This window comes from Triturus cristatus, chromosome 4_2, assembly GCF_964204655.1.
Source record: "Triturus cristatus chromosome 4_2, aTriCri1.1, whole genome shotgun sequence".
Classification (NCBI taxonomy): Eukaryota; Metazoa; Chordata; class Amphibia; order Caudata; family Salamandridae; genus Triturus; species Triturus cristatus.
This window is the reverse complement of record NC_140586.1, coordinates 646,955,770-647,532,485: the sequence shown is the minus strand read 5'-3', so window position 1 is coordinate 647,532,485 and position 576,716 is coordinate 646,955,770. Positions and strand designations below refer to the sequence as shown.

Genomic DNA, 576,716 nt, shown 5'->3' with positions numbered 1-576,716 from the left:
AGTTGCACAAGCCTAGGGAGAGTAATTTTAAAGCTGTAGGGAATAGATGTGCTGTGTAATAGGACCTTAGAACAAAAATACCCTAAATCATCACTTAAACACAGACTTTCCTTCAATCATATCAAGCACCGCATAAAGTCTTCACCAGTTCCTGAAAGCGCACCGCTTTCTTTCTTTTAGTTTTCCACCTTCAGGTCTTTCAATTTACCACTTATGCCATCATTAAAGATGTGTGGGAATACTGCATCAGTATCCTGTTCTTCCGGTTTGCAGGAATACAAGGCAGTCCATGAGAAATGTGGACATGTGGCAATCCTCGTTTCTATATAGATTCCTGCTTGTTGCCCCCTTTTCATGCAGACGTTTTGCCTACTTTGAGCAGGAGCAATGTTTGGGTGATAAACGTGTGAGTTGGAGAATTTTTGTGCCACTTGTAATTTGTGAAGCGGTTGCTAAAGAGAGTTTCTGGCCCCACTGGAAATGTTGCTGTGGCTTTAAGCAGGTGAGGGCAGTGACTGAAAAGGCCAAATCCCCCCAGTGCTGACCTTCATGGGCCCCATGAAAGGGAAGAGGGCCTCCTGTGCCCCCCAGTGCTGACCTTCATGTGCCGCAGCTGAAAGGGAAGAGGGCCTCCTGTGCCCCCCCCCAGTGCTGACCTTCATGTGCCGCAGCTGAAAGGGAAGAGGGCCTCCTGTGCCCCCCCAGTGCTGACCTTCATGTGCCCCATGAAAGGGAAGAGGGCCTCCTGTGCCCCCCAGTGCTGACCTTCATGTGCCGCAGCTGAAAGGGAAGAGGCCTCCTGTGCCCCCCCAGTGCTGACCTTCGTGTGCCGCAGCTGAAAGGGAAGAGGGCCTCCTGTGCCCCCCAGTGCTGACCTTCGTGTGCCGCAGCTGAAAGGGAAGAGGCCTCCTGTGCCCCCCAGTGCTGACCTTCATATGCCGCAGCTGAAAGGGAAGAGGGCCTCCTGTGCCCCCCAGTGCTGACCTTCATGTGCCCCATGAAAGGGAAGAGGGCCTCCTGTGCCCCCCAGTGCTGACCTTCATGTGCCGCAGCTGAAAGGGAAGAGGCCTCCTGTGCTCCCCAGTGCTGACCTTCATGTGCCCCATGAAAGGGAAGAGGGCCCCCTGTGCACCCCAGTGCTGACCTTCATGTGCCCCATGAAAGGGAAGAGGGCCTTCTGTGCCCCCCAGTGCTGACCTTCATGTGCCGCAGCTGAAAGGGAAGAGGGCCTCCTGTGCCCCCCAGTGCTGACCTTCATGTGCCCCATGAAAGGGAAGAGGGCCTCCTGTGCCCCCCAGTGCTGACCTTCATGTGCCACAGCTGAAAGGGAAGAGGGCTCCTGTGCCCCCCAGTGCTGACCTTCATGTGCCGCAGCTGAAAGGGAAGAGGCCTCCTGTGCCCCCCAGTGCTGACCTTCATGTGCCCCATGAAAGGGAAGAGGGCCTCCTGTGCCCCCCAGTGCTGACCTTCATGTGCCGCAGCTGAAAGGGAAGAGGGCCTCCTGTGCCCCCCAGTGCTGACCTTCATGTGCCCCATGAAAGGGAAGAGGGCCTTCTGTGCCCCCCAGTGCTGACCTTCATGTGCCGCAGCTGAAAGGGAAGAGGGCCTCCTGTGCCCCACAGTGCTGACCTTCATGTGCCGCAGCTGAAAGGGAAGAGGCCTCCTGTGCCCCCCAGTGCTGACCTTCATGTGCCCCATGAAAGGGAAGAGGGCCTCCTGTGCCCCCCAGTGCTGACCTTCGTGTGCCGCAGCTGAAAGGTAAGAGGGCCTCCTGTGCCCCCCAGTTCTGACCTTCATGTGCCGCAGCTGAAAGGGAAGAGGCCTCCTGTGCCCCCCAGTGCTGACCTTCATGTGCCGCAGCTGAAAGGGAAGAGGGCCTCCTGTTCCCCCCCAGTGCTGACCTTCATGTGCCGCAGCTGAAAGGGAGGAGGGCCTCCTGTGCCGCCAGTGCTGACCTTCATGTGCCGCAGCTGAAAGGGAAGAGGGCCTCCTGTGCCCCCCAGTGCTGACCTTCGTGTGCCGCAGCTGAAAGGGAAGAGGCCTCCTGTGCCCCCCAGTGCTGACCTTCGTGTGCTGCAGCTGAAAGGGAAGAGGGCCTCCTGTGCCCCCCAGTGCTGACCTTCATGTGCCGCAGCTGAAAGGGAAGAGGCCTCCTGTGCCCCCCAGTGCTGACCTTCATGTGCCGCAGCTGAAAGGGAAGAGGGCCTCCTGTGCCCCCCAGTGCTGACCTTCATGTGCCGCAGCTGAAAGGGAAGAGGCCTCCTGTGCCCCCCAGTGCTGACCTTCATGTGCCCCATGAAAGGGAAGGGGGCCTCCTGTGCCCCCCAGTGCTGACCTTCGTGTGCCGCAGCTGAAAGGGAAGAGGGCCTCCTGTGCCCCCCAGTTCTGACCTTCATGTGCCGCAGCTGAAAGGGAAGAGGCCTCCTGTGCCCCCCAGTGCTGACCTTCATGTGCCGCAGCTGAAAGGGAAGAGGGCCTCCTGTTCCCCCCCAGTGCTGACCTTCATGTGCCGCAGCTGAAAGGGAGGAGGGCCTCCTGTGCCGCCAGTGCTGACCTTCATGTGCCGCAGCTGAAAGGGAAGAGGGCCTCCTGTGCCCCCCAGTGCTGACCTTCGTGTGCCGCAGCTGAAAGGGAAGAGGCCTCCTGTGCCCCCCAGTGCTGACCTTTGTGTGCCGCAGCTGAAAGGGAAGAGGGCCTCCTGTGCCCCCCAGTGCTGACCTTCATGTGCCGCAGCTGAAAGGGAAGAGGCCTCCTGTGCCCCCCAGTGCTGACCTTCATGTGCCGCAGCTAAAAGGGAAGAGGGCCTCCTGTGCCCCCCAGTGCTGACCTTCATGTGCCCCATGAAAGGGAAGAGGGCCTCCTGTGCCCCCCAGTGCTGACCTTCGTGTGCCGCAGCTGAAAGGGAAGAGGGCCTCCTGTGCCCCCCAGTGCTGACCTTCATGTGCCGCAGCTGAAAGGGAAGAGGGCCTCCTGTGCCCCCCAGTGCTGACCTTCATGTGCCCCATGAAAGGGAAGAGGGCCTCCTGTGCCCCCCAGTGCTGACCTTCATGTGCCGCAGCTGAAAGGGAAGAGGGCCTCCTGTGCCCCCCAGTGCTGACCTTCGTGTGCCGCAGCTGAAAGGGAAGCGGCCTCCTGTGCCCCCCAGTGCTGACCTTCGTGTGCCGCAGCTGAAAGGGAAGAGGGCCTCCTGTGCCCCCCAGTGCTGACCTTCGTGTGCCGCAGCTGAAAGGGAAGAGGGCCTCCTGTGCCCCCCAGTGCTGACCTTCATGTGCCGCAGCTGAAAGGGAAGAGGGCCTCCTGTGCCCCCCCAGTGCTGACCTTCATGTGCCCCATGAAAGGGAAGAGGGCCTCCTGTGCCCCCCAGTGCTGACCTTCATGTGCCCCATGAAAGGGAAGAGGGCCTCCTGTGCCCCCCAGTGCTGACCTTCGTGTGCCGCAGCTGAAAGGGAAGAGGGCCTCCTGTGCCCCCCAGTGCTGACCTTCATGTGCCGCAGCTGAAAGGGAAGAGGCCTCCTGTGCCCCCCAGTGCTGACCTTCGTGTGCCGCAGCTGAAAGGGAAGAGGGCCTCCTGTGCCCCCCAGTGCTGACCTTCGTGTGCCGCAGCTGAAAGGGAAGAGGCCTCCTGTGCCCCCCAGTGCTGACCTTCATGTGCCGAGCTGAAAGGGAAGAGGGCCTCCTGTGCCCCCCAGTGCTGACCTTCATGTGCCGAGCTGAAAGGGAAGAGGGCCTCCTGTGCCCCCCAGTGCTGACCTTCGTGTGCCGCAGCTGAAAGGGAAGAGGCCCTCCTGTGCCCCCCAGTGCTGACCTTCGTGTGCCGCAGCTGAAAGGGAAGAGGGCCTCCTGTGCCCCCCAGTGCTGACCTTCATGTGCCGCAGCTGAAAGGGAAGAGGCCTCCTGTGCCCCCCAGTGCTGACCTTCATGTGCCGCAGCTGAAAGGGAAGAGGGCCTCCTGTTCCCCCCAGTGCTGACCTTCATGTCCCCCATGAAAGGGAAGAGGGCCTTCTGAGCCCCCCAGTGCTGACCCTCATGTGCCCCATGAAAGGGAAGAGGGCCTTCTGAGCCCCCCAGTGCTGACCTTCGTGTGCCGCAGCTGAAAGGGAAGAGGGCCTCCTGTGCCCCCCAGTGCTGACCTTCGTGTGCCGCAGCTGAAAGGGAAGAGGCCTCCTGTGCCCCCCAGTGCTGACCTTCATGTGCCGAGCTGAAAGGGAAGAGGGCCTCCTGTGCCCCCCAGTGCTGACCTTCATGTGCCGCAGCTGAAAGGGAAGAGGCCCTCCTGTGCCCCCCAGTGCTGACCTTCGTGTGCCGCAGCTGAAAGGGAAGAGGGCCTCCTGTGCCCCCCAGTGCTGACCTTCATGTGCCGCAGCTGAAAGGGAAGAGGCCTCCTGTGCCCCCCAGTGCTGAGCTTCGTGTGCCGCAGCTGAAAGGGAAGAGGGCCTCCTGTGCCCCCCAGTGCTGACCTTCATGTGCCGCAGCTGAAAGGGAAGAGGCCTCCTGTGCCCCCCAGTGCTGACCTTCATGTGCCGCAGCTGAAAGGGAAGAGGGCCTCCTGTTCCCCCCAGTGCTGACCTTCATGTCCCCCATGAAAGGGAAGAGGGCCTTCTGAGCCCCCCAGTGCTGACCCTCATGTGCCCCATGAAAGGGAAGAGGGCCTTCTGAGCCCCCCAGTGCTGACCTTCGTGTGCCGCAGCTGAAAGGGAAGAGGGCCTCCTGTGCCCCCCCAGTGCTGACCTTCGTGTGCCGCAGCTGAAAGGGAAGAGGGCCTCCTGTGCTGTGAAGCCGAGTAAGGGACAACGAGCTGGAGAAGAATTCAATTTCCTCAGCTGAGTTCCTTGAAGCTGTAGGAAATGTGTGTGTGTGTGTGTGGAATTGGTTAATCATCCAACGCAAAGGCTGCTTGGCAGCCAGTCTATGCTTTAATGGATGGAGCTTCATGGCCACAAAAATGTATGCTTTTCGAGAGGCAGTGAAGGGGTTTTACCAGCAGCGTTCTGGGGTGCATCCTTCTAATGGAAACTGATCAAAAAGTCTTGCAATAGGCGCAGTCGGACTGCGTTAGAAAATATGTCTTTAAACTAAGGCTGTTCATACAATTTGCTTCAGCCTATCTTATACTGTAAACGAATTTTAAAACGATGACTTGTATCTTCAGTGCTTTCAGTCGCCGGTTGGGACCTCGCAGCGCTATAAATGCAGGCCACTATTCCCCACTGGCCAGCCAGGATTTAAATGGCTATCTGGCCACACTCGCAGACACTTGGATTGATCACATTAGCTAGTTGAACTTTCATAACACAGCAGTGCATTTCCCACTGATTACTTTAACTTGCAATTATTTTTCATTTAAGGTGAGGGCATTGTGTCTTACAAGCATTTTATCGGAAGGTGCAAGGCCAACAAAATTGTTGTGAACATTTTTGTTCGTCTTTAGCCAGTTTTGTGGCCCGGCTCCATAGCGCTCAGGATCACGGTTTACATGCTGTTGTACGAGCTTGAACCGCTGGGTAAGAGCAGGCGCTGGTCCCTGATCACAGCGGGTCACCGCCAGTGCTTCCGGTGAGTGGGAGAGTGAACTGAGAACGAGGCTACTCGTCGCGGCCTCTGCACCCCGAGGGACTATTCTCCTCTTACCAGAAAACAGAGTGATGATGCCTGCTCCGGTTTCTGTCCTCCGCGGCTCTGATTCACACATCCGCGCTGCTATCAGTGGTCTCGAGTTTGATTTCACCCCGTGATTCATGGCTGAGCGCAGACTGACGCCATGTTTCATAAGGTCAGTGTTTAATTAGAAGAAACTCCGAGGGTTTGTGACAGTGAGTCATTCTTCCTATACAATTAACGTGCTATCTAGTTTCAACAAGCATTTACAATGCAATAGGGCTCGAATTTTCAAAACTTTGACCTATTGGTATTGTAAATGACTATCTTTTATTATTACAGGTTTTTTAAACATAAATAAAAGGCATTGTCATTTACAAAGTGCAATAGTTCAAAATCTCGCAAATGCGAGACCTATAGCATTGCAAATGCTGGTTTATGTATACATACACAATATGAATCGGATAATTGTATTTACATTTCTACAGAGTTTCAGTCTACCTGTGTGGATGCTGCGGAGCCGGGTTAAGGACCGCTACTCTAAGGTGTGTTCAGTCAGAGAATAGGCGACATTAGAACTGCTGTTGCTGTACCGCGCGCAGGGGTGATCCACAGTACACCACGCAGGTCTCTGCACAGCATTCGGGCAGCTCCTGGTTAGTGTAGCGGTCTAGTTGTCGCAAGGAACGTAAGGTTGCAGGAAGCACATGCACACATTGTAACACTCTCTGGCCAGGCGTGGCCAGAGAGACTATAAATAAATGGGCGGAGGTCGCTCGGGACTTCCGGCCCAGACCACTACCATGAGTGTTGTGTCCCTCATTCCTTAAGGCACTCACCGCCACGTGGCCCCTGTCCAATGGGCCTGTCGGAGTCTCCACAATGGCGACGAGGGTGGGCACCACCTGTCCTGCGTGGCCCCGTAAGCGCGTGCCTCGGTGTGGGCGTTGGTCGGCTGCTGCAGCGATCGCTGCCCTGGTGATGCGGGTGCTGCCCCGCGACGGACCGAGTCTGTTGTCCGGGCTTCCTGGACTGCCTGCCTGGTAATGCGGAGCGGCTGTATGCCGGTGGTGTGGTCCCACGTCTCCCTTTGGCGCCAGCAGCGCGAGTCGCGCGCAACGGGAGCAGCACCTGCCTGACGGTGAGACGCGACGCGGGAGCACGCTCTGAGGCCTGTTGGTGCGCACGTGTTGTCCTGCCTCTGCACGCATCCCGCGTATGATCTCCCTGGCCTCCAGAGCGGCTGTGTACCTCCCTGGAGCACTGAAAGAAAGTGCAATCTAGCATTGGCTCATGCAGCAGTTATAATCATCACCATCAAGCATTGGCGCATGCAATAGTGGGATAGACTTTGAGACTGTATTTTGCACCTGATTGAGAGGCATATTTTGTGTTGCACTGCTCGCCAGCGGAGGTGGTTTTGTGCATTGGTGTGACAGCAGGCTGGACTGAGCCTGCTCTGTCTCGCCGCAGCGCAGCACGGGGCGACCGCACATACATCAAGACACACCCAGAAGCGGGTCTATCTATCCACGGCTGTTGGTGTTGGGAGGCTACTTGTCATATAGCGGCGAGGGTGGACCAGGTGGCAAGCACGAGCAGACAACAGGTGACACCTGCGCCTGTCGCGACGCCGACACACACCCAAGTAAGCGCCCTGCCTCCCTTCAGTGAGCTGATCGACCCTGCGACGGCGTCCCCAAGATGGAAAGTGTGGCTGGGTCGCCTCGACAACTATTTCATTGCCACTAGAGAAACGGATGATAAGGTAAAACGGTCGTTGTTGCTACACTTTGCAGGGGACGAGATCTACAAACTGTTTGCGCACTTACCAAACACTGGACCGGCAACCGACTATGACGCTGCGGTCAGGGCCTTAAACGCACATTTTGATCCCCAGCTAAACCCTGACTATGAGAGGTTCAAATTGCGACAGGCGAAGCAGAGGGAAGGGGAGTCAATGGACGCTTTTCATGCCCGCCTGAGAGAGTTGGCTAGCACGTGTACTGAGGATGACCCCGTGAAGGAAGCCCGAGCTCAATTGATCCAGGGGTGTCGCAACAAAACGCTAAGGACACTCATACTCCGTCAACCGCGCATTGCGCTAGAAGACATACTCATTCTAGCCAGGTCACATGAACTGTCTGATGTCCGCGCGTCTGCGATGGAGGCGGCCCTCCACACTGCGGCGGAACCGACGGTCACCGTTAAGACGGAGAGAGCGGACGCACTTCATACGGTGGCACGTGGTACTCGAGGGAGGTGGCCCACCCGAACACCCAGGAGACCTCAGTGCGGATACTGTGGGAAGGAAGACCACCCTCCAGAGAGCTGTCCAGCAAGGGGGAAAACGTGCACCAAATGCGGCACCTTCAACCACTTTGCGAGCGTATGCAGAGGAGGCCCACGTCTGAGAGGCTGGACAGGAAGAAAGGCGCCATACAGGCAAGTGAAGCAGTTAACGCTGGAAGAGACAGCGCAGGCAACGTCACAACGAACCAGATCAGGGCATCCACGGTATGTCGAAGCCTCCTCGTCTGAAGAAGAAGACGAAGAGTGCCATTTTGTGTCGTTCGTGTGTGACCTGAAGAGACAACGTCGTCCTCAACCAACATGCGAAGTCTCAATCGCAGGGACACGAGTCACCGCACTAATAGACACTGGGGCCTCAACACTACGGAGCGCTCAAGGCAAAACCTCAGTTAATGCCGTCCAAAGTAAGAATCCTCACGTATGGAAGCCAGGTACCACTCCCGCTAAAGGGGAAAATGACAGTGACCGTGCAGGCAGAAGACCAAGAAGTCACTACCACGTTCCACGTGGTGGATAAAGAAGCAGACATTTTGATTGGAAGCCACACGGCAGAAGACCTGTCGTTAGTCACGTTCGCCAACGCGGTCAAGACAACACAAACGGAAGAAATCCTAACACAGTTCCCACAGTTGTTTCAAGGTCTAGGTACGATCAAAAGACCTCCTATCAAGTTACACATCGACACGGCGATAAAACCAATAGCCCTACGTCACAGAAGAATACCATTTCACCTGCGCCCACTGGTCGAGCAAGAACTGACAAAGTTGGAACAGCAAGGTGTAATTGAGAAGGTGTCCGGTCCGACCCCGTGGGTGTCCCCAATGGTGATTGCGGAAAAACCTCGTCAACCAGGGAAAATCCGCATATGCATTGATATGAGAATGCCTAATCGAGCCATTAAGAGAGAACGACATTTGACACCCACAGTCGATGACATTCTAGCCGATCTTAACGGCGCGCAATGGTTTTCAAAACTAGATTTGAATGCTGGGTATCATCAGCTAAAGCTGGATAAGGAGAGTCGGTACATTACCACCTTCTCAACACATCTAGGACTACGAAGATACCGCAGGTTGAATTTTGGAATTTCATCCGCCGCGGAAATATTCCAAAATGCAGTGAAGGAAGTGCTAACAGGGCTGCAAGGAGTCATGAATGTGAGTGATGACATTCTGATACATTCTGCCACACTCGAGGAGCACCACCGCCGACTAAAGGCAACGCTGAAGCGGCTAGCAGAACATGGAGTGACATTACATAAGGAAAAGTGCCAATTTTTCCAACGGTCCATTGAGTTCTTCGGGTACGTGTTAGGTCCTGAGGGAGTAAAAGTTGACCCAAAAAAGTCAGAAGCGATCCAACTGGCACCAGCACCGAACACTGCATCAGAGGTACGGAGCTTCATGGGCATGGCGACGTACTGCGGGAGGTTCATCCCGAACCTGGCGACAATAGCTGAGCCGTTGCACCAGCTCACGAAAAAGGACGCCGGGTGGCAATGGTCCAAGAGAGAGGAAGACGCGTTCCAGAAAATCAAGACAGCGTTGCTAGCCAGCACGACGATGGCATACTTTGACACCAATCGGCAAACAGAGTTGATCGTGGACGCCAGTCCGGTGGGACTGGGAGCAGTCCTGACCCAAGAGACGGAACCAGGAACATGGGTGCCGCTAGCGTTCGCCAGCAAAGCTCTAACCGCAACAGAATCCAGGTATTCGCAAATTGAGCGAGAGGCCCTCGCTATCAAGTGGGCATGCAACCATTTTCACTTATACATCAGTGGGCACCCGTTCCGAGTAGTGACCGACCACCAACCACTGCTCCCTTTATTTCGAGGGACAGCCCCACACCCACCACCGAGGATTGAAAGGTGGGCGATACAACTTCAACAATACCAGATGGAACTGGCATACCGGCCAGGTGCTAAAAACCCAGCAGACTTTCTGTCGCGCCACCCGAGCCGGCAAGAAGAAGGGGACACGTCACAGGAACGGAGGACCGAAGACTTTGTGAACATGGTGTCCCAATGGGCGTGCCCCCAAGCAGTGTCGTGTGAAGAAGTGAGTGCAAACATGGCTTCAGACATGGTCCTCAAGAAGACGGTAGACACTATAAGGACAGGGGCGTGGGACGGTTTTCTCAACAATGTGCAAGGGTGGAATGAGGCAGAGAGAACGCGTCTCGGGAAAATATGGAGAGTGCGAGACGAACTCAGCACAACTGAGAGCGGCGTTCTACTGCGAGGGTCAAAAATCGTCATTCCACAAAGCTTGCAGGATAGGATCACTAGCCTGGCACACGAAGGCCATCAAGGGGCCAACAGAATGAAGTCCCGTCTGCGAGAAAAGCTGTGGTTCCCCGGGCTAGAGGAGGCTGTGGATCAGGTAGTCAGGAACTGCCGAGCGTGCCAATTGACTGGGACTGCCGAGGCACCGGCCCCAGTGATCACGGAGGACCCCGCACCTGCCCCGTGGGCAAGTGTGAGCTTAGACTTTGGGAGTTTCCCAGATGGGAGGGTCACTGCGGTGCTGGTGGATAGCTACTCGAAACACCCGTGTGTAGAAGTACTACCATCCACAGCATTCAACCACCTCGCTCCAGCGCTCCTAAAAATATTTGCACTTTTCGGACTGCCTGGATCCCTCAAGACTGACAATGGGCCCCCCTTTCAAGGAGGGGAGTTCAAGGAGTTCCTGGCGCGGTTGGGAATAAAACACCATCGCATAACTCCCCAATGGCCCCAAGCCAATGGCACAGCAGAGCGGTTCATGAGAACTCTGAATAAGATCCTGCGCATCGCCATGGCAGAACAATCTGTCCCCGAGGTAGTGCTGCAGAAATTTCTGCGAGAATATCGCAACACACCACACTGCATGACTCAGAGGACCCCGTGGTCGCTAATTTTGGCTGGACCTCGGCGAGACAGTTTCCCGGTGTCGGAAACGTGGGAACAAGAACCGTACGATGCGTCTGCAACTCAGCACAGGAGAACCATGACCAATATCAGAGCCAGTCAACGGAGAAGAGCGAAGAGTCGGACTCTGAGGCCAGGGTGCCGTGTGCTGATAAGAAATCGTAGACCAGGAGGAAAGTGCCGAACACCCTATGAGGCAGGATCATGGTTGGTGCAGGAGGTCAGAGGTACCGCTGTGACAGCAGAAAGGAACGGCGAAGTAGTAACCAGAAATATATCCTGGTTCAAAGAAGTTCCGGAGGCAGAGGAAGATCGCCCTGGGGCAGAAAGAACCCCTTGTACCGGCATGGCGGACATAGATCCGAGCATCGATCACCCTATCAGTCCGCGACCGATGTCCCCGACCATGATAAGAACGGAGGCGAGCAACCCAACAGAAACACCATGTGGGTCCGGAACGGGTAGCCCGACCAGAGGCACAGAGACAGTGCGACACAGGTACAATCTACGTCCTAATCCACAGCCGAACAGCCAGCTATCTGAGTTTGCATGGAGTGCACAGCTGGGTCGGAAATAAAAGAACTGATTTGGGATGGGATGTAGCGGTCTAGTTGTCGCAAGGAACGTAAGGTTGCAAGAAGCACATGCACACATTGTAACACTCTCTGGCCAGGCGTGGCCAGAGAGACTATAAATAAATGGGCGGAGGTCGCTCGGGACTTCCGGCCCAGACCACTACCATGAGTGTTGTGTCCCTCATTCCTTAATGCACTCACCGCCACGTGGCCCCTGTCCAATGGGCCTGTCGGAGTCTCCACAGTTAGGACTGGCACATGGGAGGCGACGTGGCACTTGCGGCTGGCCGACTGACTGACTTACTTCTACTGATATTACTACTGATAGCACTCTGGGGCGATAAAACGTAAGCAGTAGGCAGGTGCAGGCCATCTGCAGAGTTCCTAAACTCACAGGTACATAAACCAGCAGAAAAACCACCGACTGAGGCCAGAGAGGAGACAAGAGACTGTCAGTTTGGTGCCACGCTTCCCTGTAGCCAGAATTGTTCTAAACACATTGCGAAGCTGTTAGAAATGGGGGTCTCTAGTTGGCAATGGCTGGCCACTGTCCAAGTAGGGACCCTTCTTCCTAAGTCAGAGTAAGCAGCCTACACCATTTGACAACCCCTGCTCAACCCTGTGGTAACGTAGCACGAGCAGCTAGGCTTATCTCAGAGGCAGTGTGTGAAGCATTTATGACCATACACAGTAATATAATGAGGAACACTACAAATGGACACTACTCAAGTAGTTATGAAAAATAGGTATTTTTATATAGACTTAATCACAAGACCAATAACAGTAAAAATCCACAATACTATAAAAATATAATTACTTTAGAAATGCTGCAAGGAAAAATAGTTCAGGATGCACAAAATGATGTTTAGTTCAAGGCAGGGGTCTCTGCGACCCTTTTACTCACAAAGTATCTGGTTCCTGGAGCAAAGCAACAAATATGTCGCTAAGGAGCTGTTGCGATAGATTTCCTCACGCTAGCCAGCGATGCGTTGAATCCTTACCGCAAGGGAGGATGATGCGCTGGGTTGCGGGCAGGACAAAGCGACAAACTTCTTCACGCTGATCCGGTGATGCGATAAAATCCTTGCCGCAAAGGGAGGATGATGCACCGGGCCTGTTGCGTGTGCGATCTTGCTGCGTTGACAAAGATGGCGCTCCGCGAGGGAGCGACGATCCGGATTCGATGCGGGGAAAATGGCGAACGCTCGGCGTCCGCGCTGCGATGATCCTGTTGCGATGATTTCGGATAGCGGGCGTTTTCAGGCCCGCAGACAGGTGCTGCGACGATTCTTCGGATAGCGGGCGTTTTCAGGCCCGCAGACAGGTGCTGCGACGATCTTCGGGGTTAGCGAGCGCTCGGCGACAGCGGAGCGGCGATTTTTCTCACGCTCACCAGCTGCAGCGGCCCGCTAACGGAGGTTAGCGACGATTTTCAGCGCTCTCTTCTCAACAGTAGAAATAGAGGTCCTGGAACACACAGGAGCCTCACCTGCAGATAGTAATCCTCGCTGGGAGGAAACAGGAGGCTGATGGTGGAGTCTGATGTGCCTGAGACTCCAGCAGGAGGCTAGCTCTCTCCTAGCCCTTGGGTAGTTGCTGTAGCAAAAGAAATAAAAGTCCAATCAAAGTTCCTTTCCTCTTCTTGAAGTCCAGTAGTAACAGCTGCAGGCCAGTCCCAGAAACAGCGCACAAGGACAGTCCTTCTCTTGCAGATTCCTGTAGCCACACGGACAGAGGTTCTTCTTGTTATCCAGGAGCAATACAAATTGTAGGGGTTTGTGCACAAATATTTATACCCCCAAAGTCTTTGTTCTTAGGGGTCCCAAGCCTCTGAACCCAGCCAGAACCAGTTTTGCCCAGCCCTGGAGCACTTTGTTAATCAGGCTGCATCCTTCCTTTCAGAAAGAGGGGGTCTGCCTCAGACGCACAGTGGGAGGTGGAGCCAGCTTTCACCTTGCCAGGCACAGCCCTATTCAAGTGCAGGAGCTACCCCTCCCCTCACACCTAGGCAGGTCGCTCTATTCAACCCAGGTCTGACTCAGCCTGCCCTGTCCCTCCAAAACCAGACAGCCAATACACATAATAGCAGAGCAACTGGAAGGCTTAGGCAAGAAAGTACCTATACTCTAAAAGTGGTAGTTTCAAACACAGAATATAAAAATAACCTTCACTAAAAGATGTATTTTAATATTCTGAGCTCAGGCATACTAGATTCGTTTTTCTACCATGTTCTGTGGGTCAGTTAGGACTATAGGATGTAATAGCCCAGACCTCCCATTCTGGCCTATGGAGAACAGGTAGCCTTACAGTAGTGAAAAACGAAATTGGGTGTAATTCACTACTAGGACATGCTACATACAACAGGGCATGTCCTACCTTACACATACAATGCGCCCTATCATAAGGGGGGCTTACATGATGCCAAGGGAAGGTTTAGGGGCTGGTAAGCGGGTGCACTTCACAGCCAAGATGGCAGTTCTGGACTGCACGCAGACACTGCAGTGGCAGGTCTGAGACACACTTTACAAGCTGCTTCTGTGGGTGGCACAAACCAGTGCTGCAGGCCCACCAGCAGCATTCGGTTTACCAGCCCTGGGCACACACTGGCCACGCTACAAGGGACTAACAGGTAAACTGAATAAGCCAATCATGGATGTACCAATTCATATGTCATCTTTACAAAGGGAGCATTCGCGCTGTGGCACTGAATGGCAGCGGCACAGCGCCCAGAGCATCTATAACCAGCAAAAACAGAGGAGACACAGCGAAAAAAGGAAGGGAGACTCACGCCAATGGCGTCAGGTCTAACAGAAGCGGTAGAGGCGGGCACCACCATGGTGAACAGAAAGGGAGAACGAAAGCAAGAGAGAGAGGTTGACAGGCCAAGTGAGAGAGGAAGGGGATTGGAGGGGAGAGAAGCCGCGTGAATGGGATGGGGAGTAAGAGAGCGAGAGATCAGAGCAAGAGGTGAGCAATGCACAAAAAAAGGATTGGCAGTTAGTAAAAGGCACTGCGTGACAAACAGTGAGTGGGAGCCAACAAGAAAAGTCAGGGGAACGAGCGCAAGGGATGGGCACAGGCAGAAAGGCAGGTGTGTGGGATACGAATAACCCAGAGCAATAGAAATAAACAGATAGTGGTGGGGGAGAAAACATGTGTGAGGCGAGGTAGAGGTGAGGATAAACGGGAGCGTGGGGAGTAAAGAGAACGTGTGAGAAATAATGTGGGGGGATGAAGGGAGAGATAAAGAGAGAAAGATGAGAAAATGAGAAAGAAAAATATTGGGCAAATGGTATAAATAAAGAGGATGGGTGAGAAACTGAGGGGGGGAAGAATGAAAAGGAGAAATAGAAGGGGAAGGAAAGTGAAGAAATGAATGGGTGGGGAATTGAAGAAAGAGGAGAGAGATAAAACCAGCATGATGGAGAATGAGAACAAGTGAAACAGAAGAGAAAGGAATATAGAGAGAGATAAGGAGGACGGCTGAGAAAGAGTGGAGGGTGGAAAATGAGTTAAGTGTGAGAAAATACATAGGAGGCGTAATGCACAGGAGATAAACTAAGAGAGAGGGCGAAAAAAGGTAAGTAAAGGAAGCCGAGCAGGAAAGATGGAAAGCAATGCTGCAAAATTATAATAAAGAATGTTAATGCCAGGGAGGCAGGAGTGGGTGAGAGGTATTCGGCGGTCGGAGATCGTGCGGGCTCCGCGTCTTCTGAAGGCGCTATTAATTGTCGCGAGCTCTTCACACCTTTCAGCCCATCATCCCGCTCTGAACCTGTCCCTGTGTCTTACCCGTCCGGGAGGTTGCCGTCTTCTTCCGGCAGGGTCAAGGTGTCGCCGTGGTCGGTGGGCAGAGGTGGACTGCCTGGAGTGGAAGTACTGCCAGGAGGGGTCCCTGGGTTTTTGGCCAGGAGGGATGGGCTGCCCAGGGAAGGGCTGTCCGGAGGAGAATGGCTCCGGTGGGAGGGAGGCGTGTCCCCCTGATGGGCCCCAGGCTCGGGCAGCAGCTCCATGATGGCTCCAAAACACTCCCCCTCGGCGGGAGGCGGTGCAGGCACTGCACTGCCGGGAGTTGCCACGGTAACTGAGGTAGGGATGCTGTCCCTGCGAAAGAGATTCCTTCATGTGCCGGACGGGAGTACCTCCCAACTAGAGGGAGAGAGAGTGTGTGGGAGGGGAGCACACCTACGGCAAGTATACAGGGGCAACAAACCTGCGACCAGCGCAGAGGAGGGGAGGGGGGTGAGAGTGCACAGGGAGAGAAAGAAGAGGTGGAGTTAAAGAATATACTAGGAAGGAGATGGAGACGCAAGTGAGAGACGAAAAGGAAATACGCCGATACTTAGCAGATTAAAACGGAGGGGTTTCAAGAAATAAATAAAAAGGCGGTAAATAAATTAAATATATTACGGGCGAGAGGTAAAATGGAAGGGGTACAAGGGAAAGACAAGAGGGGTGCACAGGGGTGGGGGGGTAAAGAAAAACGGGCAGAGAAAAGTGGTAGGGGGAATGAACAGGAAATGAATAAAAGTACAATTGGTAGACAGAAGCAATCATAAAACAAAGCTGCGAGTGGTGCGCGCGTGCCATATGGTTTCAATGATCGCGCCCGTGTCTGGGCACGATAATTGAAAACATATGGCAGGAATGCACGTAATAGACACCAATAGGCCATGGGTGGAGCAATGCGCCCGCCTTTGGCCTATTGTGTGCTATTTTAAAAACGAACACGCAGGCAAAGGCCAATAGCAGGCCACAAAAGTAAAAACACACGCACAAGCGTGGTCCATTTCAGAACCCTGGACAAAAGGACTCTCGCCTGCGCGAGCACTGCTGCGCAGTGCAACGCAGGGCGCGAGCCCTAATAACTGAGCAAGTGGCCTGTTAAATAAACTGCAACTTTGGACCATGGTGGTAGTGTACCTATGATAGCTAAGCCCCTGATTTTGACAATGGCCATTGCTTCTTCTTAGTGTCTTCCTAGTTCTGTAGGGAGTATTGGTGGTGTAAGATATCCATGACTGGCTGCAGAGGGCTGTTGCAAAAACTGGTCTAGTTCGGGAAACACCGAAGTCCAATTAACCACTTGGGGGCCTTATCATGGCTTATGGCTGGACTGCTGCATAAGCATTCCTACTACCATATTTAGAAACAATGAGTATCAGTATTTTCATGCTGCAGAAATACAAGGGAATTAAAAGATGTTACCTGGGAAATGAAGAACAACAAGTAGGAATCAGTGTTTATGCACCATTTTCTGTGTGCTATTCCCCATTTATGGGTGTTTTTGTTTGAGCAGGTGAAATGTCCTAGGGAAAAATTATTAAAATATTCCTGCATCACTTGTAACCCCAATGACATGAGTAAATCCCGGACTCATCAGAATTTTCGGAGCACATGTAAGTGGACCCTTGGCGAGTTACTGCTGGTGGATGTGTATTAGGAGTTCAATACTGGAGTCAAGGTCAAGGGAACCATAGCTGGCTCATCTTACTAGCAATGCTGTCTCTTCTTCTACATCCTCTGCTTGCCCCTGATAATGCCAGCACAAATTCCAAGAAAAATGGAACTAGAAATCAACAGTAAAACCACAAAGAAATAATCAACAAGCAACCTCAGATGATGTGCCAAGGAACAGAATGTGTGCTAAAAACAAGTAAGGATAGAGAAAATGTGAGGATGCAGGAAGAATCATGAGGATAAGAGTAAAATATGAGTAAAAATGAATGCAGCAAACTTAGGGGTCTATTAGGATCTATTAGGATGGCGGTCGGGAAACCACCTGACTGCCATGGTAGCGAAAATCAACCGTCTGCTGGTACGCGGCAAAACCGGCGGTCCGATTAGGATCAACCGCCCAAAAATCCCGACCGCGGCAGAACGATGCCACGAAAGACTGCCGGTAGCGGGCTGAGATGGTGAAAATCCATCCGCGGCGGTTGGATTTGCGGCAAAATCACACGAAACCGCCGCATGGCCAGCAGAGTGACCACCCGTAAAATTAGGATTCCCTCGATGTGACAGCGGGACGTTCCGCTGTTTCCGACCGCTGCGATCGCAAACAGTGATGAATGGTAGAGCCGGCAGAAGGCCTGTTGCATAGTCGCCGCTGCAGACGCTCCGTGACAATAATGGCGGTCGACAAAAAAAACACACATCAAGGCCACCAAGTACACACATCAAACTAGCTCTGCCCCTAAAAACACCTAACACACCCCAATGACACACCCTCATGGCAACTTCAAAAATACAAATCCCAGGACAACACACCTGACAGCAATACCCCATTTTGACACCCCCACATTGCTTAGTATAAAACCAGCCCCTTCCCTGACCAGAATCATTTGCACTACTCCAGCCCTGAAGGAACAAAACCCTGCAGCACATTGGATAGGCAAAACACCTCACATCTCACCAGCACAACAACACACATACACACCCCCACACCACCCCCACCACCCTCACAACTGCACCTCAAAACATTTGCACATCACACACCATGGCACAAAAGAAAATGCCCAAATTCACAGAGAGTGAGTTGTCATTCATGGTAGATGAGATAATCAGAGTAGAACCACAATTGTTTGGTACCCTGGTCCAACAGACACCATTAGCCCCAAGAGCACAAATGTGGGAAGGGATAGTCAACAAGGTCAATGCACTAGGGACCACCCCGTGCTCCAAGCAGGAAATCATGAAGCAGTGGCATGACCTGAAGAGGATGGTGAAAAAGAAGAACAACACGAACCGTCAGCTGGCTCAGATGACTGGCGGTGGCCCTTTCATTCCACCAAGAACATTCCCTGCATGGGAGGAGAAGGTGCTTGCCATACTGCATCCAGAGAGTCTCACAGGAATAGCCGGAGGAGTGCAGGCTAGTAAGGACAAACAAATGTAAACCATTACACTGCTATGTACTGTCTTGCACAACTACAAAGCTACACCTCCTAGGCCCAAGTCCATTCATATGCACCACAATACCCAGCACAGGTCTCACAGATATAACATCCACTCCATCTAAATCACCCCAAAGGTAGCCTGTAACATTCCCAGGTTGCTTGTGTACAGGCAGCCAGCACTACAACTCCCACCAGGCCCCCTTGTTCCACAGCTCAGCAAGATGGATCACTCCCCCCCCCCCCCCGAAGCATGTGGCAGCCATTGCAATGTTCACCTTCATCCAACAGGTAGGTAGCCATCTTCCCAGGGAGGGCTGTTTGGGGGTGGGAGGCCTGCACTACAACTCCCACCAGGCACCCCTGTCCCAACCCTGAGCAGGATGGAGCACTCCCCTCCAGAAGCAAGTGGCAGCCATTGCAATGTTCATCTTCATCTAACCGGTAGGTAGCCATCTTCCCAGGGAGGGCAGTTTGGGGGTGGGAGGCCTGCACCACAACTCCCACCAGGCCCCCTGTCCCACCCCTGAGCAGGATGGAGCACTCAAACACACACCCAGAAGTATGTGTCAGCCATTGAATTGCTCACCTTCATCGAACAGGTAGGTAGCCATCTTCCCAGGGATGGCTGTTTGGGGGTGGGAGGCCTGCACTACAACTCCCACCAGGCACCCCTGTCCCACCCCTGAGCAGGCTGGAGCACACCCCCCCCCCCACCCACCCAGAAACATGTGTCAGCCATTCCATTGTTTACCTTAATCTAACAAGTAGGTAGCCATCTTCCCAGGGAGGGCTGTTTGGTGGTGGGAGGCCTGCAACACAACTCCCACAAGGCACCCCGTCCTATCCCTGAGCAGGATGGAGCACTCCCCACCCCCCCCAGAAGCATGTGTCAACCATTGCATTGCTCACCTTCATCTAACAGGTAGGTAGCCATCTTCCCAAGGAGGGCTGTTTGGGGGTGGGAGGCCTGTGCCCCACCTCCCACCAGGCCCCCTGTCCCACCCCTGAGCAGGATGGAGCCCTCCCACCCCACCCTGAAGCATGTGTCATCCATTGCATTGTTCACCTTCATCTAACAGGTACGTATCCATCTTCCCAGGGAGGGCTGTTTGGGGTTGAGAGGCTTGCACTAAAACTCCTACCAGGCACCCCTGTCCCACCCCTGAGCAGGATGGAGCACTCCCCCCCCCCCCCCCCGAAGCACGTGGCAGCCATTGAAATGTTCACCTTCATCTAACAGGTAGGTAGCCATCTTCCCAGGGAGGGCAGTTTGTGGGTGGGAGGCCTGCACCACAACTCCCACCAGGTCCCCTGTTCCACCCCTGAGCAGGATGGAGCACCCCCCTACCCAGAAGCATGTGTCAGCCATTGCATTGTTCACCTTCATCTAACAGGTACGTATCCATCTTCACAGGGAGGGCTGTTTGGGGGTGAGAGGCTTGCACTAAAACTCCTACCAGGCACCCCTGTCCCACCCCTGAGCAGGATGGAGCACTCCCCCCCCCCCCCCCGAAGCACGTAGCAGCCATTGAAATGTTCACCTTCATCTAACAGGTAGGTAGCCATCTTCCCAGGGAGGGCTGTTTGGGGGTAGAAGGCCTGCATTGCAACTCCCACCAGGCACCCCTGTCCCACCCCTGAGCAGGATGGAACACTCCACCCACCCAGAAGCATGTGTCAGCCATTGTATTACAACAAACAAACCTACAGGTAAGGAGCCATCTTTCCAGGGAGAGGTGTTTTGGTGTGGGAGGCCTGCACTACAAGTCCCACCATGCTCCCCTCTGCCACCCCTGACCAGGATGGAGCACTTAAACACACACCCAGAGAGATGTGTCAGAATTTCCACCCCAATGTGACAACAGAACAGGCAATTAGACAATGCATGCACCCCACCACTCCTCTCAAAAAGCATGGAGCCATATGACAACACCAGCCCTCACATCCCACCAAAATTGCCACAGATACAATATCAAGTTACAGTGTGCAGACAGCTAAGCATATGTAACTGTCACACAAATAAAAGTGTGACTCACCAAATCCCATGTTGAAGAAAATCAGGGCACAAATATGCACAGCACTGAATGCCAGCTGTAAGTTCCATGGGGACTGAGCTCGAAGGACCATATGAAAACAAAGCAAGTATGGTCTGTAGAACAAAAAAATCAAAGCACAGGACATGACAAAGGTATGCATGAGATGTCAATGGCTAGTTCATGCACAGATGTAATGCCTGCCAGGCAGAGTAATCCGCAAAGATGCTTCACATCCAGTCGTATTTCTGCTAGTTGTCAGATGACAACTTGTCCTTGTAATCACAAAATCTGCACGTGCGGCATGGTATCCATTGACATAACACACTATGGAAAATTAATGTATGTACCTCGACATCATGTCATGATGCACATTACTGTGCAGACATACAATGTGAGAACTAGTAAACTGTGTGTTGCATAACCTGAAAATAAGATACATCGAACACCGAACTTGAGGGGTGCACGTCAATGACCATTTCCCCTCTGTTCCACAGGTGACCAAGAACTGACTGCAGAAGATGACAACACCAACCTATGGAGCCAATCTCCAGCACCGGAACATGGACTCTCTGATGATGACTCCCTAGATTGAAGCCATGCCAGGGTGCAACAGGTCCCAGGACCCCACTATCTCCCCCGCCACCACATCAGCAACAACTACGCTGACCCCTGCTGGAACTACATGTGCGGCTTCCACCACCACCAGTGCTGCCTGCAACACTCTCCCTGCCCCAGAGGAGGACCACCCCACCCCACCAACGCTCCACCACACAACATGTCCTCCCATGGTCCTCATTCTAGCGGAATTCACTTGGGGTCCTGGGATTCCACAGTGGGCTCAGCAACCAAGGACGATTGGGATATGGAGAGTCACCTAGGTGTGAGATACACAGACCAACTTTGTAATATAACTGTGGCAGGGGGCTGCATGTCACACACACAGCACACTACTTGACTCTGCGTACTCACCCACAATCCATGCACGCTCCGGAAGCAGATTAGCCATCAGCTGTGGCACAATGCTGTTACGGATGATGTACAAGTCATGGGCCGAGCCAGGAAATTTGGCACAGACGTGTGAGATGATCATATCCGCCTGGCACACCATGTGCACATTAATGGAATCGAAATGTTTCCTGTTCCTGTAGATGTGCTTGTGTGGTGGAACCAGGTCAACATGTGTGCAGTCAATGGCACCAACAACATTGGGGATGTGCCCAAGGGCATACAAATCTCCCTTCACAGCCGCCAATTCATGCCTCCTGGGGAAATGGATATATATGTCCTTGTAGGTCATTATAGCGGACAGGACATCACGTAGCACCATGCTGAACATAGGTTGTGACATCCCACCTGTGCAGGACACCGTGTACTGGAATGATCCAGAAGCAAAAGACTGCAGGGCTGCCAACGCCTTAGATTTTGGAGGAAAAGCAGTCGGATTTGTTCTGCGAGGCCGCAGGTAGGGCTCCAACATAGCACCAGGGTCGATCCAGACGGAATTTTCGTATGACCTCCTCATCCTCCATGTCTGCCAGCACTGTGAAGGGACGATGCACATTTGGTCTCCTCCTAGGTGAGATGAAAGGGGACACATGTCAATGCAATCCACCATGAGATGTGTCCAACATCTTAATTTTTGACTGACACAGCGCCAACAATGACTGTCATCACAGTTCAGCATACAGCCCAACTTACATGTAGGGACACCTTCAGCTACACTAGTCGTACACTTGTTCACTTTTCGCACAGCGAGTACCTCCAAAACAATATCTGCCTATGTGAATGCCCAAAGGGATATGGCCACATCTAGCATGAGAAGCCCAGAGAGTAGTTCATACAGCATATGTGTGAAACAGCAACACTACGGTCTCCTACCTAGCTACTGTACCTGCCACACTGTCCTGCGTAAGTCGAACAGGGCACAGATCAACAACACAATGAACACAGTCTGTGCGTAAACAACAAGTATGTGCATGAGCCAAGCAAAGTAGACCGTGAAATATGCACATTGTGTAGTCAGACATTCATCACTGTGAGTTGCTCAGCCCTGTCACACATTGAAATGTGTATCCATTGGAGAGTCCATCACAACACTGTTCTGTGTACATGCCCAGCAATATCACAAGTGACATGTGAGGGAGTACATGCTAATGTTTTCAATCATATACACCAACATGGCATGTGTAGTCAGCAGTGGGGTAAATGTTACATTGGCATTATGTGCACAATCTTGTGCCATGAATCATGTGTCTACTGTACACTGTTGAGAACTGGCCATTGGCCATTCACAAAGCATGATATGTCCATAGGTGCTGTCAAAGTTCTCCGCAATACAAATCACGGTCATAGGCACAAATGGGTAGCATATATTTACCACAAAAGAGCTGCTCCTAGTGTGATAACCCAAACGAGTTACAAGAACGTCGTGAGTGTGGGCATCTCACAAAAAGTTACGGACTGGTCTCACACACCACCTGGTATCATGCTTCATCATTGACCAGTCCTCGCCCTCCAAAACCTTCGTTTGATGGAGGGCGGGCACACACTTGACGACAAGGATGCACTTCTAAGTGACTAAGTGGGGGCCCGTGAATATGTGAGTGGGGTTAAAAATCATTATAGTAGTCAGAGGCGTTTTTAATGTGAAATGAAAACTATATGATATTAAAATGTAAATGTGACGGTGATTGGGGTAGTTAGTGTCCCCTACCGTCTAGTGAATGGTCGACATGTTTCTGCCCAAGCGGCCCAATTGGGTCCATGGCATTCATCAGGACCTAGAGATGAGAAAGGGGCTCCGTTCTTACCAAATGTTGGTAAGATGTTACCACTGTGTGAGTGTGGCGTTGGTCACACTTCACTGTTTTTAACTGCTTCCAATGGTGAAGCCCTAATTGAATGGACAACTTGTCCCATGGGGGAAGGGGCGGAGGGAATCCACAGTTTTTGTCTCCTTATGACATGTGATGGATGCGTCCCGAATCCTGTACGTCCGCTCCCGGTCCTCCCGAATGTGGTAGCAACCACATTGCGGTAGGGACCGCCTGGCCCCTGCGGTGTGTCACCGCCAATGACAAAGCCACACTCGCGGTAGTGATATATATATGTTACAATGGTGGTTGGCATGCTCCGCCACCCCAATCAATCAGTAAGGCGATTGTTGAGCGCTACTACTCACCCGTAGGGGTCTGAAGGTGCTGGTGGAGGGGGGCTTCGCAGGTTCCAGTCCATCAAGGAGGGGGTCTGTCGAAGAGCCAGGTTTTGAGGTTTCTTGTGAAGATGGGGAGAGATGTTGTTTGTCTGAGGTGGAGCAAGAGGGCGTTCCAGGCTCTCACTGCGAGGAAGGAGAAGGAGCAGTTGCCTGATCTGGTCTTTCTGGTGCGGGGGACCACTGTGTAGTAGATCTGGGCTGATCGTAGGGTCCTGTGGGGTGTGTGGAATTTGAGTCAGCTGTTCAGGTATGCTGGTCCGGTGTTATGAAGGGCCTTGTGAGCATGGGTGAGCATCTTGAAAGTGACTCAAGCTTCGATAGGGAACAAGTGGAGTGTGCGCAGCTGCTGGGAGATGTGGCAGTGTCTTGGCAGGTTGAGGACCAGTCTTGCGGCGGCGTTCTGGATGTTCTGTAGCTTGCGTGTGAGTTTTGTGTTTATTCCGGCGTAGAGTGCGTTGCCGTAGTCGAGTCTACTGGTGACCAGGGTGTGAGTGACGGTCTTTCTGTGTTCGAGGGGGATCCATTTGAAGGTCTTGCGTAGGAGGTGGAGGGTGTGGAAGCAGGAGGAATAGACTGCGTTGATCTGGCGGTCCATTTTGAGTTCGGAGTCCAGGATGTTACCCAGGTTGCGTGTGTGGTCCGTGGGGGTGGGTGGACTTCTGAGGGCGGGGGGCCACCAGGTGTTGTTCCATGCGTCGGGGTGTGGGCCCATGATGAGTACTTCTGTTTTGTTGGTGTTTAGTTCAAGGCAGCTGTTTTTCATCCATTTGGCGACTGCTTCCATGCCTTCTCGAAAAGTTGTGTCTGGCGGTGTTGGGTTCGTTGGATAGGGAGAGGATGAGTTGGGTGTTGTCTGCCTATGACACAATGTTGAGTCCGTAGGTTCTGATGATGGGGCGAGTGAAGCCATGTAGACGTTGAAGAGCGTAGGGCTGAGGGATAACCCCTGGGGGACTCCGCAGGTGGTTGGTGTAGGGTCCGAGAGGAAAGGTCACTGGCTCCAATATATAGCAGCCATATTGCGGTAGCAACCGCCTGGCCCCTGCGGTGTGTCACCACCAATGCCAAAGTCACACTCACGGTAGTGATATATTTATGTTACAAGGGCGGTTGGCATGCTCTGCCACCCCAATCATGGTCACTGGCTCCAATGTATAGCGGCCATATCGCGGTAGCAACCGCCTGGCCCCTGCGGTGTGTCACCGCCAATGCCAAAGCCACACTCGTGGTAGTGATATATATATACTTTACAATGGCAGTTGGCATGCTCTGCCACCCCAATCATGGTCACTGGCTCCAATGTATAGCAGCCATATCGCGGTAGCGACCGTCTGGCCCCTGCGGTGTGTCACTGCCAATGCCAAAGCCACACTCGTGGTAGTGATATATATATATATATGTTACAATGGCGGTTGGCATGCTCCGCCACACCAATCACGGTCACTGGCGCCAATGTATAGCAGCCATATCGTGGTAGCGACCACCTGGCCCCTGCGGTGTGTCACCACCAATGCCAAAGCCACACTCACAGAAGTGATATATATAGGTTACCATGGCGGTTGGCATGCTCCGCCACCCCAATCACAGTCACTGGCTCCAATGTATAGCAACCATTTCACGGTAGCAACCACCTGGCCCCTGCGGTGTGTCACCGCCAAAGCCACACTCGCGGTAGTGATACATATATGTTTATAGTCAAATGGCGGTTAGCATGCTCTGCCACCCTAATCATGGTCACTGGCTCCAATGTATGGCAGTCATATCGCGATAACGGCCGCCAACAATGACTGTCATCACAGTTCAGCATACAGCCCAACTTACATGTAGGGACACCTTCAGCTGCACTAGTCGTACACTCGTTCCCTTTTCGCACAGCGAGTACCTCCAAAACAATATCTGCCTATGTGAATGCCCAAAGGGATATGGCCACATCTTGCATGAGCAGCCCAGAGAGTAGTTCATACAGCATATGTGTGAAACAGCAACACTACAGACTCCTACCTAGCTACTGTACCTGCCACACCGTCTTGCGTAAGTCGAACAGGGCACAGATCAACAACACAATGAACACAGTCTGTGCGTAAACAACAAGTATGTGCATGAGCCAAGCAAAGTAGACCATGAAATATGCACATTGTGTAGTCAGACATTCATCACTGTGAGTTGCTCAGCCCTATCACACATTGAAATGTGTATCCATTGGAGAGTCCATCACAACACTGTTCTGTGTACATGCCCAGCAATATCACAAGTGACATGTGAGGGAGTACATGCTAATGTTTTCAATCATATACACCAACATGGTATGTGTAGTCAGCAGTGGGGTAAATGTTACATTGGCATTATGTGCACAATCTTGTGCCATGAATCATGTGTCTACTGTACACTGTTGAGAACTGGCCATTGGCCATTCACAAAGCATGATATGTCCATAGGTGCTGTCAAAGTTCTCCGCAATACAAATCACGGTCATAGGCACAAATGGGTAGCAACCACATTGCGGTAGGAATCGCCTGGCCCCTGCGGTGTGTCACCGCCAATGACAAAGCCACACTCGCGGTAGTGATATATATATATGTTTATAGTCAAATGGCGGTTGGCATGCTCTGCCACCTCAATCACGGTCACTGGCTCCAATATATAGCAGCCATATCATGGTAGCGACCACCTGGCCCCTGCGGTGTGTCACCACCAATGCCAAAGCCACACTCACGGAAGTGATATATATAGGTTACCGTGGCGGTTGGCATGCTCCGCCACCCCAATCACAGTCACTGGCTCCAATGTATAGCAACCATTTCACGGTAGCAACCACCTGGCCCCTGCGGTGTGTCACTGCCAATGCCAAAGCCACACTCGCGGTAGTGATACATATATGTTTATAGTCAAATGGCGGTTGGCATGCTCTGCCACCCTAATCATGGTCACTGGCTCCAATGTATGGCAGTCATATCGCGGTAACGGCCGCTTGGCCCCTGCGGTGTGTCACCACCAATGCCCAAGCCCTTACAGCCAATGGGAACCACAATCGCGGTAGCCTAATGCTATTTTGAAAATCACGGTAGACGTGCTCTGCCACCGTGGGGCCAGTCATTGGATGCAATTGAAAGATGCACGACTGTGGTAGCCACCGTCTGGCCCCTGCAGTGTGTCACCGCCAATGCCCTTGCCCTTACAGCCAATGGGAACCTCAATTGCGGTAGCCTAATGCAATTTTGAAAATCGTGGTAGGCGTGCTCCGCCATTGCGGAGCCGATCATTAGATGCATTTGAAAATAGCGGAACTGGAACACCAATTGCAGCAGCTTAGAACCACTGAAACTACCCCAGGGGGCTATATATGTGTGGGAGAGAGCCTCACATTTCCACTGATTCCAGACACTGCGGCCTGACACCCCTCACCACCAACTGCTGCTACTCCTGTCTCCAGACACTCCTGCCTGACACCCCTCACCACCAACTGCTGCTGCTCCTGTCTCCAGACACTGCTGCCTGACACCCCTCACCACCAACTGCTGCTTCTACTGTCTCTTGGACCCAGTGATGGCGAGGACTAAGAAGATCAGGGCCCGTCCCTTAACTACTGAGGAGAAGGAGGTCCTGGTGGATGAGGTGCTCACACAGTATGGAAGGCTATATGGTGCTCCAGATGTCATGGTAAGTGTTTCAGAGTGGAAGTGAGAGTGCAGGTAGTGAATGAATGAATGAATGAAGTGAGTCTTATCATGCGCGGACTTAGCCCAATGGGCGTCAAGGCGCCTAAATAAAATAAAGCAGCATGCAGATCAAATCAGTAATCTCTTAATGGTAAGCCTTGGTAAAATACCACGTCTTAAGGGCCTTTTTAAACAAATCAATTGAGGGGAGTATTTTAAACTCAATTGGAAGAGAATTCCAGAGCTTCGGGGCAGCAACAGAAAAAGCTCTCGCTCCCCATCTAGCTAGTCTAGTGCGAGGCACTACCAATTGAGATAAACTAGCAGATCGAAGAGATCTGGTGGGGATATAGCGAGTGAGCAAAGACCCAAGTGCATCCTCAGAGCCAGCCACAAGGGCCCTGTATGTAAGACAGAGAATCTTAAAGGATATTCTATACTGAACAGGGAGCCAGTGAAGATCTCTCCTAGCAGTCGTGGCTGAAGATGCCAAAGGAAGGGCCAAAACAAAACGTGCTGCAGCATTCTGCACAATTTGTAGTCGATGGATAAGGCCCTTATTGGACTCCACATATAAGGAATTACAATAATCAAGCCTGGAGCCCACAAGGGCGACTGCAATCTGCTTACGAGCATGAGGTGAGAGATAATCCCGGATCCTATTCAGAATCCTGATAACACCCCAGCAAGTGGCCATTGTCCTATTTACTTGGGGCACCATAGAGAGTGAGGTGTCAAAAACAACGCCGAGATTGCTGGCTGATTGGGAGGGGGTGGGGCAAATGCCAAGGGATGAAGGCCACCAGTCACCCGACCAAACGTCTCGGTCTTTCCCAAAGACCAAGACCTCTGTTTTATCACCATTTAGCTTTAGGGAGTTGATGATCATCCAGTCTGCTACCAGCTGCATACAGGACCTAAAGCTAATGGCGGATGTATGGACTGAGGTATGAGCCAGTGACACCATAATCTGGGTGTCGTCGGCGTAAGACACCACCTCCATCCCCTGCGATTTTACTAGTCTGGCAAGGGGGGCAACATAGATGTTAAACAGGGTCGGACTCAAAGCCGACCCCTGTGGCACCCACATTGCAATGACTTGGCAGGGGAGAGAAAGTTTCCGAGCTTCACTCTCTGTTCTCTACCCAAAAGGAAAGAGTTGAGAAGATCTAAGGCCGGTCCAGTGACCCCTGCCTCCCTAAGCCGAGATGTTAAAATGGCAGGAGACAGGGTATCAAATGCGGCTGTAAGATCTAAAAGGACCAGTATTGTGGTTTGGCCACGATCTACTTTGCGTCGAATGTTATCTACCACAGCAGTGAGTGCGGATTCAGTACTATGGTACTTTCTGAATCCGTGCTGTGTGTTATCGAGGTACTCACTGGTCTCAAGAAAGGTAGAGAGATGGGAGTTAAGATGGGCCTCCAGTATTTTTGCAGGGGCAGGAAGTAGAGAAATAGGCCTGAAATTTTTGAGAAGGCCAGGACACAAAGAAGGCTTCTTAAGGAGAGGCTTTACAATAGCCCTCTTCCAAACGGAAGGAAAAGAACCCTGAACTATGGCCCTATTCATAACTTCCAGCATAAGAGGAAGAATGCTATTTCTGCATTCCTTCAATATTTTTAGTGGTAGCGGGTCAGTAGGGGAGGAAGATTTAGTCCTATCAAGTAGGAGATTCAATCCTTCCAAAGACAAAGAGGGAAATTGCCTAAATAATTTGGAAGGTCCTTCAGCCAAAGTTTCCAAGCCAGCTAAAACAGAAGGAATGTCCTTATCCAAAGAGTGGCATTGGATTTCTAAGGCAGTATGGATATCCGAGATTTTACTGTAGAAGAAGTCAGAGATGTTATTACATAGAACCTGTGAGCTGACTACCGGATCGGGGAGCTGAAGAGAGCAGAGTGAGTCAGCGATCTTAAAAAGTTCTCCAGATGAGGTTAGGGAACCTGTAAGACTGGAGAAGTACTTCTTCTTTTCCTCCACAACTCTCAATTTGTAGTCCCGAAGCGCAGTTTTATGCGCCTCGCGATCTTTCGGGTCCCAAGACTTCCTCCAACATCTCTCGCTACTCCTACATCTCTGCCTGAGATGTCTCAGATGTTCTGAAAACCAAGGTGCTGTGGGTTTCTGTCTAGCTACATATCGAAAGGAGAAGGGGGCAAGCTTTTCCACTACGTTAATAGTAGCATCCATAAGTTCTTGAGCTGCCTCATCCGCATCCTTCAAGGAAAAAGACATGCACACATGAAGTTGATCTGCTGCAGTACGTGACTGAGAGTGTGGGGTTGTGTCATACACTGCCTAGCATGCTGACTCCAGGGGAAAGGGGTGTGTAGCCTATTTCACATGTTTCCCTGGCTGCACATCAGAATGGGAGGGACATGCATTGTTTATACACTGACAGCAAGTTGGTTAAGAGTCAGGACAGAAATTGCATGTGTGAATGGATGTGTGGGTCCATGATGTTCTTCATAGGCTCATCTGTGACATTACCAAGGGTTTTCGTCCAGAGGGTACTGATGGAAGTGTGTCTGACTCTAAATTGCTACCATGTATAGGTCAGCACTAGGCACAGGACTTAAATGCCAGAGGGTGACATTCTTGGTGGTTATTCACCTATGACACAGCAGATTGTTGTACTTTTGTACAGAGCCCCTTCCATTTTCATCAGCATGTGTACTGACTCGCATGTGTAGGCACTGTTTACACTCTCATATTGTCCCTGCATGTGACTTTGCTGATGCCCCACATTGGACCTCCATGTGAGCCCACCTGGCCTGCACAGTCACTGCCCAATCTGACAAGGACACATTACTGAATGTACAGAGTGAAACATATGGGTTGTTTGCTATACTACCCATCAAAGAGCTATCTCAGCCCTGTAGATTGCACATGACAGACCTTCTGAGAAGGGTGCAAGATTGTAAGATCATTTCCCTAAATGTGACCCCCATGACACAGTGAGCCATTAACAGGGCAAGGACATTGAGGGTTGCGCAGTGCAGGACACAGTGAGTCTGCCCCGAAACATAATTTCCAATGTAATGTATGTCTTGCTCACCCACAAACTGGATAGCAGATGTGGGCCCCCTACACATAGCTTTCTGTGCTGGCATCCTGCATGTGTATGAGATGGGCAGGTACTATGTCCACCATCATACCTGCATGCAGTTTTGTACGATTCTCCCATGCTAATGTACTATGTGAAATGCTGTATTGTCTCTGCTAGACATATCTGTGAAGTAGTGCTGAGTTAGTATCTTGCTCCTGTACTGAGAGATAGTGGTACATAACACCCTGTCACTGATATTTTCCCACTCTTGTCTCCCATGCCTGCAGCTCAAAGTCCACCAGCGTAAGGCCGTGTGGAGGGCCATTGCACGCAAGGTGCGGGCTCTGGGTGTCTCCGACCGACAGCGCACACACCGTCACGAGAGGTGGAATGACATCTGCCGGCTGAGCAAAAACGTGGCAGAGATGACGCTGGGGCTGCTCCCTCGAACTGGAAGGTTGGCGCGCAGAAGCATGACACCACTAATGGCCCGCATCTTAGCTGTGACACAGCTTGAGCAGGATGCACGTTTGAAGGAGCATCAGCAGCAAGCTGGGGGTGAGTATTCTGGGAAGGGTGACTTTGGTTGTGAGTGACTGCATGTGTTCCAAGCCTGAGACAGTGCTGAGCTCTGTGATGTTGCTAGTGTGATACAATGGCTTGTAAGTGGCCTCTGTGTTGGGTGCAGCTGTCATGCATTTTTCCTACCTGTACTTTTTCATGTCATTGAAGTAGTGGCCCTTGACATTGCATTCTGAGTTGTGGCCTTCTGGCATCAACTGCATTGGGGAAGTCAGGGACATCCCATGTAAGGGACTGCAAGTGTGCCTCATCTGAGTGTGCTTACATCAATGTGTGCATTGCCTGACATCAGAATTTTGAGTACTACACATCTGACACCAATGTGCGACTGTAGTTGTGCCCCAAAGTACGACATGGTGGATGGCATGAGCATATGGCCCTTATGGACTGATATTTTGGAGTCTGTATCTGTGTTGTCCCCTTCTGCTGCCTCCAGATGTGACTGTGGCAACATGATGGGAGGTACATCTTTTCGCCCCTCAGGGCCCTAAGTATGCTCAGAGGTATCTGTATGTCTGGTTACACAGAGCCACGGGAAGGCTATTTGGCTGTGTGGTCATCACATGGGTCACTTATGCCAAGTTTGCATGATGACACTCAAAATTTGAGTTTTGAATTGAGGTGGCACAATGTTACTGCACTGGGTGGTGTGCAACATGGGGATATCATCATCTTGTTTAGTGCTTTGCTTGCATATGATGTTTGTGTTAATGCCACTGAATTGACCCTATGTCTCTTGCAGCATCTACCGTGGGCACAGAAGGACAGGGGATGGGCACCAGTGGTGAGGCTTCAAGCACGACTGCTACACATGAGCACACTTACACTGATGTGACCAGCGCCTCGGAGGGGGACAAGAGTCTGCTTGAGGAATCACAGCCAGAGACACCAACCTCAACGTCATCTGACGCCAGCGGTGACACATCTATGATGGCGGGCACAGGGAGTGGGAACTCTGCCTCCTCTTCCACTACACAGCGTCCAGTGCCCACCCTCTGAGCTACTTCCACTAGTGCCGCACGTGCTCGCATCAGTAAGAAGGGAAGAGTGTCCTTCACCCCAGGCACCTCTGCCCCTGCCCTTGTCTCCCCTGCTGCCATCAGTGTTGAGGCTATGGACCTTTTGCGCCAGCTGTGTGTGGGTCAGACAACTATCCTCAATGCCTTCCTAGACCACGACAAAATGTTGGCGCAGGGAGTTGCCTTCATGGAGGGCATTCATTTAGATGTGGTGGGGCTACACCGGACTGTCCAGTCTTTGTCCTCCACAGAGACAGCAGCCATTCACCTGTCACAGGCTCAGAGTCCAGCTACAGTCTGTTTTGGCCACCCCCCCCGCCAGTGGCTACAGCTGACGATAGAGACCACACACCACAGACCTCAGGCTCAAGATACAGCACACGCAGCACACAACAGCAGCAGCCCAAGCGGGCCAGAGCGCAGACACCATCCCCCCAGTAAACCAAAGCCACCCCAGAGCGCAAAGGCAAAAGCCCTTCAGGTGACACTCAAAGGGATAAAGCCAAAAAGCAGGCCTCAGCCTCACATGCCTCAGAAGCATCCCCAGCCAAGGACTCTCCTGTCCCAAAAGCGTCTGGCAAAGAAAAGCAGTCAGTTCTCGCTCCTGCTGTGAAGCTGGTGTCTGCTAAGGGTCCACAGAAAAAGCCCACTAAGTCAGATTCACCCACAACCTCTACTCCCATCCAGACCCCAGTGAAGCAGGGAAAGGAGGTCAGTGTAGGGGGTTCACCTGGTAAACAGGTAGTGGAGGGGAAAAGATGAGGCCAGGCCAAGTGTACCTCAGGATCCAGCAGGTCCCCAGAGGGAGGCCCACCGGCTGCGCCTGATGCAGCTTTGGTGGTGAGTGTGCCTGTAGTTCCCGCCATACTTACCAAGACAATAATTCCCGATCGAGTCCCCAAGAAGTGGAAAGGCACCCCTCCACATTCTCCCTCCCACACTGTGTCTCACGGCAGCATGACTCCACCTCCATGTGCCACCACACCACCCGGTCCAAGCAGCCCTCCAGCTTCCAAAGCCACTGATGCCTCTACCTCAGCTGGTTCTCTCTCTCCCAGGTCCAGTACTCCAACTGGCCCTGAGACTCAGCCACCTTCCAGTCCGACTGACAGCCAAGTCTGAGCCAAAGTCCCCCTCACACACCTGTCTCTCCCACGGCAGTGCCTGGACTGCCCATTGTTATCCCCCTAACTGTGTTGCTGACCATGGCAGTGTACAGTCTCACCCATTCCCTGTGCAGGTTCTCATGCACACATGTGCCTACTCTGCACTTTGGACTTGCTATTGGCCTTGCTGTTTATTACTGAGTTTGTCTATTCCCTGTGCAGGTTCTCATGTAATACTCTGCACTTTGGACTGGTCACTGGCCTTGCTGTTCATTACTGAGATTGCTAAGTATCAAGGAGAGAGGGCGGAACAGCAGGGCTAGTTCACTTCCCCTAATGTATATATGTTATCAATGGGAACGAGCCTCAAAGGGCATGGGGATAGTGTGTTTGTACGGGGCAAAGAAATATTATTTCTTATGAAAGCCCTCACCCACCAACCTAGTTGGTGGCATGCTTCATCATCGGGCTCCACCCGGTGACACCAAATGTGTCCCGGGTGTGCTTCAACACCTGTTTGCAGTGAAGCTGGTTTCACGGTGAGTGAGTGTGCAGTGGTAGTGTGTGAGTGTGGATTAAAAACTGTCTTTGGGTCCCTTTTCCTATTACAGGTAATTTTATTCGCGGACCCTTGGCGGTGTTACAAAAAAAAAAAAGGCAATGGATGTATAGTGGAGTTATCTATGGTCACCCACATCCTGTGTGGTCAACATGTTTCAGCCAGTCCTTGGTAATAAGCTGGATTTCTTCAGGACCTTAAAGTGTATAGAGTGCTCGTGAAGTGATTAAAAAGGGGGGGTCAAGAATGGAGTGTAAGTGACCTGCTATGTGTTGCACTCGCTAATGTGCAATATGGGTAAGAGGGGGCTTCCCTCTGTGCTTTGTACCTGTAAAAAGAAAGGACATAACACAATACAAACAAGCACACAATGTATGGAAATTAGCATCCCAGAATGCACATGTATCTTATGTGCTTAAATGCCGTTGTATCCGTGTATTAACCATAATGCTAGATAGTGGCGCGGTACGGACTGTGACGTGGCAGTTGGTCGGTGGTGAAAGCTACATGTGCATATAATAAATAGCGGAATCACACCATGCTGTATAATTGGTGGCGGACAGTTACGAAATTATATTTGCTAACTCTTGAGATTATCAGAGCGAAGCTTCAATGTGAAGGATTGGCATGTACATCCGTTGTGTGTTTGCTGTGGATGTGTGCAGTGTTTGGCCTGTGTTGTCTCTTTCAGCTGACAGATGCTCTGTTTATGATGTTCTCTTTGCATGTCATTGTGTGTGAGTTGTTTGTGCATTGTGATACATTCAGATGTGTGTTGCAAGTGTAGTGTGCATTACTTGTGTGTCTGAAACATGCACTTAGGAGTATTATTGTTCCTGAGCTTGTTTTGAGTGCACCTTGGTGGTTTCTCCTGTCATAGTTGACCTGCCACTTGTCAGAATTGCGCATGTGCATGCATGTGGTACACAATTACACTATGTTGACTTGATGGGTGGTGTGGTATATCTGTCTGTGTTTTCTTATTGGGCCATTGCTCCCAGTTTGTGTCCATGATTGTTTTGAGATGATGCACTTCTTGTGTGTGTTGGGGTATGGTGTCTGTGCATTGGTCCTGAGTGATGGTGTTGTGTACTCATGTACTGTCTGTGATCCGATTGCCTTTCCACTATTTGTCTGCACATGTCTTGGCTTGTTGTACTTCTGTGTCTGTTGTTTGTGAAATTTGTGTGTGGCTATTGTATTTGTGCCAGCATTGTTTCAGGCATCCCTGAGAGTGTGTGATGTTTGTGGATGGACCCCAGAGAGTGTGATTCTTTGTCAGTGTATTTACAGGACATTATTTGCACCATTCTGTGTGTTTGACAATAGTGTTGAGTGGTGCAAGTGTGAGGTGGGTGGGGAGGGGTATGTGTGAAGGGTCAAAGTTGTGTTTGACAGTCATGGAGTGTGTCACTGGGCCCTGTATGTTGTGCTGATGACATACACATGTCAAGCAAGTAGGTACATATGTTCGGCTGATCACTATTTGACTTCAGACACTTTCTATCATTCCTGTGCCTATGCATGGCTTGCATTACTGTCTCCCTGAGTTGTTGCCCAGAGATCACTGTGGTTTGATTTCACTCACTGTGCCAGCCATGTGTTATTTGTTGGCCTAAGGGTGTTGTGATCTGTTCCTTCTCTTGCATGTAATGTACATATGCTTTGTGGCTAGCTCCTTGTGTTCCCATCACTGTCCACCTCACTTTTGTCTTGCCCATTTCTTGTCCTCCATTGCTGCTGCCATCTAGTTTGTGTATGTGGCTGTGTGTCAGTGTGAGGTGTGTCTGGGAGGCTTGACAGGCATTATGTCCAGTTAGGGTATTGTTCATATTCAGTGTGAGCGTTCACTTTGTGATTAGACTCAGTTTGCTTGACATGAGTGGAGTGTGGGTTTGGGGAGGAGGGTTGACCTGGCCCTGTGCTTCTGTGCTCTGTGTTCCTCTTCAGCCCCACCTGCTGAGACTGTCTCCCTGGTTGTTTGGTGTGTGTGGTGCAGGGTCTGGCTTCACCTGGCTGATTATTGGACAGGGGGGTGCACAGGAGGAGCACACAGCATGTCCCCTAATATGTGTGTGGGGCCTAGTGTGTGGAGGGTGGAGGTGTGGCCCTATGATCTTTGTGGACTGCCATGCCTGGAGCTGGCCCTGCCTACTGCATTGTGCGAATGTTTCCCACGTCTTCACCGCTGCGGTGACGTGACTGGGACATTGCATTGATTTTACGCTTGATGGGTTGCCTGGGTGCGGAGGGGTGATTTAGTGACAGGTAGGACATGTGTGGGTACACTTGTGGTTGTGTTCCTGTCCCCACCAGGGTGTCTGGTGTGGACAGGAACTGTATATCAGCCCTGGAGTTGTGTGTTGTGGTTGTCTGCGGGGTTGTATCATTGCGTACCTGCGGCGTTGCCTGCGACGGTGCATTAAATGCTGGTAGTGTATCAGGTACAGCATCGGGAAGACGTGTAGAGCTGGATCCATTGCGGTTGAGACCGGGTGGAGGGGAATGGGAGTCTGGTTTGGCGCTCTGCTGTGGTGCTTCCGCCGTCTCTGGTTGGGTGGTTTCTCCGCTGCGGTGTGATGGGCTGTTTGGTGTATCCTGATTTGTACGGCAGTCAGGACGTTGTTCCGTACCGCGGTGGGTCTCTATTGGCTCCCACCGTCGCGGTGGCGGGCACATTTTTATGACAGTTCACCTCGAACCGCGGCAGACAGGAAATGGGCTATGTTTGCCCATTGTAATATGGCAGGCGTGAGGACCGCTGCTCACGTGCGGAAAATGGCATTTTCCGCCAGCACCACGGTAGTGCCTCCGCCCGCCATCCTAAGGGGCCCCTTAGTTGTTATAAAACAGAATATGTACAGTGGAGGGAAGGGAAGGAGGGGATAAATAACATTATGAGGGACACATGGGATAAGGGAAGTGAGTAATGAGGTAGTGTAGTGAAGTGATTTAAGTTTTGGGAGGCTGGGGAAGTGGGAGGAAAATTAGCAAGAAGGATCATGGTTAAGGCCAATGATGGCAAAAGTATTTTGTTGCTGCTGCTCCAGTTGTGGTACTATTTGCTGTTGACTTACTGTTGCCAATGATGGCCTGGCATCCCTCTCCCATCCACTAGTAGAAAAGGATTAGAACGTGTCAAGGGGTTCTTCTTGTAGCTAGAGCAGCTGTGTGATAGCCAATACAAGTGTGGATGCAGGGTGGTCCCTCTGTTCAAGCTGAGGGACCACACCCATGAACACATAATTTCCATTGCAAAGTATCCTGTGGTAGTCTGTGCACTGTGTAGCCATAAATTGGCACCAAGCGACAGACTTCAGAGCAAATATCCATTTGCTCAGGCTTGGTACACATTTTCATAGACTACTGGACCTTTTCGCTTGAAGGAACTAGTAAATATCTAAGGCAGATCTTTCTGTTTGCTCTTAACCATTTTCATTAGGTCCTCCTTGGTAACAGGCCCCTGCAATTCTCTACTCACATTAGGCTATAGTACCCAGTCAGGTAATTTCAAAGTAAAACTGGTGGAATCTGTGTTCTCTCTTCACAGAAGGAATTACTCCTGTGATAATCTAGTGCTGTCCTGCTTGCATAGATGTATGAAGTGCTTTATTGAGTTCCTAGAACTTCAAAGTGTGCCATGTTCATTTCTTATATGGGCACAGTGTGTTGGGCAACAATGGCGAGCACATAGTTTACAACAATCCAACACCTTCATTGATGAGCCCTTTTGAAGCCTTCATGACTCCTAAAAACTTGGGATGAATCTAAAAATATATAATATTAGATATCAAAATGGTCCTGGGGTGTCCAAAGAAAATCTATTGGGTAGAATATGACGTCCTTGCTTGCAAACAAAAGGATGCAGCTAAGGGCTTGGATGAGCTGTTTTCAGATTTCATAATAATGCTGGACTCAGAACTAGTATACTATAAATCCTAAAAGTCCTGAAAATGCCGTTATCAGTTAGCAGGCTTTTTTTTATGCACCGAAAAGGCTCCCTCTTCGAAACCCTTGGTGTAGACACTAAAAACAGCTGTATTAATGAAGGTGTGCTTCTTACACCCTTGAACATGGCAGGTGTAACACCTCTCATTAAGAAACCCTCCATTGATCCTGCCTCTCTCTAATTATAGTTCAATTTCAAAATGTGGCGTTTACACCTGCGTGTCTGGATAGTGAGATGGATTACTTAACACCTGGAGCCCTTTGGTGCTTTGGATCAGTTCCAATAACATCTGAAGGTGAACTGAGGACAGAGTCCGCATTTATGTCTGTTCACAATAGTCTCGTCCAGGATCTTATCAATGTATACCAGATGGAACTGGGACTTCTGAAATTGTCAACAGCACTTTATCTAAGTGAGTGTAAAAATACCAATGATTAGCCCAGGTTGGCATATACGTTTCAGGCATGCAGAGTTAAGATGTTAAGGGCCTTCGGTAGCACCTATGCCTTACTCTCAATGTACATGTAACGGTTGATCACGAATTCCCTCTATCTACTTACATTATGGGTTATTATTGTATCGCACATTCTCACACTGGCACGGCTCTTTAGCTCGATAGTGATTTTTTAAGTTTATTAAGGCATTTAACAGGTAAGCCTAGAGGGCAACCAGACAAGTGCATGCCCTGGGTAGACGGACCTCTCCACACAGACTCTTTTATGGTCCTGAAAACTCCTTGGCGAGTATCACCATCGCTAAAATTCTACTTGTTTTTAGAACAACAGTACACTGCACTTTGAGGCTAAAAATTGTAGAAAGAACATTGTTATTAGATGAGCAATGTTTAAACATACAAAAACAACCCATTCAAATTAAGTATATCACTGCAGTACCCAGAATATGATTATATAAGTAACAGGGTGACATAAGAAAGGCTTAACTCTGCTGACTTTTGTCTCGCAAATTCTTGAAACTCGGCATGTCTGTGCCAGACAAAAGGGCAGGAATAGGAGATGCGGCCTCTCAGCTAAAGCTGGCAACTTTCGAAGCTGCCAACTTTGAACGTGGAGAACTAGGTTCAGCAAATCACCTAAACTCCCTGCGCCTAAAAAGTGAAACGTCTGGTTCTCATGTAATAAGGGCCAAGTTTCTGCTATAAGAAACTACAAAAGAAAAGGATGCCTTTGGTCCCAAGATGGGACTGTGCTTCAAATGATTTGCAGCAAAATGCCCACCACCCACAGTATTTGAGTACTCAATAAAAAATGAAAAATCATATGTCGGAGTGATAGATTAAATGATATGGATTGGACTGAATAAGTAGATTAATCAGATTAGAACCCAATGTCAATTTAAAATAGACTGAAACTGTCATTATCATAGTATCATTCTTAGCAGTCTTACCCGGAGAGTTGGTTCTGGGAGTGAATACAGGTACACGACCAATGAACAATTTATAATAATAAATACTAAAACTATAATCTACCACTGGCAAACTATGACCACACCTGGAGGATTCCCCCTGGTGTACATCCTGCAACTCTCTTCATACTGGAAAGGACAAAGAAGGCAAAGTCTTGGGTGGTTATTTTTGGAGAAGGATCAAACATCACAAAAACATTAACAAGCATTTGCAATGCAATAGGTCTCGCATTTACACAAGTTTGACCTATAGACATTGTAAATGACAATACCTTTTATTATTGTTTTCGGTTTTAAAACAGATAAATAAAAGGCATTGTCATTTGCAATGCCAATAGCTTAAAGTCGCGTACATGTGAGACCTATTGCATTGCAAATGCTTGAAAGAAATAAAAAAAAAGCACTTGATAAATCACTTACCTCCGGGTCAGCTATATATACTAACGCGCTTGACAGAGTTGCAAACGTCGCCACTTTCATGCTTAAAATTACTGACATGGTTCCATGACATTTGGGTCCCCAGGTTTTACCGACCACCGCTGAGGTATGAGAAACCATGAACTTGAACATTTCACCGTCTGTGCTGGTTGGGATACCGTTTAAAATTTAATGCGATACATACACGTTCACACAAGGCAACACTTCGCCTTCAGCGGCTACATGTCAACAAGCGGCAGTGAAAGCGATCGCTTTTTCGTTGCTATGACAACGAAAGCATCGCAAGATGGCATCAGGCTGTCCACAGTCCAATGGACACGCGCATGCTGTCTGCTTTGGACAGATGGTGAGAGCAGCCATGTTTGTCCATGCAGACGCGTGCATGCAAGCCCTCCGCAGAATCGATTCCAAAAGGTACTCGCAATAGCGAGAGCAGCACATGCGCTGCTTTCGCTAGGCGAGACCTAAAAAAACTGAGTGGCCCAACTTTCGCTCCAATCCTCCAGGTGGCCCAGACAAAGGTTGTTCCAACTCTAACCTACGGGTGCAAGGCGCTAAAAGGGCTGGATAGCATGCTATTAGATAAGACAGTCACAAAAATTTACAGATCGATCTTCCAGCTACCTCCTTACATGTCACCAGCACAAACCAGATTGGAATTTGGAATCTGTAGACAGTAACTGGGCCATATGGTGACTTTTTAAATAGGCTGCCACAAGCTGAGAGCGTCAAAGGAAGGCAGCTTGGCCCACTACCTTTGGAGCCAGCTCGACACAAGTTGATGGCAGACAGGGAACCGCTATCTGTCCTGCGGCCTTAGCACTATTGGCCTGAGCAACCTCTGGGCCCTACATGCGAGCCAACACGAGTTCAAGAGGCTAGCAAAACTCAGTCCTTAACAACTTTCTTCAGTAGAAGACACGGCCAGCCTGTTGGCACGGAGTCACGGTTGGATGACCCTTCACACCTATCCACAGTTGAAGCCTCAGAGCTACCTAACGACCACCTTCAATGCACGTATTAAGCTCCAGTTCTTAAGGCTGAGAATAGGAGGTGATTCCTATGAACTGCCATCTCCCTAAATGGAAAAGAGATTGTGCTCAGGAAATGTGCCGGCTCTGCTGTCAACATAGGGAAGACATACTGCATGTGCTATGCTTGTTCCCTAATCTCCTAGAGGATAGAAGTACCCTATTACGAAGGGGCTGGATCGATAAGGACGTTAGATCTTGCAGAAGAGCAGGGTAGCCCGCACCAGCACACAGAATTTCCATAGCTCTTATGAAGAAATGACTCACTTTAAATCAACAGGGGACAAGCAATTAAGATGAAGCACAATTTATTGTGCACCTCATGCACAGTTCAGTCCAGCAACTAACATACTTAGAACCACCAAAGACTTATCTCTAAACATTCTATCAGCTAGAACTAACCAGCCCAGCTCATAGAGAAGAGAAGATAGTACATTTCTCCCTTTGTAGAAGAAGAAGACGACACATGTAAGAAAAATGATGAAACACATAGCTAAATGAGAGACAATAGAAAATACTCTGAGGATACAGAACAAAGACAAGTTTAAATACACATATTTGAGATGGAGACTTCTAGCCACAGATCCCTCACTTCACTATATGAATACTCCCCAGGTGTTGGAATGAATCTGCAAACCTTTTCACAGTATCTCTGCATGCTAGAAGGTGGCAATTTGCGCCACTGCACGGACGCTGTTCCACACTGTGCTGACGTCAGTTCCTTTCTTTCCACTCCACCAGACGCAGATCTGGAGCTCCCTTTATGTCTCTGAGACATTTTACTGGAGCTTCCTTCATGTCTCAGATATTTTACCTCGAATTTATTTTCTCGTGTTCGGGATGACACCCCCAAAAATGTACAGGTTTTAAGCCCTGTCGGGACTGTTGCAAACAAATGTTAGTGACAGATCCCCACTAGTTATACATATGGAGCTGGGGTTGAGCCATGACTCCAATGACTCCAACGCCTGCAACAACTGCATTCCAATGAACCCGAAGGCCATTCAGGATCTTGAGTTGAAACTTTACATCGCAAACATAAAAAGACTCTTCGTTGGGCTGCTCCAATTCACACTCCGCCTCCAAAGTCGATCCCACTCACTCTCACACTCCTGGAGTCACCAAAGCCATTTGAACTCCTGGTCTTTGTCATTCTCTAAGTCGCCAGCTAAATCTAAGAAAAAAATAACAAATCAACGCAGGGCTCTGACATCTCATACCACTCATTTTTTCCTGGGCAGGTGTGAGGGTGACAGGATATTCAGGCTATGATCACGATCGTTCAGCCTCTGTCCTGGATTTCAGTTAGGTCAATTCTGATGGCCTCTTACATCCCCCTGATCTAGCATGTCAGGTGGCCTATGCAGGCTGTGCAGTGGAACCTGAAGTCCCAGTGGCCCCAATATCAAGAGGACCTTTCCAACCACATTTGGATTTTGGAGGAGACTTCAAAATATCTGCAGTGGTGGTTGTTAGACTGCAGCTAGGTCTGGGCAGACCGTTCTCCCTTCCCCACCCAGAACTCACTGTGTTGACAGATGCATTGTTTCTGGGTTGGGGTGGCCATGTGGGAGAGGTGGGGATCAGAGGTCTCTGGTCTCTGGCACAATGCCGGCTCCATATCAGCCTTTTGGACTTTACGGCCACCCGCTTGGGGTTGAACACTTTCCTGCTGCTTTTAAAGGGATGCTGGTACAGGTGCTCACGGACAGCACCACTGCCATGTTTTAATGCAAAAACGAAAACAGGCATGGTGGGGTCACGGACTTTGTGCCAGGTGGCCTTGCACCTCCGGACTGCCAAGAAAAGTATGTGGTGGTGAACCATCCGGCAGGATCATTGAATGCTAGGGCGGACAAGCTCAGTAATTGACCCCTAGTGGATCATGAATGCCAGTTGCACCCAGAGGTGGTGCAAGGTGTCTTCCTTGCATGAGGAGAACCTTGGATCAATCTGTTTGACACTGCCAAGAATGCACAATGTCAGCACTTCTGCGCGTTGATGTTTCCAAGATGTCTCTCATTCAGAGTTCTTTGGCCTCAAGTGGAACTCTGGACTTCTGTATGCCTTCCTGCAGATACCACTGTTGTCCCAGGTTCTCAAGAAAATCAGGACAGACCGGGGTCTAAGTCATCCTAGTGGCTCCTGATTGTGCACCGACAGGATGGGGTATCCAGAACTCCTGAGCTTAAGCATATTAACCCCAATAAGGCTGCCCCACTGGGAGGTCCTGCATTCACAGCAGCAATGCAGGGTTCTGCACCCAGGCCTTCACACAGTCCAACTTCATGCTAAAAGATTGAGTGGCAGCAGCTGTACACCTCGACTTTCCTCCGGAGGTGGTTGATATCATCATGGCAGCCAGGCATCCCTTGATGAAAACTGTATACGCCTGTCACTGGGGCAAATTTGTAGCTTGGTGTGGCACATGCTAGGTTGACTCACTCCAAGCCAAGTTATCTAATGTTGTGTTTGTTTTGTTTCTTGGCCAGCACAGCTTTGCTTTAGGCACTGTTGAGAGTTATCTTTTGGTCTTCTTATGGTCCTCTTTGTTTAAGTCACCAGTTGTGATGCAACTTTTTTAAAGAGCTACAGCAAATGTTTTCACCTTTTCCCTTGGCATGCCCCAATGGGACCTTAATCTGGTGTGCATTCCTTTTAAGCCACTTTACAGCTGCCCTTTATGGCTTCTTACTATCAAGACTGTGCTCTTCATTGTCATCACCTCAGCTTGGCATGTGCGTGCACTCTAGGCTGTTTGGATCAGCCAATTATTCACTTCCTTCTTTCCAGACAAACTGGTCTGTTGAAAGGTGTGAGACTGTTTCACATCGGTCTAACAATCACCCTCACCGCATTCTATGCTCTGTCTCACCCCTTTAAAAAGGAGAAGTGGCTTTTTTGCTTGCACCCCAAGAGAGCGCTGAGCTTCTAAACAGATCCTACCAAAGAACACCACATGGATGATCAGCTCTTTGTCAGATTCTCTGGAGTGACACAAAATAAGGCAGTAAGGAAGAGAACGATCTCTCACTGAATTGTGCTCTGCATAAACATCTGTTATGCACTGGCTAAGAAGCAGCCCCCAGAAGCACTGTGTTCTCATTCTATCAAGGCCAAAGCTGTCACTATCGCTTAGTATGTGGAATCACTGTCCTTGACATATGCCAAGCAGCTAGGTGGGCGTTTCTCCATATGTTCACAAGGCACTATTGTCTGGGCAGTCTGGCTCGCCAAGAGGGGCATTTTGCCTGCTTGGTCCTGTAGGACATTTTGGTTCGAGTCCATCCACAGATCCACCTCCAAATAAGTACTACATTGGTATATATTCTTAAGTCAAGGAATCTGTGGCTAGAAGTCTCTGTCAGAAGAGTAAGTTGTTTACCTTCTCTAATGCTTCTGGTAAAGACTTTTTCTAGCTGCATATTCCTCACCAATCCTCCCATCATCTCTATTCTGTGATTGTGATTTATCCATTAAAAAGATCCAAAGTTTAGGAGTCTACACAGTCAGCGGACGGTCTCAAAAGCAACTGAGAGTGTGCAGGAGTGGTGCCTACATAGTCCCCTGCATTTCATTTCTGGAGCGGAATAGCATCCATGCAGAGCTGCAATGCTCCACCTTCCTGCGTGCAGAAGTACTGCTGAAAAGTTTCTGAATCCAGTCTCACACCTTTGGAGTATTCAAAAGAAATAAGAAACTCTACCATAAAGAGCATTACCGAAGGTAACTTGTTCTTCTGATGGGGACTTCTACACTCAGATTACTCATCTTTTGAATAGATCCTAAAGTAAAATAGTACCTGAAAACATAGTCCTGAAGATGATTTGGCTTTTGACGACTCAGAGTCTCCTTCTGCTAACCTCATTCTCGCCCCTCTGTAAAACAACCCTCATGCCCAAACTGCCCCTCGGCAGTCACTTCCACTCTGCTTCCCACCTTCCCATGGGATGCACAACCAACACATGACTTTTGTTACCGATGTGCCCATCTTCAGTTTTGATGTCATTGCCAACCACTTTAATTACTTTTATCCTATTCAAGAATTTGGACCAGTTCCCACATATAACTTATGCCTTGATCTTAACCCCATCATTTACATACACCTCTTTTTCATTCTCACTGATTATATTGCTCCTTCCTCTTAAATTGCTGATCTATCTCATGTGCCTGGGTATTGATAGTTCAAGCCCTTATTCCACTCCACCCACTGCCAAGAAATTCTGGTAAAATGTGCACAACCCTTAATCTGTTCAAAAGGTGATTTTCCTGTTATGATATGTAGGGACTATTAAGAGAGTTTGTAGCTCCTGTTTCCAGTCCACTCCTCTTGCACTGGCTGTTTGTATCCCTTTCTTTAAAGCTTTATTAATTCTTTCACCTGCACCATTGGTTTCAGGATGATACATAGAGGATTTATGTTTTATCCGACACTTCCCTAGATAATCTTCCAAAGCTCTGGAGCAGAACTGTCCATGTTCTGAAAGTAGATGCCTAAGATAGCTCTCATGTCAAAAACTGTTCTCCAGAAATCTGATAATGCCATTGGTGATGATGTGCCTGATCACTCCCACTTAAAGCCACATGGCATAAAGATCCCTCAGTACAATCAAACATGGAGGAATATGCTCCCCATCAATTGGTTCCACTATAGCCATTGCCACCTCTTATGCAGGCAGATCACAGCACATGAGTAATTGTCTCCCTTTTTAGCACTTGTCACTGTTATTAAAATCAATACACTCCCTGACAATACATTCCACATCTTTGTCCAGTGCTGGACAATCACTGGAAAGTCCCTCGTTTGTCTTTACAGCTCCCAGGTATCCTTCATGCACCACACTCTTCAATTTCTTTCTTACATCCTCCAGGTGTACCAACCTGATATTAGGCAAGAGGATATTATTATCCAAGGTCAACTCATTCCTTTCCATCCACCACACCCTTCCTAGTTCATGTGTATTGTTTTTAAGCAGCTTATCATCCTTCATAAGCGCGCATAACCTTATACAACACCACATCTTTAGCAAATTATTCACTGCATTCATCTTCTGAGATGGCAGCTTAAATCACAGCACATGCACCGATTTTCTTTTCAACCCCTTCAGAATTCTTACATTCCAGAAACTTTCTCTGAAATTCACCATTGGCCTCCATCTTGAATAACCCAGACAAACAATCAGAAGAGCAATTGTGTACACCAGGAGCATATCCAACAGCAAAAGGCAATGTCTGCAGACCTTAATCCACCTCCATATTCTGGCAGACACACAATCCAATCCTTTCGTTGTCGACTTCTCTACTAACCGCATATGATGGGTAGATATTTTTAATCTTGGGCCCGAAATGAAATTCCTGCACCAACTGAATGCACTGTCAGTGCGTCTCTTTTAATTACCTAGCAGTTGAATTCACCACTGTAGGTTACTGACTCTGGGCTCTGCCTAGCTGGGACCAGTGCTATGCTGTAAAGACACTTAGGATGCAGTGAAAACACATACATACACTAGGGTATATTATGGTTTAGGGTACCCCTATGACTGGCATGACCTTCCCTAAAAGGCCATAGTACATAATAGGGCAGGGGGATTGAAACTACCTTTAAGTCCCTAGTATATAATAGGGCATGGCAGTTTAGAGACCAGCAGCCTTTCTACACTAGTAAATGTGCACTGCTGAAGCCCGAGGTTAGTTTAGAAGCAGCCCTGTCTTGCAGGACTGCTTTTAAAATGTAAACTGTGCCCAAACTTGACTTTGGTGTTTGGGCACTTAAAAATGAATAAACTACAATACTGTGGCATATTAGGTACATCCAGGGTCTCCCCTAGGTGTCCATGGGGTGAGGGGTCAGTTACACATTGTAGTAATGTGCTTCCAAAATCAACTTTTGTGCTAGGAGCACTGTAGAGTGAGGATCGGCAATATTTTGACATATTCAGAACCCCTAAAGCCTCCCCTAGGTGTTCTAGGGGTATGGGGTCCTGTAGATATAGGCAGGGTCCTTATAAAATATGTTTTATAAGCTCTGATGTTGGAGAAATAGTCCAAGTCATTTTATCCATTGCACATCCCCATCCACATAGGTTAACATGGCAATAAGTTATTCACCAATAATTCCAGCCAGGAGGATCAGAAAAATATCATTTAAGGACTAACTAGAATGGTATTGATAAATCCCACAGTATACTATTGTTGAATTTGTCCTAAAATGTATAGACAAGTTATAAGACTTTCTTGATTGCAAGCCAAAATTGAGCCTTTCAGGTATGTGTCCTGATTGGTCAGAGTTAAGTGGATTCGCCAAGCTGCTATGATGAGGTGATATGTAGCCCCTGGGGTTAAAGAAACATTCTGGGAGGAGAGGGTTCTGCTACTTTGGAATGCTACAGCAGGGGAAGGGGTACTAAACAATAATCTTCAGTCGAAGGAGAAGACAGGCAGGAGAAGCCAGTTTCATATACATCCCTACTTTTTTAACCCAGCCAGACAGCAGGCTTAAGGAAGCAATGTGCTGATGCTGGGGGTGGGGGGGGGGGTGAATATGGAGATGAGCCATCCTAGAGGTTGGTTTATTCATATCTTGCCTCTCTACTGTTAATTCAGCCATATTGAATTTTGGAAGAATAGTGCTTTCTGGGAGGTCATAGTGTCACACTCTGGAGAAAATGGTCATGCTCTGGGGTTTTGCCTTGCACCTCATTGGACTGGAGTGGCCTCCAGCTGGACCCAGAGAACACTGAATACATATCTGAGAGAGGCAGAACCTCTCAGATCTGCTGCTTGAAACAAAAGGAAGAGGAAGGGTCCATGCTGGAAGTGTGATTTGCACCAACCAGGCCCTGCCCTCTGACTGACTGCGCCTGCTGCACAATCTGGAACTACAGCCCTGTGGATCAACCTTACTTCAAAAGGACTAAAGAGTGGACTCACAGCAAGCTACTGGTTAACAGAACCCACCTGGATCATCACCACCAAGAACCCTCAGCCTGGAGTACTACAAGTGGATTTGTCCAAGTGGATTTTCGGAATTGAAATCCCAAACTTTCAAGGACTATCTTGGAGCTTCCAGACCCTTAGAGTAAGTTTTGGACACTTTGGGACACTCAATGGAACTTCAGAAAGAAATTCCAGAAATTTGAAGAAGTTTTAAGCAACTTTGGAAAAAAGCTCCATAATTGGACCGAATCGACCTGCCCAGCCAAGCCGGCGACCCTCAGCCATGAGCCGGCCTGCCTTCCAGGTTCGTACCGCTGAAAAGCTCCGGAGGTTCAACTTCCAGAGTTTGACTAGGAGTTGGCGGAAACCCAAGCCGGTAAACCCTCACCGAATCTGGCCTGGTGAAGAGCATCGAGGAACCCCAAGAGAAAAAGTTTGTAAAGGTTTCTAAGCCCAAACGTAGAAAAGGTGACTGGGGCCTACAGCAAGAGTCAAGCCTCCCACCTTCAGCCGCGAGCCGGCCTGGATCATCCCACTAGAAAGCTCCGGAAGTCTGACTTCCATATGTGTGAATGGGAGCTCGTCGCAAGGCAAGCGGCGAACCCTCACTGAATCTGGACTGGCTGAGAGCTTCGAGGGAGCCTGGGAAGAAATGCTCCAGAAAAATTTCTAAGTCAGAAGGTAAAAACTTTGTCCGAGGTTTACTGCGAGGGGTAGCCACGCAGGGCTCCATCGCAACCGGCCTGAACCTTTGACTTTGCCCTGGTCTAGCGCGACCAGATGTCCAAATAGGCACTATAGGTTTCTATGTGCTCTATAGTGCTAAATCTTTTTAAAAAAATCATATCTCTGGTTCCCTACATTGGATTTTTTTTCGTTTTGGTGTCATTTTAAAAATACAAATATTTACTATTTTTATAAATAGGTGTTCAATTTTTATTATGTGTTGTGTCTTAATTATTTACTGAATTGGTGTTTTTAAATACTTTACACACCTGTCTCTAAAGTTAAGCCTGCCTGCTCGAGGCCAAGCTATCAAGGGTTGAGCATGGGATTCATTTTCTGAGACCTATTCTGAGACACTATTGCCAGTGCTAGATGCGTAATTACCATTACTAATAGTCCACTTTCCAACAAATACCATGAAAAACACAAGTAGTACATACTATCCTTTGCTTACTCTGCATAAGGACTGCTCCCAGCCCCTGAAAACTGGCATAATTCACTATTCTGTTGTCCTCCCTAGGCACAAAGGCATGCAGGGATGGTGCTTTCACAAGTTCCTCTTAGACTAAACAAAATTCAGTCCTACACTACTCACCCCATGAGAAAGACAAGTTTACCTAACAGCCTTATCGTGCATTGGTGTAGTCTCCGATGAAGTTGCTGTAATACTCTACCATCATAGGAAGGAAACAAACTAACTCATCTTTATTGACTAGTTCCTTCATTGATATATAAAAATTGCCAGTCTCCTTCTTGGAGCTTTCTCTGCCAGTGATACAGTGGCCCTAATAGTTTACCTCAAAGACTCTGAACATGCATCTACCGACTTTTAAAGTTAACCCCATCTGCCTTATGAGTACACTGCAAACCCTTTCATTGTTTTCTTATACCAACCTTCCAAAAACAAGTAGATCCTCCTGATAAAGTTTCACTCGCGGTAGTCCCCTTGGAACGTAACACATTGTCCTTCAACAAACTGAGTCTGCTGATATCAGTCTAAATGGCATCCTTTTATACTTAAAAGCCCCCATGGAAGTGATGAAAGCTGTCACTTCCTGAAGTTTTCTTCCAACATCACCTGATGATATCCAGAGGCAAGACCAATGATGGAGAAGAATCTTGCCTCTGCCAAGGGGGAGATCATTTAATCAAAGCAAACACAAGGATATGATGGATGGAGCGCTAAAACTTTTCAGACACTCACCCCCAGTCACAGATAACCCATCATGTACTGATGGAGTGGAAATCTCACGGTAATGTCTCCTTTCAAAAATACCACTACCCTGGTTTTCAGCTCAAGGCGATAGATCTTTTTCACCGTGTGATGACTCAGAGCACACCTACATAAACATAAGCATTTCAAATGCAAATAAATATAATAGTCAATAAAGAGAGTTGTGAGTAGTTTTAAAGGGATTTATTTTCCAATCAAAATTTAAGTTTCTATGACTCATCATTCATTAGTCAGATATCAATCAGGTTACAGAATTGAAAATAGAAAACATAGAATCAATACATAGCATATCATAAATTGCACACAGCGCATTCTATAAAGCAAGGAATCCATATTCTAAGAGAAAAATGAGGCATAAATGAAGTCAGTCAGAACTCATGAAGAGCGAGCTTAGAATGAAGCTAAATCAATAATTAATAATTACAAAATCTCCCTTAAAGTGAATAAAGCCTAGGGAAATAAGTATTGGCAAAGCCAGTTAGTCAAAGCCTAAGGCTTGGGGTTTTTAGAAAAAAGCCTGCATCTAAATCTGCCCTCGTTCCTTTACAGCTGATTTCTCTCTCCTGCTCTCTCCCCAGATGCTGCCCTCAGCACCACCTCCCTCTACAGAACTCAAAATCCTTCTAAAAAGAGAGCCCCCACCTCTCAGCTGGGAATGCGTATATAGTTCAGACATTTTTTTTCAATACATGTGACACTGGTCTTCCAATTGAAGTGCAGAAAGACATTCACACCCTCGGCTGACTGATCACGTCATCAATCAGGCGAGTTCTTGTAATACTTGTGAATTTTGCATAAATTAAGTTTCTTTAGGAGGAAGAGGAGATCTCCTCTTCCTACTAAGGTAACAATTTATTTAAACTAAACAGAACATTATTACTCTAACAAGAACTTATTTTTTTAGACCGAAGACAGTAAATACAGTTTACAATAATAATAAGAAAATTATGTGCTTTGCACTTACTCTAGCAATGAAATGAATGAGGCTTTGTGTAAACAACTGAATACTGATAAAAGCGAGTTACAGACCTTAAAGAAGCTTCTTTCTTTCCTGGAGAACAGGAAAGGAAGGCAAACATTCCGTTCTTATCTTGAAGACAGCGCTGAAGCTTCCCAAAGCAAAACGAGCTGTATTTCAGTTTTTCTCTACACTTTACAATGCATGTTAATTCAGTACAAATATATGCCAGTTTGTAAGTTCAAAACACATTTTGCAAATCAAATCTACATTCTATAGTGAGGTCAAATTTAAAGTCAACCATGAATTAATTGTGCATTGTTTTACTTTAGTCATTAAACTGAAAGCATCTGACCAGGCTTCATGTTTTCACTTTTCGATCACCAAATGTCTGTATCCCACTTTTGTAAATGCAGTTTTATGTCTGAGGCTCAAGGCAGCTTTTGTCATTAGTAATGCTTAAATCTCTAGGAGATATATACGCACTCACAGTAATAGCACACATACTTCAAACACAGCTGAAATACAATGGCATGCCTGTCACCATGCCCATAGGCAGAAGCATAGGCCTGCCTGTCTTACAGATTGCGGTCTTGTTGGATCTGGATGGGGGCCCATAGCGCAACCCCTTATAGTGGTGAAAGGCTACTGCCTTCACCTGGAGTTAAGCGATGTTGTTTTTGCTTTTGTCAACCCGAGTGGGAAGGGTATGCCCAGACGTGGGTCCCGTGCTCTCCATGTCACTGGAATCAAGCTATCCTGGCTGAAGAGGGGTGAAAGCCCGAAACTGGTCCTAGGATGCTTGTTTCCAGTCCAGGGAGGACCTGGCTTGGCAGTTCGGGCTGGATTGTTCCCATGAGGCACAGGGTCAAGACTGATTTGCATATGGCTGGGTTCAAACTGGAACGGCATGGTGAGCAAAAAAACGATGGATTTAGGCCCAGATCTCTGTACTGGGGTGAATGTATGACATCGTTCTGCATTCTGTCCATCAACTGTTGTTTTTACTTTTGTCACCCCGAGTGGGAAGGGTATGCCCAGACGTGGGTCCCGTGCTCTCCATGCCACTGGAATCAAGCTATCCTAGCTGGAGAGGGGTGAAACCCCGAAACCGGTCCTAGGATGCTTGTTTCCAGTCCAGGGAGAACCTGGCTTGGCAGTTCGGACTGGACTGTTCCCAAGAGGCACAGGGTCAAGACTGATTTGCATATGGCTGGGTTCAAACTGGAACGGCATGGTGAGCAAAAAAACGATGGATTTAGGCCCAGATCTCTGTACTGGGGTGAATGTATGACATTGTTCTGCATTCTGTCCATCAACTGTTGTTTTTGCTTTTGTCACCCCGAGTGGGAAGGGTATGCCCAGACGTGGGTCCTGTGCTCTCCATGCCACTGGAATCAAGCTATCCTGGCTGAAGAGGGGTGAAACCCCGAAACCGGTCCTAGGATGCTTGTTTCCAGTCCAGGGAGGACCTGGCTTGGCAGTTCGGGCTGGATGGTTCCCATGAGGCACAGGGTCAAGACTGATTTGCATATGGCTGGGTTCAAACTGGAACGGCATGGTGAGCAAAATAACGATGGATTTAGGCCCAGATCTCTGTACTGGGGTAAATGTATGACATTGTTCTGCATTCTGTCCATCAACTGTTGTTTTTGCTTTTGTCACCCCGAGTGGGAGGGTATGCCCAGACGTGGGTCCCGTGCTCTCAATGCCACTGGAATCAAGCTATCCTGACTGAAGAGCTGTGAAACCCCGAAACCGGTCCCGGGATGCTCGTTTCCAGTCCAGGGAGGACCTGGCTTGGCAGTTCGGGCTGGACTGTTCCCGTGAGGCACAGGGTCAAGACTGATTTGCATATGGCTGGGTTCAAACTGGAACAGCATGGTGAGCAAAAAAACTATGGATTTAGGCCCAGATCTCTGTACTGGGGTGAATGTATGACATTGTTCTGCATTCTGTCCATCAACTGTTGTTTTTGCTTTTGTCACCCCGAGTGGGAAGGGTATGCCCAGACATGGGTCCCATGCTGTCCATGCCACTGGAATCAAGCTATCCTGGCTGAAGAGGGGTGAAGCCCCGAAACCGGTCCTAGGATGCTTGTTTCCAGTCCAGGGAGGACCTGGCTTGGCAGTTCGGGCTGGACTGTTCCCATGAGGCACAGGGTCAAGACTGATTTGCATATGGCTGGGTTCAAACTGGAACGGCATGGTGAGCAAAAAAACGATGGATTTAGGCCCAGATCTCTGTACTGGGGTGAATGTATGACATTGTTCTGCATTCTGTCCATCAACTGTTGTTTTTGCTTTCACCTGGAGTTAAGCAGCATTAGCATGGCGGTGGCAGCATACCATGTAGTGAAAAGGTTCTTTTTACCCTATGTCACTAGACTGAGGCCTACAGGCTCACTCACCGTTTTTTAAAAGTTCCACTGCTGTCTGCTGAGTGTATGTATGCCAGCGAGGGATGCATGACATGAGAGACGTAGTGCTGTGCAGTGCATGCATGGTGAAGCATGTGCTGAGTGTATGTGTGCTTGCATGAAGTACAATATAAGAAGCGTGAAGTATTATGCAGTGCGCATTTGGTGAGTGTGTGTCCTAGCAGTGAGTGTTTACAAATAGCAGACCCTGGTGCAGTATAGAACAGCTTCAGTGCAGAACAGTGCACGCAAACTGAATGCATGTACTGAATACATGTGTACGTGTGATGGTACAATGCATGGAGGTAACACTGCTGAACAATAAGTGTATTGTGAATGTACACTGAGTATGTGTGCCTGCATAGGTACATTACATGGAGGACTCTTAATTCCATTTTGGGAAGCCCAGGCCAGCTTGGTGAAGTCATGATGAGGAAATAAATACTTATTCGTGTGTAGTGAGAAGAATCACCTTCTCGCAGACAAGGGCACTCAGTAAACCATGAAACTGATAAAGTTTCTTCAACAATTTATTTACTTCATAGATTGAGTTTCGACAATTGAGTCTCTCGTTGAAATATCATTTCCAAATGTAATCATACATAACAAAGAATTGTTCTTCTTGAGCACATTAGACATCCACCCAATGCATTTCGGGTCAATAATCTGACCCTTCTTCAGGGGTCTACAAATGAAATGAAACAGGACCATTAAGTTCACTATCCCAAACCAATGAAATAACTCTGGACAGTTAAATCAATGCATAAAAAATCACGTGTATAGACCAAAATACATAAACTGTGATGAAGACAAACCAAATGAAAGAAAATTAACGAAACGAGCGGTAAATAAATATTTAAACTAGAGAGCAGAAAATGAACGGAAGTGAACAATACATGCGGGAAATAAATGTGTAATTGAAAAAATAATAACGAAGCGTGTACTAAGGAGAGATGCAGATAACCCAGGGCCAAAATTCAGTAAAAAAGAAACGCGCCAGCATAAAACGAGTGAAAGAAAGTACCAAAAGGTCCCTTTAAATCCCGGAAAGAGCGTATTTAACATGAACTTACTGGAAACCAAACGGTTTTCACATGTCTAAGGCTCTGCGGACGGCGTGAAAGTTCAACGTCGAACTTGATGACAAATCTAAATCACCCTGTGATAGGTTAATATATATAAGCTAAAGTGACGTGATGTGGGAATGGACAGTATAAGCCAATCGGTTACGTGTTAACATAATCACAACGAATGGGCATCAAGCTGACAGAAATGTAGACGCAAACGGCCTATGAAGCGGCCAGATAAGTAGAAACCCCAAAGAAAAGACCAACATTTCAATAAAGTTAATGAAGAAAAAAAAAGGTTTGAGAAAGGAAAATGTACATAGAAGTGGAAAATAATAAGTGAAAAATATAGACAAAATCTGAATATATTAATAAACATCATCATCCCGTAACATAATTCATGAATTATAAACAGTGAATTACGGGACCGGATAACACGATTTACCAATGTAACTGTATTCAGCAGACTAGAGAAAACAAGCATATTCTATGCGGTCATTCAACCCAATGGGATGGGAACAATTTAGCTTTTTAATCCAAAAATATTCAGTCCTTAGTCTTTGTTTTACAGGATCCATGTCTCGACGTTGTGTGATCTTTTCAAGTATTGTAAAACGCAGTTGAGAGATTTGGTGACCAGCTTCAATCCAATGTGATGCCACAGATGATTTTAAATTATTTGTTCTGATGTTACTCTTGTGTTCTGAGATACAAATTTTTACTTTCCTCTCAGTTTGACCTACGTATATTTTTCCGCAGGGGCATTTAATGGCATATATACAATTAGTTGTATCGCAAGTGCTTGTGTGATGTAAAGCTATGGAGTAACCTTTTGTAGGGTGATTGAATTTGTTGCCGATCATTACATTACCACAGTGGGTGCAGTTTTGACATTGAAGCATACCTCGCCATGGTTTAGTCAATTTCTTGGGTGTATTCAAGATTTCTTTGATGTTTTTAGAACGTTGAAAAGCGAATGTGATTTTATTGTCAAAAAGATCGACAAGATCTGGTTCCATGGAGATAATTCGCCAATGTCTGTTTATAATTTTCTTGATTTGTGATGATTCAGTGGAATATTTCAACACACATACAGTTTTATTTTTGTCTTTTTTATCTGTGGTTTTTTCTTGAAGAAGGTTAACTCTAGGTACCAATGATACCTTATCTGCAGATGTTTTCAACACACTTTCTGGGTAGCCCCTTTGTCGATACTTAATCAATTGTTGTTCAATAGACTTAGTTAAATCTTCATTGTTGGATACAATACGTTTTATTCTGATAAGTTGCGAAGTTGGTAAATGTTTTTTTAACGTTTCAGGATGAAAACTCTGAAAAAGTAAACTGGAGTTTCTGTCAGTCTTTTTAATGTGTAGCTGAGTCGAAATTTGGTTGTGATCAAGCTTGACAATGACGTCCAAAAATGTAATGCTTTTTTCATCTATGTGATAGGTGAATTTTATCCGGTCATTATGTGAGTTCAATGTCGAAATATTCTCCTCAAGTTGTGAGCGTGATCCTTTCCAAATAAAGAATAAATCGTCAATGTACCGTTTGTACATGATAATGCCTTCGTTCCACATATTATTGTCAAGGATATGATCAGTTTCAAATTTGCTCATGAAAATGTTGGCGTACGAGGGAGCCCCCCCGAATCCCATAGATGTGCCACTTGTTTGATTGTAGAAGTTGTTTTGCCATTCAAAATAACTGCAATACAAAGCAAATTGCATAAGTTCCATGATGAATAATCTTTGTGACTCATCTAATTCGCTTCTTAACAGGCTCCATTCCAATGCTTCAAGGCCTTCGTTATGGGGTATTGAAGTGTATAGCGCTACTACATCAATAGTACACAAACTATAAGATACACCATTTTCAAGTTCAACCAAATTCAACAAGTTCAAAAAAGAGGTAGTATCTTTAATGTAGGTGACACTTTTTTGGACAATAGGCTGCAAAAATGTGTCCACAAATTTGCCAATAGGCTCAGAGATGGACCCACAAGCCGAGACAATGGGCCTGAAAGGAGGATTATGAATATCCTTATGAATCTTTGGCAGCATGTATAGCTTCGGTCTTCATGGAAATTTTGTCTCAAAAAATTGTTTAGTTTTGGTGCCAATCCAGTTCAATTCAAATGCATGCTTGACAATGTTTTCTAGTATTTGTTGGTATTCTATAGTAGGATCAGATTCCAAAGGCAAATAGATATCTTGATTTGCAACATGTTCATTGACATTTTTGATGTAAAATTCAGTGTCCATTATGACAAGGGCGCCGCCTTTGTCTGCTTTAGAGAAGGTTAGTTGTTTGTCAGCACTCAAATTTTTAAGTGTATTCCATTCTTTGGGAGAAAGATTCAACTTTCTAGGTTTAACAAATTTTATTTCCTGTATGTCAGCAAGTACGGATCTCTCAAAAGCTTCAATAGTTTTGTGAGTGAAAGGCGCACAAAAGGTACTGGTTGGTTTAAAATCCTTATCCCATGTTTCTGTACATTGTGGTGTTTGAGTATCTTTGAAGAAAAATTTTAGTTTCAAGGTTCTGAAAAATTTAAACAAAGCAATTTCCGTTTCTGGTAGATTAGAATGGTAGGTGGGAACAAATGTAATGCCTTTATTCAGTACTTTAATTTCTGCTTTGGTCAACTGTTAGGATGAAATGTTGACTATGAGGTTGTTTTCGATTTCTGGCTCCTGGTCCTCTCTGCAATTGTTTGATCTGATTCTTTTACTCCTTCTTGTTGGCTTTCTGTTGATGGTGGAGAATTGGCCGCGGGGCTGATGTCTAAAAAAGCAGGCTGTTGAGTGCTAGTACTTGTAGATGGTTTGGTGATGGATACAGTTGCTTTGTTTAATGGAGCTCTTGACCCTGAAATTTCTGAATCTGATACCACGCTTTCTTGGGATGAGGATGTAGTTGTCTTTTGTGTGGGTTGTGGTTGCCATTTCCTTTGATTATAAACTTCGGCCCAGGTGTAAACTTCTTCTAGCTTATAATCCAGTGTATCTCTGCGATATTTTCTAACTTTTCTTTCGTTGACTTCTTTTGCATATTTTTCCAGTTTCAAGTTGATGTCTTCCAAAGTTTTGGTGAGATCTGGAATTTTATTAATTTCAGTCTGTAAGGTTTTAATTTCCTCTTCTAGTTCAATTAAGACTTTTGAAAGTTCTTCCACAATCAAGAGAATCAAATCTAATGAACATTTGTTCAATATCTGATACTATCTTTCAACAAATTTCTTGCTGTTTTTACATAACATTGGCTTGAGGGCTATCCTAAGTCCCCTAGGTATTCTTTTGTTTTTGTGATAATGAATTAACGTGGTGGCGTGCATCCTTTGGTTAATTTCTTTTTTACTTATGTATTCAAACTGTCGTAAAAGTTGAGAAGTGGTGGTTTTTTGTGGAGTGAAACTTCTGGTCTCCTGGATCAAATCGTAAATTTCCTGGGCTGCTTCTGCGGAGAAGCCGAGTGTTTCAGCTTTGTTGGTGGTTAATTGTGCAATGTCATCTAATTGCATGATTGCTGGTGGTGCAAACAAGGATGGGAAGGACTGAGGAACAAATGAAAACCACTGTGTTATCCCTGTGCACTCTAGACGATTAGACAAAGTTCAAAGAATTTATGTTGGTGCTCCTTGTGTCACGCGGAGTCCTCCCGCGTCTTTAAAAGAATTATTCGTGTGTAGTGAGAAGAATCACCTTCTCGCAGACAAGGGCACTCAGTAAACCATGAAACTGATAAAGTTTCTTCAACAATTTATTTACTTCATAGATTGAGTTTCGACAATTGAGTCTCTCGTTGAAATATCATTTCCAAATGTAATCATACATAACAAAGAATTGTTCTTCTTGAGCACATTAGACATCCACCCAATGCATTTCGGGTCAATAATCTGACCCTTCTTCAGGGGTCTACAAATGAAATGAAACAGGACCATTAAGTTCACTATCCCAAACAAATGAAATAACTCTGGACAGTTAAATCAATGCATAAAAAATCACGTGTATAGACCAAAATACATAAACTGTGATGAAGACAAACCAAATGAAAGAAAATTAACGAAACGAGCGGTAAATAAATATTTAAACTAGAGAGCAGAAAATGAACGGAAGTGAACAATACATGCGGGAAATAAATGTGTAATTGAAAAAATAATAACGAAGCGTGTACTAAGGAGAGATGCAGATAACCCAGGGCCAAAATTCAGTAAAAAAGAAACGCGCCAGCATAAAACGAGTGAAAGAAAGTACCAAAAGGTCCCTTTAAATCCCGGAAAGAGCGTATTTAACATGAACTTACTGGAAACCAAACGGTTTTCACATGTCTAAGGCTCTGCGGACGGCGTGAAAGTTCAACGTCGAACTTGATGACAAATCTAAATCACCCTGTGATAGGTTAATATATATAAGCTAAAGTGACGTGATGTGGGAATGGACAGTATAAGCCAATCGGTTACGTGTTAACGTAATCACAACGAATGGGCATCAAGCTGACAGAAATGTAGACGCAAACGGCCTATGAAGCGGCCAGACAAGTAGAAACCCCAAAGAAAAGACCAACATTTCAATAAAGTTAATGAAGAAAAAAAAAAGGTTTGAGAAAGGAAAATGTACATAGAAGTGGAAAATAATAAGTGAAAAATATAGACAAAATCTGAATATATTAATAAACATCATCATCCCGTAACATAATTCATGAATTATAAACAGTGAATTACGGGACCGGATAACACGATTTACCAATTTAACTGTATTCAGCAGACTAGAGAAAACAAGCATATTCTATGCGGTCATTCAACCCAATGGGATGGGAACAATTTAGCTTTTTAATCCAAAAATATTCAGTCCTTAGTCTTTGTTTTACAGGATCCATGTCTCGACGTTGTGTGATCTTTTCAAGTATTGTAAAACGCAGTTGAGAGATTTGGTGACCAGCTTCAATCCAATGTGATGCCACAGATGATTTTACATTATTTGTTCTGATGTTACTCTTGTGTTCTGAGATACGAATTTTTACTTTCCTCTCAGTTTGACCTACATATATTTTTCCGCAGGGGCATTTAATGGCATATATACAATTAGTTGTATCGCAGGTGCTTGTGTGATGTAAAGCTATGGAGTAACCTCTTTTTTGAAATTGTTGAATTTGGTTGAACTTGAAAATGGTGTATCTTATAGTTTGTGTACTATTGATGTAGTAGCGCTATACACTTCAATACCCCATAACGAAGGCCTTGAAGCATTGGAATGGAGCCTGTTAAGAAGCGAATTAGATGAGTCACAAAGATTATTCATCATGGAACTTATGCAATTTGCTTTGTATTGCAGTTATTTTGAATGGCAAAACAACTTCTACAATCAAACGAGTGGCACATCTATGGGATTCGGGGGGGCTCCCTCGTACGCCAACATTTTCATGAGCAAATTTGAAACTGATCATATCCTTGACAATAATATGTGGAACGAAGGCATTATCATGTACAAACGGTGCATTGACGATTTATTCTTTATTTGGAAAGGATCACGCTCACAACTTGAGGAGAATATTTCGACATTGAACTCACATAATGACCGGATAAAATTCACCTATCACATAGATGAAAAAAGCATTACATTTTTGGACGTCATTGTCAAGCTTGATCACAACCAAATTTCGACTCAGCTACACATTAAAAAGACTGACAGAAACTCCAGTTTACTTTTTCAGAGTTTTCATCCTGAAACGTTAAAAAAACATTTACCAACTTCGCAACTTATCAGAATAAAACATATTGTATCCAACAATGAAGATTTAACTAAGTCTATTGAACAACAATTGATTAAGTATCGACAAAGGGGCTACACAGAAAGTGTGTTGAAAACATCTGCAGATAAGGTATCATTGGTACCTAGAGTTAACCTTCTTCAAGAAAAAACCACAGATAAAAAAGACAAAAATAAAACTGTATGTGTGTTGAAATATTCCACTGAATCATCACAAATCAAGAAAATTATAAACAGACATTGGCGAATTATCTCCATGGAACCAGATCTTGTCGATCTTTTTGACAATAAAATCACATTCGCTTTTCAACGTTCTAAAAACATCAAAGAAATCTTGAATACACCCAAGAAATTGACTAAACCATGGCGAGGTATGCTTCAATGTCAAAACTGCACCCACTGTGGTAATGTAATGATCGGCAACAAATTCAATCACCCTACAAAAGGTTACTCCATAGCTTTACATCACACAAGCACTTGCGATACAACTAATTGTATATATGCCATTAAATGCCCCTGCGGAAAAATATACGTAGGTCAAACTGAGAGGAAAGTAAAAATTCGTATCTCAGAACACAAGAGTAACATCAGAACAAATAATTTAAAATCATCTGTGGCATCACATTGGATTGAAGCTGGTCACCAAATCTCTCAACTGCGTTTTACAATACTTGAAAAGATCACACAACGTCGAGACATGGATCCTGTAAAACAAAGACTAAGGACTGAATATTTTTGGATTAAAAAGCTAAATTGTTCCCATCCCATTGGGTTGAATGACCGCATAGAATATGCTTGTTTTCTCTAGTCTGCTGAATACAGTTACATTGGTAAATCGTGTTATCCGGTCCCGTAATTCACTGTTTATAATTCATGAATTATGTTATGGGATGATGATGTTTATTAATATATTCAGATTTTGTCTATATTTTTCACTTATTATTTTCCACTTCTATGTACATTTTCCTTTCTCAAACCTTTTTTTTTCTTCATTAACTTTATTGAAATGTTGGTCTTTTCTTTGGGGTTTCTACTTGTCTGGCCGCTTCATAGGCCGTTTGCGTCTACATTTCTGTCAGCTTGATGCCCATTCGTTGTGATTACGTTAACACGTAACCGATTGGCTTATACTGTCCATTCCCACATCACGTCACTTTAGCTTATATATATTAACCTATCACAGGGTGATTTAGATTTGTCATCAAGTTCGACGTTGAACTTTCACGCCGTCCGCAGAGCCTTAGACATGTGAAAACCGTTTGGTTTCCAGTAAGTTCATGTTAAATACGCTCTTTCCGGGATTTAAAGGGACCTTTTGGTACTTTCTTTCACTCGTTTTATGCTGGCGCGTTTCTTTTTTACTGAATTTTGGCCCTGGGTTATCTGCATCTCTCCTTAGTACACGCTTCGTTATTATTTTTTCAATTACACATTTATTTCCCGCATGTATTGTTCACTTCCGTTCATTTTCTGCTCTCTAGTTTAAATATTTATTTACCGCTCGTTTCGTTAATTTTCTTTCATTTGGTTTGTCTTCATCACAGTTTATGTATTTTGGTCTATACACGTGATTTTTTATGCATTGATTTAACTGTCCAGAGTTATTTCATTTGTTTGGGATAGTGAACTTAATGGTCCTGTTTCATTTCATTTGTAGACCCCTGAAGAAGGGTCAGATTATTGACCCGAAATGCATTGGGTGGATGTCTAATGTGCTCAAGAAGAACAATTCTTTGTTATGTATGATTACATTTGGAAATGATATTTCAACGAGAGACTCAATTGTCGAAACTCAATCTATGAAGTAAATAAATTGTTGAAGAAACTTTATCAGTTTCATGGTTTACTGAGTGCCCTTGTCTGCGAGAAGGTGATTCTTCTCACTACACACGAATAATTCTTTTAAAGACGCGGGAGGACTCCGCGTGACACAAGGAGCACCAACATAAATTCTTTGAACTTTGTCTAATCGTCTAGAGTGCACAGGGATAACACAGAGGAAATAAATACCCCATACAAGTTTGTGTATTGCTGAATTCCTATGAGCTGGGTGGGATGCACACTGGAGGAAAGGAAGAATAGATTCCATTTAAACCTCAAAAGGTTGCTCTTTGATTCAGTGATCTATCACAAGAAAGGGGCCTGGACAAATCTCAGGAAGGGAGACAGGACTGTTAAGGCAATCACAAAGAGTAGGGCTGGAAGCTGGAGATTAACCTTTTGATGCACATATCACTGTGGCTGACATCCCTTTGTGAACTCTCGTCACTACTATGAACTGTGTTGTGGGTCAATCAGCATCAGAATTATGCCTGCTGTGACAGACATTCCTTCAAGGGGAAAGAAGAAAAAGAGAAGTGGAAAATTCAAAAGAAGCACAGCCCCAACACAAAACTTCAAAGACTCAGACCCTAGATCCCATTTTGGTGTCTGGAAATGGACTATAGGAAGGGGAGGTTTAGACCCCAAACATTGTCATCTGCCAAGGAGCCAGATGGGCTGTATGAGAAGGGGAAGCTCGGCAAGATCTCTGCCTGTGACCAGGACTGGGGGCCAAGACCTGCTAGTCTCCCTGTTGGGTGAGGGGACATCACACAGGAAAAACCAAGACCACCTGCCCTGGAAAACCAGCGCCTGCCTGATTGCCAAGACCAGTGTGCCATGTGAGGAAGAGGAGGGAGCAAGGTCCAAGGAGAAGCCCTACAGAGAGGACTTCCTGAGTGAGGTGTGAGGAGAATGACTGTGCACTAATCGGGCCGTATGTCCTTATGTCCAGAGGAGGGGCAGGGTGGGGGGTTGCAAAATGCGGCATACGGCTGATTGCAGGTAAGTTACGAAAAAATAAAGAAAACAAATTTTGTTGCGCGCGCTGCATCGCATTTGGTGATGCTGCACGCGCAACAATTTTTTTTTTTTTTTTCGTAACTTACCTGCAATCGGCCATATGCCGCATTTTGAAACCCCCCACCCTGCCCCTCCTCTGCCCCACGTCACCGCCCCGGTAACTTGCCCTATACGGGCCATCGCTGGAGAGATGGTGTCAAAGGCTGCCGACAGATCAAGAAGGACTAGGATCACTGGGGTCCCCCTGTCCAATGTCAACCTTATGGTATCCGTATCCTCCAACAGTGCGGCCTCCGTGCTATGCGAGGCACGGAATCCGGACTGGGAAGGATCCAGAAGGTTATTTTGTTCCAAATAACGGGACAGATGCTGGTTTAACAGTGACTCCTTAACCTTCGAGCAACAGGAGAGAAGAGAGATCGGCCTATAGTTTTGTAGATCAGTTGGATCCGCTAGCACCTTTTTAAGCAATGGTTTTATGTGTGCGCTTTTCCACTTCCTAGGAAACGTGGCAGTGTCTATCGAGATGTTAATGACCTCAGCAAGTGTATCAGCCAAGACCGGACTGAGTTCTGACATCACGGTCGGTGGTGCAGGATCTAATGCTGCTTTCACGAGGCTCAATAGGGAGCCCACTTGTTCACTCGTAATATGAGGGAAATAATCTAGCCTAAGAGGATTTAATGTTTCCTGCAAAGGATCTACAAGAAGGTCTGCTTCCACCGGTTCGAAAGAGCAATAGATTGTATCAATCTTATGAGTGAAACAGGTAGCTAAATCTTCACTGAGCTCCTGGGTGGAGGGTGGCAACGGATTGTTGGCCTTGGGATTGGTAAAGTCCTTCAAGATCTTAAATAGCTCCTTCGAGGAGTTCTTCGCCTCCATAATGCGAGAGCCCAGATGTGCTCTTCTGGCTATAATGCAGCTATTGAGATAGACTCTATGCGCCCTTCGGTAGAGCTGTTCATCTGGCTCTGCCTTGGATTTCCTCCATTTCCTTTCCTTGGCCCTGCATGTAGCTTTTTCTCTCTTGAGGGTGTCTGAATACCAGGGAGCAGGGGCTGCTCTGTCCTGAATTCTTACCCTTCTGAGTGGAGCTATAACATCCAGGGCTTCTAGGATTGAGCCCTCAAGCCTTCCCAAGGCTGTGTCGCAGTCTTCGCCCGTGCTAAATGAGGGGGCATTATATACTTGGCTAAAGGCAGCAGAGGTTACCTTTTCGCAGGGCCTGCGGTAATCTATGTGGTCTTGCATGCAGGCGGGTAGGTTTGGAGACAACCTAGAGAAGCTTAAGGCAATGTGGTCTGTCCAGCCTAAGGTTTGAGGGGGTTCGACCACTAGCTCAGGAATATTTGAGAATATAGTGTCCAGTATATGGCCGGCAATATGAGTAGGAGTAGCGACTCTTGATGATAGGTCGAGTGACTCCATCGCTGCCACTAGGCTGGCAGAATCTACATTGGAGAGTATCTCTAGATGATGGTTGAAATCCCCGACTAATAGGAATTTGTTCGTGTTTAAGATATACGGAGCCAACCTCTCAAGTAGCGCTGTGCAGAACTCTTTCTTGCTGCCTCCGGGTGGGTGAAATACTTGCGCTCCCGTCCACTGTATGATTAGGTCACGTTCTACTCTAAATATCAGTAGCTCTAGATTTGAGGAGGAGACCGTGTCCAGAGTTTTAATATGACAGGGGGCGCATGGCAATAGCTTGCCCGCCGCCCCGTTTTATGGGTCTATCCAACCGGATGATTGCATAACCTGCCGGGAAGGCCATTGCCAGTGCCAGGGTGGAATCATTATTCCACCAGGTTTCCGTGAGGATACATATGTCTGGTTTAATGTCATCCAGCAGGTCCCAAATCTCAGCCACGTGTTTTGAGATGGATCTGGCATTGAGATATAGCCCCCGCAGGCAGGCTCTCTGTCCTACCCTTATGTGGTCCTCTGTTCTAACATTCTGTTTCCCAGCTCTTTGAGAGTTACAGGGGGGAGGATGTAAATTACGGGAAGCTTGTTGCTGTTTACACAGGGCCCACCCACAATACCCACAACACAAGCGTCAGTCAGGCAGATTAATATGCTCTACTTGCAATTTATTATGAACCCCAGTGCATGAGGACCGAAGTCTAAGCCTCAGCAGTGCTTCTCGTGGGTAACTTATCCTACAGATAGGAGATACCTGCTGAGGGACGGGCTGCATCCTCAGGCAGCTGGCCACGTCCTGGCGCGGATTGGCGCAGAAGGGCTTACCTTTGGCGCACCCGCTAACGCGGTCGATTTTATGCCCCAGGAGGGCTGTCCACTAGAGCGCTAACCGCTACAATGGCGCCCGGTGTGTAGGAGGACTGGATGGCAAGCTCTCTCCACTCAATCAATCGCCGAGTGCGTTTGCGTTGGACCGTAGAGTTGTGCTGGTTACTAGGCAAAATCAGGTACAAATTCTAAGCCCTTTTAAGCAAAGTACAAAACAAAATTCCCTACAATAACAAAACGTTCTTTTAAAAGTGCTCGGTATTTTAAAACCAGGGTTTAGGGTTGCTGCAACTGAATACCTATTTCTCTGCTGCGCGCCCGCTAACGCGGTCAATTTTATGCCCCAGGAGGGCTGTCCACTAGAGCGCTAACCGCTACAATGGCGCCCAGTGTGTAGGAGGACTGGATAGCAAGCTCTCTCCACTCAATCAATCGCCGAGTGCGATTGCGGTGGACCTGAGAGTTGTGCTGGTTACTAGGCAAAATCAGGTACAAATTCTAAGCCCTTATAAGCAAAGTACAAAACAAAATTCCCCACAATAACAAAACGTTCTTTTAAAAGTGCTCGATATTTTAAAACCAGGGTTTAGGGTTGCTGCAACTGAGAACCTATTTCTTTGTGCATGGCACAACCAGTGCTGCAGGCCCACTTAGTTGCATGTGAGTTACATGCCCTAGGTTTATGTCTTAACTCCGGACAAGGGACTTACAATTAACTCATATCAGCCTATCATGTATACACTAATCACCAGTATGTATATGACAGGCACAGCGCTTTGGTGCTGACTGACGGTGTCAAAGCACTCAAAGTCCAAAGGCTACTACGTAGATCAGTGGAAAACCAGGAGGGACAAAAGCAAAAAGTTGAAGGAAAGCATCCTAAAAAAGCAATTTCCAACAAGTAAGTATTGGACTGGATATTCATTTACTGTTTGCACTGTATGGACTTTGAGTTATGAGCCCTGCTCACTTACCTGTATCTATATCCCCCTCCCCCCCGGAGCCTTTGACTGCTCGTCCACAGTTACCACTAAGAGTCACGTGCAGAAGGGGCACTTGGCTCAGTTGCTCAGGATCTATAGTGGGTCAGGCCCTAGAACATCAGGAATTAATGGCCTCAACCACCAAAGTTGGGCCCAGTAGCCTCTGTGTGCTGTGCCCTGTGGCCCTCTGAAAGGAGTTCTGACACATCTCTAAACATTCTAAGGTGAATCTAACTACGCCAACTCATGGTTGGCAAGGAAAGATGACACACCTTTGGAAGAGAAGAGGGGTCATGTTGGCATACAGTGTTTTCATAGATCTTGTGACTTCTTGATCAGATGGGATATGATATTGATCTCATAATTGTAACTATAGCTTACCATACAAGAATCTGAATGAGCTTCAGAAAAAGCCTTCTGATGCTACCAGCTTTTAAAATAAACACAGACAGTTTCCTTAACGAGGGCTGTGTGCTTGCCCTTTGACACTTAACCATTTTGTTAAAATAACAGGCCGTGTTCCATTAAGGCCCATATTTACTGAATATTTGCACCAGTTCTAGCACAACACAAAACAACAGCTCCAATGTACTTCCCATCTCAAAAGGTGTTTGTGCTGGAAAGTAAATATCAGCTGTTGTTTTGCAAAATAAACACTTTCCATCAGAGGAGACATTACTGTGTGCAGATCAGTGGCAAAATCAATAGGTTTTGATGCAAAACTCGATCTGCTAAGTGAGCTGGGCAACGCATCAATAATTGACACGCACTGGAAACAGGTGTAACCAAGAGGGAATGTGTTGATTTCTCCCAGAAAACGTTCAATTTCATGTGTGCTGCAATGCATAGCATAAATCCAATGCACAGCACACATCCAATGCATAGCACGCATCCAATGCACAGCACACATCCAATGCATAGCACGCATCCAATGCATCTTCTGGGTCATCTACTCGTGGGAATTTGTACAGGAAGTTATGCTTCTGAAACAATGTTTATGCTGGACAGCACATACTTGCCTCTGCACCATGTTGTGCGGCTGTAAGTCATGCAGGTACCCTGTTTGGGTTACACTTTAGAGGATAAAACCAGCATCAGGCCAGTCTTTGAAGATATGGCACTGAAACGTGTCTTCCCTTTTACGTAACAAAGCACAGCTAATTCTGCTACTGCACAGCATTGCGTGAAATCATAGAACGTCTGTGTTTAAGTGAGCACTCTAAGAGCGAATTTTAAACACGGGGCCTGGTTTAGAGTTTGCAGGAGAGGATACTCCATCACAACTCCAGCGGAGTACCTGCTCTGCAAAACCCTCCTTCCACCCCCCTGATTTACAGGCTAAGTATGACGACCATGGAGCCTACTCCCGCTCCTCCGACAGCCCGATGGAGTACTGGCCATCGGAATTTTACATAACACCGCCAGCCCGATTTAAGACTTGACAGTGTTATATGTTTTTTATAAACGTAAAGGTAAAACTTAGCAGTGAGGGTCCGTTAAAGAAAAAAAATAATGACCTCTGCACCATAGGAAACAACTCTGATGATGTAGGGATTATTAGTGTTTGGTTTTTAAATTCTGCTTTGAGATGTTTTTTTTTAAATAAAGCAAACACTTATTTAAAGTTTGACGGGCATCCATCATGTTTGACTGAGCCGTCCGTCAAACTTTCATCACATCTACAGGAACTGCCATGATGGCAGTTTCTACCATTACTAGTGATGTCAGCAGGGCTGGGTACTCTGTCAAGGCAATGGAGTATTTTAATCCATTGCCTTGATGCAAGTACAAACCATACTCCATTATTTACATCAGTCCCACCTGCTCTTCCAGAGTTTTGTGCTGACTGGTATCTTAAATATCTCGAGAAGCACTATTTCACCATGTTATACCATGAATTACCCACCAAATACTGACCCTTTGCACTTGCGGCTCAACCTTAATCTGCCAATCTTAAACAAAATCTTAGAGGGCAAGACCACACAACAGTAGACATCTTATCAAATTTGCCCTAATTGTCAAACTCCAGGGACTGTCCCTGCCACCACACAGTGGACAGGGACCATAACAGAACTTTATGTTGCCCTCTGCGACTGAGGAATGATTAAAAAAAAGAGGAACTCTCCCCCTCCCTCCCCTTCCTCCCTCGATGCTGATGATTAACAGTTAGAGAACTCATGAAAATGTAAACTATGAATATGAAAGACCTAGCACTGTTAAAAGCCAGTGTTACACAAATCAAGAAAATTAAGTAAATCCCTCTTGGAGCCAGTAGAGTTTTTTATTTTTACATCTTATATATGTTGATCGTTTTTATGTTAACTGCCTAATGGTCTGTTTTTTTGTTCACTAATTCACATTTTATAGACTGTTTCCACGACATTGACGGAATCTAGTGTAGATTATGTTGCAGTAGTTTAGTGACACTACAATCATGGCACAGTTGACTCTGTGTGGTTAGTTTGAAGGAGCAATGTAATCTCTTGCGGCACTATTAGTTGGAAGTTGGTAACCGTTGTGTTTGAGGACAGTGGTCTTGTCCCATTGACACAGCCAGCACTAACAACAACCAACTCAGACGCCGCCTCGCCTCCCATGGAACACATCCACCTCCAGATCCAGCCCAACCCTAGAAAGACGCTCCGTGGAACACTCGCCTACAGACCTCCCGGACCCCAGACCCCTTTCACCATGTTTGCAGACTACATGGCTCCCCATGCCATCTCCTCCATGGACTACATACTGCTCGGAGACCTGAACTTCCACCTAGGCAACCTCAGCGATCCCAACACTACTGCCCTCCTGGAAAACCTCGCCAACATTGGACTGAAGCAACTTGTCTCCACTCCCACACACATAGCAGGACACGTTCTCGACTCCATCTTCGCTGGAGGAAACAACATTAGCTTCAGCCACATCACAGAACCGCTCTGGACAGACCACCACTGCATCCATTTCTCCTTCTCGAAACCCACCACACACAAGTGCATGCCCCACCTCCCACGCAGAAACTGAAACAAAGTCCTTGAAGAACCCCTCACCTCTGCCCTGAGCTGCACGGTCTCTGTGCTGTGGTTGCTGTGGAATCCAGATTGAGAGGTGTTGAGGATGTTGTTGGTTTCTATGAAGTACGCTAGCTGGGTGTTAACGACTTTCTTGATGACTTCTTGGCGGCGAATGGGAGAAGAGAGATGGGCCTGTAGTTCTTGAGGTCTGTCGGGTCTTGTGAGGGCTTCTTGATGAGGGGTTTGACTTTGGCGCGTTTCCAGGCATCGGGGAAGGTGGTGGTCTAGAGGGACCAGATGATCGTTCATTGTAGTTCTGGTGCGATGACAGCCCTGTGGAAGATGTGCGGCGGGCAATGGTCAGTGGGTGCTCCAGAATGGATGCTTTTCATAGTTTTTGCAGTGTCTTCTGTGATGAGAGAGGTCCCGGTTAAGAAGGTTCGGCTTGATGGTGTTGCTGGTGGGGGTTTTTGGGTCGGGACCGTGGTCTTGGTCATCAAAGTTGTAGAACGTTTTGATCTTGTGGTGGAAGAAGGAGCTGAGTTTGTTGCAGAGATCTTGGGAGGGAGGGACGTTGGTAGTTTCGCTGTTGGGTCTAATGAATTCTTGTATGATGGAGAAGAGTTCCTTGGAGTTGTGGGAGTTGGAGAGGATTCTGTCTTTGATGAAGTTTCTCTCAGTTGATTTGATAAGTTGGTGGTGTGCTGCAGTTGCGGCCTTGTAGACGGAGCGTGCTTCTGGGGTTTCGCTGTTACTCCATGTTTTATCCAATCGTCGGCAAGAGCGCTTGGATTGTTGGAGGTCCAGGGTGAACCAGGCGACTTTCGCGCTGTGTCATCTGGCAGAGTTATGTAGGGGGGGGCGATAGCGTTGGCGCAGTGGAGGTTATTTGCTGCGGTGTTGGTGTCTGTCATGGTAGGGGGAGGAGTACAGCTGAGGGCTGAGGTGAGATGTTCTTCGGTGATTTTGTTCCAGTTACTGTGTGGGAGGCGTGGCGTGTGATTGTGTTCTGTGGGTTTCGAGAAGGAGAAATGGATGCAATGGTGGCCTGTCCTGGGCGGTTCTATGGTATGACTGAAGCGAATGTTGTTTCCTCCGGTGAAGATGCGGTTGAGAGTGTGTCCTGCCGTGTGAGTGGGGATAGAGACAAGTTGCCTCAGTAAAATGTTGGTGAGGTTCTCTAGGAGGGCAGTGGTGTTGGGATCGCTGGGGTTGTCTAGGTGGACGTCCAGGTCTCCTAGCAGTATGTAGTCCGTGGAGGTAAGGGCGTAGGGGCGAGCCGTCATCCGAGTTGGTGGTTGTTAGTCGGAGGGAGCTTTTGTGGACTATGACGAGGCCTCCTTCGGGGCAGTTGGGGCGGTCTTTCCTCAGGATCTTGTATCCGTCGGGGATGACAGTTGCGATGTCTGGTGCGGAGCTGGCATTGGTCCAGGTCTCTGTGAGGAAGGCAACATCGGCCGAGTGGGTGTTGAGGAGGTCCCAGAGTTCTACGGCATGTCTGTGCACTCACTTGAAGAAGTCAATGAAAATTTGGAAAAGGAGATACTGTGACTTAAACATAAGCAACAACGAATGAAGAACCATGCAAGACGCTCCAATTGAAAGATTATTGGATCCCAGAACATAAAGAGAATGCCCCTGGCAGCATTGCCTTAGTAGAAGGGCTAAATAAATCATACGTGATCCCATTCTACACTCAGGATTTCACAATCATGGTGGCCCACAGAGTCCCTGCTCAAGCCTCTTGACAAGCTAAATATCCTTGGACCATGCTGGTGAACTTCACGGATTACAGAGTTTAAGAGAGGATATTGGCCAAGGCGATCAAGGCGAAGTTGTTCATGACGCAAATTAACTTTGTGTTTCAAATTGTCTCAGATTTTACAACAGAAATGTCTCAGAGGCGAAAATAATTTAAGAGCATGTTTCAAGTGGCCGGAGCACAGGCATCAATAATTCAGCTCCCTAGACTTAAGGTTTTAACAGCGTAATCCAAACATTTAGTACAGTCAAAGAAGCCTGCTATGTTTTTAAAATCAATGAATTAATGTGGTGATTTGGTTTGTGGTTTTTTTCCAGGTAAAAGGTGGGGCCGGAAGGAGAAGTGGTAGAGTTTGGCACTCATTCATAGTGTCAAAGCTTCTATGGCAAGGGAAGGATACGAGGAGTGGGAGAAAAAGCAGGTCTCCCACCAGGGCATATGGGGTGAAGAGGGTGGGGAGGAGAGATTCTGGGGTGCTGTCTAAAATAAGGTCCTGGTCAGTTGAACAAGAAAAAGACAGACTACTGGTTGTCTAGAATGGGTAAGAGAGCAAAAAAGGCATTTTAGCAGAGCAAGCTACATAGTCTGTGACTTACCTGAGAGTGCTATTTGTGCAAGTTTGCCGATTGTTACTAAGCACATTAGGCACTTTATCATATTGAAGCACCTCCAACACGCTCATTCACTAAACAACCTTTCATGGTGGCATATTTTAAATGTCCTACATATACGCTGATATGGCAATATGTATAACTAAACGGTTAACTCTGGGATTTGGAAATTAGAATACCCTTTCTTTCTTCGCACATATATATGAATTGGTTCTTCCCTTTCTTGGTATGTATTTTATATAATTATGTTTTGCTATCTTATTGATTCATGCTGATTTTAGGGACCTCTTTGTTGTGTATGTCCATGTTCTTTGGATAGTCTTACGTGTTGGTCACCCACACACTTTCTTTGCCATAGGTGCCGACACAAGGGTTGACATGCCCTTGGTCTCCTTAATTGGGAATCATTTATGAAACTGACCTTACCGGATGGATCTTATTAAAATTAGACCTTTAGTCGGATTATTCATTTCTATGATTTGAGATTATTAATAAATTTTATCCCCAAGATTGTATATATTCTTGGGAATATGCCAGAGTTAATGGGATATCTTTATAAACAACCGCAATGGACCGCACTCCGCTAGCTCCTCCTCCGGGTCGCCCCAAGGGAAGCTGGTACATGAAGTTCTTGAGTGGTTCACCCCAGTGGGTGCAAGTAAGTACTTGTTGAACTGATGATCTCTGATGGAGTTCTTGAGTGGTTCACCCCAGTGGGTGCAAGTAAGTACTTGTTGAACTGATGATCTCTAGACCCGATACATGTCCCGGGTTTTAAAATATCGCCCGAGACATGGCTCGGGTTTCGGGATAACTTCCCTCCTCAGTAGAGAAAATAGTTAGGGGTGGAAGAGAGGGCCGCCAAACAACCGTCAAGGGCCTCAGTGCCCGCACAGGCACGCAGGTGCGTCGTCCAGGAGCTCGTCAGCCCAAAGCTCGAAGGAGCCATCTTTATAAACAACCGCAATGGACCGCACTCCGCTAGCTCTTCCTCCGGGTCGCCCCAAGGGAAGCTGGTACATGAAGTTCTTGAGTGGTTCACCCCAGTGGGTGCAAGTAAGTACTTGTTGAACTGATGATCTCTGATGGAGTTCTTGAGTGGTTCACCCCAGTGGGTGCAAGTAAGTACTTGTTGAACTGATGATCTCTAGACCCGATACATGTCCCGGGTTTTAAAATATCGCCCGAGACATGGCTCGGGTTTCGGGATAACTTCCCTCCTCAGTAGAGAAAATAGTTAGGGGTGGAAGAGAGGGCCGCCAAACAACCGTCAAGGGCCTCAGTGCCTGCACAGGCACGCAGGTGCGTCGTCCAGGAGCTCGTCAGCCCAAAGCTCGAAGGAGCCATCTTTATAAACAACCGCAATGGACCGCACTCCGCTAGCTCCTCCTCCGGGTCGCCCCAAGGGAAGCTGGTACATGAAGTTCTTGAGTGGTTCACCCCAGTGGGTGCAAGTAAGTACTTGTTGAACTGATGATCTCTGATGGAGTTCTTGAGTGGTTCACCCCAGTGGGTGCAAGTAAGTACTTGTTGAACTGATGATCTCTAGACCCGATACATGTCCCGGGTTTTAAAATATCGCCCGAGACATGGCTCGGGTTTCGGGATAACTTCCCTCCTCAGTAGAGAAAATAGTTAGGGGTGGAAGAGAGGGCCGCCAAACAACCGTCAAGGGCCTCAGTGCCCGCACAGGCACGCAGGTGCGTCGTCCAGGAGCTCGTCAGCCCAAAGCTCGAAGGAGCCATCTTTATAAACAACCGCAATGGACCGCACTCCGCTAGCTCCTCCTCCGGGTCGCCCCAAGGGAAGCTGGTACATGAAGTTCTTGAGTGGTTCACCCCAGTGGGTGCAAGTAAGTACTTGTTGAACTGATGATCTCTGATGGAGTTCTTGAGTGGTTCACCCCAGTGGGTGCAAGTAAGTACTTGTTGAACTGATGATCTCTAGACCCGATACATGTCCCGGGTTTTAAAATATCGCCCGAGACATGGCTCGGGTTTCGGGATAACTTCCCTCCTCAGTAGAGAAAATAGTTAGGGGTGGAAGAGAGGGCCGCCAAACAACTGTCAAGGGCCTCAGTGCCCGCACAGGCACGCAGGTGCGTCGTCCAGGAGCTCGTCAGCCCAAAGCTCGAAGGAGCCATCTTTATAAACAACCGCAATGGACCGCACTCCGCTAGCTCCTCCTCCGGGTCGCCCCAAGGGAAGCTGGTACATGAAGTTCTTGAGTGGTTCACCCCAGTGGGTGCAAGTAAGTACTTGTTGAACTGATGATCTCTGATGGAGTTCTTGAGTGGTTCACCCCAGTGGGTGCAAGTAAGTACTTGTTGAACTGATGATCTCTAGACCCGATACATGTCCCGGGTTTTAAAATATCGCCCGAGACATGGCTCGGGTTTCGGGATAACTTCCCTCCTCAGTAGAGAAAATAGTTAGGGGTGGAAGAGAGGGCCGCCAAACAACCGTCAAGGGCCTCAGTGCCCGCACAGGCACGCAGGTGCGTCGTCCAGGAGCTCGTCAGCCCAAAGCTCGAAGGAGCCATCTTTATAAACAACCGCAATGGACCGCACTCCGCTAGCTCCTCCTCCGGGTCGCCCCAAGGGAAGCTGGTACATGAAGTTCTTGAGTGGTTCACCCCAGTGGGTGCAAGTAAGTACTTGTTGAACTGATGATCTCTGATGGAGTTCTTGAGTGGTTCACCCCAGTGGGTGCAAGTAAGTACTTGTTGAACTGATGATCTCTAGACCCGATACATGTCCCGGGTTTTAAAATATCGCCCGAGACATGGCTCGGGTTTCGGGATAACTTCCCTCCTCAGTAGAGAAAATAGTTAGGGGTGGAAGAGAGGGCCGCCAAACAACCGTCAAGGGCCTCAGTGCCCGCACAGGCACGCAGGTGCGTCGTCCAGGAGCTCGTCAGCCCAAAGCTCGAAGGAGCCATCTTTATAAACAACCGCAATGGACCGCACTCCGCTAGCTCCTCCTCCGGGTCGCCCCAAGGGAAGCTGGTACATGAAGTTCTTGAGTGGTTCACCCCAGTGGGTGCAAGTAAGTACTTGTTGAACTGATGATCTATGATGGAGTTCTTGAGTGGTTCACCCCAGTGGGTGCAAGTAAGTACTTGTTGAACTGATGATCTCTAGACCCGATACATGTCCCGGGTTTTAAAATATCGCCCGAGACATGGCTCGGGTTTCGGGATAACTTCCCTCCTCAGTAGAGAAAATAGTTAGGGGTGGAAGAGAGGGCCGCCAAACAACCGTCAAGGGCCTCAGTGCCCGCACAGGCACGCAGGTGCGTCGTCCAGGAGCTCGTCAGCCCAAAGCTCGAAGGAGCCATCTTTATAAACAACCGCAATGGACCGCACTCCGCTAGCTCCTCCTCCGGGTCGCCCCAAGGGAAGCTGGTACATGAAGTTCTTGAGTGGTTCACCCCAGTGGGTGCAAGTAAGTACTTGTTGAACTGATGATCTCTGATGGAGTTCTTGAGTGGTTCACCCCAGTGGGTGCAAGTAAGTACTTGTTGAACTGATGATCTCTAGACCCGATACATGTCCCGGGTTTTAAAATATCGCCCGAGACATGGCTCGGGTTTCGGGATAACTTCCCTCCTCAGTAGAGAAAATAGTTAGGGGTGGAAGAGAGGGCCGCCAAACAACCGTCAAGGGCCTCAGTGCCCGCACAGGCACGCAGGTGCGTCGTCCAGGAGCTCGTCAGCCCAAAGCTCGAAGGAGCCATCTTTATAAACAACCGCAATGGACCGCACTCCGCTAGCTCTTCCTCCGGGTCGCCCCAAGGGAAGCTGGTACATGAAGTTCTTGAGTGGTTCACCCCAGTGGGTGCAAGTAAGTACTTGTTGAACTGATGATCTCTGATGGAGTTCTTGAGTGGTTCACCCCAGTGGGTGCAAGTAAGTACTTGTTGAACTGATGATCTCTAGACCCGATACATGTCCCGGGTTTTAAAATATCGCCCGAGACATGGCTCGGGTTTCGGGATAACTTCCCTCCTCAGTAGAGAAAATAGTTAGGGGTGGAAGAGAGGGCCGCCAAACAACCGTCAAGGGCCTCAGTGCCCGCACAGGCACGCAGGTGCGTCGTCCAGGAGCTCGTCAGCCCAAAGCTCGAAGGAGCCATCTTTATAAACAACCGCAATGGACCGCACTCCGCTAGCTCCTCCTCCGGGTCGCCCCAAGGGAAGCTGGTACATGAAGTTCTTGAGTGGTTCACCCCAGTGGGTGCAAGTAAGTACTTGTTGAACTGATGATCTCTGATGGAGTTCTTGAGTGGTTCACCCCAGTGGGTGCAAGTAAGTACTTGTTGAACTGATGATCTCTAGACCCGATACATGTCCCGGGTTTTAAAATATCACCCGAGACATGGCTCGGGTTTCGGGATAACTTCCCTCCTCAGTAGAGAAAATAGTTAGGGGTGGAAGAGAGGGCCGCCAAACAACCGTCAAGGGCCTCAGTGCCCGCACAGGCACGCAGGTGCGTCGTCCAGGAGCTCGTCAGCCCAAAGCTCGAAGGAGCCATCTTTATAAACAACCGCAATGGACCGCACTCCGCTAGCTCCTCCTCCGGGTCGCCCCAAGGGAAGCTGGTACATGAAGTTCTTGAGTGGTTCACCCCAGTGGGTGCAAGTAAGTACTTGTTGAACTGATGATCTCTGATGGAGTTCTTGAGTGGTTCACCCCAGTGGGTGCAAGAACTTCATGTACCAGCTTTCCTTGGGGCGACCCGGAGGAGGAGCTAGCGGAGTGCGGTCCATTGCGGTTGTTTATAAAAATGGCTCCCTCGAGGTTTGAGCTGACGAGCTCCTGGACGACGCACCTGCGTGCCTGTGCGGGCACTGAGGCCCTTGACGGTTGCTTGGCGGCTCTCTCTTCCACCCCTAACTATTTTCTCTACTGAGGAGGGAAGTTATCCCGAAACCCGAGCCATGTCTCGGGCGATATTTTAAAACCCGGGACATGTATCGGGTCTAGAGATCATCAGTTCAACAAGTACTTACTTGCACCCACTGGGGTGAACCACTCAAGAACTCCATCAGAGATCATCAGTTCAACAAGTACTTACTTGCACCCACTGGGGTGAACTACTCAAGAACTTCATGTACCAGCTTTCCTTGGGGCGACCCGGAGGAGGAGCTAGCGGAGTGCGGTCCATTGCGGTTGTTTATAAAAATGGCTCCCTCGAGCTTTGAGCTGACGAGCTCCTGGACGACGCACCTGCGTGCCTGTGCGGGCACTGAGGCCCTTGACGGTTGCTTGGCGGCTCTCTCTTCCACCCCTAACTATTTTCTCTACTGAGGAGGGAAGTTATCCCGAAACCCGAGCCATGTCTCGGGCGATATTTTAAAACCCGGGACATGTATCGGGTCTAGAGATCATCAGTTCAACAAGTACTTACTTGCACCCACTGGGGTGAACCACTCAAGAACTCCATCAGAGATCATCAGTTCAACAAGTACTTACTTGCACCCACTGGGGTGAACTACTCAAGAACTTCATGTACCAGCTTTCCTTGGGGCGACCCGGAGGAGGAGCTAGCGGAGTGCGGTCCATTGCGGTTGTTTATAAAAATGGCTCCCTCGAGCTTTGAGCTGACGAGCTCCTGGACGACGCACCTGCGTGCCTGTGCGGGCACTGAGGCCCTTGACGGTTGCTTGGCGGCTCTCTCTTCCACCCCTAACTATTTTCTCTACTGAGGAGGGAAGTTATCCCGAAACCCGAGCCATGTCTCGGGCGATATTTTAAAACCCGGGACATGTATCGGGTCTAGAGATCATCAGTTCAACAAGTACTTACTTGCACCCACTGGGGTGAACCACTCAAGAACTCCATCAGAGATCATCAGTTCAACAAGTACTTACTTGCACCCACTGGGGTGAACTACTCAAGAACTTCATGTACCAGCTTTCCTTGGGGCGACCCGGAGGAGGAGCTAGCGGAGTGCGGTCCATTGCGGTTGTTTATAAAAATGGCTCCCTCGAGCTTTGAGCTGACGAGCTCCTGGACGACGCACCTGCGTGCCTGTGCGGGCACTGAGGCCCTTGACGGTTGCTTGGCGGCTCTCTCTTCCACCCCTAACTATTTTCTCTACTGAGGAGGGAAGTTATCCCGAAACCCGAGCCATGTCTCGGGCGATATTTTAAAACCCGGGACATGTATCGGGTCTAGAGATCATCAGTTCAACAAGTACTTACTTGCACCCACTGGGGTGAACCACTCAAGAACTCCATCAGAGATCATCAGTTCAACAAGTACTTACTTGCACCCACTGGGGTGAACTACTCAAGAACTTCATGTACCAGCTTTCCTTGGGGCGACCCGGAGGAGGAGCTAGCGGAGTGCGGTCCATTGCGGTTGTTTATAAAAATGGCTCCCTCGAGCTTTGAGCTGACGAGCTCCTGGACGACGCACCTGCGTGCCTGTGCGGGCACTGAGGCCCTTGACGGTTGCTTGGCGGCTCTCTCTTCCACCCCTAACTATTTTCTCTACTGAGGAGGGAAGTTATCCCGAAACCCGAGCCATGTCTCGGGCGATATTTTAAAACCCGGGACATGTATCGGGTCTAGAGATCATCAGTTCAACAAGTACTTACTTGCACCCACTGGGGTGAACCACTCAAGAACTCCATCAGAGATCATCAGTTCAACAAGTACTTACTTGCACCCACTGGGGTGAACTACTCAAGAACTTCATGTACCAGCTTTCCTTGGGGCGACCCGGAGGAGGAGCTAGCGGAGTGCGGTCCATTGCGGTTGTTTATAAAAATGGCTCCCTCGAGCTTTGAGCTGACGAGCTCCTGGACGACGCACCTGCGTGCCTGTGCGGGCACTGAGGCCCTTGACGGTTGCTTGGCGGCTCTCTCTTCCACCCCTAACTATTTTCTCTACTGAGGAGGGAAGTTATCCCGAAACCCGAGCCATGTCTCGGGCGATATTTTAAAACCCGGGACATGTATCGGGTCTAGAGATCATCAGTTCAACAAGTACTTACTTGCACCCACTGGGGTGAACCACTCAAGAACTCCATCAGAGATCATCAGTTCAACAAGTACTTACTTGCACCCACTGGGGTGAACTACTCAAGAACTTCATGTACCAGCTTTCCTTGGGGCGACCCGGAGGAGGAGCTAGCGGAGTGCGGTCCATTGCGGTTGTTTATAAAAATGGCTCCCTCGAGCTTTGAGCTGACGAGCTCCTGGACGACGCACCTGCGTGCCTGTGCGGGCACTGAGGCCCTTGACGGTTGCTTGGCGGCTCTCTCTTCCACCCCTAACTATTTTCTCTACTGAGGAGGGAAGTTATCCCGAAACCCGAGCCATGTCTCGGGCGATATTTTAAAACCCGGGACATGTATCGGGTCTAGAGATCATCAGTTCAACAAGTACTTACTTGCACCCACTGGGGTGAACCACTCAAGAACTCCATCAGAGATCATCAGTTCAACAAGTACTTACTTGCACCCACTGGGGTGAACTATTCAAGAACTTCATGTACCAGCTTTCCTTGGGGCGACCCGGAGGAGGAGCTAGCGGAGTGCGGTCCATTGCGGTTGTTTATAAAAATGGCTCCCTCGAGCTTTGAGCTGACGAGCTCCTGGACGACGCACCTGCGTGCCTGTGCGGGCACTGAGGCCCTTGACGGTTGCTTGGCGGCTCTCTCTTCCACCCCTAACTATTTTCTCTACTGAGGAGGGAAGTTATCCCGAAACCCGAGCCATGTCTCGGGCGATATTTTAAAACCCGGGACATGTATCGGGTCTAGAGATCATCAGTTCAACAAGTACTTACTTGCACCCACTGGGGTGAACCACTCAAGAACTCCATCAGAGATCATCAGTTCAACAAGTACTTACTTGCACCCACTGGGGTGAACTACTCAAGAACTTCATGTACCAGCTTTCCTTGGGGCGACCCGGAGGAGGAGCTAGCGGAGTGCGGTCCATTGCGGTTGTTTATAAAAATGGCTCCCTCGAGCTTTGAGCTGACGAGCTCCTGGACGACGCACCTGCGTGCCTGTGCGGGCACTGAGGCCCTTGACGGTTGCTTCGCGGCTCTCTCTTCCACCCCTAACTATTTTCTCTACTGAGGAGGGAAGTTATCCCGAAACCCGAGCCATGTCTCGGGCGATATTTTAAAACCCGGGACATGTATCGGGTCTAGAGATCATCAGTTCAACAAGTACTTACTTGCACCCACTGGGGTGAACCACTCAAGAACTCCATCAGAGATCATCAGTTCAACAAGTACTTACTTGCACCCACTGGGGTGAACTACTCAAGAACTTCATGTACCAGCTTTCCTTGGGGCGACCCGGAGGAGGAGCTAGCGGAGTGCGGTCCATTGCGGTTGTTTATAAAAATGGCTCGCTCGAGCTTTGAGCTGACGAGCTCCTGGACGACGCACCTGCGTGCCTGTGCGGGCACTGAGGCCCTTGACGGTTGCTTGGCGGCTCTCTCTTCCACCCCTAACTATTTTCTCTACTGAGGAGGGAAGTTATCCCGAAACCCGAGCCATGTCTCGGGCGATATTTTAAAACCCGGGACATGTATCGGGTCTAGAGATCATCAGTTCAACAAGTACTTACTTGCACCCACTGGGGTGAACCACTCAAGAACTCCATCAGAGATCATCAGTTCAACAAGTACTTACTTGCACCCACTGGGGTGAACTACTCAAGAACTTCATGTACCAGCTTTCCTTGGGGCGACCCGGAGGAGGAGCTAGCGGAGTGCGGTCCATTGCGGTTGTTTATATTAATGGGATATCTATTTTACTATTTTTCTATTAGGACTTGGATTTACTATATGAATACACGATAATGGTTTCTCCCCGCGATTAAATGGGAGGATTGATGGCCTTGCAACCACTCTTATAATACTAAGCGCATGGTGGGTATGGTCCCATCCAGTTCTATAGTGATATAGTCTTTATTGCACTAGGATAGTCTATCTCATACTCCAGTTTCTTCACCACTCTCCCTTTCCACTCTTTTTCACTCGTTTTATTGCTTAGGGTTTCAACTGTTTACAGTTTTCTAAACTTTTATCACCGTTCTCCATTTCCACTCTTTTTCTCTCATTTTCTTACTTAGGGTTTCAACTGTTTACAGATTTCTAATCTTTGTTATAATTTTTTTTATATTTCGCACACTTTTGGAATGACTCTATATGCCCATATTGCGCTGTGTTTTTTGTGTCTAATATATATGATGTAATGTCACTACGGTATAGTGATAGCCATGTATGCTAATACTTACAGAAATGTGTTTGAATATATAGTATATCTCAAATTGATCTTTGTATCTTGTCTTGGTGGTATGTTCATGTTTAAAGTGGAACAGATTTGCCGCTATATTTAACACTGTTTTTAGTCTAAATTATGGATATAAATGTGTCATGGTGATACATGACGATATGTTATGTTTTTAGTCATGTCTTTTATATATGTGTATCTATATTTATATATGTGTATATATGTCACTTTACAGCCCAGAAGAAGTCCAATGTTTTGGACAAAACGCATTGGCTGTTCTCCCCTGTACACACATGTCACCTCTGAATTTATTGTAAATAAAAAAGAAGATTTGGAAATACATCTCTGAAATTGTATCTGAGTTTTTTGACTACCGTTAAATGTTTAAGTACTATTTGGTGCACTGGTTGAAATTTGTCTAGAATTGTATAGTCCTGTCAGGACCGCACCTTGACAGTGGGTGCTTTAATTGTGTGCACATTGACGCATATAGGGCTATTGCCCTCATTACAAGAACAGGGGGAATAGAAGGATAGGTGCAATTGTCGGTAAGGGTTCCACTGTCGTGTTTAGTTTTTGTAAACATAAGCACTTTAGAGGGGATGGTAGATAGTAAAGTAGGCACTTTAGTTGAGGGAATTTCTAATATTGTGATGGTTGGTTTGATAGTGTAGTCTATACAAGGTGCTGATTTTCGCTAAGCACAAGAAGTACTATTCCAGCTTGTAGCACTTTAGGGCATATTTAAGCACATTAAGAGGAGGTTTAGGGATTAGATGATGATTGCAATGGTTACACAGGAAAATATCAAGTAGAGACTGTTAATTAGAATTTGTATGGGTTTTTAAAGCAACATTTTCATGAGTGACAGGTCTGGCTTGGGAGTACGGATTGAATACAGGTAGGTTCATGAGTGGGTCAGGAACCCAAAGAAACATACTGAAGATTATCTCATTCAATGCTAATGGGCTAAACAATAAAAGGAAACTGTGTGCAATTGAAGCTTGGAAGCAAAAGCGCAATCCATCTGTTGTATTACTACAGGAAACCCGTATTGCATAGGCTAAGTTGGCTACATTTACAATCTTCAAGAAATGGGGTGGTTTTAGAGGTTTTTCAGCCGCCCCGGCGGCCCATTGAGGTGTCTCCATGTTTATAGCCAGAAATTTGAACACAGAGATTTGTGACTAGGGCAAGTGACAAACCGGGCTGCTGGTATTGGGTTAATTTTTCTGTCTCTTCAGTGCGGCTTACTTTAGACAGATTTTAGGCCCCTGTTAGGACAATATATGACCGAATGATGAGCTACTTCAGTCTCTGCTGCAAATCCTGGGTGAAATTATTATAGGAGGTGATTTAAATTTTTTGCAAGATTCAGGGGTGGATTGTTCCTCAGGCTGTAAAAGGTGGCAAAAGCCCAAGGTAGCTAAAATTATGCAAACCTATCTAAGGGTTCTATTTCTTGTAGATCCATGGAAGGAAGTTTTCTCAGAAAAGACTGTACGTGCTTTTCGGGCAGATTTAAAACTGCCTCTCATGTTTATTTTTTCTAGTCTAAAAAAACTTGGATTTTAACTGTCTCCTAACACTTCCTAACTTATTTTCAGATCACTGGGCTCTTCAGTTAGATATTGTTGGTGAGAGGCAAAAGCCCCAACCCAAGAGGTGGATCTTTAATAAGGCCTACCTGCAAGAAGAGAATTGGGTCAGAATATGTAAGGATAATATTCAAGAATTCTTGACTAAAAATCATTGGACGATTCCACCAAATGTAGTATGGGAAGCTTTGAGGCTTACTTAAGGGGCAATTGATATCTTAGGATGCGGCAGCTAATAGTAAAGCTAAAGAACAAAAATTGGCTTTGAAAAAACTTGTGAAGGAGGCGCATGATACACTTTCCTGGTGGTATACTGAAAAGAATAGTAGGGTGCATGAGAAAGCTAAGCATGTGCTAAGTGTTCATTTTTATACAAAGAGTTATGTAAACAACATTCCTTAGATGCAAAAGATTTAAGAAGAGATGGCCTGGCAAGGCTGAGAAAAAGTAGCAAAAGTCCTATACATATTCTAAAATGTCCTGTATCTGGGCTGCACTGTAAAAAGCAGGGAAAGATAAAAGAAATATTTCTTGAACATTATAACCAGATTTATAGTCTTAGCCAGAGAGTTAATAAAGAGGCTTTGGAGATGTTCTTTGGAGGGCTATACATGCATACACTCTTGAAGGAAAATAGGGAAAAAATTGTTAGCTTCTTCTGTAAGGAATAGTTGGAAGAGGTCGTTCACAGTCCGCCAAACTGTAAAATTTGTAGCCCCAATGGTTTTCCATCTGAGTTTTATAACAAGTTCCCTAAGTCCACATACAATATCTGTTTTTAGTAGCAAATTTTGTTTAAGAAGTATGCTTCATTCCACTTTCCTTTAACCTAGGTAAAGTGGTTAGTTTTAAAAAAAAAAAAGAAAAAAATGCACAAGATCCGAATTCATATCGTCCGATAACATTGTTGAATTCAGATCATAAGATGATTATGAAAAAGTTGGCAAATAGAGTTAACTGGAGAGCCTCCAAGTTGATACATCATGATCAGAACAGCTTTATTTCTGGGCGTCAGTTAGGGACAAATACACATTATTTAGCAGAAGCGCTTGATTATTTTTCCATAAATCAAGTCCCTGCTGTAATTTCTTTACTGGATTCCAAGACGGCTTTTGATCTTGTGGCCTGGGATACACTTTTTAGTACACTAGAGAGATGTAAAATACCCTCTCTGCTCACTATTGGACAGAATATGTCTGAAAAAGCAGAGGCAAAAATAATTATTAATGTGTCAGAGGCAGGAATGGTAAATGTGCAATGAAGAACCGGACAGGGTTGTCCCCTGCCTCTAGTCCTCTTTGTCTTTTTTATCGAACCTTTAGCAATCACAATATGAACAGATGTTGAGATTCGACCTATACCGAAGATGGATAAGATAAAGCTATATGCGCATGAAATAATGCTACCATTAGATACTAGGAAGATTACGCAGGAAATAATTCTTTGGAATTTTACTATGTTTTAAGGATTAGGAGGCTATAGAATCCTTAAAATGAAAACTGAAGTAATTCTGTGGAGTAGTGGGGCAGATATTCTGCTGCCAGAACTTCATGGCTGTGTTCATAACCCTTATTACCTAAGATACTTAATGTGATGAGAAGAAATGCCTGCCACACCTTAACACCACCAACTAGGGGTGGGAAAGGAAAACTCCCTTTTTTTATATGTAACCCTCACATACTCTTTTAGTGTCATGCTTCATTATCGGGTTAACCCTGGCTCCGAAAGGTCAGGGTGGGCTTGACCGTGTTCTAGAGAGCTCTTAGAAGTCAGCAGACTAGTGGTCATAACTAAAAGATTAAAATACCTCATCCACTCCAAGGTATCTCTTTATTTTCAGAGTGGACGGGAACAGTAAAATCTAAAGTATGCAAAGGGAAGGTATGATTTTATGATCCTATGACCCTTGCTCAACCAACATGTTTCAGCCCTCCTCTAACCGGCCTAAAAAGTTCTTGGGCTTTCATCAGGGTGGAATAATAGGTGTAACACTCCTCCAGTAATTTGGCTAATTTATTTATTGCATGAACCATGCAATATCCTCACAGCATGCCATGGCAGTGTAATACTTGACACCTCTAGTCTGGCCCCACAATTGGGACAATCTGGCCTCATGGGGGCTGGAAGTATGGGGGTCAGCCCTGTAGACAAACCTTTCTCCAGGGTCCATCCCCTTTACTGCACCTACTTGGCTCCGCTCTCTCGGGATTGTGGCTTGTGTTCATAATCAACCTAAACACTATCTGTGTATTAGATACACATGCAAGGTTGAAGATTTATTTGAGTACATCTTTTGCCCACTGCTATTGAAAGTTAATGGGCTGATAGTGTTTAGGAATTGCTGCCCTTACACTTTTGCGGAGGGTGGCATTGATAAAAATGGTGAGTCTTCCCTTGTTTTACTTTCTCTTTTCTGCCATACTCTGTGTGCCTAATGTTGATTTTTTAAGGATGTAGCGTCTCATCTTTTATCTGGCAGAATAAAAGTGCCAAACAAGCATTTAACACTTAGCATACAGATGTGGAGGAAGGTGGCTTTGTCCTTTCCAATTTGTGAAAATATGACCTTGCCTTTTTTGCACAATATATGTTTAGATTTTGTACAACAATTGAACCATCTGAACAACCTAATTAATTTGAATATAATATAATTGATATTTTAAGATTCACTAAATACCCCAAAGAAGGTTGCTATAAGATCTTACAATGTTTTTTAAAGCAGGTGGATTTTTCTAGGTACTTTTTGATTCCCTATATTAATGCTGCCACATTCTTATTTAATTTAGTCTGGGGTTTAAAGGAGAAGATTGATCAAGGCACTGTATTTAAATGTGGGGCAATGGGTTTACCTGCGGTGACAGCTTTCATTATAGGGGATAAGTGGAAAATTTGGCCTGAAATTAGAGCACAGCCAGGAAAAAAGTATTGGTTGCAGTGCTCCTACAAGATTTTAATCTCCATATTAAAGACAATTGATAAATGTTTACTACTGAGAAGCAGAAATGTGGTTATTAATTTAATTGAGACCTTAGCCACAATGCAACTGGGTGGCTGGAAAAACTTCTTGCTTCAAGTAGAGGAATTGATACCTATAAAATGGCATAGATAAGTGGGGAAAATATGAAGGGTTTCTATTGACAATGGAAGTTTGGGTAAAGTTAATAAATTGAATTTCATGGTGCTCAGAGGAGCCAATTGGTGTAAAATGCGTTTTACGTGAAGTGATTGATTTATCGAACTCCACAGTTTCTTCAGGAGATGAATCCAATGTTGCCCAACCATTGTTTTCATTGTGAATTGTTCGAAGTAGCAAATTGATCCTATGTAATCTGGAAATTTGCAGCTATTTGAGATTTTTGGAAAGCAATTTTTCCAGTATCTGGAGCGAGCTTGGCAAATACAGCTTGCATCTAGTGCTTTGTTGGTATTATTAGGTTGTGATCCTACTTTAAAATTAACTTCCAGATGCCAAAAGCTGCTATGTTTCAATGCTGATGTCCAGAGCTTTGTTGTTGCAAAGATAGAAATCAAAATGAATCCCTTCTGTTGGAGAGTGGATTGAGAAAATTAAGCAAGAGCTACTATATGCTACTGGATGTGGAGGGATTATAAGGTTTAATAAAATGTGGGCCCAATTGTTGGTTGAATAATGGCTTTGGTGAGGTAAAGATTTATTTGTTTTAATGGTTTTGCAGAGAGTAATTATTTAGAATTATTTTGTTTAGGTGAAACAGTCAGGTTTAGGTAGGTCATTCATGGAAATTCAGTATTTTGAATTTGAAAATAAAATTGTACGAAATAGTAAGAACTCTGCATGGAATTGTATGATATAGTTTGACATTTTCCAAAATTAACTACTTTTTTGGTGTATTGTAATCTTGTTTTATTCTGGATTTCAGAAAAAAAACCTACACTAAAGGCACATTTGCCAAATCCCTTATAAAAGTTTTCTCTGTCAGGCAAGATTCAGCTAAACAAGGAGAAATCATCCGCTGTAGTTTAAATGCAAATTGAATTAAGGAAACAGCTCTTGCAAGCAGGTATAAGCCATCAACAGCTGCAGTTTTAAGACATTTGTATTGGATCACTCGTAGCCAATTTGTGACCGGTGGAGGCTGATCTTTTGCTAGAAGCCACCTTCCGCACCAACCTCCAGGGGTGATGAATTTGTTGTCCTTGTGTAAATTTGTAATTGATTTCTGTGTGCCCCCTTGTAACTTTAACAGCAGTATGTACTCTTGTACGTATCAAGATATCTTACATAAAATGCCCCGGTGCCTCACAGAACTAGGTACATGCTAGACAGATAACAAAACAATCTGATGCTATTGAACAATTAGCTGTAAGATTAAAAGATATTCTCCAGCTTAAGCTTGGCATATGTCTAAAACCTGAAATACATTTCATACCTGGATGTACAGTAATTAATGGTCCATATGCATAGGATTGCTCCTCTCTAAACACCTCTAATTGCTAGTGTCCTTTGCCATCTCTGTGCATAGTATCTCTAGGGCACTTATTAGGTTATTCATTTTTTAATGTCTATCCTAGACTGATTGTCTGTCAACTGATTTTCCACTGTGTAGGAACCCACAGTAATGGAATGCTGCATGTTCTGCAACTTTCAATTCACCATATTTATTTATTGGGGTGCAGGCACTGAACTTTCAGCATGGACGCCTCAAGCCCACCAAACCTCTGCATTTGCCTGAGACCCAGAAGGCTGTGAAGCATTATAGCACTTACGAGCATGCACTGTGGTATGCTGCTGTCGAGACATGAAAACCGGCTGCAGGATTGGAGTGGGCAGCTGTATGGCATCCTCATCCTCAAGTGAGGGTGACTGTAGGAAGAAAGATGCCCTGCTGGAGTGGCCATGAGGTGTTGTGGGCTGACTGTCCAACAATAGAAAATCTTCTAGCATATTGCAACAAGAATTTTAGATTCTATTAAGGACACAGAGGCGAGGATTATGCTTCTCAATCTTTACTACTCAAGTTAACATCAGCCAATCAAAAAACAGTAAACATGAACAACACTACATTTCCAATGAGGCTTTGAACCACGCCTCTATCAAACACCAATCAACAGTGACCAGTATATACAAAATAGAGAAGCACCATCTTTCTGCCTCTTTCTTTGCGAATAAGCAGTTTATAACAAGTCCAAACGAGAACAGCATACAGTTCCAACTCTCAACGGCGAGCAATACTCAAGGAAAAGACAGAGTCCAAAAAGGAAAGAAACTTTCACAAATCCAGTGTAAAGAAAATCCAAAGTAGGCACATCCAAGCCATGAGGTTTAACTTTGTTTCGAATCTGCTCCTGAGATAAAAAAAAAAGTTTAAGTCGGAGTGCATCTTAATCGTGAACAACAACAAAAAAGGGGGACAATAATGGCAAGCATAAGCCATATGAAATCATGACATTCCAAAGATATAAATCTTACCTGTCCCAATGGGTGGGATAGTCCTCGCCTCTGCGTCCTTAATAGAATCTAATATTCTTGTTGCAATATGATAGAAAATGTTCTATTCTATGACAGGGCCGGAGGCTCTGATTATGCTGGTTCAAAGCACACCAACAACCATAGAGGAAACATGCACAATAGGTTTGTAATAAAAAATCTTAAACATGGAGTCAGATGAACACTCATCAGCTCTGAGAGTATCCTCTAACCTAGAACACATCACAAGGCTTTGGAGGCCATAGCACCCCTAGTAGAATGAGATACATAGACTGAAATATCAATCCCTGCTTCAGACATGATTCAACGAACCCAACGTGCCAAAGTAGCAGCTGACACAGGGCAGAACTGCTTTTGGATCGCCAAAAGTAAAAAGCCCAAGAGGTTAGCCCTATGTGTCAAGGTGTGTTCCTCATAAACCTTTAAACATTTTACTACACATAATTTAGCATTGTAAGGAAAGGCAGGATAATCAGTGGTGCATGATATAGTCTTCGGTTGGTTAGATATAATAAAAGAGACACCATTTGGAGAAAACAACCTACCTGCTAGATCTAGAGCATGTACATTCGACACTCGTCGGCAGGAAATCAAACATAAAAGCATGACCAATTTAGCTGAAAGTTGATTCAATGTCAAATCTTTATTCTCAGGCCAAGATTCCAATAAGGATAACATATTTGCAACATTCCATAACTGAGAGTATCTAGGTCTCGGGGGTCGCCCACTCTGATTCCTTTCAAGAGTTTACATACTACCGGGTGGACACCCACTGGCTTGCCATCTATCCGGTTGTGTCCAGCTGATAATGCTGATCTAATATGATTTACTGACCTGTAACAAAGACCAGATTCAGCACAATTTGAGAGGAAATTAAGGATATCTGTCAATTTGGATCCCACAGGCTCCACCTCCCGTTGAAGGCACCAAGCCACCACCAACCCACCCAGCGCTTCCATGCAGAAGAATAGAGGCACACGCTTGTTGTGTAAAGTCGGCAGCCGCCGCCAAAATTCCTTAAATTTGCTCATGTCTCCTGAAATTTTCCGAACCATGAGCATCAATTGATCTTGAAGAACGAGAGGGTGAGGAACCCAGGAGTAACTGAGGGAAAACTGGAAGGCGAATGGGAAGAGCCACAGATAATTCCAAGAGTGTCAGAAACCGCAACTGTGTCTTCCACAATGGAGTGACTAGCACCAGCGTTGCTGACTGACGACGAACTTGGTCTGCCACTCAGGGAAAAGGTGTAATTTGTCTGGGATCCCTAAAAGTGAAGAAAAGTGTCTGTCCCTAAGGCCATCGGATCTGATCTCCAACTGTAGAAGTGGGGAAGTTGATCCTTGAGCCTGGAGGCAAACAGGTCCACCTGACACGGGCTTCGAGTTGCCATCATGTCTTTGAAGATGGAGGGATGAAGTTTCCAGTAACTGTAATCCCTCAGGAATCTGGAGTTCCAATCCGCCACTAGACTGTCGTGGAAGATATTCTGCCATGACTGTGATCTTTTTTGAGAGGCAAAAATGCTCGAAGTCTTGGGCTATGTTGGCCAAAAGGCGAGATCTTGTACCTCCCAGGCGATTGATATATCGAACCGCTGACACATTGTCCAACCTCAGGAGGATGTAGCAATTGCTCTTCATGTGAGAAATCGACTTGATGGCAAAGGAACCCTCCAGTAGTTCCAGACAATTGATATACAGCTTTAATTCTTCGGCTGATCATCGACCGCCTTTAGAAAATTCTAAGCATTGTGCGCACCAGCCCCAGCGACTGGCGTCGGACTCGATGACCGCGTCTGGCGAGACTCCAAAAATTGCTTTGCCATTCCATGCTTCCATATGCAGAAGCCACCATTGAAGTTCTTCCTGAGCCTCGGTCATCAGCAGGATCAAAAGATCGTAGCTGAAGTCCTGTTGTAAATAGTGAATTTTCAGGTGTTGCAGAGTTCTGTAGGGAAGACGCTAGCAATAACACAACTCTGGAAAGGGATCTCAAAGATATCATCTGTTTCAACAACGTCGTTTTCAGTTCCCTCTTGATAGATTTCACCTTCGCAGGAGGGAGAAGTAATTGAGCCTTTAGGGAGTCTATTTGAAAACCCAGAAAGTCCACCTGATGATTGGGAGTCATCATGGATTTCTTGGAGTTTATTACAAAACCCAGGTTCTGGAGAAGGGACACTTGTCAAGACAGGTGTAGTAACAGGAGGGAGTGATCTTGGGCCGTAGCAGCATGTCGTCTAGGTAGAAGATCATGCAAACCCCCATCTCTCGTAAACAAATTATTACCGGTTTCAAGAGTTTGGTGAACACCCAGGGAGCTGACAAGAGTCCGAAGGGCAGGGATTGGTACGGATGCCATTGACCTTTCCATTGAAATTGTAGACAGAGATGATGAGGAGGATATATGGGGACTGACAGATAGACATCCTTGAGATCTAGTCAGACCATCCATCCCGTTCCTGTAAGAGATCTCTTAAAAGATGGATGCCTTCCATCTTGAAATATTAATAGATCACAAAGGGATTGAAATTCCTGAGGTTCAGGACCAGTCTTTGACCTCCTCCTTTCTTTTGTACCAAAAAGATGTTGCTGCAAAAGCCCTCTGGGTGCGGAGTCATCACAGCAATGGCCTGTTTTGACAAAAGATCTTGAATTTCAGAGTCTATAAAAGACTCTTCTTCTTGAGACAAACGGAGAGGGGGGGAGGCCTGAATGAGGGAGTGAGATTGTTCTATTTGATAACCTTGAACAGTGTTCAAAACCCAAGAATCTGAGGTAATCTTCACCCAATTGTGTCCAAAATTTTTGTCTGCCCCCCAACGGAAGTGTCTGAGTGGACATGTGCGACATTACCTGTTGATTGGTTGTTACGAAAACCCCTGTTGACTCCTCTGTTGAAGCAACCTATGAAGCCCCTGGACCTTGTAGGATAGAACCCTGCTTGGGCCGGGTCTTGGGCATAGCCTCTACGTCTGGGGTTAAAACCATGTTGAGGACCTTGCTGGGTGAAGCGGCTGGTCAAGCGTCAACTGCCACGACCGGCCCTGCCAGAACAGGGGTTGAAGACTCGCTTGAGTGTGGTTTGGAACTTATCCAGGAAGGTGAAAATATTCACAAATTTTGCTATGTCCTTGATGAATCGGTATTCAAACAATTGGCCTTCTGCCAGGGCCCCTGGTTCTGCCGAGGCCAGCTTGACCAACTGCAGGTCTATGCATAGAAGAACGGATTTATGTTGCTCTGAGGAAAGAGTGCAATTAGCATTGCCCAAGAGGCATATGGGTCCAGCCCTCTAACACTTCTGGGTGAATAGCCACTCCTGTTTCTTGGGCTTGAAGGGCCAATTCTAAGATCTTAGCTAGGGGTCCAGACACATCAAGGATTTTGTCTTGACAAGCTCTTAGTGCTCTACTGATACCTTTTTGGGGATCTTTGTTCTATTTTTTCAAAAAAGTTTGCATGGAAGTGTCACTATCTGGTGTAATGGCAGTCTTGTGAGGGAGATCAGGGCGAGAGCATTCGCAGCGCAGTTGTGATCGGACTTCCTTGTCAAACTTTTTTTGCAGATTCAACTGCATGTATTCTGACACTGCTGGGGTGGGGGGTCAGTCTGATGACCTGAGGTGTTCAATGCTTGTGGGGTCAAAGGTGAAAGGTGACTGGGTAGAAAGAGAAATGGAATGTTTGCGCTTCTTAGAGCATTTGCGAGGTTGAGATTCGTGAGAAGAGGATGAATCTGTGTCAGTAGCCATTTGGGGGGCGGAGGATAGCGAGGGGAGAGGGGGAGCTAGTGGGTCCACACTGTAAGTATGATCTGTAGGAATCCCTTCAGTCACTTTTGCAATGACTTTCCCATGTGGCCAAGCAGGGGCAGAGGGAGAGGCCGGGGGCGGCAGAGGGGCAGAAGGAGAGGGAGATGATGCATGCCCTACCAGCTTATCCAAGCTTTGGGAAATGGGGAGGAGGGCTGAAGACAAGGCTTTGTCTAACTTTTTCTCTACCATTTTTACAATAATGGATTCTATGCTCTCGTCATAGAAGTAATCTTCATCTTCTCCTGGACCAAAGGCAGTCAGGTCCTGACCGTAGGTCTCATAATCAGACATATCGCAGGGTCTCATAATAAGACATATCGCAGGGTCACTCGAATCACAAAAGTCTCCAGAGGAAAGCTAATTATATGCAGCCCTGTTCAGCTTAGAAGCGGGGTGTCAGGAGGGAGCAATTAGCTGGTGCAGGAAAGCCAAAAGGTACCAACACTGTCACTACAGGACTTAAGAAGGGAGGATTCCCCAGCAGCCTGCAGAAGCAGTGATCAGGATACAACGAATTACCCTGAAAGAGTTAAATTGTAAAGTCTTTATGAGAAGGCGTAATTTTTCTGAAGGGTATTCAATTTGTTATCAGGCCTGGTACCAGCAGTATCCTGCAATCCCCTTTTCTTCCAGCCTGGGGAGAGGCAGCTTCCAGCGATCTCCTTGGAAGCTGCTCCACATGCAAAGAGACGCGTGCAGTCTTCCGACGAGGTTACGCGTTTGTAGCCCAATTGGGCTATACATGCTTCGCTCCCGGGATGGGCCTGTTCCAATGCGACTGCATGAGGAGAGAATGAACCGCGATGTTTTGGAGGGGCCACGGGGATAAAAAGAGGAAATGAAGCTAAAGGGAAACTTAAATTGGAAAGGCGCACCACGCGCCGAGCACCTAACGAGAGAGATAGACCACACCTCGGTCTAGGAATAATGGATCGTGCAGGAAGCACCAATCGGGCAACAGCAAAATAAAACAATGGCAACAGCGGTATGGAAGGCACTGGGCGTTGCAGCAAGTAATAAGCATATAGTAAATCAATAAACATATCAATCAAATGTCGTATGTTTAATAAGAAAAGATATGCAAAATAGAAAGGCACTTATCTTGACTGCAGAGCAGCAGAGAAAGAGGCAGAAAGATGGTGCCTCTCTATTTTGTATATACTGGTCATTGTTGATTAGTGGTTGATAGAGGTGTGGTTAAAAGCCTCATGGAAAATGTAGTGTTTTTCATGTTTACTGCTTTTTGATTGGCTGCTTTTAATTTGAGTAGTAAAGACTGAGAAGCATAATCGGAGCCTTTGGTCCTGTCATAGAATACTGGTTCTTCCTCCACCATTTGCATCTGTACTTCTCCCTCATCAAATGGGCATTCAATGTCTTCCTCAGGTTCATCTATTTGGATAATGAACATGCTATAATTTCATTTCATTAGGAACACAATTCCCTCTAGTTGTAAAATTGTATTTAATTAATATATGACACTAACTACACTGTATTTCTTTGTGACTACGGGAACACAATGCAGCATAAGGGGCACTTTTGCTATGTAATAATTCCATACTGATATTCCTCTATTAGTTACGTTTTTTACATGCATGTAAAAGACAGTTTTAAGCTGAGTGCGCCGGAGTAGTCTCTACCATTGCCTCCAGTGTAGTGGGGGGGGGGGGAGGTACTGTTGAAGGTCCACCTCCCATAGCCAGGGACGCACTCCAGCGTGTTGTGACCTCTTCTTTGGTGCGAGTCCAGGCGTCATACCACCTCTTCTGTATCTCTTCAACAGAGCGCTGTGCCACACCTAAAGCATTTATTTTCTGCTGCATCTCCTTTCAGATTTTGCGCTTCTGGGTCTCAGGCACAGTCATAGATGACTGCCCAAATAGGAGGTCATTGTGGTTGCAGCACTCCTCAGTCAGTATTTCAAGTTCCTTGTCGGAGAACTTCAATTTGCTCTTTCTCCCCCCTGCTTCTTTCTCTGGCTCAAGGTTGGCCATTTCATTTGTCACAAGTCATTATTTTTGTGCTCCTCAAGTGTCTTTATATGTGCTCTAATTCCCCACCCTCACTGTGCCTGGTTTCCTGGCTTCTGAGATGCAGCACTTAATGTTTCTAGGGTCATCCCTCTGAACCATATAGCACATTTGCACGTTTGCAATCACGTTTGCAATTTAGAAAATCTCTACATGAAATTTCTAAAATAAGGAAGCAACTTATTTCCAAGTGTCAACTTTCTACCAGTGACCGTATGTCGACTCACAAAAAATGGCAAATTGGTAATCTCAATTCAGAAGGTTTGTACATCTGCCCCAAAGAGTGGTTCAGGTCCCTACAGATTTCATAATATCATTGGTGGACATTGCTTTAGCAAAGAATAGCTTCAAATTTCAAAATATTTGTTTAATTTCAAACAAAGAGGGTAACTAGAGGAATGGGGTTCACTCTAGATCTGGCTGACCTGTTTCCTGAATGATTTTTAGCTCAAAACATTTTTGCTTTGACTATTAATGTAATAGTCCAATAGAGATATATAGATGATATCTTGATGATCTGGGCAGTATTTCAGGATGACAACTTTTCAATTGTGCAATGTGGTATGCAAAAGAGTTAAAGTTAATTCGCCCCTTGTCCCGCCATATTCAGAAATCTTATTGTTTTGGTGAAAAACCTGATGTTGGATTAAATCCGCGTAGGTTTAATCGGGGAGTTGAACGACTTCCCACAATCATTTAAAATTTCTTTAAAATTCGGCGTGGGGCTGTGACCGTTAATTATTTAGTGAAGCCCTTCCATTCCGGGTCTGCATGTGTTCAATGTTGGTTTGTTTGCACAATTGAAAAGTTGTCATCCTGAAATTAGAGTAACAAGTCATAGGTGACTCTGCAGTCAAGTCGCGCTTGACTAAAACTGGTTCTTCATCAAGTCCAAACCGGTCTGACGATTGAGTATAGGAGAGGAGGGAAAAAATTGTTTTGGTCCTGAGTAAGGTGGTTTCATTGTTTTAAACCCACCGAAATGCGTCGACGCCTAGTGTTGTCATTACATTTGTACTGTACTGAACCACATTCTGACAAAGAACTGATGATTTGCCTGATGTTCAGTTGATGTATGTTAACAAATTATTGTATTTAATAACAAATGTGATTGTCTCTTTAAAGTCCTTTCTGGTTTTTAGAATATGAATTGTGCATTATCCATGTTTTTAGCAATAGTTTTTTTGCTATATTTGTGATAAAGAACTCTTTTATTAAATGGTATTTATAAGTGTTTCGATATCCGGTCCTGTTTTGTGCCTGTGATTTGTGGTGGGATATAAGTGAGTATATGTGGAGTGGTTGTGAATTGGTGTGCCAAAAGGGAGATATACATTTGACCTTGAGTCATACGATGTGCCCTGTTCCTTTTGGGATCTGTGGGGCTCCTCTCACTGTATCTTTGATTTTTATTGTGAAGCCTTTGGAGAGAGGTTATTGAATGAGAAACAATCAAGAAAAAGAGCTTGGCATGTTCCACCTGAGCACTGACTCACTCGTGGCCAGAATCAAGATAACACTCACAATTTAATTTGTGTATGTACGTAGAACATTGACGGTAATATGATCAAGAAGATCTTTAATAGACATAGATATCTATTGTTGCATGTAAATGTAACTGAACCATTTTCACTTTTAAACAGGGTAGGAGTGTAAGTGAAAATGTGTCTTTACTACCCACAGCCCCTTCGCCATTTCTGAGATCCTTATGAGAACTTCTGCCTTGGAAAGCTATAGATGTGGATCATGAAGTGTATGTGCTTACACTAAAAAAAAACCTGAGTACTTGAAAATGAGCACATCAAATTTCCACTAAAATAGACTTTCTTTTGTCACTCTCGGTTTCTTGTTTTCATTTTTAAAGCACAAGTTACCCATTGATGATTTATGTCGTTCGTTCAATTATGCCACAAGGGATATAGCAAAATTAATATGATATACATTCACTCATGATAATTATTTCTCTCACATGCTCTTTGAGAAATGAGGTTCATATATCCTCTCTGAGCTGACAATTTTATATAGAAAAATTACCAATTGAGGTTTCATTGTTCATAATTATATTTTTCTAGATGAAGAATTAATTTTAGACATTAATTCTTGCTTATTTCATTTGAACGGCTGATTTGATTTACATAGAGTTAGAACAACAAAGAACTTTTTGTACAACATTCTTGCCGGCTCAGTGGACTTAACACGTAAGTCTTCTCTCGGTGTTTATAATTTTGTTAGAGACAATGGAATCGTTTTTTCAAATTCCAAAGATCACATTTTGATTTTTTTCCATGAGGGAAAGCATTTCCATGTTGGTTTCCCACTGTTGTAGAAATAGTATTTCATGTACATATTGTTGTCATCATCAGGTATCACGCCTAATGACGTGAATGCCTGCCATTTTGGTTTTCCTGTTAGTATATAGACTGGCACTCTGCCAAGCTGATCTTGAATATGTAACTGTAATATACTTTATTCGAGTTCAAAATTCATGAAGTCATAAAAGCAACAAGTTCATTACAAAGACAAAGGTAAACCACAGAGCAGTTATTATAAAAACATGCAAAGTATCCTAAAAATTAATTAAACTTTTCCTTTTCCTTAAAATACTTTTTAAAAAGCCCAGCATAATTGATACACAGTATTCATCACTTAAAGAGACTAAAAACAATAAGGCAGGGCGACATTGTCTCCATGAACCATGTTTTTTTAAGAGTGGCTTGATCCATCTTGATCGTTCCAACGAATAAAATTTACAGAAACAAATTACATGCAGAGTTGATTGGGAAGACAAGTTATCACACGGGCAGTTACAAAGATTTCTAGCCCAGTCATTTACTGCGGGAAAAGTGACTAGACGAAAGAAGATGTCGAACCTAAGTCTAGTTAATAAATAACGGTCAAAGCCCTCCTGACACCAGATTAGATAAGGCTGGATAGTATAAGAGACTAGGGTACATTGATGTTGCAGAACAAGGTTCTTATTTAATTCTACACCTAGTCTAAGAGATTCAACATGATACCAGCACAACTCCTTCAGGTCCTTTCTAGTAATCCTGCATATTGACTCAGGTTGGTGATAAAACTCAGGTCTTCCGAGATCCCTGGTAAAATTGCAAATGGACTTCAACCAGGGTATCCTGAAGGCCCTATCCTGCCCCTTACAATCCTTGATGATATTTCTGTTTAACATTAGGTCCGGCGAAGTCCAAATTCTGTGCCAGAGCAAAACTGGTTGTATACTAATCAGGTCACTCACATAACGCACACCCAACTCTGCATGACAATTAAAAACAGGGGAACTAACCGGGGTTGACAGAATAAATCTCAGAAATGCGTTCTCTACCTTTTGTATTGAGGAAGAGTTATGAATCCCCCAGATACCTGCCCCATATATAGCAGTACTGATACACTTTGCCTGATAGATTTTTAGGAGAATCGCAGGTAGTCTCTTCCCCAGTTTTTTCGAAAAAGACATAAGTGCAGCAGTGGCTTTCTTAAATATCAAAGTCCTATTTCTAATGGCTGGCCCCCAGGACCCTGTTTCTTCAAGGACTACTCCCAGGTATGAGAAAGTTTTAGTTGAAGCAAGTTTCTCCTTCCCAACACACAAACAACACTCTTTTTTCTTAGATCTGCCACAGGTCATTACAAATGATTTGGATACATTAAGTTTTAACCCCCTGTTATCCATAAAATTTAAGTAGGTGTCCTGAGCAGTTTGAAGACCTCTTTGAGTCCGAGACATGATCACTGCGTCGTCTGCATATAAAAGGGACGCGATTTGAAGCTGGTTAACCTGGGGAGAATCGCGTACCACGGCAACAGGCTCTTTTTCTAGGTCATTAATGTACAAGTTGAACAAAAATGGGGCGAGTACGCAACCTTGTCTCACTCCCCTCTTTACATGAAAAGGCTTGGTGCATTCACCTTTGGTGCCGTATCTGACTTTCGCCCTGGCCCCTACATACAGTTGTCTTAAAAAGGAGATAAGTACTTCGTCCACCTTCATGTCCCTCAGGATCAGCCATAAACGATTGTGAATGACACAATCGAAAGCAGCGCTTAGATCTACAAACACTACAAAAAGTTTGCCTTCTTTGGCCTGGGTATATTTTCCTGAGATTAAAGTAAAGTTAAGGACCTGTTCCAAGGTGCCACATCCCTCGCGAAAGCCATATTGTACCGGGGATAAAATGTTAGCCTCCATGGCCCATTGTTGTAGGCGGTTCAAAATAACGCGCCCAGTAATTTTCATAAAAGAATCCAGTAGGGATATAGGGCGATAACAGGAGGGTTTTTCTCGGTCCCCTTTTTTGAATATAGGTATAATTATAGAGTCTGCCCAGGTATCAATGAAGCCCCGCACACAACTTGCTTCCAATACACGCGTGAGTAGGGGTGACCAGAGCTCAGGCTGATATTTGAAAAGATCTATAGGGACGCCGTCTGCGCCTGGCGCTTTGTTGCCCCTGCTCTGGGTCATGGCGTCTGAAATTTCATTTACAGTAACAGCTAAGTTGATCGGTGTGAAGGTACCCTCGTTTTGTCCCTGGGTAACAGTCTCCAACTCTACCAGTTTATCTTTTCCTCCTGGGTTGTAGACATCGGCAAAGAAATCTATCCATGAATCTTCTGTGATAGCCACTTCCATTCTAACAATTTCCCCTGTTGAATAAAAAGGAGCCTTGACAGCTGACCAAAAGGCAGAGCAATCCCTTTCCAAAGACGCGTTATATAGACTTAGCCACGCGTCATTCTTAATTTCGCGTTTACGTGACTTTCTGGCCTGATTGTATTCATGTCTGAGAAGCCTAATTTCAGTTTGGTTTCTTGGGTTTTTTTCTGAGAGCATTCTTTAAGAGAATGTGAGGCTTAGTACAAGCGGAGTCAAACCACCCTTTACTACTTACTTTCCCCTCTTTAAATGGACGTTGTAGGACCTCTTTAATAGTCTTAGTGATGTTTGCAAAAGAGTCCAGGACGTCTATTTGTGATACTTCATCCTGGAGACATACATTAATAGAGGTTAACGCCTGTTTAATGATATTTCTATTAGTGACCTCTGGGTTGTTCTGTGACCATCTAAGGGCGTACCCGTTCAAACTGCTTAAGGTGATCTTGAATATGAGTTTCCATTGGTTGTGTTAGCGGTGAAATTTCTCATCACTGATTGGCTCTGTACTCTCAACAAGTTTTGGGATGCTACTAATTACTCATTTCTTCTTTTGATTTCAGAGCTCTTTCATGGACTGTTTGCTGTGGTGATAATGCAGTAATTTTGAAACTGTTTAAAAAAAATAAAAGGTAAGCCCCTATTTGAGTTGATGGGCTTTGCACCGCCATCCTCATTTGTGCCCACCTCGGATTAAACTAAATATATATTTATGATATTGGGCACAAGGTTAAGTTAAATTCAGGCGAGTGCATTTGTGCATGCCGAATGGCATTGGTCAACAAGTGCACTCCACCTTTTCCCTCTTCTAATATTTTCTCAAAACTATTTACAGATGTTTTCATGAAACAAATTGTATTGGTTTTTATAAAGAAAACGAAGCAAACCAGACACTACAAAGTAGCCACTACAAGTAAATGCTGACAATCACATGTGCACTTAATACATTATGCTTTGTAACCCATAGTAATCCCACCATTTCCCTGAGATCTTTTTGTATTCATGAGCGCATCCACATGCAGCATAGAAGGGCTCCTCCATTTTCACACACCAGTCCATAGTTGCGTGCCACACTGCCACCATGGACAGGGTCACTGAATTCCACAGTCGAGCTTTGTACCTTTTGGCAACCTGTGTCCCCAAGCAGTCACTCCTGTTGTCCCCAGGTCCTCCATCAAACTAAGGAGAGCAATACGAGGAGATAAGTCAATAGGTAGATGCAGTACTTGAGCCAGTCCTTGGAAGACGACCAACCAATATTTCCCAATCATCGGGCAAGACCAAGTCATGTGGAAGAAGTCAACTGCTTCCGTGTTCCATCTAAAGCATGTGAACAATTGCTGTTGGCCCGCCCTTCGAAGCTTCAGCGGTGTCAGATATGTGGTATATAAGAAATTAAACTGGATCAGGCGGACCAAGTGGATTTCACCAATTCTCTAGGTGCCATAACAGCTTCCCTTCATACACTACCTTCCAAAGGACCAACCCATGATTCACAGCGAGCCCTCAGAGGGGTAAATAAGTCAGGCGAATTATTGACAAAGGTTTGGTAACCTCAAGAAATACCACCCTGTCCCAGGGGACCTATGAGCAATTGTGCCTCCAGGGGGCTAAAGTCAGGAACCTTACCGACTGAATCTCTGTGAGAAGCCAAGGCATAGTGGAGTTGCAGGAACCTGTTAAATTAGGACCGGTGTAGGCTGAAGTCTGCCTGGAGGTCCTGAAAGGACCACATATGAGCTCCCTGCCAAACGTCATGTAGTATGGGTATGTCTGTGAGGGCCAATGAGTCAAAACCCGCAAAAGTAGCTACTTGGCTTATCCAAGCGCCCCCCCAAAGGAAGGGCTGCAGGTCCAGGCTAATGCTTATCTCCATGCCAAGAACACAATTCTTGTGAGGACAGGTACGGCGAGAGTAATGGGAGTCCCATATAGCCTGTCCACTATGGTGTCTCAGCCCATAGACATTAGTTCAACCTTGCAGGCAGGGTCACCCCCACCTCCATGAAGTCAGGCGTTAAGGACCAACAGCTGAGAGGCCCAGTAGTATAGATGCAAGTCTGACACCACTAAGCCCACATCAAAGGTAAATTGTAGACTTTTCCCAAACCCAATACATGGCGCCTGACCAGTCCAAATAAAGAAGGTCATTCTGGAGTATATCCCCGTGAACCAGTGTTTGGTGAGGGGGTGTGGTAATTTTGCAGGACATATTAAAAGCGCAGTAAGACCATCATCTTGATAAGAGCTACCCTTCCCAATATATTAGGTAGCAGGCAGTTCCACCTATCCAGGTCTTTCCACACTGTACGAACTAGTGGCATCAGGTAAGTGACTAAGTGAGTGTTGGGAGAAGTGATATATAAATGCTTAGGCAAAGGAAGCTCAGTCTGGTGGTTGGTATCTGAGTGTACTATATCATATCTGTCGTGGGTCCAGTCATGGGAACCAGAAGCGATTTGGACCAATTAACAAGTAGGCCTGATACTCGCCCATATTATTCTAGCATATGAAGTGGTCTCAGTCCTGTGGTCTCTGGATCAGAGATGAAGAGAAAGCCGTCCCCCTACCGGAATCCCAAGACTTGTGCATCACACTGCATCGATGATGCCAATGCTATTGTCAGGGTGAAATTAAGGGGCGACAGGGGGCACCCTTGTCTGGTGCCACATTGTATAGACATTGTATTGGGAAAGTCTGTGACAAAACCCCTTTAACCTGCACCTGTGCAGTCGGCCCGGCATATAACACCCACACATATGACAGAAAGTGAGACCCAAAGCCGAAACTTCTCAAGGCATCCCACAAAAAGTTTCAGCAAAGGGAATCAAAAGCTTTTTCAAAATCAATAAGTAAAAAGGCTGTAGGCTCTGTGGGCCGCTGTCGATATGCCACAGCCGCCTGCACCCTGGGGTTGCAGTGTCACGTACTGCGTTGGAGCATAAAGCAACAATGGTCTAGGTGAATCAACTTGTGAATGACCTTCAGGAGTCTCTTGGCCAGGACCATGGCATATATTTTGAGTTCACTATTGATGAGAGAGGTCGGGCAGTAGGACATTTGGTGCTCAGAGGAGCGTCCAGCTTTGTGGGCACCACTGAGGGGCATATTCTCAAGAACGTGTGATAACCATCGCAAATTTAGCTTAACGCAACTTTGCATATCGCAGTCCATGACGAGAAAATAACACCGTCTTAACGTTCAATTCCCAGCCCGGCGGCACCATGCAATAGCAGCCGGATAACATCCCAAATGACCGCGTAAAAACCAACCTAACAAACAAAAAATGCGAAACACGAACACCCAAAAAGTTGTGATGCCACAAAGCGTGATACCAAAATCAGCGAAAACCAGCAACAGGCCTGCAAATCCCACGCGTCATGCGGGAAAATGCACTATAAAAGCAAAAATAAATCCACCAAAACCTATTCAAACTGCGTAGCACCATGGAGGCAGCCGGACCGAGTGCAGAGGACTAGCCAAACTCCACAAGCCCCACGGAGGACCAGCCAGGAACCCTGTGTTCGGGGAAGTGCAAGGAGAAGAGGAAGTGGAAGACGGGGTTCAGTGCTCAAGAAGACCGGATCATCGTCACGGAGGTGATAGAACACCATCAACAACTGTTAGTCACCTCCACTGCGGCACTGGCAACCCAAACGGAAATATGGCAGTCCATCGTCACCAACGTCAACGCAGTCGGAGTGTCGAGGAGGTCAGTAGAGGAGGTCAAGAAGCGCTGGCATGAAGTGCACAGCCAAACCAAGGAGAAGCTTGCCGCCAATAGGAAGGCAGCAAGGACGACTGGAGGTGGTCATCCTGCGCCACAGGAGGAGCTGGATGAGCTGGAGCAAATGGTGACCACAGTCATCAGTGTGAAGACGGTGGCAGGAGTTGGGGGCCTGGACACAGCTCGAAATGACTTGACCCAACAGCAACAGGGTGAGTAACCACCAGGGACTGGGGGACGGGGGAGATGGGCACAATGGCACACATGCACACTGGACACCCACAATGATTGTGGAACATGTCCCTGACACCCTTGCAGCACACATAGGAACACCAAGTAGGCCCCCGTCCACTCTGTGAACATATGGGCCCCTTCCAAATCACCAACAACACAACCGAGCCATGTACATGTGATGAATACAGAAAAGCAGTGGCTGTGTGAGCCACACTGACTATGCAAGTGACACTGCATGACCGATAGCATGGCATCAGCCAAAATACATGACATGGTGCACGAATCGACAAGGAGGTAGGCCAGTGCGGATCACATCTGTAAAGGGGCAGGTCACACTCTGGCATATCCATGTGCACCCACAACCCATGCTGTCCTATACACGCAGCAGACGAACAATGCACATGGCCACAAAATCTGTCCAAGAGCACATATGACCCAAGTCGCAAACATTTTAGCCCCCGAAAAAGCACACAATTCAAAGGCACACCGCCTCAAAGGGATAAGGGTACATGAAATCAGAGCTGCAGGGGCAACTCCCCCACAATGCAGCACACACACATAGCAATCACAGGACATCAGCAATGACGGCAATGTGGTTTAAAGTGCAACAGCTACACCACAGGACAGAGGACACAACAGAATCAGCTTGTGCATAATAACTGGCCACTCACATCTGGCATTGACTGACACTGTGTGATGATAATGTACGGGTACTACCACACATCCGTCATGTAGTCGAAAATCCCACTGTCTGCCATCAAATAGCCAGCTCCACCAAAGCAGTCACAATGTGCATTGTCATGCAGTCTGTATGTAAACATCTGCAAAGCGTCAACATACAGGGAAAACTCTGTTAACCTGCATCTCCCCTTTACATTGCAGAGGATCAATCAACACTTACTGCAGAGCAGACCACAAATCCCATCAGTGATGATGAAGAGGACAACCTGCACATTTGTCAAGACACCCTCCAATGGATAATGGACAGCCTCCGCACCCCACCCCTAGGAGCAGGGCAGGCCAGCTGCCTCAAGGTGACCCCACCACTTGCACAGACCACACAACAGGAACCACACACAACCACGGCTGTCTCCCAGGACCCCCACGATCAATGCATGGAATTTCAACGCCGTGTGTTGGGTTGCCAGGTGGAGTTGGCGGATCAGCTGCGGGTGGGTTTCGCGCTTGTGGCAGCCAAACTCAAGGCCATATGTGGGTGTCTGAGTCCCATCAGGGTCCACATACAGTCCTTTACAGACACCCCCTGTCCGCACCCTGCTCACCGACAATCCTTGGCTGACCTCGCTGGGGCCATTACTCGGATACAGGAACTGTCCAGTCTGACAGGCACCAGCGATTACAGCACAGAGTTGGCACAGATGCGGAGGACAATGGAGACCATGGAGCAGATGCAGGCTGGAAGAATGGCTGCCATGGCTGAACACCAGCGAGATGTAGCTGGGATCTTTCATGCCCTGCAGTTCACCATCTTGCCATTGCTGCCACTGAGTCAGTCCCAGATAACTGCAGCGCGAACTTCGACGCACACATCTCCAACCCCTGATGTATTAGTGGCACACAGTGATGCAGCCCATCACCTTCGCACCCTGATGTGTCAGTGGCAGCCATTGCACCGCAACATACACCGGGCACACCGGACACAGAAGAAGTATCAGAGGAGTAAAATGTGGATGGTAATTACTGTGTGAGGAAGGAGGTAGTAGCATTCATCACCGCCAGTGGCCTGTTCCTGCCTGGTTCAGCCCTATGCATCATGCCCTGGTACAACACCTCCTACTGTCCCCCGGAATACTCTGCGACATCTACCCAGACCCCGACATGGACTGCCACATCTTCACTGCTTGACAATTACACAGTAATCCTGCTGCAGACTGCACTCTCCCTCTTCCCAATCACTTTTTAATCCCCAAAGGACTCTGGTTGGCCCACCACTGGGCTTTCATGTTATGGGGGCTTGGATGACAATGTACAGCTCCTGCTCCGCCATTCACCAGAATGTGAATAAAATATTCGAAATCAAACAGATGTGTCATGAATATGTTCACTCATGTATGAAAGTATGATTCACCCTGGTGAATGACATCAATGCGCATGTTTATTCCTGAGACACATGACCAATTGGATGACTGTGAAGGTGACTACTATCTGTGTCCCCATTGCACATTAACAGAAATCTCACAACCCCCTAACGTAGGCACACGTCCATGTATTGAATTGGGCTGTGTGTAGGAATGACCAAATCGGTAGCAGGCAAGGAGTGGTGTCCTACATCGCATGTGACAACAGAACTTCACGTCGCAATACTACTCACACACATCTGTGTGGACACATTCTGTTTTGATTTATGACATTTATGACATTGCTCCACATGGTCAGAGGTTGGACACCATACTCACATTGCTGAAGACATGTAAGTGCACTGGTCTGCCAGCAACTATCCCATAACAATGTCCGGCTCACAGAGGTGGAGCTGTCAAAAGGGACCCACCCCCATTGTACATGCGTCAGTCAGACCCTCCCTCATCACAGTTAGACACCAGTAAAGTTGTGTAGACTTTATTGGCATATGCGTGTCAGTACAGACCAGGCAAGGGCCACAATAGGCAGGGACATGCTTAAGACACTTACACTCAGTATGGGAACCTTTCGAGGTGCAGGAAATGAGGAGGCAGAGCTGAACACCAATCATTACAGATGGCAACGTTATCAGCCCACCTTACCTTGCTGGACGAGTCATGTGTTGTTTGGCGTCTGCCCATTGCCCCGTGTGAGGGGGCATGACTTACAGCCCATGGAGTCTGCATAGTGCTCTGCCACCGGGCTGCGCTGACTGTCTGCTCTGCTGACAGTGATCAGGTAAAAGGGTCAGACAAGGTCACATGTCATCCTACATTGCCATATGTGTGCTCTCCCCCCAGCAGTGTGTCCGAATTGGTAACATTGCCAAACGACGCTGTGCTGCTCCGACCATGGAACAGCATCACCTTGCACAGGTGTGTGTACACACGCGTAGTTCCACGCACATGCATTCAGAGTCCAGACGATGGCAGACATGTCCTCTGTTGTGGTGGGATATGTGAGCATTCTCCACGATGCAACAAGTTATTGGGACCTCTGCTCTGGGTGACAATCCGATGTGGCTGTAGTTACTCGTCCATGAATGCCAGCTCAGACTCATGTGCAATGTGTTCCAATAGTACGTCGTTGTCAGGTTCAAGGAACACCAGGGTGAGCCAATCCATTAACTGGTCCAGGCAGATATGCTCAGTCCACGCTGTTTCCCCAATCCGCAACACTGCCCAATAGGGGAGCGCCTCAATGTGGTCACTGCACACGAGGAGTTGTGCAATCTCCCATGTGCAACTGCCAGCACATACGCTAAAAATCAGTGCATCCCATGCACGGCTATCCCGGTAACACTCTTATTCGTGGGCCAACAGGGTCGCACTGTCAGGTCATAATCCAATTCAGCTACCGTTGCATTGGGTAGGCAGACCTCCATGGGCCACTCAAATGTGCATGATCGACAGTGGAACCAGGGCTGGATACAGGTGACGTAGGCAAGACGGAAACTCAGATGGTAGCTCATTTGCAACTCTGCCATTGGCAGGGATCCCAACAGATGCTGCATTCATGCACGGTACAGTTCCACATGACAGGGGTTGTGCATGTGCCCGGTAATGCCTTCCATTGCGTTTGTTGGGCTCGTGGCACCGGCACTCCTCAGACCTGCGGAAGTTCGGTGGATGATATGCCACAGCTCGGGGCAATGAGTCGTCTGTGTATGTGACGTTTGGACGTATGGGTAGTTTTTAACCCCTTCGCTGCTGGGCCTCCCCCCCCCCCGGTGCTAAGCCTTTTTTTGGTTATTTGGGGTAGTTTGCGCTTAGGCCCCTGTAACCTTTTGACCACATGAGGTATCCATGCCAAATCTGCGTCCTTTTGTTCCAACATCATGGGGGTTCTAAAGGTACCCAGGGTTTGTGGAATCCCCTGGAGGGGACCCAAAAATTAGCCAAATTACAGCTACATTTTGTTATTTTTGAGAAAAAATGGGAAAAAAGGGCTACAGATGAAAGCGTCTGATTTTTTCCCTGCAAATGGTATAAAAAAGTGGTTGTGGTGCTGAAACCACCATCTTCACAGTTTTTAGGGACAAGCAGACTTTTGTCAGAAAACAAAAAAAAATTACACAGTTTTGACATTTTTCTGGGACATAGCTTTTTTTTGCTATTTTTTTTTTAAAACTTCTTTCCAGTTAATGGTAGAAATGGGTATGAAAGCAATAATGGATCCTGGAAAGCTACACATTTTAGAAAAGTAGACCAAATTCTGAATTTAGCAAGGTATTATTTCTGTAAATCCTTCCAAGTTTCTTTATAGAAACTAACCGTTGAATATGGGAAAAATTGAAAATTAGTTGAAAATAACATCTGTGTCAACGTTTTCACCTATAACTTCTTCTAATTATGGCAGCTGTTTGAACGCAATATACCGTTACATCCGCTGGACCTTTCTGGTTGTGGGTATTTGTTGTGGACTTGTAGTTTCACCAAGAACCCGACGAACCCAGAGCCAATAAGTGAGCAGCGTCTTGCAATAGTTTTTTATTTATCTACTGGGTATATAGCAATTCATTTGGGAAAATATATACATGGAAAAATCGGTATGAAAGACACCTATGTATTTCTGAAATTGGAACAAAACATAGAGTTTAGAAACAGTAGATATTTGCACATTTCCCAAATTGTGAGTACCCATACTAGCATGAGAATTATAGGTCATTTTTCATTTGGAAGGCAGAAATGCATCGAAAGCCAATAGGTAATAACAGTTGCTCTACAATTCTGTGTTACCCTAAGTCTCTCAATATGAATGGTACCTCACTTGTGTGGCTAGGCCTAGTGCCTGCGATAGGAAACGGCTCAAAACGCAACGTGGACACACTTTATTTTTACAGTGAAAACTGACCCTTTTTTTGTAGAGTGCCTAGCTGTAGATTTTGAACCCTAGCTCTGCCGGCACCTAGGGAAATATAGCAAACCTATACATTTTTGAAAACTAGACACCCAGGGGAATCCAGGATGGGGCGACTTGACTGGCTCCCATCAGGCTCTATTACCCAGAATCGCTTGCAAACCTAAAAATTTGTAAAACAAACCACATTTTCCTCACATTTCTGTGGTGGAAAGTTCTGAAATCTGCATGGATCCACAAAATCCCCCTGACCCCGCGTTCTCCAAAGTCGTCCGAGAAAAATGGTACCTCACTTGTGTGGGTAGACCTAGTGCCCGCGACAGGAAACGGCCCAAAACGCAACGTGGACACACCACATTTTCACAGTGAAAACTGACCCTTTTTTTTGCAAAGTGCCTGGCTGTAGATTTTGAACCCTAGCTCTGCCGGCACCTAGGGAAACCTAGCAAACCTATAAATTTTTAAAAACTGGACACCCAGGGAAATCCAGGATGGGGTGACTTGACTGGCTCTCACCAGGTTCTATCACCCAGAATCCCTTGCAAATCTGAACATTTGTAAAAAAAAAAAGAAAAATTCCTCAAATTTCTGTGGTGGAAAGTTCGGAATCTGCGTGGATCCACAAATTTCCCCCACCCCGCATTCCCCAAAGTCTTCCAAGAAAAATGGAACCTCACTTGTGTGGGTAGACGTAGTGCCCGAGACAGGAAACGGCCCAAAACGCAACATGGACACACCACATTTTCACAGTGAAAACTGATCCTTTTTTTGAAAAGTGCCTAGCTGTAGGTTATGAACCCTAGCTATGCCGGCACCTAGGGAAACCTAGCAAACCTATACATTTTAAAAACTGGATACCCAGGGGAATCCAGGATGGGGTGACTTGACTGGCTCTCACCAGGTTCTGTTACCCAGAATCCCTTGCAAGCCTAAATATTTGTCCAAAAAAACACATTTTCCTCACATTTCTGTGGTGGAAAGTTCTGGAATCTGCGTGGATCCGCAAAATTCCAATCACCCCGCGTTCCCTAAAGTCTTTAGAGAAATATGGTACCTCACTTGTGTGGGTAGGCCTAGGGCCTGCGACAGGAAGCGGCCCAAAACGCAACGTGGACAAACAACATTTTCAAGGGAAAACTGACCGTTTATTTGCAAAGTGCCTAGCTCTAGATTTTGGACCCTAACTCTGCCAGCACCTAAGGAAACCTAGCAAACCTATACATTTTAAAAAACTAGACACCCAGAGAACCCAGTATGGGGTGACTTGACTGGCTCTCAACAGGTTCTGTAACCCAGAATCCTTTGCAAACCTAAACATTTTTCCAAAAAACACATTTTCCTCACATTTCTGTGATGGAAAGTTATGGAATCTGCGTGGATCCACAAAATTCCCCCCACCCTGCATTTCCCAAAGTCTTCCGAGAAAAATACTACCTCACTTGTGTGGGTAGGCCTAGTGCCCGCGACAGGAAACAGCCCAAAACGCAACGTGGACACACCACATTTTCACAGTGAAAACTGACCCTTTTTATGCAAAGTGCCTAGCTGTAGATTTTGAACGCTAGCTCTGCCGGCACCTAAGGAAACCTAGCAAACCTATACATTTTTGAAAACTAGACACCCGAGGAAATCCGGGGAGGTATGGCTTGCGTAGATCTCCCAATGTTTTCTTACCCAGAATCCCCTGCAAACCTCAAATTTAGCTGAAAAAATCACTTTTCCACACATTGTTGTGTGGGAAAGTTGTGGCATCACCGGGCTGACACAAATTTCCTATCACCCAGCGTCCCCCTAGGTGTCCCGATGAAAATAGTGCCTCATTCGTGTGGGAGGCCCAAGTACCCGTGACAGGCAAGAGCCCAAAACTTATTGAGGCGACATCAAAATTGCCTATCACAAACCGACCTGGTTTCGCAAGGGGGGTCACCTGGGGTTTTGGCCCCGTGCTCGGCGGCCAGCTAGAGAAACCAACCAAACCCACACATTTCTGAAAACTAGATGCCCGGGGAATTCCAGGGAGTTATGGCTTGTGTGGATCCCCCAAAGTTTTCTTACCCAGAATCCCCTGCAAACCTCAAATTTAGCTGAAAAAATCACTTTTTCCACACATTCTTGTGTGGGAAAGTTGTGGCATCACCGGGCTAACACAAATTTCCTACTACCCAGCGTTCCCCCAGGTCTCCCGATAAAAATGGTGCCTCACTCGTGATGGAGGCCCAAGTACCCGTGACAGGCAAGGGCCCAAAACGTACTGAGGCGACATCAAAATTGCCTATCCCAAAACAACCTGGGTTTTTGGCCCCTTGCTCGGTGGCTAGCTGGGGAAACCTACCAAACCCACACATTTCTGAACCCTAGACACCCAGGGAATTCCAGGGAGGTATGGCTTGCGTGGATCTCCCAACCTTTTCCTACCCAGAATCCTCTGCAAACTTCAAATTTAGCTGAAAAAAATCACTTTTTCCACACATTTTTGTGTGGGAAAGTTGTTGCATCACCGGGCTGACACAAATTTCCCACCACCCAGCATTTCCCCAGGTCTCCTGATAAAAATGGTGCCTCAATCATGCGGGAGGCCCAAGTACCCGCGACAGGGAAGGGCCCAAAACGTATTGAGTCAACATCAAAATTGCCTATCACAAAACAAACTGGTTTTGCAAGGGGGGGGGGGTCACCTGGGTTTTTGGCCCTGTGCTCGGCAGACAGCTAGAGAAATCTGCCAAACCCACACATTTCTGAAAACTAGACACCCAGGGGATTCAAGGGAGGTGTGGCTTGCGTGTATCCCCAACATTTTCTTACCCAGAATCCACTGCAAACCTCAAATTTAGCTGAAAAAATCACTTTTACCACAGTTTTTTGTGTGGGAAAGTTGTGGCATCACAGGGTTGACACAAATTTCCTACCACCCAGCGTTCCCCCAGGTCTTCCGATAAAAATGGCACCTCATTCGTGTGGGAGGCCCAAGTACCCACGACAGGCAAGGGCCCAAAACGTATTGAGTCGACATCAAAATTGCCTATCACAAAATGACCTGGTTGCAAGGGGGTCACCTGGGTTTTTGGCCACGTGCTCAGCGGCCAGCTAGGGAAACCTACCAAACCCACACATTTCTGAAAACTAGAAACCAAAAGGATTCCAGGGAGCTATGGCTTGCATGGATCCTGTAACGTTTTCTTACCCAGAATCCCCTGCAAACCTCAAATTTAGCTGAAAAAATCACTTTTTCCACTCATTTTTGTGTGGGAAAGTTGTGGCATTACCGGGCTGACACAAATGTCCTACCACCCAGCGTTCCCCCAGGTCTCCTGATAAAAATGGTGCCCCACTTGTGTGGGAGACCCAAGTACCCGCGACAGGCAAGGGCCAAAAATGTATTGAGGCGACATCAAAATTGCCTATCACAAAATGACCTAGTTTTGCAAGGGGGGGTCACCTGGATTCTTGGCCCCGTGCTTGGCGGCCACCTAGGGAAACCTACTAAATCCACACATTTCTGAAAACTAGACTCCTGGGGATTCCAGGGAGGTATGGCTTGCGTGGATCCCCCAACTTTTTCCTACCCAGAATCCCCTGCAAACCTACCGCCCCCATCTGCACCCGGGGGGGGCAGAAAGACCCTTATTGTGCAGGGGGGTTGGGGGCTTTGGCGTGCCCATATTAGGCAGCCCCCACCCCAATTTACATAATAAAGAAATCCCTGGTTTCTAGTGGGCTTTCTGCCCCCCTGGGGGCAGAAAGACTGGAATCTTGTGGGGGGAAGTGTGGGGGCATTGGCATGCCCATATTGGGCAGCCCCCACCCCTAATTATAATTGTCAAACACATCCCTGGTATCTAGTGGGCTTTCTGCCCCCCTGGGGGGCAGATTGGGGCTACTGCCCCATCTGCCCCCTGGGGGGGCAGAAAGAGTGTGGTTTTACGGCTGGGGTGGGGGCATTGGCATGCCAATATTGGCAGCACCCACCCCTAAATAAAAGGAAAACAAAAATCCCTGGTATCTAGTGGGGTTTCTGCCCCCCCGGGGGGGGCAGATTGGGGGCTACTGCCCCATCTGCCCCCCGGGGGGCAGAGAGTCAAAATTTGCCCAAAATAATATGGGGGGATTCTCCCCTTTCCAACGATACCTCTCCTGACTTCCTATGTGCTCAGGAGGCTGAGATAGCCCCCTCAGCACGTAGAAAGTGAAATTGAAATGAGCTTCATGGCTCATTTCAGTTTAATTTTCATTGCAATGACGTCAGCGCGCCATGCGTGCGATCGGCATTGCAATTAAATTGCAAATTGGCCTTGGGAGTTTTGGGAAGCTCTTCCCCAACCTCCCGAGGCCAATAAAAAAAAAGGGAAATCTCTCTGCAGACAGCAGAGGGATTAAGTGTCCCTGTTGTCATGACGGAATGGTCTCATCATGAGTAAGCCTGGGCAAAGCACTATGCTCGCTCGCGCAGTTTGCGAAGTTTGCGCTACTTCACACTACGCGAATTGCACATAGCACAGTGCAAACACACGTAGCGCAGCGTAGTGCAGCGGTCATTTTTTGCTTGCTCGCGGTGCTCAACGTCAAGTTGGAGACCGCGAGCAAGCAAAATGACATCCCGGCGAGACTTTTTCCTCGTTCGCGATCAGCAACATTAAATTGCTGATCACGAGCGTGGAAAATAAACCTCCCGGCAAGCTTCTCAACGCGGGAAGGTCAGGTTTCTCATTGCGAGTGTTCGCGTATGCTCGCGACCGCTCGCAATGAGAAACTACCAGTCCGCGTTGAGAAAGCTGCCGCTCGAGTAGAAATCTACTTGAGCGCAGAAAACGACTGCTTGCACTGTGCAAGATGCAGTTTGCACTGATTACACAGTGCGGACAAGCATCCGGCACTGTGCAATCAGTGCGAACAGCATCTTGCACAGTGCACTATGCAGTTTGCGAAGCTACGCGTAGCTCGCGTAGCGCTACTTCGTGAACTATGCCCAGAGTTCGTCATGAGCACAGGAGCACCAGTGCTCATGACGGAACCATTCCGTCATGAGCACCAAAGGGGTTAAGTTATGTGTCAAGGGCATCCCTTGCAGGTGTAGGTCATGCAGGGACAAGTGTGTGTGGGGTGTGGGCACGTTGAAGTTTCATTAGCGCAGTTCGTGGTGTGGGAGTCATTGGAGGCTGGTATGGTATCTCACGCAGGGTGTGCCTACCGCATTCAGGACCAAGGTCGGGGGTTCGGTTGGCCTTCTGCCTTGTGTGTTGAGACAAAGGGGCTTTCATTCTTGATATCAGTCTGACTCCTGCTTGCGCTGACTTTGATGCCAGTCCTGTGATTTGGGGTGCACAGATTTCGAGACACACGCAGCTGTTGGCATGTTTGCATGAGCCAAGGGCCCGATTGGCCTTGCGCTCCTTGTTCAGTCTCTCTCTTTCTTTCTCTCTCTCTCTCTCTCTTTCTCTCTCTCCCTGTCCTTTGATGAGTGCCTGACACACCTTCTTATCTTGGATATTGTCTTGCAGGCTGTGAGTCACAGATTGTCCAGGGATGCCCCGCCATGACTCTAAAGAATAGTTGTTTGGTGACAAATTTGGATGTGACATTTTGTTTGGTCTTTCAATGGTGAATGTATGAATCAGGATTTTAGTGCTCACATGTATGTTGATTGTTGCAATTGTGCGACTTCAGACGGGTACTTTTCTTCATGTTTTTGTGCCATTAATGTGCAGGTGGGGGGAGCCCGGGGTGGGGCCAGGGGTCGGTGGCCCTGGGGGTGGTGGCGGTGGGTGTTGTGGCCCTCTTGGGTGTCCGGCACGCATGTTGAGTGGCTCCATGGCATCTGTTGTTCTTCAGGTGTGGCTCTGGGCTGGGCTCCCTTTTTTGGTGCAGGTTGTAGTCCGACTTGGCACCAGGTCAGGGCAGGTGTTAGTTTCCTGGTGCTAACGTGCCTTATCGCATGTTTTGTGATCTTATCGCCGATGTGGCTGGTCGTTGAGAATATTGAGGTGTGGTGTTGTTGTGGGTTTTTGCTTGGGAACGCCTACTCTGCATCTCATTAGCGATAGTTGCCAGGGTCATCTGTGGCGATGTTTTTTGCGGATGCTTTCATAGGAAAACTGGTGGTATCGGCTGTTAACACCAGCTTGTGAATGGGGGGATACATTTATCGCAACTTTGGCTGAGATAAAGTGCTATTGCGATAGCTCCTTGAGAATATGGCCCTATAATCGCTATGTTCAGCCCATCTGGGAAGTGACCTTCTGCAATATATAGGGCCGGCAGCTGGGGAAAGAAGAGCCTGTGGATTTTTGGTAGTATTCAACTGGAAATCCATCAGATCCTAGCGTTTTGCCAGGTTTTATATCAGAGAGATATGCATTTATCTCTTCAAGGGTAATCGGTTGTTCTAGCTCAGCATTGTCAGGCACTGGTAGGGTAGACAGATATAAATCCTCTATCAATTAGGTCTTTGTACTTTTTGCATATAGGGAGCAGTTGAATTCCACTGATGCAATTTCCTGATCATCCACATATCTCCCATGGGCTGATCCACAGTGGACAGTATCACCCTGTCCACTAACCAATAGAGGAGATTGCTTGATTTGTCTCCTCATCTGTAAACTTTGCTTTGGGATGCGATCCAATAAGACTGCACCTCATCGAGGCAGAGTTTCCTCTGTAATGCTCTTACAATCCCCACCTGGCAGGACTCAGTTTTGCCCTCTCCTGTTTGCTCTTCTGAGCAAGCAACGCAGGCTTCCAATTCCCCTACCTGGTATTGTTTTTGCCTATCTCTGGCTCTGAGATGTGAGCAAACAATTCCATGCATTTAGGCTTTGACCGCCATTTACAGGTTCCCAGATGTCTCCACAGAGCCCTCATTCAGGGTGAGGTAGGCATCTACTTCATTTCAGAGGAGGTCTTTGATCTCAGGATTTGTCAGATTACAAGCGTTAAGATGCCATATAGGACATTAGGATGCCTGGGTCCACCCAATTCGGATTTACACTGGGCAATAGTCAGAAATCCGCCGGGGAGGATAAAGGCACCAGTGGTTTATAGCAAATCAATGGTGGGCATGAGGAATAAGTCAATCCGAAATCTCGTCTTATGTGCCACTGATGTGTGAGTGTATGCCAATATGTCTGGATTCCAAACCTGCCAAACGTCACGAGTCGGATACTGGACGTCCATTCTGCTAGCCGTAAGGCCGGGGACAGCCAGTACCTGCTCTCTTGGAGCAGTCTTTGTATGACGACATCACCATATTGATGTCCCCTCCCACAACTGTAATGTCCCATGGGAGTTCTAGTAGTGTGACATTTACTACGTCAGGTGTGGACCCAAGCAAATGGGGGTAAACATACACACGCACACAACAGGATATGCGCTTGGCCAGCAATCGTGCCTTCCACCACCACATACCTCCCTTGTGAATCAGACATACTGCGAGAGACCACTATAGGCACATGTTTGTTGATAAAGATGCCCACCCCGTTGGAGCCCTTAGAGTGTCCGGCATGGTATAACCTTCTGCATCTGTGTCAGGCCAAAAACGGGCACTCAGTGCTCAACAGGTGTGTCACCTGTACCATTAGGATGTCTGATGAATTGCGTTTCGCTATACCTAACACTTTACTATGTTTTAATGTGATCATGTAGGCCATTAACATTCAATGTCACCATTTTAAGCACCACCATGGTATGAGGTATTGGAGATGTGGGGGGAGAATTCAATGTGCCAGGCTCTGTCCAGGCGTCTACATGTCAACCCACAGGTGTTGATTAACACTCTGCAATCACATGGAGAGATTATAGAGCGATTAGTTATAACTTCGGTGTGCACAGCTGAATGAACTGTGACCAACAAGGCCAAAACCATCTCACAATAGTAACCCTCAATTCCCCACCACCCCAAACTTCCATGCAGAAGTATCTGTTGTCCAAAGAATAACATAATACACAAGAAAGTATCATTGCTGGGGCAATACAACTGTAAACTGACTGTGAATTTAGGATAGCGGGCTGCTGGTAAGATAAATTACATCCACTCATGGAGCTGTTCCCACGGTCAGTCAGCCAGGTGCTCAATATTGAACCATTGAGAAGATAAGCCATCATGCAGGGTGGCCGCTCCCTGGGCAGGGGTTGTGGTGTCGGTGACCCTTCATCAGCGTCTGTTTTGGGGGCTATCTGCCTCCATGAAAGAGGGGCCGATGATACATCAGTGCAAGTACACCTACTACGAGACCCCTTATGCTTGTTGCAGGTCCTGACAACCTGTGACATCCCTGGAGTGGTTGTTCCCACGATGGGGGAGAATTGCTGCGCACGGGCAGCTGTTCCATCACCCATTCCAATGCCACTTCAGGAGTGTCAAAGAAGAGGGATTTGGAAGCATGAATGACCCTGAGTAGGACCAGAACGAGGAGCATATCTGTAATGCTCAGTTTCCTCAGTTTCTGTTTGACAGCCTCAAACAATTTCCGTTGCCTTAGGCAACTATAGTCTGGAAATATAAGGATCCTGGTGGATTGGAATAAAGCCACCTCTTTCTCTATGACAGTATGAGGGATGCTATCTCTGTCTCTATAAATTAAGATTTTGGTGATCAGGGTATGAGGGGGAGCGCCCAGAGGTTGTTTAGCTGCAAGTGATCATGGGCTCTCTCGACGATGAAGCAGGGTATCAGGAGCCCTTCAGAGACACAGGACAAAATCTATTGTTCCAAGAAATTCTCAGGAGATGCTCCCTCGACCCCCTTGGGAAACCCTATGAATCTCAGGTTGGTCGGTCTGGCCCATTTTTCAGCATCTTCCGTACAATCCTTCAGGATGCGGGATATCATCGTCAGGCGGTCCACCTCTGCTTTAAGGGTCAAGACTGAGTCCTCTAGATCAGAAATCTGCCCCTTCGCACCCGACACTCGGTCAACACAAGTTTTGTCACAGGAGGGCAACATCGATCCCAACTTCACCAATCTTAGTTTCTAGTGCCAGCAGGGAGGCTTGAATGGCTTGTAGTGTGTCTAAGGTATCTGGAGGGCTATTTTTTTTTATTATTATTATCAGTTTAGCAAAAATTACATATACAATCTTAGGCGCTCGGAGAGTACAAATTTCTGTCCACAGAAGTTATGGGTAATTACTCTTGTTGTGTACAGTATTGCAGGTTCAACTCATCGCAATGTTCATTAGGTACAGGTTTGTCGAGGAGAGGATGGGAGGGAAGAAGAGGGGGAGCACAAATATTCCCTCGATAGGCATTCCATTTACCCCATATTTGTGTCCACTTTTTCGGACATCCCCTGGAAACATACACCATTTTTTCACAAATCATGCACCAGTCCAAATCTTTCTTCCATTAATTTAGACCTGGAGCTTTCCTCGCCCCCCACATTCTGGCAATGTTGCACTAGTCCACCACATGACCCAGGCTACCCATGTTTTCTCTTTGCTACTCAGATCCGATGATCCCCAAACATTTAACAGACACCTTTTGGACTCTAGGGCCAAGCCCAGTCCCAGCACTTCTTCCATACATTTGGGGACGTCCGTCCAATATTTACAAATATAGGTATATTCCCAAAGTATATGTAGGAAAGTGCCTTCCCTCCCACATTTTCACCTACATCATGAGTCCTCCCCATATCGCATCCTTTCCAATGCTGGTCCCGAGTAATATACTCTGTGGAGTATTTTTAATTGCACCAGTTTGAGCCTTGACGAGATTGCGACCTCCTTGGGGGAAGCCAATGCCTCCAGCCAATCCTCGTCATCTAGTTCTCATTTCCTGTGGAGCCATACAAGTGGGTCAGAAGTGTGATTGACTAATTTCCGGTAGGTCAGGGATATCGATTATTTAGGCATGTACCGGTTGAGGAGTCAATTCCCAGTGACGTTGCTTTAGGAATTGTCTCCCATAACGGAATACAGGCACGCAGGGCATGCCTCACCTGGAGATATCTGAATCTTTCTGTGGCTGCCAATTCGTATTCTCGTTGCAGCACCGATAATGCTATCACCTTGCCTTCCCTCCACATGTTGCCAAACCCCTTAGTGTTCTGAAGGGTTCCCAGCAGGTACGAGTCCCACAGGGGGGTGACCTGCGTAATTTTCTTAGCCCAACCCAGACTTTTATGAGCTGCATGCTATATCTTGACAGAGTGCGACGTGGGTCCCGTCAGTTACAGTTTAGCGGGTCTAGAGTAGAGTGCCCTGACATGGGATCCTCCCGACAGGAGCCATCTATGCATTCGGTATCCTGGATTATCATGTGGTCTGTACATGCCTTGGTGAATGGCTGCCAATTGTGCAGCCCAATAGTATTTTTTAATATCTGGAAGCCCAACCCCTCCATCGTACCAACCCCGCACCAGTTTAGATAATTATTTTCGTGGGGTTCCCTTTACCCATAGTAGAGCCCTCTGTTCACTCTCTATAGCCACAAAACATGTCGCTGGGATAAGAGCGGGTGAGTTGTGCATAACATACAGAAAGCGGGACAGGGACATCATCTTAAAAAGCGCAGCTCTACCCAATAGGGACAGTGGGAGAGTCTTTCAGTGCTCCACGTCGCTCCTAAGCCGCCGTAGCGGTGGCAGGAGGTTATGATCGTAATACTGCTTAGGGTCCCTGGCAATGTAAATACCGAGGTATTTAAAACCATCCACTTCTTCCGTGGAGGGCTAGGTTTTGATACGGAAACACTGTCTCTGCCATAAGGGAGGTCCTCCTTACCCCATGTTGTGCCTAAGGATGGCATGGGAGGTCATGGCATGAAGTCCCTAGGTGCTGCTGTGCTGCATCAGGAAACTGTGTAACGGTGTGCTTAAGCGGCCACTCTGCAAAGCAGGTACCCCAAACCCGCTGGCAGAAGGACCGGTCTGTGGTCCTGGCAGCATGGCCTGTGGCTACTATCAGACTGAAGCAGTACAGGGGGGTCTGGACCTTGTGCCCTCAGCACCAACAAAAGTAGTTAGCCTGATGTTTGCTGCGATCAGAGTAGGAGTCCTTCAAAGGCCACAGAATTCCAGTTATTAACAAGCATTTGCAATGCAATAGGTCTCGCATTTACGTGAGTTTAAGCTATTGGCATTAAAAAATGACAATGCCTTTTCTTTGTTTTAGAAACAAAAACAAAAATAAAAGGCATAGTTATTTGCAATGTCAATAGCTCAAAGCTGCGTAAATGCGAGACCTATTGCATTGCAAATGCTTGTTCAATTGTGCCTCTTAGTGCGCATTCTTCACAGGGGGCATATTGGCGTGTGCCATTTCTGATGCACGTATTAGTGGGCACTCTTCCCAGGGTGTACCTTTCTACTTCACGTTGGTGTGTGCATTTTGCACACTGGTGAGTGTGCACTATTGACACTGCACCTTCCGACCGCACGTTGGTGTGCGTGTTGCACATTGGTGTATGCGTGTTCTAATGTACACGCCAGTGTGCACTCTTGACACGGCGCACCTTCCTACTGCACTTCTGTGTGTTGCACACTGGTGAGTGTGTGTCCTAATGCACAACACAGTGTGCACTTTGACACGGTACAGTTTCCTATTGCACTTCGGTGTGTGTGTTTCACATTGATGGGTCAGTGTGCACTCTTGACACAGTATATATTACTACTGCACATTAGGTGTAGTTTTGCACTACACATCACCACGCATACTTTTCTACCACGCATCATTACGTGCACTCCAGGATTAGAGCTCTAAAGAGAATCCTACACATTGAACAGTGAGTGTGGGTGCGAGTTAAAGATGGGACACAGCTTCTTTTGGGGAGGCCTGCTGGCGCGGGGTGGGGCGCTGCTATCCAAGTATCTATCACTAATGCACTCTACACCCCATCTGTACCAATGAAAAGGGTGATGGAGCGATGCAGAGGTCAGAGGGTAAACTCCACAACTGCCGCACGTCATAACAGTGAGCCCACAACAGCCTCGCCCAAAGCAGATCTCGCATACCACAATATCCCAGAGACTGGAAGCCCCCAGCATGGCTGTGAGTGTTAAGTGACTTGAAAAGAAGGGGCTGTAACCAACACCACCCCCACTCCACCACTACCCAACCCGATGTTTCATGTGCATTGCATTTGTAGGAACTGTAACTGGTTAGAGTAGAGTACACATGCATCTGAGAAAGAGAAAAATAGAGACCGGAAAGGCAAGAGAGAGAGACAGAGAAAGAGTGACTGTGAGAGAAAGAAAGAGAGAGATAGAAAGAGAGAGATAGTGACTGAGAAATAGTGAGGGATGCAAGAGCGCTGCACTGGAAGAAAGAAGACTGGAGCTGCCCGTCTGCGCCCGTCCCGGTGAGTGACATCCGCCCTGCAGTGGGTTCGGGGCCAAAGAAATGAGGTAGGAAAACGGAGAATGGGTTCTGTGTGCTTTTGAGATGTAAAACAGTCCCTTACACTTTGTAATGCGAACAGTTCGCAGTAGGTGGTATGGTACATCACACAGTCAATAGCAGAAGGTGAAAAATGCTCCAGGGTGCACAGCCAAAGTCCACTCAATGTATATTTTAAAGATTTGTGACCATAGGTCTTCCGCACAGCTGCACAGTTAAGTCAGTGCTATTAAGACCAAAGTGAGCTCTGAAAACGGACATTTCATGTTTCAGCGTCCGAGAACAGTCCGGGCAGGGTGCAGAGTGGACAGCCCATGCGACGGACTGGGTTTCAGGTGAGAAGGTCCCGGTGACAGTGGGGACACTTGGTGTGATCCTGGGCAGCTAGCTAGCTGTTGATCTGTGTTGCCTTTACCTGCCATGTGATAGGAACAGTGCGATTTGAGGGTTTGTTCTGCTGCATTAATCCTGGATTGTCGGATCTGCTGTTGAGTTCTGGAACCGTGGGATAGCTCAGCTGTCGGAGGCCTCCTCGTGTAACTTCTGAGACCCATAGGGTGTCGCTAGGCTATGTGAGCCCTGGACTTGTAGGTTCTGTGTAGAACTAGAGATAGCTGTGCTGTCGGAGGATTAACCCTGTATGGTCTCGAGGCTAGCTCCATTTTCTTAAGCCAACACCTGCAATCGTTTTGTAACCTGAGAGATAGTTCTCCAGTCTGAAGTCATAGCCTTTGAGCTCTGTTATATATGCACGATAGGTCTGATGTCTTATGCAGACTCTATTGCACTGTGCCCTGCAGGGTGGCTCTGCCTTTTTAGGCCTGTGTCTATGGGATAGCTCTGCCGTCCAGAACGTGAACTTGTGGTTTCCGTGTCACGGGGGATAGCTTTACTCTGTGAAGACTGGGCCTGTAAACTTTGTCTAACTTAAGCGATAGCTCTGTTGTCTGGAACCTGACTCGTGTTGCTTATAACCCGAGGGATAGTTCTGCTGTGTGAGGCCCGAGCCTTTAACTTCTGTATAACATGAGCGATAGCCTTCTTCTTTAAAGCTAGGCTATTTAAGTTATGTGTAGATCTGTGGAATGGCAGGTGCTGTAAGTTTCGTTTCTAGAGAAATAGCACTGGTGTCTAAAGTTAGAGCCTATGTGCCCCGCTGAACGTTTAGGATGCATCTGTTATCAGGCTTAAGCATGTAAACGCGGTCTCACCCTATCCCATCTGTTCTTTAGATGGCAGGACGCCCTTAATGTTTGTGACGTAAGCAATACAATTCTGTTGCTGGAACAAAAAAGAGCGCACATGCCCCAGCTACAGACCCAGGCCTCGTGTTGCCATTAGAGAGCCCTGGGCAGAGGGCACGGTTTCAAAGATACAGACTCCATGCACTGCACGGGCATCACCGACCCTTCTGGAGGAGGGCACCTTGTCCTCTGCACAGACCTGCAGCCTTTTGTTGGCGTTGCAGAGCCCTGGGCAGAGGGAGACAGCAGTCTGGCTTTGCGCGGACATGAATGACACTGGTACATTCCTAAGAAGAGTTTAAAAAGAACAAAAAACACCCCGGCATGGATGGACATTAGGCAGGCCCCTCCGTGCAGCAAACTATGTGAGGGGTAAACTGGGGGGGGGGCGGAGCATGGCGCGCGAGCGCTTGGGGGAGGACCCTTTGAAGTGCTCGGGGGTGGGGAGGGCAGAGGGGAGCGGCGGCGGCCAGGCGGTGTGCGTGAGTTGACAGGTTAATATCACGGGTGAAAGTGTAAGTGATCGCGTTTGTGATCAAACATCAAAGCGGCAAAAGTGAAAGTAATCGAGCAGAGCATCAAAGGGTTGGGTGAGAAGGGAGGGGGGAATGCAATGAGCAGAGGAGCAGCTGTGCACGTGCATGTGATCGTGCACTCAAGGTTTAGGCCAGCCAAAAGACTGTGGGTAGCACTTTGAAAATCCCACATATAAAATGTCTCTTCGAGCCTTTGGCTCGCGAGACCTAAAAAGGGTTCAGGCGGCTCAGGGAGCACACCCCCACTGATGGTCAGAGAAAATTGCTATTACTTCCCAACACACGGTGTGCCAAATGCCCACAAAGGGCCCCCAGGCAGGGAATTGGGTTGCAGTTTATCGAGTATAGCAGGCACACATCAGGGAATACTGGGGCAACTGAACAGCATGTGCAAGGAATTGCCAGTGACCCTAGCAGCATGGCAGTCGGGCCCACTGCTTAGTTTCCTCTGTGACACTGTCCCCCTCAAAGCCAGTCCCCTCCAAACTAAGGGTGGGCAGTGAACTCCGCTCTGCCAGCAGAGTTCACGGAGTTTGCCACTCCGCACTCTGCAGCAGAGCGCAGAGTTCTGCAAGAAATGTAAACGCCTTCACCGGCAGAATGGAGTTACCTCCTGACCCCTGGAAGTTCTCATTCAGTAGAGGGGACAGCGAGGCTGGTGATTCTGATTGTTTGACACGCTGCATCTCCCTCCTGCACTCAGTGGACTCACCCGGTTGTGGTGAGGTGTGCCCTTGCATGGGCCATGCGCTGTCACAGAGTGGACGTTGGCAGGACGAGCATTGGGAGAAGATGGCATCTACCGGTAACAACGGCAGGGCTTTCAGATCTGCCCTTGACCCATTTTTGTGCTGGCTAACCTGCGACTATGCGCCACTTAGTGTCCCTCGATTAGGCTCCAGTCCTCCGTGAGCCGCTCCAAAATGGGCAATCTGAACTGAGTCTCTATGGAGACGTTGAATGGCCTGAAAGGAGCAGGACCCCCGATGGCGATCTTGGCGGGCGGAAGGTCTGCTGGTTGACTCTGGGAAACCCGTGAGAGCAGTGGGCAAGCTGGCACCACACTGAGAGAAAAAAACAAGGTCATCAATCTGCGCTTAGCAGGGTGGCATGCAGCTCCCAGAATCCGGGCTACAGAGGCCAGAGCCAGTTAATTTCTCACCCACTCACTCCTGCTCTCATCCGCTTGACTTGGCACTACAACCATTTCTCTCATTACCGACAACAGGCCTGTGTGCCAAGGGCTCCTATTCCCTGTCTTCAGAAGACATCCCTCCTCCAAGCTCATCCTCAAACTCCGAAAAGTAACCCATCTCCTTATGTAACCCCACTGCTCCCATGACCACTTACACCTGCCCAACCTTCCTCAGACCTCATCTCCTAAATATAACTGACCCTTAGACTTTTCATTGCCTCTGCAAGGCAGAACCTAATACCCCATCTGAATACGGAACTCAGTGGAATTGGGCAGAGTTTTCCTGTCACTCCACGGAATTCTGCGGACAGAAACTCCGCCTACTTCGCACACACCTCATTCAAACAAGTACTTCCCCGGGCGAAGAGGAGAGGCTGCTGAGGACAATGCAGCATGTCCTCAGGACCCCTAATAGCCAGGACACCCCAGCATTGAGGCAAGTGGTAAAATGGAGTTCCACCTGACCTGCTGTGAAGCTCGGGCCCCCACACTCAACTGAGGATCCAAAGACACTCCAGTGATGGGGTAGCAGGCGCCTCCTCAGACTGCAATGGGCTCCCACGCAGGCTGTATCCCCCTCTAGTATGCAATCAATATACAGGCTTCCCTGCACCAAAGAAGGATCCCGGCATCTTAGCTGGTGCACTCCTTCCGTCTTTGGATTGGCACAGGCCAGCAACCACGGGCCCATGAGAGACCAAATCTGCTAACTCAGCGATTCTCACTCAGTGATCCGAGCTCCATGGGGACACCACAAGGAGGACAATGCCCATTTCGCCTCTGTTGTCTGGGGGCTCGCCAAAAGCAAGCAGTTTGCAGCTAATACCAAGTGTTTATTTGTATACATGCTTTTGTATACATGCAACACTGTGTATAAAATGAATTCAGAAAAATAACTTTTTATGGACAAAATAATTTTTGTCAAACAGAAATACAAAGACAATTAGTATGAGTGCTAAGTGTGCAAGAGTGTCTAAGTGAATAACAAGGAACACCCTATGTGCCCAATGGGACAGGGGTAAGTATTATATATTTGCACAAAGTACAGCATCAATCAATCAATCACTTATTGAGAGTGTGACTCTCACCCAAGAAATGATGCCCATGGCACTTTGTACATATATATAAGTGTGCGAAAGTGAACACTCACTGTGATGATAAGCCTGAAAACATGATCAACAGAACAGAAATTAATGGTGACAGTCTAAAAGTATGCAGAGCATTGATTGCAGTTTATACAATTCATAGGGTAATGCTCTGCATCAATATTTAAAAGTTGCTACTTCTCATTTATCATCCCTACTTCTCTTCCATCAGCCATACTTCTTATCCATCATCTCTACTTCTTTTCCATTATCCCTACTCTCACACCTCCTTCTCATTCCTTACGTCTGCTCCATTATCCTTCTCATTCTGTCATCCCTACTTCTCTTCTGTCATTCCTACTTCTCATTCCTTGTCCCTGCTTCTCATCCACCATTCCTACTTCTCATCCTGACTTCCCATCCATCATCCCTACTTTTCATCCCTTCTTCTCATCCATCATCCCTACTTCACATCAGTCATCCCTACTTCCCTTCTGTCATTCCTACTTCTCTTCCATCATCCCTACTTCTCATTCCTAATCCCTCCTTCTCATCCCTTCTTCTCATCCATCATCCCAACTTCGCATCCCTACTTCTCATCCATCACCTTTACTTTTAATCTCTACATCTCATCCATCATTCCTAGTCCTCAGCCATCATCCCTACTTCTCATACCTCAGCTCTTAATCATACCAACACACTTTCAATGTTGTGAAACACACTGGTTGGTTTTTGCCAACCAATCAGAGTTAAGAGAAAGGGATGCATTCTATTGGTCTAGCCACAGCAAAAACTGCCTTCTCATTGCATACTGTGCAATTTGCTTCCAGTGAATCCAAGGCTGTACACATTTCATTTTATTTCAGTGTTTTTCTATTTAAATGGGTCTCTGCAGAACGCCCTGATGGTTATGGGAAAGACAATGGTCCTGGATTGGGCCATAAATCAACAATTGGAAACAAGGGTATACAGGTCATCAGAAACCTTGTCTGGTTTCAGTTTAATATTGTAAAAAAGAAAATATTGAAAATCAGCACTTGGACACAGGGTAATACAATTCATCAGACACTTTATCTACATCAGAGGTTTCTACAGAGTTCTGTAAACAGAAAAACACTCACTCAAATAAAATGAAATGCTGTATAGCCTTGGATTCACTGGAAGCAAACACCTGTTATATTTCCTCTTCTCTGTCATCAGGCTGTTTTATTCAGTGGCCAGACCAGTGATACTCAAAGCACGGCTCGGGGGCCATGTGCAGCCCTCCTCACCTTCACATGCGGCCACCAGCTGAATGGTCGCACTGGGCTGCTGAGAACACCAACATTCCTCATCAAGATGTTAATCGAACAGGCAAGTGTTTATTTACAGTAACTGAAATAAATAAGGTGTCTTGCACCATTTAACTTTAGGAGCACATTCATTTTAAGGTATTTTTCAACAAACATGTAAAAATAAAGTCTCTTCAAAATAAAACAAATGGTGTATTTCATGAACATGAGTTTCACCTTAGTACATCAGATGATATCAGTGCTATCAGATTTTTTTTAAGTGAAATTTTTCAAAATGAACACAGTCATGCTTCCTCTCCAACCTGGTAACAATGCCAATACTGAACTAAGAGGCAAGTCCGTTATCATAAGGAACCCTCTGGGTGGTCTGGGTTGTTATTATAGATGGACAACATTATAGTTTAATACATCAAACACAAGAGAAAGTTTTATACAGCATATCTATTGACCACATGTATTTCAAGGTGCTCTTATATATCAAAATGAAGAAAAAGGAGGCAAATTGAAATTAGACAATTGCCTAGGATCACACAATTTGGTCAAGTAGGGAAGCCATGATTCATCCCGGTTTTATGGTTTCACATTGTGCAATTCTGTTTCAATTTAACTAATTAATACACTTCATTTTTACACTTGACTCTCCCATGATAGCAAACAGATAAGGCTTACCCCAAGGTGTGGTTGAAAGATTATGACTCAGATACAGCATGACATTTAGCCCCACTGCCACCATGAGTTATGAATGTGGCCCTCGGGCACACCACAAACCTTACTTTGAGGCCCCTGGGAAAATGTTTGTGAGTACCCATGGTGCTAGACCAATAGAGTGTAGCCCTTTTTCTTAACTCTGATTGACTGTTGAAAGTGTGTTGGTATGACTGAGGGATGGTGGATGAGGAGTAGGAATGATGGATAAGAAGTAGGATTGATGGATAAGAAGTAGGGATGATGGATGAGAAGTAGGGGTGATTGATGAAAGATAGGGATGAGAAGTAAGGACGATGGGTGAAAAGTAGGGATTATGGATTAGAAATAGGAATGAAAATTAGGGATGATGGATGAGAAGGAGGGATGATAGATGAGAAGTAGGGATAATGGATGAGAAGTAGGGGTGAGAAGTAAGGATGATGGATAAGAAGTAGGGATGATAGATGAGAAATAGAAATAAGGGATGCAAAATAGTAAAGATGGAAGGAAAGTAGAGATGATGGATGGGAAGTATGAGTGATGGATGAAAAGTAGGAATAAGAAGCAGAGATGAGGGATGAGAAGTAAGGATAATGGAAGAGAAGAAGGGATGATGGATGAGAAGTAGGGCTGGTGGATGAGAAGTAGGGTTGAGAAGCAAACATGATGAGTGATGAGAAGCAGGGATGATGGATGAGAAGTAGAGATGATGGATGAGAAGTACGAATGAGAAGCAAGGATGCGGAATGAGAAGAAGGGATGATGGATGAGAAGCAGAGATGAGAAGTAGGAATGATGGAAGAGAAGTAGGGCTGATGGAAGAGAAGTAGGGATGATGGATGAGGAGTGAGGAATGAGTACGCCCTAAAATGGATGCTATAAAGCCTCCCTGTATCCACTGCACTCCAGAAGCAAATATTAATAAAATGGTATTGCGTTTCCAACAACCAACACGTTTTGACCAGAGTGTTAGGAAGTCCCTTCTCCATGTCAGCTTTTATACTCTGGCCAATCTTGCACATGACGATGCTTTCTGGAAAATTTAATTCTTAACATGGCATCAAACAAACAATTTAATTTACACTTAAAGCTAAAACAGCAATTTACTTTTATTGCATTTGCACTTGTCTTCAAGGAAAGTCAGATAGTAAGGTAGCTGTTTTACAAGACAAGCTTCTACTGGCCATGTGACGCACACTTTTAAGTTAGCAGTCATAGCCAGATATCAAATAAGGATTAACACAGCTATACTAGCAGCAATACAAACAAAAGTAAAGTGTGAAACACCAGCAGTCTGCTTTCCTCTTAGATACCACTACACCCTCATTTCAGATAGCCTCCAGTTACTTTCATTTCAGAGTGGGATATAGGATCATGGTGAGATGAGTGCCACAGTCTCAATGCCATAGCAACACTACTGGTGGCTGGGTTTATGCAATTTTACATGAATGTATAATTCACCTGGTTGCCCTAGCTCAGGACTTACCAGTATGCCTAAGGAAGACCGCAAGAAGGAGACAATAGCCTCCAGCTTTAAACAGCCAATTCTTATGTTTACCTAAACAAACCAGAGATTATGTACGATAATACAGTATTTGTCAACAGATTCAAACTTCAATCAACCCCCCCTTACTGTCTCCAATCTTCCGTTCAGAATTTTATATTTGGACCATATATTGCCTATGAATTATGTTAACCGGTATAAATATATATTGGTAGCAATCGATTCATGTTCTTGATTCATGTGGGTTTGGGCACAAAGAAATGTTGTTGCTCGAGCAGTCATAAAGGGCTTGCAGTGTCAATGAGAGTAGTTCATATCTTTCATTTAGACAATGGCCCTGCATTTGCCTCAAAGGTTTGCAGGGATGTTATGTCTGCTTTAGAATTATGTCTACAATTCAGCAGTGCATTTTGGTTGGAGAGCAATGGGTTAATCGAGCAAGCTAATAGAACGATTAATCAAGCCCCGACTGCTAGGGTGCTCAGTTCAGGACTTTGTTGGTACCATCACCTGTATGACGTTCAGGGAGCATTAAATAACGTGTCTAGAAGACCATTGGGTAACCGTACTCCATACAAACTACTCTTCAGAGTATCTATGTATGTACCTGATAGATAATTTTGGGAAGATTGCGGAAGAAATAGAATTTGACCTGGACCAATGCTTAACTATTTCACTGGAACATCCAAGAAGCCAGCGAGAAGCTATCTAATCTGAAATATTCTGAAACTGCTACTGGGAAATTGAAGGTATTGCTTGCTGCTGATGCATGGGTTCCCCAAGTAGGTGATCTAGTTTGAAAGAAGATCCTGATAAACAAATGTTTGGGCCACCATCCTACAGACCACCCATTCCAATTCGTGGAATAAAAGGAACACAAGCAGTAATCCTGCACGTATTGTCTGGTTTGAAGAAAAACAAACAAGTGTCTATTGACTACATTAAGAAGCTACATGCGGCTGATCCTGTACAGCAGACCGTCCTGGACACCAAGAAGAATTCAGAGAAGAGCCTTGCAGCCTTTCCCTACTCTCAATTAAATGTTACTTTAAGAGTGCAGTAAGATCAGCAGCTTGAGTACCCTGTCAGGGATATTAACCCCTTCGCCGCGGCACGAATTTTGCCGCGGCGCTGGGGGGGGTTTGGGGGCAGCGCGGCGCCCCCATGCTCGTGACGGAACCACTCCGTCATGAGCCACGGGCGCGCTGTGCTCATGATGGAGTGGTTCCGTCACGACTCCGCCCACTCGCGCTAATCGCCCGCACAGGCGGGGAATCAGCGCCGCGTCGGCGGAGCAGCCGCCAACGGCCGCAGCATGACGGAACCACTCCGTCATGAGCACACGGCGCCCGTGGCTCATGACGGAGTGGTTCCGTCATGAGCAGGGAAGGGGTTAAAGACTACTGTGTCTCCAGGTTTATTCCAAACAACAAATTTCATGAATGGATTTTATGCTGCAATTTCTACAGTTTCAAATGTTCTAATCAATGATGTGGTTTGCTATGAAATTCCACATGAAGCAAAGCAATCAAGATGATGCCTCTTCATGAAACAAGAGAAATAATGTGTTATGAGAATGACTCTGAGTTTTGCACAGATTACTTTTCAGCACCCTCCCCAGTCACTTTATGCCACTGATTTATTCTTGCCTCTCAATGGTTTGGTGATAGGTACTTAATACCTCTGTGGTTCTACATTTAGATTGCTACATGAGTGTTTCTCTTCGTCATGTGTGTTTTGATGCTGACTGTTATTCTGCTACTACTAAATGGACACTACGTCTCTGAAAGAACTGTACCGCAACCTCTGGTTCGAGAACTATAAGTGCATCTTTCTACCCACAGAGACTGACGTGAGCTCTATGATGCAAACATTCGAGATTATCCTGTGCCTGAGGGCAGGGTTCCTTATCAGTTTATGGGACCCACTGAGACATTGCAATTGTCATTTGTTTTGAAAGTTTCAATGAATGGTATGAATATTCCTGGTTCTATTTCAGACAACTGGGGCACTAAGACTGTAAAATGCATGATGTCTAATTTAAAGGCCTATACAACCCTCGATAAAGAAGATCCTTTTTTGAATGCACTAAAGTACAAAGACATTTATTGTTGTGAATATTATGCACACCATTACATACATTGTATTTTCTATCGCAGATTGATATACAATTATACACAGTGGAAGCATTGTGAGGCTCCGTCACCTAATAGTCATCCATATTTTTTAAAGAAATTCCCCAATATCCATAGTGAGGGATGGTCCCACCCTTCCTCTTTCTAGTTTTCACATTATCTAGAATAACTCCTGAAAAACCCAATCACCACAAACAAACTAATTTGTTCAGAGGAGTTCAATCAGAATCTGGCCTTACAGAGATATGAGTATTAAAAATAAAATATTTATGAGAAAAGTATTTGGAGAACCAAATATAGACAAGTTCAAGGCAAAGAAGCCCTATTCCGAACATACATTATACCCCCAAAAATTATTTGACTCAACAGTGTTCACCAACCGGCAAATGAAAATAAACACAGCAGACTCTAAGTTAAATAATATGATTCAGAAAGAAACGTATGATTCTTTCCTATTTTCTCCTGAAGGTTTAGCCCTATGGCCCAGCTAATACTTGCATACACAAATTTCTTTCCAACACTCCTGGTCCAAAAGATAATCGCCCCGATATCACAGACGCATACTCGTATTTGTTACTACGTACGATGTAGGTAAGTGGTGCCAACGTTGGTTAGCAAAGTCAGGTCTACTGGCTGCAAAGGAGAAATATGTATTTTTCTGATTTCCTCCTGGGACCACAACACGCTAGAAGTAAATCATTTATAGCTACAGGAATATATGTCACTTTCAATGAATGGAATAAATATTCAGAATGAGAACAAAAAAATTAGACCAATTAATAGAAAAATATGCAAGTAGTTGTTAAAGTTATAGACAATGGCATGCACACACTTTTAAAAGAGTGTATTCATTGAATAATATATTGTTCCCAGCATTAGCTCTCTGCAAATGAGAATTAGGTATTTTACAATAGGGCCAGGGCCAATTAGGCGCTATAGTATTTGGCTTTACAAACGTTAGAACAGCCATTTTTGTGCCTTACAATTTGACATTGACACAAAAGACAATGTTAATAAAGAATACGTCGACACCTTATTAATTATCAAATACATGGAGTATCCCCATTTTCTGTTCATGAAAATCGACTTATCACATGGCTTATTCACAGAGCCATTTTCCTTCCAATTGCAATGTTTCACTTCCATGAGTGCCAGAAATATAAATCATTAGGCTTGTAAGAGAAAATGGATAATGCATATTTGTATTATTCGTGGAATTTTCTTTTTCCCCACATGTGCTTCAATTAAGACAACCCTGTGTTTATAAGTGTTTCTAACTTCAGAAATACCCTAGGTCAGTCACTACTGTGCAATTCCATTTATTTTCAAGCAATGTGTAATCCTTTGAAGCCAGGGTTAAGCTGTGTCTTATCAGTAACTCCCATTTCATTCATCCCAGTACATCATGCACTTTAAATAATGGTTTGTATATAATGTTAACCAATACCAGCTGGGTTGCAGTTTCTAAAACAATATAGCGTTAAAGAATATACATATAAACACCCCCCCCCCACTTTAACATGTAATCAACGGTGTCCCTTGGCCTAGAATTGATATAAAGGGCATGCATTTTGACAAAATTAGGTGCCTTTATCATCTGTGCTGAGCCTTGCAACTAGCAAACAACCAGAACTGCTTCGAAGATACAGAGGCTGTTACAAACACAATATCCCACTGATTTTGTAGACTTTTTGCAAACAATATTCAACGCATCTAGTACAACTGGTATTATGCAATTTATTTTTTTAAGAACACCGGATCTGGTGACTGGATTTAGAGCTGTATTTTGACGGATTACCTCATTTTTTCACTCCTTTTACTGAAGTCTTTGTGGAGAACTCTCCAACATCCTTCTAAACATCTGCTCTGGTGTTGACATCATCCTCCTAATTAAACTTCTCAACAACATAGAATACACATCTCCAGCTGAACATAAGGTCTGAGAAAGTTTAGTGCACTATGTGGGACATATCTGGCTTTCTGAAATAAGTGAGAGCTGGATCTTGTCCTTTGACAAAATGGATGCTGTGCAAGTGAGACCAGTATTTTGGTGTAAGAACTGCACTTTTGAAATCATCATGGAATTACATCTAGAGCAACCATCAAAGGCTTACCCACAAATGGTAGGGCTCCTGCAGCTGCTGCAGTTACACCAGAAGTATTGCTGAGCAATCCACCTGCCTAGGCTGCAAGATACCCATTATCATAGACTGGCTCCACCCTTTGAAGAGTTTCCTGATGATTAACTTGTACTTCTGATGTCATTTGTACCACCGATGAAAGCACCCTCACGATCTTGTCCATCAAATGGTGCCAATTCATGTCATCCACCATTTGTGCACTGCCTGTGATCCTGCTGCTGTAGCAACAACTTCTATGGTCAACTAAAGTTGGTTCTTCTACAATTCGACTAAGAAAATTGACAAAATCTGATGCTGAATGGAAAAGACTGATGTTGATCCTAATGAAAAACCTTATCATCGAACTATTTATTTATTTTTTTCAATGTTTTCACCAAGCTGCATTTTTCCATTGGGCACAAAACAATTTTACACCCAGTCTGCTAAAATGCCAAAATGCATTTCTTCATTTATTTTCTTGACTGATGTATAGGTGTGACAATGTTCTTATATTGCAAGACAATAGTTTTTAGAACTAAAAACTATTCTGGAATCTGGGTGTAGGAAGCTGACTCTGTATATACTATACCAAAGTTAGATATAGTGTGTACAGAGTCCAGTGAAACCCCAAAGGTAGGAAAAGGTAAAAGTAGATAATACCTTACTCTCTATTTGTGGCAGTGTGGGCGAGCAGTAAGGCTCTATCAGAGGGTAGTATTAGGCATTTATTGTACACACTCAGGCAAGAAATTATGTCACACACTCAAAGACTAAACTCAGACCAATTTGTATGTGTAAATATATTATTTAGTTATTTTATTTCTAGAACCAAGCAAGACCTGTTGCAGGTAAGTGAAAACTTTGCAGGTATGATGCAGTTGAATATACTAGAAATGCAGTTGGATGCAATTGGTTTGTTTTCAGGTAAATCAACAGTCAAAATTACTTTACAATTACTTTTGAGATTACTTTGTACATTACTTTTAAGATTACTTTTTAAGTTATCTTTTCTACTACGTGTGAAATGCCTACATATCACACTGGGACATTTCCTAGAGAAAAGGTAAGTAAGAAAACAGTGTTATCGGTTTGACGGTAAGTACTTAGGTTTTGGAGTTAGTATTCTGGGTTAGAACCGGGATTCCCTCAGGGTCGAGGATGCACTCTCAAAACACCCTCAGCAGCACTAGGGTGGCCGGATGCAGAGTGCTGATACCCAGAGTTATCCAATGGGGATCAGGGGGGCTTCCGGTTGGTGGCTGCTCACGAGCAGGCCACAGGATTGTGGGAGCAAAGGTCCTGGACTTAGGCTCACGGCAAAGGGGAATCCGTGTTAACACACAAGGTGCACCCACAGGGATGGCCAGGTGCAGGGTGCTGTTTTAGCATCAGGTGCCCTGTTGTTTTCAATGGGGATTGTCGGTTTTGGTTTTTAGCTGCAGGCTCGGTCCAGGAATTCTTCCAAGAGGAACCAACAGCTGGGCAGGTAAGTTGGAGGCACTTGGGGACGTAGGACCACCTCAGGTTCTCTTCTCCAAGGCACAGGGCGGCTGAATGCAGGGGTATCTTTTGAGGACAGATTTCACCTTACCGGGCCACTCTTGGTTGGGGGGGGTCTGTGTGCAGAGGCTGCAGGTGATGTCGGGGAGTCCTGGAGGGATGGTTCCAGTCATCGTTTTTCTTTGTTCTCAGCAGGCTCAGAGTCTGTCTTGGGAGTTTCTTTTGAACAGAGCTGCTGTTCACAGGGGATCCGGACTTTGATGAAGGCAATCAGTCCTCCCAGGGTTCTGGAGGTTGTTAGCTGCAGGACAAGGTGACTTTTGTCGGAGGATCTCTGGACACTACCGATGGGCTGGTAGGGCTAGTGCCTAGTCAGTTCTTCTCTGTAGTCTCCTCTGCTGAGCGTCTTCTTTCGTCCATCTTCTTCGTAGGTTACGGGAATCTGTTTTCTTGGTTCAGGTCTGCCCCCTAAATGCTGTATTTAGGGGGCATTTTAAGGGTCTTGAGGTCAGTAGCCAATGGGCTACTGACCTAAGGGTGGCTCTACCCTTGGTGTGCTAACCTCACATGAAGGAGTGGGCACAATCCCTAATCCTGATCGGAGAGGGCACTGAAGAGTGGGCTTCACCTCACCTCCCCCTCCTGAGTGGTGGGGTTGGCAGAAGTGGGCATACCTTCTGGGCTGTTCTAATGTTTCCAGCCTGTCTTCCCACCAAAAAGGAGTAGAGACAGGATGGGGGCCTGGTCCTGATAGAAGTAGAGGCTGGGGGCCACATTACAAAGGTGGCAAGGTCATTGAAGCTCCCCTGCCACAGATGGCTCTTTCTGACCTGGGAAAGGTGTGAACACCTCCGCCCAGGAAAGGCTTTGTTTCTGGGCTCAAGGAGCAAATGCTCTCCCCCCAGAGGTCCAGAAACGTGTCTCTTGGTGGCAGGCTGGTGATTACCAGTCATGGAACCCACCAGAGGCTGGTAGTTTTTCAGGGGGCATCTCTAAGATGCCCTCTGAGTGCATGGTATAATAAATCCCACACTTGCAGTCAATAAAGCCATTATGGTGCTGTGGAGTTCGTAATGACAAACTCTCAGACCAAATACTCTTTATGGCTTTACTGCACCTACAATGTCTAAGAATGGACTTAGACACTGTAGGGGTACAGGGCTCTTGCAACTGTACCCTCACCAGTAGTATAGTGCACCCAGCTAGAGGGGTTTCTTACCTATATCATAGGATGTGGGTTTAAGGCATTGCACACAGGAATGTTTTCCATGTTGACTCTTCACTTTTTCTCTGCACCAAAACACACAGCCTGCAATGGCAGTGTGTGTGTGTTAAGGTACAGCACCTCTAAGGGTGGCTAAATATGTGCTGCAGCCTTTAGAGGACTTCCCTGGTCACAGTGCCCTTGGTACCCATGGTACCTTTTACAAGGGACTTGCATGTGGCCAGAAAGGTGCTAATTGGGGGTACGAAGGTACAGTTTTGGGAAAGAACACAGGCCCTGGGAACCTTATTGGCAGGTAATCAAGGCACATCAAAAATCTGGCAAAAATTGGGGGGGTTACTGCAACAGAAACCCAGCTTCCTACACTGGGGGCCCCCACTGAATCATTATTAGAATCCAAGGACCCTCACTGAGTGATTATTAAAATCTTGGAATCTGGGGGACCAAAGCAATTTTGATGATTTTTGACAGAGCTGCTGTTCACAGGAGATCCGGACTTTGATGAAGGCAATCAGTCCTCCCAGGGTTCTGGAGGTCGCTGGCTGCAGGACAAGGTGACTTGTCTCAGGATCTCAGTTCAGGGCTGCCCTCTAAATACTGTATTTAGGGGCATTTTAAGGGTCTCGAGGTCAGTAGCCAATGGACCCTGGGAACCTGATTGGCAGGGAATCAAGGCACATCAGAAATCTGGCAAAAAGTGGGGGCGTTCCTGCAACAGAAACCCATCTTCCTACACCGGGGACCCCCACAGAATCATAATTTGAATCCAAGGACCCTCGCTGAGTCAATATTAAAATCTTGGCATCTGGGGGACCAAAGCAATTTTGATGATTTTAACTGCAAAACAATACTCCAAAAGGCATAAACATGCAGTAATCAAACAAATACACAAATGCTCAAACATTTTATTTAATTCACAAACAAATTCAAAAAAATCTAAATGTTGGCCACTAGACTCCTGGGGGTGATTACTCCACTGATCTATGGTGATCAATTTGGCTTCATGCCAAAGTGCTCCCCAAGGGCGAGTCTATGTAAACTCCATAACTGGATGGTGACAGCTCAAAACAGACAAGATCCCCATCTGATTGTTTCACTCAATGCCGAGAAGGCCTTTGATGTGATTCACTGGCCATTCATGACCCTGACCTTGTCGAAAATGGACTTTGAACCACATTTCAGAGAGTGGATAGGCGCTGCTCTACACGGAGCACAGTGGCTGCTGTACGGGTAAATGGTGAGATGTCTCCTGAGTTCCCCATGAAGAGAGAAACCCGACAGGGCAGTCCCCTCTCTCACATCCTATTTGCCCTGACCCTAGAGCCCCTAGCGGACCTGATCAGTGCTCACCCCGGGATCAGAGGTTTCCCTGAGGAGGGTTTTCCCATTCTGGCGAAAAAATCTCCATATATCCAGACGACATACTGCTTTATCTGACCCGACCCAGATACTCAATCCAAACAGTCCTACACACATTTGAACGCTACAGAGCCAAGTCTGAATACACAATAAATTGGGAGAAATCTGTACTCTTCCCCATTGTGGAGTGCCTTGCCTTAAATGACCTTTCCCGGACACTTAAAATAACCATTTAACCACGTAAAATATTTGGGCATGTATGCCACAACAGATCCTGAGTTGAGCGTGGAATGAAATGTCAAGACAATCCTGACTGAATGTCAGGTAGATGTGAGCCACTGGAAGAGACTTCCATTAACAGTCCTGGTAAAAGCAGCAATATTTAAAATGATTATTCTCCCAAAATTTCTATACGCCCTACAAAATACATATTATAAGCTCACAGATGATATTTGCAATAGAATTGATGGTGAACTCGGGAGACGGTTGTGGAATGATGGCCACTCAAGAATAGCCATCTGTAAGCTACAAAGCAACTTCTATAATGTAGGTATAGCTCTCCCTGACCTGCAGGCCTTCTATTGGGCATCCCGTTTATTAGTGATCAATGATTGGGGATATGTGGACAGAGACCATCCCACTTATGCCTTAGAAAAGATGCAATTCCTGGTGTACCAATACCAACACTACCTTTATGGAGGTGGGGGAGGGCGCAGACTCTTACCAGCTACTCAGGTGACTTTGGAGGCATGGCACAGAGCAGCCTCCTGTATGGGATAGAGACAGAAAATTACCAGGGAAACCCCACTATGAATTGGCAAACAATTGAAAGAAATAACTAAATTGAAAGATTTCACACCCTGGGATCAACTAGGCATGTCCATAGTGGGCGACTTGCTCGAGGTAGGCGTCTTAGTGCCCTTCTATTTCCTCCAGAGGGAGTTCCAGCTACACGACAGGCAGCTCTATAAATACCTACACTAAGCACATGCATGGAAAGCTAAAAATCTCCCTACAGACTTCCCCGAATACGCTTCTTTAGAGGGCAGACATTTGATGGATCTGTAAGCTACAAAGCAACTTCTATAATGGAGGTATAGTTCTCCCTGACCTGCAGGCCTTCTATTGGGCATCCCGTTTATTAGTGATCAATGATTGGGGATCTGTGGACAGAGACCATCTCACTTATGCCTTAGAAAAGATGCAATTCCTGGTGTACCAATACCAACACTACCTTTATGGAGGTGGGGGAGGGCGCAGTCTCTTACCAACTACTCAGGTGACTTTGGAGGCATGGCACAGAGCAGCCTCCTGTATGGGATAGAGACAGACAATTACCAGGGAAACCCTACTATGAATTGGCAAACAATTGAAAGAAATAACTAAATTGAAAGGTTTCACACCCTGGGATCAACTAGGCATGTCCATAGTGGGCGACTTGCTCCAGGTAGGAGTCTTAGTGCCCTTCTATTTCCTCCAGAGGGAGTTCCAGCTACACAACAGGCAGCTCTATAAATACCTACACTAAGCACATGAATGGAAAGCTAAAAATATCCCTACAGACTTCCCCGAATACGCTCCTTTAGAGGGCAGACATTTGATGGAGCAACTTCTGGAAAAGGCAGTATCTTATATCTACAAAACGATGAATAATAATATGCCTGACAACCCTATTAAATTGAGGGCCACGTGGGAGAATGACATTAGCACATCTGAAGATTTAGACTGAGAGGCAAGCCTGATGTTCCTGTGGGAAGTGGCAATTCACCCAGGTTATACCTGATACAATTTAAAATCCTACATAGGATTTATTATGACAGGGCCTGCCTTCATAGAATGGGCAGGGCAGCCTCACCAGGCTGTCTGCTCTGTGGGATGGACCGGGGGGACTTCATCCATACATTATGAACATGCCCATCTTTACAAACATATTGGCGACGAGGTGCTTATAGATTCTATGTATGTCCTTTTAGTGATACCCAATGATGTCGATATAGCAAGTATGAAACTAATGATGTGTAATCTGGGTTTGGTGGTGGCCAAACGAGACTTAGCTAGGAGATGGGTGAGCTCCCGAGATGCCAAATTTGATAGACCGGAGGAAAGGAATGTAAATTTCCTAAGAGAAGAGTGAGCTGGATTGAGTATTATGGACTTACCAACGATGATGATGCCATTGCTGTATCTCTTGTGTAATTCCACAGTGGAACTCACCATAATTCATTTTCTCATAATAACCATGATTGTATATTATATGATAGAATGTGCAGGGCAGCCTCACCAGGCTGTCTGCTCTGTGGGATGGACCGGGGGGACTTCATCCATACATTATGGACATGCCCATCTTTACAAACATATTGGCGACGAGGTGCTTATAAATTCTATGTATGTCCTTTTAGTGACACCCAATGATGTCGATATACCACGGATGAAACTAATGATGTGTAATCTGGGTTTGGTGGTGGCCAAACGAGACTTAGCTAGGAGATGGATGAGCTCCCGCGATGCCAAATATGAAAGACTGGAGGAAAGGAATGTAAATTTTCTAAGAGAAGAGTGAGCTGTATTGAGTATTATGGACTTACCAACGATGATGATGCCACTGCTGTATCTCTTGTGTAATTCCACAGTGGAACTCACCATAATTCACTTTCTCATAATAACCATGATTGTATTGATGCCTTTTCTCTCGCTCATATTGGATCATAATGTAAGAGAGCTGATGTGATATTGTCTTCCCACCATGTTTTTCTGTTTAACAGAAGTACCTGTAGGCACCCCTCATGTTTATTTTTTCAATAATTCTATAAAAATATATATATTTTAAAATCTAAATGTTCATTTTAATGTGAAGGTTGAAGCTTTTCTAAATTGAATTGAGGTCACCATCATCCGTGCTATATTCAGTTCGATGGACTTGCACTGTTCCCACGAATGAATTTGAGGACACCAAATACATTTGTAGTCTCAAATTTCAAATGATTTCACATTTGCAGAGAATTTTAAAATCTTCAATATTGCATTTGTTTCCTTTATGAATAAAAACTTTATCAATCTGTTAATGTTATTTAATTATTAAAGTAGCTGTGCACCCCCTGAGTAGGAGTCACAGACGCCCAGGGGTCCAAGGACCACAAGTTTAGAAACACTGGCTTAATGCATCATTTGATGCTGTATTTTTCATATAATGCTTGATAATACATACACATATTCATTCATACTGATTTATTGGTTCATTGTAGATGCAGAGTTCTACGTTTCCTTCTTATTAGAGCATCAATTTTATTATGAGATAGAACAATATTTTATCTATAGAATGACATCACCCATGGGTATACAATTACGTGATACTCAGATGTACGAGCCAGGAAGGTTGTGAACTCGCAAAGTCAGGTTCCATTTTGAGAACTATGAGTTAACCTGCCTTTGGTCCACATTCAGCATGTCATTATTGGTAATAAAACTTGTGAAAGTGTCATTTCATTTAAACAATGACTTTGTTATAACATCAGGCAACACAAGTGTGCCACAAGCTATGCAATATCTCTACATTTTAAGTTTGACAGTACACGTGTAAGATAATCATGCAATCCGAGTTGACATATTTTCAGCTTGCTAGTTTAGACTGGTTTCATTATTTTAAATTCCCCACAAGATTTTGCAATGTAAGTCAGTTGTCACCCTTATATAAACACCCTGAATTAACTGCTAAATTTAAGAGGCTCTTCCCACCAGGTTATCATGAGAGGTTCTGCCAGACCGCCGGAACATCCGCTCTTATGCTAAGAGCAGGGCCAGACTGGCAGTAGTGGGCATTGGGCATTTCCCTGGTGGGCTGGAAGGGTGGGGGCCGGTTTTGCAGCAGGGCTGCAATATCAGCCCCCTGTAACAAAAGCAGAAGTGCTAAGCAGCAGTAATTCACACTAGCACCTCAAGCACCTCCCTGACCCTCCCTAAGAGTTGACCCAGTGAAGAGAGGAGCTGAGCCCAGATGATGGTGTGTTTTCCCTCTGAGTAAACACTCTCTCCAGACTAATTGTCCTATTGGATAGCGGGTGTAACCTAATAGAATGATCTTATCTATGTAATTGTGTTGGAAAACGAGGCATTAGTTGTGAAGCCTAGGTCTTCATTTGTCCTTCACTGGGAACCAAAATCCCCATTGTAGCGCTTGACTCTCAGAGGGTAGCGTTGCAGAGCAGTCTAAGGGTTACTCAAGAGAGATGGTGTGGGCTAGTAATCGCCATTTACAGGTACACAGAAATAACACTCAATAATTGATTGTCCAGTCTGTACCTTTCTTTATAAAATGTAAGAGTACATTTATTACACACACACACTACTCAATACTATGCTTCAATTTACAAATATACATAAGGTGTTGGAAATACTTCTTAACATTGCGTAAACATTCCCAACCCTCCCGCAAGGGGGTGTTGTCTAATACCATGACTCACATGTATGAACAAGTCAATCACAGACCCTAAAAGGCATCACATTTATAATCACATAACTATGCAATTACAACCAGGCACCCTGGCTAGGATGCTTGGCAAGATTTTTTCAAGTTACTTTTTACTTCTCATATTGCCTGTGACCTCTGGTCGCCAAAATAAACAACATTATGTAAATGCACCTCCTCTACAATAACACCTTTCCACCCCCAAAGAGATATCTCCACGAAGACAATCCATTTGCAACCTCTCACACCTCAGTGCAGTTCTACACATCAAATCACAGCTGGAGACAAAATGTTCCAGTATTAGGAAGGCTTTAAAACATGGCTGATCTCTTGAGGGGTTATTTCCTTTAAATCTCCAGTGACTTAGGATGGGGACTTTCCACTTTTGGGTTGGGGGTGTCTGCGTTGCTCCTGCAGCACACCCTGCACGGGCATTCAAATGGTGGTGACTCCATCTTCCTGGGGTCACCACATGCTGAAATCAAGCAGGTTTTCACTGCCCTGCAAGGCATTATGGGGTGCTTTCCCCCAGCTCGTGAATATCCGAGCAGCGGCTCTCCCACTGCTCCCGGGAGAGCCGCACTGCCTGTGTTGGTGGCCTCTCGCCACATCTCCACTTTCTCGGGGGCCCAGTCCCACCCAGGCACCCCGCATGCAGGTGAGTTGGAACGCAGCTTGAGTAGCCCACTCCCGGCTGCTCTCACAGGCTCCCCACCTGGCCAACACCCTTGCGTGCTGCCACAGGAGCTGGCTCTTCATTCTGGTCTTCCCGCTCCTGCGAGCAGCCATGGATGCTGCCGCCGGTCGGGCGGGCCTCGGGGGAGTGCGACGGCACTCCCCCCTTCTTGCTCATTTTGTGGGGGAGTCCGCCAGCACTCCCTCCTCCTTTCTGCCGACACTGGGGCCCAGGGATGGGGTCCTGGGCCCCACCTACCTTCACGGAGAGCATGACAGCACGCCCCAACTTCTTCTTCTGCGGGGCCCGGAGATGGGGTCCCAACCCCTAAAACCTCTTCACGGAGGGCCCGATGGCACTCCCTGGCTTCCTCTTCAGCAGGGCTCAGAGATGAGGTCCCAGGGTCCTGCAACCGCTTCACGGGGACGCGACGGCGCTCCCCAGCTTCATTTTTTGTCAGGGCCCAGGGTAGGCTCCTGCGCCCCTGAGGGCCATTTTCACGTGGGTGCGACAGTGCTCCCCGACTATACTTTGCAGGGGCCCAGGGATGGGCTCCTGCGCCCTGTAGCCACCTTCACGGGGGCACGATGGTGCTCCCTGACATCACCTTCTTCTAGGGGCAGCCCCTGGGACGTGACCCACCCCGGGGCACATCAAAGACCGGCAGTAGAGCCCCATACGCTTCGTCGTCGGTCACAGAAAAGGTCAAAGATTGCCTACCTTCTGGAGGGGGGGCATATCTCAGCCTCCGTGGGGCCGATTTTATCAATTGTGGCCTTTTCTCGCTGATGGTGGCCAGACCTAGCCGCCTGGAGCACGTTTCGCCACCCTCCTGGCCTCCAAGAGAGTGAACTCAGCAAGGAGCTGTCTTCACTGGCTCCCTGCACCAGCCGTTCAGCTGGCTTTCCTCTGGGCCTCTCTTCTCCTTGCGCAGAGGCCCAGGCTTCATCTCACTGATCCTGGACTCCCTCAAAGGCACAGCCCAGAGTCCTGGGGTAGTCAGGGGATTCTGCCTTCCAACTGCCCATGGTGTCATTCTCCAGCACCAGTCTTCCTCAGCAAGACCGCACCCCAGAGAGAGTTCCTCTTCTTGTGCAAGACCTTTTAAGAGATATTGGAGAGGGCTGGCAGGAATTCACTTCTGCCCTATCCTGCAGTGACAGATCACTGCTCTGCCCCTGATTCCTCCTTCCTGCACAGGCCTCTGGGATACTTCAAGATGGCGTCATCCTGGGGTCTCATGCCACGTGGGTTCTTCCCCTCTTGCTGACTACATGGCCAGGCCGTAGCAGGCTTGGTGCCTGGCACAGAGTGAAAGCTGCTGATTGATGCCCTTCAGCTTCACCCCATCTCTCCCTCTTGGAGAGAAGACCTTCGCCCTTGGGAATGCTTGCAGTGAAGGGCCAGGCCTCTGATACTACAGCTTGGGGTGGAAGGTACTCAATCAAGCCTGGCAGGGCCACACCCGGCCGGGCTCTGGTTCTGAGCTGAGTCAGATGAATATGACATTTCTGGATGACCGATAAGCAATACAGATATAGCTTTGGACTCTGCAGAATAATTCTTTTAACACAACTTACAGTGTACTTTGGTGTGTCTCTGGAGTGTGTATGTCCTAGGGAACTGAAACTACCCCATGTGGTCTCTGGCTCGTTTGGAAAATAATGGAGTGTTCCTACAGAGAAAAGGTATAGCACACTGAATATCCCTTACACGTGTCTCCCCACATTATAAAGCCTATTCCATGTCACCACCCAACTCTGCATACTCACTTCCACACCATTCTATCTGTGCCAGCTCCTGGGCTGCTCACAACAAATATCTCCCCCGCGCTGCCCTTACACAGGTGCACACACGTGTCCACATGTAATCAGTCCGGTGCCCCTTACCCTGGCTGTAGCGCAGCGGCCTTATCTAACAAGGCGGACACCGGTGAAACCCACATGCAGTCCATTTTATCATGAGTTTACTGTGGGTGAGTCCCAGTTTATGAGGCTCTCCTACAGTAAAAGCTCAAAAATCAGGTCTTCAAAAAGCAAAAAATCCGGGTGGCTCAGATGGTCAGAACCACCTTCTCACAAACTGTTTATAAAACATGCAAATTAAATTATTTTTCGCCAATTCCATGCTATTATTATTTTTGTTTGGTGTAGGTGTAATGTAATGCATTTCGAAGGAATGTAGACAATGTAAATATATGTCAGGGAGATGCGAGGGGATACTATGATCAGAGACATTGATATCCAATCAGAGAGGCGCACTCCAACAGAGGGAGACTCACCTGACTGCCCAGTCCATTAATCCGCTGTATTGATTATTTAATGTGTAGATGGATTGCAACCAATATCGTTTGGCTCTGCATGGTCTACTTCCATACGATTTATGCACATATTTATCTGCTACAGTGACAGTGAATGAATGCTAATTTATTTTTTGCAGGAATAAATTCAGATTTCTTACTTTCACAAGGACACTTGTAGGTGTAAATTATAATTTCATTGGCAATGCACCACCCATATGCAAGATTGTAAAAAAGAACGGACTGCAGTGTGGATACCTGCTTTCAAGCGTGTGAATGTTCAATTAAAAACTGTAGCATGAGCAGCTCACTTGATTTAAAGGAGCATACATTTCACTCCGGTTTTAATTCCAGGCCAGGTTTTGCGGTTAATGGGTGCTTCCCTGTCCCATCCTTTACCCCCATGATTCCCTGCTCCATCATATCCTCGAATGCACTTGACAGCAACTTCCCACAGGGTGCCCTCGCTCGATGGTCATCGCCTCGGTGACCTTTGACCGGTGATGCATAGCGAATCAGAAGCCGGCGTGCCGCACAGCACGGGGGACTGATGCTGATCAGCAACGGGAGGAGGAAGACGAGAATGGAAGGGGCTGCATCTGAAGGTAGGGGAAAGAGGGGGTGGCCCAGCGCCGAGCTCAACGCACAGAAAGTGATGCTGCAGTAGAGGCAGGCAGCGCTTTACAGCAATCTGCGGCTCACCTCCAAAACAGGCACTGTTGTAGCTGAGGCTCGAGGGGAGGACTGCTGATTCATAAGCAGTGTAGATTAATTTGTATACCAATCTGTCTCGGGAGCCCTCTTTTCCGCCGCATAAGATGTTTGCAGCGTGAAGAACGGGAGGAATTCCGAGCCTCGAGCACGACGCGTAAAATACGCAGCCAGAAATGTAACGATGACAGGCAGAGGAGGCTGCCGTCGCGTGACACTGCGTTTCGTATACAGCTGCACCGTGCCCTTCGATTACAAGTCATCGAGGAGATGCAGAGCATCGGTCTGAGCCGTGGAGCTCATCTTGGAAGGGATCTACCGTGTCCCTGAGGCGCAAGATCATTTTAACATCCCAAGTGGATTTCCCTTCAGCCAGTTTAGTTGCACCTTATTGGTTTTAAAAAATCTCTGGGTTTGACTTGATGCAATTACAGAATTGTGTTTCCTTCCTGGTTACGTCTCGCTTTGACCTTCATAACCATGTGTACTGATGTGAAGTGAGGAGAAACCCGCCGCAAAAATAATAATTTTGAAGCACACTCAAAATGTCTTTATATTTTAAAGTGCAGATATTGAGTGTGTATGATGTGTTCATATATTTAGAGCAATTGAACTAATACACGCACATTCACACTTTTATTAGTACAGGGCAAAGTTCAAATTCCTGTTTATTTCCACTGAAGTGAAATTCACACTAGAAAATCACAGTTTACTGCCTCATAGATTACATGTTACAATTTACATACCCCTGTAGACAACTAAAGCACACAAGGCCTCCTCCTTATGATTATATCTTACTCTGAAAATATACCCCATTGCACCCTAGTTTTGGTTAAATAGTTTAAAAAACGGATTTACAGGGAAAAAAATGCTATGGCATAAAGATACATGCACCAGATATGCAGAATGTAATATGCCATTGTTGGGGGAAGGGGGGGTATAAGGATCCAGTGAAGGAAGCCTTTGCTGCTTGTGAATCATGACTCTTCACCATGTGGTAATACATATATATAAATAGATATGCATACATACACACATTACTGAGGCAGGAACAGTGCCTCTGTAGTTATGGTTAGATCAGAGTTTCCATTGAAAAGGCATTCCCCCCCTCAATGACTTTGGTGCAGTCAGTAGTTTTGGAGAAACAAAACACACTCTTCCTATGGGAACTCTGACCTAACTGAACTAGAACAACACAGGGGTAACTGCCCCTGTGAGATAAAAAGATATCTCTCTCTATCCATTACCTGATCCAGCTGCCATGTGTGTATATATATATATATGTATATGTGTGTGTGTGTATTACCTACTGGCAGTCACCAGTAGGTAGTTATCGTTAGGACCTAGTTACCATAGGAAAATGGCAACATTCTATTCCCAATAACTTTGGCGCCGATTGACGAATCTTCGCGAAATGTTCAAAACTAATTCTTTGTTGAGATCAGCTCCTATGTTGAAAGTTTGGGGTGATTCGTCAAGGGGGGCTGAGAAAAAAGGGGGGTCCCAAAACGTGTTTTCTCCATGTTAATTTCCATAGGAAACTTTAGAGAAGGCTACAGGTCGAACGGGTGAACGGAATTACCCCAAATTTGGCAGGGAGAAGGGTCTTGGTCTAGAATGCACGCTTTTGTTTATTTGGTGTAAATTTGTTCAGTAGTTTTTGAGAAATATCGAAATTTACAGATATCGATATTTGGGAATCCTGCCATCTGAGGCGTTAGGAGCACGAGCTTGTTGCTGATTGGCTGCGAGCGGTTGCAACTAGGAAGTGTTGGCTGCAATTTTGTGATTCCGTTGAAGCGAGTAAGCTGAAAAAAAGTAGAAAAGTGGGAAATAGGAGGGTAGGAGCACTGTAACCTCTGTGGGGTGTTTAGGGTGTGCTATCGAGGGGGTGCGAAGCGAAGTATTTACTCCTACCGGTTTTTAAGTGGTGGGCTATGAAAATTAAGTGAGGTATTGGGTAGAGTCTATCATATGCTGTGAAGTCATGTGCTCTGGCCGCTGTGCCACATCTGTGCAAGTAGTGTCAGCATGTAGTTATAGGTACTTGGATGACCTTTTGTTTAGAACATTGTAGCTTGTGTATGGTGCTTAGGTGGTGTTGTATAGGGAGTGCAAAGGTAAATCAATATGGTATTTGTAGAGTGCAAACTACTCACCCCTATGGGTGAGTAGAGCTGGGGATCAAAGCGAGAGGTCTGTGCTGCAAAGTGAGATGGTCTGGCCGCTGCGACACAGCTGTATGGAGAATATATTTTTGCGAGGGTATGGGAGTTGGCGTTATATAGCCCTAAAATAGGGGGCCTAAGTTGTAAATTATAGGGTGGCTCTAAAAAGAGCCCTTGTGTTCAGTAGTTGGAGCTACTTATAAGTGCGGATGCACAGCTTCCAGTTATTCAGGAGAACTCGGTTTCCCTGATCTGTGAAATGTTCTCCATCACTTCTGTATATATCCGCCATATCAAAACGTATGATGTTGTTGTATGTGGACCCCATTTTGTGGTCTCTGAGGTATGCAGAGACAGCTTTGTTGACTTTTTTCCGAGATTTTTCAATCTGAGGGCCCGAGTAACACCTTCTAAGATGGCTGCGACTTCTGATTAAACATAGCGCACGTTACTGAGTTGCCAACAAGCCAACTTCACATGGGGTATAAATCATAATACAAAATCTAGTCCCCGTGTGAGGACATACACATTAAAAACTTTTCGGTTTTGTTTAATTCTTTATGCACCATCCTCTGGTATACTATGATATAGTCCATTAATTTAAATTCATCCCCTTGGCTCTAACTACTCTAGCTACACCTTCCAAGATGGCCGCGACTTCTGATGGTATCATCAACACCATCCACCTCTGCTTTCTCCTCAACGTCCACGTCATGACGCTTGACTGCACTCATTGGGTATGGTATATTTTGCAGAACTTCCGCCTGGGGTTTACCGGCGGTCCTGGTGGATTACTAGGTTTCCAGGACTCGGAAGAAGGGTGAGAAGTAAGTGTATCTTCCCGCTGCTGCCAACTAGAGAGAAACAAGGTAATGCGAGATACACGCTGCATTTTATTCCTCCTGTACTGATGCTGGCGCCCTCCCGTTGTTTTCTCTATATTTTCAGTTTCCCCTTCTAAACCGACAGCTTCCGCCGAAGCAGCCCTACTTCACACTGGGGAGGGTATGATTGATTGTATTCTAGTTCCTAATTTCTATAGTTTTTTAGCCTATTGTCACATCCTTGCATCGATTTGGACATAGTCTCACACAACAATTTAGCATGCTATAAAGACGCGAACTAATTATGAGCACATTGCATGCTTAGACACGTCTATTGTTAACGGCACTTGCACTTTCGATCTCCACGTATCCCGTGAGCAAGCGCCAGTATTGAGCTGAGCTCAGATCGAACTGATGTGTCACAGACTCAATCCAGTAGAGCATAATTTTAAGACACCAGTATGCCTCGTTTACTCCATCGCATATTGTTTACCCAGGGCAGCTAAAGTCATCACCATCAGTTTAATCACCTGATGCCTTTATCTCCTACATCTCATGTCTGAGGTGATTACGACAGCTCTCCCTCAGTATCACTCTCTGTCATCACCTATCCACCCTTTCATTGTCCATAGCCCTACGGCTATCTCTCACTGTATTACAGTCAAGGCACGGTCTGTCTATCACTAATTAGAGATTTATTTTAACTACCACACCTTTGAAGTGTGGGTCTCGCCATTTTCTGAATTTTTACTTCAATTTCACTGCATGCGTTGGACTCAACACATGAAGTTATACATGTAGTGATGAGCACTTTTGTGTCTCCGTGACATGATATTTGTTATGGTTTCCCCTCCCCTCTTGTCTCCATTAGGTCTGGAGTAAAGGACAGGAATAAGACATGCTCATTAACAGTACTTGTTATACTTACCTGACTGACGGTTTAGTGGGAATATAGAGTGCCTTCTTCCTGATTCCCCCTTTGATTTCTAAATATCAGGGTCCTGATGAAGCACTAAGGGATCCATTAGGGACCAATGGATAGCGCGAAACATGTCGACAATCCATCACTTACAACACTTTATTCTACACCTACATACAAGTTGAGAGCAGCGGGAGATCATTCATTTCTTTCCCCTCTCATTTTTGCATAAACTGCGCCTCCATCCCCGTTCTATTTTAACTTGACCCAGAGGACCCCCGAATAAATGTACAAGGGTACCAACGGGTCATTTTATCTTCACTCACTACCTTCATTTGGCCCACACACCCACATGCACAAATGCAGCAACTCCTAAAAGATCTCCAACAGAGTGCCCTCTAGTAGGGCCCGTGAGGGACTGCAGCGCCACCCCCACGAGGAGCAGTGCCCAATGATGATACTTTGCACCCGCAAGGGTGTATGAGGGCACAACAACAACACGCACAGTTGTACCACTCCCCCACCCTGCACACTCATACCTTATCTTGGAGACACCTACCCCAACTCGCAGTACCTATCTGGACTGCTGAAGCGATTTTTCCTCTCCCGTTTAGGAACTGATACCATTCTAACTGTTTGGATAAAATTGTTTGGACCATTTCCACTTCTGTCTTTGGCATATATTGGAATATACAAAGACAGTTTGAGGCAAAAGTAACATCAATTGTCCAACGGCGTCCTTCATAAGCATTTCCAAATCTACCCCAATCAATGTGCCCAGGTCGTTTACACCACAGTGCACAATCATGAGGTCAGGGTGTTGGAGATGCAAACAGGTTTTAACCAAAGGCAACAATTGGTGCCACTTCAATCCTCTCTGTCCAAACCATTTAATGTCCACATTTTGTAAACCTAGGTTTAAATCAATACGTCTCTGTTCTGCATACCTCTTGCACCAGAAAACATAGCTATGTCCTACGATCCACACTAGCATTTTGAAGGTATGGCTGGAAGGTATGGAAAGATGTCTGTAGCTCATGCAGTTCCTTCGTAGAATAAGAGATATGTTTAAAGATGGGGAACTAGTTTCTTTTTGTATACAAAACGGTACATGATTGGGAGATGAAAAGCATTGTTTTTTAAAAGTAGGGTGCACATTTATTTTGTGGAAAAGTATGTTTGTGATTGGTTAAGAAAAAGCAGTTTGCATGTACATATTATAGTACATATTATAGGATAAAATTTGCTCAACTCAACCACACCTGCTACTTGCATTTCGAAGGCACCGTTCAAACTTAAAACAATCGTGAACTTTTAACCTGCACGTGCCATTATATGTTCGAGAAAATGTTGCGAAAAAAATATCGTTAGGTTTAAAAAAATTGATGAACTTTTAACCTCCACGTGTTGTAGAATGTTCTAGAAAGTGTGTTGATAGAATACGTTGCATTTCTGACTTCGATGTGTACTTGAATATTAAAAAATCTATTTATATGGAAAAGTAGAAAGACAGTAATAGAGAGAATTTTTGAAAGCTAAAAGAATCAAGGAACTATTGTAATTTGTTCTTGATTACCTATTGGCAGTCACCAATAGGTAGTTATCACTGTTAACGGTCTGAAAGTGCGGTGTTGCTCAGAGTGGCATGGTGGTGATATGATATGGTGCTACACTCGGGTATGAAACCGAGAGTCTAAACCGTGAGGTCATTGCTGTAAAGTGATGTGGTCTGGTGTCTGTAGCATACGTGTGCAAGTAGTGTTAGTAGGCGTTTATACCATACAGGGAGTGGGAAGCGAACTACTGACTGCTACTGTGTGTTGATAGTATGCGGGAAGCGAAGTAATTACGCCTACCGGTGTGAAGACTTGGGGATGAAACCGAGCTGATTGCTGTAGAGTGATGGGCTCTGGGCGGTGTAGGATACTAGCCGCTGTAGTATGTGTGTAAGTAGTGTTAGTATGCGTTTATAGTATAAAGGGAGTGGGAAGCGAACTACTCATCCCTACTGGTGTGAAGACTTGGGGATTAAACCGTGAGCCTAAATTGTGAGCTCATTGCTGTAAAGTGATGTGCTCTGGGCGCTGTAGCATACTTGTGGAAGAAGTGTTAGTTTACGTTTATGCAATATAGGGAGTGGGAAGCTAAAATCTTATCCCTACCGGTGTCAAGACTCGTGGATCGAACTATGAGCTCATTCCTTTAAAGTCATGTGCTCTGTGTAGTATTCCATTGTAAGTCATAGTAGAATGTTAGTATGTAATTCTACTAGAATCTAAGGGGCATATCATCAAGGAACGGCCTTAAAAGTATCGCCGCTTAGGCGGCAGGAAACTGCCACTAAAATGGCGATAATGGGCTTGATAATATGCCGTAGACAATTCCAATAGAAGCCCATGTTAACACAAGAACATGGGATTCTATTGGAATTCTTTACAGCATATTATCAAGCCCATTATCGCCGTTTTTAACGCCGTTCCTTGATAATATGGCCCTCAGTATGTAATGTTAGAATGTAGGGCTGTCATGAGGGGAACCTTGCGGAGTTTGTACACGGTGCTGGATTAGATGGTTGCTTTGCTGTCTGCTCCTGTTGGTGGTTGTTTCAGGTGTCATGTTTTCTTGTAATAAATCTACTTATTGGATTCCCTGCTGTCTGCCTCTTCACTACATAAATTTGGCGACGAGTGGGAGAAGGCAAAAAGAAGGCCCCACTCAGCAATATTTCAAAATTGCTTGCGTTGTGCTGAAGAACCGTTTTGTTCGTGTAGCTGTTTCTACTCATGCCAGGGTCGTCGGCTCATTGAACTATGTCATCCGACTTCTGGTAGGATTTATATTTTTAGATTTCGCGCTCCCTCTGCTTCTTCACTACATTCTGGTCGCTGTACTACACGTGTGTAAGTAGTGTTAGTATGCGTTTATACTAACAAATGCATCATGGTAGTAGTTAGGGCGACCTCTCAGGCGCAGCTCATACAATGTCCCGGGGTGTGCATTCTCTGGACATTTGTGTTTGCTATTAGAGGGTGGTGCATGGCTTCCACCCTGTGATAGCAAATACTTGTTCGACTACTTGAAGCGAGAGGAGGAAAACCTTGTATCGCTGTAATAGAGGGGATGCGGATGGTAAAAATAGAGAGAAAAGAACAAAACAAAAAAAAGCGGGGTCTCACCCGTTCTTTTAAATGAGGCCCCTGGTGGGTGGGTAATGTTCCGTGGTCAATCCAATTATTATATTGCGGGGTCCCTGTAGGACTGGGGATCTTAATGTCACATGTAAATTAGGCGCGGAAGGGCACAGACGTTTTGCAGCCTAGGGGAGCGCCACCTTCCCGGGTATTGTTTACTAATTGTTTGGGGGGGTTTGAGGCCAACTGAAGTCCGGGGTTCGCCACACTCCGGGTCTTTATTTAAATATGCAGGGTGGGCCTCGGCAGTCCCTGAAGTCTCGGTGGTCCTAGGCAGTGCCTTATTTGTTCTGTAATCACACGGGCAGTACTTATGGTCTTATAAAGTGATACACTCATAGAACTCTTGCAGTTGTACAATTACACAGCCTTCATTTGTCTAATAGTCAGTTAGATTATGTTTGGTAGGTGCACTCTAATATTAAATAATGTTGTCCTTAAAATCTCCTATAAACAGATGATTTTCACAATAAACAATAGCCAAGTGTCGTCAGAAAAAGAACACCTATACACTCAGTTATTTATTTGAAAAAATAAGTAACCTTTATTAAAACAGAAATAAATAGAAATGTAACTTTATTAGAACAGTATAATAAAAAAAAACGTGGGTTGGACTCGAGTGGAAGCAGCGTAGGAAACCTGCAAGACAAAAATGAAACATAAGTATGTGTGCTATGTGGAAGAGGTAAAGAAAGGTAGTCCGAATGAATGGACCATAGTGAGAATGGAAGGGAGGGGGAGTGGGTGGAAGGGAGAGTCAAAAGAAGAGAGGGAGGAGGAGACAGAGCGTCGGCCTATTGCACCCAGCCCTTAGTGTGTACCCTCCGTCACCCGTTTGTCTAGGACGCTGGGGTCTGCGAGAAAGAGTGTTGTTCAGCAAGTCCTAAAAATTAAATACATGAGGCCAGAGATTATGGGCCATATTATGAAGGAAGGGCGATGACATTATCGCCGCTTCAGCGGCCGGAAACTGCCGCTAGAGTGGCAATTAGGGGTTGATAATATGCCCTTGTGAATTCCCTTAGAAACCCAGGTTCTGGTGTGAACCTGGGCTTCTATGGGAATTTACAAGGCCATATTATCAACCCCTTATTGTTGCTTTAACGGCAGTTTCCTGTCGCTAAAGTGGTGATAATGTTATCGCCGTTGTTTGATAATATAGTCCTACATTATTAGCTATGGGAAAATCGCTTGCATGCACCTGTACACCCAGGGTGCTGCACCCCAACCCCTTCCCCCGCACTGTGCTCAATTGTAGGTCTTGCACACCGAGGCTTCACTGCTCACCTGCCACCATAGGTGTGTCACAGGACGAGTTGGTGCAAGCACCTAGTCCGGGGTATGTTTGTACGATAGAAGAGGTCTCCGGTCGGGGACGGTGTCTTGATACCACGATGGAAGGTGTCAGAATGCCAGGGCATCATTGCGGGGTCAGCTCCCGCTCCGCCCTTCTTGTGGCAATCAATGGAATGTCTGAAAAGGGAGAAATAATTTAATAGTGGAAACGTCTGGGGGTAAATGAAGGTTTATTTCAAGCTTGATGGAAAATAGGAGTTGAGTGCATCCTTTGTTTTTAAAGTACGATCTACCAATTGTTAGTGGTAATCGTGGTTCAAAGAGGAGTTGGAGTGCACGGGAATACACAAGGTTAAATAATAATATGTTATGCGAACGTTCACATACAAAGGAACAGAGCGCATGCTAGAAGCATAATGTGCGCGTGTAATGCAGTGGCGGGAGCCTGTGTGCATGTACACTTAGTAAGGAGCTCACTACAGTGTCCTAAAAGCCAAGGCCACGTGTCTGTAGGGCAGCGCTGCCCGCTGGCTCAGGCCTACAGTATGGTCCAGCAGGTCCTTAAAATTAGACCGATGTGACTGAATGAGGTCAGAGATCACATCATTACGCACGGCAACATCGCTTTTTAGCACGTGCGCACTCAGGGTGATGCACCCCACCCCTCCCACAGAACCACCCTCAACAGGTGTCTGTAGGGCAGCGCTGCCCGTAGGTTCAGGCCTACTTTATGGTATAGCAGGTCTTTAAAATGAGACAGAGATGTGACTGAATGTGGTCGAAGATCACATCATAACACATGGCAATATCTTTTGTTCGGACCTGTGCAGGTAGGCTAAAGCACCCCACCCCTCTCGCCGCAGCGCGCTCAATTGGAGGTCCTGTGCACCCAGGCCGTTCTGCTTACCTGCTGTCATTGTTGTGTGAGCAAACACTACGGGCAGCAGTGCTCACAATTCAGATGGAGAGTTGATTGCAGGAGAGTGTACACCTCATGGATCCCTTCGTAGACGACAGGCAGTAGGGCTCCCCATTTAAAGCCCGTGTTGATTGCCAGGATGGACTACACCTCGTGGATCCATTTCTTTTTTTTATTGCGCATTGTGATATGCGAGGTGGATGCAGCAAATCATTTGAGGTAGTGTGGAAGAAGAGGGACGTGTGGCGTCGTGGTTATCCTATTTATATGTACGCAAAGTGGGCTGGGCTTGCATACGTCAGGCCAGAGTAGGGGTGTGAATAATCATTCCGGGGACTTGGGCGTTGTTCAGTTCCTGCCTGGCCAGGAAGTATTCTTGTGTGTGTTTCTTTTGTAGTTTTGACCTCGCAGAGTGTGCAATTTAAATCAGTGTAGCATGTATCAGGATGGCGGAAACTATCGTTAATGAGATGACATGTGATCTAGGATGTGCAGTCTGCCCGTGGCCGATGATGCTCCTTAGAGCCAGCAATACCCAGGCCGAAAGGCAGCACAATAATGTGCAGACACACACACCAGGGGCATCGTGTAACACATTTGTTTTTTGATGGAACGTTTGAGATGCATGGCAATCACACGTGGAAGGCTAATGTACAGAGCATGAATATTGATCAAGATGATCATTGCATGTTGTGTGTAGTATAAGATATGTGTAAACACTTTTCAAAAAAGATTTCTAAGCAGAAAAGGTGTCTCTCATCAAACGCTGTAGAGAGAATGAGTAAAATGGGTGGGGTCGTACAACTGTTACAATGGGAAATATTATGAACCAATCAAATACTTTTTTTTAAGGTCACATGGCAATCGCGCACCGAGCGCGCAAGGAGGCCGCACCCGACGCGATTTTGTCAAAATATATTTATCATAACATAAGTTTATTACAGTTAGAAATATATAAATGTTTAAAATAATTTAGATTTTCGCCTGCTCTCATATACTGTTTAAAGTGATTTAGATATACTTTTGAGACAAATACTATACGTCTGTAACACGGCCTGGCAGCGTGTACTTGTCGAATACGCAACGCGCAACAGGCGCGACCCCATACGTACATGAAGTAACGCGTTACTTGGTACTGCGTACCCGTCTGATACCAAAGTAGTACCTGGGGTGACTTCATGCGTATATGATGTTACGCGGGACGCGGTGCCACAAACTCGTCGGATACGAAATGCGCATCATTTACGAGTTTAGCAATATGGCGGATAGGATTCGTGTGGTGATGGAGCTTGGTACGCTACCGGTATGGGAGTGCAGTTTTCTCTCCCCCCCCCCCCCCCCCCCCAAAATACATTTTTTTTGGGAAGATATAAAACATTACATGATTTTTAAAGTTAAAAACAAGAAGTATAATAGTTCCAAAATATTTAAAAATATAATAGGAAGAAAAATAGGTTTTATAAAACTTATAATATGAAATTAACATTTAAAAAACCTTCGAAATTCACTGAAAAAACCATACGTTTTACAGACGTTATAGTTAGGAATCAGCATTTAAAAAACCTTAGAAATTCACTAAAAAAGCCATAGGTTTCAGGGACGTTATAGTTAGTTGAACATTTGACTCATATAAAACCAGAGAAATTCGCCTGTTATAGTTAGTTGAGCTAACTATAACTTGCGCGCCCGCAATGCACTGCTGATGATGTCACATATTACATCACTCATGACATGGTCAGTGACATCACTGATGACATCACTGATGAGATCTCGAATGACATCAATGATTCTATGGAACGCAACTGCCAACGGCTAGAAAGAAGATGGCGCACTAGCAGAGACCTGACAGACTGAGCCACCTTCGAGTCAGCACTTATCAAATACCACCAACGTGTGGTAAATATTCTTTTTACCTTGACTGAATTTCATGCGGAATCTAAAATAAAGTAAAATAGCTCAGAATAACAAGAGGCAGAATCCGTGGTATAAGAGATTTTCTGAATGGGCTTTATTCCAAAATGGCCGACTCGAGTGGCGGCCTTCAGGTTCCGTCACCACGAGGGTTCCGGAAGTGAAGTACAATACTTTATTGACAAGAAGTAACTTTTATAGGTTATACATTACAATGAAACGAATGCAAAAGGCGTAACAATTGATAAGAAAAATGACATAGTGGTACGTAATCGAAACTAGGCGTAATAAGGAGCAGAAAGAAACATGATTGGCTCTGATTATCATGCATAGGTGGATCTATAAGATAATACTTAACATAGATGCGCGCGCAGCAGTATGACGTGTGATTGACGTGCAACTAGGGGGTGAAGGGGACTTGACATTTAGCTCTACATGTGGAGACGAGAAGTCTGGGAGGTCAAGTCAACCTAATCCCAAATCATATCTAACATCCTATGTTTAGAGAACTATGTTATCCACAAGAAAAGACTCTCGGACAGAATCTATTCTATACTGACTGTGTGTGCGTGTACAAGCGTCTAAGTGTCTATATGAGATGCGAGGGGCAGAAAACTTTCCATGGCAACAGGGCTATGAATTACTTGCATGAAGACAGAGAAGCCGAGTCCTTTGCTTGTGGGCTAAAGGAAATGTTTACCTAAATCACTAGACAGGAATGCATCGGCTGAAGAGCAAAGTAGATAATTCGAAGGTGAAATACAGCTTCTTGGCAGGCAGGCAAAACTGGCCGAGGCAGGCACCGTTAGCTGCACAGGGAGTAGGACAAAGTTCATGGATACAGATGCGAGCTCAAGCTGAAGCTGTCAGAGACAGAGAGCAGGGAAGGCTTTGAGGACAGAATCGGGCCTACTTGCCTGAACTGTAAAAATGGAGTAACTTAGCCATATAAAGTCGGTGGCCTTTCATACTTAGGAATCGAATATCCAGCCCATTGATGGCGGATCTGACAGAGAACATGTTGACGGTGGACGCACATATGTTTGCGTCTTGGAAACTGGAACTGGAGGGAACATACATGTACTCGTGACATGCACATAGAACCGTTGGGGTCCAAGATAGGGGACATAACTGATCAGGAAAATCCACATTTCCACATTCCCTCCTTGTCCCCTACTTGCCCTTCAAGAGATATCAATCTTCATCATTCCATCGATTTGCTCATGGAGCATCATTTCTTCTTCCTTCTTCTTTCGGCATTTTGAACGATAACCTTGATATGGAATGCATGATGTGGCACACAGACCACAAATCGCTGGTCCACATTGCAGGCATAAACAACAACTGAAGAGCATAAGAAGGCCAATACCTAGGAAGGATAGAACTCTCCATCCCCAGGCTGATATCACACTCCAAAACCACCCGGACCACGTCCAAGTGCCTGGATTCTCGTGTATCTGGCTCACAATCTTATGAAGGCGTGTTATAGCTTTATATACAGATGGCGAATTTTCTGGTATGAATATGCAGCAGCTGGATCCGATGACCCTGCAAGCTCCGCCCCTATCGGCCAGGATGACGTCAAGGACAAGACGATTCTGGAGAACAACAATTCTCATCACTGATTGTTCCTCTGTCAGATTGCCTAGGGCGGCTATAGTCTCGTTTACTACAGCTTCAAGAGTCTTGGTTAGTCTACGTATCAGCTTACTATTTGATATTGTACCTATATAGGGAAAGATACCTTTATTGAAATCTACATACTTGTCCCATGCCGTCTCAGTATAATCGACAACTGGGAGATCTCTTCGCTCTCTATTGTGTACTAAATGAACATTTCGATAATAATCAGGGGGAGCTAGGAAAACAGGTGGCAGAAGGAATGCTATGTAACAGGTACCATCCCAATCTAGAGGCAGACGCATATATGCCGTCTGACCACATATAAAGTAAGAATGGCGAGAAGCTCTAAATGAAGATTTACCTTGATCACTATATTCTACTGTAGTAACGCATTGGCTATGGCCCATATGTATGGAACCAACTTTTCTTACACATAATTCACCCTTAACTGGAAATACTGACATAGTGGGCAGAATTAGTTCAACTTCGGATTTGACTTTCAGAATCATAAGATTAGGTGTAAAATTACCTAATTTATACACTTCATTTTCTAGATCAGTTCCTGTTCTACTGGGGTGACCCTCCTTATTAGGATGACAAACTTTGAATAAAACTAGATTCAGATTTCCCCATATCCAATGTTGTTGATAAACGGCTGTGTCTGGGTCTATGGAATTTAGTAAACTAAACCATGCTCCACAGGAGCCATTGTGTGTGAACGGATGTGGAAAGAAAGGCAGAACTCCTTTGTTATTCTGATAGGGAGGGAGTCGGCCACACACCCAACAATTGGTGGCATTACTAGTCTGATGGGAATGATGTAACATACTAATGAAGGTGTTATTGCGCAGCGCAAGTCTATAAGATAATTCATGTGGCGGTAGGTCACTAAAAGAATGTTCAGCAGCAACATTATAAACATGTCTAGAAATAGGATGATATATGTGCAAAATCACACTCGTAATAATTATTAAAACACTCAATAAAAACAAAATTAATAATGTCCTCATACAGTAGCTACGCAGTGATTTACAATACGCCTGTCGTTTCAACATTTCTCGGGTATTTTCTCTACTCAGGTCCAAGGGGTACATGTCGGAGACAATTCAACCGCTTCACCTTGGAGAGGACTTAAACAATCAAATTGCTCGACTGTTTGGGCCTAAGCTTTAATTTATAGCACTGAGAGTCATTCTGTTCAACAAAAGGAAGTTTTGAATCAGTCTGTGAGGGAGTGCAGGGCACAGTGTCTATATCCGAGGATAGTCCATGAAATTTCTTAATGTGGCTGGAGTGTATCCAGCCCTTGCGGCCCTCAACTTTCACGGCTGTTCTTGTGGTCAGCAGGACTAGCTTCGGTGCTTTCCACCTGGGCTCCAACTGGGTCTTCCGATCAAAATTTCTCACAAACACCAGATCCCCCGGAGCAACGTCATGGGGTTTCACCTCAGTGTTGTCAGGAAAAGCTGCAGCTACCTGTGAACGACAAGATTGTAGTGCAGACATCAAGGAAGCCAAGTAATCTGTCAGCATATTACAATTAACATCAGTTATTTTACGTGGTATAGGCGTCCCCCACATATTTGGTGGCCTTCCGAAGATCACCTCATACGGGGATAGTCCTGTTCGAGAGTGTGCTACCATTCTTATGTAAAATAGTGCAACTGGTAATGCTACTATCCAGTCAACACCTTTCTCCTTACATATTTTAGACAATCTGATTTTCAAAATTTGATTATGTCGTTCCACGAGACCTGCTGCCTCGGGGTGTCGGACACAGTGGAATTTCCACTGATATCCCAACAAAAGTGAGACATGTTTCATTAATTCGGATGAGAAAGGCTGGCCGTTATCTGAATATACAACACGTGGTAAACCGTACCGTGGGAAGAATTCTCGGACTAACTGTTTGGCAGTAGTCGGGGCCGTGTAATCTGATACTGGGTACGCCTCAGTCCATCGGGAGAGAGCGCAGACAACTACCAGAACATATTTGAATCCTCGACATCGTTCCATCTGGATATAATCCATTTGGAGCACTTCAAAAGGATGATCAGGAGTCTGGAATCCACCCTGTTCTACGGGAACACTTTTTCCTGGGTTGAACTGACAACATATCATACAGGTACGGACTTTTTGTTTGGCTGCTGCTCGTAAATGTTTGTTGAACCAAATGTGTTGAATGCTATCTAGCATAGCTTTCTCTCCTAAATGCGCCGGGCTGTGAATTGTAGCTATAATGGCTTGGACCATAGAGTCAGGAAGAAACCATACAGATTTCTCCTTCGTCATCCATCCCTGATCTGTCTGGATCCCTCCTAGTTCAGTCCATTTCTTTAATTCTTCTGCAGTAGCATGTGTCTGTATGTCAATTACGTCAAGTGCGGGATCCTTAATTGTCATACACTGTGTTGGTGTCTGAACTATTGGCTTTGTCATGTCTAATGTGCGATTCTGAGCAGTCTGTTTAGCTGTTCTGTCAGCTAAATCATTGCCTTGAGAAATGATATCAGTAACCTTCGTGTGTGCTTTACATTTCATAATCGATATGGCAGTTGGTAGATGTATTGCGTCTAACAAGGCATGAATGAGGGTTCCGTGCTGAATGTGGGCACCATGGGAAGTTAAATAACCTCTCTCTCGCCACAGCACGCCGAAGTCGTGTACGACTCCGAATGCATAACGTGAGTCAGTGTATACATTAACTTTCTTATTTGTGGCTTGAATACAGGCTTGTGTTAGAGCAATAAGTTCTGCTGCTTGGGCTGACAAAGTATCTATACAATTTGTCTCAATAACTTCAGTGTCTGTTGTGACTGCATACGCGGCCACTAAATCTCCTGTACTTGTTCTCATGCACGATCCGTCTACATACAACGTCAGGTCTGGATCTAACAATGGAACGTCTGTCAAGTCTTGTCTAGGTTTCGTCTTTATTTCAATAATTTCAACACAATCATGAGCTAGTGGGTCTGTTCCAATTACAGGTAATAGTGTAGCAGGATTCAATGTATTACACCGTCGGATCTCTATGTGTGGCTGAAACAATGTCAGTTCATAACCGGTAAGTCTTGCTATGGTCAAGTGTTGTGTTTGTGTTCGGTTCACAAGAACTTCTACTGCATGTGGTACTTGTACTGTCAATGGATGTCCTAACACTATGGCATCGCTTTGTCTGATTGCTAAAGCTGTTGCCGCCACTGATTTCAGGCACGCGGGCAAAGCCTGAGCTACGGGATCTAATGTACTGGAAAAATAAGCACATGGCTTGCGTGATCCTGCTTGTTCCTGAGTGAGTACTGACAAAGCAGTACCTTCGCGTTCTGTAACAAAGAGTGTAAAATGTTTGCTATAACATGGTGTTGCTAAAACAGGTGCTTGACATAAAGCTTCCTTTAGGCTTTCAAAAGCTTGTGTATGTTCCTGAGTCCAAGGGAGAATAGTCGATGTGGCTGCCTCCTGTGTGGTTAACTGAATGAGTGGTTTTGCTAGAAATGCGTACTGAGGGATCCACTGCCTACAATATGAAGTGAGGCCTATGAAAGCCCGCACCTCCTTTTGTGTCTGGGGTATTGACATGTTAGCAATTAACTGGATGCGATCTGGTGTAAGCTGCCTTCCCTCCTTGGACAGCGAGTGACCAAGATAAATAACTCGCTGGACACAGAATTGCAGCTTAGAAGGAGACACCTTGTGCCCCTTGTCGGCTAGAAAATGTAAAACTGTCAGAGAAGCCTTTTCACATTCAGGTTCGCTTCTCGCGGTGATCAGCAGATCATCGACATATTGAAGCAGTGCAGTGTTGACTGGCATGTGGATACTGTCAAGTTCTCGTTTCAGTGCTTGGCTGTAGATGCTGGGGCTCTCTGTGAATCCTTGGGGAGCGCGTGAGAATTTAAAGCTGCGCCCATTTAAACTGAATCCGAACAAATATTGGCTTTCCGGATCTATTGGGACACTGAAAAAAGCATTCTTGAGATCAATTACAGTAAAGAATGTTGCTTCGGAATCAATTGCTGTCAATAATGATGATATATCGGGAACCACAGGAAATTGTGGCACAATGCACTTGTTTAGTTCACGCAAATCAATAACCAATCGGTATACTGGCGGAGCAGTAGGGTCAGTTCGTTTAAGAATCGGAATTATCGGCGAATTACATACATTGGAGTCTGTTTCTACAACTACTCCTTGGGCAATTAGCTCATCAATGATTTTCAACAAAGCCACTACAGCATCTTGTGGTAACTTGTATTGTCGCATTCGTGGTAATACCACTCCTGCCTTGAGTGTAACTCGGTATGGTGTAATGTTCATGTAACCAACATCAGTAGGGCCTTGTGCCCATAGATGCGCTGGTAAAGTCTGTAGTCGGGGATCCATGTCTCTAGACACATAGTGACCTTTAAAATCACGTAAAAACAACCTTACTCCTTCCGGAGAACAACATATTATGGCTCCTAGGGCTTTCAGAGTTTTAATTCCTAACAGATTTTCTGGGCATGATTTAGTAAGCAATACATCTGTAGTTCGTGTCAAAGGTCCTATCGTAAGTGGAAGAGGCTGTGATACTTCATTAACAATAGGTTTTCCTGAAAAACCAAGGGAAACATTTTGAGAGCCTGAGAGGGGTGCCCCTGGAACTTCACTACGTTTTATAGTTGTTCGACTTGCCCCTGTATCGAGTAAGAATTTTCTATCTTGACCTAATAATTCACTATGTACATAAGGTCCTTCTTGATCTACAGGAATCTCGATAAGGGGTAAGTCAACTTCCCTCTCTAGGCTGGTTCATGCGTAACGCTGATACTCAGGATATTCATACTGTGCAGTCTGATACATTTGTCGTGTTGTGGTTTGTGTGGCAGTAACAGGCAACGGTGGTGCAGCTGGCACAAACTGTATTGGCTGTTGTGCGGCTGGCATGGCCTGGGAATGCGGCATAGCTCCTTGTACATTCTGATCTTGTCTGAGTGGCCGTGATCTTTCTTGTGTTTTACCTATGGCGATATTATGTTTTAAAACTGGACAATCGTGTACGTAATGACCTGGCTTTTTGCAATAATTGCATGTCCCTTTTACCGGTCCTGCTGAATCGGACTGTGTCATACCCTTTTTATGTCCTTCAGCCGGTACTGTCTGAGACACTAGCATTTTCATCTTTGTATCTTTCATACGTCTTTGTTCGTGTTCTTGTTCATCTCTAATTCTATTGTGATGATACTGTAACATTTGTAGCATTTGTGACGGAGTGTTACTTTGCCAGGTACTCTCGAATTTCAATATTCTATTCTTTACTGGAGGTAAAGCATTTTCTACTAATTTTGTCACAAATAAATGTGGATACGACTCACTACTTGTTTTTATACAACTATTTATTCCAAAACATTTTTCAAATCGGGCATAATAGTCACTTGTGTCTTCATCATGCTTTTGTTTACAGGCCGTGATTGCACCCCAATCTTCCTTTTTCGTAGTTAATAAACGTGGCAGTACTTGTACTAGTAAACCTGGTAATGCTTTGACTTTATCCCCGAGCCCTGAACCTGCAGCTCGGGCCTTTTCTTCCGTTTCTAATGCTGTCCAATCTATCTTTTGGTCTCCCACTTCCCACTCTTTTTCTTTCAGTTTTTCATAAATGCCAGCAGGTAAGAGCACCTTTAATATCGTCATAATATCAGGATAGGTATACTCTCCCATCAGCAACATGTCCTTAATTTCTCGGTGGAAACCCGCTGGGTCTTTGTCATGACTTGGTACTACTTTCTTCATTTCTAACAATTCAATTTTTGATATGGGTGTGTATACAAATACACGGTGAAACTCATTGTCTTCGCCCTTTATTGGGTGCACTTCTCGTAAGGGATTTTGTCTATCCATATAATACGGCGTTCTCTCTCTGCGGGGCAGCGGGAAAGAATCCGGACTTACAAAAAGGACATACTGTTTACGTGACACTAATATTTCCTTAATTAACTTGTTACTAGAACCTCTCCATCTGTTCGTGAGTAGTTCCGTTAATATATCAGGTAAAGGACCAGGGTCAGCATGTTGGCTCTTATATAATATAAGGAGTTGCTGAATCATATAGATTCCAGCTAAACGTTGTTCATCTGTACTAAGGTTAAAAAACGTGTGTGCTACGGTCTCATCACCGTATTTTTCAGGACTGTCAATCCAGTGAACGGCTGATCTGGCTAATTCTTGCTCATCCATGGAATCGAGGAGGTGGTAACCCCTTCGTTCTCGTAGTATTTTATCTGCGGCTTGGAACAAATGTTCAGGAGACTTTAAATTTATTACAGGCGTCGGATACGTTCTGCTATTATTTGGACATTCTGAGTGTATGGGATCAGAAAAACATCTAGTATTATCACAGGATCTTCCTCTGCCTACGTAGGCTATGGTTCCTGACTGTCTTGCGGAATTCCCTGATTCGGACACTTCATCTTGCTCGAACTCGTCTGTTTCCAATCTTTCTTCGTGAATACGTTCTATTTCTCTACGGATTTTTCGGCACATGGCTATTATACAGTTTTTCTTATCGTGTCTCCCTTCTGATATATTCTGGCTCCATCTTGTAAGAGTAAGCATTGTATTCGGGTCTACCCCCGGACGGTCTTGATTTCTGATCACACAGTTTATGAGGAAACATAACAGTTCCCCCTGTATCTCTACTTTCTGGAATTCCATAGCTCTGTTAATACATTCTGGATCTCGCCCTGTTTGGACAAAATGTTATATGTTATCTAGATGCGTAATCATTCCTGGTAACCTCGCTAAATACTCTGCGGCTCATCTGATACGTAATGATGCCAGGACCATTTCGTCCTCTTTACCGACCACCGGGTCATATCTACAATCTATAAGGAGTTCCTTAAGCGTACGTTCACTTACGAATTTGGGTGTACGTGAATGCGCTGATTCTTGAAAAACAAGTTTATTTATTCTAGGTGGCGTAAAAGTATTGCTTGCACCTCCCGTGGCCCCTTCAGGGGCGTCGGGTGTGAATGGATTCGTCGAACGTGATACAGCAACTACAGGTGTCGATACCACTGTAGAATCGATTGCGGGGACAGATGCGGAAACAGATGTGCTTGCCGGAGCTCGTGTCGGGACTTGCTGTTGCACGGGGACAGATACCTGATCCTGACGTTGAACCCCTCCGCCAGACGGTCTATGTGGTGTGGGGTTAGCATACTCGGGAGCTGCGTCATCTAGATATGAGGAAAGAAAAACATCTTCTGCGGTTCTGGGATGCCCTTTTGGATGTATCTTAATTGGAAATAATGGGGGTGGCAAGTCTTTTGGCATCTCTGGAACAGCCTTAGGTAGTCCTTCGGCTAGGAGGGGATACATACCACTCATAAGAGCGTTTCTTTGTCTATCTACTTGTTCTGATTTCACTCGGATACCTTCCTCAATTAATATATTTTCTTGAACTTCCTTTGAACTCTCTTTACTCCTCTCTTCTTGTCTACGTGCTTTTTCTGTACGTCTATGAGATTCTTTACGCCATAACTCAACAGCGTCTTTCTGTGACTGTCTGACTTTTCTTTTCCATAACTCTTCCTCCACTTTCATGATGCACTCTGCATCCCAGGTTCCCGCTGCGGGCCACCTTTGACTTTCCGGCAATCCCTTGGTATAATCTACCCATAAATCAAGGAATAATATGGCATCTAAGCCATGCTTGTGATACATAAAATGCCCTGGAGTGTCCCTGGGAGGAATAGGAACTGCTTCTTCAAGCACCCCTTTTCTGGTAGTAATCTGTCTTAACTTCGAGAAGAGCGGCATCTTGACAACTGATCTGATACTTACTCTTGAACTCACTTAATACGAGAAAAAAAAAAGAACACAATAATGAACAGTGAACAATGAACAATCATTCATACCACAATATGCAAGACATTTGAACACTTTAAACATTAAACATTAAACATTTAAAAAAAATGACCGACAATGATGACAGTCTGCATAACTAATCACCAAGCTGAATTCTTGACAATAACTGAATACTTCGGAATACTTGATATACTGCTAAACAGTACATATACACTGCTAAACAGTGCAGACCGGATTTGTGTACCCAAATCCGTCTTGACCGGCACAACCTATGTGCTGTCAACACGCCTCCCCGGCGATGGTACTCACCGAGTAGCTCCTTGAAACGGAAGGCCTCAGAGAAAGAACGGAACTCGATGACTGCGGACAGCCGACCCTCTGGACATCGGGATTTCGAAAACCTGGTGGGCCTCTGTATACCTCGGATCTTGCTCTCTCAGCTAGGCTCTGGTCGGAATACTTCGCACTTCTCACCGCCTCGTCTGGGTTGATCGCAGCCTCAGTCGCCCCCGCTTGACCGGAGGGAGCTTACAGGAAATACTGCTGGTACGCGTTTATGGTCCGTCCAGCTGTGGCAGGAGACCGGGCCTGCAACGCACCGCCGGCGCGTGAGATGAGAAAGTGTCCCTGTTCGGGCGCCATTATGTGGTAAATATTCTTTTTACCTTGACTGAATTTCATGCGGAATCTAAAATAAAGTAAAATAGCTCAGAATAACAAGAGGCAGAATCCGTGGTATAAGAGATTTTCTGAATGGGCTTTATTCCAAAATGGCCGACTCGAGTGGCGGCCTTCAGGTTCCGTCACCACGAGGGTTCCGGAAGTGAAGTACAATACTTTATTGACAAGAAGTAACTTTTATAGGTTATACATTACAATGAAACGAATGCAAAAGGCGTAACAATTGATAAGAAAAATGACATAGTGGTACGTAATCGAAACTAGGCGTAATAAGGAGCAGAAAGAAACATGATTGGCTCTGATTATCATGCATAGGTGGATCTATAAGATAATACTTAACATAGATGCGCGCGCAGCAGTATGACGTGTGATTGACGTGCAACTAGGGGGTGAAGGGGACTTGACATTTAGCTCTACATGTGGAGACGAGAAGTCTGGGAGGTCAAGTCAACCTAATCCCAAATCATATCTAACATCCTATGTTTAGAGAACTATGTTATCCACAAGAAAAGACTCTCGGACAGAATCTATTCTATACTGACTGTGTGTGCGTGTACAAGCATCTAAGTGTCTATATGAGATGCGAGGGGCAGAAAACTTTCCATGGCAACAGGGCTATGAATTACTTGCATGAAGACAGAGAAGCCGAGTCCTTTGCTTGTGGGCTAAAGGAAATGTTTACCTAAATCACTAGACAGGAATGCATCGGCTGAAGAGCAAAGTAGATAATTCGAAGGTGAAATACAGCTTCTTGGCAGGCAGGCAAAACTGGCCGAGGCAGGCACCGTTAGCTGCACAGGGAGTAGGACAAAGTTCATGGATACAGATGCGAGCTCAAGCTGAAGCTGTCAGAGACAGAGAGCAGGGAAGGCTTTGAGGACAGAATCGGGCCTACTTGCCTGAACTGTAAAAATGGAGTAACTTAGCCATATAAAGTCGGTGGCCTTTCATACTTAGGAATCGAATATCCAGCCCATTGATGGCGGATCTGACAGAGAACATGTTGACGGTGGACGCACATATGTTTGCGTCTTGGAAACTGGAACTGGAGGGAACATACATGTACTCGTGACATGCACATAGAACCGTTGGGGTCCAAGATAGGGGACATAACTGATCAGGAAAATCCACATTTCCACAAACGCCTAAAACACATGAGCCCTTGTCGATCGCATCAAAACAAGCTCAAACCATAGCAAGGAACTCTTCAGCACTGTCAGTGAGTTCTTAAGACGGTCAGTCACCGAGAATACAATCTTCCCTTCCTAGGAACTCTGCAACACCTTGGTGGACTAATTCCACAACAAGATATCCACCATCTACAGTAACTTTGAACCCCAACCCACCAACCTCATCACATTGACTGATGAAACCTACAGCCACCCGCTCACTGCATGGGAACAGCTCACCACTTAGAGCACCACAGCCACCATGAGATCCATCCACTCTGGAGCAGCCAAGGACTCCTGACCTCACCACCTCTTCAACCTCGGGAGCAAGGAAATCAGCGGCGAACTTGCCTCCATTGTCAACGCATTCATCACCATGGCCACCTTCCCCAACAGAGGGAAACACACAGAAGTCAGACTTCTCCTCAAGAAACCCTCCACAGACCCCAGCGAACTTGAAAACTACTGCCCCATCTTTCTGCTCCCCTTCCCCACCAAAGTACTACAAAAGGTCATCAACTGCCAACTCACCAAACGCCTGGAGAGAAACAACCTGCTGGACACCTTCCATTTTGGATTCTGCATCAATCACAGCACCAAGACCGCCCTGATCACTCATTGCCACAGATGACATCAGAACCCTCCTTGACCGGGAGAAACAGTGGCCCCGATCCCCGATCCTCCTCGATCTCTCAGCAGCATTTGTCACCCTATCCCACCACACATTCATCAAGAGACTCCATCACATCAGGATCCAGGGAGACGCCCTAAAGTGGATCACATTCTTCCTCACAGGATAAACCCAGATAATCCTCCTAGCACCCTTCATTTCAGAACCCAAGAGCATTATCTGTGGCGTCCCTCAAGGTTTATCTCTCAGCCACACCCTGTTCAGCACCTACATGATGCCCCTGGTCAACATCGTCCGAACCCACGGTCTCAACATCCCATCCTATGCAGATGACACCCGGCTCATCCTCTCACTCTCAGACTACTCCTCCATCACTAGGACCAACTTCCACAACTGCATAACGAGTGTAGCCGACTGGATAAAGACCAACTGCCTGAAGCTCAACACGGACAAGATGAAAGTACTGATTTTGGCATCATCCGGGACAGCAAACTCACCATGAAATACCAAATCAACGCATTCTCCTATGACTGCTTCTATACCCGGCCACATGCTCTGAAAGATCTTAACATGGCTCCCTGGCAGCACCAAGAAAACTGTCACTCAAGCCCTAGTCACCAGCCGGCTGGGCTACGTCAATATGCTGTATGCACAAATTACCACCCAACTCCTGAAGAGACTCCAGACGATTCGAACACAGCTGCTAGACTCATCCTCAACCTCCCCAAATGGACCCACATCACCCTCCACCTCAGGAATCTCCACTGGCACCCTCTCCAGAAAAGATGCCCAATTCCAGAATTCTCCTTCGCCTCTAAACACCATCCTCCCTCCCGGAATTCAGAAATTGACTCAAGACCTGGCTCTTTGACTGGTGAGTAGCCGTGCTTTCGAAATGCGTGTTGATTGATTGGTGGAACACTGTTCTCAATGAGGACTTCCTATATATCTGTGGTTGATTGCTAATGTGAACTATGCTTGCTGTAAAGTGTATGGCATAGGGTCAATGTTGCACATAGTGCTTTCTACACCTAAGGTAGTTGTATCTGTGATGGCAGTAATGATGGCGGATATTCTCCTGAGCTATTTTATACTTACTGGTCCATAATGTATAGGCCTAAGTGCAGCAAAACAAAGCGTGGATGATGTAATCAATTATGTTATTTGAAATGCCATCAGTGATGTCATGAGTAATGTCATATCTGAGGTCATAAGCAGGACATGGCAGGGCACAAGTTACAGTTAATGCTGCTAGCTATAACTGCTGAATTTCTGTGGCTTTTTTAGTTTAAAAATAAATTTTGTCACTGAGTAATTCACCTAACTATAACGTTACTTTAACCCCTTCCATGCCGAGGACGTAACGGTTATGTCCTCGGCTGTGATGCTGGTGTACCGAGGATGTAACCGTTACGTCCTCGGCACAACGGTCAGAAATCCCTCTGCTGTAAACAGCAAAGGGATTTCCTTTTCTTTTTTTCAACCACTGGATATGGGAAAGAGCTTCTCCAGCTGCATGGGGCATTTCTTATAGTGTAATAATAATTATCTTGCATGGCATGCCAACGTCATTACATTGAAAGTGAAATTGAAGTGTGCTGATCGGCTCGTTTCACTTTCACTGCCTACGTGCTTGTGGGGCTAAATCTGCTCCTGAGCTCCTAGGCAGACTGGAGAGGTACCATTGGAAAGGAGAGAATTTCCCCTTTATAATGGTACCCCTCACTAGTGGGTCCATGCTTGGGGATTGCTGCAGGAGGATGATTCTCCAAGCAGGGATCCACTCCATTAGGCACCAGGGAGGAGAGAGCAGCCCCTTGGGCAAGGGCTTTTGCTCCCCCCATATTTTTGTGCCAGATCAGTCTTCTTTCTCCCCCGGTGGGAAGATGGAGGTAATGGCCCCTAATCCCTCCCGTGGACAGAAAGCCCACTAGGCCCTATAGATTCATTTTTTTTTAACTATGTAAGGGTGGGGGCTGCCCAAAATGGGCATACTTATGCCCCCACCCCCTTAAATAAAACAGGGACAGTCTGTCTACCCATCCCGGAGGGCAGATGGGGTTATTAACCCTGATCTGCCCCCATTTGGGCAGAAAGCCCACTAGACACCAGGGATTTTTATTTTAATAAAAGTGAGGTGGGCTGCCCACAATTGGCAAGACCATGCCCCCACCTCAAATAAATGTAAACTGATGTCTTTCTGCCCCTCTTGAGGGGGTAAATGGGGCACTAGTTTCTGATTTGCCCCCCCAGTGAGGGCGGAAAGCCCACTAGGCCCCGGGGATTCTGATGCCCCCAACCCCCAAACAATACACAGACAGTCCTTCTGCTCGCCCTGGGGGCTTATGGGGGCACTAGCCCCCAATATGCCCCCTAAAAAATAGGCAGTGTCTGTTTGCCCCCCCCCGGGCAGATAGGGGCAAATAATCCCAGATCTGCCCCGGGGACAGTAAGCCCTATAAACACCAGGGACTATTTTTACTTTGTGTAGGGCTGAGGGATTCTGAGTAAGAAAACATTGGGGGAATCCACTCAAGCCACACATCCCTGGACACCCTCCCGGTGTCTAGTTTTCAGAAATGTCTGGGGTTTGTTAGGTTTCCCTAGATGGCTGCCGAGTCCGGAAGGAAAGATGCAGATGCCCCCCTTGCAAAACCAGTTTGTTTTTTGATCAATCATTTTTTATGCCTCTACAAACTAGACACCTGGAGGAGTCCAGGGAGGTGTGGATTGCGTGGATCTCCCAATGTTTTCTTACCCAGAATCCCCTGCAAACCTCAAATTTTGCTACATTTTCCTCTTATTTCTGTGTGAGAAAGCTGTGGGATCACCGGGTTGACACAAATTTCCTACCACCAAGCGTTCCCCCCCAGGTCTCTCTATAAAAATTGTACCTCACATGTGTGGGTGAGCCAAGTACCCACGACAGGCAAGGGCTCAAAACGTACTATGGAGACATCAAAATTACTTCTCACAAAACGACCTGGTTTTGCACTGGGTTTTTGGCTCTGGGCTCGGCCGCCATCTAGGGAAACCTACTAAATCCACACATTTCAGAAAACTAGATACCCTGGGGAGTCCATGGAGGTGTGGCTCGCGTGGATTCCCCAACGTTTTCCTACCCAGAATCCCCTGGGGCCAGACTGTGGAATTTTGAGGGGGGGGGGGCATTGGCATGCCCATCTCGGGCAGTCACTACCCCTAAATAAAATAAGGCAAATAATCCATGGCATATAGTGGTCTTTCTGTCCTCAGGGGGCAGATCGGGCACTATTGCCCCCATCTGCCTCCCAGGGGGTGCAGAAAGACTGTGGATGTTTGAGATGGGCAGTCCAATTTAAAGAAATTCCTGGCATCTAGTGGGCTTTCTGCCCCCCAGGGTGGCAGATTGGGGGCTACTGCCACCATCTGCCCCTCCGAGGGGGCAAAAAGACTAGAATTTTCCTGGGGTGACGGGGTATTCGCATGCCCATCTTCGGCAGCCCCCATCCCTAAATCAAATTTAAAAAATCCCTGGTGTCTAGGGTGCTTTACGACCCCCTGGGGAGCAGATTGGGGGCTACTGCCCCATCTGCCCCCCAGGGGTGACACAAAGAAATGTATTGTGGGTAGCAAAGGCCGTTGCCCAAGGGGCTGTTCCCCCCCCTCCCTGATGATTAGTGCATTGATCCCTGCTTGGGGATCGCCCTCCTGGGGCGATCACCAAGCAGGGATCCACTAGGGAAAGGGGTGATTCTTCCCTTTCCAACGATTCCTCTCCTGACTTTCTATGTGCTCAGGGAGCTCAGCTAACCCACTGAGCCTATTGGCTCATTTCAGTTTTGGTTTCTCTGATCTTCATTACAGAGAAACCAAAGAGATAGCCTCGGGAGATGGGGTGCTGAGGCTGTTGGCGGGGGGGGGGGGGAAGGAAATCCCTCTGGTGCCCGGATTTTAGGTGCCATGTGCGAGGACAGTCGGGAACCGTCCTGCGCACAAGAGCACCGTGGCGCAGGAGGCTCCCGGCCGTCCTGCGCATAGAAGGGGTTAAAGTAAGCTCTGTAAAAAAATAATAATACAGCAGTGCAAAGTTTGCTCTTCAGTATAACATAAAGAAATGAAAAATACACTTTTTTAAACCACATCTTGATGATTATCCTTATTAGGAAGACATGGAAAGTGATCTGTTTGCATATAAGCCTCAGCTCTGTGCTTTAGTAAGTGAGCTGATCAAAATGATTTAAAAGTGCTAAGGAATCTTTTAAGCCATTAATATAGTTCACATTCAATACGTGGTCCACAGGAAGAAAATATTAAATCATGACAGTTTTTGGCATAAATAATATGGCTTCCAGTGTTTTCTGTTTTTGTTACACTATATTCTCCTCTTCCAACAAAATGCAATTTTCATAGTACAAAACAAAGGTCAAAGTGATTTGACCATTGATAATAAGATCTGATTTTGTTTTTAAAAAAAACTTTAAAATTCGCTGAAAAAAAAGGTTAAAGTGGCATTATAGTTAGGTGACTGTCAGTGCCAACTTAATGTTTTAAACTAAAAACAACACAGAAATTCCCCAGTTACAGTTAGAAGTGCTAACTATAACTTGCGCCCCTGTGATGCACTGCTTATGATCTCACATATCACCTCACTCATGACATGTGATCATGAGCCTTCATAGGCACTAGGGGCCCCTATTCCCTGGGGCCATGTGCTATTTTAAATGGAAGGGGGGCAACATGGCCCTCTCTGGAAATGTACCCTCGTGAGGGCACACTGGTACAGGGTCACCCTCTCGTCCACGGGTCCGAAGGCTAACAAAAGAAAGATCGGCACTGGAGTGAAGTATAACAAACCAAATTTATTAAATGCTCATGAGCAGGACTGCGTACGAACAACACCCTCAAGTGTTGTGGGAGGAAGTACACCTAATGCAAAAACCATTGTCCTTATATACTGTTTGTTAGAATGCAATCTCATCAGAATGAAAACTGGAGGGAAGGTTTAAGCAGAAAATAGCTATAGGCAAACAAGAACAAAGCCTAAACCGAGGGTCAGGAGATGAGGAGGGGGAAGAAGGAATGTTTATGGCAGCAATAAGCTATCAATGGATAACCTCTGAGACTAGGTGGCCGGCAGCTGCAACCCCCAGCACGTACATCATATTGACCATGTCAGAGAGGTCAGCTAAAGTTAGAGGACACAGGCTGGACGAAAAGACGAACAGCAGAGAATAAAATGAACACGACAGAAATGAAATGGATGTGACAGTCAAAATGGCTGCCGCTTATGCTACCGTACAATTTGCACTTTTCCACACCTCTATCCAAGCCCCTGGGGCCAAAACCAATTTAATAATTGGGTGGGGCTGCATGGTCCCTCTCCTAGGGCCTTAGTAGGCCTGAGGCCCTCAACCCCTTGGGCCAATTTGCACAATTAAGGGGGCGTGCGGCCCCCACCCTGTGACCTATGAGGCCTTGGGACCCAATCACCAGGGCTGAATGTTATTTAAAAAGTGTGGAGGTCACGCAGGCCCACTCCCTGAGCCTATTTTGGCCCCAGGGCCCCCATCTCCCATGGCGTGCATTAATCATCAGTGGGTGCTATGATCCCTACCTGGGACACAAACCACCCAGCAGCCTCAGCTGGCTTCAGGCTGGTGTGGGAGGCAGTATTGCTCCTCCGTGGAGTGAGCAGCTGTTTTTTGTATGCTTCCTTCTGGCGGGAGCAATATGCTTCGGTTTCCCTGCCCCCAGGAGCACTTATTGGTTAGAATCTGCATTTATTCCCTTTCTAGATAGTTGTAAGGTCAACCGTAAACCAGATGATAGAGGGTCCAAGAGATTGAGGATCTCAACATGCACCTGAATGTTTTTCAGCAGTTATTTTCAATTATTGTGCATAGAGTGCCTCATATAAGATGTGACACTTTGTGATGAGAAATGATAGTTCCTTCTCCAATGGCTGTTATATGAAAGAAAGACTGGATTGTATTAAATGCTTGCATACCTTCTGAGAACATGTGAGAATAATGTCTCTGGCTAAAACACATTTTTTTATCTTATGTAGTTGAACCTAAGAGTTAGTTTCAGAGATAATAATGCTGCAGATGAAACTCACGATCTATAGTTGGTCAGATATGGTTAAGTCTTCTTTGGAAACAAGATTCTTTAGGTTTTGAAGTTCTTTTGTTGATGATTATGTCAGTGTAATAGTTCCTTAGTTTCTTGCAGATTTCTTGGCTTTTGTTCCCTGGAGATTATAGACAAAGAGATGCATAGTGTGAGATCCAATTTTGAATACATGTAGGGACTATTGTTTGCTTTAGAGATTTATTGGGTGAAATGTTCTTTTGCTCAGATGAGTGATGCTTAAGTTTATGATGAGTATTTTGTAATGTTCGAAGTTTGATCTGGTTGTAGATTTTTTAAGGATTCAGCTATTTAAAAGTCTTGTTTAGGCAAAGAACAGGAGACTGTGAACTATCCAAACTTATCTTTGCAGCTATGGGCCACCTTAGGAGTTCTCCATACTTGCACCAGGTAAGTATTTACTACCAGAGGTAAGGTTACCATGGGTCCTGTTAACTGTGTGGGTGAGGAGTTAATGTAAATTCTGAGTGGAACTTTGACTTTCTACTTGAAAATGGGGAATTACATAATTAATTTGTACTTGCTAGCCCAATTTACCAAACAATTCCACATTCTTCCGTTCTGTCTGCCCCAGAGTTGTTCTTACTGTTTTAAACAACTAGAAGTTCTGGAGAGGCAAGTCAGGTTTGCAGCGTTTCTGCAGATCTCTTAATATCTGATGAGCCAGGTAACATGGTTAGCAGCTTCATCTGAAATTGCAAGGGAACTCAAACTAAGATCCTGGCTGATCATTCTGAATATGTTTACTCTTTTGAGTTAGTTTACTACTTTGCGGTATTAACAAACTCTGAGTGTAAATTTAGTACTGAAGTGGAAGTTACATGTATCACCTCCTGAATATAGCAATTGGCTTACTATTATGAGGGAGGATGACATCCCTCCTTGACACTCTCTAACCCCTCTTTTACTCCTTCTTAGCTTATCCCTTTTGGAGTATGTCTGCCCCTATTATACACTCTCCTTTCAGCTACTCTCACATTTACTTCTAAAACGCTTACTTTCATGTGCTGGGTCTCAGGAGTCAGGGCAGAGAACTCCACACACATAAGTGTAGTTTAAGAATAGCCCTTTGTAGTACACTTTGTCCTACTGCAAAACGTACTTGCTGTTGGTGAATCAGGCCCTATGTGTTATCAAATCTGAACTGACCTTGGCAGATCAAGCCTATTTGACTGATGTTCACCTTAGCAGTGGTGCTTGAAATTTTTTAATAGTAAGGGTGTTGGTCATAATACTCAGCTCCCTTGCAATATAGGCAGAGAAATCGAAGTGCTGTTTAAAGAGTGAGTCTAGCAAAGGATTCAATCACATTCAGTGGGATAGCAGGGCAGGAAAACGTGGAGCAGTGGTCTATTTTGGAGAACATGTTCATGAATATATGGCTAAACATAAAGTTGTATGACACTGTATTTTATTAAATGCAAAATCAGTATAACAGTCCCTGCACAGTGTTGTCAGGCTGATTACTGGTTGTGAGTCCATCCATGAAATCTAATTTCCAGTTCAGTATATACAAAATTAATTAATTGTGCCTTACAGGAGTTGGTATAGAATTCTATGGCTGGTAAATAATTGTTCCCTTTCTTTGTCAGGGCACTCTTTGATTGCTCTGCTTTAAGGCAAAAAGTAGGAAGAGTCATATTAAAATGTAGAACCACCGAGCCAGATGTTGTTTGAAACTTTTTTTAGGTTTCCAGTTAACAGAGACCCCACCCACAGACAGGGCTGTCATCAGCCTCCAACCCCTTCTACAAGCTCGCTATGACTCAAGCTTCTCTCCGGAACCTTAACCTTGGTTACACTCTGTGCATCACACCTATGTTTCAGAACTTGACAGATTAAAGATTCTCTAACCTAGGATACCACATCACCTCCCTTATTTACCCAAAATAAAATACAAATTCTGAGCCCCCCCTCAACTAAACAAAAGAAAGTACAATCACTTAAGTAAAAATGAATCCAGAGCATGAAACAAAGTTATGCATAATCACAAATCTGAACCTGTCTCTTACTTACTCGTTGGGGGTCTCCTCTTGGGTTCCTCAGGTAACTCCTTGTCTAGAGAGATTACACTTCTCCATAGAACAGAGCTGCATTTGGCAACCCTGTTGAGATTCCAAATTTTATTTTCATCAGTTTTCACCGCATTTCTAAACACCTTTTTTGCTCTACAAGGCTGACTGTATTTGGATATCCTCTCATCCTTTTTTTGAGATTTCATTTTTATCGAATCACCCACTTCCACACTTGTCTCTTTGACAGCCTTCCTCGTGTCATACAGCACTCTAGCTTTCAATTTCTTTTCTTCCTCTCTTTCTTTCCATCCTGTTAATTCACCAACATGCTCAACAACCATGACTCTTTTCTCATTGACCCAAGCCAGAATAACCTCACAGCTAGACAACCTACCTTGGGCCAGACGAAATAGAGACACCCATGTCGTAGAATGCAGGGTTAATCTGTATTCCCTAACTTTTCTTGTTAAACTTTCCTTCCAGTTCATACCACACATTAGGGACTGTTGCAAACATTCTTTCAAGACCTTCATCAAGCGTTCTACAAATACATTCGATTCAGGATGTTATAGAGTGGCCTTCTTATGTTTCACACCTTTCACCCTCAAAAATGTCTCAACTACTGCTGAGGTCAACTAAACTCCATTGTCTGTAAGAATGCTGGTAGGAAAGCCCTCTCTCTCAAACAGTTCCTCTTAGAAACAAACCACATCCTTTGACTCAATAGAGTTCAGCAACTTGATCTCAAGGCAGCTGAAAAGAATGTCGAGCCACACCAACACATATTTATCATGTCAGCTTACTTTGATTGGCCCAAGTTTGTCGAGAGCAATGTCAACCCATGGCCTAATCATCCCCATCATAATCAACCCATCCCTAATAATCACAGGTTGTGTCCTGTACTTTAACTCTTTGTCACATCATGCACGTTCAATGCTATCTTGTACCTCCCTTTTGACCATTAAGTCGATTGACAGCCACCAGTATCACTCCCTAACTCTCTCCTTAGTTTTTGAGAAACCCATATGGCTGAGCACTGCAAACTTACTAATATGATAGGGCATGCCCTTCACACCTGTTTTTGCTCACCCAACCCTCCAAGACAATTTTTATAACATATTGCTAACAGACATAGCTTGCAATATTCTCTTCCATTCTTCCTCCCTCAGTTACAACACACACATTTACTTCCTCATCATAGTGTTTCCCACCAAAACTTTCAAATTAAAAAGGATCATCCTCGTCCAAATCAACTTGCTATCTACAAAGACAGTCAGCCTGTAAATTGCTCGCTCCAGGTACATACCTTAGTTCAAACTCATACTCCTGACACACTAAAACCCACCTTCGAAAATGGCTCAAAATTTCATCAATACCTTTCCTAGCACAGACTTCTTTGAGAGGCTTATGATCTGTTTTTATCCCAAACTTGCTTACCCAAAGAAATGTTCTTATCTTTTTCACAGCCGCAATACACCCAGGGCATCCTTTTCAATAACTGAGTAGTTAATCTCCCCACCTCTCAGACTGTGTGAAATAAATGCAATGGTTCTTTACACACCTTCTGACTTCTGTATCAACACAGTCCTCAACCCCTTGGAACTGACATCCGTCATTACAATGATATCATCCTTATTATCAAAACTCCCTAGGTCCGAGGCTTTCTCCAAACCAGATTTCACATCCTTAAATTAACTCTCACAACCATCACACCACAAAAGCTCTTTGCCTTTTTTCAAAAGTGACCTGAGATGAACTGTCCTCTCAGCAAATTTAGGGGCACACATTTGTTATACAATGTTGCCATACCCAAAACTTTTACTTGTTCATCTTTACATTTGGGCATAGATAGATCATATAAGTCATGTAAACCAAGCCTTCCTTTGGTTGAATCCCTGATGCAGTGACTAAATGTCCCAAATATTCTATCTCGGGGGCATTAAACTTGCATTTTTCAAGTTTAAGTGTGAGTCCACTCTTCAATAATCTTTCCAGCACATAACGTAACCTACCATTGTGTTCTCCTATATCCGATCCTACCACAAAAATATCATCTAGAATAACCTTCACTCCCGCCACTCCCTTCAATAATTTTTCTATTGCCGGCTGAAAGACGGAGGCAGCTAATATGATCGCAAAGGGCATCCTCAAATATTTGAATGTCCCAAAGGGAGTGACAAAGGTGGTCAAGTCCTGTGAAGCATCCGTCAGCTCTATTTGATGGTACGCTGAACTAAGGTCTAAAGAAGAGATGTGATTGGCACCATTCAACGAGCTCAGAATCTTACTAACTTTGGGGAGTGGGGAGTGGTCTACATTTTTGGCCTTATTAACCTCCTTCAAATCAACATATAAGTGAGCCTTATCTTTTGCTTTGCAAGCTATTACCACAGGTGCCAGCCATTCCGAAGGTTCTACTTCTTTAATTATGCCATTAGTGATCAGTCTGTCCAGTTCATTTTCATACTCTCCTTAATTGCCAAAGGAACACTCCAAACCTTAGCCACCTTTGGTAGAGCATTATCTTTCAGCCTAATTTCATGTACATAGTTTTTAGGGCACCCCAGCTCACTCCTGAAAACATCAGAAAACTCCTTCAACAAATCATCACAGCCTTCCGAGACACTACAACAATTGACATTTCTCTCAAACAAACAGGAAAATTAGCATTGGGGTCGAGAAAAACATAAAGATCACGTTGATGAAACCAACTTATTATAGAATCACCTTTTACAGACACATACATTGTCCCAGGAATGAATTGATCCTTGAATTCCATCAACCCCCAGAAATATCCAGCCAATTATATCAGTTCTCCAGCATATCCCCTGGGTCTAGTGTCCGGCTTTAAGAGATTCACTTTGTTTTTAAGTTTCTATTCGAAAAAGGTGAGTCATATCGATGTGATTTTGGCTCCTGAGTCAAACAGCAGTTTGAAAGCTTCTCCATTGACATGCAGGACTTCCAAGAGCCCTTCCAAACCATCAGCATTGTTTTGTAAAACTACCATCTTCACAATCCACCTCTCTGACTTTTTTTGCAGCAGATTTACAGCATTTAAATACACGAGCCTTTTTCCCAAAATTCTTACACATAGCCTTCCATTCCGTGGACATCTTATTATTTGCCATGTGGCCTACCCCACCACATGGATAGCATTTCCCCAAAATGTCCGACCTGTTTTGCCTTTTATGTCACTCCCACTTTGAACAGACTTATTGTCATTATCTTTCTCAGCTACCACCTTACCAGATGTTTCTTCACTCTTGCTTGCATGTATTACATCTTTGCAAATATCTTTTAACACCCAATTTAGAATGTTCTTGTGTTTTGGCTATGGTTCATACCTCATATAATGCGGGATTGCCTTTATGCCACCTTAGCCATTTCCAACGAGCAACCCAACATAAACTGGTCCCTCAATCGTTTCTCAATAGAACTTCCAAAACCACATGCTGAGGTCATCCTTCGTAGATCTGTTATATACTTCTCAGCACTCTCACTTTGACGTTGCATTCTCTTTCTAAAATGATATCGTTTAAGCACAGTGCTCAACTTGGGAAGATAATGCAAGTTAAGTTTCTTTATGGAAATTTCATTCTTATTTAAATCAGCCACTTCATCACCAGACAATTCTGGTAGATGTTTAAACACCATTTTTCCCTCTGATCCTAGGCACTAAGAGAAGCCCCACATACTCTTGAAGAATATGCAAAGACTTTCTTCCATTTTATCGGCTATATCGGTAGGTCATTGGGAGAGATCAAGAAAAATGGTTTTGTAGCAACCTTCAAATACTAGAAAACCTCCCACTTGACCTCTATTTCTTTGCTATTGGCTGATGTCAGCTTTCTGGACCATCTTCTATTACACATATATTTTTAAACATTAATTATTATTTAAACTTGATTTATTTTCTTTATCCATTTAGTATAAAAAAGACAGCGTATTTCCATTGCGATACATAGTTTGAAAAATACTACTCATTTACAAAGCATTATATACAAAAAATTGATGTAATTCTCTCATTTGACAAATGCTACGAGTGCACTTTATATAGATCCAGCGCGCAGTTCACATTTCGTCCAAAAGGACTGGTTTCCACTCTCATCACAATACGCTTCATGAGCTCACAGGCCTCACGAGAGCGCACTCATGCCACCATAAGTTAACTAATTCAACATACCTTCTTGAAAGTCTTGTTTTCGGTAAAACAGACTGAAACACTCTGCTGCTGCGTTGTGGTCTCTGTTGAATGTTGAAGTTGCGGTGGTCTTGATCAGAGATCCATGCCATCCTGGTGAGTTGACCTTTGTCTTCTGTAAAATGCATGGTTCTAGCAGCGCATGAAATGCTGGAGGACAATATTAAAACATAGGACTTCCGAGCCAAATGTTGTTTAGGTTTCCATTTAACAGAAAACCCATCCACAGACAGGGCTGTTAACAGTCTCCAACCGCTTCTCCAAGCTCTCTCTGACTCAACCTTCTCTCCAGAACCTTAACCTTGGGTACACTCTGTGCATCACCCCTAGGTTACAGACCCTGACATACTAAAGGTTCTGTAACCCAAGATACCTCAGGTCACTTGTTTTTACCACTGGGACTGTAGAAGAATACATTTGTTTAACTTTGGTGGTTGAGGTGTAAGAGTTGTCCCTTCTGTCAACTTCATTTTCCACTAAGAATGCAAAACCTTAAAAAAAATGGAAAAGGAGAGACCTAATGTAGACCTCAATAAATGATGCCACTTTGTAAGTTCTATTATTTAACCTTTCCCATTGATAGGTTGATGTTGTACACTTTTTTTTGTAGATTTAAGCATTGTTTCAAGCTGAGACAAACAGATGCAATACCCAGTGTAAAACTGTGCCAAGAGAAGTAGGGCCCCCCTCAGAATAATGAAATGTTGTAGATTTCAAATATATAAAGTAAAAATATGTCACACAGCCTTTTGTGCTAGACAAATATTGCTTTCAAAAGTATAGTGTAAACTATAGAATTTTTATGCAATGGAATAACATCCTTCAGGAGCATACTGCAGACCTGAGCTTCTTTGAAGACGAGGCCAACAGAAAGCATAATAAATATTGTGCCAGAGATGTGTTCTATCTACCAGTGTTTTATGGCCCTTGCCATGTTATGTGTCCTAGCTAGTATTATCAAATTACTCCACATAGGTAGGATACCCCATTTCCAAATTTTGTCTTTGAGGAATCATTTTTTAAAGTGCACCAGTCCAATTGGTTCGACTGACTCCCAGAAAGCACTAATTAGTTAAAGGAAGTCCTAGGACTGAACAAAACATAGTGTCCTGTGTATATCGAGCAGTCGGTCAACCTTATTTCAAATACTGATAAATGTAGGCAAAGCCATCACCTGGCCGAGCCCTTGCAGCTTAGAGCATATATTTAGTAGCCACATTACCTAAGTCTCCTCAGTGTACCATTGTTGTGGTGGGTACCTACACCTTTCAAAATAAATATATAGGATGGGTTGGACCCCAGCAGGGAGGAGGGAGAAAGTTGAGGTTAGTGAGCGGAAATCAACCTCCCAATTACCAACCGACTGAGCTTTCCCAATTCCCAAGTGAGTTGTGATAATTGTATATTAATTTAGTTACAGTTACTTTGAATATGGTATTTTTTAATACCTGAAGTTGTGCTATTTGACATTTATTGATATTAGAATTCGGAATTTGTCATCCACTAAATGCATTGTGCTGCTCATTCAAGTACTGTACTGTTCCCCATATTGCGTCCCTATAATAGCTATGGAAACATTAGTCATTGTATGGAAGATATGTGCACGAAAAACACTTCATTTAGTTTCACTCCAACAATGTCACGTCCTAAACCTGAGGTTAGTGCAGATTTCCCGAAGTACTCCTAGAAATGTTTTGTGAATTGTAAATTACAAAATAAAAATGCAATTTTGTGCATGGAGAAGTGCATTTTCTTGCGTACAATTAGATTTTTTTTCTGCATAAGTAAAATACGTTCCCAAAGAGAAATGCTTTCTTAAAAAAACCAAAAACAAATTTAGTAGACTTTCCTCTCTCTTCCACTTGGAAATCGATTTAATGGATCTGCGAGGAATACGTGCATATTCACAGATGTTTACATTCATGGATGTGCACAAACTGATAAAATACCTGACCTGAAATGGCCACTCTATGCCCACTACCTAGTCCGGAGATTAGACATAGCGACAGTTGTGCTAGTAAATCCTTTTATGAGTCTAAAGCTTACGTTTTTCAATGTCAAAAATGCTTTCCCACTCAAACAAAAGACTATTCATGAATGAAAACAAATGTCATACAATGTAAAAGTTTTATGAGTCGGGCCCTCCACCATGGACATTATCTGACAGTGTGTGTGTTCCCATTATTTAGAACCTGGCATTGGAAGCAGGAAAGAGTGCCAGGCATCAAGCAATCAGAACTTCATGATCTAATCCAAAGTTAAGTCCAGGCAGCAACCTCTCTGTAGCTAGGATATTGCAAATACATTCCTTCATGTAACAAACCTCATTTAATATGCTGTTTGAAGAAGCATCAATATTCTGCACTTGATTGCTCCTGTAGCAGCTTAATGCTGATGAAAAACATTACGCAGGAGAGCTTGCCTCCTGATGGAAGGAGAGACAAGGCCCCTGGGGTACTCGGAGAGCAAGTAAGACCCTGACATACCCCTCACAGAGGAGGTCTCTTTGGTGTTACAACCCTGTGCAATGACTTCTCTTTGGCTGCTTCCTTTGCCCTCACACCCGGCACTGATCTGAATCTTCAGCTTCCCATATGGTGGTATAATTGAGTCCTTGCTCTATAAGCGGGCCTTCAAGAGGTGGGAGAAAATGGACCCCAAGACCAAGATGTAGCTTGGACCTGGGACAATGATTTCTTTCTCCCTGCTGTGTGGGTGACTGTGGAAGGAGTCGGCAGAGGAGCAAGGAGTTGTGCTCCTAATACCTGCTGTGAATGACATTGAAAATCAGAAATTAAAGGACCACATTATATGCCTCTCCAGGCAAGTTACAGGTAACTTGAAATCGAGAAAGCTGAATAATCAGTGTGAATGTTCCAACCTAGTTTTCATAATTTATCCAATGAATGCTGCAAACATCTCTCCACAAATGTGTGCCACACTCTTACTTGCACAGTCTTCTACACTGATGCCTCAGCTTGCGCCTTACATGGGGATTTCTGACTTATTACAACTCTCTCCTTTATGGTTTAAGGGCTGAGATATGGACACAACTAAACTCTTTTTCTTGGCACCACTCCCACCACCACCGCTGCCCATGCTCACAATGGCTCTGACTTACCCTTCTTCAGTGGGGGCCTGAGCTCTTTTTAATTTTTTTATTTATGCTTTGCCAATATTTCTACAGTATAGCCACAATGGCAACGGAGCACGCAACATAATATAGGAAAGAAATTGTCAATTAGTTGATTGTCAAATGAGAAACAATGGTACTGGGGAGACAGTCAAGGAATTACATTGGAGGGTCATAAATCTAGTAGTTAAGGCAAGATTTGACGAGATGCATTTACAGATATTCCGTGTGACAAGGTTTGAGTTCATCCTCAGTTGCTCAGGTAAACAGCTCCAGTGTCTTGACATTTGACATGAAAAGGCATTGTAAGGATGCTCGAGGGCAGAGTAGTGATATAGAAGGAAAAGCAGTCAGATTATACTTGTATGCGAGGGATACTGTTTATTCGCCACAGTAAGAGGAAAACAGTCGGTGTTACAAAACAGGTCTCAAAGGGAAAATAAGAATCGCTTCCAAGAAGTTAGGATTGTGTCCTCTCCTTGTTGCAAAGGGTATGTGTCCCGCTACCACTCTTTACTCTTGGTTGTCCTGGTCCTCCCTCCTCGGGGTCTGGTTGTCTCCAGGGTTCTCCTCACCAGGGTAGAAAGAGAAACAAAGAACAGAAAACACTCGGCTTAGGCTTTACCCTTTCCTATTCTTTTAGTTGTGCCACCTTCACCATAACGACGTGAGGGAGGGAATGGGGATGTCGGGGAGGGAACCTTTCAAAAGGTTCGTGAGGGAATAGTGGGCTCCGGTAGTGTGTGCCTTCTAATAGGTATTCCAGCTACCCCACCAAAATGACCCTCTAAGCGGCACTTGCCTGAGGCCACGACCCGTGTACCGGGCCGCGGCAGCCTGACCCGGGGCGTCCTCTCCTTCTCGTGAGCCGCCGGGCTTGAAGGCAGTAAACTCCTTTTCTGTGGTCGCTGCGGGCTCTGGGACACCTGCGCTGGGGTCTCCGACCTTCTCCTGTCGTCCCGTCCTCTGTTGCTCTCCGGCAGCGCCTCCGGTCCTCCTCTCTTCAACTTCGCTGTCCTCCGCTCTGGATACTCGTTGCTCCGTTGTCCGTTCACCTTCGGTCCACTCGCTCTCAGTCCTGCTCCTCTCTTCCTCCTTCCTGATTCCGCCCCTCTTGTGCTCCATTGGCGGCTGCGTCCTGACGTCACGCGTTCCAAGGGTGACTAGAACGCGGTCGATATCCGGTGTTTTCCCCATGGCTCCGTCCGTGTTTTCCGACTTCCGCTGAGTCGAGCCGTCCTCCCTCTTACAGGCATGTTTTAATGTTTACATTTCTTCGCTTCCAGAGCAACCAAGATTTGTTTTTTCTGTTTCTTTTCCCTCCTATGATGAAAATATTCTCTTTTGAATAATTGGATCAAGCTCGTTGCAGAGCTTTGAGGGTGATCTACTCTTGTTTGAAGCAGTGTGCGGCATGGTTGGCAGTCAGTGCAGTTCTCTAAAATACATAGTGACTGGATCTGATTTCACAGCAAATATGACAAATCGGGCTGCAAACATCTCATTATGATTCACATATTCTGTTTCTCTAAATACCTGTTCAGATTAGCACATATATTTAGGATCACCGTGCCCCATATTTTCTCCATAGTCTATTTCATTATTCAGTATTGTCCTTGGTATGCACCATGTTTTTCCTCAATCATGGACTTCAATTAGGGTTCACCAGGGGGAAATCCTGCTACTCATGGCATTCCTTTTGGTACCTCTTGTAGAGACTTTGTGACGCTGGCTCTTGAGTACCAGGGGCAGACGCAAAGAACAGAGGCTAAAAAGGGCGCAAGAGCCAAGTTTGCCTAATGCAGTGTGCAACTCTTATTCCAGACCTAACCTGCTCTGTCCAAACCAAGAGTCTGCTAATGAGTCATCAGTGTCCTAAGACCTTATAAATCTTTGTCTTATCACATGTTGATTGAGTTAAGGCTCCATACATTGAAAACAAATATTGGCTTCCATCATGCAGTGGTTGGCTAATCACTAATAAAAGAAATTGCAAACGCATATCTACACTATTATGAACGAAATGTATTGGCTTCCTTTCTGTGAAAGAATATACATCAAAGTAGTCTATTTTTTGTTCTATAAGTACCCTACCTGGATAAGCTTTATTTCATTCAATAGGCCCGTGGCTCCTGCACTACCATGAGCATCTCCTTCGCTAGGCTAGAAATCAAAAAAACTCACAAAGGCTACACACACAAGAAGGCCTTGCTGTATAACGACTAAATCTGGAACAAAATTCTGTTACAACTCAGACTTTTACCTTTAGTCTTAACACACTCTTATTCTGTGTCATTGTTCCTCTCTTCATTTGTACATACTTGCTGCCCTCAGTTTATCATTGCAAACATTGCTGCGTATTGCTCGTTCCTTAAGTGTTGTCTACCAATCCTTGTGTTATGGATGGTGCTTATCGGCCATAGAACCTGGGACTGAACTTCCCAATTACCCCAATGGAAGGATCAAACATCTGCAGAGCCAATTGTCTACCTATGTGATAATTGGAACTGCTGCTTCATTGATTGACAGCTTTGCTTTTGTGCCCGAGAGGTTCAATAGGTGAATGTGAGAATGAGTAAAGATTTAGATGGGTGAGTGAGTGCAAGGATGGATGAACGGGTGGTTAAATGCATGGACAATTAGTGGGTAAGTGCATGGATGGATGGTTGAATGGGTGACTGCATGGATGAATGTTTTCATAAGTGAGGGAATGGATGGACTATTAGATGAATACATGAGTGAGTGCATGGATGATGTCAGACTTGGTCCTTTCTGTAGGGTTACCCCAAACATTTTCCCTTCACCCTCTTGTTTTCTGACCCAGTTTTGTAGGCTTTTTGGACTCTAGCACCGGTTAGCAGGGGTAAAGTGTGGAAAGTACCTGTGCTCTCTCCTTTAAATATTGTAGAATTGGCTTACACCCAACTGGCATATTTAATGTACTTTTAAATCCCTCGCAAAGTGTCCCAACATGTACCCAGGGCCTGTAAATGAAATGCTACGAGTGGGCCTGCAGCATTTGTTGTGCCACCCACTTGTGTAGCCGTGCAAACCTGTCTCAGGCCTACCATTGCGGCCAGGGTGTGCCGTTTTAAACTGCCATTTCGTCCTGGCAAAATAAACCTCTTGGTTGGTTCAAACCTACCTTTTAATACATTTGAGTCACCCCTACGGAAGGTTGAGAACAGCCCAGAGGGCAGGATGTAGTGTATTTAAAAAGTGGAACATATATTTTTAAGCCTATGTGTCCTGATAGTGAAAAACCCTTAAATTAGTTTTTCGCTATTGCAAGGCCTACCTCTCCATAAGATAATAGAATTGCATTATTATATTTAATAAGCTATAACTTCCAAATGGAAACAGGCATACGGGTAATTTGGTGTCTTTGGGATTGAAATAAAACATCCTCTCTTATGGGAAAGTCAGGTTTTAAAATAACGTTTTGGAAATGCCACTTTTGGAAAGTTGGCCTTTTTCTGTCTTAGCCATTTAGTGCCTGCTGACTGTCTCTGGGTCACATGACTGGGTGTAGTTGGGCTTTGTGTATTCCTCCTAGATAGCCACAAACAATAGAGGGCCTAGGTGTGCTTGGATTGTTATGAAAATCCTACAAATCTATATAGGATCTGTGTGTTTAGACAACACAAAACTGAGGGATAGGTGTCCAGATTGATTTCAGACATCCCCAAAGGATATGTTAGTCTGCAGACCAGCTAGCTCACAGTGCCACTATAAGCCCCACAACCTTACCAAGGAGCGAATAGTTTCTGGCAAATATCAAACCAGACAACCCTGATCCCTCAGGGATCGTGGAAACAATACAGTACTTTTTGCTCAGTCACTCGTGCTCACTTTGTCTCAGAGAGATACACTGAATAAACGGTGGGGACGTTTTCAATAATCATTTATTGAACCAGCGTCATTCTATTATAAAATATGTGTGCTGCAACAAACATTAGACGGAAACTGATATATATGGTTATAAGCACCAGCAGAGTAAATAAAAGGTAGAATTTTACCATTGCTAAAACAGTGCAGATATGCAGACATATAGATACATGGCAATAATTATGTGTAGTCCTACGATGCAAAACCCTAACTAGATATACCCAAATGTACCTAGCATGTATGTAGGTGTATAGCCAAGAATCCCCCTAGGAAAAGGCCAGGCCCATTACCTGATGTGAGAGAACAAAGGACCTCATCAGGGTTTCGAGCTGGACACTCCACAAGGGATGTCAGACCACGGTGTGCTGGAGTTTCTGCGTGCAGGGACTTAGTGTCTCATGTCAGCATGGAATTTTTTCTCCTCTAGTATGCCCAGCAAAGATGTAGTGCTTATATACCCAAAAGGTACCCTCAGGGGTTCTACCTAGATGTGTCATGGTACTGTGGGCCTGTCGGCCAAGGATGACGATAGTGGTGACTTTTGTACAGAGTTATTATACAGAAGATGGTAATCCTGCTGTGATACTAAGAATCCTCATGCATAATAAATTAGGCTCATTTTCGATGAAAACCACACAACATTTACTCAGCACCTAACTAGGTAAAAGGTCAGCACCAGAGCTGCTATGTAGAGCAAGGTAGGACAAATTTAGGTAAAAGTTCGTGCAACTACCTAGGCCTATATTGGGGTACATTGGGGCTCATACCACCCACTCCTCATCTGACTGGACGACAAAGTAACAAATGCTAAAATATGCATGTTTAAATAGCATAAAAAACACATGAGTATAAAAACATCTAAAAACATGGTGTGTGTTAAAAATGATGTAAAAGTGAAAAAAGCTCAAAGTCCTCTAAATAGTCAATATACTGTTAGACCAACTGAGCACACCAAAAGCCATAGTGCTCAGTGAGAACAAAAGAGAAAAAATAAAACAAAAATGGTGTTGTTTAATTCAAATTTGGGTTTGTTTTGAAAAAAGGCCAAAATGTTCGCATCACACGGAGAACCAAATGTTTGTGTCCTGTGTGGGAAACGCACATCACTGCTGCTTGCCTTTGCAGAAAATGGTCCCTGCAATATGTGGGCCTTTAATGTGTCCAGTAGTACATCTATATCCGGAGGCACAACCAATGGAAGTGTTAGGCATATATCCAACACAAATTCGTATCCACAGAATAGGCAGCGGAGCACAGGAAGACGGAGTCAACCCAGACTGATCTGAATGATAGGAACCAATTCTCGCTTAGCTCCCGAAGCTGAGGTGTGCCCAGATGGAGTACCATGTATTCACGGCAATGTTGGCACTAGGAGCGCTTTTTCCAGTTCTCTGGAAACTGGGACGTCCATTGCGCAGCAGGAAAATTAGAACCGGGATACCCACTACAAGTAGTAAGATCAGTGGAAGCCCTCAAAAAACGCTTCTCAATACGGAGTGTATAAATGATGGAATAACTCCAAAGATCGTATGAAAGGTGCTTAAAAGCCCAGAACCTATGCTCTTAAATAGATGTACTATCCCACTCGTATCAGACATGTTAAAGATACGATGTACCATTTCCCTGAAATGGAGCTGGAAGTTAGTTTAAACGTGTGCCTCTATCTCAGCCAAATACCTTGCAACCTGGAGATCAAAAGTCTCTTGGGCTGAGGTTAAGACAACATCCTTCTATAAAGATATGGCTTTCAGTCTGCTCCGAGAATCAAGGCATATAAGGGAAACATTCAACGAAAGCCACAGTGGCGCCTCCCTGACTGTGTGAGTTGGTGGAAATAATACTTGCATACAGCAAGTAACCCTGGAACTTACTGTGACCAGATATGCGATGCCTGGCAGCATCCCACAACAACCTTGATCATTCAACATCATATAACTCCCATTCTAGAGCAGTTTGAACACCGGATGCATCACAGCAGCTGGGGATCCTTTTAAGTGACATGATAGGTATGCAACTGACGAAGTTACAGGCTCTGTGAAGCAAAATATCTTGACAAATTAGAGACCCACTTAATGAATTCTCACAGTCTGAACCGCTGAGAGATACTTCAGTGTCCCCATTCCGGCATCTACATCTGTAAGGTAATTCCCAAGATTCATTTATGTATTCCTTACCCAACACTTCATACCTCCCTGCTTGGTGATACTGTAGACCATATTGAAATTGGAATGTCATGACTGGCAGTGTAATATAGCCATGAATTACCATTCTGTGGAGGGTGACTTGGCCACTGTGAAAGATAATTGGTCCAATTTTTCAATGTACAGCATTTTATCGCTTGCATCTCTTCATGGCACTGTTGTCTGCCTTTCTGTTAGATTATATGCAGAAAACAGAGACGTACTGTTGATATATCAGCAAGGCACGTGACCAGAGCGCAGTGATTGTAGCCTCCAGCTAAATAATAGAATGGATCGCAACTGCGATTGCCCGTGTTGCGGAATAGACCGATCCTAATCTATTATATCTATTGCACAAGACATAATATTGCCCAATGAATACATCCTGGATGTTAGTGTGGTCATGCCATTGTCGACCACTGCTAAAGCCTTTTCTAAGTTAAACCTGTCAATTTCATGCATTCTCTCCGTAGTTTCCTTTTGAGAGATTTTCCATACTTCGTTGTAAATAGCATATAAGAAGCGCTTTGGACGTGGTTTCTGGGAACCTAACAAAAAAATCCTTAAGATCCATGTCAATCTGAAAGTAAGGACGAGTGTTGTTTCACCTGCCACAGTGTTGAGGTTTTCAGCCACTCTAGGCATCACCACCCCTGTGTGTTCTGAATGCACATGGTGTTGATCTGGCTTGTGGATACTAAAGCTTTTGGTGGTACCCTGGAATCTTGACTGACACCTATTTGTGTCAATAGGCCAAACCAACCATCCCTTCCAATTGGGATCTGAAGAATTGTATGAACCATCATGTATAATGTCATCTAGCATATCCTCACTATGTTGTGTGTAATTTTGCCACCCCTCAAAGTGTGTGAGTGAGGGAATCTGAGATGTGTTCAGGTCCTTAATCTAGGCTAGTCCAAGACAGGAAGTCTGTTGTACTGCGTTGTTCAGGAAGATAATCTGCTGTGTTATGAGAGATACTCTACATAATGCCTAAGTTCCCTGAGCTTGCCAATCTTTAGTCCCCCTGGCAGGTTTTGTGTCTATGGTGTCCCTCCAAAAGTCGAAACCCTAAAAAAACAGCTGGGAAATAAAGGAAGCAGGTACATCTGTTTTGTGTTGGTAAGCATATTTTTTCTTGCAGGTGTAGGCGCAATCTTACAATAATAGGATGTCTATTCTGAAGTGTTAAACCCAGAACAATAAGCAAACGTCTGTGCAAACATTTGTAAACTACCTTTCGGTGGTGTCAGGCAATGTTCCCAATTATGGCGAGTGAAAACATTATGTGGGATACTTGCTTTGTGCAATAAATGATGACCACAGTGTTGGTAACAATACATGGTGTCAGAATCAGATGCATCATCATACAATTCATTATTAGAGAATGTAGCAGATTGTTCTAAATCAGACAGCATAATATTTATGGTTTCCAATCATCAGAGAAAGTACTGGAGGTGATGATATCATTCAAGGAAATTTTAAATTAATTTGGTATTTTCAAATGTTCAGTGGGACCAAATACATCATATGAAACCCTATCCCAAACAATTCCTTAAGGAACTGGAACTGCTGTAATGTTCACAAAGGACAGGTCTCTTTGTTCACGATCAAAGGATGTATGTGGTTTCAGGACCAAGTTCACATGTGGTACAACAGAGCATTCTGGGAGATGTATCCATTCTGGTGCAGGAAAAAGACAGTCACTACCCCTATCCAAAGGACAAGTAACAGTGGGCCAATTGGAATCCAGAGCTGTAGCCAAGGAGAAACAAAGTAAGTATTTTTCAGCCAAAGGAAGAGATCATATATTTTTTCTAACTGGAAACAGAAGCTGGTGATGACTCCGCTTCACTCTGATCTAGAGAAAAGGTATCAAAATCGATCAAGTAGTCAGACGCTGTTCAATCTATCTTTGGTAGCTCAGCAGGTTTTGAAGAACTGGCAGATGACTCGTTATGAGACATATTCACATAGATGTCAGTATTAGGCCGAATTGAGATCTGTGTTTCATTTGTGTTTTGTAGCTGTAAAATTTCAGCAGGCACGAGTTCTATTCCATTGTTGGAACTCCGTTACTTCCTGGAGTAGAATCTTCAAATGTTATTAGTCTTTCTGTCTAAACTTCCTGTATGGTAGTGAGAGGAGATCGGCAGCTACCCAGGAGCCCACGCGGCCTGCTATTCAGTATCGGCCACATAGTGCGGTTTGATCAGATCAATGGAGACAAATCTGTTTTTTAAATTTCTAGCAAGAGGTGGAAGAAGTACTGTTCTTGTTCCTTCGAGAGACAGGACATGTAAAAGATGTTCTGAAAGATGGCCCAAATTCCTTTTTGTCCACAATCTTTGCTCTGACCAGGTCCACAATCTTCGGGTCCCAGCAGGTCTTGCTGTAACAGCTATCACGTACCCAGTAGCGGTGCGTTTTACTTAAACAATGTTTTGTAATGCCCGGAATTCATTGAGTTCCCGTAAAGCAAAATGTTCATTTATGTCAAATGCTTTGCCACTGTGCTGCCAAAATCAAAGTCGGATACCCAAATTCTCGTTTCAGCCAGGACCTCATATGGAGAATGGCATCCTAGGGAACTTCTTGGCATGTTATTAAGTGCCCGCTAGATCCCACATAGGTGGTTGACCCAACTGCCTCCCAAGCCTAATACCCTGGCTGGTAAGGATTGCTTTAAGTCCCGTTTGTTCCTCTCCACAATAGAATTTCCCTCGGGATAATACGGAAAGGAGTACCTCCAGATCACACCCAAATCTCCCATAGCTTCTTTGTACGCTCGAGAGCTAAACGCAGGGCCACGGTCCGAATGTAATGTACCAATTTCATATTTCCATTTGAAGACTCTCAAATCCTTTATAACGATTCGGGTGTCAGCTGAGCGCTGAGGCCAAACCCACAGGAATCTAGAGCATGAATGCACTGCCACCAAGTTGTACTTGTAAACCCGATCAGATTGTAAGGGGCCACAGTGGTCCAAATAGACACATGTAAGAGGTCTGTCTGATATCAGTAGTAATGTCTGTGGCGGACGTGCTTTGGGCGGACGTGCTATGGTGGAACCTTTCATATGTTGGCGGATGCCGCACTTAAGGACAAGCAAAAGACACACAAATTATGGACGGAATGCATAACCAATCAAAACATTCACCCCCAGTCAAGAGATCTGGGTTAAATCCATCATTCTTTTGCTCACCATGCCACCCCAGTTTAGACCTGGCCGTATGCAAATCAGTCTTGACCCTGTGCCTCATGGGAACAGTCCAGCCCGAACTGCCTATCCAGGTCCTCCCTGGACCGGAAATAAGCCTCCTAGGAGCGGTTTCGGGGTTTCACCCCTCATCAGCCAGGATAGCTTGATTCCAGTGGCACAGTGAGCCCAGGACCCACGTCTGGGCATACCTGGCGCACTTAGGGTGAGAAAGCAAACGACACACAATTGATGGATGTCCGTCATCCCCTTTGGTTTTGCTTTGTTCACCCTAAGTTGGCAGGGTATGCCCAGACGTGGGTCCCTTGCTCACTTTGCCACTGGATTCAAGCTAGCCTGGCTGATGACGGCTGATTAGCCAGAAACTGGTCCCAGGATGCTTGTTTCCGGTCCAGGGAAGAAATGGCTTGGCAGTTCGTGCTGGACTGTTGCCATGAGGCACAGGGTCAGACTGATTTGCATATGGCCATGTCTGAACTGGGGTGGCGGAGTGAGCTAAAGAATGATGATGGATTAAACCCAGATCAGTTGACCGGGTTGAGTGCTTGCATTGTTCAACACTCTGTCCATCATCCCCTTTGGTTGCACTTAAGGACAAAGCCCTTGGTCTGCTTGGTAAGACCTGGCCACCAATAACGTTGTTTCAGTAGTGAAATTGTCATAGTAATACCTGCGTGTACTGAACCCAGACCCTTGTGTGCAGCTAGAATTAAACCTAATCTGTGATCCATGTTTGGCATTACTCTATCCCCCACTCCAGGAATTTGAGCATACAGAATATTTTGCGCATCTAACTTGTAGGAGTACTTGGGTAGAAACCCTTTTGGCAAGGCTAAGCTGTTTTTATGCACAGCGATGACAGCTACCATTATCTGTCCATCTATCCTTGTTCTAGAATGAATGATTGCAGCAACTGCAGCAGTTCTCACTTTCGCCTAGGTGGCTTCATTAGCCAATTAATTCCCTTCAACGTGCACACCAACACACTTGCAAGCCTTTTTTCAGTTCTGCCACTTGTTCCCAAATCCACTTGTGCTTTATTATACACCCTTTTGAATCTCTAAACCCATTTTGGCCCTAATAGTGAAGGTATTCATTGTATTACTGGACACAGTAAAATGAATCGCACACAATAAGTGTAGGGAATTCCTGATCCGTATTTTTTAGTGCCAGTATCAGAGTTTTTAGTTTTGCCAGCTGTGCCATGCAATCTCTTAGAGACTGCATCCACGTATTTCTGAAACAGAACTTGCTATCCTGCATACGCCCCTTTACAATAATATACTCATACTGATTTAGAGGCATTATTTCATTTGGGAGAGGATATTGTTGTTCGTATTGCAAGAATACTTGTGTTCTTAATGTAGAATCAATTTTGTAGTCTACATTTGTTGCAGTGAGAGAATGTACCCATTGTATCAATCGTGGAAGCAGTGCTTTTGCATTTGGAATGCTTGCTTTTATAACGGCCTCTAAGGTCGGGACTGGAGTCATAACAATTATACGCTTCCCCTGAGCTAGTGCTCTTTCTCTCACTACAGCAGTCTGTACTGCTGTCAGTATTTTTTCAGTTGTTGCAAAAAGCATTTCAGAGTTTGTGTACAAATGTAATTTGTATGCAATAGGTGCAGTGTACCCTTCATTAAAAGTGAGGTAAGTATACCCAGATTGACCCGCGACTGCATGGCTCACCAAATTTGTAGTATTTACATGTGTATGTAAATGTTTGGAAGCTATCATGTCAGCTTGGAGGGAATTGAGAATTTCTGTGTGTTCCTGTGCCCAATGATGAACTGAAAAATCAGGTCTGATTTAGTTGTAGAAAGGTTTTACTTTCTCTGCATTAGCCAAAATGTAAGTTCTGCCAAAATGTAGAAATCCTAAAATGGATTGTAGATTTTTCAGAGTCTTTGGAGGTTGGAGCAGCGCACATTTTTCTAAACAATAAGCTTCTAGGCTTTTCCCTTCACTTGAGATCTCATATCCTAAAAATAGGACATTGAGGTGGGCAATTTTTGATTTTTTTTTTCAGAGGCGAACCCCAGAATCATGATGTTCACCCTTGTTAAATGATCCAATAGTTCATCATCCTTCAGATAAATATCCTCTACATAGTACAATGCCTCCTCATCAAAATTTTGAAGTAACTCTGATATTCTTGCTGAAAACAACCCAGAGCTATTCTTATACCCTTGGGGCAGTCCACAGAATTGACAATGTGAACCTAGGGCTGAAAATGCTGTGAAACATCTGCTTTCAGGTGCTATATTTTGGCAAAATAATTCATTTGAGATATCTAGTGTTGTTTTGTATTTCTTCCGCACATTGTTATTCATTAATGCAGCACCATGTGCATTTTGTACTGAGAATGTCTTTGTGCATGTGTTCAAATGCCTGTAGTCTTAAACTAGACGGTATGAATTGTTGGGTTTCATCACAGGAAACAAAGGATTATTGAGGGAGGAGGTGAAATTCTCAATCACACCTTGATATTCAAGTTGATCTAAGATCTCCCTGACTTGTTATTTCGCAGCATGTTTTATCGGGTACTGCCTCTGTGGAGTTGGAGTAGTTTTTATCGGGTTTTATTGGTGAGGTGACTTGACATCCCACCCTACATGATTGTGATATAATGCAGGAGCTAGTGCTAACACCCACTCCTGCACGTATGAATGTTTTAATAATTCTGGAACGAGGTCGGAGAAAGGCAATAAAATTATGGTCTCTCCTTTCGGGCAGTCCATAACAAACGCAGTTGGAGAATCTTTTTCAGCTAAAAGGGTATCGTATCCAAAAGTCAGGTTCTCCCAAAAGAGACCTTTCACTTTCCTTGGTATGTCCACCTCCATATGAAGTGTTATTACATGTAGCTGATGCAGAACGCTCACCCTTGTATCAGGGGTTTTTACCGTGGTATGTTCATTCAACTCTGCTGTCACTAGAAATTCCATCAGGTTCTGGGGAGCTATTGTTACTTCTGCTGTGTTGTATAGAATCGTCCGAGCCCATTCACCGTTCAGAATTTGAGTCCTCAGTAGCCTGGGCATTTCTTATTTTAAAGCCAGCTACCTTCTTTTTAAATTGAGGTTTTGATTTTGGTTTATCTTCTTGTTTGCCAATATAGTCGGAAGTGCGATGTGTTTCTCTTGGCTTGGCTCGTTCTTCTGACCTGACTTCTGACAGTCCTTCCCTCTCTGAGTTTTTGGACGAACCCTGAAAGGAACGAGAGGAACTTGTATCAGTGTCCTGATACCGGTCAGGTTCCCTAATATTAACACAGTTTCGGGGGGGAGGAGCCTAGCGCTTGACCAAGATGGCCGCGTGAGCTCTGAGCTCCCGAGACCCTCGCGCCCTCCGTCGACTATCCTGTCTCTAATCCTGTCGGTATGCATGGCATCGTGTGGATGACCTGTCAGGGAGGCGATTGATGCTACCCGCGGTCGGATCGCCCACCGGGAACCGGACTTATGCCTGGCGGAAGATTGCGGCCTATCTCCGAGGGATGCCAGGAGCTAGAGTTGGCAGGATGCCCGACTTCTAATTGAACAACAACGGCCAGGCGAGGTGTGAACTGTCGGACGGAGGTTCCCGTCCTTTCACTTTCGCTTTCTCTCCCTTTGTCAGCCCTGCCCCTGGAGAGCTCTTGGTGGCTTTATTACCCTATGGACGCTCTGCAGGCTACTCTGGCGGCCCACTGCAGAACTGATCACCCCTGATTCCTTTCATTGAGAGGGACCCGTCTTATCTGAACCGACCTGCTTGGTATCAACCATGTCGGGCAAAGCAGAGGTGGATCGGCTGAAGGCTAAGTCCACCAGGCGGGGAGCCTATACCCAAGTCAATAGTATGGACCGCTATGCTCTGCAGAAGGGATCACCGAGTGGGTCGAGCCAGTCGCCAGATACCCAGAAGGAGGCCTCGCCTTCGGCCCCGGAGCTCTCACTACAGGATGTCATGGGCGCGCTCGAAGGGATGCAGACCTCGATTGGGAGACAGTTTGATGCCCTGGCGCATAAGGTGGATGCCATCTTGGTGGATGTTAACCTGATTCGTGCGGACTTGGGCAAAACGAATGAACGGGTTCGGACCCTGGACCTCAAGACCACGGGCCTCACCGATGATGTCACGGAACTGCAGATCGAGGTTCGTAAGCTGAGGACCGAGAGTGATCTCGCCGCCCGCCGTCTGGAGGATTTTGAGAGCTGGGCCAGGCGCAACAACGTGCGCGTCATCGGGGTCCCGGAGTCCTCGGATGAGGCTTCGGTTGACCTGCTTGTCGCGGACTTGGTGCTTAATCATCTGAAGCCTAAGGGTCTTGGAAAGTTCTTTGCGGTTGAAAGGGCCCATAGAGTGCCGGGTGGGAGGCCCAAGGTGGGTGCCCCACCGAGGCCGATCGTCGCTCGGCTCTTTCATTTTCGAGATCGGGACGCTATCCTGCAAGCATCGAGGGTGACGGGCCCGGTCCCCTTCCAGAACGCGTCGGTGAATTTCTACCCGGACTTCACCCAGCAGGTGCAGAGGCAGAGACAGGGCTTTCTGGGGGTGAAGAGGCGGCTTCGGGAGAGGGATCTGAAGTATGCCATGCTCTTCCCTGCCAGACTACGTGTGGTGCACGAAGATCGGACATTTTTCTTTGACTCTCCTGTTATGGCCGATGAATGGCTGGACGCTTTGCCCCGACGACGGACGGGGGAGGACATTGCCGAGGATGGGGACAGTGGCCGGGATGGGCAGGGCTGATTTTTCGGAGCCGGTCTGACTCGATTTGGCTATATTTGAAGACTTGAATAGAGTGCAGTCAATGCGGAGGGCGGCGGGAGGACGAGGGATGCTCTTTTCCTCCCTTAGGGTACTTTTTGTAGATTTTTGGGGTTTTTGTAGGGCGACAGGCACACTGCAAGTTGGGGGGGCTTTGTAAGCTGCCGCAGGGGTGCAGGGTGGGGGGGGTTTCTGGGATTTTGGGTTTGTTGTTGGGGGGTTTATTTCTGCAAGGCATGATGATTCTTTCCAGGACTGTTCCATGGTGGCTCTTCGGGAGTGGGGTGGGCCTCTTTACGTTTGAGGATGGGGGGTAGGGGTTTAAGTGTTATAAGCTGGAATGTTAATGGTTTGGGGGATCGCATTAAGCGTGGGATTGTTTTGCAATTCTTGAAACGGTCAATGCCGGATGTTGCCTTGCTGCAGGAGACGCACCTTATTGGTAATACGTGCTATGCTCTGAATAGGAAGGGTTATAAATTCATAGCACATTCGGGATTCTCCTCTGGGTCCAGGGGTGTGGGCATCCTAGTCCGAGCCTCGCTACCATTTGAGGTGGACTCCACCATTGTTGATGATAGGGGGAGGTTTGTGGCGGTGGCGGGGCGGTGGGAAGGAAGAACTTTGGTTTTAGTTTCGGTTTATGTCCCGCCGGCCCTGCAGGCCTCCACGTTCACAGATCTGGGTAGGGCCCTGCTGGATCTCCCGGGGGGTATGCTTGTGGTGGGAGGTGATTTCAACGCTGTTGGCTCCGGCCTGCTGGATAGATACCCGCCCAGAGACACAGGGGGGGCTCGGAGGTGGCTCCCAGACTTCCTAAACACGCTTGGCCTGATAGACTGCTGGAGGCTCCGGCACCCCACACAGAGTCAATACACGTTCCACTCCGGGGCACATGGTAGTCTCTCCAGGATTGATTACCTACTCACTCTGGCTGCGCATGCCTCATTGGTCTCCGAGGCGAGGCACATGGCGCGTGGTATATCTGACCATTCGCCAGTGTGGATCCGGCTGGATCTAGGTCGGGAGGGAGGAGGAAGGGTGGCCCCTATCAACCCGTGGTATTTCCGAGACCCCAAGATGCGCAGCGCGCTGGTAAAGAAAGTAGATAATTTTTTCAAGGATAATCAGGGATCCGTGGACTCGGCAGTGTCGCTGTGGGAAGCATTTAAGACCGTGCTCCGAGGGGAAGCCCTCTCCCTAGTAGTAGCTGCCAAGCGGCGGAGAGATGGCGAGGTTCTGCAGGTTGAGGAGGAGATCGCGGCTCTGGAGGGAGCGTTGGAGGAGGAGGTTACAGAGTCCTCACTGCATGAGCTTTGCTTGAAGCAAGCTGAGTATAAGGACCTGGTGACGAACGCCGCTAAGACCCTCAGTAGGGAGCAGCAGGGCCGATTGTATGATGTTGGTGACAAGGCAGGGAAACTCCTGGCTTGGCTGGACAAAAAAGAACGGGTCAATAGAGTTGTGCCAGAGTTGACGGGAGAGGGGGGAGAGGCGATTGTGGAACCTGAGAGGATTGTACAGTGTTTCTCGGACTATTTCTGTAGGGTTTATGCCTCAGTGTCTGATAGGCCGCCCGAGGACTCGTCTGACCTCCTCCGTGATATCGAGTTGCCCTGTCTCTCTGACATAGATAGGGACGATCTAGATGGTGACATAACGGTTGACGAGGTGGCGGGGGCTATCCGCGCGTTAAACTCGGGTAAGGCCTCGGGACCGAACGGTTTGCCGGTCGATTTGTACAAGCTGTTTCCGGATAGGGTCGCCCCTCACCTGCGCGCCATTTTATGGAGGCGCGGGGGAGTGGGACCCTCCCGTTGGACCAGCGACTGGCGACGATCGTGGTTATACACAAAGAGGGCAAACCCCGAGATAAGTGCGCCTCATATAGGCCTATCTCACTTCTTAACGCAGAGCTGAAAATTCTGGCTAAAATCCTGGCGACCCGATTGATTAGGGTACTCGGTGACTTGGTCCACCCGGATCAATCCGGCTTCATCCCGCACCGAAACACAGCGTTAAATCTTCGGCGCCTTCATGGTGTAATCGCCAGGGCGGACACACTGCGTGAACCAGCTATTGTGGCGTCTCTTGACGCCACGATGGCATTCGACACGGTGGAATGGGCATATTTGTGGGCCGTGCTGACCAAGTTCGGCTTTGGCCACGGTTTTGTGAGTTGGGTGAGGTTGCTGTATGAGGGGCCACTTGCGAGTGTGGTGGTGAATGGTCGGGCGTCGACTCCGTTTCAGCTTGGGAGGGGTACCCGGCAGGGTTGTCCCCTGTCGCCTTTGTTGTTCGCCCTCGCCCTTGAGCCGCTGGCTGCGTGGATACGTTGGCACCCGGATATACGGGGCCTTAGATGGTCGCCTGAACATGAGGACCGTATTTCGCTCTATGCCGATGATATCCTGCTGTATCTTGCCTCACCCAAGAAATCACTTATAGTGGTCTGTGACGTACTCACATCTTTTGGTAGGAACTCGGGCCTTGTCATCAACTGGAGTAAATCATATTTGTATGTTCTTAGTGGCGAGGTTCCCCCGATCCCTAGAACATGTTCGATACAGGTCGCTCAGCAGGGCTTCGTGTATTTGGGGATCTTTATCTCCATGGACTCTGCTGTGCGATATGAGAAGAACCTGCTCCCCCCCCTGGCACGCCTGAGGCGGGATGTTGAAGGCTGGCGGAGGCTGCCGCTCTCCCTCGTTGGGCGTGCGGCCCTGTTCAAAATGATGTCGCTTCCCCGCTTCCTCTACGCTCTGCAGAATACTTTGGACTGGGTTCCGGCCAAATACTTTCGGGAGGTCGAAGGCCTCCAACGAACGTTGCTTTGGGATGGGCGGCCGCGAATAGCTATTGCAAAGTTGACGCTTCCATGGTACGACGGGGGCATTGCGCTCCCAGACATCCGACGGTACTATTGGGCCACCCAGCTGAGTGCGATTAATCATGGGTTTTATGGCCCTGCCCTCAGCCCTGGGTATGCCATGGACAGGTGGTTGCTGCGTGGTGGTAACTATTACAGGGCATTGTATTCGCGGTCCTTGGACTCGTCCCTCACGGGGCCTACTGCTGTGGCGGTGCAAGTGTGGAAGATGGCAACTGACTCGCTGGGCTGGAAGGATAGGCTCACCCTCGCTACCCCGCTATTTGAATCTGAGAGACTGGGTAGGCTTTGGCACACAAAAGGCTTTGACAAATGGGACTTGATCGGCATTTCCAGGGTCGGAGATGTCTTGATTAAGGGGAGGGTGAAGTCCTTTGAAGAGTTGCAGAAGGAGTATGAGCTGGGGCCATCTGAGTTTTTCCGCTATGTTCAGGTGCGTCACACCCTCCGATCAGTCCTCATAGAGGGTGAGAAGGTGCCCGAGTCCTCTCCTTTGGAGGATCGGGTCCTTGACGGCCATATGCCCGAGAGCACGATCGCGCTCATCTATAAGAAGCTGATCAACGTCCGGGCGGATATGCTTCTGGGGTTGAGGGACCAGTGGGCTAGGGATGGCCTCGAGTTGGATGACGAGGATTGGCAGTCTGCTGTTTCCTCTCCTAAGGAGGTTGCGATCCCGTCGCGTCTGAGGCTGGTGCAGCTTAAAATACTGCATCGAGTGTATTTGACGGGGCCAAGGCTGGTTCACATGGGATTCTCGGAGGATGGCCTATGCAGGAGGGGTTGTGGTATGGTGGGTACTTTCCTGCATATCATTTGGGAATGTGGTGTCATCACGGAATTTTGGAGGAGAGTCCATGCAGTGATGGAGGAGGTGACGGGCATTGCTATGCAGCCGGAAGCGCGGTGTTGTCTACTGAATGTCTGGGGGCCCACTGATCATAATGCGGCGCAGACCCAATGGGTGACTCTGGGCAACATGGTCGCTAAGAGAGATATCGCGCGATTGTGGGGCTCTGCGGGGCCCCCCACATTGACCGCGTGGAAAGAAAATATGGACTGGAGTATGTTAAGGGAGAAGACGGTCTATTGCGCTAGAGGTCGCCCCCGGAAGTGGCACGCCATATGGGGGCGGTGGAATCAATACAGGGGGGGAATATGTCTTGCCCCGGATCTGGATCCTCCCGAGGAACAGCTTTCCTCCTGACCTTCTTTCCAGCTCAGTATGGTTTATGGACTTCTTGGCCTCTACGGTTCCTCTTCTTCCTCTTTACTTTGTACTGTAACTGTTAGATGAGTGGGGTCCGGCCTCCCCTGGGGGGCTCATCATGGGCTTTCGGTGTTCTTGCCTTGCTGGGGTTTGTTGTGCGTTTTTGTGTTTAATTAAAATTGAACCTTTGCACTTCTCCTTTCATGGTACTGGGGACGCATCTCTGTTTCTATATATCGATGCTGCCGAACCTCCGGGTTGTCGGCTGAATAGCTGTGTCCTGACTTTTGAAAATAAAGGTTTTTAAAAAAAAAAAAAAACACAGTTTCTAAGGTTATATTTCCTACCAGAGGGTTCCTTTGATGAGACCCACCCCGAGATTGCGATTCATTCTGCTTGTTTATTATCCAATTTCTTTTTTAGAAGAATTGGGTGATTGCTTGGAGTTGTCCTTTTCAGGATTACCCATTAATTGTGGTTTCAAAGGTCTAGCTCCTAAATAATCTCTACCCAGTGAAGGTTAATTCCCGCTCCTGTTGTGCAGGAGTGCATTCCCTCAGGTGTTGGCGTATGTCCACCGCTGATGCCTACCATTTTATGTTTGCTAACATAATTGTGAATACCTGGGAAAAGTTGCCCATCAATTTTATCCCTATGTCCAGGGCAGATTCTGCCCTGGACTCCTTCTGTATTTGTTTCAGTACATCTGGTATGACTGCTATTGAGGGGGTACCATGAGTTCTGGTATAAACAGCAGCAAAAACTGTACCCCAAGTGGTATAATCCTCTATCGGGGGAGCTATCCCTATTGGCAAGAAGATTGTCAGTATTCTGTGTCTTTCTTGCAGGCTTGTGTGGAAACACTGCCTCGAGCTGCGCTATTTTCTGTGCTATCCAGAATGGCATTTGCTCATGTTTAGTGGGCATTCTTCCCATAATCGCATTCAGCGTTTGTGGGGTGATTTTTGTTGCGGTCCCTTGTAGTAGACCTGTTTGAGTGACCCTTGTGTGTTGAAGCGTGAGTGTTCGCATAACAAACTGTGTAAGATTTCTGTATAATTTTATTATTTCTTTGTAAAGTGGACGTAAGTCTGCTGCTGGCAATATGTCAATTTCTGGGTGTGGTGTATAAGCTGCTAGAACCGGCCAAGTTGCTCCGTCTCTGCTGAGCTGACCGAGTCTCACTTTTTCTTTGGTATGTGGGAGAGCGCCTTTAAACCAGTTTATATGTTCCTGGTCCGTTAATTGGACTTCTAATGTCCTCATTTGGATTGTATTCATCTGGTGTTTCATCCAGTATGTATGAATGAAATGTATTTGTCCGTGCATCTGCAGGTGGGAATTCGACCCACGAATAGAACACCTCTGTTCTGTATGCCTTGTGTGCCTCAATCACGAAATAAACGCTGAGAGGCAAAATATTTCTAATTTTATAGCAAGCGCATTTCTGCAATTTAGTGAAATGTTTAGATCACTTTCTTGCTCAGCTTCCTCTCTACTAGTACCACTAGTACCGCTATCCCCTGTGTCAGACCTTTGATACATTATGGGTGGAAGCTCTATGGTAAAAGCTCTATGGTAAAAAGAGATAAAGTTCTGCACAATGTGGGGAACTATAATCCTTCAACCTTGAATAAACCTACAACCAATACAAAGGGTATACCTACTCAGCTGTGGCAGATTTTTGCCTCCCCACTCCAGATGTCTCTGAGTAAATGTGAGTAGGAGTCTCTGAGAAAGCATGACTGAACTACTCAAATTTGACCGGTAAATAAGAACCAAACCAACGTTTGTGGAGTCATGTCATGTAGCTCCTAAAAATCTATACAGGATCCACGCGTGTAGACAACATAAACTGAGGAATTGATGTCCAGACACCCCCAAAAGATATGTTAGTCTGTAGACCAGCTGGATCACAGTGCCACTATAAGCCCCACAACCTTATCAAGAAGTGAATAGTTTATGGCAACTATTGAGCATGACAACCCTGATGACTCTGGGATCGTGGAAGCAGGAAAAGTGCTTTTCGCTCAGTCACTTGTGCTCACTTTGTCTCAGAGAGATACACAAAATGAACAGTGGGGATGTTTTCAATAAACATTTATTGAACCAGCGTCATTCTAGTTTTAAATACTTGTGCTGCAACAACCATTAGACATAAACAGATATATTCTGTTATAAGCACCAGCAGAGTAAATAAAAGGAAGAATTCTACCATGGTGCTTAAACAGTAAATCTATGCTGGCATATAGATACATGGCAATATTCATGAGTACTACTACGATGCGGAACCCTAACTAGATGCCTAAATGTATGTAGGTGTATAGCCAAGAATCCCCCTATGAAAGAGAGCCAACACCATTACCTGATGTGACAGAACAAAGGACCCCATCTTGTTCTCAAGCTGGACATCCCGCAAGGGATGTTAGACCACGGCGTGAAGGAGTGTCATTGTGCAGGGACTTCAGCGTCTCGTGTCAGCATGAACGTTTTTCTCCTCTGGTTTGCCCAGCGAAGACGTGGTACTTGTATACCTGAAAGGTACCCTCAGGGGTTCTACCTACATGTCATTGTACTGTGGGCCTGTCGGCCAAGGATGACAGTAGTGGTGACTTTTGTACAGAGTTTTTATGCAGAAGATGGTAATCCTGCTGTGATACCAAGAATCCTCATGCATAATAAATGAGGCTAGTTTTCGAAGAAAACCACACAACGTTTATTCAGCACTTAACTATGTAAAAGGTCAGCACCAGAGCCGTTATGTAGAACAAGATAGGACAAATGTAGGTAAAAGGTCATGCAACTACCTATGCCTATATTGGGGTACATTGGAGCTCATAACACGATGGGCCATCACTGGCAGGATGCTTTGACACAAAGGGCTGCATACACCCTGTAGTTAGCCTGAGGCATGAAACCAGTACACTTGAAAGGGAAACCTCCAGAAGCTTCTCCCACCTCAAAAGAGGCGCCCGATGTAAATATGAGACATCAGACATCAATTCTTCAGTACACTGTGGGACCTCTGGAGACTCTACCAGGAAGAAGGGCTGCTGTGCTGCTGAAAGGACAGCCACTCTGCTAGACTGCTGTACTACTCCATTGATGGACTGCTGCCTTGGTGCCCTCCTCTGTGAGTCAGAGGAATTCGACCTGCACCTGAACCCACTACTCCCAGAGTGACTTCGAGGGATAATTAGCTGGTCTCCTGTTCAGACCCAAAGGGACATAACGGACTCCTAATCACTTGAACCAGCACCTAGATCCACCTGGAGCCAACCCTGACCCCAAATGATGCCCCTCAGGTCATGGTCCCTTGGTGTGGCCTCAGTGGAGCTAGTTCGAAGTTTTTGGGCTTTTGGTGACCACAAATGGGTCAGTTGGTTCCAAAACCTGGTCGCAGGGAGAGCCACCCCAAAGCTCCGGCCCTGCTGGTCACAATGACAACAGCGCTATAGCGACAACCATCTGCGATGCCAGGCCACCTCTTTGAGCTACATCTATGACCATCTGTAACGCTTCCCTGGTCCTCGCAGCACCCTCCACCATGAACGGGGACTCTTTGCCCTAGACTGAGAAGGTAACATTCCCTAAGACTAATTGGACCACTGCTCCATCGTGATCGGCTTTCACATTATAGTCTACTGAGCTACCTATAACTTGTACTATGCCATGCACTGCTTATAACCTCACATATTACATCTCTCTTGATATGTTAAATGACATTATTGATGACATCACTAATGACTTCTCAGATAACATTGTTGATGATGTAATTTTCATTATGACCAAGGCACAATGTAACTATGATAGTTCAGATATATATAAGACAAAAAAAGTTGTATTCCAATTACTCAAGTAAACTGAACTAATCTTCTGTAAAACATTAACAGATTAAATGTTAGTCTAAATTATTATTTAATCTGTGTAAACTTTTTATTTCTTGGAACAGACCTGTGCCAATGCAAAACTTGTGAACTTCAACTCTGTTCCAGTCAACAGTGAGTGTGGCATTAAAAGAGTGAGCTGCCTCTAGCATGTAGCCTGAAAACTGACTTGTGTCTTCCTTCTTTTTGATCTTTGCAATGCATGGTAGAAATACTGTTGGTAGGGCAGACCTTTTCTTACTAGTTTCTTGAGTCCTCAACAGAAAAATCAGGGAATTCCATAAGTGTGTTCCTCTTCCTTATCCTGTATGCTAGGCAGGTTACTAGCTGTAAATTGATTTTAAAAGTACTCTCTTTGGCTGAGCGGTTATCTTAAGACATCCCTTGAGAATGTATTACTACACCAATGCACTAAAAGGTCAGGTTTACTTTATGAATTTTCATAGATGGCCATTGAAAAACTCTTGAACAAAAAAGCATTTTTAAAGTCAGAGTTTTTTAAGGATTGAAGATGCCATTGTGCTCAGTCCCACGCTGTTTGAGATTTAGGGCAATACTCACATTTTAATATTGATATATACTGATTATGGAAGTGCTTTTTGGGTTTTGGTTTCAACTGATTTGCCCCACTAAAAACCCACAGCGTGGAAATTTAATTCTTCTTTTGAAACTGAAAACCACTGAAAGTTTACCCCAGAGGGCAGCTGTGAGTCAGCAGTAGTCAGGCAGCTGAACAACAGATGAGGCCCAAGGAGGGACGCCTGCCCTGTGCTGCCTGTGTTGTTACGGTGCACCGGGATACCACTTGTGGGAAAGGGTAGGAAGTGGGCTGTGACTACTGGGCACTACAAACAAGGGCTTCTACTGCCAGTGTTTCCACTACCCTGGCTACCCCTGAGGACACAAGAACAGGCTTTGGACATGCGTTACTCTGACAATTGCGCTGCTCCTATCCTGTCTTTAGGTATAGACTTACTTGTCCCCGTTCCCTGAAATAGGTAGTGGAGTCTCTAAAACATCAAATATGACCGTAAATGAACAATTGGTTGTGACTTTATGAAAGTACTTGATGTTCTGCAAACTTGACAGAAATATCTGCAAATGGGCAGAGATCTCCTTATGGTACATGGAAAAGTTTAAAAGTTTATTAAACTTATAAAAAAGTTAGCTGACATATTTTTAAGTTCAATAATAATGGTAATACATTTTAAATATGTATTTGGAATGTAGAATAATATAAAATGCTACAGGATACATAGCTTAATTTTAAATTACATTGATTTTAAATATTAAATTGAAATAAAATCACATTTCTAAAGTGTAATTAAAAATATTTTTATTATGTTTTTAACATTTTGTAAATTGATGTATAGAACTTACAGTAGTTTAATTCTTTTTAATAAATATGTTAAATTAATTTTGGAATTTAAAAAGGTTAATACATTTCAAATAAATAAATTGATACATATTTTATTTTTGGAAATTTTTAACATTAAATAAAATGAAATCATATTTTTAAACAGTGTAAGTATTTTATTGTGTTTTAGCATTAATTTCAATGGGGTTTTATTTTAAGTCTCCACCTGGATTATTTTCTGTGGGAGGTGTGTTGCAGTCCCAGGGGTTGGACATGTGTAGTGCCAGACTTACTCCCTTAATTCACCCTCACTCTTCCCTTAACACCTTCCTTTAATAGTAATCATTCCCCATTTTTCAGCCACTCCCCACTGTCCCTCCAGCATTTACTACTAAAACGTATACTTACGCGTACAAAGTTCTCCACAGGAGGGGGGAGATCAATGCACTTTGAAGATAGGAGAGGTGGAGGTGTAGACCTCACTACTGAATGCACTACAAAATACAGTTTGTGAATAGGCTTCATATTGGTTAAGATACCTGGTACCTGAATTAACTGTACAGCCTAGGTGCTATGCCTAATTCTAGTTTTACTTAGCATTTCTTAGAAGTAAGGTACCAACTTTTTTATAAATCTCGCATGGTGCAAAATTGTAATTCAAATATTGGATATGGGATGAGAAGGTCATATGTTCCATTCCTCCTGCTGTTACTCTTATCATTATTATTATTAGTGAGATTTATAGAGGGCATAGCTGCCCAAAGGCTTCCCAGCGCTAGGAGACCAATACCTGACGGAAGTTGGAGGAGGATTAATGATACTGATGAAAGAGCCAGGTTTTAATCGATTTCCCGAAGGATACTTACTTTTCCAGAAATTTAGATTCACGTGGAAGAGAGTTCCACAGCTTGGGTGTCAGATGGGTGAAGGATCTACCTTCCCATTTGGCTTTCCAAATTCAGGTGGTTTTTAATAGCCGTTCAGAGCTGGATCTGAGGCTTCTGTTTGGGACATAGGGGGTCAACAGGTCTTTGATTTTACTAGGGCCCTTGTTGTGTAAGGCTCTGTGTGTCAGACAGAGTGCCTTGAACTTGATTCTGCCCGCAATCGGAAGCCAGTGAAGAGCTTTTAAATGCTTTCCACCTGGTTGGTGTATTGGGACCTTATAGAGCGGTCTTGCTGCCGCATTCTGGACCACTTGGAGTCTTTTGATTACATATTTTGGTGCCCCTAGGAGCAGTGAATTTCCATAGTCCAAACGTCTTTCTAAGCTGTCCCTGGATGTGCTCCAAAACTTTGTGGAACATTCTGAGTAAACTAAAACCTGTACTTGCCGATTTTTTTGTCTTGGATCTCCATTGTTAGATCCTTCTCGAGCCAGCAGCCAAGATTCTTGATAGTCACATTTGGAGTTGGTGAGCTACCCAGGCATTTAGGCCAGCTGATCCGAGGCCTGGGAACTGCATTATTTCCGAGGACCATCCGCTCCGTTTTGTCCCCGTTCAGCTTCACACAGCTGTTTGTCATCCATTCCACAACCCTTTCCATTTATGGTGCTAAGCTGTCAGAGTCACTGTCGGATCTGGTATCTAGAGAGACCACCAACTGGGTGTCATCTGCATATGAAATCGTGGAAACATCACACTCTTGGGTTGTCAGTGCTAGTGGTCCCATGTAGACAGTAAACAGAGTGAGACTGAGCAAGGAGCCGTGAGGTACCCCGCAAGTCAATGGCACCGTCTTAGAAAAATGGTTGGCTTCCATAACTTGAAAAGTTCCTCCCTCCAGGAAGGATGACAGCCACTCTAGGGCTTTGTCTTGGATGCCAAGGTCCAACAGTCTGTTTCACAGAGTGTGGTGGTCCACAGTATCGAATGCTGCACTGCGGTCAAGAAGTAGTATAGCGGCTGACCTTCCTTGGTCCAACGTCATTTTAAATTCCTCTACCACTGCCGGGAGTGCTATGCTGAGCGCGGAAACCCACCTTGTGGGGTGGAGGCATTGGTTTGTGTCCAGAAACTCTGTCAGCACTCCATTTACATGTTTCTCTACCAATTTACCGACAAATGGCAAGAGTGAAATGGGACGATATTTCCCTAGTTGGGCTGGGTCTAAGTTATTTGATTTTCAGCAATGGTCTGATTATTGCATGTTTTCATGCACTTGGTACTTTGTCCGACTCTAGCGAGAGATTTGTGATTTTCGCTAGTGTTGAGAGCGGAACCTCTGTGACCTTTTTAAGCACATGAGATGGAGCAAGATCTATAGGCGAGCCTGCTTTCACCTTATCCATCAGTAATCTCACATTCTCTGTATTGACTGGTGGGAAGCTACTGAGAATGGGCGTGTGGGCAGGAGGTCTGCGCCAGATTTCTTTTCTAATCAGGGGGGTGAGGTAAAGATTGAAAAGGAGTGGGGACAAAGAGGATCCCTGAGGCACGCCGCAGGTCAGCCCCACCCTGTCCGCGGAGAACCGGGATAACCGGACCGCTTGTTGACAGTTGGTAAGGAACGAGCGGATCCAGTCAAGGGCGGTGCCCCCTATCCCAGCCTGCCTGGCACGGTCAACCAAGATGGTGTGGTCGACCGTGTCAAAAGCGGCCGACAGATCCAAAAGCACCAGGGCCTGACTGGTGTTAGAGTCAGCTCCCCTACGCAGTTCTTCCATAACGGAGAGTATGACCATCTCAGTAGAGTGGGCGGGCCTGAACCCGGCCTGTTGGGAGTCAAGGAAATGAGACTGCTCAATAAACGAGCTCAAGATATTGGTGACATGGGTCTCCAGCACTTTTCCAAGGTAAGGGAGAAGGGAGATGGGACGGAAGTTGCTCATGATCGTAGGATCAGCTGTCGGTTTTTTCAGGATAGGTACTACCTCAGCTATCTTAAAGATACTAGGGACTAAGCCAGAGGTAAGGGAATTGTTCAGCAGTGCCAAGGGAGGAATAGAACAGGCAGTGAAGACCTTGCGTAAAATCTTGGGGGGACAGCAATCAGTAGGGGATCCGGAGCTAACTTTGCTAAGGAGGACGGGGAATTCCGCCATCGTGATAAGGGGAATCTGAGTAAGAAGCTGGGGATAAAGAGGGTAAACATGGGGGGTGTCTGAGGACACAGGGGGATCTGAAGCGGACAGCACTGAAATACTGTTTTTAATTTTTACAATCTTATCGATAAAAAAAAGATTAAGGGAATTACAAAGCTCCTGGGAGGGGAGGGGTTTGATGGAGACTCTGTCTGGGTGGGATAGTTCCTCCACAATCGAGAAGATGCTTTTTGATTTATTAGCTGACTCCAATATTTTGTTGGGAAAAAAGTGCATGGTTTTGGCTAATACAATAGAGGATTTGTAACCTTTAAGAAGGGATACAAACTCCACCCTGGCTTCGGGAGCGTAATTTTTATGCCACTGTCGCTCGGCTTGTCTGAGGCCAAGCTTTAAAATGTTTAGGTCCTCCGAGAACCACTTCTGCGCGTCATGAAGACGTCTAGTTTTAATCCGTTTGTAAGGAGCAACCACATCACTAGCGGACTCAAGCCAATAGCATAGGTTAGAGGCGTGAGTGTCTAATGAATAAGATTCCAAGGGAGTAGAGGAGCTGAGTAGATCAATGAACTGGCTAATGTCTGCCTTATTCCAATTTCGGGCGGAGAGATTAGTGTCGAGGGGCCTACTGGGACAGGTGGAATTTTTAAGGGGAAAGGAGATGAGTGAGTGATCAGACCAGGCACACGGCAGTATAAGGGGAGCCGAGATCGCTAAATTACAAGTCCAGATCTGATCCAGTAAATGCCCTTTGGTGTGCGTGGCGGTATTTATGTGTTGGCAACAATTCAAAGTGCGAAGCAAATCAGAAAAAGCCAACAAACAAGTACTTTCCTTCTCATCCTGGGGCCAGTAGTTGAAATCTCCAAGGACTAAGATGTTAGAGTGATTGATAACTACCTGAGATCTCCGAACATAGATGGAAAGTCCGGCATGGACTGAGGAGGGCGGTAAACCAAAACACAAATCAGGGGTAAAGCTGGAGAGTCCAGTCTGAGTGCAAGACAATCAACCTGGGGAATACATTATACGGTGAGGGTGGAAAATCTGATAGGAAACTTGATGATGGCTGCCACACCACCACCGGATTTACCGGAGGTCCTGTTGGTTTGAAGAATGTAGTAGCCGGGTGGGATGGCAGCCAAAATATCAGGGGAAGATCCGTCGTGCAGCCAGGTTTCAGTTAAAAATAGTATATCAGGATTATCAGTATCTAGGAGATGAAAAATTTCGGTCTGATGCTTAACTAATGAGCGGGTGTTAAGATAGCACACTTTAAGCTCAGAGCAGGGGGGTGCGGGCCAGGTGGGAGGATGAGAGATAGATTGAGGAGAGATTGGGTGTGTGCAGGCATCGAACCCAGGAAAGGTGTTTCGAGTATGACCCAGGCCCAGGCGGGTAAGCTGCATGCGAGCAGAAGGAACTAAAGGCCAGGGGGCATGCAAGTCAAGTAGATCGACATGGGAATATTGAGTTATACGGTCAGAATGGCGGGCCCCGTGCCCCGGTCGGACGCGGACGGGCGCAGACGGGCTTGCCTTAGGCGCGCCCGCTGTGCTCGTCCGCTGCGCGTCCGATGGATGCACATTTTTTATGGACAGGGCCGGGCGGGAGGAGGTATTGGAAGGGGGCGTGGCCAGCGATGGTAGGCGTGACCTAGGGAAGTCCGGGCAATGGCGGCCAGGCGAAGATTCTGACGCCGCGGCAGCGATAATTCCGCTGTGCGGGGGATGCCAGGTAAGGAGACACCCATGGCATTTAGCTCTTTCCCTAGTTAGGTTATCTTTGGGTTCTCTGCTGGCATAATGCTGGTCCTGGCATAACAGCGGGAATTGTTTGCATGCTGTTGGTATCTATCCAATGATAGGACCACACCCATGGCACAGTGCTGGCTAATGGTGCAATTGTGGTAATTCTAGACATACTCGAGGCATTACTCGCATGATGGCACCCACCCATGTTATAATGGTGAAATCCTTGATATTTGGCTTGCATTCATGACATATGATGGCAAAACATACATAGGTAAGGCAGAATCTCCTACATATGTTAGTATTCAAAGTTTGTTTGATTACTAAAAACCATAACACAATGTTAATACCATATAGCTCATGTGTACACAGAACCGAGTTTTAAAAAAAAACAAGTTAATACAAAAACAGTGCAATAATCGTACTTTAAAATGGGTTATGATAAATGTCCAGATATTGAGATTGCTTCCTGTACAGTTCAAGGTTTTTGTAACAAAACAGTCACAGCATAGCTTTAAAAGTCTAAAAGGGAGACGAGTGAACATGACAATTAATTTGAAAGCTGAAAACAATGTTCTGGTGGGCCATGCTGGATAAGCTGGAGATCGCTAAATTGTCTTAATGCGATGAGGTGGCGTGACCAACCGACGGAAAATTTGCTGTCATGTCTTCCCCCAGCGATTTAGCTGCTCTACTGACAAATTTAGTGAACCGGATGTTTAACTTTGTGTATTCTGGGTTCATAGCAGCTATTATGGCCCGACGACAAGTGACAGGAACCTAGTTTATTCCACTCCTCCCACAATAAAATCCTTCTGTCGTTGAGACAAGTGGGGCATGTGCAGACTATGTGCTATATTCTTTCGGAGTGGTAGTCACACTCCTTGCATTTGATACTGACACAGGGGAGCAGCCATTGTGGCGGATGCTTTAAAAAAGGCCATTCGCCCAAACTTAGGGCCATAAACTTGAGCTTCCAGAAAATTGAAAATGTGCTTGATAAGTACGATGACTCAACCCCTGGTTGATAACAGCCCAGGCATGTTTCCTTCTAGATAGTTTAGCCCTGTCAGAATGAAAAGACCAGAGCCTGACGCTTCGCTTGATTATGATCTTTAATGACTGTTGTGATGGGTTTGTACCCCAGTATTCCGTGACTCCGAGCAGCTGTAGGGAGTGGTCCAGGTGATGCCGATGTTTTTGACTAGATGTGCTAGTCGATATTTCATTCCAAAGTTTGGCCTCCAGACTGCCTTCCCAGAAGTTATGCAGTCTGTTACAGAGCTTAATAAATGCTCCTGCCTCGACGCCAATATGATCTAGTAGGCTGAGTTCTAATCTAACTTGTGCTGGGGATGAGGACCTTGGCAGGCGCCATGCTTGTTTAAAGATTCTGATGGTTAATTTGTTTAATAAGATGCTTGTTGCGCCCATCATAATCTCTTGTCCATATGATAGAGAGTTGGTGATCTTAGCCTTCTTCACCTTGACCAGTGGAGTTAGGCTTGGCCCAAGTAGCTGCTTTGAGAGTTTGCAGAGGCGACCTCTAGCGACAGTGCTTTGGCATTGACAGCGTCTTATTGCTTGGTGAAGGAGCCTCTGGAGTCGAGGAAAATTCCCAGGTATTCATAGTGTGGCACGGTCTCAATACTTTTGCTGTTGAAGAACCACCCTCCTTTCTGCTGCTTCCGTTTGCCAAAATGAATTATTTTTGTTTGTGACAAGTTCAGTTCAAGGGCGTTGTTTATTATGTAGGGGAGTAGTTCGTCGAGTAGCCTCTGTAGGCCTACCTTTTGTATGGCTAAGTAACACAAGGTCATCCGCGTATAAAAGGTTGCTGATGTGGGTTCTATCTAGTTGAGGCGGTGGGAATTAACCTTGTCAAATGTAGAGGAAAGGTCAGAGATGAACAGGTTAAAAAGAAGGGGAGCCAACACGCATCCTTGTTTAACACCGCTTGCTGTTTGGATCTTTTTTGAGACGTGAGAGCCTTCTCCCAACTTTATTCTAATCCAAGTTCATGAGTGGAGTTGGATTATGGCTTTTAGGAGAGCCGGGGGTATACCCCAGTTCTCTAATTTTTGCCTTGGCACCCGGTCAAAAACTGTTTTGAAGTTGACGAAGCAGCAGTAAAGTTGGATACGGCGGACTGCTGCCTTCTTCGTCAAAACGGTTAGAGTCAGTAGGTGGCTGGTTGTGCCTGAGTTGGCCACGAAGCCGGTCAGATTAAAGGGCAGGCGCTGTGTTGATTCGGCCCAGGCTGACAGCTCTTCCAATAGAATGCTGGCATAGTATTTGGATTCGATGTCAAGGAGGGCTATCATTCTATAGTATTTCAGGTAATTTATTTTGGGGTGGATGATAGCGCCTTATCAGGAATCCAGGATGTTATGGTTGAGTAAAAACAGGGGTGCGAGGTGGCCTGACCACAACATTGCATCTGACTTGAACAAGGCCTGGGGTAGTCCTTTGGGGCCAGGAGTTCCGTCTGACCTGCCTTTCCTGATTATCCAGGTTATGGTGTTTCTTAATACTCCTGGTGTCGTCACCGTCTCTAGTGTTAGATCATTTCGTCCCTCCATTCTCTCGATTATGGATTCATCTAGAGCGTCTTCGACTAGGACGATGGACCCGGTGTTGCCTGAGCAACAGGTATCAGTGGGTGCTGACCCAAATTTAGCTGTTGAATGGGTGCTGGGGTGGTCAATCCAGCTTGGATGTTCACTGAAGTGATTGGATAGAAACTGGGTCCAATCGTCGGCACTTATATTTGCGCTGCCGTGTCCTCTGCCTCCTAGCGGGCCTCTATTCTATTCAGAACTGGTCTGACGCTGATTGTTTGTCTCTGTGTACAGATGACTTGAAAGCTTTCTGAGCTTGCTGATGGAGATTAAATATGGATGCATTTCCTGGGCTTTTTCTGAACCGGCGTAGGTCTGAATTTCTTTGGGATTTTAGCTGTTTTGTTGCCAATGGGATGTGAGGTTGTGGTGTATCTTGCCAGGTGTGAGATTTAGATGGAAATTCATTAATTAATCTGTTTACAAGAGCCTCCCAGCCATCAATGATGGGTACATCTTTTTCACTTAGTAAGTGTAGAAAAGCATTACAATTCTCCATAATAGTGGAGACGGCGCTGGGCGTCCATTTTATTCTCCTTAGGTTCTCTGAATGACAGTCTGATAGCGTGTGAGCGATTGCCTGGTGGTGGGAAATGTTGGGTGAGAAGGTTATTATTTGGGGACAATGGTCACTCTCCCCATGTACTGCGATGTGATGGCACTCGATTAAGGAGAGCATTTCACTGTTTCCTAATGTGAAGTCCAGAAATTAATAGGTTTGGCCGTTAGTTCTAGTCCAGGCTGGAGGAGTGTCTGTGGGTGAGTGACCGTTTCTTACAATATAACCTAATCTGCTGAATTGGAGGACAGCGCATTCGCCCAATTTGGAGGGTCTAAGTCCCGATGGTAATGTTTGTGTGGCAAGGTGTGGGGGAGCCACTGGGGGGATGATCCCTAGGTCCTCGAACTGGTTGTGGAAGAGGTTTGTATTAAAATCTCCTGAGATTAAACTAGGTATACTGCCGTATGTGCTCAAGATGTTGCATGAGATTCCGGTTAGGCGATCCAGTTTGGATTTTTTCTCAGTGGTGCATGGAGAGATGTAGACATTTAAAAGTAATAGCTGGCAATCTGAGGTAGAGTTTTCGACCACAATGCCAGCGACCCAGTCAACTTCGAATTTTAGCTGTTTGATGCGTGCAGACAGTCTAGTAGATGCATAAATAGAAAATCCACCCCGCGGTCTGCCAAACTTGCTCTGTCTTGTAGCAGGAGACGTGAATTCTAAGCTACCCTTCGATTGAGGTGCTGGTTGCTAACCATGTTTCCTGGAGAATAATAATGTCGTGTTTTTTTAAAAAGTATTTCTGGTGATTGGGATTTCGACAAAAGACCATTAATAGTCCAGGAGCAAATTATTAGACCTTGTTCGATGTTATTTCAATCGGTCCAATTCTGGGATAGGGCAGCTGGCAGCCATGACCAGTCTGCACTCCTGGTGACTTGCTGTTCTTCACTGCCATACGCAAGTAGGACATGAGAGTATTGGATGAAAGTGACACACAGTTGTATAAGGACAAAAAATATATGTATTAAAAATAAAAAGCTATTATTTCATGAAAATGTAAACATTTTTTAAATCAAAGTGATACACTTTTGTTTGGTGAAAGTTTATCTATCTAAAATGAAACACTTTACTATATACTTTAAAAAACTGAAAAGGTGATTGCACTTTAGAAGGTTATTAATCAATGGACTAGATTTGTAGAGTGCAAACCTAGAGTAAACTAATAGAGCCAGATAAAACTTGTCAATAATAAGTTCAACAACAAAATTAAGCAAGCTCAGCAAGAAAAATGTAATTAAATGTAAACATTTTAGACCTGCCATCCTGATGCTTCAGGAAACTCGCCTCCTGGGCTCTAAATGACCTTTCCTGAGGCAGTTTGGGTATGGCAGAGTCTACCATGCATACTTCACCAAAGGGTCCATGGGGGTGGCCCTGCTCCTTCACAGGTCCTTTCCTCTGGTGATGACCTCCAATATCTCTGATACTCAGGGCTGCTATGTTGGGGTGGGGGGTCTTTTGGAGGGGAAGCCATATAACCTCATGAGTGTCTACATTCTGCCTCAGGCCTTCATGGTCCTGAAGGAAGAGTCCCTTGCCTTCCCGGCAGGGGTCACTATTATTGGTGGCGATTTCAATGCCGCACCTGATCCAATCTTTGATTGCTTCAGTCCACTTACTGCCCACAGACTCTCTAACACCTTATTGGTCTTTTCATGGATGGACTCACTAGGACTGTGTGTCACCTGGCGCAAGTGGCATCCCAGAGACCGAGACTACACCCACACCTTGGCTGCCCATAGGACCTTCTCCCATTTTGACTTGCTTTTCTTCCAGGCTACAGATGCCCTCCAGAGCACAGGTGCCACTATCCTTTTGAGGGGTATTTCTGACCACTCTCCTGTTTCTGTTCAGTTTGGGCACCTGGATGGTCTACAGTGCCTGGGGTGGTGACTTAATACATGATGCCAAGTGAATGTCTAATGCACGGAGTTCCTGAGGTCCAAAATTCAGGCCTATATTTTGACCGGAACAAGGGTACGTCGAGACCCAGGGGATCCTCTGGGATGCAGGGAAGAATACTATCAAAGGTCAGGCTCAGGGCTTCCACCAGGGCCAGAACCGGGATAAGTTGGCCCAGATCACCAAGCTTAAGACACACATTATGGATGTGGAGCAGCAATTCCAGCGGAACCCCTATGCAAATCTGGAATGCCAGCTGCTGTTGGCACATTGAGGAACCACAACAGTGCTGGATGGCTCCAATACAATGGGTTTATGAGTAGGGAAATAAAAGTTGCAAGCTGCTCTACTGGCTGACCACCCAAAATGGGTCTGTAGTTGAGTGGCATCGACTGCATAGTTGCCTCCAACTTTTTGCTGATGTTTTGACTGTTTTCTGACTCTAGCCAGGCTGTGGCCCTGCTATCCAGGACCCCAGCCTATCTGCTTCCTCTCTAAACTGATGAGAGTACCCTAGGTACATACCAATTGGATACTGAGGACTCCCTATCAGCCCCTTGTAGATGGTACCCTAGGTACGGGTCCCTCAGAGGCCTACCAGGAGCTGCAGCACTTATTGTGCCACCCCTGGGACAGCCATAAAAACTGACACCACCAGACCACTACTGTAGTCTGGGTAAGGTGGTGCTTGCACCCCTTACAGGGATATAGGTGCCCTGTATCCCACTTAATACAACACATATATCCCCATAGGCCACCCCTAAGGAAGGCCTTGCTAATCCTACAAGGCAGGGTGCTGAGATATGTGTGAGGGAGAACCCCTACCTGAGTAGGGCCCCTCTGCAACCTTCCTAAAACTATTGCTGGGTTGTTTGTAGTGCAGCCATACCATATACTCTTAACCGCATTATAAGTAATCGCGATAGCGTGATAACTTGAGAGTGGCTGCACAGAACCATGTCGTGTTTGGTGTCAAACATGTAGGAATCATACCCCCAATCCAGCCATGGGAGTGAGGGCATGATTCCCCCTGCTAGAGGGGCAATATGGTAAAAGCGGCAGATTTTAGACACCAATTTAAAAGTGCACACGTAGTACAAAATGGATGCTACCCGCCACCCACACGACTCTGGCTGCCTGTTGCTGGGCAGAACTCCAGCCACGGCAGCTGGACAATAGGGATCTTGTTGCAGGGAGGTGCTCCCACCTCCCCAGACAGACTATGTGGATTGGAACTGGGTGGGTGCACCATAGGATGTCTTTCAGACTTGCACGTAGGCTTCTCCAGTGCCTACTTCTGCATACACCGCCTCAAACCGGTTCAGGGGCATCCTGTCCCCTGCCCAGGTGGGAAAACACACAAAGGGGAGAGGGTGTAGCCACCCTTTCCCGCCTGAACTCTTATTGGTGGGCTCTGATTTAGACACTCCCCTAATCCTTGGATAAAGGTGAACACAGGGTCCCCAGAGCCTCAGATTAATCTTGGACTTCACAGACTTGAACCTTCGACTTGCTGCCGCACAGCTGAATGAAGAAATCTCCCTTGGGGTACCCCCCTGCTTGGCAGGCACCTGAAATACTGCAAGTGACCCAGTTGGAACTCCGCTGCTCATATGGACATCGAAGACTTCTGCCTACCTTAAGGTGGGTTTCCAAGCATCCCAGAGGCCAGTGAGTGTGCACAGCAAAGCTCAGCACCGTGGACCCTGTGGGTGTCGAGATCCCTGATACCCCAGGACACCAGCCACCTCTTGCATAGCACACGACCCCGACCAGTGGGGAAGTTGTGCTTTGGCTCATTATTGAGCCAACCTCTCAGCATCATCTGTGCCAAAGATCGATGCCCTAGCCTGCTCCGGCGACCCGTGGGCGCATCTTTACGCACGCCAAATTGCTGCCTCTTGCGGTCCCTTGTCTCTCAACTGGTGGGCCCTAGCGGAGGTCAATCTTCACTTTAAAAGACTCCCCTGGTTGCTCCAGGCCTGCTCTACCGTCTCCTCGCTGGAGACCTTGCGCAGACCTCGTGGGTCTGCACCGTAGCTGTTTTGTGATTCTTGCGTGGGTTGCGGTTGCCAAGGCTTAGTGGATCCAATCCGGACACTAACACCGCAGCGACCCTCATCCTTTGTGGGACAGTTGCCCTCCAGAAGCTGGCCTTCCTTGAAGCCTCCTGGACCCCGTGGCTGACGATCCAAGCCACCCATCTTCCACCTGGAAGCACCCGACATTGAAGGGCTCTTTCTCCTGAGCCTCCTGGTCACTGTGCCGTGACCCAGACTCTGTCCCCTCTGCTTTCAGGTCCTTACCTTCAAGATCTACATCTTCAATCTGCACGACATCGACGACGCTTCACGCCAGCAGCAGTTCTTCACCTTTTCCCATTGAAAACGAGATCGCGACCCGACATCGACACAACCTATGCACCCGGCTTCCCTGGGGCAGGTAACAGTGGTACCTCGGTACTGTCGTGGGTGTGGGGTCTTCAAGAGCTTAACTCTAAGCTCATGAACTTGAACTCCTGCTAGAAGTGTTTTAATCCTTGCAATTTCCAACCGCGACATTCTCCATAGGGTTTAATAGAGATCCCAACAGCAGTTTATACCACTGCACGCGTCTCCCGTGGGCCCCCTTCCTCACTACCTTGGGTGGTTTCTTAAGGGGCCAGCGACCCTAAGTGCCCTAGGCACTGTCTGTAGAATTGTCGTGGTTCTTACACCACTTTTTTGATATATGGTTTGGTCCCCCCCTGGGGCCCTATGATTCCAGTGCTATTTATTGTAACTATCAATGCTTGTTTGAATTGTATCTTTACCTCCAGTTTCATAAAGAGACTAGTGGGATTATTCTTAGAATAAATACATATATTTTATATATACCTGTGTGGACTACTCTTTCATTTGGTTATTCAAGAGGTTATCCATGGTAAAACAATAAGCTTAACACTCCTTCAAGACTTAGCCTGAAGGCTGCTCTCCACAGCTACCACTAGGATAGCTTTCTTTAAAGGTTGTCTTTTAACCTATCACCATAAGAGTCGAATTGGACTGGTGCAAGGTGTCCCCTATAACTAGTGGACAGCATATGCCAGGCCAACTTCTCACAGGGTCCCAGGATGTTTGTTTCTGGTCCAGCGAAGACTTGGCTTGGCAGTTTGGACTGGACTGTTCCCATGAGGAACAGAGTCAAGACTGATTTGCAAATGGCTGGCTCTAAACTGGGTTGGCGAAGTGAGCTAAAGAACGATTATTATCTGGTTTATTGACTGTGAGTCGCGGATTGAATCAGCACACGGGACTGCTACGATATATAATTCTTTCAAGAGTACGTTTTTGTGGGCCATACTCGGCTTAGCATTCCCGTGGGGCACAACGTTACTGGAACTTCATCTTATTGGAGCGGATTGGACTCCTAGACAAACCTTTGCATTTGGAATTGACCTGTTGTATTAGTAAACCTATTTGGATGGATTACCGGCATTTTGCCTTGATGAAGTTAGCATTTCATGCCGTTAAGCCCTGAAGAAGTCTTGAGTGTTGACCCTGACGAAACACGTTGTCGGCTGGGCATAGTGACCTACAATAAACTTATGAACACGAATCATCTGGAGTGTTCTACATGTATTATTGTGTTTTGAAGTGGACTGTAATGAACATTACAGCATTTTAATGTAGATTTAAAATTTGACAGTACTATTGTCTTTACTCGAGTACGTGTGTGCACAGGCACATTAAGTAAATATTGTGGGGCATTTTGCCCTTTTGAAGGGTTGAGGGTTTTCCCTTTGCCTGTAGCACCACACTGATACTGTAAATTTGTAAATTTTGCATGATCTTGGGAGGCGCCATTGCATTCCGCGTCATTAATAACCCATTAGTTTGTTTGAGCTAAAGAACGATGATAGATTCAACCCAGATCTATGACTGGGGGTGAGTGTCTGAAAAGTTTCAGTGCTCCGTTCATCATCTCCATGTGTTTACCCACCACCTGAAATAGTGGATTTGACTGGTATCCCCCAGAGTGCTGCTTTTGAGATTGACCAGCTTTCGCAACATACTACCAGCAACTCTAAGCCCGACAACTGCCTCCGCTGGTTGAGCATGATCATCTGATCCTTAGCGAAATTCCCTTGCCTTAACTCTCCCCTACCCTCTGCTCAGACTTACAAGAACCCTTGGCGCTGGATGATATTGCATCCATGGTGGCAGCTATAAATTCTGGGGAAACTCCCGGTCCTGATGGGTTACCACTGGATTATTACTGGAAATACAGCAGCACTCTTAATCTTTTCCTTTTAGATATGTATACAGAGGGACTTACTAACAGGAACTTCCCACAGTTGATGGATACCACCACGATAGTGGTTATTCCTAAAGCTGGGCAACAATCGAGACCCATTAATTAGAGATACTGGCAGATTTGTCTAATTAATGGGGAACCCAAGTTGCACACCAAAATACAGGCCACTTGACAGTTATGGGCCTCACCATGTCCATTCAGACCAAGGTGGATTCATGCCAAACCGTGGTACTTGACACTGCATTCGGCAGGTCCAGGCAGCCTTGGTGTGTGCTGTAGCTCAGCGGGGCCCGCGTGCTGTTTGAAGTCCACAGCAAATGGGATTTGGCTCCAGGTTCAGATCCTATGTGGATAACTTTATGCCATCCCAATGACACAGGTGACCGGTAACAGAGTTTTCTCCAAAGAGAGGTACCCAGCACAGTTTACCCCTCTACCACTTCTTTTTGTCCTCACCATTGCACCCCTGGTGAGCCTCATTCACGTTGATGTGCAGATATGGGGAAGGCAGTGGGCTGATCAGATTGAGGACAAAATCACACTATATGCTGATGATATCCTCCTCTTTCTCGAGTACCTCCATCTATTGGGACCCCTAGTGTTCGAGATCCTTCATCTTTATAAAATGGCTTTTGGGTTGGGAGTAAATTGAGCTAGGTCGGTCCTCATTACAATCCATGTGGACCATCTCACGTTAGACAGGCAAGGGTCCAATACCTTGGTTTTCATATTTACATTGACCCGGACCTATCCTGGCACCTCAACCTGATCCCCCTCATCCACGACATGAAGCGTCCTCTTCAGAGGTGGGACCAACTTCTGCTTATTGTGCTGAGCAGAGTGGGCTTGTTTAAGATACAATCCTCCTCCTGTTTCTCTATACTCTCCAGGACTTTCCAAATATAATCCCAAACAGCTGTTTTGGACACTCAGTGCTTCCATTCCTAAATTCCTGTGGGCGTACCGCCGTTCTAGCATAGGGTTCGGTAGGGGCAGGCAGTCCGCATATGATGGGGTTCTCAGGATAGCTGATGTCCAGCTCTATTATTGGGTCTCTCAACTGGTTGTCATTAACAACTGGCTAGTCTGGGGCAGGGTTGACCCAGCCTATCGGCTGGAGCCCACTAGCCTGGACGCTGCATTGAGGTTGCTCTATGGTAATCCTATATCGTGCTGCCTTCTATGCTTGACCATAGTGGTTTTCAGGGTATGGTGGGTGGCCCTGCGCTTTCTAAAATGGGACAGGAAACTAGCACTACTTACCACCCTGTGGGTTGTGCACTGGCTGCATCATGCGGCACGGACTGAGGGCTTCAGGAGATAGGACAGGATTGGACTTACTACCCTTGGGGATGTCTGGCAAGGTTGAAATCTATGCTCCTTCCAGTACTTGCAACAACCCTTCTATTTAGCGTGCTCACTATTTTCACAAATACCTACAGATGCACCATGCCCTGTCCTATCACTTGGGAGATTCCACAATTCTTCCCTCATTTAGCCCACTTGAGGCTAAGGTGCTCATGGGTTGCCTTGGTAAAGGGGCAATTTCCTGTATCTAGTGCATGTTAATCATTAATGCCCCAGAGCAAATTCTTTCCCTCAAGCAGAAATGGGAGGGATGGACGGGTCTCTTGGAGGAGGTAGACTGGCGGAACGCACGTGCGGCGCACCAGGAGGTCACCATATCCTCGAAGCTACGTCTCACCCAGTTGTACTACTTTCACACCTCTTACCTCACACCCCGGCACTTGTGGCATGGAGGGATGCAGTCGCAACCCACTTTCTTTCTGTGACGCAAATGCTGACTTTTTCCAAGTGGTCTGGTCCAGTCCCCGACTGCAGTGATTTTGGTGAGGATTTGAGGCAACTGTCACCGAGAGTCGGCCTTCAGGGCATTCTGGAAGACCTGGGAGGGCTCTGTGCTGAGCAAATCCTGGTCATAAAGAGAGATTTCGCTCATAGGTGGCCTAACGGTTGGGGCGCTCGACCTCAGACCTGGGGGAACTGGGTTCGAGTCTCGGTAATGACGCTAAACCTCCTGTGATTCTGGGCAAATCACTTAATCTCCCCGTGCCTAACAAAAAAATGAATGTGTATCCTCATGTAACGTAACTGGTGCTATGTAAAGCGCTCTGATACCTGATTGGATTCGGGTCAAGTTTGACCTATGTAAAACTTAGCTTAAAAAAAAAAAAAAACAAGTCTGGGGAAAGCGGGGGTGTACTTTGTAGTTGGGTCTTATGCAGGTTGAGAATGCCTCTCCTATATTGTTGTGAGCGATATACCATTGTCTATGCATTGCACTTGAAATGGTCTGTTTACTGTGTATTGTACACAAAATAAAAACAATAAAATTGTGTTATAAGAAAATAATACTCAAAAGTGGGCGCTGCCTGTCCCCCTTCTGATCCTGATCGTCAGAACTTAGTCTGGAACACCCAATGCCTGTCATCATTCCAGCTCAGGCTGTCTAACTTGCTGGCTAATTTATGGAGTAGTCTCATGTGCAGGTTTGCAAAAACACATAAGAGCTGTCCGAGACTTTCATTTTTGATTGTGCTGCACAACCCATCTTGACAGTCAGAGAGTCCTCCTAAACGTCTGCTAGGGAATGATTTCTTTTGATATTATTAAATATTTTTATTTGAAAGTATGTTAATTTACGAGAAGAAAAACATGATATTGTCCAAGAAATCAAGGGTCTCGTGCAAAACGTTTATAGAGGTTGTAAAGAGCCCTATTCTGTGTGAGAGCACTGCAAAGCATTTGGAAATGTACAAAAGCCAAATTGGGATTCAGTTATTTGTTACCGAATCGCAATTTGTTTTTTTGATTAGGTATTTGGTAGGGGTGTGTTTAGGGTGTCCCTTCCAAATATTGAGTCCCATGCTATGTATTAATGTTGTGCAACTGAAATATGGTTGCAAAACATTAATTTTTTACTGACACTTCAAGGAAGGTGGTAACCAATTGCAAATGGGAAGGGTCCTCTTTGAGAATGTTTAATCATTTTTTATTTTTTTTAGAACAGGCAGTGGTACCAGGGACCACTGCCTACTCTTAAAAAATTAAACTTAAATGTTTCATTTTTAGTTTTTGAAACACATCCCAGTTTCCTTTAAGAAAACCTACTGCATTAAAAAAAATTGCTTTATTTAAAAGCAGTCGCAGATATGGTGGTCTGCTGACTCCAGCAGGCCACCCTCCCAGTGATGGTTATAATTCCAAATGGGTTGCAAACTGCTACCTACCTCATTAATATTCATGAGGTAGGTCGATTTGCAACCCACTAGGAATCGTTAATTAAGAATTGTAAGTTTTCTTACATTAGGAATTGCGATCTTATTGCTATTCGGTAAGAACCACAATTTGGAAATTACAATTCCTATTTTTTGTACATCTGGCCCTCATTAGTGATGTTGTCAGTAACCTATTTCAAAACAGCAACAAAGTTTTTGTTGGACAGTTGTATACTAAAACCTGCATCCCTGGGCCTTGAGAGAAATCTTCTATTTAAGCCACGATGATCTGCAACAATTTACCCTTACTTGAAGTGCACCTGCCTCAGAGAGTAGCAGTTTAAATCATAATTTTAATGAAGTCAAGGATTTTAACAACTGTTTATATGCGAGCCCTGTTTGCCCAACTCTTCTGTATCCTGTACTACAAACACATAGGGGATCGTCTGGATGTAAATCAAATTTATGCAAGATAGTTTGTCTTCAAACAATGACATACTTTTACCTTGAATGCACCTATGGACGTCTCCATCATGTTCGTACATATTTTCCTTGTGTTTGGTAATTACAGTTTAGGGTATTCTTATGGTATGCAGACATCACGTGTTTTTTTATGATTGAACAATAACATTGTTTCAAAAAGTGCAGTGCTGTTGAAATATATAGTGTTATCAAAAAGTGTTGGCAAGAATACAGCTTGCAGCTGCTTCCAGCATTAGTTGAAAAAAGAAGGTGAGATATTGATTAAAAAAAAAAAAAAAGACAGCCCTTTCTCCCGACACTGACTGTGATTTTGTTGCTAACAATTTCGGAGATTCTTTTAGAGATTATAGGGGATAAATACATAAAAAATAATTCCAGATTGATTTGCTGATTGTCGATTATGGTTTGTCGAAAACAATATATATGTGCAATATATGCTTCCTAATAAAGTAGAATGTTAATATCCAAGAGTATAAAACATTAAAATGTTTTTAATGCTCTGTGTTAATTTCCCGATTTTATTTCAAGCATTTCATCATTTTATGGTGTGCAGCTGATGATGGTATTTACCCAAAATATAGTGAAAAAAAATACGTAGTCTGTTTAGCTTGTGTTACAATTATAATAATAATTCTTTATTCAGTTAAAGATATACATAGGCAAAGCATTAAAAATGTACCATAAAATAAATGTACAAACACAAAACAGTATCTAAAAACATACAGTCTAATCCATGGCACATAACCAAAGTACTAAGCAAATCAGGGATATAGACCATAGAGAATTTGATTATAACCCAACTAACTCTCCCTCCCACCCAGTAACGTTCCATAGAAGGTACTGTTTTTATTAGACAATGGGTGCGGGCAACTGGTTTGGACTATTCACCGTTCTCTCAAAAGGCCTCAGCACAGGTGATAAAAGTATGCTTAACCCACACATAGTCAGCTTTAGAATTTTTTTCCAGGGTGTGTATAGGTCCAGCTGACCTAAGCTGATGAGTTTGTTCTTTATATATTCAAACCATGGTATTGCTTTGGCGTTGCCTAAAGAAAGACAATCTCTAATGATCGAAAAGTTCGAGGATAATTCATCTTTATACCACCTAGAGACCTGCCTGAATAAGGGCCGGTAAGCAATAAAAACCCAAATATATGTAAGATCTAGATCTTCATGAACTACAAAGGTGGAAGTACTCTGTAGGACCCCAGTAGGCATCTTGCTACAATAAATTTACACATCTCTCCCAAAAATACATGCACACTTTATTATCAGAGACAGACCCTTCATGTTAGAATTGTTGTAAACGATATGTATTGGGATCACACTCTTCAGCACATTTATTCCAATTTAAATGCAATACCGCTTATAGCCCTTTATTTTAACATGTATTTATATTACTGTGACATACAAATCTTTTTCACCATTATGTATCTCAAATGATATGTAAATTAAGCCTTTGAACTTAGTTTACAAATTCAAAATTAGTCTAACAGTAATGCCTGTTTGATTGGTATCTAAAGACATTCTGTAGAACAGACCACAACATTTCTGAGCTAAAATGTGGTTAATGCAAAAAGAAAGAGCATCCAATCAAAATCAGCAGCTGACAGTTCTCAAGTCACCAGATCAAAGTATTGGCTCAAAACCAAGTTGGGGCATGTCATGCTGTTGGTTATGCAAATTACAGCAGTTTTTATACACTATAATGTTGGGTCTGGTGGCTCAGTGGACTAATGCATCCACTACAGGGGCCAGTGTTTGACCTCATCATCACAGGTTCATATCCCGGCGGGTCCAATCAGCCTTTCATCCATATGAGGTCAATAAATAAGTACCATTGAATTGGGTAACAATACTCATCTATTATTCAGCGCCAAGATGCCTATGGGTTAATGTGCATTTTAAAAATACAGGTTATGTTATGTAATTTAACAGAACATGATAAAAACAGTTACTTCAATTAACCTAACTAATCAGCAGGAGGCAGGATCTTCTCATGACAAGAAGGTGAGAAGTATTTGCAACACAGATAGTGATACATAAATATCTCCTGAACACAGCACTTTCTGCAAATCACACTTTTGACAATATTCAAAGAGAGGTTAAGCTTTCCTACGAGAACGCTAAATAAAATCATTTCAAGCCTAGGAGAATAAGGAAACGTAGATTTAAGAGCACTCCAGATTAATACAGTCATGACATTAAAAGTTAGTTATGGAATATATCTTTTCACATTAAGGCTTACATGCTAAACAAAACATTGATACTAAAGGAAACAGGAATATGTGTTTATACTTTCTCATCCCCCCCCCCTTTTTTGCCAGGGGCTAAAACCCCCGGTAACACTTAAATAGCAAAAAGTAACAATGATTCATTTGTAACATCTTCATTATTGTAATATTCATCATCGTCAAAAGTAGTAAGAGGAAACATTTGGGCAGTGGACAAGTGTGTAGGATACTGCACATCAATAACTTTACTAGCACAAAGTAACCACAATTAGAATGATAGCAATGATTATCTCAAATACCTTAATACCCTAGTTTCCAAACATTCCACTTGGCGTCATCCAGATGCCTTGGAGATACAAATCTAACCCTTTTTCTAGCGCATTTAGTTTATTAATACTGTGTTTGATGTGATCTGTTTGGTTGTGTATCCTGAGTGAGGAGTTATGTAAGTATGTGCAACAATCAGTCCCTGCATTGCGCAGACACACCCCCCCCCCCCCCCCCATTGATGCTAGGAGGTAATCTAGAGCAGTTCGGCTCTGTTAGAGTATAGTTTAATGACCATTTAAATTGATCAGTGATTAATCCTTATGCAATTGCAGTGGCATTTGTGATCTCTTCAATTATTTCAGCATTTCGTTTAGTCTCTTGATTGGCCTGGCCTACCACTTACACTGGAAAGAGAATGGAAATAATTTGTTAGTTTCAGAAATTTCACTGAAGAAGGTAAAGAGTGAAATGTTTCAGGGCAGACACAACATAACCAGTGTAGCAGGTCTCAGTCCAATCTTGGGGCACCAAAAATTAGAACCTAGATCTGCAGATGAAATGAGCGTATCCTTCTTGATATTGGCGTTTGTAGAAAACGTAAAATGTGCGAAGTCTATATTCATACGAAGGAGAATCAAAGTCTTTGTTACTACAAGTGTAACACTCACTTAGACCCACAAACCCGCTTGGATTTCACAGTTTACATTGCTCACAAGCCATTTCCTACGCAGACATAACCAGGGGGTTGACTTGGATTAGTAACAGCTGTATGAATTGTTAAATGGATTGTTATACTTTGCAAAGCCTTGATTAGACTGGAGAGAAATACCATCAAATTCTGACTTTCTGGGCCCACCATGGAACCGGTCGAAACAAGTTTTCTTTTTTGAGAAGCACAGGGGCACTCTGATCAAAAACATGTTTCCTCCCACACACACAGGCATGTGAGTGAATATCCAGCTAGAGGAGGCAGTAAATATGTGTCTGTACCTTTCCAGCAACAGTACGTTGGAGTTGTTCAGAAAGAGCGGCTGCTTCGCCCAAAGACAGGTTCAGTACACTTAGGCCTTTGAAAAACTCCCAATTCCACAGCGATGATGTATTACATTACGAACCAGATGTTCTAGGGAAACCTAGCAGGCAGGCCAGACCCACAGTGGGATCCAGTATCTGGGAGAGGGCTGCTTGCCGCTGGTGGAGGAAGTAATGATGAGCGGCTCTGGGTGCAGCATAGCACAGCTGTAGAGGAGCAGGCAGAGAGGATGGGTACAGAAGACCTGTCCCACTGGCAGGTGGCAAAACAGTAGTTGCAGTCCTGACAAAACGTCCTGGTCTGGGACAAGGCACGGGTCTGGAAGCAGAGACAGAGGTGTTGTAATCTCTAGGTGGCACATCTCACTTGCAGTGAGTGGAGTGGATCCACATTGCCATGCTACACCATTTAACAGTTGTGTTGATGACGAGTAGAATCTTAGGGTTACATCAGCAAATCTGTAAATCTGTCTTCCTCTGGTGCACACAAACGTAAACCCAATCTCCAGGCTAGAAGGAGAGGCAGACCTCGGTAGGACACTCAGGTAAGATTGCTTGGATCTGAGAACGGAAACTGTAGAAACAGCGTATGAGCTTTCTGCAATATTGTAAGACTGCATCATATTTGAATTTTAAATTAAACTTTGCAGGTAAGACAGGTAGGTATGAGGGCAGCATCATGTGTCGGCCCATGACTATTTCGCTAGAGCTTAGAATTAGAGAGAATTGCTTTGAGGGACCATAATGCTAACAGCAGGTCACAAAGGCATTTTAATTGAGTTTCTGAGCATATCTTTGCTATTTTTTTTTTAGAGTGCCATTATTTCTTTCTACCTTGCCTACCAATTCTGTGTGGTAACCAGAGTGGAACTGTTGATCTATCCCTAAAGCTTTATAGACTTTCTGCATGACTTCTGAAATGAAGTGTGTTCCTCTGACACTGGAGATTTGATTCAGTATTATGATCCGAGGGATGAAATCACTGAATAATCACATAACTATTGTAATGGCATTTGCACAGGTGGAGAGAGAGGTAAGTCTCAATCCAACCTGAAAACTTGCACACTATTACAAAGCCATAGGAGTAACTTGCACACCTTGCCATCTAGATAACATTCAACATAAGGTGAATGAAGGAGCTTCAAGGGGGAGAGTGAGCAGCAGCAGTGACCCTAATCTGGCTTCATGTGATAGACAGGTGAAACAGGAAAGACAATAATTTTGAGCTATGAAGGGAAATAAAGGCAAATACCAGTGTACTGCTGTGGCAAATAGCATGCCTTCCCTACCCACATAAGTGTTCCATGATACAACCCTTCTAGGTCGGGGAAAGAACGTTTGGTGCAACCACATGCCCAGTTTTCTCTCCATACTGTTTAATATTTCTTCTTAATCCAATGATTTTCTCATTTTCAGAAGCTTGGTCCTGTCATTCAAGCAAATCTTTCAGTGATGGTATGGGAAACTTGTGAGTTCTCACAATAACATTGCAACATCAGCATTTTCAGACAACTCAGAATTTTTAGTAGCAATACCCCTAAGGAGTTACCCCTGGAGACCTTATCGTGAGGATGTTTGTGAGAGCCACTCTTTACCACCACCACCACCGCTTTCTTTGATAACTGTAGTGCATTTAAGTGGGTCTAAACATATTGAGAATTTTTGATATGGTGTCGGCGGATATTAAGAACACTCTTTGCATCCACAGGAGTGCAACATCCGTGTCACTCTAACTGCATACTTTGTGTCCATGTACACTATTACAATATTTTCTTTGGCTAGAATAAATGCTAGCAGCACAAGTGGAGTAATGCTGGGTGGTAGGAAGTTTGAGTATTTCTACTTATTCCATAAGTCTCCATCACAGATATGCCTGGACAATGCATAATTTCAGGCAAAGTTTAAGGTTTGTAAGATATTGTGGGCAGGAATAATCATGGGTAGGCCTGGGCAGAGTTCGCAGAGTTCCGCTATGAATAAATCTACGAAGTGACCATAAAATTCCACTGCGCTACGCAGAGTTCCACAAGCAGCGGAGTGCATTGCGCTGTTCACACTGATTTGTAGTGTTGAGTGTTTGTCCCGCACTGTAAAATCAGCGTTAACGACACCTTGCACAGCACTTCTTTCTGCCGCTCGAGTAGATGTTCTACTTGATCAGCAGCTTCCTCAATCCGAACGGAATATTTCTCAACGTGAGCGGCAGCGTTTGTCCGTGACCATCCCCATTGATAAACCTGGAGTAAGATTTTCTTCACTCACACCTGCCAATTTAACAGCGGGTGTGAGCTTGGAAAAAACTTTGTGGAGTTTTTGGGAATTCTAGCAGTACGGAGAGCATAGAGTGGAAAAAACTCTGAAACTCTGTGAGTGAAGTGGAATTTCACGCCCAGGTTTACTCATGGCATCTACGCAAGGTACACCACCCTGAAATCCCCTGGTTTGCCTTGCTTTCAAAAATGTCTTTGGTTCATAAGTTTGCGTGAGTGACGCCTCAGCATGGCCTCAAATAAAGCAGCTACCTCCAGTGCTTATTTATCAATGTAGCACTTCAGCGCCTTTTCTGCCATGGTCTCTTGGCCCACCCACATAATTGGGTACCATCCTTATTGGAGTACATGTTGCAACGAAGAGTGGTAGGAAATTTGGTCCTCTGCACAGATTCCAGAACTTTCCATCACAGACACATGAGGAAAAGTGAGGAAAATTTGTTTTTTTTAGTCAAAGTTTGAGGTTTGCAATAGATTCTTGATTAAAAAAAAAAGATGAAAGTGATGCATGTCAGCCCACCTTGGATTACCCCAGGTGTCAAGTTTTCAAAAATGTACGGATTTGCTAGGTTTCCCAAAGTGCCGGCGGAGCTAAGGCCCAGATTTCAGAACTTTCCATCACTGGAATGTGAAGAAAATTTGCTTTTTTAGTTGAGGTTTGGAAGGGATTCTGGGTAAAAACATGGCGAGAACCATGCATGTCACTCCACCCTGGATTTCCCAGGTGTCTAGTTTTTAAAATTTTGTAATTTTGCCAGGTTTCCCTAGGTGTCATCTGAGCCAGAACCCAAATTCCACAGCTACCCACATTGGAATTTTTTTTGTATTTTGGGCCATTTCTAACCCTGGGCGTAGTTTGCATAGTAGCACTACACATAGCTATGCGAAGTACACTTTGAACTACGCGTAGTGAGTAGCTGATAGCACTCTGTGCTTGTCTGCTCTGAGCATTATTTACAAACAGCATCTTGCACAGTGTAAGTTATGATAAAATAAGTATTTCTGTCTTTATATTTGTTTTGTTTTGAAAACCTTTATTTAAGTTATATAAAGGCACACATACAGGAAAAAGACAATCTACAATATGCTCATAATATGTGAGAATATCGTTACAAAGTTACATTTCTTGCAGGTGTCAGAAAAAAAAAACTATATAAGTGCCAATCCTAATAACCCGGTGGCAGGGTATTATGCATCAGAAAGGAGCAAACATGAAGCCTGTTTTAAGTGATCCACCCCTTCCATTTGTCCGTATGCCAGAGTGCACCAGCTTCTGCCTCCCCCAAAAGTGGTTGGTCAACATAAACATAAGTCATTAGTTTGTTAAGGAAGAGGTTCCTGCAATCAGTGGTAGTGATTTTTTTTATGCAACAAAAGGAACAAGTTCCGTGAGTCCCACAGGGATTCTTTACCACAGTTCAAAAGTCTCCAAGCCGTGGGAGGACATTTCTCAGAGATAGAATGTCCATACAGCACAGTGTCCCAATTCAGCACAGCAATGTCGGTGACATGGAGAAAAAAAGGCTTTACCAAAGTCCAAAAGGCTTGCGCCTGCCTGCAGCCCCAGAACAGGTGAAAGACAGTTTCTTTGTGGCCGCAGCAGAAACGTGGGCATTGCGCTGATGGTGCCAATCCTCTGTGATGCTGGAACACCTTCACTGGCAGGCAGTTGTGTATGCTCATCCATGCCAAGTCCCTCTGGCTGTGTGTGAGATCTCGGTGACCCACCATTCTCCAGACACGCAAGGACTGAGACTCTGACAGGAGACCCACTTGTTGGGGTTTTTCACAGGCGACCAAAGCCTGTTTCAGTTTTTTCGCATGGGAACATATCGCTCTAGAGAGTATGCTGGAGTCCATAGTCTTTAGAAAGTTGAAAAGTCCATTATAATATGGGGGTACATTCAGTGCAAATGGCATTAAATTTGAGTGTGTAAACAATCCATATCCCCGCAGCATAGTTCCCAAGAAATACTTGGTGAAAAAACTTGGTACAGACATGGAGTCCACATTAGTCTGTGATACAGCATAGCATATTACTTTAGAAAAGAGAAATACTTCGATATTAGGCATACTTTTTCCCCCATTTTTAGGTCTCGCCTGACCCAGCGCATGCGCTGCTCTGGCGAGACTTTTTGAGAGGGCTCCAAAAAGTGCTACCAGGCCAGCCTAGAGCTACAGTGCAGGTGCGCGGGCGCGTGCGCCGCGCTTGACCGTGATTACTTTCAATTTCACGGCCGCTTTGATGTTTAATCGGGATCGCAATCACTTTCGCGGCCGCTTAGCATAGCCAATAGGTCTCGCTTTTGGTTTGGGACCTTATAAGTATTTAGTTATGCAACTGTTGCATGGCTAAACACTTATAAGGTCTCAAAGGCGAGATCTATTGGCTATGTCAATGCTTGTTCCAAATGGTGCACATCTTTTCCCTGCTCAACTTTCCCATTTTCGAACCCCAAATAAAAGAGAAAATCAATTTGGAGCATTTCTGCAATGTGCGGGCCTGTGGAGGGAAAACCACAGACGGGTATAGCAGGATAGGAAGAAGAACAGCTTTTGTTACCATGATCTTACCCTCGATGGTGAGTTTGCGCAATTTCCAGAAGGTGATATTTTTTCATTTTTTTCCTGCACTTCTTTTCAGTTTTTCTCTATATGAGTATCAGTAGCGAAGTGCACCCCTAGTATTTTTGTGGGTTCTGTGGTAACTGCAACTGGGAGATTAGTTAGCCGGTCCCAGGGACCCATAGTGAGACACATACATTTGTCCACATTTAAGCGGAGACCTGATGCTTCTTGGAAGAGTGAAGTCTGTAGTAGAGCTCTGTGCACAGATTGTGCATCCGTGCATCAGATTGTGACGTCGTTCATGTATGCAACCGTTTTGGCAGGAGTACCCCCCACACCCCCCGGTCAAAACACACCTTTTGATGATTTTGTTACTTCATAGCTTGCACAGGAAAGGCTCTAAAGCACCGACAAAGAGCGCTGGGGACAAGGGACATCCTTGTTGCACCCCAGCACAGATGGGAAACTCTTGTGTGTGGAAACCATTGATGCTCACTCTGCTGTGCTGTGTTATACAGAGTGTGAAGGATGCTTAGGATATTTTGCGATACATTCAAGGGTTGAAGTGCAGCAAAAAGGTATGGGTGAGCCACCCGGTCGTAAGCTTTCTGGAAATCCAGACTTAAAACCCCTAGTGATAGAGATCTTTCTTGAGCATACCACAGAACATACCTAATGGTAACCAAACTGTCAACGATGGTGTGTCCTTGAACTGCACATGTCTAGTCAGGGTGGATACATGAATGAAGAACTTTCCTGAACCTACGCACCAGGACTTTAGATACCAATTTGTAATCCACATTTAGTAGTGAAATTGGTCTCTAGTTTTGGAGTGATGTTTCATCTCCTTTTTAGGTTGAGCATTCGAGACCTCTTTTATATACTTTAGTATATACTTATATGTGTATGTAATTTGTGGGCTCTGGAGATCGGCCCTAGGACTTGTCTGCTTCCGCTTAGGGACTTTTTTTCCTTTTCAACTGCCTCTATTTAACTGTCTTGATAGAGAACGATCAGTAGAGGTCAGAAAAATACCAGAATCCCTTTATCATTCTCTAGATTCCAGTCTATAGAGATTGTCTTCTACGAGCACCCGTAGACATTAATATTTTTTTCCAATCTTGTATTTTCAGTAATATGACCACAGAAGGCCCTGCTTTTATATTAAGAGCAGAGCTTTGAACTATACCATTTCCCTCTGAAAGGCAATATTTCTGTCCATGTGTTCCCATACCTGGCATGTCACGCAGTTTGGTGCTTACTTTCCCTCCATTTTGAAGAACAGTAGATGTTTTGGCACCCAGGCTAATGTGCTGCATAACTAAATAAATATAAGGTCCCAAAGGTGAGACCGATTTGCATTGCAAATGCTTGTTTATAAAGGAGGGTGATAACCCCTGTGGAAAAATCATGTGTAAAACAATCATTTTGAAAACCCTCTTCCAGGACCTGCAAGTATCAGAGCATAACAGTCCCCAGAACTTCTTGTAAAACTCCCAAGTTAGACCTTCCAAACCTGGGCTCGAGCCTTTGGGGGAGGATCTCAGTGCGTCCAGAAATTCCTTACCTCCAAAAGGTTGCCCAAGGAAGTTACTTTGATCTAATGTTAACCCTTCTGTGAGTAAAGAACAGTACTCTTCTAAATCTGAAGCTGAAGGTGTTTTGACAGGAGCATCATACAAGGACTGATAGAAGTCAAAAGCGATGGTCTGGCATGCATCTACCCCAAGTACACTTTTTATCCTCTTGGAAATGCTTGACCCTTGAGTGGAGGATAGCATTTTTGTTCCGTCTGTTTAACCACCTCTGCATGTCTAGTTTCGTAGAGCGTACCTTGTCTTTCACATCACCCCCAGCTTCTCCCATTTGGTGGAGGAGTATAAGTATCCTGTGTAAACGCTGGAAGTCCTGCTATTCCCTTTTGCGTCAGAGTTTCCCTTGCTCTTGGAAGAACAGCCGTGTTTTAGTTTTAACCCATTTCCACCATTGGTACACATTGGGGAAGTGAGCCTTCCTTTGGTACCTCTTCTGGTAGCTCATCACATATTTGTCACAAACCTGCTGGTCTGTAAGATCATTATTAATTTTCCATGATCCAGGACCCCTTTGAGGTCGATCAGGAACTGACAAAGAAACTGTGATTATATGGTGATCTGAAAAGGGTACTGGTGTAACAGAGCTGCTATCAGCGCTGAGAGTTATAGAAGCAAACACATAATCAATGCGTGATCATGTGAGGCCGTTATCCGCCTCCCAAGTGTAGCCCTCACCTGGCAGATGATGCTTCCAGAAAGTATCATATAGGTGTAAATCCTGTATGAGAGTTAATAACAGTTTTGACGTAACATCCAGTACATAATTTTGTTGGGACCCTTGCCTGTCCCTGCTGTGTGTGTGTGATGCAAGCCCTCTCTTTCTGTTTTTCTCTTTCTGTTTTGGTGGCTGGTGCATAAACAACACAAAAACGTAATGGTATACCATCCATATGTACTGAAATCAAAAGAGCCCTTCCTGGGTATAAAACTTTTTCCTCCAAGATCTGCCAATGTTTGTTTTTAAGGAGGATGACCACCCCATCGTTCCTATTAGCTCCTCCTGACCAAGCCGATGGCCCATATGCCCATTGTTGTTGGAATGAGGTGTATCGCATCTGATGGGGGAGATAACACTCCTGAAGACATAACATCAGCTTGTGTGTTTGCAAAATAATCTAATACAATTGCTCTGCTGACAGCAGTACCTATGCCCCTCGCGTTGCAAGAGGCTACTGTTACTGCCATAATGAAAACCATAAGAGAACCAGCCATATTTACACCTTGGAAGAGGTAGTTGCCCTCACTGACTCTCCATCTTCAGTGATGCCCATCCACTCGCAACTGGTGATAATGGAGGTTGAGAACAGGGCCTCCAAATCTGGTGTGCTTTCTATATCTATTATAGGGCCATCACTGACTTCCAAGACCTGCGCAACATCTGATAAACCCTCCTCGGTATCCAAGAGGGAAAGTAGAGGGCCGTACCTGCCCCCTCTGGGAACGCGGTCCAAGGAAGAAGGACGTCTCTTGGAGCGGGTGACAGCAGGCGAGTCCATTGGGCTTTTAGTACATCTCGTTTTGCGCTTGTTGGAAATGTACGTAGTCCACCCGCTGGGCTCCATATCCTTTCCCCTCTCTGAGGTCACAGTCAAGGAATGCAAAGAAAGAGCAGTGTCCTGTGCAGCCTGCCTCAGACCCTTTACTGCCTGATCTATGGTGAAATTTTTAACAAGTACGTGCACTGTGGGGGTGATCACTGAGACACCAGAATCAAGGACCTCGGTGATCGGATTCTCGTACTCTGCGAGGGTAGGTGCAGCGCCAGGCAAAGCGGAGGAAGTAGCGCCTTATGATTTAAGATGCTCGCGCCGTGCTCTTCTTTCGAAAGCTGCAGTTTTAATCCTCTTTGTTTCTATGCACTCCACCTCATCCCCTACCACCTGGGACAGCAGAGGAACGGGGCTAGGAGGATCTTCTGTGTTTAGGGGAGGCATGGCTCCCCCTCTTGCTCTGCTTGTGCACTACTCTTTCTAATCTCTATACCATCAAAGCAACCCAGTATGTCAGAGTCAGTAATGTCTGGTTGTTCCTGCCGGGTCTGTAGCTCTGGTGAAGCTACTGGCTGGGTGGTATGGGTGCTAGCTGCTGAGGCATCGGAGAATTTACCCCTGGGGCACATTTTAGAGAGGTGCTCCTCACTACCACAGAGATTGCTTTTCTTTGGAGCAACACAGTCTTGGGCCTTATGATCAGCCCCCGCAGTTCCTGCAAATGAGCCCTGAGCATTGTTCCTTGGAGTGGCCAAATTGCAGTCAGAGTCTGCAAAAAAGGGGTTGCCCTGAGTAAACTAAAATCCCCTTATTGGCTCCCAGAGTGAATGTCTGTGGTGGATGTGCCAACCCACGTATTCCTTCAGGGTCTTCCTTGAATGTTACCACATATTTCCTCTTCCCATTCCAAATCCCACACAGGTTTGTAATCTTTCGCCCCCCTCTGACGGTGGCACAATACCGACTCAAAAACACCTCAATTAGCCAGATATCTGTGTATGGGTTGTACATATGTACCACTAGCACAGTCTCCTTGGGCGCAAACATAGGGGTTACAGAGAGCCCAAAGAAAGCATTACTGTGTTGTTTCCCTGTTGCATTGTGGAGAAACCCTTGACAGATAGACTCACTAGAAAAGGTAACATCAAACACACCCCTTTTGGAGAAGTCCTGCTCACATTCAATTGCCCTCTCAGATATATTACACTCCTTTAACACTTCTTCAATGAGAAACAAGACATTCTTCTCCTTCCTTTGAGCTTCATCAATTTCCACACGCACTGTATTTGGCACATAATCTGATGCTCGTATATTGCCAGCCATGCGTGCATATGAGGCTATGCTAATCGCCTCGATGGGGGCGGGGGAGTAAGCCCCCTGCAGGTATCTCAACTTAATGTCTATCGGCACCCACCAGGCTCCTGTGCGATTGAAGGAGCAGGCGTGCCAGCTTTTACGCGCTGTGTACTAGCAGAAACAGAAATGTTCAGGGGAGTTTAGAAAATCGAAATAAACTATGGGAGCGGGTGGCCGCCACTGCTCCGGTATAACAGGCAGTCTACCCTGTATGCAAAATGGGAATCCGAGGCCAAGGGGCGTGATGGAATCGGAAATAAAATCCGCCCGTTGCCTCTGTAGAAATGTCACAAGCGTGCTCCTCCAAGAAAGGAAAAGCGGAGGTTTTAAAGCTTTTATTTCTGTCCAGTCTTACCTCCGAATGGAGACACTCATAACAGTAGCAGGTGTCAGGCAAAACCACGATGAGATGAGGCATCCCCCGTTCCCCTCCCTTTCCCTCTGTCACGTGGGGGCCAGCACGATCTGCATGGCCAGGGGAGGGGTGGGGGTGTAGGCAGCTTCCCTGGGACACTGCAGACAAAGTTGTCAGGTCCGCTGGCAGGTGGAGAGTGCAGGGCAAAATGGTGCAGACTGCTCCTCCGCACTAAGACTTGTTGTGGGGGTATCAGCTAGATGCCCTTTCAGCTTTGGGGTGTGCAGCCTTGTCCCGGTCAAGCCAGGTGCCACAGGCCCGGCCCCGCAGTTTCAGGGAAAGCTAGTGACCCCTTCTGCAACATTGGTCTCCAAGAGATCTTCTTCTGGATCTTCTTCCTGCCCACCCTACCCATAGACGTCAGCCTTGCCCCGGCCAAGTCAGGGAACGGAGGCACAGTCCCTCAAGGCAGGGAGGACAAGTGTTATCTGCCCTCCAAAAACCCTTCACCCCTAGTGACGCAGCCTGTCTCCGGTCAAGCCAAAGTGACGCAGGCCCAGCCCTTCAGGAATCAGGTATTTGAATGCTAAAATGCATATAGTCATTTCACAAAAGTGAAAATGATAAATTAGCAAGCAGTGAGAGAGGTGATGATTTTGTGATCCTCCCTATCCTAGGAAGAGAACCAAGCAGATGCCTTGAAAACAAAAAGCACATCTTCTTGAACGATTCAGTGGTGGTCCTGTCCTCTTAGGACCACCCCAAGCACAGTTATTGGCAAAAATACAATCCCAACCAAAAGCCCTGCAGAGCATTATGGGACAAGATTAGCAGTGGGCAGTGAAAATTATAGTATCCAATATCAAAATAATTCTACAAAGAGCTGCAGTTCAACTAGTCGTTACTAGATGTTTCTCACGAGTCAGATGCAAAAGCATTGAAATTATTATTACATCAAGCTGCAGTGCCACTCGTCATTACTAGATGTCCCTACGAGTCAAATGTAAAAGCTTCATGAAAGGGTTTCAATGCTTTTGCATTTGACTCGTGAGGGACATCTAGTAACGACTAGTTGAACTGCAGCTCTTTGTAGAAATATTTGGATATTGGACTCTATAATATTCACTGCCCACTGCTAATCTCGTCCCATAATGCTTTGCAGGGTCTTTGTTTGGGATTGTATTTTTGCCCATAACTGTGCTTGGGGTGGTCCTAGGAGGAAGGGGACACCACTGAATAATTCACCAGTATGATATGCTGTTTGTGTTCAAGGCATCTGCTTAGTCCTCCCCCTAGGTTCGGGGGGACCCCAAAATCATCACCTCTCTCATTGCCTAATAATTTCTTTCTTAGTTCACTTTTGTGAGTTGGTTATATGCTTTTTAGCATGTAAAATTGCTTTATCAAAGTATTTGTGGGTATTGTTGATATTGCTGCTAAGTTATGTGTTGTAGCACAGTTTTTGCACTGTGCTACGTGCATTTTGCATAGTGCCTAGTAATGCAAACTATGCATGCTCCGTGAGCGAAGCATAGTACTATGCCTAGGGTTAGCCATTTCCTGTCAACTGTGCTAGGTCTACCCACACAAGGGAGGTACCATTTTTTTAATCAGGAAATGTGGAGAAATGCTGGGTGATGAAAATATGTTGTTTTAGTCAAGGTTGGAGGTTTGCAAGGGATGTTGGGTAAAGAAACCTGATGAGAGCCACATAAGCTCAGCCTCTCTGCTGCTTTTGATTTCATAGATAGACCATTCCATTATAATAATAGCCAGAGTAGAAGGAACAGAACTGATTTCAATCCTTTCCTGAAAATAGAACACCATTTTTGATTTCACCACCTCATTAGACTGCCTCTAAAACTCTTAAGTGCTGCATACCACTGGGGTCTATTTCTCTCGTCCCTGCTTTCTAACATATATATGTGCCCCCTTGCCCAAGCTCTGCACAACCTGCCTGCTAATGAATCACAATTTGCATTCAGTCTGAGAACATCTCTCCCCCAGGCACCATTTCATACTCAACTCTTATCAAACTCTCTCAGAGTTACACACCAGTGGGTGGAATAAATTTTTCTAAAATGAACCCATCCAAAACTAAAATCTTTTTAGCGCCTACCTGTCCCCAAGCCATAACCCTCTGGAAAGGCCATAAGAGATGGGTACCTGTCCCCAGCTTGCAAAATCAATACACAATCTTGGTATTGTAATGACTTATAGTTCTATTTGAAAAACCAAGTAATCAGTGTCACCACAAATTTATGAAGAAAAACTAAGCCTAGATTTTCCTTATTGGAAAGTTAGAAGGTTTTCTTTGCTTTCAGTTCCAGAAATATGCATAAACATAAAAGCACAGAAACATTGTATGCCAACATTGCACCTGTGGATCCAGGACCATTAAACTGCCTTATTACAGTGTCCAAAATGCAGCTGAAACACCAATGTCCTATATATAGTACTGTGAGCCTGTCTTGCGGGATTTGCTAGGGATAAAATGGTTACACATTGTCATCAAGAATGTGCACTACTATTCTTTGGAATCATTTTGATTAAAATAAAATGAGTCTAGTTGGAAGGGGACGTGATGAACTTTAGAAATCTGACAAAGGGGTTAGCCAAATATATATATAGTTTTTTAGATCTTTTCCAGCTCTTAAGCCTCTCCACCCGATTGCGGAAATGCATATCCCTTTCTGTGATTTTCCTTCTCACAGTTATTTTCCTGCATTAAAAGCATTTAGGTACAGCTCTTTCCCCGGCAGTGATCAAACATAAGATGAATGCGCTCAGCTTCCATCGATCAACTGTCCATGTGAATAATTTGGATCCAACGTCCGCTAGCTAAGCAAATCTGGCTATGCACAAAATAGGATTACAAATTAGCAACTGTAACTGGTGATTTGTTAGCGACCAAAGGAAGTGAATCATTTTCAGATTTATTTTAGGAGCTGGCGGAGCAATGATCTAAAAATGATTTTCTGTAACCCTTTTGCGATTAGCAAATTACTGTGCAGGGTGCAGCAACAACAACATCTGTAGTGATTGCAAAAGTGACTTGCAGCGATCTGCAGTACGCCTAAAACGCATATGTAAACATATAAAGAGCACTGGCCAGGTGCAACACATCATAAAACAAGGAGGCACAATTTACTAAGGATACAGTTGGATGCCTAATTGTAAAGAAGTATGAGACCGTAGGCTCAGTCTCCCCCCTCACAGTATAAAAGTCTCAAAGCAGTGGCATAACGAACATTGATACCCGCTGCAAAAAGCAATGACGGCCCTGGAGACCCCCTCCACATCTCATCCCTATCATTAGGCATTAGACAGAATGAGGACACCCTAAAAGCAGCCACCCCAGCCCCAAGCTGGCCTATCAGTGTCCCCTCTAAAAGTAAGCAATCATCAAAAATGGATCGGAAATATTAACTTTGTGATCTACATAGCAGGACCCACGAGTGGGGAACAGTGAAGCTCATACCCATTGTAGCCACATAGGAATAATCTAAAACTGACCAGAAACAAAGGGGTAAGCATTACAAGTTATTAGAACAAATATGAAATAATCATAAAGGTGTTCGCCACCTGAACATCGCACGTGAAGAGAGCTGCGGAAGACAAGACGTGCCTGCCAGAGTCACCGCTCCCTCCTCTGTAGGAGTTATTTTAGCACCCACCTCTAAGACTTACTTCATCGCACTCTGTGCCTCTTTATCCTTACAGGTGAACAGGCTGAAAGCACAGCAGCTGGTGCTAATGGCAGCCAGAGGAATGTTTTGAAATAGGAGCGTTGGCCGTGGAAACAATCTATGTCTGCTTCTCCCCACCTGTGTATACTGCCAGATCCCAGAAATATTATCTGAACATGCCAAAATAAGAGAAGACAATGAGCAGGCCCTTCACACCTTCAGAGACCCTGACTTGTTTTTTTGTTAAATGTTTTTTTTGTGACTTGGCCAAGTTCAAGTTCCAAGATGGCTGCCAGCACTTCCCAGTTGGAGCGTTGGCAGCCAATCAGATCTCACTATGAGATCTGTGCTTAGACTCCGCTCAGATATCTATAAATACTTTTTCCTTAATAACTCCAAAACTACTTGGCGGATATACACCAAATTATAAAATGCACTCTTTCTGGACCAATATCTAGCTTACTGCCAGATTTGGTGCAATTCTAGTCAGTGGTTCGGGCTTTAATTGTGTTCAGAATCTATATGTTATCCATAAGTTGTGGGTTTGAGACCATATCGTATGTAGATGACACACAGGTGATAGTCCCTATAGAGGAGAACCCTGCAGCAACCAAATTAAAGTTCAAAAACTGTATGTCTAATAAAGAGAGATGGATGAGGAAGAATTTCCTTCAGCTTAATTCCATCAAAACAGAGATACTGCTTTGTGGTAAAGTGGAGGAATTGTGGACCCCAGATTGGTGGCCACCAGAACTAGGAGAGGCACCCTCCCCAAAAGGATGGGCTAAGAATCTAGGCATTAGAATTGATAAAAAATTGTCTATGGAAGAACAGGTGAAGACGCTGTCAGGCACCTGCTTCGGAACAATGCGGGTGCTTAAAAAGATCTTCCCTTGGATCCCTCTCACGGCTAGAAAAAGTCTTATTCAGTCGCTCCTGGTTAGTTGACTGGATTATGGCAATTCTTTGCTGGTTGGAATAAGGGAAGACCTGGTATGAAAACTGCAGATGGTTCAAATTACAGCATCCCGCTTTGACCTCAATAAACCGGCGCACACCCCCTCTTATCTCTCCTCCACCAACTAAACTGGCTTCCTATCAGGAAACAAGCTATCTTCAAGCTGTTATGTACGGTCTTTAAGTCTCTCCAGGGGACTGGCCCAGCCTATTTTAAGAAGAAACTTGAACTTTACCTGTGCATGAGTTGAGATCTAGCAATCGTAATCTGCTCTGCACGCGGAGAATAAGGAAGGCTAAAATGGGCGTTCCCTCATCTAGCCCCCAGCCACTGGAACAGTCTCCCTGAGGAGATCCGTGCCTGTTCCAACCTTTCTCGATTCAAGAAATTGCGTAAGACATGGCTGTTTTAAGATTATACTGCTCATAGGGTCTCCTCTTCTCAGGCGCCGAGAGATCCCCTGGGGGATGATTCGCTGCGCCATACAAATAAGTATTATAATAATAATAATAATAATATGGGAAATTGCAGGGGTAAAATGTGTTTTAGCAGCCCCTTTTTCTCCACCCCCCTTGACAGGCTGATTTCGGCCACGGGGACCCCATCGCCCGAGACCTGACCATGGTTTTCTGGGTGCCTCCAGGGGCACGCTGCATAGAGATGGCAAAATATTCAAAGTGGACATTTAAGTGACAGTGGAGAACAATAAACTGGCCTCCAAGTTGCATAGAAAGTGTAATGGCAGGAACACTGTACTACATGCGCAAGGCAGTCACCAGAAAAACCTTTTTAATAGCATTCAGTATGAAGTGTGCCATTTATAAGTGTATATAAATATATATACAAAAAAATGTTAAAGCAACGTTTTAGTTCAGTGGGAAGTTCAGTGACTACTTAATGTTCTACATTTATAAAACCACTGAAATTAATCAGTTATAATTTGCTCTGGCTACTATAACTCATGCCCTAAGGTAACTATAACTCGTGCCCCTGCCATGTACAGTTTTCTTATCAATAATTTTGTTGCAAATTTTGCAGTAATATTATCAATGATGTCACAGAAGATGTCATGAGTGACGTAATATTTTGGGTAATTAGCAGTGCATGGCAAGGGCGGAGTTATAGTTACCAGATATAACCATAACTGGTCAATTTCAGTAGTTTGGTATATTTAAAACATTACGCTTCCACTGAAAGTCCCACCTAACGATAAAATTACTGATCGAGATGGAATTCCTGGTTGTCTGAGGTATGCGCCTAGGCCAGGCAGGAATCCCCACTCTAGTCAAGGTTAGCTAAGTACATACTAAAAGATAGCCTGTGCTTGCCCTCTGGTAGATTGGCACAGAAAAGTCAGGCTCATTTAAAGAGGCAATGTGTAAATAATCTAATGTATAGAAGTTGAGATATTAAATTTCAAAGAATTAGTGAAAAATAGCACTTAGAAGCAAATAGAGCTTTAGGGGCTACTTGAGGTTGAGCTGGACCGGAGCAAAGTCAAAGTTCACGCTGACCCCGATGGAGTGCCAACCGGCTACAGGACCCACGCAGTCCCCGGTGAACAAAGAATATTTCTTGGGCTCAACAGCGAGATGCTTCAATGCAGGTCCCGCAGGTCGGGAATGCGTTGATTTTTCCAACGTGCTGATAGCGATGCGTCAGTTCTGTAGATGCGTGCTGGAGACGAGAGGAATCCAGCAATGCACCGGGTTTCTCCACAAAATCGAGGGGATGCATCAATCTCTCCACGCTGCAGTGGCGGCAGCATGCTGTTCGATGCGTTGATCTCAGGAGGCAAAGCACTAGTTCCAATGCACCAATGTTACTCCTGCAACTGCGTTGATGCTCAGGTTCTGCTATATTTTATAAACAAAGTTGTTCTACCCTATCTGGATATGAAAGTTAATAATTTTTATTTGTTTTTAAGTGATGATAAGTGAGGTGAATATGAGTGATCCATGAGGTGTCACGGAAGGCACTATGTGTTTTTAAAAAAACCCTCACACACTGAGTCCCATAGTGTCATGCTTCATCATGGGGTCTTCCCGTCCCTCTACGGGGCGGGGCGTGCTACTACCTACGAATACGTGGGAGCACTGTTGTTATGAATGGATAGGCTATGTGTAGTGAGGGGGTGTGAGTGCTAGGGTTAAGTGTAAGATCCAAACGTTATTTTAAAAGAACCCTGGCTAGTAGAAAAAACAATTTTATTCAGTTCTCTAGCTGGGAGCATTAAAAATGGGGGAAAGTATAGGAGGTGTCACAAATTTGTGGCTGCCTACTGGGTTAACATGTTTCGTAAGCAGTCCCCACTGCTTTACTCATCAGGACCGACAATTAGTAATCCCTATTGCACTCAATATAGAATTATTAATTTATTTGTATGCCTATTATTCTAATAAACCAGACCTTTCAAAATTTGTAGATCTGTAAACAAGGGTACATTGACCCCAGTGATTCAAAACCAAATTGGTATCTGTAAGGAAAAAAAGGGGGGAAGAAAACAACAATACAAACAAGTTTATCACTGTTAGATTAACACATCACCATACTTTGGAACATCTGATTAGAATTCGTTGTATTTTTCGTGATATATTTTTCTCAATATATATTTTTCTTTCTATATCAGCGTGGGTGTGGTTGCTATAACCCACTACCCATGTTTGTTTGTAGAAATGGAATGAGTATAGTAGTTAGACAAAAGACAAACTGTACACATATTTACGACAAAATATACGACAAAAATAGATGTCAGGAAACGACACAAAACACTGATGTTATTAATATGGTAAAATAATCAACCATCCGTTATCTTTAACTAAATTGTAAAGGTTTTTGCCCGTTATTCAAGTGCCCAATATCGTTGCCGTGTAAATTCACTGTGTACATACATTAATTAGGCGTAATGTTCAGGCTTCATGAGCGCGCACTGGAGGGGAGGGTGCCTGGATTAAGCACTGTGGGGGAATAAACATCGCATTAGCTTTAGAATGGGACCGCCGTGGGTCGGCGATATAGCGGTCGCGCTGGCCTGGTTTAAAGACTTGGCAAAGTCTGAACTTACGATTGGCAGGATCATTCCTCACTTCCATGTACCTCCGTTTTGCTCCGTGAATGTCAACACGGAAGTGTATGTCGAAGCTTTTAAAGGAGTTCAATCGGGAGGAATCAGGCGGGAAAGGCTTCGATTTTGAAGCTAGAGCGTGAAAGACTTGCAAAATGGCCGCCCGGATTGGGCTTGTGGAGTACTAAATAATTTACTTCCTGTTTTTTGTAAACATGGAAATAGACGTTGTAAACACATCGTTTTTTTAGAAAAAGGAGATGGTTGTCCAAAAATTGAGCGGTGTCTTTTCCACTAGTCAAAAACATATATATATGAATAAAGGTTGAAACAAGTTGCGGGATCGGACGGAAAAAGTCATCAGTTTGCAATGCTAGAACGTGAAGGACTTGCAAATTGGCCGCCCGAATGGGCCTGTGAAGTACTAAATATTTCACTTCATGGTTTGTCACAATTAGTGGAAATGAACGTTTTAAACAGATCGTTTTGAAAGGAGAGATAGTAATAATTGTTATGTCTCTTAAACTTGACAGAATATTAGTTGAAAAAGAGGAAGAAAAAATGTGTTATTCAACTTTCGATTCCTTCGGATTAAAAACAGATTATTCGTTTACAAAAAAGAGGTGGTTATCTCAAAATCTAATTGTAGTACCATATTAATTTTTGAATTATTAAACTCCCTTTGTCAGGAGCTATAAAAATTGAAAGGTAATAGACGAAAAAAAGTGGAGAATTATATATAATAAATTATATATAAATTTAAAGAATGAGAATTTCAAAAGGGAAGGCATTTGTTTCATAGCTTGAAAAAGAGGTTCTTAATGTAATCACAACTGACTCTATGGAATGTCGTCGTTCAGGCCTGTGATATTAGTCTTTAGGCGGTGCACACATCTTTGTTCTTTTTCAAAGAGATACTTTTCATTTGGAACTTGTTCAATAACTGTCCATGATATGTCTTCTGGTGTGTGGGCAAGATCAATGAAATGTGCTGCCATTTTTGTAGCGCCTCTTTTACACCTGATGTTACTTTTGTGTTCTCCAATTCTTGTTTTAACGGATCGTGTTGTCATCCCTATATATTCTAGTTGACAGGGACATGTGATCAAATACACAACATTGTTGCTGTTACAGGTAGTGAATTTTCTCTGCTCCCATTTAGTGCCATCAAAAAAGGTGATGCATGTACTCTTACTGGTGAGTGAACAAACCTTACATCTTCCACACGGATGGTGTCCTTGAATTTTGGCCATGGCTGTTGATTGGCCTGTAGGTTCATTTTTACTTGGTCTAGTGTGGACAAGCATTTCGCGAATACTTTTCCCTCTTCTGTGTGAAAAAATCGGTTTTGGGAGGTTCAGTCCTCCACTATTCAGGATACGCCAATGTTTATTCACAATTTTTGTAACTTTGTTGGAATTGTGTTGTATGTGGTAATACAGAATGGTCGGTTTTCATTGAGTTTGGGGGTAGCAGGTTCAAGAAGGCTCTCTCTGCAGTTGTTGCGTGCCCTTTTGTATGCTTTGTCTATGATCCGTTTGGGGTATTGTCTTTTCACAAGTTTGGCTTTGAGATCTTCCGATTGAATTTTAAAATCATTGACTTCTGTGCAGTTACGTCTTAAACGCAAAAATTGTCCGTAAGGGAGATTGTCTCGCAGATGTTTAGGGTGAAAACTCTGATTTAGTAAAAGACCGTTTTTTGCTGTGGTTTTGAAATGTGTCGTAGTCAGCAGTCTCCCATCTTTGGGTGATATATTCAAGTCAAGAAAGATCAACTCCTTGTTTGAAATAGTGCTGGTGAAATTCAGAAATTCATCTAGGTAATTGAGCCAAGAAATGAATCGATTAGCGGTATCTTCATCGCCGTCCCAGATGATCAGTATATCATCTATGTATCTTTTCCAGATATTAATGTGGTTATGGAAAGGATTGTTGGGATGTAGAATCTTCGTTGTTTCCAAGTGATGTACATAGAGACCAACTATACTGGGAGCGAAGGTGCTCCCCATGCTGGTCCCGTGCTTCTGAAGATAGATGGTTTCGTTGTATTTAAAGAAGTTCTCTCTCAGTGCTAAATTGCAACATTCCATGATGATGTTTCTGGGTGTTTGATACTCCCATTCGGTATCAAAGAGGACTTCTTCAATGATGTTTAGAGTCTCTGTATGCGGTAGACTGGTATACAGACTTTCAACATCACAACTTATTAACAGTTGGTGTTCGGGGTCAAAAGGAAGATCTTCTAATAACACAAGAATGTCTTTGGTGTCTCTTAGGTGGGTTGATGTTTTTTGGACCATGGGTCTCAAATATGCATCTGCAAATTTTGAAACTGGTTCTAGGATGGATCCTATACCAGATACGATGGGACGACCTGGAGGATCTTTTATGTATTTTGGGAAGAGTATATAGATAAGGTATTATGGGCGAATCTTGAATCAGACAGTCGCCTTCTTTTTTGATATCCATCCATGAGCGAGTGCTTCTTCTACCATGCTCATAATTTTTGTTTTTATCCTTTCTGTTGGATCATGATCCAGAATCTCATAATTTCTTGGATCTTGAAGTAGACGTTTACATTTATTGTCATACTGGTCTTTAGATTGTATAACTATGGCCCCTCCTTTATCAGCAGGTTTTATCACCAGATTGGGATTACCGTTGAGTTCTCGGATTGCTTGTCTTTCATTGTTGGTTGTGTTCTGGAAAACTTGATTGGTAGTTGGGTGCAGGTTCTCCAAATCTTTCATTACCGCTTTCTCGAAAGTGAGCAGTTCTATGGGAAGAGTGGAGTCCGGTGGTGTAAAGGTGGATTTAGGTTTTAAACCAGTGTCACCCTCTTGTGTTTCCCTTGGTTCTTTATCTTTGAAAAAGACTTGTAATTTAAGTCTCCTCATAAATTCTTGTATTTCTTTACATAGTAGGAAACTATCCATATTTGCTGTTGGCATAAAACCTAGTCCTTTTTCTAGGACTGAGATCTGTGCTACTGTTAATGGATCATTGGTGAGATTCACTACCAGGTTCATTTCTTGCTTGTTGACGCTTTTGTCATGCTCCTGGTTAATACTTTCACTTGTTCTTCTTCTCTGGGTGTCCAATGGACGTTGTTGCCTCTCCGATTCCTTCCTCTGTTTCTTCCTTGGCGTGTTCCTAAAAAAGGAGCTTGATCAAAGTAGGTGTATTCTTGGGGCGGATAGTGCCATGGTGGATATGTCCCTTGAGGATGTGGGAAAGGGGGTGGTCCAAAGAATTGCGGAGGATACATAGTTGGCCCTTGAAAATTGGCCCATCCTCTTGGTCCTTGTTGATTAGGACGTCTATAGTTGTTCCTAATGCTTGGGTATCTAGGACTTCTCCTGTGGTTGGACCCTGAGCTATTGGAACCGGTGTCAGATGAATCATCGTCTGTAGTTACTTCTTGTTGAGGTTTGTAGTCTTCTCTGATATATGGATATATTTTCTCGTGACTGAATCTGCTGGTATCCTTCTTTAGTTTGTTATATTTGCTCTGTTTTAGAGTGGCCTCAAAATCATTCAAAGTTTTATTGAGTTCTTCTAGATGTTTCTTCAGGCTACTGGGAGATTCATAGCTCTTTAGTCTTACTTCTATGGTTCGGATTTCCGTTTTCAATTCTAATGCCAATCTGCTTGCTGTTTTTATTATTAGGACAATCCAGTCTCTTGTGCAATGCCACGATATTTGTGACCGGTCTTTTTTGAACCTCATATCATGTTGAAAGATATATGGTTCATTGCGAACAATCAAGCCCTGTGGTGCTGCATTTGCTTTCAGGTATTCGGACATGAGTAGACCATGGAGGGCAGTTCTTATTTGAGTGCGCCTTAATTCCTCTATCTCATCCCATTCATTGTTGTCAAATGAGGGTTCTGCTGTATTTAGTCCTTCAAAGGTTCCCAATGATGACAAAATGTTCTCTATTTCTTCGTCGGTTAATGTCAAACCTGTGTTTTCCGCCATGATGTGTTAGAGTGTAACAGGATGCCTAGTCTAACTACAAAGATATACTCAAAAAAGGTAAGGAATGTCTTAACCTGAATGTGGTTAAGTCATGGGAAAGAAACTCCCACAGCTGCACGCTGTCAAAGGTCAAAAGCAATATCAAAGAGGGGGAGTGAAGAGGTAACTGGATAGAACCTACCTCCTATATGATTATTTTATAAACAAAGTGGTTCTACCCTATCTAGATATGAAAGTTAATAATTTTTATTTGTTTTTAAGTGATGATAAGTGAGGTGAATATGAGTGATCCATGAGGTGTCACGGAAGGCACTATGTGTTTTTAAAATACCCCTCACACACTATGAGTCCCATAGTGTCATGCTTCATCATGGGGGTCTTCCCCTCCCTCTACGGGGCGGGGCGTGCTACTGCCTATGAATACGTGGGAGCACTGTTGTTATGAATGGATAGGCTATGTGTAGTGAGGGGGTGTGAGTGCTAGGGTTAAGTGTAAGATACAAAAATTATTTTAAAAGAACCCTGGCTAGTAGAAAAAACAATTTTATTCAGTTCTCTAGCTGGGAGCATTAAAAATGGGGAAAAGTATAGGAGGTGTCACAAATTTGTGTCTGCCTACTGGGTCAACATGTTTCGTAAGCAGTCCCCACTGATTTACTCATCGGGACCGACAAATTGGTATCTGTAAGGAAAAAAAGGGGGGAAGAAAACAACAATACAAACGAGTTTATCGCTGTTAGATTAACACACCACCATACTTTGGAACATCTGATTAGAATTCATTGTATTTTTCGTGATATATTTTTCTCAATATATATTTTTCTTTCTATATCAGCGCGGGTGTGGTTGCTATAACCCACTACCCATGTTTGTTTGTAGAAATGGAAGGAGTATAGTAGTTAGACAAAAGACAAACTGTACACATATTTACGACAAAATTTACGACAAAAATAGATGTCAGGAAACGACACAAAACACTGATGTTTTTAATATGGTAAAATAATCAACCATCCGTTATCTTTAACTAAATTGTAAAGGTTTTTGCCCGTTATTCAAGTGCCCAATATCGTTGCTGTGTAAATTCACTGTGTACATACATTAATTATGCGTAATGTTCAGGCTTCATGAGCGCGCACTGGAGGGAAGGGTGTCTGGATTAAGCACTGTGGGGGAATAAACATCGCATTAGCTTTAGAATGCGGTCGCGCTGGCCTGGTTTAAAGACTTGGCAAAGTCTGAACTTACGATTGGCAGGATCATTCCTCACTTCCATGTACCTCCGTGTTGCTCTGTGAATGTCAACACGGAAGTGTATGTCGAAGCTTTTAAAGGAGTTCAATCGGGGGGAATCAGGCGGGAAAGGCTTCGGTTTTGAAGCTAGAGCGTGAAAGACTTACAAAATGGCCGTCCGGAATGGGCTTGTGGAGTACTAAATAATTTACTTCCTGGTGTTTGTAAACATGGAAATAGACGTTGTAAACACATCGTTTTTTTAGAAAAAAAGTGGAGAATTATATATAATAAATTATATATAAATTTGAAGAATGAGAATTTCAAAAGGGAAGGCATTTGTTTCATAGCTTGAAAAAGAGGTTCTTAATGTAATTACAACTGACTCCATGGAATGTCGTCGTTCAGGCCTGTGATATTAGTCTTTAGGCGGTGCACCCATCTTTGTTCTTTTTCAAAGAGATACTTTTCATTTGGAACTTGTTCAATAACTGTCCATGATATGTCTTCAAATTTATATATAATTTATTATATATAATTCTCCACTTTTTTTCGTCTATTACCTTTCAATTTTTATAACTCCTGACAAAGGGAGTTTAATAATTCAAAAATTAATATGGTACTACAATTAGATTTTGAGATAACCACCTCTTTTTTGTAAACGAATAATCTGTTTTTAATCCGAAGGAATCGAAAGTTGAATAACACATTTTTTCTTCCTCTTTTTCAACTAATATTCTGTCAAGTTTAAGAGACATAACAATTATTACTATCTCTCCTTTCAAAACGATCTGTTTAAAACGTTCATTTCCACTAATTGTGACAAACCAGGAAGTGAAATATTTAGTACTTCACAGGCCCATTCCGGGCGGCCATTTTGCAAGTCCTTCACGTTCTAGCGTTGCAAACTGATGACTTTTTCCATCCGATCCCGCAACTTGTTTCAACCTTTATTCATATATATATGTTTTTGACTAGTGGAAAAGACACCGCTCAATTTTTGGACAACCATCTCCTTTTTCTAAAAAAACGATGTGTTTACAACGTCTATTTCCATGTTTACAAAAAACAGGAAGTAAATTATTTAGTACTCCACAAGCCCAATCCGGGCGGCCATTTTGCAAGTCTTTCACGCTCTAGCTTCAAAATCGAAGCCTTTCCCGCCTGATTCCTCCCGATTGAACTCCTTTAAACGCTTCGACATACACTTCCGTGTTGACATTCACGGAGCAACACGGAGGTACATGGAAGTGAGGAAGGATCCTGCCAATCTTTAAACCAGGCCAGTGCGACCGCTATATCGCCGACCTACGGCGGTCCCATTCTAAAGCTAATGCGATGTTTATTCTACAAACAAACATGGGTAGTGGGTTATAGCAACCACACCCACGCTGATATAGAAAGAAAAATATATATTGATAAAAATATATCACGAAAGATACAATGAATTCTAATCAGATGTTCCAAAGTATGGTGATGTGTTAATCTAACAGCGATAAACTCGTTTGTATTGTTGTTTTCTTCCCCCTTTTTTTCCTTACAGATACCAATTTGGTTTTGAATCACTGGGGTCAATGTACCCTTGTTTACAGATCTACAAATTTTGAAAGGTCTGGTTTATTAGAATAATAGGCATACAAATAAATTAATAATTCTATATTGAGTGCAATAGGGATTACTAATTGTCGGTCCTGATGAGTAAAGCATTGGGGACTGCTTACGAAACATGTTGACCCAGTAGGCAGCCACAAATTTGTGACACCTCCTATACTTTTCCCCATTTTTAATGCTCCCAGCTAGAGAACTGAATAAAATTGTTTTTTCTACTAGCCAGGGTTCTTTTAAAATAATTTTTGTATCTTACACTTAACCCTAGCACTCACACACCCTCACTACACATAGCCTATCCATTCATAACAACAGTGCTCCCACGTATTCATAGGCAGTAGCACGCCCCGCCCCGTAGAGGGAGGGGAAGACCCCCATGATGAAGCATGACACTATGGGACTCATAGTGTGTGAGGGGTATTTTAAAAACACATAGTGCCTTCCGTGACACCTCATGGATCACTCATATTCACCTCACTTATCACTTAAAAACAAATAAAAATTATTAACTTTCATATCTAGATAGGGTAGAACCACTTTGTTTATAAAATAATCATATAGGAGGTAGGTTCTATCCAGTTACCTCTTCACTCCCCCTCTTTGATATTGTTTTTCAGGTTCTGCTATATGCAGACAGGAGATGTATCGAAGTCAGTGTTGCAAGTATCTGGGCCAGTTCCAGTGAACCAGACACAGGAGCAACGGTAGAGACTTTGATATCCCATGAGTCTCAAGCAATAGGAGGCAAGGCAACAAGACTTCGCAGCACAATTGGAGTGGAGGCATAATCCAACTTTCCTTCAGCAGAGTCAGAGAGTCGCGGCAGCAGGACAACAAGCAGAAGAGCAGACCTTACAGCTCAGCAGTCCAGTTGCGTCCTCTAAGCAAAACAGCAGTTCTTCTGTCAGAGTTTCAGTTATACGTCCAGTAGTGTCTGATTTTATGAGGTCAGAGACCCAGTACTTATACCCAAAAGTGACTTTCATGTGGCGGTGATTTCAAAGCAGCTTCTTGAGGTGCACAGGTCGTCGTGTCATTTCAATCCATCCCTGTCTGCCAGGCTATCTATGGGGGCTAAATCAGGCATTGGTTGGAGACAGGACACTACCTATTCAGTGAAATGTTAGCCCCTCCCTTCCATCCTGTCCAAGCAGGGCCATCAGAATGCAGATGTATGTAGATGGGTACTCTGCCACACCTGTCCCTTCTGTGTCTGTGGCAGTCTAGAGGGAATGCACAAAGTGTAGCTGTCACTCAACCCAGATGTGTATTGGAGCAGGGCTGCAAGGCACAAAGAGCAGTAATAGCAGAGATATGTCCACCTTCTAAAAGTGGAATTTCCAAAACAGTAATGTTAAATCCAACTTCACCAGTAAGAAAATGTTTTCATTAGCATTCCAAAGATATAAAACATAAAGTAGCTACTCCTTTCTGATCAGGAATTACCACTTAAAAGTGTATAAAACAATTCCCAATGCTAACCTATGAGGGAAGTGGGCCTCACAGCAGTGAAAAATTAATGTAGCTGTTTGTTACTACCAGGACATGCAAAACATACATAAAGGTACATATCCTAGCTTTTACGTACATAGCACCCTGCACTTAGGGCTACCTAGGGCCTGCCTTAGGGGTGATTTACATGTAGTAAAAGGGGAGTTTAAGGCTTGGCAAGTAGTTTTAAATGCCATGTTGAAGTGGCAGTAAACTGCACACACAGCCACTGCAATCGCAGGCCTGAGACCAGGTTTGCAAGGCTACTTCTTAGGGCTGCTAGTACCATTGAGGTTACAGGCACTAGGTATATGAGCCACCCCTTTACAAGGGATTTATAGGTAAATTAAATATATCACGTATACACCAATTTCACACATATAGGGAAGAATCACATGCACTTTAGCACTGGTCAGCAGTTTTAAAGTGCTGATAGTCCTAAGACCAACAAAATGATTCAGCAAAACCTTGAGGTCAACAGCAAAATGTTTGGGGGAAGACCACCGTAAGGATGAGAGGTATAACAGTGCTTTAACCTTTGGTTTTCTCGGTGAATGTCTACTTTTTTTTTTTAAGGTAAAGTAATATTTTGTTACCATATGTAAAGCCAAATCCATGGCGTGTACGTCTTATTAAAGTACATGTCTGTGAATCTTTCTTTTTACAACCAACCATAATAATGCCTTGTATTATTTGAACATCTTCAGCAGCCATAATAGTAGTCCTTAGAGGGTGTAGCACCCCCAGCTATAGACCAAAAGCTCCAGCTTGTGACGTGCTTTAAAAAACATATGGAAAGTTCTGCTGGGGAGCTGTAAGACGTCCTGCAGGCCCCCACCACATTAAAAAACAAAATAGGTGGTTCCCCTGTCCCCTTCAGTGACATCACTAAAACCAAACAATATATAAATAACACTTGTTGGGTATTGTGGGGCACTCCTTGAGGGAGTGAATAATAAATGAGCGGCTATGACTGCTCATTTATTATTCCCTTTTTGTTTATTTTATTTATTTTTCTGAACATCCCGGTCCCATCCGGGACACCCAAGTATTTTTTTTATTTTGCTAGCACCCATCACTCGTGCAGCGGGATCCTCTATTGCACCTGACCCACTGATGCAGTTTTTATTTTGCCCCCGCAGATCGGGAGCAATTTAGTTTATTTTCCCTGCCTGAAAGCACCTGCAGGGATAAATGTTGCTCTTCCACCTGGTGGGAATAACTTTGTGCTCCTGCCCCACGGGAGAACATTAGTCTTTCCCTGCCAGCAGGCAGGGAAACAGAGGGTGTCCCAAGGTTAAATACCCCAAGAGCTCCTGAGCCAGTCCTAGGGAATGGCGTCTCTGTGGCCATATATGGCTCAGGGACAGGTCCAGACTGGCCACAGTGGGCACCGGGTGTTTCCCCAGTGAGCCACCAGGTTGGGGGCCCGTTTTGGGCCACTGTGGGTCCATTTTTGTTACTGGGGTCTGGTAATATCAGCCCACTGTAACACAATCAGCTGAAATCGGCCCTAGCAAACAGGGGGGGGGGGCCGGCCGAGCAGTTTGCCCAGGCCGGTTTCGGTTCCCAGTCTAGCCCTGCTCAGGGAGTGTGGCCAGACAGCACCCCTTCCCAAGTCACTGTTTTCAGCTCCACGGGATGGAACCTGTTTATACAGAGAAAAAACAAAGGTAAAAGTAACATCCTGGATAGGTGAACATTTCAGTAACTGATTGATGATTTATTGGTCACAAAAGATCTTGATTCCCCCAGGTTGGCTAATCGAAAGATTCCAGCCCTGATGTTTGCGGACGACAGTCTCTTACTCTCCAAGTCCCCTATGGGTCTGCAAAGGACATTGAGCGAGTTTTGCAAATTTTCTCGAAGACAAAATTTATGGTTTTCCATGCAAAACTTGTAAACCGCCCCCATCCCCAAATGAATGGTTTGTCCTTGGAGAGAAGGTCCACTTTCGACTACTTGGGGATTACTCGTAACGATCGAATGCACTGGGGGCCTCAGATGACAAAAGCAAATCTAAAACTTTTACAATCAATCAGGGGTATTTTAAAGGTGTATAACAAATGCAGCCTGAAAATTGTGGCACCTCCAGTGGAAATATATAAGACCCAAGCCAGGGTGGGGGCCCTCTATGGGGCCGAACTTTGGGGGCACTCCTCTGTCAAATTACTATCATTGACAGAGAATGATTTCCTCAGACGCCTTTTGGGTCCCCCAAAGAGTACACCACTTGTTTCCCTGAGGCTTGATCTGGGAATAGAACCCCTAAAGGACATTATTGCTCATCGTCCCCTTTTTTTTTGGCGACGAATTTGGAGCACCCCCAAACTTGCCACCTACAGGGAAGAATTAAAGGATGTATTGTCTATTTTGGGTGCGGGGAAACTACCATGGCTTTTGCATGTCAGACATCTTTGTTATAAAATTGGGAGACCTAATCTCTGGCACACACCGGAGGAGTCCTGCCCACTTCTATCCAAAAAATCTTTTTCACTGGCCATGAAGGAACATAAATTGGCATGCCTATTGCAGAATAGTACATTGGGTGTCTTAACAACAAGCTTTCTTGAGGCCAAATGTGTTTATAAATTTGAGCAGACCCTAGATAACATACAGCCGTTTCTGACAAAGAAATTGTACACACAATTTAGGCATGGATCCCTTCCCCTAAGGGCTTACTCAAATAAGTGGAGAGGAATCTTTACTCCCCCTTTGGGATGTCCGGGCTGCACAGAAAATGATGAGACTGATCTTCATGTTTTAATGTTTTGCCCCTTATATAAAAGAGCTAGAGTAAGGTGGATTCGGCAATTATGTAATAACCTAGGAATTAGGAATTATCTGGAAGTATATAGACTTTTGAAATACGACTGCACTCCATTGATTGTATTCGTCACTTCTAGATTCCTGCTCTCAATGTGGTGCACCCGTAGAGCCACGATTATAGACTTGGAAAAAATGGAGCACCTAGGTTTATGTCCTTTAGCCACCTTCAATGACAACTAATGGGCGATTGTTTGTGTTTTAGAACTTACTGCATCTACAGTTTTTTTTTAACTTAAATTAATGTCTACGTAGAGCTTTTTTATTAGTTTAAACAATTTATAAGACGATAGTTTTTATGTGTTTTCTTTGATTGTACTGCTTTTATGGCTGATTTGCCGAAATAAAGTTCTATTGACTGACTGACTGTAACATTTTAAACTAATAAAAACTGAAACTCACTAGTTATTGTTATCGCAAGTAACTGTAACCTGTGCCCCCACCATGCATGTTATATAACGTGTCATGGGTGTGGGATAAGTAGCTGTGCACGGCAAGGGTGTGACCTAAAGTTATGCTGGGGTCCGAGATTTTTTCTGTTTATAATGTTATGTTGTCACTGAAATGTTCACCTAAATATAATGTTACTTTAAACTTTGTTTTTTCTATGAATTTGGTGGTTTTTGTAAGCATAAAGTATTATTTTATTACTGTACGTAAAGCCAACCGGCTGCCACGCACAGCTTTTGGCCGTGGGGGGAATGGGGTTGGCCATAGGCAGCCAACACCCTGCCAACCATAGCCATGCACAGGGTGGGGTTGGCGACAGGGACTAACCTGCAAGCAGCTACCCCTACTCCACGCATGGCCTTCTGGCATGCACAATGTACAGTTGCTCTTGCAGGTCCTGGCCGCACTCAGGCAGACTTATAGAGTTTGTCAAATAGTCAAAACACCAAGATATAACAAGCATTGGCATAGCCAATAGGTCTCGCCTTTGGGACCTTATAAGTATTTAATTATGCAGCACAATATCCTTGGTGCAACATCAACAGTTGCATGGCTAAACACTTATATTGTCCCAGAGGAGAGACCTATTGGCTATGCCAATGCTTGTTTTCTGTATGAGGCCAGGGAAGTCAGGAACATACTAGAGTAAGGCTTGTTCTATTAGTGAGTTGGACTAGTCTAGAAAACAGTGATAAATTAAGAAGCTGTGATCTACAGCTTTACTTCAAGGATCCAGTGCGAGTCATGGCGAGTTGGATAATGAACGTAAAAGAATGTAATGCTAGAATAGATATTAACCTGATCCACCTACATTTGATCACTTTACAAATCTCCCCCAGGCCTGGAGTGACAAAACACAATAGTAAATAAAGTATTGCAAAGAATATATTTAAAGGATATTGCAGTTTGTGCTTTATATAGTCACAGAACGCCGTTGTGACATATAACACACTTAAAATGTATTGCTGGCGATACTTTACCCTATTTGGTCACTTTACAAGCCTTGGTCTGGATCCACGATGTTATTGTATAGAATTGCGACTCTTTGTGTTCTGGCCATGTGATATGGTTAGGCATTGTTTACAGTTCACAGCTGCCTCTGTGGCCTGTGTTGCGGTGCTTCACATTCGGCCAATCAACCAAAGTGTAAACAAATCACTTAAATGATGTGGTCATCGGGAGAGGATGTGGTCCGTCGGCTAGACTGCCGACTTTGGTGCTGGAAACCAGGGTTCTAGCCTCGGGGTTGCATCCACATCTTGTGATTCTGGGCAAATCACTTAATCTTCCCGTGCCTGAATGTGTAATGTAAATACGGTGCTCATGTAAAGCGCTCCAATACCTTCAGGTCGAGTTCGCGCTATATAAATATGCAAAACAAAAATGTATTCACCCGATCGTGCACATTAACCATCTTCTATCTATTAAAGATAGTTTAGGAAAATCTGAGAATGAGTGGAACAACGTTTGGCTCAATAACACACCCGATTATGCGATCACAATAACTCCCTGGAGGTTTTTAACTCAAAAGTAGCAAAAATAGAAAGGAAGCTTCAGAGCCTTTATTTCGTGTCAAGGTGCCAGGCAAATTCTTTCTCTCTCGGAAACAATTTACATTCCGCTTCACCGAGACTCCTTCCTTCCCCTTATCCCCACACTCCGTGGTCTGTTTTGTTGTTAATAGTTACACCTATGTTCCCTCAAACAAGATAAACAAAGATTGTTGTAACATGCATTGCCAGTGGAAGGAAACAGAAGTGTCATTGTCAAAAGTAATAGACGGCAAACCCAGGGATCGACAAACGCGCGAGCTCCCCCCTCTAAAAATGTCTAAAGAAAGACTTCGCAAGGAGGAGATTTACCAGCAGAGAGAGGGCGCGACACCGTGAACCGGGCGTGAGGAGGAATGGAACTCTGTGCCCATTTCCTGTCATAGAGACAGACTGACGCACTGCCAGCAGACGATCACGTTTTTTCCCATTTCAACTGGTATTCTAGCAACTAGGGCGAAAATATGAGGAGCTGCCCAACCCTTTTGTAGGAGCGTGACTTAGAAGGTGGGTGGGGATACTTTTGTGCAGTTTCAGTTTCATTTCTGATGTTCTGGGAAAGGCGCAGCAGACAAATGCAATGACAATGGTGGGTTGGAAAGATAATCCAAAGGTTCTGATGAACGGAAATATGATATAAAGCGATACACTTGTGCGGAATGAAGTGCACTGCGCCACTGACGAGTGAATCAATGAAATCCTATCTTGATAGCATTCATTTTATTTATTCTGGTGTACGTCAGAACGTCGAGAAATATCACAAGCATTGGCATAGCCAATAGGTCTTGCTTTTGGGACCTTATAAGTATTTAGTTATGCAACTGTTGCATGGCAAAACACTTATAAGGTCCCAAAGGCGAGACCTATTGGCTATGCCAATGCTTGTTTTCTTTCTAATCGCGGCACCGGTGCTTTACTTTTAACATTAAAAGTAAAGCGCGGGTGCCGCGATTATAGCAAAAGTAAAGAAATAGATGTTTGTTTCTATTTCTTTACTTTTGCTATAATCGCGGCGACCGCGCTTTACTTTTAATGTTAAAAGTAAAGCACCGGTGCCGCGATTAGCAAGCTAAAAATGCTACCGCCAGCCACAGCTTGCAGTGCATGTGCGCGAGCGGTATGAGCGCAGCAGTAATCACGCCATATGGCACCTCTGCTGAAGCGCACGCCCGCGCACATGCACTGCAAGCTGTAGCCGGCGGTAGCATTTTTTAAAGCCCTTACTAAAGTCTCTCCGAGCAGCACATGCGCGCTGACTCAGCGAGACCTAAAAAGTGACTCTATTGGCTTTTTCAAAGGGTGAGCATATTAATATATATATAAAGCAGATCTATCAACTTTCTCCCACAAAACAGCAAATTATGTAATCTAATGTATATTTCAGTGATTCAAACCATGCAATGTTTATTACAATTAATTATTATAAAAGAAATTAATAACATTTTGATTAAAAAAACATGTCTGGCTCTTTCTCTAGACATATTTTATATTCTTACGTTTTATGGATGAAAAATGTTAAAATTAATAGGCAGAGACATATTGTTTTCTTAACTAATATTGCCAACATGTCTCGAAGTCTTTCTTTAAACATTTTTCAATCTAGAAAATGCAGTCATAAAATCAACCACAAGACATGCTCACTGCCCCACTCATCAGGCCCTTTTGGCCCTGGGAATCCCATCACCCTGGGACCCCATCTCCAGGGCTGTGTGTTCTTTTTATTGAGGGGAGGAAGGTCTGTTGGGCGGCAGAGTTCCCTGCTGGCAGAGGGCAGGGAACTATTTTTTGCTCAATAATCTCAAGAGAGGGGGTAAGTCCTTATTCCTGTAATGGCTGCCTGCAACATTTTTTCTCATTTTGCAGGCAAGCAGTCGGAGCACTCGCTCCCTCTGAAGCCTTTCTCTTATGGGAGCAAGTTGGCTCAAGGGGAAAAACAAACCCAGGCCAGTCAGAACGCTCTAGATTTTTAAAATTGGATTTGAGGGGCATTCACAAGAGTCCCTCCAACCCAAATGCGCAGATTTCCAAATATGTTTGATTCCTAATATCTCAAAACTACTGAACGGATTTACACCAAATCACAAAAGCACACTTTATGGACCAAGATCTAGCTTCCTGCCAAATTTGGTATGATTTCATTTAACAGTTTTAGTGGTAGCGCTGACTAAAAAAAGTCTGTCAAAAAGCATGGGGGTTTTGCATTTTGGGACCCCCATTTTTCTTGGGCCCTGCTTGTTGATCACCCCAAACTTTCCATGAACAAACTAATCTTTCTGAAAAGTTTTATGAAGATTGGCTATATGTCACTAAAGTTATTATCAAACCAAGAAAGGTATTGCCTATGGAAATGCAGATCTAACTATAACTACCTAGTGGCAACAGCCACTGTGTTTTTATAGATAGATAGATAGATTTGCTTATGTTATGTTTCAAGTTCATGTTTCAGATTTGTGCACTAAGAGTACAGTTCTTCATAGTGCTTTTATGAAGTGAATGTAGCATACTTGTAACAAGAAATGTAAAGTTAGCTTACATGTGCAACATGGACGTTACATAGGCATGAGCAAAGTTATAATTTTACCACAGAAATGTTGCAAAGGTAACAGTCTTGTGGCATCAAGGGAACTCAAATAAGCTTGAGAATAGCTACCAACCAAAGGTTCAGACCTCCTAACACCAGATTGTAACCCATCACCTGTATCATTATCCTCAAACTGGAACAGGTAGTGGAAACTCCACAACTTACCTACTTGCTCGTGATACATTTAGCCATTATACGAATGCAACAACCACCACCCATAAGACACACACTAAGGGGCAACCCACTGCACACACGCTACATTCACCCAGGTTACAGTGGAAAGCAAAGCGACTCGCAATCTACGAAATGTCCCACAAATAGGGAAAGAAATTGTGTGGAAGAGTTGGGAAATTCTTCCTTGCCATTGTTGTTTTTTGGTTGGTGAGGGGTCCTGCAGTAGCTACCCTTTGCTGGTTATTTTCTCTGCTATATATTTCAAACTTTGCCAACCACACGAAGTTAACAACTTTTTAAAATACAATTTGGAGTTAGTAGGAGCACACTCAGACCACGGCTTTCACCCTCCTAACTTTATCTAGAAATAAAGAAACATTGACTTCAGATAAACAAACCGCACACACTACAGCCAACAATCTGTTTAGTGTTGAATTTTACAAAAGCTTCTTGCTTTAAAACTGCAACAGAATATCTAGATCTCGTTTTGAAACTTTCCATCCAGTTCATCATGGAAGTTGTGTATTTGTAAACAATTCCTGTAGATGATTCTCTTGGAAACGTTTTCCTAACTGGATACATTTCCAATCGTGCTGGCAAATGGATAACTAAATGAGATTGTGTCAATAATTAGACACTGTATCTCTATATTGTTACAGTTAATAAAAATAACAAAGTTTTAAAACACCTTTCCAGCTGTAAACGCAGCACATTTGTCTGTGAAATCACGCGTTACGGTATGTCGAAACGCAGCAGTGGAAAAGTGTAGGATACGCAATCAAGATCTATGCGTCTGCATTAAAACAAATGAAACTTTTTAAAAGTAGGATTGGGAAAAAAGATCTTTACACATGTTTAGAGGCTATAAAACAGATAAATGTCCCCACTGGGTCTGAGAGTTTGATACTCGACTACTCTCATGCACGGGCCACGAGGTATTACAACAACACGTATGTTTATGAGCTCACCTCTGACAAAAGTTAGCAGGGATGCAACATCCCCTTTTGCCTTGCTGCTAACGCAGCTCAATCTCACTCATTCTCACTCACTACCTGTTACTCACTGCCACTCACTTCCACTCACAAACGCACACACTGAGGCACTGCAGCCACACACATGCTCTCTCTCACGCACATGCAATCTCACCCACACTGTTGAACAAAACATCCATGTAACTGGAGTTTCTGTTCACTTACCTCAGCTGCCACTGAAGGTTCCAGTCCAGCTCCTGGTGCTTCTTCTTCTAGTGAATAATAGTGACACAATAAGAAAGGCAGAGCCCTGCTGCTGATGTGGGTGAGTCACCCCTGCATTCTGGGCACTGATTGTCGTCTCTCAGGCCAAGGGTTGCAGAGGCAATGGTAAGGGTCACCAGGGGTCAGCCAGAGGTCACAGCTGCGACCCCTGTTGATCCCTTAATAAGGTCCCTGCCAACAAGCATTCCGTCAGTACAATGCTTACATTTTATTTGCTGCCGTACCTGCAGCCCCTTACCCTCCTTTACAATGTATGTTCACACCTGTGCAAAGCAGGAGCAGCTTTACAACTGCTGAGCACATACTGTATGTCAATTGTACCAGCAGACCCACATTTCCAGTGCTGTAGAGTCCGTCTTAATGAGCCACCCATGTCAGACATACTGCCATGGATCAAATCACACTCATCCCTGATCTGGGGATGACCATTCAGACCTGCAGCTCCCCGACCATGTCCCTGCCATTCCAGCCAGACCTATAACGTGTGCAGGAGCGCATGCAACGGGAGCTGACCTGAGCTGGGATAATAATGTTGTGTGAGTTCATAAGCCAGATGTCGAACAGATGTAAAAAGCATGTTGCATGTGTTCTTCTTGAGCTCTCTCTCAGTCCTAAACACATAGGTTCAGCTGGATCTGGCATACTGGGTGTATCTGATCCTATGTGAGCTGCTGTGTTGGTAGCCCTTGGAGTTGTTTTGAGTTGGCATTCGCAGCTTGCAACCCTGCTTCCCTTCCTCAATACATTGATGAACCACATATAAAACATCATTTCAAGGGTCTTGGGACACACCTTTTGGCTTAGGATCGCATTGATTCCAATGCCTTGATTTTGCAGTGCCTGAAGACTGCATCTCCAGGTAGTCCAGCAAGCCCCCCTGTTGTGAGTAGACCAAATTATGCTTCATGATCCTGTGCAAGCCATGACAGTCTTCTGGTCTGCAGTCTGTGGCATTCCCTTTCCCTTCCTGGTATCATTGCCCAAACCCACTACCGTGTCTCAAACCTACAATTTCAGTACTAAAAGCTGTCCATCTCCACACACTGACCTAAAAAACACCCTGTCAGCTCTGATAGTTGTTACGTTCCTGATCTTTAGCCACCACGTCAGAACTGAAGAGAGTCTTTCTCCAGCAAGCTGTCCATCTCTGGGCCAACTGTCGTTGACTTTAACAATACCGGGGCTTTTCTTCCTTTCAACATGTCATGAAATCCTGGCTTTTTCATGCTACTATTCCTATTAATAGCCATACAGTCATAGTTCAGCGCTGATGAATGAGCACTTACCCAACCCACAGCATGCACATAGATCGAGAAAAGATGTTTTCACAGCAACAGGACACTGTTTATAGGCAGTAGCAAGTTTGTTACCATTGTATTCTTGTTGGTACTCTCTAATATAATTCTAGCTACATCATTGATTAAAGATTTTGTGTGTGTGATTACATCGCTGGTTGAATGAGTAAACTTTAAAATGTATCAAAAGAAATTTGAATGGATGGATGAGTGAATGCATGGATGTAGGAATTAATGGATGAGTGATTAGATGCATCAGCTAATGGAAGATTGAGTGCATGGAGTGAAGAATGGTTGAGTGAATAAATGGAAAGGTGGCTTGAAAACTAGATGTACGGATGGATGAACGATCAGTGAGTGAATGGATGAATTTAAGTGTAAGATGTTGAGTGAGAACACAGATGGCACAGGCATGTGGTTCAAAGGAAGCTATTCTCCACTTCCACCACTGTTATAGTAGTAAGATACGTTTATTGTATGAATCAAGTGATTACAATAAAAGGAATAAAACATCACGGTCAGTGCAAGTATCGAAAGATGAGTAAAAGATTTCTAAAATAATAGTGTTGTAAAATCAAGGCATTAAAGAAAACAGTTTCCTTGCATATGAACTCAGATCAATCCAATTTAGAGTATGGGCAGAATATTTAAATCAGAGAGTTAATGATTTGTGCGTCTGATCTAAAAATGTTATTGGCATAATATTACACTACTGTTCTTGAGACTATCACAGTGGTAGACTGATTAAACGCTAGATCTTGTTTTGCCCTCATGAAAATCCCTGGCAAAAGCCATTTCCTAAATACAAATTTTTATGAAATGTACAAACATCCAGAGACATATCATTTGTAATCAGTATATAGAAGCAAGTTGCATGCATCTTAGTACAATCATAATCAAAGTGTAGACATTTACATGTTTGTGAAAGGGATGCTTCATAAATCTCAACCAATAGCATCTCTCGCCTTATTATTGTACAATTGACCCGGACACTTTCACAGTCACAAGCAGCCTCTTACGTCGATCTTATTTGACCTACTATCCGGGTTTTCTTAAATACACCGATGTGCTGCAAATGCGCACATTTTGCAAAAGGCATATAATTTAAGGTAGGCTGTAAAAAAAATTTTTAAAAAGCTTGCTTGAATCCAGATACAAAGGAGACAAATCAGGATATATAAATGAAGGATAAAAACATACAGATAAGGATTTATAAGCATGATCTAAACAATGCTAACACTAAAACAATACCTAACAGCTTCCATAGTTGATCTTAATGTTGCCTTTGTTGAACATGAGGCGTAAATGCTTTTTTAGGTCAAGCCTGAGCCAGCGCGCATGCGCTACCCTGAAAACTTGTTGTCCTAGATTAAGGAGGAGAAGCCCCGCCCCGCCCATATTGTTCTTTGGCTTGCGTCTTTGTCCTTTGTAAATGCCGGCTTCTGATTCCTTAGTAGGATTGTTGTCCCTCCTTAGTACCACCTTGTCCTCAATTGGCACCTCCCATGGCGACTGGCCCCTCTACTTCGGCTGTTACACAGTACGTGTATTTAAGTCTGTGAGCACTCTTTTCTTTAACGAGTTTCTCTACCTGCAGGCACAACATGCGCTGCTTTAATTGGTTAACTAATGCAGCCCTAACAGAGAGCTCAGTGTCCTGCAGACGGAGATGACTGTGTTTTGCTGTGCACCCCACATTCGTGAATCCCCCGTTTCTCCTCACATTCACTTCAACCCCACCCCCTTCCTTGGTGCCCCTTTTTTGTTCGCTGTCTCCCTCGCCCAAGCCCCCCTTTCTCTCTCGCTTTGCCGCCTACTCTGTGGTTGCGTTCTGTCTATGGCCTTTTAATATTATGGGTATATTATTCACCATATTTCAATTCCTCGCTGTTCCCTTCGTTTCTCTTTAGCTCTCTAACTGTCTCTCCACTTTCTCTTCCGATGCCCTTCCTCTTACACATTATCTCGTGCTCAGCATTCTGTTCTTTCTCTCCCTTCTCTTCCCGTAACTTCGCCTCTCCCCTTCCTTTACTTCTCTCAATTGACGTCTTTCACTTTCTGCTTTCTCTTCTTTCACCGTTCTCGTCCACCCCTTTCTCCTTGTCTCCCTGCCTTTATCTTCATTTTCCTTCAATCAATCAATCAATCAATCAATCAATGAATCAATCGATCAGGCGTTTGTTAAGCGCAACTACTCACCCGTATGGGTCTCAAAGTGCTGGAGGTGGGGGGGTGCAGGTTCCAGTCCATCAAAAAGCCAGGTTTGAGGTTTCTTGCGATTTTGTCTGTTTGATGTGGAGCGGAAGGGCGTTCCAGGCTCTAGCCGCGAGGAAGGAGAAGGAGCGGCCTCCCGATCTGGTCTTTCTGGTGCGGGGGACCACAGCATAGGAGAGCTGGGCTTATCGTAGGGTCCATAGGGGTGAGTGGAATTTGAGTCGGCTGTTGAGGTATGCTGGTCCAGTGTCGTGGAGGGCCTTCTGTGCGTGGCTGAGCATCTTGAAGGTGACTTTAGCCTCGATGGGGAGCCAGTGGAGTGTGCGCAGGTGCTGGAAGATGTGGCAGTGTCTTGGCAGGTTGAGGACCAGTCTTGCGGCGGCGTTCTGGATGTTCTGTAGCTTGCGTGTGAGGTTTTTGTTTATTCCGGCATAGAGTGCGTTGCCGTAGACGAGTCTGCTGGTGACCAGGGCGTAAGTGATGGTCTTTCTGTGTTTGAGGGGGATCCAATTCAAGGTCTTATGTATGAGGCAGAATGTGTGGAAGCAGGAGGACGAGACAGAGTTAATATGGCGGTCCATTTTGAACTCGGAGTCCAGGATGATTCCCAGGTTGCATGTGTGGTCTGTGGAGGGTGTGTGGGTTTCCGAGGGCGGGGGGCCACCAGGTGTTCCAGGCATCGGGGTTTGGGCCCATGATGAGTACTTCTGTCTTGGTGTTTAGTTGTAGGCAGCTGTTTTTCATCCATTTGGCAACGGCTTCCATGCTTTCTCGAAAGTTGTGTCTGGCGGTGTTGGGTTCGTTGGATAGGGAGAGGATGAGTTTGGTGTCGTCTGCGTATGACACAGTGTTGAGTCCGTAGTCTGACGATGGGGGCGAGCGGAGCCATGTAGACGTTGAAGAGTGTGGGGCTGAGGGAGGACCCCTGAGGGCCTCCGCAGGCGGTTGGTGTAGGCCCCAAAAGGAAAGGGGGGAGTCTGACCTGCTGCGTTCTGCCGGAGAGGAAGGAGCGGATCCAGTCCCCTTCCCCTCACACCCACCCCTTTCTTTGTATTCTGTAGACTCTATCTTGTAATGCGTTTAAACCTCACGTTCCCGTGTTTTGTTAGCCCCTCTCACCCCTCATCCCTTTCAGCCTTCTCTCTCCACTTTCACCTATTCCTTTCTTTGACACGTCTCTTTTCCCCAGATTTGCACCTTTTTTCTTTTACAAACCACTTACCCAAACGCTTGCACTGCTCCTTTTTATCAAAACTTTACTACCCTCTCCTGCTTTACTTACTCCCACTTCTACTATACTCCTCTTTTCAATCACCTTATTTCCCTTTAAGACTTACTCCATTTTTTAAACCCCATAATCCCACTCACACCTTACTCCATTTATTATGGCAACCCCTTACTCTCTTTGCTGTACTCCCCTTACCGCTTTATTTCCATTATTTTTTTCGAACCCTTTATTACCCCACTCAATTTACTCACTTTTCCAACGCTTTGTTCCCTCTTCCACTGTAGTCCCTTTTTAACAACCCCCTTACTCCCCTTCCTATTTTATTTACTTTTTAAGCAATGCCACCCCTCCTGCTTTACTCCACTTCATTATTTTATTATAAAACCACTTACTCTCCATTTTCTCCCATATTTTTACAAACCCCTTCCTCCCCTCATGATTTACTCTCTTATTTTTTTTTTACAAACCCCAAACTCTCCCATCCTGATGTACTGTTTAAAAAAAATACTTACTACCCCACCAGCTTTACTCCCATTTATTCTAGCGGATTCCTTACCCCCACCACGATTCCTTCCCTTTTTTAGGTCGAGCATTCGTAACCTCTTGTTTATACTTTAGTATATACTTATTATATACTTATATGTGCATGTACTTTGTGGGCTCTGGAGACCAGCCATAGGTCTTGTCTGCTTCCACTTAGGGACTTTTTTCTGTTCAACTGCCTCTATTTAACTGTCTTGATAGAAAACAACCAGCAGAGGTCAGTAAAATACCAGAATCACTTTAGCATTTTCTAGATTCCAGTCCATAGAAATTGTCTTCCACGAGCACCAATACACAATAATATTTTTTTCAAACCTTTTATTTTCAGTGATATGACCACCGAAGTCCCTGATTTTATAATAAAAACAGAGCTTCGGACTATACCAATTCCTGCTGAAAGGCAACATTTCTCTCCATGTGTTCCCATACCTGGCGTGTCACGCAGTTCGGTGCTTACTTCCGTCCATGTTAACGAACAGTAGATGTTTCAGCACCCAGGCTAATGTGCTGCATAGCTAAATACATACAAGGTCCCAAAGGTGAGACCGATTGCAATGCAAATGCTTGTTTTTTCACAAACCCCATACTCTCCCTATGCTACCAGGGTCCTGTATAAAATGGGTCACCTGCTTTACCTTCGGACCACTTTGGCAGACTGTTCTCTTCTTTCTCTAGATTTTTCTTTTCCACGAAAACCTTACAACTTCACAGAAAAGACAGTTCATCCTTTTAACTTTTTCCATAAAATTAGGTTTCTGTAGCTTGTTTTCCTCAGGCTGACTTTTTTCCATTTTAGGAATTAGTTAAAAGGATGGCTTACCAACTGACTACAATTAGTGGTATCTTTTTCTGGGAGGCAATGTAAATCATTGAACACAGATCTATGTTTCATTGAAGATATCCCATTGAGGAATGCACTGCTGTTGGACAATATATTCCCCACCATGCTAATGTGCTTGTTCACCACTATCTTGGTTAACATTACGAAGTTACTTTTAAGCAGAGATTCGGGGAATTAGAACTGCTATACTCCAGTTGACAAATACGTCCAAAATTTCGCAGATCCAGCAAATACCCAGACTAGGAGGGGGTAAATCCAGTTTAAAGGTAATTGAGGATTCGGTTAGGGCCTTGCGCAGATTCAATGCAACACTCTCACATTCCTTACTTAGGAGAGAGTTTTCTAATTTACTATCATCGGAGTGTTTCGGGAACAGGCATCCCTTGAATATAAACATTTTACCACAATGGTAGCCCGCTACATTAAATTACCCTAAATCCAGAAACGGTAGTAATAAAGCTGTTTTTGCAAGGACCCAATACTGCCAAATAATTATTAGTTTCCATACAATAAGCATGAACAACATCACTAGACTATGCCCACCAACACTGCCTTTGCTAAAGAAACGCACAAACTGGTTATATAATATTGGAAATGGTGAACATATCAAATAAAGCAAATGAAATAACATTTGAAGACTATTAAAAGGAAAACTAATCATTAGGCTCGGTCTTTGAAGCCATGGGAATTGAACAAATGTAATCATTTTAAAGTGAATAGAGATAAATATTGTGAGCCAAAGGGATTCTGGAATAAAACCACTTTCTTTCGAACACTGAATTAATTCGCATGGCTCACCATGCATCTAATATCATTTTAGCAAAGTAGCAATGCACCTTTACTTAAGTTCAAATAGCATGGTCATTTTACAGAGTGTCATTGGAATTTGTTCAAATAGCGTGCTCATTATACCGAGTGTCACTGGAATTTGCACTTATGTGCCAGTTCATCCATAATTATGAATTTGACAAAGAATCCACTGTCTGCGGCATGACTTGCAGTTTTTAATGAAATTAGTTTGTACCCCAAATTGCCTGAAGATGCTTTCGAGATCAGTGAGAATTCTGATACACGGGGCAAATTTTAACATGTACTATAGCCTTCTATCCCACCACCGTGGGCTATACTGGCTATTAAGGCCTGCTACCTTTAACAAGGTAGCGGGACTTTAATCGCCAGTATAGCCCTGCTACGAAGGGCTATAAGGCTATTAAAACATTCTGCCACTAGAGGGCAGAATGTTCTAACAAATAAAACAAAGGCCTCTTGAAGCTCGAGGGGATTTAAATCCCCTCGAGCTCTGAGAGGCCTTTGTAAGACATTGGAATGTTGCTCTGCGGGCCTTTACCGTCCCGTAGAAGCATGGAGCACTCCATTGTCTACAATGGAGCTCCCAACATTCCAATGTTCTAATAAGGATTAGTGAGTGGTCCAGATTTCCAAATCTGAACAAGCATAATTGTAGTAATTGTTTGTTTATAGTGGTAATTATTTCTAGCCTTGCCATACCACATAATGGTTGTATTTCTTTGTATGTGTGACACTTGCACTGGCACAGCTGTAGGATTGGTGTAACCTGCTTCCATCCATTCAAGCATTCACTCACTCACTCATGCACTCACCTATTCATCAAGCCATTCAAACACTTATCCATTCATGCCCTCACCCACTAATTACCCTTGTGATCAATCACTCGTTCAAATACGCAATAGGTGATGGGAGGAAAGATTGCAATTAGTCTAACCACTGGCAATCTTTTGGGTAGCTTTCCAACCCATTGTTGTTTTGTTTACCATCCCACCTCAGATTAGACCCAGCCATATGCAAATAAGTCTCGTCCCTCTCCAATGGAAACAGTCAATCCTGAACTACCAAGCCACGTCCTATCCAAACAGGAGCAGGAACCAAAGTCTGGTTTCAGCATAATTGGGGCTCTTCAGTTGGGTGCAGCTTGATTCCAGCGGCATAGTCATCAAGTGACCCACATCTAGGCATACCCTTGGCCACTTGGGGCATTACATCAAACACCCAAAAGATGATGGAAGGAAGTTTTGCAAAACGTCTACCAACTGGCAATCGGGATAGCATTGCAACCCATCATTCATTCATTAAACAATTTATCCATGGATTGATTACTCCTTCCAAACATTGATAGATTGATCACTCACCTATCCACACAACAACACTCACAAACTTGCCAAACAATGAAGAAGCAATTCCACTTATAAAAAAAGTCAAATCAACTGGTTTTGCTGACGTATTTGTACTGCCACGATATTGCTAGAAGGTGGTTATAGTGCATTAGTTTAGTATTGCCTTGAAATATCACAGTTGTGGTTGCGCTACGGCTGAAAACAAATCTATCAAACAAACATCAGCTGTAAGGGGTTAATTTACAGTAAGTGTGAGAATAACAGAATGTCAGAGGTTACAGCACTTGGACCGTGAGAGGAGCTCTCAGAACTGGTGGCAGCACTAAGAGGCTGTTTGGAGAGAGGCATGCCTGCCCTGGCTTTTTAACCACTTGCTCAGCTCGCCCGGACTCAGAGCATGTGAAGTTAGACCTGTGTTGAAGAAGTTCTAGTGTTGTCATGCGATATCAACAATTCTGGAGGGCTTGGCTGGGACACAGGCAGCAAATTGAACATGGGACATGTGCTGCCAGAGACTCGAACACCTGTTGTCGGGTGGGCCGGCAGAAAAAAAAATGAGCTCTGGCAGGTTTATCCAGCCTCTGTACGCCGACTGGGACCCGGGCTCCTCTCTGGCAATCAATTAATGCAAAGGAGCATCACTGGCCAGGCTGCTCTCTCTATCCCATGAGGAACCCGGGTCAAGTAGCAACCAACGCCACCCCCACATGATTCTGTGGTCATGTGGCAAACAATGGTGGTGACAGTGCTCTCACTTTGTGGGGTTGCTGACTCGGACTGGCCTCAGCTAAGTTGCCAGAGCTGCTGGGTTCAGGCCGCGGGTGAGAGGGTTGCAGGATCCATACTTCCGTGCTGGTGAGCACAGCTCTGCCATTTTGCCCATTGCTCATGTTTAGCATGACGGCGAGTCAGCCGTGGCTGTTGCATGAATAGATCCTCATCCATAATGCCATGGTGCAAGTAGGAGCGGTGCTGCCATTCATCTGCCCACACAGACACAACTGCATCCAAAACTTTTTTTGAAATGCTGTCCGCTCGCCCCGCAAGTGGCTGCAGGACTGACCACGTGACTCAGCCCCGCCTATTAAAGTGCATCTCAGAATTACGTTGTAAGTGTCTTAGTAGATAGCCACTGGGCAGTGACTACTGTGACGTCAATTATGGCCCAAGGTGTCGGTCCTGGGGGTGTGTTCTGTGATGGTTCAATACATTGTAGCAGAGTACAGAGTTGCGAGCAGATCATGAGCCAGCCCCTTAAACCTGTCAGGTGCAGCGTGCAGCACGTACCACCACTGCAGTTCGGTCATGGTGCATTATAGCAGCGCTCTAGCTAGACAGGTGAGATGCCCCTATGTTGCGTGATTTTGCACAAACAAACAATCATAAAAGCTCAAAGTTTAAAAACATTCTTACAATTCATACAATCATGGTTCAGATAAGAATTACATTATTGATTAAATACATAAAGTTAAAAAGATATTACATTTAGAAAGCCTTCATAAATTAGATTTAAAAAGAAATCCATAACTCATTAAAAACAATTAAGTACACCTTTGCTTCCTTAAGCTCAACACCTTTTTCAGAAAGATTGTAATTCTGAAAATGCTATGCTCATTATCTATATATTGGAGAGCCAAGAAAGCAGGACGGCATTGACATAGCCCGCAGTGAATCAGGATAGGTACAAGGAGGGAGCTCATGGGTGCAGAGTAAAACTTACAGAAAAAAGTAACCTGTAACGTGGATTGTGGGGAAGTATTATCACAGGGGCATAGTTAGAGGTTTTGAGACCAGTCATTCCTTGTCGGAAAAGTAACTAGTCTATGAAAGATCCCCAACCTAAAACGAGTTAATAAAAATCTATCATGGGCACTAGGTACAAAGGTTAGGCAGGGTTGAATATTGAAAGTAGTTAAAACCATCTGATTGCGCAGGACTGTGGGTTTTAAAATCTCAGATGACATTCTAATGGTATTGAGATGGAGAATGCCCTCATGCCTTAGTTCCTTCCTTGTTATTGCCCTAATTGTAATAGGATTGATAAAATAGTCTAAATGGCCGAGATCTTTTAAAAAACTTATAAACATATTTTAGCCATGGAATCCTGATTACACCTTCCAACTTCAAAAATATCAGTAAGGATATCTCTGTTCAATTTGGCCTCTACTTTATTCCAGAGCCTGTGCCATAACAGGACAGGCTCGAGCCTAATTAAATCTGAAATAAAAGGTAGTCCTAGCTCACCGTGACAAATGCATGCTGAGGTACTACTCAGGACCGATAGGATGTGTCTTAGGAAGGAATTCTCTACTCTCTTGATTGGTAGCGGTTCAGCAAACCCCCAAACCCTGCTCCCATACACTGCAGCTGAAACACACTTAGCCTTATAGATTTTAATAAGCTCCTCTGGGGTTTTTTTGCCTAGTTTTTTCGCAAAGGCAGTAAGAGCCGAGGTAGTGCGCAAAAGTACAAGTTTTTTAGCTGCAGTTGCTTGCGCCCAAGTATCATTATTGGCAAAGAGAATGTCCAACTATGAGAAGTTCTTGTAACACCAATCTTTTGTCCTGCTACATACAAATCTTTATATTTCTTTATACCGATGCCACGGCGCATAATAAAAGTTTTGGAAGAGTTTACCCGTAAACCTAGGTCTTTCATGAAAAGGGAAAAACTATCCAGAATGCGCTGTAGGCCTACTTGTGTGCGAGACATCAGCACTGTGTCGTCCGCGTACAGAAGGGCTGGGATAGAGCAGCCGGCTACTTGGGGGAGGTCCTGGTTGTCTTTAATAAGAGCTTCCCAGAGTCCGTTTATATACAAATTAAAAAGGAAAGGAGCCAGAACACAGCCCTGATTAACTCCGCTCCTAATCGGAAATGCAGACGAGCGCTCGCCCTTCAGTCCGCAGCGGACGCGAGCCTTGGCATCGCTGTAAAAACGTTTAAGAAAATAAATAATATTTACATCAACCCCCCTGTCTTGTAATATTGACCATAGTTTAGTGTGGCGCACATAGTCAAATGCGGCTGTGAGGTCCACAAATGCTAAAAAAAATCCCTTTTTTGGCTCTGGTATACTTCCCCCACCAGAAGGGAGAGGTTTATGCCCTGCTCAACATTCCCCACACCAGTCCGAAATCCATATTGAAGATCAGACAGGACAGAATTCTCATCTGCCCAGTCCTGAAGGCATTCCAAGACAATTTTACCCACTACCTTTGTTATAGCATCCAACAGGGAAATTGGTCTATAACATCCTGGGTCATGCCTGTCCCCCTTCTTAAAAATGGGCACAATAGTAGACTCTACCTAAGTGGGTAGAAAATCAGTGCTACAACTGGCGTTCAGCACCTGTGCCAGTAGCGGCCCCCACAGAGAAACTTTTGATTTAAACATATCCATGGGGACCCCGTCTGGTCCAGGCGCCATGGCTTGCATTTAGGGCCCGCTCCACTTCCTCTAAAGTGAACATTAGTTTGTTATAGTTTAACGAGTAATTTGAGCCCTGCACCCCACAGGCTTGGATATCCACCGTGTCAAGGCTACCTTCGCCCTCAGGGCATCCCTCGCCCTTATATATTTGGGCAAAATGCCCGATCCACTGTTCTTCCGTTATGGCTATCTCAATTGACGGTCCGATCTCGGTAGTTAAAAATCGTGCCCTGATTACCTTCCAAAGAGCCGCAGTATCTCTAGCTATTGAGGCCGCATGTAGTGCCTCCCATACCTCCTTCTTCAATGTATTTTTTCTATCCCTTATTGCTTGTTTGTATACCCCTCTAGCTAGCCTTATTTCCAGTGTATTTCTCGGAGTTTTATGAAGTACTTTTTTTAGCTGGGAGTAAGCTTGAGTGCACCTGGGATCAAACCACCCGTTCTGAGACCTATTACTCTTTTTACGCCTCATAAGAGACACTCTTATCGCCGTGGTTATTACCATAAAGGAGGTTAAAATGTTGTCAGGTGGCGCTGTTTCAGTCAGACATGTCTCTATGTGCGATTTACATTTATCCACCACTACTTTAGCCACGGCAGCTTGATCTACCATGGCCCAACGAAGGGAGTACCCATTGATACTACCAATGGATATGTTTTCTAACAACTGGTCAATGTCGGATCTAGAAGTTTCACTAGAGGGTAGCGTAGTAGTCTGACAAACGGTAAAGTGATCGCTAAGCGAGTTCCCTGGGACAGGAAAAGAGTGTAAGCTTTGTGCGTGATTATTTGATGCTAAAATAAAATCTATGGTGGAGCAGAGGCCCCTACCGTTGAATGTCCATGGCATTGGAGCTGGTATTGGACATATATCATTAACAAATCCCAAATCAAGGCTAGGAATAAGTTTGTTCAACTGCTCCCCCAGAGCCATATGCCTAAAATGAGATGAACATACTCCTCCTTCTCTTAAACCCCCACACGAGTTATCTCCAGCATTTTCGCATAGCGCACAGTTAAAATCCCCTACCAATATAAATGTTGTATCTTTACTCTTGGTTTTACCCACTGATCTCAATCCTTGTAACATGTTTCTTACAACGGTACCCACTTTCCCAGGGGGAATATTATTGTAAAAATTGACCAGACCTATAGAAGGTGATTTATCAAAATCCAGTCTAAATAAGTGGTAATAATCATCACTGGCAAACATTGTGATGTTCTTTATATTCATACCACTAGATATATATGTACATAAACCTCCCTTAGCCCTGCCACTCTGGACATTAACTGCTGGGGTGTGGTAGGTCCTATATCCGTTCAGGTTAATCGCTTCTTTGGACCATGTCTCCTGAAAGCAAAGGACCTCAAATTGTAAAATAAATTCCCATCACAATTGATTGTTTAACATAGAACGAATCCCAGCAATGTTCCATGAGGCTATATTTCAAAAAGATGGGTTATCAACAGCAGGGCGGTTACAAGGGTGAATTGCTGTCCCAGATAAGTCATCATTTACATGTGTGGATGGGAAGGGAACAATTAAGGTGCCCTGTAAATTAATTTGAGCCACGGTCTGTGTACCCGAAAATCCTTGTGCCTCAGGTCTACTGTTATCAACCAAAAATACATTTGAATCACTAGTTGAGAGAGAGGCATTTGGGATACCACGACAGTCACCCTGAATCTCCGTAATCAAGTTCAGGGTCCCTCGAGCCAATCCACTATAATTTCTAGCAAGATGATCGCGTACAGTACCGTCATTACTCGTTAGATTCAACCCAGGATAAACCCTGTGTTCAGGTCTACTGGTAAACCAAAACTTAAGAGGGCCCCTTAAAGCAACATACAAGGGGGAGAACAGCAGGGGAAATAATCAATATCAAACAACGAAGAAAACCCCTATTAATTTTTTTCATTGGTAATAAATCCCCAAAAAATTTAAACAGACCTCATTTAGCCACAGAAAATATTTTCATTTTCATTTATTTAATGTCAAACAATGATAGAAAAATAGAAATATGCAGCAATGTATATTCAATTCAAATCATAACCAGGGACACTATATATGATAAGCGAGCCAATGCTCCAAATGTCCTTAGTAGGCAATACAAAAAAGCATTACACCTCACAGTACATATCTAAACAACATATATTGGCAACAATACATAGTAAAACAAAGAATAGAAGAAGGGAGAGAGAGACGAAATACATCAGAGTTACAGAGAATGTACAAAACCATTTAAATAACACATAAAAGACTACAAATAACAAAGGTAATCCTTCATTTCCAATAATAAACAGACAAGGCGCCGACGCGAGTTTCGGAAAGGACCGAGGTCCAACAAGTCCTTCGTCAGGGCGCAGAGGATCACAGTCATTAGGTAGTCATAGATCCAATCCAATATTTCTTTTAGTAGAATATAAATGAGACCTGCGAGGTGGAAGGGCTCCTTAGAGACACAGTATACGACTGGCTATAATTATTTAGGGGCCCAGTCACTAGTAGCCAACAACATAAGAAAGATCCACGGTGAGGGCACGTAGCTTCAAATTGCAAATCCAAAAGGAGACGGCATATATATCTGGCAATCAGAAGTAAGTAGTACTAGTCATGAATACAGAAATATGAGGATATAGTTGGACTTAGGATCTGAACGTGCCTTGATAAATGTTTGCTATAAGTGAGAGCCGCGTTCTGTCTATAACTTCTAGGAATCGGGGCATAGACAGAAAAGCATAGATAAGAATAACGTCCCGCGTAGAGGTACCCCTAATGCATGGAGAGATCCAGTAAGATCTCTCCATGCATTAGGGGTACCTCTACGCGGGACGCTATTCTTATTCACAAGCCTCCTTTACCCGGCTCATTGCTTTTCTGTCTATGCCCTGATTCCTAGAATTTAATAGGGGGATTTCTTCATTTTTTGATATTCAGGTCTACTGGTTACATGATTATGTAATACACGAGACCTGGGATCCAGGGATCCAGTCAATCAATATCTTCCAGGGAATTTAAAGGATCGAAGCAATTATAGACTGGGACGGGATATCTAGACTGCCTGGATCTTAAACAAATTGTCTCCCTCAGGAAAAAAGCCCTGTCGCGTTGGCAAATTTGATGGACGATAAAAATATCCCAATGATACTATGTGTATGTTGTTAGAGTTGTGAGGTCCGCTATTGCCCCTCTCTAGGATTGTGTGCACCAACAGAGGGGATTTAAAGGTTAGTACAACACAATCCCCATGAAGTTATTTGGCTGTGGGACCGACCCAGCCGATTCTACGCGCCATTTTAAAATCAGAAAAAAGGGGCTCTTTTAGGCCAGTCCTTCTAGTTTGAAAGTGGAGAGACTTATTCTTCAAGGTCAACCAGTGTTCAAAGGGATTGTTGATTAAAGGAGGGACATTCATCAGGACTACCGTATACAGAGTCACTTCTGGGGGTAGATTTAAGTTAGATGGTGGACTATGAAACTCATCATTCTGTTCTTGTGGTTCTCTGCCTTTCTTTAATGCTTTATTTCCACCAGTTTCCCCTATAGCCTGTACTTCCCTTTCTGGGTCGACAGGATTGCTAGGGACTAACGTAATGGGTCTGTCTATACTGGGGTGTCGACGAGCATGGATAAGTGGGTTCTCTATATTGGATGTGATCATATGGGGGTTATTACTCCTATTGGATGTTTGGTCAGTAGCATTCGAACTAGTAATTGAAGCAACAACCATACTCGCCCCCCTATTGGACAGGTTGCATTCGTTTGAGTTAATGTTAACTAGCAATCTTGCTGGGTGTATACTACCAACCAGCTCCACTATTTTTGTAACTCTGGCTTCTACGGCGGTTACCTTTAATATGAGAGGTTCCAGGAAAGTTGACAACATTGTCTCGAGTCTACCCCAGAAGTTCCCGTCAAGTGCATTATCAATAGGTTTATCCGGTTCTTTTAGTTACTTTGAGCCTATCCACTTTGTCACAATCTATGAAACTGTGAAATTATTGGACTCAGTTTGAAGGCCCTAAGTGTTCAGTCAAAATACCTTTAGAAGCAATTCAATGGAAGTAGCTGTTAACTCAGATAAGTGATTTTCAACTGAATAAACTAAAAAAACAAACGAAAAACAGGATTTAGATGTTGGACACCAGCAGATTGTGTGTTTATACTAGAACAATTCCTAATAAGGTGCACTGAAGCTCAAAAGAGTATAAATAATAGATACAGACACAAAATGTGTGCCTCAGAAATGGTAATATCTTTTAAGTATCTCAAGAAAAAATATATAAAATGTATTCCATTGACTTGGATAATAATAGCATAATTCACCTGATCTGACAGGATGTCGAGCTATGACCAGCTGTGAAACCCTGATCTCTGTAGCAGGTACTCCATTCACGTACATACCCTAGGCTTATTAGCCCGACAATTCTGTGGTAACTGTTACAGTGATTATGAGTAAGGATGAAATTGACTTGCGTAAGCCTAGTATATTGTCACACTGAGAAACTGCTATGGACATTTGAGACATCTTTATTGCAGCTCAGAGTCATCAATATTTCTCCTATAGTGCCAGAATTTTGTTCAGAAAGATATGGCTGCAGGCGTCCACGAAGAAGTAAGTTTCTATATTTTTTGCTATGTGGAAGTGTTTCACTTTCTCAGCCATTCACACTTTAATCTTCAAAAATGCAAACATAAACTCCAGAGGACAGATCCTTGAAGCTATTTCTTCCTGTAAGATAGACTTACAAAACTCGTTTTAGTTCATAAGGTTTGGTCTTGCACATCTGAATGACTTTACTAACGAAAAGACTTTCATTTGAGTAAATCTACAAGCGTGAGCGCGAGGAGAGTAAGCATTACATGGCAGGAATGCCTTATGAGTTTGTGAGCAAACAAAAACGTAGACGTAAGTGGGTATTCCTCCTAAGATCAGCTATCTACCGCAGTAGAATTTTAGGTTTAAATCCCTTTCCACAGTGTAAAGTGAAGGGAACACCCGCTAAACTGGTAAGATTGTGGGGACAAATACTTGCCTTGTGGAGAGGACAAAGTAGTTAGAAAATTCATTTCCGTTTGCCCTGCCAATTTTCTCATGTAAATGTACATGTGTATATTTTGGCATGGAAAATTGAATTAAAGCTTTCCTGCCTATGCTTGGAATTCTGCAATTATCACTGGTATCAAGGCATCAAAACCTTTGTGAATTTCAAAAAGGCGGAATTCTGCGCTCATGCGCTGTTGGAACGTGCGAGTGCAAATTTACTTTTTTTTTACGGATCAGACCCCGACTATTTTTGTTTCATATTAGAATTAGCCACTGCAGTGGCGTCACTAGGGAGGTGCGGGGGGTGCGGACCGCACCGGGTGACACCATCACATGGGGTGAAACGCAGAAGGTGCGTAGGTACGGGTGAGTGCGGAGGTATGTGGCACAGGGATAATGTGGAGTTACGGGCACGGAGGAGTGCGTAGGTGGAGTTTATACAGAAAAGGTAAAAGAAGGCTAGGACTTGATGAGGTTTTATAGGAGTAAACTCCGAGTATGGCGAAGGAGGGAAGGGAATAAAAAGCTAACGAGAGAGCGAGGGAGAGAAGGGAGCAGGTGCGCTGAGGGTGAGGAGCAGCAGCTGACATGACAGCTTGACACAGAGCTTTTTCCTGTAGCCAAAATTGCAAACATTCTCACGCTGAAATCCTGCTGTAAAAGTAGCATCGTTGGCATACAGACACGCATGAACGCAGCAGCCCTCACGAGGAGATAGACAGAGATAAAGGGGAAAATAGGGTCACTCGAAGCAATGGCGCCCTCTAGTGTTTGTTTTCTAACTATGCCCAAGCCTTGGCTTCAAACCATTGTCACTAGTTACTTCCTCACTGAAGATACGAAGCTCTGTTATCGTTTTGGGCGAAAGTCCTAGGCATGGGGTTTCACAAAATAAGTCTTGCACGGACTCGCATACTGTGTATATTAATGGCATGCAGTGGTTAAGTTGAACATTCTTGTTATTTTATTTGGAAAAATGGTCAAGGAATTGGCCTTCAATCGGCGCGTGACGTGCACACTGGGTGACACCAACCCTAGTGACGCCACTCTCAATCTGACTCATACTCTCTCTTTGGTAAGTCATTTTTACTGCACTGTTATCACTGACAAATATAACCAGTGTCCCTCCTCACACTCAGTGATGATGCTCTTTCTTCATCACACGCCCAGTACAACTGTGTACCGTGTTGTATGTAAAGGTTGGGCACTCACTTCACCTTTACTAAAAGGAATGGGCATGAGATTAAAATCAGCACAGTACAGGACTAACACAAGTCGTCTTATTCCCATGTCCTGCAGAGACATGATACTGGGACATCCTTCCGCCTGCTTACATTTTACTCATCTTGTTTTACACATGATGGAATGTAGGACCATGCCATTTCTCATTTAACATTCTTGTATGCGATTCAAACAGTCGTGGCATAAGATGCAATTGGATTTTAAAACTAGAAGTGGACAAGTGCAGGAAAATATATTTAACATAGCCAGCTTAATCACATACCATGTATGGAGTTAATATGTTTGTGTAAATATTCAGAGAGATCTCGTGAGGAATGGGATGAGTTTAAGAAACCATGCTGATCTATAAAGATATTAACATTAATGGTGGATATGAAATAGGAGACAGAAAGTTCAAAGCCACATTTTAATGATCTCACAGAACAAAGATTTGACACACTTTTTTGATGGCCATGTGTCAATAAAAATATGTTAGGCAGGAGAAAAATGAGCTGCCTCTGGAGTAGATTTTCTGCCGCTCAAGTAGAAAAAGCAAACCTTTTTTTTATTTATTTTTTATTTGCCAAACGAGAAAGGAAAAAAAAATTACATAACATGGCATAGCATCAAAGAAAAAGAAAAACATTTACAATCAGTAACACTTAGTCCCATTGTAGGCAGAGCCAAATTCGTTCTACTCTAGTTTGGGAGGAGAGGCCCCTGGCCTTTGCTAGGGCAATCTCCAGCTCATATACCCCTCTTACTAACTGCCAAAACTCCGCAAGCGTTGGAGGTTTAGGCTCAATCCATTCCCTAGCAATACATAAACGACAACAAGCCATAATAATAGAAAATAAGGCAGCTGATATAGAGCCTGAGTCCTCTATTAGCCCCAAGAGTATCTCTTTCTCAAAAATAATAATGTTAATTCGTGACAGGTAGCATAACTCATTTGCGATCGATGACCAAAAAGCAGAGAGTGCTGGACACGTAATAAACATATGTCTGATGTCCGCAGCAGAAAGTAAACATTTGGGGCAGTGGGTTTTAGGTATCACATTAGGCGTAGCCCATTTAGACATAACTTCAGGCGTGTAGTACAAAAGAAATACCATACGGTGTTGCTGAAGTTTTAAATTAATAGAAGTAACAGAAGTATTAATAGTCAAAAGTGGCCTATGCAGATCTACTGTAGTAATACTAATTCCAAAATAACGATTTAGTTTTTCTACAGCCTGAACATCGTCATCAGCTACACCCATAATTAGATATTTGGAGATTTTTCCTATACAGCCCCTGCCCCGAAGTTGTAAAAATGAGCTTGCAGATTCCCCCAGCGTATTAACAGTCACTAAACCTTCCCCGTTAATAAAAAAGTCTCTAATTTGCAAAAATTTAAAGAAAGAGTGGTTCGGAACCCTAAATTCATCTCTGAGGGAAGAAAATGATCTAAATCCGTCCTGATCATACAGTTGCCCTAACTGTAGTATACCGCAGCGTTGCCAGGTCTTCCAAGCCGAATCACCAAATAGGTCCCCCAAACGAGGGTTCCCCCTTAGATAAGTACTTGTATATAAATCAGGGATGTTATACAACTTTATGAAGTCCTGCCAAATCCAAGTAGCATGTCTCAATATCTTAAAACGAACACGTTTAAAGTAGTTCGGGTCAGACATCCTAGAAAGTACAAACCTATACTGCGGCCCGCTTACTAGCTGATATGCAAGCCACACTTGAGACATACCAAAACCTTTCATCAGGCTCTGTAGACGCGTAGCGAAAGCAGCCCAGAAGTAAAGTTTAAAATCCGGTAATCCGAAACCCCCCCTTTCGTAAGGCAGTTTAAGAAATTTGATAGCCCGCCTAGCCCTTTTATACCCCCAAATAAAGCTGCCTATGATGCAATCCAGTCTTTTAAAAAATGAAAATGGAACCCGCAGGGGAATACTCCTAAACAAATACAAGAATTTAGGAAGGACATTCATCTTAATAATATTACAGCGCCCCCAAATAGTTAAGGGCAATTGGTGCCACTTGCGCAAGTCTGTAGCAACTTTCTTAAATAGTGGTTCATAATTAAGCTTCACTATTTCTTCCGTGTGTCTATTAAGACTGACTCCTAAATAAGTAGCTTTTTGAGTAACGCCCAAAGTAGATGTACAAGGGATACATTCGATATTAGTTATTGTTTGAGTTTTATTAGTGCTGAGCTTGTACCCTGCGATTAATCCAAATCGCTGGGCTTCCAGAACAATCTTCCCCCATCGCTTGAACCGGGTCTGTTGTGAAGACAGCTATGTCATCCGCATAGGCGTTTACTTTAATGTGTACTCGATTATAAAAAACCGGGCTAATATGCTGATTCCGTAACAAATGTCGAATAAAAGGCTCAATATATATTGCAAAAAGCAAGGGAGAAAGGGGACACCCCTGCCGGGTGCCCCTCTGGATAAAGAATAAATCCGAAGTCAGTCCATTAAGCCTAATAACAGCCTGCGAATTCACATAGATTTTCTGAATAGCCGAGACAAACTTACGACCGATCCCTACTGCCAACATTATAGCCCAGAGTGCCCCCCACGTAACTCGGTCGAACGCCTTCTCCGCATCCAACATTAGCATCGCTACTTTGCCACCCAAACATTGGGCAGCATCAAATACAGCAATGGCGGTATTAATATGCATTGTAGTTTCCCGCCCGGGGACAAAACCGTGCTGTTGATCCGACACTATTGACTGTATAGATGGGGCGAGTCAAGAGGATAACATTTTAGAAAAGATTTTAGCGTCATGATTAATGAGTGAGATTGGACGGTAAGAGCCTCTCTCAGTTGAGGGCTTCCCCTATTTAAGGAACACAATTATATTAGTCTGTTTACAAGACGGGGGAGCATCTCTGCCGTTCAATATATCGTTCAGCACCTGCAAAAAGGCCGGGCCCAGAGTTCCTAAAAAAATCCTATAGAACTCCAGAGGTAGAGCGTCCCCCCCCCCCCCCAACAGCCTTCCCTGAGGGTAGAGCCTTAATTGCTTCCAGGATTTCAGCTCCATCCACATCCCTATCCATTGATAGGGTGGCAAGAGGATTTAATACATTCAAACCACTCTCCTGTATATACGCTGCCAACCCTGATTGATCACAAGTCGTATCATCGCTATAAAGATCTATGTAGAATTGCCTAAATTGCTCCAAAATCTCTAGAGGTTGGTAATATATCAGGCCATCCCCCCAGTAACACTTTTAATTTGCATATGGGCCCTGGAGTCCGCCAGCTGATAGGCTAATACCCGTCCAATCCTCTCTCCATATTCATACTGTCGCAATGTAAATTTGTGATACTGACTAGCAACTTTCTCCCTTAACTCGCGGGTGATCTTAGCTCTCGCTGTTATGAGTCGTTGATAGATATCAGCTTCTCGAGGGTCTTTATTTAATATTGCTTTGATATGTCGCTGCCCTAGTTGATAACATTCTAACCCGACCCAGGACATTTGAAGAATCCAATTTCTGATCTAGAACACAATTAAAGTCTCCCATGAGTATAAGTTCACCGTCCCAACCCAGCAACTCTGAGTTTAAAAAAGAGATGTCCTCTGGACAATCATTATTCGGGCCATAAACCACACAGATTGTAAGTTTGTGACCATAGACCAAAAGTTGAGCAATAACCCATCGCCCTTTACTATCGCTAAGTGAACGTAGTAGCGTAAATTTAGTGGTTCGAGCTTGCAGAAGGGCAACACCGCGTATAGAAACAGTCTGAGAAGTGCATGTTATCAACTCAAACCCCATTTGCTTAAAAAAGTTACGATCCTTAAAAGCCAAATGAGTCTCTGTTAGTCCGACAATCTGTGGTTTATATGCTTTTAGTTCCAAAGAAAACTAACCGACGCTTAATAGGAGAGTTCAAACCAGCTACATTCCAGCACATTATACGAATTCTAGACATTGTCTTCCAGTTATTGCTCTAAGCCACAGTCCCTCCAATCCCCAATCTTGCCCTGCAAAAAAGATCCTTTGTAAGCTTATTACACTCTTTTGGCTTTTTTCATTTTTACCCCCCCCCCCCACCCCACCCCCCTAACCCTACCCTATCCACTCCAATAACACCCATCTTAACAGGTGCAGTTGAGCAGATAAACCCAACAATTCCCAAAACAATTGGACCTGTGCCCACCCCCCCACTACCCTGTGCCTACGGAACGGAATCACCCCCTTCCCAGCTGTCAACAAGACAGCACTACACCGAAGTGCACCCCCAAACCCCCCCCCCCCCCCTTCCGACAGCCCTTCTGGCTTATAGGCAGAACAAAATAAAGATACCTTGCAAAAGCCCCACCAGAAGGTACCACAAAAATCACAGCTCATAAAATTTTAAATCTCAAAAAAAGAAACATGAATATACCAAGGCCATTACATGTCCCCCCTTTCATTTCTTTGATAGTTGTTGCCATTTGGATAAACTAGTTTTAGCCTCCTGCTCATTAAAGAAAATGTGCGAACGCCCATCTTTGATCACCTTAAGGCGGGCGGGATCTTGTAAGAATACTGATGCACCAACAGCCTTAAAGGGATCTATAAGCTGCCTTAGCTGCCACCTTCTGTCCATGGTTTGTTTGCATAGATGTGAGTGAACAAAAATAGACATTGAGTCATATTGTACTGGAGTCATTGGCCGAGCTTTGAAGAAGATAGCTTGTCTCAATAGAAAATTCCCTATACACACCAGTATTGGTCGGGAAATTTTGAGGGTCGATAGGAGTTAGCTGCTATGGGTAGCCGATGCGCTCTTTGAACTTGCGAGTCCATGTCCCAATCAGCGAGATCAGAGAATACCTTAGAAAAGAGATTAACAATAAATACCCGAGCATCGGCACCCTCTCTTCCTTCAGGTACCCCAAAGACCCTCAGGTTCTGACGTCTTTGCCGATTTTCTAAATCCTCGACCTTGGATTGCATAGTCGTCAGCAGCTGATCTTGAACCTTAATCGAGGCACAGGTGGCAGTGTTAACCTCCTCGACTTCGGCAACCCGCTGTTGGAGATCTAAGACTTCGATACCAAGATTTGAAACCTTTGTTGCAACTTCCTCCAGAGCAGATTTAATCTCCTGTCTGTCCGTTCTAGCCTGTTGAAAGTAACACTGTGTCTCCTCGTGTTGGGCCGCCAATACTAAGAGTACTGTAGATAGAGTAGGTTCTGGTTGCAGAGCTACCTTAGAATTCGAGGCTTCGTTGCTGCAGTTCTCAGTTATATCAGCGGCCGCCGCCGAGCACACAGATGTCGAAGAAGCCAGGCCCGGAGTCCGAGAGGTTGAGGAACTCTGCTGTTCCCCTACTCTATTCATTTGATCTTCCCTTTCTCGTATTTTATCTGTGAATAGGACAGATGTCGCTGCGGAAGGAGTTTGAATAATGGGAGTTGCAGAAGTCTCTACATTTTCCAAATTTATAGAATAGATAGGAGATATTACACCATCATCCTCACCGACTTTAGCTTGGACCTTCGAGGCTTGGCCTTCGCCCACCACTGTAGGTAACACTACAGGGGTAGCAGGGGCGGATCTAGGTCTCTCAGATCGTATTGCCGGGCCTATTATTGAGTTACCCTGACCAGAAGGTAAGCCGATATTAGATAGTCGTGCGACCAGGGACTTCACCTCGCCTTTTGTAGACACCCATTTGCGAAGTGGGCTTGCTCCAGGGTCCTTATTCGAAGTATTAACAACCGGTCTTAAAGAGCCTTTGCCCCCAATGACAACACCGGCTGCATGTGACTTCCCCTGGCCTCGGCCTTTTCCGCCCCTACCGCCAACACCATAAACTTTTGCACCTTTAATTTTATGTGTTTTTGACGGCCCCGCTGAAGTTGGAGCTTGATTAACAAGACCTTTCGTTCCCCCAAGCACACCTTGTGACTCTAGCTGTTCAGTATCAATAGCACAGTCCAAAATAGAATCATAAAGTAAAGGTAAACCTGCGTCCTCAGTGCTCCCAGGCGGTGAGTGCACAACGGGATGACCATTACCAGCAATTTCCGGGGGGTGAGCAGTACTGGATAGACATCCCGCACTCGACTGCAGCGTTAAGTGTCTCGGCTATAGGAAAACCCGAAGTGGAAGCCTCTGAGCCAATAGCCTGGAAAACGGCTGAAGCTTGTCCAGATTTCAGAATGTTCATAATAGGTTTACCAAAATTGTTTGAGGGATTAATATTCGAGGAAGAGGAAGAGCTCGTAAAGGTGCCACCGCGGCCCCCTCTATCTCGACCAGGTACCGAGATAGGGCTCACTGAGCATCGCTGCTTACCGCCATTAGCTCCTCCTCCTCATCGTTGACCTCCGTAGCAGGTTCATGTGAAAATTCGGAGTACTCGACGAGCTCGGGTCGGGCAAGGCGGGCAAGGCGGAGAATCAGAATTTTCACAGAAAAAGCAACTCAAATGGCCGTGGGATCTTGCGCAAGGCATTGTGCTGTTCATGCTTATTTTTAGTGCTGCTCGCACTATTGGTGCTACATTGCAATGCAAGCTGCATATTTTCTGCCAGTTGGCAGAATTCTGTGTAATCTTGCTGAGTTTTTCTGTAACTCCATGGAATTCATCAGAATGAAACTCTTGAGTTCTGTGCACCCCTAGTAAATTGTTGGTGTTTACGTCTCTAAATGGTGGAAATCCAGAAGGCCATCTTCAGAACTATATTTCTTTAGATGGCCCCTCAAAAAGAAATATTAAAAAACCCTTTATTCAACAGTTCTCAAAAATCAATGCACAGAAAAACCATGTCCAAACTGTGTGTTTGCCACTGCATCCCACATCATACAAAGTTGGTCAAGTGAAGTGTATAGTGCCTCAAAAGGTCTTGCACCTCTGAATGCTTTTAAAAGGAATGTTATTGTGGGTAGCAAGCAAGTAGTGTATAGAGACTTCCATGTAACCAATACCTACAAGTCCAATGCGATGTACTTTGAATCAGTAAATTTGTGAAGTATGAAAAGTATATGTAAAACAAACCTTCCACAGGTACACACATCGGTGTGGGACAAGAAGTAAAGTAATACCTAATTTCATAGTGTTGAATTTGCATGGAAATACTGCAGTTAATACACAAATTAATTGTGTGGCCAGTCCCCAGCTTCAGGAACAGGTCATAGCAACAAACATACCTACACATAGGCATGGACAAAACAAACAAATACATACTAGAGCACCTAACAATGTAAACATGAGCATAACAGGATTATTGAGTGGTATAGACTCACCTAACAGCAGCAACAGCATCAGAGTCCACTATCTGCAATTGTGATGGTCGAAAGGAAGCACAAGCAAACGACATCCAGACTATACAGTGAATACCCAGAGTGAATCATGGGCAGTGAAAGGGAACCAAATGTAGAAATGGCAGCCATCTTTTAACGGTGTTGCAAGTACGTACACCTCTAATTATTAAAAGCACTGTGAAATGCTGCCAAAATAATATTGTAAAAATATATAGGTAAACTGAATCTAGAAACCTAATCAGAAACCAAAATTCCTTTTGACATATTAAAAAAGGTTATACCATCCTTGGAATGCATCCCAGTGGAGCAGAACAATGATCGAATGCAAAACAACTGGTGCCATCATATTGGAGGGGTGCCATCTTTGCAAATTAGAAAAATGTGGTGGAAGGACAAAAAGAAGAATTATTGAAGAATAAATACCCAGTATGGGAAAAACTACACTGATTAACATGAGAGGAGTATAGCCGATTTTGGGTAGCCATATATAAACCATAAGCGTTGTTGCAACAGTTCTGAAGTGATAATTACAGTACAGCAAGTGAAAACCCCTTTACTGAGCTATTAAGTCCTTTGGTGTATGTGTTCACTTGCCAAATGCATTTGTTCTCTCTGAGTGTCAGAAGGCGATCCATGTCAGGTTACCGTGTAATACTTTTGATGACTTTAAGCACACACCATTTCATTTCATTGAATTGATGATTGCATGTTTTGTAATGTTCAACAAAAGGTGAGTTTTCCACATTGTATTGGATCCTTTATTGATGTATTCTGTGTCGAACTTCCTGTGTTGTTTTTCCAATGTGGTGAGAACACTACATTTCTGGTTGCAAAAATGGACATGTGCCTTAGTTCCCAACTCCTGCCATTAACAGTACATGATTTAGTATTTGAAGTCGTGTTGCAGACAATACAATTGCCAGATCTGTAATGACCAATCACAGTTGTAAACCCCACATAGTGATGATAGTTGATTTTGTGGCTTCTTTGTAGACTTTGACAAGACAAGCCGAAGAGAGGTTTGTGAGTTCTGAACAATGCACTCTATATTAGGTGCCCAGTTTTTAAGGATCATTCTTTTAAATTTTGGGGACTCTGTCATACATGTAGTGACACAGTGAGATCAGATGTTTGTTTTATTTTTTACTACTAATAGACATTCTTGATTGTAATACCAAGTTCTTTTAAGAGACTGTTTTGTTAATTTGTTTGGACACCCTATTGCAACTAGTTTGTTTTTTAAAATGTTAGCTTCTCTGAAATAATCCTCTCTTTTCATGCATATGCTACGGAATCTTAAAAATTGGCCGAATGGCAAGCTTTCATGTAAATTGTGAGAATGGTGGCTGTCATATTTCAACACGGTGTTAAGAGATGAACGTTTTGTATACAGTCTTGTGTCTAGAAAGACAAATGTGTCATAGATTTTGAGGTCAAGATAATTAATCATGGAATTAGAAAATAAAGGGCACATTTCAAAATAGTGTTTTGTGTGTTGAGCCATATATGGAAATTATCAAGGGCTAATGCAGGTCATCACCAGATTTATAGCACATCATCAACATAGTATAACCATTTCCATACACTCTGCATGTATGGATTGCTAGTGTTATAAATATAATTGTCTTCATAATCTGCTACATAGAGTCTAGCTATGTCTGGAGCAAAAACTGTTTCCATAGCTACACCCTTTACTTGTTCAAAGAAGGAACTTTATATATACAGTAGTTCCTCCTTATTGCTATGTCAACACAAGCTAAAATTAAGTCGGCACCTGATGGGGTCTGATGCATGTGTTCAGAGGTTTTTTTTAATGATGGATAAAGCTTTTCTTTGTGGAAAACTCAACCAACCATCAAATTTTCTTTATCCGATTTCCAATAGCAATCATAAAATCCCAGTACAAACAATTAAAACAGTTAACAATCTTCAGTGAATACATGAGCTATCCAGAAGCTACAAATTCATATATAATCATAAAACACCCCTGATAGAAATCCAGATGAATAGCAGCATACATTACAATTATCTAAAAATTACAAATACAGTACTACGTGTCCAGCCTATTGAAAATGTAAAGGCAAAAAATAGAGAGACATCTAATAATAAGGGAGAAATGGTTGTGATTAAACAGTGTAAGGTCTCATCCTAATAAAAACGAACATTCAAAAACCTCACTTTTAGGGTCTGCTATATTGGTAAAAAATGATGGGGCCACCTAAAACCATTAATCTAATCATCATCATCAATATCTTTATACAATTTGTGTATGCAATGTTGGAGAGCACAGTATTAAGAAAATGTATTATTAAAATAACACTATAACAAAGAATTAGCAATATTATCATAAATTGGCAAAATACTCCACTGCCAGAAACTGGGGTAAAAAGTAGCAGACTTTAGGTGAGTCTAATAATTACAGGTACAATAAGACTGGCCTCACTTGATTAAAATTCAAAGGCACAAAGAGAGGGCGAACATACTTTTGTCTTAAAGCTGACCAGTTAACACAAATAAAAAACGTGTAAAGTGTCTAATAGAGTAGTCCTCACATGTGCAAAAAAGGCGATCTGATGGTTTATGCCACCCCATCAGCAACTGCGGAAACAAGTTTAATCGAATGTACGTTAACAGTCTTCTGTGCTGGGCTGACATATCCAGAGTTAAATACATTTCCATTGTATTAGTGGATTTCACCATCATAAAGTGCTTGTAACTGTTTTTATGTTGGGGCGCTTGCAGCCTTGCCTCTCTTGTGGGTAGCCTAAAGGTCTCTTTGACCCAGGCTGTGTCTGATTTACAAATCAACTCTGGGGTGCTGAACAGCTGAGGTTTGCCAGCACCCCTAGAATTGTTTTGACATAGCTTAGCCATGGTATGCAGTGGCTCAGATCCATATTCATACAGTCGATCACTGTCTTTCTATTAAATTCTAGCTTCCTCTTAAGCTATATAGTGAACCACAGAAGTATTGGGCAGAGTTCAATAAAATCAGAAATAAAATCTGCTCCCATCTCTTCATGCACAATTTCCTCTGGGACACTCTGGGGAATTCGTAATAACCTCAAGAAATATGTATTTTCGGCAGTTTGCATTGGGCGACAGGGTTTATAGTCCCATATTTCTGCACCAAACACCACGGTCAGGATGCACTTTGCGTTATATAGATATTGTGGAATGTTAGTATGCAAGTTTTCAATATTCATGGTTACCAGTAGGTCAATACAATTGTCAAATAAACAACCTTGTACTTCATTGATAAGAGCCAAACTGTCTTTAATAAATGAAAGTGTCTTATGAACATACGGTCGCATAACAAAATAAATATACTCTGTTAAGGGTTTAAAGAATGAGTCGCATCTAGCCACAACGGGTCTATCAGGAGGTTTGGTACTACTCATGAATTTTAGGCAGAGCGTAAAATGCTGGGACGCAAAAGTAAAGTTTGTTAAGATATGTAAATAAATGACTAAATAAATACATAAATCCGGTATTTGTAAAGCGCAAACTACTCACCCTTACGGATATCAAGGCGCTGGGGGCCCTCGTGGAAATTAAGTGAGCTATTGCCCAGAGTCACATGGTGCTGAGCTGATCTGCTACCGGCGATCGAACCGTGAGCCCTGTGCTCCGAAGTCAGCTGCCCTGGCCGCTGCACCACACCTCTCCACTGTAAACTCATTGGCCCTTAACCATCCTTCATTAAGCCCACTGTTTATCAAATGATGTATGGATTTGTATATATCATTTTGGAGGTCTGTAGATGATTTTGTTTACTGCTCTGGATTCGGAAGCTGGGTTAGAATTTTCTGATCATCGTCTTTGATATTTTGGATCACTATCCTTCCGCCCTTATCTGCTGGGTTTCTAACAACATTTTCAATTCTTCAGGGTCACAGTTCCACTAAAGGGTTGCAGCCAGATTGAGAGTTTATTCCGTTATACCGTTTCTTTAGGATGACTTCCCTTTAGGGATGCCACTCACCTGTCCATTTTGAATCTCATGGAGGCATATAGAAGGGCAAAATTCAGCTCAGAAAGAAGAGTGGTATGAGGGCAGCCTTTGCATCTCCAGTAGGCAGCCATGAGTGCAATCGCTGACCTAGATGGTAGAGGGAAGCAGAAGCGCAGAGGGGGTGTTGATGGCATGTCAGCCCCAACGTTTTTTCCTTTTTAGGAATTTTCTAGGTCCCTTGGATCATGATATTTCCTGTCTAGACCCTGAAAACTTACCTCATTTATAACTACTGTAATGAGAGAAAGTAGGACTAGAAATAAACCCATAACCGAGCTTATCAGCGTATTGTAATATTGATACATAACTGAATTATTTTTTTACTATACCATGAGATCAGTAAGATACATTTCTAGAATCCTGTGTAATACCAATTCAATAGCCCCCATTGTAACCTTGTTATGCAATGCGGACTGAATACTGCACCCTAATATCATTAATACCTGCATGACACAACTCAGTAGATTTGCTGAATACATTCTTAAGACCGAAGTCATAGCACTAGTGGAATGACTGGTATTACAGATAAAGTTGCCTCTATATTTATTTCAGTTTTGGCACACATCCAGACAGACTGCCATTCTGTATTGGTTTCCTCACAGTCCAATGCATCTGAATTTGTTAAATCCAAAATCTAGAGGCCAAAGTGTGCGGAGTCTATGGGGAACAACTTGCCATACTTTTTTTAATTTTACAAAAACAGTTCATATACTTTTGTTAAAAGAGAGCCATCTCTAAACCGTTAATGCTAACCTAGATGCGCCTTCCGCTGAAAGGGACGGGCAAGGATCGCCAATATTGAGAAGGAGAGGGAGGGACAGAGAGCTAAAGAAGGGTGCAATGGTGCCTGCTACCTGAAAGAAATGATCATGAGTGCAATGGTTTACTCATCAAATGCAAATGCTGCTTGAGAGTCACTATAAGCTTTAATTGATGGTGACAAAGATGTATTCTTTTTAAGAGGTAATGTAAGAATGTGTTACCAGCAGACTTCAGGAGAGTGTCCTCTTAATGGACACTCATACAAAATGTTAGGCCTAGGTACATTCTGATTGTCTATTACTAAACTATATATTTTGAAAGCATTTGTTTTTATCTTCAACTCTAAGTGCCATATTTAGAGGTTTGTGGATGGGATATTCTGTCACAAACATGGCTTGTCCACATCCACTGTATTACAAGTGTATTACAGCTTATGGCACTAATAATACAGTCGGCTGGATATCCTTGATGCCCTGAAGGAGTAACCCGTCCACCATTCTATAAATAAAGCCCTCCCCTTTTTGCACATTTTGCGAGAGCCTATCATATATTGTGTATAATACAATCTTAAGTAATGACTCACATATTCAAAGTGTTTTCTGTCTCAGGCTGGGCCCTCCTAGCACTATAGATACACACACCTCACTATTACCCACTGCACCAACTAGGATTCAATTCTGTGGCTCTCTGGATACACACACATACATGAGGAATGATCATATTACCTAACTGAGATTTCATAACGTAAAATAATGTATTTCCAATGTATTAGATTTGCATACATTTTTCATTTAGAGTGACTGCATTATTTTAAATGGAGTTACCTGAAGGTGGTACAGCACCAATATATTTAGACAATATTTAGTTCTTTTTAGCTTTATCTGTGACCCCCTTCTCAATCCACACAGTTCCCTTTCTTTTTCTATATACTTTAACTGGTGCTTAAACCTGTTATTATTATTTATAATTTTGCCGGCCGGCTGAAATGTAGGCCCCTGTCTCAGGGCATGACAATTATATACTGTCTTTGTCGGATAGAAATGTTCGCATGCTGGTGCAGTCTCACAATATTTTCAGCTATATGTCAGAAGCGGGTACCTTGTAAGGGAGGACGGAGACTGATTTAAACTCGTAACAATGCAGGGTAAAAAGACGGTACCCTACATCATCAGTGTGTAAATGGGAAGTTAAAAGGCAGGCGAGACAAAGACGCCTATGGCTTCCGGGGAGAGGGGCGGAGCCACGAGAGGGGTGGGAGAGCTCCCCTGGCAGGAACTGGAAGCATCCCCCTTCCTGCAGCCCACCCTCCTGGCGCCTGAGCGCTGTGCCCTAGAGCAATGGAAGCGCCGCGGTGTCCCTGCCAGGCAGCCTAGAGAGCAGAGCGAGGCGTGCCAGGGCCAGCCGCCGCGCGCTCGCAGGCCTCCCCTGTGACCGGAGCCCCCTCTCCGGTCACCTGCCTGCCCCATGAGCCTCCTTGGTGGCTACCGCAAAAAGAATAACAATGACGGGTATGAATCTTTGCAGCTGGTGGACGGTGACTCGGGCGGCAAGGAGCAGAGGCCGGGAGGCGGCTTCCGGCAGGCAGTGAGCGGGGCTGCGGGGGCGGCTCCACCCGGAGCACCAGCGGCGGCGGCGGCGAGGAGCCCGGCCAGGCAGCTGCAGCAGCAGACGGAGGAGACCAGCAGCATCATCAGCACCATGGACAGCTCAGGTCAGTCTGACTCCTTCCTCTATCCGTGCACCTGAGGCCCATAAAGAGATGATGAGGGACGCGCTTCCTGCGTGAGGCCCATAGAGAGCAGACGAGGGACTACCCCGGTCCACCCCTGCAGAGCAGCACCGAGGCGCAGAGGGCATTTCTGAGCAGCAAGGGGCGTACTAAAATGGCTACAGAGTGCACAGGCTCGAATAGAGAGGATAACGTTCTTTTCTATTTCTTAAAGTTGGTTTTAATCTGTTGTTATTGGTATTTTGAAACACGCTAACCTTTGAATGTGTACTTTAATTGCATGTATATATCGCTTACTAACCCAGACGAGGCTTTGAACGTGAACATTTCAATCCATGTTGAAACACCTCTTTGAGCCCAGTGAATGAAATTACGTGCTCTGTTATCAAATCAATGCAGGCGAAGAGTCATATTTTCAGCAATAAGGAGCCGCTGTCGTAGAAAGCAGTGCTCATTGCAACCCTAGTCGCAGCCTCGGCAAATTGCTGACAGTCATTGTTCTGCCAATGAACGTGACCCTTTTACCTCCACTGTCCCGCAAAAACACATTCCTTTCTGCTGCACATTAATTACGGTGTCCAACATGTGACTCGGGGTGTCCACTCGGTTTTTAGGAAATGCCTCCGCGGTTACCGGTTTGGGATAGCCGTCTCCATTTCTTATCTGTGTTACTGAAAGATTGATATAGACGAGAACATTCAGTTAGAAACAGTTCCTGAGCTGTGGAAAACCTCTACAAAATAAATCTTACAGGCTGAGGGTCGATCCTGGCTTCACCGAGAAAAGGTCCTAGAAAAATGGATGTATTCTGCCTTGCGAGCAATATAAGGGGTTGCACTTTGTTACACTCTCTTCCTCCAAATCACTTCCGGGGTCATGTTGCCAACTGCTGGTATATGGCAGATTATTGGTAACATCATAGGCCTTACAAAACCAGCGTATATACCTCTAACAACTACTGAGTGCTACTGTATTGAAATGTGTAATTAAAGTGAAAGGTGGTCTATATAGTTTTGATAGGTAAAGTGATGGGCGGTGAAAGATGCTTTTGGAATGCAGCAGTCGGGCATGATCTACTTCCCTTTGAAGGATGACATATTTAGCAATAGGTACCTCATTATGAGTCTTACTGAGATAGGCTGGTAACCTGAGTCGAAGGGAGGGGTACCTTCTGCCATCATACAAAAAGTGACAGTTGTACCGCCCCGGATCCCTTCTACTAAGCTGCCTCCCCAGAGCTACCCTTACAGGGGCTTTTGTAACTCCGAGGTGGGGGTTGGGTCAAAGTTACTGGGTATACATGTGTGCTTCGGAGGGTGTGCTGATAAATGAGGAATCATCAGAGATCAGTAATTTCGGTCCTCATTCCTCGGGGTGTTCCTCATACCCCAGGCTCCTGTTAGTGCTGCAGACTCAACCTACTTTGAGCAGGTGGAGTTTGTGGGTGGAAGGCAGTAAAGCCACAGAGTTCTATGATCACTTTATTCCAATGGGTCCAGTACCTGCTTTTACCAGCCCTCTTGGAATTACAGGGCCACTCTTAACGAAGACCCATATGTCATTGCTTATAGAGCAAACATCAGAACAGCTATGCCGTTTTCCATCTAGTTGCAGCACAATGGATGAACTGTTTTGTAGAGGTGGGAGAAGTTTTTTTTCTCCTACACTGTGGAATTGTTGCAAAAACTGCAAATTTGAAGGACACTACGTGGGGGTGACTGCCAACCTGAAAATGGGGGTTTTCAAAATGCTTTTCAAGACGATATCCACATTCCCAGCATGTATTCACAAGTGTACATGAGCTTTTGAAACTTTTCCTCCCTAGGAACCACTATCTATTTTACGAACTCACATGGTAAATGTTCCTAGCGCAGCGCTTGCAGTACACTTCCGGTTTCACAGGTCACAAGAAGCACGTAAACGTGTGCGTTGACTCATGGCCAAGCACATTTCCTCTTTCTAATAACATTCGCTTCTTTACCCCAGTACCACAGTTTACTTTATTAAATGAACGTGTAAAACTGGAACAGGAAATGGAGGCTTAACCTGGAGAGGCATCCATCAAAATATTGTTTCGAAATCTGGTAGTAAGTAGGCATAATAGGAAATGAGCCCACATGTACTTGATTGGCACTGGGTATTGTTGCCAGTGCCATCTGTTTGGACACTGTGTATGTTGTGAATTTGTGTTGTGGAAAATTGGTAATCTCGTTGTCCCGTGCTTTCTGATTTCAGAACAGTACCCGCTGTTCGACTTGGAGCCTGTACACATTTATGAATGCTGATGCGACCTCTGCTAGAATAAGGCAAGCCGCCAGGCTCCTGGAGCCAGGATGTGATTTGGTAGTCTGCAGGGGCCACTAATGAATGGTCATTGTCATAGCAAAAAGAGGACAGGAGCTAGCAAGTGACGATTGTTGTAGATTACTTGGTCACAAGGACATCTGTGCCGCCTGCAGTTGAAGTGGCCACCGGAATTTTTTTTTTGCAGCACTCAAGGGATGGAAAATCTGCTATACAAAACCTGTAATTTGTCCACCCTGAAAAGTCCCATCTTGTCTTCTGCACGATAATATAACTTCGAAAAATAGCATGTCCAACGCCAGTTGTTAAAGGTGAAATGATGTCCCTTGCGTGTTTATTTCTAGATATAATATCACACACAACGCTGAATGAGGATATCGCATGATCCCTCATCCGGAAGGGAAGAGAGACTTTTCAATATAGAGTAAATGGGCTACTCTCTCCCTTGTCAAACTAACACTGCACAAAAAAGTATTCCATGCCAAACTTATCTGCTATGAGGAAAATCTTCCGCCTCTATTCAGGCAGCCTGCTGGCAAAGAACAAAAGAAATTAATATTTATTTGTTAGACCCTCACCCACTCTAGTAGTGATATGCTTCTTCATAGGGTCTCATCCTGGCCCCTAAACACCAGGATGGGCTTGATGGATTCTGGGGAGCAGTTTGAATATTTCTTGAACATATAAAAATACCTCAAACAACCAAGGTATCCCTTTGTTAACGGTTCTTTGGGTATGGTTAAAATAATTTTTATATGAGGGTAGGAATATAATTGTTTCAGCCCATGACCTAGAGGCCACTTGGGTCCATGTCTTTCATCAGGAAACACAAACAAAATTGCCCCAGTGTTTATTTTCAATCACTCATACCATACAGCACACTCATGCAAGCATAGTGGGGTTACTGTTTGCATAAAGTATGCTGCATTGTCATCTTGATTTCTGCATTGGGATAGAAATATGAATTGTTGCCAGAGTAATGCCATATTAAAATGCTTTTATCCATAGCACTAGACTATTGCCGTTTAAATTCCGGCATGTCTCCCTAGACCAAGTAAGTGACTTCCTCTTGGGCTATTGACCACTCTGCTTTAATCTAAATCGAGTCGGCTGTCATTTTCAGTTCCCTTACGTACCTTGTGTTGATTTCTATTTTTCTTTCCTTGCCCTGTTGGTTGTCATGATGTCTGCCCGCTCTCCTCCCATGTGGCTATAAAGGATTCTCTAGTGGGCATATACTGTGTCTTCACGTCTTATGAGCTGCAGTGCATGGAGCTATTGACCCACTTACAGCTACTGCTCTTGCTGCACGACACTTAGGGTCTTGGTGGCCCTTTTGCTTTACAAAAGCACACAGGAAATTGCGAGTGCAAGAGTGCATGTAAGACCCAAACTATATGTTTTGATCACAAAGCAAGATCCAAGAAAAATGGCTACAAATTATGCTAAAACAAAGCTTGGAAGCATTCTAGCATTATACCCTGTGATATTTAGGGGTGGCCAGCTGCAATGCAAATACACATTCTGGAATTCTTTGGAAGACTTTGGCACATATGGGAACAAATTTCCAAATCATATAGTTTTTCTATCATGAGAATATCTCATGAATATTTAGTCAGGCATTGAGCAGCACATGGACGACTTGAAAACGTGATAAGGGTTGCATCTTCTCAACTTGGCTAGCTTTAGTGAAAATGCACGGCCAGTAAAATGGGATATGGAACTCCAAAATCGTTAACTTGAGTCGGCTGGGTACAATTAATGGCAGACTTATTAAAGATTAGCATGTAGCATACAACTTTCAAGCGGGTGCTAGTAATCATTAAAATAGTATACATTTGAAAACCCTAATCTGTGGTATTTTGTTATAGCTTTCCAGCACTTATGAATGGGGCTAAGCATGATCCTTGCACCAGTCCAGTATAGCACACTCCGTATGTTCTGGGACCTTGGAGTAAACACCTCAAACAAAACAAGCATTGGCATAGCCAATAGGTCTCGCCTTTGGGACCTTATAAGTGTTTAGCCATGCAACAGTTGCATAACTAAACACTTATAAGGTCCCAAAAGCTAGACCTATTGGCTATGCCAATGCTTGTTTTAACTGCTGCACTTTATTGAAGCCTCACGGAGAACATCAAAGAGTGATCGCGATCGCGATCAAACATCAAAGCGGCCGAAAGTGAAAGTAATCGCGGTAAAGCGCGGCGCGCGCACCCGCGCACATTTACTGTAGCTCTAGGCTGGCCTGGTAGCACTTTTTGGAGCCCTCACAAAATGTCTCGCCAGACCAGCGCATGCGCTGGGTCAGGCGAGACCTAAAAACGAGTTGAGTGTCCGCAAACTGACCATGGGTGTTGGGACCTATATTGTAGTGCACCTCATAAGCACTCCTCTTGGGAAATGTTTATAGACAGTCATAATGAGTAAGCACTTAAATTGTCTATAGATTTTGTGCTACTTATGAGGATTGGCAGGACTCGCTCACTCAATTTTGGGGTCGGATAGTATCACAAAGGTAGTTCCCCCAGGTGTGGAGTTTCCCTTAGAACATCTATAAGCACCGCATCTATGCATGTGCTCTACACAGGCGAAACATTTCAGTAGTAAGCTTCTCTTCAAACCTCGCCCTTACCTCGAGGTGAGCAGTCACATATTGTCCCCTGTGGGATTCCTGCATCTGTTTCTTAGTGGCCGCGATGTCCTGCAGTGCCCCTTTTGGGTTTACGTTCCTATTGTTGGACACGGAGCAGATTATGCCAGGCTAGTATCCTCACTTGTAGCCATCCTGATTCTGACTTGTCAAGCTTCAAAATTGTCCCAAAATTAGGCAAACACGTGTCAGGAGGCTGAAGTAAATATAACAGGGACTATTTACGTGTCTCAAACAAGCTTCTGAAGTGGTGTTAATATCACCTAACCATTTTCCGATGGATGGAGAGAATATTTATCCCTTCAGTATAAATTGAAGCTGTGTTGTACAGATTAGACATTGTTCTCTACAGGGACAGGCCAACCTACTGACCTATCCATACTGCTGTGCTTAGAAGATGTGTTTCAGGAAGCTGATTACTTTTTTCACTTATGCTTCCCATATACTCCTCTTCAATGTGGTGACATTCTTACCCTGAGTGGTTGATATTAGTTATGAGCCTTGTTTATTGTCGGTTGCCATGTAGGCTGGTTGCTGTTGAGGTTTGCATGGTATTCGTTTGGGATTGTTTTCAACTTGTTGATGTAGGCACTTACGTTCTGTGTTTGAATGCTCGTAATGGCTAAGGTAGAAGGTCCTATGGTTGAATGTTGAATTTTACAAACACTCCAATGTTTTTAACGGGGCATTGGCTGTTTTCTTTCTCCACCTTTTGATTGCAGCTACTGTGGCAGAGAATGTATCGCCATTGTGCCACGATCTCACACTAACAACGGTGTTACAAAAGTACTACACTCTTATTTATAAGATTTTCACAAGTTTTTATCTCCTACTTTTTCCAGAGCAGCCTTAAGTTTCTCTTGAGGGCGTTATTTTGTTTCTCATAAACTTGATAGGTATGTTTAAAAAAAAAAAATATTTAATTATGGTCTAGATGTGATCTAGTGTTTTAGCAACAGGCGCTAGAATCTGGTGAGCTGGGCTTGAATCCTAGCTTTGGCATATGACTGAAAATCATGTGAATCAGATTAGGTCACTTAATCTCTAGGCGCATATACTGAAAATATGTAACATAATGTAGTTGCATAATGAATAGATGCAAATTCTCACTTGGGGTTCACGTTCAAGTCATTATTCCGCATCCCCCATCAAGTACAGGGATTCGTTGCTCCACAGCTAGGTTGTGCTGTATAAATACCAACACCTATACATATATACATATATGAGCACAAATTTTGAATTAAACTATAGTGCTCTGTAAAAATGATAAAAAAGATAATAGGAAACAAAAGTCTCCTGGTCCCACACATTTGCCTATCATATATATCCCAAGCAAAGACAGCAATTAGGAGCAAACCTATTTGAAATACTTGAAATCAGGTTAAAATAATTCTTACTCTAACACAGAAATAAATTGCCTTGAAGTAATTATAAAAAATATTTTAAGGTTAATGCAAATTTTAACTTTATGTTTTATGAACAATATGCATTTTTAATTTCGTCTATTTCATTTACTGTCATTGGAAACCACAACTGAAAACATACTTTTGAGTTATTTGACATCGAATGCAATGAAACTAATAAGTACCCGTATTCTAGTCCTATCTTTAACTTGAAACTAATTGTAATATAATTATTGTTTAATTAATTACAGTAACACTAACTCTAATCTTAACCATACATTAAACAATAGTAAAACAGTTTTTTTTACTAATAACAATGACAATTAATGCTAATACTAAATTATGCTTATTTACCTTAAGTCATTTGTCTGATGCCTTGGGCACAGTGATGATGTAACCCAGTAAAGGCTGACATAGTAAATGTGCTAAGTAACTGCAGGAACGTAAATGTTACACAAGGAGTGGAGGAGAAGGAAAGGCTGGACACCATCACTAGTAACCTTAAATCGAAATAAGCAATCTTTTACTGGCCACTGTCATCTTGGTCAGTGGCCTACATTGACTCTGATATAAAGGTACTTGTTTCAGCATTCATGAATCAAAGTTTGTATGGACAGGCTCCTGTAATCTTCTGTAGGCTTCTTGCCAATGAAACCCAGCATGGTGCTTCAACACTACATACAATTCCTGGGCAAAATAAAGCAATTTGGCCAAACGGGTCATCCACGGTCCTGCGTACCAGTCAGTTGTGGGACCCACATGTATCTCTTCCCTCCCCAGTTGTTGTTAGCCCCTCCCTGGAACCTTTGGGGATCTTCCATTCTGACTATGGAATTCATACTCACCAGTATGCCTATATTATGCAAGGTATTATTGGCCATTTATGCCAACTGGCTCAGCACATATATTGCCCTGATCTAGAAATTAATTTCTAGCACATATCTGAAAATTGATACCTCCGACAACTGAACACACAAACAACACTAAACATTCTTACAGCCTGCTATGTCTCCTAGCTATGAACTTTGAGGCTGCTCCTCACTACTTTCCCCAATTCCACTTACGTCAAGCCCAGCAACACATCTCCAAGATACTCTGTGCAAAGAAAGTATAGACAACCTAGTTACTAATACTTTCTGTCCAAGATAACATCTTCACTTTTGGATTGTAACTTTCAAGTCATGTCTCGAACCCTTACCCTGCCACATCTTAATTGTGGTAATACTATATAAAAACGTATGGAACGCTTATTTTCGCCTCATGCAAAAAAAGCATTCACCATGAGGCATCAATTATTATTGGGCAAAGCAAGACTTATTTTATCACTCAATTTGCAGAATACCGATTACTCTTCCAAACAAGAACCACAATACCAGCAACCTGTGATAGAGATCAGGGTGTGTACAATATTCCCACTACCACGGATAGAGTAATCTCACAGTTACACGCACATGTATACATCATACGCTAGGGCCCATTTCACTAACATATGCTCAAATACTCTACCACCAATAAACCTGTGGAAGGAAACACTCCTAAACACCCTGCATCTATACCGAGGTCGATAAGACCTGGTTTTTGTGACTGTCCCTAAGCATAATCTATACAATATATACAACAATAATCAATAACGCAAACCCAATAATTGACAAAGAATATCCAACACCATGTTTAAAATTATATTGCTTTATCTAAATTAGTCAAAGAAAATCAATCAGAGTAAATCATTTCTCATAGTTACCTATTCTAGCTAAATGTCAGAACGGGTCAGGACAAGTCTCTCGGTAAATGTCTCTCAAGACGAAGTCCCTTCAGCATCAATCCTCAGCAACGCAGATTCGGTACGCGGCAAAGGCAAAATGGCAAGTGGCAAAGAACCCTCTCTAGGCTAACATCTTATAGTTTCTAAACAATAGAAAGATACATTGGGAACATAGAAAAAACTATAATGTCCGCCGGACTTGCTGAGCAGAGCGAGAAGGAAAGGATGTAACATCGCTACATTTGAGAATCTCCGCTCAGGAAAAGTACACATAATGAAGACTACGGAACAGGAACCAAGAAAATAAAACATGTATCATAATAATCCTGCTTCTCCTCGGCTATCGAGCCACAGTTCAGAGCTTCTCTCTAAGGCTCCTTTGTTTCCCAAGGCTGCCAAGGACACTTTCATTTCACTTGGAGACTTCCCAAAAACTGCTGCTGTCCTCATGGAAAGTTTTTCAAGCAAGGACCATGGTCAGTTAGCTTCAAGACCATTTCCAGCAGGGGTCTCCCTCGTCACAGTTTTCATATTATAAATCACAGCCAGGCTCACAAGTCGGCCATCTTTTCTTAGGCCAACATAGGCCTTAATAGACCATCTTAATTAAAAGAGACAAAAACAACGTTACCACAGCATAGTGATTAAACAGTGTTAACCCCACTAATACCCTTATGTGTATGCATTTATCTAGCACTTGCAACATAGAAAAGCATTAATTCGGAAAGCGTTTTGTGCTCAAAAATAAACAGCACATAGCAACGTTTAAACATGAAAACATGCACGTTATTTTTTAAACAGCACATTTATGCACACTCACGTGTAACTCTCTCTTGTTAGGACAAACGGATTGATTAATATAAACGCACTTGCACAAGACAAATAATTAATTATTAATTATTAATAAATTAATACAACGAATAGACATGCCAGAGCTTCAAAAGCCCCAGAATTTTCAAACTGAAAACTCTGCTCCAGCAATCCCGCCTTTGGTGATTTTATCACCAAATAAACCCAAAAAAAAAAATTTGTGAAAATTTAGTCCCATTTTAGGAGAAATCGGAAATGTCTTTTCCCCTTTACACAACATTAGACACCAGTCACTCTTTCATCATCCCTTTTTGTCTCTAAGTAAACACTCTCCCTTAATTCTTCTAGTTCAATTTCTTGAGGTTCTCTTTTCAACTTCTTGTTTTTCTTTTCATTATTCAATTTCTTCCTCCCTCCCCTGTTTTACAACACACACACACCAATCTTATTATTAATAAAGCAACAATTATACAAGACAAGGGAAACAATATTCTACCTATAATAGTACTACCTATTTTTGCAATAAAATCCTTAACAGCTATCATTTTATTAGCCATTTTAGTCCATAAACTCTCAGTTTCAAGTGGTACTAATTCTTCATGCAAATCAGTAATATTTTTGATATAGACCTTCAGGTCTTTACTTTCGTCTGGAATGTAAGTGCAACAATGTTGAACTTTCAGCATTCCACAGACTCCACCCTCCTTGGCCAATAGAATATCAAGGGCAAGTCGATTTTGCATAGACATGGCACGTACGGCACTTAATTCCGTATTCACCAAAAGAAACCCTCCAGCGGTATTTGTCGATAAGCGATCAACCACTGTGGACAGTTTCCGAATTCCATAAGCATTCAAAGAAATTCCCACTGCTGGAATCAAAACCCCCAAAATATCACCCACTATTTCAGACCAAGTTTCTCTCTTAAAACGCATTAGTAAGTTAATATGTTCTACATCTGTTATTTTATCTATATGAAAAATCTTTGGAAAAACTAGGCCCACATAACACGTGCCATACCAATGGTCAGGCAACTTGTAATAAGCCTTATTCCCACAAACATAATATACTCCTGGAAAAATTGTATCTTCTCCACCTCTGAAACCCCAACCTGTTGCAATGAAGTATGTATCATGGCACTCACTAGTCCCGACAAAATATGTATCATATTGGGATTTCCTTCTTGTAATACAAAGTTTACCCTTCTGTGGTGCATCTAGAGCTAAAGTTGGACTAGCCCCATTCTTCAACTCTTTTCCCATCTCAATGTCCCAAATTGTCTCACTCACTTTATATTTTCCTGCTTCCTCATGCATGTTCAATCTCCTTTCTTCTACCATATCCAGAAAAGCTTTCTCCTCTCCTTTCAAACTGCAAGTTAAATTATTCTTAAAAATGTAATCTAATGTTAATCCTTTTTCTTCAATAAAAATCTCACCAAAAGTGTTAGCTTCTTTAGCTGGATTCAGCTCTTTGTTCATTGGCAAGTGCCCAAAAATACTATCTCTGTTAGACATCTTGTAATCTACCTTCCCTAACAAATAAAAAACACTACTTAAAATACTACAGGAAATACCATATGTAGCTGGTAAATGATGATAAGTAACACCCTCTGAAACGGATGCAGGTAATTGCATACAGACGTAGCAATCCCTTACTTCCATTGTCTTCACATATTCATATAACAGTTTCGAAAAAACATTACTAGAAAAGTTATTAATTGACCTATCTTTGTGTATGAAAGTATTACTAATTCTAATTGGAACTACTTTTTGTAAATTCTTCTCTACATTTGTCACATTCTCTGTATGCATCTCAAACTCTACTTTAAAAGTAACTAATAAAACTAAAACACCCCATAGAAGCATTAATAATCCAGTACAACAGCAGCACATCCTACACCACCTTTTAAAGAAGGCACATCTATTTCTATTATCCTCTATGTTAGCCATTTTAGTTTAGCCTCTACTACTCCACTACTGTTTGAACTTTTTCAATTTCAATTCTTCAGCAATTCTTCAGCTTTCAGTTTATCCAAATGATCTTTCCATTCACTTAATCCAAGTGAATCCTTCCTTTATTCAGTTTGGATACTTGTCATTCTTCACTTCAATTTCTTCAACATCAAATTGTATTAGATCTCCAACATCAAAATCCTCAGTACTCGACTCTTCTCCAATGTCAGTCAAGAGTACTTTCAGAATTTCACCAGTATCTTCCTCAACCACTTCTCTCAAGATCTCTTCCGGATTATCTCGAGTCACTGCTTCTTCTTTTCCTCCTTCAGACAGTGCCACATAAGACCATTCCGGCGATCTGTACTTTTGGTTGGGTCTTCTTACTCTTTTTATTTCTACTGGTTCATTTGACTCCTTTGATTCTTCTCCTTCAGCTTTTGAACTTTGACTCGAAACTTCATTCACTTGTTCAGCTTTCGATGTATTTGCTCTTATTATTTTGTATCTCAGCCTCTTAACTCTGTTGTTAGGCCAATGATCTCCTCTTAACACCTTTTTCGGCTTTATTTCTTTATTACTTCTTTCTCCAATCCAAGTTCTCTTTCTCAGAACTCGACCCTCTGTTTGTTCATCTTCATCATCTGTTTCAAGTGCCTCTTGTTTCCGTTTTCCAGCAGCTCTCTTTTTTTCCACAGATTTTTTCACCACTGTTTGAGACTTCCCTACTCCTGTCCCTCCTCGGATCTCCGACACGCAATCTTCTTGCTGTCTACTTGTCCCTTCACCTGGCTCATCAAGAATATTCCCTTCACCTCCTCGGGGGTCTTCCGCAATCTGTCCCTCTCTATCTTCTTCTGACCCTACTTCTTCAAGTATAATCTCAAGTGGTTCTTCAATCTCCTCCTCTTCTGATTCAGGAGTAGTCTCTGTGTGATTTCTCTTTTCTTTTCTTTTTCCTTCACTGCTGTTTGAAACTTCAGGCACTTTTACAGAATCTGATCTCTTCTCTGATACTCGCAGTGGTTCATTCGAAGCTCTTCCTACTTCTTTCCCCACTGATTCTGTATCTTCATCATCACTGGAATCTGACTCTTCAAAATACTCTTTACCAGTCCCTTCTTTTGGGTTTGGAACTCTCAGAGTATGACTTGCATGTACCCAGTGCTTCACTCCAGCACACTTTACTGCAGTCGTTGTAGTCAGAATAACTTGTCTCGGTCTTCCCCACCTTGGAATCAAGCAATTTCTTCTTCTGTGAACTTTTATCCTCACCCAGTCTCCTGGACTCAGATCATGGGCTTGCTTCTTCTCAAGTGTGGTAGCTTCTTCTCCAACCTGGTGAAACACAGAATGAACTGCGTCAGCCAGGCCTTTACAGTAATCCAAAATCATGTCATCAGTTATTGTCACCAACTTATTGACAGGCACGAATGCATGGCGCATTGCACGTCCCATGATTATCTCGTGCGGACTCAAACCAGTAGTTCTATCTGGAGTAGATCTCATAGTCATCAGAACTAGAGGTAAAACATCTGGCCATTTCATGCCAGTGGCTAAGCACATTTTTCAAATTCTATTCTTGATTGTACCATTAATCTGCTCAACCACACCAGAAGCCTCTGGTCGGTATGCACAATGTAGCTTCTGCTGTATTTTCAATGATTCACAAATCAAAGCCATGAGCTCATTTTGAAAATGTCCACCTCTATCAGACTCAACTGTTACTGGAAACCCGTACCTAGGAATCAACTCCCTTAACAGTAACTTTGCCACTGTTAATCCATCATTTCTTCTAGTCGGGTAAGCTTCCACCCACCTTGAAAACAAACAGACTACCACTAGAACATACCTCAATCTATTTACTTGGGGCATCTCAATGAAATCAATCTGCATTCTTGTAAAAGGACCTCCTTCTCTGCCTATTGTTCCCAGACTCACCACTGTCTTTTTCCCAGTGTTAAATTGCTGACAAACTAAACACCTCTGACAGATGCTTTCTGCAATTGTCCTGAACTTTGCATTGTACCAGGTTTGCTTGAACGACCTAACCATCGCGTCCCTCCCCAAATGTCCCTGGCCATGATACATCCTTGCCATTGACGACAAGATGGAGTTGGGCATCACTGGTCTGCCATCTCTGTAGACCCAAACATGGTCTGTTTCTCTTGGAGCACATCCTGCCTTAATCCAATCTTTTTTCTCTTCCTCTCCTGCCTCATCTTGCAACTGTTTCACTTCATCCCAGGTCTCTAAGACATTAGTAAACATCACAGAGAGTAAAGACATTTCCCCTTCTCTGTCCCTGTTGATGGACTGATTTGTTTTGGCACAATATTGTGCAACATCGTTGGCATAACGGTTTCCGACCGTTATAAAATCCTCCCCTAGTCCATGGGCAGCACATTTTACAACTGCTAACTCCTTAGGCAGCTGTATCGCCTCAAGCAATTTACCGATCATTTCAGCATTCTTTATCGGAGTTCCACTCGATGTCAAGAAACCTCTTTGTAGCCAAAGTTGGCCAAAATCATGCACCACTCCAAATCCATACTGACTATCAGTCAATACAGTCGTCCTCAAATCTTTCCCAATTTCGCAAGCTTTTGTCAATGCTATCAATTCAGCAACTTGCGCAGATTTCACTCCTTTCAATGGTGATGCTTCCATGACCTCTGAAACTTTACATACCGCATATGCTGCACATAGCACACCATCATCATTTCTCAGGCATGATCCATCCACAAACAACACATGATCACTCTCATTCAAGGGTAGATCCCTTATGTCTGGTCTTGGTTTTGTACAGTACTCAAGCACATCCAAACAATCATGATCATCTTCCATTTTCACACCCACATTTTCAACATCTGGTAAAAGCGTCGCTCAAGAGTCACATTTGATGCTCCCAGAATCACTTTTTCATATTTAGTCAATCGACTATGTGACATGTACTGAGTCCTGCTTCTTGTCAAAAGAATTGCCACATTGTGAGGTACGAATACCCTTACAGGATATCCCATTATGATTCCCCCACTCTGTTCCAGACTCCTGCATGTTGCAACCACAGATTTCAGACAACCTGGTAAACCCACAGCTACAGGGTCAAGTGTCGATGAGAAGTACGCAATAGGCCTTCTCAGTAATCCATGCTTCTGAATTAACACTGAAAGTGCACATCCATTTCTTTCACTGCAGTACAGCTCAAATTCTTTTTCATAGTCAGGCATACCCAAAGCTGGAGCCTCACACATTTTACTTTTGAGCTCTTCAAATGCTGCCATTTGTTCTGCATCTAGATCCAATGGATCCGTCATTTCAATTTTTGTCAGTTTAATCAGTGGCTTTGCTATCAAGGAAAAATTAATTATCCACTGACGACAATAACCCACCATACCCAGGAACATTCTCCCTTCTCTCTGGGTTTTTGGAGCTTTCATTTCTCTGATTATTCTGATCCTGTCAGTAGTCACTTTTCTCAGACCCTTTTCAATATTGTGTCCAAGATAATGCACCTCTTTCTTGCAAAACTGTAATTTGGCTGGAGATACCTTTAACCCTCCATCTGCCAGATGATTCAGTAAAGCTATGGTATCTACTTCACAAGCTTCACGTGTCTTTGATGCCACCAATAGGTCATCAATGTATTGCACTAGCACTGAACTCTCGGGCATGATTAAACTTTCCAACGATTTCTTCAATAACTGATTGAATATCGAAGGACTCTCCGTATACCCCTGTGGGATTCGACACCATGCTAAGATACGCTGGCCAAACCTAAATGCAAAAATCGGCTGGCTATCATGATGCAATGGAATTGAAAAGAACGCATGACACAAATCAATCACTGTATACCACTCAGCATCATGTGGAATTTGATACAGAATCACTGATGGATTTGGCACAATAGGACAACATGCCACCACAATTTGATTAACTTTTCTCAAATCCTGTACGATCCTAAATTTCCCATTGGGCTTTTTTAGTCCCATTATCGGTGAATTACACGGACTACTCAGTAGTTCTCTCAGGACTCCTTGCTGAATCATTTTCTCAATTATAGGAGTTATCCCTTCAATTATTTCTGGTGTCATTTTGTATTGAGGAATGTTAGGATATGTAATTCCCTCTTTTACTGCAATTTTCACTGGATCTACATTATTCATCAATCCCACATCTTCTCCAGTAAAATCCCAAACTGCCCTTTTCACTGTGTCTCTCAGCTCTTGAGGCAAATCCTCCGGATTAAACACAGCAAATGCACCAATTAACTCACTTTCTCTATTTTCTAGAGTCACTCGGTACAAAACATCTTCATCTGGTGTTTCAAAGGCTATTCCATCCGGTGTACAAAAAATTGTGCAGTTCATTTTGCACAACAAGTCCCTACCCAATAGGTTCACTGGACTCGTGTCACAGACAATGAATCTGTGCATGTCTGAAAATTTCCCTATCTGTACTCTTACAGGTTCAGTAAGACGTGTTTTGATTTGTGTATTGGCTACACCAACTACTTGGATTGCTTCATCCGAGAGAGGAAGATTTCTAACATCTGTTGACCTGACAGTTGATCTTGTCGCACCCGTGTCTACCAAAAAAGTAACACTCTCTTCATTTATTTTCCCATCCACAAATGGTCCTGCCTGGTCTATTTCTAGAGTTGCACCAAGTATGCACTCTTCTTCCTCTCCTCGGCACCGTCAATAATCACCCTCAGACTCACTCCCTTCACTCTTTAACAAGTACTGCTGTACTTTGTTAGAACGTCTTGGTTTGTTTACCTGCTCATCATTGTAGAATCCTGAATCCTGATTATACTTTTGTAACCCTCTATTCTGCGGCAAGGGCAGTTTTGGCTCTTGACTCTGCTGTCTCACAACTTTCTGTTGTTGCTGCTGTTGATTATTTCCTTCGTTCTGCACCTGTTGATTTAAATTTTTATTTTCATTACTCACTAATGGTGGATTAGGACACTCCGATCTCCAATGCCCCAATTGGCCACAGTTGTGACAAGGGAACTTTTTCTTCGCTTCCTCAAGACTTCCTTTTCCTTTTCCTGCATATCTAGGTCTATTCCCTGCATTATTTCCTGGATTATTTGCTTGTTCCACTAACTGTGCTTCCTGTCTCTCCGCAACTTTCACTTGTGCCCACATTGCTTTCTCTTTCAGCTTTCTTTGTTTTGCTTCAATTTCATCACTGAAATATTTTGCATGTCTCAGGATCTCATCTACTTTCTTACTCTGCCAATCCACTGTGTGCTCACGAATTCTCTCACCAATTTCAGGTCTAAGGCCATATACAAATCTGTATACAAAATGACTCAAATCTTTGTCACCCAGGTGTTCATCTCCACTGAATTGTTTAAATGCCAGTATCAGCCTCTCATAAAAAGCATGAACTGATTCTTTCGCTTCCTGTTGTGTTCGATCTATCTTTACCCAGTCTGTCTCTTTTGCAGGTACTTTACTCTTCAGGTATACCATCACCTGATCATACTTCCTCATTACCTCTGGATCTGGTGCCCCTGTTCTTGGGTCTCTTGGATATTCCTCAGTAGGCCAACTCACAACTATTTTACACTCAGTCCACAAGTCTGCTGGAACAATTATATCAAACAGACTATTCAGGTCAACCCACAGCACTTTTGACAATTTCACAAACCTATCTACCTGCCTATACCACTCGACGGGCTTTTCTCTTAATCGAGGGAAATCATTCGTAAATGATAAAATATCCTGTCTGGTCCATGGAACATGTACATATCCTCCTCCAGGTATTTCTCTCATAGGATAATTATCCACTGGTTTCTCCTTTTCTCTCACTGGAAATGCTGAATAAGTTGTTCTATCTTCAGCCTCATCTCTTTTCTTGTACCACCTATCCTTCCACTTTTCTACATCACCCCATCTTCGCAATAATGCTACCATCTCCTTAATCTGTCCTGTTCTACCAGTAACATTCAAATTTTCAATATCCTTCTCTGTAAAATCCATCCTGTAAGTTCTTTGTAAAGCTTTCACTTTATCAATGTCAACTCCCTGTTCATTTGCTATTGCTCTTAGCCTGTCATGTGTATTTCTTGCTCTCCAGGTAACACTTTTGCACATAACATCATGATGACTCTTCAGAATCTCTGTTGGAACTGTTCCTGTAACAAGCTCTTCTAGTTCTACACGTAACTTAGCTACATCAATTACTTGTGAATCTTTATCCTTTTTCTGTAGAACCTTCATCCAATCATTCAAATCATCAACTGTTATTTCAGCAGTTTTTCTCACTGGAACCACTCTCTTTTGCGGTTCTTAAATTGGCATCCCTGAACAACTAGCTTCACTAGCATCCAATATTTCACTACATGTGTCATGTCTTGATTGTCTCAGGTCTCTTCTTTCTGCTCTTTTGCCTGAATCTCCTGAAGGACCAACTGAATTTGTCAGATTATTCCCAACATATGGAATCACCAGTCCATTCTCACCTGTCCTCTGTTTGTCAAACACAGGCATAACTGGACCTATTGTTACAGGCACTGTAACAGCTTCTAGATTCTTCGTTAACTCCTTAATCTTCTCTGTCAACTCTGTTGTAGTTCTGGCTAATTGTCTGGCATTCTCATCAAGGTAATGATCACTCCTTACCTCAGGCGTCTCATTTTCCGTCTCACTAACACAAACTGTATCTCTTATCGGAGAAACAACTGGTGTACTTTTGTCCGGTTCTGGTCTATATGGAGGTGGTCTTTTGTAAATCATGTCATTCAAGACCTCATCCTCATACTCATTAACTCCATATTTTCTTATTTCTGACTCAGGAACCCTTTCTGCTCCTCCTTCAACTGTTCTCATCGGATATAATCCCTCTGACATACTAACATCTCGCCAACTTTTCATTCGATCATGATGAGTCTCACGATCACGTCTCCTCCCAAACATATACCTATAATACCCTCCAGATCTTTGTTTTTCTCTCTCATGTACTTCTTCTTCCCATTCCACTAAAGCCTCGAACTGTGTAGGTCTCGGTTTCGGGTCAAGACATAGCATCTTTTCCCGTAAATTTCTCAACACGGCCAGATTAAATGAACCATGTTCTGGAAATGCTAGAACACCATCTTCTTTAGTATACCTAACCCAATTCTCCAACCATATACAGGTATGAAACCCATGTCTTTCAGCCATGAAGGATGCAGGTGTTTTCGGTGGAGGTAACAACTCACCCTCTCTTGTTTTAACATTTTTATCCTTGCTAAACCACTTTTTAATTTTACCAAAAAATGTCTCCTTCTTTTTCTCTTCTTGGTAATACATTTTAGCGTTTACAAAGAACTCTCTACTCCTTCCGTATTATAAATATACAATACGAATTTTCAACCAATTGCAGCGCGACTCACACTAACGCACCAATCCTGGAACGTCTACGTCACTAAATAGCCCTACCAATCCTTGCGCGGCTCACACTAACGCACCAATCCTAGCGCAAGCACTATTCTGATGTACCATCCAATCAGAGCGCGGTCTTTCTGACGTCAACAGTCGCTGCAGTTTCTCTCCTGTCTTCTGTCACTCGTCTACCCCTCCTTTACAAAATCTTTTCAGTAGACTTCGTGTCAAAATTTCTACAAAAATCTATTAGTTACAACATAAAAACATCTCCATTGTCTGCTTCGCTAACCACAGAATAGTAAAAGAGAGTCTATTTCATAAGACACCTTTCATTGACACAGTAGCACTTCTTCTACTCTGCCCTACTAACATACATTCATTAACTGTTTCCTCTAGGACTTGTCCAAAGAGTCTTACAATCAACTAAATGTACAAACATTCACGCACATTCATACAAAGGAAATATAGTACATACACACAGAATCCTGCTTCCCGAGAACAGACAATCTGCTCCACTACAGAATTATAACACACATTAACTAAGCAAGCTTTCTTTGCCCAGTTCTTCAAATAAGCTCAGAGAATACCTATTACTCCTCCCGCGATAAGCTTTAACGGAAATCCTTACGGATCCCTGGGACTTAAGACCAGAGTTTCACAGATAACCTTCACTATCATACACACTCCTTTTATACCAGAAATATCTAATAGTAACATACAACGATGTCACTGATTCCGAACCCAGACAATGTGACGCGCAACTTCAATTGTCACACGTTATTCCTCAATTCCGTCTTTCCCGAGAGCAGCATATACTTCCCTCTGCCCTACTACGGAACTGCTACAGCTTCCAAGTTCCAGAAGCACTACATATAACTCAACATTACGACTCCAACATATAGTATTAGTACATATACCAACATGAACCAATAATCAATAAAAACAATCTTATCTAATCAAGACAATCATCAAAAACCATCAATCTCTGCTACCAGGAAATTGATAGAGATCAGGGTGTGTACAATATTCCCACTACCACGGATAGAGTAATCTCAGTTACACGCACATGCATACATCATACGCTAGGGCCCATTTCACTAACATATGCTCAAATACTCTACCACCAATAAACCTGTGGAAGGAAACACTCCTAAACATCCTGCATCTATACCGAGGTCGATAAGACCTGGTTTTTGTGACTGTCCCTAAGCATAATCTATACAATATATACAACAATAATCAATAACGCAAACCCAATAATTGACAAGAAAGAATATCCAACACCATGTTTAAAATTATATTGCTTTATCTAAATTAGTCAAAGAAAATCAATCAGAGTAAATCATTTCTCATAGTTACCTATTCTAGCTAAATGTCAGAACGGGTCAGGACAAGTCTCTCGGTAAATGTCTCTCAAGACGAAGTCCCTTCAGCATCAATCCTCAGCAACGCAGATTCGGTACGCGGCAAAGGCAAAATGGCAAGTGGCAAAGAACCCTCTCTAGGCTAACATCTTATAGTTTCTAAACAATAGAAAGATACATTGGGAACATAGAAAAAACTATAATGTCCGCCGGACTTGCTGAGCAGAGCGAGAAGGAAAGGATGTAACATCGCTACATTTGAGAATCTCCGCTCAGGAAAAGTACACATAATGAAGACTACGGAACAGGAACCAAGAAAATAAAACATGTATCATAATAATCCTGCTTCTCCTCGGCTATCGAGCCACAGTTCAGAGCTTCTCTCTAAGGCTCCTTTGTTTCCCAAGGCTGCCAAGGACACTTTCATTTCACTTCGAGACTTCCCAAAAACTGCTGCTGTCCTCATGGAAAGTTTTTCAAGCAAGGACCATGGTCAGTTAGCTTCAAGACCATTTCCATCAGGAATCTCCCTCGTCACAGTTTTCATATTATAAATCACAGCCAGGCTCACAAGTCGGCCATCTTTTCTTAGGCCAACATAGGCCTTAATAGACCATCTTAATTAAAAGAGACAAAAACAACGTTACCACAGCATAGTGATTAAACAGTGTTAACCCCACTAATACCCTTATGTGTATGCATTTATCTAGCACTTGCAACATAGAAAAGCATTAATTCGGAAAGCGTTTTGTGCTCAAAAATAAACAGCACATAGCAACGTTTAAACATGAAAACATGCACGTTATTTTTTAAACAGCACATTTATGCACACTCACGTGTAACTCTCTCTTGTTAGGACAAACGGATTGATTAATATAAACGCACTTGCACAAGACAAATAATTAATTATTAATAAATTAATACAACGAATAGACATACCAGAGCTTCAAAAGCCCCAGAATTTTCAAACTGAAAACTCTGCTCCAGCACCTGTTTCTCACTTCGAACTAAAAAGTACTAAAAATAAAAGACACCTTGGCATCTTTTCACAGTCTCTGGCCTTAGACTTTGACACAACATCCCCTTCCTAGCCAGGAATGTCCCTGTCTCCTCAAATTTAGCACGAGGCTCAAGACTCAGCTGTTCAATATATGTATGAGTGTATTTACATAATTTCTGCTACCCCTTATTTGAGACTCAATGGAACCCTGCATAACTCTGGAACTCTGCTCAACTCCCTCACCCTGTACTCTTCCCCCACTGATGTGCAGAATTTCTGAATTAACCCACCACACTAATGTGCTTCTGCTTTCCGTGTTTAACCTACCTTTGCTGTGTACAGCGATTCACCGATTTTCAGGTGTAGGTTTTCACTCTGTAAATACCACAAAAAACAAAAAAAAATAAACGTATCAATAAAGACGCATCAAGAGTGACCATCAAGGCAAGCAACACAGCAACACCACAGGAAATTAGGTGATTCCTCAATACAAGGCAAAGACTTCAAGAAAGAACCAGGCTTAGCATCCACGTAAGTGAAAGGTGTTTGAAGTGAAAAAGATGTAGACCTGCCCCAGAGAAGATCAATGAAAAGATGCATGTGCAGAGAATGAAAAGCTTTAGCTAAATATGTCCTCTGTCTTTTATAAACATTCTTGGCCTTCTTCGGTCTGCATACTTCAACCTGCTTGTCATCTTCACAGTACACTTAACTGGGACCGCCACTACAACCATGGCTGTCTTTCCACAACAGACATCTCTAGATTCTCTGACCAGGTATCATTTGCTGAAACGTTATCTAAAGGTTTTTTCTGATGCACCCATCAGCTCCCTAGCCTCTCTATCAAACAACTTTCTGGCCCCAACCTTGTACATTGTTTGACCCTAGTTTAGGGGCTTTGGTTTAAAAGTGCCACTGCCACTGGCCTCCACCGTGGCAAATACGTGGAAAGAAAAGAAATGCTTTCAAATTCTATCAGGCAGGTATACCCAAGCTCCAAAAGAGTTGATAGTTAGAAAATCCCACGATGGCCTGGATGTGTCAAACAGGACATGGGGAGGTCACTTAGGAGAACCACAAGAGACAGAGAGCTTGCAGGGCATCAGAGGCTCTAAACCCACATGCTATGAGAAGTAAGTTACTAACTAGAAGTGGGTGGCATTATGAGTGGGTCAAGAACGTTTGAAAAGTTTCCCTAAAAGCAAATGTAGCCACTAAACAAGAACCCCAGAAGAGATGTGATGTGGTCGCTGCCTCTAATGACCAATATGAAATACAGTGAAACACAAGCCAAAGGGGAACAGAGCTCCAAAAGGAAACACAGAAGTGGAAGAAAATCCAACAAGGGGGTAAAGTGTCTGTCTGTGTGTGTGTGCGTGTGTGTGTGTGTGTGTGTGCGTGCGTGCGTGTGTGTGTGCGTGCGGGGGGAGTGGGGATGAAATGACTGATGACACTTTCATATACAGTTGAACCGCCAGCTGCAGAAACCCTAGGGACTCCATGTACACACTGAATAACACAAGGAACATGGTTGATCCTTGTGTCAGTAAGTCGTTTTATAAGCAGTTCACATGTGCATCACTCTTCTGATCTTCCGAGAAATCTGCTTTATTCAGTCAGAGGAGTTTAAAAAAAATATTAGCTTATATTTTGAATATTTGGGATATTGGTAAATGAAAGGTTGAAAGTGCTCGGGCAGTAGTTTTCATTTTTGAGGTATATGTAGCTGCACATTCCACTGTAGTGTTGTTTGTTGCACTACAGTGCAATTTTATAACAGACCTCCAAAAATCATGACAATGTTCCTAGAACCTGCTGGTCTAGTGGCTTGAATAATCTACCTGACCTAACTGTAATGATGCACTTGACTCATAAACTGGTCTCAAATTGTGTGATCCTTGGTAAATCTTGTATTTCGCAGAGTTGCTTTTTTCTTCATTTTCACATATAAGATCACTTTCCTAAAAGGTGGGGTCAGCATGTCTGCTGTCCAAAAATTCCTTTGTTTGATTTAATAGAGTAAACTGTTCCTCCATGTATAAAAATATCTAGGCCACACAGGGGCGTAACACAGCCCCCCGCATCTCCCGCGGTGCGGGGGGGCCCGAGCTGCTTGGGGCCCCCTCAGCACAGTACTCAGGCCCAATAGTTCAGATTAAATCCGGAGCGGGGGCCCCTCTCTGTGCGTGGCAGGGGGGCCCCCTCAACTTTCGTCACGCCACTGAGCCCACATATAGGTTACTCATGACTCCAGACAGTCCTCTTAGTTTACTAATAGCATTGTCATCGGGAGAGGGGCAGACAAGTTTCTCAGTTCATATTTAAAAGCTCTCACTTTTAATAAATGTATTACTAAAGCACAACATGGTAGCGTGCTGTCATTTACAGACCATACTTTTCCATTGAAATGGCCACAAACTCTCCCACTGACATGCAGTTATACTGAATAAAACTAAATAGCATACAAACAATTGTGTGTGAAAATCTCAGCTCAGCAAAGATTTGTATTTTGCACAATCACCAAATTAGGTATTTTGATATGTTTTGATCCTAATCACATCTTTGTTTCTATCACACCTATGAATTTAAAACGTGGTTTCCTGACAACTGAAATATATTTTGAAATGTTTGTACAGTTCATTTACAAGCTACTTAAATGTTATGAGTTAGAAAAAACCGAACCACCTACATACAATCTTCCATTTGACACTACCTGTAAAGCATGATTGTGTCTGACAGTTCACTTTACTTTTCTTTCTCTGACTATAAAGTTAAAGGATTTTCTAAACACCAATCTCCATGATAAAATAAGCAGTCATTTGTAATTAGACATAAGCTAACATTTGACCTCTGTCTTTGAACACCCAATAAATGTAACACAATAAAAACAAGATTCAAAGACAACTTTATTGTTCATTCATTTTCTCAATGGACAGAAATCCTGTTCTTTGTTAGAGTCCCTGGCCCTGTAGGCCCTAAGCACAGCTTGGCCTGATTAAATCTGACTCACCAAAGGAGTGGGGAGTGGATTACAGGACAGCAGGGGTAGGCAGTGCTTCACATTAGTACGTCAGTTCTTGCTTTCAGTTCCTGTGTGTGATTGGTCCTTTTCCCCTTTCTTATCTCTGCCACTGGGTTTTTACAACACAATCCATTTACCCCCCCAGCACAGGTTGCCTGGAGTATTCGTGTCAACTCGGAGTGATCTGTTATTTTAGGACCTGACATTTTTGAGTCTGGAAACACAGGACCAGAAAAAAGGAGGCGAGGGCTGCAGGACAGAGCCATAGCAGGTACCACTGGGAAGTAGACATTGCTCCCCAAGCCCAACCCCAGTGACCCACACATATTCACCACCTGCTAAGAGCATGGATTAAATATCCACGTTACACTTCCTGCAATAAAAAAAAAAAAACAGGGTCTAAGCAACTGGTAGTTACAGATCCAATAGGTTATTCCCCATTCCGGGGATTTTTGCCCTTTAGTCCCTGTTATTTCATGGGACGATACTGGCCAGAATTGTTAGTTTGGCCCTTGTATCTCTGTGTCGGCAACAGGGAATTCATAATGGAGTCCTGAATGTCAATGCGGTGCAGGTAAAAATGTGGAAAAAAATAAAATGCATCAACGGTCAATTTATCTACAGTCAACCTTTTATCCACACACGTTTCTGTGTCTAATCAGCGGCTGCAAAGTGGAATCCAAAATAGTCATTCAGAGAATCCATCGTGTAAAAAAAATCAAGACTTCACAGCTGACAAGTACTTGGTAGAAAATCAACCTCAATTGCGCCCATTTTGCACAATACATAACAATGTTATTTGCATGTCGCCTCTGAAACATGAATATTTTGGAGCGCCCAGTTGATTGCTCTGTTTATTCTTATTTTTGACTTCGTGTCAGGAATGTGAAGTCTCCATTGTTTCAGCTGCTGACAAGAAGACTTGTGTTCAAAGGCTGCCTGTGCTCCATTTGCATATTATTAAAGGAGAGCCTTTGCCTCGTGCATATTTTCCTCCAAACCCTTATTGACATCCCGAATTGCCTGTCAGGAGACAGGTGCTTGGAATCTGGCCTCTGTTTGTGTTTAATAACGGGAATTTGAAGTTAATAATATTGTTTTGCATCTCATGTCTGATGTTTTTGCAAGGATTAATTTACCCTTTGCTAGTCTTGCATTTCAATACCAGGCCTTATGTGCAAAGCACCGTTGGCCAGAAGCGGCCCGTGCAGCTATACGTGGCTGACTGAATAGCGAAGACTACTGAACAGAAGTTAGCATGCACTATATACTCTTGATGGAAGAGTGTCTCACATATGATTGGCTGATAGACTGCAAGCTGAAGACGTCACCTGGTGAAATATTCACGTTCGAGGTGATCCGGAATAGGATGTCAATAGATGTGAGTGAGGCTGAATGTGTTGATTTTTCTGCCTCTGAACTCATGTGCACTAGAGCCTGGTGCAAGCGGCAGGAAAGTGAATCAATTTAACGAAAATGTATGATTGATGAAACCAACAAATGACAATCTAGGGCACCGAAACCAATGCAGCTCTGTGGAAAGGCACAACTAACAGTGGAGTTCTGGTCCACCTTTCATCCTTGTCTGTGGCTGCCTGAAAAGAACATAGTAGGGGGCACAGGAAAGCAGTGAGAGGGGGCATCCGTGCACACTGTGTTTGGGGGAGCCCTGGAGAGCCCTTTCAGTCCCGAGCCCTGTGAGGTAAGGTACCCACATTTGTCAGAAACTGAAAAACTGCAGGTATTTTCTAAGCTGGTTCACAGACCTGTATGGGGACCCCTCCCAACGTTCCTGGTTGATGTGAGCGCCTTGTCTATTTTTATTATCATTCTAATACAGGGAGATGATAAGGCTTCTCTCTAGTTCTCCTTACTCCGCCTCGTGGAAATGGACAGTTGTGAAGTAGCTAAGGCAAGAGTGCACCATGCCGCTCTTGAAGGTGAGCGTGATTTTAGCTCATTAGAGGTCATTGCTACAAAGGGTATGGCTGAGGAACTGAAGCAAACTAGTCCTGTCTTGGAGGTCAAGGTAGAAGAGGTGGAGGTGGCACCAAGGAGCTGTCAGGCAAAATAAGGTCACAATGATCATCCGACTCCCGACTGTTGGGCCGATGCCATGTTAAATCGGGTTGGAATCTTGATATTGAGTCATGACTTTTGTTTACGCTCAAGCAGGCACTGCTGCAAGTGAGTCCAGGAAGCATCAGCCAGAGAGATGAGGAGTTTAGTTTTTCAGGTTGGAAGTGCCCAGCTGTATCAAGGGACAAGAGCCTGGAGGTCTGTGGTTAAATGACAAATGCTGCCTGAAGAAGCAAAAATACAAACATTGCAGGAGTTTCCTTCAGCCTGGAATGTATACCTTCCATCACGCTCTTCTTCCTCTAGTGACATGATTTTTCTAATAGTGATGCGATGTTTCTACTATCTAACTGTAATAACAAAAACGCCATCAGTCCTGACCAATCCCTGTATACAAATGAGCAAACTTTTTCCAGTCCAAGGTAAATCTAATTTTAATGAATTTACCTCTAATCAAAATGATATACCATTGAAAGCTACTCCTCAGACTGATGCACCTTTAGAAACCTTGAATGCCAAAAGGTATGCCATATCCAATGCTCTCACTGTTTTTAGCCCAATATCTCTGAATAAAAGGTCCAAACTCATTGAAACTAAGTCTGGTGCACCCTCTGACACCCGCCCTGCTCCTGTTCTTCATGGGGTCTCTGACTTGGTATCAGTTCATCTTACTGAACATTGGAATAAAATGCTGGTCTCTGGATACTCACTGGCAGCATGGAAAAAGTCTTCGATACCTCTGCTGATAAAGCCCTCCCTTGACCCCATGATGTGAAGAATTACCGGCCCTTCTCACGTCTTTCTCTGCCGGCCAAGATACTGGAGAAGGCAATGAACGGGGATACCATGGCGTTTCTTGATGAACTCCATCTTTTCGACTCCTCTCAGTATAGTTGTACACATAACCATTGCACCAAGTCAGTCTTAGTGGCCCCTACAGAGGAAATTAGAACTATAGTTGACAAGAGTGGGAAGGCTGCACTGATTCTTCTCGACTTGTTGGTCACTTTTAATACTATCAACCACTCACTTCTTATCATCTAGCTCGAGAGTATTCGCACAAAAGACACAGAATTCTCCCTCCTAAGTTCCTTCCTGTCTGATAGAGAGAAAGTGGTTGCACTCAGTGATTGCATCTCGAAATCTTTCTCTCTCCTGTGTGGGGTACCCCAAAGATCCTCATTAAGTCCCACACTTTTTAATGTCTGTCACCCCCTTGGCCAATCTGATTCACTCCTCCGGCTTCTCTGTTATTTCTTATGCTGATGACACATAAATAATAGTGCCCGTCTCATCTAACATTGAAGAGTTGGCCGACCAATTTAACAGTTGTATGGTGCAAATCGTCAGTTGAATGAAGAAAATGTTTCTTAAATTAAATTCTGAAACAACTGAGGAACTACTATTTGTCAATGACACCTCTTTCTGGAACACCTACTGGTGGTCTCAAAACATCAGCCCACTCCCCTCATCAGTCTGAAAAGCTAAACATATAGGAGTCCTTTTTGATGGAAAGCTCTGATTCTGTGACCAAATTAATAAGCTCACGTCCTCCTGTGTCTTTTTGCTAAGAATTTTGAAAAATACCTTTTGTTTCATCCCCCTCGAGCTTCAGAAAACAGTCATTTTTGCACTGGTCTTCTCAAGGGTAGACTACTAAAATACTCTGTATGTTGGCATCCAGTAACACTTGCTGAGAAAACTCCAAAACGCGGCAGCTCATCTGCTCATGAAACTTCCAAAATTCTGTCCTGTTTCCCAAACCATCAGTAGCCTCCACTGGCTACCAGTCTGTCAGTGGATTAAGTTCAAAGTTCTGCTTGGTTCTCATAGCACTTCATAAGGTTGGCCCTGACTATTTTCAAAAGATTTTTTACTGGCACTCGCCAAGTCACAAACTTTAGTCCAGGTCATCCTTATAGTATACTGATTGTGAACGTGTGCAGCGTTCCTTGATCTACAGTGATTTAGGCATCCTGAAACGTGCTATTCTGTAAGCCAGAGATTTGAATTTGTGTAAGTGTGATGCTCAGCTGGTTTTCCTTTTGGGTGGGGAAAGGGGAAATTCCGCACTGTAAGGCGAGCTGACAACTTACGAACATTCTAAATAGTAGAAAACTAATTTGCAGTTGATCAAGGGAGAGAGTGGACACGTTCTAGTTGAGCGATCTCTTTGCTTCCCTTAAAGAAATGAATGGTAATGTTCTGAGAATAGCTCGCTGCCAACTTCCCAGGAGTCAGGGAGGAGTATCCTAGAAAAGGACAGAGTGTAAAGATACCCCTTAAGATCTTTGCTTAGATATTTTGTCAAAGATGCCGCCCGGTGATATCGATGTAACGCAAAGCAGTTTATTTGAAAGTAAATGTGTGAATATGTTGTAGTATTTCTATTTATAACCGACCCAAGATTTATGCCGCAGCTGAAAGCAGTTTGTACCGGTGTGACTGATGCAACTGCTGGGGCGTTGAGCTTGCTAAGCTCATTATGCCGTTAAGTGACGGAGTAATCCCTGGCTGTTATACGACCTGTATTGGAGAGCTTCTTCTTTGATTCTGCTCACGCGAGCTGGAGACTTACTGGAAGCAACAGAACCACACAGGCCCTACTACGTTTGTTACAACTTGAGACCACCATAGGCTGCTAGATTTACAATGGCTAACAAGGTTCTCATTGGTTACGGCTTATTTTGTTACATTGGGAAGTTCATTGATGGTATCATAGTTCATTTGAATCTATCCGCATTCCCAGATCATGTAGTCATGGGCAGTGTTTTGCTCAGTCTGAATCTAATTTCTCTTAGTGCTCTCCTCCTCTTGAAGTCTCACGCTAAGGTGCCTGGCAGAGAGGTGTTTCTATGAGTCTGAGGTCTTTTGACAGGTTCTGTCCATTAGCATAGTCTTTAACTTGCAGCTGTATCATTGTAGGCTATGATTCTTTTAGTAGTCCCATGTGGGCCTGCCTGTTGTCAATTGAGATGGCAGCTTTAGTTGAGTCAAGATTCGATATATGTAATCCTCTCTTTGTGGCCATTATGTTCCCTTTACTCAGTCGTCTGCAGTTGGTACAAAACCATGCAATTAATCTGGTAGAAAATACTTGCAGATTCAGCTTCACATCACTGTTCCTGCAAGATCTCCCATCTTCTGACCATGCCAAAGTCTCACTCTAGAAACTAAGATCCTTATTTGGAGAATGGCAGATGGGATACTCCATCACAAATGCGGCCGATGTCTTGTATTACCAGTGCAATATAGCCTATGTCACTTGTAATACGACACACAGGATATCTGTCACATTTTGGCAGAGTATCCCATTTGCCAAACTCGAAAAATTCCCTATGTGTGGAGCACTACATTTGTTATGGGAAGTCTCCTAATTTCTTTTACAAACGCCTTGGTTAGTACTCATCAGCTTGATGCTGACACTCTTAACTGTTTCCCCTTGAATTGTTCATCTTGCAATGGTGACAGAGACTTCTTTGTATTGGTCCCTACCCTGTGGAACACACTTCCTCTTGCATTGAGAAGAACTATGAAAAGAATTGCCAGCTTCTAAACTTGTACCTCTCTTGCATAATGTCTGATTAGTTCTCTAAGTTCAGGTGCTTGCCTCCAGCCTTTCCAGCTCAGAAAAACTCTATTGGTGATTTGCTTTCATTTTTATAAAAAATAATTAAAATAAAAACATAATTGCAATCATTTGCAATGTATTTTGTACGATTTTAGGATTTGTTCTCAATAATAGTAACCTTTTGTACAATGTGTCTTTGTGCTGGGACATTTTCCATTTAAATTATAGTGTAGGCAGTGATGTAGCTTCCATTGGTGCAGCAGGTGTAGTGGCACGGAGGCCCAGAGCCTGAGGGGTCCACTCAACCCTGATTATTGGTGTTTTTTACAATCCAACAACAGAAAAGGGGCCCATTTCCTTCCTTGCACTAGGGCCCATGACAAACTGGCTAGTCCACTGACATCCTCATCTATACTCCCGGCCACTGGAATTATGCGATTGTGTGGCTGCAACGATTTTCACATAATTGTAAATTTGCCACATTTGCCACATAATCTATCATCTGCTGCATAATCTGGAGATTTTAACAAATGTAGTTTTTTCTATCTCAAACGGTTCAAAAGTAAGTAAAAAGAGAGTGACCCATGTTGCAGCACAGTGGAATGCCCTTTGCAAAGGACGACTGGTCACCTTTCTGTAGTTTATAGGCTATATTTGGGTTCTGAACTGGTACCGAGGTCCAACTAATGCCCAGGCAGTGTTAACAAGTTTAAAAATGGCAAAATAATGAAGTAATACTATCACAACATTTGCTGCTTATTGCAGCATAATTTGCCTTTTCTTGCCACATAATTTACTCAACCTTGCTGCATCATTTGACCCTCCCTTGCTGCATAATTCCAGTGGCCCTGTCTATACTTCACAGCATATAAGGCAGTCTTTTTTTGCCCATTGTGCGCTCATGTGGCGTTAACAATTGGTTTTAATCGTCATAATAAAGAAAGCCGCACATAAACTAAAAGATGTGTTTTTCTTTGGTTTTCCCCTCTGCACATTGGTGCGTTGAGTTGGCGGTTAATTAACGCTACTCACGCTTTTGAAAGTTTGCATATATGCGCGCATGCGTTAGAAACAGTGGTGGCATCACAACCATAGCTGCTGACTGGGGAAAAAAGTTTTGAATCTCCACATCCGCTCCGCATCCTGTGATTCTGGGCATATCTATCTCACTGTGCCTAAAAAATAAAGCGACTGTGTAATGTAACTGGTGCTCGTGTAGAGCAGTCCTTGGTGTCGAGCTTGTGCTCTATAAAACCACGAAAAAGCCTGTAGTTGACAAAGCCCTGCTGCAGTACAGTCTCTTCACCGTATTCTGGGGTGCCTCTTCAAGCTTCATAGGTCAGGGGGTGTGCTAGAATTATTTAAACATTAAATCGCAAGCTATAAGCAGGCAGATCAAAGATACGCTCTTTGAGCTCTGTAGGAGGCTTGGCTTCTTCCATAAAGAGGCTAAAAGAGAATAATGGGTGGGAAAACCGCAGATACTGTTTCAGTTGTTTCTCCACACAATATCCCCCACCTTTTACCCCAAAATACCTTAACTTTTGGAGTAAGAAAACCAGCAGCGGCCAGTGCAGGCAAGAGCGGTGAGGTGGGGGGTGAGGCGGCGTCGACAGAGTACGACGAGCATAGCTGCCAAGGTTTCATATTGCTATGCGTGACATTTTCATAATTTCAATGCAATTATGAGTGACATTTCAACGACTATGAGTGACACTTTCTTGCGATCAAAATCAAACAATGAAGACGAGGGAAACATAAATATCAGAAATTATACCCATTGGAGCAACGAGAAACTCCAAGAAGATTTTAAAACTGCAGCAAAGCATCAGAAATGGAAGAGCACTTAGATTGGAATGTGCAAGGCGCTCTGCTTCTAAGGACGTCATGGCGCTGACCCCTGGCATCTCCAGCCCTTCCTGAGTTCTGAGGCGCTGTCCTATTATGCCTCTCACCCTCCTAAGGGGACACCCAGGTGCAGACTCGCATATAGAACTCAAGTAGGGTTGTGCTACATGTGTGAATGTGCTCTGTTTCATAAACATACCACTACCAACCAGGACCGCTAGCCCTCCTTGGATTCTATGGCGCGCTGTCTGCCCTACTGTGCCTCTCACACTCCTTTAGGGGACACCCAGGTTGCAGACTCACATATAGAACTCACGTAGGGTTGTGCTACATGTGTGAATGTGCTCTGTTTCGTAAACATACCACTACCAACCAGGACCGCTAGCCCTCCTTGGATTCTATGGCGCGCTGTCTGCCCTACTGTGCCTCTCACACTCCTTTAGGGGACACCCAGGTTGCAGACTCACATATAGAACTCAAGTAGGGTTGTGCTACATGTGTGAATGTGCTCTGTTTCGTAAACATACCACTACCAACCAGGACCGCTAGCCCTCCTTGGATTCTATGGCGCGCTGTCTGCCCTACTGTGCCTCTCACACTCCTTTAGGGGACACCCAGGTTGCAGACTCACATATAGAACTCAAGTAGGGTTGTGCTACATGTGTGAATGTGCTCTGTTTCGTAAACATACCACTACCAACCAGGACCGCTAGCCCTCCTTGGATTCTATGGCGCGCTGTCTGCCCTACTGTGCCTCTCACACTCCTTTAGGGGACACCCAGGTTGCAGACTCACATATAGAACTCAAGTAGGGTTGTGCTACATGTGTGAATGTGCTCTGTTTCATAAACATACCACTACCAACCAGGACCGCTAGCCCTCCTTGGATTCTATGGCGCGCTGTCTGCCCTACTGTGCCTCTCACACTCCTTTAGGGGACACCCAGGTTGCAGACTCACATATAGAACTCAAGTAGGGTTGTGCTACATGTGTGAATGTGCTCTGTTTCGTAACATACCACTACCAACCAGGACCGCTAGCCCTCCTTGGATTCTATGGCGCGCTGTCTGCCCTACTGTGCCTCTCACACTCCTTTAGGGGACACCCAGGTTGCAGACTCACATATAGAACTCAAGTAGGGTTGTGCTACATGTGTGAATGTGCTCTGTTTCGTAAACATACCACTACCAACCAGGACCGCTAGCCCTCCTTGGATTCTATGGCGCGTTCTCTGCCCTACTGTGCCTCTCACACTCCTTTAGGGGACACCCAGGTTGCAGACTAACATATAGAACTCATGTAGGGTTGTGCTACATGTGTGAATGTGCTCTGTTTCGTAAACATACCACTACCAACCAGGACCGCTAGCCCTCCTTGGATTCTATGGCGCGTTCTCTGCCCTACTGTGCCTCTCACACTCCTTTAGGGGACACCCAGGTTGCAGACTCACATATAGAACTCAAGTAGGGTTGTACTACATGTGTGAATGTGCTCTGTTTCGTAAACCTACCACTACCAACCAGGACCGCTAGCCCTCCTTGGATTCTATGGTGCGTTCTCTGCCCTACTGTGCCTCTCACACTCCTTTAGGGGACACCCAGGTGCAGACTCACATATAGAACTCAAGTAGGGTTGTGCTACATGTGTGAATGTGCTCTGTTTCGTAAACATACCACTACCAACCAGGACCGCTAGCCCTCCTTGGATTCTATGGCGCGCTGTCTGCCCTACTGTGCCTCTCACACTCCTTTAGGGGACACCCAGGTTGCAGACTCACATATAGAACTCAAGTAGGGTTGTGCTACATGTGTGAATGTGCTCTGTTTCGTAAACATACCACTACCAACCAGGACCGCTAGCCCTCCTTGGATTCTATGGTGCGTTCTCTGCCCTACTGTGCCTCTCACACTCCTTTAGGGGACACCCAGGTGCAGACTCACATATAGAACTCAAGTAGGGTTGTGCTACATGTGTGAATGTGCTCTGTTTCGTAAACATACCACTACCAACCAGGACCGCTAGCCCTCCTTGGATTCTATGGCGCGCTGTCTGCCCTACTGTGCCTCTCACACTCCTTTAGGGGACACCCAGGTTGCAAACTCACATATAGAACTCGAGTAGGGCTGTGCTACATGTGTGAATGTGCTCTGTTTCGTAAACATACCACTACCAACCAGGACCGCTAGCCCTCCTTGGATTCTATGGCGCGTTCTCTGCCCTACTGTGCCTCTCACACTCCTTTAGGGGACACCCAGGTGCAGACTCACATATAGAACTCAAGTAGGGTTGTGCTACATGTGTGAATGTGCTCTGTTTCGTAAACATACCACTACCAACCAGGACCGCTAGCCCTCCTTGGATTCTATGGCGCGCTGTCTGCCCTACTGTGCCTCTCACACTCCTTTAGGGGACACCCAGGTTGCAAACTCACATATAGAACTCAAGTAGGGTTGTGCTACATGTGTGGATGTGCTCTGTTTCGTAACATACCACTACCAACCAGGACCGCTAGCCCTCCTTGGATTCTATGGCGCGCTGTCTGCCCTACTGTGCCTCTCACACTCCTTTAGGGGACACCCAGGTTGCAGACTCACATATAGAACTCAAGTAGGGTTGTGCTACATGTGTGAATGTGCTCTGTTTCGTAAACATACCACTACCAACCAGGACCGCTAGCCCTCCTTGGATTCTATGGCGCGCTGTCTGCCCTACTGTGCCTCTCACACTCCTTTAGGGGACACCCAGGTTGCAAACTCACATATAGAACTCAAGTAGGGTTGTGCTACATGTGTGAATGTGCTCTGTTTCGTAAGCATACCACTACCAACTAGGACCGCTAGCCCTCCTTGGATTCTATGGCGCGCTGTCTGCCCTACTGTGCCTCTCACACTCCTTTAGGGGACACCCAGGTTGCAAACTCACATATAGAACTCAAGTAGGGTTGTGCTACATGTGTGGATGTGCTCTGTTTCATAAACATACCACTACCAACCAGGACCGCTAGCCCTCCTTGGATTCTATGGCGCGCTGTCTGCCCTACTGTGCCTCTCACACTCCTTTAGGGGACACCCAGGTTGCAGACTCACATATAGAACTCAAGTAGGGTTGTGCTACATGTGTGAATGTGCTCGGTTTCGTAAACATACCACTACCAACCAGGACCGCTAGCCCTCCTTGGATTCTATGGCGCGCTGTCTGCCCAACTGTGCCTCTCACACTCCTTTAGGGGACACCCAGGTTGCAGACTCACATATAGAACTCAAGTAGGGTTGTGCTACATGTGTGAATGTGCTCTGTTTCGTAAACATACCACTACCAACCAGGACCGCTAGCCCTCCTTGGATTCTATGGCGCGCTGTCTGCCCTACTGTGCCTCTCACACTCCTTTAGGGGACACCCAGGTTGCAGACTCACATATAGAACTCAAGTAGGGTTGTGCTACATGTGTGAATGTGCTCTGTTTCGTAACATACCACTACCAACCAGGACCGCTAGCCCTCCTTGGATTCTATGGCGCGCTGTCTGCCCTACTGTGCCTCTCACACTCCTTTAGGGGACACCCAGGTTGCAGACTCACATATAGAACTCAAGTAGGGTTGTGCTACATGTGTGAATGTGCTCTGTTTCGTAAACATACCACTACCAACCAGGACCGCTAGCCCTCCTTGGATTCTATGGTGCGTTCTCTGCCCTACTGTGCCTCTCACACTCCTTTAGGGGACACCCAGGTGCAGACTCACATATAGAACTCAAGTAGGGTTGTGCTACATGTGTGAATGTGCTCTGTTTCGTAAACATACCACTACCAACCAGGACCGCTAGCCCTCCTTGGATTCTATGGCGCGCTGTCTGCCCTACTGTGCCTCTCACACTCCTTTAGGGGACACCCAGGTTGCAGACTCACATATAGAACTCAAGTAGGGTTGTGCTACATGTGTGAATGTGCTCTGTTTCGTAAACATACCACTACCAACCAGGACCGCTAGCCCTCCTTGGATTCTATGGTGCGTTCTCTGCCCTACTGTGCCTCTCACACTCCTTTAGGGGACACCCAGGTGCAGACTCACATATAGAACTCAAGTAGGGTTGTGCTACATGTGTGAATGTGCTCTGTTTCGTAAACATACCACTACCAACCAGGACCGCTAGCCCTCCTTGGATTCTATGGCGCGCTGTCTGCCCTACTGTGCCTCTCACACTCCTTTAGGGGACACCCAGGTTGCAAACTCACATATAGAACTCGAGTAGGGCTGTGCTACATGTGTGAATGTGCTCTGTTTCGTAAACATACCACTACCAACCAGGACCGCTAGCCCTCCTTGGATTCTATGGCGCGCTGTCTGCCCTACTGTGCCTCTCACACTCCTTTAGGGGACACCCAGGTTGCAAACTCACATATAGAACTCAAGTAGGGTTGTGCTACATGTGTGGATGTGCTCTGTTTCGTAAACATACCACTACCAACCAGGACCGCTAGCCCTCCTTGGATTCTATGGCGCGTTCTCTGCCCTACTGTGCCTCTCACACTCCTTTAGGAGACACCCAGGTGCAGACTCCCATATAGAACTCAAGTACGGTTGTGCTACATGTGTGAATGTGCTCTGTTTCGTAAACATACCACTACAAACCAGGACCGCTAGCCCTCCTTGGATTCTATGGCGCGCTGTCTGCCCTACTGTGCCTCTCACACTCCTTTAGGGGACACCCAGGTGCAGACTCACATATAGAACTCAAGTAGGGTTGTGCTACATGTGTGGATGTGCTCTGTTTCGTAAACATACCACTACCAACTAGGACCGCTAGCCCTCCTTGGATTCTATGGCGCTCTCTCTGCCCTACTGTGCCTCTCACACTCCTTTAGGGGACACCCAGGTGCAGACTCACATATAGAACTCAAGTAGGGTTGTGCTACATGTGTGAATGTGCTCTGTTTCGTAAACATACCACTACCAACCAGGACCGCTAGCCCTCCTTGGATTCTATGGCGCGCTGTCTGCCCTACTGTGCCTCTCACACTCCTTTAGGGGACACCCAGGCTGCAGGCACAGAGAGCATGTGAGGGATCAGCTGCCTACATTTAAAATTAATAGTCAGTCAACATAGCTGCCAAGGTTTCAGAAGGCTTGTGGGCATTTTCATAATTTCACTGTAATTATGAGTGACATTCAATAACTGAGTGATTCTTTCTCGCAAACAAAAATCAAGTAGTGAAGACAAGGGAAACTTGAATTTCAGAAATTACACCGATTTGAGGAATGTGAAGCTCTAATAAGATCTTAAAACTGCTTCAAAGCACCATAAACCAAGGCCCCTACATTTAATAGTATGTTTGCGGCAGTTACTTCTCCACAACTGGAAAGCTAGCAGCACCAGAGAAGATCGAAGTATACCTCAAGAAGAATCTAAGAGGCAAGATGAACAGTAGCTCATAAACTGGCATACAAAAACATTTGCATGTTTCTAGTTTCCGTACAATCCATTGTAAGCACTTTGTTACATGTCTAGCACATTATGCAAATGAATGATTTATTCTCCACTGGATTGTATTTACATTCTGAGATACTGAGGCGGCCGAGAGTATCGAGCAAGGGCGGGTCGAGGTCAGGAGAAAGGAGTGGGCTGCCTGGGCACCTTCGTCAACGGCTTGGTCAGTGTCCTGAGTGCTGGGGTAGGAGCAGTGATAGAAGAGGGGGTTAGAGAAGGGCAGCAGGATAAGAGATAGAGCCGGACCTGACCAGGCTGAGCCAGAGTCACTGCTCATCCATCAGCAGCCACCGAGCCTTTCACGGCAGTTCTCCTGATGGACAGAGAGCCATGGGGCCATGTGGCAGAGCACTCAGCACACTGAGTGCTTCCAGAGCAAGACTGTCCGAAAGGGACTGGGGCACCAGCAGCCCGTGCCAGTGTGGTGGGAGGAGTCCCGTGGCAGGGCGTGAATAAAAGGCCTCTACTGGTCTTTCAAACGGCAAATGCACAGATCTGTCACTCTATCTGCGGGTTTCCGTACAGGCCAGTCTGCACACTGTATGCATTTCTCTGGGGCACACGTGGCTCCGCAATCCTGAGAATCATTTAGAAAAGCAATGGCGATCTTTAGAACCACTGTTCATTCACACTCTGGAGCCCAATATGAAATCACTGTCACCAAACAAACAAATTGGCAGTAAGTTAATATACATGTAAGTGGCGGATTATCTTACCCAACGTGCAGTGAAGAAATTGAAATCCGAAACCTATGTAGCGGCGGTCATCTTCACATTACCAAATGAACACACTGTACACACTCCGCTGGCTGCAGCACTCACTGTCTTACTCATGAGGCCGCGAGTCACGTCGGCAATGGGTTTACAACGGCGACGGGCCGGCCGCCTCCTCAGTCCACTCCTGGCCACAGCTTTACTTTAGCATGGTAGGCATCGCGAACGGCTTGACAGCTAAGGCGCTATGTATAATGCGTGACAATGCATTTCAGTGTGGTGATGCAGAGCACCACACTGAAATGCGTTAGTTTAACGCCTGATGCGTGATACTTGGCAGGACTGGACGAGGGAAAATGAAGAAAAAAAAAAACACTTACCTTGTGCTTGCCGCATCGCTGACTATTTTAGCAGAACTGTGGATAGACTGAGAACTTTAGGAAAAGCTGTGAATCCAAACCACAATTTTTTCTCATATTCTCTGTGTGTTTTCCTCAAAAAAGGAAAGTCGAAATGAGGGTGGCAGTGTGTTTGTTTCTGGTGGGTAGCTGGGTGGATGTGTAGTAAATATACTTTTAACGCCATTTAGATTTTTAAGGTGTCTGTGTGTGGCTCTGCATTTTAGGTACTTGTGCATATTTTTAGGTCGAGCTCGGCCAGTGCATGCGCTGCCGAGAGGCATGCAGTATTAGAGGATGGCTTTGAATCCCCGCACACTCTTCGCCCATTATTTTAATTGGCTTGTGTCATTGTCCTTTGTAAAAGTTGGCTTCCCAGTCGTTATTAGGCTTGTTAGTCCCTCCTTGGTACCGACTTGTCTGCATTTGTTACCTCCCATAACGACTGTACCTTATTGTTGTCTTGTTACACGGTCTGCTTTATCTTAGCTGTGAACACTATCTTGATTAACGATTTGCCCCCATACTGCCCACTACGTCGCAACACGCCACACAATTTTGTTTTAATTAGGATTACTAATGGCGGTCCGCTTCAACTATAGCGACTGCGTTTCTTTATGTATTTATTTTAGCAGCCTCGCTTACTTATTTTTTATTTATTTATTTTTTGTTTACTGCCGCCCATGTGGCACTTTCACATTCATGGAGGCTGCGCCCCTTTATTCAGACAAGCCACGTCTAAAGAAAGCTGCACAGCCGGTATTACAGTGAAAGCGTGACTTGACAAACAGATGCTTTTTTTTGTCAAAGCGCCCCATGCCGCGGTTACACCTTAATGTCGGCCATGCCTCTATGCGACAGTGGGATGTTGAAGCACGAGTGATATTTGACGTGAAGAGAGAAATCTTCTCTGTCAACAGTATCCTGAGGACAAGCCATGCTGACTTATGAATGGAGTAGTATTTCAGGATAAATCCCTGTTAATTCCTATTAGTGACTGCTGTGAGGCTCAGCTCGCCTTGTCTGCTTTCCAAAAACTTGTTTTCAAAACTACGATAGCAATGTGATAAAGATTAACTCTGCACTTTACAAGATCTTTTTCTTCTAGACTTCACAACTATGCATTTTGTGATGGTTTTCGCATGTTTACAGTAAACGGGTGCATTTTAGATGGATTGTGACCAGGAAAAAACCTAATACTGCCAAAAGCATATAGCATACTCCTTGTGAGCTAGATACTGGCCACACACTATTGCCCTCATTCTGTCGGTTGCATACCACGAACTGGTAATTCCACACCCCGAATTACAGATACCTGGATGTTCAGTAATTCCAGGGTGTGAAATTACCACGCTGTTCTGAGCTTTCCCTTGAGGAATGAGGAATGGGGAATAACCATCTGAATTGGTCTTTAGACAACGATTTCTGCATACTCCCCCACTTTCACGGGCTTTTGCCTCACACACATTTTCCTACGTTTTTGTTTATTGAAATCTGGGTGGAGCAACTCAGACACTTGGTGTTCCCACACTACTTGTAACTTAGATTCGGGCCGGATCATGACTGTCTTCAGATCCATAATCGGAGCCTATGTGTCAAAATAAAAAATACAGCTATGGAGCAGTGGCAAGATCTTTGCTTGGCTCCTATCTATAATATTGAGCTGGGAGACCCTCTGTGGGTAGCCACATGATTTATAAGTTACAGTAGAATAGAATAGAATAGAAATCCTTGGTTCAGTGAATCTCCTTTTTGTCTCAAGGTAGAGTTCAGTCACAATATATTCAGTGGTAGAGTGCCTAGTTTGTAATGTTTATGAAGGTATTGAGAATGTAAACCACAATGTAATAAGCTAAATAGATAACAGATATAATGCATCATGTTTTATTTCTTATCAGTTTGGGCACATTAGTCTGACTGGTAGTTCTTCCTTTGTGTCTCTCATCGTGTCCATTTAGGTGGGACTACCATTGGTCCGAAATCCACAGTTTTATATTGTAACCCACTTTTACAGAGAGATGTTGGGGACATATTAAACTCATATGTAAAAGTAAATGTATGCGTCTTGTAAAGCGCACTGCTGCCCTGAGGCGTCCTGGCGCTGTAGACCGCTGGGGAACCCGTCCTGGCTATCCCTGTGAGATGGTCCCTCCTGGGTATCTCCAAGGTGAAACCAGGCATCCCCGGCGAATGTGGGGAGCCGTTGTGGAGATGAGGCAAGCTAATGCCCAGAGTTGCCGAGTGTGATCCTTGGTTAGAGTAGGCACCAAGGCGAGAATTATCGAGTCCGCTGGCCCTGGTCCACGACCCTGCCGCGTTGGGAATTGAACCCTGGTCCCGGGCCGTCCTCTGCTTCCGGGTCTGCTGCCTCTAACCAGTGAGCCACACATTCCATTGGGTATTTTATGTCTTCTTATTTTAACATGATCTTTACTTATGAATAGACATCTGCAGTCTTAGTCAAAGATTTACTGGTGTCGTATGGTATGAAGGATTTCTGAAGTGTAATAAATAACAAATGGTGGCTAAGGTAAGCATTATTAATCGTTACATGAAAGGACCACGCCCGTCGGTCACTGCCAATAATTAAAAATAATGCCCATGTTACGCAACAATAAAATATGTGTTGTACCTCAGGAGAAAATCATGTTCCTGACAAAATCTATTACAGGATAAAATTAGAGGGTGGTTCCTTGCATAATTGCTCATCTTTATTCTGCTCCAAATAATCAACAAAGACAGTCTGCTAAAGAAAGACAAAGGAAAGACGCGGTTTACATCAACATTTAGATGCAGATATTATTTGCCCTGTGTTTGCAAAACCCCTCAATTCCTTCCTGCATAACTGATCACATTAGCCTCTGCTCCTTCCTCCACCCCACCATGTAATATGTAATAATGAAATCATTCATGTAGGCAATTAACCATTTTAATACACGGAGAAATCTTCTTCAATAGGAGCGCAAAGCTGTCTTCACAGTGAAAAGCCATTCGATTTCTAGAATATTTTCTGAATTTAAGTCTGTCGAGGAGGATCATTCAGAGGCTATCTACATGAGATTTGGAAGGGTGCCCACCAAATTTATGTGCTGAGGCATATTAGATTTTATCCTGTTTCGTAAAACCTTCTGACATAGGACGAAAACTAGCATAAAATTAACTCTGTTAGTGCAACCAGCCCATTATATCGGCACCAAAGGACTATTAAACAACCCATTGGTAATACATTTGCAAGTTCGCATTTACTTTGGATACCTTTACTAAACAAGTTATAGAGCCTTAGAACAGTTTTCAGGTATGCTTGTTTGGTTTGTTAAGCATGCACACTCTGCAGGTCACTGGACTTTGCCTATTGATGGTGTTTTCAATGAGGCTTTACTCAACCTGCATCTGATGAAGAACGTATGCCCGGATTCATAGAACCACTGTAAATTGTCCGAATGCGAGGGTGTTTGCCTCCAAAGTGCCAGCATTTAAGACTGTTTCCATTAATCACGAATTCCCAAGTGTTCCCATGCGTTGCATGTAACCTTCGAAATTGACATGCATTAATGTATGGTATGAATATACATGTTGGATGTTCAGCTGCTGCTCATAAACATTCATATAAAGAATATCTTCTCTGTAGGGATAGACAACATTGTAGTTTTTTTTACCCACAAACACACCTAGAAATAAACCAATCCCAGGCACTTTCTCCACATTCCTTATACTACTTATACACGTAGTAATATCCTGAGGTAACTTTATCCTAATACATCTAACTGCCTGTCTCACGCAATCCTAATGAAAGTTAACCAGCTCCCCTCTCTATCCTGGAGCCTCTCCTACTACTCTTGATTTTACCTATTTTATAATACATGGGATTCTGTAATCCCTGCATAAACTCCTGTCTCTAATTTCTCTGTAATCAGTGACTTGTGATGCACTCAGTCACCAATTACAAAGAAAAGATATCAAACTCTACTGTTATAAGTAATTACAGTAGAGTTCTGACATCACAAAGTCTGCTGTTGTGGCGTAGCTAGACCTACTGCCACCCGGGGCGGCCCCTAAGTTTGTTGCCTGGGACACGTAAAAGCATAGGGGGTGGCTGCCGACAGACGACGTGTTCCGGGGGGAAGCGGGCTTTAGCGGCCGATGGATGACTTGTTCGTGAGGGGTGGCGGCCGATAGGCGAGTTGTTCTCAGTAGGATTGTGGCAGTCGACAGACACGACTTGCTCGCCTCTGCCGCCCCCTCTTAGCTACGCCACTGGCCAGAGTCTACAGCCGAGGTGAAAGGCCACGGAGCATGATTGAAGCAGCTGTTTAAAAGAACAAAAACTGAACATTGCTTTACTTTCTCATGTTCTATTTTTTAGCTTACAATGACAAGTAGAGATAAAATATTTATCTTTTGCTCTCCTTAGATAGAGAAAAACGGGACTCTTTCTTCATGTTTCTACATATACTGAGCTAGTGCAGATTTGTTTTGAAACAGACTTGTATTCGACTGTTTGTAATATCCGTTTGGAACAAATAGCTAACAGGTTTTTTATGTGTTTCATTTTGCACTACAGGTTTTATTTTTATTCTTTATATTTGCAAACATGCTCCCCCTTTCATATGAAAGAGATACACACCAAGGTTTTAAGTGGTTTGTGGGAAAGGTGACCGTGTGACTATGTATTAAATGGGATAAAATACTCCCTAGCGCACAGGATATGGATATTGCAAGTGACCTCGTAGTTCCATAAACTTATCAAGGAACTCGGCCTTCGGCCTCGTTCCGCTCCGCTATATGCGTATGGAACTCCTCGTTGTCCTGCAATATCCTTATAATGCACAGCAGGGAGTACTTTATCCCTAATATAATATGAATAACATGTCAGTGGATAGCAAGATAAAACAAGCATTTGCAATGCAATAGGTCCCGCATTTGCTAGTGTTTGAGCTATTGGTATTGTAAATAACAATGTCTTTTATTTATATGTTTTGAAAACCTGCAAGCGGTGCGTAAACATGCACATTTCCTACTAGTCCATGCTTACAAGAAGCAATGCTGGCAGTAAAAGAAGCGCAGTTACTGCCAGCTTTGCTTCTCGTAAGGAAGGACCATAAGTAGAAAGTTTACGCACCGCTAGTAGGTTTTCAAACACATAATTAATAAGCATTGCCATTTACAATGCCAATAGCTCAAAATCTCACGAATGCGAGAGCTATTGCATTGCAAATGCTTGTTTATATAGCTGTGAGTATCCAACATATCTGGCATGGCTCTCTTGGACCTACACTGGACATCGGTAAGCTACACCCGCCTCCCTCTCTTTGTGGAGTTATTTTAGGACAGATGATAAAAGGACCATTTTGAGAGCCAATGATCAGTCTTGGAAATATGCACATTGATAGCCCCCACGGCGATTATGTTTTTCGACTGCATATGGATTCTGGAGGTGTGAACATCACATGACTATACGGGCATTTGTGGAGCATTTCCCCATTCCTTTTCTCCTATTACGTGTAAAGACAAGGTCGTGGCCCTGAGACTAACTAACAATCGGATACCTCCACTTACAGTCCACACAAACAGCGATTTTGTTACAAATGTATTCCAAGCGCAGGTAAAGCACAAAAGTGTTCCAAGAAAGGAATGCAGAGTTCTCCAGTGTAGCAGCCCCACACAGAAAGTCCTGTGCACGTGGCAGCTTGATCATTTCCTTGGGGATACTCCACCCACCACCAACCTGTTGTAGCCAAAGTACGAAGGGCAGGTGTGGAGGCTGTTAGGTCTACTAAAGATACAACTTTACAAAAAAAAAAAAAAATTCAAAGTGCAGAACTTTATTTCAAACAAATGTACAGGACTCCTGGCTATGCAATAAAGCATATATACAACAATTAAGTTTTGTGATTAATTAGGTTACAGTGGACAACATTAAAAGCCAGCTTGAGAGTTGATTAAAACAAGTGGGTTTTACTTTAAGGGATTTTACTGCACAAAAGCAAATATTGTGTAACTGTTTTTGAAATGAGTTAAAAACAATTTTACTTTAGTCACACAAACAATATACAGTGTTGTAATGCATCAGTGTCAGCACATGGTTATATTAAAAGTGAGCAGATCTTGTTTTGGTAATATAGACCTATACATTCAGCGGCGCATAACCGACTGAGCGCTAAGTGATCTGAAATGGAACATTTTAAAGGGCTGCAGAAACAGGTTACAATTTAAACGGCGGGCTTGGCTGTGTGTGGCATTTCTAGGATCCAAAGTGCCATGTGGCTATAGCAGTGTCATTCTGGAAACTCCTCGATCCTAGGGGTAGAGGGGGTCACATAGGGCCCTGTCAGTAACAGTGAAGGTGAAACACTTTATTGGGGGCATTCTTCGTGGCTCCCCAACTGGATGAGGCCCCTTTTACCTATAATTCTTAACATTCCGCTCGTGTCTGGCTAAGCATATCCAGCAAGCTAGTACAAATCCCCGAGAGAACCAGGGATTCCTGCACTGTGCAAGATCCAACCTGCCTCCGTGCACAAGGAGGCACCGTGCCTTCTGCGACTGGTGCTCCAGGGCACTGGAGTGAGGGGTCCGAACACCTCACCATACCTGGGCACATGACAGCCGGGCTTTCATTGAGGGGCGTCTGCGATTGTCACCTACACAGTTGCTAGGATCGTGAGTTATGCTTCTGCTAGTCTTTAATTACCAAGAACTTCCCGGCTACAAGAAAGGGAAAACAGACTTGATTTTCAAACTAACATCAGGCCCGCCCTTTTAAATAAGACCTAATTGAAGTCTGTGTGCAAAGGGCCATGAGCCTATTAAAGAGGAAACTCTTCAGAGGTGAAAACACCAACTGAGTTCTCCGGGTGTACGGCGGAGATGGGCAGCTGTGGATAGAATTCATCATTCGCCAGCGTTTGAGATGTTTGGACGGCAAACTCCATGCAGTTCGAGGGGCACATATACCGTTTAAACCACCTGGGCACCGCTGATTCCCCTTCTGCATTGAATCAGGGGCCCACCCATGGCAGGGCACACAGGAAGCAAGGGAGAATGGATCTCCAGAGGGACTACACAGGCTAGAGCAGAAAGGAAGCGGTAAATAATTACAAAACGAATGGACACCAAGCACTTTAGTCGTTACCTACAGTGGTTCTGAAGACCTCCGTGGAAAACAACACCTCGAGAATTTCACCCATCTGATTCCGCTTCCCGTTGCAATTGGTTGTGGAGGGGGCACACAGCCTGGCCTCCCCCAGAGCACACATCTCAAGGCTAGCTTCACCACACATGAGGTTTTCTTTTAACAAGTTTATGTAACAACAGGATGAAAGTTATCCCAAGGCAGTCCCCTCCCCCTCCTCAGCCGACCTGATTCCCTGCATTCTTCTAAACCCCTCCCCTCCCCCCAGCTGGGGACAATCCCTGGAATCTCCACTCGCACCCACACACATGCAAATGGTTTCCTTGCACAAATACGGCTGCTCTGAGCCTCACTTCGACTGATTCTTTTCTGCCCTTGGTTTAGGCTTGCCTCCTTTGCAAAGTTAAACCCTCTCAGCCTAGCGAGGGTATATAAAATAGACCACAACTGATGTCAAAGGGAAGAAAGTATGCAGCAGTTCCTAACCCTGTGACTGCCTGCTGGTGTTACTTTTTTACGCTTTCATGCTACTATTAACAGCGGAGAACGTATTTTTGGAAGGTCTGGGTCAACTGGATATTGATTTTCGAACCGTTACATATGATAGTAGTCAAACCGCACAACTGCTCCACATCACATTCTGGAAATAAGAATCCTGTGCTCAAGTTGTTTGCCATCCTAAAAATAAACACAGTGCAGCATAATTGTGAAGTGACACTACATTCCAGTTTGGGATACCCAGGACACCAGTGGACAGCGCTTGCCGTTCGCGGTGCTGCGAGGAATTCGTTAAAGATTGTTTTGTTTGCTTCGGGGCGGCATGCACGTTTGCCCTGTGCATGCCTGTTTATCTACAATTAAATAGAACTTACGTGATGGTGAAATGAGATGGCCCCACTTAAGGGGCGGGGGCAATTGTGAAATCAGCAGGGGCAGGGTTGTCTTGGTTGTCTGCAGGGATTTCGTAAAGCTCCTTTGGAGCGAATAGAACGCCATCCTGCCAAGGCCACACAGGTCCGGGACAGCCCACTGCCGAAAATACCTCCTGGAAGGGCAGGGAGGTGTGCCTCCGATGCCCACCACTCCAGCTGGGGTGAAGGTGAAGGATGCAGGTGCAATTCTTACGGAGCTCCTAGGCAGCCTTACTGTTTTCGGTGTCCTAATACTGAGAGGACGTTGCTGACATCGGTGTAACGCCCCCACCTCCCCTGCGCCCACTCCTCCCCGCCATGTTCGTAGGCGATGACATGCAATAGCAACAGTACTCATTTCTTCTAGCGGCTCGCCAACACCCGTCACACCTTTCCTGCCACCATGCCTAAAAATGCAAGCTTTGGCTTGGATCCTTGTATTTGCATTCGTGCCATAACCTGCCGTCTTCCTGTTAAGTAATTGAGCATCGCTCTGCCGTCAGTATCTCCCATCGAAAAGCTGCCATCTGGGCGCTGTTTAAGCCAGAGACGGTCACAAACAGGGACATGTGTCACAGAGGCTGCATCAGGACCTTTAGGAGAAGCATTCTTTTTGCCTCTATGGTCGGCATGTATAACGCACCACACCGTGCTGTGCTTTTAGTGAAGTGCCTTTAACCATTCATGAAACTGTAGTGTAAAGGAGCGGCAATGAATGGTCATTAAATATGAAAAGAAATGCACTAATCTAGCGTACAAAATAAAGCTAAAATGCTTATCCCAGTAAGCCTAGGGGCTACATTACAGGATGGGCCAAGTGTCTAAAGAAATCAACCCAAAATACCTTTTGTTTAATGGCGACTGTGCCATAAAAGGAAATGTTTTGAATACATGCATGCACCCTCCGAGAGGCACATATTACATCTTGCGTTACCAGATCAAATGCACCATTTCACACCGAGGCATCTCTCCTCAGTGCCTGCCAATGCTTCTGCCAGCCAGTGCCCTTTTAATATTGCACTGCTCGACCACAGTTCCCAGTAGTACAACAGAACAAGCGCGGTCCCGAAAGTGAAAGAGGACCGCGCTGCAGCCGGAGCATGGAGATCTCTTTTCTTTATGGGGCCATGTGTTTCTAATTAGAAACACATGGCCCCATAAACATAAGAACGTGCATTGCGACAGCAGCAAAGCAGGCGAGCCAGTCCGGCTCGCAGGGGAAAGGGCATCTACAGAAAACCCTCATTTTCAATGGCAGGCCACTGTTTAGCATAAACGGTGATGCCAGCCAATGGAAATGAGGGGCGGATATCAAAGCCCTCTTCTGAAAGTCCTTGTAAGCAATAAATCTCGCCGAGCGAGCTGCGCATGTGCGTAGCAACGCTAGGCAAGACCTAAAAACCTTGGTGGAAGGGGACTGCAGGGACCTATTGTTAAGTTTTCATTGTGACTAGCTACCTGTTGGACATTTTGTTTGTGTGCTTCACTAAACACGTCTCTCCCGATTGCACTTTTTAGTACACATGATTAAAATGTGTCATATTTGTGCAAAGATCTGTTCTAGTTGCTGACTCTATGGTATCTTAGTGTGTGGGGCATTGGTAATTTATGAAAGCATATATGGTGGCTTCTGCTAGAGATTGCTTTGTTGTTCTCTAGCATGCAAAAAAGGGCGAATCACATGATGGCATGGATTCTGATGAGCTACAGTCCCCAAGGAGCTATATTCACACAGTGGAAGAAGGTGACTTAACCTCTTCATAATATTTTCCTTTTCCTATGACAGAGATTTCTTAAAGATTGTCTGTTTAAGCCATGAGTGTTTGTATCTGTTCTATTGCTGCTATCCTTTTAATGACCTTTTGGGTGTGTGTTTTTGTATGTCTATTCTCCATCCATCTCGTGCATATCATTGCCTCATCAAAACTTACAACCTGTTGAAGATAGCTTTGCCAGGTGCCTATTGTCTATATCACAGAGTCCAGCCATTGTGGCACATGAGGATTTAGGCCTCCGTTATATCTAAGATGCTATTGCTTTACAACCTCTGCTTAAATGTCTTTTGGTCCTCTCCAAACTGGATCTTGTATTAAATATGGATATATTGAGGGACTGTTAAAGCTGGAAGGTGCTTTTAAGATTAATGATTGCATTACGTTAAATCTACTTTTTACACCCTATGCCGACCTGAACTTTTTAACAATATAAATCTTATATCAAGGAGGATATGAAATGGACTAAAGGAAATTTTAAGGGCTTTCTCGACACAGGTGAGCCTTGAGGGAATTGGCAAAGCCATCTGATAGGAACCATGTTACCATCATAACTACCCAGTGCATGGAACCATATTTGGCATGAGTGACAAATGAAAATCATGGGGTTTTATTAACAAGGTTCATTGTTAAAGAACCTTACTCATTGTTCTTAGCTGTACCAGTTGGTTGGAATTTGGTGCGACATTTGGGCCCTTGTGGTTGTGATATATCACCCCCAAGATACAATGCACTGTTTTCTTTTGTGAGTATTCTGCCCCCTTGCAACAGAAATGTATTTTACCTGTGTTAAAAGTTATACATTTTGTACAGGCAAGACTTGCTCTACTATACCCGCTGCACGCTTTACATTTACCTTATGTCTGTTTTACAATTGCATCCTTTTTACAGGGGGGCAGTTAAGGTGCGAAAAAGGATGTAATTTTATATTTAATATTTTAGAGGCTATTTTTTCTTAATAATCTCAGTATTTTTTATGAATTGTTTAGGTACTCTAATTGCGTAAATGATTAAATAATGAAGATTAACTGTTAAACTTGGGTCTTACTGTGTTTTAAGCTGTTTTGTACTGTGCACTTTATAGTTTATGTAAACCGAAATAAAGATTTGATTGAACTCATCAATTGTTCCTTTATCAACCAAAGGAGGCTGTCACTTTGATGACCTTATAGTTACTCATCCGTATCTTCCTATTACTGACGGCTTGTTATTCCTTTCATGGATTTTAATGAATTGATCCTTCATTTTGATTCTCTCTGCCTTACTCATCCTCAGCGGTCACACAAATGATACATTTCAGGAAGACATTGGTTGTAGAACATCTACATAGACTATTTATTGATTGTCTCTGACTAGTGACTGAACACAGAGGGGGAAAAGATGTTGGTTGCTCCAGCTCAAAGTATTTACCTTCAAATGTTTCTGTAGAGTGAACGTCTTTAGCGGCTCAATTCTGGAAGATTATGCTGGGTCTGGTGGCTTAGTGGACTAGTGCTTCCACTGTTGGAGCCTGTTTTCAATCTCATGGTCATAGTTTCAAATCCTGGCGGGTCTACTCAGCCTTACATCTTTCTGAGGTTTATAAAATGAGTACCATTGTGTTGGGTAACAATATACATCTGTTATTCGGTGTCAATATACCCTTGGGTGAACGCGCACTTCACAAATGCATGTTAGTTATGTTAAGCCTAGATGGACTCCAGGAGGTTGGGAAGTTTGTGAGAGCAGTCTTGCTGTAACCTCATACTTCTTCACTGTGGTCTCATCTTTTTTAAGAAGTCTCTGAATTTTCTAAGTCTCTATGTTCCTGTAAATATTACTGTAGCACAGTTGCTTTGGCACAACGTGACCTATATCTTTATAATTGTTTACTCGGTCAAGCAGCCAGTTGCAGGGCACTTCCCACAACTCCTGTTTCACATCTTCAGCAGAATGTTGATTTCCATTCGGTCCTTCGGAATTCTTCACAACCGCTTCATCTGTTCATCAGGATCTTCTGTACTCTCCATCCACAGGAGGCATGAAGCCCATTTTTCTTTCCAGGCCTCTTGTAGTACCCCTAAATAGAAATAGAAAAGATATTAAGTGGTATACAGAAACCCTAATGTCACAGTTGGCGATCATGTGGACGTTTTTCCCTTTCCCTGGTAATGTGTGATCAGAACTTTGAGGAAGCAGATGGCAGGCTGGCTTCCCACAGTTTTTAATGAATGTTTTTAAAAAACAATTAATGTCACAATTACATAAAAAAGTTCATGAAACAATTATTTTAAAAGATTCACAATAGTCCTCAGTAAATATAGTTACATCACAATCTTGGCTCCCTAGAAAAGAAAAACAGAAGGGGCAATAACATTTGTCATCAAACAGTTAATTTTAATAAAATGTGCAGTACCCAGCAGAGAAAATAATTCTCTGTGTGATTGCTGACTCTAAACAAATTTAACAAACATCTAGCGTCGACGCGTTTCAGTGGGTGATTCATAATAAAGCCACCTTCTTCAGGACCAAATGATTCTTTTATTCATTGATTTTTATATGTAATCCGTTGTTGGTAATTAAGAGACGAGAGCTAGAACTTCCACATATGAGCGGTATCACATGGGCCATGACACATAGCTTCACTTAGGCAGATGTGTGTAATAAAAGCCATCATTTCACACATGCCACACAGCTCTCCTTTCCCTTGTCATACTTACGTAGAAGGTGTAGCCTTGGAACTTCAGAGGGTTCAGAGATTTCCTTCCTTTCATTGTACCCTGAAAACTAGAATGAACCCAAGCAGGATGGGACGTACCTGCTCCTGTTTGATGTGACATGAATTTTCTTGCTCACCAGGCCTTTTCTTATTGTAAGTGATTTGCCTACAAATCCATACCAAACGACAGGTATCATTTGAAAATATACCAGCAGTTCATAGATTTATATGCATAAATCTAAAATGAGGCGTACATTGACATGCTTGCTATGACAGGGTTGCTGTAGCAGTAATCACCCATATATCGTCACCTGTTACTGAGTTTTCCTGGTTAGATGATGACTAATAGGTCAGCAGTGTGATGCGTGGGCGATGGAGAATGCATTGCTTCTATTCTTAACATGCATCTACCTACCTAATTAAATTCAGTCTGAAATCTCCACGGCTTCTTGATAAGCTCTCTGTAGGCTTTACCTGTAGCAGTCGGGAAAAAATAAGACAAAGATGCCAGGGAGATTTAAATGTTATGCCAGATTGACCAATTTCTCACGCAGGGCAACGCGGTGCAGCAGTCGCAAATGCTGCACTGTGCTGCGTGGGGGCCGTTTTTGTTACAGAGCCGTTTTTGCAGCATAGCTGCAAAATCGGCCATGTAACAACATCGGCCGAAAACCGGCCCTGGCAAAGTGTTCGACAGGCCCCCCACCCCTGCCCCCTCCCCCGGTTTGGGGGTGCCGCCGAGCTCTTTGCCAGGGCCGGTTTTCGGCCGATTTTGTTACAGGGCCGATTTTGCAGCTACACTGCAAAAACGGCTCTGTAACAAAAACAGCGCCCAGGGGCCCAAAACCGGCCCCCACCCGTGCGGCCCACCAGGGGATTGCCCGGTGCCCGCTACGGCCAGTCCGGCCCTGAAGGAGAGAGCAGGAGAGCACCAAATTTTCTGAAATGTGGCACACTCCTCCCCTCTGCCTAACGCCGGTGCTGAAATTAGCTGCCATGTGTCAGGGAGACAGCCTTGCACCACAGTTCAAGGGTGTCTCTGTGATTCAAGCATAGGTTATGTACTGGAAGGTTACCCTTCAAGTACAAAATACTATGCTTAGTCTAATTTTAAACAATTTCCCACTTTGTATGTGTGCTGTACAGCGCAGCACACATGCAAATTTGGAAAATTAAGGAGAGAAAAAAAGCATTTCTTCTTCAGAACACCTGGTTGAAGGGTGTGCTATTTTCTGATGCTAAACCCTGTCTACTTTATTTGGTAAATTGGGTTTAGCATCAGAAACCTTCAGTGGTTGCATGGGAACACCCATGGTACACCTCTTTGGCGCTAGGTAATGAAAATCAGTGCTATGTGCTGCTTTGCGAAACTTTCACTTTATTTCGAGCACTAAACAAGTTTTGGGCTGGAAAGTAAAATCAAACAAAAAGATTTTGCCCCAATTTGCGTCACTTTTGTGACACAAACACAGCATAAAATCTTAGTACATCTGACCTTTGTCTCTGAACGTTGTTAAAATACCAATTCCGTGACTAATTTCAGAAAAATACTACAGCTTTAATAATAAAAAGTGACATTGCAACTGGAATTAACAAAAAATAATGGAAGAAATGCATGATGTATTCTCAGTCACTGACAATCACTAGTGGCTGCATTCCAGTCCATAATTTTTCACTCACTGTGCCATTCTATGCAGTGATCAGCCATATCTAAATCATTCCTGGTCCTGCCTCTGGCCCTCTCCAACATGAACTGCCAGATGGGAACCCAAGCAATTGCAGAAACGTTTTGGCCTACTTATCATTGAATTACAGGTGGAGACCTATGGCCAGTGCTTAATTTGGTAAAGAATAAGTGCCGGGCCAGGGGGCGCTAGGTGGCGCCGTGCAAGATGGCCGCACACTTGTGAGGCTCCTGCCGTCCGGCGCACCGATCCGATAATTATCCTGCCCCACGGCGATTTAAGCGACCTGCCTGCAAGAGCTGCGTGCCCTGACACCGACCGAGTACCCGGCGGCCACTTTTTAGCGGCCGGGAGGGCTCCGGTTACCGAGGAGGAGCGGCTGCCACGGAGCGGCTGCGGCGAAAAAGTTACGGAGGAAGTGCGGCCCGGCCACTGATCTACGGGAGCCCCGCGGCTTCCCACGAGGCGTGCAGGCCGCTAGGACGGAGAGTGCCGCACTTTGAATTCCTGGTTGGAGACGGCTGGTGGACGCGACCTGGGGGGCCCAGGACGCTGGCAGGTGCTGCTGGAAGGTGCGAGGCGGAGGTGCCCTCGGTCCGCGCTGGGCTGGGCGCGCATCGCTGGAAGTCGGGTGAGTGCAGCCGCCACTGTCGGGCGAAGGAGGTCCCAAGGGTGCCGACGGCGGGAGCCGAGGGCCGACTGCTGCATCAGCACGAGACCCTGCGAGGGACGCACGCTGCGTCGGGGTGAGCCTGCCAAGCCTTGGCCGCTGATCCTCCCTGCTTGCTGTGGGTCTGGTGCGAGATTTTCGGGGTGCCTCCTGGGCGCAGCGGGAGAGAGGAGTGCGCCACGACCTGCTCTGAGGCCTCCCTCCATAGCCGCATGAGCGATAGCGCAGAGGCGCGGGATCGGCCGCACTAGGCGTAGAAGATTGAGCTCCGGAACCCTTTCTCGGAGGACTGGGAGTGATCACTTTCCTTGCGGCCACTGGGCAGAGAACAAGCGGAGAACTATAAATACACTGCCGCCCATCGCCAGTAGTACGATACTTAGCGACCACGACCACGCAGGGCCGGGAGGCCCTTAAAGCTGTCCCCCCCTCTGCGCTTCCTCAGGCCCCGAGAGCGTGGGGGACGTTGCACCGGTGCTACGAGCACGAGATTGGACCTGAGAGTGGAGGCGGATTGGTGCCTTGGAAGGTCTGGGGCGATTGTGAACGGCGATTGAGGCCGCAATTGGTGTTTGTCCGCGCGGCGCTCGATACTGCCCCCCTGGCAGCGCCTGGTGATGGGGAAGGCCGATGCTCGACAGTCCCGCCTCACCTTCGAGGCGAAGAAGACGGGCCGCGCTCCTCCGGCCGAGAGGGTGGAGATGGCCGCGCCCGACCTAGCTGCTGGGTCTGCGGAGGGCGCGGGGGAGCTGACACCGCTCCTCCGGGAGGTCAGGCAAGGTTTTGCCACCATGGTGGAGAAAATGGATGGCATGTCTACCCGGATGGACGCCATCGTACAAAAGCTCGACAAGCATGAAGATCGCATTTGCGAGACGGAGCGTCGTATTTCAGATACAGAGGATACCACCGCTCGGGTCTCGGCGCAGGTTGCACAAATGGACAAGCTTCTAAAACTAATTGCAGCCAAGAACGAGGACTTGGAAGCGAGGAGTCGGCGCAATAACATCCGCGTTCTTGGACTACAAGAGTCCACCAACACGGGCTGCTTAGAGGATTATGTGGAGAGGATGTTGATCGCAACCGTGGGGACGGAACAGCTCTCTTCCCAGTTCATCGTGGAGCGAGCCCATCGGTCCCTGGGCCCCCGCCCTCCGCCGGGGAGTACGCCTTGCCCCATTATTGCCAGACTCCTTAATTACAGAGACCGAGACACAATACTACGAGTGGCGCGGAGTAAGCAGCAGCTCCACTACGAAGGGGTTTCCTTCTCTATCTATCCAGACTTCACGGCCGCGGTGCAGGAGGATAGGCGCAAATTCATGGCGGTGAAAAATAAGCTGCGTCAGGCTCAAGTGGACTACGCCTTGCTGTACCCGGCACGCCTCCGGGTCACCCATCAGGGCAAGCAGAGTTTCTTTACTAACCCACAGCAGGTGGAAGACTTCCTTAAGCAGCTCAGGCGCTCCGGGGGCTGCCCGGATTCGCTGCCCGCCTCGGGCAGGCCAGCCTCCCCAGTCTGATAGATACCGCAGCCAAGGGTGCTCTGACCGAGAGACAGTGAGCAAAGTGGCCGGGATGGAGTGGCGGAATGCTAGTGCACTTTGCAACGCATGTCTTTACTACTTTACTGATATGAGGGGCTTGGAAAGGCCCGCGCCAGTGGGCACGGCACTTGGAACTGCGCCGGACACCCACTCCTGACCCGCATAGGGCTTGCCCCTCTATCCATCAGCGGGTTCAGGGGGAGGGGAGACCCGGTTCGCCACCTGGAGAGCACACCCCAGCGGGTAGCACCCATTGACACACTCTTATATGGGTAAACCTAACGGTATTGAAGTTGTTCGTTGTTTTGCGGGTGGGGGGAGGGACTGGGGATTCTGGCAAGTTGGGGCTGCTTCAGTGGGAGGTGGGAGGGACATTCACGGGGGTTCAGTATGCAGGCAGCAATTGTGGAGTGACAGTGGAGGTGTGCAGGGGCTCAACATGCAGGACTGGTATGTGTTAATTTGCGACGCCAATGACTCGGGAGGGTGATGATGTGATTAACATAATGACGTGGAATGTGCGGGGATTGGGGGACCCGAGGAAACGCAGGAAGATTTTGGCATACCTAGATATACAGAAGATTCATGTGGCGCTGTTGCAGGAGACCCATCTAGACCCAGGGGTGGCTAGCACGTTCGCATGCAAATGGGCAGCGCATCGGATGTTTTCCTCCTACTCCTCATACGCCCGCGGGGTGGCGATCCTTTTTAAGAAACAGCTGCGCGCCGAGATAGCGGGCACACTCTCAGACCCTCAGGGCCGCTATGTGATCACCTGGGGCAGGTTGGGGGAGGACTCTTATCACGATAGCTAATTGTTATGGTCCGAATGCTGATAGTCCAGAGTTTTTTCATGATGTATGGGGTAAGATAATGGCGATTGGTTCTGCGCACATAATATGGGGAGGAGATTTCAATGTTGCCCTCAGACCAGCTCAGGATCGCTCTCACCCAATGCCGCACCACTACACTAAATCCAGGGAGGCGCTGTCCGCCATACTCGAGGAGGAGGGGTTGGTAGATGGGTGGCGATATTCACATCCCTTGGGGAGGGAGGGCTCGCATTTCACGTCTCATTTAGGCAGCTGGGCGAGAATTGATTATTGTCTGCTATCCCGAGGACTGGCCTCGGGTATCCGTGAAACCTCGCACTTGGCCAGGACGTACTCGGACCATTGCCCGGTGAAGCTATCGCTTACTCTGCCAGGATATGCTGCTCCTAGACCACGCTGGCGATTGCAGCCCACTGTGCTGCTCGATGCCGTGTTTCAGACGGAGCTCGGGGAGGAGATACTAGATTTCTTTGCGCGGAATAAGGATTCGGTCAGCAGCGTAGAGGTGATATGGGAGGCCTTTAAAGTGACGATACGCGGCTATTGTCTCTCCAAGAGCTGTGGAGTGCTTAAAGATATACAGCGCACTTTTAGCTGCCTGGAGCAAGAACTGAAAGAGTTGGAGGGCCAGATGTGTCAGGGACAGGTGGAGGCAGCGCACAGTGCATTCCGGGAAACGCTCACTAAATACGAGGCCGAAGCGCAACGCGAGCTAAAGTTTCGTGGGAAGTATTGGGTGGCCCGCAGATACGGGGAGGGAGAGCGTCCGGGGAAGGTCCTCGCGGAGGTGACGCGCCCTCCTCGTTTTGGTACCCACATTCTGGAAGTGCGTAGCTCGGATGGCACGGTTCACAGGGATTCACGCGCTATACTCGACATATTTGTAGACCACTACCGCACACTCTACACGTCTCAAAGATCGGGGACACTTGAGATGGATGATTTCTTGGGAGATGTGGCCTTGGGATGGTTGGGGGATACACAGCGGGAGTTTTTGTGTCACCCGTTCGAGCTCGATGAGGTACGAGAGGCGATCATGCAGCTGCAAAATGGGAAGGCGCCGGGTTCCGATGGGTTACCGGCAGAGTTTTATAAGAGTTACATTGATGTGATGGCACCGGTCCTCCGGGAGGTGTATGCGGAATCCCTGGAGGTGGGCGTGCTGCCGCCGTCAATGAGGGAGGCGGTGGTCACCTCGTTACTGAAGCCCGGTAAGGCCCCGGACTCATGTGACTCTTATAGGCCACTCTCGCTAATTAATTGTGATGCCAAGATACTGGCTAAGGTGCTAGCGAATCGCCTTCCGTTATTGATGGACAAGCTTGTCCTGCTGGACCAAGCGGGGTTCGTGCCAGGGAGGTCTACCTCCCATAATCTCCGGACGCTCTTCTCCCTGGTGCAGATGGTGGATCAGGAGTTCCCACTTGCTGCTGTGTTCCTTGATGCTACAAAGGCGTTTGACTCAGTGGAGTGGGACTACCTATTCGGTGTCCTTCGACGGATGGGCTTGCCACAGCTGTTTCTATCCTGGTTGCATTTGCTGTATAATCAGCCGACGGCCCGAGTGCTTATCAATGGGCACCTATCCCCACAGATGCAGATCTCGAGGGGTACCCGACAGGGATGCCCGCTGTCACCCCTGCTATTCGCACTGGCCGTGGAACCGTTAGCTGCTAGGCTTCGGCAGGTACACAATGACAAGGCGTTCCGCTGCAGCTTGCGGCAGATACTGGTCTCGCTTTATGCGGATGACATAACATTATATATTAGGGACCCGCAAGACAATATTAACCCCATATTGCGGGAGTTTATCCGATTTGGGCGACTCTCCGGAGTGGGCATCAACTGGGGAAAGTCTATGGTGTTCCCGCTCACTGCGGCGGTGACCCCTTTCCCACTCGATTTCCCGCTGGAGTGGTGCCAGGAGGATTGCCGGTACCTGGGAATTCAAGTGACCCGAGACAGGGACGAGATTATTAGGGCGAATTACGGCACGGCTGTGGAACGGCTCAAGGCCAATGTCACGCGGTGGATTGCGCTGCCATTATCACTGGCGGGCCGCGTGTCGCTCATTAAAATGAAGGTCCTCCCGCAGTTTCTATACCTCTTCCTCAACATTCCCTATTACCCGGGACGGGTTTTTTTCGCCACGCTGCGTTCGGAACTTATACGATTGGTATGGGGTGGCAAGCAGTCGCGTCTGAAATGGTCGATCCTTACCAGGCCGTATGCTCAGGGAGGATTCGATGTTCCAGACCTCGAATTATACTATTTATGTGCTCAGGCACATTATGCCTACTATTGGATGCGTCCCCCGCGGTATATGCCGCAGATAGCAGTAGAGGCCTGGCTGGCCGACCCTATCCCCCTCGCTGGCCTTATACATGGCTATAAGGAAGCGCCTGTTGTGGCGCCCACCACGATCACTGGTACGGTGGTGGCGTGGCGACGTCTGATGGCCCTCATGGGAACCTCGTTCCTGTACTCCCCCAGATTGCCGCTCACGTATCATCCGAGCCTAACATTGCTACAGGAGAAGGGGTTTCGAGACCTCTGCGCCAGAGCGGGGGTCGCGACTTGGGGGGACCTCTTCCGAGACGGGACCTTCCGCACCGCTGAAAACTTCTTGCAGGGCACGACGGGCACACCGCTCGATGTATTTCTTTACGTGCGGTTGCGACAGGGTATGCGATCATTGCTTCCCTCTTTCCCTTGTGAGCCAGAGTGTTTTGCACCATTACACCTGCTTTTGGGCGCGACGGACGGGGGGCATTTGGTGTCCAGATTATATGCCTCCGTGCGCGAGCGAGACACGGGAGAGTGCAACTCTTCCCGGATCCGATGGGAAGAGGAGTTGGGGAGCGACCTCACGGATGAACAATGGCTATACTGCTGTCGCCAGACGGCACAAATATCGGCTAGCAGTAGGTTCCGGGTCATACATTTTAAATTCCTGCACCAGATTTACTATACACCGGTCAGGAAGCTACGCTTTGGACTGGCTGGCGATGACCGCTGCGGGAGATGTGGCCAGTTGGGGGCGGGATTCCTGCATCTTGCCTGGAACTGTGCTACGGTGCGAGGCTACTGGGAGCAGGTGTTCACAGCGCTTGGGAGTATGATTGGGACTCCGCTAGAAGGGGATCCGCTGCTTGCACTATTGGGGCATACGGCTCATATCCCCCCGACCCATAAAAAATACGTTGCCATCGCAATGCTCCTGGCGAAGCGAAGAGTGGCCTGCAGATGGGGCAGGGGCCGAGCTCCGAAATTCAAGGAGTGGCTGGCGGACATGACGTTTTGTCAGGAGCAGGGCACCACTTACGCTGAGCTATTGCCACGAGCCTCGCGGCCCAGGGATGTGTGGGGACCCTTGGTGGGATACCTCCTGGCGCGGGGTCCCATGGGTGGTGCCCCTGAGCCGGGGGCGGCGGGAACTGCCACTGAGCAGTGAGTGGTGCGACTGTCTCTGCCCGCGGTGTGGCTGTGCACTCCTGTCTGGTAGGGTTTGAGCGGGCTCCACGGAGGTTCGGACGGAGACGGGGCCTGATACATGGAGGGGTCCTGCATGCATCGCGTGGATGGGATTTCTGTTCTCATTTTGCTGGGTCTATTTACTCATTCGTCTGTCTCCTTCCTGCTGTTGCCTCTGCCTGAATATTGTATGGGTCCCGCAAGGGCATGGGTTGAGTTCACTACCTGATTAGACTTTGTACTGTGTACCTCCTATGGACATTGATTCTTTGACATTGCTGGTACTGTACCTTGGTTTGTTAAGTAACTGTTCAAAAAACTACAAATAAAGTTTAAAAAAAAAAAAAAAAAAAAAAAGAATAAGTGCCGGGCCAAACGTTTTTCTCAGAAGCCATGGCCGGTACTATCAAAGGTCAGATGCCCAATACCAACACTGCACAGTTTTTATTCCGCCTCATGCCTCTTAAATGCACCACCAGACACTCCCTGCCTCTTTAACTCACTCTTGCAGGCTCTTTTTACCCCACCTTTCTCCCTTTGTCACTGTTTTTTAACTTCTTTCTCTATCTCCTTCACCCCCTCTATCGTGTTATTCTCTCTCTTGCTATGGATCAAAGTTTGTTTGGGAAAGACAAGTGTAAGTCCCCAAAAATGAGTGATGGTGGGCCCCACCAGCAACAACCGGCGCAAATAAAGCATTGCATAAGGCCCAGTGAACACAGGACCCGCATCTTCTCATACTGGTTGCACTTAGTACAACTACTACAACAAACAAGAAAGTAACTGAAGGACTGCTTGAATTAATCCTAACTCCAGGTGATCACCCGGACTGCATTCCAGTTCATTGTTTTTTGCCCACTGTGCCACTTGAGTTTAGAGACTAGTCATATGCAAATCAGTTTTGATCCTACCTCTATAGGAACAGTTCCCCTTGAACTGCAAGGCAAGGTCCCCTCCAAAGATGAACACCAGCGGTTTTGGCCTATTTTGGCCATCAGTGAGGTGCAGCCTGACTCCTATGGTATAGAGAAAATGGGACCCATGACTTGGCATACCCATCTCATGTAGGGCATCTATGTAACAACTAAGTGATGGAAAGAATGCTTCAATTGCATTCCAGTTCATCCTTTTCCTCCCACTGTGCCACTCTAGACAGAGACCAATTATATCCAAATCAGTCTTGGTTCCTTTCCTTATAGGAACAGTACAGCCCAAACTGTTGAGTCAGGTCCCCTCCAGATATGAATTCAAGTAGTTCCCGGCTCGTTTCAGCCAACTTAGTCCTTGTCAGTGAGGAGAAGTTTCATTCCTATGGCACATTGAACATGGGACCCACATACATGGCCTACTTGTCTCAGTTAAGGTGTCTGCTGCAACAGTGGTGGGTGGAATGCTCAGATTATTTGCAGACACTGGTGACCGCTAAGGCTGCATTCCAGTTCATCGTTTTTTAACCAATGTTCCACCCATTTGTAAATCTATCTTGGTCCTGTCTCTAAAGGAAAAATGCAACCTGAACTACCAGGCTGTAGATGGGGAAACACAAGGAACCCGAGACAAGTTTCAACCCAACTAGGCCTTGTCAGTGAGGTGCACTTTAGGTCCTTTGGCAAAGTAAGCACAAGATCTGCATCTCATCATACCTCCTGCTCTTAGGATATCTACTGCAGCAACCAAAAAGGCAGCGAATGAAATGCTAGAATTAATCATACCCACAGGAAATCACTCTGTACCACGTTCCCGTCAATATTCTCCCCCAAAAAGTGCCTCTCTGGACAAAGCCCAGCAATAGACAAATCATTCTAGGCCCAAATGATAAAGGAACAGTCCTAGGCCCGCTTAGATAGGAACAGCATACTTGTTTCCTTTGTACTGATTAGTGGTAGAACCTCTTTCACCAAGAAACAAAGGAACACCAATGTTAACAATATAGATATATAGATAGATATATACACACACATTTATTTATATTTATATGTATCTATGTATATATATATTTTTTCAACAAAAATGAAAACACTGCACTCCAGGAACTCCAAGATTTAAAGACATGTAATAAGATCTTCAGACGGACACTGATACATTTCAACCATCACAATCTTATTAGATGTCTTAAACTCTTAAGTTTTTGAAGTGCAGCTTTTTCCTTCTTGTTGAAAATACATAGGAAGGTTAGTCTACCTTCAACGCGAGCACCAGCTGCCATATCAACCATATTGTGAGGCCACTGGGTATTTATAGTTAGGTCAGCGATTCCATAGGAAATACATTTTCTGTGTTGCTAATAGTTTTGGCCCCGTCTGACGAATCTCCACAAAACGTTCCAAAAAGCCGCTACTTTTTGACTAGTTTGTGAATGGAAAGTTTTGGGGTGATCCCCCAAGCGAGGGTCAGGAAAAAAAAGTTGGATCCCAAAATGTAAAACCGCCATGCAATATCAATAGACTTCTTTAAGAAGCAATACCGCAAAAACTGATGGAATTACACCAAATTTGGCAGAAAGCTAAATCTTGGTCCGCAGATTGTGCTTTTTGTGATTTTGTGTAAATCAGTTCAGTATTTTTTGAGAAATTAGGGTTAGAAAATATTTTTAGATCTGGATGGTTATGTTCGAGGGAGAGAGTGCTCTGATTAGCTGCCAGCAACATGAGAATTTTATTTATCAGGAGCCATCATAAACTCAGGGACTTTGTCCCCTGTCTTAATCTTTCAAAAACCTATATAAGAGGGCAGGGCAGGGATAACCTGCCCCCTTAGGCCTCCATGGGGGGTACCCTGAGGGACCCCCTCCCCAGGGGCCAAACTAAAAAAAAAGCTTACATTTTTGCCGCAATCCCACAAGATTACCACAGGATCACAGCAACAACAAAAAATGGCGGTCCGGGCAGCAATATTTAATTAAGGGGAGGGGGGATGCACAGCTCCCCTCCCCACACTTTTGGATCCGGGCATGTCCCCGGGGGATGATTTTTTTAAGATAATGATGGGGGCGTGCGGCCCCCTTCCAGAGCAGGCACCCCGGACTCTATTCCCTGGGAACAGATTTAAGAAGTATGGGGAAGGGTGTGTGCATCCCTGAGATCCCTCCCTGAGACCTTTTTGGCCCAGGGACCCAATCCTCCTGGACCCAATTTAATAATTATGGGTGCGGGGTGTGGATTCAGCCACTGAGACCCCATCCCTTTGGAGGCCCATATTTTTTTTTAAGGAGAGGGGGCTGCCCTCGCTAAGCCTTTAAATGGCTCTGGGGGACCCCATCCCCCAGGGCCATATTTAAACTTGAAACAGGGGCACATAGCCCCCCTACCTGACCCTTTATTGGCCCGAAGAACCCTTCCCCTGGGGTCAGCTTACTTGCTGTGTCCCAGGGAGTCCACCCCCGGGAAGCAGCAGTTTCCTTGCCTGCACCGGCGTGGGCAGGGAAATCTGTGTTTGCTCCTATCTAGGAGGAGCATTCTTTAATGGCAGCAAACACAAAGTCTGCTCCCAGCAGGCAGGAGCTTAAAAATGCTTCTGCCAGAGAGCAGACTTGAGATCAGTTTCCCTGCCTGCACTGATGCGGGCAGGGAAAAAGGTCAACAGATTGCTCCCTCTGGGTGTGAGCAATGTCATTTCCTGCAGCATGCAGGGAGCTTGCTGAGGCCACTGTGGGGCCCCTGGGGCACCCCCGCAGTCCCCAATGTGTGGGTACACTGGGTGGGCACCCAGGTATTTATATTAGAGGACCCAAGGGATGGGGCCAGCGGGGCAAAGTCGGTTTGGGGAGGTGGACCACGCAGCCCCCTTTCCCTTTAAATTAGATAGAGCTTTGGGGGATAAAGTCCCCAGGGCCTGCTGAGGCACGGGGATGGGAGCAGGGGATGACCCTGTGGAAGGCTGTGGCTGCACACATTTGTGCTGCTAGCTTGCCTGCCAATGCAAGAGCTCAATATGCACCTGGCTCTAAAACATTTATTTTACCTTCTCTGAAGCAGTGACAGCCTGCCTCTGTTCTTCCTTCACATTGATAAATTCCTTAAGTATTACACAAAAAGAGGCTGATACAACAATACAACGCACCTATCACTCTATTGGGTACCAAAGTCACTACAATAGTGCACAAATCAGGAAAGCCAGACCTCTAAACCTTCCACCCAGGAGAAACTCCTTGAACAATTCCTAATTATATATTCAGCACTTAATAGTATTGACCATTTCCATCAATGTATATGGTTATCAAGACAAGCAATAAAATTAATATTTCACAAGGCGCATAGACTCTTTTGTGTTCAGTCGGATATGCCCAATCTACTGAGTGTGGTAGCTCCCTGTAACTTCTTTTGATCCAATTCTGGATCAAAAGATCCGACTGATTTGTGAATGAAACCTTTGAATGAGGAATATCTTGTAGTTCAGTAACACACAGGATTCTTAATTAATTGTACATTCGTACCCTCTCCGCCACACTGAGGGATTTTTCCGTGCTCAAAGGACTTAACGGGAACTTTGGTGAATCCAAAATATTGGGTTGGCAACTACATGTGACTACAATTTTCCTGTACCCGATGTTTTTGTTCAAAACCAAAGTACACCTTCTTGAGCTCTGAAGAAGTTAAGTGGAAGAAACGCGTTGGCTACATTCTAACAAAATGATGATATTTTATTGGCCATTCAAAGAAGAGTTTGAATAAGGAAACCGTTTTTTTCAAGAATGAACACAAAGGAGTCCGTGCGTCTTGTGTAATATTCACTTTATTGCTTGTCTTGATAACCATATACATTGATGTAAATGGTCAAAACTGTGCTGAATCTAATAATTATGAATTGATAAATTCCTTCTCCGTCTGCCCATCCAATTGATTTCTAGAGAGCCACTGGGCTGAGTAGGCATTAGTACACTTTACACATAATATAACCACATGGAACAGAGGATGCACCTTACTTGAGATGTAACAAGAACAGATGCTACCATACATAAATATACATCTGTTTGCATGAATAAGAGAAACACTGCTGGTAACTTAGGTCAATACCGGAGTAAATGTTGTTATTGCAGTTAGAACAGGCATGTGTAATATGCACAACATTATAAAACAGGTGGTTAGTTACGTGGGAGAACGACGTTGCAGTTACACTTAGATGTTTATCAGTCATCCATGTAGTCAAGGATGCCCCGCCATTTAATTGGGTATTGGTCGTTAGTGCACCCAGCCTTGAACCAACTCCAGGAGGTTGGACTGATGTCCCCCGCCTCCTCTTTCCTAAAGGCACAGCTTTATATCTGGACCATCTGTTGGATGAGTGCTCAGTGACGCCTGAAGCAAGAGTTAGCCCCCTTTATTTAGAGGTCTCCCTCTGACAGACACTGAGGGCCAGATTTTTAAAGATTTTGTGGGTTTGCATTACTTTTTTAACATGGATCTGGCAGAAAATCCTTTATGGTATTTACAAAGCAATGCAAATAGTTATTTATGTTACTTAGCAACAGGTAGGCATTCCTTGGGTGGCACATGGGCGTTCCCATGCATCCACCCATGACTTGTGACATAAACACATATCTGCCGCTCGTAGATACTGACACTGCAACTGGAGTTTGTTCTCGCCCTGCTGCTGCTCATCGACCGAGGGGAGGGCTGCGCTGCTTATGGAGGTGCTGCCCTGGAGCTTGAGAGGCCGGGACTGCGAGGACCAGGGTGCCTTCTGATCGAATAACTTGGCACACCTGGAGACTCTTCCCGGCCCCGCCCCTACCGCCTACATTACTCCTCGCGGCCCCCGCTTCGCGGGAGCCGCTCGTAGATACTGACACTGCAACTGGAGTTTGTTCTCGCCCTGCTGCTGCTCATCGACCGAGGGGAGGGCTGAACTGCTTGTGGAGGTGCTGCCCTGGAGCTTGAGAGGCCGGGACTGCGAGGACCAGGGTGCCTTCTGGTCGAATAACTTGGCACACCTGGAAACTCTTCCCGGCCCCGCCCCTACCGCCTACATTACTTCTCGTGGCCCCCGCTTCGCGGGAGCCGCTCGTAGATACTGACACTGCAACTGGAGTTTGTTCACGCCCTGCTGCTGCTCATCGACCGAGGGGAGGGCTGCGCTGCTTGTGGAGGTGCTGCCCTGGAGCTTGAGAGGCCGGGACTGCGAGGACCAGGGTGCCTTCTGATCGAATAACTTCGCACACCTGGAGACTCTTCCCGGCCCCGCCCCCCTCTTGGACCCCTCCTCTAGTATATCCATTTTGCTCTAACGCGCCAGCGGTTCGCTCCCGGGGCGAAGACCGGGCAAAGAGCGGGCCCTCTGAGGCCCTCAGAGGCACGAGGAGACCGGACCGGGGGAATCCATCATCTCTACCAACTATTGTGAGTTCTGATACAGTTTATTGCCACGCTAAGTATGGCTGAGACGTTGTCATCAAATTCACTCATAATTGGAGGAGGTACCAATAAAGGTACACTGGATGATTATTTTACCAGGGCTGTTGTGACTATTGGGAAGGAGACTATCTTAGCTGAACGGAGGGCTGAGCGACGTCGTTCTATAGAATGCATCAAAAACAGACTGCCCACGGACATTTTGCTTTCTACTAATCCTTCCCAGCCATGTCCACTCACACTCACTCAGGAGTCATTAGCCACTGATAATGTTCCCATATTGCTCCGAGACACCCAATCTCCACCTGATAAACTTAACAATTCGCATGTTTCCATCAATCCACTTCCCTTTAATACTCCTAATAAGGAAATTGATATGATCACTGTTTTCTCTCAATCCGAGGCTAAGGCTACCAAAAAGAAGGTGGGGAGGGTGGCTGTGTCCAAAGTTCATAGACCCCCTCCTACTAAAAGAAGAAAGAGGCTAGGAGACTCTTTAAGGAACAAGATTAATCATTCTGACTTTGGCAAGGGACCAAGGCACATTTTAGACACTGTATGCATGCCAAAGTCTAGTGCACCACCTATTTTATCTACAGTGCCCCTTATGGCCACAAGCACCATTGTTCCATTGGCACCCTCCTCCTCTGATTCAAACTGTCCCCCACATTGTCCAACTAATGAAGGTTTGCATGTTGCCCCTCTTGAGAGCATTGAACAACTACTAAGGTCATTTGCTCTACCCATAATGGGAAGATTAAAAAATATTGAGCAACGCCTGGGGGATCTAGAATCGGCTATCACTGAACACGTGGGGGCACGTAAAGATCAGGCACATTTACTTTTGCTCCCCCCCCGCGGCACCAGTGACATCCTCCATCCACACTAGGAAAAACGATAAGGTCATCTCTGATAGCCAATCTATGGTTACATCTCTCAATACAGCTCAACATTATTTAGTACAAAAAGATATGGGTGAAGCGCCAAAGGGAGTGTTAGAATCTACCTCAGGAAACATCCTAAATGTAAGGGGAGATACTTATTCTTCAGCTAGGGCAGTGGATCAACTGAGGCATCAAGTTGATCTACCCCCAGAAGCGGTCCCATATGTGGTAGTGCTTACGAGAGTTCCGCCATTGGAAAAGGGTAAAAAGGAAGGCTTTTTTGAGCTTAAAAACAAGACCATGCACTGGCTTACCCTAAACAGGCCCCTTCCCTTTAATGTAAATGGGGAAATACTGCATGTCCGGAGACTTCCCTGGTTGGGACGTAGAGCTAAGGATACTGAGGGGGATATAATTATTATTAACTTTAGAGACCCCAGAGTAGTTACACATATCCTTGACCATACTCCGACCAAAAACTGCGGGTCCATTATGCCTCGTGAATTGACACACTTCTACCCAAGACCCTTAGTCTTTCATAGGGCATATTCCAGGGCCCCAGCTAGAATGCAGTCATACCCTCCTGTACTACCTATACCCTTTGATAACCAGCATCTCACCCATGCACCTATCCCTGCGGCTCACGAAAGTGTATCTGATTGGGTCACTGTGCCCTATGGGAGCCACCGATACGGTTCCAGGAGGATTGATCTTTGGTCACCATTTACCCCCCTGGAAGTAGCAAATAGATTCGATGCCCTCTCAGGCTTTGATGACTGTGATTGACAGAGGAGATCCCTAATTAGTGGGCCTACCACTTTGGGCCACCAGGCTGTGGACACCGAGTTGATTCCCCCACCGCAGACCTTCCCCCTGCAACAATCTATTCCCTCTGGAACAGTCTCATCCCAATCTGATCTATATGTATTGCCCTATGAGTATGCCTCTGCGCCAGAAGAGGGATTTGCTACGATTAATGATCCTTGTAGCCCTTTGCCCCATGATCAAGCTAATCAAGACTTACTGACCTGCCATGTAAAAATCCTTTCCTGGAACGTGGCGGGCATTAAGAGTAAACTGCCCATTCATGAATGGGGCTCCTTTATGGCCCTCCACGATATCTGTCTGTTACAAGAAACTTGGGCACTGAAAAGTAATCAAGCCCAGGGTTTTGCTACATTTGATATCGTGGCTAGTAAGGGTGAGAGGGGTAGACCGGTAGGGGGTCTGTCCATATGGGTTGGTACGCACTTAGGAGTGACTGCAACACAAATAAGTACTAACTCGCAGAATGTTCAGTGTGTATTGCTGACTACACTGGATGGGCAAAATATTGCATTATTTAATGTATACTCAAGGCCAGTTAGGCGGGGTTTTGTTTCAGAGGCCATTGAAACTCTGATGACTCTTATCCACACAATGGACCCATCCACTGTGTTGATCGTGGGTGGTGATTTCAACTGTCACTTTGAGCCACTGATGGACTTGTCCATGGGTGACTCAGATGACGTTGATTCATTGTGGGGGATTCCCCATCCATTGGTTCCCCGGGTCAAGGTTTGGACACCGCTAGTTTTACAACTGCAGTCATTTGTATTAACAACTTCATTTCGAGCCTGTAATGGAAGGGTGGAACCTGACAGACCGGGAAAGGTGACATTTAATCGGCATAACCAGTCTCCCATAATTGATTACATCTTTTTAGAGGCCAGGCACTGGGATAAGGCGCTTGAATTTAGAATTATTGAAAGAACTGACAGCAACCACAATGCCTTGGTACTCTCACTTAGGGCAGGGAGCTTTGGGCTTAAATGCCAAACTTTGGCTGAACATTCTGTCACCGTGCCTTTAACTATTTCAAATTGTAGACGAAGAGTTAAATGGCTAGACGTTCAGATGTCCGATGCAAAGTTAGCCGCCTTATATAAGATCATTATCCCTTACATAGAAGAAATAGGAAAAGTTGAACAACTAGGCAGGGCATCGGATACTCATGTCAACCTGGTGGCAGCAATTAAGGACATCTTTTGTCCTGTGAGGAGGGCCAACCTTCAACGGACTTCGTCCCCACAGTGGTATAATGCCTCCTGTCGAGCCACCAGGAAGGCTCTTATTAGAGCCTTAAAAACTAGTAATAGGGAAGCCATTAAGATACATCGCTCTGCGTACAAGAAGGCGCTTAGTGATGCCAAAAAGGATTGGGAAGTTGCCAAGTGGGAGAATTTGGGCTCTGCACTCGATAACAATAACTCGAAACTTTTTTGGACTATAGTAGCCTCTGGACTTAGCGGCCATAGTTTGGCCCCCGCCCCTAACATTGCCCCCTCCGCTTGGGAAAGCCACTTCTGTGCCCTTTATGGCACTTCTGAGTGTGGCGATATGGCTAACAACGTTATTGAACCCCAGCAATCCTATAGCCCTAATATACTTGAAGAACCTGCCCGGTTAACTGTTGCTAGCCAATGTCTCGTACCTGAGGATTTAATCACTCTCCGTGAGGTTGAGATCGCCCTAGGAAATATACTCCCAGGAAAAGCTCCCGGGCTGGATAAACTGCCTGGGGACCTTTTTGGGACACAACCAAAAATTTGGGCTCCTTACTTGGTCACCCTATTTAACGGGATTTTGTTGGGCGGCGATTTGCCGCCTACTTGGCTAGGAGCCGAAATTGTGCCGATTCACAAAAAGGGTTGTCCTTTAATCCCCTCAAATTACAGACCCATCAGTTTAATTGATACATCACAAAAACTGATGGGGAGGGTTATTTTGGATAGGATCCTCGGGTGGATTGAGGAAAAGGGGATTTTATCCACTCTCCAGGCAGGATTCAGGCCTGGCACTTCTACTTTAGACCAGATATTTCGCCTGCAGGTCCTGTATTGGAAAACAGCTAAGGTGGAGGGTGGCAGCCTCTACCTTGTATTTGTGGACCTGCGGGCAGCTTTTGACCTGGTCCCGCGTGGGAAACTTTGGAATGTCCTTGCGGAAATGGGTCTCCCACCGTATCTGTTAGCCATTCTTATAAAATTAAACCAAAACAACTTTGCTCAGGTTAGGTCTGGAAGGAATGGAGAACTCACAGAACAATTTCCAGTCTTGAAAGGAGTTCGCCAAGGGTGTGTCTTGGCCCCTACCCTTTTTAGCCTTTATATAAACGGCCTTATTGATCATCTGAATGGTGCACCCAATATCGATGCACCTAGATTGGTTACAGGCAGAGTGCCCGCTTTGATGTTCGCGGACGACACACTTTTGTTGTCCAGAACATCATCGGGCATTCAAAATATCCTTGATGCCTTTGTAGAGTTTTGCCATCTTCGGGGGCTGGAAATCAATATAGGAAAAACAAAGTTTATGATTTTCAACCCCCCAAAACGTACCCGCCCTAATCCTGTGCTTTGTGGTAGCCCTCTAGAAAGGGTCAAAACGTTCATATATTTAGGCGTTGTTACCCTTACTGAAAAATTTGATTGGCATAAACACATTGATAGATCAACGCGTAGGCTTACCCAGCTAGCAGGGGGACTAACTAAAGTTTTCAAGGAATCTACATTCAGGCCGGTCTCCCCTGCACTCACAATTTATAGTCGCCAAGCAAGAATGTCAGCAGTCTATGGGGCTGAACTTTGGGGGCATATGCAGTCCAAGTCTCTTGATCTTAAGAGGGTGGAACAGTCTTTTGTTAGAAACTTAATTGGTCTACCGCCTAGTACACCGCTGATGATTTGATTTGATCTTGAATTAACCCCTATAGAGGAGATAATAGGCGCTAGGCCAATTATGTACTGGAAGAGGCTATGGTCTGTCCCTGAACTGGCTGACTATAGAGCTGAATTCATTGAGATTTGGCCTACCCTTAGATCCAAAATGATCCCTTGGCTTAAGCATATCAGAGCACTCTGTACCCGGCTTGGTTTCCCCGGACTATGGGACACGCCGGAGATTAACTGCCCTGGGATATCTAAGAAGACACTCCTCTCTTATATTTATATGTCAAATCTTCAGACGTTGATGAGTTCACCCTCCGTGGGGAGGTTATCATCTGAGTTCCTTCTAATAAAAACAGAGCCTAGGGCCGAGGTTTTTATGGACTTAATTGAACCCCCAGCTGCCCGTAAGCTGTATGTTCAGCTGCGTTATGGCACTCTTCCTATAAGATCTTTCACTTCTAAGTGGACTAAATCAAATATTTTAGCTTGTCCTGTATGTGCTTACCATACTGAGAATATTTCCCACGTTTTGTTTTTTTGTCCCGCTTATTCTGTACCTAGAAAACGCTGGTTGATTCCTATTTGTAGGATTTGGGGTTTTTTGCATTACACACATGCTTGTAGGATATTGACCTATGACACCCACCCTCCCATTGTGTTTGCTGTTTCCCGTTATTTGTTGTATATGTGGCGTATTAGGCAGAATTTTTTTAAATTAATTGTTTTAAATGTTTTTTTATTCTCTTTTTGTATGTATCTGTACTTTTAATGGTCGTTCGACCGAAATAAAGTTACTACAACAACAACAACAAACATTTGCAATGCTATAGGTCTCACAGTTACACAAGTTTAAGCTATTGACATTGTAAATGACAATGCCTTTTATTTATGTTTTTAAAATGAAAACAAAAATAAAAGGCATTGTTATTTGCAATGTCAATATCTCAAACTCGCGTAAATGCGAGACCTATTCTACACAGCTGAATCCCGAAGTTCTTCACTAATTCATCATACTCCACCAGCAAAACCTTCATCTCATTGCTCTTTAAAGTAAACAAGTTGTTTCAGCGATGGATGGCACAAAACAATCACCAAACTGTGAGCAGAGTTAGAGACAGTCCAGTCGGGTGCAGAATTATTTGAATGTCATCAGCATGAGTGGAAAAATGTGAATCCAAAATGATCAAATGTGCAAGGCGCTGATGTTGAGTAAGACAGGAGAGAAGGGGGATCCCTTCCAAACGCCATAAGTGATCGGACAATAGTTGGAGCAGTAGGGACAGAAGAACAAATCCTTGCTTTTAATTTCCCAGAAAGGAAGGAAACCGTTAGAGAACATTCTTGCTATTCCTACAGAGGTTTGCTGATTGCTTGTTGCTTTATGGTCTACAATATTAAACATCAGAGAATGATCCAAGCAGGTGTTTTTGGAGTTCTGAATTATCTGAAGATTATCAAATACAGCCACAAGCCACATGGATTGTCAGGGAATGAAAATGTCATGTGTACCATAACCTCCTCAATGCAAATGTATTCAAAACGACCACTATATATATTTGATATACCTCTATGCATTACTTTGAGTGGCATATCATTGCCTACATCATGGCAAAAAAAGAGTGGTATAGCTAACGGTAGTTTTTTATGCTCTAATCAACCTGTTGATTTTGGAAAAATTGTTGCTCACCCTGGGGGGCCTATATAGATCACCTGCTAGGGCAGCCTGACTTCGATGCACAATTGCGGGATGCTTCTCTGTCACTCCTGTGTGGACTCTTCAGATCATATGCCCTTGCTGCCTGCATCTGCTGCATGCCTGTGAGTTGCCCTCTGTTTTTTCTTGATAGACTCCAAAGTGCATTTAGCATGGCTGCTTATAAGTGCACTCCTGTGGCTTGTTCCTCGATAGTACAAATGCAAAGAAGAACTATAACATTACACCTTCTCAGAAGGCCGGGAAGTTCACATGTACAGCTGTCTCACGCTCATCTGTTCCACTTTACCCATTAACAAACCTAAACATTTACAGTTACAAAGAATGGACTGCATTCCACTACTCAAGATGCATAACAGCACAACAATTCCCACACAGACCCTGCTTACAACCTTTCAACCAGACAACTATGAATTAATGTAAAGTTCATGTATTCATGCCCTGCTCATCTTCTAACCAGCTCACATCGAGGCTCTTCGACTGAAACCTGCATGACAGCATCAATCTGGTCAATTCTGATAAACACTAAAACAAGACCCACTTAGCCGACCCGCAATACAATTCAACACTCTTCCAGTTCTAACCAAGCATGGCCTAGCACTAAAAGTCTGTCGATGCCTTGCCAGGGGTATGATGCAATTTATGAATGCAATTAAAACAGGTGTGGTCAGAACACGTTTAATGTGTCACAGTGCATGAAACGGAACTTACGTCAGAGGCAATGCGAGGATGAGTAGGGTAGACACACATTCTAGTGTGATGTCAAATTTCTCCATAACCTATATCCCTAGTTAAAGAAGTGCCCTTTTCTAGTCACATGTCCTTCTAATGTAATGCTCTAACAGCTATCAGAGGGATCTAAAGTGGCTACTGCAAGGAATAGTTTTGACAATTGCTAGCCCATACATACAATACTATAGACCGGTCAAGAGATGATTGTTAATAATTTACATGACAGAGAACACTGGATGGCCACTTTTCCTGGTAAAGCAGTTTGTGAAACAGTATATACCTTTATAATGAGTGTGTCGGAAGGAAACTGGCTGCCAACACAAGTAGGAAGGAATGAAGATTTAACATTTCCAACTACTTGAATGCAAATACCATACACATGTGTTTGGCAGAAGCAATGTAGTCGCTGGCAACATATAGATTTCAGGATGTGCAAATGATGGAAACTCCACAAATTGAATACACAGCAAGGGAATCGATCAGCATAGGGTGTGTCCCTTGAAGAGCGCCAATGGGAGCGTGGGGCACGAGTACAGTACCTGTAAGGTGCAGTTCATCATCCGTACGCTATAGTCGAACTGGCGGTCCGGAATGGCGCAGTTCTGCTGCACGTGCAGCCTCAGCTCTTGCGTCAGACACTGGCGCGCAGCTTTTCCTTTTAGGGCTTGCAGCCTGAAGAGTCTGAAGACAGGAAAATCAAGACATGCAGTTAATCACAGGCGCCAAACTTTTTTTAATAAAGTATTTGCTTGTGTTTATCCCTCGGAATAAACAAAGGATTTACATTTTTGTTTCCAGGGCCGAAAACAGGTTAAATATTCAGTCCTGCACGAGTGATTTTATGCAGCAGAAGCCCTTCATTTTAAAGTATCCTCCAATAAAAGTGTCGATTCTTAGGCATTTCGTTCTTCTGCATTCACGTGGTTACCAATGCCTCTTAAGAATCACAAAATGATCAAAGTACACTGGTAACAGTAACAAACAAAATAAACAAGCAGCATATTGGACCATTCTGTGTACGGAGCACATTTTAATGTTGACTTTTTCCAAATAAACTGACTTGCAATTCTGCCGGTTTCATAGTGCATGCAACATTTATTGCAGGTACTGTCTCTGCACAGCAACTGCTGTGCGATCCAGACGAATCTTTGAACTATGCTGGAGGCACTACAAGCTCTCGCCATCTGTTTTCACTCAGCCGTTTGTTTATATTTGCATTGCGCTTTCACTTCAAGTGAAAGCGACATGGAAAAATAAACACGGGGCTGAGTGAAAACATATGGCCCCCATAAAGATGAGAAATTGCTTTGCGACAGTAGCAAAGCAGACAACCCTGTCCAGATCGGCCGGACTTAAAGGGGTCAACAAAAACCTCACTTCCAATGGCAAGCCACCGTTTAGCATAAACGGTGACATCAGCCAATGAAAAGGAGGGGCGGGGCTTCGTTTCCCCTTCTCAAATCTACTCTCTTACAATATCTCTCGCCCAGCGAGCAGTGCTTTGCGCTGCAGCGCCAGGCGAGGCGTAAAACCCTGTAGACATTGGTTTGCGTCAAAATTGTGGGCCTCCCTTGGGATGGTGTAACTATCTTTATTTCTCCTTGTTATTTCCTCTGTTACATGTGTGCTACATTCTGAAGCACGCATACAAGAGGAAATAGTCTCAAAGGATAGTTCTTGTGCAGTATTTTACCCCTTCCTTCATAGAACTATGGTGATTTTAAAGCCAACACCCTTGCACTATAGCACAAAGGTGCCTGCATTGGTGCTAGGCAGCTAAAAGTTCCCCAGCACAGGGAATGAGCAGAACTACACTCTTTTGTTGAAGATAAAAGGCACTTCTGGTCTTTCACATCCACACATTGCAGCACAGAAACATAATTTCACGAAATAATCTTTCACGGCTTTGGAATACATGTTTCCTAACCAGAATTGTTCATGAACGTGTCTAGTTTGTTTGAGAGGTGGTAGACTTGTGCCGACGGTCATGGACCATCACGTCTTTCGCTAACTCGCTAGAGGCCAGAGAGCCATGCATTCACGCTGAATTGGCACCATACCATACTGTGCTGTCAGTGTCTGTCAGGCATAGGTTAGAAACCTTCAGGGTGAGCACACTTTCGCTGCCTCACTGTCCCAGTGGAAAGGATGCTGCTGTAGCATAGTCACCAAAGAGCAGCTGAACAGTATTATGCGCTTCCCACACTCAAGTATTTATACTTATTTATAAAACCATTGATTTATGTGCAGAGCAGGGGTGTGTAAAGATTTTCTCTTGCAGAGTTCGCTTAAATATCAAATATACTGTGACTACTAACCGTAATTCACAAAATTGTCTGCATGTGGGTTTTCATGTTAAAATTTTTACTTTAACGCACCATTAAGTATTTTTCAGAAAAAATAGACCACCAACATCCATCCATTGGTCAAAGAAAGATGTTTTAACATAAGTGTGTGAGAAAATACTGTATCCATTGTCATCTCCAAACATTGTTAGTTTTCCTGGAATAAATAAACCAAGGGGTAGATGTAGGAGAAGCAGGAACCCCAATGAACAATATTTGCTACTTACGCAATACTTTCCTGACACAATAAAAACTTGTCACACCCCTACTACAGACAATACCTCTGGAAATCCCAGCCTCTGGTGGAAGTTGCATTATAGTCTGCAATCCTTTTCAACATAAGCACCACATAATTTTTACACTTTAAAATGTTGTAAGTATACATGCAAACACACCAACCCTTTTGGAATCTTTACACTGCCCTACCATGTGATTTACATGTCGTATTAGCACAACAGTAGCTGTGATTTTATGAAAGTAATCATATGGACTGTAACGGACAGTTGCAGTGCCATCTGTCCACACAAACACATGCCCTAATAGGGTATTTTGGGTATCTTCCCACCACAGAATACCAGTGGTGGCGTCCCCGCTAAGGTGGTGTTAATATCATTTTATTTTTCACTTCTCGCTCTGTAGGCGCTGGGCAGGATGGGGCTGCCACAGAGCAGGGTGAGGAGTGGTGGGTACTTTCTAAGTGGGCATGACAGTTTGGCCAGCCACCTTGGGATGGCCAAACAGTCATGTGCACTTGCCATTTCTCCACCCGGCTTTATTGAACAGCCTGGGTGGAGAACATGCATAGCCTCCCACTCCCTGTCTGAGCACCGAACCATGACACTCAGACCAGTCATGACGCTGCTGTCATGCTGATGACCGCAGCGTTCTGATTGGCTAGGGGAATCTGGCAGCCTGTGTGCTTTCAGTTTTCCGTCTTGACCAAAGCGGGCGAAGGCCGGCAGGTAAGTTCATTTTTCTTTTCTTTTTTTACTCTCCGGCTCCACCACTACAGTTTACTAACAGCCGCTACTGCAGAATACAACAAAGGAGGTTATCTGTGCTGGTGAGCCTGCTGATTTAGGTATCAAGGAAAATCACTGTTTGTCGTGCAGGCGAACTCTGACAAACATGCTCTTATAATGGGCATCCATGTTGACCAGTTTATTTGACTGGTGGCTTTGATTTGATTGTATTTACTGTGCATGACAAATGCTATTAGATGACAGCTTGCAGGCTCCAAAACATAAAACAAAAGCACAAATTCATCAGCAAAAATCACAAACATTATAGCCAATCACGACATTTATGCTGACAGGGCAATTGTATATTTATGGAATAACACATAACATGTTAGGTTTACTTTAGCAGTAGATGAATTTTCAGGTTTTTATTTCTAAACTTGGTTTAAGAACAAATGTCATGTATGGCTGTAAGATTATTCTAATTCTGAAGATCACTGATTTCAGAGTTTGGAGAGCTGAGCCATACATTATTTTTCATGTAATATCAGAGAACCTTCACTGAAGCCAAGCAGCCTCACAATAAATATATATGTCAGATAGGCAAAGGATAGAACTTTTCGTTGTTGTTAGAACTATGCTATCAGTTCTCCATTGAACATGTCTTATTGATGCCTCCTTGATAAATGGATGGTTCTCTGAAAAATGTTTTTCAGATATCCACCTGGGAGAACTTCACTCACTATGATATAGGAATCCAGTGGTGAGTTAATGTGTGAAAGCAAATGAGCGTTGATCTTTGCCATTCCCAGCTTAGTCTCAGTAGTTAAAGTTTAGGCTATGAGAAAGTAGAAGGGTGACATTGGCAATCCAGATAACTTTCTACTCCTGAGGCAAAGTACACTGTGTTGACAAGATGAGGTTTGGGGGCCATGCTAATTTGTGAAGCACATTAACCCCTTCAGTGCCCATGACGAGCTGGACTCGTCATGGGCTGCGGTGGCGCTGTGCCCATGATGAGTCCAGCTCGTCATGAACTCCGCCCGCTAATACAAAGCGCGGCACTGGGCGGGGAAAGGGGCGGGCATGCAAGGGGTTAATAGTGAGGGAACCATCAAATGTTGTCTTCATTTAGGAACCCAAGTGCATCATCAACAGTTTTTTAGTTTTGTGTGGATGTCATTTATTTATTAAGGCCAGTACTGATCCAGCCTGCAATTGTTGCCGGAGGGTGAGAACAGATTTTTTTCAGTGGTAGGTCAAATCATCTTTGCATGGTGTGTGTGTTTTCTGGTTTATGTGGATGACAAAAAAATCCTAAGATGTGGCATTCAGGGGTAACCCCCTAGGCCAAACATTTTGGTAGGGGTTTCTCTGTGAGGAGTTTCATTCTTGATATCACAGGTATCACAAGTGCTATTTAGAGCATCCCTTGTTCAGGAATATGAACCCTCTCTCACCAAGGTAGCATGCTCCATCATTGGGTTAAGCTACCGCTAGCCGGGCAGGGCAATGTATAGTGGGCCCTTCTCCCAGGGGGGGTGGGGGGACACTTTTGATGGGAGATCTATTAACTGCCCTTATTGGTGGTTTGTGCGTCAATGATTTTGACGGGTGGTTCAATGTGATCTTCTTTACTATTAAAATTGAATATGAATTCCAACATGCATTTGCTTTATTCTGTTACATGCCTAAAAATGCCCAAACCGGTCAAATGGTATTTCTTTAGGACCTCGTCTATGTTCACCCTGCAGATAAAACTTGTATACTAGTATCCCTCATCTGTGTGTGCTAACCACTGGTGTAGTACTCAGAGGTGCCCAAAACAGAACATAGACTTAAGTGGAGTGGGCCACGAAGACCTGTAATACAACAAAGGTGCACAACAGTTTGACATGTGATGGACCATTCCTATGCATATCTGCTTGCTTAGTCTATAAATAAATGCGTAGTTATGACATCATCCCTGTTGGGCATTTTTAGGTGTAAAACTTGTAGACCAAAGCAGAGGGAAAACTGAATGGCTATGGTTCAATTGATTCTCTTACATTTTTTTAACCATTTACATGAATCCCCACAGAATAAAGCAACTGCATGTGTGAGGCCCTAGTTCTCAAATTTCTCACCCACCACATTGAACCACCCACCAAAATCACTGACGCACATGTATCTAATACGGGAAGTTAACTGATCTCCCATCAAAGTGACTCCCCTCTTTGGGTGAGGGGACAGTTTTGCATTGCACCACCTGACTAGCATGGGGTTGAACCTGATGGTGAAACATACCAACTAGGTGGGTGAAAGTTTATATTCCTGAACAAGGAATGCCCTAAATAGGATATGTGATTCCAAAAAGGACATTCCTCACAGTGACAACCTTGCCAAAAAGTTTGTCCCAGTGGGTCACCTTGGAATGTCACACAGTTTGACTGTTTTATTGATACATGTGGCGGACCAATTCATAAATCTCCTATACCCCCTTGTTGTTATAATGGCTTAAGTAGTTACCTTTTCCTGGAGATCTGCAAATGAACTGCTGAAATGTTCTGCATGCTCCGAATTTAACCTATCCAATTCCCATTCTCTAAGCATATGGTATTCTGAGGCTAAATGTGCAGTTTGTGAGCTGCAGGTTCCTGTTTCTGTGGTTCACTGGAAAAACATAATTATGTTCTATCTGTGGAGGAGGGATCTGTATTAATAAACAATGACACATTTTTCATCATCTTCACAAGTGCAATACTGACATTGGTTTGTGCAAACATCTTTTTACCTCCCTATTTTATTTTTTACAGTTTTACAGCTGGAATTTTCTCTGCTGCACTTGATTTTCGCAGGGTAGTTGTTATAGTAGGAGATTATGCGTGTGATACTTTTTTGCATTACTAACTTTTTTGCATCAGATATGCACTGTGGACCGCGAACGTGTTAGTCTCTCATAGTTTGTTTTAAGGTCTTGGTTTTGATGGCACAGCTCTGAAACAAACGTATTGCTAACAGTATACATAGAGTATTCTTTTGGTCTGATCTCTTCAACCATTGGCTTTCTTTGGCCAGCCTCCATCAGCCACTGGCTTGAGACTTTGTCAATCACATTTTAGTTCAGCCCATTGAAATATTAATCTCTCACCTAGTGCTGGTGGCTGTTTGAGGGTATCATCGGCCCCCAATCTAGTGTAATAGAGACTGCATTATAGCTATCTCTGTCCACTTCTAACTGACTTCTTCATGTGTGTCTCATTCTAATGTGCTAGTGTTGCATGTGTTAGCATATTAAACCCAGATCTATTGGCTTTTCCTATGCTTGTTTATGCTACAGTTACATTTGTGCATGTTTTCATGTTTATGTAGCTCCTTGCAGGTGGAAATCTATTTATAAATGAATTCTTTTAAGGAACTGGACTTGGTAACCCATTTGTTCGGTGGGGTTAGAATAGTCAATGCTAGGGGCTAGACTCCTCTTGAAAGAAATAATTCCCAGAATGTCACGGAATGAGTGAAAACCAGTGATTTAGTTATAAAAGAATAAGTGTAAGTGGCCAAAGTTTTGCTAAAAAGCCAGCGGCCGAGCTACTAAAGTCAGGGCGCCGAATACCAAGACTGTGTAGTCATGATTCCACCTCATGCCTCTTTGATCCAACACCAGACATTTCCTGACACTTGATCTCACCCTTTCAGGTTCTTTTTCATCCTTACGTTCTTTCTTTGTCAAGAGTTTTCCATCTTTCTCTTACTCCTTCTTTCCCCCTTTTGTCTTTTTTTATCTCCTGTCTGGATCAAAGTCTGCTGATGAAAAATAAGTGACGGTCCACAAAAAATGAGTGCCAGTGGGCCTCTCCTGAAGTCACCAGTTCAAATTAACACTGGTGATCACTGTAACAGATATGACAAAACTGTAGCCTATATTCAATGGGATCATTAAATGTTTTGTAGGTACACTCAAACACGCGTTCTGAGGGAGGGCATCCTAAATACTGAATTTCATTCCCACACCAATTAGAACAAACTCCTACGCAAAATAATTGAAAGGCTTCTTACTGAAAATTCACCAGATCTTGAAAGATATTTGATTGATTTCTTCCCCTATGCCCTATCTGATGTATTCACCTAATGACTTGTGGAAATGTACCACTTTTTTTAGGGGTACACTGGTGCAGGGTCACCCTTTTGTCCACGGGTAGAAATACCAACAAAGTAGAGATCAGCATTGGAGTTGAGAATAAATAACAACTTTATTAATCAATCATGAGTGGAACCACATCCACACAGCACCCTCAAGTGCTGCCTGAGGTAGTACACTGAAGTCACAGAACACAGGGCTTTTTTAAAAGTATTCTGCAGTGTAAGCAAGTGAACAGAAATAGGAAGGACAAGTTTTTGAAATAGTTTTCAGCAAACAAGGACAGATGAATAACCACTTTGTCAGCAAAGTGGGAGGGGGAGCAGGAGTGCTTATGGCAGCAGTAAGTGATTGACAGTTAACAGATGTACTGGCAGCTACAAACTCTCAGGACATACATTACTTTTAGCTGAGTCAGGAAGTCAACTAAAATAGATAGCACAGGCAGAAAAAGACGAGCAACAGAGGACGGGAGAATTACAAAGGAAACTTAAATGGACACCACAGCCAAGATGGCTGTAGCTTATGCCAAGTATAATATTACACGGTTTCCACAGACGGCCCATTTGGCATAAGCTTAGACATTTTCTTATGCTTTAAAAGGGGTACGATAAATATCATGTATATCTATCAGCATCATATCGCTGACTTCTCGGTCTATTGCTAAACGGGCATTTACATTTTGGACATTTGTCAGCACCTGATTTTCCTGCTTATTCAAAGCCTCACCAACAAAGAAAAAGAGTCCCAAATTGAAGTCAACATATTGCTGTAATGCAGTGTCGGTTTGATCCACTTCATCATTATGTATAGTTCTTTTGAATCGGTCAAGGAAATGTCATTAAACAGTTTTTGATCTTTATGATAAGATGCAGGTGCTAGGAACACAGGAGGAAGCAAGAAGGACAATTAGCATGTTCCGGACCATCCGATTGGTAGATGATAGTAGCCTTTACTCCCACAAATGAAATAAGTGTTATGCGAGGATAGAAAACTGCTATTGTTTGTTCCAGTAATGTTAAATACTGTGGTACAATCACTTTTTCCCACTGGGATACTACCAAAACTGCTCACACAAAGATTTGCTTGGGATCTAGGAACAGCAATGACAAAAGGCCCATTACCCTTGGCCGTTCGAGTGTTGGGGAAAACATAATGTGTGGAGGAATTTCCTCTGCGATACTCCTCCATTTCCCATACAGTTCCTTTGGCTTGTGGGTCCCCTTCCTCATCGGGGTAACAGACTTTGTTCATTAGATGCACATAGAAGTTTGAACCAAGCTGGGCATGAGTCATTGTGAGAGAATGGCAGTGGTGACAACAGGATTCCTTTTATGTTCTGATGAGGAGGAATCTTGCCACAAACCGAACAGTTAGTAGCATTGCTTAGCTGGTGTATCTGATGCAACATTTGAAGAAATGAATTGTTTCTCAGATTTTGCCGGTATCCCTGTTCATGTTGCGGCAAATCAAAATGATGGTGCTCTTTGCAGCAAGTGATGTAACAGTAATGTTATGTAAGGAGGCTCCAGGCATTACTTCCTCCAATACCCACATTACAGTAGCAATGATGGCAGCAGTCAAAGTCAGACCAAGGATGCAGATTGTACAGCCGTTGCACATTGTCTCAGCGATCTCCTTCTTCTTAGACGAGCTCATTTTCATCGGCAAACAACAAAACAGATGGTTCCCTAAGGTCTTGGGCAGGCGTTGGTTTCTTCACTAACATTGAGACTAGTAGTCACTAATAAGCTACCCCCCTTTGTAGTCAGTCTTTAACCACCCAGGACAGTGGCTCAAAGAGTCTCTTTCTGCGCTGAAATGTCTTTCTTCCTGGATCGAAGCAGATATCTAGATGTACCAGGGATCGTGTGGTCCGGGAAGACTTCCTCAGGTCCTTCAGCTGACATAGCTTGTCCTCTCTCGGTGACCAAAATGTTGTGATAATCTGTCAACACAGCAGGGCTCCCGAAAGAAGAGCTTCCCGCACCTGCTGATAAATGGAAGACAAGCCGTCAGTAAACTGGGACAAATAGTCACTCATCAACATGTCTGGGATACCTAATACTGCTGCAGAACAAAGGGCTTGGCGTAACTGTTGGAAGGCGCTCTGGCACTCAGCAGTCCATGGGAGGGGCAAAAAATGGCCAACAAAGCTTTAATAATGTGTGAAAAACTGCCTACAAAAAAAAAGGTGAGGTCAATCAATGCATGAACATCCTTCTGAGTGCGGGTACAGGAGTGTCTAGAATGGTCTGAATGCGGTTTGGTGTGAGTGCATGTCCCCCCTTAGACAGGAGGTGAACTAAATTGGTAACCTGCTGTCTACAACATTGCAATTTCTTTCACAAGACTTTGTGATGATGGAAGGCAAGAAATTATAACAATAACAGTGTTCCTTCTTCACAATAGGTAAGGACGCCAGAGCGGCATCCTCATTGATAAGACAGAATCTCTCAACAATTGGATAGTTGTTATTTAAAATAACACGCGCACCTTCTGGAGAACAACGTATTGTGGCACGAAAATATTTAAGCAAATCGATACCCACAATATTGTCGGGTGTGGTAGGGGAAAGCAAAAATGGACATGCTGCAGTGAATTTATCAAGTCCGAATTCAAGTGGCTGTGAAAATGGGCTAGGTGTAGGTGTCCCATCGAAACCTATCGATGTTATCATTGTGCCAGACAGGGGAGCCCTAGGAACCAGTTTTTTAGACAATGCACTACGGGTAGCCCCTGTATCAACCAGAAACCGATCAGTAGATCCCAAGACGCTTGCATCAACATAAGGAACCATTTGATCTACTGGCACCTCAACCGGTTCGCTACCCCATCCTAGGCATCCCTATGCATAGTCGCAATCTGCAAGGGCATCAGCAGAATAATCAGACATTTGAAATTGATTTCGTCTATCAAAAGTATTAGAGTAATTTAGTCCTTGTTCAACTGCTTCAAATCTGGGGCGAGCTCCTGTACCTCCCCTGTTTCCTGAATTCCCTGGGCGTCCTCTCATACTTCCCCTTCCCCACAGATACTGCTGACCTCGCAAAAGAGGGCACTCAGAACGCCAATGCCCAGTCTCTTTACAATAAGAACACTTATCAGGGGACAAACTTGCTCAAGGGATAGGGGGTCCTCCAGTTGTATACATTACACGTCCGCCTCTTCCACCTCCCCTAAATGGTGGACCATATACTTGAGCCAACATAACTTTTGTCTTTAATTGTTTAACCTTCTTATCCTCCCTACCTTTTGCTTCCTGTTCCTACCGGTCTATCCGTTTAGGTGATCAAGTCGAGCCCGCGCATTGACTTTGCTTGCCATTGGGGATTAATTTAAAAGAATTCCTCTACCGACTTTTGATTAGTCGTCTGTGTATCATGAACCAGCACAGCTGATAGCCTCCTATCAAATTGAACCTTGAACTTACGGCCATAACGCTGCGCTGATTAACTTATGGAGAGCCTTCCTGGGCACCATCCGCTTTGGAGCTTATTCTCAATTTAATTTGCCTACAAGATTTATTGATTGCGATCGCCTTCCAGCGTTCCTTGCGATTTTCTTGGGATCTGTTCACTACTTGACTTCGGCACGTCTTAAAAATTGTAGCCATTGTCCTGATGATGACCTTTATTGAACAAGGTTGAAACGCCGTCGACATTCCAGTGTAATATACGGCCACCGCAGGATTAAATCCTCAAAACAAATTATTTATTGTATTTATGTTATTTGATTGTCATTATTGTTTGTCCCCTTTTTTGCGCCGCTTCACGCTGTATATATATCACTTGTGTCACTACACTTATCACTTGCACTGAGCACGGTCAGTACACAATTGGTGTGTTTCTTGGCTACTTTAATTCAGTTGTAATATAGTGCAGTTATAACTATTTGCATAATAATAATGCTTTTTTTCTTATCTTGGTCTCCTGTTTCCCTTCCTTAAAGATTTATGCATTCACTTTAATTGTCTTTGTAATTACTGGTTGAGACATTGTTGTTTTGTTACTATAATTCACCCGGTCTCAACTGGGTAAACGGGTACTCCTGTTTTACGTTCTTTGCTCATAATATTGGGCCATGGTCAAAAAGGAAACTGGGGAAGATGTGGTCCAAGAACTCTTGCTGGCCTTTAAGCGACTAGCTATTTCCGGTAACATATTAGCAACAAATTTATCAACAAACAAATGCCTACCCGTATCATCGGCCAATGACTGACCACTAAAATCATTGAATGTTTCTTCAAACCTTGAAAAGAAGGTAGAAACTGACTCATCCGTTTTCTGTTTACAAGATGCTAACGTTGTCCAATCTATTTTCTTAGGGGGTATGAGAGTCTTTAACTTAGTCACAATAGCTTTAGGAAGATGTAATATCTCCTTCTGAGGTTTCTGCGTAGGCTCCCCTTCCGCATCTATTTGTTCTAAATGTTCCCCGGTATCAACATATGTTACATTGTCATCTATTTTACGTATTGTTCTCCACATATCAGGAGTCAAAATAAGCCCAAAGAACATATCAATATCTGTCAAGGTCATAGTGCAGGAACTAATGGCTCCTTCCACCTCCTCATAGAAGGCGACAGGATTGTTCCGGGGGTCGAGCAAAGCAGCTTTAAGAGCCATCACATCAGCTCTACTTCAAGGACTGTAAACCCAATTATATATAACATATCCCTTTGCATCATTTGAAGTTTTATCATCATTTGTTCCCGCACCCTTAGGAGGAACATACATGGGTGCAGATTCAAACATAGATTTTACAGTAGCTGTAGTACTATTGGGTGCAGCCTCTTCCACCAGAGCATCTATATTCTGTGCTTGAGATTGAACTGCTTCCATACCTCTCTGTTTTCTAGCTAATGCTTGCTCCTTTTGTAAACGTAATGTTGTGTCTCGTATTTTAACCACTCGTCTAATCATATCAGATAGGTTTGAAAAAGGAAAAGTCCCCTCTGTTAATCGTTTGTAATCAGTATTTTTATCAGCTGACTCCAGTTCCTGAGAAATTTGTCTATAATCAAATATTACCTCCCAAACAAATTTTTCTACAAAATAAAATTGCTCTGCACTGTTCCACTGTTGAACCATAGTTACAATAAGCGACGAGCCTCCTCCCTAGCAGCGGTTTTTAATTTATCTTTTTCTGCTCTAGTCAAAGTAGAGCGAGTCTGTCGCCCATCTTGTTTATCTTGTTCTTTGTCGTCTGAAGACAAATGCTCGTCATTAGAAACCTCAACAGGGGCACTTGGAGTGGGAAATGTATACGGGGTGGGAGTAGAGAGGTCGCCTAATAGGATACTGGCCATTTATCTCTAATTGACGTTCTCTATCTTCTTTCCCTGTTTTTTCCTTCTTTTCTTTATTTTTTAATTCTGGTGCTTTTTTGATTTATAGTTTTTCGTTGTTCTTTTTCTGCTATAACTTCTGCTCTCTTCACTCTCTCTCGTACTTCTTTCTCCCACATACACACACAATCAAACATATCCTGTCTATTCTTTCTTTCAAATAAACACTACTCTACATATTGAACCTTTTTATTTTTTTTTTATTTTTATAAAAACCTTTATTTCTTAAAGAATCTGGACACAGCTATTCAGCCGACAACCCGGAGGTTCGGCAGCTTCGATAGGAGAGTACAAAGAATCGTCCACAGTACATTGAAGGAGCAGTGAGAAGGTTCCATTTTTAATAATTACAAACACACAACAAACCCCAGCAAGGCAACAACACTGAATGCCCACGGTGATAGCCCCTCAGGGGGAGCCGGACCCCAATCGTCTAACAGTCACAGTACTATGATAAGAGGAAAAAGGGGGAAAAGCAGAGGCCCAAGAAGTCAATTAACCATCACATCTGCATACTGAGCTGGAAAGAAGGTCAAGAAGAAAGCTGTTCCTCGGGGGGATCCAGATCAGGGGCAAGACATATTCCCCCCCTGTATTGATTCCACCGCCCCCAGATGGCATGCCACTTCCGAGGGCGGCCTCTGGCACAATATACTGTCTTCTCCCTGAGCATACTCCAGTCCATATTTTCTTTCCACGCAGTTAATGTGGGGGGCCCCCCGGAACCCCACAAGCGCGCGATGTCCCTCTTAGCAACCATGTTACCCAGGGTCACCCACTGGGTCTGTGCCTCATCATGGTCAGTGGGCCCCCAGACATTCAGGAGACAACACCGCGCTTCCGGCTGCATAGCAATGCCTGTCACCTCCCCCATCACCGCATGAACTCGCCTCCAAAATTCCGTGATGACACCACATTCCCAGATGATATGTAGGAAAGTACCCACCATACCGCATCCCCTCCTACATAGGCCTTCCTCAGAGAATCCCATATGAACCAGTCGCGGCCCCGTCACATACACTCGATGCAGGATCTTGAGCTGCACCAGCCTCAGACGCGACGGGATCGCAACCTCCTTAGGAGAGGAAACAGCAGACTGCCAGTCCTCATCATCCAACTCGAGTCCGTCCCTAGTCCACTGGTCCCGCAGCCCCAGTAGCATATCAGCCCGAACATTTATCAGTTTCTTGTAGATGAGCGAGATCGTGCTCTCTGGCATATGGCCATCAAGGATCCGGTCCTCCAAAGGAGAGGACTCAGGCACCTTCTCACCCTCCACGAGGACTGACCGCAGGGCATGACGCACCTGAACATATCGGAAAAACTCAGACGCCCCCAACTCATACTCCTTCTGCAACTCTTCAAAAGACTTCACCCTACCCTTAATCAGCATATCTCCAACCCTGGAGATGCCGATCAAGTCCCATTTATCAAACCCTTTCGTATGCCAAAGCCTACCCAACCTTTCAGATTCAAACAACGGGGCAGCTAGGGTGAGCCTATCCTTCCAGCCCAGAGAGTCAGTCGCCATCTTCCATACACGCACCGCCACCCCGGTGGATCCCGTGAGGGATGAGTCGAGGGACCGCGAGTACAACGCCCTAAGATAGTTCCCACCGCGCAACAACCATCTGTCCATGGCATAACCAGGGCTGAGGGCCGGGCCATAGAAACCGTGGTTAATCGCGGACAACTGGGTGGCCCAGTAATAGCGTCGGATGTCTGGAAGCGCGATACCCCCGTCATACCATGGAAGCGTCAATTTAGCAATCGCTATCCGCGGCCGCCCATCCCACAACAACGTCCGTTGGAGGCTTTCGACCTCCCGAAAGTACTTGGCCGGCACCCAATCTAGAGTATTTTGCAATGCGTAGAGGAACCGAGGTAGGGACATCATTTTGAACAAGGCAGCGCGCCCGACAAGGGAGAGCGGCAGCCTCCGCCAGCCCTCAACATCCCGCCGCAGGCGCGCCAGGGGGGGGAGCAGGTTTCTCTCATACCGCAAAGCGGGGTCCATGGAGATAAAGATCCCCAGATACACGAAGCCCTGCTGAGCAATCTGGATCGAACAAGTTCGCGGGACCGGCGGAACCTCACCACACAGGACGTATAAATACGATTTACTCCAGTTGATGACGAGACCTGAATTCCTACCGAAGGATGTAAGAACGTCACAGACCACTATGAGTGAGTTCTTGGGCGAGGCAAGATACAACAAGATGTCATCAGCATATAGCGAAATGCGGTCCTCGTGTTCGGGCGACCACCGAAGGCCACGTATATCCGGGTGCCAGCGCATCCACGCCGCCAGCGGTTCAAGAGCAAGGGCGAACAACAGAGGCGACAGGGGGCAGCCCTGCCGAGTCCCCCTCCCAAGCCGGAACGGAGTCGATGCCCGGCCATTTACCACCACACTCGCAAGGGGTCCCTCATACAGCAACCTCACCCAGCTCACAAAACCAGGGCCAAAGCCGAACTTGGCTAGCACAGCCCACAAATATTCCCATTCCACCGTATCGAAGGCCATCGTGGCATCAAGAGACGCCACAATAGCCGGTTCTCGCAGCGTGCCAGCCCTGGCGATCACCCCATGAAGGCGCCGAAGGTTCAACGCGGTGTTGCGATGCGGAATAAAACCGGATTGATCAGGGTGAATCAAGTCTCCAAGTACCCTGACCAATCGGCCCGCCAGGATTTTAGCCAGGATCTTCGGCTCGGCGTTGAGGAGCGATATGGGCCTATATGAGGCACACTTATCTCGGGGTTTACCATCTTTATGTATCACAACAATTGTCGCCAGCCTCTGGTCCAACGGGAGGGTCCCACTCCCCCGCGCCTCCACGAACATGGCGCGCAGGTGAGGGGCTACCCTATCCGGGAACAGTTTATACAGGTCAATCGGCAAGCCATTCGGGCCCGAGGCCTTGCCCGAGTTCAGCGCGCGAATAGCTCCCGCCACCTCATCGATCGTTAAGTCTCCATCAAGATCATCTCTATCTACATCAGAAAGACAGGGCAGAGCGATATCCCGCAAGAGGTCACGCGAGTCCTCGGGCGGCCTATCCGACACTGAGGCATAAACATTACGGAAATAGTCCGAGAAACACTGAACAATCCCCTCAGGTTCCACAATCACCTCTCCCCCCTCTCCCGTCAGCTCCGGCACTACTCTATTAACCCGTTCTTTTTTATCCAGCCAAGCTAGGAGCTTCCCGGCCTTGTCACCAACATCATACAGGCGGCCCTGCTGTTCCCTACTGAGGGTCTCAGCGGCATTTGTCACAAGGTCCTTATACTCGGCTTGCTTCAAGCTCAGCTCATGCAGTGAGGCCGCTGTTACCTCCTCCTCTAGCGCTCCCTCCAAAGCCACGATCTCCTCCTCCACCTGCATAACCTTGCCATCTCTCCGCCGCTTGGCCGCCACTACAAGTGAGAGGGCCTCCCCTCGCAGCACGGTCTTAAATGCTTCCCAGAGCGACACTGCCGAGTCCACGGACCCCTGATTATCCTTGAAATTTTTTTTAACTGTCTTCACCAGTGCGCTGCGCATCGTGGAATCTCGAAAGTACCAGGGGTTAATAGGAGCCACCCTTCCCCCTCCCTCTCGGCCGACATCCAGCCTGACCCACACTGACGAATGGTCCGATATGCCACGCGCCATGTGCCTGGCCTCAGACACCAAAGGGGCGTGCACAGCCAAAGTGAGCAGATAGTCAATCCTAGAAAGGCTACCATGCGCCCCGGAGTGGAAGGTGTATTGACGCTGTGTGGGGTGTCGGAGCCTCCAGCAGTCTATCAGGCCGAGTGTGTCTAGGAAGTCTGGAAGCCACTTCTGAGCCCCCCCTGTATCTCTGGGCGGGTACCTATCCAGCAGCCCAGAGCCGACAGCATTGAAGTCCCCCCCTACCACTAACATACCCCCCGGGAGATCCAGCAAGGCCCTACCCAGATCTACAAACGTGGAGGCCTGCAGGGCTGGAGGGACATAAACCGAAACTAAAACCAAAGTTCTGCCTTCCCACCTCCCCGCCACCGCCACAAACCTCCCCCTATCGTCAACAACGGTGGAGTCCACCTCAAATGGTAGCGAGGCCCTGACTAGGATACCCACACCCCTAGACCCGGAGGAAAATCCCGAATGAGCTATGAATTTATAACCCTTCCTATTAAGAGCATAGCACGTGTTACCTATAAGGTGTGTCTCCTGCAGTAGGGCAACATCTGGCAGTGACCGTTTCAAGTGTTGCAAAACTATCCCGCGCTTAATGCGATCCCCCAAACCATTCACATTCCAGCTAATAACACTTAAACCTCTACCCCCCATCCCCAAACACAAAGAGGCCCACCCCCCCCCCGAAGAGCCACCATGGGACAATACCGAAGATGATCACTACGCCTTGCAGAAACAGACCCCCCAACAACAACCCCAAAACCCCAACCATCCCCCCCACCCTGCACCCCTGCTGCAGCTTACAAAGCCCCCCCAACTTGCAGTGTGCCTGTCGCCCTACCAAACCCAAAATCTACAAAAAGCACCCTAAGGGAGGAAAGAGCTCCCCTCGTCCTCCCGCAACCCTCCGCATTTACTGCACTCTAATCAAGTCATCAAAGAAAGTCAAATCGAGTCAGACCGGCTCCGAAAAATCAGCCTTGCCCATCCCGGCCACTGTCCCCATCCGCGGCAGTGTCCTCTCCCGTCCGCCGCCGGGGCAAAGCGTCCAGCCATTCATCGGCCATGACAGGAGACTCAAAGAAGAATGTCCGATCTTCGTACACCACACGTAGTCTGGCAGGGAAGAGCATGGCATACTTCAGATCCCTCTCCCGAAGCCTCCTCTTCACCCCCAGAAAGCCCTGTCTCTGCCTCTGCACCTGCTGGGTGAAGTCCGGATAGAAATTCACCGACGCGTTCTGGAAGGGGACCGGGCCCGTCACCCTCGATGCTTGCAGGATAGCGTCCCGATCTCGAAAATGAAAGAGCCGGGCGACAATCGGCCTCGGTGGGGCTCCCACCTTGGGCCTCCCACCCGGCACTCTATGGGCCCTTTCAACCGCAAAGAACTTCCCAAGACCCTTAGGCTGCAGATGGTTAAGCACCAAGTCCTCGACGAGCAGGTCAACCGAAGCCTCATCCGAGGACTCCGGGACCCCGATAACGCGCACGTTGGTGCGCCTGGCCCGGCTCTCAAAGTCCTCCAGCCGGCGGGCGGCGAGATCACTCTCGGTCCTCAGCTTACGAACCTCGGTCTGCAGTTCCGAGACATCATCGGCGAGGCCCGTGGTCTTGAGGTCCAGGGTTTTAACCCGTTCATTCGTTTTGCCCAAGTCCGCACGGATCAGGTTAACATCCACCAAGATGGCATCCACCTTATGCGCCAGGGCATCGAACTGTCTCCCAATCGAAGTCTGCATCCCTTCGAGCGCGCCCATAACATCCTGCAGCGAGAGCTCCGGGGCCAAGGGCGAGGCCGCCTTCTGGGTATCCGGCGACTGGCTCGACCCACTCGGTGATCCCTTCTGCAGAGCATAGCGGTCCATATTATTGACTTGATTATAGGCTCCCCGCCTGGTAGACTTAGGCTTCAGCCGATCCACCTCTGCTTTGCCCGACATGGCTGGTACCAAGCAGGTCGGTTCAGATAAGACGGCCCTCTCTCAACGAGAGGAATCAGGAGTAATCAGTTCTGCAATGGGCCGCCAGAGTAGCATGTAGAGCGTCCAAAGGATAATAAAGCCACCAAGAGCTCTCCAGGGGCAGGGCAGACAAAGGGAGAGAAAGCGAAAGTGAAAGGACGGGGACCTCCATCCGACAGTTCACACCTCGCCTGGCCGTTGTTGTTCAACTAGAAGTCGGGCATCCTGCCAACTCTAGCCCCTGGCATCCCTCGGAGATAGGCCACAATCCTCCGCCATGCATAACTCCGGTTCCCGGTGGGCGATCTGATCGCGGGTAGCATCAATCGCCTCCATGACAGGTCATCTACACGATGCCATGCATACAGACAGGATTAGAGACAGGATAGTCGACGGAGGGCGCGAGGGTCTCGGGAGCTCAGAGCTCACACGGCCATCTTGGTCAAGCGCTAGGCTCCTCCCCCATATTGAACCTTTTTAAAATCAAATGACCCATCCACAGGCCATTGTAGATCAGAATCTTTCTTTGTGTATTTGTTACACATTGTACTGCACATTATGGAAGAAATAAAATATTTGACATTTATGTCTCTGTTAGGTGTCCCCCTGGGGGAGCCAGCTGACTTTGTTCTAAACTAGTTTTGGTACCACAAGAGCAGCAACACCATTTACGGAGTGTGCTGAGAACAGGCATGTTTCATAAAGATATGTAAAATATTACTACTAAAAATACTTCAAAAGGAGAAAAATCTCCAAATGACCTGCCTTCAATCTTTGCAAAAATTAAACAAATTCAAACAAAAGCCCATGCTTAACAAATCAAGAGTGCCGCTTTAACAACCTTACCAAACAGAAGACTCCAACTCCCACCTGCTGATCTCTAGTCGACCTAATGATCTCAACCAAAATTGCGCAAAGAAAACCCCAGTGCCCTCAATGCCCACGACAGCTGGATATTTTGCAGGTCTCAATAACGCTTCAAAAATCATGCTTAAGTTTACTTGTATTTGATAAGCTTTCCACTTCACCTTTGTTAATCTGGCCACATAAAAAGAAGGTAATCTAGAGCCATCCTATGACAATTTGTGACTTTTTCGTCAGCACCACCAGATCAGGTGGCCTCCAAGAAAATCTCAAGTGACGAGCTGACGCAACATTTGGGCACAATCTGCATAACATTTCTTCTCACCACTCTTGTACCTTCTCAGCATTCACTTTCGAATTGCTTTTGCTTAACTCTTAAATTAAATTGTGTGGTATTGATTTTACGATGGTTGGGAATAGTAGAACTAAGTCAATGGTAAACAATGCTTGTGTCTGAAAGCTTAACATATTTTTATTTAAAAAATGAAAGTACCTAATCACTATGGTCAATAATAGAAAGTCACATACATCAATCCCATCTTAAAATGGTCCATTTACATCATGACAATTTGAAGAGTCTATAAAGGCATTGTGCAGACTGATCTATCCTTTCAGACATGAACTTCCATTCAGTGGTACAGGCACTAGTGACATTATTGATTAATGTAGGTAATTCTTTCTTAACAAGCCTCCAAAACTGCACCCTTGTAGAAGAACAAGTTAGGGTTCTAGATAGCAAGTATGGTTAAGATGAGTGGGTCTGGTGAGTTTACAGGGCAGATATCTGCTCACACTACAGATGGTAGAATTTGATAGAACGCATACTGTGTGTCAGTTCAGCACATGTCTTTACTGTATAGTAGAATTAAAAAGACTAATTTTCCACAGGATGCACTTTTTTATTCAGAATGTGATAACAGTGAGAAGGACACTAGAAAGGAGAGGAGACTAAAAATCAGTTAATGCAAAACACAGAGGGCCAGAAACTAGTCCCTTTTAAACGTATTCACTAGAATCGGGAATATTATCACACTAAAGATGTGGCATGTTCTATCAAACCTCTTTTTAAGAAGCACCTCCTCCATTAAAGATAAAGAAACTCTCAGTGATGGCAGCTGACCTGCAAAGACAATGCCTGTCTTTCCTTGCCCAACTGCTTATCTACTCAAGCCTAAAGCATTCCTCTACTGACTAGATTTCTTCAGTTCAAACATCTGATAAAGGTGATTGAATTTATAAGCTTAAAATATCTTATAGTGGTTTACTGTGTAATGGATTTCATTAGATGTTTTATTATTAGTATGTATATCTTGCTGCACTCGATCACACTCAAGAAGACTATGACTAAATAAGTATACAAACTACAGCTCCTTCAGAGGCAATAGGAAGAAAGCGAGTACAAAGTTTTGTTATAAGCGTGTAAAAACAAACTATCACTGGTCTGGAATAAAAGAAAATTTAGATACAACAGCTGATCACTACTGCGGAAGTTACAGAGATATTACTATTTTGATCTTAATGCCACTTTCATTTGAAATGTAGCTGCTTATGACTAAAGTAAATATTCAGTTTTCTCTAGTAAAGACTGAAAAATGCTGGACTGCGTGAAACACTAACAAAACTTTGTGCTGGCGATAATAATGCAATATTCTATGTATCATTTATTAGTCTTTCAAAAGTATATGTTGGTCTCTCTTCAGGTGCCTCGTCTCCGGACATGGAGGCCAATTATGGTGGGGGCCTGCTTGATATGGTAAAAGGCGGAGCAGGACGACTGTTTAGCAACCTAAAGGACAACCTTAAGGACACATTAAAAGATACTTCTTCAAAAGTAATGCAATCAGTAGCCAGGTATGTTACTATTCGGTTTACGTTTTGTTCTCCCTGTCTATGAGATAAGATTATGATGAACATTTTAAAAGGGTTTTATGCACACCTTAAAATGCCATACTATTGAAAGAATGATCTTAATGTATTCATTTTTGGAGGGCATGTTTGATTATGTAATGTTTAAAAGTTAGAACAGAGATTGAACAAGAGCACTTATGTGACTTTTCATGAGTCAGTCAGTGCTTTATCAAGGATTGATATATGAATCTACAAAAGTGTTTCAACAATTACAAATAAATTTATTGTTTACAGTGTCGCACCGATTGTCTAAAGTTGCAAATTTAGTGAATAATTAGTAAAAATTATAGAAGAATGCTACTAATATCTCTTACACTATTCTAGCAGCAAACATTTCTAGCATTATTCACTCTTGACTACAAAAATGTTTTTTACCAAGCTGTCCAGTTTCCCTTTTGCAAAAGCTTCTTAACATCTTTTGCGAACGATGCACAAAAGAGGGAATATATTTTCATAGGCATCTCTTATGAAAGATGCATACATGGGACCGGGTGTCTTTGAATCTTGATAACCTTCATTGTTTCCCTGCAGCTCAGCATATTCAGTTTAGGGTTTATTTCCATAGGTCACAGTGCCAAGCAACATCTTTGCCACTTTCTTATTGAGAAATGTTGTCACCATTCACTGGATCTATTGCATTTGCTAGATGATGGCTCGATCATGGTTCTAGCTTTCTAGGAAGTTCTGATGGCCAGACTTCCTTTTTTGATGCTTGTACTAAGCTGTGTTGCTTACACCCTCCTGGATCGCCAAGAGATCTTGCCACTAGCAGATGTTCGATAGAAAAGTGAGTATAACGTTGGTGCAACAAACAAAATTGAGTTTGAAAATTAAGTTGAGGAATTGTAGGGCTTAGAAGTAATGCTCTGTGTGACTGCCCAGCCAATAAGTATGAAGTAGCATTTTCTTATCAATTGACAGAGATACGAAATTACTATTTACCATGGTGGCAACAACAAATGGCCACTTGCCTATAGCTTAGCACACTGTAAAAGGACTGGTCAGTAAGAGTTAACTTCAGAAAGGAGACGCTGAGCTCGTGAAATTCCAGTGAACAAATGCCCATTGAAATCTGTGTCCATGGACACAAAGACATTGATGAGGGCCATTCTTTGCTTTTTTAAATGGCTTTTTACCATCTAATGTGCAGACTGAAAACCTCCTGTAAAATCACATTTTATATAATAGCATAGAACACATACATAGCTGTACAGAATATTGTGGGAATGATGAACTATCTTGCAATCATTAAAATTGATAAGTAGGTTCAAATTTCTAAAAATACTTATGCCATTACATAAATGACAGAAGTACAAGTGAGTTGTGCGCAACGGGCGGTCCCCATAAGAACACCAGCTGAGATTGGAACACCAAGTTATAAGCACCAGAGGTGGATCAGGTCGAGAGGTTGCTATAGCTACGGAGGTCATATGAGAAAAAAAAAAAGAAGTACAAGTGAGTTGCAAGAGCACGTTACTACTGGTGCAACTAAGATCACAAGCAGCATCAGGTGAACTAAAAAACAAAGAATTACTGCTATAAAGATCGCAGCACCATCCACTAAAATTAACATAATCCAACTCATACGTGGAGATGATTTACCCCCTTGTGATACTATAGAACACGGGAACTTGAGATTTACAGTGACCTAGGTGAGAAAGGGAAATGGAGGAAAAGGATCTGCTTAAGCACAAATGATTTAATGAGCACAGATAATCTGGGAACTGTTTTTTATCCCGCAGAATAGTTAAGAAAACAAGCTCTTTGCTCAGCTCTGGGTTTTCCTAACTTTAAGTAAGAGTTTCTAAACATCAAGCACAAGAGTGATCAAGTACATATTAATAGCCATTTGTTCAGCTTTTCACGCAAAATCTAAAGATCTCAGGTTATCTTTCTCAGACAACTTCACCTAAGTTCTTCATTGCTGGTTTCAGGACCACAGTAGGCTGGCTACAGAAACTGCTGCTCCTGTCACTTGGAATCAGAATACTAACAGCACTATGGCCAAAGGGTGGACTTCTTTTTATAGAAGGAGATTACAAATTTGTTTGCACACTACTGAACCCACAGGATTCTGGGAGTTGAAGTTTCTGTTGAATATGTTTTAGCATTTGAAAGGAAAACACAAAAAAATAATATAGAAACTAAACGAAGCAATGAAACAGATATTAGCATTGCCACAATATTAGACAGAGGCATATTCATGGCACAAAAGAGAGGACTAGTGGCTAAGAGAGACTGCAGACTGCTACTGTATGGCAGTTGATGTGGAAGTCTGAACATCAATGTTGCTGGTCAAGAATTAGACAAATTTATGAGGATGCTTAACTATGTAAGCAATGTGTTTCACATGACTCCATCTCTGCAGTCCTCGAGTCATCCTGACTCCGCACCAAATTTTGAACTACCTATCAGCGAGGCTAGCTAACTCTTAACATCTCAGAAGTAGATATAGCTATTTCAGAAATTGTCCATCACCCAAAAGGTTGTCTCTTTACTGTTGGGGATATGATGGGTAACCCTTTTAGATTTTGAGCACAGGAAATGGTTTTCCTGGACCACAGCAAATCCCAATTGTTTATTTTAGTCACATATAGCCTTTACCCTTTTTATCAATTTCCGAAATTAAAGAAATGCTTGAGTTTGTGTACTAATTCTAGAAACTGAGATATTTCATTTACTCCCCTAGCAGGAGACACAAAACTCAAAGTGAGGAAGAGATAGTTGTAAATGGATTCCTTCCCACTAATTAAATTCTGGTCTGGCATTCACTCTAAATTGTTCCCAATCACCTGAGCCTCTGTTCCAGTTCAGTTGGGAAAGTCCTACAAGAGGGTTGCTAAAGGTTAGTGTCTGTGGATATTTGGTGGAATTTCCCTCATTGCTATACAGCAACTGTCAGATAGGATGTTTGAATTAGGCTTTTAAGATTCAGAGCAGACACTGGGTCAACATGAAAAACAAAACCTCTCCCAGTCGCGGCCCATGCAGTTTAGAGCAGTGGTGCAGTTGGGCCGTGTTGGGGGGGGGGGGGGGGGGGGGGGGGGAGTGTTCAACAAATGACCATAAGGGGAAAAGTAAATAATTAATTTTCCCTTGTGTTCATCTGTCGAAATCCCCCCCCACCCGGCACTACCGTCCCACCTCTCTTACCTGCACAGGCCGCGGCTAACCTATTGTTCTCTGAAGTGCATATTCATATGTCTCTCTGTCTCTGGGATGGCTCTGAATCGGAGAGCTGTGCTAAATGCAGAATCTGCCTATCTTGCAAAATCTTTATAGAGGGCGGTTTGGTCTTCTAGCATCTAGAAACCGAGATACTGGTTGCAAGTTTCAATTAAAGAACCTTCTTTCCAGAAAACCATTTGTTAGGATAAAAATACTTTTCACAATCATCTTCTTCAAGTTACACCTCAATCTTTTTCATCTCTAAACATGCCAAAAAGGCACCACATGCTTTGTAAAAACGTTATGTGTTATTATTCTTAATGCAGCCCCCTGAAATGATGTTGTTGGTGTACTACACTGTCATTGGGCTCTATCAGTCTATTAATAACATGCTCCTTGACGTCAGCAGTTTTGGCATCGGTTATCCTATCTGCTTGATGTGGTAAACTGGCATGTTGGCTCAATCCCTTGTTCCTTTCATCCATCTTCATGCTCGGATAGCTTTTTTAGAGGCCAAATTGCCTAAATATAGAGTAAACATTTTAGAGTTCAATTAATATTTGTCAGATTGTTAAATGGAATTTTGTACCACAATTATGCCATAAATCAATTTTGGACTAAAATACTCAAATTTGTTGTCAGATTTGACCTACCTTAAGTGATGTTTGAGGCATAGGTTGCTCTTTCTTTAATCTAGCCATAGGGGCCTAAGAAGATGCATAATTTAGCAATGGCCATTTCAAACCACCTTCACTACTCAGTTGAGTGAGCAATTTGCAATTCACATATTGTCAGTTTTCCTGGAAGACATCAGTGTCTTCTCTTGAAAGGATACCCATGCACTAGTCAAAAAGATGTTGTCCGAGTTGAACTGAATGTGTTGCCTGCTTATTTGTGACTGGGTAGGGCAAGTAATACTTGGCTCTTTTAACGAAGAGAATTTTAGAAGACCCAGTGGTTCCACCTCAAAACAGCACTTGCTCAGATGTGTAAAAGGTTATGCTGGGATTTAAAGTAGACTGGCTAATTGTTGGACAGTGGATAATTTCTGAGAGGCATAAGCACATGCTTCATGACCTGGAACATGGGAATATCTGAACTCTCATCTGCTGAGAAAACGGATCTAGAAGATGCCTTCTTCACTTAGATGTGTTTTGGGTCTTTTAAAAGTCCTCGTTTGAATATGTTAGAGTTTGTGTGAGTTCAGCAGAGAAAAAGGGAATACTACTATCCTGGAAGAAATCCATGCTGATTTGTGAGCAGTTTGGAAAGTGTCTTGCTTTTAAATTGGTTCACAGAACCCACAAACATGACACACCTGCCATCTTGCAAGGAGTGACTTCCCTACATCCTTCCTGGATCTTCCTTCAGAATTTCTGTGACAAACACATCCAGTTCAGCATTATGAGAACTATCTGCAGGATTCTATTTGGGATTTGCTGATTTCTGGAGAAAGTCCTAAATTCTGAGTAAGGAATCTTCTGCTAGAGAGTCTCCACTAGATTAGCATTTAAAACAAAAAAATTCAGAGGATTTTCCCTTTATATTTGTCTGCCAGTTAGACCCTAATGAATTTATTAAAAGTAGCCCTTTATTTGGCGTGGGGTTACTGTGAAGATTGTGGGCGGAGGGGTCAAAATGGACCAGAGGTCATTCCCATTCCCAATTCTTTAGTACTTCCATTTCTCACCTCCTTTCAGCAAGTGAAAAATGGCTGTGGGGGAGTGCTGCCGTTTGGAGGTCTGCTGTGGGGGTCTGGGAGATTGTCAGAGCAGGACAAGGGGTCGATATAAGGAGATTTATCTACATGTCCTTTGGTGCAAAAAGGTGGCTGCCAGGACCAGACTGTTCCTATTCCTGTGGTCCCTGCCTGGAGTCATTAGTGTTTTCACTGGATGGGGATTTACACCTGGTAAAACTGTGTTGGTGTTTCTAACCATGGGATTTCCAGGCTACTTGTATTTTCCTGGAGTGCTATGCATGCAGGGATATCTCTCAAGGCTACTTGTAGCAGTATACGTGGAAGGAAACTCCTCCAAGCAACTAGTAATATTGCCCTTATTCTTCTAATCATCTATCAATAATTTGGAATCTCTTTATCTCCCACAAGCACTCTGATACGCCATTGGGGTTTCATGTGCTATCAAAAATTCGTAATCGTATGCTTGTTTTTTGGAATATGTATTTCCACGTTTTAACATTTCATTACTATTGTTTAAAACCATTTTTTTGTTTTCCAGTTATGCAAAGGGGGAGCTAGACATTTCTTACATTACTTCTAGAATCATTGGTAAGTCTTTCGCTTCTTTATTTTTAACATAAATGTAACTATAAAATAACTTCACAAGAGCACAATTATACTGACACACGTAATTGTTTCACATGACTTGTAATTCCTTCAATCTTTTTTTCCCCTTTTGCTTTTTCACTTTATTTTTCACTGTTTCAATTTTCATATAGTTATGTCATATCCTGCAGAAGGTGTAGAACTAGGATACCGGAATCATATAGAAGATGTTCGGTCATTTCTAGATTCTAGACATCTCGATCACTATACTGTGTTCAACTTGTCCCAGAGGTCATATCGCAGTGCCAAGTTCCATAACAGGGTAAGTGTTTGGATGTACATTATTAGCTAAATCACAAACCATGACTGTAATGCAAAAATAATCTATACTTTACAGATGACTGCAGCGATTGAATGAACCAAAACATTCACACACAAAAGAAGTAGAAAAAAACCAAATATGACCAGAGTAAGAATGTAACATTCACAATTACGCACATTTTACTTGTTTCAAAGTTCTTTATCGAGAATTTGGGTGGTCCTTGCCGCACAAAAGGTGGCAGAAGGCACTTATTACACTGCTGACATTGGTGACTGGCAGAACTTGTGCCAAAGGGAAACTTCAGAAGACTTAATTCTTTGTTCCTCATCTGTGCTTGGAAGGCAGACATAACTAGATTTAAATGGGGCTGTGCCACCGGCCTCATTCAGTCCTGGTATTTCTTTTGGTCAATAGAGTCCCCAGATATGTTAAACTCTGGGAGTCAATTATAAAATGTAAAAGGTATGGCGTCACCGCCTCCGGTGCCATGTTTCATTATTGGCCCTCCTTGCTCGCCAGATAATATTCCAGTGGTGATCTGGCTCACCTGTGAGTATCCAGGGAGTGGAAATGGATGAAGGGTTGGGATCCAGAAACCATGAAAAAAAATCTCGGTGACCTCCTATATGGAACTATCTTTAATTTGTTCAGGAGGAGACAAGATGATTATAAGAAAAGGCGATGTATAGGAGTTATTATTACACCCGCATCTATGGGTCGACATGTTTCAGCCTCGTCTGGGGTCCGTGGCTTTCTTCAGGACCAAGGATCCATAATCTCTATCTAGTTATTATATACCAACTTTACATACAACAGGCATGCACACAAAATACTCAATGGTAATTGTTTTTGTGTTCTTTCAGATGTAAAGGTGCTTCATCAGTGTGTCTTTTTGGAAGTTCTGTAGCAACATATAAACAACAAAACAGTAAATAAAATGATAGCACATGGAAAGGTGCACCAGCAAATAGTAGAAGTCCAATACATTTACAATGTATATATTCCAAATATGTTCTTTACTGTGATTCTTCTGTGATCAAATAAATAAAATCCAGCCAACGCGTGTCATTCCAACTACTTCTGGAACTCCATCTGGGCTTAAAGTAATAGCATGCAAATGCATTCATAGATATCAAGATAGTAACAGTCCGTCCAAAAAATAATAATCAATTCTAGTACGATGTAGGTGAAGTTGATATAACACAGCTTGAACCGATAGGATTAATATGTCATTGCTCGATACAGTGATAAGTATCGCTACCTCTCACAAGCAGTGAAGAAGCAGGGTAATAACAGTAAATAAAATTATACACAGAAACACTGGACTAATGGGAGTTGGAGTCCTGCATATCTATTCCTTAGACCACCCAAATAAAAAAAGAGATTGGTGTTACTCATTTGTGCCTGTTCACGTGATACGCGGGACTCGTGGGAGTTGAGTCCTGCATGTCTATTCCTATTCCATTTCGATAAAGAAAGGTAGGTGTTACCCATGTGTTTCTGTATTGTCTGCCTAGTTATTTCGACACTTTTTAGACAATCTAAAGAAGGACAGACAATTGGGTCTATGTGCTTGCAAGTAGTTCCATGTCATGAACATAATGAGTCGGATGAGGATCATTGCCATCCCCAATGGACAGTAATATAATAATTTACTGCGCATGTACAGGCTTGTGGTGTTCCCTTCTCCTTTTAAGTGCTAGATTAGAAATGTAATTTATCCATATGACAAACTATTATACAATATGTATAATGATTTACCTGGCAATAATAAGAAAAGTGTGTTTGTGTTATTTGCAGCCTAGGAATATCGTTGTATAGTCCCTCTAAGTGTGTCCTTAGGCAATATACCCAAAGTTGCTCCTTGTTAAGCAACGTTTGCAGCATATTTCCCCTATGGGGTGCAGTTACCTTCTCCAGCACTACCCGTCTGATCTTATCTTTACTGTGTCTGGTCTCCAGAAAGTGGGTCCTCATTTTTGTAGCACCCTTTAAACACCTGATGTTACTCCTGTGTTCATTAATTCTGATACAGACTTTACGAGAAGTCATACCCACATACCAAAGGTCACAAGGTCAGGTAATCATGTACACCACATTCTCTGTGTTACAGTTGGTATGGGATTTAATGATCCAATCTAACAGAAACATGGCTTACGGAATCCTCTGCCCCATACATGGATCTACTGGGGCCCCCTCATTATAACATTGTGAGATTAGACAGACACAAAAAAAGACAAGAGGCGGTATAGCCTGCATACACCGATCTGATATGGAGGTCAGCCAATTACAATCAGACCCTCTCGAATCCTGTGAATACCTCGGTCTTGGTATAAGAACTGCAGATAATCAAAGGAGCAACTTGCATGCGCTTTACCATCCACCAGGAAATAATGCTACTTTCATAGACCGGTTAATGGAGATCATCACGGCTTACTCTAACAGTCACACTAATAACATATTCCTAGGCGACTTTAATTTACACTGGGACGACAATAATGACAAACCGGTCAAAGCACTTAAAGACTTTTTAACGGATCTAAACCTTACTCAAGCCTGCACACAGCCGACACACTCGAAAGGGGCAACCTTAGACTGGGTAATCTCGAGAATCAAGGATATTACAATCCACTCAATTTTTCCTTGCGATTGGTCAAATCACCATGCCATAACCTTTCTGATACCCACCATAAAAAAGACCACGCAACCTGTCAAACTTAAAAAGTGTACTCGGGACACCAAAGACCCTAATATTGAGCTACTAGTAGCAAGATGTGAGAAGGATCTAAATCCGCCTAACAACATGCTGAACGTTAACAAACTCACTGATCACTACACTACATCAATGACGAATATAATCAACTCCACCATGCCACTAAAGCTGAAAAGAGTCTCCGAGAATGATAAAAATCCATGGTTTAATGGGACACTGAATGAAGATAGGCGGAAACTGAGACATGAAGAAAGAAAATGAAGACGGCACCCTTCATCTCCCCCAGCTGAAAACTCTCAGAAAAATAAGAAACGAGTACAACAAAAGGGTCCTCCATTCCAAAAAGGAATTTTTTAGATCGGAACTGGATAACGCCAAAAACAGACCACGGCAACTCTTCGAGATGTTAAAGCAACAGTCCAATGAGTTGGTCATATCTGCCCAAGAAACTACTAAAACCCAACTGAGCTGCGAGGAATTCTCAACATTCTTCACTGACAAGGCCAACACGCTAGAAAGAGAGCTCAGGATGGCAGCCGACAACCTCTCTAGCCAACTACCACAACTGAACAATGTTGCCATGACAAACGATCATGATAGGTCAAAAAACAATGCACAATGGGCAACCTTCAAGTTATATGACCAGAATACCATTGCCAAAACTCTCTCGGATATCAAACCTAATAACCACTACAATGACCCCCTCCCCTCTAAATGCCTAAAAAGAATCAACCATATCGTTGTCCCAGTATGGACAAAAATAATCAATGCCTCACTATCTCAAGAGATCCTACCAGAATGCCTAAAAACAGGTCAAGTCCTCCCATCATCAAAAAACCTACAACGGACCTGGCAGAGCCAAATAACTTTCACCCAGTAACCAATATTCCATTACTTGCCAAACTAATTGAGAAATGTGTGCAAAATCAACTGAGCAATCACATCGCTAATTTCAAGCTGCTGGGCGACTGCCAATCGGGATTTAGACCAGGCCACAGTACGGAAACAGCAATCTTACATATAGTGGATGATGTGCTACAGGCCCTAGATCACAATCAAACATGTCTACTAGTCCTCCTTGACCTGTTGTCTGCATTTGATATGGTAAATCATGAAAAATTGCTAGCCATGCTTCAAGACAGGATGGGACTATCTGAAAATGTTCTGAAATAGTTTGAATCCTTCCTTTAGAACAGAACACAAATATTCCTGGTCAACCAGACGCTATCCCCATCATGCCCAAATTCGATAGTAGTCCCTCAAGGATCAACACTATCTCCATCACTATTCAATCTATTTTTCGAACCCCTTACAGAAATTCTCAGAGACGCAAACATTTCCTATCACATGTATGCAGATGACACTCAGATCTACATCAAGATCGCGTCACTGGAAGACATCAAGATAATGAATGAGGCCTTTAAAATGTCATTACAATGGTTATCTAGCTATCATCTGAAACTAAATGCACAAAAAACTGGAATTCCTATTATTTTCACCACCAAAGAACACCACAGATGTGAAGGAATGGACCAACCTGATCACAGCGCTAAACTGCACCCCTACTCTAGTTGAATCACGCTTGATAAGAACCTAGACATGAAAGCCCACATCAAATCAATGGCAAAAAGTGCCCGGTTTCACCTGAACTATATTAGAAGAGTGAAACCACTCATTACTACGGCAGGCCTCGAATTGGCCGTCCAGTTCTTAGATATTTCAAGGATTGAATATAGCAGATCAACCAAAAATTTCCACAGCACCACTAAAAGCATGTCTCAATGTGGCCGCAAGACTCATTACTGGGTCTAGAAAATACAACCATATCTCCCCACACCTGAAAGCATTAAACTGGTTACCATACGAAGCCAGAATTCAACTCAAGCTGGCATGTAATACCCACAAAGCGCTCTACTACAAAACACCAAGGTACTTAGCCCAGAAAATTGAGCTATCAGGGGGAAGCAGACCAGCCAGGAGTGCCAGAGACCTGTTGCTGAAACCACCCATGTTTCGGAAGAAGAAAACTTATGACAGAGCTTTCTCCGGAGCAGCCCCCAGAATCTGGAACTCACTCCCTCCAAACATTAGAAAACTTCCAAACACAGCAACATTCAAGAGGGAAGCGAAGATCTTCCTAATGAGCAAGTTCCTTCCTTAGGTAAGACTGTTCATCATTACCATCGTGAGTAATAGCCAAACGTCGCATAGTCCGGTCAGATATGGATACATCCTGCACAGATTAACCACACAACCACACCAAAACTGACCAAAGACTGTTGCCAGCCTGAGCCGATATAGGTGTCACCTATACAGACCACCTATACAGACCAACAGCGAATGTAAAGATAAAATCACCAGTTAAGCTGAAAAAACTTCTTTATTTTTACAGTACTACTCTGGAATTGTTTTGATGTAGAACTTATGGAAATGACACATCGGAACCATTTGTATAGGAATACTGTTACACCTGGTACACTAAACAGTTCCTAAAAATGTTATTGTTGAAACTGCTAAGAAAGACATGTACCTGAATCTTATATATATTAATGCTACTAAAACCGCTGTACTCTAAACTGTACCTCATGTAACTGTGAAGCGCTCTGATACCCATGGGTCACGTTTGCGCTACATAAAACTCTATAAATAAATAAATCCAATGGCAGCCGGTCACAATGTCAATTTCCTTGTATATTATAGTGAATTTACAAACTGATCATCTCCCGCAGGGGTAATGGCCAGTAACTGGGGTGGACTAAGTAGTCTCTAATGCTTGTGACCTTTTTAAAGGAGAATAAAGGAGGGTCCAAGTCATAAACTGTGTTACATAGGATTTTCCAGTTCTTTAGAATGATCTTTTCGACTTTATTGGAGAAAGTAGAAAAGGTAGTTACTCATGCAACTCTGTCCATTGTAGGTTTTGGAATGGTTTCCAGTAGTGCATCCGTTCTGGTACTGCATGCGTGTTTTCTTGCTTTCTTAAGGATTCTTTGGGGGTATAGTATATTTGCAGGTTTGTTAGTTAAGGTCTCCGCCTGTTTATTAAAGGGTGACAGTTCCAAGCATTTGCCTCTGATTCAAATGGGAGGTTCGCTCTTAAAGCCTGTGAATGGAAACTGTCAAAATGTAATAGACCATTCTTATCTGTTGGTTTTTCATATACTTTAGTGATGAACTGGTTGTCCCTTATTTTAGTAGTGAGATCAAGGAATGTGACGTTATTACAGCCAATAGTATGAGTGAATCGAAGGAATGGATCAATGGTTTTTACCCATGTAGTGAATTCAAGGGCATAGGTTTAATTTCCCTTTCAAATGATGAGGAGATTGTCTGTATATATGCCAAAATATGATTTGGTCTTTAAATGATTTGTAGGATAATAGATATAGCCTCTCTAAAACTTGGTGTACATATAGGCAGGCCAGACTGGGGCGAATGTACCACCCATAGAAGTCCCCTGTATTTGATGGTAGATAGTGTCATTATACTCAGAAAAGTTCTCTGTTAGGGTAACTCTTGCACATTCAGTTATGAATTCAATAAGGGTTATACGGTCTATCGCTGTTAGCCTAGGTATAGCCTCTGTCACCTCTAATGTGCGCTCTTGAGAGATGCCGGTGTAGAGAGCTTCAACATCCATAGTAAAGAGAAAGAGAAGTGTGTTGGTACTGTCAATGTTTAGGTGTTTCAAGAAGGACCAAAACATCTTTAGTGTCCTTATGATGGCATTTTAGTGACCAGTCGTCAGAGGAGCCAATTACAAAACTGTCAGAGTGGCTCCATTATGGAGCCGAGCCCAGACACTATTGTCTTATTTTTAGGAGAAAGTAAAATTGGGCTTAGCGAGGTTCTTTTGCAATCAAGAATTCAGCCTCATATTTTTTTTATCCATCCTGAAGCGAATGCCTCTTCCGTCATGTTACTGATTAGGTTCCTCAGTCTGTTAGTGGGATCATTGCTAAGATCTTCATAGCTATTTCTGTCAGACAGGAGACCGATACATTCAGCTTCATATATCTACCTAACCATAACTATGATTGCTCCTCCCTTATTGTCAGGGTTTATTACTATTCCCTGGTTCTCTTTAAAGTGTTTCAAGGCATTGTTTTCTTTCTTTGAGAAATTATCAAAATGTGCTCCTCTCCCAATATCGATAGACTCACTTTCCTGAGTGACTGCCTTCTAAAACGTATGTACCTCCATAAGTATAGATGAGGGTGAAGGTTGAAAAGTAGATTTAGGCCCCAATCCAGTATTTATGTCAGAGTCAGTGCTCATTGCATCTGTGTTGGATCCCAAAAAACCTTTCAAACGGATCTTCCCAAAGAATGCGCTAATTCACTTCTGAACCGTAACATGTCAACCTTTTTGATGAGTACTTCTAGCTCAGTCTTGGTCAGGGTAGATGTACTTAGGTTAACCACTGGGTTGTTTGTTTGCTGGTGCTGGGCTGGTTGTCCCTCCCTATGCTCTGTGTTACTATCAGTGGCTCATCTGTCCGTGGCACCTTAGTTTTGTCTTTTTTGTTCTCCTTTTCCTCTTCCTCTGCTTTTCCCTGAAGAAGGTCATCTCGTTTAGGGGATAGATAACTGTGGTGGAAATTGCTGGTAATGGCTGGGCAAGAACCAAAAGGGTATTTTGGTTGAGGTGTTATATGGGGCAAATATTGTTTGCAATTTCCCTAGTCACTCTCATCGCTGCTACTACTGCGGTCATCTGAACTGAATGACCAGTTCTGTGGTGTATGTCTCGTCTAGTGTTTAATTTTTGTGTCTGAGACTTCTTCGATGTTGTGGTACAATAATCATCTGTTGGATACGGATAAGTAGTCGTGTGGCAGAATTTTTCTAATGTCATTCTTCGGGGCCAGGACTTAATGCTTGATGTACTAAAAATGGATTCAGTAAAAGTCTTTGCAAATGTGCACCGACTTTTGCCGAATCCATTCTGTTTTTGCGAACTGACCTTTGCACTAATAGAACAGTTTGCAACAACCTGATTCATAGTGGCTAACAATATGACCTACCTCATTGAAATTCATGAGGTAGGCCGCAATATTTCACCCATTATGAATCACAGCCATCACAGGGATGGTGACCTGCAGGGGTCAGCAGACTGCCATGTCTGTGATTGCGTTTCAATAAATAATTTTTTTTTTTAAAACTGTTTGCCTTAAAGGAAAACGGGAGGTGTTTAAAAAGAAAAAAAAAAAGCAGCGCTCAATTAACAATTTTTAAGAGTAGGCACTATTACTCTTTAAAAATGTTTGTGTCAACATTTACAAAGTAAAAGGAGTCTCTTTCCCATTTGCAAATGCTTTATCACTACCTTTCGGTAGTTTGTAAAACCTTAATATCTTGCAACTAGATTTCGGTTGCAAAACTTTAATGCATTCTACTGGGAATAGACATTTGGAACGGTCACCCTAAGCATGCCTTTTTCAATACCGATTCGGTATGTAGTAGCAAATCCAAATTGTAATTTATAATGTGTCACCGAATTGCAATTTGGGTTGCTTTCAGACCAAAAGGTATTCAAGTTCACAAATGACCAGAGTTTGTGAATTGGACCTTTTGAAAATGCAAAAAAGGCTTTCGTACATCTTTCCCCAAATGTTCATCATCAGGTTTTGATTCACAGAATAAGAGGGAAATTCAAGAAAGGAAGGAGGTTGACGAGGAACAGAAATATAAGGGAAAAGTGACAAGGGTAAAAACGGGGATGAAACAGAATCTGCAAGTAAGAGAGGAAGAGTCAAGTGTATTTTGTATTTACAATGGTAAAGTCGGATTTTAATTTACAATTTTGAAAATGGCACTTTTAGAAAGTTTGTTGAATGTAAAAAAGTGTTGGATGGAATGCTTGAATTATTCTCAGACATTGGTATTCTTTGGGGCTGCATCCCAACCTATCGTGCAAATCGTGACACCTCAGTTTGGACTTGATGATTTGCAAATCAGTCTCAATCCTGCTGCAATGGGAACAGTCCAGCCCGCACTTGCAGGCCAGGTCCTTCCTGAAGCAACCCAGGAAGGTTTTGCCCTTACTATGGTGATATGCTTGGTGAAATGAGGGACTGGGATACAGCACAAGTGATTGCCAGTGGCTGAGATTAATTCAAGCATTCTATCCATCACCTTGTAGTTGTTGCAAATGATGCCCTGCGTGTGACAGGTATGCCCAGATGTGGGTCTGTGCTCACTGTGCCTGTAAAGCCAAGCTATACCTGACTGATGAGCCCTAATCAGGGTGAAACCAGTCGCTGGTTGCTTGTGTTCGAGTTCAGGGGGGGACCTGGTCAGGCAGTTTTGGCTGGACAATTACTTGTTGGAGCAGGGTCAAGACCGATTTGCATATGGTTGGGTCCAAACTGAGGTGGCAATGGCATGGTGGGCATAAAACGATGGGCTGGGATGTGGCCAAGCGATTGCCATTGGCTGAGATTAATCCAAGCATTCCATACATCACCTTGCTGTTGTTGCATTTTTAGAAAGTTGGCATTTTTCTACCCAAACCAACTATGCCTTCCTGCCAATGTCTTTGGTCACAGTTCTGTGAATGGCTCTCCTGTTGGCGGTTGTGCATTGCTTCCAAACATTGAGACAAAACAGGCCTAGTAGTGAGGGGGAGAGGGTCTTTCAGGCAGGATAGCTGGGTGGAATTGTGCCCTGACCTGAATACTCTTCAAAGGACCCTGCCTTCAGCACACACAGAGAAACCTGACAGCAGGCCTTGCCTTTTGTTTGTCACCGTAGACAGTTTGGAGCTCAGACCAAGAGAAAGGGAAGATCTTACCAAAACCACTTTTTGGGGTAGGCCGGGAAATTTCCCCACACAAAGGCTGATACCAGGTATAATAGTGGAACCTTAAGAACCTCTCATCAGAATACTCATAGACCTGTGTTTGATTCAGAAGAATTACCTACTATCTGAAGAAGGAAGATTGGACCTGCTTGCTTTCAACCCAGGCTCTCCAGAGTGGCTCTAAGGGTAAGTTGGCTGACCTCCTGTTTGAGCTACAGGGACACAACAAGTTATAGGGCTTCTGCCAATCTGACCAGCACCTACTTCACCTGCTGGGACCTGCCAGAGCCCTTCTGCAGGAGTGAGTCCTGATCCCTAACTGGCACCCCCCAGGTCCGGGATCTTTGGCTGGCATAAATGTGAACTCCTGAAGAAAAGGTGACAATTTAGAAGTTTTGAGCTCCTCACAACTGCAAAGTAACCTCCTTGTGCTGACAATTGATCACCTGCGATAACACCCAATGTGAAGCTCTAGTGGGACTGGCTCCTTGTGCTGACAGCGACCGTCTGTGACAACCGACATTATATTATAATCTTCCAGTTCCGGGGTGACACCTCTCTGGTCTCCTCATTGTGTCAGACCACATTGGCCAGTTCGTTTAAGATGATTGTCATATGGCGTAAAGGAAGACATAAATAATAGAAAGATTTGGTACTGATCACGTCAGTTGTCAGATCATCTGCTATACATACACTTCCAAACAATGATCCTTTAGCAACAGGCACATGAGTGAGTTCAAGAGGACAGTTTCCCAAAGCAGTAGTTCCCAAACTTTTGTTGCAATAGTTCTTGTAAGCGAGTGAGAACTCTTCTAGTAAGGCACAGTTCGCTTCACATTGATAGTTTATTAAAACTTCTCAGGAGTGTAAGACAAAGCAAAGTAGGAAAAATGCAGGCCTTTAAGGTTAATTTTAATATATGCAGAATTTAAAGTAATGGAAATATACATTTAATAGGGGAAGTCAATATTCTAAAAATCCTTGCAACTTATAAGCACTCTTTTTTACTTGTTGGATTGTAAAGACCACATGTAACTATGACACATTACTGCATTTTCAAAATACTAATGTATACAATTATTTCAAATCATAAGATATTAACATAATTTCAAATGATGTGCATTAGGACATATTTGAAGATTATTATTTGACGGTTTCAGAACATTTGCACGAAATATGACTATGCAGCATCAGTTTTCTTTTCTTATTCGGTGCACAGTTTCACATATGCAGATAAGATTCAGAATGAAGCCCTTCAATATCACACATAAAATCACCTAAATTGTTAGAGTTCATTAACTTTTTACACACAATATTATTTCAATTGGGATGATTAGGAATTTCATAACACGAGTACATCATTTTAGCTTTTTAATACACATTGAAATAACACGTTGAAGCTTGTTAATAAATTATGACCCTATTTTATTCAAATGATTATGGTTTAATCTATGCTACTATTATCTGTATGTTTTACAGTGCAGTAACTAAGTTCTCCTACATTTATTTCTCATGTTTCATTAACATGTGGTTAGTGCACTTTTATTCATAGGTTACTCAAAATGTCTCATAATCGGTTTGTGTATCATGCAAGGGTTCTGACAGCTTTTCAGCTGCATTAGTACTAAGCTACCAGAGCATTAAGCGAAGGTTTATTTAGTGACTTTTGTGGTATTGTATTTATTATTTGAGTGGGACTTAAACTCCTCTTATCTAATAACCTCATTTCTTACACAATGTTGTTACCAATGCCAGCTTCAATTTTCCTAACAGCTTTAATAATATACAAACTGCAAGCCACATGGCAATTAAGGAAAAGATAAAACAGCAAAAAGGTGGATATTTTAAATTACTAGGCAAACGTTAAATGTTTGGATATTCCATCACTTGATGAGCCCATAAGTAGGGCGAAACTGGTCCTGGGCTGCTCGTGTTCTATTTCACTGAGAACCTGGCTTGGTAGTTTAGGCTGGACTGTTTTCATGAGGCACAGGGTCAAGACTGATTTACATATGGCTGGGTCCAAACTGAGGTGGCATGTTTAGCAAAAGAATGATGGGTTGGAGTTCTACCCTGAGCTACGGCCAGTAGTTAGATGAATTGCAAGCAGTCTCTCATCACCTTTTGTGTGTTACATGTACCGCCCTAAGTGGCATGGGTATGCCCATGTGTGGGTTCCATGTTCACTGTGTCTCTGGAAGCAAGTTTTACCCAGCTGATGAACCCATAACTAGGGCAAACCCGGTCCTGGGCTGCTTGTGTTCCAGTTCAGGGAGTACCTGGCTTGGCAGTTCGGGCTGGACTGTTCATATTGTGGAAATGTGGATTTTCCTGATCAGTTATGTCCCCTATCTTGGACCCCAACGGTTCTATATGCATGTTACAAATACATGTATGTTCCCTCCAGTTCCAGTTTCTAAGAACGCAAACATATGTGTGTCTACCGTCGACATGTTCTCTGTCAGATCCGCCATCGATGGGCTGGATATTCGATTCCTAAGTATGAAAGGCCACCGACTTTATATGGCTAAGTTACTCCATTTTTACAGTTCAGGCAAGTAGGCCCGATTCTGTCCTCAAAGCCTTTCCCTGCTCTCTGTCTCTGACAGCTTCAGCTTGAGCTCGCATCTGTATCCATGAACTTTGTCCTACTCCCTGTGCAGCTAACGGTGCCTGCCTCGGCCAGTTTTCGCCTGCCTGCCAAGAAGCTGTATTTCACCTTCGAATTATCTATCTTGCTCTTCAGCCGATGCATTCCTGTCTAGTGATTTAGGTAAACATTTCCTTTAGCTCACAAGCAAAGGACTCAGCCTTTCCGTCCTCCTGCAAGTGATTCATAGCCCTGCTGCCATGGAAAGTTTTCTGCCTCTCGCATCTCATATAGACACTTAGACGTTTGTGCACGCACACAGTCAGTATAGACTAGATTCTGTCCGAGAGTCCTTCCTTGTGGATAACATAGTTCTTTAAACATAGGATGTTAGATATGATTTGGGATTAGGTTGACTTGACCCCCCAGACTTCTCGTCTCCACATGTAGAGCTAAATGTCAAGTCCCTTCACCCCCTAGTTGCACGTCACTCACACGTCATGCTGCTGCGCGCGCATCTATGCCAAGTATTATCTTATAGATCCACCTATGTCTGATAATCCTAACCAATCATGTTTCTTTTATTCCTTATTACGCCTAGTTTCGATTACGTACCTGTTTTGTCACTTTTCTTATCAAATGTTACGCCTTCTACATTCGTTTCATTGTAATGTACTTATTATAAAAATGCATGTCTGTCAATAAAGTATTGTACTTCACTTCCTGAACCCTCGTGGTGACGGAACCTGAAGGCCGCGACTCGAGTCGGCCATTTTGAATGGAATAAAGCCCATTTAGAAAACCTCTTATACCACGGATTCTGCCTCTTGTTATTTTGAGCTATTTTACTTTATCTTAAGATTCCGTATGAAATTCAGTCCGGTAAAGAAGATTTTATTTACCACATAATGGCGCCCGAATAGGGACACTTTCTCATCTCACGCGCCGGCGGTGCGTTGCAGGCCCGGTCTCCTGCCACAACTGGACGGACCATAAACGCGTACCAGCAGGATTTCCTGTAAGCTCCCTCCGGTCAAGCGGGGGCGACTGAGGCTGCGATCAACCCAGACGAGGCGGTGAGAAGTGCGAAGTATCCCGACCAGAGCCTAGCTGAGAGAGCAAGATCCGAGGTATACAGAGGCCCACCAGATATTTCGAAATCCCGATGTCCAGAGGGTCCGCTGTCCGCAGTCATCGAGTCCTGTCCATTCTCTGAGGCCTTCCGTTTCAAGGAGCTACTCGGTGAGTACCATCGCCGGGGAGGCGTGTTGACGCGCACATAGGTTGTGCCGGTCAAGACGGATTTGGGTACACAAATCCGGTCTGCACTGTTTAGCAGTGTATATGTACTGTTTAGCAGTATATCAAGTATTCCGAAGTATGCAGTTATTGTCAAGAATTCAGCGTGGTGATTAGTTAGGCAGACTGTCATCATTGTCGGTCATTGTTAAAATATTTAATGTTCAATATTTAAAGTGTTTAAATGTCTTGCATATTGTGGTATGAATGATTGTTTATTGTTCACTGTTCATTATTGTGTTTTTCGTATTAAGTGAGTTCAAGAGTAAGTATCAGATCAGTTGTCAATATGCCGCTCTTCTCGAAGTTAAGACAGATTACTACCAGAAAAGGGGTGCTTGAAGAAGCAGTTCCTATTCCTCCTAGGGACACTCCAGGGCATTTTATGTACCATAAGCATGGCTTAGATGCCATATTGTTTCTTGATCTATGGGTAGATTATACCAAGGGATTGCCGGAAAGTCAAAGGTGGCCCGTAGCGGGAACCTGGGATGCAGAATGCATCATGAAAGTGGAGGAAGAGTTATGGAAAAGAAAGGTCAGACAGTCACAGAAAGACGCTGTTGAGTTATGGCGTAAAGAATCTCATAGACGAACAGAAAAAGCACGTAGACAAGAAGAGAGGAGTAAAGAAAGTTCAAATAAAGTTCAAGAAAATCTATTAATTAAGGAAGGTATCCGAGTGAAATCAGAACAAGTAAATAGACAAAGAAATGCTCTTATGAATGGTATGTATCCCCTCCTAGCCGAAGGACTACCTAAGGCTGCTCCAGAGATGCCAAAAGACTTGCCACCCCCATTATTTCCAATTAAGGTACATCCAAAAGGGCATCCCAGAACCGCAGAAGATGTTTTTCTTTCCTCATATCTAGACGACGCAGCTCCCGAGTATGCTAACGCCACACCACATAGACCGTCTGGTGTAGGGGTTCAACGTCAGGATCAGGTATCTGTCCCCGTGCAACAGCAAGTCCCGACACAAGCTTCGGCAAGCACATCTGTTTCCGCATCTGTCTCCGCAGTCGACTCTACAGAGGTATCGACACCCATAGTTGCTGTGTCACGTTCAACGAACCCATTCACACCCGACGCCCCAGATGGGGCCACGGGAGGTGCTAGCATTACCTTTACACCACCTAGAATAAATAAACTTGTCTTTCAAGAGTCAGCACATTCACGTACACCTAAATTCGTAAGTGAACGTACGCTTAAGGAACTCCTTGTAAATTGTAGATATGACCCGGTGGTTGGTAAAGAGGACGAAATGGTCCTGGCATCATTACGTATCAGGCGAGCCGCAGAGTATTTAGCAAGGTTACCAGGAATGACTACGCATCTAGATAACATATATCATTTTGTTCAAACAGGACGAGATCCAGGATGTATTAACAGAGCTATGGAATTCCAGAAAGTAGAAATACAGGGGGAACTGTTACGTTTCCTCATAAATTGTGTGATCAGAAATCAAGACCGCCCGGGGGTAGACCCGAATACAATGCTTATTCTTACAAGATGGAGTCAGAATATATCAGAAGGGAGACACGATAAGCAAAATTGTATAATAGCCATGTGCCGAAAAATCCGTAAAGAAATAGAGCGTATTCATGAAGAGAGATTGGGAACAGACGAGTTTGAGCAAGATGAAGTGTCCGAATCAGGGAATTCCGCAAGACAGTCAGAGACCATAGCCTATGTAGGCAGAGGAGGATCCTGTGATAATGCTAGATGTTTTTCTGATCCCATACACTCTGTATGCCCAAATAATAGCAGAACGTATCCGACGCCTGTAATAAATCTGAAGTCTCCTGAACATTCGTTTCAAGCCGCAGATAAAATACTACGAGAACGAAGGGGTTACCACTTCCTCGATTCCATGGATGAGCAAGAATTAGCCAGATCAGCCGTTCACTGGATTGACAGTCCTGAAAAATACGGTGATGAGACCGTAGCACACACGTTTTTTAATCTCAGTACAGATGAACAACGTTTAGCTGGAATCTATATGATTCAGCAACTCCTCATATTATATAAGAGCCAACATGCTGACCCTGGTCCTTTACCTGATATATTAACGGAACTACTCACGAACAGATGGAGAGGTTCTAGTAACAAGCTAATTAAAGAGATATTAGTGTCACGTAAGCAGTATGTCCTTTTTGTAAGTCCGGATTCTCTCTCGCTGCCCCGCAGAGAAAGAGCGCCGTACTATATGGATAGACAAAATCCCCTACGAGAAGTGCACCCAATAAAAGGCGAAGACAATGAGTTTCACCGTGTATTTGTTTACACACCCATATCAAAAATGGAATTATTAGAAATGAAAAAAGTAGTACCTAGTCATGACAAAGACCCAGCGGGTTTCCACCGAGAAATTAAAGACATGTTACTGATGGGAGAGTACACCTTTCCTGATATTATGACGATATTAAAGGTGCTTCTGCCTGCTGGCATTTATGAAAAACTGAAAGAAAAAGAGTGGGAAGTGGGAGACCAAAAGATAGACTGGACAGCATTAGCAGAGGAAGAAAGGGGCCGAACTGCAGGTTCAGGGCTCGGGGATAAAGTTAAACTGTTACCAGGTTTACTAGTACAGGTACTGCCACGTTTATTAACTACAAAAAAGGAAGATTGGGGTGCAATCACAGCCTGCAAACAAAAGCAAGATGAAGACACAAGCGATTATTATGCTCGATTTGAAAAATGTTTTGGTATAAATAGTGGTATAAAAGCAAGTAGTGACTCATATCCACATTTATTTGTGACAAAATTAGTGGAAAATGCATTGCCTCCAGTGAAGAATAGAATATTGAAATTCGAGAGTACCTGGCAAAGTAACACTCCGTCGCAAATGCTACAAATGTTACAGTATCATCACAATAGAATTAGGGATGAACAAGAACACGAGCATAGACGCATGAAGGATACAAAAATGAAAATGCTAGTTTCTCAGACAGTACCAGCAGATGGTCACAAAAAGGGTGTGACACATTCTGGTGATTCTGCAGTTCCTGTAAAGGGAACCTGCAATTACTGTAAACAACTAGGCCATTATGTACACGATTGTCCAGTCCTGAAACGTAATATAGCTACAGGTATTGCAAAGGAGAGACCACGATTAGTTAGACAAGATCAGAATGAACAAGGAGCTATGCAGCATGGACAGTCCATGCCAGTTCAACAACAGTCCATGCCAGCCTCACAGCAACCCATACAGTTTGTGCCAGCTGCACCACCGTTGCCTGCTACTGCCACACAAACCACAACACGACAAATGTATCAGACTGCACAGTATGAATACCCTGAGTATCAGCGTTACGCATGAACCAGCCTAGAGAGGGAAGTTGACTTACCGCTTATCGAGATTCCTGTAGATCAAGAAGGACCTTATGTACATAGTGAATTATTAGGTCAAGATAGAAAATTCTTACTCGATACAGGGGCAAGTCGAACAACCATAAAACGTAGTGAAGTTCCAGGGGCACCCCTCTCAGGCTCTCAAAATGTTTCCCTTGGTTTTTCAGGAAAACCTATTGTTAATGAAGTATCACAGCCTCTACCACTTACGATAGGACCTTTGACACGAACTACAGATTTATTACTTACTAAATCATGCCCAGAAAATCTGTTAGGAATTAAAACTCTGAAAGCACTAGGAGCCATAATATGTTGTTCTCCGGAAGGAGTAAGGTTGTTTTTGCGTGATTTTAAAGGTCACTATGTGTCTAGAGACATGGATCCCCGACTACAGACTTTACCAGTACATCTATGGGCACAAGGCCCTACGGATGTTGGCTGCATGAACATTACACCCTATCGAGTCACACTGAAAGCAGGAGTGGTACTACCACGAATGCGACAATACAAGTTACCGCATGATGCTGTAGTGGCTTTGCTGAAAATCATTGATGAGCTGATTGCCCAGGGAGTAGTTGTAGAAACAGACTCCAATGTATGTAATTCACCGATAATTCCGATTCTTAAACGAACTGATCCTACTGCCCCACCAGTGTACCGATTGGTTATTGATTTGTGTGAACTAAACAAGTGCATTGTACCACAATTCCCTGTGGTCCCTGATATATCATCATTGTTGACAGCAATTGATTCCGAAGCAACATTCTTTACTGTAATCGATCTCAAGAATGCCTTTTTCAGCGTCCCAATAGATCCGGAAAGCCAATACTTGTTCGGATTCAGTTTAAATGGACGCAGCTTTAAATTCTCACGCGCTCCCCAAGGATTCACAGAAAGCCCCAGCATCTACAGCCAAGCACTGAAACGAGAACTTGACAGTATTCACATGCCAGTCAATACTGCACTGCTTCAATATGTCGATGATCTGCTGATCACAGCGAGAAGCGAGCCAGAATGTGAAAAAGCTTCTCTGACAGTTTTACATTTCCTAGCCGACAAGGGGCACAAGGTGTCTCCTTCTAAGCTGCAATTCTGTGTCCAGCGAGTTATTTATCTTGGTCACTCGCTGTCCAAGGAGGGAAGGCAGCTTACACCAGATCGCATCCAGTTAATTGCTAACATGTCAATACCCCAGACACAAAAGGAGGTGCGAGCTTTCATAGGCCTCACTTCATATTGTAGGCAGTGGATCCCTCAGTACGCATTTCTAGCAAAACCACTCATTCAGTTAACCACACAGGAGGCAGCCACATCGACTGTTCTCCCTTGGACTCAGGAACATACACAAGCTTTTGAAAGCCTAAAAGAAGCTTTATGTCAAGCACCTGTTTTAGCAACACCATGTTATAGCAAACATTTTACACTCTTTGTTACAGAACGCGAAGGTACTGCCTTGTCAGTACTCACTCAGGATCAAGCAGGATCACGCAAGCCATGTGCTTATTTTTCCAGTACATTAGATCCCGTAGCTCAGGCTTTGCCTGCATGCCTGAAATCAGTGGCAGCGACAGCTTTAGCAATCAGACAAAGCGATGCCATAGTATTAGGACACCCATTGACAGTACAAGTACCACATGCAGTAGAGGTTCTTGTGAACCGAACACAAACACAACACTTGACCATAGCAAGACTTACCGGTTATGAACTGACATTGTTTCAACCACACATAGAGATCCGACGGTGTAATACATTGAATCCTGCTACACTATTACCTGTAATTGGAACAGACCCACTAGCTCATGATTGTGTTGAAATCATTGAAATAAAGACGAAACCTAGACAAGACTTGACAGACGTTCCATTGTTAGATCCAGACCTGACGTTGTATGTAGACGGATCGTGCATGAGAACAAGTACAGGAGATTTAGTGGCCGCGTATGCAGTCACAACAGACACTAAAGTTATTGAGACAAATTGTATAGATACTTTGTCAGCCCAAGCAGCAGAACTTATTGCTCTAACGCAAGCCTGTATTCAAGCCACAAATAAGAAAGTTAATGTATACACTGACTCACGTTATGCATTCGGAGTTGTACACGACTTCGGCGTGCTGTGGCGAGAGAGAGGTTATTTAACCTCCCATGGTGCCCACATTCAGCACGGACCCCTCATTCATGCTTTGTTAGACGCAATACATCTACCCACTGCTATATCGATTATGAAATGTAAAGCACACACGAAGGTTACTGATACCATTTCTCAAGGCAATGATTTAGCTGACAGAACAGCTAAACAGACTGCTCAGAATCGCACATTAGACATGACAAAGCCAATAGTTCAGACACCAACACAGTGTATGACAATTAAGGATCCCGCACTTGACGTAATTGACATACAGACACATGCCACAGCAGAAGAAATAAAGAAGTGGACTGAACTAGGAGGGATCCAGACAGATCAAGGATGGATGACGAAGGAGAAATCTGTATGGTTTCTCCCCGATTCCATGGTTCAAGCCATTATAGCTACAGTTCACAGTCCAGCACATTTAGGAGAGAAGGCTATGCTAGACAGCATTCAGCACATTTGGTTCAACAAACATTTACGAGCAGCAGCTAAACAAAAAGTTCGTACCTGTATGATATGTTGTCAGTTTAATCCAGGAAAGAGTGTTCCCGTAGAGCAGGGTGGATTTCAGCCTCCTGACCATCCTTTTGAAGTCCTCCAGATGGATTATATTCAGATGGAACGTTGTCGAGGATTCAAATATGTTCTCGTAGTTGTCTGCGCTCTCTCCCGTTGGACAGAGGCGTATCCCGTATCAGATTACACTGCCCCGACTACTGCCAAGCAGCTAGTTCGAGAATTCTTCCCACGGTACGGTTTACCACGTGTTGTATATTCAGATAACGGCCAGCCTTTCTCATCCGAATTAATGAAACATGTCTCACTTTTGTTGGGATATCAGTGGAAATTCCACTGTGTCCGACACCCCGAGGCAGCAGGTCTCGTGGAACGACATAATCAACTTTTAAAAATCAGATTGTCTAAAATATGTCAGGAAAAAGGTGTGGACTGGATAGTAGCTTTACCAGTTGCGCTATTTTACATGAGGATGGTAGCACACTCTCGAACAGGGCTATCACCTTATGAGGTGATCTTTGGTAGACCACCGAATATGTGGGGGACGCCTATACCCCGTAAAATAACTGATGTTGACTGTAATATGCTGACAGATTACCTGGCTTCCTTGATGTCTGCACTACAATCTTGTCGTTCACAGGTAGTCGCAGCTTTTCCCGACAACACCGAGGTGAAACCTCATGATGTAATTCCCGGCGATTATGTTCTCGTCAGGAATTTCGATCGGAAAACCCAACTGGAAGCCAAGGTGGAGGCTTCCTAAGTTGGTCCTGCTGACGACCAGAACAGCTGTGAAGATCGAAGGGAGAAAAGGCTGGGTGCATTCCAGCCATATCAAGAAATTTCATGGACTTCCTCCTGACACAAACAGTACTCCCCGTGTGTCTTCCCCCATTGACTCAAAGCTACCTTTGGCTGAGGCCAGTAGCACCGAACTCTATAAGCAGAACCTCAGGTCCAGATCCAAACTGTCGGACGATTTGATTGTTTAAGTCCTCTCCAAGGTGAAGCGGTTGAATCTGTCCCGACATGTATCCCTTAGGTCTGAATGATGTAGAGTCCAGAATCATAATGAAACGACATGCTTATTGTAAATTACTGTGTAGCCACTGTATTGTGACTTTATTAATTTTGTTTTCCTTGAGTTTTTTAATAGTTACTGCAAGTATATTGTTGCATATGTATTATCCTGTTTCTAAACGTGCTTTCAATATAACTGATGAACATTCTTTTAGTGAATTACCCCCACATGAGTTGTCCTATAGACTTGCGCTGCGCAATAACACATTCATTAGTATGTTACATCATTCCCATCAGACTAGTAATGCCACCAATTGTTGGGTGTGTGGCCGACTCCCTCCCTATCAGAATAACAAAGGAGTTCTGCCTTTCTTTCCACATCCGTTCACACACAATGGCTCCTGTGGAGCATGGTTTAGTTTATTAAATTCCATAGACCCAGACACAGCAGTTTATCAACAACATTGGATATGGGGAAATCTGAATCTAGTTTTATTCAAAGTCTGTCACCCCAATAAGGAGGGTCACCCCAGTAGAACAGGAACTGATTTAGAAAATGAAGTGTATAAATTAGGTAATTTTACGCCTAATCTTATGATTTTGAATGTCAAATCCGAAGTTGAATTAATTCTGCCCACTATGTCTGTATTTCCAGTTAAGGGTGAATTATGTGTGAGAAAAGTTGGTTCCATACATATGGGCCATAGCCAATGCGTTACTACAGTAGAATATAGTGATCAAGGTAAATCTTCATTTAGAGCTTCTCGCCATTCTTACTTTATATGTGGTCAGACTGCATATATGCGTCTGCCTCTAGATTGGGATGGTACCTGTTACATAGCATTCCTTCTGCCACCTGTTTTCCTAGCTCCCCCTGATTATTATCGAAATGTTCATTTAGTACACAATAGAGAGCGAAGAGATCTCCCAGTTGTCGATTATACTGAGACGGCATGGGACAAGTATGTAGATTTCAATAAAGGTATCTTTCCCTATATAGGTACAATATCAAATAGTAAGCTGATACGCAGACTCACCAAGACTCTTGAAGCTGTAGTAAACGAGACTATAGCCGCCCTAGGCAATCTGACAGAGGAACAATCAGTGATGAGAATTGTTGTTCTCCAGAATCGTCTTGTCCTTGACGTCATCCTGGCCGATAGGGGCGGAGCTTGCAGGGTCATCGGATCCAGCTGCTGCATATTCATACCAGAAAATTCGCCATCTGTATATAAAGCTATAACACGCCTTCATAAGATTGTGAGCCAGATACACGAAAATCCAGGCACTTGGACGTGGTCCGGGTGGTTTTGGAGTGTGATATCAGCCTGGGGATGGAGAGTTCTATCCTTCCTAGGTATTGGCCTTCTTATGCTCTTCAGTTGTTGTTTATGCCTGCAATGTGGACCAGCGATTTGTGGTCTGTGTGCCACATCATGCATTCCATATCACAGTTCTCGTTCAAAATACCGGAAGAAGAAGGAAGAAGAAATGATGCTCCATGAGCAAATCGATGGAATGATGAAGATTGATATCTCTTGAAGGGCAAGTAGGGGACAAGGAGGGAATGTGGAAATGTGGATTTTCCTGATCAGTTATGTCCCCTATCTTGGACCCCAACGGTTCTATATGCATGTTACAAATACATGTATGTTCCCTCCAGTTCCAGTTTCTAAGAACGCAAACATATGTGTGTCTACCGTCGACATGTTCTCTGTCAGATCCGCCATCGATGGGCTGGATATTCGATTCCTAAGTATGAAAGGCCACCGACTTTATATGGCTAAGTTACTCCATTTTTACAGTTCAGGCAAGTAGGCCCGATTCTGTCCTCAAAGCCTTTCCCTGCTCTCTGTCTCTGACAGCTTCAGCTTGAGCTCGCATCTGTATCCATGAACTTTGTCCTACTCCCTGTGCAGCTAACGGTGCCTGCCTCGGCCAGTTTTCGCCTGCCTGCCAAGAAGCTGTATTTCACCTTCGAATTATCTATCTTGCTCTTCAGCCGATGCATTCCTGTCTAGTGATTTAGGTAAACATTTCCTTTAGCTCACAAGCAAAGGACTCAGCCTTTCCGTCCTCCTGCAAGTGATTCATAGCCCTGCTGCCATGGAAAGTTTTCTGCCTCTCGCATCTCATATAGACACTTAGACGTTTGTGCACGCACACAGTCAGTATAGACTAGATTCTGTCCGAGAGTCCTTCCTTGTGGATAACATAGTTCTTTAAACATAGGATGTTAGATATGATTTGGGATTAGGTTGACTTGACCCCCCAGACTTCTCGTCTCCACATGTAGAGCTAAATGTCAAGTCCCTTCACCCCCTAGTTGCACGTCACTCACACGTCATGCTGCTGCGCGCGCATCTATGCCAAGTATTATCTTATAGATCCACCTATGTCTGATAATCCTAACCAATCATGTTTCTTTTATTCCTTATTACGCCTAGTTTCGATTACGTACCTGTTTTGTCACTTTTCTTATCAAATGTTACGCCTTCTACATTCGTTTCATTGTAATGTACTTATTATAAAAATGCATGTCTGTCAATAAAGTATTGTACTTCACTTCCTGAACCCTCGTGGTGACGGAACCTGAAGGCCGCGACTCGAGTCGGCCATTTTGAATGGAATAAAGCCCATTTAGAAAACCTCTTATACCACGGATTCTGCCTCTTGTTATTTTGAGCTATTTTACTTTATCTTAAGATTCCGTATGAAATTCAGTCCGGTAAAGAAGATTTTATTTACCACAATATGAAAAACAGGGTAAGACTGATTTGCATATGACTAGGTCCACACTGAGGTGGCTTTAAGAGGAAAAAACGATCGGTTGGAGTGGTACCCAAAGCTACGGCCAGTAGTTAGATGAATTGCAAGCAGCCTCCCATCACCTTTTGTGTGTTTCATATACCGCCTTAAGTGGCATGGCTATTGCCAGACGTCAGTCCCATGCTCACTGTGGCACTGGGACCAAGCTTTACCCGGCTGATGAGTACATAACTAGGGAGAAACCGGTCCTGGGTCGCTTGTGTTCCAGTTCAGGGAGGACCTGGCTTGGCAGTTCAGGCTGGACTGTTCCAAAGAGAACCCGGGTCAAGACTGATTTTCATATGGCTGGGTCCAAACTGAGGTGGAGTGGTGAGCAAAAGAATGATGGATTGGAGTGCTATCCTGAGCTATTGCCAGTGGTTAGACGTCTTGCAAGCAGCCTCCCATCACCTTTTGTGTGTTTCATATTCCATCTCTTATACATACATGATTAGCTAATTAGGTTTCTAACCTCATTGTGCTGACTAGTAACCTAATTCAATTGCTAAATTCCACATAACATGATCTTCTAATAGAATCAATTCTAAAAGTAGGACACACATAAATCCATATTTAAATAATTAGATGTGGCATGACTGTCAAGTTGCTTCTCTATAAGAAGCCAGAAGCAGGGAGGTGTATGCATTTTATTTATAATTGGTCTTGGTCTAAGTGTGTCTTCTTCCGAGAATATTAAAATGTTGGTTTGACTTTGGCATGGTTAAAAATTGTCATCATTAACCTATATTTAGTTGACGATTACAACTCTTATTTGTTTCTGTTACTTTAACTGGCAGAAAAAAGCATAATTAACTCCTATTCATGCATTTGAGAAAAAATAGTTTGATTCTGTTGAGAGGCATTTTGTGTGTGTTTTTAAAGTAGTAGGCATAAGCTTCATGGGCAATATGTTTCACCGAGTAAGGTCCTCATTTAGAGTTTGGCTGAGCAGGAGCACCACTGCAAATCGGCTTTACTCACACTCAGCTGAACTTGTGTATTAAGTTGGGGGAAGCACTGAGTTTTCAATGGTAGAGCCCCTGCTGGCTTTATTGACAGAAAAATTTAACCTGGCAGCTCATTTCAACAAAAGTCCATGGGGGCATGGTGCATGTGCGGTGACGGTCTCTCGTTCTCCGGACCCAACACCTCCATGTGAAGCATTATGACCCTGGGTGGAGGAATTGAACAAAGGACCTCATGTGCAATGGAGAAAATTCCATGCATTCCATTTGTATGTTTTCTGAAAGGAAACGCCTACGCTTATTTTCAGAAAACAAAAAACTTTGCTGAGTGTGTCCATTAAACATGGCACCCACTCTGCAAAATGTCAGTGGCTTCAGTGGAGCTTCCAGAGTGGTGACCCTGCCAAAGCTGCAAATACGTACCATTGTGGCATTCAAAGCTTTTGTGAAGTCACATTTCAGGTGCTTAAAACAAGTGTTGGTACCCTTTTCATGCTGTTTTGTTTTGTTTGAATCCTTTACTAAAACCTGGGGTGACCTATACTGTCAATGTAAATCTTAAGTTCCTCTGCATGGAAGCCATTCAAAGTTCCCTATTTCTATTCTATTCTGCATGCGCAGAATTGCTTCTGCATGGAACAACTTTCTCTGTGTCCAAAAATCACTTTTGACATATTGTTGAACACAAGATCTTAAACTGATGCTTTGCTTCCTGGTGCTATAATCAGATATATTTCAGAGGCCACCCATCCATTGGAGCTACATAGTCCCTTTAAAGAGTGGTCAGATGCGTATCTTTAGTAAAGAAGATTCTGCCGGGTTATGGATCCGGCTGGATGGGCATGCCCTTCAAAAATATACAAAGCAAAGAAACCTCTCCATTCTTATCAGTCTGTTTCTCATTGTTGTAGCATGAATTCTCCATCCTTTTAGGTGGTTGATGATGGCATGTGCATGCTGGATGGGGTGCAGCGCATGCGCCGCTCTGCAAGGCATGCTATATTCAGTAGGAACTTGAAGCTCTGCCCACTCTCAGCCCATATTTTTCAATTGCCTGTGTCATTGTCCACTGTAGACTGTGCCTGTTCATTGGTCAATTGGCTTAGTAGTTCCTCCTTAGTACCGCCATGTCTCATTTTGTAACCTGCCACGACAACACACCCTGTTACATGTGTTGATACTGAGTATGCTTTAATTACAGCCTTCCGAGCACTATTTTCTCAAATAGCTTTGTCCTGCCTGCTGTTGCAGGCAGAACACGCTCTCTCCTAATGCTTTGTTTTTATTTTTTAATTGCATGGGTGCCGAACGCGTTTCCAATGTAATAGGTCTAGCATTTGTGGGAGTTTAAGCTATTGGCATTGTAAATGACAATGCCTTTTATTTATCCGTTTTAAAAACAACACATAAATAAAAGGCATTGTCATTTACAATGGCAATAGCTCAAACACTTGTAAATGCGAGACCTATTGCATTGCAAATGCTTGTTTCTTTGCCTTACTAGATCTTAGTGGCATTTGATACACTTTAACATGAGCCACTTGTTAACATTCTTTCCACTCACCTGGGTATGGATGGCTTAGTAATGGAGTGCTTTTTCTTCATTTTGGAGGGTTGATGGCAGCTTATTTAGATAGGTTCTTCCTGTACAAAGCCCCAGACCATGAGATTAATCTCAGTCTCTAGACTCGGATCTTGTTGCACCAAATTCTCTTTTAAAGACTGTCCTGAACCCACTCTGAAAGCTTGGGTTGTTCTTTCACTTTAGAGTTCTTTTGCAAATATTTCAGAAATGTTAAAACAGATTGTTATGGTTCTGTTTGTGTTAAATGCCTTATGGTAATGCTGTTTAACTCATTGTTAAGATATCTTCATGTTATTTGTGGTGCATATTTTGTACTTCATTGTATTTTCAATGCAACAGCGCTCTTCCCTGTATTGCACAGATCACCGCTACCACCCTGACCAAGGTATGCTGAACTAAATCTTTTACACAAATAATAAATTGCTAATATAGGCCTCTGCACCTTAACAATAATTTAAAAGTTATGTTCGTTTTCTTGTTATTCGCAAGAGCCGTCAAAAATATTAAAACTGACGATTATTCACGCCATTCTGAATAAAAAAAGAATTTAGCCTTCTTAAAATGGTGTGATGACTCTGTGATAGTTAACGGGTTGTTATTTTTCAGATATATTGTGTAAAATCGGACGTGATCAATATTCCCACTACATCATTCATTGCACACCATAAGGAAGTTCTTATACAGTTTTTATAAACACAAATCTGTGAGCATACAATGCTAGCTCTGGGGTCGTGGAGATATAGAGCCTGAATTAGAATATGATGGACAGATTATGTATCCTTGCCATGGTGGAGTAGTTGACTCCCGCCAAGGTGAGGGTACTCCGCCTGTCTAATGTAGAGATGTCCCCCCTACCAGTGGACATCTTTTGCATGTCCAGGAACTGTGTCACAGTGGTTCCTATAAATGCATTGAAAGTTCGACAGGTGGCTTTGACTGTTTTTAGCCTGGTTGGATTATGGCTGGATCTTCTCTGGCAATAAAGGTTTGTGAATAGAGCCCTGTATATCTTTCATATCTTTTTTCGAGATTCATGTTTTGACTTAATATGATCATTTATGTGTTTTAATTTTCACTTTCTAAGGTCTCGGAATGCAGTTGGCCAGTGAGACAAGCCCCTAGTTTGCACAACCTCTACGCTGTTTGTAAGAACATGCATAATTGGTTACAACAGAACCCCAAAAATGTCTGTGTCATCCACTGCATGGTAAGTACAAAGCAAAGAATTGTAGGAATTGCACAGTGCACTTTTTCATAACTCTTACATTGAACACAAAACATCCCATCTTCTAATGTGTTACACCTATGTATAATTTTTAAGGTGGAAACATAATGGCTTTGGTCTTCACACTTGTTTAAACAAGTTCAGAATGTTGTCCTCCTCAGAGCTAAGAATAGAGATCTGCTGAGAAGTCTAGCCTTCCTCAAGTGTCTCTAAAGACATCAAGAGCTTGAATACCTCATCAGAGAAACAAGGGGGAAACAGGGAGGTGTGAGAGAAAGCACAGGGGTGCTTGCTGGGATGCTCTGATGTCAGGATTTCATAGGATGGACAGGTGTCTTGTTGCCGTCTGACCTACCTCATGTGGCAGCTAATAAGAGTTTTGAATACGTAAGGTATAAGTCAACAGGCCAGTGAGTAAGAATTACCAAATAGGAGTTGGTGCAGAAAGAAGGGACCCACAGTCCAAGTCAGAGCCAGGATCATGATATTATGTTGAGTGTGCGGTTTTCCTGTTGGTTGTATTATAGGTCCCAAAGTGATAGTTTCAAGTGTTCAAGTAGAAAGAAAACCACTTTCACACAGTTGCTTGTGTTTCATTTTTGTTATTTTGTACATAGTATTTGCAGACTGTCTTACAATTTTTTTCATACTAAGTGTGTTGCATACAGTCTTGGGTCTATGTCCTGGGTACGTCCTGGCTGGAATAGTCAATCTTTCTTCCTAGTCATGAATCAAAGTAACAGTCTCTGTGGACCCGCAAGAAAAACACGTGTTTTTTTCACCGGCATCGTGGTCCAACCAGGACTTACCCAGGACATAGACCTGACCTAAACCTGGAGACATTCAGGACTACGATTTGTGGATTCTATCTAAGAAGCCATGAGAAAGCCCCCACCATAAAGTCACTGTAAGGGGTGAAACACATGTTGGCTGCAAAACAGGATTGTATGCCACAAACTTAGTATGAAATAAAAACCGGCAGGATAGTCTGCAAATACTATGTACAAAATAAACAAAAACACAAAGAACTGTGCTTAAGTGTTTTTCTTTCTACTTGGACTCTTGAAACTATCACTTTGAGACCTAAATACAACCAACAGGAAAACAGTATGCTCAACATAATATCAATTTACCTATGAGTAGGAGTTGGCTCAACCCCTAAGCATTGTGGATAAGGAGAGTGAGGGTCGGACCTGCAAGTTTGCACCAACCTCAGATCCAGGATCAAATAGGCAATAATGAGACCAAATGTTGATTAGTATACAGGCGTTCTTCCTTTGGACGCCAAGGAGCAGACAACTCCAGAACAGCAGCAGGATGAGCAATGTATAAAACACAAGACAGCAACTATGAAAGTAATGGATGAGGACAACCAAGGGATGCAAAGAGGAGGAAAACATCAAAAATGATTGAATGCAAGGCTGAGTGTATAAACTGAATGAAAGCAGAAAGCCAATAAATCTACGAAATCTTGGCAAGCAAGGGACCATGTCTGCAATGTGGTTAAATAATGATTTTACTGCTAGTGACAGATGTGAACCTCTGCCTCTGAAGACCCCACCCAATGGTTGTTAGCGATCTATTTCTCTTTTCTCCTTACTTGCTATTGCAGTCTCAAGTCTATTCTCTGTCTGAATCTTGTGATTCTGTGAACTAAGTGAGCAGTGATCTGGCACTATTGTAATTATTTACCACATGTAAGAGAAAACCTTATATTGGTTACCTAACTCTGTGACCCCCTTCCCAACTCAATCCTGACCTGAATCCTTACTAATTTGAAGACATTTTAAGAAGAGGTCTCCCTAACTCGGGTTCATGTAAAAATGAGTATATTATGTCCATACCCAATCACCTAGTCATTTTTGTGTCCATTAATAAACTATCAGATTTCAGTGAGAATCAACAGATTTCAAGTGTTGATTTAAAAGAGTGCTCTGGATAAAAAGAACACCGTTAAGTTGGTGATGCACAGAAATATTGATGAAAGACATAGACAAGATACGCATAGAGATTGGTTCAGAAATGAGATTCAGCTCGTTTGTCCATCCATGCAAGTATACCATCTCTTGGCATCAGCCGCTTTGCTCTCAGTTGCTTGAAATCCATGTTCATAGATTTGGCGTAGACTTTAATGTATTAAGCACTGCAGTTGGCCAAGCTAAGTATTGGTGCATTGGTCAGTGCTACCATCGTGACTCGGATGGACATGTACCTTTTTCAGAAATAATGTGCCTATAAAATGTAATATTTGCCTTGTAGAACCAACTTCTCTGGATGGAAGAAGTGATTTGCATTAGGCAGCATTTCATATTTAATTTAAATTCTAATTCTAAATGCAATACCAGTGCTGTACTTGAAAGCATTATTGATCAATTATTGTTGTTACTCGTGACCTTCTAAGTGACCTTCTGGAATATTTTACTACCTAATAAGACTTCAAAGCTCAGTCGTTTATATCAGAACCATCACATATGAGTTGTTAACCTGGTCGTATAATGGGAATTGCGTAGTTCAAACAGATTAAAACATATGTTCAGATTCCACTTTGAAAACGTTATTGGACTAATCATATGTGTTATTATGTTATTGATGTGAGGCAGACAGTGTTATTCCCATTCGATGGCCATGTATTCCTACCTCATGTCCCTTTACAGTTGAACCTTCCCTTCCTCATTTCTTTTTGACAGTATGTCTAGCAGGGGTACGCACAGGTTTATCCTCTTCACTGATACCTATGGTTGGGAGGTCTTACCATTCTTCTTATGTAGCTCCTTGCGAGTGACATACTGATTTCTTGTGATATTTAACCAATTGTCAAAGCCTCATTGATCTGGAGCTGCACCTTTTGAATCCCAACATCTTCTCCGAGCCTGTGAACAGCTTGGGATGTTCTTTTGCAGTGATTGGTTGTTACCATGCATTTAAAGGGCAGCCACTAATTTTAGTTCTTTAAAAGTGGTGAAAATAAGAATACAGACTTCTGAGATGGGACAATCCATGAATCCGTGATAGGGATGTAAGATTTTATGGGCCTATTCCTGAAGATTAGTGAAGTCTGAAGTACTCTGGACCTTTCACAAGTTGTTTTGGCCATCTAGGTTTACATGTGCACATCTGGCAGCTCAAGGTTTAGTTGTTATTTTATTCTATGGTATGTTGGTACACATAAGGTAAGAGATGCTTAGCTGTTAAGCATAAATATGGAAAGTCCCCCAATGACAAACAAAATAAAACAACAAATAAAACACTCCTGCACATTCACTCAGTTCTAAATTAGCCATCACTTTAGACTACATGCAAGTTATTTAATAGTCTTTGAATTTCTTAATCTCTGATTAAGTTTTCCATGTCTTCTTGCAAATATTACGTTTTATCTGTATTTCAGTAATGAACTGTTTCTGTACTGGCACAGTGGCATTCTTCTGCTCATTCCACGTGTACCTACTTCTATACCCTCTAAATTCCATGTCTTTGAGAAACATCTAAGGTACATTTTGAAGTCCCTGAGGTAAAAGTAAATTTTTGTCTAAACTTCAATTGAGGCCTGTAGAGTGAAATGAGTAGTGCAGGAAGCACGTTTGATAGGTTTTGGGTACATTTAATGAGAAGGACACTGGCATCTCATTTAATGTTTGCATAAGCAGGGTTTGAAGATAGTCTGAAGGGAAGGTGATAGATGATAGTCACCTCTCCACTTGTGTTTAAATTTGGTTATAGCTGGCAGTCTTTGATTGGTAGAACATAGAGAATGACTCAGAGAATATTGACAGATTTTGTTGCTTACATTCTTAAAAGCATTTAGCCACTTGAATGTCACACAGCGGTTTTCATTTGCTTGTGAAACAATGAATATCATACAAGGATAGTGACACAGAATTAGCCATGTTCAAAAAGTACCAGAGGTGTAGTGTCATTGTTAACAGCCTGTAATCTTACCACCTCATAGTTCAGGAGTCCCTAATTTATTTTATTTATAAATCTGTTTATTGAGGTTTGGAGAAGGTGTACATCACATTATGAAACAGAATAATGTACAGCAACATTTATATCATGGCTATGTACTCAGACGGGCATACAATGGACTGTGAGGAATGGGTGTACCTCCTGGTCTCCTGCCACAATGAAAGCCCTCTCAACAGTGGCACCAACCATCGAGCTGTTTTTTGAGATCCTACCACATGAGGGGCGACCCCAAAGCGAGAGTCTTAATACTTCACCCATTCTCTCCTAGGGTTTCTCCATAAACAGATAGCAAATCTTAAAAATAACAGGGGCCAAACAGCTAAACAGCTAACGCCCCACCAGAACAACAACAGCAGTAACAGCAGCAAAGTCCGGCCATTGTCCAAGTATTGCTCACCCAATGTCCCGTATGTCATCCGCCCCAGCCCCGTACCTCCCACACGGGTCACTGTACAGACTGTGTCGCGCTTGCTCTTATGCCCCGCCAACCTGACTATGGCCTCGCTATCGTATGCCATGGCGCTCTGCTGGACAAACCAACTCCATACCCCCCGGGGTGGCGCCCTCATCGCACACCTAACAGGCCTCTGCGGCATCCCCCCCTGAGCGTATCATGGTCTGCAAAAGCGCCTCCCACTGGGCTGTAATGGGCGTCCTCCTGAGGTCTTGCGTTTCCTCCCTCCAGAGGGCCATGCCCTCCACCTTAGCCCATACCAAAAAGGAACCGCGCCATGCCCACGTATGTGGTGGAGCAGCCGTCCTCCAACGCTTGGTAAGAAGCCGTTTTGCCACCACAAACCCCAAGTCAATGAACCTAGAGGTAACCTTTGTGGAAAGAGTTCTGCGGAAAAGGTGTAATAGGTAGGCTGGCCACTCAAATGGGATATCGCGACCTGTGCACTCACAGAGCGCTTCCTGCACTGCCAGCCAGTATGTGCTCAGTACGGGACAGCTCCACAACATATGGATTAGGCCAACGTCTAGCTCCGCACAGCGGGGGCAGCATGCATCCGTGCGGTGAAAGTATATATTAATAGAGGCGGGCGTGAGATATGCTCTGTGTAAGATGAAGAATTGTATTTGGCGGAAGCGCATGTTCCTGGGGATTCTCGTCGGGCCCTGCAGCACCCTGTCCCACTCCTTGTCAGTCACGGTCCGAGCCAGGTCCGCCTCCCACTTACCACGTAGCGGCGCCAAACTAAGCGCTGTATGTGTGCGTAAGGACGCCGCGAACCATTTAACCAGATGTATCCCCCGCCCCATCACATGGAGGTATTGTACCGTGAGATGTTGCTCTGGCTCCTCCCTGAGGTCTCCCCAACAGCCCGTGAGCGTCGCCACCAAAGACCGATGACGAAGAAAGTGGCCGGGAGCTAACCCAGTCTCCTCCGCTGGGGCGGCAAACGAAAGAAGGGTCCCGTCCCAAAAGAGGTCCCCCAAGGTGTGTATGTCTGCCGCGCTCCAGTCCTCTAGTTCCGAAGCACTGAGCACCCCCTGCCCACTAGGGGAGCCTTCAAGCGGTATAGCCGGGGCATAGGGAGTCCGAGTCCGGGTAAGATGGAGACACCGGCGGTAGCATTTGTAGGCTACCACTAATAGAAGAGGCACAGGCCTCGATACCTTCGCGGTCGGGTGGAAGATCTTAATGATGTCAGCCAGTGAAAGGGGGGGTGCCGCGGTATCCTCACGGCCTCTATCTGCCAGCCAGGGGGCTATCCACTGTAGCTGCGCAGCCAGGTAGTAATGTTCGAAACACGGCATTGCAAGTCCTCCCTGGTCAGTGGGAAGGTACAGCTTGGGCAACGCGACTCTATGACGCGTAGCACCCCATAGGAAGTCCCGGAGGGACCGCGCCAAACCTGCAAAGTAAGACGCCGGAACATAGACGGGCAGATTGGCAAAATAGTACAGGAGACGGGGTAAAATCACCATTTTAACTAAGGCTATTCGCCCCGTGACCGAGAGGAGAAGCGTACCCCAGAACCTCATCTGAGCCCTGACTGCGGATACGGCTCTGCCCAAATTGCCCTCCACAAGATCCGCTGGCTGACGATATATCTGGATACCCAGATAACGGAAGGTATCCGGTCGCCATTGTACCTGCACTCCCCTAAGATGATAACTCGGGTCTTGAGTGTCGGCTCGGAACGCATATAGGCAGGACTTAGCAGCGTTCACCCGGAGACCTGAGAGGGCCTCGAATTTAAGCAGAATACGCTCCAGGTCAATAGGAATGTGAGACACATCCCTGACAAAGACCAGCAGGTCGTCCGCATAAAGCGACACTTGATGTGTCGCATCGCCCAGGAGAATGCCGTCAGCCAGCTCCCTGCGGAGCGTGGCCGCCAGTGGCTCTATTGTGAGCGCAAACAGGAGGGGTGAGAGCGGGCACCCCTGCCTAGTGCCGCGGCCAATAGGGATAGCATCAGATATGTACGGCCCGGTTCTCACTCTCACCGTGGGGTCCTTGTACAGAAGGGCTGCCAGTTGAAGGAAGCCAAGGCCCAGCCCGAAGTGCGACAATGCCGCCACCAGATATCCCCATTCCAGGCAGTCAAAGGCCTTTTCAAGGTCTAGAACCAGGCAGCCCGCCCTAGGCATTGTTGGACACTATCTGATGCCACTCAAAAGAACCGCCGCAGGTTAAGGGAGGAACTGCGCGTGGGTACGAAGCCATTTTGGTCGACATGTACCAGCGCCGGCACCACTGGCGCCAGGCGCTCCGCCAACACCTTAGCCAAAATTTTATAATCCGCATTAAGCAGAGCAAGGGGGCGGTAAGACCCCAGTTGGGTGGGATCCCACCCAGGCTTGAGCAGAGATACCAAATAGGCCTCTCGCATTGAGCCGGGTAAGGTACGCTCCTAAAGGGCGGCCAGATAGAGAGTGTGCAATTTGGGTACCAGTGATTCCCGATAGGTCTTATAATATTCCGCCGGGAGCCCATCGGGACCCGGCGCCTTTCCGGAGGCCAAAGAGGCGACCGCTTCCCTGATCTCATCCGCAGTGAGGGGGCTCTCGAGCGACTCCTGGTGTTCATCTGGGACCGTGGGCAGACAAGCAGCCTCCAAGAACTGATCCAGGTCATGCGCCTGCCTGCGTCCCGTCGAGCGGTACAGAGACGCGTAATGCGCCGTCATTACCTGATGAATCTCCCACTGTGTGTATACAAGCGACCCGTCGGGCCCGCGTATAGCGCCTATCGGAGCGTGAACAGTCTCCTGCTTGAGCAGCCAGGCCAGTAGCCTCCCCGCCCTATCCGACGTGGCATGAACACGAGCCGAGTGAGCCGCATAGTTGTGGCAGCGCAGGCGCTCCAGCAGCTCGGCATGGCGCGCCCGAAGCCTCATCAGCCGGGCCGAGTCACGACCGCTGCCCTCCCCGTGCCGCTCGCACGAGAGTAGGCGAGATTCCAAGGCGGCAAGTGACAATGTGAGTTGCTTGCGAATATTCCACGTCGCGCCTAAACAATGCCCCCTGATGCTGGACTTCTGGGCATCCCACTCTATCAGTTCACTGCTCGTAGTGCCCTCATTCAGATCAAAGAACTGTTCTATCGCGGTGCCCAAGGATGCTCGGAATTCTGCATCTTCCAGAGCCGCCGATTGGAGGCGCCACATGGGGATTGGGGGACGGCCAGGGTTCCATCGGAGGCACAGTCTAAGAGGGTTATGATCGGAGTGTGTCCGACCTAGATATTCTGCCTAATCTAACAGGGGAAGCAAAGAATAGGAGCCCACCACCCTGTCAAGATGCACATGGAGGTCATGTACCGCCGAATAGTACGAGTAGACGTGGTCATCGGGGTGTAAATTGCACCACACATCGACCAATGCCTAGCGTGATATCCAGTCATTCAGAGTCCGTGCGTTCAAACCCACTTGTGTATTACGGAGGGGCGGAAAGGACCGGTCAAGACGTAAGTCGAGGACTGAGTTAAAATCCCCGCCCAGTAGCCAGGAGAGACCCGCATACGGTGCTAACACCGTGGACAGATGGGCAAGAAATGACGATTGTTCAACGTTTGGGGCGTACAATGAGCCTAGCAATATGTGTTGTCCATTAAGTCGCCTGCGCACTAATGTGTATCGCCCAGCCAGGTCAACTACTACCTCCGTACATGTGAGCGGAGTGCCCGCCCTCACCCAGATTAACGTGCCCCTGGCGTGTGCAGAATATGTAGTTCCAAATAGTTGACCCCTCCAGCGGGTACACAACCGGGCTATTTCTGACTGCGTCATGTGAGTCTCCTGAAGGAGGGCTATGGCCACCTTGTGTCTCTGCAGATAAGCGTAAATGGAATATCTACGCGCTGGCGTATGCATGCCCCGAATATTCCATGTGATTATGTTGGTAGTGGCCATTTAAAGCAATTAAAGACTGCATAGGTGGCGGGGCCGGGGTCCGCTCGACCAATGGGAGGAACATGGGCTCTATATGTCAAGCCGGTGCGCTGCATCGATAAACAAAACAAAGAAGCATATACGTGTTGCCAAGCACGCGAGCTGAACATCAAAAACAATATAACTATCAGGGCAAACCCCTGTGCGGGCATTCGTCCAAACTGTAAGCTAAACGCTTATGGAGTGAAACTAAGCCAGGCAGTGGCTAACGGGTGCTTAGTGTGCCCCTGCATGCGCTGTGGGTGCCTCCTGTAGCATGGACTTGGTCAAGCATGGGCGGGTGACCTAACTGCATCTATCTACGCCTCCTGCCGCAAATTCCGCTTGGCGCACCGTCTCTCCCTTGAGCTGGGCCTCCCATCCCCCCCCACACATGCAGCGACCAAATAGACGCAGTGCTGCCATCACGCAGCACTATACCACACTATACATCAGAATCTTTAAGCAGTCAGCTACCATGACTCATTGTCTATCTCTTGCTGACGTGCATGCCAGTGGGCGCTGTCATCACGCCGCTCCCGGCTCACATGATCCTATCAGAAGTCTGGGGAGTCACCAGTGGCATTAGTTGGTCCTCGGAGAGTGTGGTGGATGGAGAGGATGATCTGCTGGTCTCGGGTTCGCTATGTCTGTGAGTGTCTGCATCTTCCTGACTACTTGTAGACCCAAGGGTTGCCACCGCTTCCAGCGCTCCTTGGCGTTCTAGGCGTATCCGCTCCGGGCTAGGCGCCACTCCCGGGCCCAGCCCCGCATCTCTACGGGACCCCCTCCGCCGCCGGGGCCTCCTCCCCCGCTGATTGCCAATTTCCGGATCCGGAGGTCTCTGTCCACTACACCGCCCCGTCTCCTCCAGCCAGTCCCAGACCTCCGACGGGGCATCAAAGAAGCGGGTCCCCTCCTTTGTGACCACTCTGAGGCGCGACGGGTATAGCAGAGAGTATGGGATCTCCAGGTCACACAGCCGGCGCTTCACCGCCAGGTAGCTGATCCTCCACCTCTGCACTACCGCCGTGTAATCCGGGAAGAACATCGCCTGCCCACTTCCCACTGTGATTGCGCCCAACTTCCTGGTCTCGCGAAGCACCACATCTCTGTCCCGGTAATTGAGAAGTTTGAACAGAAAGGGACGGGGCTGAGCCCCCGGCTTGGGCCGCTGTGCCAGGACCCTGTGGGCCCGCTCCACCACAAACTGTGGAGAAAGTACCCCCGGAGTGAGCAGATCTCAAAGCCATCTCTCAATGTATTGCTCTGGCTGTCGTCCCTCCTCGCCCTCCGGCAATCCCACCACTCTGATATTACTGCTCCGGGAGCGCCCTTCGGCATCCTCGACCCGATCTTCCAGGGTGTGGACGCGATCTATTAGGTCCTGCAAGGTTACAGTATGATTTGTTCACCACTGGTTGGACATCCTGGAGCGCCTGGCGTTGCTGGGCCACTGTGTCCGCTAACTTGCGGTGGTCCGCATGAAGGAGGGTGAAGTCCACCGTGACTTTTATCGATCCGGGACTCTAGGGAAGCCTTCGTCTGCTCCAGCGTAGAGCCGATTCGCTCGACTGCAGCTAGCACTGTGTCCAGTCTCGCCGCAAGCGCCGCCGCCTGAGGCTCCACGCTTTCACCGCGGCTTTCCGGCATGGGGCCCGAGCCCGCCGCCAGTGTCCGGCCTTCCTTTGGCGTGTTTCGTAGCCGGCCCATGACCACCCCTCCTCCATCTGAACATGGTAAGTAGGGCTGGTGGATATCCGCCGCCTCTCCCCTTGGCAGCTGTTCCTGTGCAATCACTGACTGTTGGGCACCACCCCGGCACTACAGGCGCAGCACTGGCGGCGACACACCCCAAACGGCACCCCAGTATCCACAGGTCAGTCCGTGCCCCTCCTGTTCCCTCGGTGCCGCACTGCATGTAAAGGTTCCAGGCGCCACCACCACCCGTCAGCACCTTCGGTATACGTAAGGGGTCCAGGTGCTCCCCTCGCGCCAATGCCAGGCGGCCTCCCCCTCCGCCACCTCCGCTCACCTCGCAGTCCGGTACCAGGTCGTCCACTGATCGCCCACTAAACTCCAAGGCTCCAGGTCCCCGTGCCGTCGCAGCAGTTCTCGGTGCAATCCGCTACGGTGAGGGCCACCCCAGTGTCCGGCGTCAGGCCCACCACTCCACCGCGGTATGTAGGGAGGTCCGCCTTACCCTCCCGGCCACCTCACCGCGTCTGTCCGGCCTGCAGAATCCCTATGGAGGATCGCCACCAAGCGCTCAGGCAGTCCACTCACCGGGTCACCTCAGGTGTTTTGACAAGGCTGCAGCAGGACCCCAGGAAGTCCGCAGGGGGGCCCGCCGCACCACTTCGCCGTCAGTCTGCACGCCCCGCAGCGCCACCAGCAGGCCGCGACCGCCTCCGCCGCCCTCGATGCTATGTCCAGGGCGTACCGCGAAGTCAGGGCATCCCCCGCCGTTCACAGCATGACCGGTCCGCCTCCATCAGTCACCGCTGGCCCAGGGCATCACATCAAGAGGATCCGGCAGCGTTACGCCTCCTCCACCGCCGGCGCTCCAGCCAGCGCGGCCTGGGCTCCTCGTGGCGAGCCGCAGGTTAAATTATTGGATGCAGCCGGCTGCGGCTCCCGCCCACTTCACCGCGCCTGTCGGCCTCAGCTTCTGTACGGTAGAGCCGGTGTGTCCAGCAGCCGCGCCAACCAGCTCGCACCTTATGGCATCAGGGAACACGGGCCCCACCACGGGCGGCGCCCAGAGCCAGAAAGAAGCCCAGCCAGGAGAAAAACAGCAGGATAACGGCACCAGGCGGCGGGAGCTTCACTCGCTTGCGACCATCGTGCAAGCGCGCCCAGCCAAGCCCCCCTAGTTCAGGAGTCCCTAATAAAAGGTATTTTCATAATTGAGGCATGTACACTTTGATAGCAATGTATAGGATGATTTGTCTCATTTAGCTTATGTCAAAAAGGATGACTGTGTGACTGCTCAGGTGTGTTCATTCATAATAATTTCTCCATCCCATAGGACAGCATAGTTTATAATCATGACAGAGACAATATACCTGTTGTAACTCATGTATTGGGACTATGCTTCTAGGCTCTACACTGCAGTTAATCCCTACTGTGGTCTTCTGACATACATTTGTTTGCCATTAGTGTAAGACTGGCTCTGTAGTCCTTATGACCTGAGCAGCATTATAAATGTACATGAACGGTGAATGCAGGGATCTGATATGACAAGTGAGAAACTGCCTCTACACCATATATTAGTAGTGAAAAGTCCATGGCATTAAAGAATACAAGACACATCAAGCAAGTAAAGAATTTATATAGCTCCCTCATTAACCCACTCAAATTGCATAAAATACAACTTTGAACCCACATTGATGCACAGAATGAAAACCTGATTTATGGTGATCCAGTAGAACACATTATTCAATAAAAGTTCCGAATCCACCAACCACTACCATCTACAACCTATTGGACATTTATGTTAAGTTGATATAGGACAATTATAGGCAACATTTACATGGTCTTCAATTGCTGGAGTAATAAGCAACTGAATAATTGTGTCCCTCTGTTTACTTGGTGTTTTCAAGTCCTGCAAATTTCTCGACTAGTTAAAAAAGGAAATTCCTGTTTTTTTAGATAAAGATGAATTAATGTTACGTACTTATGTTATGTTTTCTTATCTAGAAGTCTCATAAAATAACAGAAAGTTTTGTTAACTGAGATTCAATTAAAAAAGGGAGTAGGCTTGTGACCCACAGATATGTGGTAAATATTTTCAATAAATTCCTTTTTTACTTGATGGGAGATTCAAGTTGAAGTTGAAAGCAGGAAAGCATAGCATCTCAGTACTAGCAACATCTTGTGAATTACATTATTTTAATAACAATGCATTTATAAAATATAAAAATAAACAAACTTGAAAGAGTGAGAATAGTGTGAGCAGCAGTAAGAAAAGAGGAAGAAAATACTCAAGCTAGATTTCTCTAAAACATGTAAAATGATCGGTGGTTAAATCAATTATTGCATTGATTGTTCTCTTTCCCTTCAAATTCTCTGTAAGGTAGCTGTCTGGTATTTAAATGGTCTGCCGGCAAACCAACAATAATAATAGAAGCATAATAGGAGTGTCTTAATATAAAATTAATTAGCGAACATAGTGTACAAATAAGCAACTGGTCATTTTCATCTATCTTTTCTAGACCCGCAATTTAAAAAGATGTAGAAGGTATTTATTCTGTAGAGTTTGCATATAGATTTAAAGAGCTATTTAACTCTCTATTATAGTTTCAGCATGCTCATGGTATGGAGTTTCTTCTTTGTTCTTTCCTTATTTGCATGACCCTGTAGCAATGCCTTTGCTGCTTCATTAAGTGTAGTATTTGCAAACTAGTTTTAACATAACAAAAGTAATATGCTAGAGTTCACCAGTTCTGGTTGAAAAGAAAGGTTTATAAAACCTGAGAACATTGTTAACCTTTGTGAGGGTAGGAATATTGCCAAAATGTATAAAGTTTCTTAACAAATGATCACTGGCCTGAGTATGTATATTCAAATTTTACTTAACAGGATGGGCGTGCAGCCTCAGCAGTTTTGGTCAGCGCCATGTTTTGTTTCTGTCATCTCTTCTCTAATCCAGTTCCTGCTATTCAGTTGCTCAACTCAAAACGACCAGGAATCGGACTTTGGCCATCCCACAGAAGGTACTAAATGTGGCTTGAATGTCTGTTTTAATTGCAAATGTTGCAATCAACATCCTTATAGTGTAATAATTACATATTTTTAATTAATATTAAGCTATTCATGTATTTGAGTGGAATCAGCAATTTAATTCATCCTATAAGTATGTGTAAATCTATATACTGTTGCATTTCGGAAAATGTGAATTGCCTGTTTCCATGTGATAAGAAGTGTCTTTATTAAACAGAACTCAGTTGATCTCATTGCTCTGTTAGGAAACATGTCACCTAAAGAACATGATTTTTCATCTGTGTACTTATGTATAATATTGTGTTTGCTTCAGGTTCCAATCACAGCCCTAAGGCAGCATATGCTTTTAAACTATCTGGCACATGCTCAATGTATAGTTAGCTATATGCAGTTCCATTAGTTGGTAATACATAAGGTGTGATTCTAAGTTAATGATGTGTTTCCATTTGTCATCACTTTTAATATATTGTATTGTAGTTGCATTTATATAGCATTTCATACACCTGATAAGGGTCAGAAACACATTAGTAGACCGGTAATAATCTATACTATAAGTTGTGTTTGATTCAAAGAATGTTGAAATACTTGTGCCTTGTTACATCTGTGCTGAGAGCTTACCAGTGACTTAATTCACTCAGAAGAAGATGGTTCAGTTTTGAAGAACTTTGGCAGCATGTTGATGGATGCCCTACTGAGAGAGTGGTTAAAAATCCTTAAGCCTAGACATTTCCGCACTCATGGTAACCCAGAAGGATGTTTCATGAGTAGTGTAGAGCACTGAGTACGTAGGGTAGGCGAGTTCCACTCTGGGCAAATGGTGTCAAACTTGGCCTTCTTTGTGTGTCAAATTCAAGTCATGAGTTTCGGGAAATGGGCGTGAACAAAGCTGATAAATTGCTCTTTCTAAACTGGGATCCTATTAATGAGAAACTAGATGGGTTTCTCTCATACTATTAGTACCAGGTTGGCACCGTTTTTACTGTGAAGAGCCAGCCTTTGTTAATGGAATTAAATAGGAAACTCAACAGACCTTTTCAGCATCCAGTACTTGACAGGCCTTTGTGGGAAGTGTTTTAGTGTAATGCCTGATGACCAGAGTGGTGCTGTTTTCCTGACGTTGATTGCTCCGCTTAAGCGTGTAGCAGAGCAAAGAAGAGTGAGAGGTAGAACTCATGAGATTTTTATGAATTTACTTTTGTGTCTACTTTGAATTGTATAGTGTAGTAATGGGGCCTCTGTGACAAGTGTTTTGGTAGTGTGAATGATGAGGAGTGAAAAGTATGTCTGGCATTGCTGGGGTTTTGTTAAATCCTGAATTGGAATGAAATAGAGAGACAGATAATTGTACTTGTGATTATGCCATCCACCATTGAGGAAAATGTTTTTACTCACATTATGTTCCTAAGTTATTTAATATCCATACGTTGCTATTATGAGTGATGGAATCTGTTTACTGGTTGGTGTGATAATGTATCAATTGTTATGAAGAGACAAATATCCCTTCCTTTCTAAAATTCCTGAATTGCAAGTGATCTTGGATATTTATTTTTTTATCAGAATATATACCATCGGACATTTAATTGTAGAATGTTTAGAAAGCGTTCACCTCTTGATGCTCAAAGGTAGTTTGTTGACATGGGCACTCTGTTGTAAGATTGAAGTTTATGAAATTTAATGCAGATCATATTTTAACATAATAATGTGAAAGCTAAAAGTGAACTTTTTGTATTGCAGATACATTGGGTATATTTGTGACCTCGTTGCTGACAAGCCCGTCCATCCTCACTGTAAACCTGTTAACATTAAATCAGTCACCATTAGTCCTGTACCCTTTTTCAATAAGCAGAGAAATGGATGTCGACCCTTCTGTGATATTCTTATTGGAGAAACCAAAATCTTTTCAACAGCACAAGACTATGAAAGAATGAGGCAAGTGAATTAATTGATGCCCGGCTACAAGTCTGAGCCACACTGTTTCATGTTGTTTTTAGGTTAGTTATTTTTTGTGTGTAAAGATGTTTTGATGTTAAATGTATAAAAAGTAGTACATACATTAAACCAACAAGCATTGGTTCCTAGGAGCAAAACTAGGTTCATATTGATATCACGTTCAAACCTATCACAATTGCGTGATATCACAATGTAAATGTCAGTTTTCACTGCGAAGTTTGCATTTTTTGTTGGGCCTGAATAAATGCTTTATTTTTATAAATCAGTCACGAGACCACAATATATTATGTGAAGTACAAATATTACAAATGCATAGCCAACAGTGGAGGGGTGTGTTCATCGTGTTATTGTAAATCCTGCTCAACATAAAATGGTCTCCTTGTAAGGTACGGCGAGTCTGTTCTCGTATAGGTGCTGTCCATGGAGCTCCGGGATAGGTTAAGCAGCGCAGCAACAACGCAATGTTTGGTGTAACCCTGAAAATGTATATAGACTTCTCTGGAGGAACAGCCTCTCAGAGTACCAAAGTAATTGTTCAGTTGGCTTAAGGATCACATAAGAGATGAATGTCACTCTTGCTCCATGTATATTTTCTTACTTGAAAGCTTTTCCAAAAACATTAGTGCAACACAATTTGGCCAGATTTTTGACTTTGAGTTGTCTTGGTTTGACTTTTAATGCAGTTTCCTGTCATCTTATTAGAGGGGATCCATTTTCTTTAGGAGTGTTTTGGGTTTGTGTGTATCTGATTGTAGAGGACAGTGGTAAAGTAGGTGGCACCACCCAGTCTTGCAGATGCTTGTGATGTCAGTTTGAAATGTTGAGCGAGACTGGCCATTTGTGACTGAGATCAGCTGTTAAGGGAGACTCAGATAAACAGGACATGCTAGGATTTTCAGCGCTGCCAGGGTTTCTTAGGATGTAGAGACATTAAAAGATCACATGGTAGGTTTTATTTCAAAGCCTACATTCTCAGTGAATGATTGAGCCCAAAGGGTTAGCTAATATCACTGATGGTCAGTATGAGTGAGCTAACATAGTCAGTTTCTACCTAGTTACTTTTGTACAGTTTATCTGAAGAACTTCAGGCTTGCGGATCTTCATCAAATGCTTATAAAAAAAAAAGGGGCATTGTAGGTCTTTTTATTTGATCTTATAATCATTCTGAATACTTCCTCTGTGCAATTGTTTCGTGTTTTCTCTTGTTGCCACACAGGTGATTATAAATGATTGTTGTGAGATGATAGTCCCATATGCTATGGGACAAAGAGTTCCCAGGGTGCTTAATCCTGGTAAAGATGTATGTTAGAGAATCAGTGCAAACAAGATGAGGGGATAAACGTACTGTATTATGAGTCTGACGAGCTCCTGAAAAAATTCAAAAGTGAACTGACTTATGGTAAAGAAGTCCTAGTAATTGTAGAGGATTTGCTCCAAGAGGCTTATCTCGGATTCTCTGTGACCATGTAATATTCTATACTGAAAATGGCAAAAGGGAATCGGGCATGTCCTTCTGTAGAATATGTTGTGTGTACTCCAAAACATTTAATTAATTGTGTGACATGCACCTGTGAAACTAGGTTATCCCATCTAAACAATGTTAATTTTGGATACAGACTTTTTATGAGGGCAAATTGTGGTAAAAACATTTATGAAAGCACTCATCAGCTAAAAATGTGAGTTGTGCAAATGGCTTTCAAGTCTCAAAATAAAATAAAAATATTGCCTACCCAATATTCTGGGAAAGACTGGGAAAGGCTTATTTCTCTCAAGTTACTAATGCGGTACGTTGTCCTTACCAGCCCCTCAAAAAAAAAAAAAAAAACAACATCCATGGTGTAGGCAGTCAGGAGTCTGTATTACATTTTGTACACTGGTTCACTCTCTCATAATGTTCATTGTCTATGTGAATTCTTATTCTCATTTGGTCAGTCTCTCTCCCTCTTTGTCGCTCTGAAAAAAACCAAAGGTTAAAGTAACGTTATAGTTAGGTGAATTTATCAGTGACAACATTAATGATTTGAACTAAAAAACACATTTATTAAACACACAATTTTATTAAGGGGGAGTGGGGCTGCATGCAGCAGGAGATGGCATTGTCCCGCCAAGAGGGAGCAGTTCCTAATGGTGTTCCCTTCAGGTGTGATCAATCTTTTTATTTGTTTCCCTGCCTGCTTCAGTGTCGGAAGGGAAACAGATCAAAAGTCTGCTCCTAGCACGTGGGAGCATTTCCAACTTGGTGTTTGCTCCCTGCCTGGCGGGAGTTTTCAAAATGTCCCGGCTATGAGAGAGCAAACACCGGTTCTCCTGCCAGTGCAGACAGGAAAACAACTATGTCCCATGGGTGGGCTTCATGGGACATAGCTACTGAGCCTGCCCCAGGGAATGGCCACTGCAACTAGGTAATATATACATACAGTACTTAATTTGAGCCAGTGGTTGCCAGTGGGGGCCTCTGGCACTTATTTTGTGGGACTGGCACTTATTTTCTCGCACCAAATATGTGCTGATTACAAGAGAGGGAAAAACAAACCAATAAGAAAGATGGAGGAAGAGAAAGCAGTAGCGTCGCTTGGGATCCAGGGGCCCTGGTGCAAGAGAGGAAAATATCCCATTTGGCTGCTGTTGCGATACTAAAATGCAGCAATCATCATGGTTCAATGGGCCCCTCAGGGCTCAGAATACCGGTGCACTGCACCTGCTGCACCAATAGTAGCTATGCCCCTGAGAGAAAGATGGCAAAACCATCCCAAATGGAGAAAGCAGGAACCTGCAGGAACAAGAAAAAGGGGTGGGGAGTGTCTGGTAGTGGATTAATGACTACCAGCCTTGGTATTTGGCGCATCAATGTTTAATTGCACTGGCTGCTGGCTTCTGAGCAGTGCTTCGGGCACTGGCACTCTTTCTTTCACAAATTAATCACTGATATTTGTAGATTTGGTTCGTGTTCTCCTATCCATATTTTGTGAAGTTCAACCATGTTTCCCTGCTGCTTGAGATGAGTTAGTTGTTTCAGAATGGGAGTGTAGTGAACCTTTCTGTTTTCTCTGTAAATGCACAATCGCATATGATGTTCTCAAAGATCATAGCAGCTTCCATTTGATTCTGAAACACAAGTTAGATTATATGTAATCATAAAGTTATTGGCCAACATTTGTTCCTTTCTAATTCATATCAGTCTTGTCATGTGGGTTTCAATTTCTCAATTTATATTTGGGTCACTGCTTCCTTTCTCAATATAATTGGGTATTTGTCACGGACTGGCGTGTTTCCATCATCTTGCCTAGTTCTATCAATTTTGATCGCTTTTTCTGTGTTCACATATATCTTTAAGAAAATTTAAAAGAATGGCATGTCACCTGTTAGACCTGTCATCCTTAGGGTGGACTTTGCTGAACCTTTTGCCTTTTGCCTCACATTTTTGCTGATTCTTTTTGTTGGCCATAGACTCTGACACAGACGGGCTGGCCGTAGCGGGCACCGGGCAATCCCCCAGTGCGCTGCACGGATGGGGGCCGTTTTTGTTACAGGGCCGTTTTTGCAGCAAAATCGGCCCTGTAACAAAACCGGCCAAAAACCAGCCCTGGCAAAGAGCTCGGCGGCACCCCCAACCCCCCGCGGGGGAGTTGGGGGGGGGGTAAGGGTGGCCAAGCACTTTGCCAATGCCGGTTTTGGTTCCCAGTCCGGCCCGGGACTCTGAGCACTTAACCACAACTAACCGGTGCTAAAGTACATGATGACATTTAGGTATACCTTATTGGCATATTTGTTGTACTGGTTAGTCACTTGTAACGTGGAATACCATATATCCTGGGCCTGTACTTCAAATGCAACTAGTGTACTGAACCCACAGAAGTAGCCTTTTAATCCATCCTCAGGTCTGCCACTGCAGTACCTGTGCATGCATTTTATTCCCACTTCGACTTGGCATTTAAAACTACTTGCCAGGCCTTAAACTCCCATTTTATTACATATAAGTCACCCCTAAGGCAGGCCCTAAGTAACCCTAAGAGCAGGGTGCTATGTCTGAAAAAATTGATGCAACGAGCGCTCAGCGTTGATGCTTTGCTCTATCCATGGTACTTTTTCAGTGGACCCCGAGCGGGTCCTGTATCTGTCCTGCCCTCCATCACAGTCGGCCTGAAATTTGTATTTGCACCTATCTCTTGTGACCTCAAATAACCTTTTGACCGCTAGTGACTTCGAAGCACTATTTTGTATTTCATTTGTTTAAATTCATCTATCGACTTCTACTGATTAGATTTTTGTCATTTTGGTCTCATTTTGCTCAGATAAATATTCTGTTTTTCTAAACCTGAGTGGAGTCTTTTTGTGGTATTTTCATTGTGTTAGTGTGTGTGTGTGTGTGTGTGTGTGTGTGTGTGTGTGTGTGTGTATGTGTGTGGGTTGCACAAATACTTTACACATTACCTTTGTACAGAAGCCCTTCTTCTTTGCGCCAAGCTACCAGAGGGTGAGCATAGGTTATCTTATTTTGTATCTAGCTTACCCTGACTAGAGTGGTGGTTCCTGCCTGGCCTAGGGGCATACCTCCACCAACCAGGAATCCCATTTCTTTTTTTTTTTCTTTGGAGTTCTCTATTTTCTGTTAATTGCAATTTCTATTTTTTTTTTGTGATAACATTTTATTGAAATTTTGCAATAATCACACACAGAGTATCATCTTTGTTAGCATTTTCGTCGACCACATTATACATAGGCAAAGAGTCATGAATTGCGGTTACTGTTTCAACACTTCCCGGAGTTCATTCTTCCTCATTGCTAATTCCACCATCGGGTATGTACATATATTTCCTCGATATACATCCCAGGCCTTCCATTTCTTATCCCACTTCTTGGGGCAACCACGAGTTTTGAACACTTCCTTTTCTGCTACCATACATCTATCAAGCTCCTGTACCCGTGCCCGTACAGATGGTGCATCTGCAGTCCCCCAGTGACGCGCTATTTCACGTTTAACTAAGGTAAAGCCTAGTGTTGCCGTCTGTTGCTCAATCTCCGTGAGGTCTGTAGCTGCCCATATATTAAGTAAGCCCATCTGAGGCGTAAGAGCTAACTCTTTCCCCAATGCGGTTTGAAGTCTAGTCGTGGCCCCCTCCCATATCGGTTTCACAGCAGGGCAGTCCCATATCATGTGGTAAAAAGTGGCCACCTGTTGGCACCCCCTAAGACAGAGCGCATCCTTTCTAGCACCTATCTTGGCCAGGATGACCCCAGTCATGTAGGACCGGTGCAGGATCCGGAGTTGAATCAGCCGGTAGCGGAGGGTAATAGCTCCCTAGGAAACATCAGGGCCTCCCTCCAGTCTTCTTCCTCTATGGGTCCCATGTCGCTTTGCCACTTCTCTTGGAGTGGCTCGAAAGTATCAGGTAGGTTGTTACACAACTTCTTATAGGTTAGGGAAATGGCCTTCGAGTGTATCGGCCCATCTAATAGCCGGTCCTCTAGTGGCGACGACTCTGGTATGTCTTTAAAGTCAGTAAAAGCAGTCAGAAGGGCGTGTCTAATTTGCAAGTAGCGAAACAATTCCCCTTGCGCCATGTGGTAGGTTTCTTTCAGTTCCCCAAAGCTAAGAATGGAACCTTTTTTGACCAAATCTCCAACCTTTGAGATTCCAATCAAGTCCCACTTGTCAAACCCCGGTTGGTGACATAGGGTACCTAGTCTCTGGGTCTGCCACAAGGGTGTCGCCTTTGTGAGGGTGTTTGCCCAACCCAATTGGGAGTTCGACTGGCGCCAGATGTCGATCGTGTGAGACATGGGTCCAATAAGCTTATACTTTTTGACTTTGGAATAAAGCGCGCCCAGGTACCCGGCTCGTCCCGTTTGGTAACTGTCTAACACATATGCCGGATCATTTGGGGCCAGTACATCCAATGATTCACCGCCACCAGCTGTGAGGCCCAGTAGTATAATTTTAGGTCTGGCAGGGCTATGCCACCATCGTACCATCCCTTGGTTAGCTTTTTCAGTGATACACGAGGGGCCCCGCCATCCCACAGCAAGGTACGAATCTCACTCTCCACCCCCGCAAAAAATGTATCCGGAACACGGTTCGGACAGTTCTGGAGAATATATAAAAAACGCGGGAGTGCAAGAGGGCGGCACGTCCCACCAGGGATAGCGGCAAAGACCTCCAGTGCCTCACATCAGTTTGCAACCGGGTCAGTGGGGGGCCCAGATTGTGGCTATGAAACAGGGCCGGATTTTCAGTGACATATATCCCCAGATATCAAAAACCATCCCAGGCCACCTCTATCTTACAATCCGCTGGGAGGGGAGGAACCTGCCCACGAAGCATAAACAGTATAGATTTGTTCCAGTTGATGGCATAGCCGGAATACTTTCCAAAGTTTGTGAAGATGTCTAGGACAGTACGAATGGACCTATAGGGGGAGGCAAGATAAAGCAATATATCGTCTGCGTATAATGATATTCTATCCTCCTGGTCCAGTGTCCATTTCAACCCCTGCACCATTGCATCTCGCCGTATCCACGCCGCGAGTGGCTCTAGCATGAGGGAAAATATCAGTGGTGACATTGGGCAACCCTGTCGGGTACCCCTTCTCAGCGTAAAAGCACGGGACGTGTAATTGTTAACTCGTATTTGACCCTGTATATCCTTATAGAGCAGCTGTATCCACCTCAAAAACCTTGGACCAAACCAGAACCTCGCAAGGACCTCAAATAAGTATGGCCATTCTATAGAGTCAAATGCCATAGAGGCATCCAGTGAGAGGACCACTGCATCTTCCTCCAAATAGACTCTGCGTGCCAGTACGTTATGGAGACGACCGATATTAAGTGCCGTGTTCCTACCTGGCATAAAGCCCGATTGGTCCGGGTGAACCAAGGAGGAGATAACTGCAACCAACCTAGTAGCAAGTACTTTTGCCAATACCTTAGCCTCTACACTAATCAAGGAGATTGGTCTATATGACCCGCAGTCATCCTCAGGTTTTCCAGGTTTGCGCATAACTACTATGGTAGCTAGACATTGATCTGGTGGGAGTCGTCCGGTCTCATAGATCTCGTTGTACATGGCCTGGAAATGTGGGGTTATTTGAGAGGCCGTCACCTTTAGGAACTCAATAGGGGTGCCGTTGGGCCCCATCGCATTACCCAATCGGATTTGAGTAATGTCTTTCTGAATTTCCTCATCAGAGAGGTCACTATCAAGGGTATCTCTTTCCAATTCGGAGAGTGTGGGTAGGTCACTATCAGAGAGGAGTTGGCGGGAATCCTCTGCAGTGAAGGTGGTAGAGGGGGAATAGATTTTCTCGAAGTGATTTGCAAATGCCTCCGCTATATCTTTGGGATGCGTGACTGTCGCGCCATCAGGCAGTTCTAACCGTTGCACCCATCTATCCCCTTGGTCCCTTTTCTCTAACCATGCTAGTGTCTTCCCAGCCCTATCCCCCAATTCGTATAGCCTATGTTGCATATTAAGATGTTTGGTCATCATATGCTCCCTCACTTTTAGTTTGTACTCGTCTTGTTTGAGTATGAGACGGTGTTGTGTGTCGTCTGTAGGTCTGCTGGCATTGTCTAATTCCAATTTCTTAAGCTCATCCTCCAACTGGAGCAGTACTCAACGTTTGTTCCGTATAAAGCCAGTTTTTAGTGACAGGGCCCGCCCCTTCAATACCACCTTAAACGCTTCCCAAAGAGTAAGCGCCGAATCAACCGACCCTAAATTGTCATCAAAGTAGTTCCTGGTGTGTGTGCCAATTCCTCTTTAATATCCGGTATTTTCAGCAACCACGGGTCTATCACAATCGTTGTGCGAGGCAGTTGCTCCCAGTGTGTGTATTCGATCCATACCGGAGAGTGATCCGAGATCCCTCTCGGCAGAACCCGGGGGTGTTTGAAACCGCCTATTGTTGCCGCATGAGTCAGGAAGTAATCAATGCGGGATAAGCTCCTATGTGGATTAGAACAGTAGGTAAATTGTGGCGTGTTTAGGTGTACTCCACGTCCTATATCTATGAGGCCCATAGCCATTATAAATTCTGCCTTTAGTCCGTTCGGCTCAGCCCCCGGTCGTTGTGGGTGTCTATCGAGTGTATTGTCAATGGTTAAGTTATAGTCCCCTCCCAGGATCAGCGTGCCTGCGGGAAGGCCAGTCAGTATCTTGCCCAGGTCCGCTAAGGCTTCTTTACCCAGTGCCGGTGGCAAGTATAGTGAAATTATGTTAAGCACTCTTCCCTCCCACTGAGCCTCCAAGACAGCAAATCTACCCTCGGGGTCAGCCCATGTCCGGTGTGCAATAAGGGCCAGGTTTTTCTTAACCAAGATACCGGTTCCTCATGAGCCTGTGGTGTAGTCTGTGTGTACTAAAAGTTTATATCCCCACCGTGTGAGGGCTTTACATTTATTCCCCACTAAATGTGTCTCTTGTAGCAACACCACGTCCGGAGACTGGCGTTTCAAGTACTGCTGAACTACTCCCCGCTTGATTTTGTCACCCATCCCATTTACATTCCAGGTAAGGATAGAAAGCGACACATCCCTGTCACCCCCCATCATCGAACAGGTGGAAAGGCAGAGTCCAACAGATCAACAGCGGTATGTGTAATATGGTTGGCACTAAGTGGGCTGGCACTACATCTCTTTTCCGGTCTCCCTTGAACCCCACTGCAGGAAAGACCTCAGTATGTGGCAATCCTTGGTCAATACAGAAAAAACCCACCAAACATAGTGGCTGTCCATCCATAGCTAGGTTACCCACCCCACGGAGCAGGTCAAACGGATAGGCAACACATAACGGCCATCTCCTCTGTGCAAAGCTACCTAATGATAAAATATCACAATGTAAACCAACAAAACCACGAACCTGTGAACACCTCCCTCCCCCCACTGCCCTCCCCCTCCCTGCCCCCCTGCCCGTGGATTTAGAACTACCCACTCCCCAACATGGCAGAGTGCCTCTCTCCCCCCCTAAGTTGCAGAAAATTCGCGGGGTTAGTCAGTTCCGTCCCCCGCATGTTCATATAACATTAGTATGAGTTCTGCCATCCACTATTTGTAATGATCAAGTCTTGTGTGGACCTTCATCTACAGGGCCCAGCTTTGTAACCCAGATTACCAGCTTCTAACTTCAATGTCTCGTGGCGAGTAATGCTCGGTAGCTTACTTCCCCCCAACATACTTGCGTGTCCGGCGGGGTTTCTCTACTCTTCAGATCCCGCCTACGTTTTGTCACTTCGGTTCCTTCGTCTGGCCTTCCACCTCCGTGGAGTTGTTCACAAGTGGTTTTGGGCGGCCTTTATTCTGTTGGCTCGATCTGCCACTACGATCTCGTCTCTGGCTCCCAGCTCTGGTCCATCCCTCCATCCAGTCCCAGGCTTCCTCCGGAGACTCAAAGAACCATGTCTTCCCGCCCGGTTCCACTCTCAGTTTTGCTGGAAATAGCATAGCATATTTGATTTCCTGGTCCCGAAGTTCCTGTTTCACTGCCTGAAAGCTGCGGCGCTGGGCCTGCACCTTAGCCGTGAAGTCCGGGAAAAAGGCCATTTCACTGTTGCCTACTTTCATTGAAAGACTAGATCTGGCCGCCTGTAAGATAATGTGTCGATCGCGGTAGTTAAATACCCGGGCGATAAGCGGCCTTGGAGGAGCCCCAGGTTTAGGCCGGCCCCCAGGTACTCTGTGAGCTTTCTCAATTGAGAAGTAACTGGACAAGGCCTTAGGTTTAAGGTGCTTAGTGATGAGTTCCTCCACTTAAAGGTCCGCCGCTGGCCCCTCCTCTCGCTCTGGAACTCCCAAAATGCATACATTATTGCGACGTGCGCGTCCTTCATAGTCATCAAGTTGTTGCGTCATCCGCTCCTGTTTCTTTTGCATTTCGGCCATTTGCATCTGTAGCTCCGATGTGTCTGTTTGCAGAGCGCCAGTCACTATTTTAAGCTCTTGAACCTTCTCATCCATCTTCTGAAGGTCTTCCCTAATAAGGGATACTTCCACTGTTGCAGAGTCTAATGAAGCACGCACTCAATTTATCGCCGCCATAACATCATGTAGTGTCGGCTCTGTCCCCTGTTTGTGTCAAATCTTTCTCCATTGGCAGTGGCTCAGTCATGTCGCCTGCTTTGGACCAAGCAAATTTAGCCAGTTGTTTCTGTGCGTTAGCCTTAGTCCCCCTGCCTCCCGTCGCCATAAATGCAATCAGGCAGGTAGTGGCAGATCAGCTAGTAACGGGCCCCGGGGTGCTTGGGTTACTCCACTCGAATCCCCGCTTCAGCAGGCACTGCGTGATGTATGAGGCGCAGGTCACACATATGGCATTGGTGACATCGACTGTGCAAGCATCGGTTGCAATCAGACCTTCATTTTCAGTTCAGGTGCTGCCTGCACCCCCCAGCTGGAGGCCGACCGCTCGGGTCCTTGCAGTACTTCAGGCTGGGGTCCCCAGTATGTAAGCTCTCCGCCCTCCTCACGGTAGGCCTGCGGCCCACAGCTGCGGACACACTCCGCCTCCGGAGGCACTCTAGGTCGGTGCACAATGCCTCACAGCCCCATCTCACGCCGCATCATCCGGGCCATAGGGGCTCACAGTCGTTGCAGTGTCTCTCTCTCCAGCGCCGAGCAACCGCAGGCCAGGGGCAGTCTATGTCACGCAGGCCCCGTAGCCGGGACCTCGAGGAGGAGCGCCGGCCGCTGGGCTCTCACCTCCCAATTTCCAACGTCCCCCGTGCAGCCGCCACCCACGCTGCTGTCGAGTCTTTCTCTCGGTCCTGGGCACCAATTAAGCCCCGCGGTCACCGCAGGACCTCGACGCTGCCGCCGTCACCTCTTAGCGTCGTTACCCGCCTCTGGACCTCGGGTCTCCGCCATTACGTCTCCGGCTCCATCTCCGGGAAGGGTGCAGGATCGCGACTTCTGGCCCAAAAGTTGTGGAAATTGCCCGCACGTCAGGTATGGAACTCAGCTCCGCACACTCGCCACTAATGTGGGAACTTGGATGGCACAGGATAGGACAGGATCGCACGCGGGGATCCGGAGCTCGCTTAGGCAGCGACCATTCTCACTGGCTGCTAGCCACGCCCCCCCAGGAATCCCATTTCTAACATCACCTAATTATAATTAAGCATATTCTACTCCAATCGCACTCCACTTTGCCTAATTCATATTTATTCAAACACTCTAAAATTGTTTCTCATTCTGAATAAAGTCCCACTTATTATATTGTAGCTGAAATGTGCATCTCCCAGTTACCCTTTCATAACTAATTATGATTAAATTGTAACATTAAGATAATCTTCGCTTCATTAGTCCTACAGCTATGTTAAGTCTACAGCATTTTTGGCATTTTCCAAATTTCAAACTGAATTTTTGTATCATATATTGATTTGTTAAAACCTACATTTGTGACAGGTAAACACTGAGAATTCAACGTGTTTACAATTGTACTATTTATTTCACCTCTTTTCATGGCTTCAGGGAATTTCGAACTCAAGAAGGCAAGGTTCTTATTCCATTGGGCATCACTGTGCATGGGGATGTTGTTGTTTCCATCTACCACATGAGATCAACTATCGGTGGACGACTTCAAGCAAAGGTACGTCATTTTTAATTTTGAAACAACTTTACATGCTTAACTGAAATATGTTATTTAATGTTCTAGAAAATGAACAAATAAATTCATAAAGACCCCATTGCTTACCATTATTGTGTTCATGGTCAAATGACGCAATCCCTTAGTCGTGCCAATTATATTTTTAGGTTTAACTGAATGGTGCTTGTGCCATTCATGACAAACTATTACATATGACGTAAAAGAAGGAACTGTGGGTTAGTATCTACATTAGCTTTTTCATTGTTTGAGATAACGACAGAGTTATTCCAGCATCACTACTAAGGAATGGAGTTAAAACAAAAGCTTCTACATTGTTTTTCATTCTCTTTGAAATCTTCATTGTTGTCCCACAAAGTGCTTTTTACGCAGAAAGCACTGCGAGTCCGTTATTTACTCTGATAGTTGCATCGTGATTCGTGTCATTGTTTGGCTGAGAATAACATAACTTTATTTTACTTGCTGGGCCCAGTGTGTTATATGACTTCCTGCACTGCAAAGAAAACAAACATAGTATGAAAGCAAAAAAACAGATGTCAGGCAACATAAATATCCAATATATGTTTAGTACAGTAAAATACCTCAAACCATTGCTTCATCTTGTGAAATGTCAAGACTCATTCAACAACAGGAATATGAAAGTAATTTAATGTGTTTGAAAGCAGGGTATAAAACTAGGAAAATACTAGACTTGTTTTTTCCATGTACAGTAGGTTCCATGTTTTTGGTCCTGTGTTTCATTGAACACATTTATGCTTTCTGAGAGTTGAAGATTTTATTTAATTCAATAAACTAATGAAAATGATAGGAACGATTTGTGAAGGGAGATTCTTGGCTTAATACAGTACAAGGCCCAAATTGCAAATGTGTTTTTGTCTGTCAGCATACATTGATGGCTGTAACACGTCCATTTATACCTACTACGAATTCACAAAAGGAATCCTGGCTCCTCCGCCTTAGCAGAGAAGCAGTGCAGAGCACCATATTGTTGCTGGAAGGGATCGTAAATGTCCAGTATTTGTAAAGCGCAAACATGTACCCGAGGGCGTCAAGGCGCTGGGGGCCGTCGGGAAGATTAAGCGAGCATGGTGCTGGGCTGATCTGCCGCTGGCGCTAGGGTGACCAACTGGCATTGGTGCAAATTCAGGACGGTGAGTGTAAAAATTCAGGACAAAGAGTCGAAATTCAGGACACAAATTCAGGGACAGGAGGTCAAAATTCAAGACAAAACTTCAGGACAATAGGTAAGTTTTACAGACACATCAGAGGAGGTCGCGCAATAGTATATAAGTAAGCCCAGCCATATCCAAACATATTCAACCATTTGTAAACCTATCCATCATGTATCCTTCCATCTATCATTTCACTCATCCATCCCTTCATCCATCCTTTCACTCATCCATCCATCCACCCTTTCACCCTATTCATCTGTACACTTATCCATCCACTATTCTACCCATCCAGCCATTCACTCATCCATCCAGCCATTTACCCTTTCACCCATCCAGCCATCCTTTAACTTACTCATCCATCCACCCCGTCACTCATCCTTCCACCCATCCACCCTTTCAGTCATCCATCCATCCTCCCTTTCTCTCTCCATCCACCCTTTCACTTAGCCATCCTTCCTTCCATCCATCCACCCATCCATCTACTCATGAATTCATCCATTGACCCCATCACTCATCCATCCTTTCTCTCATCCATCTACCCTTTCACTCCTCTATTCATCCTTTTGTCCATATACCCTCCCTTTCACTCACTCATCCATCCTCACATCCACCCTTTCACTCATCCGTCCATCCATTCACCCTTGCACTTAACAATTCATCAATCCAGCCATCATTTCACTCATCCATCCACTCACTCATCATCCACCTTTTCACTCATCCATCCTTTCACCCATCCAGCTACCCTTCCACCCAGCTATTTATATTTTCTCTCATCCATCCTTCCACTCACTCATCAATCCACTCATCCTCTCTCATTATCCATCTATTCAATATTTCATTCATCCATTCACCCTTTCACTAATTCATCCAGTCATCCACTCATCCCTTCACTTACTCACTCGCCCACCTTTTCATATTAATTTTGAGCTGAGCCTTTTCGAGAAGAGGCCCATCAAGAACTTCACCCTCGCTGCAGGAGCCATTCCAGGACTGGGACAGAAGCCACCCAGGGCGGAGACAGGATGCACCACAGGGGGGAGAGGAGCCATCGGGGGAGGAGGGGGAGCCATCACAGGAGGGGAACAGGATCCACCAGGGTGGGCACAGGGGTGGGTTTGCAGTATTCTAGTATCATCTTGGTCTCTGCCAGGGTGGGGTAGGGCTCCTCACCCCCTCCTGGACAAGACAACGAGAAGACAGGCTCTCTTTCCAAAATGTTAGTTTTGCCACCCCCCCACTGTGATGTACAGTACTTAAAGGAGATACTCCAAGAGAACTGATTTAACTGATTGTCCTCCATACTTTGTTAATCAGTGTGGGTGCGATTGTGCCATTTCTTTATTGTATTACATTATAGACTGCATGTTTGAAGAACCAAGGTTTGCTTACAATTTAGTGACAGTAATTAAGCTCTGTAAAGAGAACCACGTGCTGCCTCGGGGTAATCAGGGCTGGTTCTAGGATGTTTGGGGCCCTGGGCAGAAAGGGAATGTGTGAGGCCCCCTCTAAATTGCAGATACATTTCGTATTCAGGGCTGTTTGCATCTGAATAGATGCCCCTGCTCCTGAAGCTGCAGCCCCTCCTTCTCAGTCACCTTCAAACACCTCTTAACAGCTCATCAAGGGCTAAAGGTGTGAGGGTTGCCGTCCCGCTGTGCGTCTCCAATGCTGCTGGGGATCTGAGCTTTGGAACAGCATCAGAGTCAAGAAGGGAGGTGGGTGGAAGCTGTGCCGGCTTTAGGGTGGTGCGACCGGTGCCCGGTTAAAATTACGGACAAATGGCGTCCGTTAAAGAATCCTTCACGGACAACGGACAGACGGCCGAAATTACGGACTGTCCGTGAAATTTACGGACGGTTGGTCACCCTAGGCACCCGGGATCGTACAGTGAGCCCCCGGGTTCCGGAGTCAGCTGCCCTGGCTGCGCCGCCACACCTCTTCCCTATTGTTCCTAAGAAGGCAAATACTGAATGGGCATTAGGAACAGTTATGGTTGGTAATAGGGGTGAAGTGCCCCACTAACAGTAAAAAAAAAAAGTTTACAAAAAAAAGAAAGAGTTGCTTTAATGAAAGGCTCCCTGGTGCTTCGTTTTGGGCAGTAAGTAATCTGAAACTCGTTTTTTTAACAGCTGGAAAAGTGGACGCAGCTGCGCATGTGCTGGGCGGGGCGAGAGGTTACTCGTCCTTGAGGCACAAGGAAGTGTTGTGTTGTCAGGGTGGTGGATGCAGCATTTTTCAATGTTTGTGTATTTGCTCCATTTTGGGCGTTATGGCCTTTGACCTTGGGCATGGTGCACATAGCGCCAGAGACAAGAGAGGTAGGGTTGATTAGGTGTCAGAAAACATGTAAGACCCTCCACAACACCATGCCGGTATTTTTTTGTTTCGAGGGTATGGGCTGGAGGAGAAGCCAACAGTGTATTTGGAAGTGGACACGCATGAGGAAGAAGTAAGGGGGAAGCCCATATTGTTGTGTGCAGAGTGCAACTATATCTTACTATGGCGCGCTTTGCTCTTGCCACGATCCTTGCCTCAAGCAGCAGGATTCCACAGGTGTCAGTGCTGCCCCATGCCCACCCTTTTGGAGCTGCAAGTGCCTTTGTGGATTGGAGCCAGGCTGCCGCCCCAGCCTGCACGTCTCCATTGGTATGCTGGCTGCCTCATGGGAGAGCTGGACATCTGCATTAGGTAGGGAAAAATATTGGCTAGCAGTTAAAATGTTGTGTACTTTCAGAGAGAAGTCAAAAGCAGGCAGCAATTATGCAATCCTGTGCCATTTTCATGAATATATGCCGAGTAATTGTGTTTGTCAAAAAGTATGTGACTTAATTTAATTTCCACTTTGCCAGCTCCCTTATCTATACCTAAGTAATATACATTGATTGATTTGAGAGGTAAATGGAACACACTGAAGCCCAGTAACACACTGACCTCTTGTACCGAAACCAAATGAAAGACTGAGCGCTGGAGCCGGGACAGACCCACACCTTGATCCTCTGCCATCTGAAGTGACTCTAACAATGCTTCTGGTCTCCCTGCACCTATGCAGACATTGAAAGAGAAGATTGCAGGAGTATAAATGCAGGGTGAGTGGAACACTCTGAGTGCTGGGTGGGTGCTGTACCTGTATAAGTGCACAGTGAGTGGGGATACTGTATGAGTGCAGGGTGAGTGGGGACACTGTATGAGTGCAGAGTGATTGGGGACGCTGTTTGAATGCAAGGTGGGTGGTGCACCTGTATGAGTTCAGAGTAAGTGGTGTTTCTGATCGGTGAGCCTGTATGAGTGCAGGGTGAGTGGGGACACTGTAGGAGTGCTGGGTGAAAGGGGACGCTTTGAGTGCAAGGTGAGTGGTGTGCCTATATGAGTGCAGGGTGAGTATTGTGCTTGTATGAATGGGGGTGAGGAGTGTGCAGTATGAGTGCAGGGTGAGTGAGAAAAGTGTATCAGCGGGGTTAGTGGGTATACTCTGACTGCAGGGTGGGCGGTGTGCCTGAATGAGTACATGGTGAGTGGGGATGCTGTACGAGTACAGGATGCGTGGTGTGGCTATATTAGTGCAGGGTGAGTGGTGTGCCTTTGTGAATGCAGGGTGAGTGGGGATACTGTATGAGAGCAGGGTAAGTGGTGTGCTGGTAAGAGTGCATTGTGAGTGAGGATGCTGTATGAGTGCAGGATGAGCATTGTGCCTTTATGAGTGCAGGGTGAGCTTTGTACCTGTATGAGTGCAGAGTGAGTTGGGATGCTGCATGAGTGTATGGTGAGTGAGGACAGTGTAGGAGTGCAGGGTTAGTGGGTACACTGAGTGTAGGGTGGGTGCTGTGCCTGAATGAGTGCAGGGTGAGTGGTGTGCCTTTGAGTGTAGGGTGAGAGGGGATGCTGTATGAGTGCAGAGTGAATGTCGTGCCTGTATGAGTGCAGGTTGAGCATTGTGCCTGTATGAGTGCAGAGTGAGCATTATGTCTGTATGAGTGAAGAGGGAGTGAGGACACTGTATGAGTGCGGGGTGAGTGAGAAAGGTGCATGAGTGCGGGGTGAGTGAGAAAGGTGCATGGGTGCAGGGTGAGTGGGTATACTTTGATTGTAGGGTGAGTGGTGTGCTTGAATGAGGGTAGGGTGAGTGCTGTGCCTGTATACATACAGGGTGAGTGGGTATGCTGTATGAGTGCAGGGTGGGTGGTGTGCCTGAATGAGTGCCGGATGAGTGGTGTGCCTATATTAGTGCAGGGTGAGTGGTGTGCCTTTATGAGTGCAAGGTGAGTGGAGATGCTGTGCGCATGCAGGGTGGGTGGCATGCCTTTGTCAGTGCAGGGTGAGTGGGTATGCTTTAGGAGTGCAGGGTGAGTGGTGTGTTTGTAAGAGTGCATTGTGATTGGGGATACTGTATGAGTGCAGGGTGAGCATTGTGCCTGTATGAGTGCAGAGTAGGGGTGGTGCATGAGTGCAGGGTGAATGAGGATGGTGTATGAGTGCAGGGTGAGTAAATACACTATGAGTGTAGGGTGGGTGTTGTGCCTGAATTGGTGCTGGGTGAGTGGTGTGCCTGTATGAGTACAGGGTGAGTGGGGACAATGTATGAGTCCTGGGTGAGTGGTGACACTATATGAGTGCAGGGTGGGTGGTGTGCCTGTATGAGTGCAGGGTGAGTGGTGTGCCTTTATGAGTGCAAGGTGAGTGGAGATGCTGTATGAGTGCAGGGTGAGTGGTGGGCCTATATTAGTGCAGGGGGAGTGGTGTGCCTGTAGGAGTGCAGGGTGAGTGGGCACACTGTATGAGTGCAGGGTGAACAGTGTGCCTGTATGAGTGCAGGGTGAATGGGGACATATCAGTGCAGGGTCAGTGGGGGTGCAATATGAGTGCAGGGTGAACAGTGTAGTGTGCCTATATGAGTGCAGGTTGAGCAGTGTGTCTGTATGAGTGCAGGGTGAGTGGGTGAGTGGTGTGCCTGGATGCATGCAGGATGAGTAATTAGAGTCCACTGGGTGAGTGGAGATGCTAAATGAGTGCAGGATGAAGGGTTTGCCTGTCTGAGTGGAGGGTGAGAAAAGCAATGTGTGTCTGTAACTGCAGGGTGAGGGGGTGACCTGTCTGGGAGTGTAGGGTGAGTAATATGTCTGTGTGAGTGCAGAGGGAGTGGCAATTCTTTTTTGTGAGTCCATTTGCTTTTCTTTTTTCAAGCTTTTTTGAAAGAGATACTGAAAATACATCAGTTACTCCTATTATTTCTTAAATTCTTTCCTTCTGGCGGAGAACCCCACTGTATTCCCCACCAAAATTTGATTCAAGCTCACTCACACCCTATATGCAACTCACAGCTTTCTGCTACTACACTATTAACATTCTCTAACTGCCACTGGTGATATGGAATACAAACATACATTTCCAATTCTTATTCTGTACTTTTATCCAAAGATATAGTTTACATGAATGGGCTCTGAGATAATTGGATCGAATGTTTGGCGGTGAAGTCTAATAATAAAGACTCATTTACAGGTACACCCAGAAGTCAATGAAGACAATATTAAACCTGTATAGGCAATAGGGGATTAAACATTGAGAATAGCTTACATTCCTGTAGGAACAAATATTGAAGTGAGATATGGACGGAATAGGCTCCTAAAAACCTTTGCCATTTCACCACTGTATTATACAAAGCTATTACCTGATGTAATGTTATAACCCAGAAGCTCTCAGAGAACTGATGTTGCTTTTAGTGGCCACCTCAGGAATCAGTGCTCAATAACACATCAAACAGGGGATTGCAAATCATATTAGTAGTCTTTGGAGCATGTGTGACAACAGGACATGTGCCCAGGAGACCATACCTAAATGGATAGAAGAGAGGTGCAAAATGTGTTGCTGATTCTCTGAAGTAAGTGTGGTCCCTATGGGTCTTCATGGCAAATAACCTTTTCTTCAGTGTTGTAAAAGATTAAAACAGTACCTCAACTTCCATGTAAAGGCAGAATAGGATGCTTGTAAAAGCCAGGTGGGACATTTTACAAAGAAGAGCATAGGTCATACACGGAAGCAGAGAGAGGAAGAAGCAAATGCGAGCAGCATTCTATAGCAAGTGGCATTTTATGGATTAATCCCTTAGCTGTCAATGTTTGCGGCACAGCTGTAGCTGTTTGCCTGCATATAGTGACTATGTCCACAGGGAAAGGAATTGCCTCTCCTACAGCGTGATGGGTATTACATACCAGAACATGCACTAGTGCGCCAGACAACATTGTTCGTTATCACTGTATCCCAGGTTCCAATGGTAAAAGTAGGCCAGGCAGAATGGTGAGGATCTGCAGCTGTCTGCAGCAAGTCAGAGAGATCTTTGACCTCCCAATAGGTTACTGCTATTGTCTTCAGCATATTAGAGCTCCTTTAAAAGACATAGTGCTAGACTTCAGTCAGAGAGGTGAGTAAGTTAGGTCTCTAGACCCAACACAGTCCGCTGTCCAGGTGGCACATAATGGACCTCTTATTTTAACAAATGAGACATGCAAGTGGAAAGATGCCATTCTGTGAAGAACCTTGTACAATTGCCTATTTTTCCTATAACTACTGAACCTTTATTGGTGACAAGTTTTTTATTTGCAGCCGCATGTACGTCTATATTTTAGTGCTGGCCAAATTAAATAACTCAATCGTTAAACTTCGGACAATGAAGTATGCTCTATATTTTCTTGGACGTCCTACTACCTATAAAGTGTAATATGTGTACCAATGTGTAGCACAGTGGTAGTAATGGTTGTTTGTATAGGCAATGTATGGCTCGTAGACCTATAAGCCTTATTGTGCCACCCACTTAAGTAGGCCCTTAAAACATGTCCTAAGTCTGCCATTGCAGCCTGAATGCAGTTTTAAAACTGCCAGTGTGACTTGGCAAAACAACCCCCTTGCCAAGCCTTGAACTGCCCATTTTATTGCATACAGGTCACCCCTAAAGTAGGCCCTACATGACCCATAAGGCCGGGTGCATTGTAATTAAAAAGTTGGGCATGTACTTTTACGTTTAACATGTCCTTGTAGTGAAAAATTCCTACATTTGTTTTTCACTACTGTGAGGCCTACCTCTCACATAGGATAACATTGGGTTGTCTTGTTAACATTTAATAAGTGCAAAATTTTGATTGGCCTGCAGGACGTTCATGTTTGGTGTCTAAGAAATTGTAATTTAAAATCCTCTTTAAAGGTAGTCGGATATTAAGTCACATTTTTAAAATGGCACTTTTAGAAAGTTTTCATGACATAGCTATTTTATGCCTGCAGCGTGTCCCTGGGTCACATGACCGGGCGTAGTCGGCAGCTGGACTTTGTTTATTCCTCCTAGACAGCCACACAGTAGAGGGATTAGGTGTGTCTGGATGGGCCTCTACTGCAAGATGGCAGGGAGCTGGACTCAGCCCTATTTACAAAGTCAATAGGCTGTGCTCTGCCTTCACGCAAAGGACTTTGCACTACCTCATTGTTCATGCAGTCAGGCTGGAGCCAGGGAAGTGAAGGAAGGAAACTCCCAAGTACTTCAAAGGAAATTCTCTAGAAATGTCTCCTGTGTCACAGAAAGCACCATGCATTAATATATGACCCTCAGACCCACTCTGAAATTCACTTTCTGGACCTCCAGAGGACCTCCTACTGTTGTGGCCTCCTGTGTACCTCAGAAGACTACTTTGCTGCACCAGGAAAGACTGCTTTGCTACCTGAAGCCTGTCTTGAACCCTCAGAAGCTGCCCTTGCTGCTTGCACTTCTTTAACCCAGGGCTACAAGAGTGACTCGAAGGACTATGTGGCTGGCCGCCTGATCAGAGCCTTAGGGAGAGAAAAGGCTCCAACCATTTTGAACCTGCACCTGTACCCAACCTGAGTGAGTCTTGACCTTCTAAGTAGTGTCGCTCTAGTGCTTGACCTTTGGAAGCAGTGCTAAGGTACCCAGATCGCTAAAATCCAATACTTGGGAAAATGTTTGGCTCAAAAGTGCCCGCAGAACTGAGAAGGGACCAGATCAACCTGCTTATCCATCATGCAAGGTGCATCACTGGTTGGCCTGACTATGTGTCAGCTCCCGTAATTTCTTCTCTCCATCAGCAAATCTTATACAGAGGTTCTTTGCAGAAGGGGTATCTGACCTTGTAGCGCAGTCGTCGGCTACAGCTTGCAGCTTCATCCCACTGGAGGTTTTCGACTTCAGACTAAGACTGAAAGTGGAAATCTTCATCGTGACTTCGTCCAGCAGCTTCTCTATGACAATGTCTCCTTCTCAAACACCACTTGCAGCCTTGCCCTGCTGAACTTTACCTTCTCAGGCAATTTTTGCTGAAATTTCTTTTAAGTCTGAAGGTAAGCGCTGAACGGGCCTAATCCACTTCATGTAAATAAACTACTCTCCATCGCGGTTGTCCATATTTTCTGATTTTGATCCAGTCTCGTGCGATAAGTTGTCCATGGTTGGTGCTTTGATCTTAGGCACTCGTTTTTAACTTAAACAATCCATAACTCAGGTTCTACAAATCAGATTTTTGTTTTTTTGATGTAAAATAATTTATTAAAATGCACTCTATTTTTCTAAATTGATGTAGGATTTTTCTTGTGCTGTGTTCTCTTTTTTTTTACTGTTTGTGTGCTGCATAAATACTTTACATGTTGTCTCTAAATTAAACCTGACTGCTTTTTTATCAAGCTACCAAAGGGTTAAGCACGGGTTAATCAATTGAGTTTTGTGGTTCACCCAGATGGATTGTAGCTGTTGCTTGAGCAGTGTTTACACCTCACCTCACTCAACCAACAGCCCAATTTTTCACAGTGAATATGATCAGGTGCCACCTCTGAAAGTTTTGTACGGTGGCTCTTTTTGTGCCTGCAGCTACATGTTTAGAATGAAGGTGCCTATGTCTCCCTACCCTGCGATGTTTGGGAAGTTTGGAAGCATCCAAAGTCCTATCAGCGCTCCGCTTATGGCCAGTGCAGGGATACCCATGTCAGCCACATGCCTGCTAGGGTTACATGAAAAAGTCAGCCCTTTAAGCATGATGCCTTTAGTTGGGAAAGAGATAACCCAAAATCAAAGAAAGCTGATTTTTTTTCCTTCGTTCAAACATACTGTAGATAAAATGCTACCTTGAACTGAAGCTAAAATGTTAGTTGGCTGGCAGCTAGCATCAAAGAAAGAGTGATGGCTGTCACCAGCAAGTGTATTCTGTATCAGTCAAGGGAGTTGACTAATGGAATGTTTGCCATTTTCTCCTTGTTTCTCATCCACAAGTCATATTTGGGGCATTTACTTTGCTGCTAAGTTTATAGTGAAAACAGTCAATTGTTATGTGCTTGTGTTGTTCTTAATACATCTTATAACACATTCATCCTATCGCTATACTACTATGGATATGACTAACAAATGTGCACCAGTGGTCCAAGAGGGATTTTAATCCATAAAGAAGTGAGTTAAGTATGTAATGAAATACTGTCGATACATGACATCACCTAAATATTGTTTGAAACTATCCTGTCAGTATCACATATTTTACATAGTTTCCCAGAAATACCTATACTTCACCAAATCGACATATTCTTCCTAATACTTGGGATAGTATCTGTTGAACATATAGTTACTGTGTGCACTCAGTTTATTAAATACTCAAAAACAATATAAACGTTATTTATTTGAAATGTAATATAGCGTAGTTTCACAAACATGCTGATCAAGCACCTTATGTAACAAAAGTAGGCTGTCATTTTTATTAATTTATTTGTATTCATCGCAGTCACTTCAACGTAGATGTAGATCCTGAACACGTTATAGGTAGAAGCACTGTCCCTATACAATGAGTACTAAGCAAGACACAGATTATCAACTAACAGTGTAATAACTCCTAAAGCATGGAAGGTACTAACCTTTTGCGAAAATTATGTAAAGTGATAAATGGAGGCACAATATTAAAAAGAAAAATGTTCAGTGTGCATTATAGTCCATCTGAGATTAAACTGAATCAGGAAAGACTTATGATACTAGATGGTAAACATTTTCTGGGCTATATACAGTGGTGGAAATTGTTGGAAGCCCAGGGAGGGGACATTGTTTGGGTGGGCTCTCTAACCACTGTTGTTCTGCACCTAAATTGAAGGGCGTAATAGTTTGAAGATGTCAATGACAGGGTGCGGGTGGGGCATACCGCTTCCAAAGCTCGAACAACAAATAGGTGAGAAACCCCTTGTGACTTACATGCGCAGGGCGGTAGCTTGATAAAATATACTTACTACTAAAATATATGCCACTGTTGCTGAATCTATATTACACTTGCAGTTCAGAATGTCTCAGTATTGTGTCAGGCATTTGTATAAATGTATGCCTCTTTCTTTTTTGCATGCTGAGAAATTCTCTTCTTTTAGACTTTGGTCTCTTTTTTGTAGAAAATTCAATAAGTATCCCAAAGCAGCCTGAAAGCTGACAGCTTATAAAAGCAAAAATTAATAAATATAATTTAAAACTGTTTTCATTACATGTATTAAGCAACTTTATAATTCTGATATCTTGTGCTTCATTTCAGATGTCCAACACTCAGATATTTCAAATTCAACTCCATACTGGCTTCTTACCTCTTGAAACAACAGTATTGAAATTTACAAAGTAAGTAATTATTGGAATTGAAAAGAAATATGGACTTGATACAGAATGTAGAATCTGTGAGAATATGCATAATGCATTTCATCTCTTTTCCCAGTGTAGAGGTTTATACACAATTAATGTAGTATACAACAAAGTTCTCTGAACAAGTGAATTCTTCTACTGGGCAATCAGGTGTTGTGCATCCTAACCAAGAGTATATGATTCATTAGGAATGAGAACCTTACTTTTGGGGTCCATGTCTAATTCAAGTATTGAAATCAGACACTATGGCCAGTCATTATTGAACATCCCTGATAAACCAAGAAGGATGAGGAGGCAGGCCTTGCAATCATCCAGTATGCAAAAAAAGTGATTGTGTAGGGGAAGTTGGAAGGCAACCTTTTTGTCTATAAAATCTCCCAGCCATGGTATATTCATTTCAAAATGGTAGTTAGAAAGTTGGTTAGGATAATTCTAGGGTTTCTTTATAAGATATGACTGAATAAACATTCAGTTGAAGATGCCAATCCTTTCCTCTCTTGGGGCTCTGAGCACATTTAATTTATTTAGTTTCAAGAATGTGTAAGGTGCAACATAAAACTATGTACAGTGCAACGTAAGTTGCGGTTCTGACTTTCACAGCATTAGCATCAGTATTCTACATAGGCTGAACAATTTCCAACATATTTTGGACAAGAAGAGATGACAGCTGATGCTTGATTTCTTATAAAAGGATCAAGGTCATTCTAGCTCAAATAAGCTCCTACTCTATTCACCACAGAGTCTAAAATTGGCTTGGGCAATGTGATGCCCTCCCTTGTCTTCTACATGCTTGTAACCTACCTTCTTTTGTAGGAAGTGGTTGTAATGCCATGAATAGGATTGAGACCCTTGATAAGGCAGATAGGCATAAGCGTTTGAAGCACTATTAATATAATCTTAAGAATCAAATGGACTTAAAGTGGCAAGTTCAAAATGCAGTGGTGGAACCTCATGTTTGAGGCTAATCATTAATTTTGGACCAAATCTTTATCACACATTGCTCATTATCAGTACTTTTAACAAGTCAGTAAAAGTGTCTGACACATTTTAAATGAGAGATTATACAGCAGTATGAAATAGAAGCTGAAAAACTGAGTGGGGGGGTGCGTGGCCACATGGCAATGGAGTGAGTTACACTCCATCAGAACTCCCACTGGAGAACACCTATCTGCTGACATCTTGAGGACATTGTGAGGCCTGTGGCTGCAGATGCCACCTACATGCCCCCACTACCCTCCCTACACTCTTTGACAACCCGTAGGGTCCAATTGGGTCCTGTTGAAGTTTTTGGTGGGCGATTGTGCTGACTGCATGCTCCGCTTCCAAAATGGCAGACATGGGTTGCCAGAAAGAAAGGGGAGAGCGTGTGTAGAGCGCCGAGCCTTGTGGAGTCTTCTGTGACTGCCGGGTGGTGCACCTGATGATTGAAGCTTCCTGGGGCAGCCCCCATGATCCCGAGCCTCCCCCTGTGAATCCCTGACAGGAGTGCCGGTGTAGCACTGAAGCTACGGGGAGACAGGCCGTGAAGAAGGTGAGTGGATGGTCTGCAATGCTGTGCCCCTTGGCGGCTCAGTTCCTTAGTCTGAGGTATTCCGGAGCTTGGAGTGTAGCTGCCGGACCTCTCCCTAACAGGGATGATTGCTCTGCCTGCATTTGTGTTCCTGAGGTGCAGATAGCCTGTGAGGAGCCCAGAGCAGAAACTGTGAGGACTTTTGCTGTCGGACCCACACTGTGTTTCATCCGATAGCCGGGCCTGCCCTAACGAACGCCCTATAGTGCAACAGATATGACTTATGGTGGCACAGATAGACTTGCACTGGGGGCCATGAGTGGAGGCGGCCCTGGTGCCTCTCCAGACAATAGCTCCGAATCACGGATAGAAAAGACCCTGATTTCTTATGACCCTGAGTGCACTGGCTCATAAATTACTGTGAGATGCCCATAACCTGTTCTGCAAAAAGAACTATTGATGGACAGAATGCAGAACAATGTCATACATTCACCCCAGTACAGAGATCTGGACCTAAATCCATAGTTTTTTTGCTCACCATGCCATTCCAATTTGGACCCAGCCATATGCAAATCAGTCTTGACCCTGTGCCCAATGGGAACAGTCCAGCCCGAACTGCTAGGCTAGGTCCTCCCTGGACTGTAAACCAGCATCCTAGGACCGGTTTCGGGGTTTCACCCCTCTTCAGCCAGGATAGCTTGATTCCAGTGGCATGGCGAGCACGGGACTCACGTCTGAGAATACCCGTCCCACTCGGGGTGAAAAATGCAAAAAGGACTATTGATGGACAGAATGCAGAACAATGTCATACATTCACCCCAGTACAGAGATCTGGGCCTAAATCCATCATTTTGTTGCTCACCATGCCATTCCAGTTTGGTTCCAGCCATATGCAAATCAGTCTTAACCCTGTGCCAAATGGGAACAGTCCAGCTCGAACTGCTAGGCCTGTTCAGGCTGGACTGTTCCCATGAGGCACAGGGTCAGACTGATTTGCATATGGCCATGTCTGAACTGGGGTGGTGGAGTGAGCTAAAGAATGATGATGGATTAAACTCAGATCAGTTGACTGGGGGTGAGTGTTTGATTTGCTCAAACGCTCCGCCCATCATCCCCTTTGGTATTGCTTTGTTCGCCCTAAGTTGGCAGGGTATGCCCAGACGTGGGTCCCTTGCTCACTTTGCCACTGGATTCAAGATAGCCTGGCTGATGAGGGTTATGAACCTGAAACAGGTCCCAACCTGAATGACTGGAACTTCTCTTATGATCTATGAAGAGACTCCTGTTTGACAGAAATGCCTAGAACAACCACTGTAATCCCGTGTGAATATCAATATAACACACCTCTATGGATGGGGTCACTTTTTCAGCCAGACTAAATAGAGAAACGACAAAAGGGATGCGTCAGTTTGATCCTAGATTTGATGAGTTGCTTGCCCTAGGAAATATATCCAAGACATACAAAGACTAAAAAAAATACATATATATTTCTAATTGATAGATGCTTATAAAGTGGTGATATTGGGCTCACATGAGAAATAGAAATCTGAAATCAACCAAGGCAGAAAGTACATTATTATTGAGATGCTTTCAAAGCATTTGTGACACCTTCCAAATTCCTGTACTGAGGTCCTAGAATTGGATTTTCAGAAAGGGAGTATATTGATAAAAATTTAAGAAGAAACTTTACTCACCAATTCATTGTGCAAAACAATGTTTTTTAAATAAAATTATAGATAAAATCAGAAATGAATCTGAGTCTCAAACCTAGGGTCCTATGAATGCTGGTCTAATAAATTACCTATGTATGCAAGGATAGTTTTTTATTGATTTATGTGGAATATGCCAAGTGTGAATCTAGTCAAGAGAGCAATGAAGTGCTGAAATTAGCAACTGGATATGTAGCCTTTGAGGCGAATACTAAAACCTAAATAAAGGGTATTCATATTCCATAGCATTAATTTTTAAAAAGAAACTGGTTTGCAGGCTGCTGTATACTATGCAATAACAGAAATCTGAACAGACAGAAATATTGAGAAAAAAAAATCCTCCTATTAAGGTCAGTACAAAATATAAAGAGTATAGTCAGGTTTGTTAAATTAAATATTACCACTGGAGAGGATGGACCTAATACCGAATTATTTCATTAAGGAACTTATTCCTATTCAGAAACTTAATAAACATACATATAAAGGTTCTTACTAATTTTTGAATGAAAATATGTATCTCTAAAACATAACAGGTTATATATTTTAGACCTACATATTTTCATACAAGCATATATATATATCAGACAGTTATGACATGTAACTATGTAAACTGTGCCATTTTAAGTGAGGCAGACCTACTGGCTTTGTCAATGGGTCAAAACACTACAATATAGAAAGTGAAGGGCCTATTGGCTTTGTCAAAGGGTCAGCACATCAACATATATAAAACATACCTTTTGGCAGTGTCAATAAGTCAACACGAACTATAATAAAATGCACATTTTATAAATTCACACATTACAATGTTTAATAATATGTTTTCAATATAGCATTTTTAACTAAAAACATTAAACATGTCTTTGATTTAACATTTTTCAGACAATAATATACAGCCATAGAACCAACCAGATGGGGTCCCTGCACTCCAACTGAAGTGAATGCAGCTCCAGCTCGGAGACCTTTAAATAATTATGGTAAGGAGTCCTGGGGTCATGGATTCAATGACCCAGGAGACTTACTGTTTTTTTAATGTTGGAGGGCTAATGTGCTCCCTGCAGCCCTACAGAACAAATCAAAATTGCTTTGTACTATCCTCGCCCTATCTAGGGGCACCACCAGAGTCAAAATATTATGACTAAAAACCTCTTGCAGGGCATTATGGTGAGTGAATAATAAATGAGCAGCTTCTGCCGCTCATTTACTATTCTTTTTTTGTCCTGTTGCTTAATAATTTATGGGAACCCCAGTGTCCATCCAGGGTGCCCACACTTTAAAGAAAAAAAAATATGTTGGGTTCCACAGGGGAGCACCAAGCCCCTGTGGCCCCTGCTGGCTCCCCAACCAGCTCCATTCATGAGCGCCAGCTGCATTCCTTTGCTCCCACCAGGAAGCAGCTTTTTTTCTGCTCCCCCCCCCCCCCCACAGAGTGGGAGCAAAGTTGTGTTTCCTGCCTAGGAGAGTGTGGGCAGGCAGGGAATAAAGTTTATATTCCATGCCTGCACTCTCCCAGGGAGGAAACGGCAATGTGCTGGTGGATGGGGTCACCGGGACACTAGTCTCACAGGGCCCGGGGGATTGGTCCCTGAGGTCAGTGAATGACTTTGGAATGGAGGTCACACACCCCCCCTCATAACTTGTTAAGTCAGACCTGTGGCTGGGGCCACTCTATATATAAAGAATTGGACAGTGGTCTTACATTATTGGACAGTACTGCATTAAAATATTAATAGGCCTAAAATGTCTTTAAGCAGCCAGCATACAACAAAAAGTATGATTATAAATTATGCCGGGATTTAGTAGGAAGTGGTTGGATTTGTAAAATGTTATACCAATTTCAAGACTTTATTTTTACACCTGATTATGCAGACACCCTCCTTGCCATACCCCTGGAAGGGAACTATTCATTCTGTAGGGCCAAATAAGAAGCCCACACATTTGTCTGTTTGGTGGTAGATAGCTTGTTAAAATCATATGAAGTATTTGTTCAGAAACACCTGCAGGTTACAAGTAAATGTTCACCATTACTTTAGTGTTCTTAGTTTCTCATGTTCCTCTATGCCAGTATTTATTGAACTTGGGAGGAAATCAACAACATGTATCACAATGAGCAAAGTTACTGTGAGACAGGTATCTTATTTGTACAATGTATTAATACACATAAATAAACTACAGACTTAACTGTAAGATAGTGGAGTAAAATAATGAATTATTACACACGTGAACGGCTAAAGAACCTACAAAGCTCACAATTTTATTTGCTTCCTGTAAATTTAAAGAACTCACAGTAATTTATTAATTATTGACTGTTATACCCTAGAAAGCTTTGCTGAAATGAAAGTGGCCATGGATAAATGAAGATGATTTTAAGGATCAGGGAGCAACGTCCAAACAATGACAGAATACCCAGTAAAATTGTAGGGAAGACCTTTTAAAAGAAAAGTGAGAACGCAAACAAGTTAAAAAAGCTGATTTTAAAACTAGTAATATTAAGGATGAGTGTCCATAGTAAGTGTATAATTGGTTTCATATCACAGTATGAAAAAAAATGAATTCAATATTTCCAAACAATACTAAACTGCGAGATAGGAAAGAATGCTACAATAAAATATTCATTATAAAAATGTATTGCAGAAATAAAGAAATAGCCACATTTGGTGAAAGCACTTCAATTTGGTGAAACCATGAAACTCAAGGTTGAAAGAACTGTGGTTTAGTGGTGGACTGGTGTGTTAAAATATTAAAGATGCCATATGCAGATTCATATGCCTTTCTACAGTTAATATTGTCAGTGCTTGACATGTGATCACTAATAGTGATGTACATTTTTGAAAGAGCTAAAAACCAAAGAAGCTTTTTTTACTCTATAGTATGGATGTCTAGGTTTCACAACTGACTCTAGGGTACACAAGTGCCTTACATCCATTGAAATATTTAAAACACCTTTTCAGTTTGTTTAGTCCAATATATCAACCACTGCTTTAAAGTTTCACAAATATGTAAAAGGTGTAGATGTTAAATTTACATTCTCAAAATTTGTGAAGCTAAGCCTTAAATATATTTGCTAACATTTAATTTAATTAACAAAAAAATTGTTCCAAATACAGAAATCGCTGCTTCTTGGCTGCCGCTCGAGTGGATTATCTTCTTGAGCTGTAGCTTTCTCACTGTGAACAGTCGAGACTGCCAGCTACCGCCCGCATTGAGAAAATCTGCCGAGTGCCTTCCCACTGCCCGAAAATCACAGTTGGGGACACTGATTCTTGCGCTTCTACTTTACAAGGGCGAACCACGCATGAGAAAATTCTCTGCTACCCAGCGGTTGGCGGAATTTTACCAGAACTCCGCATTACAAGCGTAACGCAGAGTGGGCAAAATTCTGCAGACTCTGCTGGCAGAGTAGTATTTGTTGCTCACCCCTAGAAAATAGAGAGAAAAGAAACAGTGCATAGATGTTTTGGTTCATTGGCCTCAGAAGAAAAGGCAGGTGGGAGGTATGCTGCAAATACCGTCAGTCACCAATAGACTGTCTGGTAACCTAGTAATGATATTAGAAAAGGTGCCATTAATCTAAATATGCTTGTGTACAAAATAAAACAATGTCTTGTGAGTGTCAGTAGAATGGCTTACCAGAATATGAGGGTGGAGAGAACCTGACTAGCTTCTATATGATCAGGATACAATCCAGGAACTGAATGCAAGGATCCACCGGCATCCCCACCTAGAGACACCGGACCACAAATCTATGTGTTTCTCGGTCTCTTTTTAGAGATGCGATTAAAAAGAGCTCGGATGAACAAAATAAATCAGTCACCATGAGTAAAGCCCTTGTTAATAGTGCTAAACGAGGTAATTTGTTCAGGCAGAGACACAACACAAAGGAAGGAAAGACACTGTGATTCTGTGGATGACATAGTCAAGAAGAGGCTAGTATCTTGCATGCACTCCCGGTTTGTTACTGATGTTATGCCAGACAGTGAAGCCCTCTCTTTAATGGGTAAGGATGTTCTAGGCATGCAGAAGAAAGAGTTGGGATTGAGGGCGCAACAGTACAGCCTTGCATACTTTACTACTCGGATAATTTAAAATGGACTTAATTATCCTAAATATTCTATATTTATTTTATTGCTGTTGGAATTATATTTCACTAATACATTGCTTTTAACTTTCCTAACTCTCTCAGTGAGCCCTTGGTATGTAAAGCTTGCCCTGCACTATAGTGTGCTCTATAGGTGTGACCTGTTTGTTCAATAAGTTAATTCAAATCTACTATTTTATTGATATTTTAAAAGTGAAGTTAATTGTACAATTTAATTTATAAGTGTAAATGTTTATTTTTGACACACAGACCTGAATTGGATGCCTGTGACTCTCCAGAGAAATATCCACAACTTTTTCATGTGGTCTTGGATATTGAATTTGAAGCAACTGATAGACAGACAGATTTAACACCTCCTTGGGAACATTTTGTTACAAAAGACATAAATCCCAACCTACTATTTTCTTCTCCGCAAGAACATCAAGATGCTCTTGCAGTTGGAGGTAGGAGACACATTGCTTCTCAAACTAACACATTTTAAATCCATTTTGTACTTTTGCCATCTGTCTAATGTCATGTAAGAATTAATATCTGTGTTTTTCAGGTAGGCCTCCTGTTGAAGTACCTCAAGATAACCTAAGGAATGCAGGGCAAGGTGCATTCTTTCCATCTTTGAACTGGCAAGGTACTTTCAACAGAAATAATAATTACTTATAATGTGCATTCTGACCGCTATAATCAGTTTCTTGCATGAATACCATTGTGCATAGAAGCATAAGACAATGTGAGTGCAAAGCCTGGCAACTACTTTAGAATAAAATTGAAGTGGCAGATTAATGATTAAATGTCAAAATTGTCCTTTCACAATGTAATTTTTGCCACAGTTGTTAGCTTTTTCCAAAACCAAAAGAATATACATAGGGAATCTTTGATACAAACATTTTTTAAAAGGGTTGTCTTTTCCTAACATTTTAATTTCAAATAAATTGAACATTGTTCAGGTTTAACATATTACTCTCAGACTCCTCTAAAATACCATGGCCAAAATCTAGCAAAAACCTGCTGTACTCGTTTTTTCCTGCATATTGAACCCGCAAAGTCTAAATGCAACATCAGCCAGGGGGATGTCACAACTACCTCTAAATACCCACTAGCTCACTTACTTATCTCCTGGATATTAGTGAGTCTCTTCTGTCCTTCTCTTTAATATCTCCATTTTGCTGTCTTACTGCCTCGAATTTACTTTTATCTACATCTCCCCCACTTCATGCTTCATCTCTCACCAGCATTCTTAAGGTCTTTCTCCAACAATCTCCTTGCTCTAGGCCATTTCTGTTTTTAGCGTACCCGTCACTCCTTCTATCCTTTTTCCAAAGTCCCCAAAATCTTCTACTCCCAGGGATATTCCCTTTTCCCCTCTTACACTTCCAATGTTTCCACCTAATTTTGTGCGGACTAATCTTCCTCGAAAGGTTTCAATCCATATCTTAGACCCAGCCAAAAGAAAAATAATGGACTTTTATTATACACCTCTTTAGAACTAATTACATATAATCTTTGTAGACTTCAAAAATGTATTCTGTGACAAAATCCTTGATGCCCTCCTCTTAAGTGCCAGTGTTTGCTTTTTGAGCTCCTTACCTCATCCCTTCTTGAAGTAGCTGCCACTTTTGCTTCCTTCAGCACCCACAAATCGTGCACCATCAATTGGAGTTGAATTTCTGGTGACACAAATAAACTGAAATGAGGATGCATTTTGTCTGAAATCTGACAAGAAGGGAACCTCAATATGAAGTACAAGCATACTGTCATTAAGTTGAAAGGAAACATTGAGGCCAAAAGATAATTGCTTAGTCAAAATTCCTCAGGTGTTCAAATGACAATGCACACATTTTGTCATGGTTCATATGTTCATTTCTCCATATGTCTACAGAGTAAAAAACTCCCTTCACAGATGTCAAGTTCTTTTTCACAACATCAGGTCCCTTACAATCCCAACATAATGGAAGCCCAGACTTGTTGCTGGGCAATGACGTTGTTCTCCTTCTTGGAAGACATGATCTTTCAAGTTTATATGGACTCTTTGAGGCACCTATGGATAGCGTGAGTTTGGAGATTTGTTGAGATATGATCACTTTTATCACATCTGTTAAAATTCTATTTCTGCCCACCACATCCAACTTTTAAAAATTTGTGGAGTGAGGTTGCATATATATGCTGATGAAGCAGCTCATGTTTCACCTCCCTGGACAATAAAGGTTGAAGAAGCACCTGTGAACCATTATAATACAGTGAAATCACTGGTTTGCCTGCAGTGGCAAAATGCTCAAGCTTGTGTTCACTGGCCCGAAGAACAGCATAGAAAACATACTGTCTGAATATAATTGTGGAAAATGAACTATATCTCCCCCCCGCCCCCCATTACACATATCGTTAAGACTTTCTGAATAATTCTGGGTCATGTCTGCTCCATGGTCTAGAATGTAAACCATTAAAGAAAAAAATAAAAGTTGTTTCTTTAACTTGCGATCTAGGTTACAGTTACAATCCTTTTTTAAAACAAATAAGGTAGAGTAGCCCTGGTAAGAGCTAAATTAGGTTACTGGAGTGATCCATAATTACGGCTGCCAAAAAATATGTTTCTAGATTCCACAAATGTCAGTTTTTCTTAGGAAATGGCAGAAAATGACACAATGTAACAGAATTCTCTTCATTCGGCTGTGAACAGCCATAAAAGCGTAAAAGACGTATGTGCAAAAATGGCTGTTCACAGCCGAATAAAGAGAATTCTGATCTGACACAATGTAACTATATTTGACAGGTTGTGTAGACAGCACCGCCTGCAAATAAGCCATGGTATTCTATTCAGGACAACAATCCTGCAGTCAATAGACAAACTAAATAATCAACAATTTTTGCAAACTGACAAACTTAAATGGCTTTGCCAATCTGCAACTACTGCCTAGGCTCTATGACAAAAGTCAAAGAGGGTGAAGTAAGTAATGCCATGATGCATCTCAAAATTGTTAGTTTCTGCCATTTTTGGTGATTAATGTAGATAACCTGAGTAAGAAGTTGGAGAAAGCAAACAAAGAAAATTAAATCATTCACGCTTCCTACTTCTCTACATTTGGCTTCTTTAAAGTTGAATCACCAGCCTTTGTTAAATCTTCACCACCAGCAAAATCCTAGGAATTGACCAGAAAATGTCCTCACTACATGGAATAACACAACCAACTCCACAACCAATAGCTGCATTTCAGACATATACGAGAGTTAGCAGCACATGCAGTCATTAGCGATGATGGCCATGATTCATATTGAACATCAATATTTGTCAACTGACATAGGGTATTCGTAGTACAATTTCAAATGTATGAACACAAGATTCTGATACATATATTCTTGAAAATTAGAGCATGTGTACTACGGGTTGGAGAAAATCTATTGCCATAAAGACAGGAATAAGGGTATTCGGGGGTTACAAATGGTAAGCTGATTTCATAGATTTTATTCTGTGTTGCGTAACACTCCAGGAAGCTACAACTCTCTTCCCAAAAATGAAGGTGTGATGTTTAACTCTGATCTGACCCCCTCAGCACGAATAACAGCATTGGCGTCTGTGTTTCAAAGGCCAACTTACCAATCTCCAAACAATTCTGCCATTTCTGAAAGTTAATCTCCAAGCAAAGCTTCCAAATACAGCTTTCTCTTTAAACTGTTGGTATATGCATAGATTGCTATCATTCTGTGCATCTCAGACTTGGGAGTCAGTTGCTAGTTACAAAAATTGATTTCTGAGAGTTATATTGAATAGTAGGGTTGTGAATGTTACATGCATGATTAAGTTGATCAATTTCTTTGTCTATATTATGGAATTCCCTAAATTATTTCTAACAGTTGTTAGTTCATTTTAGTTTTCATTTATATTTTCCACAAAATGTAATTTCAGTTCCACATAAATCTACAACTAATAAACATAATGCTTAAATAATTATTTAAAATGGTATGTCGATTATATTTAGGCTTTCCGGTTTTCAGTTTCGTTTTGTTGTGAAATACATTGGGGTTTTCTCAATGTTGTCTAATATTTTCAAAATTTGGACAGATCAGTATTTATTTTCGCTCTGTAAAAAATAAATGCAGCGGTGTCTTCCCAAAGGTAATAAATACTTTTCCCTTTATTTAATTATTTTCCTCACCCCATTCCTCTTGTTAGTTCTTCTTTGTTTCTTTCCAGATTTTAACTCCCTTCCTTGTAATCTTTCCTTGAAGTTGCACTTTCTAGTAACTTTTCATTATTTCTCTTACTTCCCTGCCTTTCTCATTTCTTAACACTTAAACTCCTTTCACCAGCACGTGAGCCTCACCCCATGTCGAGGGTGTACATAGAAGGGAAAGTGTGTGTTCACATCTAATTAACATTTGTTTGCAGCAGGTAAAAAGTTAACAACCAGCATTTAATACTCAAAATATGTCTAAGTTTGGCTGAATGAAGATTTTCTGCTTTGGACATGAGCTATAAATGGTTGGTGCTAGGTATTCTAGTTTTGAAAGGCATCGTCACAATGCGCTGTTCTTTATGTTAGGACACTAACAAAGGTTTTGATAATAAATGTATTATTACTGTCAGATTTGGGGCTCTTAGTCCTCTGCCTGACATGGGGAGAAATTTGCAAAGGAATTTATATGCATACTGTTAGATTTAGAGCCCTTGGTGACTATCAACAATTCTAATGTATGAAAAAGCAGCTGAGATAATAAAGAAACACCATGATGATGCACAAACTCCGAAGGAGTCCTTACTCTAGGTATGGCTCAAAATGGGCAGTCTGCAGCTCATACTAAGAAACACAGAGCAGCTGCTGCCATTTAATGTTTCTGAGCTGTATTTTCTATATATCATATACTAACTTGTGCATTTTATGAGTTAGTACATGCATTGTAGGAAGCACAGTTTCAACTAAACCGCATACAGACTCCTTAGAATGTGGATTGGCGGTAATGATATTCATGATATGGCACCTGATCCTTCTGTATTAGTGGATATGGCTTGCATAGTCCTACTTTTCAGACAATGTGAATCTAAACATGTGTGCTGGGGTTAACACTCACTGAAGATCATTGATTCAAGAAGCATCCATATGCACCATGTTCTTTGTTGCCAGAAACTTGATACCTGAGCATTCGGAAAGCAAAGCTATGTACCCCACTCATTGTAGGAAAATAGCGTCATGGTGGTGACCCTTGATTTGGATAGAAAAGCTGCTCATACCTCAACTGTGAACCTGATGGCTGCTACTTCGGCACATGCAATGAACAGTGAGCTGAAGCCATATGAGGTGAACCACACCAAGAGTGGAAGTAGATCCTGGTGGTCCAGGGACCTTACGGATGGTCACAAGGAAATATTAAGTGACCTGTTATGGTCCATGTGGGTCATAGTGGGAGCATCCATCAAAGAAAAGTGCTTTGAGGTTGAGTCTGCACTTATACTGTTTTGAAACCAGGAGTAGTAAAAGTGCACTAAAATTCAGTGCTTTCTGGTTATTTCTGAAAAGCAAATATTTCTACCTGTGTTGTTATATATGTCGGGCTCCCGGTTTTATGGTATTTATCCATAATTAGTTATTTGGGGTTTTCTGATTTTTTTTGGTGGAACGAGTATATTCCTACATTTATGTAACAGAAAAAATATGTGCTTATTTCTGAACAGGTTTCAGTGATATAAACACACACTCTGATGATAAAATATACACTTATAAGAAAATATTTGAATTTTAGTATCAATGTTGTGCATATCTACTTTTGTTTAAGGCTCTTTACTAAAATTCCTTTATTTTTTTCAACCCCCGTACCTGTCAATCTGCACAGCTATTGACCTGGCAGTCATGACTGATGCCATTTAGAATCACTCAAAAAACAACCCTATTTCCATTTTTATCCACATTTAAAATAAATACAGACCGGAAAATGAATGGTTTTCAGTCTGTATTTATCTCTAAAAATCAGTAAAAATGGAAAACAGGGAGCCTTATCTTTGTTATGATAGGTTTCAGCTTTAAACCAGAAACTCTTATTGTAGTATCACCCCTTATTATAGTATCACATCATATAGTTTGTCTACAGTATGCAGCAATAGTAAAGAAATCTCTAGTTCATAGCACCACTATGCCATATAGATTGTTATATGTACACTGAAATACAATATAGAGTGGCCACTTTATTACTGCATTAGGTTTAGAAGTGGACAGATCTAGGTGCTTACTAGATGAGCTGCTAACAGGATAATTGAGTGTTCTAAATTGTACAATGTAACAGGTACCTGATGATGCTGTAATGTTGTCAAGCATAATTAATCAAATTATTCATTTGTACATGATATATCTTCCAGGATTGAGTGATTATTGACTTAACGTTGATTGATAAACTTGAATGTGGCTTGCATAATTGTATTGTACCCATATTACTCTCATAACAGTTAGCCATAATGCACAGGCCTTGCAATTAGTTAGTCAAGCTTGCAAGTTGACAATTGTGTTGTGCTGAGAAATGGTATGTCAGTTTTCTAATGAATGGTTACCTAGTGGCTTTGGTTCTGTAGCCTTATTAAATAAAATGTGAAATAATTACAAATCTGTGTCAATTAAATGTAAGTTAAACTCAGAAAGTATATAGAGTTCTATTTTTTGAAAAAACATTTAATGCATATTCTGGTAGTTTTATAAATGTCCTAACGTACATTCTATGTTTGTTTTAGACCAAAGGTCTGACAGGACTGGTGCTCATCCCAATTCTGAAGACCGAGCTGCATTAGTTCATGAAGAAAGTGAGCAATCAGATGACGAACTCCTATCTCTGTCCAGCCAGCACAGCAACACTAGTGCAGAAAAGCCACATGGAACACCAAAGCACTGCAAAATACAAGAACCTCAGGTGCCTCCACCACCTGAAGATGTGGACCTGTTGGGCCTTGATGGCTGTCAAACAACCAAAGCTTTCTCTTCTCAGCCAATAGCTCCACCTTCTAACTCAGCCTTGTTAAGTGATCTGTTTGGAGGGGGTCTTCAAACAGGACAGTCGTCAACTGATGACCTATTTCATAGTGTTGGAACTGGCTCAGCTCAATCCACTCCACGGAAGTCAACAACCTCAACATCACCATCTCCAGTGCCAAAAATAGAAGAAGGTAATGTAAGTGGGATCTGCAGGAGCCATCTAAAACAATCATGTGCATACTAAATAGATTGATTTTTTTAAACCACATTGGACACGAAGTTCATATTGAGTTTTCTTTTACTAGGCAAACACTAAGCCCAAGAGAAGTACCTAAGACAAAAATGTGTAGTCTGACATATTCACTTGGATGAGTTCCTTAAAAATAATCATACTTTTCAAAATAATAGTTGCCCAAAAGCCTAAACAGATGGATAATGCATCTGCATAGTTAAATAGTTTACGATTGTCAACCATGTTATTGACTGCAGTAGGGATACTTGCTTTTAACAAGCCAAGCAGCGTCTGGTTTCCAAATATGACATAGCAAGTTCCTACATAGGAACATTCATATAGGACAAATGCCCCTGTTGCACAACTGAACATCTCCCTAACAATTATAGTGAAGCATCTCAGAATTTTGTTAATTTAGTGAATTATCAATATTGAACACATTTGAAACACATTTTGACTCTATTCAATTCAATCTATTCTTCCATTTGCCAACAAACTATCCATGTGCTTGCTCATCAAAGCTTAATCACCATTAATAGTACCAACCGATAGCAGAACTAAGTGCAACTGTCAGAATGTCAAATGTATTACATAATTGCTCTCAAGATAAATCCTCTGTGGGATACATAAGCAAACTGGTGGACAATGTGAGTGTAAGAAATTGGATTATTACATTTAGTTAGTAAATTTACCTGAGCACAACCCCCTAGTAGGTATGCCACAAACAAGACAGGCTTAACTTATGGCAATGTGTAAAGTATTTATGCAGTACCAAAACAGTAGAAAAGTTGAAATGCTAAAAGACACCAAAATGACAAAAATCCAATAAGAGGAACTCTAAATTTAGGCTAGGAGTGCTCGGGGGTTTGTGTGAGGAATGTATTGGTAATCTTAGTGCCCTCCCACATCAAACACTAAAATCCATTTGGGGGCAGTCACTGTACCCACATTAAATCCAGAGACAGAATAAATATTATAATAATACGATTAGGGATTTCAGCAACTAGACAATAGATACACAAGAATTGTTTTTGCATCCTGTTTCCCTTCCTTTCAAGCGTGCCCACAGTGTTGTATGTACCAAACAGACCTGTCATGCAGAATTTGACATTCAAGCGGAATTTAACACTGTAATGTTAAACAGGATGCTCTCAACCCCACCCTAACTATTCTGTCAGATTCAGAGGAGTCATTTTCTCTCCATTCATGTCAGCCTATTGTTTGCCCCCAGGAGGCACTTTACACCCTTTTTACACCTATTCAAATGAATGTCTGACAGAAGTGGGAGAGTAAATGCAGAGCTAGCCTCCAGGAACATCAGGGAAATAAATGTAACTTTCTGAAGGTTAATTTTCCTAAACCGCTATTTAAAATCTGACTTCTTTATTCAGTTGAATATTTATGACTATTAAAATGAATTGTTTATTTTTCTAGCTAGTACCATTACTGAGAGAGTATTAGGATTCTGCACTCTTGTTTTCTACATAGGACAGCTAGGCCTGCAACAGTAAAAAAAAATTGCGTTTAGGTCCTACCTACTGTAAGGACATGTTAACATATAATTTCTGCATGTGCTACTTTTAAATACAATGTGCCTTGTGGGTGGCAAGGCCTACATACAATTGACTTATTAATATTTAAAAGGGAGGTTTTAATCTGTCTTAAGAGTTTATTTTCACAGGTGCAATTGCAGTGCTTAAACTGCCACCTGCCAAGCTACACAGGTTAGGCCTGAAGCCATGATTTACACTGTCACTTTAGTGAATGACACAATACATGCTGCAGTCCACTAGTGACCTTTAACTTACAAGACCTGTGTACACTTTGTACCATATACTATGGATTTAAATGTAAATTCAATATACCAATTAGGAATATGCCAATTCATCCATGTTTAAAGGGGGAGCACTGGTTAGCAGGGTTAAAGTGAATAGAGGTCTAATGGCAGCAAAACTATTTCCAGTAAAAGGACACAAATACGAGGTGACCATTTAAACAAGCATTTGCAATGCAATAGGTCTCGCATTTACGCAAGCTTGAGCTATTACCATTGCAAATAACAATGCCTTTTATTTTTGTTTTAAAAACTTAAATAAAGGGCATTGTCTTTACAATACCAATAGCTTAAACTCAAGTAACTGCGAGACCTATTGCATTGCAAATGCTTGTTATCACCTAGCTGGCGTCCTTTTGGCAGCCAAGTGCCAATGCAGGCACCCTTGCACCATAGTGCAAGGGTGCCTCCTTTGCATGCAGGATTGTTTTTGTGCAGGAAGGTACCCCTTCTTGCAGAAAAACAATCCACTGAGGCATTGTCCTCTTGCAGCACACATAGAAGGTGTTTAGAAAAATATCAGAGAAAAGAATATTGTGTGGACAAAATATCACGCCAAGAATATATCAAGGACAAAAATATTGGGAAGGTATGTTTCTATAGGTAAGCAAAGTTTTACTATATAATGTACCTTGATGATATACATATATATTCACAGTATGTAGCCATGGAGTTAAGAAAAATTGATCTATGCTTACCTAATCGCACTTACCTTCTCGATATTTTGGCCCTCGATATTTTTGACCTGATATTCTGGCCACACAATATTTTTGGTTCCGATATTCAGTCAGTGATCTCACATAGAAAGGGGAAGCAACGAGGAGAAATAAACATATTTCTCCTCATTTTGCCTCCCCAGGGAAGGTGTAGCATCTTGACGCATTCCCAGGTTTACCAGTTCTGGTAAATCCATGGAAGTGGTGTGGAAACACACGTGCAACGCCCATGGAAAACCGCTCAAGGCAGAATAACGAACGCAGCAATTTACATTGTGTTGTGTTACTCCAGATTTATGAAGCCGCTCAGGGCCACACAAAGTGGTCTTGCGTGGATACATAAATTGCATTTGCGGTAAGCGTCAAACATGTACCACATTGCGTGGTGCAAAAGTGACGCAAATCCCTTCATAAATATGACCCTAGACCTACAAATAAAGAACATGCAGAATTTAGAAAACTCGAATATCCAAACTGTATATGCATAGCACTTATTGCTAGCATTTTACTCACTTCCAACGTGTTGCAGACAGCGGGACCGTGGTACAGAGGGTTGAAGTCATTTTTTTCAAGATCACATCATTTATTTAAACCGGGAGGCGAGGTTTGGAATCTAAGGCTCTCTGGTGAATGTTAACAATTGGCAGGCAGAGTAAATCGTCTCATTTTCCGAGCTTCAAACTGTTCTATTCTTCTTAGAATTGTAATGGAATTTTAGGAAATTGTCTGTGGTTGTGGTGTCTGCCATTTCTTTGAATGCTATACTGGGTGTTCCTGAACATCTGATTTTCGGCAAAGGAGGTGCGGCGGGACTGTGAGAAAGTCATTGAACCGCCTCGAAGTCCCAGGTGCCCCGTGTCGTTGCCGGGAAGGCCTCGTCCAGACGTTTCCCGAGGGCAGCTCTGCCTATCACACCTCCAGTGCTGCTATAACTCACTGTCTGCCGTGGCTGTAGCAGCGTCTGACTGCTGAGTCATGCGCTCTGCGCCTCCTGGGAGCATTTTAGACTTTTCATTGGCTTTATATAGCGCTAACATGGCTTCTTTGGCGAACCGAGGCGCTAATTTCTTTCAAGGGTCTGACAGTGTGTAGTAACAACACGCGACGTGTCGAAGGGCCTTTAACCACAGTAAAGGAAGAAACTGCAAAAAGGATAGCAGAAGCTAGAAAATACAAATATTCCCTGTAAGGATTGAATGATGTGATGCAGACCCCTCATTCAAGAACGCTTTTTTCCTTCTAAAGAGGCTTTGCAGTGATGCGAGACAGCTTATCGGGAACTGCTTTTCTTTGCTGGTCTCAGCGAACAGTTCCCTTCCTGTGGCATCGTCAACTGGTGCTCGCGCCTCTCGGCATTCAAAAGAGGCGGCAGATGCCGTCTGCCTCAGAGCAAGCGAGGATGTAAGGGTAGTGCAACGCCTCCGAGCATACCACCTCATACATGTTCATCCCACCTTTAACACTGGAGCACTGCCTGGTCTCAGCGTCCCTAGAGTTACCAGACGGGGAACAGGGCACAGGGACAAGAAGCGATGAGTCCAGGATCACACAGTGCAGTGGTAGGCAGGCCAGACTGGATTACAAACCGTGTAAATTGAATGCACACTTGACAACGGAAGGTTTGACTTACACAATGCGTTGTTTTGTAATATTGATTTACTAGTGGAAATTCGGGTGTTATTTACACCAATGTTGTGAGCCAATCGCATTCACTTACAGAAACAAGCAAGAAGGGGGTGGCAAATGGTGTGCACTTTGATGTCCTCAGTGGCCGCGCGGCTCACTGAGGACATCAAAGCGAAAGTGATCAGGCAGACATCAAAGCGAAAGTGATCAGGCAGTGCTTTTCAGGCTGCCAAATGGTGCGCGCGCCCAGCCGACGCACATGCACTGTATTTGGAGGCCTGAAAAGCCACTGTTTGCACTTCCAAAACTCGCTTACTATAAGTCACGCCAGAGCAGCGCTAAAGCGCTGTCTCAGACGAGACCTAAAAAGGTAAGGTTTACTACAGTGAGATTAGGGGAGCTAAAAACAGTGCAAACCAGCTAACTTTAACTGTAGTAATTTCAATGAGTTAAATATCAAGACAACAAGGATTATTGGCAGCAATTCACTAAGCCTGAGACATCAGTGCATATCTAGAGTCATTGAGACTGACTGACCAAGAAACAAATACATCTATGCGTTGGTATCTTACATTTATGTTGCTACTTCTCAAGGAGCACAATTTGAATTATACACAATTCATAGATTTCCAGATGCATGCATGTTGTAACTATGCATCAATTCTGTCCAGAGATTTAGCATTTGGGAACTATAAAACTAATTTAAAATATTTTTTTTTAAACCCTTTTATCTAGAGATGGAAAATGGTTTCCATTTGAAGAAATCCCTTCCCTCAAGCTATTACATTTTTTAAGATGCGCTTTTAGAATGGGAAATATCATTATGAATTCTTGTGAATGGCAACAGAATTTGGACTTTGTGTCCTCAAAATTCCCGGTGACTACTATCCTGACGTTCTTTATGATCTGTCCACTATTTTTCCAATTTACCATTACTCTGACTATGAAATATCTAGAAACTTTACAGTCTTTCTACTGCTGTAAATTTCATAATTTTCCATAACTATGCACAGATATTGAGATGTTGAATCAGTGTCAGTCATTTGTTATCAAAGGCAACACTTTTTGCAAATCTAATTTAGGTGTCAGCTGCTCCAGTTTCCAAGTCTCTCCTCCTTTTCTGGGGTGAAATGATCCTGAAGATTTTTAATTTGTTTTAGAAACACAATAAAGTGATTGCAGAGGGAATTCAAATGTGTGTTTTTAAAAGTATTTCATTTCTGTCTTTCATTCGGATAAGGTGAGTGTTCAGATTTCCAACATCTCTTAGTCACTCCTCTAATTCTACTGAAACCATAGCTTGGAAGGAGCATTCACTGGTATAGTTTCTCTTAAGCATATGTTGTGGCAGCTAGTGCCTATTTACAGATGGCTGCAAACCTCTGCACCCAGACCAGCTGCTACTTTATTTATCAGCTGTTGCTGTTCAATTTTCTAGCTCTCATCATTTTCCTACTTTTCTGGAAGCGGCGATTATCATGAAGGCTTGTGGCTTATGTTGAAAATCACTATAAGGTGGCTGCATACAGGATTATAGCTGGTGTGCTTGTAAAAGTGTTTACTGTCTGTGCTTGCACCAGCTGAAGCAAGTGTTTTTCGAGGATTTCGACTGTTCATTATTTTCTTGTCCTGTTTTACTGAAACAGTGTTTGCACTCTTTCCAGCGGTCTGGTCATACTAGGGCCTGCGTTGGGCAGCTGGCAAATTTTTAGAGGTTGTCACTGCGTGGTCATGCACAGCAGGCATTCCAAATGTAAGGTTTTATGCGCCTGTCTGCACTGAAATCACACAGGTCATGGAGAGGCTCTCTTCCTTGGTTCATGACCTGAGCACATTTCACCTTCTAAGGTATGTATACTACATCTTTCCTGCTAAAATTATAGATCATTCTTCTGATTTGTGCACAGAATCGCCTCCTCTTTGCCTCTTAGAGATGGTGTCTGTTAGCCTAGTCCTCTAGATCATTACCTCATTGCAGCAAGCTTAACATATGGTCACTTCCTAAGCCCTGTTGGGAGATTGATATGCTCCTGTAAGACAATGGTGGGACCTTGTATAATTTACAGAAACCTGGCTACATGTGGCTCCTGGGCCAGACATTAGTGGGATGTATTGTTTACATTCAAATTCCACCTTGTTTTTTCCATTGGTAAATTTAAGGACACCCCACTGGAGAAGGCATTAGCATGCATTACTGAGTTACCAAGTGTGTCAGCTTTTGGTTTGTTCTAGTATATCACTTCTCTTTGTTTCCTTGTGGGTTTCTTGATGAATTGATAGAGTTTGTTTGCAGTTTGGTGGGAACATTATTAAATGTTATTGCACTTGGAAAGATCAGTCTTTGTTTTGAGGATATCTGGGCTACCCAGGACCTGGTGGTATTTGACTTTTAATTGTAAGCAGGGCTTTAACAGAAAGGTTAGCCTTGTTGCCACACTGTGTCATTTGTTTCCACCAAACACAGTAGACGTAGCAAGTCTAATATTATTTTTGATTCTGTTTAATAACAAAGTTCGTACTATGCATGCAATATGAAATGTCCAGGGCAACGCTTGCCAACATCAGTCTTGTAATACATTGGATTTTGAGAAAGCCTGCTTTGTTTTGGGGCATTTTTGGACTTCCACCTCGGTGTCCCTCAAATGAGAATCTCTTTTCAAGGTCTTCTCCTACTACCTTTTCTATATATTTAACCAGGTTTTGCTGGCATCAAGATGTGAATAACTATCTTACTTCAACATTGAGAATGAAAAGGCTGGCCACTAGGCAAGCTGAGCACAGATGGCACCTTTAATATACCACTATAGTAGTGACTATTGGGCCAAATATTGAGGTGTCCTTTGTGGGTTTGTAAATCTTGCAGGTTTTTAATTCTGTCACTGATTTGGTTGAGGTGGTTGGTGAGGTTTATGTTCTTTCTTGGAAAAAAAATCAATTTTTTTTATTAAAGCATTATAGCCAAGGTTTTCCCCTCCCTTAGAAACGAGCACTGCAGGAACTGGAAATAGAGCAGTTATCAGTAATTCCTGCCTTTCATCTCTAAGAGTGAAGTCAGCCTGTTGAAGGCTTTGCTGATGTGAGGATCGCCACTTGATGTACGTCTTGTGCTGTTCTAAAAGCCTAGGCTTCCACCAGGGTACCTTTTCTGTCTCTTTTGTTCAACACCTCATTTGAAGATCCAACAGAGTTGGAAATAGGTGTTAATTGAGATATTCTCTAAGTAGCCCTACCATGATGTGAAACTGGAGTCGAAATACAGGTCCATCATGCTATTACATGTGGTAGTGAAAATTGGGGAAACGTTTTGTGCTTTAGATTTATCTGATCATCTGTAGGCTTGTGATCTGCTTGCCCTGAGGTGAGAATGGAAACTGCCCTGGTACCATCCTAGGTGACCTTGGTTTGCGTTTAGATAAGGGCCATTCTATACTTATCAATCTTTCTTCATTCTTTGATAATCTCGATCCCTTCTTCTTAATTCAATTTCTGGTGGCAGTTTGTCTGCAAGGTATAGTCTGTCTTGGTTTTCACCTTTCCGGGCATGTCTGAACCAGTCTCTAGCTCTTTATTCCTACTAATCGATGGCCACGGAGTTCATACGTGGTGTCCTGCAGGACTTCTTTTTGTCCCTGATCCTCTTGAATGTGTTGTTATCTGTAGCTAAGATTACTATATCCTTAGCCAAGGAAATTGTTGTGTATGATTACAAGATCCAGATGTTCATGCACCTTACATATCCTCTTTTTGAACTTCAGAATACTTTTCAGTCCTCTTCAGCAGCCATTCAGGCTTAAAGTGGCAGTAAAATTCTAAAACTCAATGCTGGTAAAACTGAGGTTATTATAATGGAGCAAGAGAGTCAGTGAAGTCCTACCTGCTGGTCAGTACAATGTGGACAATTGCCCTCTCCCATTTTAAAGGACTTACAGTTGAGGGATCATTCAACGCTATGGTTACCTTATACTTTATTTGGAAGAAGCTGGTAAGAACAATGCTCCCATTTGCACCTCTACATTTTTGCACTGCTGTGGTGGGAGCTGCCAACATTGTATGCACTGATTATGGCAGTATTTTTTTTATCTCATTCATTCAAAAGCTGCAAGTTATCCAAAAATTGGTGGTTAATCTGATTTACATTCTTAGATAGTTTGATCAGATTACCAAAACCTTCTAGATTTTGCATGGACTTCCACTTGCACAATGCATTCAGGTTAAGGCACTCTGCATTGCTCACAGAGTGCATGTGTTGGGACACAGATAAATCTATATTAAACTTTTCCATCACGTTCGTGGTCATGATGCTCTTTCAGTGAACCTACTACATCTTCTCTCAATTCCGAAATGTAAATGCAAGGCTTTCTATGTTCGGATTCTGTAATGGTGAAATCATCTGCCAATTGCACTACAGCCAATCTCTCTACTTTCCATTAATGCCTTAAAGCCCATCTCTTGGGTTAACTAATGTCTCTGACTCCTACATTGGTCAAGGTATTTTTTTTCTAATTTCTTCACTAAGTTCTAAGTCCTAGCGAGAAGATACACATCACTCACTCACTTGCTCACATAGGTGCCCAAACATTTGTGTGAATTCAACCCTTATTTTGGACCACATTGTGCCCTTACCCATCCAGATATGTGCAGTGCATACTCTATTCTCAATTCAAGACCATCCCAGAATATTTTCTTACATACTAGGGATATATAAAATTTGGAATTTAAGAATAATCTCATTACAATTTAGCAAAACCACATTCCTAATCACAGAATGGATGCAAAATAAATTTCAAAAAGACAACTGAAGTATACCAATGATACAATGAAAATGCACTGGAAACCAATTGAAATTACTGTACTTGAGACGAGAAGCTTACATAAAATAAATATGTTCATTGCATTCAACCAAAGTGGCTTAGCTATTTTGTAAGTGGTTTTCCAAATAAATAACCATGAATTACTGACATTGGATGATGCTTGTTGGTCGGGTATCATTATTGAAGTACTCTTTTTTTTGTCATAGTGGAAATGCTGTCAAATATTTATTTAAATGTTATTGTCACAAAAAAAGCTTAATGTTGAACCATATGTTATCAAGCTAAAATAAGATATTCACAATATTTTAGGAGCAGTGTTTGATCTGTTTGGAACTAGCCCTAAAAAGCCTGGCCAAGATTTGTTGGGGTCATTCCTTGGGGCTTCCGGTACTACTGGTGATCCTTTTCTTCACACCACAAGAAGTCCTTCACCAACAATGCACAATGATCCTTTTAAAATGGGTAAGACACAGAATATATACCATATACTCTTCCTACATCAGCAAAAAGAAAGTTGCAACTTGTAATCAAAGTATCCAGCAGACAGTAGTGCTAATTTGATTAGTATTTTGTTGTGACTGATATATTCAATAACAAAATGGCAATAATATGTTATCTATATTATTTTTAGCAATCAACAGATATTTAACATTTATCAGGGAATAACCTGTTACAAATCCATAAACTTGTTAAGCATCGATTGGGGCTATGAATCACAAGAGGTGGAGTCTCAAGTAGGTTCTGATGCCCCTCGACTCCCTTGGTAATAAATAGCTTACTACTCTTGGCAGATCTTTCTACATGGTTTTTGGCGTAATGTTTTTTCATTTGATTTATGAAACATACTGGCAAAGGTATTTAACAAGAACACTAGGAGTTAAATCTGTAGAGAGCGCTAAAAGCACAATAATTATGCCGTGGTGGTATGGGTCATGTTGTTCCCCTCTATAACATGGACTCTTAGATGCAATAAACAATGGTTTCTTGAATTAGTTGGGCACTACTATGGTAAAACCATTGACATTTCCAGTGCAGTAACAAAAGTTTGACAAAAACATTATTAGTACAATCTTTCAATTCACAAATTGTATCGGGTATGTTTTTCACTGGCATAGCTGAAGGATATAAAATACATATGTAAATACTTGTGTATGTGTGTCAAATGTAAGAAATAATACAAACTACAATCAAACAAAACAAGACCAAATTAGTCCTGATAACCTGTTATCCACCTGTCATATCTAGGGTTCTCTGCTGATGAGGTGAAACATTTTTTTTAAAAAGTGCTCCCACCAAGATGGCTGGGTAGCCTGGCATTCCGTATCAGTTACCTCTCTGCAGAGGATTTAAACTGTCCCTGACATATAGAGGGGGTTTCTCCCTGCTCATCAGGGACGTTTTGGGTGGGATGTGTTTGGCGCGTGTGCTATTCATGGAGAACATATTGTGCTTGCTTTTGTTCCAGACCCATCAGGTACTGGCTTAACACATTGTCAATCCCATCTTCTTTCAGCCCACAGGCATACTTTAGTTTCACCAGTTTTCTTTTTACTGGTTGGGTGTGTGCTTCCATCTCCATTGAACTATTTTATATCTGAAATTAATTGGCCAGTGGCCCAGCAGCCATAGGGAGCAAGCACTGACAAAAGCACCTAAAAAATGGATGCTATAGAAAATAAAGCAACCTTTTTCAGGCCAAGACCTTTGGATTTTACTAAAAATATGTGTATAATATACTTACTTATAGGGGCTTTCAGACAGCTCTCTTCATCCATTGGTCTGTTGTGTAATTCACAAATTTCTACCACCCACTGCAGCATACGGCATAGGCCAATGATCCAGCCCACTTCAGATGATGGCTAACTTCACTGTGAATGACAGCATTCTTCTTTTTAACAAGGGGCACACCGACATGATGTAGTTCCTTTCACTACCAGAAACTACTTTGGTAATTTGTGACGTTTGAGACTAAAAATATATGTATTTTAGGCCCTCTCATCAATAGAAGTTTCCAAAAACCATAACAAAACAACTATTACAAGATCAAACACCTAGCAACTGACAACAAATCTCCTCCAGTAGTAAAGTTGTTTCAAATAAATCTGATTGTAGATCAACAGAATGAGAAGTAGAAGTTACACACATCTGTAATAGTATGGTGATGATATTTCTGCCAGAGGACTCTTCACAGATGGAGAATCTTAATGCTGTACATTTACCACTTCTTTAAAAAATCAAAGGAGTTTCTTTTACCACCCAAATCTAGATCACAATAGTAGCATTTTCTTACAAATGGTTCATTTGATGCTATAGTGTTACTATGGAGCCACATGGTAGCACTACAAGAACATCTGTCACAAATGCATGTTTAAGGATTGTTCATGTTTGTGAGGAAATGTATCCTTCTCCGAAATTGTACAGTGAAGATAGGTGGGGAATAGCTCTTTCAGAATACATTACAGTGGTGGAAGAAATCTCCTAACATCATGCTTATCCAGTGCCGAGCCCAGAGCCAGATGGAAGTTTAATTTGTTTTCTTACATGGCAGAAATGTTTCAGCATGCTGATGCTTGCCATTGACATGGAAGTTGATCCGAATAAGTAACAGCCACAGGATGGCTGCAGCCAACAAACTGGCCCTTAGGCACATGTTCTGGAATGCCTGTGAAAGGTGACTTCTATTTCTTGGACTTCTAGAATATTAGCATTTGGTGGGGACTCGCAGTGAATTTGAGAGCAGTATATATAATCTGAAAGTGCAAATAATTATGCTTTAGCAATTAATTTTGAAATACTTTTTTTACTTTGATTACAATTGCTCTGTATATTTAGTCACTCAATTTGATTAGCCTACATATTGTGTTATATTTTATACTTAAACTAAAATGGTACTCAATTTACCTGTTTGCCCTCAAACCTCTAAGAAAAGCTTTGCACTTGGCTTGCAAAAGGGGCATTTTTTTATTAGAGATTTGGAGAGGTGGGGTTGTTTTTCAGCAAATTGAGCAGTTCACCACTAAAGCTTTATCAATGAATTGTCCTTGAAAAATGTAGATGTATTACTTTTTAAGACTGAACTTAGTAACAGCACAGTAGTTTGTTTACTTTCATATCAACCTCCCCTTTAAATGGCTAATTGTGCTCAACAAATGCTTGAAGTAATTTGTCCTTTGGTCACTCAGTACTCACAAGTTATGGTTCTAGGTGATTTTAATTTTCGGTTTGACTCACCTGACATAGATTCAAAAGGCCTCAATTTCATAGACTCAAGGACCTTACTAAATTTTCAACAATATGTAACTGAACGTATCTCCATAAAAGGTCACTCATATCTGGATCAAGGTGCAGATCCCATGGTGCTGAAAAATTATAGACCTATTTCTTTGCATCCATTTCCGGAAAAACTCTTAGAGGCCCATCTTGAGCTAGATATGTGCATACACCAATAAGACACTGCCTTCCTTCATCCTGCCGAAGCTGGCTTTCAACCTTTACGCAGTATGAAATCTATTATACTAACTGTTCTGGACAAACTAAGCTGGATGGCTAACCAGGGGAAAGAAAATGCTCTGGTGTTTTACAAGATTGGGCACAAGATCTTGATTGACCGGGTGAAAAGGCAGGGGTACAAAGTAATGCTCTACTCTGGATCAAATCTTATTTAAGAGAGTGCATGCAGTCAGTTAAACTAGGCCATATTTCATCTGAAGCAGTCAGGCTGAAATGCGGGGTTCTGCAAGGATATTCGCTATCTCTGCACCTGTGATTGTGGAATTAGTATCTCAAGGTTGCAGTGTATACAACTATGCCAATGATTCTTGGCTACTATTCCACCTAGACATTACCCCTCTTCATATCCAAAATTTCAAAATACGATGAGGTATTTTGACAGTTGGATAGAGACAAATCAATTGAAATTGAATGCGGACAGGACGGAAATAGACTTGTTGAATAATAAAACCAGTATTTGGAACCATCATGACTGTCCGAGTGAACTTGGTTCAGTGCCACCTCTTACAAACTCTGATAAAGGGAGTCAAGGGTGATTTTAGGGCTTATGGATGGGTAGAAGGAAAGGGAGGTATGGGTTTGATTTTAGTGTTTAGTGGGTTAGTAAAGGTAAATGGAAGGAAATGGTGATTTTAGGATTTGGTTTGGGTAGAACTACAGGGAGGGAAGGGTGGTTTTAGGGTTTGGGTGGGTAGAGTTAAAGGGAGGCTACAAGGTTCCCACCATGCCAAAATCAAGTTGTTTTGCAAGCAAAAAAAATAATAATCAAGTTGTCTTGCAAGAAAACAAAAAAATCCGTCAGCAGCGGCATAGAACACCACTAATAAAGAAATCAGCGGTATTTGGTCCATGCTCTAGGGAAGAACCAAACCAACGGAGACAAACTGAAAGCTGACACACACTCACCAATGAAAAGCAAGAAAATAAGATTGACAATGAAACAGGCAATGGTAATTAACGGTTGGGCCCTGTTTTAGATTTTGTTTTTAAGTAAAACTCACCAAGGAAATAATTACATTTCTATTGAATCTTCTGCTAAAGGCGCAGGTACTAACAGAATGTCAAGGTACCAGTATAACATGGAAGCTAGCAGGGGCCAGTCATCTTTCATGTTCACTGCTTCCAATAATCCTACGAAACGACATGCAAGGACTCAGCTGCTCTGTGATATAATGAAAAGTACCTGAATAACGATGCTGGGCTGTATCATAGCAATTTAAAAAAAACTAATTAGTGGATGCAGCCACATTCCACAGAGGACGCATAAATCCCCAAAATGCAATTTTAAACATTCAGGCCCTGATTAATGATGGTGGTCGGACGAGCGTCCACCATCGCCATGGGAATGGAGCCGCCAGATATGTAGTCGGCAGTTCCACCTACCTACCTAATAATGATTCGACCACCGTGTAGGCAGTCGGAAAAATGCCTTTTTTCATTGTGGCTTGTGTTGCAGCCTGGAAAAGGGCCATAGCACAAGCCCCAATGGAAAAATTTAATTTTGTAAACATCCATACACTGTGTGCCAGGCCCCATGTGGAGCCTAGAATGCATTGCATGGATGTTTGGGGGCCACTACATGTGCCACCCTAGCCCCATAGAGGAGGCCCATGGGAGACTGGGACCCTGGGACTTGGTGTCAAAAGGAAGAGTCTTTAAAAAAGTTTGTAGTTGACTGCATTGTAACCTCTGGACAATAGAAGGTCATCATCAAAACAGGAAAATAAGGAGTTATCACTAAATATCAAGAAAAAAAATGTGCGGTTGGGCAAGAACAAACAGTAATAGGTATACATAAACTCTCTTAACTTACACAGGTCATGAACTGTTATGTAGGGGAATTGGAAACAATCCAGAAGTGCAAGGGACTCCTGTTAAGTAGGAGCAGAAAGGAGTATGTCAGTGGAAAAATAAATAGGATGACTAAGGGCAATGAATGCAGGAAAAAAGGGGGGAAGACAAGCGGGGTGGAGAGTGGGGGCTGGAGGTAATTGCAATAAAGCAGTGGCCCAAGATAATAACAGCCTACCGCTAGCCGGGTCTGGTGGCTTAGTGGACTAATGCGTACACTGTAGGGGCCTGTGTTCGGCCTCCTGGTCACAGATTCAAATCCCAGTGGGTCCACTCAGCCTTTCATACTTCTGAAGTTGATAATGAGTACCATGGAGTTGGGTAACAATAAACATCTGTTATTCAGTGTCAAGATACACTTGTGTGAACGTTGCGCTTCACAAATACACATGTTATGTTACCTATGAAGCATTCTAAGGTTATAGGCATCGCCAGTGAAGCCCCCCTGGACTGAACCAAAAAGGTCAATGAGATGCTGGTTACTAGAGCTGGCTACCCGTTAAGCTGGTAAGCATGGCAACATGGGGTATGCTGCTGCCAATGCCTTTGTACGAACACTTGTACCCCAAAAATATCTCCAGAATCAAGGCAATTGGTTTGGACAAGCTTGCCACTGTTATGAAGTGCTGAAGTCATCTAGTTTCCTCAAATATAATGTTACTCCAACTAACACATTACCAATAGGGCATTGGAGATCAAGGATAGAAAGCAAGTAGGCATCTTATTCTGAAATAAGCTTTGTAACACAGAGACAAGCTTCAGAAACGGTATAAGGGTTTTCAAAATATTCGACTTGAGGAAATTAAAAGTTTATGGTTTTGAAATAGGTTAATGGCTTTTACATAGATGGATAAATAGAAGGATTTATGTCTTAATTGATACAATAAATTGCTTTGAAAATTACTACTGTATGTTTTATGAATATATTATATACATGACACAAATTAAACATTACTTTCTGCTTAATGCTTTGGTTATAATTTACATCATTCAGTTTATGTGGAGTCATTGCATATATATATGTGTGTGTGTATATATATATGCATGTATTTTTGTATAGATTTGGGATATGCATGAAGCAAACATTGCTAAAAGGCAACAGAGGAGTGTACAGGGTCAAAGGAAATTATATGGTCGATAAGTGCCTGGAGGAGAAGTTCGGTTGTGAGAGTGGAGGTGGCTACTACTTATTAGTGATGTAGTATTCTTTAAATTTGTGTATCCTTCCTAAATTAGAGCAGGGTTTGGGAGATCATGATGAGTACATGTATGTTGTTCCAGATCCTTGGTGTATAAATGGAGAGGCCTGCTACCTTGTTTTTTTCTTATTCTGCCATGTGGAGGCATGTTGGATTGAAAGGCATCCCTCCGAAAGTAAGTATGGGTATTGTTATATGGAATACAACAGTTTATGAACATGAGGTGTATGGACTATAGGGATACACCTTACACTACCAGGAATTAAAAGCAGACTTGACTTCTACATTCCAGAAAATGATTAAAACCCTACAGATAGTCTACTTAATGATGAGATCTGAATCCCTAAAGAATCCTTCTCTCTCAAGAACAGTGATTCTAGAATCCCAAAACCATACCTTGCACTGAAATCTTCAGAGTACCACTTATCCACTAAGTAATATGAACATCCCAGGTTGTGGTTCCTTTTTTGAATACATGGCAAAATAGTTTGATTCTTTTAGTCAATCATTAGTGTCAACTACTTAAGCATTTACCTGTTTTAGAATGCTCATATGCTCATGATCAATATTCTTCAGGATACATGCTCACAAATTATCTGTAATTTATGAGTCACATGTGAAACTTAGATTCTTTGTACAAATATTTTGAGTATGGATGGCGCTTTCATGGTCATTTACAAAATAATACAAAAATGACCTAGACCAAGTTGGTGTCCACTGGCATTATTGTCATTATTGTCAATCCTGTCACCGTTGCTCTTCAACTGAACCTCTTCAAGTTCAAGAAACTTGGAGTTAAAGGGTACGGCTATGAGTTTTTACTTGCCTGATCTCCACATTGAAGATTTGAAACCAGGCTTGATTTTTTGAAATATCTAATTTTTTATACCATTTAGCAAAATGAAATTCTTACATTGACTACATGCTCAGTTTATAGAATACAGATTTGACCATCTTTAACCTCCTACATGTGTAGAGCTATGTTCAGTTCTACCAATGAAATATATATACTATATATATACTTCAGTATTAATTTCCTATATCTCGAAACACACCAAGATAACCAAGCTCTCTGTAATAGCTATAAGGAAAACCTACACAATACAATACTTTGCTTAGTAATCAGGCTTGCCAAAACAACCTGCAGTCAGGTCAGTTCCTTAGGATTATGCAGAACTGAACTCAAAATGAATTCTTCCCACACTCGGATTTTGCACTAAGTTGATCACTCTGGATGTCTAAAAACAACAATTGCGCGGCTGAAAGACTGGAGTGGATTCCTTAACCCCCCTAAAAAACATTCAACAGACAACCTATTAGTCTACATGAGCATATTCACACTTAAGAAATTAAAACAACGTTTATGAAAAACTGCCATATTGTTGGGAACACCTTAGGAGGGTCAGGAAACCAACATTTTCTCCTCAAAAGGAGAAAAAAACCTCAATGCCAGTATTGCAAGAGCTCTCAAGCCCCCCTGCCCCCCATGTTAACAAACTATTAAACCATTATGGGGACTATCTCTCTTTACTGGTAGTGATAAATGTGTCAGTTTCAAGTGTGCACCTTCACATGTTATGCAACAACATTGTTACATAACAGAATGTTCTTCCTAAGTTCAATGCCAGAGATAATGCCTACGTTATCAGATGGTGTGTCAGCAAGGGCTACCTCAGCAAAACAAGACAGAAAAAGAAGAAATAGGCTGTATAACAATGAATGTCTCTTTAGTGAGTATTATTAATCTATTATAAAATTACTCTGCCATTGATTTATTTTTGAGGAAGTTGTCCAACCAAAACTCTTTAATTTGATACAAAGAAGTACCATCAGTATAGTGTTTCAGTGCTGCGTTACAGAATAATGCAGCCATGGTAAAATCTTCGAAGTGAATGGGTGTTACACTCTTATAAATAATTAAAGAACTATTTACTTATTATAACATATAAACTCATTACCACTAGTTTGACAGCAGTGTTAACTCTGTTACGCAGTGTTGATAGGATCTGAAACCGAACTCTCATGAATAAATTACCGTGGCACACTGATCATACATAATGTACTGCCTGCTCAGGAGATAATTTCAGTAAACCAGTGTTCAGGCAAAATTAATTCTGTTGGATATAGAATCTAAAAAGACTGTAGAATCATTTGTTCACAAAATGATCTTGCTTGTCAGTCCGGGTTTTGCACACTATGATTGTACCAAAAGTATGCTAGAATGTTTCTGAAATATATTTTATTACATTGTGATTCACAACTCACAGAATACAATGTTGCATGTATCGGCTAACTGTATAACCTTTATGGCCTTACACACTTACACAGTCATTGACCAATCATACACAAATCATTAGTCTGCTGTGGATGGACACTCATTTGTATAACAGTTGTGTATTTATTTTACCAATAGATAGTGCATGTTTAACAACAACAAAAGAATAAAGATCATGTTCCTGTCTTTTTTATGAAAGCAGCTCAGGATAGAATCTGTTCTGGGTAGTATTAGAACTGTGCAGATATATGTTCTTTTTCAGTGAAAGGTTTGATATGACTCCTTTATTGTTCAAGGATGCCAGCACACCTCCAGATCAAATTTTTGGCTCAATTGGATAGGATTGATTTTGCGTTTACGCAGAGTTACGAACTTACTACTTGCATATCGGGCAAACCTTAGCCTGTGCTTTCTTCAATGTTCCCACCAAACGTGCTGGAGCACGCTGACAATTGTGAGCACTTGGTAGTACCACAGACCTTTGCATAGTCTTTCCTGTCCTTGGGGCTTCACTGTACTCTCAGTATTCTATATATTCTATATATTTACCTCAGACTTGACAGATATGCTAGCACTCTTGTTATTACCACTGGCATCATCCTCTTCCTTTTTTGATTTTGTATAACTTCATATATGCACCCTTTTGAATCTCTTCAGAAATTTAGAGAGACTGTAACTCTATAATCATGTATTCTGAAGATTCATCGAGGTCCATACTGCCATGGCGTTTTGCCCCTTTCACTTTTTATGAATGACATGCTTGCTCATAACTTATGACTTTTTTACAGTTAGAAGATTATAATTCATTTCATTGTTATAAAAGAGAAAAAAATATTCTCTATGAAGCATAATGTTCAGTATGCATAATATATTACTTCAACACCAGGTGTCCCCAGCGATCAGTCGGTTTGTTTGTGGACTTAGATTTTAATTCCTCAATGGAAATACTGAAGCATTTGTACCACTGTGTTTGTGTCTGTGTGTGTGCCTGATACATATTATCAGTAAACATATTGTTTTATCAGTTCTAACATAAAAAATATACATATTTAAATCAGCAGCTTCTGGAACCCCATCTGTTTCAATTCAACCTGATATTACTGGATCCTGGGAGTGGGGCAATACATCTGGTACACAAGGTGAGTTCTTTACTATTTTAAACTATAAATGTCTTCATTGTCAACAATAGTATTGTATATTATTTCCATGGAGGGTGCATCCAAGATCTTATGATAAACAACTATAGTCTGGAACTCTATTCCTCTTGCCAGCCACACCACATCATCTCTACATGCCCCTGAAAAAGAAAGAAAGCAATTTCTTCTTAACATTCAGTCCCTTCCTTATCTTATGCCTTTTTATCTCCTGGACCTCTTCAATGAAATGTGAGGCCCCTTTAAATTACCACATCTGCTTTAATTACTGACTTTTATATGTATGTACACCTGGCATTCTCTGTTGATGGATCCTACATTATTGTGTACATAGTTTTAAATTAATATTGTTGATCGTGTGTGTACTCTTCCCTTATACCTTTGTGTTGCTCACATTACTTCCTAGGTTTTGTACTCTATTCAGTATTGTATGTAAAGCATTCTGTTGCTCTTGTACCTTTTATGTGTCATATAAAACAGCAAATAAATACAATTAAAATAAATATGAGGCAAGAGACAGTCTATTAATATGGGGAGAGCAACCATATAGCATTTAAGGTTTTTGAGGAGTAGATGGCTGACCAGAGAGAGAAATGCAATCTCCTCTTCTTCTCTGTGGAAACGCTTTGCTAACTGCCTCTGTAACATTTATATATCTATGGACTTTGTGGCATTGTGAGTAATCCCCACCTTTAGTGGCCTGTACACAAGGAGCAACCCATTTGGAAGATGTGTTCGTTTTGAAGGCATACATGAATGGTTCAGACCTACAAAATCAGGCTAAATCCACCTAACCCCACAAATAATTTGATGCTTAGGCAGAGCTCTCGGGCATGTTTATGACAGTTCTGTGCAAATTTGTTGAATTATTTAAGTGTCTATGAAAGCCTCTAGACCAATCAGAAATGAAAGTTGTAAATCTGTAAAACCAGGGATACATCCACACATTGAAACAAATGTATGTCTTTTGGGAAATCGCATAATTTCCATAAGTATACCAGGGAATCGGAAATAGTTGCAAGCTCCTGGATTTACTACTGCGAAAATGTAAATGAATATTGATTTGTGACTTTTGTGCACTACATAATGAACAACAGTGCATGTGGAAATGCCATTGCCTTTTTTGCATTGCCATTTTTTCTTTTCTTATTTTTCACCGTGGAGAACAATATTTTTCCCCATAGAGAACCCCCTTCCGGTAGTCCTACCCTAGAATAGGAGAAGCATATCTGGAGGAAATCTCCAGAGAATTATTGGGTAGGAATGGATGGGAAAATACCCACAAATGTGGGTGTTCACAGACCTCCTATGACATGCTCCTTCTGGGTAGCCACCTTGCTAGCCTTCGAGTGAAATGTAGTCATGCACAACATTGCCACATCACATAGTAATATTGCACATGAGTAAATGGACTTTATGAGTGCAAAGTCATCATTAGTGAAGGGCTTGCATTAGGAAATTGAGCCATTTGAGGGTGTAACTTGCACATATAAACACAAGTGGCTTGTGAACTACTATTTCTAGATTTAAAGCAACATGCTTCTGTCATACTTATCTGTTTTGACTTAAAGAGCCACACTTACAACCGTTTGTAGCGGTCGCAAATGGGAAATTGGCCCGTTTGCAACTTCTAAAAAGGGTTGTAGCATATACTAAACCTTTTTTGCAAGTCTGTAATCTGTTACTGACTCGCAAAATAGAGTTTATGAGTCTCTATTAGGAAGAGGCGTGCCAGGGGCATTCCTTCCTAATAGCGAGTCGCAGGGGGATGTAGGATTGTTTTGTATCTGCAAATGCCGTCGCAAAACAATCGCATTTACCACCAATTTCAAATTGGTGGTAAGCCAGTTGCAAACATGAAGGAGTCCCCAGGAGATCCCTTCCCCTTTGTGACTGGCAGCTAAAATGTTTTTTGAGCTGGCATTAGTCTCACGTACCACTGCCTGCTCTTAAAAAATGAAACTGAAGCGTTTAATTTGTCTTTTTTTGAATGCATCTCATTTTCCTTTAAGAAAACGGGCTGCATTTAAAACCAGCATTGGCATAGCCAATAGGTCTCGCCTTTGGGACCTTATAAGTGTTTAGTTATCCAGCAAAATATCCTTGGTGCAACAACATCAAGTGTTGCATGGCTAAACACTTATAAGGTCCCAAAGGTGAGACCTATTGGCAATGCCAATGCTTGTTTTGAGTGAGTGGCTCGTGCAGGTATGCCACTGTGAGGTAGAGATGCTGCGAGTGCTTTTACAGGAGCCCCTGTGACACTGCACCTCTTTACAATGCATCTTGGGTCTGCTGTAATACTTCTAGCCCCATTCCCTTCTTCTCGCACCCAATGCATCCTTAAATGTCCCATGTACAGCCAGGGTTGACACGCCTATTACCCCTGCCCTCCAGTGACACTTTACCTGTCATGGGTGGTGGTGGTGGACGTGGTGGTGGTGGATGTGGTGGTGGGCATGGTTGTGGACGTGGTGGTGGATTTGGTGGTGGTGGATGTGGTAGTGGTGGACGTGGTGGTGGTCGTGGTGGTGGTGGACGTGGTGGTGGTAGACGTGGTGGTGGTGGATGTGGTGGTGGACATGGTGGTGGACGTGGTGGTGGTGGACATGGTGGTGGACGTGGTGGTTAATGTGGTGGTGGTGGATGTGGACTTGGTGGTGGTGGTGGACATGGTGGTGGTGAACCTGGTGGTGGTGCTCGTGTTGGTGGTGGATGTGGTGGTGGACATGGTGGACGTGGTGGTGGTGGTGGATGTGGTGGTGGTGGACGTGGTGGGGGTGGACATGGTGGTGGTGGATGTGGTGGTGGTGGACATGGTGGTGGTGGTTGTGCATGTGGTGGTGGACATGGTGGTGGACGTGGTGGTGGTGGACGTGGTGGTGGTGTATGTGGTGGTGGTGGACGTGGTGATGGTGGACATGGATGTGGTGGATGTGGTGGTGGACGTGGTGGTGGTGGACGTTGTGGTGGACCTGGTGGTGGTGGATGTGATGGTGGTCGACGTGGTTGTGGTGGACATGGTGGTGGTGGTGAACATGGTGGTGGACATGGTGGTGGTGGTGGACATGGTGGTGGATGTGGTGGTGGTGGAGGTGTTGGTGGTGGATGTGGTAGTGGATGTGGTGGACGGTCATGGTGGTGGACGTGGTGGTGGTGGTGGATGTGGTGGTGAACGTGGTGGTGGTGGCTGTGCACATGGTGGTGGACATTGTGGTGGACATGGTGGTGGATGTGGTGGTGGACCTGGTGGTGGTGGACCTGGTGGTGGTGGACCTGGTGGTGGTGGACGTGGTTGTGGTGGACGTGGTTGTGGTGGACGTGGTGGTGGTGGACGTGGTGGTGGTGGTGGATATGGTGGTGGTGGACATGGTGGTGGATGTGGTGGTGGTGGAGGTGTTGGTGGTGGACGTGGTAGTGGATGTGGTGGATGGTCATGTTGGTGGACGTGGTGGTGGTGGTGAACGTGGTGGTGGTGGTGGACATGGTGGTGGATGTGGTGGTGATGGTGGAGGTGTTGGTGGTGGAAGTGTTGGTGGTGGACGTGGTTGTGGAAGTGGCGGATGGTCGTGGTGGAGGACGTGGTGGTGGTGGACATGGTGGTGGTGGACATGGTGGTGGTGATGGGCATGGTGGTGGTGGACATGGTGGTGGATGTGGTGGTGGTGTTGGCAGTGGACGTGGTGGTGGACGTGGTGGTGGAAGTGATGGTGGTGGTAGACATGGTGGTGGACGTAGTGGTGGTGGTGTTGGTGGTGGACATGGTAGTGGTGGACATGGTGGTGGACGTTGTGGTGGTGGACGTGGTGGTGGTGTTGGCAGTGGACGTGGTGGTGGTGGACGTGGTGGTAGAAGTGGTGGTGGTGGTGGACATGGTGGTGATGGTGGACGTGGTGGTGGTGGTGGTGGACGACTATTGGGTAGGAAGGTGCTGGCAGAATGCGAAAGTAGGGGAGGATCTCGAAGGGGGCACATGGGAGAGCAGAAAGAGGCCGAATATTTTCCGTGTTCTCAGTTCTAACATATCTATTCAAAGTATTGATTTCTAAAGGCATTTGATTCTTGCTGAGAAAAGAAACTTAATCGACCCTTCAATACTGAAATTAATTTCTGTTTGCAGGGTCATATACTCATTCGTCCTTGTCAAGCGTGTCCGTGCTCTATAAAATATAATGCTTTGGATTTTGTATTGTATTACTGCTTCCAGGGAGCTATCAGAGGAGGAAAGGGTAACTTCCGCCATTGAGCGATAGATCTTTTAGCCAGCTGAAAATATAAGTTAATATAGTGCGGAAGAGCACAAAACAAAATAAAACATTAAAAATATACAGAGCCAATCGCAGCACGGGAGGGGCAAAGACCAAAACGGCAGAAGGGGGTAGAGGTGCAGAATGCGGGGTGCCATCGAATTGAAAGTCAACTGACATGGCCTGCATCCCAGAAACACACAGCATTTCCCTTGCGGGAGCAAGCAGGGGCACCATCTGTTTTCAACATAATTACAAACAGATGGTGCCAATGCTCGCTCCCACAAGGGAAACACCAAACGTGAATGCGTTGCAATAGAAAGCAATGCAAAACTTGCACGTTTTTGGCCAAAATGCTGATCGATTCCAAAAGGTTCCCTCCTAAGTAGCGCATGCGCGCTGCGTAGGCGAGACCTAAAAAATGGCTTTATTGAAAAAGCAGTCACAGACACGGTTATCTGCTTTTCCTAGCAGGCCAACATCCCTGTGCCGCCATTCCCAATGGGCCGCAAAATGTGACCAGCCACATGCATATTTATGAGGCAGGTCCTTTGCTACCCATTTGCGAAACGCAAAGTGTCTCAGACACCGTCGTACATCAAAATACAAATTGCACGTCGCAAACACCGAGGGTCGTGCATCTGCCCAACAAGCTATGTTATATGACTTAAGCAGGCCTTTCCAATAATAAGACAGTTAATTGCAATAGTGTCTGTTGAGCCATAGTATAAGTGAATATAATCATTTCAAGGCCAGGTTTAAGTTTTATTACAATATGTTTTTGGGTGTTAGCCAAGAGAGGAAATAAGTAATAAGCATAACAGGCATTTTTGTATTAAAAAGCATAGTAAAATTGTGCAAACCATAACACACTTCATGTTAGAACATTACAGCTTCTTTAGACCTTCTTTAATATTATTGCTTCCTCTATTTAATAAAACATTGCTTTAGCAATATCATGAGCATTGATTTCAGGTCAGCGCACATATTATGGGGCCCATTCAATTATATTGACAAAGCTACAGCTGGCGACCTCCACCTCTGCCTCTACTATCTTTTCTGTGTGCAGATCTCCATCATTGTGGCGGAGATCTCCATACATATACAAATTAGTAGTAAAAGTGGAAAAGACAAAGCGGGTGAGGCTGGAAAATGGGAGAACTTGCTACTAAATGGGAGAAGTGTGGGGAACTGTAATGAAGGGAACAGGCAAAGGGGCATCCATTATACACCCACAAAAGAATAAGAACATTGCTATTTGTAAACTACAATTCTAAAGTTACTGCAGCCCTGAAGGTGTCAAAACAGGCTCAAATATACTCCGGTCAAGCCTTATAGTAAGTGAAGAACCACACATGGCCACTCACAGATACTGCAACACACTTCCATACAAAACAATGCAGAAAGGAACATAAAATAATACTCCATAGGAAATAATGTAAAATTACATTTGTACCTCACCCTAGTTAGGGACCTGCTTTTCCACCTCAGTGCAAGATACCATTAGAATACTTTCTTATCTATGTATGAATGTGTACATAGTTCTAATTTGAGGGATTCTACATGCCCTGATGAACGCTTTTGACCCTGTTGGGTAACCAATAGACTGTCAGTACTAGGCAGGATTATTGAACATTGTACTAGTTTGACATCTGCTTTGTCTATTTTTAATCTTACTCTGGGTACCCGCCAATAAAGAAATAACCTTTGGGTTTACCCTGAGGTAACTTTATTGAATATCTGGATCCCTGGTATGTCCAGTAATTCTTAAGAAGAACTCCCTCACTCAGGGTTTGAGTCCACTCTAATCGTACTTTTTTATCAGGGTTGAATGAGGGCTCCCATGATGAAGCATGCCACAATAATGCAGGTGAGGCCTCCTCATCCAATGCAATGTACATTTTGTTCAAATTATTTGGTTGTTTTAGCTATTATATGATTACAGCATCGTTTGTAGTTTGACATTATATATAGGGAGGATATGTAATGCTTGTATTCTCTAACTCTGCTTGTGTGGTGCACAGTGTGAAAATGGTCACACAACCCATAATTCAGATCCATATGCATTCCAGTAGTCAGCATTTCAATGTAGCTGTGTTTCAAAGCATTGACATTTTTAACTGCAATGTTCTAAAACTATTTACATTGTGGTCTCATTACAAATAAGCTGGATTTCCCAATTCACCTGTTAAATCCTATTACTTGCAAAATTGGAAATTACAACTAATGTGGTAAAACTACGTTCATGATTTTCCCTCCAAGAACATTTCAGCACCAAATCATACTATAGTGTCTGGGGAAGAAACAGCTGAAAATGAGGAGTAAGCATGGGAATCTGTTGCAGAATAGCGATTCCAATGGTAATTCACAATTTCCCAAGGACTGCTCAACATAGAACTCAGAACACGACGGTATTCCTGCTTCTTGGTGTTATTGATATCTGCAGTCTCTGCAATTCCAGGTGCAGAAAAACTGCTTTGGTATATCTGAATCACCTGTGACGAGGGCTTATATCGTTGTACATCCCATCAGTAAGGCAGATGTAGCTCTGAACAAGTATATCACATCTTTAATATACCTGCATACTGAATGCTGGTTATATTCCACAACAGGTCTTGAATCAGCACACTTGGGAGTACTTGATGTAACCCATGACAGAACTTTTGTAGGCAGTTCAAGTATAACCCAATCAATCAAATGGCTAACATTCTACTCATTGCTGGAGAAATGAGAGGAGGTTGGTTGAGAAGGCTTAAAGTGGACATCAAAACAGAAAACCTCTGTGGCAAAAATTAATGCAGATCAGTAGATACATTGTCCACACTCACCGTTAACCTTGCAATGTTATTCAACAAATACATGCTGTACTTAAGTAGTACTCACAAGTATTTGTATTAGGGAATTACCTCAATCTTTTCATGCAAAAATCAGTAACAAAGTAGTTTAGTCTACACTGCAGCTGACATTTACTGTTTCATTATTTCCAATTTGACTTGGGAGACATTTTCTTTACAGTAGATTTTCAGCACTTGTCATGCCTTCAGCAAGCTGATTAGCTGTTGGTCTAACACAATTGTTTCATTGCTTTTGCATTGAAAGATCATTTATTTGTGTGGGACAGATGGGCTTTGCCCGTCATTTCTGTGGATCAGCTAATAAAATGCTAAAAAGGATATGCTCAAACTATTGCCCTATTTCAGGTTATACTGCTTCACCCTTTGGTATCTAAACCCTATATTTTTATATTGATTCTGCAAAATCTGCAGTGCATTATTCAGAACCCCACTTAGCAAGGTCACTCCACCTATGAAGAGATGTAGAAACAATAAAATAGTCCATTTACCATGCCATGGAATCTAGCAAGGTCATATTTTGTGAAGATTCTTTCTAAAGTATACAATTGATTCATACTCTATAACTAGCAGGGAGTGCACTATTTCTTTGTTTTTAAATTGGTTTAATTAAACCTGTCAGAAATCTAAAAGAATACCACATTATAGTCATGAAATGTTTCAAAAAGACACATATGTTGTGATAGTGATACCATCTAGATCCTGTAATCAAGAGCCTTTTCGCGCTATTGTGAGCCCCTTAGCGTTTGCTAAAGTGGGACTTTCAGGTAGCCACCCATGTCACCACTACAAATTCATCCATAGACCAAGCCATTTGTTCAAGGTTCAAGTTTTTGCTCTTTTTGCACAGAATAAAGTAAGGACAGGCACTCAACACACCTTAATTTTGGAACAGGAGGGTCCAATAGATGCACCATGTGCCACAGGCCTTCCTAATTTATTTCCAGATATCAAATCAGATTGATCTCTGTGTTTAGAAGCAGGAAACGTGCGGTACCAGAAGCGATCTTGATGCACATATTTTGTGATTGTTGTCATCCTTTTAAAATCAGTTGTACATTTTAGCACTGTTTGTTAATTCAGACATAAATCTGTAAAGTCAAGAGATGGTTTTATTCAATTCTTTGTGTGCCATAAAGAACAATTTGTCATAGCATTTTGTCCTTCCTTAGAACATTAGACCTGTTGATTGCTCTTCAAGAATCCTCCGTCTGAACAGCGATTCTAATGTTGTTTATTATAGCCTCAAATTTTGTGATGGTACCACTCAATGTAGCATGTCTGTCAAACAAGACTGGATTTTCAGCAGTAATCATAGCATTACCTTTCTCTTGATCTTAGCTATTTCTTCACCGCATTATTTCGAAACCCTTCCACGTTACTTTCAGCTTCTCTTTTTTACTTTCATAATGCATAGTCACTACGGAATCAACTTTATTATTCAAATCTTGCAGAAATCCTCATCTTTATACATGCAAAATAAATATATGTTCACTCCCATGGCTAGTTTTGTAGTACACTAGTCGTCAAAACTGGTACAGTCCCAAGCCCACCTGCTTTTGCATTCTTTCTATTTTTCCTTGTGTATGGAAAAATCCACACTCAACTCGTAGATGCTGAAAATTAGCTATTTATTTTAGTAACTGCAACAAATCCAGTAGATTGCATTTCCTGCAGAATGAGTCATTCTTGCAGGAATGTCCCCTTCTTTTGTCCATTGAGGGCTCTAAAATTAAGTAGATATGTCTGTATAAGGTATCTCTAGAGTTTGATCCTAGCTAAAAGGTAGGAGACTGCTGTACATGGTCAAAGACTAACATAAAGTCAATGAGTAATAGGAGAGGGAGCTCATTTGTGGTTGGTTAATGTATTGTGATGTTATATCTTTTAAATAGGTGAGTCTTCAACTTCAAATCTATTAAGTCCCTCCAGTTCAAAGCGATCATGATCGTTTGCTGACCATTAAATTAAATAAAATAGTAAGATCTTTCTCCCAAGTTTTCCCATTCTTCTTTTCCTCATATGCTGCACTAATGATTTGTACAGTGCAGGGGTACTAACTTTACCAAGTCAAAAATCACTGATAACAAATTTTCAGAATAGAGCTCTGAATTTTTGTCCCCAGAACTGGGACTAACCATAATACTGTGTCCTTTTCTGAATGGGTATCCCCAGTTCTGGGGCAAATCGGTTTCCATTTTCCACCTGCAACCCCCACTCCCACAACATAGATTCTGGCTAACTTGTAATCAGGGCTATAGAGGTCTCTTTCCAGCATTACCAGCACTGTCTTTTAGTTCTCTATCCAGACCCCAACATCAGGGGTTAATGTATCTGCTTCAAGACACCCTTTAAGCACACTTTTGGCTCATCTCTGGGACCTTTACTTGCTGCTTTCAATTACACATGAATGTTGTATGACTCAAAACTATCAGGAATCAAGGTTTCCTGGAGGGCAACACAAACTGTGCATTGTATATATTCTGGGGCAGCCTCCTGAGCCCACCTACTTCCCATGGGAGGAAAAACAGCTCCTCAGGATGGCTTCTTTTTGTAGTCGCTGTAGTAGCAAGTAGGGGATCAAGGCCAAATAGGTTTATTCAATGCATTTCAAATTTGCTCTTTTATGCTATATATTCCCTTGCACAATATCATCCCCAAATCTACCTATATTTATGTTTATGATTAATTTAGGCTATTTTATCCAACTATTTAATGGCCCGTTTTATTTCTTATACAGCAGTAAACATCTTGCACAGCTCACCTTTGCTTTAAACTTTTCAGTTCTTGATCCTTCTATTCTGTTTGATTCACACATGAGATATCAGTGAGAAATTCATTAAGATGTTTATAGCTCTGGGTCTCTTTAAGATGCAAGCTATATATTTTTTCTGAGTGTGTTGAATTAAAATAATTCCCTGTTACTAGTTTTTTCAACTAGGCATGAAAGTGTGTTTATTGCACCCCTTCTTTGGAGACATAAATCAGCAAAAAAACAGTTACCAAATATAAAAATATTGATCCCTGATTAGATCACACAATTGACCCCTTGTTGAAACAATTAGCATATTGACTGCCTCCTATTCAGGGCTGGCTTTAGCACTGGTGGCATCCTGTGCGACAATGTTTGTTGGCGCACCCCCAATGACCCCCTCTGCCACAGATTCCCTCGCTACCACCATTTAACAGTCACCCTCATGTCTCCATAACCACTCTCCCTCAGATTCATTTACTTTTATAGCGCCACTCACACCAGTGTAAGGTGTCAGAGCACTTTACATCTCACATACATTGCACAGAGACAATAATAGATGTGTAAATCAGTGTATAGAAATGTTATCTAACACAGAGACTACAAGGTGTAGGAGTCACATGTCATCCATACTGGTAGGCAGTAGAGGTTGAGTCCTTGGTCTGGAAAAGAACAAGTACAGAATTTAAAACGTAATACCATTGCTAAAGGTTTTCTTTAATAATAAGAATTGATTTCTACCCAAATTAACCTTTTTTGCAAGATTAAGATAATGAAAGACTGGGCAAAAAACACATATAGTTCTAATATATACCTTGCAGTTTGTATACAGTTCTTTGATGACCGTTAATAGCTAACTGTTCTAAATTAGGATTTTAACATATAAACCTCAAGTAATGAAAGGAAGTCTCTGACAAAAGTAGTAACTCCTTGACCTATTTACATTAAAAGCACTTTGTGATTTGCGTGGTGCAGGTTCTTTACAGCAGGCAAATTAACCTGCTGCACTTCCCTATGGTGAATCAAAATTTCCACTAGACAAAACTCCAGTCTCTCTCCAGGAAGAACATTAATCAAAGGTGTAATCTTGACATTTTTATTGATGTCTGAAAATTTCTGGAGACAAGGAACGCGGCAACACGTGCTTTTAAAACCTCAAGTCAGCACCCAGTGCTGTGGCACCGGTTGCTCTGCCCTAGAGCCAGCATTGCTCCTATTTGCTAATGAGAGGCTAGGAGAAAGGCTAAGAGTGGAAACTACACACTATGAACAAGGTTCCTAGAGCTCTGATTATTTTCTCCTCCTACCACTGGTTTCATGACACCAGAGGCAAGCTCAACAGGGCAGTGAAAGGGATATTGAAGGGCAGCTACCTCTAACTGAGACCATGTTCTTATCTCTTGCAATACCACATGCTCTATTGAACTTTTTCGTGTTCGCTCCTACACCCTCACTCCTCTCTCTATACAATTTTTAAAAAAAAGAAAATGTTTGTGATGCATTTTGTCTTGTAGTGAGCCATGTGTTGTTGATATGATATATTGCTACATCAGATGTTACACAAACAGCCAAACTGAATATTAACACTCTATATATGAGCCTGAGAATGCTTGCATCCAAAATAATAATGAAAACATTGCACTTCATAGACCATTTCAGTTCCTTTCAAAAAGTGATGTGGTCTGTTGGTAGCTGATGTAAAAAAAAACCCATTCTAAATGATTATGCACAACTAGTGGTGCTCCACAGGCACTGTGAGTTAGGCCTGTGGTGATCAGCATGCATGTTTGTCACCTTTTTACATTTGCTTATGCATGATATTAGGGCCTGTATATCTGTATGCATTCCACTGTGTTTGCACATCTTTCTTAGTACAGGTACACCTTCTCCAACAAAACTAAAATAAACTGTATTCTGTATGAATCTGTCCTTGGATATTTCTGGATGTGAGGTACTCTTGATTGATGAATCTGTTCTTGTGTCTGCAAGCAAAGTTATCTGTACTAGATATCAAAAAAGGATACTAGTCAAAATCAACATGACACCTTCCCAGTGTTCACCCCACCACTCTGTTAAAATTTTCTTTGCCAAAGAGTTGCCTCCACATACCCCCAGAACCCAGTGCTCCTTCTGTTTATGCCACATGTTCTACCTCCTTGTCTCATACCGGGCTATTTTTGGGTATGGTGTATTGACAGACTTAGTCATCTCAATGCTCATGTGTACCATAAGTAATAATAATACATGCAAATGCACATGCATACAGGTGCTTTCGGTAAACCCTGTTTATGCATTGGTCTGTATCATTCACATTGGGCTTTCTCCCACCACAGTATAAAGCATTTAGCACTGGCCCAATTCATCCATTAACATGTGCAGTTCCTTGTGAGCGTTGGGGTTCTTCAACTCAGTATCCCCTACAGCGGTGGTCATATGGAGTATCCTCTTTTAGGAGAAAAAGCCTCACTCGCCCAAGAGTGGCATAGCTCATCATTGGGCTGTGCTCCTCATTGGGCCCTGCAATACTCAACAGGCCCCTAAGGAGGTTCTTTGTAGGATATCATTTGTTTCTGCCCTGCATATGTATAAGGACAATTTCCTGCGTGGAAGGGTAGACTGGTCTTATGAAAGATTACAATTAACTATAGGTCCCCAATCCAAATAATTTATTAAAGGAATCTCTGTTGAAAGGACAAGGGAATACCTAGGAAATATTGCTCCTGATTTTCTAACAATAGGTTGACCTGTTTCTTGCCTATCAAAGTCCAACCAGGATCAGTGACAATTGTTATTGGAGAATAGGGGAGTGTGTTTGCTGGACCTAAACTACTCTCCATCCCTCTTTGATTACCACTTCATCCATTGCCTGTCTTACACTGTGAAAGATGGCATTTTGCTTGATACGATATGCACATCCACCTGAAAAGGGGTGCTCTTCAGTGCTAACGTTTCTGGGCCACTCCTTTATTTTACATATGTTTATATTTTTGGGAAATTCTTTTGTGTATTACATATATTTACCAGACAAATACAAAAATAAAACATTGCATGTTTGCCAAGGACTGACCTACTGGCATTGCCAGTGCCTACATGTTGGTGGCACTTCCCTGCCTGTTCATATTCCCTTACTTTGCTAGTTTTTATGTTGACTGGACCACTGTTGGGCTGTTTTTCTGAATCATAGCTGCCTCCTTAACAACTGATCTGTTGTACCTGCGGGACTGGGATATTTGTGCCCCTCTCCCTTTTGTAAGTTTAGGGATCCCAATAGGTTTATGGAGTACATCCAGAATAGCCTTTGCCAGGGAAACAGGTGACACAGTGCCTATAGTAAAAAATGATGGGTGTTGTAAGGATCCAGTCTAAATTGATCCCATCAAGTAGATGCTTCAATATTCTATTCTTCAGCTTACGTCTCGTACTGCTCACATAAAATACGTCATAGAGATGGGATTTAATTTTCCAACACACATAAAATCATACCCCTTTATTTGTTAATTAAGTTTAGTTTGTTCTAGTTATATATGCGCTGGTAATAAACTTGGTACACACTTAATATTCATGTAGGAACTCTATTGATGAGAGGGAACTACTAAAACTATTGCTTGATCTGTACAGAGTATGTCCTAATATTTTTAAGATTTCCATAGGCTCAGTCCTGAAACCCATGATGAATCACATAGTTCAGATGAATGTGCAAATCTTTCTTATTCTCTTGACTCTTCTCCCCCTGCATATCACCACATTTCAAGACCTACTGTCCTATATTATCACCCTCTACTACTAGCATTAGAATTGATGTAACTATTTTCATAAACTTTGTCATATTGTCATGAGCCCTTAGTACATTTCTTTTTCTACAGCCACTGACTCCTGCAGATGCACTCCTGCACATTTCTCAAATGAACCCTTTGTTCAGGCCCTAGATTAGATGTCTCTGACTCTATAGCCATGGAGGGTCATCAGTGCCCAGCTTTACTCCAGAACATGACAGTCCTGGACCAGCATGCCCCCCCCCCCAAGATGTGACCCATTTTGTTTTTACAATTGTGATCAAGGTTTGTCCTCTTGAGTGTCTTCACTGAAACATCTGGCTTCAAGCTGTCACCAACAAATGTGTGTGAATCTCTCCTGCTCTCCCTCTTCAGATTGCTTATAAAAAGTGTTTCACACCTCACTGAGTGACATGTTTTGAGATACATCTCAAAGCAACAGGTGAATGGGAGGACAATCTTGTACTGGCCACTCTGAAAGAGGGATAGAAAACCCCTTTGAAATCTGATGCACCATTTCAAAACTGTGTATTGGAAAAATGCACACAAAAAAACAAAAAAACAAAGTGATCCTCTCAATTTCAGGGAAAAAGAATTGGAGACGTTTGTGGGCCCATTTCCAATTTTTATGCAGATTCCCCTAGAATAAGTATGTATTCCCTCATCTGGTGCTGCAGAACACTGTACTGAACCTTTTGACAAACCAACGTTGCCCCTCTTTCTTATCCACCAATTGAAGTGCACTCAAGCTAGTGCTTTTTTCAACATCAGTGCAGGTTGATTTTGTTATTGCTGCAGCGAGCTCATCTCCAATGATAAAATCCTGACAACAAAGTTGATTCTGAAGCACGTTAAAGAGACCTTAAGATGCTCACACTACTGTCACTGATGCTGGCATTTTAAGATGTAGTTATCAATGATGGCTTCCACACCAGAGATATTGATAAAGCCTATGTAGTGGACCATATATTTAAAACAGCTAGAAAGAGGTCATCTTGTTCTATCCAAAAGCAGGAGGTACCTCTGATGAGGATGATCATCAGACCTAAATCTTTGCATAAATGCTCAGGGTTTTCTAGTTATGTCCCATTTCAAGATGACAATCAGGTGGATAATCAGCAGCCTCAAATGCACTCAAATCCTAGCATGTACATTGAACTGCAGAAAGCAACAGGTTGACTATTCTAATTTTTTCTGAGACAAATGTTACGATTCTTAAGTTCCCCTCCACTGATGAGCCTACTCAATTTGTCTCGGTCATTAAGAAAGCAGTAAAACAATTGATATACCTATGCTCACAGATCAGCCAAAATCTGATCTTTTCGCACAGATTGTATCTGGCAATTATAGCCCTCATCATCTTCCAACCCCATAACCCCGCAACTCCTTTGAGAGCATGGTTCATCCCAATGGAGGTTAGGCATTGTATTTTCTTTTATTCCAGTTGGGTATAACTTCGTCCAGCATTTCTACAGATAGTATGATTGGTGATTCTCTCTCTCCTTTATTTAAAGAGACCACCATCTGTCCCGCTCTCAGATTTTCCCTTGCTCGCATATTTTGATGAAAAAGTCAATCTTGACGAGCAAAAGTGCAACACAGAAAGTGCACCTGTTAGAGAGAGACACGGATGTCACTCCAGATACTTTCTGATACAGAGAAAAGGAGGACATTACATCTAATTTTGGATTACATTTCTTAAACACCTTTTTCAAGAAAAGTTTGTGACAATAGCCCTGCATCAGATTCTACAAACCTTGTAGTTGAAGGACTGCTTGGTATCAATAGGTCTCCTGGAAACGTGCTTCCATGTATCAACTTGCAAAGGGCAAAGCAGATACCTGAGATTTGTTATAGGAGACCAGCACTTTCACCTTGTGTTTTACTTGGGCCCTCAAAGCTTTACAAAAGCCTGGCTAGGGGTCATCTGCTTTACCAAGAAATTCCTCTTTATTACCACTGCTCCACTTTTGATTTTACTCAAGAGTAATTGCACCAGACAATCATCTTTTTGAGCAGACTAGGATATTCAACTTCCTTTTAAAGGATGCAATTAAAAATTTTGTTTAAACAACACTGGCCAAGCGTATACTGTAGGTGTTCTGCCTCAAGACAGATTGCACCATATCAAACTAAGATAAGTATGTTTTCAGAAGAAAACATTCCATCCCCCAAATTTTGTTAGTGGACCTTCTGGAGAAGTGTGGGTGAATTCTTACTTAGTTGAGTGAATTTTGGTAGCGAAATGTTGGCTTGATTTTTGCATGCTTCTTCTGAGTGTAGTGGAAATTCTACCTGACTTGCTATGAAAATATCTTGTTTGAGGATATCCCCCTCCCCTAATCACCCATGATCACTCATAAGAAGTACCAGGGACGGTGGCAGGAGGGCATGGGGCTGGACCATGGAAGGTGCAGACAAGTAGGTTTATGGCTAAATTCATGTGGTCTTCTTGGAGCAATTCGGGATGGACCAGTCTGGAAACGTTCCTCAGGGAAGGCAGGATTCAGAGCATAGCACCAAAGGTCCCAGGCCCCTGCTTCTCTACATGGTTTGGAAGAGCACATCTGGGAAGCATGACAGACAATACCTTATGTTCTCACAGGAGCTAGTGCTTCACTTGAGAGCCGTATCCTACCTACTTGCATGAATTCATATATGTTTGTGATTTGCATTGTATCACACACATTAGACATCATTTAGGGGATAAAATTGAGCTATCCTTATTTTGTGGGTTGTATATATTTAGAACTTTACTAAAATATGAGAACATGGTCATAGAGGTAATTGTTTCTGTAAATCAGCCAAGAATGTCATAATCATTAGATAACTATGTTTACTGAATTATATTATCTCTCGAAGTTTACTTTTTTACATGTTTTAATTTTCCACATGATGTATAAACTGTATTTAATTCTGGCCAGCACCTTTATAAATAGTGTGATAACTCATGTGCTAGTGAATAAATATTTATACAAATGCCCTTTTTCTTCGCAGGAGGTCTAGCTGGGAGAAGCAGATCTGCTGCTACTAGTCCCACTGGGTCTGTACATAACACTCCAACTCATCAATCTAAGCCACAACATTTGGATCCTTTTGCTGATCTGGGGACACTTGGTACAAACCTAACAGGTTATATAAAAAAACAAATTGTCACATGAATATCTGGGGCATTGTGAAGAGAGCAGCATGAATGAGAGATTGTGATTCAAGAATAGTTTGTCCAGATGGAACATAATTTGCAACATCGATGATTTGCGAATTTGATGGAGCTAGATATAACTAATAAGATGATATTGAAGAAAGTTTGAGGTGGTCAAATATGAAGCAAAAAGGGTCAAAGTAGCCAGATAAACCATGAGAAGCAATGAAGTTAGGGACTGGGTGATGGGCATCAATATGGCTATACATTTGGAGATATATTTATGTTTTCAATGTGAATTTTCTAATTTTTTTTAAATACTTTCAATGTCTTATGAACAAAAGAAGCCATAACTCAATATTAGCCAACTTAATTAATGTAATATATACACAACAGCTCACTCAAATTGATCAGTAAATGTAGCCAGCCAAACCGCAACTCGCAGCCCAAATACAGTCATCATGGACTCATCATGATGTGACAGATGACACCACAAATGACATTGATGACATCTGATAATAATACATATGACCTGTACCTTGAAGTTATCTATGACATCACTATGGCTCTAGCATAATTTCTTTTTTTGGATATGCGCTGTTATTAGAGTTTTGCTAAATTTGCCTAATTGTCTTACACATAATTATACAAAATTGTTGTAAAAATACACAAAATTACTCCTAATTATGTGATGAGCAAATACTTCACTCTGCGCTCAGTTTTAGTGAAAATGCGACTGCGTCAATTTTTGGCACGACTATGCATTTAGACCAACAAACAGAGAGAATTCCCTTGATCACACAATTTCTGAGAGCATGAAGTACTATGTCTGAAAGAGGCGTTCTATATAAGGTTTTTTTTTATTTAATTAAAAAACATGTTTATCATTATAAAACATACACAATCCTAAAACATTTCATAATATATCACATCAAGTATGTTAAAAACTTCATACAGTACAAATCAGTTCAATCTCAGTCATATGAAACAATATAACCCAATTATGACCAGCATAACATGGAGACAGACACAACATGTAAGATCCAATTGCTTTTCTTTACAAGTGCACATCAAAATGAGCTCTAAAATACAGCTTGTTCTACATGGATAAATCAGTATATAATTTGATCTGTATTGATTCTTTGATTGTGCTAATCCACAGCATCGACGCGTTTCGATGGCTTACAATGATATTACCATCTTTGTCAAGACCACATAATTCTGTCTCCCACCACAATTATTGTTTTTCCTTGGTGTAGGGGGATTTTTCTGTTTGCTCCTGGCTCTTATAGATAGTGAGATAAACACCAACTCTCCTTCGATTTGCCCTTATAAATTCTCGGATAGCTTGTTGCAATTTATCTTTCCGTGATTCTTGGGGGCTTATTTTTCATACACTGTTTCTCCCTTCGTTTATGGTCCGAAATTCCCACACCACGAAGAAATATTAAAATCCTCTTCTATTTTTGGCAGCGAGTCTAAATTCCGCTGTTTTCTCTCCGTCGTGTTTGTTACCGGATCGGAGCAAAATACTTCCCTTGATTTTCAAGGCTCCCTCTCAAGAATTTTTTATACTACTATGCATTTAAACAAAAGAATCGTGAACAACCAGCCTTCCGTTTTTTTTTGCATTTGCAAGAAATTTGCACTACAAATTGCATGTGCGCCCTTAAGTTTTTGCCACTAATGACATGTAATTATGCGGATTTCAAAAATTTTACAGAATAAGCGCTACCTGAAATTCCCCAAATTACGCAAAATATGGCAGCATAATTTAAATTTGATGCAGGTCTAGTTGCTATTGAATGATGTTTTGTTGTAAAGTATTTGTCATTTGTTGTATAATACATACTTTTTAATAATGCTAACATATACACAATAACAACTCACATTGGTCAAAGAGGTAGGAAATGTAACACAGATTGCTGAGAAACATATTCTGACAGTTAATTTAATAAGATGAGTGAAAAGTACTAATGCTATTCAGTTTGAACTATAGTAGAAGGCCAATTTGACCGAAAGTAGATGGTAGCACGTTTTTTGTACAATTCAAACTGATGACTGGTTTCATAATTTAAGTTTAAAGGGTAACTTCTATTTTTGTATTTTTAATAGGTGGTCAGTCGTTTAGCAGTCGCCCCACCACACCAACTGGAATGGGTGGAGGATTTCCGCCTCTGAGCTCTCCCCAAAGACCGTCACCTCAGCCAGGAGGTGGAGGTTGGCAGCCGAGTACAGGCTTTTCTTGGCCACAATCCCAGCCAAAGCCGCAGCAGAATGCACCTCACTCTTCCCCACAGAATAGACCAAACTACAATGTTAGTTTTACTGCCATGCCCAGTGGGCAGAATGATCATCGTAAAAGCACAACTAATCTTGGTAAGGAGCAGGCAATAATGTGTAATAGTGGGGGATTTGTCCCTGAAATCACAGTTTTTCCAACAAAATATAGTATTACTAAAATTGTGTATGTGTGTGAGAGATCACTTTGAGGCCAATATTGTGTAAGAATAATAAAAATAATATGAATGAGAGGAGAATAGGAAGAGGACTATTGATTATTGCTTTTCAGCACATGCCAGCAAGACGCATGCTCTTCAACACATGCCAGCAAGACTCATGTAACACACTGAGCTATCTTGCTAGCATAGCTATTTCATACACATCATGTTTTTAAAAAATATTTTTGGACACATTACTGCAGATATACCAGAAGGACCACGCTTTGTGAGGGCTAAAGATTACATCTCCTTGTGTTCTCAATGTTAGCCCACTTCTTTTACCAAGGACATAATTTGGTTGACACAACTTGTGATTTTGCTCGCCTGGCAGTAAAGTCTTGGAACCTTGACTAAAACTGTCTTCATCCCATTCCAGAAGATATTGTACTTCTACCTAATTCATTTGAAAAAATGTGATAGAAGCATTGATCATATATTCTATTGATTTTTTTTTTAGGTAAACATACTTATGCCTATCTGCCTTTATTCCATCAGAAAATGTTAAACCAAACTTTGTAACAAAACATTAGGAACTTAAACGACTGAAAAGTGAAAACCTATGGCTTGAGTAGATAGAAATTAAAAGTTAGAACAATACACAAGGGATGGGAGAAGTGACTGTTTAACGCGTATTACAAACCCATAGAGAATTAGCGCCTGTAAAATTGCTGGGAGCATCAAAAACAAAGTGATGGATGGAATGCTTGAGTTAATCGCAGCCCCTGGCAAGCACTTTGTGCTGTAACCCAAATCATTGTTTTTCGCCCACCCTGCCACCTCAGTTTGGGCCCAGCCATATGCAAATCAGTCTTTATGGCACTGTAAAATTGCAGTCACAAACAAATTGGGAATTATCTTGTAAAGATACTTTGCTTTCGGAGTCTCATTGATGGTGCAAGCCTATTCAATAACCACATTTGTGTATGGACATGGGATGGAGTATTTTTTTCCTTCTATCTTCTCAGGCAGAAAGGGGTGTTAAATTTAGCACTTGTCATGCCATTTATTCATGGGGATTTCCCTAACTACATCTAACAGTAATGTTGTAAGTTCCTTTTTTGTCGTTCCTCGATGTAACTATGCGCAGCATGAACTTGAGCACATGTTGTCGGAATACTGTACAGGGCTCTTGTGGGATGGGTATGTTAGTTATGATATTTTACATGTCATTTATCACAGCAGTTCATTTTACACCCTTTATTGGAGGTCATACGACTCTTAAGAATCAAAATGATTTTTTTTGTCAAGCTCATGCTAGAGTTTGGCCGGAAAACATGTGCTATCATATCATTAGGAAAGGAATTTTGTGCTATTCATGTGTTTTATCAATTTTATTAATGAGTGCCTTTGGGAGAGGATCATTAGTAGGTGCTTCATCCAATTCTGTGCTGTTGACTTCAGCAGAATTGTCAATGAAGATCGGGTTGATGCTGGCTTTGACTCTGGAGGTATTCTTTTCTTGTATCTGTCACCTTCATAAATTTGGAACGAGACTGGTGACATAAACAGGCATAAACCTAGAGTTGTCAACATACTTGTCGACCCTATACAAGAGGCACCCGGGTAACAATAAAAAGCAGGTCACAAATTTCCTGCCTGCAATTCCCATTCTGACGCTCCCGACGGAGGCCAGGGTGGGACTGGAAGCTGAGGTAACACGAGAGGAGGTGCTCACTGCCATCAAGGGCCTAGCAACAGTGAAGACGCCCGGAAGCAATGGTTTTCCCCCTGAATTCTACCAGATCAACTCAGACATTCTTGCGGACCACCTCCTAGAGGTGTAGATGGAGGTTGGCACTAGTGCATGAGGACCAGTGTGGGTTTATCCATGGGTGGAACACATTGAGGAACCAGTGGCACCTCAGACATGTGCTATACACTACGGAAAATGCCAACTGGAATTGGTCCTTCGTTGCCTTAGACACAGATAAGGCCTTTGACAGCCTCAGCTGGCTGTATATGTTTGAGGTCCTGACCAAGATGGGTTTTGAACGGCAATTCCTCAAGTGGGTGAGGCTCTTGTATATGGTGCCCACAGCGTGACTCAGCACCAGAAGGTTGCCTTGCCACAGTGGTCTATTGAGTGAGACATGAGGCAGGGATGCTCCTTGACCCCGATGCTCTTCGCCTTCGCGGTGGAGCCTTTGGCTATGAGGCTGTGACACACCTTGCACCCTTGGCGTATGAAGGTGGTTGAGATGATGCATGTACATCCATGTATTTGGATGACATGCTGGAGTAGCTGGCCAGTCCAAAAGAGTCTCTCCCGATTATGTTCCAGAAATTGGCCACATCCGGAGATGTGTCTGGTCTGTGGGTGAATAGACAGAAGATGGTACTGTACCTCTGTGCGACCTTGACTGGCACCCCGGAGAGGCGCTGCTCCTGATGGGGATCACCTGAGAACGTACGCTTTCCGCTACCTTGGTATCTGGGTGATGAACGATGTGCCCCAGTACAACCGGCACAACATGGAAAGGATAGTGAGGGAACTATTCTCCTCTGTTGACTTTTGGAATACGCCTCTACTCTCCATAATCGGGCAGGTTGCCCTGGCCAAAATGGTTCTGTTGCCCCGAAGCCTCCATGTACTCCACAATATGTCACACCCAATCCCCCTGCTCTATATTCCAGGACCTCGACAAACTCTGAATATCCCTAATATGGGCTGGAAGATGATATAGGGCCAGACTGGAGATATTCAAACTGAGCAGAGTGGAGTGGGGGATTGGCCTCCCAGATCTTGAACTTTACTATATGGCATCACAACTGCAGCATGCGGTGCAATGGTATTAACAGAGCCTAGCTGGGGAATGCCACTCCTGAGGGGCTTGGTGGAGTTGAAGGTACTCCCTTTATGTCTTATGAGAGGCCGCAGACAACCGGCCAGTGTGTTGGAGGTGGTGTCACTGGTTGCGGCAGCGTGAGACAGGGTGAGTTGCCGGATCCTTTCGCCGTCAAACGCTTAGCAGATTCCTCCCACAGGACTGGCTGCAGCCATTTCGACAGATCTCGCAAGTAATGAATGTGTGACTGAACGGCTGGGGGCTGCCTTCATTTGGGGGACCTTGATCCTGCAGTAACGTTCTTTACATTCAAGAAGACCGTGGAGAGCTTTGGGGTTTCAGCTTGGCAGTTCCTGCAGTTCGTGAAGCTGGCACACACTGCCAGGGAGAGCTGGACGGACTTCACGAGGGCACCACCGGTGTCCCAGGCCCTGGAGATAATGTTGGAGGGCAGCCAGGGGAGACAATTGATAGGTAGATCAGTGGTTCCCAAACTTTTGACGTCTGAGGACCTCCATTGAGTCATTACTGGAAGCCGGGGACCCCCAAACAGTTTGTACTATTTAAATTTCAAACATTAAAACAGTAATTTGCATAAAATACATAAACATGAACACCAAACAAATACTTGCATTCATAAAGATTTTATTATTTTAGATTGAACATGTTTTAATGGGAAGATTTATTCTGCACCTCTGGGACTTTTCAATGTTCGGTTTTGTTTTGCGGTACAAGGCTCCTGACAGGGCCAGATTGGAAACCCAAAGCAGCCTTGGCAAATGTCAGACCAGTCCCTGTATGTTGCACACCAAGTGCAGCAAGTGAGCCTGACTACTACAAAGTGGGCTCTCCCCCCCGCCCCCAAGAAAAGTAGGGAAACAATGGTGCATTCTACAACACATTTGTCATTATATATTGAATTGTATTATCTTTTAAAGCATAGTAAATGATGGCCTTATAGTGCACCAGGATACAACAATCTTTGTTGGTGGCTCTTATATGATTCCCTTGGTATCACCCTCCAACAGTGCCTCTTATCTCTCCAAAGCCCCTCTGTCACATGTATTTCATTTATTCATGGCACCTCTCATACCAGTGTAGGGTGTCAGAGCACTTTACATCACACACATGCAGAGACAATGACTTATACGTGTGTAAATCAGTGTATAGAAAATGTTACATAGGGCAAACAGGACTACAAGGTGCAGGGTTCACATGTCATCCATACTGGTAGGGATTTTAAAGAGTGCTTGGTCTGAAGAACTACAAACTCAGGATTCAGAACATAACACAGTGGTTAGCATTGACTTTAATAAGATTTATTTATTTCTACCCAAACAAACCTCTTTTAGCAGCATCAGGGTAATGAAAGACTAGGAAAAGAATAAAACTTACTAACTTGTACCATGCTGTTTGCATGCATCTCTTTTATGGCAGTTTATAGCTCACTGTGCTAGATCACGATTATAACTTATGAACTGCACAGTAAAAGCAGAATCTCTGTGACAAAAGCAGTAACTCACTGAGCTATGTACATAAAATATTGTTTTTTTAAATGCACGGTACACGTTCTTTGCAGCAGGCATGTTAACCATCTGCAGTACTTTAGATGAGTCAAAGCTGCCACTGGACAAAACTCCCATTTCCATCTAACAGTTACATTAATCACCAGAGTTGTCTTGACACTTTTATTGTTGCTCAAAAGCTGCTGAATATACAAGGAACTTTGCAGTGCCCTTAAAACTGCTGGCTGCGAAACGTGTCATGGACCCCTAGTGGGTCCGTGGTCCACAGTTTGTGAATTACTGAGTTAGATTATATCAGGCCCTGGCAGGTGTCCATCCAACACCATAGATCGAGGCACGATCATCATTGAAAACCAACTTAGAAACCTTGCTCACAACTGCAGAATGGACACTGGCCTGTGCGCAGGTTCAGGAGGTTGCAAGGATCGCCAAGTTCAAAATCACACACTTTCACTTCCTCCACCGGACATACATGACCCCTGCAAGATGGCCCTCCGAGTGCCCCAGGTGCCACGAAGCAGGTGCTGCATTTTGTACCCTGGACATATAGGATGTTTCGGATATATTGGGAGAATATGGCTGAGAAACTGAAGAGGGCGACGGTGGTAGACATCTAGCTCATGATCAAACATTGCATACTGCGCTTGATCCCCTGACCCAAGAACAGAGTGATGCAATATAAATTTGCAAAACTGGGCTTCCTACTGGGCATCAGACACATGGTGATTCGCTGGGTGGCCAGTGCCTGCCCCACAGTGGACAAATGGCAGAAGGACATGCAGGAATGTGCGCTCGTGGAAGAGATCGGCCTTAAGCAGGTTCACATGAATGACAGGGTAGAGGAAGACCTCGGGGAGTGGGCGTAAACAGTATGACAATTAATAGGGAACAAGGACCGGGCAGCTGGCGAGGGCTCTCAGATGAACTGAGAGGACGTCTTTATGGAAGCGACGGCTCCCACATCACACAGGAACACATAGAAAGGCCACTAAAGTGTGAAAGAGTGCAGCTGACAAGGTCTCTTGGGGGGAATTACACTTGTAGTAGGCTGAATCATGGTTTTCTTGGGATGTTGTTGTTTAGTGAAGCTTTCTCTTATAAATTGTTACTGCATGACGGACATGATGTGCATATGTATGAGCTGCTTAACTTTGGGACTGACACAGACCGACGCTGGATGTGCTAGCATGCTACTGTACAACTATATCCTTTTATTACCATGTTACATGTTACTGTAATAATGATGAATATGTCTCTGAACTTTGAAACTTAAACAAAAAAGTGTTTGTTAATGATAAATGGTATGCATATAAAATATTCAAATATATTTATAGAACTTTTCTGATTTTGAAGATTCAGCACATAAAGGGACGACTGACAATTTTGAAGACCTACTGTCCAGTCAAGGCTTCAGTGCACACAAAGACAGAAAAGGTCCCAGAACGATAGCTGAAATGAGAAAAGAGGAAATGGCAAAAGACATGGATCCTGAAAAGTTAAAAGTAAGTGATCTTTTTTCTGAAGACGAAACAATGCAGTAAAACTATGATAATGCACTAAGTAGACACTCAAAGAAGACAATTCCACAATAGTAGTCATATGAGCTTCATGTAGAGGTCCTTATTAAACTAAACGTATGTATTACTTGCCTCATTCAGAAGATGTGAGATGTTGCTTTCTCTGACAGTGGAGACAATGCCAGCTCTGCCACTGTGGGAACCCACAGAGCAGGGCACCTGCCAAAATAGGCCAATAATACCAGGTGGTCTTTTGTATTTAGCGTTTGGCTGTCATGCCATTTCCACTACGTTTTTCTTGCTTGGGACAACCATGTAAAGCAGGAGGAAACTACATTGTGTGCACCCTATGTGCTGGTTGAATCTCCCACATGCTTCAAGAATGTTTATTCTATGCATTTTAAAGACAAACCTCTGCTTTGGTGGTTTGTTTTTTCTAAAAATAAAAGATGTGGGCCAATTCATCATAAAGCTATGGCATGACAGACTGGGCAGAGCGTTTTCGCTGAAAGCGTGACTCCCTTGTGAAAGGAACCTCTTTTGGTAAAGAAAGGCCCACACTTCAACAGGAAATCCTTCATGGGGATGGCATGCAGCTACATATCACAGACCATGCCTCCAATGCCGCAGTAGTTTGGGGCTGGCCCACCTAACCTTGAATAAGGAGAAGGCACTAGAGAGACTCACTGCTTACTATACATACCTACTACAATACAGTTTGTGCCAGCACTGCCACACAAATAAACCTGTGCTTGTCAAAACCAGAAAGTCTTCAAACGTCTATCAAAATGCTCTTTGTAGTGGTTGTATGATCTCCATTGTGGTCTCTACTACATTGCACACACATTCATATTTAGTGTTATCTAAATAACTTAATTGTCAACAATACTATACCTCAGTAAGTCTGGTTCTGCCCAACTAACAGATGCTACTGTCCCCAAAATGATCTCATTGACAACATGGACTGTCAATTTCTGAAAGGTATCAAAATAGCACTTGTCACTACTAACTCCAACTTCCTCTGTCCCAAAACTGATGATCTATTTGTCACCAGCCAACCACTATTTACCACATGAATTACTTGTTGTATTGGGCTTAATGGACATTACAATACACAACAATGTTCAACTGTGCAACCTTTCTATTAAACAATTACACAGTAATAAAAAAAATGTTCAAACTTGAGTCTAATCATGAACGTCAGGAAGTTGCACATCTGCTACAAACACATTGCACTCTAAAATGTAAATATGAAAGCGTTGACAGTCTAATATAATGTGAAATTCTGTTCCGCACCGTTTAGCTGAGTATCAATATTCTCCTATTTGTTTGCAAAGTCGCTATTACAAATCAGGCGCAGCATTTGCTCTATCTCTATTCATCATACATAACTCTAAGTGCCTCAATCAGGTTAGGACAAAAAAGTGACAATTATTCTATCACCATAATTTCTATGTAGTGTTCCATACCTTGATATGGTCTCAGTTCAACATCTTATACATTTCTGATCTTTAATTGCTTTTCATGATTAGAAGATGCAATTTGTCTCCAATTCATTGATGAACGTAGAGGTCATTTTGGTTAAATAAACAAGCTATCTAGTGACGCATAGTAAACAAACATTTTTGGGTGCAACTTGTAAAGTGGTTTATTTTGCAGGCTGCCTGTGAAGACACCCTTTAATGCTGTGTTTGATGTCTCCTTTGCTATACCAACAATGATACAAAGAACGCTATGTTATTTATTTTATGTAACTCTTACATTTCTAAATTGTTTAACGAATAAACATGTTCATGTTCAAGTATTTTATATGTAACATATAAATCGTACCTTTATTATTTTTTAATTATCATTTAAACAATTGCAATTATGAGAGATTTTTCTATCATTACTTCATATGTTAGCACTTATAGTCAGTTTATTGACATTCTATAGCCACATTTGAAGCAGCAATAGCATCTTGAGACATATAGCTTTGTGTGTGGTGAAAAGGTTCTGATAGTTTCATGTTATAGACCCCGCCGTTGAAAATCATGGTAGTGCAATCTGTTATTCCCTGCACCCAACCAAAACAATTGTGTGACACAGTGCATCCAGAGTAAAGTTGATCTTCTATTAGTCAAAACCTGCGTTGATTACACACATTAAATTACCTTCGTACTTACATATTTCATTTGCTGCTCAGTATGCGCTCATCAGAATTGTTGAATATGCAAAGCAAGGAGTCCTAAGTAGACTGCATTCACAAAATCAATGCAAAATTGGATAAACATATTGATGTTGTGATACCATTGGGGAATGATAAGAAAGGGAACACACTACAATGTAGGGAAAGGAGATAAATGCAGTATTTGGATACAGAAAAAAGTTTTTTAAACAAGATTAGAATAAAGCAAAATGCAGATGTTTCTGACCATCTAGTCAGATACCCATTATAGAAGGACAAAATCTGATGGATACGCATAACAGAAGGTCAAAAAATGATGAACCACTTTGAGGTGGGTACCTCCTTCCCCCTTGAGGGAATAAGCTTGTGGTACTGGGAGCAAGATTATGGGTAAGGCCCTGTTATATCATGCACTCCCTAAACTTACTCCCAGGGCATAAGTGCTGCTCTGCCCTTGTGCTCTGCTATGTCCCCTGAAGCACCCCAGAAAAGGCTCCTGAGGAAGCAGATGGGCAAATAACCATACCCCAAGGCCTTCAGGACTCTGAGATGATCCCACAGTAGATTGAGTGCTGAGGGCTATTGGGAGAAGGGGTCCCTCTTTAACCTTGCTTAAACATTACTGGTGAAGTTCCTGGCCTCTGGATCACCCCTTGATTGTGCCTCCTCCACCCACACCCTTGTGGAGCCTAAGCTCAGTCACCTGGGAGGATGAAGATGTTTTTACACCGCGCCTGTTAACCATTCCTGATTGGAACAAACACAAACTCTGCCGTGGGACTTAACCTCGGCCCTGCATTCTTGGATTCCCTTTTAGGCCCTGACAGAGATGGCCATCTGAGTAATGATAGGAGTGACCTTTCCCGGTGTCTTTTTCCTCCATCTTTAATGATCAGGCAAATTGATGGATCTGATTCTTTGACCATGGGACTGAAAATTGTCTCTAGTAGTAGACTACGCTGTGTAGGGGTCTGTATGAGTCCAAATTACACTGAGAGCAATAATATTCAGGTCGCTATTTTTTTTTACTTACCAACAGTTCATGCTCACTACTTATTTTTAGCTGGGCACTTGAACAGGACCTTAACCTGACACTAAAGGATCCACCCTCAATGGTTAGAGCGGCAGACCCTGAAGCAGAGTTCTGGCCAGGGACCAGGGTTCGATTCCCGCCTCGGCGGGGCTCGGGCTCAATTTCCTCGGACCTGTCTATTCTCGCCTCGGTGCCTATTCTAATCACGGGCCCCACGCTGCAACTCTGGGCAATAGCTTGCTTAGCCTCCACACCGGCCCCAACAGCGCTAAGGATGCCTGGCTTCACCCTGGGGGTGCCCAGGAGTGGACACTTCACAGGGAAAGCCAGGAGGGGTTCCACAGCGGTATGAGTATCAGTGCCAGGAAACCGCAAAAGGCGACACCGCAAGGTCTATAAGTACCTTGACATTTACATTTACATTTACATTTCACCCTGTCTGCATGTCTTTGAGGATACAATACAGGATGCATTACAGCTGCTCGTACATCCAGTATAGGGTATCTCCTTTAGCCTCACAGATTGCCTCCTCTGTCTCTGACTGGGCGAGGCAGGCTGGTGCCTCACATCACGATGGGCCATTCCAAAGCTCTGCATGGCCAGTGAAGATGTCATCATGCCTACGTTCAAGCCTGACCCTTTGAGATTGACAGAAACAATGGACCCACCACCAGCAACGCTAGAGATATATGCATCCTCAAAGAGGATCAGCACAAGTTATCCGGCAAAGTGTGAAACACGGACACCACACTTCAGCCTCAGACATCAAATCACCGGCAACAATTGCAAGAGGTGGCCACTCCCATGCGTTTTTGGAAGGTCATGCAGAAGACATTGAGGGAAGAGCTTGATGAAACAATGTCCGCATTATTGGTCTGCCTGAGAGTGCAGAGGATGACACCCCACTAATAATATAGAGAACTAGCTGTCTAAGACTGTTTCCCCACTAGAGCTCTCAGTCTGATAGACAGTGGAGAGGGCCCGCCTCCTGTCCCTGCAAGACCACCCCTACCTGGGGCCACTCCCAGACCGGTAGTGGCAAGGATCCTCTATCATGGAGACAGGGGTGTAATAATTCAGCAGGCCCACCCAGAAGGACATTTTGAAGTGGGCTCTTGAAAGGTCATGATATTTCCAGGTTATACTCTTGCGATGCAACAACACAGAACCAGCTTCACAGAGGTTAAATGAAAGATTCGAGTGATAGGCTTACTATATGCACTCCTGTAACCCTCAAAGCTGAAGGTCATTATTAACCAACAGACATTTTTTTTCAATGAACCTAAAGAGGCCTGGGACTGGGCTAAGCAGTTTGAGTAATTTCAAACAACAAGAGAGAGAGGGTCAAGCCACACTCTTAGTCCCCCTATAATAATCAGAAGAAAACAAAGGAAGAGTGTGAAAATAATAGGACTAGTGATTCCTAATAACAAAACTGTGTGACACTGCAAATCAATCTGAAGTTACTCGTGAACCCTCACTCACCAACATAGTTGGTGACATGCTTCATCATGGGGTTCTCCTGGGGGTACCTTATGTACCTCCAGTGTGCTGCGACGCTATGTTACGGCGGAGCAACAAAATCAGACTAAAAAGATAGTGATTATCAGTGAGAAAAGGTGAAAAAGGTTTTTTAAAATGTCAAGATTCATCCACCAATATATTTAATTAAGATGAAGCTTAGACGTTAAAAACAGTGACGGATGTATAATCCTGACTATTAGTGGGTCAGATACATCCAATGGCGGTCATATTGGTCGACATGTTTCAGCTTCTTATGTATGATTTACAAAGCTTTCATCAGGACCTAACCAGAACAAAAAATACACCAGGGTGGTATAAGCTTACTAAAGCCTACCCTGACCTCAGGTGTTGGAAACCGATACACTCACGGTTCTCGTTATGTGCCTTCCGCAATTCCGAAAGGATACCTGTAAGGAAATAGTGACACAAAATGTAACACATCAGCAAGTGACTATCATCTGTGTATTACTGTGTGCCAAAAACAAATTTATGCAATGTCTGGCGTGGAACAAGAAGATCCATTGAATTTCGTTATTCCCACCGGCTGTACTCTAACATCGTGTGCGACTGAGACAATCATAAATGCTAATTACATTTTAAATTACAAATTCCAACCTCAATTTAGGGAACTCCTCAATTGGACACTTTGACCAACGAGTTAGCGGGAAAATCCCCAACCAGTTTGATTACGATAAAAAGGCACTCATGACCAAACGAAAATAAGGCACTCACATGTGTAAAAAAGGTGCTGTGCTCCTTAGGCAAAAGGTGGGCGGCGGGACTACAGGACAACTGTCGGGGATACAAACGGAAAGAATGTAATTAACCCGAAAGCCCCTTAGTTAATCCGTCAAGTCAGCTTTAAACAAAGAGCCATACGATAGAAAAAGAAAAGGAAAGAGAACCGTCTATGGTACTCACATCTTCCAAGTCCACTGCCTGGCTCGTAAACCTACACGAAACCACCTAGCCTGGAGTCAGCGACAATGTGATCATCACGATTAAAATAGGAGAAAACTCCATATTGACCGGATATCCGGTTCCGGCAGAAAGGAAAGAAACACAAACAACGGACTGCTGAGAAGACTAGAACGTTGAGTGTTACTTTCGTGATTGAAATGTTTAAAACTTTAAGCGTCGATAGGAAACAGAAAGACAAACCACATCACAGACTCGGGACGGTCAATAATCAGATGATTTTGGTAAGTAGTCCGTGTTGTAAATGACATCCGAGTATATTGTTAGCATCCGGCATAATAGTGTAAAGTGTATCACCACCATGCTAAAACCACGAGTAAACTCATAATAACAGGGATCAAGTACAACACACATGTAGGCAGTCCTGATCAACATCATGGAGGTTGAAAGGAGCATAAAAGCTATGATCAATAATTAGCCTAAGAATTGAATCGGCCTATGTGATAGTTTAGGACGATTCATTTGCGTCTCAAAACCGTGCCCCACGGGATATTATCATTAAGACCTGTCACATGTGTAGAAAGACGGTAAATCCAGCGCTGCTCCTTTTCGAACAGGATCGCTGGATTCGCCTGTTCAATAATGGTCCAATGCAGATCATCCACTGTGTGGTTAAAGCGTAGAAAGTTTCGTAGTGCTTTTCTTACATCGGATGTTACTCCGATGTTCACCAATCCGTAACTTCACCTTACGCGTAGTCATCCCCACATATCTCAGGTCGCAAGGACATGTAATTAAATACACTACATCGGCAGTATTACAATTGGTGTGACTCCTTTGCGTCCAGATTTTCCCTGCTTCAAGGGTCAGGGTTTTGGTTGTGGAGGTAAGATAGCAAATGCTACACGACCCACAAGGGAAATGGCCAACAACAGGTGGTAGACCCCATGCACTGAGGATAGATCTATCAGTGGGCGTATTGGAATTCAATGGTCTAGTGTGAACAAGGGAGTCCTTTAAACTGGTGGCCTTTTTATACGCGAATAAAGGTTTATCCCATTTGATGTTGTTGCTCTCCAAAATACGCCAGTGTTTCTTGATGGATTTGGAGATGGCATTGGAGGCGGCATTATAAGTTGTCACACAAGTGAGTGGAACGTCTTTAGGTGGTTTAGGATAGTCACGTAGTAAATTTTCACGTGGTTGATTTCTGGCCCTCTTACAACTAGCTGCCAAGATCTTATCAGGGTACCCTCTTTGACGCAGTTTCTCTGTAAGTTCCTTAGACTGCGTACGGAAATCAGACAGATTACTGCAGTTACGTCTGATCCGTAAAAATTGTCCGTACGGTAGATTTTCCCGTAACGGTCGTGGGTGAAAGCTTGAAAATGTAAGGAGGTTGTTTTTGGCTGTAGGTTTGTGATATGTTCTGGTCAGTAGCGCCCCACTGACCTTGGACACAATCACATCCAGAAATATCATCTCATTGCTATCAAATGTGTAAGTGAATAGCAAATTGGGGTCACGTGTATTAATCCACGCAAAAAAATCCACGCCAGACATTGCATCAATTTGTTTTTGGCACACAGTAATACACAGATGATAGTCACTTGCTGATGTGTTACATTTTGTGTCACTATTTCCTTACAGGTATCCTTTCGGAATTGCGGAAGGCACATAACGATAACCGTGAGTGTATCGGTTTCCAACACCTGAGGTCAGGGTAGGCTTTAGTAAGCTTATACCGCCCTGGTGTATTTTTTGTTCTGGTTAGGTCCCGATGAAAGCTTTGTAAATCATACATAAGAAGCTGAAACATGTCGACCAATATGACCGCCATTGGATGTATCTGACCCACTAATAGTCAGGATTATACATCCGTCACTGTTTTTAACGTCTAAGCTTCATCTTAATTAAATATATTGGTGGATGAATCTTGACATTTTAAAAAACCTTTTTCACCTTTTCTCACTGATAATCACTATCTTTTTAGTCTGATTTTGTTGCTCCGCCGTAACATAGCGTCGCAGCACACTGGAGGTACATAAGGTACCCCCAGGAGAACCCCATGATGAAGCATGTCACCAACTATGTTGGTGAGTGAGGGTTCACGAGTAACTTCAGATTGATTTGCAGTGTCACAACAGTTTTGTTATTAGGAATCACTAGTCCTATTATTTTCACACTCTTCTTTTGTTTTCTTCTAAGCAGTTTGAGTGACAGGCTTGACTAACACTCTTGGCACAACACAATCCTTACAGCACCTCTCAATGAAGTGATGAGGTGTGAAGCACCACAGAAACTCTTGCATGCCTGGCCACCTCTCACCCTTGCAGGCCCAATAAAATCAGTAAGACGCCGTTGCCACTGTGGTGACATTCAGACAAACAACAACAGCCTACTCATCTGATAACTCTGACACACGCGATTCCTGTAATAAAACTGATAGGATTCTAGCAGTGAAAAGTCTACAGTTTTACCTAATGTATTGCCAAAAACTGCTGATGAATTATTCTACATTTGCTGGGGGTTATATCTTATATGATAAAGATGGATTCATCCTCCCAGTTTGTTTGGGTAAGATGATGACTCAACAGCATACTGCAATATGTGTTCAATCTGATCTGGGTTGATAACTGAAGCAGCACCCAGGCACCTCATCACAAATGTCCATCAGCCTTTGAGCGGGGCCAGTAGGGAGTGAATCTTACACCTCTTAGGCTCCTCCGTGTCTTCCTTGTCAGGCATCATAACTCCCCCTTCCTGGAACATGGCACAGTTTCTCCTTCACCGGTGATCTTGTGTGGCAAGAGCATTAAGTTTGATTCTCAGTAACAGATTCAGTTATTTTCTTACTGGGCAGGGAAAGTTGGGGTTCCTGCCTTGGGGGAGGGAGTGCAAAGGCTTTGTAAAGGTTGGTGCTTCACAGGTTAATTTCTGGACTCATGATTTGGATAGAGGCTTCCTCTGAGCCTCATGACCTTCTTTCTTTCTTTGTTGGAGAATGGGATTAAACCCCCATAAGTTTTTAACTTGGAATGTCCAGTGAATGTCCTCTACAACTAAGCAATGTAAGGTATATTCATATCTAAGCTCTAGTGGGATACACCTGGCAATGCTTCAGGAGGCCCATCAGACAATCGGAGTGGGAGAAAAGATTCAAGCTAAATGGAGGGTCCAAGTTATATCCACCGGATACTTATCATATGCTAGAAAAGCACTTATTTAAAGCTGGCTTGGGCTCCTGTTGGAAATATGTAACCAAATTGTAGATGATAATGGCAGATACATTTTTATCTATGGCAGACTAGATGGCAGACCTCTGCTGCTTGGTAGTATTTATGCACCAAACGTAGAGCAACCAAAACTCTCCTCCCCCATCATCTCCCCACTAATAGCAAATTGGCCTGACCACCTATCACAGGAGAAAACTTCAACGGGGTATTGGATGTACAATTAGATCAGTCTCACCCTCAACTCCCAAACACTCAAGTGCATACTACAGCCAAGGCCCAGATGAATTGGTTATAGCATTTGTCCTTTCAAGACATAAACATCCGAACCTCCAGGAGTACTCTTATTACTCTGCAGTTCATGACAATGTCCAAATGGATTGTTTAATTGGTCATCCATGCTTATTATCAGATATTAGCACAGCTGAATATTTAGGAGATAGCATATCAGATCAAAACCCACTGATATTACACAGTTATTGGGGTATAGGCACAACACATATACCCGTATGGAGTCTTCGGTGTGATGCTCTAGAAGATCTGGCTTTCAGCGCATCGGTAAGGGAGCTCATAGGACATTATTTCAAAGAAGATGAGGGCTCAAGCTATTCACACTCCACTGCTTCTGGACTTCTTTAATGTAACACTTAGGGGACATTGCATACAGACAGCTTAGGGGTTAGGAAGATAAACTGCCCAGGAGCTTGATGCACTTGAAAAACAGCTCCGTGACCTTGAGAATAAGATAGTCGCAGATGTCATGTATTTTACTGACTTGCACAAAACTGAGGAAGAACATGTTTCTCTAGTCTGGTGGCAACATTGCTTGGACTATGCAGCATATTTGCCTTGCCAGCATACAGAAGGTGATAAATCTGCATATTTCTGGCTAGCTAATCCAGACAAACAAGAGTCTACCCTGACCTTGAGGCGGCTCTGCAGCACTCTCAAGAAACCATGAACAAAGCCCTTTTAAACTGTTACAAACAGTTGTATGCAAATAGATAACTATCTCAGAGATATTTAATTGCCTAAATTGATGCACCAGGACAGAACAGAAATGCGGTGTCAAATCTCTTTACAGGAGCTGAAGAATACTATATCTCTGCCGGTCTCCAGGGCAGATGGCCTACCTCTGGAGTATTACGCATTATTGGTGGATCAACCAGTAACCAAATTGGTCACAACATATATTGAAGCATTTTAAAAGCCGATCCCACCCCCTTTGCAACTGAAAAGGCAGTTGTGGCAGCCCTCCTGAAACTAGGGAACTCCCCTGAGGAATTGTCAGTGCATCAACCCCCCTTTTAATATATATATTGAATGTAGGCTATAATTCTAGCTAGGGACAATTCTAGCTAATATCCTCCTGCCTCATATGCCACACCTTGTTCAGGCTGACCAAAATAGCTTCATCCCTGGCCATATGCATCTCAAAACATAAGGCAGCTGTTCAAGATAGGCAAGTCTACCCCTATGTTGTGGCCTGATGCCGCTGTATCATTGATTGACATGGAGAAGACTTTTGACTTCCTTAGCTGGAGATTCCTTCACAAAGAATGTATCATTATTATTATTATTGATAATGACAAAGCATGCTATAACTATACAACGGAAGTCCTCTACAGGCCGAATATTTAACGGTGGGAAGCAGCTGTCAAAAGATTCATGACCTGTGAAAATGTAGCATTGCACAGGGAGGGGGGCCCAGGCCTCTGTAAATTCACATTTTCCAGAGATTGGGATGAACTGTATGCAGCCCTATCTGAGGCCACAAAAAAACAATAGTGCCCCCTTAAAGTCGTTCAAAATACGGCAGTGATTCTTAAATGCCGTCCAATTTAAGTGTAATTCAGTAACCTTTACCACTGTATTCACTTCCTTCCAAATTCTGCACTATTTCACTCACCCCCCTCCCTTCCCTTGGGCACGTGTTTTACTTTTTCAAATTGTTGCTTAAAAATTCTTCTGATTCAATTTTGAAAGAATGTTACGTGTTCGATGTGATTAAATAACATTCGAACTTTTTTGAGTTATCCGTCTAAATTATGTTCCAATAATGCCAATGTTTTGTTTTTGAATGAACTGTATGCTGGGACCACTTTCCTTTATACTGTTCCATACCCAGGTCCCAGTGACTTCATATGGGTTGACCCTTTATGTTCTTTACTTCCCTTAAAGTCGGGCAGCACTGCCCCCTATTATGGTTATATCTTTTATTAGCATTTTCAAATAAAACATGAAATACCAGCAGCAGTTTTCCTCCTCCCAGCAGGGGTGAATTAGCCTGGGTGCGGTGTTACAAAGCTTAATTTTGTGCTGATAACCAGAAGAAGAAAAAACAAGCATTTGCAATGCAATCGGTCTCGCCTTTGGGACCTTATATGTATTTAGCTATGCAGTACATTAGCCTGGGTGCTGAAACCTCTACTGTTCTTTAACATGGAGGGAAAGTAAGCACCAAACTGCGTGACATGCCAGGTATGGGAACACATAGAGAGAAATATTGCCTTTCAGCGGGAAATGGTATAGTCCAAAGCTCCGTTTTTAATATAAAATCAGGGCCTTCTGTGGTTATATCACTGAAAATACAAGATTTAAAAAAAATATTATTGTCTACTGGTGCTCATGGAAGACAATTGCTATGGACTGGAATCTAGAGAATGCTAAAGTGATTCTGGTATTTAACTGACCTCTGCTGGTCGTTTTCTATCAAAGTCACACAGAGGTAGTTGCCAGGAAACTTTTTAAAAAACAAAGTCCCTCAGCATAAAGCAATTCTGATATTTTACTGACCTCTGCTGTTTGTTTTCTATCAAGACAGTTAAATAGAGGCAGGTGAACAGAAAGAAAGTCCCTAAGCCGAAGCAGACAAGTCCTAGGGCTGATCTCCAGAGCCTACAAAGTACATACACTTAAGTATATACTAAAGTATATACAAGAGGTCTTGAATGCTCGACCTAAAAAGGCAGAGGAAAGAAAGAAAACCCCTTTCTCAAATCCCCCACTGCCCCCTATTATGCTCACCCACCCACAGTTGCTGCCTAACCAGTGACTCTAGACAAAATTATATATAAACAACACCTAGGTGGGCTCCCATAACAATGATGATTGGTATCCCGCATTCATGTTCTCAATTATATACCCCAGCATCCTTTTAAATTAGCATAGGAATCGTAACACCATGCAGTAGTTCAGCATGTGCCAAATACCTATTTCATTAGCCATTAGGAAACTATTTATGTACATAGTTTGTTATTATGTAATTTAATCTAATATGATTTGTAGAGCGCAAACTAATCACCTGCGAGGGTATCCAGGCTCTGAGTAGGTGCAGGAAGTTATCTTCACGGATAGCATACATATTGTTTAGTGTTAAATGCGGCATGTATTCACATATCTATTGAGCCTGCACCACAAGGCACCACAACCTTCACAAATACACCACACTGTCATGTACAAATTAATGCCTGTACATACTTCTTCTGTGAACTATCCTCACAGCACTCCATTACAACAATGACGTGGTTTATATAAGGACCAAGCTCAATGACGGTATTATATCAATCGATCATTTGTAGAGCGTACTACTCACCCGCAAGGGTCTCAAGGCACTGGGGGGCTAGGGGAAGCTGCTACTGCTCGAGCAGCCAGGTCTTGAGAAGTATCCTGAAGGTCAGCAGGTCCTGGGTCTGTCGCAGGTGGATGGGAAGGGTGTTCCATGTCTTGGCGGCGAGGTGGGAGAAGGATCTGCCGCTGGTGTTCGTTCGGTATATGCGTGGGATGGTGGCGAGGGCGAGGTCAGCGGAGCAAAGCTAGCGGTTGGGAGTGTTTGTTGAGGTATGTAGGTCCAGCGTCGTGGAGTGCTTTGTGAGCGGGGGTGAGGAGCTTGAAGGTGATACTCTTGTTGACGGGGAGCAAGTGCAGGTCTCTCAGGTGGGCGGTGATGTGACTGTGGTGGGGGATGCCAAGGACGAGGCGTGCGGAGGCATTCTGTATGCATTGAAGTCTTTTCTGGAGTTTGGCTGTGGTTCCCGCGTAGTGGGCTTTGCCGTAGTCCAGCCTGCTGGTGACGAGGGCCTGGGTGACCGTCCTTCTGGTTCCGGTGGGGATCCATCTGTAGATCTTGCGAAGCATGCGGAGGGTGTTGAAGCAGGAGGAGGAGATGGCGTTGACTTGCTGGGTCATTGACAGTGACGAGTCCAGGATGAACCCCAGGTTGCGTGCGTGGTCAGTGGGTGTCGACGCAGCTCCCAGCGAGGCCAGCCACCAGGAGTCATCCCAGGCAGATTTATTAATTCAATATACATTTAAAAGAGTAATACCTGCCACCAAAACCTTTATTATAGCTTTGGGGGCATGGAATAGTCTGAATTGGCGCACTTGTTAGTAGTTGTGTTGGTGCTGCGAATGGCACCACTGTCAGAAGGAAATGGGTGATGCAAGCTGCAGTGGCATCCTGACAAGGGCCCTGGCACTTTATTTTAATTTTATTTTTTTACAAATTACCCACCGGCCTCTAAAGTGGATTTAAAGTTTGGAGGATGGATTTTTCCATTGCGTACATGGCAGATATCCCATCTGCCTGATTACAAGTGCATTATATCCTTTTTAGGCGGGCAGGATATCCGTCACGTTTAAAATGGAGTGACTTATCTGCCAAACAATAAATCAGGCGCCAAGTCATGAGCTTTAGGGTGCTCATAGTTCACGTAACAACCACATACTGTTTAAAGTGCCTCTTAATTGGAAGTCGCGGGGGAAAAAAAGCTACAATTAACAAACACAATATTGCATCTAAAAAAGACCAAAGCAGTTTCACCTGTGAACGATTGCTCTTTTGTGATTCTTGGTGAGTGTGAAGTATGTTTATCACCACTCACAATAACATAGGGAAAACACCACAAAAGGACACCAAACCAGTTTAGACAAATAAGGAATCTTTATCTAAACTAAACAAAACGACAAAAATCCAACAAACACAGTTAAAAATATGACTTTCAAAAGGTTTCAAGAACTTGTACCATAGAAAACTATGGATGAGTGACTTTTCACCAAAGTACCTGTAGTTGCGTCAAAGTTCACCAAGCCAAACAGCTGCAGCATCGGAAAACAAAGAGATGCGACACTCCTAAGACCCTGAGGAGACGATGCAACATTCCCACTTCACGCAGAAGAAAGGGATGCGCCGATTCCAGTCTGTATGGGGAGTGATGCGTCGATTCTTCGTGCCGGTTCCGTCCCACAGGTGATGCGTCGGAAAAACTTGCCACACAGATACGATGTGTGGAAATCCGGACTGCGTCAGTGATCGATACGGCGGCGTTGCGCGGCGCTGCCTCGGTCCTCTTCAGCCACGATCCCTCGATGCGTCGATTTCTGTAGTTTTTTGAGTTTCTTCGCTCTTCCAGCTGCCATACAGCAGCAACAACCTCCAGAGGGCCAAAGCTGGCACAGGCACCTCATGGCAGGTCAGAACTCACAACAGCAGAGTACAGGGGAGCTGGAGGTGAAGTCTTTGTGTCCCTGACACTTCTGAACAGGAGTCCAGCTCACTTCGGGCCCTTGGAGATCTCCTTCAAGCATGGGACACAGCACAAAGCAAAGTCCTTCTCCTTTCCTTGGCAGAAACAGCAACTGCAGGCAAACCCCACACAGCACACAGCAAAGGGGCAGTACTTCTCCTCAGCCTCACCCGCTCTTATCCTTGGCAAAGGGTCCTCTTGAATTCCAGGGATGAACTAAAGTCTGGAGTTTTGGGTTTGATACTTATACCCCAAAATGTCTTTGTTCACTTTGTGCAAGGGGCTCTGAGCCCAGTTCATAGCAGTTCTGGGGGGCACTCTGCTAGTACACAGCAACATCCTTTGTCAGTGTGAGCCTTGGCTCCAGGCACACCACAGGGGGTAGGGCCAGCATTGTAGACGGCAGGCACAGCCCTATTCAGGTACAGGTGCTACTCCTTCTACCGCTCCAAAAGCAGTTCCGGCCTAGTGCTGACTCATCCAGACTCCTGGAGCCACTGCACCTCCCCAGCCCCTGTCACTCCAAAGCCAGCCAGGCAATCCACAAACCGGCAGAGGCACACAACAAGGTTGAACAAGAAAATAGCCACTTTCTAAAAGTGCTATTTTCAAACACACAATTTAAAAACCATATTTACTAAAAGATGTGTTATTAAACCCTGAGTTCAGGGTTACCAAACTCCATTTTTCTATCTTATCCCTATGGGAACATATGTTTGTAAAATGTTGGAAATCATTCCCCATTCTGTCCTATGGGTCAAGATAGCCTTTCAATAGTAAAAAACTAAATTGGCAGTATTTCACTATCAGGACATCTTACACACACCAGTACATGTACTACCTTCCACATACACTGCACCCTGCCCAGGGGGGGTACCTTGGGCCTACCATAGGTGTGTCTTATGTGTAAAAAAAGGGAAGGGTAGAGCCTTGCCAAGTCGACATGGCAGTTAACAATCAGCGCACAGGCACTGCGGTGGCATGCCTGAGACCTCTTTTCAGGGCTACTCATGTGGGTGGCACAATCAGTGCTGCAAGCCCACTAGTAGCATTTGATTTACCAGCCCTGGCATACTCCGTGCACTTTACTAGGGACCTACTGGTAAAACAAATATGCCAATCAGGGAGAACCAATCAACATATCAATTTACACAGAGAGCACTTGCACCTTGACACTGATCAGCAATGGCAAAGTGCCCAAAGCATCTAAGACAGCAAAAACAAAATCCAGCACAGCATCAAAAACACAGGAGGTAGAGGCAAAAAGTCAGGGAAAACCACGCCAAGGAGGCCAGGTCTAACACACTGCGTATCAAACTGCAGATCCTACCTGTCTTTCTGCGGCGTATGAGTCAATTTCAGTCCATACCTGTGTTTCATATGCTTATCCTGTGATTAAAGCAATAATTAGTGAACTAAGTTAGAGCCTGATGGATAGTTTTGTGAATGGGCACTTTATAACCCCATACATATTATTTAATTAATAGGATGCGGATGGGATATCCCTAGGATTTGTGACAGATTAACTTCTATGGCCTTAACTTTAAATGTTTAAATTAAAAAAATAGGTCCACTAGGTGGCAGGTTTAAATAAGGAGTGGCATATGTTTTTTTTTACTGGAAGCTTGAGGTTGGAACCTCCAGAAAGAAGTATAGCAAGGAATAGGATTGCCAAAACCCTTGTCAGTTCTATAATAAATGGGTGAGTTCTCAAAGTTTGTAAAACAAATAAACCACACCTCAAATCACTGAGGCCTTCATTATCCTTGCCTTTTTTGGTGAGAAATCATTGACCTGCCTGGAAAGCCCTGATAGAAACTGTTCTCTCAGAGAAGAGGGGGGCTGTTTCCATGGTACAACTCTCTGGCCTTCTGCTGATTGTGAAGGGTGAGCTCCTACTGCTTTGATTTAACGAGTGAGATCTCCCTTGTGTGTCACCAGAGGGAGTCTCCTAGCATGGTGGAAGCTTCAACTTGGAGATAAGCTGCATGTAAACACACAAAAGGTGACAGAGGATGCTTGCAATAAATCCAACTTCTGACATTCACTTAGGGTAGCATTCCAACCCATTGTTCTTTTGCCCATCATGACACCTCAGAATAGGTCCAACCATATGCAAATCAGTTCCGATAGTTCCAATAGGAACAGTCCAGTCCGAACTGCCAAGTAAGGTCCCTTCAAAATTGGAACACAAGTAACCTAGGACCGGGTTTGTCCTGATTGGGGATCTCAGTCCCCAGGAAGGGGAGTCAGTCAGGTGTAGCTTGTTTTCATTGGCACTTGGGTTGCTTGTTTTCTGGTTGAGGGAGGACCTGGCCTGGAGTTTCAGGTGGTCTGTTCCCATGAGGAACAGGTATGAAATTGATTTGCATATGGCTGTGTCTAAACTGAGGTAGCAAGATGAGCAAAAGAACAATGGGTTGGGATGCTACTCCAAGCGATTGCTCAAGGTTTGGCAAATTTCAAGCATTCCTTCCATCACCTTTTGTGTGTTTCATAAACCTCATATTGATGGGTGGTAGCTTCAATAAGAAGAACTTCAGCCCCACGTGGTTAGTGACATCTTGTCAAAGGAGAATCAACTGAGCAAATACGTTTTTTAATTTCGATTATCACATATCAACTTCTTTAAAGAGAGGAGACTTCTGTATATTTCCTCAGACTAAAAATGCCTTACACTGTTTTTGTGCATCTAGCAGAAGATCCCTTTGTTTAAGTTTTGGATAAGAAAACATACGTAGTTTGTATTATGTAGAATTTATATAGTGTCAGCTTTCCAAGATACAGCTGATTGATGTACAGGTTCAAAAGCAGATACAGGCAATGAATGACTGAAGGAAAAGCTTGGTTCTAAGGGTGGAGGTGGACTGTTACTGCATCATGATGCAATGTTCTTTGAGGTGGTGTGTCTGGCTATTTTTTTCCTGTATTGGAGCAGGGTTAGCCTGAATGCATATAAGGGAAGATCTGTTACCCAGAGTTTACTTTGTTGCGATTCTTCATCTCCAGTTTGATGTTGTCCTGGTTGAGGGTGTGCTGAGAGCCACCAGAGATGGTGGGTTTGTCAGCCTATTTTTGAAAGGTTACCAGTCATTATGGCTTTGTAGGTTATACAGCTGGATTGCGTTTGGTGCAGGTTGACAAGGAGAACCAATGATGTTCAATCAGAGTGGAGGTGATAATTCTTCGGCCATTTGATAAAACATGCCATGTTGGATGCCCTTATTGAGCGGGTGGTGGGCATCGGCAGGGCAGGAAGCTGTGGAGCAGGGCACTGCCACCATTGAGATGTGTTAGAAGGTGGTTATGACCATCTGAGCCATCCGTAGTTTTCGCTTTTTGAACACCAATTGTTGAGCTTTTACTGTGAGAGAGCCTCATAAGTTGGGACTCACCCACAGTGAACTCATGATGAAAGGGACTCCATGTGTATTTTACCGGTGTCCCCCTGGCGCAAGTAAGCTGCTGCACTGCAGCCAGAGTAAGGGGGGCTGGTTACATGCAGACATGTTTGTACATGCATGTGCACAAGTGTAAGGGCTGCGCAGGGGAGATTCCTGGCGTGTGCAGCCCAGGAGGAGCTACAAAGTGAATGGTGTGGCAGGACTTATGCAGAACTGGGTGGTGACATAGAATAGGCTTTCTACAAAGGAAAGAAACATTTGAGGGAAAGTCAGTGTGCTTTACTGTTTTCACTCCATTACTCTCCTATGAGGATGGGGAGCATATGGGCTAGTTTCACTTTCCTAGGGCCTACAAATTCCAGACATGCACTAAAGTCCACTGTAACTTATGTGAGAAGAAGTGTTCTGCAGAGTCCAAAGTCATATTTGTACTTCTTTTGGGTCATCCAGAAATGTCATATTTCTCTGAGTCAGCTCATACCCAGGGCCTGGCCTGGGGCTGACCCTGCCAGGCTTAATTAATGACATTCCTCCCCAAGCTGTAGCATCAGAGGCCTAGCCCTGCACGACAAGCATTCCAAGGGCGAAGGCCTCCTCTCCAAGAAGAGAGGATGGGTGGAGCTACAGGTTAATCCATCAGCAGCTGTCACCTGGTGTCAGGCACTGAGCTTCTCTGGAGAGAAGGCAGCAAAGGGGGAAGGGGTTCTCAGAGACCATGTGACATGAGACCCCTGGACGACGCCATTTTGAACAAACCCAGAGGTCTGGGCAGGAAGGAGGGAGCAGGGGCAGAGAAGTAATGTGTCGCTATGAGATAGGGCAAACAGAGACTTCCGGCCAGCCCCCTCCCCAATTCTTTAAAAGAGTTTGCACAGGAAGAGGAGCTCTCTATGGGGTGTGGTCTGCTGAGGACGACTGGTGCTGGAGCCTGGCACTATGGGGAGCTGGAAGGAAGAACCTCCAGACTGGCCCAGGACCCTGACTTGTGCCTCAAGGGGAGACCAGGACCAGTGAGCAGAAGCCTGGGCCTCTGTGCAAGGAGAAGAGAGGCCCGGGAGAAGAGCCAGGTGGGAGGCTGGCGCAGGGAGTCAGTGAAGACCGCTCCCTGCTGCATTCACCCTTCGGGAGTTCCAAAGAGCATCACCAGGAGCAAGAAGAGGCCAAAATGATGAAAATCGGGTGCCTTGGGCCTGAGATATGCCCCCAAGACGGTAGGCGACCCTTGACCTCTGTGAGGACCGCCGATGAAGCGCATGGGGCTCCGCCGCCGGTCCTGGATGTGCCCCCGGGGCAGGTCAGGTCCCGGGGGCTGCCGCCAGCAGAAGATAAGTCGGAGAGTGCCGTCGCGCTCCCCGTGAAAATGGCCAGTGGGGTGCCAGGAGCCCACCCTGGCCCCCAGCGAAAGCGAAGCAAAGCCGGGAAGCGCCGTCGCTCTCCCCATGAAGATAGCCCTGACTGGAGGGAGGAGGCGTGGGGAGTTCCATCTCACTTCCCTGAGGCAGCAGGAAGGCGGGGGGGGTGCCGTTGCCTCCGTGTCTACCCTTCTGGAGCGGGCAGACCGAAATAGCCACTCCGGCTCCCGCGGCCTTAACAGAGGGTGTGGGCAGAGCGGGGAGCCGGCAGGAGCCACCAGGGGTGGGCTCCTCAAGTGGCTCTCCAGCGAGGCGGCGGTGCGGGGTTCCCGGGTGGGAGTGGGACCCCGATGGGGAGTGAGGAGGGGCCAGGGGTCCGGGTGGGACTGGGCCCCCGAAAATAAGCATGAGCAGCCGGGGGTGGGCTCCCCGAGCTGCCTAACTCACCTGGGGGTCCGGGTGGGACTGGACCCTCCAACGAAGGAACGACGAGGCCGGAGGCCCACATTGCGGTTCTCTCCGAAGCAGCGGGAGAGCCACTACTATAATATGCACGGGCCTAGCGAAACGCGCCCCATAATGCCCTGCAGGGCCCAGGAAGGCCTGCGAAAGAAACAGGCTTGTTGGTGGCGTGTGGTGGCCCCAGGAGGATGGGATCACCACCAAATACATGAAAAGGTGCAGGGGGAGCTGCAGGAGTAACGCAGTCTCTCCCGGCACAAAGATGACAGCCCCCCCCTAAGTCTCTGGGTACTTGGAAAGAATAACCCCTCAAGGGCTCAGCCACCAATCAACTTTCCCCCGGGCTGGAACTTTTGTTCTGCAGCTGGGGGTTGCCTTAAGGATTGCCTCAATGTGTGGAAGGCTGTGCTGGGGATATCTGGAGAAGGGCATCCCCTAGAGGTGAAGAGGTATAATTGCACCAGATTGCACCCATGTTATTTCTTTATGGAGGGACTGAAAGTCCCATGTGTAATGTGAAGTCCTGTATAAGGTGGAGTCATTAGCAAAGTGGGTTTATGTTGCCAGACATTCCTGCTAGGGTGTCTGGCTGTAAATGCTTAATCCTGTGATTTTACCTGTGATGCCTTTTAGAGGCTGTGATTGCAACGCAGTACAACTGTTATCAGCTATGAAAAGTACCCCATTTAAGGTGATGCCCAAACATGTATTCTTGCGACTGCGTTAGGGGAGGAACAACCCAGACTGTTAGCTACTAAGATGTAGAGGTGCATACTGTATGGTCAGTATACAATGCTCAGTCAGGGTTATGTGTCCCCAGGGTAGGTGTATCTATTTTTTTTAATGCTTGTTGAGATGATGGGGTGGTCACCACTGGGATAGTGCCAGTTGGTAGGGCCCTGGCTCCAGGTTGTGTCAACCCACTGCATTAGGGGGCAAGATGATGTGCATACATGGGAGTGGTAGTACTAGACCCCACCCCCCTGCGGGAGGGGTGGGGATGTTATGCAGTGTCACAAAGTCATTCCAACAGCTTATGTATATTTGTAAATTGGTGCATAGTATTGAGTAGTGTCTGTGTCTAATAAACGTACTCCTACTTTTATAAAGCAAAGTACAGACTGGACAATAAGTTATTGAGTGTTATTCCTGCGTACTTGTAATGGCGATTACTAGCCTACACCACCTCCTTTGAGTAAGCCTTAGACTGCTCTGCAATGCTACCCTCTGAGAGTCAAGTGCTATAATAGGGTGTTTGGTTCCCAGTGAAGGACAAATGTGACATGTTATTTGTGCAGGCCTCAAAGATACTGCCTCGTTTTCCAACAGATGCAAGAACATGAACCCACGTAGAGAGACAATATCCTGGCCCAATGCCATGCATTTATAGAAATATCCTTCTAATCGCCTACATGTTTGATCTGGAATCAAAATATAAGGCAACAGGCCCATGTAAAGATTTGAAAAGAAAGTTGGTTGATTGGAAACTAGCAATAGGCCAAGGTCAGACTCGTGGCTGATGTTATGTTGCTGTTTAAATCAATAAGTGACAGAGACTGCAGGTGCCCTTCCTCTCAGTGGTTAATTTGAAAAGAAATAAGTGCCTTGGTTCTAGTCAGGAGGCAGCCTGCACCAGCCCATTTCTCCTGTTAGTACCGCCTGAAACAGTAATGGCCAGAGCTGCCGACTTCGGAGCTAGGGAACCAGGCTCAAGTCTTGGCGTCTGCTCAACATTCAGTGATTCTGGGCAAATCACGTAATCTCCCTGTGCCTAACATAAATAAATGTGTCCTTAACTGGTGCTCATGAAAAGCGCCAGTGTTGATGAATAAGTGTCAGTGCTGACCACCAAAAACCGCCAACTCAAATTAAGCACCTCCAGCTTCAGTTTGCTTGTTCTTTTGATGGAGTTGGTGAACAGTGACCTGGATGTGGATGATGTATGGACAATGCAAGCAAAATGAAATTAAGGGCATGTGGCCAGCTGCTGTCTACAGATATGCTGTCGCTTGTCCTCTCAATGAGGTCTACTGACCTAGGGCCATCATTACCAGTGGCCTAGTAAATGAGCAAGGGTTCTGGATTTTTACAACCCCCTGAGTTACTGATACTGAGGGTACCAGTAACAATGGGGGTCCAGAAAGGGTATTTGTAAAGTGCGTTACATATTGCATGTCAATAACTTTGCATCCACTACATCGGCCTAACCACTAGATCGCAAGGTAAGTAAAGGTAAGTAGATGTGGAAATAGTAATAGAATTTGACACAACAGTGTAGCGGTAGGCGATATGGTGATAGCGATATTATAAGTCAATGTTATAGACCTTGACAACAACTCTTATTGAAACCTAAACCAAATGCACCACTGTAGTTAACCTGAAATGATGCTGGTGGCAGGCATGCCATGCAGTGCTCAAGCATACTGTAGCTTTCCTAAATTACACAGTAGAGACCTCATCAGAGACACTGGAGTGCTGAAGCACAGTGGCAATGCAAGAAATGTTGCTGCAGTTACACAAAAAATATGTTGCATGCATTGTGCATTGCCGGTATGTGTTCAGTGAAGTTAAGCAGAAATTACACTGCATATACACGTTAATGAATAAGTAATCAGGATTCATAGTGAAGTTAAACTGAAATTACTATGGGCACAGATACAAAGTGTTACAAAAAGATTGGTAATACCTAGGTGTGTGAGAAGAAGACTGGTGAGCGCAAAGTGAAGAATAGTTGTGTGAGGTTTAAGTGGGGTGTGGTAGCCACTAACAAGAGTGGGAAGAATTGCTTCTCCTATGTACTTTTCATCATGTTCTGTTTGGTTAGAAATAGATTAAAATTTGCCTACAACTGAAATGAGGGAATTAAGGTGTACGCAGTTCTTGCCCCAAGTTGTATTGAGCTATAGACCACGGTTGTCCATCATTTTGACAGACTGAGGATAGTCAGCCAGATGAAAACTGAGAAACAAATGTAAAAAATAAAATAACTTTACCAGAGTTAATGAGGAAAAAAGCGGTGAATATATAGGACAGGGGTAGCATTGAGGGTAAGTAAAGTTTTTGTTAAAAATAATAAGGGAATAAAGGTGGGAGTAAGAGTATTGTAATAATACATTAAAGTAAAACAGGGAGGGGAGTACATTTTTTAAAGAGTACACCAGGAGGAGGAGTAATTGATTTGTGAAATAATAAAAAGGAGTAAATCAGGAGGGACATTTAGGCATTTAACAATACAATGGATTAAAATAGGGAGTTCAGCTGGATGGGGAGTAAAGAAGTTTGAAATGGGGAGTGAAGTGTAAATAAGGGGTTTAGAAGAAATTGAAGCCAAGTAGTAAGGAGACTAAGGGGTTGAAAAGGGAATTACAGTGGGGGTGGGAGATAAGGGTTTGTGAAAAAAGTAAAGCAGGGAGGGGAAAACAAACAGTTATGTAAAAATAGGAAGTATATTGGAAGGAGAAGTAAGGGGTCTTTAGTAAAGGTAGAGAGGTAGTAGGGAGTTTGAAAGTAAACTGGAGGAAAGTGGGAGTGGGAGCAGGAGCATTACAAAGGAGATGTGAAGCAGGGAAAAGGGTCTTAAAAAGAAAGAGACAGAGTTTAAGGGGAGCCCCCCATAAAAAGCCACAAAATGAAAATCAAATACAAAGAACAAACTTCTTCAAGAATGGCTTTCAGCAGACTGTTTTCATCAAACTCGTCAACAATGGTTCGACAAAATACATTTGTCAGAAACATTTTCTACATGATTTCCGCCGAGATCACATACAACAAACCACTGCAAGGCTGATACTGTGCTCTGTTAATTTCTAGTAAGTCAATTGTCATAGAAAGGCCACCATCTTTCAAAACAAATCTATACTCAGGGCAAGAAGGGCAAGTCTTATTTTAAAAGTACCATAGTTATTTTCTATAAGGTATACCCTATCCTACTGAAAGATGTTGGTTATGCTAGAATGTGTTTATGTGAAGAATACATGATCCAGTGCTGCTGTTTGCTGACTTTAGGAAAGTCGTGAGTGATCTTAAAATCCGCTTTATTATATACACCTTTGAGGACTGCCGAAATGTAAGAACTTGTACATACGTTTTCCCTACCTAATACATTATTTTAGCATTCTTAAAACAAACGCAGCACAACACAAATAGTCAGTGCTAGTTAGATACTGATTTTATAACATTATTATTATTATTATTAGTAGTAGTAGTAGTAATAATGATGGGGATAAAATGCCTCCGACTCTACTGAATTTTGATATTGCAAATCAATAAGGTGTTCTGAGGTCAGTTTCTTTATTTGAGATGATCTCTACTGTAAACAAAAAGGGATACACAGACGTTTATAGCAATATTACAAAATGTTATGTAGTGTTAAATGTCTAAATGTGCATAGTTGTTTCATTTCCTAAGGAAATGAAAGATACATTGTTCATACCTCATATATTTACATTTGTTTGTAGATTCTGGACTGGATTGAAGGGAAAGAAAGAAACATAAGAGCCTTATTGTCTACAATGCACACTGTTTTGTGGGAAGGAGAAACCAAGTGGAAACCCATCGGGATGGCAGACCTTGTAACCCCAGAACAAGTGAAGAAAGTATATCGGAAAGCAGTTCTTGTTGTTCATCCAGACAAAGTAGGTGTCATTTATTCAAACTATATTGTAAGAAACAGCACAGAAATCTCTTCAGAAGTAGATTCTCCCAACAAGAGATGGATGCACGGTTCCTGTTGAACCCCTTCATTGAGATTCTAAGGAGTCCTTTAACAATAGTCATTGAAGTGATATTCTCAGTACACAGTCTTCCTCTTTGTCAGGGGAGTACACAAGATGCATAGTATGAATTGAGGAAGGGGGCCTGCTTTACAGAGTGGCACCAGGCCACCCTTCAGCCAAGATGACCCATACAGAATGAAAGGATCCACCCACATCAACAGCACCAGGTACTTTAGTGGTGTCCCTTTCCTTTGACATACAATGACACGCATACAATGCTTTATGCGACAGACAGCTAAAGTACAGATAAAGCTGTTGAAGAGCTATTGACAGCTAAATAAGAATACAATAAAATAGGAAGCATTGCATTAGCATAGTTTTGAGTGACATGTGAGCTGCAACACCTCATCTCGGGTTCAACTACATTGCAGGAAATACGTTTGGTGGGAAAGAACAATACAGAGAGTGCCAAAGGTTGAAGCCTGGAGGAGAAAGTAGCACATAGGACAGTGCGGGCCGAAAACAAGTAAACACATGCATTCTAATTGAGTGCAAAAAGTAGTCGTCTAAATGCAACACTAGGAGGGAACACAAAACCAGTCGAATAAAGTAAAGAAAAAATGCTCCAGAGGCTGGATAAACACAGAATATGGAAAAGAGCCACTAACTGTTGCTTTTTTTTTTGTTCCACCATTTCTAACCTCCATGGAGGCCTGAGTCTAATATACTTTCCTAATATCCTGTTCTTTTGTTTAGATGGTTATCCTTTCCCTAATGTGAACATTACACAGGTAACCACAGTCAAACCAATGATCAGGCCTTCTGCTGTGCGTATAAGGGCTTTCTTACTAAAAATGTTTGTACTTGGTACACATAAGATAAAATCGAGAGAACTATCCATCTCTTTATAGTTTTCATGTTGTTGCCTCTTTGCTGGCTGTTTGAAAACAGTGATACATGTGATGGCTACAGGCCAGTGTATTTTGACCTCATTAATTTAATTCATTAAGTTCTAAAGTCTTAGTTCGCTGTTAATTCTGACCACCATTGTGCCAGTTAAAAGATATATGTAATTTGAGGTGAAACTAACAAATATAATTTTTATTTGCCAGTAGTATTTTTTTTAAATCTTTATTTTGCACAACGTTATAAGCTCACCCTCGACCAGTATGTAAACACACAATTAACTGTTTGATAATGTTTTTCCTTTCCCTTCATGTACTAAACCGAGGTAGCAATAGGGTGATGAACCTCCTCCAGAAGTTCCAGTGTACTTTACACTTTTGAATTGGCACAGGAATCACAATTCATGCTAATTAAACAGGTTTAGATGTCAACACAAGTACAGACCGTTTTCTCTGGCTCAGCCTAGCTTTGTAGCATGTGTCTGTGATCTACCTTGTGTAGAATGAACTCTTTAATGTAAAATTAGCTTGCTAACAAAGAATCAGAGGTTACATTATCTAAAGAGAGAGCCCTAAACAATATTTATGCATTATATAATAATTTATTAAGAGGTTATGTTCATAGATTCTCTCCCCAATGGTCTATAATTTGGCTTTCAAGATCCCCTGTCACTGAGTACTTTGTCAATGTGCCAACCCAAGACGGAAAGTCAGCTGGACTGCAACCACCGCACAATCTTCCAAGCAATATTTGAGTGAGATGTGTAACAGGTAACGATCAATCCTATGAGACTTCACAGGAATAGTTATTGGAATCCAAATTCCCTTTCATTTAGGAAAGGCACACTCTAAAATATATTCACTGATTCCTATTTTTCTAAAGATTTATTTTAAGATCAAAACCCTTTCCTAGGGCAAACAACATGAATTGTTGCCACAATAAAATAAACAGAATGTTAGTTGCAATGTTTAGCAAAAGTGTGAACAACAAATGTTGAAACGTATTAGTTGGATAACTTGATAGCAATCCCACCTTTATTCTTCTATCCACTAAGCTAATCTTAGCACCAAAAGGAATGTCTAATTTGAGTTTTGGAGATGGTTCACACCTGCACACCTGTTTGAACAATAAGGCTTTAAGGGCCAGGTGTACGACCATGACAATTTGCGAGTTGCAAATTGCGCTCGATTGCGAGTCACAAATTGCCGTGTACAGCAGTGTCTGAGACACTGTTTGTGATTCCCAAGGGGGTCACAAATTGCATGCCTTATCAGTATTCATGAGGCACTCGCAATTTGCGACCCCATTGGGAATGGCTCGCCCTCCCAGGGATGGTGGCCTGCTGGGAACAGCAGACCTCCATGTCTGGGACTACTTTTAAATCAAGCAGTTTTAAAAAAAAAAAAATGCAGCCCGTTTTCCTTAAAGGAAAACGGGATGCATTTAAAAAAAGAAAAATGAAACATTTTTGTTTTATTTTTTAAGGGCAGGTAGTGGTCCCTGCATTCACAAAGGGGATGGGGTTCCCTGGGGACCTCTTCCCTTTTGCGAGTGCTTTTACGACTGTTTTGCAGTGATACATAGGGCTCAGACTCGCTATTAGGGAGGGACGCCCTTGGAACGTCCCTTCCTAATAGCGAGTCGCTAATCCTATTTAGCGAGTCGCAAATAAATTGCAAATCGCTAAATAGGATTAGTAGTAGTACATGGCCCTTATGTATTTTGCATGCGCAAACAAGTCTCAAACCCGTTTGGCCATGCAAAATACTCTCGTACATCTGGCCCCAAGTTCAGTATAACAGCAGAATCTGCTATTCTTGCCTTGTGTGTGCAGCCGGGCTGACAGGCTCAAAAAGTGAAAGCTGAATGCCTCTCATTAGCTTTTAGCCAACGTAGGTGATGCAATTCTGCATGGCCTGTCTCACCTGGCATGAAGTTCCTCTCTAACCTTTCTCACCCTAAGCTTAACTTATATACCATTATTTGTTTGTTGAGTTTTCAGGATAAACTATCAGCAAGAAGTGGCCTGATGCCCTTTTATTTATTCTCAATCTGAAAAACTGTTCTTTGAACATTAATAATAAATGAGACACTTAGGGGCCCATTAGGATGGCGGGCGGACTTAAGTCCGCCCGCAACCCTTGCGGTGCTGGGACTTGCCGCCAATGGTGCGGCGGTCCCGCACCGGCAATTAGGATGCCACAGTGCCAGTGGCATCCCCAATCCACATCATTGTGGCGGGCGGTGCACACAGCACTGCCTGCCACAATGCTGTGGCTTCACACTGTGCATCGTGTCAGGCACCGCACGGTGCCTGCCACGTTGTTCATGCAAATGCAGGCGGGGTACCATAGGTACCCCCATGTGTCCCTCCACCCTCCAACATCCTGGGGGCCCACAACGGGCCCCCAACTGCGAAATCCGCATGCCTTTCGCCACCACGGAAAGGCTGATCCCCGCATGCATAGTAATATGGATGGCAGTGTCTAATAGACACCGCCACCATATTCAAACCTTTTCCACCCGGTCGACTCATCGACCGGGCAGACAAGCGGCAGACGGTCTTCCCGTCCGCCGTGGTACCCCCCGCCAACATAATCAGGCGGGGGGGGGGTAAATTGGATGCAGGCGGTGGATAATGGAAGGCGGATTGCCACCGCCATGCAGGCGGTGGCGATCTGACCGCCATTATAATAGACCCCATAGTTGTCAGCATTCTATGAAAGTTCATTCATAACTAATACAAATTATTTATAACAGAAGACTCAAGTCGGATTAAATACTGTAAATATGCTTGAGTAGACTTGATTTATCACGTTGCAAAGAAAAATTATATAAAATTGCATTTTAAATTGGTTACACTCATTTACTTCTAAACGATTTACATGTGTAACCTAAAATGGGGATATCTACAAGAGAAAAAACATAATAATCATATTAGTTTTGTAAAGAGGCACATCTCTCCTTTTGGTTACTTCAGACCAACCTAAAGATGGGCAAAGGGCAGAACAGTGTCAAAGAGTAGGTGTTAGAGAGTCAACAGAGGGTTGATTAATTGTCTCTTAAATTCATCTATTGCAGCTACTATTCTGTGGTATGTTTAACTGAAGGCGAGTCTGCATAGTTCAGTTATCAAATGTTTCCTGAACCAGGTGTAGTTAGGTATGGATTCCAAATTTAGACTGAACGTAATCCCTAATCTGTCAAGTTGTATCCTCTTGAATGATCATTGATTGAGCCTATTGACAGACATCAAAACTGGGACATGGAGAAATGCCAGATTCTCCTGGAGCATAACCCCATATGCTTTGAAAATATTACACAAGGCATACATTTGCTCCTGGTATTCATTGAGAGTCAATGTGGTGTATTCTAGTTGGCTGTATGTACTTTCGCTAACAAACATTCGGGAAGAATCTGGTTGCTAGGTTCTGAAGTCTTTGGAGTCTGGCAATGAGTTTTTTGGGAAGGCCAAAATAGCTGTCATTTCAGTAGTTGAAGGATGAAGGATTGCACCAGTCTGGATTTAAGGTCTGCATGGAGGAGTGGGAAGATTGTTTGTAGAAGAAATAGCAGCATGTTTACACAGTCTTGGTATAGTCTTAATGTGGGTAGCAAAGGAGAGGCCGGCATATCAATCGTCCATATGTTCCTTAATTTTGGTACGGTGGAGAATGGAGATCTTGTTTGCTGTTTCCAGTTACTAGGACATCAGTCTTAAAGCATTCAGGCACTTGAAGCTGTCTTTCACCCAGTGGATAATGCGATTCATCCAAAAAGTGATGTTTGTCGGGTCCTCAGGCATGCTTTCAAAGTGGAATTACATTTGTGTGCTGCAGTGTATCACTGCAGGATCACCAGGAACTACTCAATGGTGATAAAGCACACCTATAAATGAATAGATAAACACTGAAGTGATGGCACAAGGCAGATGATCCTTGAATGGACTAAATCACTATGAGTACTCCCACGATGGACCAGTCAGCAATGAAGACTCTGCTGCTAACTCAGATGATGGTATGCCCTATTTGAAGTAAATAACACCACCTAGGCGTGGGGAAGGAAGCAAGTCCTTTTGTTATTATATTCCCTCACACACCCTAGTGGTGTCATGCTTCATCATCGGGACACCCCGACGCGTAAAGGTCAGGGTGGGCTCGACCAATATTTCAGGGAGCACTTAATGAGATGATTTTTTGGCCAGGGGGTTTAAAGATTAAAAATCGGCGTCAAACCCCAGTTTCCCTTTATTCTTGGGTTTGGCACTGATGTTAAAAAATAGAAAAGAGGGTTTCTAGGGATATTATGGTCCTAGGACCCTATTGCCAACATGTTTCTGTCCCTAATGCCCCATAAAAGGTGCACGGACATTCATCAGGGCTTGTACCCCCTGTAAGATAGGCAAAAAGGGGGGAGAAGTTCCCTATACTAACATGCAGTAAGGGCAGATAGCTGCTCCTTATTAAAATGTGTCCTTGAATGGAGGCACAGGGCTTTGGCCTTGTGGATAATTTAAATGACCCAGTTCAGATTATTTGACTGTGATTGGTGAGAAATCCATTGATTCCTTCCAGTATGGGTCGTCCAGATCTGCCTGCCCACAGTTGAAGCCTCAGCCTAGCAGGATGTCATGATATACAGCTTTATAGGCAGAGTAAGGGTCAATGCGCAGAAGGGTAATTTTCATATCCTCATTCAGGGAGAGGAGGAGCTCTTACCTTAGCAGAAGCAGTTTCTGTACCCATGAGCTTGGTGCCTCCTGGTTGAGTTCAAAATAAAATTGTAGTTGCTTTGTTTCCTCCCACTCCAAGACTTTGCTGATGTATAGGATGTTAGAGATAAGTCAGTAATTGGCAAGAATTCTTAGCTACAAAAGTTTGCCTGTCAAAAGTGAAGCGCTGCTCTTGTAAGTTCTACCTGCTGCTACTAGTGGAAGAATCGTTTGAGGTATATGGCAGAGCATGTGACCATAGCTTGATTTATAGTTTGGTGGAGAGAGTACTCTGTCAAATTCAAGGTCCGCCTGCCTCATATAGAGTCGGGTGGACCATAAATGTGCCGATGGCGAGGACTACTCTGTCCCCGCTACCGACATACACATCTGACAGCCCAATCGAGTGGGCAGACAAAGGGCTAGTTTTAACTTAAGGTAAACCCTGGCAAAAGGGACAGTGAAAACTATTAAATTATCCCCTCCCCAGGGTAGGGAACTCCCATGTGGAGAGGAACATTGTTATTTTTATTTTCAAAAAGGTAACTCCAGCTCCGGAATTTTCTTTTTGAAAATACAAAAAAAAATTGGAATTTGTGCCAAACATCTCCCTTATGTTCACAGAGCTGTCTATCAAACTTTCAATGAATTGACAGGAACTACTGTGATGGCGGTTCCTGGAAAATGCGAGAGATGTCTGCTGGGCCAGCAGACATCACAAAATGCAACAGGAGGGTACTCACTCAGGGCGATGAAGTCCTTTACCTCATCAACCTGAAGGAGCAAATACCCATCTGCAAAACTGTAAATCAGGCCCTTGGTCATTTCGTTTTGTTTTGGCAGTCAGGTTCAGTACCAGGACTTCAATTTCCACTGATTCCAATGGGGTGAAGGGAGATTGTAGTGGAGGCGGTAAGGTGGGGAAAATGGCACATTTCTGCATAGTTGATATTCTACTGTCAATCTCTGGTGATCTTATCTCAAGAACTCATGGGGAGTCTTTAAGTATTGACAGGGTCACCTTATAGTGATCGCAGTTGGTCAGTTCCAGGTTGACATTCAGTAAATCCCCCTGTTTAATTATCACCTGAATGTTTTTCAGAAAGTAGCTAATTTTGGCTTTCTTTAGGGCTTTGTAGAAGGCTCCGCTGTATTGCTGGTTGTAGAAATTGTCGTATTCCGTTTGTGGCATATGCCATTGCTGTTCTAGATTTCAGGTGTTGCCTTTCAGCTCAGTAAGTTCCCTGTTGACCCACTTCTTGGTTGATTCAGTCTAACCTTGGGTTTTATGGTAGCTAAAATATCCAGAAATGAGGATATATTTAGGTGGGGATTAACAGGCAGCATTCCTTGGTCTGTTGATGCAAAATGTTAGATAAGGTAATTTTAGGGTTCAGAGGTGGGTAGTGGTAAAGGGAAGAAAGGGTAATTTTCAGGGTTTGGGGTGGGAAGTGGAAAAGGAGGTAAGGATAATTTTAGGGTTTTTGGTGGGAAGTGGGAAAAGGGATGTAAGGGTAAAGGTAAGGTTTACAGTTGGGTAGTTTTAAAGGGATATAAGGGTCATTTGTAGGGTTTAGAGTTGGCAAGTGGTACACTGAGGTAAAGTAAATTTTAGGTATTAGGGTTGGTAGTTGCAATACAAGATTAGGAGTAAATTAAAAAACCTTGGTGCTACCCCTTTTAAAAAAGAAAATAATTAAATTAAATATTACATTTAAGGTTCAGGGGTAGGTAGTGGTAAAGGGAGTTGTAGATACTTTTAGTGTTTAGGTGTGGGTAGTGGTAAAGAAAGGTTAGGAGTATTTTACTAAACCACAAATATAAAATATATTATGTCATATAATATATTATATTATATTATATTATGTTATATTATATTATAAACAGCGATTCTGTAGTAGCCCTCTGGATAAAATGATTTTTACTTTTTTTATAAGATTGAGCTGGCACCAGACCATTTTAGTTTTTTGGGTAATGTATTCCTTGTCACTTAGTTTGGTGTCCAGGGCGAATCCAAGTGACATAACATTCATTTAAAGTTGTGGTTCAAAGCTGTTAACATTAACGTCATTCTGCTAGGCTTGTACTGTTTCTTGTTTGTTGCCAAATAACAGGACTTCTTTCTTGGTCGGTTGAGCTTCAAGTAGGAGCTGCACTTCCAGGGTTGGATGATATGTAGGCAGTGTTTGAGACTTATAAGTAGGGTTGTGTATTATCCTCATATGTGCGAATCTTGAAACTGTTAGCTGTACCAAGTAGCTCCATGTAAGGGTTAAAGTAGACAGTGGACAGTATGCAACCCTTGGTGTCTCCCCAGATGATGAGGATCTTGGGTGGTGCCCATGTGAATAAAATAGTGTCAGTTGAAAAGGCAGAAGGAGAACCAGTGAAGTACATTGCCTGTGAATCCCATCCGACTCTCCAGGATACGTATGAGGGTGGGATGTATGACATAAGCAGCTGAAAAGTCCAGCAATATCATAAGGCAGGGGTCATCTTCATCTGTGGTCAGGAGGGCATGGGCTACGTAAGTAAGGGAATAATCTCCGTGCTTATGCATTTCTTCATCATCTCCAGTCAAAGCAAAAATTGAGAGAATCCCTCCATTTATTTTTTTATTACATTTAATGAATGAATACCAATGGACAGGTCACATCTGATATACCTGCATAAGCTAGTTACAGGACCACAACTAGGGGAACTTTAATAGATTGTGTTTATTCAAATGAACCATACAGAATTTTGAGGTATCAATGAGACCCAAGTATGACAATGATCAGATTGCACTCTGGATTAATATGTACCTCAAGAGATACTCCTCCTGACTAATGTGCTGATTTATATACTATTGTCTCATCCAACAAGAGGATGGAGACATTTAGAAATGGATCTTGTGATTGGAAATGTGATTGCATCCCCTCGTATTTTTAATCCAACCAGTTATCCTGGGGCAAGGTACAGTATTGTATACGGTTTCACTGTTTATGGGGACAGCTTCCATTTGCTGTTCTAAGGCCACACAAGCTGGATTTATTGCCAGACAGAAATGCAGTATGTTTAGGAGAGGCCTTAGCCACACAGCCCCAGGGGAGTATTACTTATCTCACTGCTAGAAAAAGTAGGAAACAAACTTCTTCTGAACAGGCACGGAAAGTGTTTTCCCATGTAAAATGTTAAATGATTTCCAGGTCAGTTTCTTTAAGGATAAAAGTATGGTATATCAAGCATTTCAACTTTTTTGTAGGCACAGGCATAATTTTAATTATGCTGGCGTAATCGGAGTAATTTTGTTAATTCCGCATTCCTCTCTTATTCGGAATTATCAATAATAATGTGATTACGCCTTCATGCATATTTAAGAGTAATTTGGGGGGAAACAATCTTACTGCAAGAGCACATTCAGCAGACACTAGCTATTTGTTTTCTACTGCATTTCACACTATATCTTAATGTAAAATGCATCCTTGCATCCATTTTGGATGCAAGGGTGCATTTTACGCTAAGAAAATAGCAATAGATGGCAGTAGTAAGTTGGGGTGAAAATTCCACCCCAAAAGCACATTTAGCACAAAATACCTTCTCGGGCGATACGAACGAGCATTTTGTAATATGGACATAGTGCTAAATGCCTGGGGTAACTTTTGTATAAATCCTATCCCAAGGGTACATTTGCAAGAACTATGTTTCTTTTTACTTGGATGTACGATATAACTACATTTGAATTCAAATTCCACCAGGAAAACTCTGCACAATACTAGTTAACTCATGAGAAGGTGTTGGCTCAGCCCTTAGGGAGTGTCAAAGTGTCTTCCAACCAATAACCTAGCAATTATCAAAAAGGCATTGTGGGTAAGAAGGGTGAAGGTCAGACCTGCCAGCTTGCACAAAACTCAGAAATGTAGATTACATTGCAGGCTATGTATTAGGAAATACATTGCTGGTACTACAGCTTTAAATGTTTGTAATGTCAAGTTCTTTGACATATAATTTGGATGACCGAAGTTATGTGGGGTTTGTCAAATTGATAAGCTCAGTTGTAAACCATTATTTGTTGTATTGGGCCTGATCTAGGCCCAACTGTTATGGGCTTAGATACAAGAATATAATCAGAGAACTATTGTATAGCAAGGGCAGCCCAACATCCCCCATTGTTTCACCATATTGGGAACCTCTTTGGGAGTGTCACGTCTTTTACACATGACAAATGATATTTCAAATTCACATGGACGTAGCATGAGCTTATCATTTTGGGATCAGTTTGAGGTGGCTACCTTTGAACTAAGCTTGAGTTCAAATACATCATGCTTTTACAAAGTTCACATTAATTCTTGATCAGGAACCGTATTGCACTCTACATTTCTACCATGTTTGTATGTTTCAGACTAAGAGCACTTCATTGACGGTAATTCACTGTGAGGTGGAATCATAAGAGTGAGTTCTTAAAGCTGCACCCCAGTACTAATAACAAGAGAGAACCACTCAAACAGTTTTTGCAGTTCTGTTTGATAAACAGGCATTCCATATGGAATAGAATCTCCCTATATCTAGGGAGAAAAATATTAGGAAATCCCTTGAAGCTGTTAACTTATGTTTACTATTGTTATCCCAGTGATATCGTTTGTGGTTGAGAAAGATATTGTTTCATATGGAAGACACTATCTAGATTTTTACTAGGCCACATTGTGTGAAATAAGAGAATGCATTTATTAACTGTGACAACAACTGAGATTATGAACATGTTCCTGTATTTCTTTCTTGAATTGTTGCATGATTAAAAATGCAGGTGTGGGAGTTTATTAAGTGAAGAAGGCATGTAACCTGTGGAAGTTTACTTTTTACCAGTGCACATTACCATACAATTGAATGTGTTTCTAAGGATAATATGAATGGTGAAATAAAACATAGCTAATGATGATAATGCCAAAACTTTAACTATTACAATATGTAACATTGAGTGATAACACCTGACTCTTGATTGTACTGAGATGCATTTTCAATGGTGCCAAATATGACAAATACTCATTGTGTCCATGGTTTTCAATAACTCTGTCAGTAATGTAGTTCAAAGTGTGTCCAGTTTGTTTTCATCCTTGCTGAGTTATACATAATGTTTAATGTCACAAAGTAGTTCAAATTGCTATTTGAATTTATTTGACCTTTGGGTGTGCTTGTCTACATTGGGGATGTAGTGTGACTTTAATGCTTGAGCATCCATGTAAACTGGCTTCTAAGATAGGTAGAAAATAGAATAGGGCTACAGGTAGATATTTTTTACTTTAAAAAAGAATTAGTCCAGCTATATTTTTAGTTCTGCTTAGCTCTGCACTTAAAAATTACAGAGGGCTTTTTACAGAATTGACAGCTAAAAAATTATTACTTTTAGGTTGTATTTGTTTCTTCAAAATGAACATATCTGCTAATGGTGTGCATTTACTAATTTATGGTTCTTCACTTTTAGGCTACTGGACAGCCGTATGAGCAATATGCGAAGATGATTTTCATGGAACTAAATGATGCCTGGTCGGAATTTGAGAGCCAAGGCCAAAAGCCTTTGTATTTATGAACTATATCCTTGAACATTGACATTATTCAATATTGACCTGCTTTTAAAGTTACTTTAATTGTAGATTACTGAGGATTCAGCTAATGAAGACCAATTCAGATTAGATGTACAGTATCTAGCAACGTGTATCGAATTAAATGATGATCTAACACTTTTATCATGAGGAACAGGGCCGGGGGAGTTTCAGTGTACCCACTGTTTCTTTCAGAATAATAACAGGGTGAAGAAATAAAAGAAGCTGAACCTGGTTGTAAAGCAGTGGAAGTAATGAGATTTGTCCACCATGATCAAAGTAGGCCAGGTATTAATAGGTGGATCTGAACAAATGTTAAATGTAACAATACTTACAGTATCATGTGATGTGGAGAGGGATATACATTTGGAACTTAGTACACACAAGGAATATTGGCAAGAGAAAAAATGATCAAGTCTCAAGTTATTCATTCAGAATTGCATATTGCACTTTCGGTTTTGAACAAGAAATAAAGCTTCTCGTACAACCAAGGCCACTATGTGACACTTATACCTAGTGAAGATGCCATTTTATAAGCTGATCAGCAAAGAATAGTGAGAATGTAGATGTCACTTTAGTATAATTCATTAAACGTTTGGTTGTCAATTTTTAAAGAGATGTATAGCTGTTTTATTTAGCTTCCAGTTAAGAACAAAATATATTCATTTCTGATGTGAAACTTGTTCAGTGCTACAGTTTTCAAAGAACCTATGGTCCCATTCTGCCTTTGAATCAAAAAACACAAAAGGTAATTTTCATCCTTGGGACATAATATATGAATTGATAATCATTTACAACTTTTTAAAATTTAAAATGGTATTAAGAGCACAGTGCATTTAGTTGTACGCCAATATTAAATTAGCATCTGTGATTCTGGTGCTAAAATAAAATAGTTGTTGTAACAGGATGGCAAACGCTGCCCCATTATATTTTTGAGACAGTAAAACACACACTGGAGTCATAAATTTCCTGATTGTAACTTCAACAATAAATGGATCACCATACAGTCCGGGAACACCTCTAAAAGGCAGCAAGTATAGTTCATTATGTTATATTCAGGGGATGGTAGATTTAATTAATGTTGTATCAATATTTCATACACATTTAGTCCATAGCATTAGCTTAGAAGAGAACAGCTGAATGTGTGTAGCATTTCCCTATGGATTTTCCATGTACTAGAGACTGATTTACAGTTGATTTTCTGAAAACTATGCATAATTTAACCTTATGAATGTTATAAGGACATGCAGGAAAAGAGATGTGGTATGGCAATTTAGCATTTTACTATCTTTTTGCTAAAGAGACGACATTTTATCTTGACAAATAAAAAAATATAAAAAAGAGCAGGGCACAATTAGTAATTTCGGTTTGTTTTAGTGTGTTCTTCAGAGTGGAATTAGTTGATTTGTTTTATGCTATGCATGTGTGGTTTTAACTGGAAACACCTATGGCAATTTTTATTTACAAAGGAAAATTGCACTCCACAAAGTCAGGGATTGGGTTCTTTTAGAAATCATTACATTTTTAATGAGGCAGCTATCAAGGATGTACATGTGGACCTTGCTAAAAACAAACCCATTTATGGGAATCACAAGAACTTTCAGCAATGTGTTTAGTGGATCTTGTAACCTGCCATTTGTATGCTATTAAACAACACAGACAGCATGACAGAGAAGCATAAAAATGTGCTAATGTTATCATTCTTTTAAGAGAATAACATGAATGGAGTCTTATTACAGGACTATAGTACACAGCTCACATGCTTGGTCCCAACATAAACAAATATGTACATAATTAACAAAGTTAAAGGTGAATTTGTGGAAGGTAGTGTGGTGGGCCAACCTTATGGAGTAAAGTAATGTTTTCAAAAATAGCTTATATTGAATACCTTTGATATACTACAATTATATCACATCTTACCCTGTTGAAGGAACTTTTCATAACATGATGATAATTGATTTCACTGCTTCATAAAAAAGTTAAAAATGTATAAACAAGAGTAAATGTCTGTGTTAAGTAAATTTTAAAACAGCATGCATGTGCACCAACATGGTTCATTTTCATTGAATCCTAAAAGGAATTCTATTTTAACAATGATCAAATAAATGTAATATCAACACATTTAATTTACATATAGCTGCAGTATAATTAACTGAAACAATGCATCTTTTTGCATAGCCTATGTATGTATAAGTATTCATAGACTACACCAATTCTTATGAATATGCCCTCCTGATCTATGTTTAAAACTAAAGTGATAATCAGTTTTCCTTGGATATCAGCCAACCAAGTGGTGTGTTACCAGATATATGCAGTAAATACAAACCATTTTTGTGAGCATCTGCATATCTACCTGTATTGTCAGCTCCACCTATCATCCTCAAACTGAGGTACAGAAATTCCATCAAATCCTTGTAACATGTTTAAATATAATGGGTTTTGTATTTATCATTTTTGTTAATATCACTTCTCATTCAGGAAATAGCAATGTTTTTTCACTTTTTGCAGACACATTTCTTATGGCATCAGGATTTGCCCTAGGCAACAGGCATGGAATCAAAAGTGTAATTTGGAAGCCAGTGAGAATTAGACTATTATGATAAAAAATAATCCTTACATCACTTGCATGGCTCTGATGCTAGTGTGTGCAGGACATTCATTATTCTAAAAGAGTATGCCTTTGGTAAACCCACATTTTGATACAGCATATCCATGGCATCTCCCCGGTATCTATTGATTCACGCTTCCTTTATGTCTACATTCTACTTCGCTCCATTCATTCCTTAAATAAATCACTACTCTTCGCTTAAATATTGCTATGGAAATTACATATGCCACTTACATAAATGTTCGTATGGTCCTGCCATTAAAAGGGGGTCTACTGTATTGGCCATAATTGTACACTTCACCTCCATGTCTTCTGCAAGTGGCCAGGTGCATGTTGATAATATCTGTTGCAGCATCAGTACGCACTATTAGATAGAACAATTTCCCTCCCCTCTGTTTATTTGATTAATGTGAAATGTTAAGTATAAAAGGAACACAAAGGTCTCTTCCTCTATTCCTTTACTTTCTAGAAGTCCTGCTGGAAAAGACATGCAGATGCTGTAGCACCTCACTTGTAGAGCTAGTGTTGGCAAGCATCATTCACTTCCTCTTTACCGTTCACTTCCCATTATTTCAGGATCTATTCTGCAGCGAGGTGAGTCTACTAAAGGCAGTCTGTTCTTCAGTGACTATTGAAAGGAAGATAAAGGACACACATTAGCCTCTTTGTTACAGCATATCATTTGATAGACTAGCCATGGGAAGTCAAAGCATTCTGTATGGCCAAGAGGCAATTTAATTAGAAGTGCATGCTATTTATATGTTCTTATTATCATTGCAAAATATCATGAAACACCGTAGTTTAATAGGTACTACTGTCTTCAGACCTCCGGAAAATGCAATGCTGATATTATTCATGAGAATGAGAAATTATTGCAACACTCATGAATGGGGAAATATGTTGACTGTGTAGTTTCACCAACCACTTTATTACTGGAATTAATGGAACTTTTATACTGAGCTAAAATGTAAGCAATCCCTGACACTGTAATTTGTACTTTTTCTGTGGTGCTAGGGATTTCAGTAATGCTTAGTGATACCTTGATACAAACACTAAGTTGCAGAATCTTTAGACCACATGCAGAAATTCAGCAACACTACAGGCTATGAGAAAAAATGGGAAGATCCTTTCGATAAAGCACAACTGACTATTTACATGCTTATCCATAGCATAAATGTGAGTAAAATGTTGACATCAAACACAATTCTTATCGTAATAGATGTAGCCATTTGATTATCCATATTCTGTAGCCAAAGAAATGGGGACAGATCACTCACCTGAATTGGAAAGCACAGGAATCTCAGTCTTGAATCCATTCATACAAAGGAAGCATTCTAGCATCTAATGGAAATATGATCTAATTATTCAGCAACTTTGTCACTGCCTTTTTGAGTTTTCACCAATCAAATATGAATGTGGATGCCATTAGTGTATTTGTAGAAGTGGACAGCATCTTGTTCTAGGACTCGGGCCAAGAGACGCTTGCACATATTGAACAACAAAGGTGCAAGTGCTTAACTATGTTTTAGTTTGCATACTCCATTAACTATTTTCCTTCAAACACTGCCTTCTAGCCTGTTGTATTGGAGAACTCCATATATAGAAATAAGACGGGACTCATGCAGCTCTAGAGTGACCATGTTTCTTTGGCCCTCAGTGACATAATAAACATATCTCTGTAATTTTGTTTAAAACCAGTTAAGCTCATGTGCTGTACGTGCATGGAAAACTGCTCTTTCCAGCTGGAAGTTCTAAAAACAACTACCCAAGCAAAAGCGTAGGCATTAACAATATCTATTCTAAGCTCATTTCCTAACTTAGAATCATGAATCTGCATTGTCCGAAATATTTTATTCTGAGTTGTGTTAATATTTATTACTAGCTTTTATACTTCTAGTATTCAAAGAAAATGCCTGAAGTCTCACAGGAGTGGGGGCCGAAATAAGCAGATCGTCTGCATACCTTATAATTTGTTCAATCCCGGGTTCGAACTGGATAGGACCTAGTGTTAGCCAAATGATCAGGTCAGTCAAAAAGAAGTAAGCTCTCTAAGACTGGAAAAAGATGACAACCTTATATGAGACATTCCTAATATGCATGCAGGAAGAGCATTCTGCTTCAGTTCTCCTTGTAACGCAAGTATATCTTGAAAACCTTCAAGGATTGAAAAGTGTTTTCACCAAATCAATGTTGGTCTAGTAGTTAAAATAAATCAAAAATCAACTATTTATCATTACTACAGTATTGATAGCTGTTCAAGCTTAGAGCATTCGGCAAAACCTTGATGCATTGCGCTTAATCCAGATTGGACCCCTGCTTGTTCACTGGGATAATATGATAACTAATTGCTGTAGGTTTTAGGTGGAAAGAGCAAGTTTAGACAATCATTTCAATGTGCTGTCCAACAATAAAATACACCTTTAGGAAGTAGGAACAGCACAAATTAATTTTTAAATTGGTTTACATGCATTGCCATGTAGCAATTAGTGTGTTGTCAGGTATCCATTTAAACAGAAGCTAGTGATGCAGTTGTAATACCAGAATATTTAATGACGTAAAGAAACAATTTCATGCATTGGCTGAAGTGTCATTAGGTGAGTAGCCTGTAACGAATGTTAATGATACATTCTATTAATTCAAGTTAATTGCCTAGGAGGTGGTTACCAGCTTCATTAGGGAACACATAAATCAGCGACTATCAAACTAATCAATGTGCTGCAGTGCTTGGAACTTTCAATTATTTCCTGCTTTTATGTTTTTGCTCTATGGTTTCTGACTGACAGTCCTATATTTTCTATAAGTATATTTTATCAAATATCTATTTTGTAAATGGAGAGCTTGGTATTTGAGCAATATGATGTTTTAGTAATGACTAATATTGACTCACTTCCATTCTTCATTATTTTTGTCTTACACAAATTGTTACACAATCCCAAAAATGTATTCTTAAGAGCATATCCTTATTCCTCTTACCTTAGCTAATATTTACACAATAACTTTATGGACCACTTTTGTTAGTTACTCTTAGTCCTACATGAAGTAACTTATGCTTCCCTCAGACTGTAATCCAGTACAATCTTCTTGAAAGGTACAATGCACCTCCATCCTTGTTTTCAAATATTCTTGCCACAACAACTAACTTTCTGGCTGAAAGCATTCAATATGGCCTTTAAAATTACCATAATTGGAAGATCACTAAAGCAGAACCCATCTGTGAATCATGGGCAAAAATAAAAGTGGCCAACGGTTACAATGGATGACAGAAACTTTTAGGCTGTGCTGATTACCAAATAGGTCTTCTCCATGAAACCCCCTAAAGTTGTGTCAATTAGGGCAGAATCATCTTTGTGTTCACATTTTCAAGACACAAAAGAAAAGGTGATCCTGAATGAATTCATAAATTACATTTCATAAAGAATGAAATTGTTAGTTGAAATTATGTACTGAGCACTTTTGTGGAAGATAGTCATAATTTTTGTATATACCCAAGTAAGTCATGGTTAGTCAGTGCGCCTCAGCTGTTCAGAAAATGTGTTGGTTTGTAGTATTGGATTCCAAGAATCCACCATGATTATTTCAGTTTGGTTTTCTTAATTCACTTAAATAATGGATTTCTCTTCAATGCAGATTATGATCCATTTAAGGTTGTTAGCCACCAATAGTTCTTGCTTAAATCCCTCAGTTCTCTAATAAACTGACAAAGAAACAACAAGTTGGTAGTCGAGAACGGAATAATATACTATTGAGAACTGAACAATTTAGTCACTTGGTGGGTACGTATTTTACCCTTCTTTGAAGTAGTGCAACCAGTCATCTCCTTTGGTTGGATTACAACTCTTAAGCATACATCGCTCCATATACAAAACACCTCATCACTTACGCATGTCCCACAACATTTTTGTAAATGTTTACCATAAACATATTGACTTGCAACTTACCTATATAACTAATTTGACTCTTTCAGCCTCTCAGTTATGAGAACTACTTGCTGCCTGTTTAAGTTGGTTATCAAGTGTTCTTTACTGAATTGCATTAAGAATAATTATCTATGTGACTTCAGCCTAGTCACAGATAGTTTTTAAAAATTCACATTATTTAGGCTGGTTATCAAATACACATGTGGCAACATCATTCAAAGACAAGCCATGAACTGAAATAACTTAATCACAAATGTAAATAACATAATGCTTCTGAGCAGGTGTCTGACTTTCATGGGCAAAGTGCTGGTACTAATTTTGTAGGAATTAATTTCCATTTATATAATTTCAATCCGGCATTGCATATGAATATAGTATATATGAACACTTCATTTGCAAATCCTTTAGATGTTGATAAACGATTTATTAAATAAGGAGGTATCTTCAAATTTAAATGCACATGGATTCTAAAAACATTTCATTAAAATTCGCTTTACATCAGTAGTTTATTAAACAGTCATCATAATAGAACTGTAATAGCCAAAATGCCTTGGTGATCATATTTGTTCACTTGTTTTATTTGTGCACATACCTTGAATTGTTTCAGTATGAAAATATATTTTAATAATAGTCTCCGGTAATGTGAAATACTAAATCAAATGCTTTAATTTTTGACTAATGGTTATTGTCAATGAGATAATTTTCAATAATGGCTTGTGGGCTCCAAATACGGCAATGACTTCAGAACCAACCATTGTAAAAGCAAGTGCATTTGACTCTATCTTCCTGTATTGAAATATTATTTACACCAAACCTGAAAAGCACTGTAAATACTAGTTCTTTAACAATAGGTGAAGGTCCAAATTAAAATATTTCCTTTAAAATAAAAAAAGATGTATTAGTTACAACATTCTGTAAGGTAATATTTTTCGTGAAAGGAGTGTTCACTACCTTTTGTACAGTTTGTTTTAGAGATACAATCAATTTTATTTATACTTATAACATTTTTATTTCTGAAGATAAAAGTGTTATGGTAAATTGCCCAATTTGCTCATATGACGTTCTGCAACAGGACATGCATAGAAGGCCCCAGTGTACTGATGTGAAGAGCAATTTGTAATTATGGTGCACACAGAGTATTGAAATGGTAGACCTGAGTCTTTTTGACCAGAAGTAAACTAACATATTTCTGTTGTATTTATTATTAATGCGTGTTATTCATTTGATCAATTTCTAACAGCACTGCACGAAAATGTGACATTTTCCTTTGATATGCAAAACGTTTATCTCTTAAAGAACTTTAACATAGAGGATGGTGTGTATTGTTGCTTATTACCTTGTATTAAAATAATGTTGGATTATTTTCATTCACGTTTGTGCTTGTCATATTTAAAGAGTAAATGGAATGTGAATCATATTCCTGTGATTTTTGTGGTTATTATTCATTGTCTTATGTAAACTTAGTTGTGAGAATGTGCCCTCTGTAAAAACGATTTCACACCTATGTGGTGTATATTTTCAAATTACACTTTAGTGTGCAGACATTAAATAATTAATTACTTTCTGCCCAGCAAATATCAATAAATTCACAATGAAGGAATAACACTAAGGACAAATAATGTTTTCATTGTTTGCTTCTCGGGTCATTAATATGCATGTTCTAAAACTCATTACTGATATTTTAGATGTATGTGTACTTGTTAGGTCACAAAGTGCTATATTTTTTGTACTTGTTTTATCAAAACAATAATGACCTGTACTGATTCATCTGAAATATTTATTCAAATTTTCAATTTGATAGTATGTCCCTTTAGATATATTTTATGATTAAAAGTAGTTAAAATAATTTAGTGTTTTGAATACTGTTTAGCGTTATGCGCTAAAACCGTGGACAATACTCTGTGAAAGGCCACCACTGAACTGCACACCTTTCTGCTGCATTTCAGACTTTACAATCCTTCACCCAGTATTTCGACTAAATTCCACATGAAAACGCTGAACTGCCACCAAACTTCATTCTTAATCCCACAGTGGAGTAGTTGGTATTATGTATTCGAGTACCACCAAGAGTCATGTTTCGTTTCTGGGTAGGCCGAACAGGACTCTCTTTGAATTCACTCTCTGAATTCCACTACCGCCCAGGTAGCAAAAATGTAACCTTTTCCCAGTGCTATTTTTATATGTAATGAAGCTGAGGGTAAATATGTGTATTATACATGAATTGCGACTTGAAGTCTACTAATCAAATAGTCTTTTTGATCAAAGAAACGTGTACTCAAAAAATATTAGAAGACCAAGTTAATTTCTCTGTGTAGCATATAGATCTGATATCTTGAATACTGGATTGTCAAGAGAACTACCCTCATGTTTTCTACTTGATGCATGTGGGGGTCGGGAATGTATTTATATTAAAAAATGTCTCAATATTTCCCATGAACTTAATATTACTGGGAAAAAAACACAACACGTGCTGGCAAGTAGTGGAATGTAGTGTACGATGCACATATGTGCACGCTATGTAGTGTCTCTTTTTACACCATGTGGTGCTGTTGATCACATGACGTGCACCATCCTGTCATTTAGCATTGGGTTTGAGATGTTGTTTACTTCAAGAAAGAAGTGCTAGTTTTGAGAATGACTTGTGATCTCACAGCCCAAACCCATAATGCATCAGCAAGCAGACTCCACCTATTTTTTTTCATAAGGTTCACAGCTTAAGTTTGGCGCTCAATCTTCAAAGTTGCATTGTGACAAAATATAGGGTTTTATATGCAACAACAACAATTAGATGGTACCAAAACCACCACAAGCTGCAGCAGCATGTCATACTCTGGTATGACTGCAAAGGACATAAAATTTAGGCCACTTAATCCTGACTTTATACTCACCTTCCAGGTCATATAAAATTGACTCTTTGGTTTTGGACGATAGAAAAAAGCTATTGTGATTTTGTCCTTCATGTCATACAAAGTTAGCATATTCCGATCAGCATTGGATATGTAATATGTGCCCTCCTTAAGATCACAATGAGGAAAGCTGTTTGGTGTGCCAACAGTTCAAGTGTAAGTTAACTGTCAATAACAATCATGATTGTAGTTGGCCGTACTGTGCTCCCATAGAGTCGGAATATTTAAACGAAGAAGCTTTAGGAGCATACAGAGACAGTGATGGTGCTGAGGACTTCAGTGGTAACAGGCCTGGAAGAAGAAATACATTTTCTGGACAGTTAGGAGACAATATAGGAAGTGGTAACAACACAGATATCCTCACCCTTCTCTTCCTTTATGATCCCGCCCACCATGTCTCACCTCCAGTTAGGATTCAAATCATTATCACCGAACCGCCGAGGATACCACATGCCAAACCCAGGCTCATTATTAAATCTAACCTCAAACTTGTCCCAATCTCACACTCTTCCACTACTGTTACCAAAACCAGCCTAAAATGTTCACCATTCAACTGCAGATAAGCAGTGAAATGTGCTGCTGACATAGAGGACCTATTACTCAACTTGGACCTGGATCTTCAGATTCTCACTGAAACCTGGCTAAATGACTCCTCTTCTAGTATACTAGATATCCTGATTCCACCCACCTACTCTATCATCTGTCAAGATCGCGCTATCCATCTTGGGGGGTGGTATTGCTTGTATCTATCGATATAACCTCTCTAACCAATCACTTTACTCTCCAACACCTGACTGGGAATATATGATGATCAACATCTCTACCAAAGACAATGCCTCCCACACTCTGCACTCTTTTTACCATCCCCAGGTGATAATGTTGCCTTCATTGAACAAATCATGGAGATCATCTCCACCAACCTTGCCCCATACAACAACCAGTTTTTCCTAGGTGACTTCAACATTCATTGGAATGACACTAAGGATTCACTTGTGAATTGCTTCACGACTTTCCTTCACGACCCAAGTCTGTAACAGCCCTACTCATATAAAAGGGTCCGCCTTAGACTTGATCATAGCCAAGGAAAATAACATACTATTGGATTCTATTTCACCCTGTGACCGGATAGATCATCATTGCATCACCTTCTCCATGGTTGAAAAGGCAACCTTCTGCAAAGCCCAGCCTGTGAAAACAAAACATTGGATCAGCAATGCCCTCAATCTCAATCCAGACATGTTATCCGCCTCCAGCCTTAACCTCTTGTCTCCTCCCACCAATATGGTTGACGCTCAAAACCTCACTAAGCACTACTTTAGCACTATGTCTAACATCATGGACTCCATTTCCCCCAAACGATTAAATAGAGTCCCGATAAGAAGAACTAATACCTGGTTCAACTGTAGCCTTAACGAGCAGCGCTGTGCCCTTTGACTTGCAGAAAGAGTTTGGGGACAGATCCTATATCTTTCAGATCTTAAACTGTTGCATAAAAAGAAGGAACTACAATAGGTGCATCAGAAGTGCCAAATCACGTTTCCATCAGCAACTGGACACAGCCATCAACCATCCCAAAAAACTCTTTGAACTGGTAAAACAACAAACTACTGGGAAACATAGTTCCTAACATCTGACACTACAACCATACCGAATTGTCAAACATTTCCCTCCTTATTTTTTGAGAAAACTAAGCCAATTGACAAAGAGCTCCACGTTGCTGTGAATTGCTTACCGCCTGAAATCTCATCACAATGCACTTCCGCCTTGCAGGAAATTTGTCCTACCAACCTCCTCTTTAAACCTAAAAACAATGCCTCATGGTCAATCTTTCAGATATTTGAGGACTCTGACATCTCAAAACAACTGTTTTCCACTAAACTTTCCAACGACTTCAATGGCCCTCTCACCTCCAAATTCCTCAAGGAAACTGCACACCTCCTGATATCACTATGGACCAGAATTAACAATGTCTCTTACGCAAGGCACCATGCCTGACTGTCTAAAAGGTGGACAAGGCACACCTATCCTAAAAAAGCCAGACGTGGACCTCTCTGATCCCAACAATTTTCACCCCATTTTGAGCATCCCAACCTTAGCCAAGCTTCTGGAAAAATGTGTTCATCAACAACTGCAATCACAATGACCAGCACCAACTCCTCGACCACTGCCAATCTGGTTTCAGACTAGGCCACAGTACTGAAACTGCCATGGTCCACATTGTTGACGATGCTTTCCGCTTTCTCGATCATAATGAATCCTGGTTTTTTATCCTTCTTGCCCTATCAGCAGCGTTGACACAGTCAAGCATGAAATCCACCGGAACCTCTTAGAACTTAGTATGGGTATCTCTGGTACTGTCTTAAAATGGTTCTGCTGATTCCTACAAAACAGATCTCAATGAGTCCTAATCAATTATGACTTATCTGATCAGATGCCGGTCACTATCGGCGTTCCCCAAGGTTCTTCACTTTCCCCCGCCCTGTTTAATCTCTACATGGAACCCCTGACCGAAATCCTCAAATGCTCTAACACCTCCTACCATATGTACACTGATGATACGCAATTGTAATGAAGATTACCTCCCCTAATGACATCAGCACTCTCAATAACATCTTGATCAAAACTCAACACTGGTTAACTGTTGACCACTTCATAAGTAACGCCCTCAAAACAGAATTCCTATTAATCTCGCCACCCAACCCCACCTCTAATATCAAAGACTGGCTCCCACTACTTACTGCCTTGAACTGTACGCCACATATCGTTGATTCAGCAAAATCCCTAGACATAATACTAGACAATAACCTTTCCTTGCTGAATCACATCATCTCCAAAATCAGAGAGGCCAATTTCCATCTCCAAGTCTTAAGAAAACTGAAGCCTTTCCTACCCAATGCAGATTACAGATGGCGGTTCAGGGTCTCGTGATCTCCAAACTTGACTATAGGAATGCTACCCTCGTTGGCCTACTGAAAATAAAACTAGCACCGCTGAGGGCTACCCTCAATGCAGCTGAATGGCTCATCACAGGCATAAAGAAAAATGATCACATGACCCCGTCCCTCCACTCTCTGAACTGGCTACCCTACAAATCTCGGATCCACCTAAAATTAGCATGCATGACGTACAATGCCATGCACCACAACACTCCTCGCTACCTGGCTCAGAAACTAGTTCTATCTGGAAGGAATATAGCTTCTCGTAGTACATGTTCCCGACCGCTGCAAGTTCAGACATTTCACAAAAAGAAAACCTATAAGAGAACTTTCTCCGGAATTGGCTCAAGAATTTGGAACTCTCTTCCCCCAGATCTCAGAACCAACCCTTCATTCGCTCTTTTAAAAAACGAAGTAATACTTACTATCCGTGCCAATTTGATTTAATTGCTTCTGTTTTCACTATGTCTCTTTATATTATCTTTTCACTGTGTATTTGTTTTCCTCCTTTGTTAAGTGGCCAGGCTCCACCCATGGTTCTATATCTTGCTCCTTGAAAATTCAATGCTATTTGTTATGTTGCACAGCACCCTGACACCAAAACCTATCCCTGGGCGCAAAATGTAATCCCTTAAGAGACTTTGGGTAGCTTTTGATGCACACACCTTGGGGAAGGCTATGCCTGGCAGTCCCCCAAACACCTTACAAAGCCATTGCTGGTGTATCTATTGCAAGGCCTTATGAAGCAGTCCTCAGCTGCGCTGAATATCTGATGACCAGCTTTGCCAAACTCTTTGACATGTGGCCTTGCACCTCACTTTTCATTTTTTCAATAAACTGGGTGCCCCTACCCTTCATCTAGGCAACTGGTGTGCGCTTTAGAGTGTGGGAGCACAGGGAGCCCACTCCTGCATTACCTGTCTGGCTCCCTGCCAACACTGCTCTTGTGTCATTGCAGGAGCCAGCATCTCATTTCTGACATGGGCGAGTGTGCTGTGCACCCCACTACTCTGAGACAAGGGCACAGGGAGTGGGAGCTGCACACCTGTGCTGTGGAGATGGGTTGCCCCTTGACAGCTTTCAAGTACATCATGTCCTAGGGGGATGGGGTCCCCTAGGTCACAACTCTTCATGGGCAAGATGGCCATGCTCACACACCCTCTAATACCTTTTCAGCTGCACTGTGCCCCCAGGCCCTGGCACACCTCATGGGTACGTATGGGAAATGTGGCAGAGTGCCATGTGCTTTGTTTTCTGCCTGGTTCCCTCCAAAGGATCAAGCTTTTAAAGTTTACTTATTGTGCCCCACAGGGCCAGCTAAGATGATCTTGGTATCTTTTTGCTCCTGGTGGCCCACTCTAGCCACCAGGTGCACTTTTTTCAGATCTTCTGGCCTCTAAATGTGATGTTTGTTGTGGAACTTGAGTTTCTGCTTTTACTACTGAACTCTTTCCCCTCTCTGGGCACCTGTACTTGCCTTCGCCCCAAGTTTCTTTCAGTAGTTTTTCCATAGCCTGCCAGCAGTGTATGTTCCCTACCACACTCCACAGGCCACATGGCTTTGGCCATCTTTTAGGCCACCAATGTGCCAGAAGCAAAGTCAGTGGCCTCCCTCCTGATGGGGGCCACCCATCTGCAGGGTCAGTTCACAGGAGTTCCAAGGTAACTCTCCAGGGTTTTTCCTGAACAGCTCTCTCCTTTTACTGTCCCTCTGAGTGTATAAGGGGGCAAGCGCCACTGGCCCTTGAGAAACACATCCAGTCTCTCTGTGCCAGTGGAATTAAAGTCCTTTAGTCCATCCTTACAGTGGAGTCAGGTGGCTTTTCCTTTCAGCTGGGCATTCCCCTGGCAGTGTCACTCCAGGTCCAGTGTGCTCTCAACTGTTTCTGCCTTGTGCAGGGGTTCTTGGGAAGGATGGACATTTCTAAAAGGTAGACACCTCTGCCCAATCATAGGATGGCATATCATCACTCCACCTCTGCCCCAATCCTCCTGCACAGCATTCTGGGACATTTCAACATGGAAACATCAAGTATTCTATGGAAAGACTATCCGTGGAAGTTTCAGCCCCACCCCAACTGGCCCCACCCCAACTGGTACAGCTGCCTGATCCCTCTCCACCAAACCCTCAAAGGGGAGCCCCTCCTAGGTTTAGCTCCAAAGGTTTGGCCTCCCCCTTTGTACGCGTCTGCTTGGGCTTGCCCAGGCCAGTTACAGTGTGAAGAGTTAGCACATGCATATTACCCTCTGCCCCTTCTTTTCCCAGGAACAAGCCCAAGCATTGTACACTGACTTTACTGTGTGGGGAGCAGTCTGATCCTCCTGCCGACCAGCAGAGTAATTAACTTCGAGATATTGGGGGGAGGGGCAGAGGACAGTGTAGTAAATAAATGATGGTCCAATTCCATAAGCAGGAAAGATGCATCATACCATAAGCCAGATACAACAGACAGGCATCTGTTTAGGAGCTGAGCCAGAAAAATATGACAATTCTCCAAGTGCCAAAGGAGTACAGTTATTGCAAAATTGACAGTGAGTCCGCATCCGGGTACATGTTAACTGTAGCATTGATATGAGGCCTACGTAGGGTGAAGATGTACTGTGATGCAGATTTCCACAGAATTTACCGTGAATAAGAATCAGTGAGACTCACTCAGAGAAAAGTCCAGAACCAGATAGTAAAAAGCAAAAATCCATGGATAATATTTGGGCAGACCCCCTTTGCCTCAGTAGGTTCAAAGTACTATCATTTCATAGGTTTACCTTCCAGAATAAAATCTGCACCATAGGTTTTTACCAAATGTCTTGCCAGGGTGAAGGCCCATCTTCACCCCCATGGAATTCATGTTTATCCATATCTACTCACCAAATGAAAAGAAGCGTGCAATATGACATGAAAATCACTCTATTTTTAGACAAAATCCATATGTTACAGTGTCCATAGGTATAGATAGTTCGACAAAATCCAAATCTTTAGGAGTCTTATGTATAAGTTCAGTTCCAGCTTTATTGATTCTTTATGAAAAATCCTGTTTTTAATCTGCCCAGCCAAAACGCGTTTCATCTCTTAGGACTTCATCAGGGCTATAAATGTAAAAAAAAAACATACATCACCAATGTATAATATATATGTACAAATTATTAACATCCGTACACAACAACCAGTATATACATGATTATTTATATAATTCATAAAAAAAAACTCCATAAGTCTCCCTGTCTATATACAACCTATAAAAATACTACACATATTTAAAAAGTAGTTGATTAAAAATGTTTAGTGCATGAAAGTTCAAGTCCCATGTCATTTATTTATACCTGTACCTCAGTAGATCTTCATATTATACTTACTAAGTACGATGCCCTCCCCCAGACTGTGTTTCTTACTGAAGAGCCTATATATATCATTATTATATCAATTTCACTCATTTGTATAGTCCATAAATATCAAGTTCCAAAGTTTTATGTAATCTTCTTTCAAATCTAATATCTTCACAAACAACAGGTCTTTACATTGGGTGGTGTAGTACCCCTTGTCTACAATTCAGAAACAATGATTTGGTAAAAAGGGATTTCTATTTCCAGAAAAGGATCAAATGGACAACGCAGGTCCCACTTTTATATAGAATATTGCAAGTAAACCTCACTGTTGCACTCAACATATGTACAATATATTGGGCAATCCCAAGCATTCATCAATCATTCCTTCTCATAGCAATAATACAATCCAACAGGAAGAATACTTTTGAATTGGGAGCACTAAAAAATGAATGCAAGGACCCAGTCATAGAGTGTATTCTCTGTACAAATTTGTATATCACAAGCGCCCTCCATTTAACATACCTTATACATGTGAAAAGTCCTGATTATATCTCAACAACGTAGCCAATATTATTCTCATCACTGCACTGTCCATGAATAACACTGCACTCATTCCACATCAATCAAAGTTCCCTTCTCCGTACTAACCTTCCTTGTTCGTGTCTCAGCGTTTAATGCCTCAGGAATTATGCCTACAAACAAGCCCATCAAGGGTAGACACTTTAAACATAATCCCAACCAATCAAGGTATTCCTTACAAAGCTGATAATCCCCCTGAACATGTTCATTCCATGTCTGCCAATACCGCAACTCGTGATGTTCCTAACGGGCCAAAATCGTCCAATCGTAGAATTTCACATATTCTCTAGGTTTTTTTTGTTTTACTTAATTTAGAGAGTTTTACAACAGCCAAAACTAAGAGAGAAGAATAGAGAAAAAATAAAAATAAAAAATACAGGGTTAACAATTATAAGAAGTAGTCACCAGCAAGCGTATAAAAAAAATACAGAGTGTACATCAGAGAGCAGATAGAGGAGAAAAAAAGAAAAAGGGAAATAAAATAATATATGTGACATCAAGTGAAAAGTACATTGCTACGTGGAGGAATGGAGAAGAGGACAGAGATGCAATCGTAATATGAAGCATGCGGCAGGTAGGGTGCCCCCTATCGAAAGGAAACGGTGACTGGAATCCAACAAAGGTATCAGCAAAGGGTCAAGGAGAATAATGCTTGCATGGTTACAGTCACATGGTACCCTGTAAGGTAAACATCAGGCCCCCTCACCCTCCTCAGGATAAAGCAACAAGTAGTCCCGCAATGGTTGCCATAGATTTGTAGGGCTGGAGATTGGTGGTTGTAGTGTAGCATAGGTATCACTTGTGGTATCACAGTACATTACGTCCCGCAGCCATGCCCTTGCTGTCGGGACAGTGGTGCTGCCCCAATGTAAAGATACTTGCCGCTTGGCCAACAATAGAGTGATAGCAAATCATCCAGGTAATGGCTTAACGTAGCCCAACAATGGCAACAATCGGGTTTAGGACAAGTTCGAATTCAATCATCCGTGATATCAAAAACATTTCCTCCCAATATGCTAGTGTTGGGGCACAGTTCCAAGCCATGATGTGAGAAGTCGGCATGCTCCGTTGAGCATCTAGAGCAGCAGTGGGGTTTGGTGGGGTCGATTTTGGCTATGAGGTGAGGGGTAGCGTATGCCCTGTGCAAGTGTTTAAAGTGTAGTAATTTAGGTTGATGATTGTTGAAAGCGGACTACCTCACGGAGAAGAGGAGGTAGATCGGATTTGGGATCCCTACAAACAGCATCACATCGTCCACGTCTAAAGAAGCAAGAAGGGGGTCATGGTTAAACCGCAAACCACGCGTCCGGTGTCTCTCCTGAAAATGCCAAACATGGGGATCCATTACAATGATGAATAGTTGGTGCGACAGGGGACTTCCCTGCTAGCCACCTCAAGAGATTGCGAACTGATCGGTTAAAGTGCCATTCGCCAGAACTCGGGCCAGTGGGGCAGTATACAAAAGTCCAACAAGGTCCAGAAATCCCTTTGGAACCCCCAGTTTCGGTAATGTGGCGTGCGAAAAGGCCATTCAAGTGAATCAAATGCTTTTTCAGCATTAAGTAGAATGGCTGCAGCGGAAAGATCATTATTCATTTGATTATGGATGGCAAAGATGGTTCAACGGTTAATTGATGTGGAGCGATGCGGGACAAATCCAGATTGTAAAGGGGAAAATATATTGTCCATAAGTAGGGAAAGTCGGGTGGCTAGGATTTTGGCCAATATTTTATTGTCCTGGTTTAACAGGGACAAACTGTAGGAAGAGCAGGAAGACCAGGAGTTTGCCTGGTTTGAGTAGGAGGCTAATCACCGCTTTGCAGATTGCGGGGTGAAAGATTCAATTTTCTAGGGATTCCATGTAGACCTCAAGCAGTTGGGGGATCAGTAATGGTTGATAAGTTTAAAAAAAAAAAAAAGATAAATCTATCTAGACCGGGGCGATGGCCTGTGAAACTTCATCACTGGAGATAGGCGAGTCTAGAAACTGCTGCTGCCCTCACTTAGCCAGACCATGGCCACCTCTGCCAGATAATCAGCAAGTACGTCATTGGTGGTAGTGCAGTGGGACGTGTACAAGCAAGTATAGTTAGCGAGAAAAGCAGCAGACACGTTCTCGCTGTGTTCGACGGGAGAACCATCGTCCAGCTGGAGATGTGTGATAAAAGAAGCTTGATATGGGAGCAGAGTAAGTGTGCCAGCGTTCAGCCAGGTCTTTCGCCGTAGACTTACACCAGTGTGTATTTGCCGAGAAAATTCACCTCCCGATTTGCGAGGTTTTGGAATTCCTGAAGCAACTTAGCGTGGCATTGCAGCGACGGGAGGGCTGCATCCGTCTGGGCCCTTGCATCGGGATCCTTCAATGCAGTCTCAATGGTCGCTAGTTCTTGGCGAATGGAGCGGATTACTCCTGACTGTTTGGTGATACAGATCCCTCTTATATAAGCTTTAAAGGCTACCCAGAGTGTAAAGTGATGTAGTACAGTGCCGGCGTTAAGTTGAAAGTATTCAACTATGGCATCCCTTACCTTCTACTCATAAGATCTTGTCTAGCAGATCGTTAGCAGGGAAGTGCCACGACGTGCGCAATTGTGTAATGTTGGGATACTGAAGGATCAGGAGCCCCGGAGAGTGGACTGACGAGGTTTGGGGAATATGCTCCATTTCAACAGCTGAGAGTAATAGACCATCGGTAAGATACCAGTGGTTAATGCGTGACCACGACCTATGAGGAGCAGAGTAGAAAGTGTAACCTTTAGTGGAAGAGTGGCAAGAGTGCCAGGCATCAGCAAAGAGGAAGGTTTGTAAAAGGGACAAGAGTGCTTGCATGGAGCACAGTTTGGTTACATGACCAGTTCCAGTCGAGTCCAATGTTGGACAACGTGTAAGGTTAAAATCCCCTCCAATTAGTAAAGTGTCTGCATGGTACCGGGTGATATGTACGGAAATGTTTGAAAGAATTCTGGTGAGTCTATGTTAGGATTGAGCAGCAAAAGAGATGTGGCAGCAAGATTTACTGCAACAAATAAGTAGTGGCCCTCTGGGTCAGCAATGGTCTCACATATTTTGAATGGAACCACCTTGTGAATTAGGATACTCAGTCCCATAGAAATTATGCTGTAGTTTGTAAAAAGACAATTATCCCCCCAGTGTGATGCAAACCGATTGGAGGAATGTGGAGCACAGCCACCTGGATAGAATGTCTGGACAGGTAAAACAGCATCTGCCACCTCTCACAGGGGACTAGTCAGTCCTCTTACGTTCTAGGTCATAGATCGCAATGTTAACATCTCAGATCCTGTTAATTGGTGGTGTCATCTAAGCAGAAAAGAAAACAAACAAAAATGTAGATGTATGGACCATGCAAGATACACAGCAGGTTGCGTAATCAATACGCTGTAAGAAATGATAGCAAACAACAATAGACCAAAATAAACAGAGAACCCATTTCTCCCACCCATATCAGATAACAAAGAACCCTTATCCGGTGAATCCCATCATATCCCAATCAACAAACAAGAAAAGCAAACAATTGGAGTACCCTTTGGAGGGAGGTAACACTCAGACCACCAATAGTCCATATTCCTGACGGGGAAAGAAGCAACCCGATCAGAAAAAAGCCTCGAAAGATGGTAGTGGAGAAATTTCTGGCTTAATACAGTTATTACAGGGGCAATACAGCTGCAAAACAGTCCAGTGAAGCAGTAGCATGGAAAGGGTGACGAAAAAAAAGAGAAAAAGATTTCATGGGTCTGCTGGGTCCAGAGCGGGTGAAGCATATGCTTTGTCGCTCCTAGGAGATCCAGAACGATGTTGTTTCCAGAAGTTCACGGCCTCAGTGGGAGAAAATGTGGAATTTGCCATTGATCTGGATGCACAACCTCACTGGGTATAACATGGCATAATGCACATTAGATTTCTGGAGCGTGCTGTACAGTTCTCAATCTACTAATCCACTTAGCTTCTTCCAGCCTGCTTCCCATGTGTGAGTGCTAAGCATTTTCTTGTAGCATTTGACATCACCCAATTGTCTTTTTATTTCATTGCTATATCAATCAATCAAGATATTTGTAGAGCGCGCTACTTACCCGTGAGGGTCTCAAGGCGCTGAGAGGGGGGAGGGAGGGGTTGCGCTACTTCTCGAAGAGCCAGGTCTTGAGGAGTCTTCTGAAGGCGAATAAGTCTTTGGTCTGCCGTAGCTGGGTAGGTAGGGTGTTCCAGGTCTTGGCGGCGAGGTAGGAGAAGGATCTGCCGGCGGAGGTTGTTCGTTGGATGCGGGGGACGGCGGCGAGTGCGAGGCTGATGGAGCGGAGCTGGCGGGTGGGGGTGTGGAAGCTGAGTCTGCTGTTCAGGTAGGCGGGTCCGGTGTTGTGGAGTGATTTGTGTGCGTGGGTGAGGAGTTTGAAGGTGATCCTCTTGTTGACGGGGAGCCAGAGTAGGTTTGTCAGGTGGGGGGGTGATGTGGCTGCGGCGGGGGACGTTGACTATCAGTCGGGCGGAGGCATTTTGGATGCGCTGTAGTCGTCGTAGGTGTTTGACTGGGATTTCGGCATAGAGTGCGTTGTCATAGTCCAGCCTGCTGCTGATGAGGGCCTGTGTCACCGTTCTTCTTGTTTCGGTCGGGATCCACTTGTAGATCCTGCGAATTGTGCAGAGGGTGTTGAAGCAGGAGGAGGAGACGGCGTTGACCTGTTCGGACATGGAGAGGGCGGACTCGAGGATGAATCCTAGATTGCGTGCGTGGTCGGTGGGTGTCGGTGCTGTCCCGAGAGTGGTCGGCCACCAGGAGGCGTCCCAGGCTGTGGGATTGGGTCCGAGGATAAGGACCTCCGTCTTGTCCGAGTTCAGTTTTAGCCGGCTGCTCCTCATCCAGTCGGCGATGGCCTTCATTCCGTCGTGGATGTTGGTTTTGGCGGTTCGCGGGTCCTTGGTGAGGGAGAGGATGAGCTAAGTGTCATCGGCGTAGGAGATGATGTTGAGGTTGTGGTGGTGGGCCACTTGTGCGAGGGGGGCCATGTAGATGTTGAACAACGTAGGGCTGAGGGAGGAGCCCTGGGGGACGCCGCAGATGTCGTCGGTGGCTTTGGATCTGAAGGGTGGGAGGCGGACGCTCTGGGATCTGCTGGAGAGGAAGGATGAGGTCCAGTCGAGGGCCTTCTGTTGGATACCGGCTTCTTGGAGGCGTGTTTTTAGAGTGCGATGGCAGACCGTGTCGAAGGCGGCCGAGAGGTCTAGGAGGATGAGGGCTGATGTTTCGCCGTTGTCTAATTGGTGCCTGATGTCGTCTGTGGCGGCGATGAGGGCAGTCTCGGTGCTGTGGTTTCATCTGCATCCGGATTGGGATGGGTCCAGTATGTTGTTGTCTTCGAGGTGGTGTCAGTTGCATGTTGACGATTGTCTCGATGACCTTCGCCGGGAACGGGAGTAGGGAGATGGGCCCGAAGTTCTTGAGGTCCTTGGGGTCCGCCTTGGGCTTCTTGAGGAGTGCGTTGATTTTGGCGTGCTTCCAGCTTTCCGGTAATGTCGCTGTTTCGAAGGAGATGTTGATGACCTTCCGTAGTTGGGCGACGATGGCTGCGTCTGCCTTGTTGAATATGTGGTGTGGGCAAGGGTCTGTCGGAGATCCTGAGTGGATGGAGTTCATGACCTTGCGTGTCTCGTTGTCGCTGACGTTGGACCAGGAGGTAAGGCGGTTGGCGTTGTTGGTGTTCGGAGGAGGGGTGGAGTCTGGCGTGGTCGAATCGGCCGTGGTGTTGAAACTGTCGTGGATGTCAGTGATCTTGCGGTGGAAGAAGAAGGCCAGTGAGTCGCACAGTTTCTGTGAGGGCGGGATGTCGTTGGTGTTGGCGCTTGAGTTGGATAGTTCTTTAACGATGCGGAAGAGCTCTTTGCTGTCGTGTGCTTTGTTATCCAGGCGGTCTTTGAAGGAGGACCTCTTGGCTGATCTGATGAGGTGGTGGTGTCTGCGCGTTTGGAGGCCAGGAGCTAGTCGGTGAACCAGGTGGCTCTCTTGCTGGCGTTGCTGTTGGGGGGTTTCTTCAGTGGGGTGAGGGTGTTGGCACAGTCGTCGATCCACTGTCTAAGGTTGCGGGCTACAGCGTCTGGGTTGGTGGGGTCGGTGGGAGGGTTCTGGGAGAGGGTGGTGATCAGCTGGTCTTCGGTGACTTTGCTCCAGCCGCGGCAAGGCAGCTGTTGGGTGCGGTGGTACGTGGTAGGTTTTTTGAAGGTGAAGTGAATGCAGCAGTGGTCGGTCCAGTGGGGTTCGGTGGTGTGGTTGAAGGTGACGTGGGTGCTTGTGGAGAAGACGGCGTCCAGCGTGTGGCCAGTGGCGTGGGTGGGTGCAGTGACGAGTTGTCTGAGGCCGAGGTTGGCGAGGTTGCTCATCAGCGTGGTGGAGTTGGCGTCGTTGTTGTTCTCGAGGTGAAAATTCAGGTCCCCGAGGAGGATGTAGTCCATGGAGGCAAGTGCGTGGGTGCTGGCGAGGTCGGCGATGGAGTCGCTGAACTGGGCCCGGGGTCCGGGGGGTCTGTAGACGAGCGTTCCTCTGAGGGTGGTGTTGGGGTCGGTGTGGATCCGGAAGTGCAGGTGTTCGGCGGCGTGGAGGGTGTCGTCTGCGTGGGTGGTGACCTTGAGGGTGGACTTGTGGACGATGGCAATACCTCCTCCGATGCCATTGGCACGGTCCCTGCGGGAGATCTTGTAGCCATCTGGGATGGCAATGGCGATGTCTGGAGCAGAGGAGTCGTTCCACCACGTCTCGGTCAGGAAGGCTACGTCCGGGGCAGTGGCGTCGAGCAAGTCCCAGAGCTCGATGGCGTGTCTGCGTGCAGAGCGGGAGTTGAGGAGTATGCAGCGGAGGTGGTTGGGTCTGGTAATTGATGGTTTGCTGGTTCTGTCGCAGGTGAAGCTGCAGCTGCGGCAGGAGAAGGGTCCGTGGGTGTGTTTCGGGGTGGCCTGGGTGAGCGTTGCTCTCGGCCGGTGTTGAGAGCGTGGAGGGAGTCGGCGTCATAGCTGAGGCTGGGTATGGTGCGATGGGGTGCGCGGGGTCCAGGGGTTCGGGCGCGGTCCTGGCGCGGACGGGCGCAGACGGGCTTGCCTCTGGCGCGCCCCTGGCGTGCCAGCGGCGCGGCCGCGCAGCGTCCTGCATTAAGAAGGGGTGGAGGGAGGGAGGAGCAGCTGGGAGGCGGGTGGCGGGGAGCGAATGGGAGAGGAGGGGGGTGGAGCCGCAGGGGACGCAGCGGCGGGAACCGGCAACAGGCAACAATTACGATGGGAATACGAAAAATAGACAGTAAAGCAGCGCGAAGAGAAAGCCGGCAATAAGTGTAGTAAAGATAAGAAAGCAGTCACTAAGGCAGCGCACAGAGAGAACAGGCAATAATTATGGCAAAAATACGAAGAACAGTCAGTAGAGCAGCGCACAGAGAAAAACAGGCCACAGATGCAATAGAGATATGATAGACAGACACTAGGGCAGCGCACAGAGAAAACAGACAGCAGATGCGAAAGAGATACGATAGAGATATGATAGACAGACACTAGGGCAGCGCACAGAGAAAACAGGCAACAGATGCAAAAGAGATACGATAGAGATACGATAGACAGACACTAGGGCAGCGCACAGAGAAAACAGGCAACAGATGCAAAAGAGATACGATAGAGATACGATAGACAGACACTAAGGCAGCGCACAGAGAAAACAGGCAACAGATGTAATACAGATACGGGAGACCGGCAGCAGATCAGAGCGAATACTTACCGCCCACCACTGGGCCACCAGGGATGAGGCGCAGGCGGGAGCCTGCGGGTGGAGGAGGGCCTCGAACTCCTAGCAGCAGCGAGGGGCAGCAGCCAGAGGACACAGCACCAGCAGGGGACGCTGGGGCGGTGGGGGGAGCGTCCTGGCCTGAGAACAGGTCAAGGTTCTACGCATAATAACAATGTTTTCGCCCTACTGTCAAAAACAAAATAATCAAAAACTATTTGGAACCGGTACAAAACATAGGTTATAATTGGTTGCCCCCCCCCCTCCCAGCCAAAAGGTTTTTATACATGTGGATCTTGTGCTACATGCAGTTACGGACTGAACAATCTGAAAGAATCTAAGTACAATACATGGAAAGTATCCCACGTAAATCAATTTAGCAATTGTAACAGTTGTTTTGTGATTTATGCAATAGTCTGTAATTCTAAAGTGTATATATATATATTTTTTTTAATTAATTTTATTCGTTCTCTCCAATTACAACACTGTAACATAATTACTTCTGTACAGCAGGCCCGCGAATATGCACATAAGAGTGATACAAATTAGCACTTCTGCACAATGTTTCATCCTTTCGCAGTGTTTACCGATGCACAGTCTTTATGGCATTGCTGTTCTGACCATGTCTAATCATACAATAACTATACTTCCGGTTAATACATCAGTAGTACTGTCCAACTGGATAAAAATAAAACTAATAATTAACATTTTAAACTCCCCACCCCTGCTGACTGGCCTTTAGGTAATAAAGAAAAATCCTAGGTCTTGTGTCAAGGGACTGGATTGCGGAGGACAGAATTTATGTGCTTGGTTAATTTTATAAGCACTGGAATTGTAATAAAGTATATATTGGTAGCTTAAAGAGGGCTTTGAAGTTAAGAATCCAAGAACATCGCAGAGTCATATTACATAATTATGAGAGATCTCCAATGGTACAATATATTAAGGAATGCCATTCAAATAACGTTACTTTTAATGTCGATGGAATCCAAAGAATTGAGAAATATACAAGGGGGGAGACATGGAATTGAAACTTAGACAGGAAGAAGCTAAGTGTAGTAGTAGATTGAAAACTATACAGATCGGCCTCAATTTGGTTTGTTCAGTGAATTCCTACGTTTTTTAAAAATTCTGTTTAACTATAACGTCCCTGTAACCTTTGTTTTTTTCCGTGAACTTCTATGTTTTTTTAAACTAGTAGTTGCGTTTTCAGAGTGGTGGAGAAAGGGGGCGTATCAACAGAAGGTCATCATTAGAGTCCAACAACCCCTCCTGTTACCTCCAGTAAGTCCCACAGAGCAGGATTGCTAAGACCTAGTAGGAGGACATGCCCCCTTTCTCCACCACTCTGGAAACACACCTCATGGTGCACTACTAGTAGGGGGATAAAGTCCCTTTGGCTATTGAGGGTCCTTGGGGGACAAGTGCCCCTCATATTACCTCCAGTAAGTCTCACGCAGTGGGTTTGCTGAGAGGTTTTCAGGGGCCACGCCCCCTTTCTCCACCATTCTGCA

The 576,716-nt window shown here is 44.1% G+C and overlaps 1 protein-coding gene and 1 non-coding gene across 9 annotated transcripts; both read left to right on the top strand.

Annotated features, from left to right (window-relative positions):
• Nucleotides 1-110,581: 110,581 nt before the first annotated feature.
• LOC146834812 (small nucleolar RNA SNORA17) lies at nucleotides 110,582-110,719 on the top strand. The gene has a single exon (XR_014960858.1). It is a non-coding gene; the product is annotated as a small nucleolar RNA SNORA17 (small nucleolar RNA).
• Nucleotides 110,720-142,800: 32,081 nt separating this feature from the next.
• On the top strand, nucleotides 142,801-559,270 carry DNAJC6 (DnaJ heat shock protein family (Hsp40) member C6). Of its 8 annotated transcripts, XM_085602368.1 has the most exons (21): nucleotides 142,801-142,984; nucleotides 203,853-203,901; nucleotides 292,636-292,822; nucleotides 385,670-385,820; nucleotides 391,286-391,335; nucleotides 391,506-391,654; nucleotides 418,520-418,642; nucleotides 431,590-431,723; nucleotides 433,465-433,659; nucleotides 445,144-445,261; nucleotides 456,987-457,066; nucleotides 464,652-464,845; nucleotides 464,947-465,027; nucleotides 471,103-471,531; nucleotides 480,869-481,021; nucleotides 490,453-490,533; nucleotides 507,170-507,304; nucleotides 509,430-509,693; nucleotides 515,481-515,629; nucleotides 539,720-539,896; nucleotides 551,053-559,269. In XM_085602368.1, the coding sequence occupies exons 3-21, from the start codon at nucleotides 292,810-292,812 to the stop codon at nucleotides 551,155-551,157; spliced, it is 2,781 nt and encodes a 926-aa protein (XP_085458494.1). In that variant the 5' UTR covers nucleotides 142,801-142,984; nucleotides 203,853-203,901; nucleotides 292,636-292,809; the 3' UTR covers nucleotides 551,158-559,269. The 8 variants fall into 8 exon arrangements, with proteins under 8 accessions (XP_085458494.1, XP_085458493.1, XP_085458491.1 ...); XM_085602367.1 differs by lacking the exon at nucleotides 203,853-203,901; XM_085602365.1 differs by lacking the exons at nucleotides 203,853-203,901; nucleotides 292,636-292,822 and having other exon boundaries at nucleotides 551,053-559,270.
• The last annotated feature ends 17,446 nt before the right edge of the window (nucleotides 559,271-576,716 follow it).

What these genes read in the sequence shown, in the direction of transcription:
- DNAJC6 (XM_085602360.1), top strand. Translation starts at nt 292,576, where the DNA reads ATGAGCCTCCTTGGTGGCTACCGCAAAAAGAATAACAATGACGGGTAT. An exon ending in TCTGTGTCATCCACTGCATG is followed by an intron (nt 418,643 to 431,589) that starts GTAAGTACAAAG and finishes TTTACTTAACAG; the next exon opens with GATGGGCGTGCAGCCTCAGC. An exon ending in CAATACATCTGGTACACAAG is followed by an intron (nt 490,534 to 507,169) that starts GTGAGTTCTTTA and finishes TTTTCTTCGCAG; the next exon opens with GAGGTCTAGCTGGGAGAAGC.